Source organism: Papio anubis, chromosome 9, assembly GCF_008728515.1.
Source record: "Papio anubis isolate 15944 chromosome 9, Panubis1.0, whole genome shotgun sequence".
NCBI lineage: Eukaryota > Metazoa > Chordata > Mammalia > Primates > Cercopithecidae > Papio > Papio anubis.
This window is the reverse complement of record NC_044984.1, coordinates 61,498,255-62,031,469: the sequence shown is the minus strand read 5'-3', so window position 1 is coordinate 62,031,469 and position 533,215 is coordinate 61,498,255. Positions and strand designations below refer to the sequence as shown.

Here is a 533,215-nt window from a genome sequence, read left to right as displayed (position 1 = left end):
CAGACACTCAATGCCAGCCCATGAAGGCAGCCAGGAGGGAGGTTGTACCCTGCAAAGCCACAGGGGCAGAACTTCCCAAGACCATGGGAACCCACCTATTGCCTCAGCATGACCTGGATGTGAGACAGAGTCAAAGGAGATCATTTTGGAGCTTTAAGATTTGACTTCCCTGCTGGATTTCAAACTTGCATGGGGCCTGTAGTCCCTTTGTTTTGGCCAATTTCTTCCATTTGGAATGGCTGTATTTACCCAATGCCTGTACTCCCATTGTATCTAGGAAGTAACTAACTTGCTTTCGGTTTTACAGGCTCATAGGCAGAAGTGACTTGACTTGTCTCAGATGAGACTTTGGACTGTTGACTTTCGAGTTAATGCTGAAATGAGTTAAGGCTTTGGGGGACTGTTGGGAAGGCATGATTGTTTTGAAACGTGAAGACATGAAATTTGGGAGGGGTCAGGGATGAGATTATATGGTTTGGCTGTGTCTCCACCCAAATCTCATCTTGAATTCCCATGAGTTGTGGGAGGGACCTGGTGGGAGGTAGTTGAATTATGGGAGCAAGTCTTTCTCATGCTGTTCTCGTGATAGTGAGTAAACCTCATGAGATCTGATGGTTTTAAAAAGAGGAGTTCCCCCGCACAAGCTCCCTCTCTCCGCCTGCCGCCATCCACATAAGATGTGACTTGCTCCTCCTTGCCTTCCTCCATGATTGTGAAGCCTCCCCAGCCATGTGCATCTGTAAGTCCATTAAACCTCTTTTCTTCCCAGTCTTGGGTATGTCTTTATCAGGAGTGTGAAAATGGACTAATACAGACAGCATCCTTACAACCTCATTTAACCTTAATTACTTCCCTAAAGGCCCCATCTCTAAATACAGACACATTGGGGGTTAGGCTTCAACATACGAATTCTGGGAAAACACAACGCAGTCAAAACATCATGCAACCTAACCCGTTCACATGTTCTAAGGATAAGGACATGGACATCTTTGGCCAAGCCATTGTTCTGTCTGCTGTGATGCTGTACTTTGAATTGCAAACCCCTGATGGTGATATGCTCGGGGTCAAATGAGGTGAGTCTGAGCTCAGACTGGGTGAGCAGGAGGAGGAGAAAGACACTGTGTAGGACAGCTGCTCTTTCGCCTTTTTTCCCAAAGTGGTTATAATAGAAGCTTGGGCCACTTCCAAACAGAGAACCAACCTTCCTCTCTGGCACTGGTTCAGGGAATGGCAACATGAGCGCTTACTCAGAGTAAAAGGTGGAAGTGGCCATGGTGTCAGGGCCTCTAAACCATGGGGTTATCAAAATAGCAGCACTGTGGTGGCTCGCAGGTGCCCAGAAGTTAATCTAACACTATTAAATAGTGTGTGCTGAACAGATCCTGGACAGGGGCCTGGGGGTCAAGTACTCCATCCTTGGTTTTAAAATTCTCATTTCAAAATAGCTGGATGCATGGATCAGACAAGAAATAAGCACAATGTACTATTTGTTATAAGAGAGCATGTCTTGAAAAAAGTCCAGAGAGAAGCTGATTCCCAGAGTGGGAAAAACCTCTCATCTTTATGTTCCCTTTTTATTATTCATGAAGGTCACTGGGTTAATCAGCCCATTACTCATCATTTGTGCGTCAGGACACACAAGAATGTAGCCATCTTGATAAAAGGCCTCATTGCTCTCGAAAGGAAATAATCAGCCTAGAGGGTAAGAGACTTGCAGATTCCAAACCTAAAAAGAGATAGGGAGTATCTGAAATAGGAAAACAATTCAATTGCAGCTCCCTTCCACCTTGTCATCTCAGGGAGGTCACCTCTTACTGCAGGCCAGAGGCTTGTTAATGAATGTTTACGCAGAAGTAGCTACCATTCTGATATCACCCAAAAGATCAAGCACTGAAAGTATAAAAGAAAGGAGACTAAGATGATTAATAAATACTTTCTGTCCTTTTCCCATGCCATTGAAGGCATACACACATATGGACAAATATTACATTAAAGAACAAATGAGTAAATTATACTACCACCAGGTGCGGTAGCTCATGCCTATAATCCCAGTACTTTGGGAGGCTGAGGCAGGTGGATCACTTGAGGTCAAGAGTTTGAGACCAATCTGGCCAACATGGTGAAACTCCGTCTCTACTAAAAATACAAAAATTAGCCAGATATGGTGCCACATGCCTATAGTCCAAGCTACCTGGGAGGCTGAGCCAGGAGAATAGCTTAAACTCGGGAGGTGGAGGTTGCAGTGAGCCAAGGTCTTGCCACTGCACTCTAGAATGTATGACAGAGCGAGACTCCATCTCAATAATAATAATAATAATAATAATATGATATAAAAGCATGTGTGCTCTTCATATTATATAGGTTTGTAAAGGAAAAACCCAACCACCTATACATTAACTGAGATCTAGTCTCAGCCATATCCTGAACACAACGTCCACGTGTCAAGACAAGAATTGAAGCAATGTACACTGAAGTAGAAGTCTATTATTCAACCACTAAACTGCCCCTTCCTATGCCTATGGAATTTGCTAATTAGCAGTAAGACATTGTTAATCAATTATAGCACTGTTTTCTGCTGAACCTTGAGGAAACTGCACAATCCTAAGGCAGGATTCTAGGCAGCCACTACCAAGCATTCAAGGTTGGCACTAGAAATGACACCGATTTGCCTTCCTGGCATATAACATTTCTAATTTTTCCCTCTCTACTGGCTTCTTCTTTACTTCCTCCAACACACATAAGAATTTATATTCAGTAATAAATAGTTGTGGAACGCCTGCTGCACACCAGTGCTGTTTAAGGCAATAGGAAACACAGAGGTAACAAGAACTAGCATAATGTAACTTACACTTAATGAGGGAGACAGACAATAACAATCATTAAACAGATAAACAAGTTTTTTGCAGGCACTGATCAGTGTCTTTTTTAAGACACTTTAAAAAAATTAAATCACATAACGTGACAGAGAAGGACTAGGGGTTGGGGAAATAGGCACTGGTAGAGAGGCCAAGGAAGTGCTATCTAAGCAAATAGTGTCAGATCAAAGTGATAAACAGTAAGACATCAACCACACAAGGAGAGAGGGCAGAGGGGTTTCAGCAGAGGGAGCAGGAAGTACTAATGTCCTGAGGCAGGAATGAGACAGACATTCAGGAAACACACAGAAAACAGATGTGGCTGGAATGCACTGAGCTGGGGAAGAATGGAACCAAATGACGCTGGAAAGAAGCAGAAGCCCAATCACAAAGGGCTTTGAAGGACATGTCAAGGAAATTACACGTTATCCTTAGTGTGATGAGAGGTCAGTGGGGAATTTAAGCAGAAGAAAGTACTAGACTGATTACTTTTGCCTACCCAGAAAAAATACTCACTTGCTTCCCTTTGCTCGTTGTCTTTCTCTCCATCTCCCCACATTCACAGCCGACATTCATGAGTGGGCCTGTACCCACCACACCATTTCCTCACCACCAGCCTCCAGGCACTGGATAATACGTTCCATTTCCTGCACTGTCTCCAAAACTCCTTCTCAAAGGGTTCTGGCTTCCTTTGTGCACATCTCTCTTGAAACCCCCCTCCCCAAGCACTTCACTCACTCACAAACTTTTACTGAGGTCCTGTTTTGTCCCAAACTTTACATCAGTCCCTGGGGATCGTCCTTCTATGTTAGCAAGAAAGATAGTCCCTGGTCCTCAAGGAACCCAACGTGTGACAATTAAACCAGCCTGACCACTGAATTCTAAGGTCTATGAAAGTAGGCACTGAGATGAACATGGGAGACTGCAGGAGCCTCTCAGTTCATCTGATGAAGGCTGAGTGAGGGGGCAGGCAGGGCAGAGGGAGGAAGCACTGCTACTTGAGACATGGGGACAGCAGGAGTGAGCCAGGCTAAGGAGAGCACCACATTCCAGATGGTGGAAACCAGAAGTGAGAAAGTGCCTGGCAAATGCAGGAACTGAAATGGTTCACATGGTTCAATAGGCTAGAAAGCAAATTTCCTCCCCATTATTAAGGTGCTCTTCCATAGCAGTTTTCTTCTGTTGATTTTATTCATTCCCTTACAAATGCTTTTCTTTATAATAATGTATTGATAATTTTAAAATATGGTCATTGTGAAAACTGATGAAAAACAGATAAGAAAAGTAAAATTAATATCAGCTACCTGTTTATACATTGCTGTATTTCTTTCTAATTCTTTTCCCAATGCCATCTCTGCCTCTCCCTTTGCCTGTTTTGGTAGGGAGGACATTCACTTGTGTGCCTCCCTTTTTTTGTTAATATTATACTGTAAACATGTTGTTCATAATTCATATACTTATAATTTATTAAGAAATCCTCTGTTAATAGATACAATGTTTTTTTCTAAGTTTGTCCTAGTAGATATGATTATTCTTGTACATAACTCTTTGTTTACATGATGGATTCTGATACCAATTTCTGGAAGTAGAATCAACAAGTAAAAATGAATGAGTATTTCTAAAGCTCTTGGTACAGATTACCAAGTGCCCTCCAGAAAGGCTCTGCTAATTATGCCCCAGCAGCATCAAATGAGTGCTTTACACCACTCCACACCCTTGCTAGCAATAAACATGGTTGTTTAATTAATTGTTGATATTTTGTGGGTTAGAAATAAACTCATAGCTTTAATTTTTATTACTTTGATTTACAATTTAAAATGTTTTGGTCCATTTATGTTGCTCATGTAAATTTTTTGAAGGTGTTATTGTCTCTTTTTTCCACTGGCATATTAGCATTTTTGTTACTGATTTTAAATGTCCTTTATACATTAATTACATTGCATCTGCAATTTTTATATAGTCATACTGTAAAAACACTTTTTTTAGCCTATGTTATTTCAATTACAAAAATAGCAACACAAATGGTATCCTCAGAACCCTTCGTAGCCTTATCCCCACCTCACCTCACTTCCTAAACAGAACTTCTGGTGAACGACCATTCTTCTATCAAATGATGTCTCTCAACTCCTTCCAGATGGTTAGAAGTCCTCTGTCTCATGGAGTGGCATCATTTCCACATGGCTTCCCTCCAGTTTTTCTCCATAGGAAACCAGAATGATTTTTGTGTGTGTGTGTGTTTTTGTTGTTGTTGTTGTTTTGTTTTTTGTTTTTAATTTATTGTAAATGCATCAATGGATTCCTGGTGTAATCAGAATAAATTCCCAGCTCCTCCAAATGGTCTGCGTGGCCTTCTCCAAGGTCCGGCATTGCATTTCTCTCCCTCCTTATCTTGCACGTGCTTTCTCCTGGCTCACAGAACTCCAGACTTGCAAGCCTCCATCCCATGCTCTGGCTTGCTCTTGAGCTCCTTCCTCCTTCAGAACACCACATCCACACCACTATGCCAGAGCAGCCTTTGCTGACCTCCCAGTCTGTTATTCTTTCTCACAAATCTAGCTGCTTCTCATGCTGGGCACTGCTTACAAACTGTAAACATTTTATGATTGTCTGGTTAACAAGTACCTCTCTTACTAAAATGGCATCTTCAGACACCACTTGTTTTTTTTCTTTTTCTTTTTTTTTTTTTTTGCCAGTGTGTGCCCAGTGGGAAGGATGGAGGGAAACAAGGGAGAAGATTCCACTGCCTTCTCAATTCACTTCTACTCACCTTGCAGTTAGCAGAGAGATCGCCAGTGTTAGCTTTTGGTAAGGGTGATCTTGCCCAACCTCAGGCTAAAGAGGACTTTGTAAGGGCAGTAACATCTGGTCCGGGCTGAGTCTCACAGGATGAGGCAGAGATTGGCAAATGCACTCTAGACAGAGACAGCACATGTGTCGTGGCTACAACAACATGGCACATTTGAGAAAACCACAGGACAAGGCCTACCTTCTGAAGAAATTATTCTCCCTTCTTCACCCTGCCATCATCCTGCCACAAACCTAGTCTCTTTGCCCATCCTTTGCATTATGTCAAAAATTATACACGTAGATGCTCAGTAAATACTGGATGACATACGAATGAATGATTCATGACATCCCTCAGTTACAGCAATTTGCTTCTCCTAGAATATCCTTTTTCTCTCTCTCAGTCTGCATTCCATCAAGACCTGGCTGGAGACCCACCTTCTTAAAGCTCTTATTATCCGAGAGCAACGCAACGCAAATGAGCTGCACTTATTCTGAATTTCATCTTTCAATGTTCTAGACTTGTTTAATATTTTCCGTCTAATCTTGTCTTCCTAATTAAACATAATGTCCTCAAAGGCAGGGATTGATCTCCTTCTCCTCCTCTTTCACGTCTTTTATAATTTTTTTTTTTTTTTTTTTTGGTAAACTCAAATATGCCAAATCCATATATACCATCTTATAGAGTAAAAGTTTAACTTCTATGAAAGAAAGGGAAGAAGAAAGGGAGGGAGTGGGAGAGGGAGTTTGCCTTGCTTGCTCTTGAGCTCCTTCCTCCTTCAGAACACCACATTCAGCCACTAGGCCAGAGCGGCCTTTGCTGACCTCCTAGTCTGTTATTCTTTCTCACAAATCTAGTTGCCTCCCTCTCCCCCTCCCTCCCTTCTTTCCTTCATTCATTTTAGTCTTAATATAAAAACTTAATATGTAAAATCCCCCCACCCCATTTTTACAATCTTTTTAAAATTTAAAATTTCCTGAAACGAATTTGAATTAATAAACAAGATTTTACTCAAAGGCTTCAAATCTTCAGCAAAAGATAGTATACCAGTGCTTCATACTTTGTAACCAAAGGCATTACTTTGCAACCTTTTCTTTTCTTAAACAAATAAGATACTGTGATTCCTTTTGATGCAAAGTAGCAAACCAGACACAAATAGCAACAACTACTTTTCAGACACAAAGAGACATCACTGTTAATTCTACCTTAATGCAGATGGGCCTGGACTTACAAAAGGGCTACTTCCTGATAAACCCATCTGAACCAGATAAACCCATCACAAACTCAAAAAATTTTAAGTCAATCTATTGCAAATCAGAGAGCATCTGTTTTTCTGTATCCTAATGAGCCCTCAAATCCATTTTCTTTAAATGTCCATCCCCACCCTGTGGGCCAGTCTGCCATCTCTTGCAAACACTTTCAGTTGGACTTCCTTCATCTACTCTTACCCTTCTCAGTACTTTCCTATAAAGTCAGCCAGGAAGAGCCAATCTGCTCATGGCATTTCTTCCTTAAAAATCTCTTGGTGGCTGCCTTGCTTACAGGTAAGGACCAAAATCCTTAATAGCACCTACCTTGGCATGTTCCAGTTCCCAACCACCTCACCAGCTTCGTTTCACACCAAGTACTCTCATTCTCTGGGCTCTGGCCACATAGCCCTGACTTCAATTGGTCACCTTATTTCCTCTAGCTACTGGGTCTCTATTCACGCTCTTTGTTCCTCAGCTCAAAAGCTATTTGTTTCCTAGGGAAGCCATCTTTGATCCATACAACATAACATTGCACACACACTCAGCACAACATGCTTTATCTTCACAGCACTTATTACTTTGCAATTATGTATTTGTTCATATAATTATCCATATAATGTTTGCCTTTCCAACCAGTCTAAAAACTCCCTTAAAAAGGCACTGTGTGTTTTGTTCAGCATTATATATCCCTAGTACCTACAAGATTCTGGGCTATAGGACGCTTATTTAATATGTATTTGACAAACAAATGCCATCTGCATTTTATATATATATATATTTAAAGCTATCCTAGCCAAAATTCTGATAAACTGAATTTTACGGACAAGGGAAATTAAGTAGGGTATTCCTCTTCAGATAAAAAGATGACAAATTAGCCCAAATTTACTCATACATTTATTTGCTGCAGGTCTACATAAATTGCTTATAATTAGTTACATTTCTCCCAAAACAACTGAAAACAATTCAATGAGCTTCACTTAAATGATTTGGGGCTTTTCATGGGCTTTTGCTTTGCAAATAGCATACTTCATTTTTACAAATGAAGAAAGAGCCTTAATATTCAAAACTCCTCAAACTTAGGAGGGGAGATAAATTGGGATAAAAAGCAAGGAAAGACACAATATTTTAGTTTGTAAAATTGGTTTATTTACAAATTGGTATTTTAAAATTGTATTTGAAATTTTTATTTTTATATATTTCCCTGGCAGGCATTCTATATTTTCTTAAATATGGAGGCAAAGGATAGGAAACCTGAGTAAATTTAAGAGATTTACCTGCTGCTACAGTCAGTAAAATTTAACTTTTAATCCCTGAGAAACAGTAAAGTGTCAAAAATAGTATTTTCATACTTTCAAATATAAAAAAAAAATTTAGCAACACAGAAAATAAGGAAGCTACTATAACTAGCCTCTCCACAAATAACAATGAGAAGTCACTCTCTTACAAATTAACTGAGGGTGTGTGCACATGCATTAAGTTATGAGGTGCACTTAAGAGACTACGATGCTCTAGTCCTCAACTTTTCAGTTTGTCCCATTTGAAAAATATTCCTGGAAACTGGTATGTAACTTAAATAATAGAAATGCCCATTGCTAGCTCAACTTCCTCCGCTTTCTAAACTTTTGTGTGTTATGTATGGTTATGGATTTTCCCTTACTGTACAAGATCAAAATTATCTGATTACAACCTAAGCCTCAAACTGCAATGTTTCTGTAAAGTCACTTTGCAGCAAGTCACTTCAGTTTCCGCAAATATCAAATGAGGATAATTATAGTTCATAGGGATGTATAAGGATAAACTGATGTTCATGCAACACCATGAAATCTCCAAGGAGCTTTCTATGTAAGGGGTAATGCTCTCTGGAACATGTGATACAATCATAATATATTCCTGCTGCTCCTTATTATAGATGACTTAACACTCCTAAAATGTCAGCTTTCTTCAGAAGAATAAATATTAACTCATTAGTTTCCTCATTAAGCTTCCTTGAGACACATGGGAATGGCAATTATGCCCCCACCCCATATATATATGAAATGTACCACAGATATTAAGGATGTGACCATAGCAAAATAGTAAGTCAAAGTCAAACGAAGTAAGGAAACAAACCAAAGACTTTGCAGTAAGATGCAATCTTCTCATGTATGTGCAACACACTGGCAGTCATTTTTCATTTTGGACAGTGTTAAGTATTACTAATGACAAGTGTTTATCTGCCTAATAACCCAAAGGAAATGAAGTGTACTTCAAACTTAAGAAAAAAAGGAAAGTCACAAATACCTTCCTCAAATCCCTCTTAATGCTCTTTTCAAAACAGAAAGTAGTCAAATCAATTTCCCCTTCTAACAGACCAATACCAATGTCAGCTAGGGACATTTTCTAGAGCTAGTTTGAAGGCAACTTTGAAGTTCCAAGAATATTTCTTTGTGTAGCTGTTGATTCCAAAAGGGATAGGATTGTAGAGACTCAAACAGAATAGTATATTGATCAATTTTAAAAAGAGCTTTTGAAAGATCTGCTAAAAGGAAAGGGAATGAGTAGGAATTATAATCTCCTGAGTCAGTCAGTCAGTCAGTCAGTCAGATCTGGACAAGAAATTTTAAATTTACATTGCCACTTTAGCACCATTTTTCAATTTTGTACATAATGCACATCTCTTAACACTTATATTTCTAAATATATTGGATTTTGGGATTAGTTTCCTGGTTAGATTTTTTGCACTGGGTGTGAACTTTAAGAAGCAAGATTAGCAGTAACGAAAATCTATGGCCCAGGTTGTGACGAGACAATTGGGAACTCTTACAGCATCCCCTTGTTTAAGTATATCCCAGTATTGATGCAGGAAGCCACACTAAGTTAATTCCTTGGCTGTTGGTAACAGAAGGAAAATAAATAAAAATGTGAGGTAGTTCTTTCCACAAGAGGGAAATATTTGACTACACAATATCCCTGCAATGTCTGACAAATTACTAGAGCATCTGCTTGCTGTCATCTGTAAGTAAACTCTTAGCTTGGTATTAACTGAACCTGACAAATCATGAGCTAGTTGCAGTTCCTAGGCCTTATTTTCCGAGCCAACCAAGGCAGGAGACACTACAACACAAAAAAATATGAACCACAGAGACCACCAAGTACAAAAACTGCAAACTCATAAGCATTAAAAAACATTGGGTGGAGCTGGTTAGAACACACTAGAATAATTTACCAGAACTTGTGCACAGAAAAGAATGAAGACTGGTGGGGAATAATTGACAGGCTCTGCTCCCCCAGCTTAACTATCATCATGAAGTTTAAAAGACATGAAGCTCTAGCATAATAACACAGCAGAGGCTATATATAAAAAAGTTAACATAAAAATCTTAAAGGTAAAGGAATAGAATATCCTAGGAAAAGCAAGAGCTACTTACTAAAACCTTTGTCTTTCCACTTGGAAACTGCATACTTACATTGAACTAATAAAGTACTCCTATCAACAAACTAGTAGAATGAATTATTTTAACTTCTCAAGACACTGATATAGAGCTATCCATTTTGCATTCTAAACCCTCTCCAGGCTAAATGACAAAGGATAATACCAGAAATAGATCAGGAGTTAAATTATAGTTAGAAAGGGGAGAAAAGTAAGGTAGGACATTAAAATTTTATTCTGAAATTATCTCTGGCCACAACAATAAAATTTAACAAATATTCACTAAACAGTCTTACTCCTGTCATCAGCTGTACAATACATACAGTATCATAGAACTGGCCACTAGGATTAAAATCCACTAGAACATATTTAATGTTAAGTGGCGACAGCAGCATCTCACAGAAATTTTTACATACATATATACACAGTCCACATTCAACCATTTTCACATATTTTCAGTACACACAGTTGCAGCATATTACAGTCACATGTCTAAGTTGTTGCTCGATAAAAACCCAAGCCACTGCCTAGACATAACTGTAGCAGTTGAGCTGAGTATAATTACAATTAATTTTATATATGTCCATAGCAGAGAGATGTACAAGCTCCTAAGAAACAGAGTTCACAAATACTTTTTTTTAATGCTATTACAGCATTATGTTGGGCAATATTAAAACCTTTACCGAGACCAGATCAGTTTTTTTAAAAAGTCTTCTGCTTACCAGAAATATTTTTGATGAAAAAAATTACAAAAATGAATGCGCTCCTTAAAATAATTCACACTTTAGGATTCCAATATGGCCCAATGCTACTGATGCCTAAAGTGTTTTCTAACATTCTGATGGAGTCGTTTAACACGACCCCAAACCACCCATTAAGTTTAAAAGTGGCTTAAGTGCCTTGCACCCAAATTGTAAAAATCCCTGGCCATCCTTACTAGAGCCAGGCACATATAAAAGGAATGCACTTTGGTTCATACCAAATGCCCTGGGATTAATCACACTATAAAATTAAATGGTTTGAGGTAAATTTTTACAAATACAGTTGATTTTTGTCTAGTGTTAGCATAACAAAAAAAAAAAAAAATGTAAAAATCAGTCAGATGTTAAGATACAACAAAGACCATCTTTAACCCCTTAAACATAGGAAGTCCCTGTGTAACACTACCTGATGGTTATCTTTTTTCAGTGCCTGAAGATGAGTCATGCCTTATGGTTTCTATTAAGGCCTGTAACTAGATATTTAAGACAGATGTAGTTTTGCAGAGATGGGTTCCATCCTTACTGACTAGTATTCAAAGAGTTAAAGAGGCCAAAAAATGCATGCCCTACAATATGGCATTCAGAACAAAAGGCACATTGTTAACACTAAGGGCACAATTTCTCCTCTACTGTCAATCTACAATGTCTTGCACCACTGTTGTTCCACTGCTGGAGCAATATATTTAAGTGGTAATGAACACAGTGGCCGTGCAAGAAACAGAGCCAAATGAGACTGCCAAAGACAAGACAACACTGTGCTATTCCTAAAACTGAAAACAGCGCCGACATCCCTAGACAATGGTAACCTGTGAGACCAAAAACTGTTTCCAAGCCAACTCTTAATAGCCTATCAGAGCCCTTCATTAATTTGTTTTAAAATCACAAAGATGCAACATTTTTTTTTTGACATGACAATCAAACTAGAATTTTATTAAAGCAGCTCTATCACTAAATGCTGAAATGTGGCAGCTCTTGTGAATAAAAAAATTTCACTGTATTTGGGAAAAAAAAGAAAGCCCCACAGTGCTGCACATTATAGTTAGGTATAAAAGTTTCCGGTTTCCATTGAGAAATAAAGATAGTCCCAAATTCAATGTTGGCATCTTAAGAACCAGTTTTGTGCGGTGGGGGAAAGACAAGCAGTATTAGTCCATTTATAAATTTTCACATGTATCATCATTTTATACGGAAATTAATAACGGCAGACTCAGGTTTGTATACTTAAACGTAAATGTGAAGATAACTGGAAATGGAAGAGGAGCATTAGAAGAGGAAAAGAGCATTATGTTTTTATTGATTTAATGTCCTAAAGAAGCTAACCATCATTAAGAGGCTGGTGGTCTTACAAAGCCACCAAACCAAGTCTTATACTTCTTATACCTTTAAGCCAAAATCTAGTACACAGATCCTTAAATTCTATACGCCATTGATTGGGAGTATTGTCACGTGAGCATTATTTAAAATGTAACTAATGTATTATTGCACTTCCACAGATTACACAGAAATGTGTATAATATGCTGAGAATTTGACTAAGGGAAAAGAAGCTATAATTTCTAAACATAGAAGTACAAATTAATTTATCAGTGACACCTTAAATAGTAAAGCAAATATCTATCACTATTTTAATAAGCTAACCTTATTACTGGTTTTTTGGCAAATATCTGAAATATTTCCTGAGCATTTTTGTCCACCATCAACCAACGAAGCCTAAAGTATGTTTTTCAAAACTTTTTTTTTTTTTTTTTTAAGATAAACTGTAGGATTATTATTAAAGAACTTAACCGGAAACTTTCTTGGCCTCACTGGGGACCATGCTTTTAAGTACTTGTAAGTCAATTTACAGGTAATACAATAATCTCTGTGCATATATAAGCTTACTTATCCTAATTTGTACAACCCAAAACCTATCGTCCAAACAGGCAGAAATCTTTCTAAATTGCACATACTAAAAAATTTGTTTCACGTGCCTTGAAATTCATATACATCATTGCTCATACATTAGTGATAAAATACTGAAATTTTCACTGTGAAAATAATTATTATTCAGAGAAGAAAATATTCTTTTACCAAACTCTCAGTTACTTTGCCAGATAAAGTGTCATTCCCACAAAAATAATCAGTGCAATCCAAAAGAAAGTAAAATAAAATAGAGGAATGCTATCTCTGGGGTTCTTCTAATGATATGAAGAATAAGTCAAACCATTTAACTTGAGGTTGAACTTTTCCTCCTCTACACACGTTGTTAACATTGGCCTCACTGAACAGCCAAAGAGACTTCTGTTCACCAAGAGGATTTTCAACCCTTTTTCTTTTTAAAGAAAAAGTTGATAGTTTCCCAGGCTAAGAGAACTTTACAGTGGCACCTGAAAAGTGTGAACTCACTCTAATCTGCTAAATCTTCTTTGGAACTATGGAAATCCCCACCTTAAGTAGCTAGGCTGCTGTTCTTTTTTTAATTGGAATATGAAACAATGGTCTTAATCACAGCTGAAATGTCTCTTTTCTGTATTAACAGTCTGGGATACGCAGTTGAAGGAAGAAGACAAACTAAATGCAAGCAACAGATGTGTGGTATTAAAAGAGGAACAGAGAGGAAAAATGCAGAGAAAAGGGAGGAACAGTTCATGGAATACAATTCTAAATTTAGGTGCAAAAGCAACTCTGTAATATGAGGCTTCTTTACAAAACAGCTTGCCGATCATACTAGAAAATTTGGAGGAACACACACGTTTCCATTTCCATTTATCCACTAAAAGCTGCTTTGCCAGTTTTTAGAATGTCAGAATGCTAACTGGGCAGTTTAAACCTTGGGGATCTTATTTTGTATTTGTTTCAGCACTAGAGAAAAATCTCTAAGGTACAGTTTTTCTTAGGATATCACTTTCATTCTGACCGTTCTCCTCCCACTACCCCACCACCCAAATTTATGAAAAACGGAAGCAGGACATGCTACACCTGTGCATGGACCTGGAGCATGGAGGGAAAAGGAGGGCCTTACGGGGCTGTCACCCTGGGGAGGATATAACATGAACCATAAAAACATAGTGAATGTCTTTGACACCAATCTGTAAATGCGTGGCAGTCATGAAGTAATCAATGGCCTGCCACTGATGTTATTATTCTGCCACACTAAATACAGTAAGGCTCATTGTACTTTTAGAACACAAAAAGTTTCCGAAAGTATAAAAACTTAAAGCATTGTCCTCATGTATTTTATAAAAACAAAATGAACAACTTTCTTACATTAAAATTAAGTGCTGAAAAGATACAAATGAGTAGAGTTATTGAGCAAATAAAAACAGGTCTGAGCTACTCCTTTTCAACCCAATAAGGCTCAGCAAAGTTGTATCTTTCAGATTACCAGCATCAGGGGACATGAGCTCAGCTAACGAGTTTTGGCAACACTGTCCTCTGCTGAATATTCCCGTTGGCATCTGTCATCTGTGCCAAATTAGTCCTCAGTTTGGAAGCTGAGCTGGAAGGTGGAGGTAACTTGGATATAGATGTGATAGCACCGGTGCTCTCAGTTATCCTTTTCACTGACGTTTTCTCCCCGGTGGGAGGCTTTGGCAATCGCCTCCTCAGCCAGGGGTGCCGCAAAGCCTGGCCTGGGGTCATGCGCACTGCAGGATCCCACTCTAAACACTGTTTTAAGAAGTCAAGGAAAAGGGGATCGTCACACCCCTTCAGCGCGTTCCCCCACTCTCTGCTCTCCGGTGGGCCCCTCAGTTTCCCCCTCCGGGAACGGCCTCCGTTGAGGACCACAGAGCCATCTGAGAGTGTCGTGACAGTGCAGTAACGGGGGTAACCCTTGGAGCTCACAAAATTCTTGGCTCGTTTGGACGCATCCAGCAGTTTCTGCGAGGGCATGCCCAACAGTTCAATCATACAGGCCAGCTGGTCCCCTTCATCCTCCCCAGGCAAGAGGGGGTAACCCGTCAGGAGCTCTGCTAAAATGCAGCCCAGGCTCCACATGTCAATGGGCATGCCATACCTGGCCCCAAGGATCACTTCTGGAGCCCGGTAAAAACGCGACTGGATGTACGTGTAGACACGCTGATGCTCGTAACAACTGGAGCCAAAATCAATCACTTTAATACCGCTTCTACCCTGCTGCTTTAACAAAATGTTCTCGGGCTTAAGGTCACAGTGAATTATTCTGTTTTTGTGCAAAGCATCCAAGCACTGCAGAATCGAGTGGGCAAACTTGCGAACCAAAGGCAGGCTGAAGCCCTGGAATTTATTCTTCTTGATGAGCTCATAGAGGTTCATGCTCAGCAGCTCAAACGTCATGCAGATGTGGTTGCGGAAGGTGAAATTCTCCAGCATATGGATGACATTCATTGTGTTATCCTTGTCCTGCTTCCGCAGGTGTTCCAGGATTCGGATCTCCTCTGCTGCTTGCCTGTGGAAGCGCTTCTCATTCCGCACCATCTTTAGGGCCACGTGCTGGTGGACTTTGTGATCGTAGGCCTTGACCACCTGCCCAAAGCTCCCCTTCCCAATGACCTTGAGGACCTCGTACCTGTAAGCCACGTGATCATGGGGCACCTGCACATATGATCCCTGGTCATCATCATAGCCACCATTGTTGGGCCCACCTGTCATGCCCTGGCGCTTCTTAGCATTTAGACCCAAGAAATATATTTCAGGGTAGCTGAAAATCTCATGGTGTTCAAAGGCTGTGAGTTTTTGCATGTATTGCTTCATTGCTTGTTCAGGTGTCATGGGGGTGGCTTTCACCTTCCCCATGCCTTCCATGGACTTCAGAGAGGTGGAGCTCCCCTGCCGTCTATGAATGCTGTCCAGCTGCCGCTCTGGCACCACTGGCAAGCCCGTTTTGCCCACTGTTGTAAGCCCATTTGGTTGTGTCGTGAGCACTGTCCGCTTGTTACTGTTATCCTCAAACAGCTGTTGAACCTGGATCTGTCCATGAGGGTGGCTGCCGACATGCAGGTGATCATTCATTGTGTGCTTACTGCCGCCAATCTGGAATTCAGACAGGAAATATAAATAGAAAAGAAGTGGTGTCTGTTCAAACGGGGTATAATTGACCCCCATCAGCAACCACCCCCTCCACCCCACCTTTACAAAATCCCACTTGGATTGAGTAAAGGCCACAAAACATGTGATCCTGAAAAAAGGACCTCATAAATGCCATGCCTAACAGACAAGATGGTTTGCTGTACATATTCAGGGTTCCCCACGGAGGCAGAGACCATAACTTTATCATTCTATATCTAACACTTAGTATAGGGCCTGGCACATCATAGATGTTCCACTCAATCCACACTTGATAAAAAAATGAAACAGGATACAGAAAAAACATGCACACATAAGACTCTATGTTGGCTCCTCCACCCCCAGATTACAGCACCTTTCATATTTCATCTAGTAGTTTATTAACATGAGGACAGGGACAATGTCTGTCTTGTTCACTACTCTTTCCCTAATACCTAGAGCTCTATCCTGAAAACACTTTATCACCAGGACTTCCCCTTTCCTTGAAAATCTGATGAAACCTAAGTGCACACATGATCCAGTGACAAAAACAAAAACCCTGTGTTTTAGGCTTGAAAGATTCCCATGTAGATATGCGCCACAGTGTCTTATAAACCCCGAACCTATTTTTAAAAGTTCCCAGGCTTTACTAACTGTAATAACCATTTAAGGCATTCAGCCCAACAAACCAAGCAACGACCACACTGTTTGGCCTTCCTCCAGAGGGGTCAGGGGCTCAGCTCTCTGAAGATGTCCATTTCTACGAGCTGCTGGGATACTTGAGGTTTCCAAACAGGAATCCAAAGCAGCAACCTCTTGTTTCAGGTACGCATGCCATCCCTGAGCATTCCTGTCTAAACTCTACCAATGGTGTGAGCCAAGGGGCCCCAGCCCTCTACTGACAATCTTCTTGGGATTTCCTTTAAGCATTATGACTGCTGAGAGGTAATGGGTAGGGGAGGACTGGCAGCTAGGATCCTCTCCCAGTTAGGAATTCCTGCCTTGGACAACCCCAAGTCTTAAAGCAGCCTGGGAGGTGATTTTTGTATGAAATCTTACATCAACTTGTCATCACAATCCACCTCATTCATTCAACTGGTGTTAACAGAAGGCTAACTGCCAAAGTGACAGAGTCCCTGCCCTCCAGGAGCTTACAACTAACTGGATGAAGTCTGTTGCCATCAGTATTTTTTCTATTATCTCTTTTACATCCTACTTTTAGGGCTTTACCTACTACTGAAAGAGCAGAAGGGCTGTGTATATGTAACATAGTAATTCAAAAAATGATTTGGGAACACCTGGATTATAAAATGAAATTCTAACTCCTTCTTACTAATAGACTAAGATGTTCACATTTTCTTTATTGGATACATAATATGCACAATGACTGTGTGGAGAGTGAGCTTCCTCTCTGCCCACTTCTAACTAAAACAAAACAGAAGACAATACTTGGGGCCTGTCTGACTGTGACTTCATATAGGCTCAGGGATATCATTTCTCAGACTTATAACTGAGCTTTTTTATTAAACTCATAGATGATACTCCGTGCTAGCTGATCTTATATTCAATAAGAGTAGCTAGAAAGGTTATTTTACCCTTGTTCTATGTCAAAAGCAGGGCAGTCCATAAAAATGAATCAGGCAAGTCTTGGGCATATATACAAGAGGTACAGGCTTGTCCAATGCTTTTCTTCCCCAGCCTCGCTCTCTGCACCCTCTCCTGTCCACTGTGGTCTTTCAAACACTAGGGAATAAAGGGGCCTGAATCAAAATATCTCTCTCCTAAAGAACCATTATCTTCAGAGTGGAGTGGTGATATTTCAGAAGAAAAATCCACATTACCTGTATACATGCTATTAAAAAGCACAAAGCTGCTTCATTAGGACAAAATTAACCTTGGGGCTTTAGAGATTTCTAAAAACACAGCAAAGTAAAACCAAGCCTCCAAAATTTACTTTAAGCAATTTTTGTGTTTCGCATAATTTAATACATGCTCACAAATGTTTTAGTAACTAAAACTAATGAGACTGCCAAGAAACGACCATCTTCTATATCTCCAAATGCCTTCTCTTGGTCTCCTTTGCAGCATCAACTACTGGTTCACCTAACCTTAGGTGGGTTCAAGAGTTCCCCAGGGTTCAAGCCTCAATTCTCGTGGCTTCTTACTCCCATAAGCCCCTGCAACTGATCCTGAACACAGTCAGGGCTTCAGCAACTGCCCATGGCCTGAGGTTTGCACATTTGTTCCTTGAACTCAGACCTGCCAAGGTGCTATCTCCTGAGTGCAAGACACACATATCCAACTATCAATCAGCTCCCTCTGCCATAAGCAACTCAAACTTAACTCATTATTTTTCTACCAAACTGGTTTCCCACTCCCATAATCCTCCATTTTTGATCAACAGAAGGCTTCCCCTCCATGTAGTCAGTCACTCAGGCTATCCACCTGCAAATGAATCCTCAGCATTGTGCGCCTGGAAAACCTCTCAACACCTCCCTCACCTAAGATGCATCATTACTATCCCACGCCCTTTCCATCAACACTGCCTCATCTTACTCTCCTGATGTCTTTCCCTGGGACAACTGAGGCAGCATCGTAAGTCTAGAATTCTAAGTCTAGAATTCCTCAAATCTCTTCTCCATAGTGCTTCTAGAGTTAACCATTTAAAAATCTCAACCTGAGACCACTCTTGCTTTTTGCCCAAGGCCCATGGCTGTAACCTATTTCCATAGCTAATGCAAGAACTTACCAGTAAGAACACAAGGCTCTAAAATGTAGAGGCTAAATGATCTGAGTCCTTCCATTCGCATCAACTACTGTCACTCTTCTCTCCAAGAGGAACAAAGCTAGATAGCCCAGGACCCAAAAAACACCACGCACTTTTACACTCCTCTGCTTTTAGTGAGGTCACGTTTCATAATGGTAGATTTTCAGTTAGACACACATTAAATGATCCAGCTCCACCATTTACTAAATGTGTGACCCAGGGCAATTTATTTCATCTCTGTTAACCTCAGTGACCTTGTCTGCAAAAAGAAGGGAACAAACTTACCTCATTAGGGCTATTAGGGGGATTAAATAAGGTAGTATGTTTAAAGTGCTTAGTAGTCAGTCAATGAGAGCATTATTATTGCCCTTTCCAGATGTTTCTTGGAATCTCCTTTCTCATACCTAGGTGATTCACCCTTCAATGCATGGTTCAACTCTCACCGCCTGTGTAAACCTTCCCTGACCTACTCAACAGCTACTTCTCTACTCGAAGTGTATTAATCTAACACTTATTTCTCTTTACTGCAATTGTTTTAACATCAGATGTACTCATTTGGCTGTGAGCAATTCCAGGGCTGGGTCCCCTCTTATGTTTTTAAGTCCTCATTAACATAAACCCAGGCATATAGTAAGAGCTCAATAAGTATCTTTGGGATGCAGGAACACATGTCAATAGATCCTCCTTATTATAACACTCTTGCCTCTCTTAGAGTTGTTCCTGAGAACTACATTGTGTACCTTCATAAGGAAACATGAAGTCAATGCCCAGGGAATTGAGAAATGTCCCTGGTAACCTAAGTCACAAGACGTTAGGCTTGCAGTGCATCAGCACAGACTTGGAGGCAAAGGACCTCCAAGCATAAAGTACCTGTAGCAGACACATCAATCAAACCATGTATAAACACTTGTAGCAAACACATCAACCAAACACCTAAAAGCAACACATGCAATCTTAAAAGCTTTCCAGATGTTAGAGATTCATTTTAGAAGCTCTAGCAAAAGAAGACTTTGAATCTCAAATATTGCAGAACTCTAAAATCACAATCAAGCTCGAAAGAACAATTAACTGACTTATAAAAAGTGGGGCAGAGAGCGGGGCTGGGGTGCTGAGGGACTACAAATGCCAGAACATTTCCAGAATACATGTCAAGACTACATCATAAACTTAAGGATATTAAAAACCTCTCTCTCCAGCTCAGCCTCTTGAAGTCTGAGATATGGCTTATTCTGATGTCAATGTATAGCACAGTGTGTGTCATATTTAAAAATACATACTGAGGCCGGGTGCAGTGGCTCACACCCGTATCCCAGCACTTTGGGAGACTGAGGCGGGTGGATCATTTGAGGTCAGGAGTTCATAACCAACCTGGCCAACATCGTGAAACCTCATCTCTATTAAAAACACAAAAATTAGCCAGGCATGGTGGCGGGCGCCTGTAATCCCAGCTACTTGGGTGGCTAAGGCAAGAGAATCGCTGGAACCCTGGAGGCGGAGGTTGCAGGGAGCCGAGATGGAGCCACTGCACTCCAGCTTGGGCAATAGAGTGAGACTCCGTCTCAAAAAAACAAAACAAAACAAAGCAAAACAAAAAACAAAAAAAAATAATGAATGCAATTGTTAAAACAGCTACAGTTTATGGGTTCAAATCGAGAGACCTGCAAAGGCTTCTTTGATCATGAAGTACTTTGGTATTAAATATTATATAAAAACAATAGTCTAACCAGTTTCATAGTTTTCATTTCTTCCAATAAGAAAATGGCAAAGAGCAGATATTTCACTGTGATAATAGTTTTGGGTGTTTAAAAACTTTTCTGAAGTCATCTTAGAAATGCTGTATAGTATTATGGTAATAGAACTGAGTCCAAAAAGACTGGAATTTCAGCTCCTCCTCAAACATTCTGACAGTCTGTGTGGCCCTAAGTAAAGCGTCTACTTTTTCTTCAAAGTACTGCCATTTTTTAAATGTGTATTTTAATTCGAATTATTTTGTAAAACTGATTAACTGGAGAGTGTTTTACATAGTAAAACAGTTATAAAAGTTACACATATTTTAATATTTTTGAATTTAAAATACTTCTATTAACAACTGCCAATTAACATTAATAGAAAAATAATAGGAAGTAACAGGCACACTTCTCTCACACAAACAGAAATAAATTACTAAAGTGTAAAACAACTTATACATGGAGATATAAAACAAGAGGGCAACGGACTAGTTAAATTCCAAAGCTTATAATCTTTATAATCATATATTTGACCTGCCTAGTGTATCACCTGTAAGAGAAAATGTGGGCAAGCTCCTATGACAAGATCATTTTTATCTCCTTAATGCCCTCCCCACCTCCCATTCATTCTAGAAGTTCTTCCTAGGTGTAATTACTCTGGAAATAATAACTAAAAATTTATAAAAATCTGACAGACATATGAGAATATGGATCTACAAAGGTTCTTGCATTTATAATGAGGCTAGTACAATTTCCTAGAATTAGCAGTCTCCATCAGCATATTAAAACTAGATGAAGGAGGGTGTAGGCTTTCACTCCCGCCTTGATATGAACTGGCTGGGGAATCCTGATGAAACCAGTTACCTTGTCTGAGTCTGTTTCCTCATCTATAAATTGAAAGACTAGAAACAGATAAACTCTGTGGTCCTTTTAACCTTTCCTGTACTATGAAATCTGCGATGTTATAGAAATAAAATCAAAACTAAACCACCATCGAAACCCAAATTCATACCTTCAAAGTCAAGCATCTAATAATTAACAGCATAGCGAAGTTTACACACACGTTAAAAACAAGTAAATCTGGCACACGCCACAGCAAAATACAGGCCTCCATTATGAGGAGTACTGAGAAGCACATTCACATCCTTCCTTTTCTGGTGCACCACAGGCTCTCCCTCCAGTGGAGACTTGTCGTTTTATCTACTTTCATTACATATATTTCAATGGCAAAGAGGCTTTGATCAAGCAAAGCCCATCCTTACAAAATTGGAATCCACATGCAAACCAAATAGCTCTTTTTCCAGGTCACACCATGTCATGTGATTACATCAACACATAGAAAAAAAAAAACTGGATATTACATTTTCCAAATTCTCAGATGATCCCAAACAAAAAATCTAAACCCCTAAAATCAATGGCAGTTCGTTACCTAAATTTTCACTGCAACAAGAACACTGAACAGTAATATACAGAATCATCCGTCCTACTACCATCCACAGTCCAACACAGATGAGTTAACTTCTGTGCAATGAATTCCCAGCCCCTGGGACCAGATGTGTCAGGCCAGAGAGACAGACAGAGGGAGGGGGAAGACAGTAACAGCAACAAAACATTTTCCTACGAAACTTGCACACGTCTCTCCAGGTCTAACAGGTGCAACTACGGTCTAGACATCCCCTCACAGTTCTCTGACAAACAAGTTTCCCCATATGTCCCCAGAGCTACTCCCCTGTAGGCCGGGGGATGGCCTTTTTTTCAAGAACTCAACTTTCGCTTGGCAAATAAAACCAATTCCTGGCAAGCATCCCTCACACAGAACCATCTTAGGCTGTTCCTGTGGAAAATCCAATCGGGAAAAAAAGACCTCCAAACCATCACCTCCTCCAAGTGCAGATCTCCTCCAGGCTGGCCATCACCATCCAAGGGTGATCCCTGGGAGCTGAGAAAAGGTACATGCTGAAGTCGAATCCAGCTTGCCAGTCTCCACAGCCACCAGCAACCAGTACCACGCTGGCCTCTCCCCTCCCTCTGGGCCCTGAGAGACCACAGCACCTGTTAGGTGCTTTTTCCTTCCCACTTCCAAAGCAACGCTTGCCCTTTCCTTTTGAATAACGTCCAACTGCAGAATCCTACAGGGGTGGCTTGTTTTGACTGCTGCGGCGGCTCTTATTTTTGTTAATGTTAATTACAATTTCTGCTGTGCTCAAACCTGTAGCACTCATAAAACATGCTTACACACGCGGGGGACAATTGGCGATGCTCCCTGCTGGCTGGAGCCAGGCCTGGGAGGCTCTTTGGGGGATCGATTTTCCAGGCATGCCGGTCTGGCTGTCCCCTAACACATATCTGTTTCTATAAATACCCACTACCCACGGGGAGGTGGGGGAAGGACAGAGATGTTTACCGGGTCAGGGAAAGGGAGCTCTGGGATGCAAGGACGAAAAATGAGGAAAGAAGGGAAGCAGCAAGGAGGAAGTTCCTAGGAAGAGGAGCTCATGGCTGGGCGGGCTCCGGAGGGGAAGTAAGGGGCCCACGCCACGAATCTTCCTTTGTGGCTGCAGCTTTGGGCTTGCCCAAGTTAACGAGGGCGGCGTCGAGGAGAGGCCACGGGCCCGGGGCGTGGGGCTTCTTGTATCTCGACCCCTCTTCTCCCGGCGTCAGAACCCTTCAAGTCCGGGTGCTTCTGCCTGGGGCCCCTCCCGCCCCCACCGCCCGGGCCGCCCGCGGGCTGGGTCTCACCGTGTGGGCTGCGGCGGCAGCGTTGCTGGCCCGGAGAGGCGGCAGGGCGATGGGGGAGGGCGGGCCGGTCCCCACTCCGCTCCGGGTGGCCCCCGCACCGAGCCCCGGGGAAGCCTGAAGCTGGCGAACGGCGCTGTCCCCACCTCGGCCTGGAAGCCACGTGCGGGAGGAGACAAAAGAGGGTCAGGGGGGAGAAAGTCACCCAGACTACCCCCCACCCCACTGGGCAGCGACACCCCTCTCCCAGGGAAAGACAGAGGAAGAGACCGGGGCAGTACAAACGGGCGTTCGGGTCACGGCTCCCCAGCGCACACCCACGGGCGGGGCGCTGGCAGCTGCAAAGTTAAGTCGGGCCCTGGCGCGCGAGTTCGCGACCCGGCGGGGAAGCCGGACCACGCCGGGGCTTGGAGGCCCACGTTGCAGACTGCCAGCGGCCGGGAGGTGGGTTTGGACAGCTGAGCAGGGCGCCACGGCCACGCCAAGCCCCGGGCAGAGAAGGGCGGGGCGGCAGGCCTGGACGGTCCCCGCCCGGGCCCCTGGCAGGCAGAAGCCTCTTCGGGCGGAGGACTCCCCTCGGAGGGGCCTTAGGCGCCGCGCGCAAACCTGCGCGGAGCCCGGGGCGCGCCGTCCGTCCGGGGACTCCCCCGCGCCGCGCCGCCGACTTTGTTCGAGGTCCCGCAGGCAGCGGCCACCCGCGCCACGGGGGCTGCCCTGGGTCGGCGGGGTTCCGGGGGGGGGGGGCGGCGCGGGGGCACGGCCTCCTTACCGGTCGGGAAGGCGGCGGGAGCGGCGGCCGAAGGTTTCCTGGTTAACATGGCCGCTGGAGAGGAAAATGCATTTCAGGGCTGCCGTCGCCGCCGCCGGTCCTGCTGCTACTTCTGGCGGCCGCCGCCGCCGCCGCCGCCGCCGCCTCCCGGCCGCCCCTCGCGCGGGTCCCCGGCGCCTCGTCGCCGCCTCGCGTCTGCTACAGCCAGACACACACAGTCCACTGCATCCCCTCGGCCCGGGCCCGCCGCCGCGAGCCCCCCGCTCTCCTCCTCGCCGCCGTCCTCCTCTTCCTCGGGCGGCTGCAGCACCCTCCGGCCCGTGCACATGCCTCGCCCTCCCCTGCGCGCCGCGGGCCTCCCCGTCTCCCTCACATAGGGGCGCGGGGAGCTAGAAGCGCCGCGAGGACCGAGAACCGCCTAGCTCGGGAGGCTCTCCCGGGCCCGCGCGCGCGCGGCCCCGCGCACTCACACACAGGCGCTGGCGCGCGGCCCCGCCCCCGCCGCCCTCCACCGCCCTCCGCCGCCGCCGCAGGCCCCGCCCCCGGTTCCCCCGGCTCCCCCGGCTCCCCCCGGCCCTGGCCACGCACACCCCGCCCCCACCCAGCCTCCCGCCTGGCCTCTCTCCTCTCCCCGGGTTGCGCGCAGCAGCCCCTCCGTTCCCCGGAAAACTCGGCGGGCTCCGCTCGCCCTCCTCCGCCCCCTCCGGCCATCTGCACTGCTCCCCTCGGCTCCACTCCGGCGACCTTTTCCCCTCCCCGGCCTCTCCGGCCCCCGCGGAGCCCCTCCGCTGCCCTAACAGCTCAACCTACCGCTGCTGCCCTCCGGCCGAAAGTGCCGCAGAGACCCCTCCCCTGCCATGCCCACCCCTAAACATAAATGCATTTTCAGCTCTTCGAACTGAATGGCTGCTCACAGACAGTACTGCGTCCCCGGTCCCCCATTCTCAGTCGCGGCGACTTAGCCACTCCCCTCTCCCCGATTCCTCATGTAGATAACTTAGTTGTGCGAGGGTCACCTCGGAGAGTCAAGTCCTGGGAGGGGCCGCCGCTGAGCTCGTTGACCCTGAGCAGGGGCGAGAGAGGGGGCTGCCCTCCCACCTCCACTAAACACACCCTCCCCGGTTTACTGACACCAAGTGACCGCTCGCCAGTCGCTAGGACAAGGGGAGGCAGAGAGGCGCGTGTGGACGGCAGCTGGGGAAGCAGTTGGCTGTGGGTTGCTAGGCAAAAATAAACATCAGAGACACCTCCTATTTCCTTACAACTCCGAGCCTTTTCCTGGCGCGGCCACTGGGAGAGACACACCTTCCTTTGAGCTCTGCGGTGAGGGAGCGACACCTCGAATTCCTCTCACCCCAACCCGACGCATCTCTTATAAACCCCTTCCTTTACAAGAAACTTAGAGAATTTCCCTGCCTTTTTTATTCGCCATCTACAACCTCTCTTTTCCTTGAAGACCAAAAAAAAAATTTGCTTTCCCGTCTCACACCCACGCCTCGTCGTGGGTGGCACACGGTGCGCCTCTGTCCAAAGGTCACAGGTGTTGCCACTTCAGCCATGAGAGCAGGTGGGGTGGAAAAGCCCGACAAATTCCGGATGACGGGGCTTATGCCATGCACTTCCTTCTCGAGAGGTGCCTAGTTTCTGAAGTTCTCTTGGGGTCAGAGGTCCATTATGCTCTGCCCCGCCCGATTATCTCTGGCCCCTGGCTGGACCTACTGTGCAGGCCCGAACTAGTGCAGACTCCAGTCGGAAGGGAGTCACCTCCTGCGGAGTTTCATCGCCTCTACTGTTTGCAAATTGTCATAGCAACCTCCCACAGAGCGCACCCGCAGCTTTATACAAACGCCAAAAACTGTGTTTCAAGGTACAGTGTGACCTCTCAGAGTCTCTGGGACTCCTAAAGAGGCCTCCAAGTTAGGGACACTGGGAGAGGGAAACTGTGACAAAAAGAATTTTGCCTAGTATCACGTCCCTCCAAAAAAACAAAACAAAACAAAACCCTTTGGGGCCTTCTCCTAATAAAGTAGACCACAGTAAAATAATCCAATGATATGCCTTTAGACGAATCATGACCTGAACTGACCCTAGCAGGAAATATCCCCCATGCTTGTCACTAGCGACTATCACATTTAAATCTACATGCGGAAGCATATGTAATGTTTAGAATCGACTAAAAGGCAAGGGCTACTCAGTAGCAGAGATGACACTAGAACTGGTTTTCTGACTCCCAGTCTGATTTCACTGATTTCCATCACACTACTTTCCTTACACTTTCAAGAAAGCTCACACCTCTTTTCTTCTCCTTTCAAAACACTTATTTTATACCATTTTCCTTTTTAAAATGAGTATACAACTGATGTTCAAATAAAAAAAAGAAGCAAAAATATCAATTTTAATATAATCCGACAGCCCTTTTTGCTTAAGTTATTCGTACAATACTTCAGTAGAAGCTAAATATGCCACTGTTTTCTCATGAATAAAATAAATGCTAGTTACTGGAAGCCATAGTTTACAATTTCCAAATTAGTAATATTAATTTTCTCATTTAACATGAGGAAAAGGAGTGCTGATTCTTTTTTTTTTTTTTTTTTTTTTTTTTTGACAAAAGAACACAATCATTAACTTTAGGAAAATAAAAGACATTAGGGAACTTTTTGTAGTTTGTTATTTTATATCATGACAAATATAATTTCAATTTTATATATTTTTTTGTGGCTTAACATAAGGAAATACTGCAGTTAACCTACCCCATGGCTATTTTGGTTATAAATGGTACATGTTTGAAAATTATATTAAATTTTACTGACCTCTAAATGACTATTAACCATTGCTTAGATTTTCCTTATTCTATTAAATATGGACATCTCCCTGAGTGAATGTTAAATGGAAAAGTTGTACAAACACACTCCTGGGGCTTTGGGGAGAGTAAAGTGGGTAAATTTGGGGAGTTGTTTCCCTCAAATTTTATTATTATAATGCATCATTATCAGTTATCTCATATAATTACACATATTTTTTATCTCTTTATAAAACACTTTCACAAATATTACCATGGTTAATCTTCATAACTCCACCAGAGCGGATTTCATTTTAAATAGGAACCTCCTTAAAAGCTTCATTCAATTAGCAAGAGACTGCTCTTTGGTTTTTACTCATTGCAAAAACTCTTATCTGTTCCACATGTATATAAAATCCAGATTCAGATAACAAGGAGGTAGGCAGGATCTAGCAGGAGTAGAGAGAAAGAAATAGGAGAACTCAGAATACAGCCTTAAGGAAGAAAGTTGATTTTTCACTGGGCAAAGTACTGATCACAAGGAAAATTGGAAATGAACGTAAACATTGCTGGTTTCAAAACACATTTACTCATTTAATCCCCTTATCCCAGAAACATTTACAAAGAATTTAGTATGTGCTAGGCCTAGGAGACATGATGAATCATCAAATGCAGTAGACTACACTTCAGTCTGGCAATCTATTAGGAACTCATTCTTTTTTTGTTTTGTTTTTGTTTTTTTGAGACAGAGTTTCACTGTGTCGCCCAGGCTGGAGTGCAGTGGCGCAGTCTCGGCTCACTGCAATCTCTGACTCACAGTTCAGGTGGTTCTCCTGCCTTAGCCTCCCGAGTAGCTAGGACTACAGGCGTCCACCACCGCGCCCAGCTAATTTTTGTATTTTTTGTAGAGACGGGGTTTCACCATGTTGGCCAGGCTGGTCTCGAACTCCTGACCTCAAGTGATCCGCCTGCCTCGGCCTTCCAAAGTGCTAGGATTACAGGCATGAGCCACCACACCTGGCCGGGAACTAATTGTTTTATTCAATTAAGCAATAAGCAATAAGAACTTGACATATTTTTGGCACTGTTGGTGGAATGTTATGGTCTGAATGTTTGCGTATGCCCCAAATTTATACTTTGAAATCCTAACCCACAATGTGATGGTATTAGGAGGTGGTTAGATCATGAGGGCTCTGCCCTCATGATTGGGATTGGTGCCGTTATAAAAGTGACTGCGGAGAGTTAGTAGCCTTTTCTACCATGCGAGGACACAGAAAGCAGGCACCATTTATGAACCAGGAAACAGGTCCTCACCAGACACTAAATCTGCCAGCACCATGCTCTTGAACTTTCCAGCCTCCAGAACTGTGAAAAATAAATTTCTGTTCGTTGTAATTACTGGGTTATAGTATTTTCGTGTAGTAGCCCTAACAAACTAAGACATGGGGCTACACAGTTCAGTAATCCCTGATCATTGCTACTCGGAAGTTCACAGTCCAGTACGGGAGACCAGACATTTAATGAAGTGAAAAGAGTGGTAAAGAAGGCATATAGGAGGCACAGAGGTAGCACACAGGAGGGAGGGATGAGCTCTACTTAAGTGGTGTCTGGCAGGGGCTGTGCTTCAGTGGAGGTTTTAAAGACACGTGGGAATTTGCAAGTCAGAAAAGACAGGTTAGGACATTCCAGGCGGAAGAAATACGGTGTTCAGAGGCATCAAGGTGTAAGAAAGCATGATGTGTCCTGGGGGAAGGGTAAGCAAATCAGAATAGAGGAAGCTTGGGGTGCCAGGGAGAGGGGTGGTACTGCTATCCTCCTAGGGTTAGGTTTATGGATAGATGGAGTCAGGTTAAGAATTATCCTAAACTTGGCCAGGCATGATGGCTCACACCTATAATCCCAGTGCTTTGAGAGGCTGAGGAGGGAGGACCAGGAGCCTGAGACCGGCCTGGACAACATAGCAAGACCCTGTCTCCACAAAAAAAATAAAAATAAAGAAATATTCTAAACTTTATCTGCTATGGATATGTGAAAACAAGGTGCAGGGGCTTTTGGAGCAGCTAGATAAATTATTAAGGAACTGATTCATTTTGGTGAAGGTGGATCTAACACCCTTTAAGAGAACACCAGGCCAGGTGCAGTGGCTCATGCTTGTAATCTCAGCACTTTGGAAGGCCAAGGCGGGTGGATCACTTGAGGTCAGGAGTTCAAGACCAGCCTGGCCAACATAGTGAAACCCCGTTGCTACTAAAAATTCAAAAAAATTAGCCAGACGTGGTGGCAGGCACCTGTAATCCCTGCTACTGGGAGGCTGAGGCAGGAGTATTGCTTGGACCCGGGAGGCGGAGGCTGCAGTGAGCCGAGATTGTGCCACTGCACTCCAGCCTGGGTGACAGAGCAAGAGTCCATCTGAAAAAAAAAACAAACAAAAAAGAGAACACCACTAACTGGTGGTACCTTCTCTGTCTCCCATCACCAAGGTCCAGAACTACGTAGAAAAGAACATGAAGACCTTATGGCCTAAAGTCTACTAATGTAAACTTTTCAGAAGTAGGAGGCATGGCTGTCATAATCATATGGCCACAAGGTATCCGCGTTTGCCTCTGGAGGGTGAGTCTGTGGCCACTGCTGGTGTGGAAATCAAGAAGAGATTTCTGTAGCACTGGAAAGTTGGTGATATGAAGTGTCTGGGCAGGTTGGTTATATGTTAGGGCACTTGCAGGGCCAGTTTCCTCCATTCTAGGTTGGGGGGCACATTTGCTTCCTAAGGCAATCTAGGTATTTGGAAAGGCTGCAGAGTTAATTCAGCAATTTCTTGGGAACAATACATCTGATTTTTCTGCATCCTAAGGACAGAGTTGATGTTTAAAACCAGTAAGCAGGGAAAAGAGAAAGCTATATCCTGAAGATTGGAGTGCCTTAATAAAAAGCTCATAGACAAAGCTAAGTAGACCTCTGCTCAAGCTCCTCCTTTGATCCATCAGGACAAATGCCAGAGGACTGGTGTCCAGTGTATCCAGGAGCTTCAAGGGGACAGGAGTGCCATGACTAGGTAGGATTCCAGCAGCTGGCTTCCAGACCAGTCTTCTCAGGCAAGTGGCTGCGCAGTTGACACAGCTTATAAAGTAGGTGCCAGGGGAGTCAGCCTCCAGGAGATAAGCCTATGGGGCTGCACGCGGAGCAACCAGCAAAGAACAGGCTGATTCCTGCATCCTGGGGATCATGCTGGACCTTGCACCTCATGAGGAATGAACATGTAAAAGGGGTAACAGAAACTCCAAATTTCTCTACTAGGAAATCTGTTATGAGAGAAGCCATGGTACAGTTTCGCAAACCAGAGAAGATTAAAAGGAAAAAGTTCTGTGGTGTTCCAGGTCATGGGGTCTCTGGTGCCACTCTAACCAAAAGTGATGCCATCCCCTAGCTAAGAAGTGGTGAGTGAGAGGAGAATTATGTGCCATGAGCACTGTGAGAGCCACACTGGACACTGCTCCTGATCTGCCTTAGCACAGGTTCAATAAAACCTTACTGAACGGAACTGAACTTATTTTAGCTAAGGATGTGCTAAGAGCAATCACCTACAACATTCAGACTGTTAACTCTGCTCATACACAGTGAAAATGGACCCAACTTGACTGATGGCTTAATGCATTTGTTCTACATGTATTGATTATCAAGCTCCTATTATGTTATGTGTCAGGCACTAATCTAGGTATTTAGAACAAAGCTGATCAAGTCCTTGCTCCGAGGATCTTCGATTCTAGCGCAAGGAGAATAACAATGAACAAACAGTGACCATATCACACATCAGGTGGGGATAAGTACTAGGTGAAGATGAACGGATGTAGGAAGATAGAGAGATGCCGGAGAGGGCAGTATTTTACTTAGACTTATTTACTGTGAAGACCTTTCTGATGAGGTGACATCTCAGCAGATTTGAAAGAAGTGAGAAGCTTATGGGAATCTCTGGGCAGAGGGCCCAGGAGATGCAAAGAACCAGCAGATGCAAAGGCCCTGAGGTGGTCACATGTTTGGGGCATGGCAAAGAGGGCAAGTGGTTGGAGCAGTGAAGTCAGCAAGAGGGAAAGTCATAGAGATGAGGCCAGAGACATAGCCAGGTACCAGGTCACATGAACAAATTTGGATTTTATTTTGAGTGATTTGGGAAATTGAGGTTTAAATATTTGAAGAGACAGGTGTCTTCCACCTGTAATCCCAGCACTTTGGGAGGCTGGGGCGGGAGAATCGCTTGAGCCCAGGAGTTCGAGATCAGCCTGGAAAACATAGGGAGACTCTGTCTCTACAAAACAAACAACAAACAAAAATTAGGCAAGTGTGGTGACATGTGCCTGTAGTCCTAGCTACTTGGAAGGCTGAGGTAGGAGGATCACTTGAGCCCCGGGGTTCAAGGCAAACAATAATGGAACCATTATTGTTCCATTGAACTCCAGCCTGGGAGACAGAGCGAGACACTGTCTCAAAAAAAAAAAAAAGCAGAAAGAAAGAGAGATAGCAAACGCACATGCCTGTAATCCCAGCACTTTGGGAGGCTGAGGCAAGCAGATCACCTGAGGTTAGGAGTTCAAGACCTGCCTGGTCAACATGGTGAAATCCCATCTCTACTAAAAATGCAAAAATTAGCTGGGCGTGATGGCGGGTGCCTGTAATCCCAGCTACTCAGGAGGCTGAGGCGGAGAATCGCTTGAACCCGGGAGGCGGAAGTTGCAGTGAGCCAAGATCACGCCATTGCACTCCAGCCTGGGTGACAAGAGCGAGACTGTCTCAAAAACAAAAAGAGAGAGAGAGAGAGAGATAGCAAACCCAAGGTGAGAGATTACAACTGACTCTTAAAAAAGATCTTCGATGTCTATGTATTTTTACACCCTTTTGAAGTCACATTGAACTAAGCACAGTGGAAGATAAAAACCAAATGCAGGCCATGGTCTGTATTCTCAAGGAGCTTTCAGTCTAGCTCAGGAGGAAAGCCATACCTCAGGAAACATTTCAACAGCGCAGTAAATAGCATGTACTGCATATTTTCCTTTTGCTCATCAGATTCACTCTCTACTCTTTTCCACCCTGCTCTGTGCCACAGGAGGCTTTTTAAACAGTGTCACTGAGCTCCCTTGCCCACTGACTTCCAGTAGGATTTGACTGGTGGGAGACAAAAGCCAGTGAGGATAGGCTATTTATCTCCCTGGTTCCCTCTATGATGGTTTGCCAAAGATTGGCTATGCCCCTTGACAGAAAACCTGAGTTCCTATCAGGAGGCCCTCTCCTCCAGCTGTAGCCATTCCCTTGGCCTTTTGAAAACCATCCAGTCCGTTGCCCCTTCAAGCCTAGAGGTAGTAAGGATTTCCTGCTGCTGCTAGCTCCAGGGTACTTCATTTTCTCTTGTCAATTTCCCTTTACCCTATCCATACTTTAGTACTCGGTCTTTAAATTAAATTCTGATTGTGTCCTGTTTGTTCTGCCAGATCTTGGCTGGTACTGAGGACAACATGTATCTAAGTACCATGTAATGTAGATAATGGGATCTCCTGAAGGCTAGGAGAATCTGGGTTTGTTGGAAGAGTCGGAGAAGAATTCCTGGAGAAAGTGGAATTGATCTGGGCCTCAGAAAATGAGCAGGCTTCTCTTAAGCATAAGAAAGTCACTCCACACTAAGAGAACAACAGCAATGAAGGCAGAGTCGTGGGAATAAGCACTGCAGAAGGTTGGGTGGTCCTTACATAGAGAATAGGAACTGAGGACTGGAAAATAAGATGTCGAGGAGCACAGTGAGGTGAACCCAGGATGAGAATCGCTTGACCACAAGGACTACAAGGAAAAGCCAGAGAGAGGTTCACACGTGAGGTGGATGGACACAAGAGGCCACTGGAGATTTCTGAGCAGTGAGTTGGCCTGAGGAAAGTGCTAAGTAGAGAAGATGCGTCATTTTGGCTGCACAGTGTTAGAGAAGTCGGAGTGAAGAGACTAGTTTGGAGATCATTTTTAGGAGCACCTGAGGGTGGTCCCAGAGCAAGGCAGAGGCAGATACTATTTATTTAGATGCTTCCCCTAGAGCCCAAGAGAGGAGACTTCGTTTTGAAGTAGAGAAAGGCCAAAAGGGCCAGATGGTTTTCTTGCTACCTTTGGGTTTGAGAAGCATACACAATTCTTAAACCTGCTTATCAAGGCATTTTGTAATAAAGCTTATTAAAATGATCAGCTAAAGTGAGATATAATTAAGAGATAATGGGTCAGGGAAATCTGGAATCCAGAAAGATTCCCTCCTCACGTCCTTTCCCAGTGGTGTGTAGACAGAATTTATCAATCACTCAGAAAGAAAATGAGGTATTATAAATGAGGAGTAAATAGTGTGTTCTGGAGCCCACTTTAATAACTGATGTCTCATCTATGGAGAGAATTGATGCATTGGCTGCTTGCTGATGTTGGATGCCAATGTTTAAATTTAAGCTAAAGCATGCATGTCATTAAAAGAAAATGCAAAAATCTAAAGACCTCTCTTTCCTTTGTTATCTTCCTTTTAAAGAGATATTGTAAAAAGATGAAGGAGAGAGACACTCAAGTACACCGACAGGATCCAGAATGACCCATTGCCCTGGTTTACTGGCAGTCCTGGGCACTGGGGTCCCATACACCTTGGGGAGATGAGGCAACCCTGCTTATTTGGCTCCTGTAACTCCAAGACTCCATGGGCCAAGTCCAGGGATGCAAACTTTCATTCTTCCTTCAGATGTGGGTCTGTTATAGGGAAAATTTAGAAGTGTCTGGTTCAGGATAGCCCTGCTCACCAGGGAAACTCTATGACCCTAAACTATCTCTGGGGCTTCCTAGACCTGGGTTGGATGGAAAGAATGCAGAAGAGTCTCAGGCTAAGGGACCCTTCCGGTAAGTAATAGTATCCTTCCATCTTGGCTGCCTGAGCACCCTCAAAATAATAGCCAATACTTATAGAATGCATTTATTACGTCAGTTAGTGTTCTAAGAGCTTTATCCATGTGGACAAATAAAGTTCTCACAATCATCTTGTGTGGTAGGTCTTTTAGTCCTATTTTAGAGATTAGGAAACTGAAGCACAGAGAGGTTAACTAACTTGCCCAAGGTCACACAGCAAATCAAGTGCCAAGGCAAGTAGTTTGGCGCCACAGTCTATGCAGTTGTTGCTTTCAGCATTAGGTAAAGATTTGACTAGATCACCACCATGACCACATCAATCTTGTTATTACCATCAGTAACATTTCATGTCACTAAATGAGCTGTTCATGGAAGCCCCTCATGTTGATATGGTCAGGCCACTCTCTGGCTCTCCCCACTAGCCTGTTACCCAGGACAAGCTTACTTCATAGATGGAAACAGTGAAATAAAAATATCTTAAGAGACATGCCCAGAGACATTAGCAGGGGTAGAAAAGGCATTAGGTTTAAAATCCAAATTTATTGACTACTAACAAATTTCTCCTTTTTTTCCCCCAAACACAATTATTACCAAATTTCTTCCATTTTAGAGATGAGGGGTAGGTACTCCCAAAAGCACGTGCCATATAATGGGCAAGTTTTGATGCATTACGACTGCGGGGGAAAATCTTACTGTCGCCGCAAGAGTGATTTGAGTCTGGTATTTCAGAATAAACTTTATCAGAGTCACAAAAAGTCTAAACGTAAGTTAATTATTTTTTCTTTATCTTATTGTAACAAATCCACCCCTCTGCTTCAAGTGAATGAAAAAGAGAAGCCCATGGCAGTAGAAATAGATCCTGTCTACCCATATTGCCATTCCACAGAGGAATCTAGGCCACCCAAGGGCCTTGGAAAATTGCTTTTAATTAAATCATACGTTTATGCACATTTGCACTCTTACTTAAGTTAAAATCTGGGGTGGCAATGTGCTGGCTCATTTCAATAGTATAAACAGTCAGTGGGCAATCTAAGGCCCAAACCCACGTTCGTCTTTAATTTGCTAAGCGAAGGCAAGAGAAATCATTTTTGGTGATTGAATAATTAAGAAATTGTTCTTAAATAGTCCTGGAAAGTGTTTAACATTTTTACATTCTAAAATTTCTTTGATTGAAGAAGAGCTGCTTTAAGTATCATTTTAGACAATACATTGTGCTTGTTATTTATCTCTCATAAGTGATATTGGACATATCCATTGTTCACACAGCACTGTTCTCTAATGAAAGTTTTGAAATACAGAAACTCTAAAGACCTGTAAGCAAATACTTGTATTTAGCATGTTTGCAGGTGACTGGCCATTGATCAGCATTTCCAAACTGGCACGAATAATACAAACTAGCCAAGAAATAATAAACTATTGGTAGGCAGATAATAACAGATATGAAAAAAGAGATTACAAGGGATTTTGTTAATTGGGCAGGAAAAAGAGGTTTGCTTATTGAAAAAAGAAGAAAAACAGCTTTCTTGTGACCTGGAAGGGACAAAATAAGTCCCTTCCAGGGACAAAGAAATAGAGAGATCAATGCTTTTAAAGAGCAGCAAAAGATAAATAAATCATAGTGGAAGTACTAGAAAGGATGGAAAGCAAGAAAATAGGTGTGGGATTTGACTCAGCAACCCCATTACTAGGTATATACCCAAAGGAATAGAAATCATACTATCATAAAGACACATGCATATGTATGTTCGTTGCAGCACTATTCACAATAGCGAAGATGTGGAATCAACCAAATCCCCAGCAATGGCAGGCTGGATAAAGAAAACATGATACATGTACACTGTTGAAGACTATGCAACTATAAAAAAGAATGAGATCATGTCCTTTGCAGGAACATGAATGGAGTTGGAGGCCATTATCCTTAGCAAATTAATGCAAGAACAGCAAACCAAATACTGCACGTTCTCCCTTATAATTGGGAGTTAAATGATGAAAACACATGGATACATGGAGGGTAATGACAGACACTGGGGCCTACCAAAGGGTGAGGGGTAGGAGGAGGGAGAGGAGCAGGAAAAATAACTAATGGGCACTAGGCTTAATACCCGGGTGACTAAAAAAATCTGTAAACAAACCCCTGTGACACGAGTTTACCTACATAACAAGACTGCACATGTACCCCTGAACTTAAAAGTAAATATAAGTACAAGAAAATGAATGTGGAGAGACAGCAAGAATGAGAAAGGAGGAGATAGGAGAAACTCCATAGACATTTTTACAAGGAAGAGGAGGGACCGGATGAAATGTATGAGATGAGGCCAAGCATGAGATTGAAAGCTTTAGGCAAAACAGAAAAAAATATGACTAGAATATTAGAATCAAATTATTTTCTTGTAGTACACATTGTTAACTCTTTTCATTTGGAGCTACAGTCTTGTTCTGTGTATCAACAATTTGGTCAACAACGGACAACATATATGATGATACTCTCATAAATTCTAATAGAACTGAAAAATTCCTGTTGCCTAAGTGATGTAGCCATTGGAAAGTCGTTACACAACATATTATTCATGTGTTTAAGATGCTGTTGCTGTAAACAAACCTACTGTGCTGCCAGTCCTATAAAAGTATAGCAGTACAATTATGTAGAGTATATAATATTTGATAATGATAATAAACAACTATGTTGCTGGTTTATGTAGCTACCGTGCTAAACTTTTATTCTTTGAGTGTACTCTTACTATTTATTTTAAAAATCAACTTTAAAACAGTACAGGCAGTTCCTTCAGGAGGTATTTCAGAAGAATGCATTGCTATCCTAGGAGATGACAGCTTCACGTATGTGTGTTATTGCCCCTGAAGACCTTCCAGTGGGACAAGACATGGAGGTGGAAGACAGTGATATGGATGATCCTGACTTTGTAAGCCTAGGCTAATCTGTCCTTGTGTCTTAATTTTTTATTAAAAAAAATTTTAAATAAGAAAATTTAAGGCCGGGAGTGGTAGCTCATGCCTGTAATCCCAGCCCATTGGGAGGCCAAGGTGGGTGGATCACCTGAGGTCAGGAGTTCAAGGACCAGCCTGGCCAATACGGTGAAACCCCATCTCTACTGAAAATATAAACATTAGCCAGGCATGGTGGCACTTGCCTATCCCAGCTACTAGGGAGGCTGAGGCACGAGAATTGCTTGAACCCAGGAGGCGGAGGTTGCAGTGAACCGAGATCACGCCACTGCACTCAAGCCTGGGTGACAGAGCAAGGCTCTGTCTCCAAAAAAAAGAAAAGAAAAGAAAAGAAAAAAGCTTATAGAATAAGAACATACAAGAAGAAAATAATTTTGTACTGCTGTACAGTGTGTTTCCAGGTTTTTTGTTGTTGTTTCTAGAGATGGGGGTCTCACTATGTTGCCCAGGTTGGTGTCAAACTCCTAAGCTCAATGGGTCCTCCTTTCTTAGCATCCAGAGTAGCAAGGCCTATAGGCACCCACCACAGCTATGTGTTATTACAAGAGTCAAAACATTTCTAAAACTTAAAAGTTTATAAAGTAAAAATGTTACAGTAGGCTGAGGTTAATTTATTGTTGAAGAAAGAAAACTTTTTAAATAAATTGAGCATAGCGTCAGTGTACAATGTTTATAAAGTCTGCAGTAGTGTACAGTAATGTCCTAGGCCTTCACATTCACTCACCACTCACTCACTGACTCACCCCAGAGCAACTTCCAGTTCTGCAAGCTCCATTCATGGTAAGTGCCCTAAACAGGTGTACCTTTTTACAATTTTTTTCTACTTTATTTTTACTGTAGCTTTTGTATGTTTAGACGTGTTTAAACACACAAATATTTACCATTGTATTACACCTGCCTACAGTATTCATTACAGTACCATAGTATACAGGTTTGTAGTCTAAGTGCAATAGGCTATACCATATAGCCTAGGTTGTAGTAGGCTGTACCACCTAGGTTTGTGTAAGTGCACTCTGTGATGCTTATACAATGATGAAATTGAATAAAGAAGCATTTCTCAGAGTGTATCTCTATCATTAAGTGACACATGACTATATTTAAGTTCTCTTTCTCACTGGGGTTGTTCCATTTCGGGCACCTGTTTTCCTTCTTTCTCCTCTCATACCAATGCTCTATTATCCTTTCCTCGTTGCCTAATTTACAATGAGTGAAGAACCTGACAAACGTTTCATATGCTTTACAGGAAGAAAAAAAATCCTTGATTGCTTTATTCCTGAGCCATGTGTCAGGCTGTGTGTGAAGTGTTTTGCCTGAACCATCTCCTTGACTCCTCACTACAACCCAACAAGGCAGGTATATTATCCTGATTTCAGAGACAAGGAAATAGAGGCTTCGAATGGTTAAGTGACTGGTTAGTAACTGGCAGTGAATGGATTTGGAGTCAGGGAATCTGATGCCAGAGCTCACTTACCCACTCATATGAACTTTGCACATATGCTGTCGGGGGGCATGGAGGATGGGGAGGCCCCTGTCTTCCACTACCTGCCCACACATTTTCATCTGACCTACCAGTGGCACCTTCAGCTTCCCTGTTAGTACTTCTGCACCCCCTCTCCCACTCCCAAAGGCTGGGGAATCCCATTCAATAGAACTCCTGACATCAGCACACCCAATCCAAGCAGATTCGAGATCTCTTCCTTTTTTACTGTAGGCTTGTTTCCATGCTGCTGTTTCCTGGTTTGGTCCTTATTTTGTCTTCCCTTATGTGCTGTTTCTTAAACAGAATTGCTTCCTCTCACTACAGAGCTATTAAGACAGCATTTGGGAAAAAAGAAAGTTAAGACCAAGAGAATTTATGCAAAGAAATGCTCTGTCAAATATGAGAACTTGACTGGAATTATACATTCCTGATGTAATTCAGTCAAGCACAGTCATATTGGTATGTGGGAATGTTGACAAATAATCTAACTTGGTAGAGAGAGATGATCCAAGACTGAGAAATTACTGTACATTTCAGATCTTTGAAACAAACAAAAAAGTGTCTACACTGTGGTGTCAATGAGTTTTTCCTCTTTGAGAAATGAAAAGTCAACAAAATAATATAAATACGGTCAACAAAAAAGTAATAAGATGACCCTCCAAAGAGAAATAATGTTCTCTAACCTGGTAAAGCAACAGAAAAGAGAAAGACATTCCCTCCTTTTTTTTTTTTTTTTTTTAAGTGTTTCACATGCAGCTAACTGGCAGCAAAGGGTGTCTAAAGAGACCATTTATGAAGAGTAAGTCAGGGGCTAACACTAATATTCTGAAATCCTGCAAGGTCTTGCAAAGTGCCAAAGAAATCACTGAGCAAACACATGGCTAGCTGGCAGCTGCCCCAGAGCACGTGGCAGTGTAAGAACTTCCTTCTTTTTTGGAGAAAGACCACATTTTCAACAGCAGCTTCTGACCCCAGGCTTACCACTTCTAATCTTTATGTCAGCAAATCTCCTCAAAGTTCACAAAGTAAGTCCTGCTGAAGTTCGGGTAAATGACCAACCTTCATTCAGCAGCTTCCTCTTGAGCCAAGCTTTTCCAACCTCACTTTTTCCTCCATAGCCCTCCCCATGCATCTTTTCCCCTAGTTGTTAAAAGTTTCCTGAAATGATTTGGGATTTATATAAAATTGTGGCGAGAGTGAAGTTTACTAAAATTGTCCTTAATCTCTCTAAATTCTAAGTCATATTCTATTTTCATTTCAAGCAATGAGGGCTTTTTAAATTCCCTGAAGAACCTGAGGAAATTTTGATTTATCACTGATGAGACCAAACAAGAACCCTACTCACTTTTTAAAACTGATCTTGAGAAAAGACTAAGCCAGAAAATATAAATGCCTTCCCTACATTTAAAATACCGTAATTCTGACTTTTTCAGAGGTCATCCAAATGTTAGCATCAATGATCTAGAACACAGCTGAAGAACAGAAGGGACTGTTTAAAGACTTGTAGACAAATGCAATTGGTGTCACGAAATCCACGCATTGCGATCCACAAATTTTATTAATGAAAGAATCATCCATTCTTTTACTCAAAAACAATCCATAACATGGTACAGTGGCCAGATGGCCCGAATACAAATTGTGTCTCCCCTACTTACTAATTATATGACCTTGGCAAGTTTCTGAAGCTCTCTGTGTCTCAGTTCTCTCATCTGTAAAAATAGTACTTTCATCGTAGGGTTCATATGAGGATTAAATCAGATTACCTATTTAAAATTCACAGAACAGAACCTAGCACACAGAAAATGCACAAGTATGAGCTATTATTCTTTGATACACCTTCCTATTAAACTTAGAAATCGGGTTTCTCAGGCCATTGCATATTAGAATTAGCAAATTAAGAAAGGTGGGAGGGTGATAGAAAAATATCCACTGACTATTCTCAGTGAGGAAAGAGACAGAAAAATTGTCAAACGCAAGCAAAGGATATAAAAAGCATAGCTGCTTGAAGCCATAGAGCATTGAAGTAAGATGCTGTAGACCAACAACAATCCTAAAGTGTGAACACAACAGATGTGATGAATGATCTTTTGCAGTGATTAAGAAATAGTTCAATTTTGCTCTTTATACTTAACTCTAATTTGTAAAGCAAGAAAGAGTGCAGTAATTTTATAAGTATCTTCATTAAAATGCTTAAAACTATTTGATTGCTTCTAAGGAGCATATTTTAGTTATATTGAAAGTCTCCTTCTCGGCATTTAACCTGCAGACTTAATGTACCTGAATTAGGTAAGAAACCATATAGAGATCTGTTTAATAACTTCAACAATACATGCATGTGTGAGCCTTTTAATATGACAGAATATAAATGATTTTGAAATGTCAAATGATAATATATACAATAGTCTGACACTAGAGTCACAAATCCATCTGAAGATGTTGCACTCATTTAAACTTGTATTTATTGTATCTAAGATGTATGCCTAACCCTGCACCGGGCATTGCAAAGAAGCACAAAAGATGTTTAAAATGAACTCCCTCTCCTCAACGAGCCCATCAGCCCATCCAGGCAATGAACACTGAACTCCATAGTGCTTTGTTTCCCTGGCTGCCTCCTGTGTTTATCCAAAGTGATTTGAAGGCTGTCTGAACTCTTGCTCTAGACAGAATTGAGTGGCAGCCTGACACTTCCAGTTCATACTGTTTCCAGACTTCTGGAGCTTCTGCCATTACTTTATCATCTTGCCCTGTTGGCTCCCTGCTCCTGCTGGGGGAGCAAAAAGTCATTTTCCGGTCTTAACCGTTAGCTGGTAAGGGTTTTAAGATATTACCCCCCACCCCAGGAATGTCTATTCTCTCAATTAATTTAGAGGTGAAAAATAAAGACCCTCTCTCCTCCAAATCTATAGGTGTAGGTGGAAATAAAGCCACCACAGGGCAAAAGATTCTTAGGAAATTTCCCTGGAAGATAGAATATTTCTCAGATTCCTCTCAAATCAGTGCCTGAAGCATGGTCCAGAGGTCTGCTCAGGCTATGAGAATAAATCGAGTTTAAGCATTCCTTCAAATCTATCCAATTGTCTGGTATTCTTGCTTTTCAATGAAGATTTCCAGATAGAATGATGGAGAAAATGAATTACTGGGAAAGACTATGAAATAGCCTTAGTCATAATGAAAATCTCTCCTTCCACTTGTTCATTTCAGTCAGAACCAGTCGTTTTCCATCAGCTTATATGATTTCTGAAACCCAACATCCTTCAGAGAAATATTCCAGGAGAATCTTACAAAATGTCAACCTATTTTAGAAGCAACAGAGAGTCACTCTACCTTATTCCACATCGTATTTAGTTTAATGCTGACTTAACTTTGAGAAGATTTATGCAAACATAGTAATAAAAGTTGGTAACTTTCATTTTTAAAAATTCTGAAAAGGAAAGGAATTATTTTTATTCTATTATTTTGTTTTTACTCTTCTAGTATTTGAATAACATGATTTCATATTGCAACAGAAGCTTCAGGTCATTAAAAAAAATGGTTTCTTCTGTTTCTTCTGTGTAAGGGAAATCATTGTCATAACTATGTAGGGATTTAATGGCTCAGTTTAGTCAATAATTAAAACTGTTTGTATGTAAATGGCAAAGTTAGAAGTTGCAAAGTTAGAAATTACAGATCAAAAGCAGCCTGCAGATATGTTTTGTTTGGCTTCCACAGTGTTTTTTGAAAATGTGAACTAAATGCCAACATTTAAAAATCAGGAGATTTCATGTAAATATCCAGACTTCTAGCTTTTCTGGAAATAAGGCAAAATCTGTCTGCACTGTGCTTCCTCCTAGTCCTGCTTGGCAACGGAGAACATCCCCCACCTTTTGTAGCTTCAGCCCTCCCCACTCCCCACCCGTGCCCTGCAGGTCACCGCAGTCCCCACCACTTCCTGTTATTGTGTGTGTGCTAGGCTGGCTTTACCCATTGGCATTACCTACCTTTCTCCAGCAGGCATTTAGATTTTTCATTTTACTATGAGTTTTGTATTTCCTGAAATTTTCTCATGACCATTTCTCTGTTGCTACAAATGTATCCTGACATTTCTTTCTTCTCATTTCTTAGGCTGCATTTCTTGGTGCTACTGCCGAGACTAACAGAGGTCAATTGTAATTTGGGCATTCATGCTGAGGCCTTTCAAACTAGTTTTGTGCATAAATACATACCTAGCACACGAAACATTGTTTTCTCTTGCGCCTGAAAATCAAACCAATTTACACTTAGCACCAAAGAGTGCGAACACCCTAAAACCACTGCCTGCATAATAGCTCACTGCAGTAAAATCTTTGGTTTTACCCTTTGGTAACCTCTTGCAGCTTTTGTAGACAGAGTTAGCTCTATTTTGGGACTCTTTTTCTACATCAGAAGCACACAACTGATATCTTACTGTTACTGAAAGCAGTGTTGAGGTTCTGAACTTCTTGCAGAAGTTCATAAACATGGTTTGTAGCAAGAAACAATTCAAATGTCTCACTACTACAGAAACACTCAGTTATAAGTAATATATTCAGAACAAAGATGACGCTTAAAGCAAACTCCTTCTTTGATATGCTTTAAATATTTGTACCCTCTAAATGTTATGTTATAATTTGGTCCCCAGTGTTGGACGTGGGGCCTGGAGGCAGGTATTTGGGACATTCAGGATCCTTCATGAACATCTGTCTTTCCTTAATGAGTTAGTTCTCCCTCTGTTGGTTGCTGGGAGATCTGATTGTTAAAAAAGAGCCTTGCACCTGCCCCTCTCTCTCTCTCTTGCTTCCCTCCTCTTGCCATGTGATGCCAGCTCCCCTTCCCCTTCTGCCACGACTGGAAGCTTCCTGAGGTCCTCACCAGAAGCAGATGCTGGTGCCATGCTTCTTGTACAGTCTGCAGAACTGTCAGCCAAATAAACCTCTTTTCTTTATAAGTTATTCAGCCTCAGGTAGTTATTTATATGAACACAAAGTGAACTAAGACATTATTCAACATTGCTGTTTAGATACCTGATCAATAAGGATATCGAACTTAAGGTAGCCAGTATTGAACGTGTGATTACTTCCTCTCCACCTCTGTTTTTCCCAGTACGTGTTTCTTATGTCAGCAAACGGCAAGTCTAGACTTTCCATTACTTAAGCCAAACACATGGGTGTCATTCTTGATTCTTCTCTTGCTCTTACACATCATATCACATCCATCTGCAAATCCTGTTGATGTTACACTAAAAAATATCCAGGATCCACCTACTTCTCACTACTGCCACAAATATCACCATGCTCAAAGGCACCATTAGCTCTCCTCTGGATTACAGAAGTAGCCTCTTAACAGTAGGCATACCGATCTCTTTACAATGTAAGATAATGGCACTTCTCTTCTCAAAACTCCCTGACAGTTTCCCATTAGACAGAGCAAAAGCCAAAGTCTCTGGAGTAGCTGGAAGCTTCTGCATAATTTATGTACTCCTTTTTTTTTTTTTTTTTCAGATGGAGTCTCACTCTGTCGCCCAGGCTGGAGTGCAGTGGCGCGATCTCGGCTCAATGCAAGCTCCGCCTCCCAGGTTCACACCATCCTCCTACCTCAGCCTCCCGAGTAGCTGGGACTACAGGCGCCTGCCACCATGCCTGGCTAATTTGTTTGTTTTTTGTTTTTTTTTGTTTGTTTGTTTTTTTTGTGTGTGTGTTTTTAGTAGAGACGGGGTTTCATCGTGTTAGCCAAGATGGTCTCGATTTCCTGACCTCCTGATCCTCCCGCCTCGGCCTCCCAAAGTGCTGGGATTACAGGCGTGAGCCACCGCGCCCAGCCTATGTGCTCCTTTTTTGTCTCTCTGATGGTTTGCCTTGTTTACCCTGTCTTGCTCACTTTGCTTCAGCCACACCGGCCTTGTTGCTATTGCTCAGACACACTGCACATGCCCCACCACACATGCTTTACCTGTTGCTCCTGTTGGTTCCTTTGCCTAGAATAATCTTCCCCAAGAATGTCCTCCTTGCCTTCAAGTCTTTGCTAAATGTTGCCTTCTTTGTTTTATTTATTTATTTATTTATTTATTTGATATGATCTTGCTCTGTGTCCCAGGCTGCAGTGCAGTGGCGTGATCATAGCTGATGAAGCCTCTAACCACCTCAAGGTGACCTCCCACCTCAGCCTTCCAAAGTGCTGGGATTATAGCCATCCCAGCCTAAACATTGCCATATTGGCCAGGTCTGTTTAAAGGTGCACTCTATTTAAAGCTGCATTCTGTTTAAAATTGCAATGCTGCCTCTCAGACCCTAGCTTTATTTTCTTCTTCATACTTACCACCATATGACATGTTACTTGTACTTGCTTGTTTTCTCTTGGCTCCCTACATTAGAATGTATGCTTTCTGAGGGTGGGGACCTTTGTCACTTTTTTTTTTTTTTAACTGCTGCTTTTCAGTACCCAGAACAGTGCCTAGTACATAAGAGTTCCTTGATAAATATTTGATGAATAAATTAAGTAGAAATGCCATAAATGTAAACTTTTCTATTTTCAGAATTGAAATCTATAAAGAAGAATGTGTGCTTCCAATCATGAGCATATTTATATGATCTTCAGAAGGATAGAGTCAACACAGAAAGATTTATTTCCTACATTCTCTGAACATGACCCATGATCCCTGGTTTATCGAAGTTAAGCCCTGTTGTTGAATTCCAAACATGTGAAACCTCCACATATGAACGAAGGAAAATTCACTATTTCAAATTCTGCCCCGCTAAGGGGTAGAGGATTCACTTTAATATGATGGTGACTGTGCTTACTCTTGCCAATTGATCTAGGATTCCAATGCATCTTAAATAAGGCCCTTTGGAGAGGTACATTTAGGCCCTTGTGGCTGTTGGGCATGTTTCTGGGTCCGAGCTCTATTAGGTTGGTGCAAAAGCAACCTTTTTTTTTTTTAAAGGGCAACCAATGGTTTTTGTCCTTTAAGTGATGGTGAAAACCACAATTACTTTTGCACCAACTACTTGATTAATTCAGTGGCATCACTGATGGCTACATTTGTTTTCACATCTTACCATGGGTTTAGATGTTACAACTCTTAGGCCTATATTACTTAAATGCAGCATGTTCCTTCTGAACCTTTAAAAAAAAGACCAAAGAAAAAAAAAACCCCACAATATAAGTCTGCTACTTTAGTAGAAACAATTATAAAACAAAGCAAAATGGATAATATACTGGCCACATTAATGTTTCAATTAGCTGTTGATTTCTTAGCACTAATTTAGATGTGGGTATAGTCACTGTTCATTGTATGTGCCATCAAAGTTATGTTAAAATGCGATGCGATCGATTGTCTAGTATTAATTCTGGAGTTGGCATTTCCCCATTTCAGGGAATTTTTTCCATTCTGACTTTCCTTCAAAGCGCTTTACAAAGTACACAGTTTACAAAATGCAATGTTGGATAGTATCATACAGGCAGTATTCTAAGGGCTTTACGTATCATAGCTCACTACAATGCTATGAAAGTGGAGAATTGTTTTCTCCATTAATAGAAGAAAAAAACTAAGGCAAAAAGAGGTTTAAAAATTCACCTAAGATTACAGACTTAGTTTCAGTGCCTGGTTTGGACCCAGCTAGAGTTCATGTTCTTAATAATTGCAATAAAAAAAAGAGAGAATAATACAAAAACAGAACTCAAATAATTGTGGTATTTGTACAGTTTTATTCATAGGTAGTAAGAACATTCTACAGGAGATACAAGATAAAGAAAATCTATCTCTTGCAGAGTCAAAGCATATTATGAATTTGACCTTTGAACAGAGTGAACCAATCAAGAATGTAAAAATCTGAACCCAAGTAGTATAATAAACTCTTACGAAAATGCCTTTCCTGTTCCCACAGTTCTCAACTCTGATAGGAAATCCCAAAAGTGACTAGATATTGAGCAACATCAGAAAAAGGGTGTAAAGGCAGAGCAGGCTAGTCTGTCCCGACGATTGTTTTGCTGAAGCCAGTACAAAGACTCTAATGACATCAGGGGGCACATGGAACAGTGGAGCATGGGGCTGCTCCTCACACCTGCACCACAGTGATGACAACATATGACCCCCACAAGAGGGTGGCTGTCCTTCCCAGGCAGGAAAGGCCTAGAGCTCATAAAGAACATAGCTTTGCCTCTTCATAAATTCTAGTCACATGCGTCAAACATGCTTTCAGAATACATATGAACTTGCTTCTGCTGCACATTTATGAAGCAACCACCAAGTCTCCCAACCTTATAAGTTGCAAATGTATTCCTTTTCATTCTCAGTAAGCTTTTAAAATATTTTTTTCCCTTGGTGTCCAATATAAACATATTGCAATTAACTTTGGGGAAAAAACAAGATTCTTTAAATATATTGTATTCATATGCTTAAAATGTAGTTACCAATATAGTTTTAATTTTTTATAGGTATGTCTATGAAAAATTTTTATGTTCTAATTTTCCCCAAAGCACAAAGGAGGGATGCTTTGCTTGTAATAAGGGCTCATTTCGTGCTTGTTAAATTGAACACACACCTTGAGAATCAGGGCACATAGTGCTCTTTCTAGGTTGTAAATCTAGTATGCCACACCTCTATTTAAATAGTTATATGGTCCCTACTGCTCTAAAAATAAAGGCTAAATTCCTTAACACAGATTTTAGGGTAAGCAGGAGCCACATCCTACCACATGGTACCTCCTTCACCTGGAATGCCTTCTCCCTCTCCCCAACATACCCTTTCCCCAAGACATCATCTCGCCTCTCAGTCTTTCCTGACCACCCCCTAGTAAGTCTGGTTGGATGCTGCATTAGTCAGAGTTTTCCAAAGAAACAGAATCAATAGGATATTTAAATAGATATAGGGAGATTTATTATAAGAAATTCGCTCATGGAATTATGGAAGATGAGAAGTCTTATGATCTGCCATCTGCAAGCTGGAGGCCCAGAAAGTCAGTGGTGTAGTTGCAGTTCAAACTTAGAGGCCCAAAAACTGGGGGCTGATGGTATAATTCCTGATCCAAGTCTGAAGGCCTGAGAACCAGCAGTGCTGATGGTGCTGATGTCTGAGAGAAAATGAATGTCCCAGCTCAAGTAGAAAGAACAAATTTGCCCTTCCTCCTCCTTTTTGTTCTCTTTGAGCCCTCAACTGATTAGATGATTCCACACTGGGAGGGCAATCTCCTTTACTCAGTATACAGATTCAAATGCTAATCCCTTCCAGAAACACCCTCACAAACACACCCCAAAATAATGTTTTACCCACTGCATGCATCCCTTAGCTCGTCAAGTTGACACATAAATTAACCATCACAAGTCCATCCGTTGTCAACCTGTTACTTATAAACATCTCTTTAAACCATACTTGATCTCCAAATAAAGACAACAAGGTCATAATTTCATTTAATCTGGTACAACTATCCAACATGCAACAAAAATGTACAAATTCCTTTCTTAAAATAGGAGGTAAAGTCTTTAACTGATATATTTACGCTTCCCTGATATCCTGTGACTTAAATACTATGGTGTAAAATTAATAATACTAAAATACTCATGTAAAATTAATACATCTTATACTACATGATAAGTGGATAAGAGAGGAATAAAAGAGGAAGGAAAACAAATATGTTTGTAACAAAATAAGGATAAAATACTTATGACAATTAAAGTCTTCATTTTCGTAACTGGTCACATGGTCATAGCTGGTATTGATAACTGCCTTGTTCTACTACCCATTCTGTGTTCCCTTTGCCTTTAACAAGCACCTCAGCTGATTATGGTTCTTTATTCGTAGGGGTGACTCAGATCTTTATTCCTGAAGAGTCTGGGCCATTCATAGTCCTGCCTTCATTGGATTGTTAGTTTCCCACTGACCTTAATCAAAGGGCATGGCAATAATAAAAGGTGCCTTAAGGCATAGCCTGTATTCCAGACGTACTCTTCCTTATGTCCATTGTGGAACAGTAGTCCGCTTTCCTCTTGGTATTTAGTATCAGTTACCTTAGCTAGCACTGTAACTCCCTCCTTGGTCTGTTGATTCAGAGGAATGAGGAGACCAAAGAGACTGGGTGGGTCTTAACTTCCACTTCAACAAAATCATTGTTATGTCTCCTAGTAGAAGCATTCCTCTCTCTAGAACTATGACCTCTAGGTCAGCAGAGCATAAAGTCGTGGGAACAGGAAGCAAAAATTTTATTAGTCCCTATGGGTAACAGTAAGTGGTGCCAATTCCATTTTCACCCCTTGATTCCTAGACCTGTGAATCCTGACTATTAGAAAAACAGCAGCATATATTGGATGCTGATTCAAATCATATTCTGAAGATCCTTGCCCCAGCCCTCCTAGTATTGCCACCTAGTTGATGCTAGCTGAGTCTTTGAAAGACCATTCTACCATTCTATCAAGATAGCTGCTGCAGGATGGGTAAGACCAGGGAATTTCATGAGCATGGGCCCATTGCTGCACTTCTTTTGCTGTGAGGGTAATTTCTTGATCAGAAGCAATGCTGTTTTAAATAACATAATAGTGGATAAGGCATTCTGTAAGTCCACAGGTGGTATCTTTGTCAGAAGCTTTACACGCGGCAAAGGCAAATCCATATCCAAAGTGTTTATACCAGTAAGGACAAAATGCTACGCCTTCCATGATGGAAGTGGTCCAGTGTAATCAACCTACCACCAGGTGGCTGGCTGACTCTGGGGAATGAAGCTATGTCAGGGGCTCAGTGTCGGTCTCTGCTGTTAGCAGATTCGGCACTCAGTGGTGCCTTGCCAGGTTGGCCTTGGTAAGTGGACATCTGTGTTGCTGAGCCCACATATAACCTCCATTCCTGCCACCACGGTTATTTTGTTCATGAGGTCACTGGGTGATGACAGGGGTGGCTGGAGAAATAGACTAACAGGTGCCAATAGAACCCTATCGACTTGGTTCTTAAAGTCCTCCTCTGCTGAGGTCACCTTTTTGTGGCCATTTCCATGGGACACGAATATCTCCCTCTGCCTTCAGAGAGGTCTATTCATATACCTCTTCCCTAGATTTCTTTGTCACAATTTTCCTGTCATGTTCCTTTCAAGTCCCTGACCATCCAGCCAAATCATTGGCTACAGTCCATGAATTGGTACATAATTGCATACTTGGCCACTTCTTCCAAGAAAAGGGCACAACCTGGTGCATTTCTCCAAGTGGCGCCCACTGGGAGGATTTCCCTTTACCACTGTCCTTTAGAGATGTTCCAGCTATCCATTTTTGAATGGTACCTGCATATCATGCAGAACCATCTGCCAGCTAAGCCTGTGTCTTCCCCTCCTCTGTCAATTTATTGTGGAGAACTCCTCATTAGGCTGTAGGTACAGGCTGGGAGAGATAAGGCATTTGGGCTAATTGTTTATGCAATTTACTTATGCCTTCAGGGCCCATTTGGTCCTGATCACATATAAACCACTTCCATTTGATGATGGATTGTTGCTATACATGCCCAACTTTGTGGCTGGATGTCAGATAAAACCCAGTTTATGATTGGCAGTCCAGATCACATGATAACTTGGTGGTCCATCAGTCTCTACTAAGGCTCAGTAGCAGCCCAAAGCTCTTTCTTAAAAGGAGAGTAGTTATCTGATGTCAAGGCCTTGCTCCAAAATCCTAAAGGCCAGCTCTACAATTTACCTATAGGTGCTTGCCAAAGGCTCCAAACAGCATCCCTATCTCCGTTGACACTTTAAACACCATTGGATCTGCTGGACCATATGGCCCAAGTGGCAAAGCAGCTTGCACAGCAGCCTGAACCTGTTGCTGAGCCTTCTCTCGTTCTGAGCTCCACTCAAAACTAGCAGCTTTTTAGGTCACTCGGTAAAAAGAGCAGAATAGCACACCCAAATGACAAATATGTTGTCTCCAAAATTCAAAGGCGCCTATAATACACTGTGTCTCTTTCTGAGTTGTAGGAGAGGGCAGATGCAGCAACTTATCCACTAGACCTCTAGAAATTTCATTACAGAAGAAAGCACTTGAATTTTAGTTGGATTTATTTCCCAATCGCTGAGACACAAGTGCCTTACCAATAAGTGGAGAATAGTGACTACTTCTTACTGATTCAGTCCAGTCAGCATAATGTCATCAATGTAATGGGCTAGTGTGATATCTTGTGGAAGGGAAAGGCAATCAAGTTTCCTGTGAACTAAATTATGACATAGGGCTGGAGAGTTGCTATACCCCTGAGGTAGGACATTGAAGTTATATTGCTGGCCTTGCCTGCCAAAAGCAAACTGTTTCTGGTGGGCCTATGGACAGGTATGGATAAAAAGGCATTTTCTAGATCAACAGCTGCATACCAAGTATCAGAGGATATATTAATTTGCTCAAGCAATAAAACCACATCTGGCACAGCAGCTGCAATTGGAGTCACCACCTGGTAAGTTTATGATAATCCAATGTCATTTTTCAAGATCCATGTCTTCTGCATGAGGCCAAAGAGGAGAGTTGAATAGGGTCTTTGTGGGAATCACCACTGCTGCATCTTTCAAGTTTTTGATGGTGGCACTAATCTATGCAACCCTTCCAGAAAAGTAGAATTACTTTTGATTTACTATTTTCCTAGGAAGGGGCAGCTCTAATGGCTTCTACTAAACACCTCTACAATAATAGCCCCCACTCCACAGGTCAAGGAACCAATGTAGGAATTCTGACAAGGGTTAAGTTTGTCTATTTCCAATTATGCATTTCAAAGCCAGGGAAATCACCACAGGATGGGTTTGAGAACCTCTGTGAGATGCACCTGAGCTAAAATTCCATTGATCACCTGACCTTCATAAATTTCTACTCTGACTAGAGGGCCACAGTGATGTTTTGGGTCTCTTGGAATTGACTGAGAGGATGTAACTCTCTGTTTTTGTGATTCAAGTTAATCTTTTATTCACTTGACCTAAAACTTTTCTGCTTATACAGATCAAATAAAATTTTAATAGGCTTCCTATCTATTACACTTCTAGGTACACCACGATTAACTAGCCAATGCCATAGGTCTGTTCAAGTCAGACTATTCTGAATGCTGCTTTGACTCTGCTGCCTGTTACAGTAACCACATTCACTTTGTCTTTGGCAGTTGAGTGCCCTGGGATCCAATTACTCCCATTGCATTTAAGTTTTCCATTTCAGTGACTATAGTTCCTACCGTGAGGTTTGACTATAGAGAAGAGTGATCACAGAGCTCTTTAATATTGAGGGTCTCCGCACATATTTATTTCTTTCAGTAAATGTGAAAGGCCTGCCTCCTGGACCCTCCCAGTGTAGGTGAGCAGGTCTTAAATGACAGTCCACTCTAACATTCCAATCTCCCCAAGCCTTTGAATCCCTTCTTTTACATTTAACGAAGCCTTGTCCAGCATTTCCAATTCACTCACAATGGGCCATCTTTGGGTCAGTGTTTCAGCTAACCAAGCAAACAAACTGTTAAAGCCTTTTCTAACTCCCTCAGCTGCAACAATAAATGCAGAATTTCTGTTTAGTGTAGGCCCTTATCAGTAAATTCAGTTTTATCCTACTTTATATTCCTTCTGCCATTATTCCACACCTTTAGTATGCACTTCCACATGTTATCTTGATTTCTGCTTGTATAAATTAGAAAACTCAAGTAGTTCTTTTGCAGTGTAGTATCTCCTTATGGGTCACACTTTCTACCTTATCTTTAGGGGTCTGCTGGGACTTGAGTCTAGCTACAGGTCTAGAAGCAAAGAGGAGTGGTGGTACTGGGTCCTGGGGACATTATTTTGCATGACAACAGCCTCAAGAGAGGTCATTACCATTTTCTCAGGTAATGTGAGGTTAATTTAAAAAGCTAATATAACTGTGGGTAGAGAGGCTGATACCACTGGGATTGGGAAGATTTCTTCTACTGGTAAGAAGACTCATCAGAATTTAGGGTCTCAATGTTCCCAGTTTCATCAGGACTTTCACACATGTCTCCATCCCAACTTATAGTATTCCATTATTTCCCAATCAATGTCTTGATTTTTAACAGTAGAAATCCTGTGAGGCTGGGAGTTAACTTGTGTTGTAATTCAGCCAATTGTAGTATGAGGTTCTGCATTTGATTTTCAGCAATTTCAACCCTCTGGCTACAGGAGATAAGGAATCCTTCAGGGCACACATAGCAGTTATTATGTCATATATATGACACTTGAGTTGGGAATTTGAATCCCTTAGCTCAACCTTTTCTTTCCCCACTTTGTCCAGCAACATAAGAAGCAACCAACAACGCTATTATACTCATTAATTTAAAAAAAAAAATTTGAAAGTCTCATATACAGAGTCATCTAGCTTCTTATTTCTTACAAATAGTGGATTAGGAGTATTCAATGCAGATATTTTATATCTCTATAAATAGTTTATGCAATGGAGTATCAGTGCTCTCTTTAGAACTGGAAATAGTCATTATCATCATCAACGTAATGGTATTAGAAAGGTAATCCCAGAAGCCTCAGAACCAATTCAGAAACTCATCCTTAAAATTCTGTTCCTCTAGAGCCACTCTTCATCTTCAGGGTTTATTAGTTTGTATTATTCTCCAGAGAAACAGAACCAATCAGATATCTATCTATCTATCTATCTATCTATCTATCTATCTATCTATCTATCTATAGAGAGAGGAGAGATTTATAAAGGAATGTATTATATATATAAAACATACACACACATATAAACACAACACACACACACACATATATGTGCGTGTATATATAGAGAGAGAGAGAAAAAGAGAGAGAGAGAGATGTATTATGAGGGATTGGTTCATGTGACAGGAAAGCTGGTGGTGTAGTTTAAGTCCAAACACAAAGGTCTGAGACCCAGGGGGGCCAATGATGTAAGCTCTGGTTCAAATCTGACGGCTCAAGAACAAGGACTGTTGATGTCCAGGTGTGGGAGAAAATGAAAGCCCTAGCTCAAGCAGAAAGAACAAATTTGCCCTTCCTCCTCCTTTTTTATTCTATTTGGGCCCTGAACAGATTTGATGACGCCTGCCCACATTACAGAGGGTGGATATTCTTTACTCCTTTCCTTTTTATCTCTACTGATTCAAGTGCTAATCTCTTTCAGGAACACCCTTATAGACACAAGCAGAAATAAGCTTTACCAGCCTTCTGGGCATCCCTTAGCCCAGTCAAATTGATGCAAATTAACTATTACAGACCCCCTCTTTTTTTCTCTTTTTCTTTTTTTTTTTAGACAGAGTCACGTTCTTGTTGCCCAGGCTAGAGTGCAATGGCATGATCTCTGCTCACTGCAACCTCTGCCTCCTGGGTTCAAGTGATTCTCCTGCCTCAGCCTCCCAAGTAGCTGGGATTACAGGCACCCACCACCATGCCTGGCTAATTTTTGTATTTTCAGTAAAGACAGGGTTTCACCATGTTGGTCAGGCTGGTCTCGAGCTCCTGGCCTCAGGTGATCTGCCTGCCTCGGCCTCCCAAAGTGTTGGGATTACAGGTGTAAGCCAAGGCACCCAGCCCCTTAAAGACGTTTTTAACTCATTTCACAAATACTTCTTGAATATCCACTATTCGCCAGGCACTGTTTTAGGCTGTTGAGACACATGTTGGTAAACAACAATTGAAACATTCCTGCCCTACTATAACTTGTATTCTAAAAAAGTGACTGATAATAAACATCATAAATAAGTCTTTCCATATGATTGGTGATCATTGTTATAGGGAGAAAAGCACAGCAAGGTAAGGGGGCTGAGAACTGACAGTCTGATATTGTGATAAAATAAGAAATAAATATTTAGTCTCTGCCCCTGGTTTCTCGCACAGAGCTTCCAAAACTTTTATAATTTCCTGAGCAATCGGGATGCTAGAAGAATCTTTTGTTCTAATATTTGGTCGTTGGTCACATTCCTGACAGAATCTGAATGTCTTGGAATTTCCTAGGTGATAGGAATGTCTTTGGTTCTAATGAGGTAACTTTTGATGGGCTCTTGGATGGGGACTCTTCACCAGAAAGACCAAGCCTTGATCAGAAGCTTGGAACTTTCAGTACTTCCTTTATCCTTTGGGAAGGGGAGAGAGCCTGGAGATTGAGGTAATAATCAATTATGCCTTCATAAAAATCCCTGAACTCTGAGTTTCAGGGAGCTTCTGTGTTGTTGAATGTGTGGAGGTGCGAGGAGGGTGGCATAACGGGAGAGGATCTGAAAGTTTCATGCCCCTTCCCACATATTTCACCTCATGTGCCTCTTCCTCTGGTTATTCATCTGTACCCTTAGTAATATCCTTTATAATAAATGGGTAAACATAAGCAAAGTGTTTCCCTTATTTTTGGGCTCACATACAAAAAATGTGCTGTTCTAGCAAATTATTGAACCCCACAGGGGATTGTGGGAACCTCCGATATGTAGCTAGTTGGTCAGAAGTATAGAACAGAACCTGAGACTTGGGATTGACATCTGAAGTGGAGGGCAATCTCATGGGATAAGCTCTTAACCTGTGGGGTCTACAGTAACTCCAGTTAGTGTCATAATTGAATTAAATTATAGGACACCCAGCTGATGTCTGCTGGTGAATTGCTTGGCATGGGGGAAAATTCCACACATCTTGGTGATCAGAAGTGATCTAGGTTGAGAGGATAACAGGAGAAAATAGTCATTTGTTTCTTCCTTACTGTTCTTGTAAAAGATGGTATAGGTTGCAATTGTAAATAAAAGTGTCAGATAGGCCTTACTGAGAGGGTGACATTTCAGTAAGTATTTGAAGGGAGTAAGCAGGTTTGCCCCGTGAATGTCTTGGGGAAGAACACCCAGGCAGAGAGAACAGCTAATGTAAAGGCCAGATAGTTTACTTATTCCAGGAATGCCACAGAGGCCAGGGTGGCTGGAGCAGAGAGAATGAAGGGGATAGAGAAGGTGAAGGCAGGGAGGAAATGGCAGAGATGAGCATGCTGGGGAAAGGCTGTGTAGGGCCTAATTTCTATTTCAAGTAAAACAGTGAGCCGGTACAGCATCCTGGGCAGAGAAGTAGCATGATTTGGCTTACATTTTGAATAGATAAGCCTATTTGGGGAACCAGCTCTATTTTAGTAAATAAGAAGATGATCTTTTTAAATTGGTAGTTTCCTCGTTCATATCCCTTGAATACTTTCTTGTGCAGCCAATTCTGTGCCAAACGAAAAGTCTCATCCTATATGTATGTCTGAATCTTATCCAGGATTTCTCAGCCAACTTATCTTGGCACACAGGAACGTTATGACCTGTGGCTAGGAATTTCTCAAAATTCACAGCCAAGCTGATATTAGGATACTGTCCTAAGATGGAATAAAGAAAAAAATATAACTTAAATTCTGATTTTAAATATTACTTTAAATGAGTTCTTATAACAAGGAACACAAGATTCAGGATGTGATATAAGAATGTGTAATTATAGCTACATAATGGTCCTACAAAATGTTACCGCCTCTTTGAATCAAATGTTCTATGTGGACCTTTGGAATAATATCAACATTCAAGAGATCATCACTTCTGGATTCTTGTCAATTTTTACCAAATCAAAAGGCAATGAGTAAATTTATTGGAATTGGTCCTAGAAATGTTTTGACACCAGCCAGAAGGAAAAGTCACATAGAGGCTATTTCAAAAGCAAACTGCAGAAAACGTTTTATATAATAAGACCATAAATGGCTAATTAATCTGATAAAAATGTTTTAGCTGCCCTGGTAACCAAAGAAACTTAAAGCAGTAATGAGATACTTAAAGTGAATTTAAAAGAGGAGAAAAAAAGGAAAAGGAAAAATAGAATATTTAGGTGAAAATATAGGCATTTAGTGAGACACAGTCTCAAACTGCTTGGGAGTGGGAATAGGGAAATTCTCACATTGCTGATATTTTCAGTGGATCAGAAAATCAATGTGACAGTATGGATTATAAACATAAAAAAGGATCGCATATTCCTGTACTTTTTACTCCTGGAAAAGTTTCTTTAGAAAATATTGCAACAAAAAAAAAAAAAAAAAAGTTGAATTGCAGCATTGTTTTAAATACAGAAAAATTATGTACCTTGCAAAAGCAGGAAGGTTAAACAAAATATTTTAAAATCCATCTTGAGAAATGTTATATAACATTAAACATTCTATGAAAAAATTAATGATGTGGGGAAAATACGACATAATGAGACATTTGATGCGAACAAGGTTCAGACACATGGTCTCGGCCATGTACAAATAATATGTGATAGAAATGAAAACTAAGTGGAAATATACTAAACTGGGAACAGTCTTTTTGAATGGTGAGGTCCTAGAGGGTTTTTTTTTTATTACACTTTTATACATAGCATTTATAATAAATAACTCTAATATTTCTAATGCCTTTCTATTTTAATACAAATTATATATTTTAATATATAAATCTATGTAATATTTTCTGTATGTAAACTTTCAACATTATTTTTAAATAATAAAGAAATATATTCAGAGTACAGCTAAGCAGTTAATAAATAGCGAAATCTTTTGACCTAGCCAATGGTATAAAATAAATATAGGGATACAGTATAGACCAAATACCTTAATTAAAGACAATGACCAATTTTTTAGATGCCAAATCAATGCCATCAGTTTGCTGTTATTCTGAGTAAAATAAGTTAGTAAGTCCATTTGCTGTTAAGTACAGAATATTTAAACATTTACCAAATTATTAATGAGACTGGCTTTATAGCGACCCTTAAGATGGACTAAATCTTAAAAGCACTGTCGTTAAATAATAGATTCACAGGACAAATATTTCAAGTAAAAGTCAACAAGAAAAAGAAAATGTATGTATAAGCATCTAAATGTTATATACCTCCAAGTGTCCTTACAAGGAAGTGTGGAAGAGAACAGATGCTAATTTATGACTCCAGATCAATTTGCTCAAACCTGTACACAGGCATTACAGGCAGAAGCACACCATTTTTTCCTTCCCTTTTGTTATATACCATTCCTCTGGTTATGTTGTTTAATGATATCCTGCCTCCATGTCAGGCTTAATAAAAATAAATAAACAAACAATAATCTCTATTTTTTTAACAAAGGAAACTTTTTAACCATTTAAAGATAAGCAGTCTAATGTTATTACCAGAAAAAAATGAGCATTGGTTATTTTAAGAACACGTGCATTTTTTTCTAATTAAGTCTTTGCTTTTGAAACCTTGGAAAACCATTGTTTTCAGAGCTCCATTTCATTATGAGACAGTTGCGTTCAATGAGTTCACACATCCCCAGTAGGTCTTCCTTCTCTTGGGAGTTCTCATTCTACAGCTGGCTTAGTTTTCTACACCTTGGTGGCCCATATACAAAATTAAAGCCCCAAATTGTCCAAATCTCCCTCAAAAGCAAGCTGAGTATGTGGGAATTCAAATCACTGTTCAGATAGAGGGTGTTTCAAAGTCTTCTGATGACAGTGGTGGGAATTCTGAATAATCTCTAGAAATAAAGCCACACTAACGCTTCCAGGACCTATGCTGAGTTCTCCAGAAAGGTAGTTTCCTAAAAGTGCTCACTTAGTTCCCTCGGGTGAGCAGTTCTTTCCCCCAAGGATTGTTTCTTATTCTCCATACCCTTTTATACTTTTAAGTAATTTGTCCAGTGCCCTCTTCTCCCAGGAATTGGAACCCTTGATACAAATTTTCTAGTTTATTTCACGGTCTGCACTTTTATGGGGTCAGACATTAGAGTTTCCTTCCAATTGTCCCACAGGCATGCAGCCTCCTTCATTCAAGCAATGAAGGCCATAGTGTGAACTCCACACCCATTCCAGCAAGACACTTCACCCTTCAGAGCACTCCCAAGTCAAAGGGTACAATACTATCACAAGTGTCATACTGGATGGTGGAGGAGCAGGTAGGAGCACCACTTTTCTGTTAAATTAAACTCCTTACTTTGCCTGGAAATCACTTACCTTCCTTGATATCTTTTAGGTGATTGGTCCATTATGAACCTGGAATATGAGCCAGCTGTCACATAAGCAGATTTTTCAGCCTCAGATGACCACAGCCCCCACTGACACCAGGATTACAGCTGAGTAGTTACATGCTTACATTCTAAACTGCCTTTTAGAATTGCCAGGTCTGGGTTCAAGGGAAAACTTCATATCACTGCAGCCACCTCCACGTCTTCCAGAGAGCAGCTGGCTATGGTAAACCATTACAGAGATATTCAAGAAAAACTTAATCTCCCCATTTAGCCACAGGGAAGACATGGAGGAGAGGATTTTAGCTTTAAGCCTTATATGTTCAGGACTGAAGGAGATAGCCTCAAAATTACTTATAAATTTCATCAAACATTGAGTGTCTGCTGTGTGCCAGGAAAATGTCTACTGTTTGGCTGATCTCCTTGCCATGTCCCTTTTGATGACTTCCTGTTTTTGTCCCTTTTTCTTCTTTTGGTGAGGAATCAAGATTCTCAGTGTAATCAAGTTACTTAGCCTACCGAAATCATTTCGATTTCTATTCACAGGTGTTTTGCCTGTGTTTACCTGATGTTCCCTCCAGCTAATCCAGAGATTCTGTATTTTTAATTGTTGATATAAAGTGGCAGACACACTTTTGAGATCTTAATAGCGAGAATGTAATCATTTCTTTTCTTTTTTTACTCTTAGGATTTATGGCAATTTCATAGAAATCTGACAGAGTTGGATAAGAAACTGTAATAGTGTATACGAGATAGAGAAGATATTTGAGGTGGCGGGTGGTGGGGGCTGTCCTTGAGCAAAACTGAAATAGGCCAAGAGTTTCTTCTAGGCTCAGTTTTCACAACCCACAATCTGCTCCCCAATTCTCCGGCCTCTTCCCCGGGGTACCTGTCATGAATCATTATCCCAAACGAACTGCATGAGCTAATTTATCTGAAGGTAGATATGTTAGGAATATCCCTTTTTTATAGATGAGGAAACTGAGGCTTAAATTAAGCCTGGCTTAGGGTTGCACAACTTGTTACTGGCAAGCACAGGGCTTGAAAACAGGTTTTCTGCTTTAAATTCAGTACTTTTCCATATGCCAGTGACGCCCAAACTAGCATCGGTTTTATTTTTGTCTATAAAATGATATGTACATAGGAAAAATTGGCTTTTGCATCTTTTTAAAATCGGAGATGTCGATGGCTACTACTAATAATATCTGCCTAGAGGGTCTAATAACCTCTCTTTTGGGGCCATTGTGATGATGGAATTCGATGAGATCTATGAAGCCTCCAGCATGGTGTCTGAGCAGTATGTGCCCACCGCGTGTGCAGCCCCTTCCTTTCTGAGCTTTCCTGCTTGAGCTGGGTGCCCAGTGTTCATCCCCTGGGATTCTAGGAAAATATTTCATTACACTGTTATTTCAATGTAAAGCTAGACCATCACAAGGCTTTTGTTAAAAGTGTGAAGCCCTTTGCCAGTGGACATATAATTTCGGTTTTAATATCGAAACTAGCTTAGTACTCACTTTCTTCTCATTTACAAATTTCCTAGCTGCCTTATCCCTGTACCTTAGCAATCCACACCCCAGGCTGTGAACCCATCCAGTATATCATTCGTTTTTTAGTATCTTAGAGCACCCAGCCCCTTCTGAGAAGGGAAAGAGTATGTGATTATAAAGACCGTGGTCTTCATTAATAGGTCACCCCTTTCGTGGGTATATTTTCCTTTTAAAAAGAGAAACCAAGAAAAAGCAATATTTAACTCAAACAATTGAATATACAATGGCAGAATGTCCAATACTGTGTATGTGTATAGCAGTTTCATAGATTGAGGGAAACATGAATATTTTAGACAAGAAGAGGGTATCCCTTAAATCAGTGCTCCCCAAACTTTTTGGCACCGAGGACCAGTTTCATTGAAGACAGTCTTTCCATGGATGGAGGGGGATGGTTTCAAGATAAAACTGTTCCACCTCAGATCATCAGGCATTAGATTCTCATAAGGAGCATGCAACCAGATGCCCCACATGTGCAGTTCACAATAGGGTTCCTGCTCCATGAGAATATAATGCCACCACTGATTTGACAGAAGGTGGAGCTCAGGTGGTAATGCTTGCTCGCTGCCATTCACCTTCTGCTGTGCGACCCACTTCCTAACAGGCCACTGACCAGTACCGGTCCTCGGCCAGGGGGCTGAGGACCCCGGCCTTAAATTATGCCAAGAGGGGCTCACTTCTTTGCTTTGTTCAGAGCGTCTCTATTTAGGGAATGGAACAAGAACCTCACCTATTCTCCTCTGCTTATGTTGTGGACACGGAGTGTGAAGGTCAAACTAAAAAACAATGAAAGCATCATGTTGTGAAGTTGGGGCTCTAGGATCAGACAGATCCAGATTCAAATCTTTAGCCACATACTAGCTGCGTGCCCTTAGGCATATTCCAAACTGGGTGCCAGTTTTTTCCTCTGAAAATAGAGGCAGCTCCTTGGCAGAGTGGTTGCAGGGTCATGTGAATCAGGACAGGTAAAGCATCAACCTCCACACTTGCGTTCTCTAAATGACTGCTATTATGCTATTATGTTTCAAGTGCGCTCAGCACAGATACCTTTCTTTCTCCTCTCCAGATTGGTTTCTTGGATTTATTTCTTAAAACCTGGGAATTTCTAGGAATTGGCAGCAGTTAGAAACACAGGGAATAAAGATTTAAAAGCTCCCCTGAGAAGTTGAGGAAAGCAATTTTGGAGCAGAGATTTTCTTCTTCCTCTTCTCAAAACTTTATTTACCATTTAAAAGACTCCACAAGTTAAAAGAGAGAGAGAGAGAGATAAAAAAATTAATTAGATTCAAATCCCTACTCTCCTTTTCCAAGATCTAAATTAAAAGTCATCACAAAATACCTGTGTGCTTCACGAGCTGCCAAAATTTGAAATTCACAACCCCCTTGACTTTATGTTTCAGGAAATTTGATTTCGAGATCTAATTTTAGAATAACAAATAGCCCTGCACAAAGAGTCCCAAATGTTCCTGGTTCCCAAGGAGTTGTAATTTCAACACTTCTCTATGAAAACCTAAATATACAATTTTTTATTCCTACATTTTGATAAGTCACAACATACAAATTCTGTGAGAATTAACATTAAAATCTCATGCAGATCCATCATTTAATTCTCTAATAAGGCAAAGTTTACCATAAGTACTAAGGTCTCGACAATTTTTTACAAATTTCAAAACGCATCTATCAAACATGTATGCACAGAAACATGTTATTTTAAACTAGTCAGAAACAAAACTGTTCTCCTTATTTAAACTCTCTACAGAGCCCACACTATATTCTTAAGACCAGTAACCACCTAAATGATCATTTCATTGACAACTCAATGCTTGGTACTGTTCTCTGCCCAAAAGACAGCATCCAGCCCAACTCTGGGCACAACGTAGCTCTTACAGCATGCTTTTAGATTGCTTCATCTTTTCCTTGCTTTCAGTTCAAGAATGAACTCTTACTACATGGTTTTGGCATCATATCTTATGTTTTGGAGCTAAAAAAAAAAATCCAGGCTGAACAGAATGTGACAATCTATGCCTCAAAGTCAGTCAAAAATCCATATATTTTTGCTGACAGAACTCCTGACATTCTGATACTGAGAAACTTTCAGGTTTATTGATAGAATTTTTATTCCATTTTACTCAGGCTTCTGCTAGAACTTAACATTTGCTGTGCCATGGACTTAAGTTCTCTACTTAACATTTTCTGTGCCATGGACTTCAGTTTTCTGGTGTTGTTCACTTACTTCACAAGTCGTCCTCTTGCCTCTGCAACAAGATTTAAACTTTTGGGGGAGGAATTCAACATGTCTTAAAGCAGGGGCGTCCAATCTTGTGGCTTCCCTGGACCACAGTGGGACGAGAAGAATTGTCTTGGGCTACACGTGAAATACACTTACACGAATGATAGCTGATGAGCTAAAAAAACATAATCACACAAAAACTCAGGATGTTTTAAGAAAGTTTATGAATTTGTGTTGGGCTGCATTCAAAGTCATCCTGGGCTATATGTGGCCTGCTGCGGGTTGCACAAGCTTGTCTTAAAGTGTTCTAGAACCTCCCCCACACACTCGGTTGAACACTGAGTTTGATGATTAACAGGCTGCCAGTAAATACTAGATGAATTAAACACCTGTTATTTGGAGATGTCAGATATCTTCTCTGGCGGATTAAGTCAGAGACTCAGTGGAAGCAAATACATTTTTTAAAACTTCATTATCATGGAAGATTTAGAGAGGAGAAGTATAATGAATCCCCATGTCCCTATCATCAGCTTCAACAATTATCAACTCATGAACAAACCTGCTTTGTATAAATAGCTTTTGAAAAATTAATAGTTTTTTTGAGCAGTTTTAGGTTCACAGAAAAAGTAAGTGGTAAGTCCAGAGTCCTCAAATACTCCCTTCCTCTCCCCCCAGCTTCCACTGTTATTAACATTCTGCAATAGTGTGGCACGTTTGTCACAAATGATGATTCGATATTGTTACATTATTATTAACTAAATCCACAGTTCACACTAGGGTTCCCTCTTTGTGTTGCACATTCTATGGCTTTTAACAAATATATAATGACATGTATCCAGCATTACCATATCCTACAGAATCGTTTTATCAAATAGTGTTCACTAACAAAATAGCAATAACTAACTCCTGATTACCTCAGGGTGAGTTATATTCACCCCCTAAAATATATTTCTCTTCAAATTCAATTCACATTTTGTGCTTTTTATGATGATTTCATGTACGTTGTGCCATTCAACTCACATAGTCATCTCCTTCAGTAAGCGTTTTTACTCCCATTTTCTAAGATATTAAAGCTCAGAAAGGTTAAATAACTTTTCCAAAGGTCAAATAGCTAGTCAGGGACAGAGCAAGGATACCAACCTAGATTAAATGGGATTAATTCATGCTGCAGAATTTGTGACTTGCTAAATGACAGAAATGCTAAAATTAGTCCTTTCTACCATTTATGGAGCAATTAAGCATGTGGTTGAAAGTAGAGCCAGATGGCATAAGCCTTCCCAGAAGCAGGATTTCTTATACTATGGGAGAGAAGCGATAATCCTGAAATGGCGCTGGTGGGGGGTAGGGGGGATACTTGGTACCCAACCCACCTCCTCAGGGGTACATGCTGTGTGTATGTGCATGAGAATGAACAACTGCAAGAGAAGTGCTGGGTGTATTGTAGGGAGAGCCAAGGTTCAATCAGGCCATGGAGCTGGAGGAAGGGAATGCATTTGCCATGGTGTAGAGTTTCCATATGCTTCAGGGAAAAATTGATGAGGGAACAAGGAGCAGCAGCGGGAGGTTGTATAGGAGAGAGGAAGCACAGAGCAGCTTGGGGGATGAGCACAGACGTTAGAGAGGCTTATATCTAGCCAGTCATTAGGATAAAAATAAAGTGAGGCATGATGGGTTTAACTGACTATGAGGTTTTCCAAAGGATCCCCACTTAAGCTCTTAGTAAATGTTGGAGTCAGCAGTTCCCACTCTGTGTCCTTAAAGTCTGGAATCAACAGCTTGCCCTCTAGTTTCTCAGAACCATGCTGCCTTGGAGGGAGTCTGAAGCCCTGCAGTGTGGTCTACGGCTGGAAGGGTGGCCCTACCGGGCCCTGGTTTCTGGTGCTGATAATGGTATGGCTTGACACACAGGGAGGCAATTCCCTAAAGTTTGGGCTGTGGGTTGGTTTTGATGGGGTGATTACTGGAGAATCTAAGGCTCATAACAGTGAAAATATATTTTGACAAATATTCTGCCCGTTCTGAGTGGGGATGGGACCAGTTCTATGAAAAGTGTGGCAGGGAAGTGTGCTCTTGAGTGCCCACATTACCCCCACTCTTCTCTTTTGGTGGTTTCTTCCCTACTCTGCATTGTGGCCACTCATGCTGCCATGGCTCGCCACTCTAATCTCTCCCCAGAGCACACACATTTTCAAACAAACTTTTTGTTTCCTCATACTCTATAAGAATGCACCTGTTTTATGTCTAACTCTATGTGAATGCACCTTCCTGACCTTCTAATCATAGAATGGCTGTGGTGTAAATCTACTCCAATTACTCATCTGAATCATATCAAAGTCATCCCACCAAAACCAACCCACAGCTCAAACTTTAGGAAACTGTCTCCCTGTGTGTCAACTCGTGCCATTCTTGGCACCCAGAAACCACACCTGGCAGGACTACTCTTTGAGCCATGGTCTAGCTGGCTGGACAGAAAACTCATTGCCTTAAAATGTTGCCCATCATTGGATAATACTGAGCGATGGACAGCTTTATTGAGTTAAATTCCCTGCATGGCCCTCAGACTCCTATAGGACACTCATAATTCCTTTTCTTCAGGCCATTCCTCCAAATATCAGCCCCTAGGTTTGTCTTACTAAGGCTGCCAAGTCCTATGTCCCTCAGACACTGAATACCAATGTAGAAGGGTGAGATCACAGTTCCCAAATAAAAAATCTGCCTTTTCTTGTTTTAAAAAGAAAACATATTAAGCACTTACTCCATGCCAGACTGTGCTAATTGGAAGATTAATTTAATTTGATTAATCTTCCCAACACCACCAAGAGGGAAGGATTGTTTTCTTTTTTCCAATGACTAAACAAGGGCTAAGTGGAAAACATGATTTGCTGCATTTCTAGGGGTAGAGACAGAACTGAAGCCCAGGTCCACCAATTTCAAGGCCTGTTCTCTTGCTACCATACAACTGAGAGCGACCCTTTCCAGACAACAGCCCATCCACTGGAGCAATCAGATGCTGCAAGTCCCGACAGAATTATAAGTCTGAAGGCTGAGGAACAATTTGAAGCCTAATTTTTTTTTTTTTTTTTTTGCATTTCCAAAAAGCGTAATATATAAGTGTATTATTATTTTTATTACTCTCAAAGCCAAGGTTAGTGTGACGAGATGGTATCTTAGTGTTGGTAAGAAACACTAGCTGCCATGACAGAAAACCCTAGAATCTCAGCAGCTTAACACAAAGTGTCTTTTGCAAAGTGTAATGCATGTGCCTTTCTTTGGCAAGTGGCCTTCTATATGGCCTGTTACTGGTTGAAAAATTTCATATGTTGAAGTCCTAAGCTCCAGTTCCTCAGGCCATGACCTTATTTGGAAATAGGGCTGTTATAGATGTAATTAGTTAAGATGAGGCCATACAGGAGTAGATTGAGCCCTAGTCCAATAGAATTGGTTTTTCTATGAAACTGGACACAGGCACACCTACAGGGAATACATCATGTGAACATGAAGACAGCCATCTACAAGTCAGGAGAGAGGCTTAGAACAGATCCTTCCCTCTCAGCCCTCAGAAGGAACCCACTTTACCAACATCTTGACCTCAGATTTCTAGTTTCTAGAACTGAGGCAATAGATTTTCGTTGTTGAAGACACCCAGTTTGTGGTGCTCTGTTATGGCAGCCGTAGCAAACAACACACAGTCCTGCAGGGCATCTTTCCATCTGTAGCTCTGCCATCTTCTAGAGCCTCAGAGTTCTTTCCTGGAGCCTCTGTGTTTGGCTAGGAGATGAAGGAGGAGAGCACATATAGGGTTTATGGGGCAGGCATGAAGGGACATGCATGTTTTCTGCCTGCAGTTCATTGGCAAGAAGTCAGTCACATGTCCTCCTTAACTGCAGGAAGGACTGGGAAATGTAGGCTAGCTGTGTGTCCATGAACAGGAGAAAACAGATGTCAGTAAACACAGGACATTCCTTGCCACGGAAATTTATAATAGAAAGATACTGGAGGAAACAGGCCACTGCTAGGAGGCTATGACAGGAGTCATTCATCCAACATCCATTCACTCCCTCATCCATTCTGTAAGTATTCATTGAGTGCCTACTCTTTGCCAGCACTGAAATTGGTATGGTGACATAGGGGTACAGCAGGAAACAAAAAGGGACAGATCCCTGCCTTTAAAGAACTTGCACTGTGGAAACCTATGATAGAAAATTGCAAGTTGCCTTTGGAGGCTCTTTAAATGCAGTCCTAGTGTAGGTGGTCAGAGAACGTTCTCAGATGAGAAGACACTGAAAGAGAAATAAGAGGGAGCTAATGGTCTGCACTCCCTCCTCTGCGATTCCAAAATCCAATAAGCTCTGAAAACCAAGTTTTTGGGGAAAGTTTTTGGTAATAAAACCTGACCTAGTCTTGACACATATGGTTGAAAAGCCTGATCCCAGTGGACACAAGGGTACTTATACACTTTATCTATTGTACTAGGTATCAGTACTTGAATACTTATACTAATTGCTAAAAAGATGTTCATATGTTTGTTTCCAAAATAGGTCAAGACATAGTATTGCTAACACGCCAGACAGAGTCAGCAGATAATTAAAATGAAGGGTGAATTTTGGTGAGAACAAAGGATACCACAAATCTTTTTCAGTATACATCCTAGTCACCCAAATTGATGGATATCTTCAATATTCACTCTTTCAGTGGTTCTGTAATTGAATAATTTCCAAATCTCTGAAATCAAAGAGGAATTACCAATGGTTTGGTCAATATCTAGAGCTGTAGAAATAGGCGTTGGGCAATGCTGGGAGCAGCAGTGAGGGTAGTGCCTTTAGTACTGACCACTGAGCTGGATCTGTGAGCCAGGTTGACACAGAAGGAGTGGACTTAGGATCTAGGGTTTCTTCTAGCAGAGGATTTGGAGACAACGGTAACTACTCACGTCATTGTGACGTAAGACTCAATAGCTATGGCAAAAGGGACATAATGGTAGTGTTGGTGCTTCCAGAGATGCTCTACCCGCTCTACCTGCTTACCTTTCCATAGATAACACCTGGACTCTACCATGAAAACAAGCATTAGTTCTAGTCACTCAATTACAACACTCATAAACACAGAGGAGCAATGAGGTATGAGCCACCTTGAACCTTTTTCTTCAAATTAAGACATCTGGAAGTGACTGGTGTGAAACAGCCATTGTCCATCCGAGCTCTCTGTGATCATGGAAATGTGCTGTGATCTGTGTCCCCAGTACAGTAGCCAGGAACCCTGTGTGCTATGGAGTGCCATCCACTGAAATGAGGATGGTGTGATGGAGGAACTGAATATCTAATTTGATTTAATGTTAAGTAATTTAAATTTAAATTTAGATGGCCATATGTGGCTAGTGGCTGCCATATTGGAAAGCTCGAGTATAAAGAGTTACTTTTTGTCATGCAAAAATTACACTATGACTGAAAGACAGGGCTAGGAATCCTATTTTCTAGCTTTTATTTCCTTGTAAATCAAATATATATGCCAACTGTGGCTAGTACCAGTTGTGGCATGTTTTTGAAGGTACGTTAACATTTTCCTTTCTGTAAGCTTCATCGCTTCTGGAAGAGTGCTCTAACCTGGAGCCTACTAGTGAGTTGGAGAAAGTCATTAAAGTTTTTGCTTTCAATTACTTACCTCTACAAGGTTAGTCTTCTTTCTCCTCTTAGCCAGGCAGGAAGAGAGAAACAAAATTATAAAGCAATACCAGTACAGTTGCAGGTAGTAACCCTTGTGTTTGACATTTCTTTGGCTCAAATGTAGTCATTCCACTTCTCTTGGTGGGATGAGTTTACTTCAGACTATAGCTTTTCTCCTGGTGACCAACAAGGATGTTCTCCTTAAGGGCAAGAATACATTAAAGTTCTCCTTGTGTGGCAGAGTGCCTGGTATTTAGCAGGCATTTGATACATGTATGATGGATCAAATAGCTTATCACTATCAAACAGTGTTTAAGTTTACTTAGTAAATGCTAAGTACTATAGCTCTTCAAATACTTTGCAAACTTTTCCCAATGCAACCTAATTTAAGCCAGAGAGTAAGTCCAAATTTATGGCAACACAGATTAAACATTTCCACTAAATTACATAAAGTGAAGCTTCAAGACAGAGATGTAATGTGCATGTTACACAGGTATAAAAGGATGATATGGGATCTCTCAGTCTATAGATGCTTAAGGAATGACAGCATCAGTGACAATCTGACCCAAATGTTTTACACTTTAACTTAGAAAAAACGAATAAAAAAGGAATTTCAGAGTCTTTTCTAGTCATGAGTTCATAGGTGTGAACTCAAATAGCTTTAACCTGATAAATCCCTTAAATCCTTTCCCACAAAAAAAGACCACATTTGAAAGACTTTCTCAAAAAACTCTTCAATAATTAGATCAATGTGGAATTTTCAATTGGAGATTTGCTGCCCTGAAAATTTGTAGTACTTTTTCCATGAGCCATAAGCAGTTCTGATTTTTCAATCAAAATCCACATGTGTGGAATACGTACCTAAATAAAAAACTAGAAACAGCCTTACAGAAATGTTTGTGCCAGTAGGGTGACTACAGTTAACAGTAATGTACTGGATATTTCAAAATAGCTAGAAGAAAGAATTTTGAATGTTCTTACTACAAAGAAACAATAAATGTATGAGATTATGGATGTGCTAATTACCCTGATTTGATAATCATACAACGTGTATATGTACTGAAATATTGTTTCTTATAATATGTACATTTATTATGTGTCAATTAAAAATAAAATAACATAAAAAAAGAAATATTTGTGCCAAATGGTAGATATAATAGTCATGGCAGAAAAGCGGAGAATTCTAGTTTCATCTTCTTTATTATGTGAATCCTTGAGTGTAGATTTTTTTCCTCAGTTAACATAGATTTAATGGTAATAATTTGCAGAGATGCATTTAGAAGAACTATTGGATGTTTCTGCTAACATACTTTGGAAGTTGATTTCCCCAACTAGGATCAAAACTCTAGCTTTGTAAATCCTCCTTTTGTTATTCACTATTAAATTCACATTGTTTAGAAAGGAGAAGGAAGCCGTGAGAGTTTTCTGGTATCCCTGGAAATTCTCTCATTCGATGCTCAAATTTGCAGTTTTCTATCCCTGGTTTGTTGTAGAGTAATTTGATGGGACACAGAGTATCAACACTTTTTTTGTAAGCCCTCTGGATAAGTCTTATATCATCTGTTCATACTTCCAGAAAACATTCATAAAAATGTCCCTATAATAGACCAGGTATGATATCCTATAATAGACAAGGATGGTCTATACAACTTTGATCTTGTGCAAAGTAAGAGAATTTCAAAAATAGGTAAATGGCATCATGTAATGGATAATTTTTTTTTCTTTTTTGAGATAGAGTCTCGCTCTGTCACCCATGCTGGAGTGCAGCCTGGGTGCACTCACCATCTCTGCTCACTGCAACCTCTGCCTCCTGGGTTCAAGCAATTCTTCCGCTTCAGCCCCCCGAGTAGCTGGGACTATAGGCAAGTGCCACCATGCCTGGCCAATTTTTGTATTTTTAGTAGAGATGGCATTTCACCGTATTGGGCTGGCTGGTCTCGAACTCCTGACCTTGTGATCCTCCCACCTCGGCCTCCCAAAGTGCCGGGATTACAGGCGTGAGCCACCGTGCCTGGTCAGATAATTTTTTGAATAGTTAATTATTATTAACTAAAGAGTCATAAATGCTGGAGATAATGTCAAGGTTTATATCTCAATAAAAGAAGAAAGTTAGGTTTTGTGAAATTCCCTAAGCCACCTTGGCCATTTACAATTAACCACTGTTAGTAGCCTCAGATAATGAAAAGACGGTGGGAATTTTATGTCTCTGCTTTTCCACAACTTTCCTATTAGCACATTTCAGACCAGATTTTGACATACAAAACCTTGGCCATTTACAATTAACCACTGTTAGTAGCCTCAGATAATGAAAAGACGGTGGGAATTTTATGTCTCTGCTTTTCCACAACTTTCCTATTAGCACATTTCAGATCAGATTTTGACATACAAAACATAGTCCTAAAACCAGTTCTTGTAAACTTGGTGAAATCATGGCTCTCTCTTTCTGGGTGTTCTGACAAGCACTTTGCATGAAAGTAGCTCTCCTGGGCAAATACAACATGTATTCTATTGTCAGGATCAGCTAGGCGGATTAGCCAACAAAATCCTCCATAAAGTGGGGGGCATGACCAATTAGAGTCTTAGACCTAGGTAATCTATAAAAGGTGTTCGGCTACAGGGCTACTCGGATCCCCATTTCTTATTCATACAAGGAAGCAAGTTTTCTATACAAATCTGTCCATATAACCATGTATCATAAACACAGCTTATTTCACCATAGTAAAGCACTTTCTAGTATCCTTATGTTGCATCATCACCCTCGGAGGGCATATTTGGATAGTGGTATTTAAAATATTTACTACTAGAGTGTAGAAAATACTACACTTCCTTATTGAGATCCTTCCAATTTTAACTAATCATCTTCAAAGTATGGATTTCTGATTGGAGCACTTCAGATCTTATTCTACTGCGTCTAGGGAGTATAACTGTGTACTAAATGTGGATATAGAGGTATTTCAAGTAAATTACAGGCCATATAAGAGAATGGGTGGGGGTATGAAGACTGGGGCCGAGCAATCAACCACTTTCAAAGATCTGGCTTCAAGATTTAAGAAAATGAACTCTATTATCTACCTCAGTGTCCTTTTAGGACCATCCTCTCCTCTGTTCTCTCACCCCAGTTAATTCATGTAAAGCACTAGTCATGAAAGTAAAAGCAAAGTCTCTAAAATCAGGCTGCCTTGGTTTGAAGCCTGAGGCTGCCACTTACCTGTCAAAGTCTATGTTCTCTATGCCTTCACTTCCTCACCTAAAAACATGAGGGCAATAATATGCCTAAGCTATTAGGTTGTTCTGAGGATATGAGGTAACTCAAATAGAAACCTTGGCAGCTTGCCTCACACCTAGCAAGTATCCAATGAATGTTTACAGAAAACCGAATGCATGCAAACAACAAGGGGATTGTGTTAGACAGAAGTATATAAGATAAAGCCACAATTCCCAGTCTCAAGTTGCTTATAGCCCAGTGGGAGAGACAGGCAAAGATGCAACAAAAACATAGTTGATTAGTTCCGGCCAGGTGTGGTGGCTCACTCCTGTAATCCCAGCACTTTGGGAGGCTGAGCCAGGCAGATCACCCGAGGTCAGGAGTTCGAGACCAGCCTGACCAACATGGCAAAACCCTGTCTCTACTGAAAAAGTACAAAAAATTAGCCAGGCATGGTGGTGAACACCTGTAGTCCTGCTACTTGGGAGGCTGAGGCAGGAGAATTGCTTGAATCCAGGAGGCAGAGGTTGCAGTGAGCCAAGATCACACCACTGTACTCCAGTAGGATGGACAGAGTTAGAATCCATCTCAAAAAACAAAACAAAACATAATCAATCAGTTCTATGTAAAATGTATGTAAATTGCAATACCTGCCAACCATTATTAAACATATATATATATAAAGATACAATGAAAGCCACTAGAAATTTCCAACATGTAAGAGGAGGATTAAGATACGCTATCATCAACAGTGATACATGTTGCCAATGCCAGCATAGAAAATACTTTAAAACAATTGATATATTGGAAAATGATGTTTTATTTTAAATGCTCTACATTAACAATTTGTCTTTTTGGATTCTGAAAACATTTTCCAGGGGCCTTTTCCAGTTAGAAATGAGACTGCTATAAACAGTCCAACAATTAATGACATACAGTTGGCTTTTCTGAGCTAAACATTTACTTAGCCCAAATTTATAAATGCAAAACACTTCACCAGCCATAAAACAAGGCTGAATCATATTAAGAAAACATGGATTTCAAAAAGAGCAGAAACTGTCTTTCACTCTCTCTCTCTCTTTTTTTTTTTTAATCTCTTTGCTTATTCCTTATTTTAACAGGTCATCTACCTTTTAACAGCACAGCCCAGTGTTGCTGCTTTCCTTGTCAACTACAGATATAATCTGAGATTTCAATGTGTGAATATGAACTAATTCACAAGAAAAGACAAACTGGCCAATTTAATAAATCTTAGACAAGAGCTAGAGTTTGTGTTTGAATAGAGGTGGCAGATTGAGAACTATTAACCTGTTAATCTGCAGATGCATTAAATGTCTGTGGATAGTCAAGGCCACAATAGTTTTGACAACTTAAAAAAATACTCTGTCATGGCAAGATAAGTTACCCATAACCTTCACATTTGCATAACAGAATAAATTACTTCAACTCTTCAGGGTGCAAGTATATTTCCTATACATCAAAAAGTCAACCAAGAACTCACCATTTTATTTTCCTATTATTCAAATATGATTCAGGTTTTTTTGTTTTGTTTTGTTTTACATAATACATGATGGGTTTAAAACCTAGGGAAAGAAGATTGATTTTGGAGGTTTAAGAAATGTGTACTTTTTGGTCTTGCAAGATTCTTCATATTATAATTATTACAATTTATATACTCTCTTTTAATCAGATCTTTAAGAATATTACCAGAATACTAATGCTAATGAGTTCACTAGAAAAGCTTTTTTTTCCCCCCAAGAGACAGGATCTCATTCTGTTGTCCAGGTTGGAGTGCAGTGGTGCAATCATAGCTCATAGCTCACTGCAGCCTCAACCTCCTGGGCTCAAGCAATCCTGCCTCAGTCTATCAAGTACCTGGTACCACAGGCACATGCCACCATGCCCAGCTACTTGTTTTTTTAACATTTATTTGTTTGTAGAGATAAGGTCTCACTTTGTTGCCCAGGCTAGTCTGGAACACCTAGCCTCAAGTATGGAAAGCTTTTTTAAATAAATTTTTGGGAGATGGGGTGGGATTTTGGTGTGGAGTGGAAGGAAAGTGAAGAGATGCCAAGATAAAAAGAATGTATTAGTCCGTTTTCACAGTGCTATAAAGAACTGCCCAAGACTAGGTAATTTATAAAGAAAAGACTTATAAATTTATAAAGAAAAACTCTGCATAACTAGGGGGAGGCCCCGGGAAACTTACAAACACGGCAGAAGGGGAAGCAGACCCCTTCTTCACAAAGCGACAGGAGAGAGAAGAGAAAGCCAAGTGGGAAGAGCCCCTTACAGATCCATTAGATCTCTTGAGAACTCACTCACTATCACTAGAACAGCATAGGGGAAACCACCCCCATTGATCCAATCACCTCCTCACCTCAACACGTGGGGATTACAGGTCCCTCTCTAGACACGTGGGGATTACAACTCGAGATGAGAGTTGAGTGGGGACACAGAGCCAAACCATATGAGAGCTTAAGAGCACTTGTGGCTGAAACCAGTCTCTTTTTCATTTGAAATTATTGTAGAATCTGGAAGTGTTTCTGTGTTCATAAAGGTAAGAAAAAATTTAATTCTAGCTCAAAACATTTAATAGTAGCTGTGGTCTAAATGTGTCCCCTCAAAATCCATGTATTAAAACTGAATCATCAATGTAATAGTATTAAGAGTTGGGGCCCTTAGGGGATAATTAAGTCATGGCGGTGGAGCTCTAATGAATAGGATTAGTGACTTTATAAAAGAGGTGGAAGGGAGCTATTTGCCCCCTTCTGCCATATGAGGATGCAGCAAGAAGGTGCCGTCTTTGAAGTAGAGCAGCCCTCGCCAGACACCAAATCTGTTGGTACCTTGATCTTGGCCTTCCAAGTTCCAGAACTGTGAGAAACAAACTGCTGTTGTTTTTAATACTCCACCTAAGGTATTTTGTTATAGAAGCATGAAAGGAATAAGACAACACCAGAAAGCATAATTGATTTTCACCTTAAAACACTTAATTGGGTGCATTAATATGGTTCATTAGAATCCAGATTTTATACCTGATCTGTTCATCAGGATATTACTCTGACTATATTTGTTCTCACCAGATATTCCATTTTCATAGAGATTAACAAATGGTGAATAAAATTATAACTCTATTCTTTTGCAGAGTTAGATCTTACTTGTTTTTCCTATTTATCCATGAAGGTAGCTTGAGAGAGGAATGAAGTGAATATTGCTAAAAAGATCAAATATAGAAATGAGTTTCTCATTTTCAGTCTCACTTAGTTTTAATATTCAATAGCATCTTAACCATTTGGGAAATAAATTCTCCTTTTTTTTCTTTTTTGAGACAGGGTCTTGCTCTGTCACTCAGGCTGGAGTGCAGTGGTGCGATCACAGCTCATAGCTCATAGCTCACTGCAGTCTCTCAACTTCGGCCAGGAAAGATATTCATTCATTCATTTGAAAAGAAACACACGGACCACGATCCCTTTCTGATCATGGTCCTTTAAATCTTTCAAGGGCACTTACTGACAAGTAATATGCACACCCTGCTACAGTTATTATGCCTGTAGTTAATCAAATTTTTCAACTGCAGAGATATACACATTTCTTTTCTATTCTAAATTAAATTCAAAAATCAACTTGAATACCCACATGCCAGATTATCAAGTTCAGTCTCTTACTCTTGAGACTACCCTTTGTCTTTCAATATCAAAGAACCCTAAAGGCAAACACAGATTAAGCCACTCAATCTGTGGTGTTTTCTTAATAGAGGACTTTGCCTGACTTCCACACCTAAGCAGAGATCAGACATTTGTTGCCATAGCTTCTCACCAACATGTGGTATTACTGAAGAAAACTTGTTCCATAAGATCTAAAGGGCACTGAGGAATATTTCTGGCCCAGGTCCTTGGGGGTGGATGGAAATGAGGAACCATGTCTTTCAGGAAGCTGGTTCTGCCATTTGGGATTTTTTGAACAAGGCTTTTTTTTTTTTTTTTTTTTTTGCTCAAATCCAAGCTTAGGCAAGGAGCTCCAGGTTCACTGGAATTTACTTTCAAACTATCCTCCAATGCACCAGTTGTCTCAAGAGTGCCATGTCACAAGTGGCCTAGTAGCCTACCATTTGAGGACTCCCAGCCAGCATCCCTCTTTTCTTCCTGGGGATGTAAATACCAAGAGTGAGGCTAGGAAGCTACTGACTTTGAGGTCCTAATTCGCAGCAGGTTTTGATTGGATTTTTGGGTCCCAGACACTCACAGAAGTAAAGGCCTCCTGACCTTTCCCTGTCTTTCCTTAATATTAGGCCTTGATTACTCCCAGAGGGTCTACATGTTCACCCTTTTTTGGGGGACGAAGCCATGTTCCTTTCAGTAGTGATTTACCCTCCCAAGACTGACCCAGGAGCAAAAACAAAACAAAACAAAACAAAAACAAATACTTACACACAAATAAAAGCATAGTCAAAATTTTAGGCAGGACATCCCCTACATTTAGGTTCAATGATGAGTTATCATTCCTTCCTAGCCATAGCGTGTATGTCCATCTTCCCTTTCGTAAACAGATTAATCTGCTCAAGCCACTGTAACAAAACACCATAGACTGTGTGGCTTAAACAACAGAAATTTATTTTCTCATGGTTCTGGAGCCTAGAAGTCCAAGATCAAGGTGCCAGCATGGTTTGTTTCTGGTGAGGGCTCTCTTCATGGCTTATAGATGGCTGCCTTCTTGCTGTGTCCTTACGTGGTGGAGAGAGAGAGCAAACTCATTAGTGTTTCTTCTTCTAGGGGCACTAATATCATGGGATTAGGGCTGTACTCTCAGGACCTCATCTAAACCGAATTATCTTCCAAAGGCTCCATCTGCAAACACCATCACACTGGGGGTTAGGGCTTCAACAGATTAATTTTGGGAGGATACAAAAAGTCTCTAACGGTAGATAAGCCTCATCGTTTTTGTTTTTTGTTTTTTCTCCCCTGGCTAACGTTTAGAAGATGCTCCTTATTTAAGATTTCTTTTATTTCTAAGATGCATTACTTCAACCAGAGTAAAACTGACCAATAGCAAAATTTGTTTTGTTTTAGGTCATTAATATTTTGAAATCTTAAATAGAAAACAATCTATTTTTTATCTAATTTAACTCAAATATAGCTTTTATCTTTTCCATCTTACTGCTAATTGTCATATATGGCTTTTTAGAGAAAGATCAGAAAATATCCCAACATGGAAAAAAATATAAATATACATACATAACTGTAATGTTTATCTTACTGCAGTTAGAAACAGAATATACAAAAAAAGAGTTTAAAATGCTGAGATTTTCCAGTCATTTCTGTAGTCAAATAAATCAGAACACTTTTATATTCAAGAATTCTGAGGGGCTGAGTGTGGTGGCTTATGCCTGTAATCATAGCACTTTGTAAAACAAATATAATGGCTTACTCCTGGTATAGGAGAGATAGTGATGATAGGTGGAAGTTTACCACATAACATCTTAGCCGTGTTAAAAACCATGATTTTAAATCTTTTGAAACCTTGTGTTCCCTGTTCCGCGTGCTGTCCACAGAAGCAACAAGGCAGAGGAAGCTGAGGAGGCAAATCTATGAGGCCACAACTTTAAGAGTACAACAAATCTACAAGATGTACATTTTACAGATAAAAAAATTGAGACTTAACACCCGACATCACACACTAACACAACTGGAATTTGAACTTCAATCTGCTTGATTGCAAAACCCTAGCTCTTTTCTTCACCCCATACATACCAGTATACCATATCGCTCCACTGCATCTTGGAGATTTTTTTTTTTTTTTGCCAGCATAAAGCCTTTTCATTTATACTGCAGATCATGATTATATCATTCTGTAGCAAATGGGTTTTCATGCTTTAAAAGACAGTATACCAACATGAATTTAATCTTGAAAATCTGAGCCATTATCATAAATCAAATGCTGCTTGATATTCTAAAAGAAATAGAACTGGCCAGAGAAATTGTAGACTCATTATAATTCCCCATAGATATTCATACTTTTGTGACTGTCGTTGAATACAGAAATGATAGGTTTGAGTTTGGTTGTAATTTCTTTAATTTTAGGAAATATTTCTATTCTACTTGATATCAAGTTATGCATGTCACGACCGTAATTTAGATATTATCACTGGCCTTAGAGTAAAATTTCAAATGCAGCCTTAACACGTTGCTATGTTTTACAGGAAAGGATAAATGCTGAGTCATGTTTCTCATCCCGGAACCCTGCATGCTTCTGCTTGAGGCTGTTGACTTCTGAGCCTGTCATCTTGCCTTAAGATCCACAGCTCTCTCATCTCCCTACCACTGCGATTCTCCACTCAGCATTCTCTGATGAACTAGTATTACCTTCAGTTCTTCCCTCCACCAGAAAACCATATTACAGGTCATTTGAATGTAATCCTTGGCAATGACATTTTACCTTGCCTTTGGGTAGAAGTCACAGCAAATGTCTGAGCATCTGTACTTCCTGATGGTTGGTGGTTGGGGACACAGCTCTGAATTTCCATTGAATTATTCTTCACTGCAAGATTGTCACTCTACAACAGAGCATCATAACAAGAAAAAACAAAGGCAAATAATGAGAGAAAAAGGAATTCTATTCTCCCTATAACTAGAGAGACAACATGGTACAGCAGAAAGAACACTGGACTCCAGCTATCAATCGTTCCCTGTCTCACTCCACAGAGAACTGGAAGCAACACCCGAGTTTTGTTATTAACCAGCTCTGTGTCATTGAGTTAGTGACTTAATCTTTGTGGCTCAATTTTTTCCTCAACATGAAGCAAAAGTAATACCTCCTCTGCCTTCTTTAATTTGTTATAAGATTAAAATGAGATAATGTGTGTGAAAGTGCATTGTAAAATACACAGCTCTGTACAAGACTCCCAGCTACCAATTCCAAACTTCATTAGTGTTGACTGTCTCCCTTACTCATTTGGCACCTCATCAGATACTGGACAATTAGGGCGACTTCTCATCCCAGTTTGCCAGGAACTTTCCTGATTTTAGCAATAAAAGTCTTGTGTCCCAGAAGCCCCTCTGTCTTGGACAAACAACGGTATGTGACTGCCCTAGAAATAATGAAGTTACTTGATAAGAAAAAGCTGACTGGTGCTAACAACTCCTTTCACCATCCACTCCGCAGGAAAGAAACAAGCAACGTGTTTCCATGAACCTGAGCTAAGCCCACACAATCCCTCTTGAAGCAAAGAGAGTTTTGCCGAGCAGGGTTCGGTTTGGCGGCCATTGACAGGAAAGGAGCAGAGAAGTCATGATAGCTGGTATCTAGTGATATATCAATAAGGAAACTGAGCACTGGTGGGTATTCAGGATACATCCTTAAGGCCAGACCTGACTCACTTTCCTGCACTCATTAGTAGATCCTGATGTTCTATTTTGGTGAGAAAGTGGGCATCTACCTCTGCTCCACCAACCCCTCCTTTCCCTTTCCACTCACATTCAGGGATCTGTCTAGTATTTCATGCACTTTAATAATCATGTGAAATTTTCAGTCCTGCTGAGATGATGTAAGATGGTCACTTTTTTTTTTTTTTTTTTTAAACCAGAGCCAACAAAGCAATAATCTGTCCCTGAACTGCAGGCTCCCAACCAGCCTTGGGCTAGTCAACCCAATGCCTTAATTCCAACTCACACACTCTTTTCCACCCACCGCTGGAGAATGAAAAGAGGTGGTGCAGCCAGGCTCCCCCAGCTGCTGCAGTGCCCTCCTGTACTAGAGTAGGTACAGCCTAATCAAAGGCCTGTTGTTTTCCTTTGGCTTTGAAACTCACTGGCTGTGGGTGTATCTGTTGCATGATCACGAACACTTAAAAAAAAAAAAAAAAAGAAAAGAGAAAGATCCAGTCCCATTACTTTGGCTCTGGCACAGAAATTTCTGGAAAGAGAAAACATAAATGATACCAAAGTGGTAACAGTAAAATAAATACCTCTCTCTGAATTTCGCGGAAGTAATGAAGCTTCAGGGCACCAGAGGAGACTTCAGTAGCTTCAAAGGTATTGATGACTGTCCAATAACCCAAGAACTGGCCAAACAAGCTGGACTGCTTTCCTGTGAGTCATCGGAATCACTGCAGGCCTGTGATGGGTCCCTCTCACCTGTGGGAAACAGGCTCTTAAAATGGAGAGTTGCCACTAGTCATGTCATCAGCTTCTTGGTCTTCACCAGGGCTGGGCAACAAGAGTCATAGGACCTGTCTTCGCTTATTTGCTTATGCTTTTTAATTTCTTTATCTCTTTGCAAATGTAATGATGTGACTGACAATACATGTTTGGATGTGCTGATAATCTTGACAATGAAATAGGTTTTAGGACTTGAGGGGATTGGGAGGAGGCATAGAAACAGTTTGGTGTCTCTGGAAGGAATTACATTGTGGATGTTTTCAATGATTCCTAGTTCCTTCACTCAAGGAGGGATCAATAGTGTGCTGACAAATGTTTAACAACAGGCACTCTGGGGGAAAACAAAACAAAACCAAAACTGATTTGTGTGTTGGCCAATTTCCATGGTATAAATACTCCTACCATGACCAATTTAGCTGGCTCCAGTGCACCACTCAGAAGGATCCTAGTTTTTCTTTGCCAAAGATCATCTTACCTGATGGATTTTATGAAATATATTTATTGAGAATTAAATTCATTAGAATGATTTAAGTTAGAATACTGTATCTGAAATTTCATTTACCTTTCTTAACTATCCTTTAGTAATTTGTTATCTTGCTCATACTCTCAGTATCCTGTCATACCCACTTTTCATTTGAAATCTGTTTCTGTTGTTGTTGCCTTCCTTCCTTTTTCTTTCCTCTTTTCCCCTTCCTTCATTCCTTCCTTCTCTTCCTTTTCTCTTTTCCCCTTCCTTTCTTTCTTTTTCCTTCCTTCCTTCCTCTCTTTTCTCTTCCTTTTTTCCTTTCTTTTTTTCTCTCCTTCCTTCCTTTTCTTCCTTCTCTTCCTTCTTTCTTTCTTTCTTTTCTTTCTTTCTTCCTTCCTTCCTTTCTCTTTCTTTTTTCTTTTTCCTTCCTTCCTTCCTTCCTTCCTTCCTTCCTTCCTTCCTTCCTTCCTTCCTTCCTTCCTTCTGTCCTTCCTTCCTTCCTTCCTTCCTTCCTTCCTTCCTTCCTTCCTTCTTCCTTCCTTCTTTCTTTCATTTTTTTAAGAGATGGGTTTTCATTATTCTGTTACCCAGGATGGAGTGCAGTGGTGCAATCACGGCTCACTATAATCTCAAATTCCTGGGCTCAAGTGATTCTCCCATCTCAGCCTCTTAAGTAGCTAGTACTAGCGGCTTGAGCGACCATGCTCAGTTATTTTTTTTAATTTTTATTTTTGTAGAGACAGAGTGTCACCATGTTGCCCAGGCTGGTCTTGAACTACAGTGATCCTCCCACCTCAGCCTCTCAAAATGCTGGGATTACAGGCATAAGCCACTGCACCTGCAGCCTGTTTATTTTTCTTATCTAGCTCTTATTTCCTTTCTTTATGCTGAGAGTGAATTTGTAGCCAGATGTTTCTCTGTTTTCATCTTTAATTTTTGCTTTTTTCTTAAATTATTTAAAAATTATCACATCACTCCCATTTCCCTTCTCCCCACAGTACTTAAAACCTCAATGACTCCCTATGGCTTTTGGGATAAAGTTTGTGATATGGCCTTGACCCCAGTCTCTGTCTCTAGCTTAAGGACCTTAGAGACGGGCTCTTGCTCTGTTGCCTAGGCTGGATTCCCTCATGAAACTTGTGCTCTGACCACCCCCAAATTCTTGCACGTCCATAAATACATTGTGCTACTTCATGTCTTCAAGCCTTCTCACATGTGGCTTGCTCTAAATTTTCTCGTCATTAACACTTTAGGTTTACACTGGGCTTCTAATCTCAGTGGCTATAGCATCTTTTGTTATTCATATCTCAGCAGTGACAGTAACTATTGATTTGCTGAGCTGTCTCCCTCCACCTAGGCTATGACCCTTTTGACTCAGAGACGATTATCCTACTTATATCCCTGGCACCTAAGAAAATGTCTGGTATATACTAGGTGTGCAATAAACACTTGTTAAGTAGAGATAATAAATTCATAAATGGTAATTGAGGTGATTTCATAGCTTCATTTTAATTCTAATGTGCTAAAGTACTTTAATCATTCATTGATAACAGTATCGACCAATACATTTGCAAAGCAGATTGGTTCAATAAAATATGATGTAGTCATAGAGCAGAATTAAAATATTGATGTGGAGTTCCAAAAAGTGAAAAATAAAGATATAAGACCAAAAAAGTGAGCAGCATTATCTCTTTTACATAAATAATAAAAAAGAACACACATTTATATATGTGTGTATAAAGAAGTTTTTGAAAGTAGGAAGCTCCTTTAGCAAATTTAAGCTTAAGAACTAAAGAAAGCAGGAAGCATATGTTAAGTAGACTTTTACTTTCTGTTTTATATATTTCTGTCTGATTTTTGCTTTATCATGTATATTTATTATTTTTACATAAGAAAACATTTACATGAGAAAAAGTATTAGCAGAGCTTACACAGTGATAGTATTATACACCATGATTTCTTCTTTAAACATCTTTATAATTATCAAACATGAGTGATTAAAAAAAAACTGAAGCTAAAGGTAGCAATATTCTCTACACTGGCAGATTTTTCAGCATTGCATATGAACCCACCTCCGATAAGTGGGTTATCTTTCTAATTTATGACTTCAGTGAAATCTGTTTCCTGGCAATGGTTGCCAGGGCACGCCTTCTCTCTTGTTCTCCGTCATGCTTACTTTTAAGCCTGAGGGCAAGAAAGAAATAGACAGAAAGCAAGAAGTAGCATGAGCATCTTTTTTTTCTTTTTTTTTGGCATGTTGGAAGAAGGAGCTCTAAACACACTCCACTAAGCATAGCATATGCATTGGATTCAAGCAGTGGACCTCATAGAGAAGTGTCTCCTTTTAAGCTTTGCAGGGCAAGTTTGGGGCACTACCAGTGAAAAATTGTCACTGATTCTTGCCTTGGTGCTGGTCTGAACAACAAGGAGTTCCTCTAACTGCCTTAAAAGGAATCTACTCCTCCCTCCCACTATGGGTATCACATACTATTCTCAACATATTACCACAAACTGAAAAAAAGAAACAGGTTGTGAAGTAATGCAGAAAGTTATTTTAAATTAAAATTATCAATGTATCCATATTAAAAATTCAAATAGAAGAGACAAACAATAAGTTGCCGCTGATAGACTCTGAAGGAGGTCTGCCTCTCCCAAAGGCAGGTGGCAAACAATACTGTAACCTGCAGACACAAACACTGGGACTTCGTACTAATTGTGCTGTGACACAAAGTGGGTGTGGTTTGGGGTTGAGGGGCTTACTGGCCAGTTTTCTCATGTTTCTCAGATAAAACTCTCATGTCATCAAGAGACACTGTGGAGGGAGACATGAAGAGTTTAGAGACAGGAACCACTGCAGAAATGTAAGGATTAGGAGATAGAAGAATACCCTACTCTGGGGCTGAGGCTTCAGGGAGGGCACAGCACATCACCCCTCCTTTTCCTTCCCCTACCCAGCCATGGCTGCACCTTTCCCAGGCTAGATATGGTGGAGGTGTGGGCAAACACAGTAGAAGAAAAGGAGAGGAACGTAGAAAACAACAGGGGATTGAGCTACTCTAACACTGGAGATGCGGGGTGGCTTCAGATCTGCAAGACATGTTTTGAGTTTTCTGGGACCTTTATGATCGGAAGGCAGATACTAATGAGAAAATCTTTGAGCCCAGAAGATTTTAAGGTCTAAATTCTCTCCAATTTGGGTTTCTGGTTTCTTTTTTCTGGGTACCTTGATTCTCATACTCCAGAAGCACCCAGGTAGGGGCTTGAAGAGAGAAAGCAAGAAGCTGGCTTCCTAAGTCTGGTCCTTGGCTTTAAAGGAAGGTGGTTAAATGGAACTTCTTGTTGTCTAGAACATCCCAGGACCAGGTTTCTTGGTATGTAGGCTTGGCAGACATAATGTTGAGAGGATAAGGAGTTTCTAGATTGAAACTTCAAGACTCCAAAAGTTGCCTTGAAGTTATCCGAGATTCCTTGTTGACTATTATTACTCAGCTTATTACTATTCTAAATTCAGCCAGAACTTCGTTATAAATCTGCTACCCAACTTATGTCGAAAGCCATCTCTAAAATGTCCTTTACAACTAATCTTAGTTTTATAAAGTTGGCATTTAAACAGGCTGGGTGCAGTGGCTCACACCTGTAATCCCAGCACTTTGGGAAGCTGAAGTGGGTGGATTGCCTGAGCTCAGGAGTTCGAGACCAGCCAGGGCAACATGACCAAAATCCATCTCTACAAAAAATACAAAAATTAGTTGGGTGTGGTGGTGCACCCCTGCAGTCCCAGCTACTCAGGAAGCTGGGGCATAAGAATCACTTGAGCCCGGGAGGCAGAGGTTGTAGTGAGCTGAGATTGCACTGCTGGACTCCAACCTGGGTGACAGAGTGAAACCCTATCTCACACACAAAAAAGGTATTTAATCATGGTTGTGTGACCTTGGTATACATTATGTGACTTCTCTGGGTCCCTATTTCTTCATCTGTGAAAGGAAGACAAACATGGAAGAGGAATAATTCTTTGTGTCAGTTAGGATGTTTTTGGCAGCAAGGAACAGAAAACCAAACTCTATCTGGCTCAAATAATTAGGACAAGTGTTAGATTACATAAAAGAAAGTCCAGAGGTAAGACAGGATTCAGAATTGGCTGACCCAGTTGTCCAGTGATTTCATCAATAACCTGGGAACTTCTTCCTCTCTATCCTCCCATCAATACCATCTCAGGCAGGTCCCTCAGGATCTAGGACAGCTACCAGGAGGGCTTGAGGTTACCAGCATCTTCACTCCCATCAGCTGGGAGAGGGAAACTGTATATCTGTCTCTTATGTGTGTAAAAGTTTTTCCAGAAACTTCCAGCAAATCTTTTCTTCCATCCTATTGACCAGAATGGGTCACATGGAACTTCTGGCTAATTCTTGGAAAGAAGAGATAATGCTAGCTTTAGACCAATTACATCCACTCCTGGAACTCAACTTCTCCTGAGGTTCATGGGGTGGAGTAGGTACCTAAATGAATTTGTGATTCTGCTGGGAAGAAACAAAGTGGCAATGGAGGAGGCTGGCTTACCATCACAATACCGATACACTTTCTTCCAGAGCAAATAATCCCATTTGTCTCTCAGTTACTGTATCTGGGTGACATTCCTATGAACTGTGTGTTGAAAATGTTTTTGCGTCTAGATGCATTTAAGCTTTTGTTGTCCTCACAAGTGTAAAAGAGCAGTATTCTTTTTTGTTGACTGTTTGTTTTGTTTTTGTATCCACTGTACAGTGCCAAATACAAATATTATTTGGGGATATCAATCCTTAGAGACTCATTCAAAAGACTTTAAAAAAGAAAAAACCTCTGAATTTAGGAAACCAAAGCAGCTATCAAGATGGTAATATTTGGCTTTTGAGACTCAACAACTGTTTGCATGGAGTTGCCAAAAAATACTGACTGAGGGGTGCTGATGATGACATCATTTATACTTCTTCAGGTCTTTATTTCTTTCTCTGTCTACATGTGAGGATAATAATATTTGTCCTACTATGAGATAATGTATGTGAAAGAGTGTTTTAAAGCATACAACAATTGAAGAAGTGTAAGATGATAGTACAACCTGTGCCTTGCTGTCCAAACAAAGGGTTTATGAGAACAAAGGTGCTCCCTCTAAAGGCTTCACCGTATTGATTTAATGAAGAAGGAAGCCTCTGTAAAACAGATGAAATGTGGCAGGGCAGTTTATTAATGTGTTAATTTGGGCTTGTTCTCTTTGTATTCCCCTTCCTCAACTTTAAGTAGGCTTTTTTGGCTTCTGTGCCTCGGGTATTTTTGCTAGGAAGAAAGCAGATGCCATCTCAATTTAGTGCTCTTCCTGTTGTTTGTTTAAACATAAGCCCACTGAAAGATAATGGGATATGTCTTGGTGAGGGCTGAGAGAAAGTGCATGTTTTTGCGGATCAGGAGATGGGGAGACAGAGGAAAGAAAGGAGAGATCTGTGGATCCCGTGAGCACCCCAAATTGGAACCACTCCTTACTGTGTCTCAAGGAAGCAACGGACCTCCAAACTGCACGGTGTACTTCAAAAGAGCAAGATCCAAGCAAAAAGGTAGAGTCAGCAAAACCCTGGCAGGCTTGGGGAAGGGCTAGAGTGACCAACTGTCTCATGTTATCTGGGGCAATTCATGGAATACAGGACTTTCAGTGTTAAAACTAGGAAAGTTCTAGGCAAATCGGGATGACTTTGTTACCGTAGGGAGAACTAAGGGGCAACCATGATGGAGTGGAGATTAGAAGACCTTGTCCTGATCTGTGGGCACCTGGTATGTCTTCTTTGGTTACGTAGACGGGAGAGAGTGTTCCAGCCATGACTTAGTGCTTTGGGGATCTCAGATTCAACTTTAAGTTGTTTTAAAAGAAACATCCAAAGTAATGTTTTTGCATAGCATAGCTTGGGCTATGATTCATGCCTAACACACAGGTTAAAGAAGTCCACAATTCCTCAACAAAACTTTGGGGCCAACACATTTCGGGATTCAGAACTTTTTGGGTTTTAAAGGTATAACAGTAAGTATTCTTTACATTATTACATGTGAATTCCAGTGCAGTACTCTGTAATCAGGCACACTGATATTTCTACAGAAACATGTATTAATGTTTACATTGAACAAATTAAAGATTGTAAATATCCTTATGTCAACAAGGCTAGGTTGTGTTAGGTTGTGCTGCCAGAAACTTAGCTTAAATTTTGCCACCAGGTCAATTATTACAGTTTTCAGAAATTTTGAGACCTTGGAATTGTGGATAATGGATTGTTGCTGTATTTTTAAATATTTATAAGTATTAGGACAACTCCTCAACTTATTATCATACTAGGTCAAGGGTAAAACCTGTTCCATGTTTTCCAATAATTTCTGAAGATTCTAGAGAATCAATGAACATATAATGCCACTTAACACACTCATAGAATTGATTAGCCCCTAATATTAGAATTGATAATACATTTAAATTCCAATATAAGGTGATATAAGCAACATTCAAATGTTCTACTTGCACATTACAGATTTTTTTCCAGACAACCAAAGTGCAGTTATCACAATTTAAAATAGTTTTCTGTAAAGGTCACTTGAAATGCTAAATTTGCTTGACCTGATAATGAAGAGGTAAAACATTTTTTCTTGAGCAATATTGCCAAACTACAGGTTTTTCTCCAGGGTGACAACCATAGGGCTTTTGGTCAGAAAGTTTTAATGTCTATGTGGCAGCAAAGTTAAGGATGCTGGTTTGCAAACTGCCATGCAGGGCTCTGAGAGACATGCAAATAATAGTAATTAATATGATGCTGATGATGCTTTTGTTTGTCGGCCTAGAAGGTAAGGTTATTCTAAGCACTCTTAATTATGTGCAAGCACAGGCATTCTTTGTCCTGACTCAAAATCATCAAAATATCAGGTCTCCAGGGCCTGAAAAGCTGTACCCAATGAGTTTACAATTTCTAAAATTTTGGTGGTTTCATTATTATTCTTTCCTAGAGAGATAGCTCAAATCTAACCTATTCAGAGCTTTGAAGATAAAATTTGACCTCTTGAATCAAATTCAGTTGTATTTCCGTGAAAAGCCAAAGAAGCAAAGGCTTCTTTGTCACAATTCTTAGACTTCCACAGGGAAAGCCATGGGGAGAAGAGAAGGTATCTTAGATAGTTCCTCTCTAATGAAACCCTGTGTCACCTGGACCTAGATTGGACTCTGTGTCCACGTTTGTACCTATGTTATTTTGCTGCATTTATGTCTCTAACCACATATGATGGCTTGTAAAATGTGATGCTTTGTATGGGTTTTTTCTTCTTCATTTCATCTGGTTTTCAAAAGGCCTGGAAATCCATCTTCTTGTCAAAACCACTTATACTGTCTTTCGAAATCTTCTTGGTGTCAGGATTCAGTGCAGCCATTCACTCCCGTTCCTTCAGTCTTGATATTCACGACAAACTCATTACATGGCTGAAATCTAAAATATTTATGTATAGATGACACTGCGCCTCTAATTACTGCAAATGAGGCTCCTTGTCTCTTTCATGGTGTCTCCTCAAAGAGGGAGTCCGTGAGGAGTTGTGATTTTTTTTTTTTTTTTGCAAGTTCCTTTAAAACCTTGATGAAAGCTCTCTTCAGGCTGCCTACCCAATGGCAAATGCATTTAATGCTTACTGTTGCCTCTGCCCCGCTGCATTTGCCAGATGAAGGCTGCTCGGCCTAGTCTCTTGGCTCACAGCGTGCTCGTGTGAGCTGGGGGCCACGGTTAAGGCTCTGGGCGCCTGCAATTGGAGGACTGTCAGCCACGAAATGATAAACAGCAAAGGCTGCTCTTATTAAGACCTCTCCACACTGACAAATTTGGCTTTCTTTCTTGCTGCTAAACTCAATGAACTAAGAAGACTCAGGAAAGTTTTAATTCAGTAGTATTCTCCTTGCCAAATTTCCCCCAGGATTCTAGTTAACACTAACCCTGAACAAAACACCATAAGGGAAGCACATCTCTCATTGTTAGGCTCACCATGAAATGTAATGACTGATATATTTAATCCGTGGGCATGTAAGTCTGTGTTTCATTCATTATCAATCTATAATTAATCACCTTATATAAAATAAGAAGTCAGAGCGAAATAAAAAGTCATAGAAATGAGCTCATAATTAATAGTACATTATACAGACTTTATTATTTCATGGTATAAGCCCCAAACCATCCAGACTAAAGTGAAATTTTTCTGTTTTAAAAAGTCTGTTTGCTGTTCATAAGAATCTTCCTATAAACAAAAGATACTTAGATTTAAGTAGCTTTTTGTGTGTATGGGGGGGGGCAGGGGGTCAAAGAATGACCCTATGTGATGTAAGAGTCCATGCCAAAAGCTCCCTATAAATAATGACTGTTTATTCTTTGAATTTGATCAGTCCACTCAGCATGTAGAATAAAGCCAGAAAAAATAACGTGTACAGACCATGGTAAGCTTGGAGGCAGTGAAGACTTAGAACGATGACTGGTAACATCTCTACCCTTGTTAGCATCCCATGCAATTGCTTTCTATCCAATTGATTTCTATGCATGAATCTCAAAAGAGATGCAGCTCCCTTTATAAGATAGCTTCTAATGTCTTCCTTTCTTTCCCAGTGGGAGCCAACAACTTCCTCTACAACTTTGGAAACAATAAGACTAGCCAGCCTAGAGTCTAAACTAATAGGAAAATAACACTAAAGTCTTTTCAATAGCCACCAAGTTTCAAAGAACAAGAACAAAACTCACCTGTAAAAAATGGCTAGCACCATGGACCACACCTAATTTTGGATTATTAGATTTCAGTTCAAAAGTCCTCTTTGCATCTCCCACTTGTGATAAATTAACAAATGGTATTGCTTGAATTAGCTATGCTTTGAGTTTTTCCTGCAAACACAGAACATTTGGTGTTCTTTTTCTTACTTCCATGTAGAAAATTTGGAAGCCTCCACCTGTTACCTTGAAAATAAAATCGGGTCATCCTTTTTTTTTCCACAAAAATTTAAAAGGAACCACAGTTGTTATTTTAAGGCAAAATATTTATGTTGCAATAGTTACATCAATATCAAATATATTTAACATCAACTCTTAGAGAAATAAAGCACCTGCAAGGAACTTCCCCCAAACATGCTTCAGAAGAGCAATCTTGATTCAGAAATATAATCTTTAGTAATCATATGAACTGCCACTAAGGGACTCCTCAGGCAGAGCCTTCCCTAATGAGCATCGCCAGGGAGCTCTGAGTGCTGCTGTCTCCTTACCCCCAAGCCACTGGGAAATACATCCGCCCCTTGCTCCCACTGCATAAAGTGGGAAATAATGCATTTCAAGAAGCTATGTCTTCTTATTCAGATTTACATGACATGGAGGTGAAAAGAAGAAACCTTGTTTGTGATAGTTACAGATGTATCCCAAGCACCTGAACAGTGCCTGCAGCATATACGATGTTCAATGAGTAAATGATGGCACAGAGATTAGGTAGACTGCTGCCTGCCAAATGGAGAACTTTCAGGGTCATAGTAGACCAGCAAGTCAAGGAGGATTTTCCTGAACCCTGATCTACCATTTCGAACTTCCTGAATTGTTTTTGACCTTTCCTTCTCTCCACTGAAGAAAAAATGATAATTTTCTTGGGTGTAGGTCTATTGCTTATTCATAGGACATGTGTTTAATTGCCATACTATACTTAGTTGATTACTTATTTCCTCCAGAGCCAACCTATCCATTAGGCATAGTGGTAAACATACACACAACACACACACGAAATAGTTTTGAGACTGCAGAAAATGTTTTCATATAAAGTATTAAAATAATCAACTTTATACTAACACAGTTGTAAAATAACAGTTTTAATATTTTTTAATGGAGTAAGGGGCTCATGAAGGCAAAAGTGCCTAGGACTCGTGAAAATCATACTGCAGACTGTCTTCATTAGTCAGTGAACAGACAATATTGAAAACGAATCTGGTTTAAAGGCAGAAAGAGGAAGCAAAGAGAAAAGAGCTGATAAAAAGAAGTCATGTTTTTAGATGTGGGCTGGCAGTGGGAGAGAAGAATGCCTTGGAGAAGGCTGGAGAAGCAGGAGGCTGAAACCAGGGAGGTGGGTAGGGGTATCTAGGGGAGCTTCTGGAACAGGTAGGGTGTTGAGTCCATATTTGGCAGGGGAAGATGTATTTTCTGGCAGGCTGATGAATAATGGAATTTGAGAGCTAGAAGTGCTCTTAAGAGCTGTTGTATTCCAACTCCTTATTTTATAGGTGAGAAGACTGAGTCTTATTAAATTATTGGGAAGATAGATTCTGATTCTAATGCCGTTTCCACTGCTCTGCCAACTCTTCCATTTGTCTGAATTGTATTTACAAGACGGGGTGAAATGAACAACAAACTTCATTTACGTGTTTATTACATGTGTGTAATGCACATATCTGTGAGCAATTCCACACATACCATAATGTTAGACAATCATTTTCATGAATCTTAATAGATCTTAATAGAATACTTTCCAGTCACAGAATGGGACATTTTTATTTCTTATCCCTCTCAACTGTACTGCAACTCTGACTTGGAATCATTAGCATGTGCCTGGCCCCTCCCAAGTAAGAAGCCTGGACCTAGTAGCACAGCTAAATTGGTCAGATGACTAAAATGACAGGTAGCCAAGTCTGGCTAAAGTGAAACCAGAACCCACCAGAATTAGTGGGACTGATTCTACTCTGATTCCAGAAAAGTCCTAGTTCTAGAGGGTCTGTATGAGACTTTCTCTCATTCCCAGATGAGAGCCGGCAAACTGCATCTAAACTTCTGACCCATTCTTGAGTCATTCAACAAATATACCAGAGAGCTATTCTGCACAAAACGCAGGTAATGATAAATGGATGCAAGGGTGAATTATGATTGGAACCTGTCCTCAAGGAGTTTATAGTCTAACTGAAGGTCTAATGAAGGGAAGAGTGAAGAGCCCACAGGATGGTGGAAGCCACATAATCAGCGTTCAGGATCACATGGATCCATTCTGCCTCTAGGACATCCCTTTACGAGTAAATGCTTGGGAGGTTGTAGAATGAAATACATTCTCCACACGCGAGCCAGAGTTCAGGAAATTAAAGAGGAAAGGAATCAAGGAAGGGAAAGGTCAGGGGAGTAGTGGGAGAGGATATTGCTATCTGAGTTTTCAAAAGACATTTCAATTCAGATGAACTCATGGAAGGAACTACGCTTTATTCCTTAAAGCTTCATTGCGCAATTTCCTAAATGAAGGAGCAGTCTGATTGGTATATTTAGCATCCTCAGAATAAATCTGCATGGGGGTTACACAACCTATCATAGGAATGAGGGGCTTCCATTTTCCATGTATATATTGCTATCACCATGTCTCTATGAGGTAGGGATTTGACCCTTATTGTCTCTAGTTTGAAAACATGAAGTCACTGTTTAATAAACTAGCTCCTACTCCAGATTATTGAAAGGCAGTACTGTTTCTGTTAATTATTAAGGATACAAAGCTGTACAAATCCTCTTCCTCATCAAATTCACTCTTGTAATATAAACAGATTAATTTTCTAAATTATCAATTTCAGTATGTTGTTTCCACAGTCTCATGACCAACAGAAAAAGACTAACCTCTTTCCCTGATATTAGACAGTCAGCCCACCCTCACAATCACGTTCCACTGCTCCATACACAGGTATACTATGCAATCTACACAGACCCTCACAGCCTGCCATGCAAAGACTCATGTCTACACCTGCTCATACTACTCAGGAACACCCACTGTTTCTCTACGCCTACACATTCATTTATTTATTGGACAAATATTTATGGTGTCCCTACTCAGTTTCAAAAACTTTAATAGGTTCTGGGGGTTCAAAGGTGAACAAGACAAACATAGTCCCTCCTTCAGGAGCTTTAAACTCTAGTTTTGATAAGTGCTACACAGAACTACAAGGCATTCTGATGACATGCAAAGGTAGCATGTTACCTAATCCGGTGGGTCATGGAAGCCTTCTCTGAGGGAATTACTTTTAATCTGAGATATAAAAAATTAAGAGGATTTAGCCAAGCATTAGAGCATTCTATGAAGAAAGAACCACTGGTGTAAAGCCCTAAGGCACGTCCAGATCCTACCCACCCTGCAAGACTCAGCTAAATTTTCTTATTATTTATTTATTTATTTATTTATTTATTTATTTATTTATTTATTTATTTTTTCGAGACGGAGTCTCACTCTGTCACCCAGGCTGGAGTGCAGTGACGCCATCAGGGCTCACTGCAAGCTCTGCCTCCTGGGTTCACACCATTCTCCTGCCTCAGCCTCCCAAGTAGCTGGGACTACAGGTGCCCACCACCACGCCTGGTTAATTTTTTGTATTTTTAGTAGAGATGGGATTTCACCATGTTAGCCAGGATGGTCTCGATCTCCTGACCTTGTGATCTGCCCACCTCAGCCTCCCAAAGTGCTGGGATTACAGGCTTGAGCCACCATGCCTGGCCAGCTCAGCTCAATTTTCAACTTCTCATCAAGTTTTCCTGACCTCTGGAGTCTGTGTTGAAGAACTGCTTACTCTTCTGAACTCACTGACACTCTGACTCTGTACCATTTTCCTAAGCTCTTAGTCACCATTGTTCTTATCACCATACCATGTTTTATCTTTATCTTGCCTGGATTGTACCAGGACAGAACCATGCTCTGTGTCTTGCAATCTTCATGAACATCTAGCTCCTAGTAAAAGTGTCTTACAATCTTCATGAACGTCTAGCTCCTAGTAAAAGCTCAATAAATATAAATTAAATGCATGTTTGCATGACTGAATGTATGAGTGAACAAATGGTCTTGGTCAATTCAAGTTCCATGCATGGCCATTCAGTAAGTCTCAATAGAGGCATCATAGCAGTATAGAAGATATTGTATTCTTGACATTTTAAAAAGATTATTGGCCATTCATCTCATTAAATAGATCATAACCCCCAAATCACCCCCGTTCCGCCCCCCCTAAAAAAACATGAGGATGGATGAATGGTCAGAAGAAGCTGTTTCTATTCATGGTGCTGTGAGAAGATGCTTTTCTACCTAATAGGTGTTAGGTTATATAAATTGGTCTCAAGAAAATCTCTAAATGGAATGTGCTGGATTCTGTTGGATATGATATGTTCTTAGTGAAAGAGAAACCACCTTACCTAGTCTCCAGGCAGAAGAATCCTTCAATAGAAGCCTGCTGAAGGATGTGTGGATAGGCCTGTGGACTCTCATGATAGCTAACCTCTTCCATGAACCAAAACAGAAAACTGACACCACCTGCCAGTTTGCAGTAAATTCTCATCCTACTCCTGGGCCTGCCAACATTTTCACTCCTGTGGTTTCCTGCCTCCTCCACCTTTGTTCCTCAACCTCCTTGGAACCAACCTGCCAACTTCAGGCCAGGTGGTATCATCCTTCACTTAAGAAAAATTTAAAATGGAACACACTCAATTTCTGTTGCCTACATCAAAAACCACCTCAGTGAGTTTTTACTTGATATTTATACTTGAAAGCTGGTTGTGGTTGGGAGAAAATGTAACCACAGAGAGGCAGCTGACTCAGAGAGGGCACAGGAGAAGCTAAACTATTAACACCTTAGTTCCTGTTCTCTGAATTTTCCCACCCTCTGGATTTTAGATGAAGTGCCAGAATGGGAAGCATTTTGCCTAACATAAGTAGTGATAGGATCTTTGCTGTGAGTGTCAAACCAGAAGATATCCAAGCAGGACTGGAATGAAGAGAGGCCCAAGAATAACAGGAGCTCAGTTCAGTTCAATGTGTACTTATGGGCACCTGCTAAGTAGCATACTCTGCACTGGGCACTAGAAATACAAAAATAAATAAAGTATTGTCCCTGATTTAAAGGAGCTTGTGATTCAGTGGGGGATTTGGACATGTGGACATGTCAACATGTGATTACTGTGCTATGTGGTAAGTGCAGTGAGAAACAGGAAATAAGAGAAAGGAAAACATCAACCATCTCAGGAAGGATAGAAAAGTCTGGAGGGTTGAAAATGATTCTGAAATGATCGTACTAATGTTACGACGATAGGTCACATCGCCACATAGCAACATAAAAATTTTACATAAAAAGAGGTCACTGTGTTTTGGGGAAATAATTACTTAATTTCTCACCCAGTGGATCAAATGAGGAATTCCATGGCCCAGATTAAGCCAGAGCAATATGAAATTTAATTATTTTAATCGCTCAAAATTGGTAATGCACACAGCTCTCTGCTTAGACCCTGAAATTTGACTAAAGCCTTTATGACTTGTTTACGGAAAGGTTTATCAGCCTCAGCACTGATGACATTGTTGGACTAGATAATTTTTATTGTATCAATGTCCTGTGTATTGTGGATGTTTAGCCTTTACCCATTAATGCCAGTGGCATCCACCATCTCCCTAATTGGGATAAACTAAAATGTCTCAAATTGCTAACTGTCTCTTGAGGGGTAAAATCAACACTAGTTAAGAACAACAAGTTAGGAAGTTTGTAGAAATGAACACAATCATGTCTATTTAGTTCAAGATAATCAGTTCCTATCTAAGGCTCTGTGTAATAACCCAAACCCAGGAACTTGTCATCATCATTGTAGTTAAGCCTTTTCTTAGACAATTTCTACTTGAGACCCAATGATAGCTGTTTCAGAAATGTCTAATTTCCTCCATTATACATTCTACTTCTCTCAGTCAACCCGGAAAAAGAACTCTCAATTTTCAGCTGACCGTCCGGAATAGATATTTCCTGGTCTTGCCAATGAGCTATAAGCGGAATTGGTGTGTGCAGTTTCTAGGAATGTCCTTAAATGGATGGAATGTGTTCTTCTTCTTCAATTTCTTCCTTTTTACACTTGATGTAGATGTAATTGCTGGAGCTCCAGCAGCCATACTTGATTATGAGGTGACATTGGGAACTGAGGCCACGAATTTCAGCTCAACAGATAGAAAAGGCTGACACTGGGCAGGGCCTTGCCAGCCTTGAATTCCTGAATTGCTACCTCCAGACTATCAAATGAGATATTGTTTTTTGTATTGTTATTGTCTCTGTTACTTTCAGCTGCACCTGATATTAATCAATACAATTGCCTAAAGTGGACATTTACTGTATTTCCAAAAGTCTCTGGACCACAATCTTCATCACATTAGGAAGCTTGGTCAGCTTTTCTACTAGAACCTTTACAGAAAACTCCATCCTCTTCTATTCTCTTTTCTTCTCTTACAGTACACAGTACAGGATATTAGTTATTTCAACAATAACCCTCCTACTACCTCTCACTCTCCTACTCTAGCTAGTTAGTTACACTAGATAGACTGCTGCCACCACTTACTAAAAGTTTACGTCTCCTTGAACCCATCAGACATAAAAATGAAATGAGAATACCTATTATTGCCAGAGTTGCAAGAAAAAGTATACTCTCCACTATTTCTGGTAGAAATGTGACATGTTGCTGTTTTTTTAAGAGCAATTTAATAATAGCAAGAGAATTGAAAAATATACCATTCCACCCAACTATCAGCTTCTAAGAAGTAAAATCAATACTAATGAAAGATACATGTCTAGGGTTATTTACCGCATTTTTCCACAGAAAAGGAATAATATTTCTCATAAGATAAATAGAGGAGTATATTTGAGATCTATCAACATATAGTTGGTATTTAAAACTATGGGGTTGGATGAAATCATCTAGGAAATGAGTTGTGAAAGAAAAAAGATTTGCGGACTGAGCCTGAAGTATTCCAACATTTAAGAGTTAGGAAGATAAAAAAGATTCAGCCAAAGAAAATGAGAAATAGCGACCAGTGAGATAGGTGGAAAACCAGGAGAGAGGTTTCCTTGCAGCCAAAAGAATAGAGAGTTTCAAGAAGGATAAAGTGATCAACTATGCCAACTGCTACCAAGAGGTTGAGTAAGATGAGGATGAAGAAAGAATCATTTGACATGGCAACATGGAAATCACTGAAGACACTAGCAAAAGCAGTATCAGTGGATTGGTGGGGACAACAGCTTGACAGAGTGGGTTCAAGAAAGAATGGAAAGTGAGGAAGTGAAGAAGGTGGGTATAGATAACTCTGCATTTTTACTAAAAGGAAATGGATCCGTGGGTTACCAGAAAGTATTTTGTTTAGATGCAAAGCAATGTAGCATGTTTTTAGAGCAATGGTATAGCAGAAGGATAAATAGGTGATTCAAGAGAAGGAATAATCGCAGAGTGAAGTCAATGAGTAGATAACCTCATAGAAGGGTGAGCCTCAGATAAGAGCCAGGACAGCACACCTGCTATGACACAAGGGAAGGCACAATATATGGGCACCAATGGAGGTATGATGGCACATTTGATGGTGGATGGGGAAAAGATTCTCCTCTGATCACTCTGGCCAACATCTAGCTGATCCACAGATATGCAAGCAAGCCCAGATGAAACCAGAAGAACTGCACAGCCTAAATCATCAACCTACAGATGAGATGATTAAGTTAAATACATGTTTATTGTGTTAAGCCACTAAATTTTTGGTGACGTATTACATGACATTATGATAGAAATAGATAACTGAGGCAAGGAATGTTCCATGTCTATGGGTACATATGGAGCTGCCTCATTTTTTAATAAATGACTACATATAGCATTGAGCTGTATGTGCCATATTTTATTTTACCATTTCCTTATTACTGTTTATTTTAGTTGCTACTATAAACAATGCTGCAAGAAATATCTTCCTACATATGTCTTTGCACATGTACATGGATCTGAACAATGAATTCCTAGAAGTGAAATTTTGGGGTTGAAATTTATATGCAATGGTAATTCTAATAGATATTCGCAAATGGACATCTATAAAGCATGTAAAAATGTATGTTTGCCAATAACTTATGAATGCATTTCCACACATCTTCATGTTATCAATTTTTTGGCCAATATGGTAGATGTAAAAAATGTAATTACTATAGATAGCACTTTCATTCCTCTTATTATGTGGTCCTAGAATAAATCCCACCATCCTTACTGTTTCCGTTGACTCTGAAGAGCACCTATTTCACTCTTATCAGCCCTGTTCAAGAGGCATAGGGACCTCCTCCTTGCTTCACACCGTTTCCCCAGTGGTTTTATATTATCAATACTCTTCTTTTGTCAGTAGGTTTTCCACTAAGTTTCAGTAAGTTATGACTCACTTAATGTAAGGAAAATAGGAAAAACATTCCACATCTTTGCAGAGGAATGAGTTGTGTTTAAGATTGTTTATTATAAATGGAAATGTTGAAGGAAGGTTGAAAGAAGCTAAAAAGGAAGAAGAAATTTAAAAGAGAGAGATAAAGATGGGACTAACAGAGTTTTCTGAAGTCCCTTTGTATTAATTAGGGTTCTCTAGAGGGACAGAACTAGTGGAATATATATATACACACACACACACACACACACACACACATATATATATATGGATTTATTATGGGTATATATGACTTGACTCTGCAATTATTCCTTCTCTTGAATCACCTATTCACCCTTCTGCTATATCATTGCTTTAAAAACATGCTACATTTCTTTGCATCTAAACAAAATACTTTCTGGTAACCCACTGATCCATTTCCCTTTTAGCAAAAATGCGGAGTTATCTATACCCACCTTCTTAGTAAACCCATATATATGAGTTTATTACAATCTTCTTGTAACTGATACGATTTCCTGTATTGCTCAAGAAAACATAATGTCTCTATGCTGAGTTGAAACCCTTAAATAAAGCACTAAATTGAAAAGATACATTTCAATGCAGCTGTTCATTGTCTTTTCAATTCTATCACTTTCCCACTTAGTGTATTTATTTCTTTCACACATAATAAGACTTAGTAAGAGGAAAGGAGACTGGCAGGAGAGACAACTGAGTCATTCAGGGTTTCTAGTTGTCTCATCAGATAATCACAGAATGTCGATGCCATTCAGGGAACAATCTGTTGGGGAAAGAACAGTCTGTTGGGGAAAACCCATATATGTATATGGGTTTATTGAGTATTAACTCACATGCTCAAAAGGTCCCACAATAGGCCATCTGTAGGCTGAGGAGCAAGGAGGGCCAGTCCTAGTCCCCAAACTGAACTTGGAGTCCAATGTTCAAGGGCAGGAAGCATCCAGGATAGGAAAAAGATGTAGGCTGGGAGGCTAGGCCAGTCTCTGTTTTCACATTTTTCTGCCTGCTTATATTCTAGCCATGCTGGCAGCTGATTAGATTGTGCCCACCCAGATTAAGGGTAGGTCTGCCTTTCCCAGCCCACTGGCTCAAATGTTAATCTCTTTTGGCAACACCCTCACAGACACACCCAGGATCAATATTTTGTATCCTTCAATCAAGTTGACACTCAGTATTAACCATTACACCCTTTGACTTCTACCATATTTCCTAACTTTGCTCTCACAAGAGATTTGTATGTTAACTAGAATCTGCTTTAAGCTACTTCAGCATGGACAGTGTGATAAACTTGTGAACACTAGTTTTCACTTTAAGGCTGGTCAGCTGCCCCCAGGGGGTCTGCATTCTCAACAGGTCTAAAGAGCAGTCATCCAAATGGAAAGTCATACCAGTAAAATAAACAGGTAAATAAATAAAATAGAACTTTAAGATAATGAGGGAAGTACTAAACAAATATAAAAGCGGCTGTGGGTGCACATGATAAAAGGATACAATTTTTAGAGGTAGAGTTTGGGGCCTTGCATAGCTTCCCTATCCCCATAATGCTATTAATGTATCCAACATACACTAAGGATATTTATATAATTATTCAATGTGCTATACAATTTTTAATCATAAAACAAGGTCAGGAAAGTTCATTTATGAATAAGTATAAGTAATTTGACCTTAACCCAACGTGAAAATTGTCAGGTTGGATGCATTTTTAATTTTGCCAAGGATTCTTAGCTGTATTACTTTGCACTCAAAGGGCAATTAGCTTAGCTAGTGGTTTCTGATAGTCAAGCATTTTTCTTTTGAGCATCTAACCAAATTGCATTTGCAATAATAAACCTCCCTGAAGTCAATAGGTCTTTGGAAAAAAAGAGTGTGGATGACTGAAGAGAATTGAGATGGAGTCCCATGAAGGACAAAGTAGAGACCCTAATGCAGCCTTTTATCTTCTCCATTAAATGGGCAGGCAAATCAGAGGCTCAAGTGAGCCAGCCTTCTTGTAACTGATATGATTTCCTGGATGGCTCAAGAAAACATAATGTCTCTATGCTGAGCTGAAACCCTTAAATAAAGCACTAAATTGAAAAGATGTATTTCAATGCAGCTGTTCATTGTCTTTTCAATTCTATCACTTTCCCACTTAATGTATTTCTTTCTTTCACACATAATAAGCCTTCGTAAGACGAAAGGAGACTGGCAGGAGAGACAACTGAGCCATTTAGGGTTTCCAGTGGTCTCATCAGATAATCACAGAACGTCGGTGTGTTGAGGGAACAGTATGTTGGGGAAAGAGCAATAATGACGTGGCTGCAGGCTCAGTGGCTGGGCCTGTGTTGAGAGTCTGCTGAGATCTTTCTGACCAATTCTCTCAAACAATTGTTTTCTTCTTCCCCAGATCAACCAATTACTTGGCAGAATCAAGAAACAAGTGGTTGTTTTGACTTTACTCTCTCGCCCAATGCTAAATTGAAGTTTGCATTTTACCCATAGCTGCGATCAATTCACAATTAAATTGAGACTCAGTTTGAGATACAAAGCAGCTGCAAATTATGTTCGAAAGTCAGTAAATCATTGTCAACTCATTTTGTGGCCTTGGAAATATACCAGAGATGTGTAAAAATAGCACCAACTACATACTTTTCTTTGAAAATCCAAGCAGCCAGTGATCTGTGGATGTTTTCTCCTTTTCTTATTTATTTTCTTTTACCATATTTTTATTGTGATATTTTATCCTAAAAGTAGTTGGTTCTGATCCATTTGTTTTCATTCACAGTGGCCAGATATGTTTCCAAGAGTGCTTATATGCCCATAGCATTTGGAGGGCTCCATACCTGGGTGGCTCGTCACCTTACCTTTTCTATTCTTGCCACTACATCTTTCAAAGGACTAACGCGTTGAATGACTGGCCCATGGTAAAATAGGGGCAAAAATTCACCTGGGGAACCTAAGCTTGTCTCACCTTCTCATGTTGCATGTCCCCCCAAAACTGTACATTGCCTATCACAAAAGTGTAACAAGTGTGTAACGTTACCCAGATATCCAGGAGAAAGTTGGCAAAGAGATGTCATTTATTATGTCAATTCAGACGGGTTGATTGATGACAGTGGCTTGGCTAGCTATGTCCATGCTTAGTGGAAAGAGACAGTAGTTAACACGTAATGTCTGACAGGTGCACTCCTCAGGCACTTGTCCTCCCTCCCAGTTCCAAAGTATGCTCAGGCTCTATGCACTGATTGAACAAGTGTTCCAGGAGGTGCAACAAGCAGAACATCTTTTTAATAGGTTCATTGGCACTCAGTACTCATGCAAGCCTTTTCTTTTCTGTACCCTTAGGGGTTAGAGAAAACTTCTTCACATGATAACTATATCCTCTGCATGGGCAGGCCTATAAAAGAGCTCCTGACCAAAGCCCTGCAACAAGAGACCTCTAAATGGAGTGACCAAGTCAGAGTGGCAGAGAGATCCAGTACAGATTTTGAGTCCTGCACCTACTTTCTCTTCCCATTAATGGTTCTTGTGCTGCCCTGAATGCTGGGAAACCATGGGGCTAGGGAGTTTCCCTTACAAGAAAAGCTGAAACATGACCCAGCCTCTTAGAGGTGGCCATCCACTGGCTCCGTTATTGGTACTTGCCTCCAGCAATCTATTGATCCTGGAAAATCCAACTACCTACCACCCTGAGCCTATCTCCAGTGAGCTTTATGGATATCATTCCTTTTAGATAGTATGCTCCTTCCAGATAAGGAGCTCTGTGAGTTTAGACTGTATGTTTTTTCAGGCGTTTCTTTATAATGATAGTGTTTTGCTTATGCTACATAGGGCTTGAGACTTGAGTGGTCTCATTTCTGTGAGTTCTCTCCCTTTTATTTTGTTCCCTTAGGAAATGTTTACTCCAGGTGCAGTGACTTGTACTTGTAAACCCAGCAACTCAGGAGGCTGAGGTGGGAGGAACACTTGAGGCCAGGAGTTTGAGACACCTGGGCAACATAGTGAGAACTCATCTTTAAAATGATTTTTTTTTTTAATTCATAAATTTTAAAGATCTTAGCCAGGCATGGTTGTGCGTATCTGTAGTCCCAGCAACTTGGGAGATTGAGGTTGGGGGCATCACTTGAGCTCAGGAGCTGGAAGTTGCAGTGAGCTATGATCACGCCACTGCACTCCAGCCTGGGCAACAGAGCAAGACCCCATCTTGAAAAACAAAATCAAAAAAAAGTTTTGACATTTTGGTTTTTAGTTTTAGTGTACAGTTTTCAGGCTCCATCTTCCTCTTTCTTTCCTCAAGATCCACCCTCTTATTCTCACTTTTACTCTCATTCTCTCTCCCTCTCCTTCTTTCTCTTTCTCCCTGTGCCACGTCTCTTATATAAAACAGTGTCTTTTACTGTGACGCTCCCTGTTTGTAGCATAACCACAAACTTTCACATATCCATACACACACACTCTCGCAGCAGGCTGCACATTCTCTTGCGCTGTGGATCTGAAAAGTTGGGTGGTTTTCCTACTCACCAGTGGAGCAAGATGTGGTGGCAAGAGTGCTCCTGGGAGGCCAGGATTCTCCCACATACTAGTTGTATGATTAGGGGCAAGTCAACCTCTCTCTGTTTCTTCATCTTTTAGAAAAAGGGTAGCTCTCCCTGCCCTATCTACTTTGCAGAGTTTTTACAAAGATAAAATAAAGAAATCATTATGAAATCTCTTTTTAAAGTATAAATTGCTATGTAAATGTTATTTTATTACTGCTGTCTTTTTACAAATCAGGTCACTCCACTGTAAGGTGGTAATTATACTGCAGGAGGATCCAATTGTCCCCTGCAGGCACTCAACCGAAGAATGACAGCTTTTAGGCAATGCCTATCCCATGTCATTAATTCTCACTTATCTGAGATCCTCTTCATCATTCCATAGAATGCTGCCTGATTTCCTGACATTAACAATGAACACAGCCAGAATCAAGAGGAGGAAGCTACTGGGACTACGGCAGTCAAGGAAACACCATCAACACCCAGTCTTCCTCCCACATTACTCAGAGACTTTTATCTTTGCCATCCCTAAACACATTCTTGCAGGTCTCCAGGTCCCTTCCAGCCCATCTTAGATAAAACCTTATAGGAAAAATGTGCTTCTAATATAGAGGTTTCCATTTGGACACCTGGTATTTGAATCACAACTCAAACTTTTTTAATGCCACCCTCTGTTTCCCTACTGGATCTTAAAGACAATTGGCACTGAAGCATAATAAAATAATCAATTATGTCTTATCTATGCTATGCTATTTGAGAGCATTTGTCTCAAAATCTCTTCTATACTTTGATTTAAAAGTAAGATTTATACCACAAAGCCAATGAATGAATATTAATGTGATATTTTAGATGATATCTAATGAAAAATCTCAAATATCATACAATGTAATTAATTTATATGTTCAATATACCAGTTTCTCACCAACTATGAGAATTTGATTCCTAAAAATCCCCTTGGTGGAAGAATTCAGATTTTGAAATAAAATATCTTACAGAAAAAGAAAATTAGTAGAGTTAATACTCACAGTAAACCTTAAAAGGTCCTTAAAAATGTATTTCTATTATATGATCCAGCAACCTCACTTCTGAGTATGTATCCAAAAGAATTGAAATCAGCATCTTGAAGGGATATTAACACTACTGTGTTCACTGCAACACTATTCACAATTGCTAAGTTGTGAAAACAAATGTCCATCAACAGATAAATGGATAAAGAAAATGTGGTATATACATACAGGGGAAAACTGCTTGGCCTTAAAAAAGAAGGAAATTCTGTAATAGGCAACACCATGGATTGACCTTGGGGACATTATGTTGGGTGAAATAAAGCCAGACACAGAAAGGAAAGTACTGCATGATCCAACTTAGATGATATATCTAAAATAGTCAAACTTAGAAAACAAAGACTGGATTGGTGGTTACCAGGAGCTGGAAGTAGGAGGAGATGGGAGTTATTAATCAACAGGCGTAGAGTTTCAGTTCAGTAAGATGAATAAGCTTCCGAGGTTTATTGTACATTGTACGTATAGTCAACAATAATGCACCATATACTTAAAATTTGTTAAGAGGATAGATCTCATATTAAGGGATATTGCAATTAAATAAGAATTTAAAAATATACATTGCTATCGATTTGAAGACAACAATAAAGGCAGCATATTCCTTAAAGATAGAATCAATGAGATTAAGTTTTTACCATTTGAAAGTCATCTTCTGGTTGTCTTTTACCTCGAATCAAGCTTCATGAGACGAAAAAGGCTGCAATGAACTGAATTGTCCCCAACCTCCCATTCATGTGTTGAAGACCTAACCCCCAATGAGATGGTATTTGGAGACGTGGTCTTTTGCAGAAAATTTGGTTTAGATGAATTCATGAAGATGAGGGTCCTCTTGGTGGGATTTGTGCCTTTATAAGAAGATACACCAGAGAGCTTGCTTGTTTGCTGTCTCTTTCTGTGCATGCTCATGCAAAGAAGAAATCATGTGAGCACACAGGGAGATGGCGGCCATCTGTAAGCCAGGAAGAGAACCCTTACCAGAACTGTACATAGTTGGCAATCTGATCATGGACTTCTAGCTTGCAGAAGTGTGAGAAAATAAATCTGTTTTTTAAACCACCAAGTCTATGGTATTTTGTTATGGCAGCTCAAGCAGACTCAGATAAAGGCAAATACCAAAACGGGGCCCTAAAGTCCCAAGGGAAAACAGGAACGTGTGTCCCAAATAGATTGGTCAATGGCATGGGGAACAAAGGTGTGGGGAACAAGGGCAAATTATCAAACCTGAGTCTGAGAGCCTAAGAAGGAACTGGGGAAATAGAGAAGTAACAGCAACAGGTTGGATCAGAATAGTCAGAGATAAGACATTAATTCCTGTAGCAGATTTTTGCACATTCCAGGTACACTAGTGTGTGGACAGCCAAGTCCATTTAAAGACACCAGACAGAGTGAGGAGCAATGCATTATTATTATCTTAATTATTTCTAATAAGCAGGACTCACAATTTGGGTACATGGGAAATACTATTTTTACAGTTGCCAAAAAAAAAAAAATCTATATTGGACTTTTGCATATGGACTTGAGACTGGGAATAATTTCTATGACATTTTGCAAAGATCTATTTTCATGGGTGGAATTTTCATCATGCTTCATTTTAGATGTCCTCCAATCTGATAAACAACAAAAGGGTTCCAAGGATCCATTTATTCAGAAGAAACTGAAATTTAGAATTAATTTTAAACCTTCCATAAAGCTGTTCTACATCTGAAGAAAAAGGTATTTTCTTCACTAGTCTTTGTGGTTTTCATTTCAATCATTATATGAATAACCAAAATCTCTTCTGATGCAAATATCAGTATTTGGAGAGATCCATCTTTTTATATTGTATTCCTGAATATCTTTAACCAGAATTCTAGAAGGTAGATAGCCATGTTCTTGAATTGTCTGATCTCTCTAAATACTACTTTGCTTTTGAGGTGTAAGACAAAATACATACACTAGCTCTCTGTATCAGCAGATTCTGCACTCGTTTACTCAACCAAGCATCAAAAATATTTGAAAAATAAAAAATAATGATACAACAATAAAAGACAATACAAATTTTAAAAATACAGTATAGCAAGTATTTACATAACATTTATGTTGTATTATAGGTATTATAAGTAATCTAGAGGTGATTTAAAGTATACGAGAGGATGTGCATGGGTTATGTGCAAATACTACACCATTTTATATAAGAAATTGGAGCATCGCAGATTTTGGTATCCATGGGAAAGGGGGTTGTCCTGGAATCAATTCCCCATGGATACCAAGGGATTACTGTACAGCAAGTATATGTTTCCTATGGCTGCTGTCACAAATTACCACAAATGTAGTGGCTTAAAACAATCAACTTTTATTATCTTATAGCCCTAGGGATCAGAAGTCCAACATGGGTGTCACCGAGCAATTTCAAAGCGTCAGCAGGGGTGTGTTCCTTTCTGGAGGTCTAGGTGAAAATCTGTTTCCTTGACTTTTCAAGCTTCTAGAGGTTGCCTGCATTCCTTGGCCCATGGCTCCCTTCATCTTCAAAGCCAGCCACGACATATTACATCCTTCTCACACATTTTGACACAAACTCGTTTGCCTCCATCTTTCACATGCAAGGATCCTTGTGAGTACACTGGACTCATCCAGATAATCCAGGATGATCTCCCTATTTTAACAACAGCTGATTAGCAACCTTAACTTTATCTACAATCTTAATTCCCCTTTGTCATGTAACATAAAATATTCCCAGATTCCAGAGATTAGGATGTGAGCACCTTCGTGTGTGTGTATGTGTGTGGCAGGGTGCATTATCCTGCCCATTACAGCGTATTTGTTACAGGTTAGAGAGAGGAGGTTGTCATTAAGATCTGGGTCCACATGCATAATTCAATAAAGTTACTCATAGAAATGATGTATTGAAGCACCTCCAATAAATATGCTAATAGAGGAACTGTAAATATTTTTGTTTATATTATCAAAATTACATTGATTTTATAATGTGAAAAGAGACTAGAATTGATTAAAATGAGCAAAGTGGAGTCAGTACTTCCACCATCCAAATGTAATAGTGATACGTATGTTGCCCTTGGATGTTCTGCAAAGGTATGAAACCAGCTGAAAAGAGGTACAACTTAAGCTGTTCCTGTGCGTTGAACCAAAGAAATTTAAAGTCCAGTAGCGCATGCCTCTTAAGGAGGGAGGGATAGGCTATAAGGCAGTGAGTTTCTGACGATGAACCAAACTATCCTTCCAACAATCTATTCCTCTTGCTATATTCTTTAATAAAAACTACTGCTTTATAGGCAAAATCAAGTCTTTTATGTATTCTGCACTCCCGACTACCCTATAACAAAACTAATACTTCCCTACAGTCACTTGTAATTCTTTTTCAGAAATCTCTTTCCATTCTCATTTTTTCTGCTATTATTTTATACAGCATTTCTTTAATAAATGGCCTCAATACTTCCAATGCTTTAGCAAGTTTTTTTGTTGTTGTTGTTTTGCTTTCTTGTTTGTGTGTGTGTATGTGTGTGTCTGTGTGTGTGTGTTTTTTTTTGAGACAGAGTTTTGCTCTTATTGCCCAGGCTGGAGTGCAATGGTGTGATCCTAGCTCACTGTAATTTCTGCCACCCGGGTTCAAGCAATTCTCCTGCCTCAGCCTCCTAAGTAGCTGGGATTACAGTCATGCGCCACCATGTCTGGCTAATTTTTGTATTATTAGTAGAGATAGGGTTTCAGCATGTTAGCCAGACTGATCTCGAACTCCTGACCTCAGGTGATCCACCTGCCTCGGCTTCCCAAAGTGCTGGGACTACAGGCATGATCCATTGCACTTGGCCACTTTAGCAAGTTTTGATGCAACTATGTTTGTATACGCCACTTACAACCAAGGTTCCTGGTACCCCAATCTGTTCTAGTCTCAATTTACTACTGAAGTTCATTACATCATGCTAATTATTAACATATTTATTTTGTTTTTCAACATATCTGAAGTTGGAGAAATTGTTGCCAAAAGAATCTTTGCAGATCTATCAGAACAACTGCCTGCCAATTCAGAATAAAGGTAGTCACTGAATGGATTCTGTCTAAGATTTTCATGACTAAAGTCTTAATTATTTCAGACTAAGCTTGAATGAGCAAAATGTTTAGTTTTAGAGATGTACCTTCTTCAGGCAAAGCACTGGACTCCAACCATATTAGTCAGATTGGGCTTCCAGAACAAAATACCATAGACTGGGTGGCTTAAACAACAGGAGTTTACATTTTCATGGTTCTGGAGACTGGCAGTCCAATTCTGGCAAGGGTTCTCTCTTAGGCTTGCAATAAGCTGCCTTCATACTGTGTCTTCACATGGCAGAGAGAGAGAGAGCAAGCAGGCATTCTGGTGTGTTTTCTTATAAGGGCACTAATCCCATCATAAGGGCCCCATCCTCATGACCTCATCTAACCTTAATTATCTCCCAAAGGTCCCATCTCCAAATATCATCACATTGGAGCTTACAGCTTCAACAGATAAATTTTGGGAGCACACAAGTCAGTGCTTAGCACCATCTAAAGGGCAGGTTGGGCAAATTCCCAAAATTACAACAGAGATTCCTACAGGCTTTCCATACCAAACCAAAAACAGTATATGGCACATAATAGTTGTTCAATAAATACTTGAATAAGTTGAAAAAAATGAACAAATGTCTATAACTAGACCTGTTTGTCCAGCCCTATGGTGCCACATATTAAAGATTCAGTAGGCATTTATTAAACAAATGAATCATTATTGAACTGATACCCACAAACTCTGTCATTAGAGAACAACCCCTGAACTTCCTTTTATTAGCTGGATGGATGATCTCACTACTGGATGCCAAGCTTCCTTGTTGATCCTGCTCTGCCTGTCATAGATATTGATTTCCACTGTAGAGCCTTTGATAGTTACCTTTCCTGCAAGAAAAGGCTGAGGGAAAAGGAAATTTGAACGAGGCAGGCCTGGTATCTAATCCCAAAATGGACATCCATATTTGGGTGAAACAGCAAATCTCCTTGATAATATTAACATCCCTGGCAATTCAAATATCTTCAAAGGGAAATGATGTGGAACAAAATTAAATGATTTTAAACAAAATTATATTTTACCAAATTATAGTTGCACCTCAGTAAATGACCATTCTTTTCCAATAGTGGGCTATTTCCATTTTCTAGAAATCCTGTCTCTTCTGTGGGAATTAACTCTAACACTGTGCTCAGTTTGGATGCCGTGGTAGTCCAGGTCCTCTGCCTTCTTGATGAGGTCCCTGAGGTTTGTTTTGCCAGATCCTTCTTCTCATGGCCTCAGTACATGCAGGGAGCAGGCATGTGTCCCAAGATCAGCCAATCAGGCATCCACTTAGGACTCTGTCTGCTGAAAACAGTGCTGGGAAGATAGAAGGAACTGCTGAAGTTCATTTTTTTCAGCAGTAATACCTTAACAAACAGGTAATTTTTGTCCTGGTTTCTGTCTTATTTCCCAGTCTGATTCTCTGGTTTTTCATTCAACTATGTGAAATCCACAATACCCTTCTGATACATTCCCTTTCTGATTCAGTTAGCCAGAGTTAGATTCTCAGGCATACAACTGCAAAACACTAATGAAACATGTTCTTCATCCTGTTTCTTCAGGCAACACCACCTACAATCAGAGAGTCCTATCCTCCTTGCTACTGACTGCTAATATGCATGGTTCAGCACCAGGAGAGTCATTTGCCTCTTCTAGTCATTTGGATTGGTATATTCCATTATAGTCACCACATCTTAAAATATATTTACCAATTATCTAGATATTTAGATGTTTATCAATATGTAATATCTGGATATTTACCAATATATCTAGGAGAGCAATTAGCAATTGTGAAATCATATCACATGAGGGGGATTGAAGGAGGTAGGAACCACTGGCCCACAGGAGAGAAAACTGAAAATATAGATGTATAAACTCTTTAATTTTCAATTGACTCTGTATAACTCCACATGACAGACTTAGGTGCAATACATAGAAGATAAAATAAGGCAGTATTCAGGTAAAATTTTAGAGAAACAAAATATTACTAATTAGAATTACTTCCCCTTCCCCAGTAAAATGGTCTGACTGTAAATGAAATATAAATGATCATAATAGAGAATATTCAAGCAGAAATCGGATGTCTACCTTACAGATATAGGAAGTGGAAAACTGGGCACCATGGTTATTTAAAACTTACATTCTCAAGATAGCTTCTATCATTACTCTCTGCCTCTCTCAAATAAGACAAAAAGCATGGCATTTAGCAAAAACAAACAAACAAAAAAACACCGCCAGAAATAATCAAAGAAAGAAGGGAGACGATATTGTAGGAATCAGCAAAGGTCCTAAACTTCGCTTCCTACCCCTGCCACTAATTTGAAGAAAACTCAAGAGAAGGCCTCGTATAATTATCCTGAAGGAAACCACGTGGAAGGAGTAGCACACCTCTGTGCCCCACCACGTACACACAACACCTCCTCGGAGCAGGAAAACTTCCAGGAGCTTAACACTGTAATTTTTTTTTTCTTTTCTTTTGGCAAGAAAGAAACTCAAAAGCAAAGTAGGAACATGGTAAGTGCATGTAGTTATAAACAGAATAGAAGAATAGAATAGAAGCAGAATAGAAGACCACAGGTAAGTGAGGGGAAAACTTCCAAGGAATAAGAGACCCAGGAGAAAGAGTTTCACTTACCAACTGACAGTCATCCTGTCTGAAGCCACTTAACTTGAAAATATGTGTGTTTGCCAAACTCATGGTTCCGCATTTCTTTTTTTCTTTACTTGCTAAGTATGGCAATGGCAGCTGGAGGGAGGACAGCGATGCCAGATAATGAACACCTAAGACAAATCATTTCTGTCAGAAGTAGAGCTTCCAAGGCCCCATCTTGAATTGGGGAAATGATCCGAAGTCTAAAGACGGTACCCACTAACATAGGATAAAGCCCCACAGTGGTAGAAAGGGCTCTAGCCGGTGAATCTAAACAAAATTACTGCTGAATTATCCATTCTCTGGGCCATAGGATACAGAAAACAAAATGTACTCTACCAGCAAGCTAAACTTACGAGACAGAAACACAAGGTCTTAATAAAGCTGACTACAAGAAAAATGGAAAGGAGAAAGGGAGAGCATGGCAACGTGCAAAAGATGTTATCATTTTTAAAAAGCCAAAAAAAGGATATATATGGTAGATAAACCATCCGTTCTGGGAGAAAACATAACTGAACAGATCAGAAGAAAATTTCCCATTATGAGTGCTCTAATCTTAAGAGGAATAGGAAAACAATGAAAAAGACAGCCAAAAACAGATGATAAAACAATATAAGATGAAAAATATAATTGGAGACTACATAAACAAATTAAAGCTCAAAAACACTATTATAAAAAAAAGATGAGTATGTAATAGTAGTTATAAGACTGAATAATTATAAAGAGCCCACTGAGCCAGACACTGTTAAAATATTTTGAGTACATTACACATACAATCCTCACAAGAACACTGTAAGGTAAGGGTTATTGTTTTCTCATTTTACAGATGAGAAATTTGAAGTACAAATGGTTAAGTAGCTTTGCAAAGAACACAGAGCTCTGAAGGGGTAAAGCCAGGATTTGAACCTGGCAGATTGATTTCAGAGCCCATACTCTTCAGCCATTATAATATACCGCCTCTCAGCAGGACTTGAATGAAGAGCCAAAATAACAAACTTAGAGAGAGGGTTGCCTCTTTCAAAGAATTGGAAATCACCAGAAACCATTTTGTCAGCAATTCAAGAGGCCAAGTGGACTTTGTACAACTGCCTATTATGAAATACAAACCTTGAAAGGTTCTCTTACTCAGAGATGTAGATAATTATGTAAGAGAAGAAGACTTAAAAATAGAAACTTCCTCACAGAGAAGCTATATAATTTGCTTCAAGTCACACAACTGGAAAGCTTTGGAGCTAAAATTCAAATCTGGTTGTCTGCTTCCAATTACTCCATGCTTAACACGGCACTGGAAACATAAGGGCATTGAAAAAAAATATATATATATATATATATGGCTAAGAACATTGGTAACATAGATCAAAGAAAAAACTTACTTAAAATAAGCAAACTAAATGCAAAGGAAAAGGAAATCTATAAAGTAAATAAAAAGACAACAGAATGGAAAGACAATGACATTTCAACACAAGTATAATTGGAGTCTTTGAAGGTGACAACTCAATTCATGAAACAGAGAAAAAACTAACCTGAAAATAAAATAGAATAAACATTTTCTAAAATGAAAGGGAAAATGTGCAAACTAAAAGTACATAGGTTTAGGGAAATGTTGATACAGAACATTGACACAAAGTATATCCTGGTAAAGTTGCTGAATATCAAATATAAACTCAAGAATAAAGTTTTCATCAATTAAGGCAGAAATAGTAAGTCACTGATAAGGAAAAAAGTATCTGAGACTGACCTCAAATCTTACTGCAGCAATTATCAATGTCAAAATAATGCAGCAAAGTCTGAAAGTTTTGAATGAAGGCGTGACCCAAAATGTCACACTTAAAAAAAACTCTTTAATATATAATTCATGTACACATTTTTAAAAATTCAAAGGTACAGAAAGACATATACTAAAAATAAGGACTTTCTTCTCATAGCTCTGTCTCCATCAAAGAGGTAAACAATGGTTATTGGTTACATACTTTATTTTTTAGAACTATTTTATACATATGCAAGCATATATATTTTCTTAGCTTGGGTTCTCCTGAAATTAGAGCTGATACAAAGCTTTTTTGTAGGTAGTCTGACAACATGATCCCAAGGAGAAGGAGTAGCAATCAGTGGGAGTTAAAAGAGTTAAGAGAAAAAGGCAATAAGGAAATGGAGCACTGAATTGGCCACTACCGTGAGTAACAAGAGCTGGATTCTGATGGGGCTTCTGGAAAGCTTCATAAGCTGTGACTCTCAACTGTCCACCTGAGTGTGAAATGAGAAGCACTTATCTAGTGGTTCCTGTCTTTTATTGGTGGAGGGTATCCAACCAGTTAATTCCTCGCACTTCTACACTGCAAGTGCATGAATGTTGAATGGGTTTGTGTGAGAGTCTCTCTCTCTCTCTGCAGCTTCAGAGAAGCCTTGGGACAGTGTCATAGACTGAAGGTTTGTGTCCCTCCATAATTCCTATGTTGAAGTCCTAACCTCTCAACGTGATATTATTTGGAAGTGGAGCCTTTGTTGGTAATTAGGTTTTAATGAGGTCGTGAGGCTGGAGGCCCCATGATGGAGTTAGTGTCCTTATAAGAAAAGGAAGAGACTGAAGTTCAGTGTCTCTGCCATGTGAGGACACAGACAGAAGACAGCCTTTTGAAAACCGAGAAGAAAGCCCTTACCAGGAGCTGAATGGACTGGCACTATGATCTTGGATTTTCTAAGCCACCTAGTCTATAGCACTTGTTATGGTAGCCTGGGCTGACTAAGACAGGTAGGAGCAAATAGTACACAGTGCAGGCCTGAGAAGAGACACTGTCACAGTGCACCAGTGTGAAGCTTGCTGAACCCTGCAAAGAACTGGTCATTACAGCAGTGGCTGCAGTTAGGGGTAAGTGCTGATTGCATTGAAATAGAAAATAAAACATATCCAATGCATTTATGCATATAAATTTACTACCTCACATTTTCCCTATAAACCATGGCATCCTATTCACAATATTCTGTACATTGTTCTAACTGATTAGTAATTTATCTTGCAGACTATAGCCACATCAGCATAAATCTTACTCATTTAATGACCACATAGCATTTCATTATATAAATGCACCATAATATATTGAACCACTTCCCAGTTGATGAATATTGAAATTGCTGTCAGGCTACAAACAATGCTTTGGGATATATACTCTCATAATCACATAGTCATCGTATCTTTGTGCCTACGTGTAACTTTTTTCTGTAGAAATATTTTCTACAAGTTGGATTGCTAGGTCAAAGACTATGGGCTTAAAACATTTTTATTAATATTGGCAAGTTACTTTCCAAAGAAGGTTTTTCTTTTTTCTTTTTCCTTTCTTTCTTTTTTTTTTTTTTTTTGAGATGGAGTCTCACTGTGTCACCCAGGCTGGAGTGCAGTGGCGCAATCTCAGCTCACTGCAACCTCTACCTCCCAGGTTCAAACAATTCTTCTGCCTCAGCCTCCCGAGTAGCTAGGACTACAGGCACACCCCACCATACCTGGTTAATTTTTGTAGTTTTAGTACAGATGGGGTTTCACTGTGTTGGCCAGGCTTGTCTCAAACTCCTGACCTTGTGATTCGCCCTCCTCGGCCTCCTAAAGTGCTGGGATTACAGGCGTGAGCCACCGCGCCCAGCCTCAAAGAAGGTTTTTCAATTTACACTCTGCCAGAAATGCAGAGATGCCTGTGTTCTCACATCTTCAGCATAGTACATTTTCGCATTTAAAACTTTGTTGCCAATCTAGTAGGTAAGAAAGGACTTTGTTTTAATTTGCATTTCTAAAATTACAGATGAGGTTGAGTATTTTCATTTGCTTAAAAAGCTTTCAATTATCTCTTCTGTAAATTGCTTGTTCATATTTGTTGCCCATTTTTTTTATACTGCATTTTAGGTTTTTTTGCATTAAGAAAATTAGCCTTTGTCACATTTGTTAGAAAACATTTTCCCTGTGTGCCAGTTTTCTTTTATAGGATTTTGTTTTCCCTTTGATTAAAAGTGGAAAGTTCAAAGAACTAAAAAAAAAAGTCTCAAATATGACCCACCAGCCTCACATGTGCCAGAGTTTAAAATAATTCAAGTAAATCCACAGCCCCTAGAGCAGTTAATGTAACAAAATAACATAGCCAGAACTAGTTCTTAGTAGAACCTGATACGTGCCACTGGGGTCTATCACATCCCAGAGACTCAGACTGTCAGCAACACTGTGGCAGCTACTGCTGTCTCTTGCAATGTGACTGCTGAAGCCCATGACACCTGGCTCCAAGGGACAGTTTTCTTCTTGTCTTCATATGTGTCTCTGCTAAGGGATCTCTCAGCCAATTTCCGAGCAGGAGTGCCTATGAGGCTTTCTGAAGCCTGTGCCCTGAGGGCTTTCATAAGGGCTAATAACTGTCCTGATCTCCTGAAGGCCCTTTCTTTCCTCGGCTTCTGAATATTCTGGGCTTGCAGTGATGATCATTCTGCCGCAGCTTTTCCTGCAGTGGACTGTGTTCTTCCCTGCTGGGGTTCTCTCCTTTCAGGATGGCCTAGCTAAGGTTTTCAACTGCTTAACCTCCTTCTTAAGGGGCTTCCTTTCTCAATCTTGTATAATGCTAGCACTCTTGGGCCTTCTTTGCCCTTACTGTCTGAACATTGCTTCTTCTAATTCTTGTCTAGATTTCTCTATTCTCTAGCAACCCCTCTCTATTCAGATAAATACCAAAATATCTTTCCTTTTGCAAGCCTATATTTAAAAGCAGTTGGATATGAGTATATATTTTTTCCATATATGTAGCTAGTCTATCCTGTAAGGTCTCGCTTTCTCTCAGAGGGAAACTCTCTCTCTTCTTGCAGTCTTTATCAGTCTGTCTTCCTTAATTTTTCTTTCATTTGCTCATAATCCCTGTTTTAATGGTAGTGGGCATGCATATTTTTAAATACCAACGGTAGTGGAAAGCATATTTTTAAATACCAATCTAGTTCCTCCTTGATTTCCCCAGGAAACATGATTCTCTGAGTATTCCAGGCACAAGTCTTCTAAAATCGCCTGCTTTAGCCTGCAAATTTGAAATAAGTTCACTAAATTGTTTCTCCATTTCACACCAAGAAGATGACATATTTGCTATACAACAAAAGTTCAGTTTACTTTTAATTTTTTTTTATTGTTAATGAAATCTACCACTTCTGCATAGTAAAGAGATAGTCTGGGTCACTGACATTTGGAGCCAGATCAGAATTTACGTGATTAGCACATGCAGCGCCAACTGGAGGCCACATGGCGGAGCTTAATCTGAAACCAAAGCCTATGACAAGCTGCATGAGTCCAAAATGGCCTCTTTCACCTTGAATGCTGTTCAAAACAAGGTAACAAGAAATCAAACTGGGGTCTGCTAATCTAATGTCTGCTAAGCAAAGTCTAACACCTCACTAATGTGCATCTCTCAGATCAGCAGCAGCAGCAGCATCTGAAACTTGCTAGAAATGCAAAATCTTGGGTTCTCCCCCAGAATTACAGAATCCAAATCTGCATTTTAACAAGACCCCCTGAGAGATTTGTTTGCACATTTAAGTTTGAGAGCTCTTATATAACTTAGCTCTCGGCAGTCCTTGCTGAGAATAAAAAGTTACAGAGAGAAATTCATTGCACCCACAATACTTAGAAAATCTGCACACTGAATCTTAATCTGCTTTAACTGAAACTAAAAGATTCTTTTCTGATCATTTAATCCTTGTCCTAGCTGTTTGCTTTGATGAAAGCAAAGGTGCAGCATTTGGTGTCAATGAGCTATAGAGCTGCCCTCTCTTTCTCTCCACACTAAGGCCCATGCCAGGTGAAGACCAGGTACAGGACAATAATGGTTATAAACTACTTCTCAAATACCTAGGTGTCTTGACATAGTCCCAAACTACCCAAGCTGGCCTTTAAGAAGTCTCCATTTCTATGTTTTATTTTATCCCCTAAATTCTAGTCCGTAGTCATCTATTAAAGTCAATATTAAGGGTTTGAAGGTCCTAACAAATAAAACCACTCTTTCCTCCTTCCAAGTGAGAAAATATGGAGAAGTAACAGAGAGGCATTAAATCAATAAAGATCAAAAGTCAGACCTGTTGTTGTTAAGCTGATTAGAATACAAGGCTTAGAATCGCAACCCAACACTCCAGAGATAAAAAACCATCCAACCCACTGTCAGGTCCCGCAGGGCCAGGCCACTCTCCTGGAACCAAAGTGAGCATTGAATTCTGAGGAGCAGCTCCTTTGGAAGAGATAAAGCCAAGCCACTCATGTTCAGTTAAGCTCCCAGTTTCACAGCCAGAGAAGTCACTCCCCCTCGCTTGGGGAGAGGCAGCAAGGGTGACAAAGCAGTCAGAAATATCATACTCATACATTCTCTTCCATCAATAGAAATCTGAGGAATGGGAAATAGGAAGGCTCCTAACAAAGTCTTTGCAACATTGAAAGCAAATAAATCTGAAAACAAATAATTTTTTCGGAAAAAAAATCATCAAAGCTGAACCCTGAAGAGACAGAAAACACAGACTAATAACTATGGAATACATTGAGAAACTTACCAAAATCCTAAATTGTCTAAAAGTACCATGTTTCATAAGGGAAATCCTCAAAACTTTTGAGGAAAAATTAATTTCAATACTATTTAAACTTTCCAAGAGTGCATGGGGAAAAAAGGGCTGTGAAAAGAAAGGCTTGTTCTGCAAAGTCAGCATAACACTTATACAAAAATCTGACCTAAATAGAGTCTAAAAAGAAAAGACCAAGCTCACTTATGAATGTTGACATTAAAATCTTAAGTGTGATTTTAGCAACTATAATTGGATAGTGTATTAAAGAGTATTACACCATAACCAAGTCAAGAGATTCTAGAATGCAAAAATGGTTCAAAGTTAACAAATATGTTTATATAATTTACCATATTTATGAGTCAAGTAAGAAAATAATAAAAAGTTCAAGGCCCTACATGCTATAAAATCAGTATATATATAAAATATATATTATTAAATAAATATAAATGATAAATTATGTAAATATGTATCTCTTATTTTTTGACAAGATAAAAAATCTACCCCTGGCTGAGTGTGGTGGCTCACACCTACAATCCCAGCACTTTGCAGGGGCCAAGGCATGAGGATCACTTGAGGTCAGGAGTTTGAGACCAGCCTGAGCAACATAGTGAGACCCTGTCTTCACAAAAAATGGAAAAAATTAGCCAGGCCTGATGACCCATGCCTGTAGTTCTAGCTACTCAGGAAGCTGAGGTGGGAGAATCCCTTGAGCCTGGGAGCTCCAGATTGTAATGAGCTGTGATTACACCACTGCACTCCAGCCTGGATGACAGAGCAAGGCCTTGTCTCTTAAAAATAAATAAATTAATTGTATACAAAAAATACATATATATTTGACTTTTTTGTTTTTTGAGATGGAGTCTCACTCTGTCACCCAGGCTGGAGTACAGTGGCGCAATCTCAGCTCACTGCAACCTCTACCTCCCGGGTTCAGGCAATTCTCTGCCTCAGCCTCCTGAGTAGAAACTATTCACTGGGATTACAGGCACCCACCACCATGCCTGGCTAATTTTTGTATTTTTAGTAGAGACAGGGTTTCACCATCATGGCCACGCTGGTCTTGAACTCCTGACCTCATGATCCACCCGCCGCAGCCTCCCAAAGTGCTAGGATTACAGGCGTGAGCCACCACACCCGGCCATACCTGACTTTTACGATACAAAATCTTAGTAAAGTAGACATAAAGAACCTAATGATGAGATGGTAGAAAAATTCTTAGTAAAGTAGACATAAAGAGCCTAATGATGAGATGGTAGAAAAATTCTCATTACCATTGGGAATGTGATAAGGATATCCAGTAATTCCAGTATTATTCAGCTTTTCAGACAATACTATCCAGTATAGAAATGGGAAAGAAGTAGAAAAATTATTTTTCCCATACCTAGAGAACTCAAAAGAATAAATGATTGGCTCACACCTGCAATTCCAGCACTTTGGGAGGCCAAGGTGGGAGGATCGTTTAAGGCCAGGAATTTGAGACCAGCCTGAGTAACACAGGGGGTCCCAATCTCTAAAAACAAACAAATTAAAAAAAATAAAAATAAATGAAAAGAAGTATATTATTGGCAAAAAGAGAACTTAGTAAGTTTATGAAAAGTTTTTCTATATTTGCTGGCAACATGGCTGAATAGGAACAGCTCGGGTCTCCAGCTCCCAGCGAGATTGATACAGAAGGCAGGTGATTTCTGCATTTCCAACTGAGGTACCTGGTTCATCTCACTGGGACTGTTTGGACAGTGGGTGCAGCCCATGGAGAGCGAGCCAAAGCAGGATGGGGCGTCGCCTCACCTGGGAAGCACAAGGGGTCAGGGGATTCCCCCCACCCCCAGCCAAGGGAAGCCCCGAGGGACTATGCCATGAGGAACAGTGCACTCTGGCCCAGATACTGCACTTTTCCCGTGGTCTTCGCAACCCGCAGAACAGGATATTCCCTCTGGTGCCTATGCCACCAGGGCCCTGGGTTTCAAGCACAAAACTGGGCAGCCATATGAGCAGACACTGAGCTAGCTGCAGGAGGTTTTTTTCATACCCCAGTGCCACCTGGAATGCCAGCAAGACAGAACTGTTCACTCCCCTGGAAAGGGGGCTGAAGCTGTGGAGTCAAGTGGTCTGGCTCACTGGGTCCCACCCCCATGGAGACCAGAAGCTAAGATCCACTGGCTTGAAATTCTGGCTGCCAGCACAGCAGTCTGAGGTCAACCTAGGATGCTAGAGCTTGCTGAGGGGAGGGGAGTCTGCCATTGCTGAGGCTTGAGTAGGTGGTTTTACCCTCACAGTGTAAACAAAGCCACCTGGAAGTTCAAACTGGGTGGAGCCCACCACAGCTCAGCAAGGCCACTGTGGCCAGACTACCTCTCTAGATTCCTCCTCTGTGGGCAGGGCATCTCTGAAAAAAAGGCAGCAGCCCCAGTCAGGGACTTATAGATAAAACCCCCATCTCCCTGGGACAGAGTACCTGGGGGAAGGGGTGGCTGTTGGTGCAGCTTCAGCAGACTTAAACTTCCCTGCCTGATGGCTAAGAAGAGAGCAGATCTCCCAGCACAGCATTCAAGCTCTGCTAAGGGTGAGACTGCCTCCTCAAGTGGGTCCCTGGCCCCTGTGTATCATAACTGGGGGACACCTCGCAGTAGGGGCCAACAGACACCTCATACAGGAGAGCTCTCGCTAGCATCTGGTAGGCACCCCTCTGGGACCAAGCTTCCAGAGAAAGGAACTGGCAGCAATCTTTGCTGTTCTGCAGTCTCTGCTGGTGATACCCAGGCAAACAGGGTCTGGAGGGGACCTCCAGCAAACTCCAGCAGACCTGCAGCAGAGGGGCCTGACTGTTAGAAGGAAAACTAACAAACAGGAAGGAATAGCATCAACATCAACAAAAGGGACATCCATTCAGAGACCCCATCGAAAGGTCACCAGCATCAAAGACCAAAGGTAAATAAATCCATGAAGATGGGGAGAAACCAGCGCAAAATGGCTGAAAATTCCAAAAACCAGAATGCCTCTTCTCCTCCAAAGGATCACAACTCCTTGCGAGCAAGGGAACAAAACTGGATAGAAAATGAGTTTGATGAACTGACAGAAGTAGGCTTCAGAAGGTGGGTAATAACAAACTCCTCTGAGCCAAAGGAGCATGTTCTAACCCAATGCAAGGAAGCTAAGAACCTTGAAAAAAGGTTAGAGGAATTGCTGACTAGAATGACCAGTTCAGAGAAGAACATAAATGACCTGATGGAGCTGAAAAACACAGCACAAGAACTTCGTGAAGCATCCACAAGTATCAATAGCCGAATTGATTAAGCAGAAGAAAGGATAACAGAGATTGAAGATCAACTTAATGAAATAAAGTGAGAAGACAAGATTAGAGAAAAAAAAATTAAAAGAAACAAACAAAGCCTCCAAGAAATATAGGACTATGTGAAAAGATCAAATCTACATTTGATTGGTGTACCTGAAAGTGATGGGAAGAATGGAACCGAGTTGGAAAACACTCTTCAGGATATTATCCAGGAGAACTTCCCCAACCTAGCAAGGCAGGCCAACATTCAAATTCAGGAAATACAGAGAACACCACAAAGATATTCCTCGAGAAGAACAACCCCAAGACACATAATCATCAGATTCACCTAGGTTGTAATGAAGGAAAAAAGGTTAAGGGCAACCAGAAAGAAAGGACAGGTTACCCACAAAAGGAAGCCCATCAGACCAACAGCAGATCTCTCGGCAGAAACCCTACAAGCCAGAAGAGAGTGGGGGCCAATATTCAACATTCATAAAGAAAAGAATTTTCAACCCAGAATTTCATATTCAGCTAAACTAAGCTACATAAGCAAAGGAAAAATAAAATCCTTTAGAGACAAGCAAATGCTGAGAGATTTTGTCACCACCTGCCCTGCCTTACAAGAGCTCTTGAAGGAAGCACTAAACATGGAAGGGAACAACTGGTACCAGCCGCTGCAAAAACATACCAAATTGTAAAGACCGTCGACACTATGAAGAAACTACATCAACTAATGGGCAAAACAACCAGCTAGCATCATAATGACAGGATCAAATTCACACATAACAATATTAACCTTAAATGTAAACAGGCTAAATGCCCCAGTTAAAAGACACAGACTGGCAAATTGGATAAAGAATCAAGACCCATCAGTGTACTGTATTCAGGAGACCCATCTCACTCGCAAAGACACACATAGGCTCAAAATAAAGGGATGGAGGAATATTTACCAAGCAAATGGGAAACAAAACAAAACAAAAAAAGCAGGGATTGCAATCCTAGCCTCTGATAAAACAGACTTTATACCAACAAAGATCAAAAGAGACAAAGAAGGGCATTACTTAATGGTAAAGGGATCAATGCAACAAGAAGAGCTAACTATCCTGAATACATATGCACCCAATACAGGAGCACCCAGATTCATAAAACAAGTTCTTAGAGACCTACAAAGAAACTTAGATTCCCACACAATAGTAGTGGGATACTTTAACACTCCAGTGTCAATATTAGACAGATCAATGAGACAGAACATTAACAAGGATATCCAGGACTTGAACTCAGCTCTGGATCAAGTGGACCTAACAGACATCTACAGAGCTCCCCACCCCAAATCAATAGAATATACATTCTTCTCAGCACCACATCGCACTTACTCTAAAATTGACCACATAATTGGAAGTAAAACACTCCTGAGCAAATGCAAAAGAACACAAATCATAACAAGCAGCCTCTCAGATCATAGTGCAATCAAGTTAGACCTCAGGATTAAGAAACTCACACAAAATCACACAACTACATGGAAACTGAACAATCTGCTCCTGAATGACTTACTGGGTAAATAACAAAATGAAGACAGAAATAAAGATGTTCTTTGAAACCAATGAGAACAAAGACACAATGTACCAGAATCTCTGAGACACATTTAAAGCAGTGTTTAGAGAGAAATTTATAACACTAAATGCCCACAAGAGAAATCAGGAAAGATCTAAAATCGACACCCTAACATCACAATGAAAAGAACTAGAGAAGCAAAAGCAAACAAATTCAAAAGCTAGCAGAAGACAAGAAATAATTAAGATCAGAGCAGAACTGAAGGAGACAGAGATATGAAAATCCCTTCAAAAAATCAGTGAATCCAGGAGCTTGTTTTTTGAAAAGATCAACAAAATAGATAGACCACTAGCCAGACTAATAAAGAACAAAAGAGAGAAGAATCAAATAGAGTAAAAAATGATAAAGGGGACATCAGTATTGATCCCACAGAAATACAAACTACCATCAGAGAAACACCTCTATGCAAATAAACTAGAAAATCTAGAAGAAATGGATAAATTAATGGACATATACACCCTCCCAAGTCTAAACCAGGGAGAAGTCAAATCTCTGAATGGACCAATAACAAGTTCTGAAATTGAGGCAGTAATTAATAGCTTACCAACAGAAAAAAGTCCAGGACCAGACAGATTCATAGCCAAATTCTACCAGAGGTACAAAGAGGAACTGGTACCATTCCTTCTGAAACTATTTCAAACAATAGAAAAAAGGGGAATCCTTCCTAACTTATTTTATGAAGCCAGCATCATCCTGATACCAAAACCTGGCAGAGACACGACAACAACAAAAAAGAAAATTTCAGGCCAGTATCCCTGATGGACATCGATGTGAAAATCCTCAATAAAATACTGGCAAACTGAATCCAGCAGCACATCAAAAAGCTTATCCACCATGATCAAGTCAGCTTCATCCCTGGGATGCAAGGCTGGTTCAACATATGCGAATCAATAAATGTAATCCATCACATAAACAGAACCACTGACAAAAACCACATGATTATCTCAATAGATGCAGAAAAGGCCTTTGACAAAACTCAACAGCCCTTCATGCTAAAAACTCTCAATAAACTAGGTATTGATGAAATGTATCTCAAAATAATAAGAGCTATTTATGACAAAACCACAGGTAATATCATTCTGAATGGGCAAAAACTGGAAGCATTTCCTTTGAAAACCAGCACAAGACAAGGATACCCTCTCTCACCACTCCTATTCAACATAGTATTGGAAGTTGTGGCCAGGGCAATCAGGCAAGAGAAAGAAATAAAGGTACTCAAATAGGAAAAGAGGAAGTCAAATTTTCTTCGTTTGTAGATGACATGATTGTATACTTAGAAAACCCTATTGTCTCAGCCCCAAATCTCCTCAAGCTGATTAGCAACTTCAGCAAAGTCTCAGGATACAAAATCAATGTGAAAAATCACAAGCATTCCTATACACTAATAACAGACAAACAGAGAGCCAAATCATGAGAGAACTCCCATTCACAATTGCCACAAAAAGAATAAAATACCTAGGAATACAACTTACAAGGGATGTGAAGGACCTCTTCAAGGAGAACTACAAAACCACTGCTCAAGGAAATAAGAGAGGACACAAATAAATGGAAAAACATTCCATGTTCATGGATAGGAATAATCGATATCATGAAAATGGCCATACTGCCCAAAGTAATTTACAGATTCAATGCTCTCCCCATCAAGCTACCATTGACTTTCTTCACTGAATTGGAAAAAACTACTTTAAATTTCATATGGAACCAAAAAAGAGCCCACATAGCCAAGACAATCCTAAACAAAAAGAACAAAGCTGGAGGCATCATGCTACCTGACTTCAAACTATACTACAAGGCTACAGTAACCAAAACAGCACGGTACTGTTACCAAAACAAATATATAGACCAATGGGACAGAACAGAGGCCTCGGAAATAACACCACACATCTACAACCATCTGATCTTTGACAAACCTGACAAAAACAAGCAACGGGGAAAGGATTCTCTATTGAATGAACAGTGCTGGGAAAACTGACTAGCCATATGCAGAAAACTGAAACTGGACCCCTTCCTTACACCTTATACAAAAATTAACTCAAGATGGATTAAAGACTTAAATGTAAGAACTATAACTATAAAAATCCTAGAAGAAAACCTAGGCAATACCATTCAGGACATAGGCATGGTCAAAGACTTCACGACTAAAACACCAAAAGCAATGGCAACAAAAGCCAAAATTGGCAAATGGGATCTAATTAAACTAAAGAGCTTCTGCACAGCAAAAGAAACTATCATCAGAGTGAACAGGCAACCTACAGAATGGCAGAAAATTTTTGCAATCTATCCATCTGACAAAAGGCTAATATCCAGAATCTACAAAGAACTTAAATTTACAAAAAAAAAAAAAAAACAACCTCATCAAAAAGTGGGCAAAGGATATGAACAGACACTTTTCAAAAGAAGATATTTATGCAGCCAACAACCATATGAAAAAAAGCTCATCATCACTGGTCATTAGAGAAATGCAAATCAAAACCGCAATGAGATACCATCTCACGCCAGTTAGAATGGCTATCATTAAAAAGTCAGGAAACAACAGATGCTGGAGAGGATGTGGAGAAATAGGAATGCTATTACACTGTTGGTGGGAGTGTAAATTAGTTCAACCATTGTGGAAGACAGTGTGGTGATTCCTCAAGTATCTAGAACCAGAAATACCATTTGACCCAGCAATCCCATTACTGAGTATATACCCAAAGGATTATAAATCATTCTACTATAAAGACACATGCACACGTATGTTTATTGTAGCACTGTTCACCATAGCAAAGACTTGGAACCAACCCAAATGTCCATCAATGATAGACTGGATAAAGAAAATGTGGCACATATACACCATGGAATACTATGCAGCCATAAAAACGATGAGCTCATGTCCTTTGCAGGGACATGGATGAAGTTGGAAACCATCATTCTCAGCAAACTAAAACAAGAACAGAAAACCAAACACTGTATGTTCTCACTCATAGGTGGAAGGTGAACAATGAGAACACATGGACAGAGGGAGGGGAACACCACACACCGGGGCCTACTAGGGGGTGGGGGGCTAGGCGAGAGATAGCATTAGGAGAAATACCTAATGTAGATGACAGGTTGATGGGTGCAGCAAACCACCATGGCACATGTATACCTGTGTAACAAACCTGTACGTTTTGCACATGTACCCCAGAACTCAAAGTATAATAATAGAAAAGAAAAACATTTAAAAAATTTTTAAAAAGTTTTTCTGTGTCAAATAATAGTGAGTTATAAAAATGTAATGGAAGACAATAGCTCATTTATAATAATATCTGAAAACATTATAAAATATCTAAGAACAAACTTAACATATATATTTTTAGAACTTTAAAATTTGACCAAAGGGCATAAAAGTAGCCAAATACAAAGTAGCAGTTATCTTGTAGAAAGATTCAATATTGTAATGATAAGAAAATTTTTAATAAACTGTGTATGATAGTGAATAAACTATCAAAAGGCTAGTTTACAACTGAAATTAACATCTGAGAAAAATCACGAAATTTCTGAAAAACCCTAAAAGAAAAAGATGAACTCTACTAGCTATTTAAGAGTATTAATGATAGTATAAATTATCAATACTGCAGTACTGGGACAGTGATTTAGTTCATTATGGATACATGGAGAGCTATTTCAAAAAAATCATATATGAAAATAAATTCTAGACATATCTAAAATTTAAATGTAAAAAAATAGCCAGAACAATTTTAGAAGAGAATATTGTATTAATGTACTTACGACCTTTGAGTAGGGAAAGCCTTTTTTCTATGGTACAAAACCTAAAAGTCATAAAGGAAAAGACAGATCAATTTGACTAAATACATTTTAAAAGGTTTATATAAAGCAAAAATACCAAACACATGACCCCCCAACTGAATTCATTTTCAGTTTTCTTCTATCCTTTAATAACTTCACTTTCAATCTGTCATATAATCATGTTAAGCATTTTTCCTGAAATCACAGTAAAGGTTCTGTTTTAGCAGTTCGTTATCCAATATCAGTCCAGATTCAGGAATCAGGTGACAGTCAACTTAAACTGAAATGTGTGCATTATTGAATTCTGTGAAATAACAAAGATAATGGGTTTTTGTTTTTGTTTTTGTTTTTTGAGAGGGGGGTCTCCCTCTGTCACCCAGGCTGGAATGCAGCGGCATGATCTCAGCTCACTGCAACCTCCGTCTCCCAGGCTCAGGTAATTCTCCCACCTCAGTCCCCCAAGTACCTGGAACCACAGGCAAGCACCACCACACCTGGATAATTTTTGTATTTTTTGTAGAGACGAGGTTTTACCATGCTGCCCCGCTACAGAACTCCAGAGTTCAAGCAATCCACCTTCCTCAGACTACCAAAGTGCTGGGATTACAGGCATTAGTCACAATGTATTTTTGTTCTGTTTTTGTTTGTTCTTTGAGACAGGGTCTCACTCTGATGCCCAGGATGGAGTGCAGTGGTGCAAATACAGCTCACCGCATCCTCTATCTGCCAAGCTCAAGTGATCCTCCCACCTCAGCCACCTGAGTAGCTGACACTACAGGCACAGACCACCATGCCTGGCTAATTTATTTTATTTTATTTTACTTTTTTCTGTTTTATTTTTTTTGCGTTTTTTTGTTTTGTTTTGTTTGAGACAGAGTCTGGCTCTGTCGCCCAGGCTGGAGTGCAGTGGCACCATCTCGGCTCACTGCAAGCTCCACCTCCCAGGTACATGCCATCCTCCTGCCTCAGCCTCCCGAGTAGTTGGCACTACAGGCACCTGCCACCACACTCGGCTAATTTTTTGTATTATTAGTAGAGATGGGGTTTCACCATATTGGGCTGGCTGGTCTCAAACTCCTGACCTTGTAATCCTCCCACCTCGGCCTCCTAAAGTGCTGGGATTACAGACGTGCGCCACTGCGCCCTGCCCATGCCTGGCTAATTTTTAAAATTTTTTGTAGAGATGGGGTCTCACCATGTTGCCCAGGCTGGTCTCAAACTCCTGAAGTCAAGCAATCCTCCCACCTTGGCCTCCCAAAGTGCTGGGATTACAGGCGTGAGCCACCAAGCCCAGCAGATGTTTTAAAATACAAATTATATGTCACAGTAAATACTTTATGTTTATCATCTCATGGAATCCCAACAAATCTGTGAAATAACTACTAGTGTACTTATTTTACAGTTTAAGAAATTGAGGGTTGGAAAGGTTAAGTTACAGACGTAGTTGTTAAATGGCAGAGTAAAGACTTGAACTTGGGTTTGTTTGTGAATAAAATATGTTTTCTCAATGACCTCATTGCACTGCCATTAATAAAATGGAAGGCTTAATAAGCATAAGACAAGATACCTCTTTTTCCCCCCCCTTTCTAAATGAAAACCAAACTTCACTACCTACAGAAACGCACATTTATCCATTCAAAAACTTTTACCAAATACCTACTACTTGCCAGGTAGATGATCTGGAAGCCGGTTATTCATCAGTCAATAAATCTAAGTGTCAAAGTGTCTGCCTTCAATGGAGGAAACAAGCAGCACAAAACCAATGAATAAGCATATGACATATCAGATGGCAATACATGCTATGAAAAATATAAAAAGGCTTTTATAGAGAATAGAGAGTGTTGGAGAGGTTATGTTCCTAAACAGCAGGGGTTGGAAAAGCCTTTTGCCTGTAAAGGGCCAGGGTTCTCTGTTAGAAACTGCAATCAAGGAAGGCTTCTGTGTTAAGGGGACATTTAAGTAGATACCTGAGGCAGGTTAGGGAGCCAAGTTGATATTTCGGAAGAAAGTAGCAAGCAGGGGGCCAGAGTCAGAGAGGTGGAAAATGGGGTCAGAGAAACAGGAGAGCCCAGTACATGTGGGGAAATCATCCATCTACCACGCGTGAACAAAATACATTTTGGTGCCATTGTCTACGAGACAGCACTGAGCTGACCTTTGAACAGAAGGGCATTATATGCTCTTGTGTTCTCAGTACAGAGCTGCACAATAGGACTGCAGACTGGAATCACACAGGCCTGCTGTACTCAAAGACAAAGATACACTTGGTCCTTGGGAAATGGGAAGCCGGAAGAAGTTTATGATTAACTTACACATCTGCTTGATAAGCTCTCCTATTATTGCTTTTATCAAGCAGAGAAGACTAAACATTTGAAATGATCAGTTAGCTTAATTATAACTTGGAGCTTTGTTCCCTATCGTGAAATGCATTCTCACTGCCCTGGCTAGATGATGTGCATGAGATTCACATGTGGTGTTGCTGCCATGATTTTGGTTTAGAACTGCTCTGATTCCCCTCCTTGTGAATTTCTGCTAAAATTCAACATGCTTAATTCTCAATACCTTGCATGCATTGGAGGAAGCAGCATTGTGGAGTCTATGCATAAAATTTACTTTTAATTCTGTTTAGCTGTTGTTAGATGTCTGTGAAAGTTTGGGATTAGAACCCAAGTCTGGTCAAAATCAATGTCGAAACATGCTTTTTGCCAAGAAAGAGTGAGGGATTAGGAAGGTAACCTTTAAAAGGGAAATTTGTTTTGAACTGGAGTTGAGTTATTATGCTAAAAATTATATTCTTAAACAGCAGTGTCTGGAGAGCTTTTTTTTTTCTTGAAACAGTTACATAGTGAATATATTTAAGCTTCATAGGCCATACAAGTCTCTCTCCTAACTGCACAACTCGGCATACAAGTAGTTATCGACAATATGCAAATGAACAAGCATGGCTTATGAATAAGCATGGCTTATGAATAAGCGTGGCTTGTAAATAAGACTTTATTTACAAATGAAGTCTTATTTGTAAATAAAACTTTATTTACAGAACAGGTAGCAAACCAGATTTGACCCAAACGATGTAGCTTGCCGAACTCCTCCTATAGGAGTAATTTGGTTATTTATTTCTACAAGTGCTTAAGAAAACAGGTAGGGAGGCAGAAAAGCAGCAGAGTTTGTTTCTTTGAACTCCTATTCATAAATATCCAAATTAAATGTAATTGTCAAAAACCCCCCAGCTGACTAAAATAAATACCAAATAGAAATAATAAGAGTGGCTTAGTACAGATTACCTGTATGGTCTTAATATGATGTGAAATATATTGATGCCTGAACATGGCAGGGACCAGCTGCTTTTCGAATAGGACATTTACAGCTGTCTTATTAAGAGGTGTTTCTTACATAAGATTCCATTTGAAAATGGAAAGGAATTGTATAAATCAATTAACATATTAGCTAAGTTGTCTAACACATGGTATAAAGGAATTACAACAGTAAATTATTATACATGTCCAAAAAAAAAAAAAAACAAGGTGTTTCTGATCAGTCATATTCCCCTTCCCTCCTTCTTTGTTGTGTGTGCAATCTGATTAACATTTTCAGGAGTTGCTGTGACACTTCTAAATAGTGCAGAGTTTCCTGCCTGGGGCAGGAGAAACTTGCCAGCTCTCACTGGGCTCCGGCTGACTGTCTCTCCATCCCTGGTGTGCCAGCCTCCCTCGGGCATTGCAAAACCTCTCCACACAGCATCCGCAGCACAAACAGGGTTCTGTGGCTGGCCCAGATTTCCAGGAGCATCCTCCTCGAAAGAGAGACAGGAGATGGAGACAGGGCTGCTTCATATATCTGCCCAAATCAATTATGAATTCCCAGAAAATCAAGGTCATGTGGTCATGTCTTTCCTCTATCTTTTAAGAGACTAACACGAACCTGTCGACAGAGGTTGCTTTATGAATGCTGATTGAAGAGAGATGCTGAGACACTGCTGGCGTTTGCCTGTTGGTCACTCAGGGGCCATGTGAGGTCCCAGTATCAGCACCCTTCTCTGTCCCCTTTCCCACCTCCTCACGCAACCCCTCACATGCCAGCCGGGGACTAAGCCCAAAGATCAGAGACTTTAATATATCTTGGAGAATCTCAGAATTTTGCTTTTTGGACATATGCAGATGAATTTTATAATTCATTAGCATTAATTCAGAACCAGTGGGTCCCTATTAACTATCATTGATGGTAGAAGAGCCAAAAATTGAAATGGGAGAAATGTGGTTGGTGGAGTCTTTAAATGTCACATGCCCACTGTTCCTCTTCACCAGTGGTCTTAAAAAATATATATATGTGTGTGTGTGTGTGTGTGTATATATATATATATATACAGTAATAAACTGCTCTTGGAAAAAGGCATTGGTTCCCCTGTGTGTTGGTTGATCCGTTATCAACTCAGCACTGCTGCCACTCTAAGTCTGGCAACCAGGTTTTGTGAATTTTCTTCCTAGCATGGATCCAGGTTAGAATTTGCCACTGAAAGAAATTCACTGGAGATTTGGAATGCAGAAATGGCGCAGAAACCGTTATTATTTTCCAGAGGTGGTTGCAGACAGATGTGGAAGCAGAAGGGAGATTCCCAGTGGTTCCCAAAGAACTCTAAGAACCACCTGCTTCGCCTCAGCAGATTGAGGTAGTTTATGAAGTGTCTCTAAGATTCTTGAGAATTGCAGCCATTTCCACGAGCATTTGAGAGCATCCTGCTCCGGTGTCCTGGCTGAGATCACCACCATCATCAACCCTGGTCTCCAGCAAGCAGTTGCCCTTACCTCTGCATCCCCAGCTCTTCCATGAAAACTCTCAATTCTGTGCTAAATGCTTTATGTCTGGAATACATAGAGTGACTTCTGTGTTTAGGACAACATCCTGTATCGCATGGGTAAAGGATAGATTCGCACACACTAAATAAACATCACCTCAGCATTGACTTTCCTTTTGGAAATCAATAGGTATTAAGGAGACCATCCATTCATGAAATTAAGTACTGTTTTCCACCGAACCCGAGGTGCTATTGATTAAGACACAAAAGTAACTAATAAGAAAGAAAAAATATGCTCCAAATGGGTAGTCTAATAGGAAGCCCTATATAAAGCTGGGATAAGAAGCAGCTATTCTTCAGTGCAAGTTTAAATGAGAAATGAACACAACTTACAAAAAAAGAGACAGCAAGAAAACTTGTTTGTTGCTGATGGGGGAAGGAGCAAATCTGCCTGGAGAATTTGAACTACAAGCTGTTCATGCGGCTTTGTTGTTGGAATTGACACTGCCAGTGTAACTCCAAAACCCCTAACCAGAGAACTTAAGATAGTGTCCTTGATGACTGGCCAAAGCAAAGGCAAACCCTCCCTGGAAGACCTCACCTTCAGTCCAGGTGGGCAGGAATTGTACCAGCATCAGCTGGAAGATGTGCCCCCATCTCAGAGACTTAGAAATAGGGGAAAAAAACAATGGTGTAACTCAAAATGGATGGCATGTGTTGGCAAACAACAGCATACTAGTAATATTCTGGGGAATTCCCACTAAGAAAGAAGTTGAGAGCACCCCCTTCAGATGCGTGAAACAGAGCCAGGCAGTTTCCAGCATAGAGTTCCAACCCTTTTGCTTACTCTGCAATATGCACCCCCATTCTCCAGACCTGCTGACACTGTGGCCGTCACCCTCTATTTTCCAACATCTTTCAGCTGCTTCCAGTTCTCAGGACTCACTGAGCTACACCACATTTCTGAGTTTTAACAGTGTCATTCTGACCAGGCTACTGTCCTTGCTCCTCAGGACTGGTTAACCTACCCGGTAACTTTCCACACCCAGGTAAGCTTTGGCTCACCTTGTGGCACTTTCCATACCCAGGCAAGCTTTGGCTCCTGGGGGAAGCTTTCCCTGACAGTCTAGTTCATGTAACCCTTCTCAGTGCTTCCACAGCACCTTGCAACAGCCCAGAAGGTGACGGTATTTACTGTTTGCCAAGTGCTGATTTAAGCATATGACCTGTTTTGTCTCAATCCTTACAACAACCCTGAGAAGGTACAGAGGAGAAACCAGAGGCCAGAATTGTTAAACAGCTCAAGTCAGACAGTCAGCAAGTCGGGAGGATTCAGGATTCAGGATTCTGGGCAAATGCACTCTGCAGCCACGTTCTCATCTCTGGTTTATCCTGAACAGTTCTGATACTTTTCATCAAATGATTGGCTCATCTAAGATAAATAATGATAACAGCTGCTACAATAGACTGAGAACATATTGTGTGTCAGGCATTATTTTATGCTCTTGAATTAACTCATTTAATCCCCACAAAATTCCTATGGGGTAGAGAGTATCATTGTCCCCATGTTACCAATGAGGATCTAAGCCCATCCCTTTACTCTACCCCTCTGACTCACTGGCTGACTCCTGTAGGTCCCTAGAGACACTCTTCTGGCACTAATTATTGATGGCATTTCTTGTGGCCCAGAAGCTGAGGTTGGTGGTTCTCCTATCAGATCCTTCACAGTGCCATACCTGACATTCTGATATAATTAATGATTGTTTTCACTTATCTCCCTTCCTAGGCTGAGCCATGTCTTATTTATTTTTGTGCTTTAGAACTTAGCACAGTATGTAATGCATAATTAACACTCAGTACTTATCTACGTGAACTGAAGAACGCATGAAGGAATGGATGCCTGCTGTCTGATGCTTTCTCACAACCAGACTTGGAGGCTGTGTCATGATGTGAAGAGAATAGGCTTTGGAGTCACCAGGTTTGAATTTAATGTTGCCATTTCGTGGTTGTGTGACCTCTAGCACACTCCTCAACCTCTGAGGGAGGGAGTCTAGCTTCTTCATCAGTAAAATAGTGGTTATCATCTTCCCTTGCAGCTGACTCTAGCTCTAAGGACTGAGTTTAATAAAACATAAAGTGGACTACTATAGTGATTGGCACACAGTAGGTGCTTTGTAAATGTAATTTCTCTTCTCCCTTTCTTGAGGGTCTTGAGCATTCTATTCAACTAAGCAAAATGCATTGTCTGTGGATGCCAGGCACAGTGTTGAGGCTGCAAGGATGAATAAGACACAGTCCTTGCCCACAAGAAGATGACAATTTAGTGAGAGAGAATTTTTAAAAATAAGCTATTTAATTCACATGAGACAGTGTTATTAGGACACATGGGATGGCCTAAGTCAAACTGCTTGCGTGACTCCCCAAAGGTTACCAAGGGTAGACTCCCAGAGGGTATCTTAGAGGCCCACTTGTCATTAGCCCCCTCCCGATGACCTGGAAAGCTGAGAAGCAGCTGTGCTCTTTTTGCTTTGGCAGCTGAGTTACACCTGGAGCTGCACACACAGGGGACCCCTTGACCATGTGCTGAAGGAATTAAGGTGCTCTGCTGTGATTGGCAGGTGGCCAAGTCTCTAGCAGGGGAGGAGGAAGCAGAAAGAGGAGGTGATCAGTTACACTTATCTGAAATACTCATAAGCATCCAGGGGAAAGGGGAGCATTAATACAATATGGAGGGTATAAATGGGAGTGAGTGAAGGGTTCAGTGGTTAGAGGGAGGTTTAGGTTGAATATTAGCGACGGGTAAATTACGTAGGTGCTTGAATTTTGCCCTGTCTTCTTCCTCTTTCTTAGCATCTAGGAGAAAATGGTTGGTACAGAGTAGGAGCGAAACAAAGAATGTCTTTCTGGTAAAACAAACAAGAGATTGTGCTTCCTATGCTGAACTGAAACTGAAACTCCTTCCCTTCACAAGGTAAATGTGAGGTTATTGGACCACATCCAACACCCTTCTGCTTATTTTGTCCCTGACATGGTCAGGGGTTTCAGGCAGATCCTAAACATACTGGGGGATATGTCCACACAAAAACTCGTACACCACGTTAATAGCAGCATTACCATACACCAATGTATGGAGTCCATCCATACATTGGAATATTCAGCTGTAAGAAATGGTTGAAGTAATAATACCTGCTCTGACATGAAAGAACATGAAAACATGCAGGTGAAAGAAACAGTCACAAAGGACCACATGTCGCATAATTCCCTTTCTATAAAATGTCCAGAACAGGAAACTCCATAAGGCAGAGAGTAGACTAATGGGTGCCTATGGCTGAGGGCAGGGTAGGGGCTAGGGAGTGATAGCTAAAGGCCATTGGGTTTCTTCTGAAGATGATGGAAGTGTTTTAAAATTGACTGTGGGAATGTTTGCACAGTCTATGAATATACAAAAAATGTAATTCACTTTGAGTGAATTACGTGGTATGTGAACTATATGTTAATAGCGCTGTTTTTAAAATGCTGAGGAATGCTAGTCAAAGTACAACTGACCCTTGGCTCAACCTCTACCCTATTTACCCCAACCAGAGAATGGTCCTGGGAATGGTGTTCAGAGCTAACACATTCATAACATAACATACACTAAATGATGGGTGTAGGGCCACTTGGAATACTAAAACAAAACTCTCCGAACATTAAAACCAAACAGAACAGAACACACTCTGAAAAACGAGATGAAAGGTAAACAGAGGTGTGCAGCCACTATCCCTCCAGTTGCCCAGTCTAGACACCCAGGATTTCTTAAAGTAATCTCTCTCCCTCTAGATAGATTAGATAGATAGATAGATAGATAGATAGATAGATAGATAGATAGATAGATAGATAGATAGATAATGTTTAAACACCATCTATATGCTATGCTGTGGTTCTGAGATATATACCCTATGGCTGGCTTTTTCTCTCAAACTGCATATGAATGATATATATTTTTTCATATATGTGACTGCCTTCTCAACCCTTCTACTCAGATTTCTATTAAGTGGGCATCTCAAACTCAAACTGAACACCTACAAAACTCAACTCTTTAAGCTCCCTTGTCCCCACTATCCTGCTCCACCTTCCTATCTCAGGAAATGGCAATCCCATCCTTTCAGTTGCATAGGCCAAAATTGTTTGAGTCATCCTTGGCACCTGTTTTCATCACAACTCATGTCCAATCTGTGAACAATGCTGTTGGATTTCAGATCTTACCACTGCTCATCATTGCCACTGCTGCTGCCACCCTGCTCTCCTGTCTCTTTCCTGTATTATCATAGCAGCCTCCCCGCTGGTCTCCTACCTTCTGCAGGAAGTGTCTTTGTAAGTCTTGGAGTTTTTTCTCCTACTATATCTCCTTTACTTTTCAAAAACTGCCATGCAAAATTTCTGTTTCACTGCTATCCCTTTATTTTCTTTCCTGTTTGCAATGCTCCTGTCCCTTTTCAAAAAATAGTTATTAAGAATAGTAAGCACATGTTCATATGTTCTTATTAAGAATAACTATTTTTTGAAAAGGGCAGAAGTACTTCTAATTCCATTAAAGTTCAATGAAAAAAGGCTCAAAGATACCTAAAATGTATATAGAGTTTCACTTATATTAGGATAGAACTCTTGATGCTGTGCTTGTCACCAAGCATTGCGTTGATTCAGGTGACAAATTTCATCTATTGCCTGAAGAATCAAACAGAAGGTTTTGGCAACACCCTCCTAGACTGTGGGAAATAGGGACTGCTCCCCTGACAAAGGGTGTGCTCAGGCAATGTCTGGAGTGGAGGCAGAGAGCAGGATGCAGACATCCCCCGTGACTGCTGTCTGGCATCAGAGATGAGGTTACTCAGAGCCATTCTCTGAGGAGAACCATCCACACCACGCCCTAGGACATTAGGGTCTGCAGAGGCACTGAATGAAAACAGAGAGGATAAATGCAAAAGAAGCATGGGCTTTGCTCACACGTCTCAGTGGCAGAGTTGGGACTCCCTTAGAAACATTCTGATCATTCTGATCCCAGCCACGGTGGGACTTTGAGACTCACCACCTCGTCTGCCCAATACTATCAAAAGTACCCACAGTGAGAAGGCACAAGGTGATGGGCAGCTGATCCAGCAGAAGATCGGAGATAGCTGGCCATGGTAGCCAAGGCACCAATCACGGGAAGAGGAAGGACAGGGACCATTAATACCTGTTGAAACTCCAAGCATCAAAAATGATACAGAGCTCTCTCCTCTACACAGATTAATGCTTAACTGTAAAACAAGTCTAAAAATGTCCAAGAAGTTCTGATCTTTTTCCCCTATAATATCAAATAATTTGAAAAGAAAAAAATACAGCACCTCCGACTTGATAGTACCTAAACATCCACACATTTGGTCTGCCTTTAGAATGACATAGTACCTCGAGGCAGAGAAGTCTTTCCTCATATAGCAACTCGCCTGGACATTTATTCAGATCCAGCTGTCCCTTATTGACTGCCAGTTATATGCCCAATGCCACATTCAGCAATTTTGCAGGCCTCGTTTTGTAATCCTAACAACAATACAGTTTTATGATGATTGAGAAAACAAATTTTTCTTTTTGAGATGGAGTCTCGCTCCATTGCCCAGGCTGGAGTGCAGTGGCACGATCTCGGCTCACTGCAACCTCTGCTTCCTGGGTTCAAGTGATTCTCCTGCCTCAGCCTCCTGAGTAGTTGGGACAATGGGTACGTGCCACCACACCTGGTTAATGTTTTGTATTTTTAGTAGAGATGGAGTTTCACCGCGTTAGCCAGGATGGTCTTGATCTCCTGACCTCATGATCCACCTGCCTTGGCCTCCCAAAGTGCTGGGATTACAGGCGTGAGCCACTGAAATGATTTTTTTCTATTCACCCAGCTTTTCTTGGTGGTAAAACTATGATTTAAATCCAGGTTATTTGGACACATATTCCATATTTTTCTCATTGTGCTAAACAGTTGCCTTATTTGGGATGGTGTGAGATTGTGGAGTTTTAGCTTATTGGAGTTTATCTATTAGATGTTTAGTTTTTCTGAAAGGCTTCCTGGTCAGTTTGCTTACAAGTTTGGGAGTTTTGACAACCCCCAAGTTCTCCAGTACAGAATTTTATCCAGGTTTCTGGGTATGAGCTTGAGCCAAAAGAAAACATGACACCTTGGAAAAGTGACCAGGGCCCTTTGTGTCTCAGGCATCTGTAAAATAGAGCTTGCATTCTTCTTGGAGATACAGTACCATGCCCTATAAAACATCTTTTTTAGAGGCTGATACCATAAGACAATAAACAGAAGCATCAGTTTCTGGCTCCAGCAAAGATGTACTTTTCTGCCTCATTCTCCCCGTGCCCCCTCTCTCCCTGCCAGGGAGGAGGTTGTGTAGCACAATAATCCATCAAAGTTGTGCTGTCAATAAAAATAGCAAAAGAAAATTTGTTAAACAGATGCTATCCTCTAAGGAATGCATCCGTTCCAGGAATATTTATTGAGCACCTTCTATGTCCCAGGAACTGGAAATGCAGTGGTGAACATGGGGATGGACAGGGTCCTGTTCTCACAAAATTTTCCATCTAGTAGGAGGAGAATGACAACAAACCACAAACAAATAATACTGAATAAGCAGTAACTGCTATAAACAATACAAAATAGTACAAGGAGCTCAAGAGTGATGGGGGTAGGGGCTGGTGCTCAAATTATATGGTCAGAGAAGGATTCTAAGTGTGGAAACGTGAGAATAGAGCCAGCCATCTGAGGATTCAGGGAGGAGCCTCCTGGGCAGAGGGGACCCAGGAGAGAAAGGCCATGCCCAAGAGGCAGGAACAGGCATGTTGCATTTGATGAAAGGGGGAGAAGGTCCGCAGGGCTGCAGCCTGAAGAGTGCACAGAGGGTGCCACGAGTCAGAGACTTAGGAGGGGCCTGCTCACACAGGACCTTGTAAACCAAGATAAAGGTCAGATTTTATTCTAGGTGCACCTGAAAGTCACTGGAGAGTTTTAAGCAGGAGTTTTAAGCTAGGAGTTGATTTACTGCTATAAAGAGGTTGCATTCTGGGAAGCAGGAACAGGAATAGAAAAGCTGTTTGGAAGGGACCACAATGGCTCAAGGGGGATGATGGTGGCAATGGAGAAGGTGGTGAGATGTGAGTAGATGAGATTAGATTTTGGAAGTCCTTGGCCTGCTCCTGCAGAAGCCTGTAGCAATCCAACCTCACCTATGCAGGATAGGGGCTGAGATAATGATCTCTTGATTCTGACCACATAGGATGTCACGTGGGAAGCCTGCAAAATGCAGCCTGAACCCAGGGTGAAGCAGAGGATCTTCACCAAAATGAGAGGATGAAGCCAAATGCACCAAATGAATCAAAATGAGAGAAGGTCCCACCTGGATTCTGCATGGTTAAAAGGAAATCTGATCCAAAAAGCAAAAACCTATTCAACTCAACCTCTTTATCTTCCTGATGAGTAAGAACTCCTCTATCAGTAAAAGCATTGACTGTTTGCTATTTAAATTGGAAATATTTTTATCCCTTTTGTTGTTTTATCCCTTTGTTGTTGGCTTTTAGTTCTGTTTATGTCTTTTTTTTTTTTTTTTTTTTGACTTACTAAAGGATTTTATTTTTCTATAATGAGCTCTAACTAGTCTTGGCCTTTATAGTGTCCACCTTTGGTTTTATACATAAAGAAGCATTTGACACCCAATATTATAAGTTACTGATCTATATTTCTTATTTTTTAGCTTGAATTCATTCTATTTTTAAGCATGACATGCAATAACAACCTCATTTTATTTCATTTTTCCAAACTACCAATTTCCCCAGGACCACTTGTGTTATCCTTTCTTTCAATAATTTGAAATGTATCTTTATCACATGCTAAATATTTTGTAACCTTGGGGGTAGTAGATTGGATTACTATGATCTTGCCAAATATCCCAGAGGCCTTCTCTGTGGTAGTTCTCCTGCAAGAGGATAAAACATACCCTGTTGAACTCAGGTGTGGCCATATAGCTTATGTTAGTCAATGGAATTCAAGCAGGAAGGACATATGTCACTTATGACCAGAAGCGTTAAGAGCCAGTGAGTGGTTTTCCATGCTTTTTTTCCCTCTGTAACAACACCACGGATGTTTCCAATAGATGCTGCTCCATTAGCCTAGGTCCCAGCAGGAAGGCAACGTGGAAGTGAGTTCAACTGACCCATGACGAATCTATAGCTTGGACAAAATATAGACCTTTGTTCTAGCAAACTGCTGAGATTTGAGAGACTTTGTTACCACAGCATAGCCTAGTCTATCCTGACTAGGATGTTGTTTCTCGCCTCTCTCTTATGTCTACTCTTGTTCTAGAAACACAGAGATGATTCTTAAATGCTACACCTTACGCACCTAAGACTAAAATATGCATAACTCCTAATCTGAAAGTCTTTGGAAAACAAATAAAAAAATAAATATACTCAAATCATTCCTTGAAAGGGTTTCCATGTTTGATATTTTCTTCTTACATTCAGCCTTCCAGAATGCAGGGTGGCAACCTGCAGGGATTGAAAAGGAAGGATGTACTTGGGAGGAAGTGCCATTAAAACTGTCTTGAAAACATTCCATTCAAGGATTTTAGTGTGATCATTTTTCCACTAAGACAAGAGTCTTGGTAACAGAATGGCTTCTCAGGCTGTTACCTGCATCACCATTGCACCTATGCTATTCTGTCTGTCACTTCCTTGGTTTGGGCCTGACTCGGAGCTCCATGTCAAATGACAATATTTGGTCACTGGAAGTGGTGTGGGAAAGTGAAGAATGGAATTTACCTAGGGAAATGCTGAAAGGTAGTGAAGCAGGAAGCCAGTAAAAAATGTCCCATAATCCCATTTTTTTCGCTTGTCAATGCTGTTTATTCCTCATGCATGCGAACATGTCTGGGCAGCCTGCGGCACCACAGTCCTTCTGTAAGGGAAAGCTCTCAAAGGTGGCATTGGGATTTAAATGCTACTGGGTCAGAAATGATTAAATGCAAAAGCCAGGAGGGATTTTCAGAGGAAGCATCTTCTAAATGCTGTGCCTCCATCTGGAGGTGACTTGTCCACCCCCAAAAGGGCAGAGTGTGAATCCCTGCACCAGCAACTCTGAGAGATGCCATTGAAGCCCTGGAGAAGGTTCAGGGTTGCATCTTCCCAACTTTGAAACCATCTTCATGGCCTTCCACTTAGCCAGTAATAAGAATGGATGGATTCTCGTTAGAATCACATTTGTATAGGACAAGACCTAATTCCGCTCCTCTGCCCAAATTTTGACCTTGAGCAGCAGCCAACATTTGACTCGCTCTTGAGCTGGAAGCCATAGCAAACTGTACTGTTTCCAACAGCATTTCTACTCCAACTCCCCTCCACAACCACCGCCATGGCTCAGCAGAGATTCGCAGACATATAAATCAGAGTTGGCTTATTTTGCAGGGGGATGGAGAACTGGACGTCTCCCAGAGAAGTTACACCCAGAACAATTAGTCATCAGCAACACACATTCCATACAGCATATCACAGAAGCAAGGACCTCCAAAGTCCAATGCAGTTAAGAACAGAAGCAGCTGGAAAAATAGACAAAGTTGGTAAAGAGTCTACCACAAGGCCACACTTTGAAGAGTGAAATGAAGAAACTGAAAATTCTCTGTAGCTGCAATTGGAATTCCTACTGTGAGAAAAGGTCACTCAAAAATGGCATTGGATACAAGAAGAGAGCACCAGTGAACTAGATGAAGGAAAGCAGAAAAAGATACAAACTGGACCAAATCAAAGATATTTGCATCACCTCCTTAATGGGAAGAAATCCACTGCACATGGTAGTGGTTACAGATTACTGTCACACTGAAGATACTGGTTAGTAAACTCGATATGCTTCTAGCTCCATAGCTTAGGTTCAATCATTGTGAACTGACACAAATATTTTATCTTCATAAATTCTCAAAGTGAGGCATCCTTTCAGGCTTTTTGCAGACAAGTATCTCAATTAGGTGGACCCCACTGCCAAGTGAAGGCAGAATTCACGTGCCCAGACTGGACAGCCCAGATAAGCAGCAGTCCTTATAGAATTGCATCATAACAAGGCTTAGGCCTGTCTGAGCATGCTACAAGTTACACTTCACACCTATTACCTCCTTTCATCTTCACAATGCCTTTGTAAGGCAAGTAGGGTAGATATTTTACAGATAAGGAAACTGAGGCACAGTAAAGCCAGAGTTACAAAGCTGGCACATGACAATGCTTTATCACGGAAACGGACTCTTGGGCCTTTTCTTCCAGCCCCTGCTGCCCTAATGGAAGACTTTTCCAGAAAGATGCTGTGAATACTTATTGCTCAAGCCCACAAACAAAGACCTGTCTTAAACACTTTGGAGGATAGTTTCCCCAATTCTCTGGCATCTATCCTGAGTCCAGAGGTGGTCCCTCAGCAGTCAAATCTAAATCGTGAGATCTTACCGGACCCTTGCCATGGCTGATGGATCACCTGACCATCGGGTGGTCATCTGTCCCAATTTAACCCATTCAGAACATATCACAAATAAAAGAAAATACTGAGAAATAGAGCGTCATTGGAGCCAGGGGCAACTCTCTCAAGCAATTCTTCTTGAATGCGAATGAGATACTCCAGTATCCAATTAATATTTTTAAATTAAAATTATTTTACTTATTTTTGCTTAAGTAACAAATCACTTTCTGCTACTTGCAACCAAATAACTGTAACTGACACAATCCAATTTTCTCAGTCAATCCCACTCTGGGTCTTGAACTTGCCTTTTCATATAATACTTCTTGCCTTGCTTTTATCCAAATGCAGTTCTCTTTTCATTGATCATTTTCTCTGCTGCTTTATTCCCTCAATTAACAATGGCAAAGTTGGAGCACTTTAATCCTGACCACATTTTCCTTGGACTCACCAGCTACTGACCTTCTCAGATGACCATGCAACAATTAGATGCTGGAGAGAAAAACCACACTTAGGTACTTAAGAGGGATGAATGGACTGGCCTAAAGCCAAAGGGATGGTGAAATTGCTATTAAATTAATAAACTTCTCAAATTGCCTCAGTTCCTCTGAGCACTAAGAAGGTACTAAAAGTCTGTCTCAGGCCCACCAGCACCAACTAATTGACTCATATTGCAGGTCAGGTCAGTTCAGTCTCCTTAAATCACCTCCCTTTTGACTAGAGCTTGCAATTCATATAATAACAGATCAGCAGGCCGGCAGGTAAAATAATACCCAGAAGAAGAGTATTATGAGATCTAAGCTTCAAGTAGAGTTATAACATAAAATAAAAATTCTCACTGTGAACCTTAGTGCTGCCTTTGCTTGAACTGAGAGAGAAAAGGAAAACCCTTTTGGCTGTTCTTCCACTTGATAAGACTGAAAGCAGTGGCTATAAATTAGAAAATAACAAACAGTACTGGGAGGCAGCATTTGCATTGCCCTGGATCCTCCTGGTAGCTTTATTGGCTGCTCAGCAGGATTATGGGAAAAGCAGATCTGTTATGGACACTGGTGAAGGCAAATGATTTGCACAAGTGCCTAAAGCTCATGTGCAGCCTTCTCATCTCCAGGTAATACCAAGCGTGGATAACCAACAGTGTATTTTAAGAGCCTCTAGTGTCTACATCAGAATGGCTAAAGGTGCCCTTAATTGCTTTTCTATCAAGATGCATTAAATTAACTTTACCAAAAAAAATATTGCTTACTTAGTTCAATGAGGGAAAATTAAATTTAGATTTAGAGTCGAGGTACAGATGCAAAATAAGCACTAAAACCTTCACATTTTTACCATAACATATGGGCAAAGCAAAATGCAAATGTCTTTGTAATTCCAGATTTGAATATAAGTACTATTGTGTCTGACACCGACACACTTTTTTACTTTTTCAGTATGATATTTGGGGGAGAAAGATGCAAGAATCAAGGACATAGAGTGATAGAGTGAATTTGGACTCTCAATCTTGAGTTGCCTCAGACAGGTCAACCATACCATTTAGAATGAGCCAATATCAAAACCAATCAGATAAGGCTGGATCTTATCCTTACCCCTCATATATTATTAGTCAGATATATTAGATGCCCAGAAAGAGCACTAAGCTGGGAGTCCTAAGACTCAGGTCCCTCAGGTTTAGTCAAACACTATTTCCTTTGTGAGCCTAGAAGATAAAGGATTATGGGTCTAGCCGATCTCTAGATTTCTATCCAAGTCTATATAATGGTTATGAAATATGATTTTCTGATTTTCTTTTTATTCTTATTATCTTAAAATTTAGATTTTAATTCCACAAGTTCCATGCAAAATCTGAACATGATATACTCTTATTTATCGAGAATCTAAACACCCCAAAAGTTCAAATAATCAGACTAGTTTTTGTTAAACTATATAACTTTCATAATATGGGCACCATGTTGTTATAGAAATCCTAAATTACCTTCAGAATCATAAAGAAAAGATTAATTTCTGTTCAGTTTGGTTTTATGAAGTATATACTGTATTTTAATTCTATTCCAGAGACATCTCAGGAAATGAGAAACAAGTCTGAGTCGTTCAGGAAAGACTAAACATCCTCCGTTGTTCCACCAGAGTCTCTAAACCTCAGTAATGAGGCTGTGGTTTGCATTGATTCCTTTTTCCTTGTAAGTAAATCTTCTTTCATTTACACTTGCCTCATTTCCATCAGTTATTCTTGGCATCCAGAAAAGGCAAACTGATTTTTTTTTTTACTAAAATCAGAATCCTGCCAGACCAGCTAACATAAAGAAAAGAGTCACAGACAGCTTTGGATCTTGAAAGGACTGACCCAACTTGAGTGAAAATTCCAAAATCATAGTAGAGGAAACATCTTCTGTTTTCTAATAGAGAGCCGAGTGTGACCAAGAGATGTTTGTCTCTTCCTAGAAAGAAAAGAGTTGTTCTAAAGTTGCTTGGTGTGCCTGTGCTGGAGGGTAAGACACTGTCCCACCTTCAAGGCCATGCAGTCCCCCAGGGGATAGGCAAGTCCACATCTGGCAAGGCCCTGGCTCAGCTCAACAGAGAGAAGAGACCTCACAGCCTGGGCAGGGCTGAGGGGGGGCAGTGCCCAGAGGAGCCTTCTGAGCACCATTTGCTTCAGGGGAAAATTTCAGATAGTGTTTACTTTTTCTTTTCATTCTTTTTCTTTTTAAAAGCATTTTATAATAGTGACTAAGACCATCAGACTCCAGAGCCAGACAGGCTGAGCTTAAATCCCGGCTTAGCCACATACTAGTTGAGTGACCCCGGGCAAGTTATTTAACCTCTCCCTGCCTCACTTCCCCCATTGTAAATGGAGATAATAATAGTATCTGTGTAATAGTGTGTTCTCATGTTGCTAATAAAGACATTCCTGAGACTGGGAAATTTATAAAGGAAAGAGGTTTAATGGACCAGAGTTCCACATGGCTGGGGAGGCCTCACAATCACGGCAGAAGGCAAAGGAAGAGCAAAGTTACGTCTTACATGGTGGCAGGCAAGAAAGCTTTTGCAGGAGAACTCTCCTTTATCAAACCATCAGATCTTGTGAGACTATTCAGTGTCATGAGAACAGCATGGAAAAAACTCACCCCCATGATTCAATTACTCCCCACCAGGTCCCTCCCATGACATATGGGGATTATGGGAGCTACAATTTGAGATTTGGGTGGGGCACAGCCAAACTATATCAACCTGTTTTCTGGGGTTGTTAAAGTGCTTAGTCCAGTGTCTGGCACATAGTAAAGGCTGGTTACAGATTCTTATTCATCTTCAGTATTTTAGGTTTTAATGTCTTGCCCATTTAAAGGTCAGAGTTTTGATGACTTCAGTGCTCTTGGACGTGGCAAAGAATGTGACACGAATAGGAAGGGTCTCTGAAGAATCAGCTTGCTTCCAAGCAACCTGGCTCCAACTTACCTTACCTACCTCTCTGCTCCCAGCTCTCCCAAGTATACCCGCCCCCAGCCTGCCCCTCTCCTCCTGCCCTTCTTTCCACCTCCAGCCCCGCATTCTTTCAGGATTGTGGCTAACTTCTACCTGCCCAATATAGACTTCCCTGATCTCACCAGGCTGCACTGCCTGCTCTTTGGGGTGCTTCTGAGAGGCAGTTTACCCCTCAAGACACTTTTCACATATCACTTAGTATTATAGTCAGTACTTTAGTACTTTTTAAAAGATAGCCTTCCTGGATTATAAATTCCTTGAAGGCAAGGCTGTGTTTCAGTCCTTTTGGTAATTCCCACTGTTCTGAGTACAATGACCTTCACATGGTCAGTCCTGAACTTGTTTCCTAAATGAATGTATACATTAAAAGCAAAAAGAAAAAAAATGCAAAAACAGTGAATTGGAGAGTGGGTTTTGGGATTGGACTGACTTTAATTCTGGCTCTGTCAATTTTTGCTGTAGAACCTTGGGAAGTAATTCAGTTTCTCATCTCCTCATCGGTAAAGTGGAGATAACCATATGTATTAGTCAATTTTCACATAGATATAAAGGACTGCCTGAGACTGGGTAATTTACAAAGAAAGAAGATCAAATGGACTCATAGTTCCACATGGCTGGGGAGGCGTCAGGAAGCTTACAATCATGGAGGAAGGTGAAGGGGAAGCAAGGACCTTCTTCACATGGCAGCAGGAGAGAGGGAGTGGGGAACTGCCAAACACTTTTAAACCATCAGATCTCAGGAGAACTCACTACCACAGAAACAGCATGGGGGAAACTGCCCACATGATCCAATCACCCCTCGCCAGGCCCCTCCCTTGACATGTGGGGATTACAATTCTACATGAGATTTGACTGGAGACACACAGCCAAACCATATCATAGGAGTACCTCAGTTTTAGAGTTGCTGTAGGAATAAATGAGATGATGTGTATAAAGGACCTGAAAAAGCATCTGGCATTTAGTAAGAGTTCAATAACTGTAAACCTTAGTTGATGCTGTTGTCTCATTACCTTCCACATTATTATGATTAGTCTGGGGCAGTTTTGTTTATAAGGAAACATCCCTCCACCTGCCAATGACCCCTAAGGAGAAAGATGTATTTAATGCTGAACAGACTTTAAGGGTAAAAATTATAATCCTGAGTTAGCAAAAATTATAAATATACTTAGCATATTCTGCTTAAGAATTCAAGGAGGTAAGTTTGGTATTTTAGAAACCAAACTTGCCCATCAAACAAACATTTTAAAATGTCGGACTTCAGAAAAGTTCCCAACTACGAGTCATTTTGTCCCTAGCCAGATGATAATATGACCTACAGTTCACCTGTCTGAAGGTGTGGTAAAGGTCACCTGATGGTAAACACTATTTTCCCCCAGTAGAGTGAGGAGAAAACGAGGCACAGAGAAACATTTGCCTCCAAGAGAATAGAATTAGTAGCAAAGACTATCCAAAAAAATCAATTCATTCTCAAAGTTGCATCCAAATACCAAATGCAGAAACAAATCTCATTCAGCTGCTTAAGTATAACTTTTAGTAAAAGGACATATCATTAAACTGAACTTTAAAAAATTCAAACCTAAAACCAAGTATGATGATGTGATTCAAATATATAGCATTTTGGTCCACTTGCTTGTTGAAAGAAAGAACTTCACTTATTCGATTAATCAGAACTCAGTCAGAAGCCAGAAACCACCAGTTATTTATTATTATTATTATTATTATTATTATTATTATTATTATTATTATTTTGAGACAGAGTCTTGCTTTGTCACCCAGGCTGGAGTGCAGTGGCGCAACCTAAGCTCACTGCATGCTCCGCCTCCCAGGTTCACACCATTCTCCTGCCTCAGCCTCCCAAGTAGCTGGGACTACAGGTGCCCGCCACCACGTCTGGCTAATTTTTTGTATTTTTAGTAGAGATGGGGTTTTGCCATGTTAGCCAGGATGGTCTCAATCTCCTGACCTCGTGATCTGCCCACCTTGGCCTCCCAAAGTGCTGAGATTACTGGCGTGAGCCACCACGCCCAGCCAAAGCCAGTTATTTTAACAGAGAGAAGATAATAAAAATTGTTAACTAAGGTATTGAAAAAACAAAAGACAGAAAGAGAAGGTAGCAGGAAGCTAGCAGCTGCAGGAAGCAGCTACCAATCCCAGGAGGAACAGAGAGAAGAAATCAGACTTATGAAAACTTAGAACCTCGGCTGGCCCTGGTTCCTCTGAGATTGGAGGATGAGCTCCATGGGCTCAAGAGGTCCCCCAAGACCCTGAAAAAAAGATATCAACTGACTGCTGCTGACATCTCTAAAGGATGTGAGGAGGCTGATTCCATGAGTGCTAGAAAACTGCAACCTGGCTTCAATCGCCACTACTGAATGGAACTGTTTTGAATGTGGGAGGAAGAAGCTTTGTGAGGGCTGTATGACAAGAATGCGAAACAAAAGGAAAGAAGGAAGACCCTTCGCCCTCGCCCGCTCTACAATCTGCAGGCATGCAGTGGCAGAGGTAGACTAAGGAAGCAGGTGGCAAAGCATGACAGTGCTTTGCAGAGTCAAGCTTGTTGACATCAAAAAGTAGTGAAGAAAAAGGTGGGTCAGAGGCTCAGAGACAGTAACTTAACTGGCACAAGTGTCTAGAGGAGGAGAACTTTAAAATATCTTGTTTTGCTTTATTTTTATTTATACCTAATTTAGTGATCTGTCTCTTATACTTTACTTGGCTCCTATTTGCATATTTTCTATCATAATTGAGGTAAGAAAATTGTCTTACCAATCCAAATATATGTTTTTACTAGACTTTTAGGTTAAAATTGCAGGTTTTTAAAAAGTGTAACACCAGATTTTCTTTTTCACCCTGAAATCCTACAAAAGTATGATTTGTTAACTCTACTTCTTTTCAGAAATGCTATTTATCTTTAAGAAAAGACTATATGAATCTGTAATTTTAAAAGATGATTGAAAGATAATACTAAGAGCATAACATACCCTATAGTATATCAGTAAATAATTATATTTAGTAACTTTAGTGATGGGAATTGCTCATGGAATCCACATATCACTGGGAAACTCTCCGTGTTTTTGTTATTATCTTTGAATTGTTACAAAGAATAAATTGTCCAACACTGGAAATCCCAAATACAACCTGTCAAAGCTTGTCCATTTTACTCAAAAGTAACACTGAGATTCAAGGGAGACCAAATCTGAGATATTTGCCCAAAGTATAGAACTTCTGTTCATTTAGCTCAATTCCCAAAGTATTCTTAGGATGCTATTGCATGTCTGTTACCAAACATAACTTTGAAGGTTAGGGCTAGAACAAGGTCTCTGATTCAAGGAGCAGACAGTCTAAGGGAAAAGATGTCCCTAACACATATAAAAAGGATTTGAGGCCGGGCGCGGTGGCTCACGCCTGTAATCCCAGCAATTTGGGAGGCCGAGGTGAGCGGATCACGAGGTCAGGAGATCGAGACCATCCTGGCTAACACAGTGAAACCCAGTCTTTACTAAAAATTACAAAAAAAATTAGCCAGGCGTGGTGGCGGGCACCTGCAGTCCCACCTACTTAGGAGGCTGAGGCAGGGGAATGGCGGGGGAGGCAGAGGTTGCAGTGAGCCGAGATGGCGCCACTGCACTCCAGCCTGGGCGACAGAGCGAGTCTCCGTCTCAAAAAAAAAAAAAAAGATTTGAGTCTGAGTTAAGTGGCCGATCATCAGAATCCCCTCTCCTCTTCCTCACTGCAGCGGGGAATCGGAAGCCCCATGGCACCACATTCTCAGCCTCCCTCGAAGCAGCCTGTGGCCCTGTAGTAAGCTTCTCCTGGTGGATTGTGACAGGGTCAATGTACCTGGGACATACAACATCCCACATATGCACCTCCATGTTCCTGCCCATCCCTCAGGATAAAATGGCAGACAATGAATAGAATGACATTGGAAGCCACTGGTCGAGGACAGAAGAGCAGACATCACCTTGAATTTATAAAGGACTGTGCCTTGCCACCTTCCCCTGACCACAACCTAGAACTTATTCCCTGGACTGTAATTTGAGAAACAAACTTCTACTCCACTTCACCTTTGGGTCTATTAGTTACAGGAATTTTGTTAAAATTGAAAACCAGTATATTGTTTAGGAGGATATAAAGTAGTTGGGTTAGAGTTCACAGAAAAGATAAAACCTAATCTGGGTCTTAATTAATAACAACCACAACTAGTTTAGTCTGAATGTGCCAGGAACTACACCAGGAAGTGACACAAATTTTCTCACTGCATTGTCATGACAGCTCTTTGCATTAAGTGCCATTAAACCCTACTTTGCAGATGAAGATCAACCTTTAGAGCGGTTGAGTAATTTCCCCCTAAGTTACACAGTTAATAAGTGGTGGGCTCATAATCTGAACACAGGAATTTCTGCCTCCAAAGCTTGTGCACAGAGAACACTGCAGGCTGCTGGGGGATTGTGTGAGGAAAGGAGTGGAAGTATCACGGCAGGTGGGGGTTGGGAGTGGCAGCAGCTGTGGGACCTTTCCAGCGACCGTGTTATAAAAAGAGTTCCCTTCACTGTCCCCTTATTCAACCCAGTCTTGAATTCTGAAATCTGAACTGCACTGCTCTTTTCTCCAGCCATGTGACAGCAATGAGAAAGACTAGAATGAATTATCAATGCATTTAGAGATTACAGGGAAAACAAAAAGCCCAGGCTTTACCCACCATCACCCCCACCCTGGAGCAGAAGCCCAGCTTAACTGAGAAAGGACTGGACTAAATAGAGGTCAAAGGGCAATTCAATGGGTGACCCTGCTGTGTAAGAGGAGCCTAGAGGAGAATTGGAAAGGTGAGGGGCAGGGTTCCTGGCCAAGGAACTGATAGAGAAGCCCAAATAAAGGCAAATACATAGTATTCAAGATTCCCAACCATTTGCATAGGTAATCAAGAGCGAACTCTAAGCCATTTGTTTTTGTTTGGATGGCCCTAGAGGAATTCAAGGCAAACAAACAAATGTAAGTCTGGGGATCTCTAAAAATAAAACCACCTGCAAGAGCTCCCAGGCCTTGGGAAATGATGTAGAGTTTTGAATAGAGGAGGTAGACATCGCTGGGGGTGGCGGGGAGAGGCATGTACATCATTTCCAATGTTATCTTGGAGCTGACATGTTTAAAGTGTTAGAACTAGTCCTTTTTTCAATGGAGAACATTTTTAAGTCATTTATATCACAGACGGTTCAGCGGCTCTGATTGGCATGCGACAGCTAAATAGAACCTTCTGTTCAGCCTGCTGTACTCCAAGACACCCCCACACTCTGTCCTCCTGAAGCCCATCCCAGAGGCCTGCAGTTCTCCATCACCAACAGCAACAGCCAGCACCCCGAAAGGTTAAAGCTACTCAAACCAAGAATGCCAGATGCTTTTACTGCAGAGGCATAACAACAACAGAAACTGTGGATATTATGAGTGCTGTTTGCCAAAGATGCTTGCTGTCTGCCTCCCAGGCACAAGGTGGATTGCACCTCCTGGCCACCAGGTGATTGAGTGTGGCCGTGTAACTAATTCTGGCCAATGAATTAGGAGCAGAGTTGCAGTGCCACTTCCAGCCAGGAGCACTTAATTGCTAGGGCAAGACCATCCAGAGTTATCTTTACTTCTGCCGCAGCAACTGGCAGTGTTTGAAACAATGGCTACTCTTTGAAGGACATGTAGCTTGAGCAAGAAATAAACCATTATTATTTCAAGTCACTGGGATTTTGCAGTTGTTTGTAATGACCTTGCCTTTTGTGACAGATAACAATTAACTTTCATCCAGTGCTCTTTTCCAAGCAGTTTATATACATCAATTTAATTCTATCAATAACCCTTTGAGATAGCTACTAGATGAAGACATTGAGGCAGAAAGGAGTTACGTAAATTGCCTAAGATGGCACAGCTAATACAGAAGGTAAAACTAGATTCAGGTGCAGGAAGCCTGACTCCAGGGCGAGATTTAACACTCAGCTGTGCTGCCTCTTGAACAGTATCGTGCATTTTAATATGATCACTGTGACAGGCTTTAATAAAATTGCTCATCATCAGAAACATACACGTCGGAAACTGCAGTAAAAACATATCATCATATCAAAGTCACCATATGCTACCATCAAGTTTAACTCTTGTTTACAGTTAATTGCAACTTTTTTACAAGGAAGAAAAAAAAATGGCATTTGAAATAATTGCACCCCAGATGTCATCACTTGAGTCACTGAGTTGCATGACAATTTTTAAAAGGTAATAGCTCACACATGAAATAAATAATGTTTAATCTTATAAGCTGTATTTTCTGCAAGACTGGGTCTACACTCTTGAAACTGCTCTCCCTGGTTTAGAATTATACCTAAACAAATAAGCAAACAAAAACAGGAACTGGAAACATTATCTATTTAGCATGTTTCATTGTAGATTAAACAGATTTTATTCCCTGTTTCCTGGTAATTATATATAATTAAAAAGCACAGAGGAATGTGCATAAAAGCACAATGAAGTAATAATCATGTAAACAGTGTCTTATTTTAACTCACCGCTGAGGGGAAGTTGCTTTTATTCAGATTAATTTGTGAAAGGCTGATGAGAACAAGACAGAGTGAGACAGAAGGGAACGTGTTCTTTCAAATTGCTCTGCTCAGAAAACACAGTTAATGAAATACACCTAATTGCACAAATGCTTCAGAAGGCATTATTACTGAGTACGCTTTAAAGGTTATGCTCTCATGTAACAGCTTTTTCTTTAGGGGAAAAACTCCTATTTTTCAGAACCTGTGCTGGAATCAGATGGACTCAGCTCAGTATTCTATAGCAAGGCCTAGCTTAGCAGTGATAATGCTCTGGGGCTGAGTTCAGACTCTTCGTGTGGGCATCAGCGTTAGTACCATGCTGCGTCTCACATGTATGGATTCCCCAGAACAAAGACAAGTATGGCAATGTTGACTCTGCCAATTAGATCATTTATTCGTAGGGGACATCTACTGCACACACGGTGTTGAGCTAGGTGCTAGGGGCTTGCACGTTGTGAGCACATTAACACTCACTGAAAGCTTACTCCACATGAGGCACAGTGCTAAGCACCTGGACTAGATCAGCGAATCCTGACAACAACTCTAAGAGGTCGGTGCCATTATCATCAGTATTTTTGGATCAGGCAAGAAACTAAGGCTTATGCTAACACATCTAGAATGTATATAGTGATTTAAGTGTTCAGAAAGAAAATAAAGCATGGGAGGAGAGTAGGAAGTGCTGGCATGATTATGGCCACTTCAAACAGGGTAGCTAGGGAAGGCCTCACTGAAAAGCAATGTGAATAAAGACCTAAAAGAATCGAGGAGAAAGCCTCAGAGATCTCTGAAGGAAGGGCATTGCAGGCAGAGACAAGAATGCATACATTCAAAGGCCTTGAGGTGGGAAAATGTGAAAGGTACAGTAAGGAGGCCCTGAAGCTGGAGCGGAGAAGTCAAGTCATAGGGAATCCATGAAAGCAGAAGGAGTGGGGCCGTGTAGATTGTTGAAGGACTATCGCTTTTACTCTAAGTGATAGGGGAGGTCCTCAGAGTATTTTCAGCAGAGGAGGATCATGATCTGAGGACAGCAGAATCACCCTGGCTGCTGTGTTGAGAATACAGTCATCCCTCAGTATCTGTAGGGGACTGGTTCTAGGATCCCCCTCAGATAACAAAATCCACGGATGCTCAACTCTTTATATAAAATACATAGCATTTGCAAGTAACCTATACACATCCTCCTTTATACTTTACATAATCTCTAGATTACTTATAACACCTAATACAATGTAAATGTTGTGTAAATAATAGTTACATTGTATTGTTTAGAGTATGAGGACCATGAAATCAAATCTGCACATGTTCAGTACTGGTGAAACTATCCATTTTCCCCCCAGTATTTTCTATCTGGCGGTTGGTTGAATCTGCCCTTGCAGGGAGGATGGGACGATTATAGACTGAAGAGCAGCAAAGGAAAAGCAAGGAGACTAGTTAGGAAGCCATTGCCATCAACCAGGCAAAAGCGATACAGGTCTGTCCCAGGCTGGCCACAGTGGCCATATAAAGAAAAGGCCAGGTCCTGGGTATATCTAATTTTAAAGGTGGAAACAACAGAATTTGTCACAGATCATATGTGGAGGGTCAGAGCAAGACTGGGGTCAACGACGGCCCCAGGCCTTTGGTCTGGCAACTAGAGGCATGGAGTAGTCTTACTGACATGGAGAGGACAAAGCAGAGCAACCTTGGAAGCCCACGTTGAGGCATTTAAGTTTTAAATACCCATTAGACAACCAAAGGGAAATGTCAGAGATGAATAGTCCTGAGATAAAGAGACAGAGCAGAGCTAGAAATAACATTTGAGTGTCGTTTGCATAGAGATGGCATTTAAATCCAAGGTAATGAAAGAGACCACCAGGGAGCTGAGTGTAGAGAAGAGAAGATGCCCAAAGGCTGAGTCCTAGGTCACGTCAACATTTCAAGATTGGAAGATGAAGAGGAACCAGCAAAGAGGATGAGGGAGCAGCTACGGAGACAGAAAGAAAGCCGCGAGGGTCCAGACCACTGACCTAGGAGCCAACTAGCCTGGAGAAAAATAACATTATTCCAACTCTGCTACTTCAGTGGTGCTTTGAAATAAAATGAGAAGACAAATGTGAAATCCTTTGATAAAGTTAAAAATCCTTTCCAAGATTCTCAAGAACTTCCTAAGTGCGTATGCATACTAAGTATATTGATTTTTTAAAAATAAATGTATACACATTTATTATATTGATGTAAAATGTATGAGTTTAAACAAATCAATCAACCAAAACATATGAAGTAGAGGTCTACAAATCATAATACATTTCAAAATACTGAAGTTATAAAGCCCACCAAGTTTCTTAAACACTGTTGAGTTTCCCTGCATTCTCTAGCCATTTGATTAATCTTTTGGTGCCTGTGGCAACTTAAAAAGAAAAATATTTGCCTTTCATGGTCAGTATCATCCCAGGATTTAACCTACTCTCTGTCTACAAGCTCTGGAGAATTAGAAACCAAGAATGAGACTGCATACTCATTACCCCTTACGACCGTGCTGTCCTGAATCTGGTGGCTCTTAACCTTGCATGATATCTTTCGTATATTTAAGACTTCTATTTTTAGAATCATAATATTTACGTCTATTGAACTTAGAACTTATATTATTCTAAGAGTTCTTAGGTAATGATGATGACAGACGTTCATTCACTTATTCCACAAAAATACTAGAGAGGAAGCCTAAGGCAGTTGTTCAGAGAATGGACTCTAGGGTCACTTAACAGTTTCTGCATCTATAAAATAGAGACAAACATAGGACTTACCTCCTAGGCTTGTTGCAAGGATTAAATGAGTTAATATTCATAAAGCTTTCAGGATGGTGTCTGGCAACATGGTTACGGCTCTAGGAGGGCTCACAACATAAGAGGAGATATTTAGTGGATGCCCACTGTGTACTTGATACTGTCCTAAGCACTGAAGATACAGTGGAGATCAAGACCCATACATGTGAAGGTAGGGACAGAAAATAGACAAGGAAATAAATGATATAATCCTAGAGTGTGTTAAGTATTAAACAAAGACATTAACAGAGAGTGATTAGGAGTAGAGAGAGGTGGGGAAAAGCCTTTCTCTGAGAAGGGGCAATTTGAACTGGGACCAGAGCACCCGAAAGGCACCAGGCATGTGAGGACTCAGAGTTAGAGGATTCCCAGCAGAGAAAACCACAAAAGCAAAGAGATACAGCCATGAAGCCAAAAGAGCCCACTTGATCTCAGAAAATAAACCATCCAGTTTAATGTGGGGAAGGCATATGAGTCAGACAGGCAGAGCCAAATTAAGCCATTCAGGAATCAGGCAAGGAACATATATCCAGGCTGGACCTCTTCACATTTGATGGTACATTGCAACGATACATTTAAATTCCAATGGAATTAATCTGCAAATTGTAATGGTAGGATTCAGGAGTAGGCCCCTTCTTTCACCGACTTACCCCTCTCCTCATTAACATCTCATATAATCTTCTTTATACTGTCTTGGAAGCAAGCAAGACAATGGACAGGGAATACTTCCCCCTATATGAAATGTTTTTGCTATACTATTTTGTCATACCTGCTGTCAACCCCCTGGTCTACTGCCAGATCTACTGAAAAAAGGGTCCATCCTCATCAGGTGATTTTCATAAGCAAATAAATATATCATAAATGACAAATGCTAGGTTTTCTCTAAAGGAAAAAAAAGTCATTTATCTCTAGCCCTGATCCCAGTCGGTATTGTGCCCACTTAGACCTGCTGCTTCAAGTCCTTTCTGCCATTGCTGAAGAAATGACATGAATTCAGACAAAGGGATTACCTGGTCCAATCTTGTCTATCTGAGACAGTCCTCAGATGCTAAGTTAACAGCCACCTAGGATCACACAGCTAAAGAAGGCTTCCCGCCGCTGCCTCCCCTGTCTTTCCTGCTGAGGCTGATGGATGAGCTTGTGTCTTTTTGGCATTCCAAGCCCTTTGCTTTGTTTCACTTTTGACAGCTATGGACCTTGTGGAGAAGCCAGCCAGGTTTGGAAACCAGTTTGGTCCTGACAGACCTGCACAGCAGGAACTCACCTATGTACACAGTGATCTGGGGCAGTGCCTGCCTGGGCACTAGAAAGTCAGCCCAGGTTCCCAGAGAGCCCTAAGGGCAACCAGTCTAAACAGATACATCAATCTGCTCGCTAAAGAATAAAGCTGGCTCTCCTAATATAATTACAGGCTGGCTGATTTATTATTCCAATCTTTAGTGCATGGTAAGGTTAGTGTTATTTGTGCCAGTTTATGGTATTGGGCCAAAACATGAAGTATCAAGTTAATATGATTGGTTCCAAGAATGGATTTGCACAAAGATAGCTCCTGCTTATGCCAATGTGTGTGCAGGGATTACACCACGTGGCAAAGCTCTTTTGAGAAGGAAATTACAATTCTTCATGTATTCAGAATGATTTAATAGCTGGCAAGCTACTGCCAATCACCTGGGCTACTGCCAAATCTACTGAAATATCTTCAAGGGTCCATCCTCATTAGGTTATTTTCATAAGCAAATAAATACACCATACATGACAAATGCTAGGCTTTCTCTAAAGGAAAAAAACCAATAATTTATCTCTAACCCTGGTCTCAGTCAGTATAAACATGCTAAACCCCACATGGGAGAAGAACACTTTGTAAGAAGTTGTGGAAGACCTTGTGAGATCATGGTCCAAGGACGCTTGCTTTGGAATGGCAGAGACCAGGATTAGAATCACGGCTCCTTCACCTGACAGCTCCATGTTCTTCATCAAGTTTCATAACCTCCACAAACCTTGGTTACCTCATCTGAGAAATGGGAATGATATGTTGTTACAAGGAGTAAGGGGCTGCAGCTCAGTTACCTGGTACAAGTGAGGCATTCAATAAATCAATGCTTCTCAAAATGGCAGGGGTGTGATGATAAATCTTCTAGATTTGGAAGTTCTCTATGGAACATTTTTACATTTATGTTTACCTTTCAATCAATTTAAAAATTAATATAGCCATATTCTGGATCAGCTGAAAGATCCATTTGGATTTAGTTTGGGAACTCAATTCGTAATCTGTGTTTATGATTACATTGGTACCAGAGAGTACTACTTGAAGTATCATGAGCTAGAGAAAAATAGAAGGAAATCTGAGTTGATATAAAGGAAGTGTTTATGCCAAGTAAAAGCCCAGGATGCCTTCAGGTTGTGCACATAAATGTTCTAAGAGTTTAGAACAGAGAAAAGTGGTATAGGAACTGAGTGAGCTCACAGCACTGGTCCTATTGGCACCAAGAAGGCAACATGCCTGCACCATAGCAATGAGCAACAGTTAAATTCACTGAACAATGTTTGTCATATTTCATCAATATATAATTGTGAATTTTATTGGTTTTGTTGTCTTTTTTTTGAGACAGAGTCTCACTGTTGCCAGGCTGGAGTGCAGTGGCACGATCTTGGCTCACTACAACCTCCGCCACCTGGGTTCAAGCGATTCTCCTGCCTCAGCTTCCCAAGTAACTGGGACTATAGGCGCACACCACCACACCCAGCTAATTTTTGTATTTTTAGTAGAGACGGGGTTTCACCATGTTTGCCAGGATCATCTTGATCTCTTGACCTTGTGATCTGCCCGCCTCAGCCTCCCTGTTGTCTTATTTTTAACATATAAAATTGTTTCGATGTTGTGGTTTGCAAGTAATAAAGCATTTGTTTTTAGGCCTTATGAAAAAGGAGAGACAGATATAGACATAAAACATATAGATGTACATCTTTATGCTATAAAGTACTTGTTTTAGGTCCTGTATATTTAAGTAAAGATAAAAACAATTTTTAACAGATGTTCATGCAAATTTTTTTCTATAGAATTAGTTCATAGATTATTCCATTTTCAGAAACCCAGCAATAACTGGTCACTGCTAGTGTAATTATTATGAAGGAAAGGATATTCCTTAAGGAATAAATGGTCATATTATTTTGAGTGAAAAAGCAGGCTATAATATTTGCATATACGTTATAATTAACATTGTGTTGAAAAATTATGTCCGGGAAAAATTACAACAATATAAAGGAATATACTGAATAATAGTTGTTACACTTGGGCGATAAAACTGAGTGGTTTTTTTTTTCTATTTTAACTTGACTTTAACAGACACAAATTTTATAATTCTAAAACATATGTCTAGGGTGTAAGCAGAGTGAGACTGTAACTTGCAACTGAACCAAGCTGATTCCAGACCGGCAACTGCTGGGCTGGGGAAGCCCTGACATCCTAGCACTCACATCTCTGCGGCCTCAGTCCCTGGTTTCAAGAGGCTCCTGCCCTGAACACTTCAGATCCCAAAATACTCCCCCGGTACCTCCAACAGATGTGATTTATAAGGCAAGTTTCTCTCTTAAAACACCTTTCCGGGAACCCTGATTCTTGTTTGCACTGGGGAGTTCCAGGAACGTTCTGTGCGGCAGTGAAAGGTGGTCACCCCTGTGGTCTTCCCCCTTGGCAGTTCTCCACGGCCACCCTTGGCAAACAGTGCAATGGGGTTCTGTTGGTTTTCTTGTCTCTCTAGCACAACACCTTTTTTGGCTGCCTCTGCCTTCTTTCTGGCATTCTTCCCCAAGCCTTAGTCATGGCACCACGCCTGTGCCAGACCTTCTGTGGCTGGGCTTCCGATGTTGTCTGCCACCCCTCAATACTTTCCTTGGATGACGTGATGGGAAACACCTACCTGTGCCAGCTGTACTCTTTAAGTGACTAAAGCTAATCTGGTTGCCCAAGACATATTACACACACACACAAACACACACACACACACTGTATACACACAGGCACACACATTTTAGTACTCAGCCTACCCTAAACCATATAAATCTGTATCTTTGGAGGTGAGCCCTGGCACTGGCATTTTTAAAAGTTCCCCAGGTGATTCTAATGTACAGCCAAGGCTGCCAACTCTCAGGTCAATCACAGCATCCTCGAGGCCTGAGAACGCACACTCTGAAACCAATGACCTGAATTAAATCCTGGCTCTACCACAAACTTGCTAGCTGCATAACCTTGAGCAATTTAATTCACCCTGTTCCGTTTCCTTATTTGTAAAGTAGAGCGAATGCTGATAACAATATCTACCTCATAGTGTTGATGTAAGGATTAGATAAGACAATATATACTTAGAAGAGCCTAGCATGGCAGGGCGTGGTGGCTCACACCGTAATCCCGGCACTTTGGGAGGTTGAGGCATGAAGATAGCTTGAGGTCAGGAGTTCGAGACTAGCCTGGCCAATGGGTGACAACCCATCTCTACTAAAAATACAAAAATTGGCCAGGTATGGAGGCATGTGCCTGTAATCCCAGTTACTCAGGAGGCTGAGGCAGGGGAATTGCTTGAACCCTGGAGACGGAGGCTGCAGTGAGCCAAGATTGCACCACTGCACTCCAGTCTGGGCGACAGAGTGAGACTCTGTCTCAAAAAAAAAGAAAAAAAAAAAAAAAAGGAAAAGAAAGAAAGAAAAAGAAAAGAAAAAGAATAGCCTAGCACACAGCTCCATACAGACTGGTTCCTCTCTCCTATTGGTCATTATTTTTAGTCAGCATTGTATAGTCACCTAGTTCAGGAGGAACACCAGTGTGGCAGCTTAAGAAATACAGAACAGGAGATTTCCTCTCAGGGCAGACTTTGTAAAGGTCTTGTTTCCCCTGAAACAAGATCCTGTGAAAGATGTCCTGTCCTAAACATGACCGTTGCTGCTCCCTAGTCCCTACCAGGTGCTGCAGCTGAGGACACCAGGGGAGTGTCTGCTGCATCATCATCAGTGTGTGCATTTCAGCAACACTTGCCTGGATCTCGTCTAAGAGATCCCAGGAGCTTTAACATGTGACTCTGACAGAAGCTTTGAATGTAATTACCAAAATCCATTTCTGCAGCTTGCTCACAGGTGGGCCTGGTTGTTGCAGGCCCGTGGCAGCTGTTTCAAGCCTTTGGCACCCTCTCCCTGTCCCCAAGGGGGCTGTAGGACCCAGGGGGTTTGCTCATACCTGGACCAGCTTTTTCCTTCCCTCCAGTTTACTAACCCTTGCTGTAGAATAAACGTCCTCCCTTGCTCAATGTGCTGTGCACCTGTTAGTGTTTGTTTTTCACTGACAGTGTTGATTTAGCATTGGACACAGCAGAGGATGTGGTTACAGGCTATGATAAGGGCTCAGAGCTGCTCTGTGGACAAGAGGAAAATGCCAAGTTGGGTAATGAAAACTGATCCGCCCTGTGCTCTGACTTAAAAATACCTTTACCAAAATTATGAAAGCACCACAAAAACAAAACAGAAAATAAACTCCCTCTGTCTCTCTTACCCACACTCAATCATCCCAGAAAGTAGTGTGGCATGTTGGAATTGGTACTAAACTCAGGGGCAAGAGTCCTATTAATACTTTCAGCTCTTTCAATGCCTGAGTTTCCTCCTTTGTTCTGTGAATACTTCCAGCTCTCTCTGCACCATGAAGGGAAGGGTTTGAATGCGCTGAACTTTCTGGTCCCTTCTGGTACTCCACCCCCTTGCCCATCACACAGCCCAACGTGCCATCTCCCTGATGCACAACACATTCAATTACTGAGCACAAACCATGCAGCAGGCATCGTGGGAATTTCTGGAAGAGAAGGGAGATCAAGCAGACACAGTCCCTGGAAGCAAGTGTGTGAACAAATAAGCACAACCAAGGGTTGCATAAACACATGCTGGCAGAATGTATGTATAGGGATGGCTGGTTTTCACAAATTATGATCAGGAATTTTTTATAAAGAAGGTGACTCTTAAGTTGAGTGTTGAGTAATGAATAAGTACTTGCCAAGACAGGGTGGGGTGGAAAGGGCGGTGTTAAAGGCAAAAGAAAGGTTCAACAAAGGCTGAGTTGCAACACAGCTTGGTGGGCTGGAGAATTGCAGGACTCTCTGAAGAGTCAGGAGCCTACATTGTGAGATGTATATGTGTGTGTGTGTGTGTGTGTGTGTGTGTGTGTGAAAGAGAGAGGGAGGGAGAGAAGAGGAGAGGAGGAGGAAGAAATAAAGAAAAAGAGAGAAATGCTGCTGGATACCAGAAGAGATGAGATATAGCAGGAGCCTGATAAAAAAACTTATGATAAAAAATGAGTTTAGAGTTCAGTCTACAAACATAGTGAATCCAAAGACAGTTTTAAGCAGTTTTAAGAACGACACTATCATATTTAGGGCCCATGGAAACTTCATGCAAAATAGTTACATATGGGAAAGATTAAGAGATTAGACTAGGTTCTTGTCTCATTTGTCACTTTTTTTTTTACACTGTTAGATAACAGATGTGCAAGCAGTGGTATAATCCTATTTCCTTGCTTATTTCTTAAGTGACAGTACTTGAAGCTTCAGGACATAAGTTTACAAGTTGTTGGCTTTAATCTTCAGGCTTCTTTTTTTGCCTTTTCCATTTTGACAATGGAAATTAAGAAATTTCCAAAAAGCTTTCCAAGATTAAATCCATTGTATTCTTACTGCTCCATTATCCTCCTTTCTCCAACTATTAGGGATTTTTCTTCTGCCTTTTTTTTTCTTGCCTTGATTTTTATCTCACACATAGATATAAAATCATCATGGATATTTTATAACTCTATAATTTCAGTATAGTAAAGGCCACTAATATCTAAATGACTTAAAATAATATTCCCACACACTTAGCACATGCCTGGCACAGAGCAGATGCACAATTAGAAGAACGCACATAGGCTGTAGGGTCGGAACATACAGGGGTTTCACTCTGGCTAGGTCATTTCATCATTAATGGTTCCCAGCAAGTCATCTTACTCTAAGCCTCAATATCTTCATCTGTAAAATGGAGCTAACAATATTGTTAATGTGTGTGTGTGTGTGTGTGTATATATATATATATATATGTAAATGCAAAATCCTGATCCTCCTACAGATATAAAATGAGCACATGCTAAAGATATTGTTTAACAGGCAAATGTTAAATCTGGTTCAAAGAAGAAGTAAAAAGAAACGCAAATTTATATAAAAGAATGTTGAAATGAATTTACAAATAGGCAGAAACTGGCTTTTTCTATTGGGAGGGGTAAGGGGTGGAGAATTAAATTTAATTCAATTCGGATACTATATATTTATGTATCTTACAGACAAGAATCATTTTCATGTAGGTATAACCATCAAAGGTAATGGAAGGCACCAAGTCCCCCATAGAATCAGAATGAGATAAACGGGAAAGGTGAGTGCTAAACAATGCATAGTTTTTCATGGAAGCCAAGCTGTTCTCTATCATGCCTAGCTGGCATCCTAGGTTGCTGGGAGGATTCAAGCTCACTTATGTGCAGCACCTTCATAGTCTTTAGAATGTACCAGTTGCCCGGCAAGTAATAACTGGCTTTGTTACTATTAATGGAAGCTATGGATGAAAATTACTTCTGTGTAAGGTTTTACTCATCCAACCAGAATGTGTATTCTTTTATTGCTATCATTTAATAGTGTGCAGTAGACTGTCCAGCACTGCTTGATACTCAGCAGGCTTTTAAATGACAAATTTATATTAAGGAAAATATTCTGATGAAATGTGAGATGAGATAGCTTTTTAAAACAATGAATGATTAACCTTCTGAGTTAGAAGAGATGGCGAGGGCAACTAAACAGCTGCTGCCATCACACTCTTTTTCGGAAAGTCAGTGGGCCTTGGTCTTATTACTGAAAAGTGATGGTGGTTGAACACAACTCTGCTACTTCCCCTTCCCATGAGAGCCCAGACTGAGTTCAGCTTCAAACGAGCATTTGCTTTACTCTGCTTCTAAGTCCTTATTCAAACTCAGCTCTCACTGTTACCAGTCAGATTTGCCCGCTCTGCCTTCTACGACATCCCAGCAGCATTTTCTTCCAGGAACCAAGATCAATTTATGATGTCACCATTGTTGCCAGCAGTTTGATTCTGGATGCAAAGAAACTTAAGTTTTTTGAACTCACCTCACTTCAAGTGATAAGGAAGCAAATACAGAAGGAGAACTTAGGAGAATGAGTGTCTCTCTCTCGTGTGTGTGCGTGTGTGTGTGTGTGTGTGTGTGGCGTGCCCATGATTAAATAGCAATATGCAAAACAGCTACCCACAATTTAAAATGGTGTTCCTTGCATTAAGCTGAAATAATTTTTCTGGTGGGAAAAAGGCACATTGGGATGGGACAGGAACAAAAAGTTGGGTATACATTGGAACTGCTTCCCGTTTTAGTGGTTTGGACACAAAAGTGGTTCTACTTGTCTGTTCTTTCCTTTTTTCTTTTTGAAAGCCTTTAATTTTAGAATTGTAACAAAAAAACCATCCAATTTTACTTAATAGTAGACTTGGCTTCTAATAACTTCAAAAACTAGGGAAAGATAGAAAAAGTGCTTTTGATTTTCTAAGCTGGACCGAGTTTCTGGAGCCCCAAACTTCCCGTACCCCTTTAGGCATCCTAGTTGGTATTCGGGAAAGTACTGACCTAGAGACAGACTTACACCCTAACTCCCATAGTTGCTGTTAACTTTTTTGTGCATTGAAAAAGCTCTTTTGACTGGAGAGAAAAATGCTGTGAGAACAAGTATTGGTTGAGGTGGTGGCAAAGGAGTATCTTTGATCAGAAAGCAAACCTCAACTGCGGGTAAAGGCGAGACTAGCCTTTTCATTTATGGGATTTCTACAGTTATGTTATAAGTTCCTGAGAAAGACCGATTCTGCCAAAAATAACTCTGCTTTGTCAGAGGATGCCAGAAATTCAACAATTTTTAGTTCAGTGACTCCAGCACCTGTTAATTTGCAAGGGTGCAGGTATTCAATCCTTCCTCAAAGGCAGATATGATCCTCTAACCAGTGATTCTTAACCCTTCTGGATTATGGATGCCTTTGAGAACTTGAAGAATTCCATATCCCAGAAAAATGCACACACGCACATTATGAGTTGGACTTTTCTCCCATTGCAAACAACAGAAGCTAACTCTGACTAATTTAAGCAAACGGGGGATTTAATGGAAGAAAATTGAGTGGGAGAGGAAATGGAGCTGCTTTGGGCACTAGATAGCAGAAACTAGTTCCTAGTGGGCAGAATTTCTTTGTGTGCTGTCAGTGAAATGAATCTGACCAAGCTATGTTTTCCTGTGGCTGTTAGACCATCGAGATTTCCCCAGAGGAACTCTGGCTCAGCTTAGACCCCCAGCCCCTCCATGGCTAAGGGGGTAAGACTTTTGGCTGACATACCACCAAGATAGAATAAGATATGGAGAGGAACCAGCCCCTAAAGGAGAAATCAGGGTCCTGGCATTACCAGGAGAGAAGGAAATGATGCTGGGCAGGCAAAAACTACAAATGCCCAATAAACACACTTGCTCACTCAGAATTCTGCATATTAGGTAAGCAGAGGAATCAGTAACCCCAGTTCTAAAAACTGGGGTCAAAAAGCCACTGATTAGCTACACCCTGTTACCAATATTTAAATGCTCTATACAACATCCCCTATTTCCTGAGACTATGCTTGTTATTAGAAAATCTGGAGTTAAAGAGAAATTGGGGAACCTGGTAGAAAAAAATGAGGATGAAGATACCAAAAAGTGACAGGAAGCTAATAAAGAAGCTAGGGACAGTAAAACCATGGTTTTCCCATGCCTGACCCTAGATGAATGAATGACTCTCTATGGACAGATGTATCTACTCTTATCCATGTCAGAGGCTCTGATACCAGTTATCTGCTGGACATGCATGGGGTCCACTGGCATTCCAGTCCTAAAGAAGATGAGTAAGAGAGACCTTACTCATCTTAAGAGATCTCTTACTCTTACTCATAGTAAGAGAATCCTAAAGAAGATGAGTATGCAAAATAATCCCCCAGAGTGAGTGATGTCACAAAACCATGCTCCTGGACTTGACTTCTGATTTCCCTTGTGTGAATGCAGCACCCAGAGAACCCCATGATGGTGGGGGAGAGTCTCTTCCCCATCTCAGTAAGATGTCACATGGATCTAGATCTGAAGTGGCCTGGGAGGTATGCTCCAAGGACCAATGAACACACTGTGTTCAATAACTGTGCTATCAGTGAAATGAATCTGACCAAGCCATGTTTTCCTCTGGCTGTTAGACCACCAAGATTTCCCCAGAGGAACTCTGTTTGGCTCAACTTAGACCCCCAGCCCCTCCTTGGCTAAGGAGGTAAGGCTTGTTGGCTGACATGCTACCAAGATAGACTTCTGATTTCGCTGGTGTGAATGCAGTGTCCAGAGACATCTATGATGGTGGGTTTCCTCTACTACTAATTGGAGCACATGGCTAGGGAGAGAAATGAGCTTTTATTGGATGACTTACCCATTTCAGACCTTTACAAGTCAGTTCCTCAACGGGTGATGCAGATACCTTGAGAGGCCCACTGTGATTTTCCCCTTGCCTGCTTCTCCAGATGTATCTCAAGTGCCTCTCACTCTCACACATTCATATTCAGCCACATTGCCCCCTTTAAAACTTCTTGTCCTACTAGAAACCTCAGGGTTTTATCACATATTGTTTTCTTTGTCTGATGTGCCCTTCCCCAACTCTAGCTAACACCAACTTATTTTTCTTATTTCTGGAAGGATGGAGGCTCCATCTGTCTCATTTACTTTTGTAACCTGAGTCCCAGGCCCATATTAGGTAATCATTATATGTACGTTGAATGAATGTTGTTCAGCATTGTATAGGAGAGGCGCTCTCAAGGATAAATAGTAGAAAAGAAGTGAGTTAAGTTAGTAAATTTAGAGACTGATGAGCATGCTGATGTGTGTAGAGGTGGGAACAGATATAAAACATAAGACACTGACAGAATTGTAGAATAGTCTACTTTCAACCCAGGAATGAAGGCAAAAGAGCCAAGAAAGTACATGGAATATGGCCAAAGATAGTTAAGGTTTTAGATAAAGCTGAAACCTCATGTATTACTTTTGGTTGCCTTGGCAACAGAACCTCATGATAATGATATTATAATATGATGAAGCAAATACAAATAAATTAACACCTTATAAAAAATGGAGCCACAAATGGTCTAGTTAACTTCACCTTTGAGGATAATGTAAGGTGAAATCTTAGAAAGGGCTCTATGCTGCAAAGAATGCACCCTAAGACTTGAGTTACGTATAAAAGGGTTAAACCAGGCCGTGGAATTTGACAAACCAAATCTAAAATGCATATGTGGAAACACATAAGACCATGATCAACTAAGATGGTTTTGAAAAGCAGAATAAGTTATGGGACTTGCCCTATATTTCAGTCATCTTTTAACATCATTATACTGTGGAACAAACCACCACAAAGCCCCAGTAGCATAGCACAATAAGCATTTATTTTGGCTTATTTTTTTCTTTTTCTTTTTTTTTAGATAGAGTCTCGCTCTGTTGCCAGGCTGGAGTACAGTGACGCAATCTTGGCTCATTGCAACCTCCACCTGCCGGGTTCAAGCGACTCTCCTGCCTCAGCCTCCCAAGTAGCTGGGACTACAGGCACACACCACTATGCCCAGTTAATTTTTCTATTGTTAGTAGAGATGGGGTTTCACCACATTTGCCAGGATCGTCTCAATCTCTTGACCTCGTGATCTGCCCACGTCAGCCTCCCAAAGTGCTAGGATTACGAGCATGAGCCACTGTGCCCAGCTATGAGTATAAGGTTGGCATTGCAGTTATGGTGTTCTCAATCAAGTGTGGCTATTTTGACTCTGGTCACTCACATGAGCAGCTGGTAGGTTGGGTGGGCACTGGCCGGTCTAGGATGGTCTTAGCATGGATTGGCTCCCCTGCTTCATGTGTTCTTTCAGCACATTTCAGCATACTAACCTGGGCTTATTCTCATAGTGGAAGCAGAGTTCCAAAAGAGGTGGGAACATGCAGGGCCTTGAGGTCTATGTCTGGAACAGGGATACTGTCATTTCCATCACATCCTTTGCAGCAAATTCAGTCCCGATTCAAAGGATGGAGAAAGAGACTCAACTTCTTCATAGTGTGAGCTGTAAAGTTATACTGCTAAGGGCATAGATCCAAGGAGGCCATTAATTTTATCTGTCAATGCAATTAACCAACCATACCAGAAATCAACTTATTATAAAGCTATAGTAACTAATTCAGTATGAAACTGGTGTAGAAATAGATAAGCAGAATAAGGGTATGGTATTATGACCCAAAAGAGACTCATATGATAATAAAATATCATAATGACAAAGATAGTGTTGCAAAGTCTCTGTGGGGAAAATGGTAGACTATTTAACAAATGGTTCTATAACAAGAGGCTCTCCATATTGGAGGGGTCATGGGGGAAATGGTTCCTTCCCTCATATCATGCACAAACATTAATCTCAAGTTTATAAGATATACATGTAAAAGGCAAAACTTTAAAACTTTTAGAAAACAATATACTAGAGTATCTCTACAGCCTGAGTGTGCGGAAAGATTTCTTAAACAAGATACAAAAGGTATAAACTATAATTAAAACACAGATAAATTGAATTAAATTATAATTTAAACCTTTTTTTTTTTTTAAGACAGAGTCTTGCTCAGTCGCCCAGGCTGGAGTACAGTGGCGCGATCTCAGCTCACTGCAAGCTCCGCCTCCCAGGTTCACGCCATTCTCCTGCCTCAGCCTCCTGAGTAGCTGGGACTACAGGTGACCGCCACCACGCCCAGCTAATTTTTTGTATTTTTAGTAGAGATGGGGTTTCACCATGTTAGCCAGGATGGTCTCGATCTCCTGACCTCGTGATCCGCCCTCCTCAGCCTCCCAAAGTCCTGGGATTACAGGCTTAAGCCACCGTGCCCGGCCAGTTTAAACATTTTATGCAAAAAAACTCCAAAAAGTGAAAAGAAAGCTCCAGTCTTCAGGAAGATATTTATAAAGCAAGTAATTGAGAAAAGGTAATATTGAGAACTAACAAAGAACTTTCAAAAGTTAATGAGAAAAAGATAAGTTAACAGAAAAAATAAAAATAAATGTGCAAAGGAAGAGGAAATACACAGAAGAGGAAATCTAAATGGCCAATAAGCATATAATATAATGATCAATCTCATTAGTTATTGGGCAAATGAAAATTAAAATCATAATAGGCCCAGCATGATGGCTCAGGCCTGTAATCCCAGCATGTTAGGAGGCCGAGGCAGATGGATCACCTGAGGTCAGGAGTTCCAGACAAGCCTAGCCAACATGATGAAACCCCCATCACTACTAAAAATAAAAAATTATCCAGGCATGGTGGTGGGCACCTGTAATCCCAGCTACTCTGGAGGCTGAGGCAGGAGAATCACTTGAACCCAGGAGGCAGAGGCTGCAGTCAGGCAAGATTGTACCACTGCACTCCAGCCTGGGCAACACAGTGAGACCCTACCTCAAATAATAATAATAATAATAAAGTATAATTTCACATCTTTTAATTTGCCAAGGATTATGCAGGTTGGCAATATCAAGAGTTAAGGTAGAGCCACTGGACCTCTCATACACAGTGGGTAGGAATTGAAATTAGCACAACTACTTTGGAGAACAATTTGGTAATATCTAGGAAAGTTGAATATGCACATATCCTATAACCCAGCAATTCCAAGTCTATATCTTAGAGAAAGTGTCACATATTTTTCTGAATTCATACATGAGAATATATATTGCAGTATTATTTGTAATAGAAAAATGGTAAACATCCTAAATGTCTATACATAAGTATAGATAAATAATATTGGCATAGTCATACAGGGGACTATTACACTACAGTAAAAATGAACTAACTAGAGCTAATATAGCCACACATGAAAAATGCTCACAAGTATAATGTTGGATAAAAAGCAAGTTACAGAAGGTATATGCAATATTGTAACAGTTTAAGACCCTATTAAACCACACTATATTGCTTAAGAATATACACATGTATAAAAAAAGCATACGGATAGACATAGAATGATAAAGTAAAAATTCAGGATAATACTGCAAATCACCTCTAGGGAGGAGGTCGGGTTATAAAGAAGAGAAGGTAATAGGGAAAGGTCCGCAGGAGGCCTCAACTGTATCCATAATGTTATATTTCTTAAGCTGGGTGATGTAATGTAAGTGCTTTTCTGATATTAGTCTCCATATGCTATTTGTATGTCTGATGGTTAATTTTTTAAAATAAGTGAATATTTAAGAGTCTTGCTTTGAAAAAGAAACAATGGGGCTGAAAGAAGAACCTAAATAATGTTAGAATGTTAACACCTATCTATAGGCATCTCTGGGTCTTCTTAACCTCTCTAATCCACAAAACTTGTTTGGAAACATTAAAGATAAATAGGAGTAAAAGAATGGTTAAGTAAGTTTGAGGAATGCTGGGTAAAACAAAGCTAAATATTCGCTCTTTTCCGCAATACTTGTCAGAATCTTTGAAATGCGAATGTCACTGTGAATCTCTGAGTGGGAGAGAGAGTCAGCAGTGTTTTCCCCCTTTAAGTCCGGAACCATTTTTTTCATGTGGCATCTCAAGGCAAGGGTTTTCCATGAAATACATTTTGGAAATTTTGTCCCCGGAAGTTTCATTTTCCTGTCACCAGCTTCTATCCCCGCGTCTCATGCTGCCCACACATTTCACTTCCTTATCAAGCGGCATGTCTTTGTCATTTTGTTTCCATCTTTCCACAAGCATACCTTTCCCAGGCTTTTGTGTTTCACGAAGGCAACATGGCATGGTGAAAAGAGCACTTAGCTAGAAATCTACGAGCAATTCTGGCCTCAGTGCTTCTTAACTGGGGCACCCAGGGCGGGTTATTTAATTTCTCTGTGCCTTAGTTTCTGTCTACAAAAGGGAGAGAAGAATCAAATCATTTACCCCATAGGAGAGTCGTGAGTATTGAGTTCCTACCTATATAGTGCTTGATACTTTTTATGAACTTATGAAGTGTTGACTAGATTTATATAATAGGGAGAAAGTAATAGTTTACCTACCCCAAGAGTCTGCTTTTGGAGACTCCATTAATTTCCCAGGGCTGCCACAACAAACTGAGTGGCTTAAGCAACAGGAATGTATTTTTCTCACAGTTCTGGAGGCTGAAAGTCCAAGATCAGGGTTGGTCCCCTCTGAGGGCCGTGAGGGAGAATCTGTTCCCGGCCTGTTCCCCGGCTCCGGGAGGCTTGTTGGCAGGCTTTGGTGTTCCTTGACTTCTGCTGGACCACCAGATCTCTGCCTTCATCTCCACACAGCGTTCTCCCTGCATGTCTGTCTCCAAATTTCCCTTTTCAAATAAGAACACCAGCTCTATTGGATTTGGGGCCCACCCTACTCCAGTGTGACCTCATCTTCACTAAATACGTCTGCAACAACTCTATTTCTAAATAAGGCCACACACATTCTGAGGTGCTAGGGGTTAGGACTTCAACATTTGAACTTTCAGGGGACACAATTCAGCCCATAACAAAGACCAGTTGAAATCATATCTATGAAAGTGCTGTTAGATTCTTGTAAAGAGTTACAGAATGTAAGATTCTGCTTTTGTCACAAATGACCACATCTTAAAGCATCTAGTAACACTTCATTGTAGCATACAGCCAGAGCTTGCCTTTGTGCACCTGAGACAGCTTTTTGGAACAATATTGAGCAGAGTTTGTCCTGGGACTCTTTAAAGTGTGTGCTCTCTGTTTGGTTCTAAATCCATTGCCAGTAATTGATTGCTTTACCTCAACTAAGAGAGAAAAGTCCATCTTGTTAAGAATTACTTGATACATGGGGTTTGCATATAAAAGGAGCTACTGCAGTATGCAGAGAGATTAAATAATTTCTTGGAGGCAAGAGCTCCATGAAATTTCTCAAATTAGCTGGGCCATTCCACAGTGAAACTAAATGATGAATCTAGCTTTCCTCAGGTGCAGGCTTGTGTTATGCCTGCTGGCCCCACGCTTTCTTCAGGGGGCAGTTTTACAACATCGTTTCCCTAGAGAAGAATTCAGAATGACATTAGGCCACCTTGAACCTAGCAAGATTGTTCATACCAAAATGACTTTTTGATACAGTTAAGCTGAAGCAGTATATAACACAGAGGTAAAAAGCATGAATTCTGACGTCCAGCTTCCTGGGTTTACATCCTAATTCTACCCATGGAATCTTAGGTAAGAGACCTCAGCAACCGTCACCCAATAACCATACTCACCTGATGTGGCTGCTGTGAAGACTGAATGAGATAATCCATGAAACAGAACAGTGTCTGACGCACAGGCTGCATTCAACAAACGGTGGTTATTACTACTCTCAGTGTAATCACAGGCCCTCAGAAAAATCACTTTGAGATAACCTCTTCCTTTTAAATTGTGAAAAATAAAAACAGTTATCCCAACCAACACAATCACTTCCAATTTTAAATATTCTAGTTCCCGTGGATACCTGGAGTATGAATATAATGTTGTACTGTGCCATTTGAATGCTGGCAGTTTTTATGTTCCCAAGCAGTTGTTCTTAACAGCTGTATCAAATTCAATTGAGTGAATATACTATATTAGGTCATTCTTGCATTGCTATAAAGAAATACCTGAGACTGAGTAACTTATAAGAAAAGAGATTTAGTTGGCTCATGGTTCTTCAGGCTGTACAGAAAGCATGTTGGCATCTGCTTCTGGGGAGGCCTGAGGAAGCTTCCAATCGGGGCAGAAGGCAGAGGGGGAACAGACACATCACATGGCAAGAACAGAGCAAGAGACAGAGAGAGCGGCAGGGAGGTGCTACACACTATTAAACGACCAAATCTTGAGAGAACTCAAAGTGAGAGCTTACTTATCACCAAGGGGATGGCCCAAGCCATTCGTGAGGGATCCATCCCATGATCCAAACACTTCCCACCAGGCCCAACCTCCAACACTGGGGATTACAATTCAACATGAGATTTGGGCAAGGACATACATTCAAACCATATCATACATCACCTTTTACCTAACAGTCCTCCTATGGTTTGATATCTGGACTTTCGGGGTTTGCTACTCATTAATATCACTTTGGGAAAGCCAGTGAGCTTTTTCCCCATTAAGACTGATAAACCAGGGCAATCTCTCTCAAACTTCTGCCTAAGTGTCTTTGCTTCAGTTTAGCCCTCCTCCACTGTTGTTTTGACCTAAATTACCTTCCTTATAATCTACTTCCCCATATCTCTTTTCCCCAAAGTCTAGATACAAAACCACATCTCCATTGCTTCTTATTCTCCCTTTGCAGATTCCAGGCTCCCCATTCTGTTCCTTGCTGTGTGTGTTACTGCGGATCTATTTGTTACTCCCCACAACCCACCCTGCCATAGAGCTCACAAGCCCTTTCTAGGGACATCAAACTGGGTATACCACAAGAATAGCACCATTTGGTATCCCATATGCTCCCCTTCCTACACTGGGTATGTTTGTAGAGTCTAAAAGAGAAACAAAGCATCTCTTTCCTTTTTTTTGCCCACCAAACTCCTGCTCATCCTTTATCACTAGGCTCAAATGTACCAACCTCTATGAAACACTTTCATTTCCCCAGTCAGGGCTCACCGCTCAGTCATACTAGTCCCAGGGCACTTGCTACATATTTTAGTATCCTCAACAATGGACAAAGATTACACATTGAACATGCTCAAAAATGTGTTTGCAGATAAGTTAGTTATGGAGAGAGCTGTATATAAGAAGTTGGAAACTGCTTCAGTTGCCTGTTTTGACAGGATTTAATGAGATTATAGCAAAGGCTTGGGAGTCAGACACTTTGATTTAAATGTTAACTCTACAATGTGCTAGTTAGGAAACCTTGGGAAACATAAGCCAACCTTGCTGAGTCTCAGCCTTCTCATCTGCAAAATGGGGTCATCTCTGTCACTGACTTCCTCAGAAGGCTGATGTGGACCAGATGGGATGATAAATGCAAAGCACACAAGTGCATGGTTTAAAGTGGTAGTGATTAAGGCTAGGAAAGAATTTGAGACCAGCCTGGGCAACATAGTAAGAATTTGTCTCTACAAAAAATGTAAAAAAAAAAAAAAAAAAAATTAATCAAGTCTGGTGGCGCATGCCTATAGTCCTAGCTACTCGGGAGGCTGAGGCAGGAGGATTGGTTGAGCCTGGGAGATTGAGGCTCCAGTGAGCTACGATCACACCACTGTACTTCAGCCTGGGTGACAGAGAGAGGCACCATGTCTCGAAAAAAGAAAAAAGGATCAGCAATAAAGATCCTGAAAAGTAAAAATTGGCCAAAAGTATTATCTCCTGCTGAATTTTGTCAACAAATCCCAGGTTCCTACCTCTTAAAATATAAATGGGGGCAGTATCATTAGCTTACCAGGAGCTAGAAGCCCATGATTTCAAGGAGTTTCCTGTGTAAGTATTGATGGGTATATTCTGCTTCTGCTTCAGTCTCTCGATATTTTTTGCCTGCTCTTTTCAAGGGTGTTCTGTTTGCCAAAAAGCACTGCTAAATGTGTGCCTCACCCTGTCCTCCTCCAACTCTCAGTCGTCTCCAGGCCTTTCCCACAGTGGCTCTGTGACCTGAGACTCATTCTGCGGTTGCCTTTTCTTTGAGCTGAGAATTGTTTCTAGCCATCCCACTAAGAAGTGTGAATTAAATGTGTGATCTAGAAGGGTTGATGCATCAAGTCATGAATAACTATAGCTCATTGATTATAACTAATAACTAATCTAATAAAAGATGATTGACCCCAAAGGGTTGCCAAGTGGCATCGTTATGAACAGAAGAGGAGGAAACAGAGAGAGGGGAGAAAACATAGATCCAGATGGGATTCCCAGAATGAAACCCCAAGCAGCCAGAGGGTGGTATACTGTGTGCATCTCTTGGGAAAGCAAGGGAGTATACAAAATGGGGGAAAATGGAAGACAGGGGAAGAGTGGTAGCCCACATCAAGCTTTGCCAGAGGCCAACCTTTCTGTCTGCAGTGACACTCATTTGCAAAGTTGGTGAATGGGCTACAGTCTCTGAATATATAAATGAAGGAAGGCAAAGCCACCAGGGTCCAGCCGAGCTCACAGGCCTGGTTGGTACTGGGGGACCAGTGCTGGCTAGTACCAGGTATGCTTACTAGAGGCTGTCGAACCATCCACGGGCAAGTAAATATGTACTCACTGGCCTTAGAAAGACTCTTTAAAAACTTGAAGCTCTGCCTTTGATTTAGGTCAATAAGATATAAGAGATAATTAAAATGTAAAAGGTTGCTAAGGAATAAAACTAAAGCAATGCCAAAGAGCCTAATCTAAATGCAGACAAAAAATAAATTCACAGCTCTGTTTGCTTGGCCCAGATGCCTGGAGCGTCTTGAAAGAAGGCACATTTCTGCACCTGAATAACGTTAATCTTGGGTTTAGAAAGATGTAGAATGAATATGGAGACTGCTCAAAATCACTTCTGATTATACTTAGATATTCTAGGAAATCACTCAAATATTTATTTAAAAATTGCATTGTGGAAGACATGGTACTAGAAAATAATGATGATAACCACAACTAACTTTATTATGATACCCTACAGCCAACTCAAAGTTTTTCACATGGTGGAGGATATTCACTGATCTCCAAATAAAGTGCAAGTGTACAATGCTGCATGAGCCATGATTATCTCCCTTAAGGAGTTTACAATCCAATAAGAGAAGAAAGGGACATACACAATGTAATATAATACAAGTTGGATGATGATAAGGACTGTAATAAAGGTAGTAATTTATGGTTGTCTAAAAGTAGGTTACATAAAGGGAGTATCGTTTAAAATGGACTTTGAACTTTTGGTAGGTGGAGGTGTCAGATAGATATTTTAAGCAAAGAAAAACATCACGTACAAGGGCAGGAAATAGAAAATTGCAGCATGTGTTCAAAGAACAAGTAATGCAGGAAGGATAGGTTGTGGTGGACATCTGTTACTTTTGCTTACTCAGTATTCATTCTCTATTCTCTTCATCATAGTAACTCTTTTCCCTTGGGGAAGCCCATCTATTCTTAGTATCTGAAAAGCAGAGTTGACCCCACTGCTGGATTCAGAGTGGGGCCTGTGATCATGGCTTGACCAATCACCACCTTCATCTTCCTGGATGGAGTGATTCATTTAGAGCTGAGCACAGAATTCAAGTCAACCAATGTGCCAAGACTAAATCCCAAGAATTTTGTCGGAATTTTAGGAAAGAGTCAATCTCTTTCCATAAGATCACTAGCTGTGAGGATAACGTAAGCCTGGAATTTCTGAGTCTCTCTGAGGAGAGTGCTTACCACCAAGAGAGACCAGCACATTTATACACTTAGATGTTGCCATGATGGAGGAGACTACATATCCTCCCAATGTTTAGCCAGTCCAAATTGCTTTCTGTCACTTGTAACCATAAAAATCATCAATCCATAGTTGAGGACAAATTGGAGAGAGTCTTGAGTGCCCCACCAAGGAACTTCATTCTCTTGTCAACAAAAAGTAGAGTCACAGGAGGTTTTGGGAAAGTGATAGATTTTGATTCTCCACACCAAAAACAGTTTGAAGGTGGTATCATAGGCAGGAAAATGGGTATAAGATTTTTTACAAAGGCAAGGTCAATGGTAGGAATTGTGGCTATTTGTGAGTTTCCTTTGTGAGTTCATGGACTCATCATTGTCATCATTTTGGAAGCTTACTGTGCCATAGGCGTTGTTCTAAGCACTTCACACACATTAACTCATGTAATACTCATGCCAACCCCAAGAGACAGGTTCAGTTACTCTCACTTAATGCTCACACCAACTCTATGAGGAAGGTCCAGTTATTATCCCCATTTTACAGAAAATTTTGTTCATTTTTTCCTCTAGAATAAAGTTTCATGCAAATGGCAGTTCACTATCTTATCTCCACCATCAAGAATAGTTCGTGGGACATTACAGGTTCTCAATAAATATTTGTTTAGTGAAATGAATAAATGAGTGGTTCAGGAATCATCATAACTCTTCCTTCAAATTCTCTCCTGAAATGCTCCCAGTAACATGATCACCTGGGTAACCCAGAGGAGCATTACTTCTGTGTATAATTAATCATTTATGTCAATGTGATGAGAATGCAATGAGACCCCCTATTATCGGGAGCTGATAGCCTGAGGTGAGCAGGAAGTAGGTGGTATCTGCAGGGGCAGCAGGGAGGCAAGGGCACAAAATTGAGGTGCAAGCAGGTTAACATATCCCCAATGTCTCACAACTAATCAAATGGCAGTACCAGGATTTCAACCCTGGGAGTCAGGTCCCAGAGCCCATTCACAAAGAAGACAAGTGCCAATACCATGAAGTCTTGCAAGCTCCAAATTTCCTTCTCCAGTGACCCATCCTTTCTCCCCACTAACCTGGATGTCCATATTTAGAATCACTTCTTTGACTTAGGAAAGGTGGTTGGGAGTGTTGTTTCTAGAATGTCCCTGTTATATTGTTACTTGAGTAGGAGAATAGGGGCTGGCCTTTTCCCACTGAAATATCAATCCTATTGAAACATCAGCAGAGCCTTAAAGGGCACAGGTAAGTTTTGTGGGGTTTTTTTGTTTTGTTTTTTATTTTTTTGAGATGGAGTCTCACTCTGTCGCCAGGCTGGAGTGCAGTGGCACAATCTCAGCTCACTGCAACCTCCGCCTCCCGGGTTCAAGAAAATTCTCCTGCCTCAGTCTCCCAAGTAGCTGGGACTACAGGCGCCCACCACCATACCCAGCTAATTTTTGTATTTTTAGTAGAGACGGGGTTTCACCATGTTGGCCAGGATGGTTGCGATCTCTTGACCACGTGATCTACCTGCCTGGGCACAGGTAAGTTTTAAAGAGAAAAATGTGGAGGAATTAGGATATTGGGGCACTACTCATGGAAATACTGAATCTTCCTGGTGTTGGCAAAAGGTCACCTGGTGTGGGGTTAAAGAAAAAAGGGGCACAGAAAGAGAATTTGTTTCCTAACATGAATATCATGTCTCCTTCAAAATGTAGATTTCTGGCAAAATTCCCAAAAGCACATTCTTGCAATGCTGTGCATACTTCCATAAATGGCCCTTGCCTGTGTTGTTTCAGTCAGTCCTTGGATACAGCAAGAAGAAGTCGAGCCTCCCAAGTACTGTCACTGTCAAGTTCCTTCTCTCTGCCAGACCTTCCCACAGCCCCAGATGGTGTAGCTTCTCCCTCCCTCTCATTTCCTGAGCAGGTGGGAGAAAGGAAAGAGTTAGAAAAGAGGCAAGAAGCATAGAATTTCCCAGTACTAACCCTGGCTCTCACCCACCCATCCAGCATGACTGGTGCCAAACTGGCAGTAGATGTGTAAGTGGTTGAAGTAGCTCCAGGCCCATGCCTCCCTGGTGCCCCTGCAGGTACCACCTACTTCCTACCTACCTCAGGCTACCAGCTCCAATGGGGGTATCATTCCATTGACATAAATGATTAATTATACACAGAAGTAATGCTCCTCTGGGTGACCCCGGTGATCACATTAATGGGAGCATTTCAGGAGAGAATTTGAAGGAAGAAGCATCATGCTTTCTGAATCACTCATTTATTCATTTCATTAAACAAATATTTATTGAGAATCTATGACGTACCAGGAACTACTTTTTTTTTTTTTTTTAAGATGGAGTCTCGCTCTGTCACCCAGGCTGGTGGAGTGCAGTGGCATGATCTCAGATCACTGCAACCTCCACCTCGCTTGTTCAAGCAATTCTCCTGCCTCAGTCTCCCAAGTAGCTGGGATTACAGGCTCATGCCACTACACTCAACTAATTTTTTTTTTATTATTATTTTTAGTAGAGACAGGGTTTCACCATGTTGGCTAGGCTGGTTTTGAACTCCTGACCTCAAGTGATCCGCCCACCTCAGCCTCCCAAAGTGCTAGGATTACAGGCACAAGCCACTGTGCCCAGCCACCAGGGACTATTCTTGGTGATGAAGATAAAATAGTGAACTGCTATTTTCATGGAATTTTATTCTAGTGGAAAAAATGAATAAACAAAGTAATAAATATACAAGCTCATGACCTATGATAAAAAGTGCTATAAAGAAAAATAAATCTGGATAAGGGTAGTTAGAGAGGAAGGGATTGCTAATTTAGGAAGAGTTGTCAGGGAAGTCTTCACTGAGGAAGTAGAGGCAGCAGCGAGCCAAGTGAAATTGGAGGGAACATTATACCCCAGCTCAAGGGGAAAAACAGGAGACAATCATTCTTGGCATGTTTGAGGATAAGGAAGACTGTGTGGCTGGAACAGAATGAACAAGCAAAAGAGTTACAGGCAATGAAGCTGGTGAAGGAAACTTGGGCTAGATAAGAATTTTGTATTATTTGTAGTTTTAGGACGATGGGAAGCTATTGGCGGATTTTTGTGCAGAAGAGTGGTATGAAGTGATTTGTATTTTTAAGAGGTGATTAAGGCAGAAAGAATGTAAGAAGGCAGGTGAGGGAGCAAGGAGACCAGTTGATCCAGGTGAGAGATGAAGGTGGCCTGAACCAGAGTGATAGTGGTGGAGGTGGGAGAAGTGGGAAGGCTGTAGATAGATTTTGAAATTTAGAGCCTTCGTCTCATTTTGTGGCTGTGTCAAGGAAACCTCTGATGACTGTGTTACTTGCCATTGGCTCACCTGTGATGTCAGTCATGCAACTGAGATCGATAGTTCCCAGGAGCTCACCTTCACCTGGCTCTCTCTGCAACACCAAAGTAGCCTCTGCAGGCAGGTACACCCAGGAGTACAGGCTGGAGGCATTTTTATGCCAAGAGCAACCCTCGCCCAACAGGGGACTGGAGCTAGAGGGCTAAATGTTCCAACCTCCTGTCTTTCAGGTGGAAGATTCTAGAAGGCATTCCACGTACTTCTCAAAGATCCGCCTACACTGGTGACCTTGGACACACCCCCTCATGTTGACTTGTACTCCTTCCCTGTTTCACTCTCCTGACTCTCTCCCGCTATCCCCTCAATTCCTTGCCTGAGTCTCTGCTTTGAAGGAACTCAACAAAGATAGGGCATTTCCCACTCTACCTATTCCTTACTTCCCATAGTTCTCTCTTTATGCCCAAGGTTGTTGAGGAAAACTTCCAGGAGACACATTCAGGGAAAACATCCAGTCTATCATTTTCTTTCAAGGATCTATGGGGTTTACAACCAGAAACAGACCTTCCAACCCTCAAATTCTCCAAAATAGCCATCATCCATCCCCACTTCAAAGATCGACATCTACAGCCTAGTTTGTGAAAATTCAATTGAAAACCAATTGTGCATTAAAGGGGAAAATAATCAGAGACCTCTTCCCGGCAGGAGAATACAGGATACTATAAACAAGGTATAGTCTCCAAATACATAGATGGCTTTGTAATGGACCTGGATGGACACATTGCAGAGTTTATAAACAATAAAAAGACAGCGATGCATCTGAGTGATAATTCAGCTGAGAGATAATATCCTTCAATGCAACTTGGCAAGAATCACTTAAAGTGCATTGGCTGGTAGGATCTGAATGTTCTTTATTAGAAATGACTATAGATTAAAGAGATATGAGACAAGTGAGTAACACAAAGCAGAAGAAATCCTTAAATCAAAATGGACATTTTAATAACTACACTTTAAATAAATCCCCCTCTGAAGTTTTCTAATGTTTAACAGCTGCAAATAAATATGACACTGGGAGAAGCTAATCAAAAGTTTAATAATGCAGGAAACAAAAGAGCAAAAAAGAAACTGAAACATCACATCTTCAGCCCCTTTAGGCTTCTAGCCTCTCTCCCTCTCTGGTGCTACCATATCCCCAGCACCGCAACACCCCAAGCTAAAACCCTGTGGAGCCAAATGGCCTGGGTTTGAATCTCAGCTCCATCATGGTTCATCTCTGTGTGCCTGGGCAAGTGTCTTAGCCTTCCAAGCCTTAGTGCTCATGGCTATAAAATGGGACTAAGCCACCTGATAGGGTTGTTGCAAGAGTTAAGTGGGCTAATACATATGAAGGCAGAGTAAATACTCAATAAAATATCAGCTATTGCTTTACTATTACTATCTTGCTAAAGGAGCAGAAGAGAGCTAGAGGCAAAAAAGAAAACAGATCGAAACAATAGACAATAGAGGGAAAGGGAGCCTTAGAGGCAACTGAAAGTTTGCTAAGTCACAACGATGTTCAGGCAGTGCACCCAGGAAGGCTGACTAACTGGCCTGGGTTTAGATGGGTCGATGCCCCACTTAGTTAATAAATTATGACTATCGCTCCTACCTTGGCTTTTGAATTACTCAACCACAGAGAATCCACAGGATGTAAATCTTTACAATCCTTTAAGAAATCAATATGGTAACACATATCAAAGGCTATACTGTATAGCTGTAAACACTGTATCCCACTCCTGGGAATTTATTCAAATACAATTGAATATGGGGTTGATAACCTCCGCACAGTCGAAGATCCACATGTAACTTTTTTTTTCCTTGGTAGTGTAACTGTCACCAAACCATGTATAACTTTTTCTTAACTTTTATTTTAGGTTCAGGGGTACACGTACAAGTTTGTTATATAGGTAAACTCAAATCATAGGGGTTTGTTGTCAGATTATTTCATCACCCAGGTGTAAGCCTAGGTATTACACCTGGTTGTTTTATTAGTTATAATAATAACTAATAGTTCTTATTAGTTAGTTATTTTTCCTGCTTCTCTTCCATGTCCTACTCTTCACCCCCCGGTAGGCCCCAGTGTCTGTTGTTCCTCTCTTTGTGTCCATGTATTATCATTTAGCTCCACTTGTAAGTAGGACTATGCAGTATTTGGTTCTCTGTTCCTGCATTAGTTTGCTAAGGATGATGGCCTCCAGGTCCATTCATGTTCCTGCAAAGAACATGATCTTGTTCTTTTTTATGGATGCATAGTATTCCATAGTGTATATATACTACATTTTCTTTATTCAGTCTACCACTGATGGGCATTTAAGTTGATTCCATGTCTTCACTATTGTGAATAGTGCTGCAATAGACATACACTTGTATTTGTCTTTATGATAGAACGATCTCTATTCCTTTGGGTATATACCCAGTAATGGGATTGCTGGGTCAAACAGTAGTTCTGTTTTTAGCTCCTCAAGGAATCACTACACTGCTTTTCACAATGGTTGAACTAATTTGCACTCCCACCAGCAGTGTATAAGTGTTTCCTTTTCTCTGCAACCTCGCCAGCATCTGTTATTTTTTAACTTTTTAATAATAGCCATTCTGACTGGTATGGGATAGTATCTCATTGTAGTTTTGATTTGTATTTCTCTAAAGATCAGGGATTAAGCTTTGCTTCATATACTTGTTAGATGCATGTATGTCTTCTTTTGAAAAGCATCTGTTCATGTCCTTTGGCCACTTTTTAATGGGGTTTTTCGGTTTTCTCTTGTAAATTTGTTTAAGTTCCTTATAGATGCTAGATATTAGACCTTTGTCACATGCATAGTTTGCAAATATTTTCTCCCATTCTGTAGGTGGTCTGTTTACTCTGCTGATAGTCTTTCACTGTGCAGAAGCTCTTAAGTTTGAGTATATCCCATTTGTCAATTTTTGCTTTTGTTACAGTTGCTTTTGGTGTCTTCCTCATTAAATCTTTGCCAGTTCTGATGTCTAGAATGGAATTGCCTAGGTTGTCTTCCAGGGTTTTTATAGTTTTACATTTAAGTCTTTAATCCATTTTGAGTTGATTTTTGTAGATGGTGTAAAGAAGGGGTCCAGCTTTAATCTTCTGCATGGTTAGCTAGTGATACCAGCACCATTTATTGAGTAGGGAGTCCTTTCCCCGTTGCTTGTTTTTGTCAGCTTTGTCAAAGATCAGATGGTTGTAGGTGTGTGGCCTTGTTTCCGGGCTCTCTATTCTGTACCATTGGTCTATGTGTCTGTTTTTGTACCAGTACCATACCATTTTGGCTCCCATAGTCCTGTAATACAGTTTGAAGTCAGGTAATATAATGCCTCCATCTTTGTTGTTTGCTTAGGACTACCTTGGCTATTTGGGAGTTTTGTGGTTCCATATGAATTTTAAAATAGTTTTTTTCTAGTTTTGTGAAAAATGTCACTGGTAGTTTGATAGGAAAATCATTGACTCCATAAAATGCTTTGGACAGTATGGCCATTTTTATGATATTGATTCTTTCTATGAGCATGAAATGTTTTTCCATTTAAGTCATCTCTGATTTCTTTGAGAAGTGTTTTGTGATTCTCATTGTTGAGTTCTTTCATCTCCCTGGTTAGCTGTATTCCTAGGTATTTTGTTCTTTTTATGGCAATTGTGAATGGCATTGCCTTTCTGATTTGGCTTTTGGTTTGGCTGTTATCAGTGTATAGGAATGCTAGTAATTTTTGTATGTTGATTTTGTATCCTGAAACTTTGCTGAAGTTGTTTATCAGCTGAAGGAACTTTTGAGATGAAAACTATGGGGTTTAGATATAGAATCATGTCATATGCAAACAGGGGTAGTTAGACTTCCCATCTTCCTATTTGGCCCTTTCTTTCTTTCCTTAGCCTGATTGCTCTGGCCAGAACTTTCAATACTCTGTCGAATAGGAATGATGAGAGAGGACATCCTTGCCTTGTGCTGGTTTTCAAGGGGAATGCTTCCAGCTTTTGACCATTATTTATGATGTTGGCTGTGAGTTTGTCATAGATAGCTCTAGTTATTTTAAGGTATGTTCCTTTAGTTCCTGGTTTATTAAGAGTTTTTAACATTAAGAAATGTTAAAATTCATTGAAAGCTTTTTCTGTATCTATTGAGATAATTATGTGATTTTTGTGTTTGGTTCTGTTTATGTGATGAACCACATTTATTGATTTTTATAGGTTGAAACAACCTTGCATCCCAGGGATGAAGCCTACTTGGTCATGGTGGATTAGCTTTTTGATGCACTGCTGGATTTGGTTTGCAAGTATTTTTTGAGGATTTTTGCATCATGTTCATCAAGGATACTGGCCTGAAGTTTTTTCATTTTTTTGTTGTGTCTCTGCCAGGTTTTGGTATCAGGGTGATGCTGGTCTCACAGAATGAGCTGGGGAGGAGTCCATCCTCCTCAACTTTTTAAAAGTAGTTTTAGTAGGAATGGTACCAGCTCTTCTTTGTACATCTGGTAGAATTAGGCTGTGAATCCATTTGGTTCTGGGAATTTTTTTATTGTTAAGCTATTTATTACTGATTCAATTTTGAAGTTCATTATTGATCTGTTCAGGGAACCAATTTCTTTCTGGTTCCATCTTGGGAGGGTGTATGTGTCCAGGAATTTATCATTTCCAAATTTTCTAGTTTATGTGCATAGGGGTCTTCATAGTAGTCTTTGATTATTTATATTTTGTGTGGTCAGTGGTAACATCCTCTTTGTCATTTCTAATTGTGTTTATTTTGATCTTTTCTATTTTCTTCTTTATTAATCTAGCTAGTGACCTACCAATCATCAATTTTTTCAAAAAAAATCAATTTCTAGATTTGTCAATCTTTTGAAAGGTTTTCATATCTCATTATCCTTCAATTCAACTCTGATTTTGGTTACTTCTTGTCTTCTGTTAGATTGGGGTTGGTTTGCTCTTGCTCCTCTAGTTCTTTTAGTTGTGACATTAGGTTGTTAAATTCAGATCTTTCTAACCTCTTGATGTGGGCATTTACTGCTATAAATTTCTCTTTTACCATTGCCTTAGCTGTGCCCCAGAGATTCTGGTATGCTGCATCTTTGTTCTTATTAGTTTCAAAGAACTTCTTGATTTCTGCCTTAATTTCATTATTTACCCAAAAGTCATTAAGGAGCAGACTGTTTAATTTCCTTGTAATTACATGATTTTGAGAAACTTTTTTAGTCTTGATTTTATTTTTATTGCATTGTGGTCCAAGGGTGTGTTTGGTATGATATCAGTTCTTTTGCATTTGCTAAGGATTGTTTTATGTTCAATTGTGTGGTTGATTTTGTAGTATGTGACATATAGCAATGAGAAGAATGTATATTGTTGTTTTGGGGTGAGAGTTCTGTAGAGGTCTATTAGATCCATTTGGTCCAATGTTGAGTTCAGGTACTGAACATCTTTGTTAATTTTCTGCCTTGATGATCTGTCTAATACTGTCAGTGGAGTGTTAAAGTCTCCCACTATTACTGTGTGGGAGTCTCAGTCTCTTTGTAGGTCTCTAAGAACTTGCTTTATGAATCTGGTGCTCCTGTGTTGAGTGCATGTATATTTAGAATAGTCAGGTCTTCTTGTTAAATTGAACCTTTTACCATTATGGAATACCTTTCTTTGTCTTTTTTAAATCATTGTTGGCTTAAAGTCTGCTTGTCTGAAATTAGGATTACAACCCCTGCTTTTTTCTGATTTCCATTCGCTTGGCAGATTTTCCTCTACCCTTTTATTTTGAGCCTATGGGTGTCACTGCATATGAGATGGGTCTCTTGAAGACAGCATACTATTGGGTATTTTCTTTTTTATCCAGCTTGCCACTCTGTCCCTTTCAAATGGGGCATTTAGCACGTTTACATTCAATGTTAGTATTAGTATGTGTTGATTTGATCCTGTAATTACATTTTTAGCTGGGTATTATACTGGCTTGTTTGTGTGGTTGCTTCATATTGTCACTGGTCTGTGTACTTCAGTGTGTTTTTGTATTGGCTAGTAACAGTCTTTTCTTTCCATACTTAGTGCTCCTTTCAAGATCTCTTATAAGGCAAGTCTGGTGGTAATGAACTCCCTCAGCATTTTCTTATCAGAAAGAATCTTATTTCTCCTTCACTTAGGAAGCTTAGTTTAGCTAGACATAAAATTCTTGGTTGAAGATCTTTTTTCTTTAAGAATGTTGAATATTGGCCCCCAATCTCTTCTGGCTTGGAGAATTTCTGCTGAGACATCTGCTGTTAGTCTAGTCTAGTGGGATTCCCTTTGTAGATAACCTGCCCTTTCTCTCTAGCTGCCTTTAACATTCTTTCTTCTATTTCCACTTTGGGAAAATTGGATGATTATGTGTATTGGTGATGATCTTCTTGTGTAGAATCTTGCAGAGATTCTCAATATTTCCTGAATTTGACTGTTGGCATTTCTAGCAAGGTTGTGAAACTTTTCATGGACAATATCCCAAAATATGTTTTCTAACTTGTTTGCTTTCTCCCCTTTCCTTTCAAGTGATGCCAGTGATTTGTAAATTTGGCCTCTTTACAATCCCATATTTCTCAAAGGTTTTGTTTCTTTTCATTCTTTTTAATTTTTGTCTGTCTTATTTGAGAACCAGTCTTGAAGATCTGAGATTCTTTCCTTAGCTTGTTCTATTCTGCTGTTAATATTTGCATTTGCATTGTGAAATCTTACGTGTTTTTTCAGCTCTATTAGATCAGTTAGGGTTTTTTATACTGGCTACTTCATCTGTCAACATCTGTATCATTTTGTTGTGATTCTTTATTTCCTTGGAATGAGTTTTGCCATTCTCCTGAATCTCAGTGATCTTCATTCCTATCCATATTCCAAATTCTATTTCTGTCATTTTAACCAACTCAGCCTGGTTAAGAACCCTTGTTGAAGGACTAGAGTGGCTCTTTCAAGGACATAAGACACTCCAGCCATTTGAGTTGCCATTCTTGTGTTGGTTCTTCCTCATCTCTGCCTGTGAGTGTATCTTTAACTGCTGGGCTGCTTCTGATTGAAGTGGTAAGATGGGCAGGATGGTTGTGCTGGAGCTCCAGGTCAGGTGATCCTGCCCAGTGAGGAGAATTGAGGACTGGGACCTGCATGGAGAAAAGTCTGGCCACTTTTCTGTGAGGTGGGTGCTCTGTGCTAGGGGTCTGGACCAGCCCTTGGTCCCATGGATTCTCTGGAGCCTGGAGACTGCAAAGACAGCAACCTTCCCCTCCCACTGGGAGCTCTGTCCCAGGGAGTCACAGAGCTACTATAGGCTCAACTGTTGCAGCAGGGGGGTTGCTGGAGACCCAGGCCAGGAGGACCTGGCCAGCAAGGAGATATGGGATCAGGGACCCACATAACAAACAGTCTGGCCACTGTTCCATAGGACTACTGCAGTATTCTGAGGGTTCACTCCAGTTCCTAGTCACCTCTAATTTTCCCATACCTGAAGGTATCAGTGGTGAAGGCTACAAAACAGCAAGATGGAGGCCTGCTCCTCCATCCCAGGAAGGTACAGCCCCATTGCCAGGCCAAACACACTGGTGGGGGTGACTGGGGACCCTGGTTAGAAGGTCCCACCCAGTGAGGAGAAGCAGGATTGGGGGCCTGCATTAAAAAGCAGTCTGGACACTTTTCTGTAGAGCAGCTGTGCTATGATGGGGGTCTACTCCAACTCCCAGTTACCTCAGACTCTCCAAACCCAAAGTCAATACTGGCTAAGCCTTCAAAACAGCAAAGATGGAGGTCCACCCCTCCCTCTGGGAGCTCCATCTCAGGGAGGTTTGGAACTGCTATTAGCTGGTGATATGGTTTGGCTGTGTCCCTACTCAAGTCTCATCTTGTATTATAGTTCCCATAATCCCCACACACCGTGGAAGGGACCTAATGGGAGGTAACTGAATCATGGGGGCAATTACTTCCATGCTATTCTCATGATAGTGAGGGAGTTCTTTTGAGATCTGATAGTTTTATAAGAGGCTTTTTACCTTTTGCTTGACACTTCTCCTTCCTGCCACCATGTGAAGAAGGACGTGTTTGCTTTACCTTCTGTCATGATTGTAAGTTTCCTGAGGTTTCCCCATACCTGCAGAACTATGAGTCAATTAAACCTCTTTTCTTTATAAACTATGCAATCTTGGGCAGTTCTGTATAGCAGTGTGACAACAGACTAAAATAGTAGATTGGTACCACAGGGAGTGGGGTGCTGCTATAAAGATACTCGAAAATGTGGAAGCAACTTTGGAACTGGGTAACAGACAGAGGTTGGAACAGTTTGGAGGGCTCAGAAGAAGATGGAAAAATGTGGGAAAGTTTGGAACTTCCTACAGACTTGGAGGGCTCAGAAGACAGAAAGATGTGGAAAAGTTTACAACTTCCTGGAGACTTGTTGAATGGTTTTGACCAAAATGCTGATAGCAATATGGACAATAAAGTCCAGGCTGAAGTGGCCTCAGATGTAGATGAGGAACTCATTGGGAACTGGAGCAAAGGTGACTCTTGTTATGATTTAGCAAAGAGACTGGTGACATTTTGTTCCTGCCCTAGAGACATGTGGAACTTTGAACTTGAGGTAAATTGTTTAGGGTAACTGGCACAAGAAATTTCTTAGCAGCAAAACATTTAAGATGAAGCAGGGTGGCTGTGAGCAGTGGCTCATGCCTATAATCCCAGCACTTTGGGAAGCCAAGGTGGGCAGATCACTTGAGGTCAGGAGTTCGAGACCAGCCTGGTCAACATGGCAAAACTCCATCTCTACTAAAAATACAAAAATTAGCTAGGCGTGGTGGCACGTGCCTGTAATCCCAGCTACTCGGGAGACTGAGGCACGAGAGTTGATTGAACCTGAGAGGTGGAGGTTGCAATGAGATCTCACCACTGCACTCAAGCCTGGGTGGTGACAGGATGAGACTCTGCCAAAAAAAAAAAAAAAGAAAAGATAAAGCAGAACATAAAAGTTTGGAAAATGTGTAGCCTGATGATGCAATAGAAAAGAAAAATCCATTTTCTGGGGAGAGATTCAAGCCCCAAACTGATGCAGCTTCCACATGTTGTTGAGCCTGAAGGTACACAGAAGTAAAGAATTGAGGTTTGGGAATGTCCACCTAGATTTCAGAGAATGTATAGAAATGCCTGGATGTCCATGCAGAAGGTTGCTGCAGGATTGGAGCCCACATGGAGAACCTCTGCTAGGGCAGTGTGGAAGGGAAATGTGGGGTCGGAGTCACCACACAGAGTCTCCACTGGGGCACTGCCTAGTGGAGTTGTAAGAAGAGGACCACTGTCCTCCAGACCCCAGAATGATAGATCCACCAACAGTTTGCATCATGCACCTGGAAAAGCTGCAGATATTCAATGCCAGTCCATGAAAGCAGCTGGGAGTGGTGCTGAATCCTGCAAACCTATAGGGGCAGAGCTGCCCAAGGCTATGGGAGCCCACCTCTTGCATCAGTATGACCTGGATGTGAGACATGGAGTCAAAGGAGACAATTTCGAAGCTTTAAGATTTGACTGCCCCGCCGGATTTGAGACTTGCATGGGGCCTGTAGTACCTTCATTTTGGCCAATTTCTCCCATTTGGAATGGGTGTGTTTACCCAATGCTGTACCCCCATTTTATCTAGGAAGTAACTAACTTGCTTTTGATTTTACAGGCTCATAGACAGAAGGAACTTGCTTTGTCTCAGATGAGACTTTGGACTTGGACTTTTTGGTTAATGCTGGAATGAGCTAAGAATGTGAGGGACTGTTGGAAAGGCATGATTGTGTTTTGAAATGTGAGGACATGAGATTTGGGAGGGGCCAGTGGGGGGATGATATGGTTTGTCTGTGTCCTCACCCAAATCTCATCTTGAATTATAGTTCCCATAATCTCCATGTGTCATGAGAGGGACCTGGTAGGACATAATTGAATCATGGGGGTGAGTACCTCCATGCTGTTCTTATGACAGTGAGGGAGTTCTCATGGGATCTGATGGTTTTATAAAGGGCTTTTCTCCTTTTGCTCAGCACTACTCCTTCCTGCCACCATGTGAAGAAGGATGTGTTTGTTTCCCCTTCTGCCATGATTGTAACTTTCCTGAGGTTTCCCCATCCCTGCAGAACTGTGAGTCAGTTAAACCTCTTTCCTTTATAAACTACTCAGTCTCAGGGAATTCTTTATAGTGCATGAGAATGGACTAATACAGCTGGAAAACACTGGCAGGGTGGTTGTAAACCTTGGTTGGGAGATTTTGCCTAGTGAAAAGCAACAAGATCTGGTACCTGTGTGAAAGAGCAGTCTGGCAGCCTCTTGATAGAGCTGCTACACTGTGCTGGGGGACTGCTCCAGTCCCTAATCACCTCAGATTCCCCAGAGCCCAAAGGTATCAATGGTTAAAATTGTGAAACAGAAAAGATGGCGGCCTACCCCTCCCTCTGGATATTCCATCTTGGGGAGATGTAACATTGCTACTTGTGGCTGGCTGGAGTTCCAAGCCAGTCCAGTGGGTCTCATCATGTGAGGTGCTGTGGAAGCAGGATCTGTGGAAGCAGGGCCTGCACACCATCACTGCTCAGCACCCTGGATTCAGCCTCTTTCCTAGGGATATATGTAGGGGTCTAACCTCCCACTTTGCCAGAGTTGCAGCTGCTTATGCTGGGAAGCCTGAGTATATAAAACTCCTGGAGCTTTGAGTGTGCCTGAGTAGTTTCTCTGACAAGACTCTACATAGCTCTCTGTATCAGACTGAAGGCCCTGGTGGAGTGACCTGAGGATTGAAAAGATCCATGGGAGAAGCAGGGGTCCCTGGGGTCACTCACTGCTTCCCTGGGCAGGGGAGATTTCCCTGGCCCCACATCACTCCTGGGTGGGCAATTGTCCTGCCTCACTCTTCTCCATTCACCATGGGTTAAGTTGTTTTCTTATGAATGCATATACAGGAGCATTAATTTGAATCCCAATGCATATACAGGAGCATTAATTTGCCCTTTCTATTTCTCTCCATGAGAGCAGGGCACACTAGCTGCTTCTAGTCCACCATCTTGGCCATCTCCCCAATGTATAACTCTTGACCCCTCAAAAACTTAACTACTGATAGCACACTGTTGATTGGAAGCCTTACCAATAATATAAACAGTTAATTAGTATGTATTTTATATGCTATGAGTATTATATATTGCATCATTACAATACAGTAAGCTAGTAAGGAAATGCTGTTAAGAAAGTAATAAGAAAGAAAATGTATTTACTATTCATTAAGGAGAAGTGGATCATCATAAAGGTTTTCATCCCTGTCTTCTTCAGATTGAGTAGGCTAAGGAGGAAGAGGAACAGGAGGGGTTGGTTTTGCTGTCTGGGGTGCTGGAAACTGAAGAAAATTCACAAATAAGTGGACCTGTGCAGTTCAAATCCGTGTTGTTCAAGGGCCAACTGTACAAGAGAAGCAGCAGCTGTGGACACAGAGATGCTCGCGGAGGTGCTATCTATGAAGGCAAAATACCACAAGCAACATCAAAAGTGCAGGAACACAGGAATAATTAAACGAGTTGTCGTGCATTTCCTCAGAGGAAGCACGATCACAATTCTTATGAAAAACAGAAACCACTAGAAATGTGAAGAGTTTATGGCATAAGTTTCAGCAAAAAGGGTAGCATAGAAAATTGAGAGCATATTCTGATATGATTTATAAATTATATATGAATAGGAATTATAGAATACACAAGAATAGGTAGAATTACTGAATTCTTTCAAAACTGTTTGGAATATTTCTTATCTATATATACTAGTACATATATAGAAGTGTTAATATAAGTACATATATGTACATATATATACCTCTGCCTCCTGGGTTCAAGCTATTCTCCTGCCTCAGCCTTCCGAGTTGCTGGAATGACAGGCACCTGCCACCACACCTGGCTAATTTTTTGTATTTTTAGTAGAGACCTGGCCATGTTGGCCAGGCTGGTCTCAAACTCCTGGCCTCAGGTGATCCTCCTGCCTCAGTCTCCCAAAGTGCTGGGATTACAGGCATGAGCCACCATGCCCGGCCTGGAATGCTTACAATATTTTAATAGTTAAAAGTGGCAAAGGGTTGGGGAGAGAATGGCCCTCCCAAAACTCCATGCTGAGAAAAAAAGGGATAATGTATCTAAATAACCTGCCAGAGTTCTGTTTTTGCCACAGACATCATTAACCCACTGGGGGCTTTTGTGCAAATTAGGAAAAGTAGCCCCTCTCAAAGTATGCTCTTCCTAGAATGCAGACATTTCCTTTGTCTGGAGCTCTCTTCAGAGCCTTGATGTCTTCCACAGGAGGCTCGTGAATATAGGATTCTTCGAGGAATATGTTGGCAGAATTGCCAAGAAGGCAGCTATTGTAGACCCGAAGATTAACTACTTTAGGCAGTATGCAGATGAGAACTAGGACAATGAGTTGAATAAACAAATATGAGTCATATAAAAGCTGAATTATATGACATGATACAGTGGCCCCTGATCTTTTTTGGCACCAGGGACTGGTTTCATGGGAGACAGTTTTTCCACAGATCAGGGAGGTTTTGGGGTGAAACTGTTCCACCTCAGATCATCAGGCCTTATTAGATTCTCATAAGGAGCATGCAACCTAGATTCCTCATATGCACAGTTCACAATAGGGTTTGCATGCCTGTGAGAATCTAATGCCACTGCTGATCTGACAGGAGGTGGAGCTCAGGCAGTAATGCTCGTTCACCTACTGCTCACTTCCTGCTGTATGGCCAGGTTCCTAACAGACCACGGACCAGTACAGGTCTATGGCCCAGGGTTGGGGAACTCTGATATAATAGAAATTAGATCTCTCTCCCCCTGACATCAGCAAGTTATATACTTTCTAAGCATTACTCTCCTGCCTACTGAAAACTATATTTAGACTAAACCAAGAAAGACACTGCACTAAAGGTCTCACAAAAAGATACAAGTCTCAGAGGTAGAAGAAAGTAAATTTGCCCCACTAGGCTGTCTATTCCTCCACCAGACACAGTACCATTGCAGGCCTGTGATGAAGGGGTGAAGACAAGTGTCCATGGTGCTGCAGTAGGCCCCAGAGTCCGGAGTCCTGGGTCCCTTGCAGGGCAGACCCTTGTTAGCTTCCTTCATGTCTGCATGCATCAAAGGAACCTAGCATGGACCTCAGGCAGCTCACAAGATGGGCTGTGTCTTTCCATGGGGACTACGGATATGTGAAAGCGTTCAGGAGCACATAAAACATGTTCTCTAAGAGGGAGCCTTTGTATTCAGCTCCCTGTGGTCAGGGACGGCATTTTTGGAGCCAAGCTCCAAAAATATTTGAAGAGTCAAACCACCCCAGCATACTAAAGAGAAATGAGAAAAGGTAGTTTCTGCTCTGGGTGAAGAATCAGTGAGAAAGTTCCTCCTCCCTACCTTGGTTCCTATACATCCTAGTCCCATCAGACTTTGCTGATAAGTCTTCTTTGACACATGTGGGAAACATTTTCACTAGAGGTTAAAGGAAGCTGGTTTGGGACTGAAGCAAACAGCTATGCAAGGTCATATCGAGTTCAGTGCAGAATGTCACATCTCAAATGTTCTTTCCACATCCTTCTGCTGGGGCAGTGGCCTCTACTGAACCTGAAGGTGTGATTTCTCTCGGGTGACATGGAGTGCATGCCTGGCAACGCCTCAAGAGCTGCAGGGCAGAGTGACACAGCCCCAGGGAGTGGCTACCTTCACTAGGAAGCAAGTTTCTAAAACCAGCATTTCAGGATCCTCCAGGCATCCCTTTGGCCGGCTCACCTCCAGCTTCTGTGTCCTATAGCACAGTATTTACTGACAGGGAGAGCCCCTCTGCCAGCCAAACCTGCACAGTGCCCCAAGCATAGGACAAGTGGGTGACCAAGGGCTATGTTACAGGCCCCTTTCCAGCAGCCAAAGGACACACGTCCCGAATTTGATGGGGTTTTTGCCCTTGGTACACATAGACTTTCAATTTTCTGGAGTAACTCCCCCTTTTGTTATGGTTTGGTAAACAAAAGGCAGTCATCAGGAAGCTACTAATACAAATGTCACCATGCACATCACCCTGCCGAAAGCCAACAGCGGCCTGTTCAAATGCCACAGGATATTGAGAAAATGATGAGGCACTGGAGACAAAAAAGCCTAGCTTCTCCTCTTCCTGGTCATGCTGCAGACAGCTTACTGTCTTGGCAGCCCTCCAACTCTGCTTCCTTTTCTAGAAGCTCTAGGTACCCAGGCTGCAAAGCTATGCCTGCCTGTCTGCTCATTCCAAGCACGTTTGCACTCTGCTTTGAAGGGGGCAGCCACAAATAAAGCACAGGCTGGGGATTCCTGGACAGGCTTAGCATAATCACAGCCCTTCCTTTGAAAGAAGGAACCGTATTCTGAGATGTGCCTGTGACTGGTGGTTTAACTTTAAATCTGTCACCGGTAGCTGGCCAAAAGGTTTTATTCTCTGTAACCCCCAGTTTGGTAGACAAGCCTTTTTCAAAATGGAAATGTCTCCCTGATCCGCTGACAGGCAGTTTGGAGATGGTATGCTGACACCAGTCAAAGCACGCTGTGGTGTTCTATTCTTCTTGCCGTGGTGCAGGCTACATCCTCTGCCCCAAGGAACATCCACTCAAGGCCAAGTCCAACTCTCTAAGATTCAGATCAGATCCCTTCATTTAACGAAAATAGATTAAGCACTCCCTTTGTGAGCCTGAGAGACGTGCTCTGTGCCATCATTGAACTATCAGTCTGCCAGGGAAGATGACAATTAACAGTGATATGTGTACAGCCTACGGATGTATCTGCTATGGCAGTAACTTCATCTGAGTAGGAGTTAGAAGGTGACAGAAGGATTTCACTTCTCCCCAAATCCTTCCTGGCTTTCCCGGGGCACTATGATTGCTCCCTTCTTGTGTTTTGTCAAAGGCACATATCCCATCTGCTCACTGTGTGATATTTCTACATGTTGCCTGCCTCCCATCCCCCTCACCCTTGCCATTTTATTAAGAGGCCTTCAAGGTCACGGACTGTCCTATGAAATAATTATCTGTCAAATGTTCAACAATTGAAATAAGTAAATCTCGGAAAATTTTTTTGCTCTGAAAAGCAACTGTTGTCTGCCTAATACTAAGTGATCAATAGGTTTTTAAAATCTCTGAGTAATCTCAGCAGTGACAGTGTATTTGACTATACGGAACGAGCACGCAGATCCATGTGGGCGAGCAGGTGAACAAAAGCAACATTAGTAGTTAACGCAAGGATGAGTTAATGGAGGCAATGGGGTGAGGGAAAGAGGGTAGGATGTCTTCACAGCCACTGAATCGGAGGTTAAAACAGCCAGCAGCAAGGGCTAGGACAGAGGCAAATATCAGGGCAGATTTCACCCTAGTGTTTCTGAATTATTTGCATTCAAATAATGAGGCAATTTACTGAAATTGTGTGGAAGTTATTTCAATGCCGCAAAGATATTTAAAATTGTATTAACTCATTTGTACAGAATGCTGAATACTACATCTTGATAGCAATTAGCAATACAGATAGCATAACTCAATACAGTTATGATATGATCAGTTGCAAATACCCTAAAACATTCTCAAATGTTAACGTATAAATGAATTACCTGGGTATCTTGATAAAATTCAAATTCTGACTTAGTAGTGGGTTGTGATTCTGTATTTCACACAAGTTCCAAGGTTCCATTGGTCCACACATCTCACTTTGAGTAGCCCCCACTAAAAGGTCAGGAGAACAAGTCGTGATTTTGACAGAAGGCACTATTTCTCTTCTTTTAAAATTGTATTTATCTATTACATATTTTCAAACTGTGAAATTAATGGTCATTATGGTGAATTTGGGAACTGTAAAACATACTGTGAAAAAATATTAAATCATCTTCAATCTCAACATGCAGAGATAATCAGTATAAATATTTTGACGTGTTTCCTTCTAATCCCTTTTTCTTTTGCATCTTACTTGCCACAATTTTTCTACCTTGATACTGTTTCTTTTCAAACTGTAGATGTTCCACATGTTGTTATTTGAAAAATATGGTTTGTATCATCCCATACATTCAAGTCCCCCAGAGCACAGAAGTTAAAGAAAGAGTACCTGCCCTTGTTTTCTAGTGAAAGAAAATAGTGAATACACAATCAGGTAATACATAAGATTGAACAGATAAAATTCTGATTTTGAAGCACTTTATAATATTCTATTTTACAGCTGATTATAATAAAGTTAACCAATCTTTCCTTCAGACATTCAAATGATTTCCTTTCTTTTGTTCTTACATATATATGTATGTTTTAAATATATAGATTATGTGGAAAATCCTTGCAGCCCAATTTTTGCATAGTCCTCTGATGATTTCCTTCAAATAAATGACTGTAAGTAAAATTTCTGGGTCATAGGGTGTGTAAGCTTTTAATACATATTGTCAAACGGGACCCCAGAAATGTTGTACCCATTCCTGCTCTTACCAGCAATCAGGAAGGAATCTGGAAAGCTTCACCACATCTTCACCAGCATTGGGCATTATGTGTTTTTACATTTGTCAGGTTATTTTTGTTTACATTCCCTTTTTGCTTATGAGGTTAAGTATTTTCATGTGTATATAAGCCATTTGATATTTTCCTTTGTGACGTATCTGTTTATTTTCCTTTGTGATGTATCTGTTTATTTTCCTTTGTGACATATCTGTTTATTTTCCTTTGTGACGTATCTGTTCCTTTTGCCCATGCTGCCTTGGGAGTGTTTTCCTCTTATTAATTTATAACTGCTCTTTATGGATTAAATATATTAACCATTTGCTATACATTTTGTAAGTAGCTTTCTACTTTGTTGTTTGTCTTTTAATTTTCTCTTTTTTAAAATTCTACAGAGTTTTGAACTTTTAAGTAGGTCATAGCTATTGATCTTGTCCACTGTGAATTTGTCTTCTGTTTCTGTATTAGACATTGACTTCCCTGCAACCAGATGAGAATAATATGGATTTATGTTTCTTCCTAGGTTTGTTACATTATGCGTATATGGAAAAGGTATAAGGCAGGGTTGTAAGAAAATTCTCCTTTCCAGTGGTGGTTTTCTAAAACTGGGTTGTGCTGCAGGTTTGCCCCCAGAAAACCAGGAACAGGAAAACACTGAAGGTTGACATATCTTTCGGGATAATAATATGAGTTTGAGAAGGCAGCATTTTTTGTTTTTGATCCGTTACATGCATACTTCTCCATAGGAAAGAGACGCTAGTGTCTTTCACCTATGCTTGGTATGTATGATAGACAGAATAATGACCCCTCCAAAATGTCACAGGCTAATCCCTGAAACCTGTGAATACATTACCTTCCCTGGCAAAAGGAACTTTGCAGACGTGATTGAGTTATAGATCTTGAGAAGACAGATTATTGTGGATTATCCAGGTGGGTTCAAAGTAATCATAATGGCTCTTATAATAGGGAGGGAAGAGGGTCAGAATCAGAGAGAGAGGTCATGGAAAATGAAAGCAGAGGTCAGATAAATTTTAAGATGGCCTACTACTCACTTTCAAGGTGGAGAAAGGGCTATGGGCCAAGGAATATAGGTGGCCTCTGGAAGCTGGAAGGAAACAGACTCTTCTCTAAAACTCAGCCCTGCTGACACCTCAGTTTTAGGACATCTGACCTCCAGAATGGTAAGCCTCTAAGTCTGTGGTACCATAATTTGTTACAAACGCAATAGGAAACTAATACAGGATCATCAGAGTACAAGTCCAATCTCTACAGAAGTTCCTGAATATGATTGCTTCCCAGCCTGTGTCCAATTCAACTGACTACCACCCGGATAACAGGATTAATTTCATCATCAATGCAAGGTCCCAGAGTACTGATAAACCTTACCCAGAATGAGACAGTTGGAGTTGTTGCCTAAAAGTAAAAGGGCATGGGGTAGGAACTTGAGGCTTTGGGTTCTTCTCCTTTAATTAGCCCAGATACTCTTACGAATCCTCAGAATATTTCATTCTAATTAGTTTTTAATAAGGACAAAAGCAGCACTACCTTTTAGGGTTATTGTGAGGATTAAATGAGTTAATACATACATGTATATCCCTCAAAACATTGCCTGGCACATAGAAAGCATTCAGTAAGTGTTAGCTATTGTTGCTATTTGTATTAGAGTTCTCCAGAGAAAAACAGAACTAATAGGGTGTGTGTGTATGTGTGTGTGTGTGTATGTGTGTGTATACAGAGACTGTATTTTAAGAAATTGGCTCACATAATTCTGGAGCTGGAAAATTCAACATATGCAGGACAGGCCAGCAGGCTAGAGACCCAGGGAGGAGCTGATGTTGCAGTCTCAAGTCCAAAGGTAGTCTGGAGGCAGAATTTCTTCCTGCTCAAGGGAACTAGGTCTTTTCTCCTAAGGCCTGATTGGCTGAAGCCCACCCACATTATGAAGCATAATCTGTTTTCCTCAAAGTCTACTAATTTAAATTCACATCTGAAAAATATTTTCACAGCAACATCTACGCTGGTGTTTGACCGAACATCTCAGCACCATAGCCCAGCCAAGCTGACACCTAAAATTAATTATCACGCCATCTTTTGTTTGTTTCCTATCTTATTTCAATGGCTACAACTTCCAGGAAAATATTTAAAAGTGAAGCTAATACTATTAAATAATACTAAATAGTGAAGGTCACATATTCTTAACATATTTCCAGTTCTAATGTGAACACTCTACTACAGTATGTCTCCAGTGACTATTTGTATAAGTACTGTTAAGGAAGTACTCTCTTTTCCTACTTTACAATATTTTTTAATCACAAATGTGTATCATCTGCTAAGATGATTATGTAATTTTTTTCTTTTGTCATTTTGAAATGACATAATTTCTTTATAGATTTCCCATTAATAAACCATTCCTTACATTTCTATGGTAAACCTTACTTGCTCTGATTATAGTTTTTAAGATTTCAATTTAATTATTTAATTTAATGTAAGGTATTAAGAATTTAATTTCAAAGTAATTCTGCTCATTTTAAATTTGTCTTCCTAAGTCAGTGTCAGTTGCATCCGAAGAGTTTTGAGTTTTTAATAGTTCTGGCAGAGAGTTTGTTTGATGGTTTTTGTCAAAATGTTATACGATGGTTTTAGTTTTGCTCACTTCATAAGTGAATTGGTAAGTATTCCATCTTTCTCTGTGCCATGTAGCTATTTATGAAGCATGGGATTAAACATTTTCTCAGTAGCAAGATATACAGACTCTCCGATCACAAAAGCAGTTTGGTGTCTCCTTCGCTTGCAGATTTCCCTTCATCAATTCAATATTGATATTATATAAATTCATTATTGCACCAAATGTTAATTCAATATTATGCTTAAAAAGTACCTACACTTACCTTAAAGAACACACATTTCTTTTTACTTTGTCTTTTGGATCTCATATCTACCTTCTCTCACTTTCTATAAACTTTCCCTTAAAAAACAAAAACACTTTCCCTAGCCTGAATAACCAGCTGTTATTCAAGAGGGGTGGCCAATAGAACCTGGGTCTCCTGATGAGTCACTCTGCGTTAGGAATCAATCCCGAATTCTTTGACAAGTGGTCACTTTCTTCTTCAAAAACATCCCTGTCCCCAGCTTCTCCTACACCAAGGCCAGCTTAGGCCTCCTGGGTCTGTGCTTCATGTGGTTGCCTACAAAACAAACTCAAACAAACAAAAATAAAAAAAACATGTGTGGCCACTTCTGGCTGAAGGAAAAGTTCAGTTTTGGCCTTGGGTGGTCTTAGTGAGGACAGTCCAGAGTTCAGAGCTTGTCTTCAGGGGACTGAGCTGCCACTGAGAAAAAGCCCTCAGTGGCTTCTGTTTCAAAGTGAGGCTGGCAGATGGAACAGCCAATTCTGACTCAGAAGTTAAAAGCCTGCCCCACTGCACCACACGCTGCCCCTTCACAGCAGATGGCTGAGATGACGATCTCCTGTGTTCCCAGACTCCAGAGAGGCTGCAAGCCAACTGCAACATTGCTCCCATACCCACGAAGGCCAGGCTTTTACACGTACTGCTTCTTTATATTCAATTCTCATTTTGCTTTCTGGTGAGGGATTTTTCTACAGTCAAACAACTGAAAATTATTTTCATGAGCCAGCACTGTCCAAACAGGAGTCTGGGAGGACAGTGCTGTCCCACAGATGTCAAGAGGCGTTCCAAGAAAAAAAAAAAAAAAAGGTTCTGTCTTCAAATCAATGTGAGAAGAGCTGTGTTAAATAAAACTCAACTAGTTTCTTCACTACATATTGATGTTCTCTGTGACCTCTGAAACCTTTATTTCACAGTACACCTATTAATATTTCCAAATACACTATTGTTGGGTAGAATATATTTGGGAGAAAATTATCTTAGGTAATCATCATTATTATCATCACCTATAATTACTCAGTGCCTACTAGGTATTAAGTACTGTGTTAGGCATTTTACATGCTATGTCTCATTTAATCCTTGCAAGATCCCTAGGAAGTGGGAATTACTGTCTTCATTGCACAGTGGCATAGAGAGGTTAAGTAATAAGCTCACAATGAGAGCACTAATAAATCATCAATCTTAATTTGCACCCAGGCCTGTCTGATTCTAAAGTCTATGTGCTTAATCAGTAAGCTACAATTTTTATAGCTTTACTGTAATTTGAAGTACATTCTTCCCTTGGTATCCACAGGGAACTGGTTCCAGGACACTGTGCTGATACCAAAATCTGCAGAAGTTCAAGGCCCTCCATATCTGCAGGTTCAAGACCAAGTGTATTTACCTTATTAAATGATACATTGTATTCTATTATCAATACATATTTGGAACAATCATATCTTCTCATTCTCTGAGAGCCAGCCCAGCAGATCCTTCTGTCAGCAAGCATAGCCATGCTGTGTAGCAGCCACTACTGACCAATGAGAGCTGAACTGAGCACATGTGGTCATGCATGTTTTTTTTTCCTTGCAGCTTCTTTCTGACATAAAAGTGTGTCAAGAAGTGTCTAAGTGATGGTGCCAGACCTTCTGCAAGGGCACAACAAAGGACAGCAAGCTGAATGTTAAACTGCAAGTTTGATAGCATCCGTTGAGTGGAGGAAATGAAGGATAAAGATTAGCAGGTAATTAGAAGTTGGTAGCAGTCCTTTGGCAAATGAAGGGCATCACTGTGACCTGAGAGAAGTGACCAGTCATTGTGTGAAACTCTGGCCAGAGGTTTGTCATGACCTCAGAGGATTTAAAGAGCTAGTGCCAAATAATTTGCTGGAAATTCATCTCCACAGGGACCATTCCACAAACGGCTGTGATGGTTCCTACTTTGGGATCGCATCTCCTGCGCTCATGAGACAGCCTTGTGCTACCTCTTAACAGCTTCCACAGGCCTCTGTCCAGTAACCAGCCTTCTTCCAGCACTGTTGCAACACAACCTTCTGCACATAGAGAGGAGAAGCTTACCATTATACAATTTTGCATGTCAAGGGAGGATGGCCTATTAGCAGAACCAACTCAGAGTTACCATCTTACTCAGCCAAGGTATGACAGCGTGTTTTGTGAGAAGCGTGCTCAGTTGAGAAATTTTCTATCTTGAGAAATCCAAGAAATAAAAAATTCCACACCTGAAAGATAGTTTGAAGTAACCCTACTCCTACAAGCTCCTCCGTGAAGGTGTTCTCGCATCCTTTCCATTCAAAAAAGTTAGGAATTTTCCACATGTATGTTAGCTTTTATTACATAACAATCCACCCCAATGCTAGTGACTTAAGTCAACTACTATTTATTATTTATGACGAGTCTACAGATCAGCTAGGCAGTTCTGCTGACTTGGACTAGACTGAACTGGTCTTGGCTGGGCATGCTCATGCATTTGTGGTTAGCTGGGCAACTGTCTGGAGGCCACCTCATCTAGAATGGCCCCATTTGGGACAGCTCATCTCTGCCCCATGTGGTCCCCTCTCCTCTAGCAAGCTAGTCTAGGTTTGTTCTTAATGAACAATCACTTTTAAAGCTTCTGGTTGTGTCACATTTGCTGACACTCCATTGGCCTAAGCAAGTCTCATAGATGAGTTCAAGGTCAAACTTGGCAGGAACAAAAAAGTTTCAGGGGAAAGGCAAGCATACAGGAGGCCATTAAAGGGGACTATTTATGCTATTAATCAATGTCCCAGATCTGAAGTTCACCACAAGAATTAGCAGATGGTAGGCATTATAATACATCAAAATATATACTATCTATACTATAAAAGGTACTACAATAGGTCAAAAATATCTCGACTTTAATTTGACTCCTATGGTGATTAGAATTATAAAAGGAGGCTAGGTCAGAGGTAAGAAGAATCATACTAATCTAGGCCCTTCAGTGATTCACAATTTCAGAATTAGCCCAAAACCCAGTTCATGACACTGAAATCCCTTTGTACAATTTTGCTCAACTAAAAGAACGCAGCACTGAAAGGGATCAGGATATGCCATCTTCAAAATATGTGACTTTGGCATAAGGATTTTTATCCTTATTTCAAATGCACTTGAAATTCAACAGATGCAGAAAGAAGCCTTCTCGGAACTTCCCTTATCTGACTAAAAGAAGAAATTTGTATCTGGGAAATGAGGCTGCCATAAATTCCCTCATTGGGGTGGATCTGATGCCAGGAGAGAGACCTTGAGTAAACTTATCATAAATCCTTTCCACAGGGAGGTTTTATCACCCTGAAGGAGATGGAAAGATGGCTCAGACTGTAGATACAATATTAGCAAAACCTTTCTCTCTGATTTGTCCTCCCAAAAACCCATTTTTCTTTCTTTTAAAATACCTATTTGTCCTTCCCATAGAAGACTTTTCTCCCACTTTCCTTTCTCCTACTAAGTTAGGTTTATAAGCCCCAAATTCTAATCATCCCTTTGACTAACTCATCACTGAGCATTCCTGCATGTATGAGCATTACATGCATAAATAAACTTCTTCTCCTGTTAATTTTCCTTTTTTCAGTTCAATTTGCACACCCCAGTAACAAAACTTAAGAGTTCTGAGGAAAAATTTTTTCTCACCTACAATGCCATCCCTGTGAACTACCTAGTCCAGGAACAACACTGTAAGAATGACCTTACTATTTAAGCCATTTGAGTTGAAGATTTCTGTTGCTTACAGCCAAGCTCATTCTAACTAATTGAGTATTGTGTCTGAGTTGCCTATTGAACAGCTAAAGAGAGTGGTCAAGGAAGCAAATAGACATAAATCTGGATTTGGAGGAAGAGGCAGGGTATAGAGATTTGGAGGTCATTGGCATAGATTCTATTTAAAGTCACATGACTGGATGAAATCACTTGGTAAATGTATGTAGGAGGTAAATAGAGCAGAGAAGAGTGCAGAGGACTAAGTCTTGAGGAACTCTAATATTTAGAGATTGAGCAAGGTAAAATGAGACATCAAAGGAGACCGAGAAGTAATCTATGAAGTAGGAGGAAAGCAAAGAGACTGTGGTGTTATGGAAGCCTAAAAGGGAAAGAAGGTACTTCAAGAGAGAAGGTGAGTTGAACTGTGTTGGATACCTCTAAGAAGTCAGGCTTTACAGCATTTTTTTACCTGTAGAGCTTCCTGTCTTGCCAGAGCCAGCACCTTTGCCCTCTAAGCTCCAAGTTATGGAACTTTCTTTTCCTCTGTCTCACATCTCCTGGCCATGCTCTCCTTTGCCTCTGTGGTTTCACCTACATTGTAATCTAAAAAATTCCTCTGTATATCTCCCTTCTCCAACTCCTCCTGCTCCTCCAGGTCTCAGCTTAGATGTCACTTCTCCAGATCTGTTTGAGGGGCTCCATCCATACGCTTCCAAAGAATCCTGCTCTTCCCTTGTCAAAGCACCTACTGGATGATAAGTCCTCTATTCCCCATTTGACTGTAAGTTCTGTGAGGCCAAGCCAAGGCAATGTGCAAATTTTATCCTCTGTTATCTTTAGTGTGTGGCATAGTGCTGATAGATGCTAAAACACATATACACAAACACATTTTTATAGTAAATGAATGAGAACACAATGCCAAATCCACCTCCACTATGCTGCCTGGCTAACCCAACTAGTTAGCCAAGACTCAACCCTCATTGGGAATTCTCCTCTGAGTATTATACCATTTTCATGGTCAATAAAATTTCATCCATTTGAAATAAATGGAGGGAAGCCTACTGTGAATTACTGAGAAACTGTACCATTTTAAAAGAAGTTTCGGTGCTTTCAGGTAAGCCCTAAAAATATATTTCCTGTCTGAACAAACACTTTGTAATTTGTTCACTCATTATTTGCCTTCAAATGATGTTACAATATCTTTAAAGGTGATGAAACCCCTTTCTTAAGTAAATGGAGCAACAATCCTAAATATGAGTTTATATTACTTCTTTGTTTAGCAAATTCTACTTGCTACATATAGATAAAGCAAAGGTAAATTTTAATCTAGCCTCAGGAAAAAAAAAAAGTTGAATTGTTTGAATCCCTTTCAGGATTCTGAAGGTCCCTGTACTTTAGGAAAGATAAAGATAGGTGAGAAGCGGAAGGTGCGGAGGGTCCCAGAATTGCATTATTTTGAAACTCTATGTCTTTTGATATATAATACCAAAGTAGTGAGTCTGATTTATAGATATTAAAGTACTATCTTTAGAAGTAGGAAGTCAGCAATGGCATATATATTCCTTCCCTTCCTCCCTGAAGATTGCACACACATCTTTTTAAAGATGCAAAAATCATTTAGAAATATAGACAGAAGCTGGCTTTTTTTAGGCATTGCATTTCTAGGTTTTCCTAAACTTTAAAATGTGTTAGGGGAAAAAATTTTTTAACAAGTTTCCAACTATTCATTGATGTTAACCCTTCAAAGGTGGCTTTCTTTTTTTTGAAAAATAGTGTATTTAGGTAAAAGATGACTTGTGATACAAACCCAGAGTTCTAGTTCAGGGGACAGGATACAGAAAAGGTGCTCAGCACCCATAGGGCTCCAGTTTTCTCTGTGTAGCTGGATTAATGGCTATTATCCCCATGCCTGCCTGAGTGAGGCTTGGAGACATGTGACAAACAAGCTGATTGCAGCCCTTGCTGACACAGGCTGTATGAACAATAACACTCCAACAGACCCATCCAGCCTACTCCTCTCTCTAACTCTGAGTGTGTCAAGTGGAAAAATGATTCCAAGAGACAGCACAGACAATACCTCTGGCTTCAAGAATCAATGCCAGGAGACAATTCCTAAAAATAATTGAGTAGAGTAATTGGGTAGGGACAGATGCTAGGAAAGAAATAGTAAACTTTGATTATTATTTTATTTTAAGCACAACCCCAAAGCTACATTATTGTGGACCCATTTTAGCCCTTGACATAAATGCAGATTTGTGAATATTTTCTATTGTGTGATTGAGTTGTGATATTAAATAATGAAACAAATATGACCCAAAGATTCGAAGAGATTATCTAGAGTCAGTAATTCCCAAAAAGAAAGAGTACAATGGGCTCCTTAATGCTATGGGCTTTTCAGATGTGGCTTCTTTCTTCAGATTTATGATAATGGTCCCCAGAGAAAATATCCTGGCAAAAGCCCCCTTTTAACAAATATTTCTCAATTTGGACACCAGTCAGTTCTCTAAAGTAGCTGTAGCCTGCAGGCCCTATAATCCAAAAAGAGGCTTCAATTTTGTTACAATGCAGAGTTTGAAGGTAGGCACAATGCCACGCTTGAGTTGAGAAAGTGTGAAGGCTGTGGGGGCTACAATCTGAAGGGTTTGCTGGGAATGTGTGTAGGTGAAGACTGTATCTTAAATGCCTGGCAGTTCTTGGCAAGAGTCAAGCCAGCCCCATAAGAGGAGGATCCCTCTGGGACTCTCTCCAGCACAGTCTGAGGCAACAAGGCACACACTGTGGTCCTGGCTATTACACACTGGTAGAGTTTCCTTTACTTATCCCAGGGGGATGCAAAAGACCTCAGCAATCCTCAGGCACCTGCAGGCTACCAGTGTGCACATACACACACGTGTGCACATATACCAGCCCTTAGAGTGCACTGACTCAGGTTGGTAAAAGAAGTAATCCTTGCTCTCCTCTGTGCTGGGGACCTCTCCTCCCTTCTCACTGGGCCCACAGGTTGAAGAAATTATTATGCTTATTTTGATTTGGCTCATTTCTGGTGAGTCAGTCTTCTCTGGAAAGAAGTGCAGTTAATTTTCCCTTTAGAAATAGAACACTGGTCTTTAGTTACAGTGCTTTCACGCATGTCTCCAGAATGGACTTGCTTTCATAGTTGCAATACTTGGGGCCTCAGTTTCTTCATCTGTGGAATGGGATTGTAGTGACCTACTTACAGAATTGTTATGAAGACCAAATGAGAAGAAACAGTATATGTGATAGTGCTTTGGAAGATGAAATGGACTTAACATCAAATAACAGTCATTAATAAGATCTATTCATCAATAGCCAAGTTTACTCATTGATATCAGAAGAGGATTCTGAGAATGTGCTCTGTTAGCCATTTTCTAGCTGTGTGAACTTTTAAGCAAGTTAATTAACTTCTTAGAGGCTTAATTTTCTTATTTATGGAATTAGAAAAATAATACCTATTTTTACAAAGCTATTGCAGGAATTTTATTTTATTTTATTATCATCATCATCATCATCATTATTATTATTTCGAGACAGACTCTCACTCTGTCACCCAGGCTGGAGTGCAGTGGTACAATTTTGGCTCACTGCAACCTCTACCCTCCTAGGTTCAAATGATGCTTCTGCCTTAGCCTCCCGACTAGCTGGGAGTAGAAGCGTGCACCACCACGCCCAGTTAATTTTTGTATTTTTAGTAGAGATAGGGTTTTGCCATGTTGGCCAAGCTGGTCTTGAACTCCTGACCTCAGATGATCCACCCGCCTCAGCCTCCCAAAGTGCTGGGATTACAAGCATGAGCCACTGTGCTCAGCCTGTTGCAGGAATTTTAAATAACCCATATTACACTTAGCATAGTGCTGACACATAGTAGATGTTTTAAAATGGTAGTTATAGCTGTTGTGTTAACAAATGTTGCATACATTTGTAGAAATAGAATGTTTCTTTCTTTCCTAACTTGCTAAAGTGTTCTTTCTTGCTCAAGAACTAAATGCCTACCTCAGTTACTGTTAAGAGTGTGCATAGGTGTGGTTCACTAGACGGATGACCAGGGCATGACAATACATAAGCCATGGACTGAACTTTGAATGCATTGCTTGAATTCATATGAGGATTATTATTTCAATGCTCATTATTTCAATGCCCTTTTTTAGCTTCCGTTTATTCCTTTGCATTACTCAAAATGCCTTATTAAAAATGTAAAGGCATAAAAGAAAGCTAAAAAACAAAGCAAATCAAAGCAACTAAGTTTAACTGTTACGCAGTTCGATACATTTTCTATCAGTTTAGTTAAGGGTTGGCATATTTATTAACTAATGAGAATGGGAAAAAGAACATATTGAGGCCTAACAAGTAATAAATCATAACTTTCACATTTTAATTTAATATAATAAAAAATGAGATAGTGTTCAGAGCCACATTCTGGTCTGTTTAGAGAGGGAGAAAGGAGGAAAAGCAAGATGACGGAGTAAGAGTTTCCATCATTGCCCCTCCCAACCCATCCCCGCAAGTGCACTGAGTTAATAACTATCTACACGGAAAAAACACCTTCATGAGAACTAAAAATCAGGTGAGCACTCATAGTATCTGGTTTTGACTTCATATCACTGAAAGAGGCACTGAAGAGATAAAAAAAAAAAACAGTCCTGAATTGCTGACACCACCCTTACCCCACCCCTGGCTACGGCAGGGTGGTGTAGAGTGTCTCTGGGAGCTGGGGAAGGGAGAACACACAAATTGAGGCACTCAACTCAGGGCTGTTCTGTTAGAGCAAAAAGGAAAACCGGACCAAACTCAGCCTATGCCTGCCAATGGAGGGAGCATTCAAATCAGGCCTAGCAAGAGGGGAATCACTGATCCTAGCAGTCTGAACTGAGTGACTGCAAACCTCACCACAGAAGGCTACAGCAATCTCCAAGTAAACGTGAAAGGCAGTCTAGGCCATAAGGTCTGCAACTCTTAGGAGAGGCCTAATGCTGAACTAGGTCCGGAGACAGTGGACTCAGAGTGCATACTGAGACATCAGCTGGGGCAGCCAAGGGAGTGTGGGATCACCCCTCCCCTAATCCCATACTGCTCAGCTCGGGGCTCCAAAAGACACTCCTTCCTCTGCCTGAAGAGAAGAGAGGAAAGAGTAGGAGAGACAGTCTTGCATCTTAGACACCAGCACAGCTACAGCAGGATAGGGCACCAGACAGAGCTGTGAGGCCCCTGTTCCAGACTCTCGCTCCAGGAGAACATTTCTAGACACACCCTGGGTCAGAAGGGAACCTGCTGTCTTGAAGAAAAGACCCAGTCCTGGCAGCATCAATCACCTGCTAACTGAAGAGCCCTTGGACCCTGAACAACCAGTAGTGATACCCGAGTATTACATCGAGGGCATTGGATGAGTCTCTGAGACATGCTGGCTTAGCTCTGAGACAGCATGGTAACAGAGGGGTAGAGCACCAAGCAGGCCCTCAGGGTCCCTGATTCTAGGACTTGACCCTTTGCTGGCATTTTTGGACCTGTCCTGGGCCAGAGGGGAGCCCACTGCCCTGAAGGGTGAGTCACAGGCCAGGCAGCATTCACCACAAGCTGATTTAAGAGACTTTGGGCCTTAAGGGAACATGGGCAATAGTCTGGCAGTACTCTCCGTGGTTTGGGGTGGGGGTGACTATGGGATGAGGTCCTTCTGTCTGTGGAAAGGGAAGGGAAGAGTGGGAAGGACTACATCTTGTGGCTTGAGTGCCAGCTCAGCTGCAATATAATAGATTACCAGGTAGACTTCTAAAGTTTTTGACTCCAGTCCCTGACCCCTGGACAGTACCTCTGGACCCATCCAGGGCTTGGGGGACCTCACCACTCTACAGGGAAGGACACAGGCCTGGCTGGCTTTGCCGCTTGCTGATTATAGATCTCCAGGACCTTGAGCAAACAGAGGCAGTAGCCAGGTGTGGTTACAGCAGGGCTTGGGCAAGACCCAGTGCTATGCTGCCTTCAGGTCTCACCCAGTGCAGTCATAGTGGTTGTGGCCACAGGGGTCCTTGTATCACTCCACCCGCAGCTTTAGGTGGCTCAGAACAGAGAGAGATTCTGTTTGTTTGGGAGAAAGTAAGGGAAGAGGACAAGAGTCTGCCTGGTAATCCAGAAGATTCTCCCATATCTTGTCCAAGACCATCAAGGTGGTACTTCTACAAGTCTGCAAGAACCACAGTGTTACTGGGCTTGGGGTGTCACCTAAAGTACATACAGCTTAGATCACAACACCCAACTCCTCTCAAATACCTGGAAAGTCTTCCCAAGAAGGATTGTTTGCAAATAAGCCCAGACAGTGAAGGCTACTGTAAATACCTAACTCCTCAATGCCTAGATACCATAGAACATCTACTAGCATAAACACCGTCCAGGAAAACATGACCTCACCAAATGAACTAAATAAGGTGTTAGGGACCAATCCTGGAAAAACAGAGAGGAGAAACAGAGATAGTGATATTTCAGACAGAGAATTCAAAATAGTTGTGCTGGCCAGGTGTGGGGTCTCATGCCTATAATCTTAGCACTTTGGGAGGCTGAAGTGTTAGCATCACTTGAGCCCAGGAGTTTGAGGCCAGCCTGGTAAACATAGTGAAACCTCCATTTCTATATAATTAAAATTTTTTAAATAAAAAAGATTGCTATATTGAGGAAACTCAAAGAAATTCAACACAGAGAAGGAATTCAGGATTCTATCAGATAAATTTAACAAAGAGATTTAAATAATTAAAAAGAATCATGCAGAAATTCTGGAGCTGAAAAATGCAATGGGCATACTGAAGAATGCATCAGAGTTCTTTAATAGCAAAATGGATCAAGCAGAAGAAATAATTAGTGAGCTTAAAGACAGGCTATTTGAAAACAAAAAGAGGAGACAAAAGAAGAAAAGGATGAAAAGCAATGAAATGCACTGACATGATCTAAAAAATTGCCTCAGAAGAGCAAATTTAAGAGTTGTTGGCCTTAAACAGGAGGTAGAGAAAGAGACAGGGGTAGAAAGTTTATTCAAAGAGATAATGATAGAGAACTTTCCAAACCCAGGAAAAGATATAAACATCCAGTACAAGAGGGTTATAGAACACCAAGCAGATTTCACCCAAAGAAGACTACCTCAAGGCATTTAATAATCAAACTCCCAAAGGTTAAGGATAAAGAAAGGATCCTAAAAGCAGCAAGAGAATAGAAACAAAAAAATTACAATGGAGCTCTGATACATCTGGCAGCAGACTTTTCAGTGGAAATCTTACAGGCCAGGAGAGAGTAGCGTGACATATTTAAAGTGATGAAGGAAAAAACAACAACAACAAACTTTTACCCTGTAACAGTATATTTGGCAAAAATATCCTTCAAACATCAAAGAGAAATAGACTTTCCCAGACAACAGTTGAGGGATTTCATCAATACCAGATCTGTTCTACAAGAAATGCTAAAGGGAGTAAATCAGTCAGAAAGAAAAGGACATTGATGAGCAATAAATAATCACCTGAAGATACAAAACTCACTAGTAAGTACACAGAAAAATGAAGAATATTATAACACTAACTGTGGTATGTAAACTACTCTTATCCTAAGTAGAAAGACTACATGATGAGCCAATCAAAAATAATAACTACAACAACTTGTCAAGACAGAGTCAGTACAATTAGATACAAATAGAAACAACAAAAAGTTAAGTGGGGGGATGAAATTAAGGCGTGGAATTTTTATTAGTTTTCTTTTCACTTGTTTGTTTATGCAAATAGTGTTAAATTCTTATCAGGTTAAAATAATGAGTTATAAGACAGTACTTGCAAGCCTTATAGTAACCCCAAGTCAGAAAACACACCATGAACACACAAAAATTAAAAAGCAAGAAATTAAATCATATCACCAGAAAAAGCACTTTCACTAAAGGAAGACAGGAAGCAAAGAGAAAAGGAAGAGAAGACCACAATACAACAAGAAAACAAATAACAAAATGGCAGGAGTAAGTCCTTACTTATCATAGTAACATTGAGTGTAAATGGACTAAACTCTCCAATCAGAAGACAGACTGAAAAAATCAAGACTGATCTGTTGCCTACAAGAAACACACTTCACCTATAACTATGTACATAGACTGAAACTAAATGAATGGAAAATGTATTCCACACCAGTGGAAACCAAAAAAGAGCAGGAGCTGCTATACTCATACCAGGCAAAATAGATTTCAAGACAAAAACTAGAAAAAGAGACAAAGAAGGTCACTATATAATGATAAAGGGGTCAATTCAGCAAGAGGATAAAACAATTTTAAAAATATATGCACCCAACAATGGAGCACCCTGATATATTTAAAAAAAATAATATTAGAGCTAAAGAGAAATAGGCTAGAATACAATAATAGCTGGAGACTTCAATACCCCACTTTCAGCATTGGACACAGCTTCCAGACAAAAAAATCAACAAAGAAACATGTTACTTAATCTGCACTATAGAACAAATGGATCTAATAGATATTTACAGGAGTCGTCATCCAAGAGCTGTACAATACACATTCTTTTCCTCAGCACATGGATCATTCTCAGGAGTAGACCATATGTTACATCACAAGAAGTCTTAAAATATTCAAAAAAATGGAAATAATATCAAGCATCTTCTCTGACCACAATGGAATAAAATTGGAAATTAATAACAAGAGGAATTTTGGAAACTCTAAAAATACATAGAAATTAAACAATATGCTCCTGAATGACCAGGGATCAATGAAGAAATTAAGAAGAAAATTTAAAAATTTCTTGAAACAAATGATAATGGAAGCACAACATGCCTAGCCAGAGCAATCACACAATAGGAAGATATTAAAAGGCATCCAAATTGAGAAGAAAGAAATCAGTTTATCCTGGTTTGCAGATGATATGATCTTCTATTTGGAAAAACCTAAAGTCTCCACAAGAAAACTATTAGAACTGATAAACATTCAACGAAGTTGGAGGACACAAAATCAACATACAGAAATCAGTAGCATTTTATATACCAACAGTGAACAAGGTGAAAAATACTGTTTTAGTTCTTCCTGGTTTAGTCTTGGGAGGGTGTATATGTCCAGGAATGTATCCATTTCTTCTAGATTTTCTAGTTTATTTGCCTGGAGGTGTTTATAGTATTCTCTGATGGTAGTTTGTATTTCTGTGGGATTGGTGGTGATATCCCCTTCATCATTTTTCATTGTGTCTATTTGATTCTTCTCTCTTTTCTTCTTTATTAGTCTTGCTAGTGGTCTATCAATTTTGTTGATCTTTTCAAAAAACCAGTTCCTGGATTCATTGATTTTTTGAAGGGTTTTTTGTGTCTCTATCTCCTTCAGTTCTGCTCTGATCTTAGTTATTTCTTGCCTTCTGCTAGCTTTTGAATGTGTTTGCTCTTGCTTTTCTAGTTCTTTTAATTGTGATGTTAGGATGTCGATTTCAGATCTTTCCTGCTTTCTCTTGTGGGCATTTAGTGCTATAAATTTCCCTCTACACACCGCTTTCAATGTGTCCCAGAGATTCTGGTATGTTGTGTCTTTGTTCTCATTGGTTTCAAAGAACATCTTTATTTCTGCCTTCATTTTGTTATGTACCCAGTAGTTATTCAGGAGCAGCTTGTTCAGTTTCCATGTAGTTGAGTGGTTTTGAGGGCGTTTCTTAATCCTGAGTTCTAGTTTGATTGCACTGTTGTCTGAGAGACAGTTTGTTATAATTTTTGTTCTTTTACATTTGCTGAGGAGTGCTTTACTTCCAATTACGTGGTCAATTTTGGAATAAGTGCGATGTGGTGCTGAGGAGAATTTATATTCTGTTGATTTGGGATGGAGAGTTCTGTAGATGCCTATTAGGTCTGCTTGATGCAGAGCTGAGTTCAAGTCCTGGATATTCTTGTTAAATTTCTGTCTCGTTGATCTGTCTAATGTTGACAGTGGGGTGTTAAAGTCTCCCATTATTATTGTGTGGGAGTCTAAGTCTCTTTGTAGGTCTCTAAGGACTTGCTTTATGAATCTGGGTGCTCCTGCATTGGGTGCATATATATTTAGGATAGTTAGCTCTTCTTGTTGAATTGATCCCTTTACCATTATGTAATGGCCTTCTTTGTCTCTTGATCTTTGTTGGTTTAAAGTCTGTTTTATCAGAGACTAGGATTGCAACCCCTGCCTTTTTTGTTTTCCTATTTGCTTGGTAGATCTTCCTCCATCCCTTTATTTTGAGCCTATGTGTGTCTCTGCACATGAGATGGGTCTCTGAATACAGCACACTGATGGGTCTTGACTCTTTATCCAATTTGCCAGTCTGCATCTTTTAATTGGAGCATTTAGCCCATTTACATTTAAGGTTAATATTGTTATGTGTGAATTTGATCCTGTCATCATGATGCTAGCTGGTTATTTTGCTCGTTAATTGAAACAGTTTCTTCATAGCGTTGGTGGTCTTTACAATTTATCATGTGAACAGGCAACCTACAGAATGGGAGAAAATTTTTGCAATCTACTCATCTGACAAAGGGCTAATATCCAAAATCTATGAAGAACTCAAACAAACTTACAAGAAAAAAACAAACAACTCCATCAAAAAGTGGGCAAACGATATGAACAGACACTTCTCAAAAGACGACATTTATGCAGCCAACAGACACATGAAAAAATGCTCATCATCACTGGCCATCAGTGAAATGCAAATCAAAACCACAATGAGATACCATCTCACACCAGTTAGAATTGTGCTCATTAAAAAGTCAGGAAACAACAGGTGCTGGAGAGGATGTGGAGAAATAGGAACAATTTTACACTGTTGGTGGGACTGTAAACTAGTTCAACCATTGTGGAAGACAGTGTGGTGATTCCTCAAGGATCTAGAACTAGAAATACCATTTGACCCAGCCATCCCATTACTGGGTATATACTCAAAGGATTATAAATCATGCTGCTATAAAGACACATGCACATGTATGTTTATTGCGGCACTATTCACAATAGTAAAGACTTGGAACCAACCCAAATGTCCATCAGTGACAGACTGGATTAAGAAAATGTGGCACATACACACCATGGAATACTATGTGGCCATAAAAAAGGATGAGTTCACATCCTTTGTAGGGACATGGATATAGCTGGAAACCATCATTCTCAGCAAACTATCGCAAGGACAAAAAACCAAACACCACATGTTCTCACTCATAGGTGGGAATTGAACAATGAGAACACTTGGACACAGGAAGGGGAACATCACACACCGGGGCCTGTCATAGGATGGGGGGATGGGGGAGGGATAGCATTAGGAGATATACCTAATGTAAATGACGAGTTAATGGGTGCAGCACACCAACATGGCACATGTATACATATGTAACAAACCTGCATGCTGTGCAGAACTTAAAGTATAATAAAAAATATTTTTTAAAAGTAATCCCGTTTACAATAGCCACACATCAAATTAAATACCTAGGAATTAATCAAAGAAGTGAAAGAGCTCTATAATGACAAAGGTGCCAAGAACATACACTGGGGAAAAGATAGCCTCTTCAATAAATGGTGCTAGGAAAACTGGATATCCATAGCAGAAGAATGAAACTAGACCCCTATCTCTTACCATATACAAAAATCAAATTGAAATGGATTAAAGACTTGAATCTAGACCTCAAACTATGAAAATACTACAATAAAACATTGGGGAAAATCTCCAGGACGTTGGTCTGGGCAAAAATGTCTTGAGCAATATCCCACAAGCACAGGCAATAAAAGCAAAAATGGATGGATGAGATCACATCAAGTTAAAAAGCTTCTGCACAGCAACGGATAGTCAACAAAGTGAAGAGACAACCCACAGAATGGGAGAAAATATTTTCAAACTACCCATCTAACAAGGAATTAATAACTGGAATATATAAAGAGGTCAAACCACTCTATAGGAAAGAAACTAATAATTCAATTCAAAAATGGGCAAAATATTTGAATAGACATTTCTCAAAAGAAGACATACAAATGGCAAACAGGTATATGAAAAGATGCTCAGCATGATTGAAATCAGAGAAATGCAAATTGAAATTACAGTGAAATATCCTCTCATCCAGGTTAAAATGGCTTTCAGACAAAAGAAGCAATAAATGCTGGTGAGGATGTGGAGAAAAGGGAACTCTTGTATACCGTTGGTGAAAGTGTAGATTAGTACAATCCTTATGGAGAATGATTTGGAGATTCATTTAAAAACTAAAAATTGAACTACCATGTGATTCAGCAATCCCACTGCTGGGTATATACCAAAAGAAAGGAAATCAGTATATCCAAGAGATATTCACACTCCTATGTTTGTTGCAACACTGTTCACAATAGCTAAGATTTGAAAGCAACCTAAGTGGCCATCAACAGATGAGTGGATAAAGAAATGTGGTACTTATACACAATGGAGTACTATTCAGCCATAAAAGATCCAGTCATTTGCAATAACATGATGGAACTGGAGATCATTATGTTAAGTGAAATGGGACAGGCACAGAAAGACAAACATTGCATGTTCTCACTTATTTGTGGGATAAAAATAAAAAAAAATTGAACTCCTGAAGACGGAGGGTAGAAGGATGGTTACCAGAGGCTGGGAAGGGTAGTAGGGGGTTGTGGGGAAGGTGGAAACGATTAATGGGTACCAAAAAAAATGGAAAGAATGAATATGCCTCCTATTTGATAGCACAAAAGGGTGACTATAGTCAACAATAATTACATATTTTAAAATAAAGAGTGTAATTGGATTGTTTGTAACGCAAAGGATAAACACTTGAGGGGACGGATACCCCATTCTCCATGATGTGCTTATTTCACATGTCATTGCCTGTATCAAAACATTTTATGTACCCCATAAATATATACACCTACTATGTACCCACAAAAAGTAAAATGAAAAATTTTAACTTTTTAAAAAGTGGTGGGGAGAAGAGAGAGGTCAGGAAAAAAAATGGAAGATGTTAAGGGAAGTAAGGTAAAAGCAAAATCCCCATTATAAGAACTTGTAAAATATAGCCATATTACAGATTTTAACCACAAAAGCAAGAATAACTTCTCTTGGCACGCTCTCCACAGGAATAACTTGAGGCAGACATTTCCCAACTATACAGCTACACAAGTACCTAGATGAAAGGAGTTATGTACATAACTGCTGTCACCGAGTACCCAAAATAAGCTCAAGGATCCTGGAACCAGAGTCAGCCGTATCTGGGCTCATACTGCATTCAATTCTGTTCCTCAAAGAAAAGGGCTCTGGTGTTAACATTAATAGCAGAAGGAAAGGGGAGCAAGAATTAGAGTTGCAGTTGGGTTAACAAAAATTCTGCATGTCTCATCATTCTCTATAGTAAGGGTCTCTCTCTCTCTCTCTCTGTCACACACACATACACACACACAAAGGTAACACTCTTGATAAGATTGCAGGATTGTCCTACTTATGTGCCATTTTTGTAAGCCCAGGTAACATAGCAACATAGGGACAGAACTTGTTGGACAGTTGGTCATCAGCTATAATTTTATCAAAGGGTGAGGTGCTATCAAGCTTTGTCCTAGAACCTAGCAACCCAATGCTCAGCTCAAGTGTTTCTATTTTAATAACACTGAATAGAGCTTTCTTACTTGACACATTGCAAACAAACACATTGAAAAGACAAAACAAACAAACAAACAAAAATCACTGGAGAGACTACAAATAGATTTCACCTCCCAGGCCAACCCTGATCACTCTGAATCTTGTGTTGAGAATGGTTCTGAGACCATTTCCAAGTTTAGAAGTGGTGTGATCTACAAGAAATGCCTATAGAGGGCCCTGAAAGCAGGAGCAGCAGGACACAGACCATGTATCTGTCATCTTTAAGCTACAGATGTATTAAATAGACACACATAAAACACACACAAAATCACAAAAGCGTAACATCAGTGTTACTGTCACCTAAGAATGGATGCCATCTCTAGTATGTTGTTCTTTGGTTGTCAGTTGCTCCTTGAACCACACACCTGCCCTGCATCCAGAAAGGTATTGCCTATAGGATTCTCTCACAGTAGGCCTGCATTAATTTGTTTCTGTACTATCTGGTTTGGCTAATGTTGCTATACGTTTTTTTAAATATCTGGGGTCTTTGTATTTGTATAATCTTGCCTGAATTATAACTGCTGGGTTGGAGAAACATCTCTGGCTAACTAGAACAACCAATAACTTGTTTAAAATGTTCACATGCTTTGCATTTATCTTTCATTTACCATCACTTGGCTCAGTTTATTCTATGCAATCTTAACCCACTAAGCTATGCCAACTTGTGCCCATTCCTGTGCTTGCTGTGTATGCATCCATTTCTCAAGGTAGCAGTTTGGCACCTGCCTCCTTAAAATAAGTACAAGGTCTCAGAGTCCTTTAAGATCACAAACTTGCGCAGACAACTGCCAAGTCATTGACCTTTCTAACTTTGGAACATTGGCCACCTGGCTGTGATAATCACAGCAGCCATACAGGCCACTGATTCCTCTCTGTGTCTTACTGTTCCAGCTCTGCCTCTGAGGAGGGGCCACCCCATAATGTGGGGCAGGGAAAGTGAACTTCTAGACAAATGGCCAATAGATGTCCTTAATAAACTGACCCATTTCAAAGCTTTCCCCTCTTAATTAAAATTATAGCGACTTCTGCAGAAAACCCCCCTTTGGACCTTCAAGTTCTTTTTAGGTTCTTGCTTTCCTTTGGGTGGATAATGGACTACAGCTTCAACTTCCCTTTAGGGCTCTCACAAGTGAAAGGAGACAAAAAGGAGACAGGAAAGGAATTTGACAGGTGGTGAAAATGCCTCCCCTTGTGCCAAAATCATGCCTGCCTTCATCTACTGTGCCTCTGGTCTCAGGCACCAACCATATCCTGCCCTGCACACATAGGAGGCCCGGAGCGGGCAGAAAGCCTTCATAACAGCAGGCAGAAAGCAGATGGAGCTGCCCCTTTATATAGGTATAGTTACTTAGGTACTCTCTTTCAGCCTGTTTCTGGGTGTTCTATTAGAAAAAGAAAATGACAGCAACCATGTGATGAGCCATCACTGCTATCACAAGGCAAATAATTCAGAGAACTTTATGAACACAAAATCGATTATCAAGTAAAACTTAAGAATACAACTAATACATCCCTAGCCATTTAGTGGGTATCCTAGAAGGCAGCTCCTGGACTCTCACATAAGAGATTGACAAGCCATAGTTGGAGTTGAGAGATTAACCATCTCTCAACTAATCTCATACATAATCAGCTAATCTCATACATTAAAAAAAAGTATGTTTCTTATGTTAAATAACTTGTTTTATTGCCTGTCGTGGGGGAAAAATAATATTTTGTGTTTCTTTCATTTTTTAGCCACTTTTGATAAGTACACAGTCTTAAATTCCCATGATTGGGTTAAACCATTATAAATAGGCCTCAGAAAATCCACTCTGACTTTTAGATCCCAGCACTTACATTCAGAAATTTCCTTTCTCCTTTCTGAAATGCTTTTTAAAAATTGCTTTTTCAGTTTGAGTTAGAGTTTCTCTTTTACATAATTTCTAGGACAAGTGATGGAATGTTTGTAAGAAAAAGAAGAATGCAAGATTGTTTTGTCAAACTGAACAGAAGCCCTAGAATAAATACCTACTGGTGACCTTAGAGCCAGTCAATAATCCCAGGCACTAGGGAGGAGCAAATACAAATGTGATAATCTTAGAAAATGTTATTCTAAAAACTGGTCTATTTAAATTTGTTTGCAGTATGCTTATTCGTGCTTAGGTCATGCATCTTATTCAAGTCACAAGCAAATAAATACATAACGCTCATCAGATCTCCAAGAGATGGGTCTGTGTAGCACTTGCCCTCTCAGAGGAGGTAGCTGTAGGCTTGTTGGAAGAATAATTTGCCTTAAATTATGCAAATAGTTGATTGAACACATTGTTCCTATGAGAAGAAATAAAATAAAAATATCCCTTATTGTAACCTGGTTCTAACGAGCCTTAACCTTTAAGGGAAGAGTGTTATCTGCAAAAGACACAACTATCAAACCAGAATTCATATCCTGAAACTTGAATTTTAATAAAAAGGGAGTATGCCACTTCTCTAAATTGGGAATGAACATGAGTTTTCTTTTTCCTTTTTTTTTTTTTTTTTTTTTTTTTTGAGACAGGGTCTCACTCTGTCATCCATGCTGGAGGGCAGTGGTGTGATCTTGGCTTACTGCAACCCCCACCTCCCGGGTTCAAGTGATTCTCAAGCCTCAGCCTCCCAAGTAGCTGGGATGACAGGTGTGTGCCACCATACCTGGCTAATTTTTGTATTTTTTGTAGAGACAGGGTTTCGCCATGTTGACCAGGCTTGTCTCAAACTCCTGACCACCTCAAGTGATCCGCCTGCCTTGGCCTCCCAAAGTGCTGGAATTACAGGCATAAGCCACTGCGCCCAGCCCATGATATTTCTTTATAGGGAGTACACTTTTACTGCTTCTGTTTGATAATCGTCTAGGAAACTCTGCAGTTGACATTCTCATGCATGGACTGTGTGCAGAGGTAAAATTCCATCCTTTATTCCTGAACCCAAGGTCGCAGTGACAGCATTTAATCCTTCTGAGTGTTTGGCACTAGGTTGTTGATTTATTTGGCTTAAGCTGTGTTTGTGTGTGTGACAGCTGAATGCATAGATTGTAAGCTCCCTACAGGCGAAATATAATTCACATTGTACAATTCAGAGGTGTTTATTATTTTTGATAATGATAATTATACATCTTCAATATTCTACCAAGTACTTCCATCAAAAGCTTTGGAAGAGTTGTCATAATATGGTATTAAATCTTCAAAAGACTTGGCTTTCTTTTCATTTCAACAAATATTACTAGAAAAATCCTCAAGGCTGGACAATGGGACAAGCCCCCAATTTAGTAATAATAACAGGAAAATATTTATTGGGGATGATATAAAATAACTTCCATAGGCCCATTATAGTAAAGAGCCCAAGGCTGGTATGAAGAAAGCACGAATAGAGTTTTGCAATGAAACTAAACTACAGATAAAACTCCAGGTTGTAATATAAACATTCTTTCTTGTATCTGAAATGAGGGTAAGATTAAAGAAAGGCTGGGCATTGAGTTTCTGTTCTTCTTTAGCATACTCCAGTATAAGGCAAGAAACATTTACATACATATGCAAAAAAGGGAAGGGGATTCTAACTGCAGACTCCCTGGCATCTAAGTCTCAGATATTGTTGGATCAATAGGAACCCATCGATACCATCAGACCTATGAGCATAGATGTTATTGCTTCCAAGACCTACCGATGTCACAGCTTGTGAGGTGTGTGACTGTGCACTTTCTAAGTACAGGCTGCCCTCTTACTGCCATCTTACCCAACCAGGCTCATTGGTAAGATGGCAAACACAGGAGGCCAATAAATCTCTGCAAAATAAGATCTAGATTTTTATCTCATCTGTCCTTTGACTCTGCGTGACTTGAAGAAACTGGGTAGTATATTCTGTTGGGAAGTTTTCCAGATAGGAAGAACAAGCCAAGCAAAATAAATATTGACCTTCCTTTCAAGAACCTTTTTTTTTTTTTTTAAGTATTCACTTGAAAAAACACCAAGGCATCCTTCCTCTACTCTCTCCATTCCTACTCCAACCACAGCAATTGCCTCTCTACAGAAATAACCCTTAAGAAGTGGTTGGGAAATGAATGTGACGCCTGCCATCCTGGGCTGGTGCTCACTCACTCCCCATAGTCTGGAAAGTCTTGGTCCTCATAAATTTCATGTGCTGTGTCCTTGCCGCCATGCCAATGTTCTATTTTAAAATCTACCACTCTGTCCCTACGTAATAAAGAGTCATTAATTATCCCATGTTCACACTAGTTATCATTACTGGGGTCTGACTTTCAAGTCTGACTTAGCATTTCATCTAGTAACAGCATTTTAGGTATTAAACTTTCTTAGATTTACATTCAAATGGCAATATTACCATGTACTCAAAATGCAATGCAAGTGAAGTCCAACTTTTAACAAATAATACTCACTGTTACTTAGAAAATCAAGAAATAAACATTTTAACAGCTGAAATTTTGTCTGTTACAGCTTTTTTAGTAGAAAAAAAACTGTCTATTAAAAAATAAATATTTTAATTTTTATTTTGAAAAAATAATGCTGTTAATGCTAGAAAGGATGTAAAAGTTGCAGAACGCTTTTATAATTATACAACCCTTTGATTTCTTAGATGTGAAAACTTTCATAGTAATAATACATTATTTAATAAAAATAGAAAACCCAAATCCCTATACACTGTTATCAATGAGCCTGTGATTCTTGTGTGAATGAGTGAAAACCACTCTGTATTTGGAGATCTTTCTGCCAGGGATGCTTATTTCTCTTCTCATCTGAGGTCTGGTCATTGACGGAATAGATGGAGACTGCCCCACTATGGCCACAGGGTAGGATTCCTCTGCAGAATAAAGAGAACTTGTGGACCTGAAGAAAAGGGTTCCTCCTAGATCAAGCCTCACTGGAAAATTCCACTTTAATCCATGATCAGAGGGAAAAACTGGAGCCAGCCCTGTCTGAAAGTCTAGCAGTTCCTAACCAGTGCTGAGCCTGTGCAACTCACAGTCTAGTAGGAGGTTGCTGCGGCATCAGCTGACAAGTCGAGTCTTGCTTAAAACAAATTCTGTCTAAGCCATGGTGATTTCTTGGTTCTTCCAGGACTTGGGGAGGACTTCAGAGAAAAGGCAAAAATACCAAGCATGAAATTATTCTGAAGACATGGAATGCATGGAGAAAGAGTCCCTACTGCCCACTCCCGAAGCAGGAACTCTTGGCTTTTCAATTTCGTATTCTCCATCCAAAGAAATTCCCAAGGAGGCACCACACTCCCAGTTTTCCCTTTTTCCTTGCATTCCCAACAGCTACACAGAACTAAGAAAAGGCTCTCATTGTGAAGGTGGAAGAGAAGATCTTGAAATACTCACTATCGTGTTTTCTTTCTTTTCAGCACTTCCTGCCCTTTCCCCTAGTGGGCAGAAGGATCCACTTGGTCTGAAGAAGAATTAGAGTTGTTATGACTGGAAGGCCGAGGGAAAGGAAAAGTTATTGTTCTGAAGTTTTGTTTCCACCCAGGCTCAGGACGAAAGGCAGATCAGACAGTTTCTGCTCAAAGATTTGTGGGCGGCCACTACCAGGAGGCCTGCTGTGAGTCTGGCTGGCTCCTGTCACGAGCACACGACTCTGCCCCCTCACTCATTTTTTTCCTTAGGGCTGGGCAGGAACCTCCCATGACCCATTCCCACATTGCCGCAGATGGTCCTCCATGACTCCAGAATGTGCTGAGCCCATCTGATTGTCCCTTGTGGATGGCCTTTGTGTCAATAATCTGTGACCCTTACAAAACCTACCTCCCACCCCTGGAAAGAGAAGACCGAATCCTTGACCCCAGACAGTGGTCTTAGTGAGGGAAGAGATCCAGCAACACTTGGTGAGTGGGGCTGGCAGACTGGGGGTGGGAGAACTTACCTCCTAACCCAGCAAACAGTGGTGTTTCTGAGAAAGACATTTTGAAACAACAAAAAATGTTTGTGACACCTGCCTTTCTAAATACCTAAGGATTCTGTGAAGATGCTTGCTATGTTGATTGTGATCCAGGGGTAAGAGCTGTGTTTATTGCTGGCCTCCATTAACTGGCCTGTGCCAGGCCAGCACTGCATACTTCTAAAAACAGTTCATTTAATCTTCACAACAGCCCAGTGGGGGGTAGATAGTATTTTATGGATGAGGAAACAGACTCCAGTGCTTCTGATCTTAACCACTAGGCTACATTACCTCCCAACAAGACTGGATGATAGAGTAAGGATGATACATTTCTTCAAATATTCGATTTCCTAAAATAGATCTATTTTATGATAGATTCTGTTTTAAATAAACATAAAATGCTACATTTTCAGTTGGCAGTGGCAAGAGAATGGCAAGGGAGATAGATTCTTCATTAGTATTCAAGTTCTCACCTTTCCAGGAGAATTTGCTGAGGAATTCCCTTTACATACCATAAAATGGGTAGTTCTCTGTGGGACCACTTCAACACATTTGGTACCACAGAACGAATGGGGAAATAAACTGACTAGGTCTTAAGGCTGATTTTAGGAGATTTGAGGTATTTTCAAATTAGGTCCTTCAATTCCTTTTTTTCTCTCTCTCTCTTCTGTATGTAAAGCAACATATTTCTGCACCATTTAAGAGAAAAGAAAATGAGTCAGTGTGAGCTGCCAACAGCTGGCTGACAACCTTGAGCACTGGGTGGGTTGGAAACCGTCCAGACTTTGCATAAGGAGTTCATTTTGGGTTAGTTTTAAAAAAGGTGGGGGGAAGGAGTTGGCCCAGATCCTGTTCTACAAATTCAGGAACAAGGAGTTGAGATTCCCTTCAGAAACTGCTGGAGGGTGGCTCTGCAGGTCCGTTTGCCAAACACTATTTGACATCTGCTTGTTTCCCTGCCTGATACAAGAAGAACCGTTAACTGTCCAGGTTTTTCCTCTGACAAGCCAAGGATTCAATGCAGCAGTTGAACCATGTGAAGGTTAATTCCCTCTTTTCTCTATATCCCTTTTAGAAAGATGTATTATTTCTACAGACTTCAGATTTTTTTAAGCTTCTTTGTCTTCTTCCTCTTGAATCTTATTCACCCTCACTTTGGGTTTAGCTTATTAGGCTGAGGCTAATTTCAGTAGCATAATAAAAAACTTCACATTCGTTAAAGAATTAAATCCCCTTAGTTCTCTAATGTGTCTCACCTTTTCAAAGTAGTAAAAATGTCATGTTTCAAACAGTAATAGCCATTTTTAGTTTCAAAGTAATAAGTGGTCAATGTAAAAAAGATTAGACAATGCAGAAAGGCATAAAGAAAAGAGTAAAAATCAACTGAAATCCAACCACTGGAGAAAACTAATCACCATTAACATTTAAATATATATGCTTGCCATCTTATTTTCTTTTATTTTTCTTACAAAGGTAGTTATAAGTTATTTGGTAATCTGATTATTTTTACATATACATTGGACATATTTCCATGGGAATACAACAGATCACTATCACTGTTTTTAAGAGGTACACAGTACTTCCATGTATAAATGTTCGTTGACTCATATTAATAGACATTTTTGCTAATACAAATCATGCTGCAATGAACTCCCCTGTACATACATCCTTGCCCACTTGTCCAATTACAGCAGGTACTCACTTAATGTCCCCTATAGGTTCTTGGAAATTGTGACTTTAACGGAAACAACTTTAAGCAAAACAACACATAAGGAAACCAATTTTACCAAAGGCTAATTGATATGAACAAGAGTTAAGTTCCTACAGCATATTTCTGGTCACTAAAATATCAAACTTCTAAATAAAGACCCCGAACACTTGTAATATTAAACATTAAAATAAATGTGAGCTATACATACATTTTTAAAAGATTAATAAAAACAAGTCAGGTCATTTTTTACCCAATTATTCCAGTTTAGGGTCTTGGGTGACCAGAGCCTGTCCCAGCAGCTCAGGGCACAAGGTGGGAACTAACTCTGGACAGGACGTCATCCTATCGCAGGGTCACTCACACGCTCACACACACCCACTCAGACTGGGCCATTGAGACAGGCCAGTTCATCTACCATGCACAGCCTCGGGATATGTGAGGCAACGGGAGAACATGGACAGAACCCACACAGACATGGGGAGAACATGCATACTTCACGCAGACAGTGGCCCCGGCAGGGAATCAATATTTTTTCTTGTCAATGTTGCAAGAAAATGATGTTGAATGACAGACACAACATTATTCTAGGACCTACTGTATTTCTTTATAAGTGCCTCTGAACAAACTTTGCTAGATCAAGTTATACACATATTTTTTAAGACCTCTGATACATAGTGCCAAATTGCCCTCCCATAGAAAAGCTGTACTTGTTAGTCAATGTCACTGATTTTGTAAGAGTGTGGTTTTTCCCTCCTACTCTTACAAATACTGGGTATAAGCCCTTTTACCTAATTGAAAGATAAAAATTGGTACCTCCATATTTCACTTTCCTTCTTTAATAACAAGGTTGAATTGTTTCTGTATGCTTACAGCTATTTATATTTTTTCTTTTTTGAACTGTCTGTTTTTTCTTGCGTCCATTTTTCTATTGGGATTTTTCATATTTTCCTTCCTGATTTGTAGGAACACATTACATACAAAGGTGAGATCTTCTGGGCTGTATTTCAGAAGCTTGATTGTCCCATGAGATGTTAATAGGTGAACTGAGGGAAAAAAAGACTTCCATGGTCAGATTTAACACATCATTTACTAAACTTCATTGACCATGAGGACTTTTTTCTTTTCCTCACAGAACACGCATTGGCATGGTTCAGGACACTGGTGTTCTGAGAACTAACATTTGAGAAATTGTTCTGTAAAGGATACTAATGCTTTATCTGTTACATATGTGGCGTGATTCCCCCTCCTCTGCCAATCATTTGTCCTTTCCTCTACATGTTTTTTCCAAATAGCTTTTAATTCGTGTATTCAAATCTCTCAATATTTTCTTTAGTGGTAATACAGAAGTAGGAACCCTGAAGTCATACTCGTTTGCTTTGAATCCTGGCACTACCACTTGTTGGGACCTTTGGAAAATTACCCTCTCTGTGCCTCAATTTTACCATCTAGAAAATGAGAAAAACTAATGTTACCAAATAAAGTGGTTGTGAGGATTAAATTACTTGACACAAGTAAAGCATAAAGTATTAGATGTTGTTGATGATGATGGTGGTGGTTTACTTTTTGGATCATTTAGAAAGTCTCTCTCCTTCTCTGTTGTAAAAGAAAAAAAAATGCCCATATTTTATTGTCATATTTTATGGAAGTTAATTTTGATATGAGCTATGGACTAAATAATTTTCTCTTTTCCCCAGTGCTTAGATTCTTCCATTGCAGTTAATTGATTAATGCTCTCCTCATCATATACTATACTTTCTTTTTCTGAGTCTTTCTCTTCTGCTCAGTCTTTTCTGATACCAAGGCCCCTTCTTTCCTATTCCTTTTCAGAACATTCACAGCTACATTTGCCTAAATCAAGGGCACATGTTGGATTCTCTCCGGGAGTTGCCCCAAGAGACCCTTGGTAGTGGAGAGGGGCCTGCAGGGTGGGATCCAGGTGTCTCTGATACAGGTGAGAAATGTGGATCCTACAGACTGTGAATTTTAACTGACAGTGTGCCCTGTTCATCCTCACGTGCTGCTGAGGCCTGATGTTGAGGGACAGCCTGGGGACTCTCTAAGGAACATTTAAACTCCAGTGTTGTTCATCAAATCACAGAAAAGGTGAGATCCTCATACTCTACCTGGTCCCTCCCCTTTCTGCTGCACCAGTCAAAATGACCTCTAAATGACCAGAAAAGACTTGATTAGGGGCAGAGGAGATTCTAACCTGACACATCCTAAGCTATGGAAAGAGAGCCAACTGGTCTCAGTTGATAGGAAGATTTGATACTAGGAGGCTCCATGAAGGTGATACTGGAGCACCATTGAGGATGTTTCACTCTGAGCTGAGAGTCCTTGGGTTGCCTGCCAGGCCCAGCACAGCCTTCTTTTCTGCACCACATCATCTCTTGCTCACTTGGTTCCAACCACACTGACCTCTTTGTTGTTCCTCAAACATGCTCCCACTTTAGGGCATTTGCACGTGGTTTTTCCTCTAGAATGTTCCTCCCCTCCCTCTGACACCCACATAGCTTGTTCCCATGGAACTTTAAGGCTTTTGTTCCAATGTCACCTTGTCAGTGACGCCATCCCTGACCACTCTATTGAAAGCTGTGCCTGGAGATCCTCAACCTTTCTTGCCCTGTTTTTCTCCACAGTGCCAGTCACTGTCTGACCATCTATTTCCTCATTGTATTGTTGATTGTCTCTCTCCCGTAGAATGTGAGCTTCGAAGAGTCTACCTTCTGTTTGGTTTCCTGCTGTACTCTCAACAGCTAGAACAGAGACTGGCATATATAGGACTCCACTATTGTTTGTAGATGGAAGAGAAAATGAGTGTATCAGTCAGGCAAAGTCACTTGCATAATACTTCATGATGTGTCCAGGCCCAGTGACAATAGCATGTTTTCTGAGAATGTAGGATGACTTAAAGGACTCTGGATTTTTTTTTTTTTTGAGACGGAGTCTTGCTCTGTCACCCAGGCTGGAGTGCAGTGGCGCGATCTTGGCTCACTGCAAGCTCCGCCTCCCGGGTTCACACCATCCTCCTACCTCAGCCTCCCGAGTAGCTGGGACTACAGGTGCCCGCCACCAGGCCGAGCTAATTCTTTGTATTTTTAGTAGAGACGGGGTTTCACTGTGTTAGCCAGGATGGTCTTGATCTCCTGACCTCGTGATCCGCCCACCTCGGCCTCCCAAAGTGCTGGGATTACAGGCATGAGCCACCGCGCCCGGCCTGGACTCTGGATTTTCAAGCTAGCCTCTACAAATAAGATATCTCTAAAGTGGGGAGAAAGGCTGCTGATATGGTTTGGCTGTGTTCCCATCCAAATCTCATCTTGAATTGTAGCTCCCATAATTCCCACGTGTCATGGGAGGGACCCAATGGGAGGTAACGGAATCATGGGGGTGGGGTTTTCCTGTGATGTTCTCATGATAGTGAGTAAGTCTCACGAGATCTGATGGTTTTATAAAGGGCAGTTCCCCTGTACACACTCTCTTGCCTGCTGCTGTTTAAGATGTCCCTTTGCTCTTCCTTCCTCCATCTTCTGCCATGATTGTGAGGCCTCCCCAACCATGTGGAACTGTAAGTCCATTAAACCTCTCTCCTTTATAAATTACCCAGTCTCAATTATGTCTTTATTAGCAGCATGAGAATAGACTAATAGAGCCGCATCTCTCAAAAGCGAGAACAGACATATGTCTGCGGTAACATCTTTTATTTGATGCCCTAGCTTCATTCTTGGGCTGCCACAGAGCCACTCAAAATGAAATTCAAATTCAAACAACAGTGAGATACCACCACACACCCACCAGTATGGCTACAATAAAAATGCAGAAAATACCAAGTGTGGGAGAGGATGGGGAGGAACTGAAACTCTCATACACTTTGAAAAACTATTTGGCAGTATCTTCCAAAGCTGCATGTGCACATATCATGACCCAGCATTTTCACTTCTGCATATCACCCAACAGAAACACCTACCTATGTCCAGCCAGAAGACAGGCAGGCACAACGTTCACAACAGCACTGTTTGTAAGGGCCAAAATCTGGAGCAAAAAATGGAGAAAAATAGTAAAAATGGATGTGGTATATCCACACATATACTACACAATATATGAAATGCATGATCTATGACCACGTGCAATGATATAGATGAACTGAACAAACATAATGTTGCACCAAAGTCAGACACAAAATTGTATAAACTATGAATACGCTTCCATCAGTATAAGATCTATAAACAGGCAAAGCTATCCATGCTGCTGGAAATCCAGAGTGACTAGAAAGGAGGATTAAGGAAGCTTTGGGATGCTGGTAATATTCTGCTTCTTTACCTGGGTTCTGGTTACACAGGAATATTTAGTTTTTGACGACCCATCAAGTTGTACACGTATATGTGAAAATCTCTGTCTATAAAAATGTTTTGAAAACTAGGTCCATATATCAGAACCACCAACTGGAGTTGCAGGCCACACATTTGCTAAAGCTGCTTGTTACAAAAAGCTGAAACTATTCCAGGATGCACTGCTCCAGCACTTGGGGTGGAGGTGGGGGGAGAGGAGGAGGTAGGGGGTGGGGAGGGAACTTTCTGACTCTGGCTGGGTCACACCTCTGAGATGCTGCAAGAACAAAGAACGATAGGGGCCAGGTGTAGATGGGAGAAGGTGACTGGTAGACAGCCTCGGGCTTTCTGAGGTATCTGAGGTCTTTGATGGCCTCAAGGCAAACACTGCCTCCTGTCAGGCTCAGAACAGTAAAGACTCTCCAGCCAGCCTTCCTGAGTGCCAACAACCACAGGACTATGCAGGTCTAATTTCTAACCAGACATGAAGGGAAGGAGAATGATCTCTGCTGATAAACCGAGTCTGGAAACTTTGTTACAGAATGCAGTAGAAAAAAAGACAGGAGAGAGGGAAAAACATGTGAAGTGGTTCTTAAGTAATTTCTAAGAAGGAAGCTGCAGCAGGAACTCTGGCTACATACCAGAGATCGCCCTTTTATTTCTTTCACTTAATAACATTAAACAGGAAAAGAAGGAATGGAAATTCAGGAACTTTAAGGTCCCACTAGGACCAGTGTAGAGGAGGATTCATCCTGCACCAGACCTATAGGCATGGACTATACCATGCCCATGGTGCCAAATAAGCTTTAAGGATCACACTTGCTAGCATTGGAGAGGTTAGGGGGTCAGGGAGAGGTGGTACCTAAAGAAGGAAAAAGACGACTATCTGTGTTAGACCACTCTTGCATTGTTATAAAGAAATACCTGAGACTGGTGATTTATTTTTTTTTAAAAAAAAAGAGGTTTAATTGGCTCACGGTTCTGCAGGCTTTACAGGAAGCATGGTTCTGGCATCTGCTCAGCTTCTAAGAGATTTCAGGAAACTTAAATCATGACGGATGGTGAAGGGGGAGCAGGCACATCACGTGGCAAAAGCAGGAGCAAGAGAGACAGAGGGTGTGGGGAGGGGAAGTACCACATATTTCTAAACAATCAGATCTCATGAGAAGTCACTCACTATGGTAAAGACAGCAACATGCCATGAAGAATCCACTCACATGACCCAAACACGTCCCACCAGGCCCCACCTGCAGCACTAGGGATACAATTCAACATGAGATTTGGGCAGGGACAAGCATTCAAACTATATCACCATCCCGTAACATCCTATGGTTGTGGAAGGGAAGGGAATGGGCAAAATCGGTGGTTGAATTTTGTTGACAACCAAAACTTGGTGGACAACCCCTTTTTGGTATCCCAGTGGTAGAAGCCATTTGGAGAAGGTTGGGAAGTTGAATCAGCCCAGGATTTGTGTGCTCTCCAGCCTTCCAGGAACAAGATCATGCTGGACAAAAACTTCAGACCTCCACCCACAGGATCTAGAAAGCCCAGGATGGAAGAAGCCACAAGGAAAGGAGATACTTAGAGCTCAGTGGTGCTGGTTAGGGAGTCTTTAAGGACACTCGAGAGCCAGCATCTGTGCCCTCATCCTGGCTTCAGATTCTGTGGCCTAAGTGCTAAAACCTCCCGCCCACTCCTACAGATGTGAATCAGAGTCAGGGAAAAACTGGAGGTGGGTGGTGGGAGTCAGAGAAGAGAAGAGCACACCAAACCCAGGGTATTTGTGAGAGGGAGTTGGATCCATAGGGCCTGCTCTGCATCTGCAAGTCCAGATGCAATTGCAACATACTTGGGCAGTTAGCATCGCTACCTGTGTGCAGAAGGCTGCACAAACAGGAAGAGGAAATATTCAAGCACTGGCTCATTCATTTTAACTCTAGAGAGTGTCTAAAACAGATCCCCAAGAGCACGGAAAGTTTCAGATTTGTAGCCAAGCAGATAAAGATGTGGCTAAGGAGGGTATTCTAAGCCAGATGCCAAGTGTATGCCCTCTGTGAGTGCAATGTGCATTGCCCATGGGCCTAGAGCGTTCTAGAATAGATATGCAAAATACATGACCACTTAGGGAAAGTTGAGATGAGTCACTCTTTGAAGTGTAACCATTTAAAACATCACACTTAGTATCTTTGAGCCCCATAGCACATGCACTGTGAAGAATAAAAATTCAGATAAAATTTAGACTTGCATGAACAATTGTTTTTTTTTAAATAGACACCAAAGGAAACTCAAACCCAAATTCTAGATTCAGAATGCCCAACACTGCTTACCAGAGACAATGGTTTTCGGTGCAGGTTTTAAAGAGTAGTAAGTATTAGATTCAGATGCTAAGCGGCACAAGGAGAAGACAGTTTTGCTGCTCACTCAGTGGGTTTTCTCAGTTTTAGACAAAGGCCACAAGGGATCTTGGGGGGCTCCAGACACTATCTAGTAATTGACAAAAATGATGATCATGATATGAAATACCTGGAGTGCTAATTTCTTTAGAAACCAAATTATATAAGACCTTTGAGGCATGTGAATTTTCATCCTCAAAGTTCAGAACTGCCTGGAAGAATCAAAGTTGATATTGTTCATTTTTAAATACTGTACAAGTTCTGCTAGATGGCTAGCATCATAATGGGGTAAGAGCAGATCCTGAATAGATCTTTCCTAGCACGCTTAGCCATTTCCCATGAACCTTAGAGAATCAAAGACCTATAGGCTTAGTGGATACTAAGGGAGATTTGAAGATAACCATGCCATGAAGGCGAAGCCCTTCTCTGACCTGACCCAAGCATGTCAGGCCAGAGACAGTAAGAAAAGGCACCAGAAAAGGCATTCCATGGATAAAAGAGAAGCTAGGGCCCTCCACCCTTTTGAACTCTTTGAAAACTGGAAGGGAAGGCCTGTAAGCAGATGCTCGGACCCTCATGATCTCTTTCAGCCAGGTTCTTGCACTATATCAGCTGATGAAGTCCTTTCCTTCAGTTTAAACACGTGGACTCCTGTACTGAGGGCTCAGGAGCTGTGCTTTCTGACATAGCAGGAAGATATCGGGAAGGTAGCTAAATTCTACTGGCAGAAGCTTAAACTATGTGAGATCTAATATCAATATCCTGTTTACAGATCAGAGCCATTGGCACATAGTTAGGCGGTGAGACACCAATTCTAGGAGGTGTGTACACAAAGTGGAGGGGTGATCCACAGAAGCCTCCCCTCTGTGTTCTCTAGGGCCAAGCAAGACATGACAGGGAAGTAGAGGGTGGTCGTTTTGGTTATACAGATGCTGCATCTCTTGAAGGAGTCAGAGGCATGTGAGATTCCCAAGGTCCTAAGGGATCTGAGTTCCTTTATGCCAGAAAGCTCGAGCTTTCCAAGATAAGACCAATGGTAGCTCTCACTTTTGTGGCTCTGGTAAACCTAACTGCTCCAGCCAGGAAGGACGAGATGGAAGCTCAGCATAGGAGGTGGTCAAGGAAAGAAACCTAGGACCTCTGAGGTTGAACTAGTGTATTTTTTTTTCAAGTAAATCTGAATTTTGCATTGAGATGGGCACAGATTAGAACAGCTTAAGGGTGTATTATTAAAACGAGTGCTGAAATATTCTCTATGAAGACACTTTCCCCCAAGAATACTGTGGTATGGTTTTGAAGACCTCATAAGGCTTGGGATGGAACATAGTATGTGACTGTTGCAATGCTTTACACCTCCTGGAAATCTGTAACTGGAGGGCAGAACTCTGGTGGAGGGTTCCACTTATAAGTCTCACCCTAACAGTGTTGGTGGTACTTAAAATAATAAATTGAAAAAAATTATATTAAGTTCTCTAAACTGAAATTATGAAACATATGTCACCATCCATACCTGTGAGCATTATCCCTGTACCTTTTCCTTGTCTGCCCTGGGGATCTTGGAGAGGCCTCCCTTGTTTTTCAAGTGAATCATATAGCAGTTTATTCCTTGATCTCTAGTTCCACAGTTCCTCTCCCCACTTCCCTCAGTATCTTTATTTCCCTTCAAATTTCACTTTACAGGTCCCTTCATCTGATCAGTGAGTTTCTTGCCAAACATATTTTAAGACCTTCTGGAAGTACCTTGCCAATAACCCATTGCCACATCATTTTTTAAAATGTTGCCAACTCTTCATTATTCTCCATATTCTCTTTTTGATTTCAAGGATAACAAGATCAATCAGTGTGGATGTAACCTGTGTTTCTCAAAGCCTCTCTGGACTAGGGTTTTAAAAGAATCACACTAAACCCTTAATTACTCCCCTTTTCTTGTTCTCCCTTCTCTGCTCTTGTCCTGGAAGAGAGATCATGACAAGGGATCGCTCATAGTGAAGGAGCCACTCCTTGGCTGGCAAGAGGCTCTCCTAATCCACTACAAACAATTAGTCTCAATCCTGGCTTTCAAATAGAAGCACCTGGGGAGCTTTTAAAAAGATGCTGATGCCTGGGTCCTATCCCACACCAGTTAAATCAGGAACTCTTGGGATGAAGCCCTAGGGTTGATATTTTTTAAAAACTCTGCAGTGTGATTCTAATGTGCACTCAGTTTCAAAGCACTGTTACGAGCCGTGGTTAGCCATGATCCTTTGTTGAGCATCTATTTGCAGCCAGATGTCAGCCCACACAATCAGGGCATAAAGGAGCAGCACAAGGATTCTCTAATCAAGGTATTCAATTCTCCCACTCACTGCTTCTTGCCTGCTTTGCCTCCCCCACTCTGAGCCAGGGCTTCTATCACTAAAGCAACTCCTAAGAACACAGGGACGCTCTCTACCCCTTGCATGAACTCCTCTGCAAATCTCTTAGGCGTTAGCACTTCAATCACTATCATTCATTCAGAAAATGTAAGTCACCTTTTTTGCTTTGAGTTAATCATTTCCCATTTTCCCAGGTGATTCAGAAATCCAGTGCTCACTGACAATGAGTGGGTAGACACGTGGGCCTGCAGACCTGCCTCGCTGTTCCATTAACAGCAGAACACACTTTGAGAGGCAACTGACGATGGAGCCATCAACAAAAGCAGTATTTTTCCAATCATAAAAAAAGAAGTCTGTTTCTGAAAACACAGTCTGATGTGTTTATATTTCATGCAGTGTTAAAATGCTCAGTCGGTTCTAACCTTGTTTGCATTAATCCTCTTTTTGGAATTTGCACATTTGTTTTCAAAGCATTGGGTTGGAGCATTTTGCTGCTGCATGGAAATCGTATCAGCAATCGTACTCAGAACATGAAATGAACCTGCACATAGAGCCCACGCAATTTTAATGTCTGCTAACCAACTGATAAGCACATAGGAAGGGCATAAAAGAATTAGAATAGAGAGCCATTGAGCCAACAAAGGTTCACTTTTTAAGAATCATCACCTTGAGGTTACTGGTTAGTACCCTCAGCACCCATTGCAGCAGAAGCTAATTCATTCATTCACACATTCAAGAAATTTTTCCTTGGACTTCTACTGTATGCCAGGTATGATTCTATGAGTTAGGGCTAGACTAAGGAATAAAACACAGTCTCAGCCCCCAAAGTCTACGGTCTTCAGCTGATCATATAAACAAATAATAAGCTTTGCAAAAGCTTCTCCTCATTGGTATGCTCTTCTCCCATCTCTTTGTCTGGCTAAATTCTATTCAACCTGCTAGATCTTGAGTAAAGTATTTCTTTATCTAAAACAAGGGTTCCCAACCCCCAGGCCATGGACCAGTACCAGTCTGTGTCCTATTAGAAACCAGGCTGCACAGTGGGTGCGGTGGCACACGCCTATTATCCCAGGACTTTGGGAGGCAGAGATGGGTGGATCACCTGAGATCAGGAGTTCAAGACCAGCCTGGCAAACATGATGAAACCCCATCTCTACCAAAAATAGAAAAATTGGCTGAGTGTGATGGCAGGTGCCTGTAATCCTAGCTACTTGGGAGGCTGAGGCAGGACAATCACTTGAACCTGAGAGGCGGTGGTTGCAGTGAACTGAGATTGTGCCACTGCACTCCACCCTGGGTGACAAGAGTGAAACTCCATCTCAAAAAAAAAAAAAAAAAAGAAAGAAAAGAAACCAGGCTGCACAGCAGGAGGTGAGCAGCAGGCCAGTGAGCATTACCACTGAGCTCCACCTCCTGTCAGATTAGCAGTGGCATTAGATTCTCACAGGAACGTGAACCCTATTGTGAACTGTGCATGTGAGGGGTCTAGGTTGCATGTTCCTTATGAGAATCTAATGCCTGATGATCTGAGGTAGAACAGTTTCATCCTGAAACCATCCCTCCCCTTGATCATCAGTGGAAAAATTGTCTTCCACAAAACTGGCCCCTGGTGCCAAAAAAAGTTGGGGGCTGCTAATCTGGAAAATGCTCCTTGACATCTCAAGTTAAAGTTAGGCGTCCTTTCTGGGTATTTCCATAGCATCAGTGCTTACTCCTATCTGAGGACTTTGCACTTGTATTGTAATTACTTGTTGAATTATTTATATCCTCTCACTAGGCAATGAGCTACTTAAGGACAAGAGCTATGTCATGTCCATCTTTATATCCCCAATGACTAGCACTATGCCTAGCACCTATTAGGAACTCAAATAGATAATTGTTGAATGAATAAGTGAATGAGTGATTGAAGTATTCATAGGGTATTATAAGAACACAGAGAAGAGACACCTAAAGAGACTTCCTGGGAGAGGTAGCTGCTAGGGGAAGTTATAAATGGTTAAGTCTGAATTATCCAGGATTAGGCTGGTTGGACAGTAGAGAGAGACATTCCAAGCAGAAGGATAGCATGATAAAAAGAAACCCACAAAAAAAAAACAAAAACAAAAGAGGCATGCCAGAAAATGCCCAGCAACACGTGGAGAGGGCACATGCTAAGGCAGCCACAAGGTCATGAGGGATGGAAGGTTCCAACCAAACCAGACTCAAACTCCATTCTTCCCTTTGTTCCCATCCAAATAAAAGAATGAAGACACAGATTGGAGAAGTCCTAGAAGCTGATCTCCAGGATTTACATACTTGTCGCCAACATATTACATAGTCCCCAAGTCACAAACCATGCCAAAAACTCTCCTTTGACACAAGAACTATGTCTTACCCTGCCCTGTGAGGTTCAGTGCATGGAACCCTCCAGGGGAAAGGTGCCAGGTCATCTTCTTAATACACTTCTTGCAGAAGGTTTCTGTCTCTTATTACAAATGGTGGTAAAACACCTTGTTCGCTTTGGTAGGCCCAGTTTTCCTCTGCCCAGCTTCTTCCTAAAACCTAGCTCCTTTCGTTCAACCTGAGAAACCCTTAGGAGAGCATATTGCCTTATTTATCCTTACTCTGCTGTTTTTTGTTTTTTTGTTTTTTGAGATGGTGTCTCACTCTGTTGCCCAGGCTGGAGTGCAATGGCATGATTTCGGCTCACTGCAACACCTGCCTCCTGGATTCAAGCAATTCTCCTGCCTCAGCCTCCCAAGTAGCTGGGACTACAGGTGTGTGCCACCATGCCCGGCTAATTTGTGTATTTTTTAGTAGAGACAGGGTTTCACAATGTTGCCTGGTCTCGAACTCCTGACCTCCAGATCCACCCCACTCCACCTCCCAAAGTGCTGGTATCACAGGTGTGAGCCAACGCACCAGGCCCATTGTCTTTTTAAATATTAATTTCAGTGATTTCCTCATTTACATTCAATGCAACCAATGTCCTATTTAAGGTGATTCCAGAGCTTCAGTAAAACATCTCTGATTACCCACTTCAAGTAAGAAATTCTAAGAAGATCAGCTGATAGAGTTCAGTCATTGATTAATTCAACAACTATTTAACACATCTGTGTCAAGCACTATGCTGGAGTCTGGAAATTTAAAGATGAATGAGAAATGGTCTCTACCCTTAAACCGTCTGCAGTGTGGAGGAAGCTCTAGGATGGGGAAATTGCTTATGTGGGAAAGTGCTGAGGCCACTGCTGACCTGCCTAAGCCAGCACTTCAGGCTTATGCAGGTCCCTGGATCAGCAGCACAAGCATCACCTCGGAACTTGTTAGAAATGCACATACTTGGGCTTTTCGTACAAACCTAATGAATCAGAATAAGAGAGTGAGGCCCAGCCACCTAGTTTTTAACAGGCCCTCCCAGGAATGCTGAGGCTCACTTTGGTTTGGGAATCTCTGTTCTAAGCTCTGTTCTGAATCACACCAGGCCAATATGGAGGGTGATTAGCCATTCCCAGCCTTCTTCTCTACGATCCCCCCTTCTCCTTTCAGGATATTAATGGGAAACATCAATCCAGAGTGACCACCTAAAATGAAGTAAAAATACTATTTCCTCACATAATGGCAACACATGACACCATTCCCAAATCACAGAGATGGTTTTATGAAGATCAGTATGGTATGGACTAAACCGACCAGAGTCACATCAGCATCAACACGAGGGAATCAGAAAGGATAATATCATCATTGTCGCATGCATTAGTCTGTTCTCACACTGCTATGAAGACACATCCGAGACTGAGTAACTTATGAAGAAAAAAGGTTTAATTGACCCATAGTTCCACATGGGTGGGAGGCCTCTGGAAACTTACAATTGTGGCAGAATGCAAACGGGAAGCAAGGTACGTCTTTCATGGCAGCAGGAGAAAGAGCCACAGGGGAAACCACCATTTATAAACCATCAGTTCTCGCGAGCCCTCCCTCACTATCACGAGAACAGCATGGGGGAACCGTCCTCATGATCCTCCCAATAGCCCCCAATCACCTCCCACCAGGACCCTCCCTCCACCACGTGGGGATTACAATTCAAGATGAGATTTGGGTGGAGACACAGAGTCAACCCATATCGTCTTCATTCTCCCCCCTGGCACTTGAAGGGAAAAAAAGAATCACATGAGCTTGACTATTCAAAAAAGAAGCAGGAGCTCCAGTTATTTCAGTTCATGGGAATGGAAAAGGGATAAACCGAAACAATAAACTTGAATGCTTAGGAACATAAAGGCAAGGAGAAACGAGATCACAATCTTGGCCTCTGAGTTCTACAACCCTATGGTTGTTTTAAACAAATTAAAGCAGATTGCTTTCTTTCTGGAGTTCTAGTGAAACAGATCTTGCCACCAGCAGACCCTTCCAAGCTCCTGGCCGCAGTTTATTGGCTCATTGCCACGTGTCATTAGTGACCTATTTTCGCTGCTGTGAAATCGGCCATGTCTGAAGTCCCCTGAATCAGCAGTTTCTCCCTCCACTCACCGGCTCCAGGCTGGCAAAGCTGACACCAGTGTCACAGAAAATGCAACCCGCTGCCCTCTCCCCAAAATGTGGGGAGAGCACGGTTTTGCTATGAAGATGTCGGCTTTGACCTGAGGCTGACTTGAGAGCCCAGCTGTCATGTCTCTTCCAAATAAGCTGCTGAACATGGAATTATCTTGGCTGAATAATTAATCAGGACTAAAAATAACCCCAAACTGCCTGGGCTTTGCTTAAATCCTACACAGGTGAGAGAAGTAGTTTTTTGTTTTGTTTAACGTAATTGCAAAACCCATATTTTGAAAGGCTGTGCACCAAAATATGAAAATAATTACCCAACATGCCAATTTGGGAGGTAATTCACAGTTAATCTGGCTCTCTTAAAAAAAAATGCCACCTTTTGAATTGCACATTGACTTCAGATTGTCAGTTCTTCGTGGTTATGAAAAGCAACCAAGAGTTGTACTCAGAATTTTCTAAGAATACCTTCAAACACAAATCCATGGGGAAAAAATATATCCGTTGGTATAAAGAGCTACGAAAGAGAGCCTGTTACTAGGCAGATTAGACAGTGAGTAAAGTTCCACAAGAGGGCGCTCTCCCTATGCTTCCTTCTCGAAGCTGAGGGCGCTGCGTTTCGCCCCGGCCTTGGCTGCCCTTTCCTTTGCCCTTGTGCAAAGGATGTGCTCCCAAGAGCGAATGCTCAGTGTCCTGTGGAATGCTACTCCTGTGACCACTTTCTGATTGAGATCATCAGGCAAATGTTATCTCTGTAACATCAGAGGAGCAACTTCAAATGAAGAGAAATCAAGCAAAACATTAAAAATACAGAGGAAAGAAACAAATAAATACATCTTAACTGCCTGCTCTCCATGGTGATCTAGCTTTGTGTGTTCATTTTCTTGATACTGCTGTGATAAAAATAGGATGTGATTAAATGAATTACATCCATCACAGCAATCTTGTGTACAGACCGAATCTCAGACCCAGATGTGGCTCCAACTAACCAGTGACCATGAGCAGGGCCCAGGTGTATTCTGGGAGGCTGCTCACCCTCCGTGCCATTTCTTTCCTTCCCATAGGCGCAGCCTCACCTTACGTTGAAGACAGATTCTACGAATCTGCCTCTCATCCTAGATGACCACTAGGCAACTCCACTAGGACCATTTCTTCCTGCTCTATGCTCCCGTGACCTTCATTCATACTCCCTCTTCCTCTGCTGGAAACCTACTTCTTTTACCTCCTCAAAGGTAGAAGGACCAGCTGGTGAACAAAAGAATAAATTTGCTCTATCTAAAGAGAAACATTAGAACAATGGAGGAAAAATTGATGCAAGGCAGATGACTTGGGCTCATCATAAAGCACTGAGCAGTCAGCAGAACATTAAGAACAGACTTCTATTCCCTACCACAGACATACCCATCTGCATACCTGAATGCTGAGACCAAGCCTCACCAGACGCCAGCGGCATAAATGAGAGGAGTCACTTACCCTCTGAGGCTCAGGCTTCTCAACTGGAAAAAAAAGATAATAAAAATATCAGCTCAGTTGGGCGTAGTGGCTCATGTCTGTAATCCCAGCACTTTGGGAGGCCAAGGCGGGTGGATCACCTGAGGTCAGGATTTCGAGACCAACCTGGCCAACATGGTGAAACCCCATTTCTACTAAAAATACAAAAATTAGCTGGGCGTGGTGATGCATACCTGTAGTCCTAGCTACTCAAGAGGCTGAGGCAGGAGAATCGCTTGAGCCCAGGAGGCGGAGGTTGCAGTGAGCTGAGATCACTCCACTGCACTCCAGCCTGGGTAACAAAGCAAGACTCCCTCTCAAAAAAAAAAAAAAAAAAAAAAAAAAGCCTAATGAATTGTCAGTCTCAAGTCAGTGGGTAGCCAGTGGGTGACCTGGTAATGTAATCATTCTGTGAAAGAGACCTCGTCCCCGAAAGTATCCAATAGAATTTATTGATGTATATTTCCTACCCAGTGTAGTCAGTTAATGTGTAATAAAAATGCTGAAGTCCACAGCTTAAATTATTAAAATTCTAGCAGGTATACCAGGTCCTGCTTGGAAATGCATGCAAATCTCTTCATTTGAATAGTTGATTTAATATCATTAGTTCCACCCTATATCCTCTGGTTAGATCTCAGCTCTAATGAAGCCTCAGGAGCTGATGGTATTCCCTTACAGTCTTGTTAGTTTTAGAGAGAAAACTCTCCCCACAACCACAAAAGTCTTCTCCTAAGTCCTTAACCTAGATATGTCACAAGGAGCATGAAGCATCATCACTCCTGGGACAATGACCCTAAATCCTTGTCCCACTGAGATAGTAGCCCTATGTTCCTGTCAATAGGAAACCCTTGGTCATTTGTTGTGGACCAAGAGGAGGCTGTGGCCAAAGGAGGTTAGGAGGAAAGCCTGGTTTGGCAAAAATGATGCAGAACAAGGACTTGCCAGACAGTAAGGGTAAAAAGAAAATGACTTCTAACTGGTTATGTGGCTGAAAGTCAAGGTGCCGTTGCACCTTGTGGCCTTTGGCTCTCCAGAGGCAGGAAAGAGGATAAAAAGGTAGTGGAAATACCTAGAAGATGAGACCTGAGACCAGCAGAGGCAGAGAGGTCTTTCTGGCTCTCTTTGGGAGAGTAGCATTCCTCATTTCTCAACTCTGTGCTCCCTATGACTTCTGTTTAACTTCTGTCAAAGTACTTGTCACCCCACATTACTCTTTCCTATTTGTCTATGTTCCTCAGTAAACTTCAAGCTCCACGTGAGCCATAACCAGGTTTGGTTTGTCCATAATGGTGAATAAACTTGTATCCCCCAAACTGATTACAGCCTAGGTTCATAGTAGATGCTTAATAAAAATGTCTTAAATGAGTAAATGAATGCTGTATGCAAAGGTTAGCCCTGAAGGAGAAATGAGCAACATATTCTAATGGAGATGTATGTGGCACAGAACTTGGAGATCAAAGTCAACCTCTTGGGTGGACTTCAGGGATGGGTTTTAAACAAAGAGGCAGGAAGATCCATAGCATTACTTGGGGGATGAATAAGACTCTAGAAATGAGTTGGCCCAGAAATTTGGGGTACAAGCAATACTCACGTTGTTTGATATGAGTTACAGAGTATTTTCTTCTATTTACTACTTTCTTAAATTTAATTATGTGATAAAAAGTGATCACTGCGTGTATTAGTCTGTTTTCATACTGCTATAAAGAACTACCTGAGACTGGGTAATTTATAAAGAAAAAGGTTTAATTGATTCACCGTTCCACATGGCTGGGGAGACCTCAGGAAACTTACAATTATGGCAGAAAGTGAAGGGAAAGCAAGGCATATCTTATATGGCAGAAGTTAAGAGAGAGAGTAGGGGGAAAATACCACTTTTAAACCATCAGATATGAGAAGTCCTTCACTATCATGAGTACAGCAAAGGGGAGATGGCCCCCATGATCCAATCACCTTCTGCCAGGTTCCTCCCCCAACACGTGGGGATTACAATTTGAGATGTGATTTGGGTGGGGACAGAATGGAACCATAGCACTGTGTATTTCAAATACTTCAGAGATGATGGGCACATAAGGGAAAAAGAATAGAGAGGGGACAATTTCCCTCAGGTGTCTGGAAGAACTTTCACAAAAACTAACTCATAGGTTGTTCTACAAGAGGACGGATAGCTCTTAACACCTAGTAAATAACTTCTCTATCTGAAGTCTGCTTCTCTTTCTCTGATGTCGTTGATTTGTAAAGGGGTTTTGCTCCATCCCCCATTCTCCTTGATTAAGCTCATCTGTGAACACCAGGAGGCTGGTCTGCTCACCCCTACAGAGGTGTCCTTTCTACTTTTTTGGGGGGGAGGACAAAGTCTCGGCTCACTGCAACCTCACTTTCTGAGTTCGAGTGATTCTCCCACTTCCGCCTCCCCAGTAGCTGGAATTACAGGTGCACGCCACCATGTCTGGCTAATTTTTTTGTATTTTTAGTAGAAACGGGGTTTCGCCATTTTGGCCAGGTTGGTCTTGAACTCCTGACCTCAGGTCACCCACCTGCCTCGGCCTCCCAAAGTGCTGGGATTACAGGTGTGAGCCACCACGCCCAGCCCAGGTATCCTTTCTTAGATGGACTTTACATCAGTCCCACTATCAGGCCCCAAACTAAGGTCAGTGTCTTAAGATTTGAAAGTCAATATGTCTATTAGTACTACTTGAGGGGAATAATTGTGTGCTACTTTTGGCTTCAGTAAGTACTGTAGGCATATCACAGCAAAGGCTTTAGAGGCTTAGAGAGAAATCGAGATAATTGCGCAAAGGTGGTGACTTAAAACCAGCTTTACAATCTGTGTTATTCTCTTCACTGGAGAGAATCCTGTAAAAGGGGGCAGTTAGGAGAGAAGCAGATAGCCTATGTTCTTGAACCTGTGAGCACTCACTGGTGACATGGTTTAGAGAGTAGAAAACTGGACTACCCATCTGGACACCCAGCCACTGTCAACTTCAGCAAAGCAAAGTTTAGCTTCCCAGCAAGCTAGAGAGGCCTTTTCACCCTTGCACTTGATGTTCCCTTAACACAGAATGCTCTGTCCCAGACCTGTCTATGGCTGGCTCCTCCTTCTTCCCGGGTCTCAGCTGAAATGCAGCTTCCCCAGAGAGGCCTTCCCAGATAGTCCCCTCGCTGGTCATTCTCTATCATGTCGTTGTATTTCACTCATGGCACTCATCACCATCCAAAGCTGTCTTTCCATGTACTTGTTTATTTGATTATTCACTATGTCCTTTTGCTCCACAGATAGATAAGATCCATAAAAGCAGGGACCCTGTCTCTCTTGTTCACTGTTTTATTACAAGCACTTCAAATAGTGTCTGGCACATAGTAGGACCTCTATCGCTGTGTACTGGATGTATGAATAAATGAACGAATGAATGAGTAGCCCGAATATGGAGCTCAAGATGGCAGTGAGAAAAGTGCTGTCCCATCATGAATAGTGTAGGTTTTTATCTCTTGAAGAGGATATGAGCATTTTCTAAAGGAAAGGAGATAGGGAACAAGGAAGATATCTGTATCATTGGAAAAGATCTTTTATTTCCATATTGAAGCACTAACACGTCCTCCCCCACATGCATTTCTGCATGTGGGTAACATGCCAGAAGGCAGGCAGGGAGGGGCAGGCATTAAAGAACTAACAAACTCACCAAGTTATCACTGTGGTTTTAAAGTCAGGTGATTAAAAAGAACAAATGTTGGTGAGGAGGTGGAGAAAAGGAAACCCTAGTGTGCTGTTGGTAGGAATGTAAATTGGTATAGCCCTTATGGAAAATAGTATGGAGGTTTCTCAAAAACCTAAAAATAGAACTACCATATGACCAGGAAATGAAATTGGTAACTCAAAGAGATATTTGGACTCCCATGTTCATTGCGGCACTATCTACAATAGCCAAGATATGGAATCAACCTAAGTGTCCAAAACAGATGAATGGATAAAGAAAATGTAGTATTTATACACAGTGGAATTTGATTTAGCTTTTAAAAAGAAGGAAACCCTGTCATTTGTGACAACATGGATGGACCTGGAAGACATTATTTAAATGAAACAAGCCAGACACAAAAAGAAAAATACTGTATAATTTCACTTATATGTGGAATCTAAAATAGTCACACTCACAGAAGCAGAGACATAGTGGTTACCATGGGCTGGGGGGAGGGAGACATGGGGAGGTGTTGGTCAAAGGGTATAAAATTTCACTTATGAAAGATGAATAAGTTCTGGAGATCTACTGTGCAATGTAGTGCCTACAGCTAACAATATGATATTGTATACTTGAAATTTTCTAAGACAGTAGATCTTATATTGAGTGTTCTTACCACAATATAATAATAATAACAAACGCATGGGAGGGAACTTTGAAAGGTGATTGTTTATATCTACAGGCTTGATGGTTTTATGAGTAGACACTTATCCCCAGACTCACTGAGTTGTTTACATTAAATATGTACATGTTTTACATGTTAATCATACCACAATAAAATGATAATAGAGTAGATAGATAGATACACAGATAGATAGATAAAGTGGGGTGTTTACACACAGCTCACAAAAGGCAGAGAATGGCTTTGTTTTACCATTTGAGTGCAGTGAGAGAATATAATTAAAGTGACCAAAAATCCCTGGGAATTTATTCAATTCTTTTGAACAATGACCATCCATGGGAAGGGAAGTCCCATCCATATCAGGCAAGGGGACACCAGCAAGCTTAATCATCTTGCATTTAAACACTTTCCATCTATCCTTAGCGCTCAACACACAATACAAAGACAGCCTTCCACACTGGGACCCTCTCCACCCACAGCACGTGCCCTCTGACCTGCTTTCCAAGCAGTGGCGGTGGCCTGCCTCTGTCCTGATGCACCCCTGCCATGGCCCAGTTCTCTCTCAGTACGTTTGTCTGGCAGAAGGATTAAGGGTGTCCATCATGGCTGCTAAACAGTACAAAGCTAATGCCCTATTATAAAATTACTTTCACATATATAGGATGCAATGGTTCTAATGAGGGGAAAGGCATGCTAAGAACAATTACCCCACCTTAGATTAGCTTAGTACTTTATACAGTTGACAAAGCTTTTTTACCAAAATCATCTCATTTTAATTTCAATCCTCATCACTGAAATTCATGTTTTAAAAAAAAGAGCAGGTATTTTTCCATCATCATTTTGTAGAGGAGGAATCTAAGGTCAAAAGAGGCGAATGACTTGTTCCTGGTCACAGAGCTGGGAGGACCCAGGTCTCCTTGTCTCCAAATGCACTATTAAAAGCCAAGTTTATGTGGAAAGATCCATGGCTGACACCCTCCTTGTTACAACTTCATTGTCCGTATGTAAAGCTTTCTGCAGATACAGAATAACTTATTTTATAATTTTATTGTGTTGGATCAGGGTCAAAGGCCGGACAAGCTTGTCACTGGAGGCAATTATTGAACAATGACAAGAAGGAAGGAGGCAAAGAAGAAAGGAAGAAAAGTCTTCCTTTTTAAGGGATCAGGCTGGCTAAACAGCACATCCATATCCTCTATATGAGAATGAGAGCAGAATAGGGACCACTACAGTTGACTGTCCCCCAGTAAGTACTATGAGCATAGCAGTTTGGAACTGACATGGGCCTTGGAGATCATAATAAGCTGTGTGGCTTTGCTTGCTAAGTTACTCATGCTAACTGCCACATCAGCTGATCTGAACTCACATTCCCATACACAAACATTGAAAACAAATACTTTCTGGACTAAAAATAAAGTACACATAACAGTCTGTTTAAGTGAATCATCCCTCCTTGGGAAGCTAAAAACGGGTGGGAGGGGAGCAGTCCATAGGCTGCAGATGGGACGGGTGGCAGTGTGGACAGAGTCTCTCTTTGATCCTCTGAGAATTCCCCAGTTGAAAATGCTGTGGGGAGATGAATCCTCCTCTCAGAATACAGGCTGCATCTGACCTTCCTCCTTTGAGTGTTAGCTTCAGCTCTCACACTCTGTCTCTCTGTCTCTCTCTCATTCTCTATCTCTCTGTCTCTCTCTCTCTCTGTCTCTCTCTCTCTCTCTCTCTGCCTGTAAATAACTTATTCTAGAATAGAATTGTGGCTGAGGTAGGGGAGGCTGGAAAGTCCCAGCCTGGGGTTATGCAAGGAACTTTATTATTTCCAGTAATGTTAGGAGTTGGCTAAATGGTCTGCCAAAGAGCCTTGTTCCTTTTCCTCCTGGCTTCCATCACATGTTCATTCATTTATTCCAGGATTGATGTATTGTGTAAACACTCACTGATAGGTTCCGTAGGTACACATATGAATAAGAAAGAGTCCCTACTGTCCATCCAGAAGCTCTACTCCAGTGAAGAGGAGCAGCCTTTGGGAGAGATGCAGGAAATGAGGCTGGAGGGCGGTGCGGACAGGGCCGAATGGCCTCATATGCCACTCTGAGGAGTTCGCACTTGATCCTACTGGTCAGGTGAGGATTTCCCGGACTTTGGCATGGGAAACTGTATTTTTAAAAGAATTTAATTAAACATTCTTGGCATTGACAACTCACTTTTACTATATTATTTAAACATATACAAATATAAAACATGTTAAAAAAAACTTCACATGAATTAAATTTAACAGCGTTTAACTGAGCAATAAGCAATTTGTGAATCAGGCAGCCCTTGGAAGCAGAAGAGGTTCAGAGAACTCAGTCCACAAGGTTGGACAGGCAGCCTTATGGACAGGAAACAGAAGTGAGATACAGAAACAGCTTGATTGGTTACAGCTCAGTGGTTGCCTTATTTGCACATGGCCTGATCAGTTGGTAGCCTGTGATTGGCTGAGACTTTACTCCTAGTTAGGCTTTCAGTTTGTGTATGTACTAAGTTAGGTTGTAGTTTGTTACCTAGGCACTCAAGTTGGGGAGGCATTCTCAGACAAAATTTAGTTTAACAATGGGTATAACTTCCCAATGTGTATATCTTAGGCAATTATAAATCCAAAATAATTATAATGTAAAACCAATTAAATGCAAATTAACAAAATTCATTTAATGCAACGAATATTACTGAAACAAAATGTCCGCTGCCCAGGAATGTGGTACTGACTATAAGCATGTGGGATATTTTCAGTGCAGGTTGTCTCCGTGATGTGCTGAGCAATGACTCAGTAATCTCACTCCTCCCTAGTCAAACTAGCATGGAGCCAACCATTCAAAGAGGCTGTGGTGATGTCACATGGCCAGCACTTCCCTTGTCTATATGTTGAGTTTGATTCCGGGGTAATTTTTTTTTGTTTTTTCTGTTACCCAGGCTGGAGTGCAATGAAGCGATCTCAGCTCACTGCAACCTCCACCTCCTGGGTTCAAGTGATTCTTGTGTCTCAGTCTCCCGAGTAGCTGGGACTATAGGCACATGCCACCATGCTCGGAAAATTTTTATATTTTTAGTAGAGATGGGTTTCACCATGTTGGCCAGGCTAGTCTCAAAATCCTGACCTCAGGTGATCCACCCGCCTTGGCCTCCCAAAGTGCTGGGATTACAGGCATAAGCCACTGTGCCCAGCCTGTCTCCAGGGTAATTTTAAATGCAAAGGCAGTTGTAAAGACAAATCAACTGGCAGCATTTGGTTATACAGTCATCCAATGATCTAGAAAATGCTTCTATTTAAATTTTAAGCTGTCCTTGAAATTAAAGTATTTTTTTTTAAATTTCTGATGATACCATCAGTCCCAAGAGTACATCACTGAAGCCCTTAGCATGCAGTTGGAGGAAATATTATGTAAGTGCTAGGGGCCTGCAATGGACAGATTTTGGGCAAGGAAGTGACATGATCAGATTTTCATATTAAAGCAATTACACAAGGGGCAGTATGATGGATGGAGTAGAGGAGAGAAAAACTCAGAGTAAGGAGGCCACTTGGGAGACAAGTACAATAATTTAGGCAAAAGATGATGAATGATCTAAACAAAGTCAGTGTGAGTGATGAGGCATGAGAGAATAGACTAGAAACGTTTGTAAGAGGCAGAATCTATAGACCTCAGGGACTGATTCAATGTGGCAGGTGAAGGAGAAGGGGTATTTGAACCTTAGGCAACACTGTTAACCCTAGATGGGAATATAAGGAAAGCAAGTTTAATTTCAGATATGGTGACTTGGGGGTGGGGAGGCTGTGAACTATTGGGGTGAGGCCAGTCATATATAGTCGGCTAGAACTGCAGAGAAAAAGCTTCTACATGAGGCTAGCATGCTAGCATGGCTAAGTAGACACCAGCCTACGGAGTGTAATTTCTAGGGCCAAGAAACTCTCATCACCCATCCCTCCCTCGCCAAATAGTATGTTTCTCCTACATACTGGTCGCTATGCAAAGGTGTACCCCAAATGATCATAGCTCCTATCGTCTAACTTAATGCTCTGATACTTTTTTTTTCTTTTGGAGACAGGGTCTCTGTTGCCCAGGTTGGAGTGCAGGGGTGCACAATCATAGCTCATTGCAACCTCAAACTCCTGGACTCAAGTGATTCTCCTACTTCAGCCTCCCGAGTGACTGGGACTACAGGTGTACACCACTCTGACTGGCTAATTTTCTTGTAAATTTTTGTTTTGTAGAGACATGGTCTCTCTATGTTGACCAGGCTAGTCTTGAACTCCTGGCCTCAAGCAATCCTTCCACTTTAGCCTCCTGAAGTGCTGAGGTTTCAGGTGAGAGCCATATCTAAAGAGAGTGACGCTTACCCTGGGATTGATGGTCTGGATCCCGAAATGCTCAGGTGGAAACAATGTGGAATTTGCACTCATTCAGATCATAATTTAGATTTCTGCCCTGACACTTACTAGGTGTGAAATCCTAGTGAATCATTTATCCTCTCTGTCTTGCTATTTGTAAAATGAGGTTTTAAAACCTTTATCGAAAGCTAGTTAAGTAATATATTAAGTATATTAAGAATGTTAAGTAATATAACACATTACAGTATCTAGCACAGTGCTTGCAACATCTTGGCCAACTAATCATGCTCAAATATAATGGTTAAGTACATAGAAGAAACCAGACTTGCTGGGTTCAAATCATGTCTCTACAACCTTCTATATGACCTTAAATAAGTAACACTAACCTCTCTGTGTCATAAGGAGATAATGATATTCTCTAATGCGTAGAGTTATTGGAGCAACTTGTGAGTCAATGTACATGAAACTCTTAGAATCATGTGTCTTAGCCATGGTATGTGCTATCTAAGTGTTAGTTGCTATCGTTGCCATAATTACTCCTTCCTCCCTTCCAATGACTACGCTTCAGATTCTTTCCTGGTCATCATTTTAACGGAAGGAGAAAAAGATCATGGCATGCTGGGCATCTAAGCCACTGAGTGTGAAACTCCATGCGAGAGGGAAAAAGGGGAGTTTGACAGCCCTAAAGGCATTCTTTGACTGCTTCTCAATTTTGTCTAAGACAATTCAGGGTCTGCACTGCCTCAGGGCGGGAAACAGAGTGACTGAAGTCCAAAGCCTTACGATAAAATGGAAAGACTGTCGTCGGATGTCTGGCCAAGAAGGCAGCTGTCCAGATGCAGGGACTGTGAGTTCTTATGAACTATGACAACACTCACTTTCAATGAACTTTATTTTTCACTTATCAGTAGTTAAATGCCAAAATTACATTGGATTTTGCACCAAACTGGGAAGAGAGGGGGAAAAAAAAACCCAGCTCAAACTGATTTGCTTTTCCAGAGGGCTGACTCCTGAGAAGTTACAGCTGGGGAAGCCGGATCAGGAGCATGGGCCAGCGAGCAAACACAGATTTCTCTGATATATTAAGCATTATTATGTCAAGTACCTGACCCTAATCAACCAAGGTCATGAACAAACCAGTCCTTTTAAAATTTTATGAAAGAAACTGCTGTGTGCTTTTCTCTCCGGACTCTCTCACTTGGAATACAGACGTGACCCAGCTCTTCCAAGGCCTCCCTCACGGAGACATTAGGCCGAAGCCCTGAGCTGAGTTTTTGGGGATTTGCTGCCTCCACCAGGATCAGTGAAGAATATTTTAAAATAAATTTCAATTTGTTTCATCGTGAGAGGATGCAATGACTTTTAGCTCAAAGTGGGACAGAGAGGCCTATTAGAGACGGACACGTGATTTTGAGGGGGTACAAATTTTAGCTCATTAAACTTTTCCCAAATTAAAAAGCACAGAGAGGAGTGAAGTGGAAAGAGCTTCACCTTTGTGGTAAGATAGATTTTAGATCCAATTCCAGGTCTGTCCCCTGCACTGTTTGATTCAGGGCAAGTCGCTTTACCCTCTGAGCTCACTGGCATTAGCTATAAAATAATGACAGCACTACCTACCTCCTAGGCTGTCATAAAACCCATTATGATCTGACCCTGATGATTTCCCTCAACTCTAGCCTCTCCCTCCTGAACAGGCCTCCCTTTAAATGCCACTTCCTCCAGGAAGTCTTCTTGGATATCTCTTCTCCCAGTTAAAGTCTAGGTTGTGTACCCACCGATGAGCCCAGAGCACCTGTGTGGAACCCATCAATAAACTTAGAAGACCATCATGTTGATGTTCCAGATCACCCCTGGACTATAAACTGTTCAAAAAAAGATCAGGCTCTTCTAATCGCAGCTGCCTCTAGAGCTTAATGCAAGGCCAGACACACATGAAGCCTTCTATATGCTTTCGTAAAATGAACGAAGACTGGTAAACGTTGCTATTCTGTTGTTATTTATATGGTTCTCAGACAAAAGTTACTGCATCCGAAGTCTGACATACTAAAGCATTCTCCAGGATGCTTTTCTGAGTCGCCATGCCTGACTCTAGCCGTTGTCCTCACCACCAGACTATGCCCCTTTATTCTAGACTCCACTTGCCCTTGAAGCTGAGACTACTGGCTTTCCTCACCACCTACCTAAGACACCTCAGCCAGGATTCCAAACAAAGCTCGATGCCTGCACTCTCCTTGCCCTTGCAGATCTAGCAGGGACCCCTCAATTCTGTCTCTGCCAAATCCTACTCAATAGGATACACAAAATTCACTCTGACTTGCTGTCTTTGAAAGCATGAAGGACATGATGGTCTTATTGGGCTTTACTGAAGAAAGATCTAACCCAAGCATCCTCTTCTCCTACTGCTCAGATATGGGTCAGATTCTTTAAGAATATATTGGGAAGAGGGTGATTACTTCTCTGAATTGGAACTTGCTCTGAGCACCATGTTGTTCTCCTTTCTACCTCCGTAGGCCTCTCCTCCATTGACCACCATCCGGAACTCCCAGACAATCCCCTTTAGATGGATACTTCTCCCTTTTCATGGATTCAGACAAGAGGTTGACATGGTACTGGCTATACTTCCATCAAATGCCCAGACCCTTCATTCTCCATAGCATCACCACAGAGGAGCAGAAGTGCATGGGCCTCGTGCAAACAACCAGGGTAACTCAAAAAGCCAACACCACATTTTCCTCTTATGGAACTTAAATCTGTACACATCGCCTAAGGGAAAATTATCCAAAAAGGTAGACTTTCCCCATAGGGTTTCCATCACGGACACAAGCTTGTTCCTATACAGGATCTCACATCTCCAAAACAATGTGTTCTTCCCACTCTGCAGGGTGGTGAAAACAAGGTTTGATACCCAACTCACTACTCAGACTTGATCTTGACCTTGGAGCCATTCCTTCCCCAGGGGTACATTTCCTTAATGATGCATCATTCAGACTAAGGAAATTCAGAGGAGCTTCATCTGGAAGTCAGCAATGGGGGAACATCTCTGTTCTTCAGTGCAGTCCAGCCTCATGGTAGAGGAGTGCAGTGGCCCAAAGAAGGAACTCTGAAACCAAGCAACCAGGACTGGAAGATGTTTTCTCCCAGCTTTGTGACCTCTTCATGTTTCTTCCTGCACCTCAATCTCCTCTTCTGTGACATGGTGATAATTATAGTAAGGCCTTAAAGAGTTAACACATATATAGAGCACACCTTAGCAAAGACATGCTGCATGAATTTTAAGTAGAGCTATATATAGTTTTCTACCAGTGTAGACATGGCTATTATTTTTCTGTTTATCTAGCAAATAATTGTTGAAGCAGATATATACACATTCACAGACACCTTCTGAGAGCAAACACTAATTTCCAGAGATAGTACAATCTGGAAATATTTTTCTAAATGACTCATGAGGAAGTCTCAAAGTGCAGCCAGCACAGCAAGCTCACTCCTGATGAACTTTCAACCTACACATTTTCATTAGGTGCAAATGGGATTTTCTTGCTCTCTCTACATTTTGGCTGAAGCCCCTGAAGTGAAAACAATAAGTAGTAAGCACCTGTATCCCCAATCCTACAGACACCTGCTGGATCCCCGGGCTCACTAGAAGGTGCCCAAACTGATCTTTCACCTCCCGAGTATGTAAAGGAAGACTTGAAAGTCCCCAGGAGAGCTCGTTGAAGGGAATGCCTGAGAATAGAGAACCCTTGGCTTTTCTCTCCCATGGGAACCTGACATGTGTCCTTGAAGACTTGAGGACATAGCTGAACAGAGACCACAGCCTGCCTCATGCTGAGACTATTTCTGAGGTCAGGAACCTGCCAAAAACTGCCAAGAGGGCAGGCGAGGACAGAGGCAGCAGGGGAAGCAGCCTTCTTTTCCTTGGTGGGGTAGAGCAGGAATGCAGGAGTTCCCATGAGCCTGGTGGACACTATGGAATCTTTCCTGAAACTTCTTGAAAGGAGCCCACATTATAGGGTGGCCTGCCAGAGCAAGGAGATATCGGCAGTGAGAGGCTGGAGTACAACCACCAAGATAGGAGTTGGGGTGGAAGGAGGAAAGTGGGACGCATGGGGTCGGCTGAAGAGCATGCACCAATATCAGTAACGAGTACATCAGAAAAGTCCCAATGCAGAGGATCCACAAACACACATCATGGAAAAGTGTAATGAAGGGCCCAGCATCTGGGCAAAGCCAGTCAAGAGAGAGCCCCAAAGAGCACCAGATAGTTTAAAAAGGCTGCCCATCTTCTGTTTCCCTTTCTGCCCCACTCCCCCACCATGGAGAAACCAAAAGCAGCAAGGCAATTCGGGGAGGAGAAGTGAGTCAGGAACAAGTGAAAAAACGGACCATGAGACCAGACTCTCCTTTCCTATTTTGGGAACCCCAGCAAGGGTCAGGCCTGGGCTGTGAAAATCAGAGAAGATGTGAAGAGATTGAGGCTTTGATTTAGACTCTATTGGGTCTTTTCATACTTATAGATGAGTCATAATCCTCAATAAAAGACTCATTTTTGTTGCTTGAACATGATCAGACTACAGACGCAGACAGGGAGGGAAGACTGAGTAGAGTACATTTTCAAGGTTGTCATGGCAGAGAAAATGAAGTAGTTTCCTGTTCATAGCTATTGGACTCAATATATGCACAATACATTTGTTAAACAACACACATGCTAAAGCAAAATCTCATCAGCCCCATCCCTCACTGACAGAGGAGTCTGAGCTGCTGATTCTGTGAGTATGGCACAAACGAACCTAATCCTCAGCAGACAGGTCTTTGCCCTTAAGATTGTTATAAGGAACTCTGAATGTTTCTTTCTTATACCCCTTTTCTTCCAGCCTGCTGGGCAGAGGAGAAAGTGCCCGTCAATCAATCTCTGGGTCCACAAAGATCTACCCTAAGGATTTAGATCACTGCTCTTAATGACATGACTAGATTGGGAGGCAAAGTTCTTTGTCTGCCCCAGTTTCTTTCTACAGAGAGAGAAGGGACTCTTCCAGTCACAGGGACATTGGATATTTAGTGTTGAGTAGAGGAGGAGGGACCCAATTTAGTTGGGAAAGAAAGTAATTTAAGATCTTTCCCAAGAAATATAAAACTTTCTCTGAGAAGCAAATTTGGAGATTCAGATGACTCCAAAGAGGACTCAAGAATGGAAAGAAATGTTCTTCCCTTTCTCAAAACAATCATATTCATAATCATAATCATGACCATATCATTCCAGCAAATTTCAAGAACTCAGCAAGGTGGTTAGGCATGTCCCTTTTCCTCCCTCTTTCCTATTTTCTACTCTTAGCCCCAGGACAAAGTCAAGTCATTTCTCATCATTTTTTCCACCTTCCTATTTATTCCACTACTCTTTGAAAACAAACCCCTGGGTCAACCACGTCTTCCTTTCACAATGACTCAGGAAAACAATGACAAATTCCATGTGGAAACCAGAGAGCCGAGGGGAAAGTGCTGGCCATTTTCTTCCAGTTCACCACTCTCCTGAAAAAGCTTATGGCTTGGTAGAAATTCTGAATTCTCTTGAAATAACCAGAAAAAGCACAGCTGGAATAGCAATAGCTAAATAAAAATGCAGCTGACCTGCTAATATTAACTAGTCTAAAAGTACCATGAAGCATGTGGTTTTCATTATAGCAACAAAGCCACTATAGTATGACAAGCAGCCTGCCTTCCAAGGTTACCCTCATTTACATGATATTGTATTACACGTGGAGTTGGACTCTTGGGTTTAAAGAAAAACAAGAGTTTCACAGCAAGAGGTGAAATGAAGATTTAGGCACTCAGCCAAAGGTTTGAGACTACCCAGAAATGATCTGCGTTCACAGTCACGTGATTCCTCTCTGCTCAGCCCTCCAGCAGCCTGTCATTTAGTCCACTCGGGTGGAACTTTTCACACATGGCCCTTATTACAGGTAATGGTGTACAAGATCAGGGCATCTCTTGATCAAAACCATATCCCAAATAGCACCTACCACAGGTCTTCAGCATCAACTGAGCTCGTGGTCAGCGAGACAATGTAGTTGGAAAGGGCAGACTTTGGAGTCCCAGAGCTGAGTTGCAAGCCCAGCCTCTGTTCCTTTAATGTTGTTAAATCTTAGGCAAGTTTTTCACTTCTCCAAGCCTCAGTTTGCTAATCTGTAAAAAGATTTACAGGGAGGATTATTACTGCTCTCATATTCAGAGCTAACATTTATGGGCATGCTTATAACACTCCAGGGACTCCACTTCACGTTGTTACGTGCATTATTCTATTTAATCCCCAAAATAATTTGATGAGGAAACTACTAATATTTTCTCCATTTCCAGATAAGGATACTGAGGGTCAAAAAAGCTAAGCAGCTTGCCAAAGCTACCTGATGAGTAAGTGGCTGAGCTGGAGTTTGACCCTGGGTGTGACTCCTGTCAAGGCCTGTGTTCTCACTCTCTAGATTAAGTCAACACTACAACATGACTGTAACATGCAAATAGCAAAATGGTTAAAGGCAGGAGGGTCTACCACTTCCTTGTTGGCCCCTCTCTGGACTTTGGTTTCCTTATCTGTAAAATGAGAGTAGTAACAGCTCCTACCTCATAGGATGGCTATAAAAATTAAATAATATGTATATGACCTATGGAATAATACCCAGCACATAGTAGTTACTCTGCAAATGTTTATCACTGTATATGTATTACTACAAAACAGCTGACACACATAGATGATGAGAAATGAGGGAATTAAAATAAGAAACAGAAGAGTATGAGAGGCCACAAAATGACCAACTGCTCTGTGGGCGCTTATAAAACCCTTGTGGGAAACTTGCAGAGATGACCAGAGACACTTTCAGGGGTGCTGAGTTCCTTTGATGCAGAGGAAGGGGTCTCAGACATTAAGATGGGACCATATTTTACACACCTGTTCTACATCTGTAGGTGGTAAAACCAGGAAACAACTGGATAAGAAATGTAATGCTAAACAGATGGATACCTTAGGACCAAAGAGTCAGGCTAGGGCAGTCCCCTAGTGGCCTTGTCCAGGCCCAGGCATAACCTGGAAGCATCGCTTTTGTCTGATGATGTCACTACACAAAGTCACATGGTGACCCTGAGGCAGACAAGCGGGTTGGTGCACAGGAATGGAGCTGACATGCCTTGTTCTTCAACCCCCTAAAGCATGTTCAGATCATACCCATTTCAGAAGGCTGGAAGTGAACCCAGCGAGAGGCTTCTGTGATGATAAGTCTTTGTATCAAAATTGACCTGACTGGGAACTTCTTCGCAAACTTTTCAAACAAGAGAAGGACATTCTCTTAGAGACGTGATGTGAGTGAGGATTAAATGACCTGGTAGAAAATGCAAACCACTTTTAAATAATTTATGGAATTGCTGTCATCATTAAAACCACAGAGATTTATCAACTCTCATTTCCGAGTAAGAGTTGAAGGAATAGATTTGCAGTCTTGAGATGGGACAGGGCACCAATAATGAATATTTATGATTCCAGGCCAGAAACAACTTTGTCTCAGATGGTGTTCCTAGATTTTGCTTCCAAGTGTTAATTTCTGGCTGAGGCAAAGATGGTAGCAAGTAAGTGATCATTTCACCTCTTCCCAAACTCCCTACTTTTTTGCACATGTCAGAGGCAACCTCAGGTTTATAACTTTAATTTTAATATCCGTCTCAAGCTAACCCACAGTTTCCTGGAAATAAATGCCTACCAAAAAAAAAAAAAAAACTTTTAAAGAAAAATACAATGAGGCTGCTTGTGGGAAGGGATCTCTTCCTCAAGAAGCAATATGCAGAAATTACCAAAAAAGATGGAAAGAACATGAACTTAAAATCTGACCATATTGAGTCTTATGTTTCCTTACTTAGTGATTTTCAAAATATAGCCTTATTTTTGCAATACTATAAAAGTAATGCTGATTAGTTACTAAAATCTGGATATGATATAGACTTTAATGTACCAAGGATATAGACTTTAATGTACCAAGGAGATGACAAATTCTCATTTTAAAGGCTGTTGATGATTGCTTCTCAGCCTTTTGGCTAAGATCAAGTGTAAAAGTTGTTGATGAAATTTTTCTTAAGAGGAAAGTGTTTTTTCCTTAGCAAAATGCTTTGAAGAGCCATTTGGCTGTAAAGAAATAAAATAAAATAGGTTCTGAAATATTGTTCAGAAGGAAAACCAGGAAACCAGTAGTAACTTTGTTTCTCTGCATAATGATGCAAGAAGAAAAAAATAAGTTTCTAAGGGCAGACTGAGATGGTGGGGACATAAGCTGGTGGAGGAAATAGGGATGTAAAGAGAGAAGGCAGGAGGACCAGAGTTCAGGAAAATGGAATCTGGAGGCCCAGGAGAAGACAGCTCAAGAGAAATTCTCGCTGATGAAAAGGGCTGGGGCTACCTGCATTTAGAAATCAATGGTGATATCCCATATTTAGTTTTAAAGAATTTGCTATGCTCTCCAGCAATGCAATCTCTGTTTTCAAAAACCGTTTGTAAAATTTAACTACACACAAATGTTTTCTATAAAGGCACTTAGGGAAGATAAAGGAAAAGCAGTAGCTGTGTTTCAGTTTTGAGAAAAGAAAACCACCTGAGGCCGAGAAGTGAGATTAAGAATTCACCAAAATCAGAGAACCTAGGAGAAAGTTACCACATCCCACCCCACCCTGCCCCTGAGAACTTTCATAGAAAATGAATAGCTTCTGGGAGGCTGAGGCGGGTGGATCACAAGGTCAAGAGATGGAGATCATCCTGGCCAACATGGTGAAACCCCATCTCTGCTAAAAATACAAAAATTAGCTGAGCATGGTGGCCCACGCCTGTAGTCCCAGCTACTCTGAGGCTGAGGCAGGAGAATAGCTTGAACCTGGGAGGCGAAGATTGCAAGTGAGTTGAGATCGTGCCACTGCACTCCAGCCTGGGCGGCAGAGCTAGAGTCCGTCAGAAAGAAAGAAAGAAAGAGAGAGAGAGAGAAAGAGAGAGAGGGAAAGAGGGAAGGAGGGAAGGAAGGAAGGAAAAAAAGGAAAAGAAAAGATTAATAGCGAAGTATTCTGAGTTTCCCTTTACATATGCAAGCCATTTGTATTTGAATAGTAATAGTTGGAGTCATCAATGAGGCTGGCAGAATTGGAGAATACTGAGAAAGGAGACATCTGGATTACATTAAATAAGTGTAATCTCCCCTGATGCAAAAATCTTTCTTATCAAAGAAAGAAGAAAGGTTAGGTAGCATCACCACCTTTCTTGAAGCTGGTGCCATTATCAAAATAGTCCAGTAATCATTAAGAAAGCAGCTGGTGAAATTCAAATATAGTCTTTATGGCTAGAAAAATAGTTTTATCTCAAAAGTGATTACTCAGGATGCAGCTGCAAGAGCGTGATTTCCGTCTTTACATACAGAGAAAAATTTCCTATGAGCTTTTGCAGTGGCAATGGAAAGAGGAATGAATCCACAAGTTCTGAAAGTCTTCATGATTTTGACAAGATGTGATTTTAAGGGTGTGGGGGGCTTAGTTGCTCTTTATACCCACCTCTGTAGTCTGGAAGTCATGCCATTTGAAGTCGGTGGGTTTTAAAGATTCAGGAAACACTACCCAAGGTACCTGGCTACAGGACTCAGCTTGCTGAGAGTATTCCTTTCGTTAAGATTTCTACACACGTGACAGAGAAATTGTTACACAAAGTTCTGACCATACCTGTGTATCAGACTGTTCAGCCACAGTCTCTTATAGAAAATTGTAATGAATTGCTTTTCAATATGCACCTGCAGCAAGCTCTGAGACAATCCTCCAGGAAGTCTTCCTTAATCCTCCCCAATATGAAGTAGGGTCCCTCCTGTGCTTGAAATAATTCTACAGATGACTGGAAAAGAGGCTGGGTGAAATAAGCCTCTCATAAACACATCTCGCTGGTGCAAAAAGTACTTGCGGTTTTGGACCGTGAACTTTAAATCATTATAACTAGGCTCAAACACATCTTTAATCAAAAAAGGAAACATTACAATCAATGCATTTTTGCCAATGAGAAATAAGTTTACTCCTGTAGCATAAAAATCCATGCTTTGGGATTCGACAAACTTTTGGAAAGCATTTTCTGCATCCTGCTGGTTGTGGAAGCATTTTCCCTGCAAAAAGTTGTCGAGATGCTTCAAGAAGTGGTAGTCGGCTGGCAAGAGGTCAGGTGAATATGGGAGATGAGGCAAGACTTCGTAGCCCAATTTGTTCAACTTCTGAAGCTTTGGTTGTGATATGCAGTCGGACATTGCAGTGGAGAAAAATTGGGCCTTTCCTGTTGACCAATGCCGGCTGCAGGCACTGCAGTTTTCCGTGCATCTCATTGGTTTGCTGAGCATACTTCTCAGCTGTAATGGTTTCCCAGGGATTCGGAAAGCTGTAGTGGATCAGACTGGCAGCAGACCACCAAGCAGTGACCATGACCTTTTTTTGATGCAAGTTTGGCTTTGGGAAGTGCTTTGGAGCTTCTTCTTGGTCCAACCACTGAGCTGGTCATCACCAGTTGTTACATAAAATTCACTTTTCCTCGCACATCACAATCCAATCAAGAAGTGGTTCATTGTTGTTGCATAGAGTAAGAGAAGATGACACTTCAAAACGACAATTTTTTTTTTTACTTTCGGTCAGCTCATGAAGCACCCACTTATCGAGCTTTTTCACCTTTCCAATTTGCTTCAAATGCTGAGTGACCATAGAATGGTTCAGTGGGTGTGGCTTCTTAGTGTCCCCGGTATTTCCTGGAAGGCCTACTCAGGTTGGTGGTATTGGTGTTTAATCGTCCAGAGTGAGAGCTGTTAAAAAACAAACAGGCATATTAAAATATTAAGAGTTTATTTGAGAAGACAGCAATTCACACACAGGGCAGCTCCAAACCAGAAGTGGTCAGGGCCCTGCCAAAGAAGTGCAAGAGAAAAGCTATTATAGGCTGAATGCAAAAGTGAGGCAAAGAAAATATTTAATTGGTTCAGATCAGATATTGCCTTATTTGGATTATCTCAGCAGAAAGTCCCTGGTAATATAATGCTCAGTTGGCTTGTGATGGGCTGAGCTGAAGTTTCAATTTCTTTACATAGGAATGCAGGGCGATAGAATCATCTCAGCCTAATGACCTCTTATTAAGTTATTTTAACAAGTCCCACAAGGTTATGGTGAGTTTGTTAGAGGTGTTCGAACCAGAGCAACTCCATCTTGAATAGGGGCTGGGTAAAATGAGGCTGAGACCTGATGGGCAGCATTCCCAAGAGGTTAAGGCATTCTAAGTCACAGAATGAGACAGGAGGTTGGCACAAGATAAGGTATAAAAACCTTGTTGATAAAACAGATTGCAGTAAAGAAGCCAGTTAAAACCCACCAAAACCAAGAAGGTGAGGAGAGTGATCTCTGGTCAACCTCACTGCTACACTCCCACCAGCGCCATGACACCTTACAAATGCCATGGCAATGACAGAAAGTTACCCTATGTGGGTAAAAGGAGGAGGCATGAATACTCCAACCTTTATTTAGCATATGATCAAGAAATAACCTTAAAAATGGGCAACCAGCCTGGCTGCTCTGCCTGTGGAGTAGCCATTCTTTTATTCTTTTACTTTCCTAATAAACTTGCTTTCATTTTACTCTATGGACTCACCCTGACTTCTTTCTTGCGCAAGATCCAAGAACCCTCTCTTGGGGTCTGGATCAGGACCCCTTTCCAGTAACAAGTTCCAAGTGGAGCCCTACCCAGCCTCATCTAACGCCAAACATATCACCCTGAAAATCCAGCATAACTAATTTGTATCATTTAAAAAACAGCCTGTGACAAACCATGCCTCCTGTATGTAACATTCTGGTTCTTGCCATATCTCAGTTCCTTCCCCACAGGTCCATAACACATGCTAGTCCTGTTGCTGCTGAGTAATGGTGATCACTCTGTGGATATACTGTGTCACCTTTACCTCTATTGTCACAGGAACCAGGAGTAACTGAGCACAGCAGGCTGACCAGGGGCTATAGCAGTGTTCCCATGGAAACCTAATTATTTTAATGCATAAGATACATACTACCTTATTACAGCATTTAGTTATAACAGCTTGAGAGTTGCATTACTTTCAGAAATGCAAGTGCCTTGTGGATCAAGTTGTAAGTTCCTTGAGAGCAGAAGCCACGTGTCAGTCAACTTTGTATCTCAATGAATTTTGGCTGATAAGCAGAGGGTAAACTTTTGGTGAAGGGATGAATGAAACCTGAAAGGGATTGGTAAATATGCCACCCCAAAATATGCCACTTTGGCATGGGACTATTTTGAGATCTGACAGATGCAGAAAGAAGTCTTCCAAGAGCTTCTCTTTCTTAAAAAATCTGACTAAAATCAGAAATTCCCAGGAAATGAGGACTGCCATAAATTGCCTCTCCAAGGGAATTGTTAAGGCCATGAAGAAGACAGAAAGTTACCGCTGAGATGGACCTGAACACACACACCTTGCCAAGACAGCCCCTGGCTTCCATGAAGCTCCCCATATACTTACCTTCCCGTAGTGGACTGCTCTGGAAAGCCTCAAACCCTTTTTTTTTTTTTCCTGTCAAGTGTCCACAGTTTATCATTCTTTGTTTAAAATGGTATATAAGCTCTTCGGCCTATTAGCTTCTTTGTATTTTTTTCTCCCGATAATCTGTCTTTTGTCAGTCTAATTTGCAGTGCTCCAGTGAACCTAAAAGGGTAGAGGAAAAAGGGTTATTTTTTCCCCTATAAACTGAATTATAAATTCCATTACAACAGGGTCTATGTCATGTTATCTTCTTAGTAATTAACATAATAGCAGTGTTTAATCGGTCAGATGTGCCCAGTTTAGGGTCTCCAAAGAGAGAGTTGTATATATACATATATATTTCATGTGCAATATTTACAATATATTTATATTTACAATATATACAATATTGCAAAAATCCTAACAGAAACTATAACATTATTCTAAAGATTGCTGTTCATAGCAGGGATTATATCAGTTCTGTGTAGAAAGCTGTGTTTAGCAAATGTTAAGCAGTTCCTATATATGTGTTTATTTACTTCCTATGGCAGAAACAAATAATACATAAATATTATATTACATACAAATATAAATAAAGTCTTTATTATTTAGCAACTGTGATGTTTTTGTAAAGAAAATCTTTCACATAGAGAAAAATAAAAGTTGTTCTTGTTCTTGGTGGTAAATAGTATGGGAACCAGTGCAGTGCAATTCAATTTCAAAGAACTAAATATCACTAAAATTTGTTTGTTTGTTTATTTATGTATTTATTTATTTATTGAGACAGGGTCTCACTCTGTCACCCAGGCTGAAGCGCAATGGCACAATTACACCTTATTGCAGCCTCGACCTTCCATGCTCAAGCCACCCTCCCATCTCAGCCTCCCAAGTAGCTGAGTTTACAGGAATGCGCCACCACACCCAGCTAGTTTTTCTACTTTTTGCAGAGACAGGGTCTCACCATGTTGCCCAGGCTGGGTTTGAACTCCCAATCCCAATCAGATTACCTCAGATTACCCAATCTCAGCCTACCTCAGCCTCCCAAAGTACTAACTCTCATTAAAAGTTGTGATCGGAACAACTCCGTCCTTAGTTATATGGAAGTGACCTGCAGCAGGTGATGGAGAAGAATCAAAAGATTGACTAGGCAACTTTCAGTTACTTCATATGGATTTCACATTGGCGGAAAAGCAGGAACAAAAAGAATTCTTGATTCATGCACAGTTGATACCAGGAGACAATTTACTGGCCTTCATGAGATCCTCCCTGGAAGAGGATCAATATCAAGGGTGAATGAATCCTATTTCTTCACTTCCTGTTTGTTCAACCAGAAATTTCTACATATGTTGTTGTATTCGTCAGGACACTTCCAATTTCAAGTGACAAAAACTCAACTCAAACTAATTTAACACAAATGGGAATGTACTGGCTCTTACAACTGAAAAGTTGAAAAGTTGGTTTCTACTTCAGGTATGGCTGGATCCAGGACATCAGATGATGTCCTTAAGATGCACTTGCTCTACCTTCGTCTTCAGGCTCTGCTTCCCTCCTCCCTAAACAAAGTTTCTACACTGGGCAGCGCAAATTATCTCTGCAGCTTCATGTTTAAAGGGTTCTTTGATTCTGCAATCTTCAGAATGACTCTCTCAGTGCAGCCCCGTATCAATGACTCTGAAATGACACTGAGTGCCTCTGCTTGGATTAGATGCCCACTACAGGACACATCACTATATTGGGGAGGATGAGGCATGATTGTCCAATCTGGCTCAAATGCTCAGTTGTCTGGGAAAATGGCCATGTGTGTGACCACTCCACAGACACGAGAGGCTGGGATTTCCAACAGAAAGATGCTAGGCAGACAGAAGAGTTGCTTATGCCGTCAGATCAAGATCTGTGTGAAGTGTCCCCTCAACCACCCAAATCACAACCTGCCCATATATGGCCTAATCGTATGTTTGTTGTTGTTGTTCGTTTGTTTTGTTTTGTTTCGTTTCATTTGGACGGAGTCTTGCTCTGTTGCCCAGGCTGAGTGCAGTGGCATGATCTCAGCTCACTGCAATCTCCGCCTCCCAGGTTCAAGTGATTCTCCTGCCTCAGCCTCCTGAGTAAGTGGTATTACAGGCACACATCACCACGCCCAGCTAATTTTTGTGTTTTTAGTAGAGACGGGATTTCATCATGTTGGCCAGGCTGGTCTCAAGCTCTTGACCTTGTGATCCACCCCCTTTGGCGTCCCAAAGTGCTAGGATTACAGGTGTGAGCCACTGCGCCCGGCCCTAATCATATGTTTTTGAACAAAAGGCCTAAAAAGCTTCCTCCTAGGTTTCATTCAAAACTGAAACAAAACAAAGCAAAAAAAAAAAAAAAAAAAAAAAAAAAAAAAAAATTCATGATTGAGGAAGCCGTGAGATTCCAGGCACTGTATTAAGTTTAAAGACTTCCAAATGTTCAACTTCTAAGGAATGATTCACTTCACCTCAATGCCTCTGTTTTAGCAAAAAGTACCTGCTCTTTAAAACAGATTTACCTCTTCAGCTCAGATAGAAATTCTAAGATAGAATAATTTAAGAACTAGAAAGGGCCAAATAACAGTTTTCATCAGGGAAATAAAACAATGTCAATTCCCTGGATTGGATACAACCCAAGAAAAGCCATTACCCAGCAGTGACATATGAAATATCTGCTTTGATTTCATGTGGGAGATTATTTAGCAATGTCAAGACAAAACATGCCAATTCCTGGCAGTTGTCAAAATGCCATTCTGAGTGTAACCCTGGGAAAAAAAAAAAAATCCTCTCCCTCTGCAAATGTCACCAAGCTTCTGATGGAAAATGGATAAATTTGCTAGTTTGGGAGAATAAAGAAAAGACGGGAAGGAAGAAAAAGTTTCCCTTTAGGAGCAAACTAGAAGGAAAAGGAGGGAGGAAAGAAGAAAGAGAAGGAGGAAAAAAAGGGAGAGAAGCAGGGAAGGTAGAAGCGTGACCTTTTAGTCTACCCTTCAGATTTATGCTAAAAGTTTGCCAGGTCAGAAAACAGGCTTTGGAATTAAGGGAGATATGAGACCAAGGACCGGCCCTACCACTGAAGAATTACCTACACTTGGTAACTTCACCTTCATTTGTCTCAGTGTCTTCACTGGAAAAATGAAAAATAATAGTACAATTAATAATGGTTAAAAGAAGCAACCTGGCCGGGCGCGGTGGCTCACGCCTGTAATCCCAGCACTCTGGAAGGCTGAGTCGGGTGGATCACCTGAGGTCAGGAGTTCAAGACTAGCCTGGCCAACGTGGTGAAATCTTGTCTCTACTGAAAATACAAATATTAGTTGGGCGTGGTGGCATTCACCTGTAATGCCAGCTATTAGGGAGGTTGAGGCAAGAGAATCACTTGAACCCGGGAGGCAGAGATCGCAGTCAGCCAATATTGCGCCATTACACTCCAGCCTGGGCGACAAGAGCGAAACTTCATTTGAAAAAAAAAAAAAAGAGAAGCAACTCATGTGCAGTGCTGAGTCTGGTGCCAATCTGCAGAAAGCTCAGTAAATAAGATCTGGTATTATAGGCCTATGGAAACAGTATATCCTGGTGCTCCACGGAAAACATTGTCTTTATTTAAATTCATCGACTTAAAAACACCTAGACAGAAATTATGAATAGGCTATGCCTCTTTACTTCATAGAGAGAATGGCAAGTTTTGAATAAAAGCATACTCCTGTTTGACACATGGAAAATAGGAAAAGGCGTCTAAACAATCTTCGCATTATCAAGTCTGAACCTTTGCAGAACACTAGAGGTCCCTATTGGCACTCAATCCTCCAGCCCCAGTGATGCAGAATTCAGTGACAATTTTCTGCCTCAGCCCCACTAGATGTCTCTTCAATAAAGTTCTAATACAATTAGTGCCCTGGCATTGATTCGATGCCTGGGAATCATTACATAGAAGGAACACAGTTTTAAATAATCAAACCATTTTCCTAAATGTGCATACATTCTAGAAGCCACCCTCCACTGCCACATGCATAATTAATACCAAAGATGTCTTTTGTTTTCCAGAACCATTGCCTGGTGTTAAGACGGTATCAGGGAAAGGGAGCAAAGGTGACAAGGAAGTTATTTTGATTAATTGGGAACCTTAGCTGTTACTTGGAAGCCATGGGGGAGACGCCCTCCAAGAAATTAAAAATAAGGTTACTCTCTTGGAGTTAAATCACCAAATCAATGGGAGTGGTAGCAACGTGGCTTTAATGGTCCACGTTCCAGTAAGCAGAAAAGTCAGGCTTTTGTCTTCTGCATAGCCAACTTCCTCAAAACACGAGGGAAGAGAATGCCTTTCTGAAGGAAGGCAATTTCTTCTAGTTGCATCTAATCAAAACTTTATTGTGTTGCTATTGGCTGCTGTTTTCCTCAGAAACATGGAATGACTGGGATGACACCTGATTCCCACCAGCTACCAGAACCACCTCCTTAGTTTTAACGGAGTGTTTCTTGACACCAACCACTTCAACCGCATTGCAGCATCCTGTGTTTAACAAGCTTAAAAACTCACAAGCCCACCTGGCATTTCTAACTAGCATTTATCCATTTGTCTGAATGGATCAAAGATTGCCTCATGGGCATAATAACTGACCCGTAGGCATAATGGTTGTGATGCCTGGCACAGGGGGGTATTCTGTTAGGGGAGTGAGAGAGTTGTGGACAGGGAAATCACGTAGCTCGGGAAGCCTCAAACTGCAAAGATATAGGCCGGGCGCGGTGGCTCAAGCCTGTAATCCCAGCACTTTGGGAGGCCAAGGCGGGCGGATCACGAGGTCAGGAGATCGAGACCATCCTGGCTAAATTGGTGAAACCCCATCTCTACTAAAAAATATAAAAAACTAGCCGGGCGAGGTGGCGGGCGCCTGTAGTCCCAGCTACTCGGGAGGCTGAGGCAGGAGAATGGCGTAAACCTGGCAGGCGGAGCTTGCAGTGAACTGAGATCCGGCCACTGCACTCCAGCCTGGGAACAGAGCAAGACTCCGTCTCAACAACAACAACAACAAACTGCAAAGATATAGTAGCAGGTATGGGCCAGGCGCAGAGAAGCTGAAGGTGGGGTGCATGGGAGACCACAACATAGGCTGGTATTGTGTTTAAGAAATTTCAGAGTAAATGTCTTTAGGCAGGGGATTCACCCAAGTTAGCTACTGTTTCCACCATATTCCATTGCTTCCTATTGTCTTAGACCTGGGCTAATTTAATAACATGGAACATCTGGTCCCTTTGGCCTGAGTCAGAGCTTTTTTTTTCAGGGAGGGTTTGCTAGAAAGTAAATGATTGGGACAATTAGAGAGATTAGAATAAGATCTGTAGATTTAGATAACACTGTCATAACAAGGTTCATTTACCAATTTTGATCATTGTACTGTGATTATGTAAGAAAATAGTTCTTATTTTTGGGAAATGAACTCAAGTATATAGGAGTAAAGGCATAAAGATAAAAATAACTACAGATGACAATGTCTCATTCCAGATCTGCCAAATAAGGATTTCTAGAAGTAAGGCCCAGAAATCTGCATTTACCATGATCCCCAGGGAATTCCCGTGCACCTTCAAGTCCGAGAGGCACGGATCTGTAACACCTGCTGATGAATGACACCCATTTACCGGTAAAGAAAACGCTGGTCTTTGCTGCTCCCCTGGTTACCCTCAAAAGCCAGAGAGAAGGGAGGATGAAGAGAAGGTCAGCCTCTGCAGACATAGCTGTCATTTGTAACTGCTGCTGTTTCCCAGTCAGCGAAAATGGAAAATGGACGGCTGTTACACCAGCGTCACTCAAGTCCATCAAGGCAGTACTCCAGGTCCTCCTTTCCCATGTATTGCCTGAGTGTGGCACATTGCCCCCAGACAGACACAGGATGCTGCCCCCAGGCCAACACTTAGAGCTAGAACAGCGATTCTCAGCACAGAGCTAGAAGGGAGTGTCGTTGCTGATTGCAAAAAACTGACTCAGCCTTTCAGTAAAAGTGCCTTAGGGAATGGAACTAGATTGTCCTGTCATAAACCAGTGAACCCAATATGTGAAGCGGAACCAAGCTTCCAGTGCTGAACAAAGGACTGCTCTAGTCACCAGGCACCATCCTTTCCCAAAGAAGGTTTCATAGAACGCTAGCCTGGTAGATGATCTTGGCAAAAAGGAACCCATAACTAAGTAAGTTTTGAAAACACTGTATTTTGTTTCTCCCCCCTTGGAAACTGAAGACGCACATTCACATATTAAGTGCTCTGAAAAGTCATGCACTGAAAGAAAAACCAGTGTGACTCTTGTTTAGCTCAGTATTTCCTGAATATATTCTTTGATGAGACTCCTTTTTCATTGAGTGCCTATTAATATTTTCTAGAATAAGGTTTCAAAGAAAAAAACTGAGGAAACACTATAGAGAAGAATGTATATTCAAAGGGGAAGTTACTTAGTTCCATAAATGGAACGTTAATTGGAGAAAGAATGGCAGTTGTGAAGCACATCTACAAGTATTGGCAGAGCCTCTGAAGGACTTGGGAAATGGAATTCCATTCCCTGCCAGGAAACTTCCTTAGGAATAAAGGGACTCCTTTGGTCCTGAACAGAAAGGGAGCAATATTCCTTGTCTGCATTAGAGTGGAATATTGGGATGATTAGCTACCAGAAGAGTCCTCTTTGATCTTTCCCACTTCTTCAACCCTGTATCCACTCCACCAGAAATCTTACCCTACATCCTCAGTCTCAATCTCCAACTTCCCGTGCTGCGACCTCGGCCCATTGCAGCCTTGACTTCCTGGGCTCCAGCAATCCTCCCACCCCAGCCTCCCAACTATCTGGGACCACAGGGAGGCACCATCACGCCTGGCTAATTTTTGTATTTGTTATAGACACAGGGTTTCTCCATGTTGCCTAGGCTGGTCTCTAACTCCTGGGCTGAAGCAACCCACCCGCCTTCGCCTCCCAAAGTGCTGGGATTACAGGCATGAGCCACTGCACCCAGCCTCAATCTCCCACTTCTTACACATCCACAGCCCCTTTGGCTCAAGTTACCTGGACTACTGCAATAGTCTACTCGCTGGTTTCCCTACTTTCACTTTTATTCTCCTGCTATGGTCTGAATATTTGTGTCCCACAAAAATTCATATGTTGAAATTCTAACCCTTAAGGTGATAGTATTAGGAGGTGGGGTCTTTGGGAGGTGACGAGGTCATGAGAGTGGCACCCTCATGATTGGAATTAGTGCCCTTATAAAAGAGGCCCCAAAGAGAGCCCTGAGGTTGCAGGGAGAAGGCCACATCTATGAACCATAAAGCCAGCCCTCACCAGACACCGAATTTGTCAGTGCCTTGATCTTGGACTTCACAGCCTCCAGAACTGTAAGAAATAAATGTCTGTTGTCTATAAGCCACACAGTCTGTGGTATTTTGCTATAACTGCCTAAACAGACTGACACACCTTCTAGTGTATTGTCCATACTGCAGCAAAGTGATCTTAGCACCTCGAATCTGATAAAATCACACTGTTTAAAACCTTCCAAAACCTGTCCTTTTTCATGGAGAAAACACAAAGATAACATAGGCCTGGCCTGGCATTTCCCTTCAAACTCATCTTGACTAATCTTCCACTCACCTGCATGTTCCAGCCACACTCCTCTTCTCCTGGATTCTCTTTACCTGGAATTCACCTTCCCATCTCAATTTTGCCTATTTGCTCTTTCATATAGATCACGGTGATCTATGATGGTCATAGTGATCACAGATTCATCACAGAACACTAAGCAAAAATCATTTCCTCCAGGACGACCTTGATTCGACAGTCTAGGTTGGAGCTACTCGAAGTGCAGTCCATACTTCAGTGCCAATCTACAAATTGTTTCCAATGTGATAAATGTTAAAATTGAGAAATAAGCATTTAGAAAGTTCTACAGTGTTTTAATATTACCATGACATCCAAGCACATGTTCAGTAGACTTGCCTTGTTGAACAGGGCAAAGAGCAGTTCAGGTGTTGTCAAACTCACATGGTCAGTCACATGTAGCACAATTTGTATGCTAGTATCAGTCCAGGCAGATTGAAGGGAAAACTGGTCCTTCAGCACACAGAGTTAGAGATGCACTGGTCTAGGTCACATTGTCATGTTATACAGTCACAGCACCATGTACCTTCTTTTCAAAGCATCTATCACAGTTGGTAATTTTGTGTATTTTTTGTGAACTTTTTTCTTACTGTCTGTCTCCCACACAAGACTCCTAGTTTCCTGACAGCAAGGACCATCCAGGCTTGTTGCTGCTCAATGTCAAATCCTTCTAGTCCAGCACAGTACCTGGGACATAGTTGGTGCTTAAACAGTGTGACTCATAAATAAGTGGAAAGCGTATAAGTAGTGAGCCTTGTTATCAATTTGAATACTGTATCGCCCCAATGCCATTCTTAGCATTTACTGAGTTACCTGCGGCTTATATGTGAGGATAAGGGTGAGCAATGAGAGAGAGATGAGAGAATAATTATTCCATTTTATGAACTCAACCAGACCCTTTCAGATCACATTTCAACGGGATAATAGGTATAAAATGAGTAGTGAACAATGATGTTTTAAGGGTACAAAGGAACGCTTTGTCTTTGATAACCCATATCTATGACCTATTGTCACACATCACGGGTATTTGGTTTTATTTGATGTTTATATTTGACTCTAATTAAGAAACATCATAAAATTTCATGACCCTTCCAGCAACAGAGCTCATGCCAGCTTTCGGTGGTGGTGTGTTTCCTCGCCCAGTTCTACCCTCCATGCCTTTGTTCACAGCTGTTTTGCTGATAAAATGGAGAGAAAGAGAGCTGGTATTAAGCTGACAGCTTGCTTCTGGCAGCTGCTGGACCTCAGAGCATAATTTCCTCCCTGGTAGGTTATCAAAATCAAACACCCTCGACTAATCAGAATTTCAAAGGAAGCAGATATCCAGTTGAATTTAAGAGGATTATTCCAAAATGGCTCTGAGTAGGACATTGGACTTTTGCCCCCCTAACTATTTGCTCAAACAGGCATTAGAGGTAGCTGGAATATTGAACTTTTTCCAGGAAAGAGAAGAAATTTTAATATAGTGAAAAGAGCAATGGATGATGTTAGCAAGTCTTAGCCCTGCTCTGGGAAAGGTACCTAATCTCCCTGGTTTGATTTCCTCATACGTTGAAAAGGGGAATTGGGCCAGATGACCTCTTGATCTCTTCTAGCTCTGAAATTATGGAAATGAATGATTCAGTTCCTAGACAGAGGCTTCAAGAATGCTAAGGAGCTGAGTATCTGTTCCCAGATGACAAAGTTGGCAAAGTTTATAGAGGACTTAGATAAAGGTCTTTCTGTTCACTACTCCTTCAGTTTAATCCTTCTTCTGAAAGACAGTACAGTATTTACCTCCTGCCTAGTATTGTGAACGTGAATCTGTTTATACAATCTCATGACTCTGAGATCTAACTCTAATTCCATAAACAGAAGTGTAGATACTAATGGTATTCCCAAAAACATCATGCTTGGTGAAAATGTTCTAGGATCAAATACATTTCTTTCTTTCTTTCTTTTTTTTTTTTTTTGAGACAGAGTTTCACTGTTGTTGCCAAGGCTAGAGTGTAATGGCATTATGTCAGCTCACTGCAACCTCTGCCTCCCAGGTTCAAGTGATTCTCCTGCCTCAGCCCCCTGAGTAGCTGAGATTACAAGCATGTGCCACCACGCCCAGCTAATTTTGTATTTTTAGTAGAGACACGGTTTCTCCATGTTAGTCAGGCTGGTCTTGAACTCCCAACCTTAGGTAATCAGCCCGCCTCGGCCTCCCAAAGTGCTGGGATTACAGGCATGAGCCACCGTGCCTGGCTGGATCAAATATATTTCTGAAATGGTGTACTCAATATCCTCTCCTTAATGTTTCACATTGCAGAAGGGAGCATTAAAGCCTAGAAAGTCAAACGCTAAAGAAAGCCTACTTAACTTTGCTTGCCCTAGCATTTCTCAGCGTTGAAGTCTTTTTTCTCTGGAACATTTATTTTTATTTTTATTTATTTATAGGGATTGATTTTTGCTTGTAAGTCAGCTGGAAGGTTCTGCTGATTGGAGTCTGGCTCCGGGAGTAGGAGCTGGGCTTGCTCAAGTGTCTGTGCTCAGGGCCTTTCTCGGTGCCAGAACCTTGGTGAGTGCAAAAGTTGCTTGTCGATGAGTATGGCTCTATCCACCAAATTGGAAGAACACGATCTGCCAATGAAGAGAATGCCACTAGCATATAAAGAGGGACGAAGATAATTATTAAGGAGTCTTAACTATAACTTTGAGCTTGAATCCAAATATGCCTGAAGTCTTCCATCCTGGGCTTCCCAGTAACAGAAACTAAAAACCTCCCATTGTGTTTAATATAGTCTTAATTGGGCTGTGCCACTTACAACCCAAAGAGTTCTGACCAATACATCCATGTTAATTGTGGACCTTTAAAAAATAAATATCCATTGATGATTTAATCAAAGAGATATTCTTTTAAGGGGGAATTTAGGAAGATTAGTTTTCACAAACTGTTTGGGAGAGATAATAAACTGCTGAGATGAAGTCCAGCTGGCAAAGATTTCATAATTTAGTTCCTGAGGATAAAAGGAAGGAAAATCCCATTTTCCTGCACCACCGCTGATATTCAGTTGGTTCACACTGGTACAGCCATGCTGGTTATTTAATGCCAGCATCCATTCTAATAAGTGGTATCCACATCTTCTAATTGTTAGGTATTTTGATTATCACTGCTGTCCATATCTACGCTGCAACATATTTTCAACAAAGTGAAATTGGCTAGGAATATTTTAGAATTCTGCTTTCTGTCTACCTGTGATGTGTAACCTCAATTTCTTTCACCTTGGATATCAAGATGCAACAGAATAAATTTGTCTGCAGCCTGGATGAACTTCCTCCCCACGAGAGGGACTGACTTTCCTCATTCTTCTCTTTTAACCCGGTCATGCTGAAATCATCAGAGCAGAGCCAGGCAGAATGCAAATGGCAGTAACATCCAGACTCTCATAGACACTGACCGGAAGCTGACCTCTGGCCACAGATGCCAGAAGCAGGAAGGCAAGGAAGGGACTAAGGAGAGGCCATCAAGAAAATGAAGGTACGATAAACTGCAAAAATTGCATTGGCAATGCATGATGTACCACTGAGTCAACGTATATTTCCAACAAAATCCTGGAGGATAAGCCCGCAGAACACACAGACTAAAAAGATGGCAGCTCCCCACCCCAAAACACCTTCCCTGCCCACCAGCCTCTGCTCAAAATTCCACCACACAAACTCGATTATTTTATCTAAGGAAAGAATCAAGCAGATGAACTATGATTGAAGCTTATTTTATAATAGCAACCATTTAAAAACAACCTCCATGTTCAAACTTAGTCTGCTTTCCCTGACTGGCTAAATTATGATGTGCCCATACAATGGTGAGGCAGGAGAACAGGATCTGGAGGCAGGGAACCTAAGATCGATTTGGGACTAAGTCAAAAGGAAAACCTCAACTTTCCACAACTAAGAAACAAAAGTGCAGAAGGCTACTCCCTTTGTAAACCCTCCACCCACTTTTTCTGCCTGGCAGATGGAAAATTGAACATATCTCTGATTGGTTGCAGAAAGCACAGGACTATAACTTTTGTAACTTCACTTCAGCCTCTGATTGTGGGCCACACTTCATTTACATAGGGTGTACACCAAGTAACCAGTGGGAAACCTCTAGAGGGTATTTTAACCCCAGACAATTCTGTAACCAGGCTTTTGAGCCCCTATGCTCGACCAGCACCCACCCTGTGGAGTATACTTCCATTTTCAATAAATCTCTGCTTTTGTTGCTTCATTCTTTCCTTGCTTTGTTTGTGTGTTTTGTCCAATTCTTTGTTCAAGATGCCAAGAACCTGGACACCCTTCGCCAGCGACAATGGAATACTGTAATTCCATTGAGCCCAGACAGTGTCACGTGCCACTCCTACCTACATGGGATCCTGGGGACACTCATAGGTTTAGTTGAGACTATTACTATCTTGAACAAAGTCAGAGTTCTCCTCATCAGAAAGAAGTAGAAATGACAACTCGCTGCATCTGCCGCACAATTTTAATATCCTGCAATATGAGATTGTTTGAGAAACGAATGTACAACCACATGATGGAACTCTCTACGGATGTCTGATGCTAGAGAAAGAATAAAGGGGAAAATTATATGGTAAATGTTCTAGACATTTTAAATGAAAAAAGTATTTTCATTTAAAAATGAAAAAGTTGAAAAAATGTAAATAATATGATCACATGTGTGTATATGTTTGCGTATGGATGGGTGTGTATGTATCTCCTAGTACATGCATAGAATATCTGTGGAAGAGGCTGGGCGCGGTGGCTCACGCCTGTAATCCCAGCGCTTTGGGAGGCCGAGGTAGGCGGATCATGAGGTCAGGAGATCGAGACCATCCTGGCTAACACCATGAAACGCCATCTCTACTAAAAATACAAAAAAATTAGCCGGGCGTGGTAGCGGGCACCTGTAATCCCAGCTACTCGGGAGGCTGAGGCAGGAGAATTACTTGAACCCGGAGGTGGAGGTTGCAGTGAGCTGAGATCCTGCCACTGCACTCCAGCCTGGCCACAGAGCAAGACTCCATCTCAAAAAAAGAGAAAGAAAGAAAAAGAAAAGAAAATCTGTAGAAGAATACATAAGAAAGCATTATTGGTAGTTATTTCTGGAAGATAAGACTGAGAAGGAACATGACATTTACTTTTCACTTCAATCCACAGTATTTCTCTTGTCAATAGAATCAGAGAATTTATAGGTATAAAAATACCCAGGACTGTACTGTGGTAATTTGGAAATTTGTTTCCAGATAGGTCTAAATACAAAACACTCTGGAAAAAGCTGCCTCAATCCTGTCCCCGGGACCCTCAGCAAGGGGCCTGTTAGCCACGATTCCACTTTAGCAAAGAAGCACCATCAGAAGAAAAACACCACGCACCAGCCAGGACTCTACCTGAGAGAGAAGCCCACCAAAGGCTTTAGAGGGTAACACAGCAGTTGCTCTCCAGGTTACTTTTTTCTCCAAGGTAAGGAATACACTCCTAAATGTTCCTAAACTCATTTTGCTCATCTGATTTATTGTCATAACCCTCAATAAAAGTCCTCCTTTGTATTTAAGTTAAAACTCTCTATGTAACCTATAATTCTAGTTCTATCAGGCTCACAGAAGGTTGGTCACCATCCTCCCTACTGTAATTAAACACTCAAATGCCTCCTAAGGACTGGAGAAATTAAACCTATATATCTAGGACCCAGGAGCCAAAACCGTAACAGCTCAGACAAAAGCTTGAGTGTTTTTTTAAGTTTGTATTTTATATTAACAATTTGTGAGCATTTTACACTCTGCTCCATGATATAGCTACAACTGATTCCCACTAAAATAATTTCTTCCTCTCCGCCTCTCTTCTGGAATATTTGACTAAATTGATATTCCAGGAAGATGCGTCCTGTTTTCGCAAAGGCCACCCCCAACACTGTATTCCCTCATATGACCTCATCCCTCAGGCTTTTCTACTTTTAAGTCAACCATTTCTAATTATCTTAACCCATAGACATAAGTCCCAATTTTTCAATCCTTTAAATGTTCCATCATTTTCCTCCAAAGCCTATTTTGTGTACCACTAACTCTAATATGCTCTAAAATTCACTGCAGTACTCCAATGAGATGCTGTTGGAAAGGGTCTGAATTTATGCCCCCATTTTCTCTCCCCTCATATTCGTACACCCACCATTTATTTGTAACTCTGTACTTCCTGGAAGGAAGAACACATTCAATAATCAAGCCAACTGGTACTGCTGAGGCTTTCTACTAAAGACTTGTAGATCTTTGCACAGAGCACAGCAGGACCGATTAGTATGCCAGGGTGAAGACACTGAAAAAATACACTAGAAAAGTCCAAGGGAAGTTGTAAGAGACTGTGTGAGGTTGAGAATAGAAAATGGGTTCATCAATTAAGAAGAGACACAGGAAATTGTGCAAGTATATGCATAAAGTGAACAGCCAAATGGTGAGTTTCACCCCATGTAACACCCAGCATCTGTCCCTCTTTGAAGCCCTTACCCTTAAGCAGGCTGGCCTGCCCAGCGGTTCACACAGCCTCAGTGAGAGGGCATGCCAAGAAGTCTGCTTTGTTCCCTGGCCAATGCTGGACCTTCCTGCCGAGACATGCCTCACACTCATATTTCCCAGCCTGTTCTAATGACGCCAGCTCTCAGCTTCTCGGCTCCTGTCTCTGACTTTGCTCCTCTGTCGAATGCCTGATATTATTGTGTCTCTGGGACTAAGCCTTGGTTCCCTGAAATTGCATTCACCACAAACTACATGTGCTTTTAGCTGCTCTGGAGAACATCCCAGCATTACCTAGCACATCCTCTGGACAAAACCCCAGTTGGACCTAGCCAGTAAGACTGAAGTTACTGCTGGGATAATCCCAGTTGCTGAAGAGGAAAACTATGTTTATCTATGCATACTAATATGACTGAAAAAACATTTTCTTTATTAATCTATGGAGAACAATGTCCCTAACACAGTCTGGGACAAAAATCACTTTACAAGGTTCTTTACAACCTTCTTCTGAGGAAAAAAAAAATGACCATTCCTGAATAGAAATGCTGAAGCAATGTTATGATAAACTTCAATTAGATTAAGACCCCTTTTGAGAACTTACTCCCCATATCTTCAGCTGCGTGTCTGTCAGGAACCTGATGGTATTGAAACAGATGTAGCATTTATTATATTCAGTGAACACAGATGATCTAATCATACCTAACCACTCTCTTTTTCTATAAAATGTCCTTACCCAAAGTAAATCTTTGGGTTTTGTTGGTGTTTGTTTTGTTTTTGAGAGAGGGTCTCACTCTGTTACCCAGGCTGGAGTGCAGTGGTACAATCATGGCTTGGCTTACTGTAACCTCAACCTCCTGGGGCTCAGGTGATCCTCCCACCTCAGCCTCCCGAGTAGCTGGGACCACAGATGCACACCATCACACCTGGCTAATTTTTTTTTTAATTTTTTATAGAAACAAGGTTTTGCTATGTTACCCAGGATGGTCTTGAACTCATAGACTCAAGTGATCCACCCACCTCAGCTCAGCCTCCCAAAGTGCTGGGATTACAGGCATGAGCCACCATGCCCAGCCAATAGTAAATCTTTGGATTGTCCTGCAATCTCTGTTTGCTCGCAGCAAGTGTGAAATAAAATTTTGCTGCTATGACTCTTTACAAATTTAAACAAATTATTTAAAAATTTTTTTCAGGGATGGGGATCTCACCGTGTTGTCCAGGCTAGACTCAGACTCTGGGCTTAAGAGATCCTCCCGCCTTCAGCCTCCTGAATAGCTGGAACTACAAGCATGTGCCATCACACCCAGCTCCCCTGAAAATTGCTTTTTATCAATGTGTTGAGTCTTTATAAAAACAGGTTTTGGTCACTGCTGAAGTTTACATTAGGCAATTTGTCTTGACTGTGCTTTTGACTGCTTTACACAGCCATTTGTTGCTTTGTTCAAAAACATCCAATTTCGTTTTGATAATGCATTAGAACATCTGCTGTCCTTTTAGAGCCGTTTAAGATGTTGTTGCTAGATTATTTGGAATGATTCAGTGTTGTGCTTAAAAACGTTGCCTGTTTACAGCTCTCTCATATTAACTCTTGCTCACCTAGAGTGTAGTTTGGCATCTGATATAACTCACTTGCTTCTCCCAGAAAAATCCTTTTACATATTTTTTTTCTTTCTGGCATTATTTAGATCCTGATTGCTGGGCATATTCCAAAACAACATCTTTTTTTGAAGAAAGGAACAATATTTTCTTATATCAACTAATGTATACGCATGTTTATTCATTATTAGTTCAAATCTTTATTACTATCCACTATAGGCAAAGTATTATTTACATTTCCTTTCCTGCAGAAATATGCATTAGCAGTGGCATAGGTAAAAGAAAAAGAGACAGATTCAGTGATACCACAAATCCAGACCACCTCATGTCTCAGAATTACGATGCACTTCTACTCACACCAGATGACATTGAAGCAAATGTATAAATACTGAAAAGGAATTTATAAATGTACTGAAATCTCTCAAAGAAGCACTTAACAGACATTACATTGTACAGCCCACAGTAGTTGTCCTAAAGATTTTTCTTCATAGTCCCACTTTTCAGAACACTTGCTTCCATTAAGTCTCTTTTCCACCCATCCAAGTGCCAGTAAGGATTTTGAATTTTCTTTCTCTCACCCAACTCCCTTTCTTGGTCTAACATCCCAAAGTAAATGTATTATGTTAAGCATCGCTCTAGGCCCTTTCTAGCCATTCCAGGTTTTGTTGAGCTTCTGTGGCTCTATTATTCTGATCAGTATAAGTCCAGGCCTGGAAGCCATTCCCCAATCAAGCGTCCTCTGCTTTATTAGGGGGCCAAGGAAAGACAGCAAAGCCTTTCTTTTTTTTTGAGACAGTCTCGCTCTGTCACCTAAGCTGGAGTACAGTGGCATGACCTCAGCTCACTACAACCTCTGCCTCCAGGGCTTAAGTGATTCTTGTGCCTCAGTCTCCCGAGGAGCTGGGATTACAGGCATTCGCCACCATGCCCAGCTAATTTTTATATTTTTCATAGAGATAGGGTTTCACCTTGTCGGCCAGGCATGTCTCGAACTCCCAACCTCAAGTGATCAACCCTCCTCAGCCTCCCAAAGTGTTGGGATTACAGGCGTGAGCCACTGCACCCAGCCAGCAGTAAAACCGTTGCTGTTCATGTCATAACAACTTCACCTCCAGTAGAGCTGTCACACCAGGCAACATAAGGACCACATAAAGCTGCAAGATACCAAGGGCATCTAGAACAGTGAGCACCCATTTCTATTTGTGAGGATTAGCCAAGTTTCTTGGGCCAAGAGGTGGAAGTCAGCTCAAAGCTGATGCCTCCATCACCTAGAATAAGTCCAACCTGACTAATGGCTAGATGTTTAAGATGGTAACTTGCCATACTACACCTCCCTTTCTGATACTCTGATACTCTGATACAAAGCCATTCTAGCTGCATTCCTCTCCTTTCTGTTCCTCAAAAAGTCCAAGCTCTTTCCTGCCTCAGGGCCTTTGCACATTCTGCCCACGCTGTCTGAAATGCTCTTCCCTGTCTCTTCTCATGCCTCGTCCCTCAGGCCTCAACTTATATGTAACTTCCTTAGAAATCTTCCTTGACCACTGACAACTGAGTTATCATCTCTCACCTCACCTGAAGAATGTACTACCTACGATCTTCAACCTCTAATTGTCTTGCGTATTTACTTCAATACAATTAGGCTGCAGTTCCATGGGGTCTGGGACCTATCTGTCTTATTCACACTATATCCCTAATCTTATGACACAGGAAGAATTCAGTCTGTATCTGTAGATAGATTAAATGAATGAATCCCTGCATTCAGATCAAAATATCCAAGGAGAAGAGGGGTGGTGGGGATCCTTAGAAATGCATTTCAGCATCTTCCATCCTGTTGGAAATCCATTTTACACCCAACAGAATTCCTTTACAAGAAAAAAAGAAAAGAAAAGGCTCTCCTTGTGTGTACGAGTGTCCTTGCAGCACTAATTTTAGAAATTCTCATGATACATTGCAAACATTTTAATCCCTGAACAAGCAGGTGGATGTAATTTGCCTGAACTCATGTTTCAGTGTGCTACCCATGAATTGGAAAGATCTTGCTTGCTAGTGGTGAGAACTCAAATTTTGGTGAAGCAATACTCCATCAACATATCTCAGAAAGCTTACTCCCTTGTGACCTTCTCTTTGCATTGATTTATGGGAGCTATAAAACAAATGCCCGGTGCTGAGAAATAAAATTTAAGAAAAAAAAATTAGTCTAGATTTTGAAAATGAATTGCCCTATGAAAACATAAACACAAAATAATGTTGCCAAAATATGACACAAAAATTATTTCAGTAGTTCTTGAATCATCTCAAGGATATGGTCTTATATTCTGAAAACTGTCATTCTTGACATCTGTCAAATGGAAACGGTGAAGAAAGTCAAAGACAAGGGTGTCCTCTAAAAAGCACTGCCATTTAAGAAATTTTTTATGATCAGAGTTCAAAGCAAGGAAACTTCAGTGAAGTACTACAGCTCATCTGGTTATGCTAAGATAGTGCTCCAGTTTGCAAAGAGAAGGGTATATCATAGGGATAGAAGGAGGCCTGATTTTGCCTTACACTTGACCATCAGGGACAAGAAGAAATCTGCTAGAACTTTGTCTCTGGCATGAACGCCTTTGGACTTAACCTGAACCATTCTGATCTTTCAAGTTGCGTCTCCTACCACTTCCCAGCATATACCCTAAGTTCATACCATATTGAAATCCTCACACTTACTAATACATGTCCTGCTCCGTTACATCTCTAGGCCTCTGAATACAACATTTGTTCTATCTGTAATATACTTCCCTGGGAGGTGATTGGATCATGAGGGCAGTTTCTCGCGGTTTAACACCATCCCTCTTGGAGCTGTCAAGATGACAGTTAGTCATCCCAAGATCTGGTCATTTAAAAGTGTGTAGCACCTGACCATCTTTCTCTTCCTCCTGCTCCTGCCATGTGACATTCCTGTTCCCCTTCACCTTCCCCCATGATTGTAAGTTTCCTGAGGTTCCCCAGAAGCAGAAACCACTATGCTTCCCATACGGCCTGCAGTACCATGAGCCAATTAAACCTATTTTCTGTATAAATTACCCAGTCTCAGGTATTACTTTATAGCAATGCTAGAACAGACTAACACAGCCTCTGAATACAGCCTTTCTTCTATCAAGTAAGGTACTTCCCTTTCCTTTCCTTTTCTATTGAGAAAAAAGCTACTCATTCCCCCGGGAATGTGCCCAGATACAACTTCCTTGGTGAAGTCTTTCTTTCTTTCTTTCTTTTTTTTTTTTTTTTAGATGGAGTCTAACACTGTCACCTGGGCTGGAGTGCAATGGTGTAATCTCGGCTCACTGCAACCTTCGCCTCCTGGATTCAAGTGATTCTCCTGCCTTAGGCTACCACACCCAGCTATTTTTTTGTATTTTTAGTAGAGACGGGGTTTCACTATGTTGGCCAGGCCAGTCTCGAACTCCTGACCTTGTGATCCACCCGCCTCAGCCTCCCAAAGTACTGGGATTACAGGTATGAACCACCGCACCCAACCAGTGAAACCTTTTCAAATTTCCTAGGAAGTTAGTGGCTTCTTCCCCTATGTTCTTATTGCCCTTTGGGGAAAGCTTGGTTATAGCACTTAGGATTTACATTTTAATGATTTATTCTATGTCTTTCTTTTCAGCCAGACTGTGAGTTCTCTGAGGCAGCCAACTTCATTCATCTTTGTATCTTTACAGCATGATAGCTTAACAAATGCCGACTGGCTGGCTAAAGAATCAGAACTGAGACTTCAGCTGTTTGACTCCAGCTGCTCACCTCTGGACTGTTAAGATAAAGGAAACTGAGTGTAATATATTGTAACATGCTGGAGATTTTTCCATTTACAGCATTCTAAAAGGTTTGTTACAAAAATTTGTAAGGAATTTTATATACCAAAGGAAGCATCAATGATCCCCTGTCTTCCATTAAATACGGACAGGCTGTAAATAAAAATTTTCTTCCCTTCAAGGGTATTTGAGCTTATACTCTATAAACAGAATTCAGAATCCTCTTCATCCAGCCCACTTCATCCAGCCTCTGTGTCCTGGGAGGTCTTAACACTTGAGAATGGTAAGCCCCAAGCCTACCAGAAGAGAAGACCAGCTGTGTAAAAATTAACTAATGAAGTCCAGGATCATATAAATAGAATTGTGGTATGTGTGGTTACTTCTCTTCATGAAGATTTACTATCTAACCTGAACAGACATGCTGCTGTGTGACAGGAATTTATTTACCGTTCAAATCTGACCTTTTCCCATGTGGTGGGAGATTGCATTACACTGGGTGGCTTGGAGATTTATTGTACCTGTTTAGCTGCAGTGGCATTTCCTGACTGTTGGCTGCCGAGACCCTCCTAAACTCAAGTACAAAAAATCCTGACCTCGATGTCCCTCCTCCAAATGGGGGCAGATTTCTTGAGGGCAAAGTATTAATGGGTTTAAAGGACAAGCTTTATTGGAAGCAAGTGAAAGCACAGGGGACAGCGTAATGATAAAAACACCCAGGTTGCCTTCTCACCTCCCATACAAACTAAGACAGATAAGTTCAAGCAGGCTTGAGACCCTAAGAACCCTGCAGGCAGGTGGCAGATGCGAGATCTGAAACCACAGGGAAATGAAATAGGCTCCTCTCTCCCTTGCCTCCTCCTTGATTGTCCCTCTACTCCATATCTAGGTCACAGCACCAGTTTTCCCAATCAGAGAAGAGTCTCAAAGTGGCTTCTGCAAATGGCACCAATCTCAGGTAGTCTTTAAGCACACAATGAATTAAGTGCCACGCAGCTCTTTGTATCCTGGGTATATTTTAAATTTCCTTTTGCTAAATTTTTATTTCTCTTCTTTTCCTTCACTGTCATCATTTCTATAAATTTGGTGATTCCTTTTTAATATTTTTGTCTGCAAATATCTGTAAGGAAATTTAAAACTTAACAAATCGGGCTAAGAAAACACTATATGTTGGTAATTGAGTTCACCAAAACAAAATGTTCCCAATTAAAATGAAATTGATTTAAGATAGGACCATGTTAACTGAGAAAACTGTTTATATGCACCAAATTCAATACAAGTCACTTCAAGTGTAGCCTGCTTGGTTTCATTAGATTAACAGAGATTTATATCATAGACAGCAATTAGCCAAAAGAACATCGTTTAACTGTGACATTGCCCTCCCACTGTGTGCAGCATGCGTCATTCATCACAGGCACATATAAAACCCCAAGGCACAAATGGGCAGGAATTACCATGTTCTTCTAAAGGTATTTATTTTTTAAATTATACTCATTTTTAATTCATGTTGCCAGTTTATAATTCAAATTATAAAATTAAAACACTGGAGGGAAACCTAGACATTGTCTTGGATGGAGTTTTTGCAACCTCTTTTTAAAAGAAGAAACTTTCCCCGACTCGCCAAAACAGAGGCCCAATAAATAAAATAAATAGCAGAGTTTCCCACTCACTGAGAGGTCTTGAAGACCTATTTCTTCGGGGCCTTTTCCCATCCTTGCTCTTGCCCTGGCCCCCAGCACAAGAGCTTCCAGGACAACCCGTAGGATTCGGAACTGGGAAATCTTTACTCAAGATGGTTTGAAAGCTGCTAATCTGGAAAGAACCTCTCACTTTATTTGAGGTGAGAAAAATGAATCCAACAGAGGTTAAATTACTTTCTTAAATTGACACAATTTTCTAATTGCTAACTTGACACTAGAACCCAGAGGTCTATACGACCAAACTGCTTCCCATCAATGCCCAGGTCTTTTCTGGAGCAGAATGCCAGAAAGCAAGCCTGGATGAAAAAAATATATATATATATATACACACACACACACACACACACACACAAATATGTACACACACACATATATAGTCATATATATGTATCTATATATAAAATATATATATAGTCAGCTGCCTCCTTTATTGACCAATATAGAAGTCACTTTTATTACACAATTTGATATAGCAGTTAATGAACATATGTTTTCCATCAGACATCACAATCGTGGGGTTTCTCCTGTTAAAAATGGGGCTGTTATTCTATATAATCTAGAACAAAGTGCAACATTTTGGTTGTCAAATTTGTAACATGAACAACTAATGCTGATTGCAGAGCATTTTAAAAATATAAGATGCTGCCTAATTTTAGAAATAAGAATAGAAAATTGTTCTCTCTAAATAAGAACATGAGTCTTGCTGTGTAAACACTGCACGCTTCTCTCCGTATCAGTGGCCCATCTCAGGACACAACTGATGTAATGTCACAGATAAAATAAGGTAGCAACGACACAAGGAAGAAGTCAAAATCTCAAGTTGAAATAACCTATTTAGAGGTTAAAGAGCAGCTGCTGGCTGTAGGTGCTCCTTATTTGTTCTCTGCAGTAAGCTTATTTTTCTCTCTATTTACATCAGCCCTAAATGTAAGGGAACTATTTCCTGCTACTGTTAATTTTACCTTGTTTGTCCTCAGGGAAAGAGAAAAGACATAAGTTATTTCCAGCGTAGGATGAAGTGATCCAGCCTAATTAAATGCAGCAAGAGCTAACTGATGGATTAGCCTTTCATTCCATTAGCCCACATGCATAAACTGAAGTCATAAACATTTAGAAAGTTCTTTGTCATTTATTTTAATGCTTTTTAAATGTGCTAAGGAGAAAAAATGTATGATGTGTTTCTACAGCATTCTGGTTATGAAGGTTCTATCCATCAATAACTAATTGATTTCTATAATGGAATACCAGTTTACAAATAATGCTTCACATATGAGGCATTAATGCAGAAGTCTCTGATTATTGAAAAATATAGGCAAGAACATTTAGTGAAAAAATTGTATGTACTGAATTTCAAAACAAAAAAGAGAGAAAAAATGCTTTAGGTCTTTTAGAAAGAAGATTTAAAAATCACATGGATTCAAATTTTTACCATAAAGAAAAGAGTTCCAAAGCTCAGTTTACCACCCACTTATTAAACGCCTAAATTCCAGTCCAAAGAATCTAGCTCCACCTTCACCAAGATTACTGTAACAGAATTTAAAGGATTACTAAAATAACTAACTCTGTAGCACAGTTGCGTGGAAGGTTTACCTTAGTAAATCTATTAAGTCATAGTCACTTAAGTTTAACGTTTATGGTTCCAATAAATTTGAATTTTCAGTATCACCAGTACTTTGCCAAAATTGGTCAATTAGTCTGGATTTAGTTATTAAAAATACTTTAATAGAAACAAAAAATACAAATAATTTCTAATAATTCACTTGTTTTCCATGGTTACACTGCTTCCGCTTTGTCCCAGCTAAGCTTCACTGGATATTATGTTTTAAGACCCTGTTTGTATTTGTAAGGTAGCTGAAATTGATGAACATTTTTCTTCTCAGGCACAAATGGTAATCTTACAACTGATTACACAATTCCTTTGCCATAAGCACCTAACTGACTTCTATTTTAGTTTTCATGTGGCCAATGTATCCTGACAAAAGAGAAAAAAATATGTAGAATTGGCCGGGTGCAGTGGCTCAGGCCTGTAACCCCAGCACTTTGGGAGGACGAGATGGGCGGATCACTTGAGGTCAGGAGTTCAAGACCAGCCTGGCCAACATGGTGCGATCCGGTCTCTATTAAAAATACAAAAATTAGCCTGTCATGGCGGTGCACACCTGTCATCCCAGCTACTCGGGAGGCTGAGGCACGAGAATTGTTTGAACCCAGGAGGTGGAGGTTGCAGTGAGTTGAGATTGCAGCCACTGCTCTCCAGCCTAGGTGACAGATCAAGGCTCTGTCTAAATAAATAAATAAATAAATAATGTAGAAGTAAAAAATACTTGCTATATAGTGGGAAATATTAAAAGTATTAATTTAGTTCTCAACATTCCTTTATGTTGCAAGGACCATCCACCCCAGACAATGTAGAACATCCTAGGAATACTGACGAAGGATAGCACCTCTCATTCAATGTTTTCTAAAATGAATGCACTAAAAGCTGCTTACAGTAAAATTATTAATCATCTTAAACCACCAGCATAGTATTCAAAGACCTTCTTTGGTCTGCCCTACTTTAAAACAATTTAGTTCAAGTATGTCTTAATGGCTATTATTTATGCCAAAGACCATAGGAAGAACAGAAGATGGCATAAGATACAGTCTAAAACTAAAGAAACATAAAATTCTATTGAGGAGACAAGATATGCAAAAGTGGCCACGCACTTCCTTGGGCCTTGACATGTTAAATGGAATACAACAAGGTACGCAGCTCAAGGGAAAGCCTGTCACTGCTAGGTAATATTGGGAGATAAGAGGACTCTAAGAGGCCTCCTGAGAAAAGAGGACCTGGCTGGCCCCTAACGAATGGGCTAATGGGCCAAAGATGGAGAAAGCAGGGAGGCATAATCCCGCATAGGAAGCCATAATAGCAAATCTACAAAGGTGGTGGTGACCAGGTCTCACTCAGGAGATAGCAGGGGAATTTTCCTAAAGAGAGTGCATTAGTCAGGGAGCAGGGACGATGGGGGAGAGGAGGGCAATAATAATAATACTATTCTTCTTATTATATATATAATAATACCATTATATATTATTATTATTAATCGAACATAATAAAGGGTCTCCATTGCTACAATGGTGTGTTTGAATTTCATCCGGCAGAGCAGACATTTAAAAAAAATATTAAATTATGTCAAGTCTTATCGCATTTATAGTTGAAAAATAGCCACAGGAGCATATTTACCTACATTTAAAAAAATGCCCAGAAAACAATCTGCGATGATACAAAAAAGGCTACTATCAACGGTTGCCTCTCGAGTGGGCAGCAGGTCAAGCTGGAATGGATTAAAGAGGAACTTGCGCTTTGTATTGTATACACTCCTGGGTTTAATGATTTTTTTTTTCCCCCCCACAGGTTGTATTAATGTATCACCTATGTACTTAGAAAACAATTTCTTAGGAGAAAATTTTGTGATGGTTTATTCCATTTTTAAAACCAAAATGTAATTAAAACCCAAAACATGACTATTTTTTATACAAAAGAAAAAAGTAAAATCTAGTTTGAATTTGTCCAGCATAGTCTTTGCTGGTTGGAACATCATTCTATTACTCTTGATGTTCTATAAGGATGTGCTCACTCAGATGTTAAGTATATATTAAAACAAAAAGATGCAAGTTTGGAGGGCAGGATAGCAACCTGCTAGAAGTAAGGAGTCTGAATTTCAGACAGAATTCACCTTGTGCACTATCAACACAGACTCTTGCCTTAGTTTGGTGCAGGGTGAACTGACCAAGAACATGAGTTTTGGAATGCTGGCTATAGCTGACATTTATTGAGGATCTACACTTGAAGTAGGTAAGCATTATTGTCACCATTATTTTACAGTTGAGGAAGCAGATGCACAAAGTTCATATAACTTGTCCCGGATGACACAATTGTAAGCGGTAAATCCAAGTTGCTTGATCCCTGAGCTTTGATTCTTAGATCTTACAATACAGTCAGGCCCAACAGCAGATCACAGCCCCCACCAATTCCATGACCCTGGAAGCATCATTTAACCTCTCTAAGCTTCTGGTTCCTCATCCAACACATGAGAAATGAGATAATAAATTAAAGGGTTTAGGTCAACACCTGGCAAATACTAAATGCTCAACAAATTACAAAATAGTAATGTTAACCACCAGACATCCTTTTCTGATTAGAGCACAAATATCTGGTTCAAAAGATTGCTTTGAGCTTGCCTTCCACTTGCCATGGTTTTTTTGTTTGTTTGTTTGTTTTTGGTTTTTTTTTTCCCATACGTGCAAACATAAAGCATATGATTTTGGAAAAACTGAAGAACATTAGAGTTAAAGCAGAGATACACGAAGAGCAAGCACTGAAATGCAAGAGGCTTCTCTACCTGTCCCAATTCACAGGTGATTGAGTCCGCATCTTACAACCAAAAAGAAGAGCTACAAAACAAGACTGTTTATCTCCAGAATGTCTGTTGTCCTGCGCACTAGCAGTTTTCACCTGGGCCACTTCAGATCTCAAAAAGGAGACAGATGTCAAAGGCTGGTCTAACACTGACATCCCCTTGTTATTGATCATCATTTTTGGAAGTTTTTTTAGGTCAACTTAAGCTTCAACCATTAATGTATTTTCTGCAATGAAAACTAAAATTAATCATTAATATGGTCTGTTTTGTAGAGTTTTTAAAAGCAGCTTTAAAAAAAGTTAAAATGCTGTTGACTGAACTACCCAGAGAGAATGTGTGGGAGGCGAGTTGAATAGTTTTGGTTAGCGGCTTTTGCATTCTGTCCTTTTCAACCTCACTTTTATTTTAGTCATAATTTCCTATGTCAATTGGCAAGCTTTAAAAGGATTTTTAAAAAAATCTATGGTGACAAGCTGCAATCTAACCTAAAAATGTCATGTTTTTCTTTTCTTTCTAGGTGTTACTCATGGCTTTCTGAGAAAATGTCTTGAATATTTTATCAAATGTGAGGGGAAAATCCATAAATATGATCATATTTTTATTATAAACAACTTGTTACACAACTACTACTGAATTCTTCTAATGGAACAAGGTCCTCTGTGACTTTGGTTTTCACTATTACTCAGATCCTTTGTGGCTTTGGTTTTCACAAGCTCTCTATTCCCAAATTTCTCTTCCGGAAGAGCTTTTAGTTTCCCAAAATTCCCATGGCTGACTTCACAAGATTTGAAGGTACGGAAGCATCTCTCACTTACCAGCAACTGCTAGTTTCCAAAATAGCCCTTTGATGAGGCCCTGATTCCCACTGTCGTACATTAACACTTCAGAGGTAGTACTTCCTATTCCTGCAACTTACTCTGAGCCTTGGGCAAATTACTTAACTTCCCTGGGCCTTTTTTCTCATTTGTAATAAAGGAATGATAATATCTACTTTGTGGGTCATTGTGGAGATATATGTTATTAAGTTCTGCTTGTACAATCTAGCACAGAGCAAGCCCATATATAATGCCTATTATAATTACTTTCCTTAAAATTATCTGATGACCGTAGTTAACTAAAGTCAGGAGGTGCTATTACAGTGAATGGTTACAGACCTGAATAACCCTGCTCCTTAGACCTCCAGGGAGTGCCGGGGGTCCAGATGCTGTCAAACGTAGTATAGTTTGGTGACCCCGTGCTCACAGTGTGGATCGAGACAGATTTGAATGTCAGCTCTGATACTTATTAGCCATGTGACTGTAGCAATGACAAATTACTCAGCCTCAGTTTCCTCATCTGTAGACTGGAGATGGTTTGTAACAGTGTCCACTTCCTAGGATTATTTCAAGGATAGAACAGGACAGTGCAGTAAAGCACATAATGGAATTCAGTAATTTCTCAGTGCATAGCTTGTAAGCCCCAGTCAATGTGGCATCATATGAATCAAAAGGCATGTGGGTGTGCCCCCCTTTCATCCCTGGCAATTGACCTATCTCTTAGGGGATAAGACAACCCCATATTGCTTTTTCCGGTTTTGAAAATTAAAATGCTGATATATTGAGCCTACTTAAATTAGAATTCTCCCTGCCTAATTATCCAGTAAGACAACCATTCTTACTGGTGTTTACTCACAAGTCTTTATAAGCATCACATGTATGCATGTATACTATTAATAATAATAGTGGAGACTGACCAAGAGCTTACTATGTCAATCTATTGTCTTGCATTATGTCATTTAATTTTCACATCATCCCTTTGAAGTACTATTCTCCTTTCACAGATAAGCAAACTGAAGCTCAGAGGTCAACTTTCTCAGGTTTACAAGGCTAATAACTGATGGAGCTTGCATTGGTACCAAGATGGTTTTAAACCAAAACTCGCAGCATAATATACTTCTTGCAGAATGTTCTGTGCTTTAAATTGAAAGTACAGAAGCATTAAATTTAAAGTATTTAAATCAGATGTTAAGTACTTTACAGATGTAACTTCAACCCATGTGATGACAAGCCTTTGGCTAGTGCTGTTGCCTGTCATGCTTTGCAGTCACTGACACAGACCGCTGGGGACACAGCTGAGGCAGGACCAAGCCCTCCATTTTGCCACCTGATTGTTCTGAATTTCTGAACTGGGCTAAGTCGACGCTGTTTTTCATGAAAATCTCTCCCGTAGGTGGAATACAATGCAGCCATAAAAAAGAATGAGTTCATATTCTTCGCAGGGACATGGATGAAGCTGGAAGCCATCATTCTCAGCAAACTAACAAAGGAACAGAAAATCAACACGACATGTTCTCACTCATAAGTGGGAGTTGAACAATGAGAACACATGGACACAGGGAGAGGAACATCACACACTGGGGCCTGATGGCAGGTGGGGGGCAAGGGGAGGAAGAGCATTGGGACAAATACCTAATGCATGCAGGGCTTAAAACCTAGATGATGGGTTGATGGGTGCAGCAAACCACCATGGCACATGTATACCTATGTAACAAACCTGCACGTTCTGTACATGTATCCCATAATTTAAAGTTAAAGTAAATATATATATATATATATATATCTCCATGGGATCCTGCAAAGAAAACAAAGAGGGAATTCTAAAAACCTAATAGCAACCTAGAGTTTACACAGTATTTAGTGAATGGAACATTCTGTCAATCAAGTACTCCAGTTAAATCAGAAGTGTCCGTGTATATATGGAACATAAAATGTCAGTTTTCAAAGAATCTGTATATAATTCCTAACACTTAAACTGGACACATTTTCATCTTTGTTTGAGAATTCAGAAGTCTGGGGTGTATCCTGAGGTTACTATCAGACATATCGATCACCACATTGTAAACTTCCAGTGAGGCAGAGAAGTACAATTTAAATGGGATTTACTGTATGACAGAGTATATTGTTTTTGTCCATGGACTGAAAGAATGTCTTAAATTTTTATTTCCATATTTTATCCTATATAAACCAGAATCCATGAAAGTGGTCAACTGAGTAAATAACATATAAATATTTTTTGTCCAGAATAGCTATGGTCAAGTTCACTTGAAAAATGGGCTACTTTCTATTGCATTAGCCCTTTTAACTTCCCTAAAGTTTGATATATTGAATAACTGTGAATTTATACTGTGGACTTAATGACAAGAACTATGAACACAGAGATGGGCAAATGGAAAAATTACTGGAATTTGTCCAAAACGTTGGTTCTGGACTTCAAGGAAACATCAGAGAAACGTCCGACTTCTCAAGGTCCCCCTTTCCTTTACTCTCTGATAAACCTAGAGAAACTCTCCTATTCCCAGTCCTTGGAGTTTTTCTCCCCAGTCCTATTTCTTTACCTTCCTTGAGACTGAACTTCAACTTTCCAGGAGATCTCAGGTCTGGGTCATCACTTTCTCAATGTCGTTGCCCCAGGTGAGGCCCTTGGGAAAGCCGTCTTCATTTTTGACTCTATCCCCAGTGGACTATGTCAGCTGAAGTTAGTACTTCGAGAGTTAAGGCAATACTGATGCTCTGCTGAGACCTCTGGGGTACTGGCATGTAGCGTAACATTGCTAAAGAGGGGAAGATTCTCTTTGAGTTCACCCATAACTCAGGTATTTAATGATGATGCAAACACAAAAGTGATTCTTCTTGTCAGTAAATATGTAACTGTTGGTTACTTATTAAGATAGGTTTCTATGTGCTGGCCAAGTAGTGTATTAATAATGTAATGGTTTTCTTCTCATTAATTAAAAATATTAGAGGCAGCAATTGTATGGAATTCTGAATCAAACCTTGCATTCCACCCACCTCTAGCCAAAGAGTCCCTAATGGATAACCTCTGCTGTATTCATTTCAGAGGAAAATAGAATTCTAAAGATGTCACTCTAAGATTATTCGATCAAACAGGAATCTAGGTACTGCTATGAATTTCGCAGATATCATAAGGATCTAGATCTTAAAATAGGGAGATTATCCTGGATTATCTGAATGTGCCAAATCTAATCATTTGAGCTCATAAGTCAGAGATATTTCTCTAACTGTAGTCAGAGAGATGCAGCAGCAGAAGGGGAGAAAGATGAGGCTGGGAGTGAAGGGGGTCAGAGAGAGATGGCGTGAGATAAACATTTAGCCAGCCTTTGTTGGCTTTGAAGATAGAGGAATGGAGCCATGATACAGGGAATGTGGGCAGGGTCTAGAAGCTGAGAACAATGTTCTGTGGACAGCCAGCAAGAAAATAGGGGCCTACTTTCTACAACTGCAAGGAACAGAATACAGTCAACCTGGTGAATGAACCTGGAAGGGATTCTCCCCAAAGACACTCCAGTAAGAAACGCAGCCCTGGCCACACCTCAGCATTGTAAGATGCTGAACTGAGCCTACCAGACTTATAACATACAAAACTGAGAGAAAATACATGGATAATTGTTAAGCTGTTATGAAAGGAGTAATTTCTTACAACAGCAATAAGAAACTAACAAAATGTCCCAAATAAAAATGTATTCATCTCCAATGAGAACTTCGTTTTTTCCAAATTCCATGCCATATGTAATTTTCTAAGGAAAAAATACCTTTGTTTCAATTTCTAACCTTTTCATTTCCTTTCACTAGGATGTAGAGAGGGATCCAAAAAGTCCATATTTGCTCTAAAGTAGAAATCCATATTTATTAAAGGGTAAGTGTTCTATTGAGCTTCTAATGGCATGAAGTTTTTTGGTTATTCACACACTATTAGGGTACAGGAAAGTCATTGTATAACAGAAAGGTTTGCTCATTTGATACAAAGCCAGTCAGTTTTGTGAGGCAAAAGAAAAGTTTTTAAATCCTGTCAAATGCATTTAACTCCCAAATTAGACCTGTCTTTTACAGCAAAGAAACCCAATTTTAGAAGTGATCTTAAGGATCCTCAGTTGAATGTTGGAAAGCTTTAAATGTCTTGTAAGAGTCCCAGGAATGAATGCAACATCATTTTTATAAAATCTTGTAGTGAAAACTGAGGGAATTTAGTCAGAAATGCCAACCAACAATTCTAGTAGACCTTAAGGAAGTCATGATTTATTTTCCTCAGGCATGAGGAATCAGTTTTAACAAGTATGACGACTATATGTATGTCTCTCTATCAGAGTTTCTTAGTGCAATTTGAAAGTGCTGACGTGGCAGTAGCACAATTTAACCCAATTTCATTTATTGTAATGCATGCTAACGTCAGCTGTCTTTGCAAGCAGTAACATGTGTGGAACCCTAGAGCAGCCACGAGAGGCAGTCTGACCTGACTGACAATGGAAGAATTAGGAAAATCAGTGAGTGTGTCCCACAACTGTACATGGTCTGCATTCCCACTGAGATTTCTCTTAGTGATAAAATCAGTAACCATCCATAAGGAGGCTTCTTGGCTCTGAACTGCCCTCTTTGTAACAATATGGTGTTGATATTAGGCAAAGAAGGGTCAGAAGAAAGCATGGCCCTAGATTTGGACCGTCTGCATTTCTGTTCACCAGAGTGTACCACAGAGTAATCAAATGCACAGTTTTCATTTTGTTTTTAGTTTGAAACAATAATTTCTATTGGCATATGTTTTACTTGAAATCCTATTTTCTGAAAAAAAAGTGAAAAAGCAAATTAATTCCAAAGAAGCAAAGTCAGTCAATTTTGTAAAGGACTGAGACTCGAAAATCTGGATTCCATGTCTGGTTCTGCCAGTGAACCCGGAAGGTGAAAATGAACACCTCACGGGTTTGGAGGGCCTCGCCTTATACTCTCCTTCTACCATAATAAGGCAAACAAATAATGTGGTGCTTGAGGGCACGGATTTCCAAGTCACAGAACTGGCTTCCAGTCCCACCTCTGCCATTTAGTGGCTATGTGTCTTTGCATTACTTCACCTCTTCAAATCTCCATTTCTTTACCTGTAAAATGAGTATAATCATAGCTGTCTCATAGAGATGGTGTAATAATTGAATAACATAAGTTTAGTACAGTGCCTTGCACACAGTGAGCACTCACGAACATCAACTGTTATTATTATTACAACTATTAAATGGTACTAGCAGATACCTTTGTGCAACATAAGCAATATATCTTTATCAGGCAGTCCTAATTTCACATTTATCTACAGATTTACATAATCAGAACCAAATGATTACCAAATACATTGGTTTATGTAATCTAGTTCCCCAAAAGTAAATCTCACTGGCCACACACGTTCTACTCCACAACTTTGTATTCCTGATGTGCCCTAATCTATAAAACTAACTCACACTGCATGAATTCAAATAACATTGTGTTAAAAAGAAAAGAAGAGAGAGAGAGAGATGGTGACAATGTGAGAAGGAAGCTGTTAGTACAGGGCAAAACCAACATGCAGAGGGCAAACCAACCACATTTGTCTTTGTCATCACCACCTGGCCCCATTTCCAAAGTTTAGAGACCATTTTTGTAAATTCAGCTTATTAATTGGGTTTCTGTTACCTACAAAGTCCACCATTGTCAATCTGGAGCCAGGGTTGAGCCCTGCAGTCTCAAGAAGCTTCCTAAAAATCAAAAGTAGCCACAGTTAGGAAGTCTTTAAGGTGTCACTTCAAGGTGACAGTCCCTGCCAGTGCCCAGTGAAGGTGTCCTGTTCTCAGAGGACCGAGGCATTCTGTTTAAAACAGTCAGGAAGTTTTTCAGATAACTAAACTTGTCAAACAAATGGAAACCTCAAAAACCTGGGGTTACCATATCTGGGTTTGTCACTGATGGGTATAATCTCAATCTCACACATATGTTGACAAAGAGTAATGCACTAAATAAGAAGGAAGATTTGTTTCTTTGCCCCCATTCTATGACTCCAAGAGCTAGATGTGAGCATGGGCTGTAGTTACATAAACCTTTGAGTCAGAATATACAGGTTTTGACCCTGGCTCTTTGTAACTCTGATCTAATTAAACTGCCTTAAATCTCAGTTTCCTTATCTATAAAATAATTTTATACACACACACACACACACATAACTGGACAATGATAAGGAATTAAATGGGCCTTCACATAGGAAATCCCCTGGATTTAGTATGTTTGTAATAAAGCTTTGTGTCCTGCTTCATGTCCCTACCCTGACCTCTATCAACGCCTGATTATTCGTCAGCTGATTTTACTGATCAAGGATTACACAGATCTTTACTTTTTTTCTCTCTCTCTTTTCTGCATTTCCATAGTTGCCAGGCTCTTCATTTAAGGTTATCCTGACCAAAACAGGAAACCAAAGCGGACTTATCAAGCGTTCCTACAGAATGTTATGAAAGAAAATTACTAGTACTGGTCTTAAATAAAATTTGTGAATTTCGTTTCTCTAGATTTTCTTGAATACTATTAAAAGCCTACACACGTTTGTATTAGTAATATAGATATAACGACCAATGTTATTCCTTCATGACTCACTTGGCTTAAAAATAGAGGAAAATTGAAATAACATTTTAGTAACAAGATTGTTTTGTGTTAACTAACGCCATTTCTGAAGATCATTACCTTTAAGAAATATTTTCATGAAACCTAAATTTCTTCTTTTACCTTTCCTAAAATATTGTAATAATAAAATTTTCTTTCTACTTCTTTGGAGTTGATAGTTGTTCAAGTAACATTATAGCTCATAAGAGAGGATGAAATGGCTTCTGTCCAAGTGAGATATTATTCTAATTAATTATTAGCATTAAAATTCCAATTTAATGTAGAGCACACTAATAGACAGATGCTGCCACTGCTATGGGTCAATGATTTTATAAAAGACAATCTCATACTAGTCGGGTATGAAATTATATTGAGAAGTTGAATGAGCTAATGGCACTGTGTGTGCTGTGGGTGCATGCTCGTAACTCTTCTCATAGAATGCACCCCACAGAGGATGCCTGGGTTAGTCTAGAACTTTAAAAAAATAAAGATGATTTACATTCTTCAAATTGTGTTTATTAATAGCACTTATTGAACAAAATATAGTAAAGGGTCCTCTGGGGAATTTATCTCCCAGGAGGGCAGTCTGGGTATAGAAATATTAATCAAGTAGAGAACAGAATTACAGAGCAGCATGCCAAAATGCCCATGTTCAACCTATTCCTCCACATGCATAAGAATTTAGAGGTAAGAAAAAGGAAGCAGAGATCAGAGTGCTCAAATTACGAGGGAGTATTTCAGAAGCAGTAGTGGCAATGTGTATAAATGTGAGTCAGGAACCAGTAACTTGTGAAGAAGAGGAAGAAAGCTAAGTAACTAGCTGCTGTGGAATGCCTATATGAGAGTAAAAACAAAAGGTGGAAATATTCAAGGAAATTTATTTTTATTTTTATATTTATTTATTTACGTATGTATGTATTTATTTATTTTGAAATGGAGTCTCGCTCTGTTGCCCAGGCTGGAGTGCAGTGGCGTGATCTCAGCTCACTGCAACTTTCGCTTCCTGGGTTCAAGCGATTCTCCTGCCTCAGCCTCTCAAGTAGCTGTGATTACAGGTGCGTGCCACCACACCTGGCTGATTTTTGTATTTTTAGTAGAGATGGGGTTTTACCATGTTGGCCAGGCTAGTCTCGAATTCCTGACCTCAGGTGATCCACCCACCTCAGCCTCCCACAGTGCTGGGATTAAAGACCTAAGCCACTGCAGCCAGCTAAGGAAATGTTTTTTATCTTAACTGTGAAGACGGTTACCTAGGTGTATACATTTGTCAAAAACTCATTTAAATATAAATGTAAAAACCTGCAATTTTTAAAATGTAAGTTATACCTCAATAAAGTGGCTTTTTACAAGATCAAAAAATATTTTTAAAAATTAAAGAAGCTAAATCAGCAGGAGATTAATTTCTTCAAGGTTTATCTTTTTCTTTTTTTCTTTTTTATCATTCAACTTGAAATCTTTTTCAAATAAGTTGCTAGAGAATATACTTCCCAAAACTATGTTTTCAAACGAATTCAGTCATAAAAATAACGTGATGGAATTGGGGTATAATTCTATTTAACTCCGTATACCATTTTATGACCCATAGCACAGAATTTAGAATAAAGTAGTTTTTATTCTTAGAAGCTGATTAAATAAGGATGGTGTGTCTTCATCACATTTCTCAGTAACATATTTAAATCCTAAATCTTCAGTTATAGATTAACACAAAATTTATACATTCCAAACAAGTATATTGCCTTTTCTGAAACAAAAGGTAGTGGGAATAAAGCTGTGGGTCTCCAGTCACTAGCATTAGTACCATTCAAAGTAAGGTGGGATATAGCAGGTTATAGAGGGCCAATATTCCCACTGCAATAACCAAAATTGCAAAAATTTTATTTTAAGGTATCAGAGTTCTCTGGAGGCAATGAAGTTTAGATTAATTCCAACATGAAGGGTGGGTAAATACTCCCTAGGCGAGTTGACCACAGTCACCTTTCTTTTTCCCTCGAGGCACTTGGGAAGACATAAGTGCCACTGGTAAGAGGCCCATGGCTCTTGGACTAAGGAGAGTGAAATGAGCAGAGTCTTTGGAGTCCACACAGATCTGGAAGACTGGAAACTAGAGGAGACCCAAATACAATACTGATTTTTAGCATTGATCATTTGCTATGTTCTGCAACAGCGTGGGAGGCTGGAGACCCGGGGATGCTAAGCTAGAAAAGCCAAGTGAAATCTCCCACAGACAACTCTTGTTGCCTTGAAGACAAAATCCCACCGGACAGAAGGGGTCTGCAATAATACAACTAGTCGCTCCCTGAAGACAATTTGCATATTTTAAATTTGCCTGGAGCAAGTAGTTAAATAGTTAACACCTCAAAATCTTCAAAGGGCAAAATTTCAGGCCAAAGAAAGACACCTTCCAAAATTTGAATCAAACGCCTGCATAGACCAGGACTGAAGAATAATAAAAAACAAAAGTAGGCCGGGCGCGGTGGCTCAAGCCTGTAATCCCAGCACTTTGGGAGGCCGACGCGGGCGGATCACGAGGTCAGGAGATCGAGACCATCCTGGCTAACATGGTGAAACCCCGTCTCTACTAAAAATACAAAAAACTAGCCGGGCGTGGTGGCGGGCGCCTGTAGTCCCAGCTACTCGGGAGGCTGAGGCAGGAGAATGGCCTGAACCTGGGAGGCGGAGCTTGCAGTGAGCCGAGATCGCGCCACTGCACTCCAGCCTGGGTGACACAGGTCCTTGTGATAGTTTGCTAAGTTTGTTTTTTTTAAAAAAAAAAAAAACAAAAGTAGACTGACTTTTTAACTAAACCCTGGCTCAGTTCAGTCCCTGGGTGCAAGGCCAAATCATGATCCCACAGAAAACAAGGGCAAAACTTGATTTTTAATATGAACACAGGCCACGGTAGCACAGCTTCACAATTCTTTTGATCGTTTGGGTTTTAAACAAGAGTTCCCAGAAAAATTACCAGAGGATAACACACTTTATCTACCTAGTAGAGGGAAAGGGGGAACTATCTGGTAAAAAAAAAAAAAAAAAGGCATCATGCAGAGATGTTACTATTCTCTTAGATACAATGACCAGAATACAACCAAATATGAACAGACATATGAATAGGCAGGAAAATGTGATCAAAATCAAATGAAAAAAATAGATAATGTACCCACAGATGATCCAGATGTTGGACTAAGTAGACTAAAACTTCAAAATAGCTAAGTTAAAATGTTAAAGAAAATGAAGAAAAAAATGGGCAAAATAGATAATAACATGAAAAAACTCAACAAATACATGAATTATATACAAGAATAAAATAAACATTCTAGAATAAAACTATACTGTATCTAAAATTAAATAATTGGATATCCTTAACAGTGACCTGGGCACAATAAAAATAAAATTAGTGAGCTAAAAGATAGTATAAAATATCCATATAGAAGCACGGAGAGCATAGGAAGAATAACAAGAATAGAACAGAGAATAACAAAAAATACATGGAAGACAGTCAAAAGGCTTAATATGTATGTATTTAGAGTTCCAGAGGAGAGGAGAGAGAAATTGGGGCAGGAGTAATATTTGAAGAGAAAATAGTTTTGTATTTTCTAAAATTGATGAAAGACATCAACTTGTAGATTCAAGAAGTTCAGTAAACACCAAGCAGGATAAAAACAAAGAGTCATGCTGGAACATCCTGGTTAAAGTGTAGAAAACCAAACTTTAAAAAAGGAAAAAAAATATTAAAAGCTGCCAGAGGTAAAAAATACATTACCTACAAAGGAGCAACAACTATATTGAAGGCTGAATTTTCAAAGGAAATTGAAAGCCAGAAAACAAAAAAATAACATTTTTAATATGCTGGGGTGTGAGGGTGGGGGCAGGGGGGGTGTAAAAAAATGCCAATCTAAAATACTATACCCAGTGAATGTATCCTTCAAAAAATAAAGTGAAATAAAAATGTTTTCAAACAAAAGCTGAAAAAACTTGTACTGTGAGTGTACTAAGGGAAGTTCTTCAAGTTAGAGAAGGCAACAGAATGATAGCTAACAGAAATTACAGTAAGAAATGAAACGCAATAGAAAAGGTACATATAGAGTTATATTCAGGCCAGGTGCAGTGGCTCATGCCTGTATTCCCAGTACTTTGGAAGTCCAAGGAAGGCAGATCACCTGAGGTCAGGAGTTCGAGACCAGTCTGGCCGATGTCATGAAACCTCCTCTCTACTAAGAATAGAAAAACTAGCCAGGCGTGGTGGCACACGTCTGTAATTCCAGCTGCTCGGAAGGCTAAGGCATGAGATTCGCTTGAACCCAGGAAGCAGAGGTTGCAGTGAGCAAGATAGTGCCACTGCACTCCAGCCTGGGCAACAGAGTGAGACTCCGTCTCAAAAAAAAAAAAAAGTTATATTCACTGCTTTAAACACAGTAATAATGTGTTTTGTGAGCATTAGAACATGTAAAAATTAAAATATATGGATATACGACTACAATAGCACAAAGGGTAAGAGGCAGTAACTAAAGTTAAACCATCATAAGCTTTTTCATTGTTTGAGTAAAACTTGTGGAAAGTGTTTCATAGTTAGTTAGGAATGCATTTTAAAATTTCTAGAGTAATCACTAAAAATAAACACAAGAGTGCATATTTTAAAAGTTAACTGAGCAGAAAAACTTAACCAATATCCCTGATGACTAAACCTTTCTCAGATCTACAATTCAGTCTATAATCATTGGCCCTAGAACATGAAATTTTATTACGTTCCCCCTGGTGCTTCCTATGCTCGCTCATTTCATGCCCACTGCAGTAGAACTTAGAAAAACATCCAGCAAATTTTTTAACAAATTGCTCATAGCTGTAATTATTAAGTGCCACACATTGTAAAAATATAAATCTATTCAGAGGCCACTAAAGAAAAATAAACAAGCATAAACATAAATAATATCTAGCAATGAATACAGAGGAAGAAGATAAAGTTTTAGCATCCAGCGCAGTGTTCCCAAGGCACCTTCTATCATAAAATAAAGTAGAGGCCAATGAATACAGAAGAGTTTTCTCATTATCTCAGGGTTTCCCTGAATGAAACCATTAATTCTTCCAAATCACAGACTCCTGTAGGAAATGAACCACTGCTGTATCAAAAACAGGAATGAGATCACCAGATTTTCTTTCTCAGCTTTGCATTCTGACAACAATCCCAGGCTCAGAGGTTAGGAGGGATGGTTTACTGACATTTTGACAAGAGTCATGGTAACTACCACTACCACTGCTGATGCCGCTGCCAACCCTGTGCCTGCTGTTGATACTAACACTTGTTTAGCACGTTAGTTTGTAAAATGTGTCAATATGCATTATTTCTTTACAGAAGTCCTAGGAGAAACATATCATAATATCTTATTATTATCACACATAAGCTTATATGTGATAAGAAAACTGCAGCTCTGAAGAGCCTGTACATTTGGGGACATGTTTGCTACATGGCGAGCATTACCTAATACAGCAACCAAAATTAATATTCTGTCAGTGCTACTGTAAAACTGTTCAGGTAAGCAGTTGGCTTTCTATCTCTAACAGCCATCCAGCTTGTTCAATATCACAGGCCTAAATCCAAATCGTATCCTTCATAAGAAATAAAAATCAAATATAATGAAAGATGAAAGTAAATAGTAGTGAAAGCAATCAAAGGGTTACAGTTACATGCAATGAAGACCTCAGTTGTTCATTTAATAAAGCTAGAACTATCCAAAATACACAGAGCTTTATGTGAAAATGACGAGAATTGAATACAACGAGAACTGACACTCTTCATTTTACACATATGTTAGCAAAAGCAAGTCAACCCTGAAAGGTGGGACATACAGAAGCAATTAGAAGACAACATGCAATAATGCCCTTTATGGCTATTTATTTTAATGTCTGTTCCCAACCTCCCACTTTAAACTTAATCCTCACTTTTATCTCTAGCATATAGCACAGAATCTGGTATGTATCAGGTTCTCAAAAGAATATTTCTGAATAAATAAGACTTGCCTAACCTTGCAATTCTATCTTAGCACTATCTCACTGCTGTTTCCCGTAGATGTGTCTTATCAGCTTCTTGGAGCACAAGCGGCCATGCTAGCTCTCACCTGATTCCCCAACAGCAAATATGTCTATATGTGCATGTGCATGCACACGTGTGTGTATGTATGTGTGTTTAAAGATGGTGAATGTTTCAGTAACCTTCCAAACAATAGAGTAGACAGAAGAAAAGAGTTGAAAATAAGGAGAAAGAAGGGATAATAGAATGAAAACTTTTTTTGAACCTTGATTTGAACACAGTCACAATAAAAGAATTTTTTTAGACAAATTAGGAAATTTGAATATGAAGTGGCTATTAGTGATATCAAGGAATAATTTTGTTAGGTATGATAATGTCATTGTGGCTACACAAGAATATGTCTATTTTCTTTTTTTTTTTTTTTCTTGAGACGGAGTCTCGCTCTGTCACCCAAGCTGGAGTGCAATGGTGCGATCTCGTCTCACTGCAACCTCTGCCTTCCGGGTTCAGAGAATTCTCCTGCCTCAGCCTCCCTAGTAGCTGGGATTACAGGTGTGTGCCACCATGCCCAGCTAATTTTGTATTTTTAGTAGAGATGGGGTTTCACCATGTTGCCCAGGTTGATCTTGAACTCCTGACCTCAGGTGATCCACCCACCTCAGTCTCCCAAAGTGCTGGGATTACGGGCACGAGCCACAGTGCCTAGCTGAATATGTCTATTTTTTAAAGACCTACAAACTAAAATATGTAAGATGAAAAGCCATGGTGCCTGGCCAAATCTAGTAATTGTTGATTCTGGATAATAGATACATGAGCTAATTATTCTACTCTCTATATTTTCATATATGTATGCACAGTTAATAATAAAGAATTTTAAAAATACTATTAGTCATTCACATTTTACGATGAATAGATTCCAACAAAGTAAGGGTAGGAAGGACAATGTAAAATCACAAGGACACGGTTCAAGATCAAGATCTAGCACCTTAGAAAAATGAGTCTCAATAAGGGTCTCAGCTTCCTCATCTGCACAGCAGAGATAAATGATCTCTGATGCATTTTAAGTGACTAGGCTACTGTTATTTTCAAATGAGAAAACGTGTATAAGGGCATTTAGAACAAAATCTTTAAAGTGACTCTGTGGCGCAAAGGATAGTGCATTGGACTTCTAGTGAAGAATAAAATCTTTAAAGGACTATGTCACTGCAGTAATAATTTAGGCAGAGCCTAAATGGTATCTGTAGAACAGAAAGGGAGACTGCCTCCAGGCAGATGATGACATAAAGCTCTCCTTTGGGCTGACACAGCCATACCCTGGGCTGGTTGGGGGCAGTGGAGCCACTAGGCAAAAAAAAAAAAGAACGAGACAGGGTAGGTGAGGCACAGCTGGATTTCTGCTCACTCTCCCCAGGCTAGATGCTTTGGGCAACTCTACAAACTCCCCATCCTTTCTCCGTGTTTCCAGATGTAATCCAATACTGTCCTTGTAACTAGGTGGAAGCAGCCTCTCTTCATGAGTTTGAGCGGAGTGGAAGAAAGAGGTGGAGAAATAGGAGGAGATGGATTTGGCAGTAGGTGCCTTTCTGCCTGGCGTGCTCCAAAGAGCAATGATTGGCAAACTCCCACCAGGTCCACTGGAAAGCAGGTGAGACAGAGCACCAGGAGGTGGAGCATAGTTCAGAGAGGGAAAGGAGAAGAACTCAGCAATGTGACCACTACCTCCTTCCTTCAGTCATGCCTTGGGCTGGCCCAAAGTCTTACCATCCTCCATGCAGAGCTGCCTTGCGCTTGAAAGATGAGTAAGCCATGTGGGCTGACAGACCTGAACCAAAAGCAAGAGAAACTGTCTTGGGTCAGGTTTCTGTTTCCCATTCTAAATTAACTTGCTGCAAATTATTAAACCAAAGGCCATTATCTCAACATCACAAACCTTATTTCTAATTAAGATGATCAATGCCTCTTTCAGAATTATACATTCCAATTAGCAGGGAATAAGGTTATTTCTACTGTGCACTGGAATGCTAAAATTATCCTTAAAAAGTTTTTTAAAAATGCTTCAATTATCTGAATGTATTAGTCTTCTGTCAGGCTTGTTCTGAAACATGGGTTCTTCATATTCCACTTAATGGAATTATAGCTTCATTGAATATATTTGCTTGTAAAAATACATTCTTCAATATTTTAACAAAATGTCTCTCAATGTTTTGTTTTGTTTTGAGCTGGAGTCTCACTCTGTCGCCCAGGCTGGAGTACAGTGGTGCGATCTCGGATCACTGCAACCTCTGCCTCCCTAGTTCAAGCAACTCTCCTGCTTCAGCCTTCTGAGCAGCTGGGATTATAGGCACCTATCACCACACCTGGCTAATTTTTGTAATTTTAGGAAAGACAAGGTTTCACCATGTTGGCCAGGCTGGTCTCAAACTCCAGACCTCAGGTGATCTGCCCACCTCAGCCTCCCAAAGCGCTGGGATTATAGGCGTGAGCCATCACACCCGGCCATCTCTCAATGTTTTTAACTAACAGCACATGTGTACCTCAGCTGTGAGTTCTGCAATGTCTCATATCCCATGTGCATGTTATTTGCATCTAAAAAATTCACCTGACCTTATTATAGAAGATAATTTTACCCAATGGAGACACACAAGACCTGGCATTAGATTGTCTGTGATATTTCCCCATCATGTAATTACTCAGTGCTTTTTAAAAAGTGCTATGTGCTCTGCAGAATGATGATCCCACCACAATATATTAGCTCTCTTCTAGACACGTATGTAATTACCCAAGGTTCATCTTGCCCACTGCTCACAAAAGCCAATGCACCAAGAACAGTGGGTTTTTGCAATAGAGAAAGAGTTTAATAAATGCAGAGCCAGCTAAGCAAAAGGACAGGAGGTTATTATTACTCAAATCCGCTCCCTGAAAATTTGGAGGCTAGGGATTTTTAATGATAGCTTGGCAGGCAGAGGCCTAGGAAATGGGGAATGCTGATTGGTTGGGTCAGGGATGAAATCATGTGAGGGGGTTGAAGCTGTCTTCTTGCCCTGAGTCAATTTCTGGGTGGGGCCCACAAGACCACATGAAGCAGTTTATCAGTCTAAGTGGCACCAGCTGGTCCGTCAGAATGCAGGATCTGAAAAATACCTCGAACACCAATCTTAGATTTTACAATAGTGATGTTATCCAACTGGGAGGTAAGAAATCTTGTGGCCTCCGGCTGCATGACTCCTGAGTCATAATTTCTAATCTTGCGGCTAATCGGTTAGTTTTACAAAGGCAGTCTGATCCACAAACAAGGAGGGGGTGTGTAGCCTTTGTTTTTAAGTTAAACTATAAACTAAATTCTTCCCATAGTTAGCCTACTCCCAGGAAAGAACAAGGGCAGCTTAGGGTTAAAAGCAAGAGGAAATCAGTTAGGTCAGATTTCTTTCATTGTCGTAATTTTCCTATGTCAGATTTTTCTCACTGTCATAATTCTTGCAAAGGCAGTTCCACACAGACCCAATTAAAAACTCAGAAACATGGTTTCTAAAAATACAAGGCTAGAACTAGACTTGAATTCTAGGTCTGTCACTCCCTACCTAGTAACTTGACTTCTCTTGCTTTAGGTTTCATCACCTGCAAAATGGGTTGATGAGGAGATTAAGTAAAATAATGTATGCAAAACTTATATCATGTAATAAATAGGTGCTCAGTAAATGCCAACACCACCTTACTCAATATCCCATGTATGATAATGGCTAAATAAATAGTCATTCATTTAATTGGAAATACAGTCTCAAAGATGCTTTTACTAGTTCTGCAAATGAGGAATGTTATTTCTAGTAGTAGTTATGGTTCAATCAACTACTGGTGAAACTGTAGTTGTGGTGAAACTGGATATGTTCTGGGCAAAATTTCCAGTAAAGCCAAATTGGCCCTGGTGCCTTCCTTGCTATTGCATGCTGCCTGTACTCACCTTGGCACTTTTCTCTCTGGCCCCCTCAAAGAGGCTCCAGAAATGCTGCCCTTTGTTGTCTCGCATTATAACCTCCAAGAAGCCTTGGAGTCCCCAGAAAGCAATCTGACCAAAAATCAATTCTTATCTGGCAATGACTGTCTAACCTACCCAGAAATATGTGCCTTTTTAAAAAAAAGCCCAGGATGATAATTCAAACAAAGAACAAATTGGCAGAATTTCACGCGGCACATCGAACAGAAGACCTTTTTTTGCATGGGAGAGGCATCTGGGGACAAGGACAGGTTAGGACCGGGACCTCTTAAATTATAGCATTTAGTCTGCTCATGGGGCTTCAATTACCCAATGAGCAAAGTGTGCACTCATGAGTGTGGCTTCCTCTGTGGAAGGAAGGGGTTAACACTCTAGGGGCCTTTTCTTCTGGAGACCCTTTGGCTGTATGTTTTTCTCCCCCAGCACCATAACTCTAAGAAATATCAGCTGAAAGTATGAAAATCAAAGTTTCATCCCACAGAAAAATTTAAATACTGTAACTTCAGTAGCATTTTTGTCCTAAAGTGGGAATTTGTGATAAAAGAACATTTTTCTTCAGATAAGAAATTATTGAATTCCAAAAGTAATTTCACTTCCAGAAAAAATAAAAATAATAACTTCCAGAAACTAGGAATTCCTTACATTATAATTGTAAATGCTTATAGATTAAGAAGAATAGGATAGGCCCAGAATGGTGAAATCCACAAATAATCCCTGGATTTTACTGTCTGTCATCTTTTTCAACCTATCTTACCTCAAATATTTTTATAAAAAATGTGAATAAGCAAGAAAGCCAACCAGTTTTACAAATGCTAGCAAACAATACCCCCCAAATAAATTATGATGGTAGCAACAGTAGTGGAGAAGTTAATGAGGACAGGAAAAGTGTAAGTAGGGCCAGGGGTACTTTTATTAACTAAATGATTTCTGAATCATTTACAATTTTGCCTAAAATAAAATCCCTGACCTTGGCTTTGATAGTGCAGGAAATAGTATTTTCACACCAAAGCTGTAGGAGTATGTATTACCATTTACAAAGCTATCATTTCTTTTTGTTTATCTTGTCTCAAATGATTTTTTCCTTCCATTTCTTATAGCTCAAAGCAGAGAATGATGGAAACGAGGGGAACATTTCCCCTAAAAGTACCAGCAGACCTTGGCTGAGACCTGTCCCTTTAGATGAAGTTAGGTGAGGATATTAGGGAAAACTAGAACCTGTTCTTATCTTCTCGAAATGTCACTCACAGAAAATAAGCATTAACTCCTCTGAAGCACAGCGAGAATTTTTCCTCAAAGCCTCTTCACACCCTACCTCAATTATGGCCCCATTCACTGATGCTCTCTGGGAAAAAGTGTTTTGGAGGAATCAGAAGTGCCAACACCAATAGTGCCACCAGGAATGCTGATGCCAGACGCCCCAGGTGGTTTGCCTGTCAAGAATGGCCTCCCAGACAGCTTCTTCTCCTAGAAATGTAAATACACACAGCTGGTTCTCTTTCACACTTGAGATAAGCCAAGAGGTCTGAGTCCAAATTCTTACCTCCCTGTGGGTGGAGACCACCTCACCCGGCCAGAACAGTCCCAGGCCTCTCCAAGACCGCTCCCCCTTGGCTGCTGTTCTCAAAGTGTTGCCCCTGGCTGCTTTTACCACTCCCGACTTAATGTAAGGTCAAATCTTGCATTCATTCTTACTCATTTTATCAGCGAGTCTTTTTTCCTCAGATACCTCCATTCTCCTTTCCTTGTTACATAACCAGTACTTTAGAGAAACACGGAGTAGCTGGGTTGAACATCTTGCCTGCAGGGAGCTACTGAAGCTCTAGGAGCGATGAAGCCTTCTTGTTTTTGTTACTTTCAAAGTTGCCTCACCTTTCCCCCTTTTCAGTTTTCCAACGCCTCTTCCACTAGTTTCCATTATAAATGCCCTCTACAGCCTGGCATGGGTTCTGTTTTCCAGACTGGATGCTGACCATTGCAAATAAGCCTCAGCAATGGTTGAGTTCTCCAGGTTTTTTGCTGATGTTGAAGAATAGATGATGATGGGGTTCAGGACACACCACACCAAAATGTGACTGCGGGAGACCAGAATATGCCACCCTAAAATGTACCTTTTTGGCATATTGATTATTTTGAGCCGGTTATTTTGAGAAACTGCAGACACAGAATGTCTGAAAAGTTACCCTTTTATAAGAGAAATTTACATCAAGAAAGGAAACTTCCACTTGTAATGGTGGTTCCCTCTCTGCACCAGAAAGAAAAAGACAACTAAATCTCTAGAGACTCAATCAATGGTGAAGGCATAACAAATCTTACCTTTGTTTAACGTGCTTTTCATGGCCATCTCCTCTTAATTTGGCCTTTCCTCCCAACCTCCTATAATTTGCCTCCACTCTTGTCCCCCAGCCCCAAATCCCTATTCTTTTCTGTAGTTCCAGGTGACACATAAACCTTAATCAGCTGACCGCTTCTTTAGGTATCATACTTTTGTGGGACTCTCATGCACATATACATAATTAAAATTGTTTTATTCTGTTAATCCTACGTCAATTTAATTTCTACACCAAGAACCTAGAAAGGTAGAAGGAGGCAATTTTTCCTCCCCTACAACGGTCTTGCCTGGCCCTCTACAATGTGTTCATGTCCCTTGTGTGTCTTCTTGCTACTGTGATCTGTTTCTATCCACAGAACACCAAACATCAGTGAGGGGAGGAAGGTCTCACACTAACCAATTCTCTAACTCTCAGGACACCAACTGGGTGTCCTACAATTCAATTCTGACACTATGTACCTGGAGCTAGCATCAAATTCCATAGGTTGAGGGCCCAGCCCCACAACAAGGCTACCCTCATTTCAGATGCCAATCCGAAATTCAGACCTCCCATGCTTCTGACCAACTGGCTATAAATCAGGGGTTTCCATTCGGACAAATGGTCATTTTTAGGTGCTCAAAGTTAAAACAGAACCAGGCAGCATGGCTGGGTGAGGGAGCAGTCAGGTACTCTGTGTTCTCAGAAAGATATTGTAAAAGTACCATAGGACCTCCCTTTCTACAGTCAAGCCAAACCAGCTCCTGTTTTTGGTACCAAGATAAACTGTGGCCCAATACACCCCTACTGGCTGTTTGAAAGAAACATCTGACAGAGACTTCAAGTGTGGGGCTTGGAAGCCAATCAATCAAATATCAGCTGTGTCAACCAATCAGGACTCAACTGTATTGACCAATCGGAACTTAGCTGGGCCAACCAATCAGAACTAAGTGCGTTTCAATCCTTCATTTGTATAAACAGACCTGGTTGGGAAGCTGGGCCGGAATTTTGCTATAAAACTCAAACTCCCTCTTTGCTCTCTGGAAGGTAGCTTCCTTTTACTCCAAAGGCTGCTTCTACCAGTTTGCAAACTATTTACGGGAAAAAAAGTCTCTTTCCTCCAAATTCCTTTTCCAGAGAACTTTTTTTACAGCTCCTAGCAAACTCAAGGAACTCAGGAAAACTCTGCTTACATTCACAGGCTTATTCTAAAGGATACAACTCAAGAACAGCCACATGGAAGAACTGTATTGGACAAGGTATGTGGGAAGGAGTGTGGAACTTCCATGCTGTCTCTGGGTGCACCACCCTTCCAGCACCTCACTGTGTTCACCAACCTAAAAGTTCTCCAGACACTGTCATTTAGGGCTTTTATGAAAATTTCATTATGTGGGCATGGTTGATTAAATCATTGACCATTGGTGCTTGACTTAATCTCCAGCCCCTCTCCCGTCTTCAAAAGTTAGGGGGTGGGGCTGAAAGTTCCAGCCTCTCATTATGCCTTGGTCTTTTTTTTTTTTTTTTTTTTTTATTATACTTTAAGTTCTAGGGTACATGTGCACAACGTGCAGGTTTGTTACATATGTATACTTGTGCCATGTTGGTGTGCTGTACCCATCAACTCATCAGCACCCATCAACTCGTCATTTACATCAGGTATAACTCCCAAAGCCATCCCTCCCTCTTCCCCCCTCCCTATAATAGGCCCTGGTGTGTGATCAGGAAACAACAGGTGCTGGAGAGGATGTGGAGAAATAGGAACACTTTTACACTGTTGGTGGGATTGCAAACTGGTTCAACCATTGTGAAAAACAGTATGGCGATTCCTCAAGGATCTAGAACTAGAAATATCATATGACCCAGCCATCCCATTACTGGGTATATACCCAAAGGATTATAAATCATGCTGCTATAAAGACACATGCACACGTATGTTTATTGCGGCACTATTCACAATAGCAAAGACTTGGAATCAACCCAAATGTCCATCAGTGACAGACTGGATTAAGAAAATGTGGCACATATACACCATGGAATACTATGCAGCTATAAAAAAGGATGAGTTCGTGTCCTTTGTAGGGACATGGATGCAGCTGGAAACCATCATTCTCAGCAAACTATCGCAAGAACAGAAAACCAAACACCGCATGTTCTCACTCATAGGCGGGAATTGAACAATGAGATCACTTGGACTCTGGAAGGGGAACATCATATGCCTTGGTCTTTATGGTGAGCAGCCCCCAGCTTTCTAGGGGCCCCAGCCACGAAACATCTCGTTACCATAAAAAAGACAGTCATCACTGTGGGGGTTGCAAGGGTCTTAGAAGCTCTGTGTCGGGGACCTGCGACTAAGACCAAATATTATAACAAAAGATGTTTCTATTATTACCCCTATAATTTCAAGGAATTACCAGGATTTTAGGAGCTCTGTGCCAGGAACTGGGAGTGAAAACCAAATATATATTCTATATCACAATATCTCACTGGCCTTCAGGGACACTGAGCTGACATCCACTATTATAGTCTGTGATTCCAGTCATTTGCTTCCATTTAACAGGTCCTCAAATTCTTCATTTATTTCTTCTGATCCCCAACCCCTGATAGTACTCCAACCTCTAAGTGTCTCCAAACCTTCTCACTGGAACACACAGGGGCTCTGTGATATCCTGCAGATTGTGGTTGCCCAGAGCCTCAGGCTCATCTCTCATTCCTGTTTTCTCTGTTTCTCTCTCTCTCTCTCTCTCTCTCTCTTGCTCTCTCTCTCTGAACCCCACTCTATCCCATTGCCCTTTCACCTTTTGGGATATGGTGCCATTTTAAACACAGAAGCTTGCATTCTTCCCCAGGCTCTTGTAGAGGAAAGAAGAAGAAAACCTTTTTTCTCTACCCACCTTAGGTTTTCTGGCTGGGGCCCCATAAATTAATCTTGCAAAAGATTAAAAAGAGAAAAATAAACATAAGTTTAACACATGCATGTACACATGGGAGCACCCAGTGATAAATAATCCCAAGGGATGGTTAGAACTTGGGCTTGTATAACATCTTAGGTTAAACAAAGGAAAGAAAGTTTGAGCTTCTGGATGGTCAAGTTATGGGAAGGTAACCAGGAAAAGTATAGTAACGAAGGGTTTTTTAGTAAGGTTTGTTATAAAGATTTCAGTATGTGCCTTCTCCATTGATAAGAGTTGTTAAGAATCCTACTCTTTCTGCTGTGACAGAGGGAGACACCTTTTACAAATGGAAATTTCCTTTATAAATGTAACTTTTCCTTTACAAAAAGAAAACTTGTGCCTTGTTTTTAGAGTTCTCCCTACATCTGCTGGTTCTCAATGGCTTTAGTTAAAAATAACCCATATGCCAAAGAGGCATATATTGGGGTTGTGCATTTGGGTACCCTCTAATATGTTTATGGAAGTGGGCCACTACTATCAATTTCATTACATTCCCTCATGCTTATACACATGTTTCTAGACCTCACCTCTTACCATGGTTCAACCCTAAGAGACTAGGAGAAAGCAAGGACACTGACACCTCTTTCTTACGCTCCCTCCCTTCTGTCTGTCCTTTTCTCCTTCATATTAGAAGAATCTTCTTTTATTTCTTTCTCTTGTTTGTCAGGGCCTTGCCTCCGATTGTTTCCTTCTCCTCAAATCGTTATTTATACTCAGCACTTTTCTGGGACTCACACTGACAGAAAGGCTGCAAGAAAACATTTCAAGTTGGAGGAAAAGGAAATGAAAAATACATTCATTTAATATTTTAATATACTCCCCTCACTCCATGATCCCTCTACTACATCTCTTTCAAATGCCCCTCAAAGGACATTTATTCTATGTAGGTCTCTTCTCTTTCTAAGAAAGTGAGAGCTAGATCTCTGATCTTCATTTATCCTCTAGGCCTGTGCTATTGGACACAATATGGTAGCCACCAGTCACATGTGAACATTGAGCCCTGGAAACGTGGTTTGTCCATTAAGATAGGCTGTAAATGCATTAGAATACATACCAGATTTTGAAGACTTAGCATTAAAAAGAATGTGGTATATTGCATTAATAATTTTTATATTCATTGCACGTTGAAATGATAGATATTTTAGGATAAATAAAATATATTGTTAAATTAATTTCAGTGGTCTCTTCTTACATTTTAACATAGTATTAAAAAACTTTAAATTGGCCAGGAGCAGTGGCTTATGCCTGTAATCTCAACACTTCAGAGGCCAGTACTGGAGGATCGCTTGAGGCCAGGAGATCAAGACAAGCCTGGGCAACATAGTAAAATCCCATTGCTATAAAAATTTTTTTTTGAAAAATAGCAAGGCATGGTGGTACACACCTGTAGTCTCAGCTCCTCAGGAGGCTGAGGTGGGAGGACTGTTTGAGCCCAGGAATTTGAGGTTTCAGTAAGCCATGATCATGCCATTGCACTCCTGGGTAACAAAATGAGACCCCATACTCTGGGAAAAAAAACCTTTAAATTACACATGTGTATGCATCATATTTCTATTAGCCAGCTATCAGCTTCATGAGACCTAGGACAGCTGCTGGTTATTAAGTATTGTACACATGGCTGGTAGCTAGTGCATTGGCCCCGGGTTGGCCATACGAATTGTTTACTGATGTTATTGGTTTTGGCCCTGACCATCATGAGTGGTTAAATATTTTTTATCACCTGATTCTATTGCCATTAGCTACCACGGTGCCCACATAATAGCAATGGATGGCTGCATGGATGAAAACACAAATGATACTTTTTCAGTATCTAAAATTTCCATGCAACTCTGACATGACAGATGATTGCACAAATCTGTCACACTATCCAAATTTTCATTCTCTGCCCTATGAACCAAAAGCCTAAACTAGAGTGATCGTCACATTAATGTCAAAGCACAAGAAATAAAAAAAGCCTCCTGCCCCATCTCTTGTGTGGGAGACTGAATTTCCACTGTCAAATGTGGAATTAGATGAGTAACAGGATATACAAGCACAATCCATGTGAGTTTTTCTGTCTCCATTCCCAGCTTAAGCCACCGTGACAAGGCCAGCTTCACACAGGGCTGAGCAACAGCTGTTTATACTGAATGATTGTAGAGCCCCAAGAGACACTTCTACCACTAAAATGTCTTTCTTTCTTTTCTTCCCTGGAGAGCTATTCCCTGTTGACTGCAGGGGGTTAAACTGCATAACCACAAAAATTCATGTGTTAAAGTCCTAATCTCCAATACTTCAGAATGCGAACTTGTTTGGTAATAGGATTGTTGCAGATCTGATTTGATGAGGTCTTGATGAGGTCTTCCTGCAGTAGGGTGACTCTGATCCATGGGACTGGAGTCCCCTTTATAAAGGGCTGAAATGAGCCGGGGCACCCAAGGAGAAGACAATGTGAAGATGAAAGCAGAGGTTGGGGTGATGTAGCAAAAGTTAAAAGACACAGAGACTGCCTCCAGGCGCTGGAGGAGGCATAGAACAGATTCTTTCTTTTTTTTTTTTGGGGGCGGAGTCTGCGCTCTGTCGCCCAGGCTGGTACGTGGCGGATCACCAGCTCACTGCAAGCTCCGCTGGGGTTCCACGCCATTCTCCGGCCTCAGCCTCCCGAGTAGCTGGGACTGCAGAAGCCGCCACCTGTGACTAGTTTTTGTATTTCTTAAATAGAGTGGGGTTTCACCCTGTTAGGCCAGGATGGAATGCCGATCTCCTGACCTCATTAGTCCGCCCGTCTTCGGCCTCCCAAAGTGCTGAGATTACAGGCTTGAGCGGCCCGGCCAGAACAGATTCTTTCTCACAGACTTCAGGAAGGTGCCCTGCCAGCATCTTGGTCCTCAGATGTCCTGGTCCTTCCAGAGCTGTGGGGCAGTAAATTCCTGATGTTAGGTGCCCAGCTTGTGGCACTTTGTTACAGCAGCCCTAGAAAATTAATTAACACACTTTCTTGATCTCTGGTTGCCCTCCTGCCTCGTGGTACTTACCAATTTGTAAATATTTTTCCCCTGTGTATGACCGCAATATGTCTATGTCCCCACATTTTCCGCCAGAAACAATGCGACACCCAATGTCTGTTTTGTCCACCACTGTCCACCCAACATTTAGAAATGAAGAGTTCCTTCATAAGCGCGCGGTGACGCTGGACTTAATCCGGTCATTTGGAACCAAACTGTGCAGGACAGGCAGCCTCCTCAGAAAAAAGAAAAGCCAAGATGCCGGAGGCGCCAGGCTGACAGGCCGCCTCAGCAGCCCTCTTTCAACAGGTAAAGAGTGAGAAGGTGGCGGGCCTTGGTGGCTCATCCCAGCACTTTTTGGAGGCGGGGGTGGATGCGAGGTCAGGAGATGAACCACCCTGGCTAACATGGGTAGAAACGTCTCTACTGAAATACAAAAATTAGCTGGAGTGGTGGCGGAAGCCTGTAGTCCCAGCTTCTCGGGAGGCGGGGCAGGAGGAATGGCCTGAACCAGGAGGCAGAGCTGCAGTGAGCCAAGATGGTGCCACCAGCCTGGGGCGACAAACTGAGAGTCTGTCTCAAAAAAAAAAAAAAGAAGGTACAGTTAGCACGGGACCCTCTTTAGCACAGGGCTGTTATTGGACATCACAAGCTGGATCACATAGAGATCAGGAGCCTGAAGTAAGTTCTAGAAATAGAACCCCATTCCCTGAGATGGCAATTTCACAAGGAAGCATCATAGCATGCATGTATTGTTGAAGAGGCAGGAGGAGTGTTCCTCTAGAATGGCAGCAACAAGCAAGCACAGGGAACCAAACCCTCAGCAGTGGAAGGAAACCAGTTGAAGGGAGACAAGCAGAAATGATCACAGTAGCTACCACTTATTGAGTCTCAAGTGAGTGCCATGCTGAATTCTTTACTTATAAATCCCTATAACAGACTCACCAATAAGTACTGTTATTCCCATTTTACATGAGAAAACTGAAGTTGAGAGAGGTTAAGCGATTTGCCCATGGGCACACTGTTAATGAATCATAAGCTAGAATTTAAAGCCAGAGATCTGCTGTTTTGATACTTTCCCAGCTTTGCAGCCTTGCATAGAGCTGGCCTTGATGACTTTCTTTCATGCTGTGATTACGAAAATCTGAAAAACCTACATGTTTTAGGAAGCATCACTTACCGATGATTGCTTTCCTGTCTATCTCCACCTATTAGAAAGCAAACATCTTGAGACAGCAAATGCATACCCAAATTTAGTAGGATTTTGAGCCAGTTAATAGTAGGAGCTCAAAAATATTTATATTAGGAATGAATTAACTAAGCACTTATTGACCACCTAGATGTACTTTCAAAGAAATTAATGTGAAAAAAACTTCATATTAGAAAAAGAACCCTTACAAAACTACTGCACTAGAAAGAAGCATTTATCTTTTCCACTTTTCAATTGCGAAGTACTGCAATATAGTTAAAGTTTCCATGAATAAAAAATTATTCCATGCCACCCTATAGAAAGTTCCCACCCTTAGTTTTACAAACTTCCCTTCTCTATGTATTCAATTTTCTTCTTCTAGCTGCTTATGCTGAACTCTCCATTGGATTATCTTTTGCACACCTATCCCAGTTTTGCTTGCTAAACCAGGAACTTTTTGTTTTAAGAAAATATTCAGGGGCCCAGGGGAGGGATAGCATTAAGAGAAATACCTAATGTAAATGATAAGTTGATGGGTGCAAAACACCAACTTGGCACATGTAAACCTATGTAACAAACTTGCATGTTGTGCACACGTACCCCAGAACTTAAAGTATAATTAAAAAAAAAAAAAAGAAAATAGTAAAGGTAATCAAACAGCAGATATTTTCAAATTAGATCACTCTAAAAGAGAGCTAATCTTACTAGGATTAGGCAGCTGTTGATGATAAACCTCAGAATAATTTTCTCTCTCCCCTAATAAGGAAATCAGAAATCAACTGACAGGTACACAAGCAGGATACCAAATTCCCGTTTCCCAGCCAAGCTCCTGTGAAATTGTTCCTTGGCAAATGTCCTTTTTTTTTTTTTTTTTTAACTTTGCCTTATCGTAAGAGGAGGAAAAGCTGCCAAATGCCAACTTGAAGAATAGTGTACAAAATGCTAAACAGAAAGAGTTGAGGAGTATCAGGGGCTATTTTAAAAATTAGTCTCTAATAGAGCCTGTTGTATCCTCATACGTCTAGAAAACAGCATGGCAGCCATGTTGGTTTACAGCAAAAGCAATAATTCTAGGTTCAAAAGCCCAACCTACAACAGCACTAGTAAATCTCAGCATCTGTCAACTGGAAGCCAACCTATTTAACGTTTCCTGCACTCAACAGCACAAACTCAGAAAATGAGAAGCTAAGTGGAAAAACAAGTGATCAATGGAGTTGAAAGTACTTCTGCTCTCTCTTCAGATATGACTTGGAAGTCACATGTTACAATGAAAGAGCTCACCCAAGGCTCAAATCCTGAATAGTAACTCACGCTGGTCATAAGCTCCACAATGGAAGATTTGGAGGGGCAAAACGCATGCGTTTTATGCTTTGATATTTATGATGTTCTATCGCCACCTCCTGGAAGAAAAGACCAAGAACGCAAAAAAAAAAAAAAAAAAAAAAAAAAAAAAAGGGTGCTTAGTATTAAGGCTTCCGGTGAAGATAAATTTCTTCAATTCTCAAGAAAGGTAAAGACATTCTGCAGCTACTGACAATTCCATTTCAGATGAATTAGCATAATGTTGGGCAAACAGCAAAGCTAAAAGGCAAATGTTCAGGACTCTAGCGTCAGTTATTTGCCAGCAAAAGATAACATCAAACATATGAGTAATGAGCCTTTAGAGTTGCCAATCCCCAGGGAAGATTTGAGTTCTCATTAGTAAAGAGATATGAGATCCCATTTTGCAAGAGTCAATAGCACTGCAGGAACACAGAGAGATACTAGATGAATAATTTCCACACTTGGCTCTGAAAATAATCATCCTTATCTTTGCATTTTAAGCCCCAGAATTTGGCAAAAGAGTTCTAAGGATTTTAAAACATTAATAACAAGACTAAGAATGTTCCCAGATGAACTCTTATTTCTCAGACTATCTTGTTGGAGTTATTTACACGTATGGCACAAACAAAGCCAAATGAATTGGAATATTTGACTTTCTCTCCACAAGATCTTATCAGTCTTTGTTTCTCAAGGTTTGGTTTGCATAAGGACAAAGGAATACAGTCGAACACTTAAAAGTATTATTTTAAAACACACTTTTATCTTGATAATTATGTCTTTTCCATCAATATCTTTATTCACCATGTGAAAAAAAAATAGTCATATAACTTCAGAGTAGAAAGCATTTCAGTCCAACCACTTCACAGTCTCAAATCACAAGCTGTTCACCCAGGAGGAAAAGCTGCTGAAGTCAATTCCCACTAAACATCACCAGGGGCAGTTTAAACCTTCTGTTCTGTCTAGACGTTTTGCCCTCTTCTGCCCAAACATCCTGACTTTTAAGGAGTTTTACAGCTTAGTCAACTCACCAACATCCTGAAGTAGGCTGAGATTGCAGATTTCTTTTATGAACACCAATTATGCTTATTTATAAAACACAGAACATGGAACAGAGAATTTAAGATTTCAGAGCTGCAAGTCGCCTTCCTTTTATAATCCACAAAAGTGATTTGCTGCTGATACCTGATGGCCTGTTTTGGAAAACAGAAGGTTTGAACACAGCATTGAAATGTGTCAGACTTTCTTTTTTGAATTGTTTCAGCTTCTTTTGAGGGCATATTCTGTAAAACACTATGAGAAACATCTGAAAGACACAGTTCTTATCCCCCAAAAGCCAGCTCTGTTGTCTGACTTCGGTTTCCTAAGCTACCCACAAACTGAAAGGCAAGGTATGGTGGTCAAAGAGTCAAGTCAATGTCTACACAGAAGCTTCCCTCTTTCCCTCAGCTCTGCCTCTTTCCAGTGCTGCTCATATGATATGATACTTAGTCAAGTTTACTTTTTAAGTCAGCCACTTTGTGGGAACACTTTTCTGAGTGATGGCCAGGAGAAGAGCTAACCTTTGTTACTGCCAAACCTCTTCTTGAGGCAGGAACTCTGCCTACACAAAGCAAAAACAATATTTCAGCGTCCCACCCTCCCTTTGAACCCACATTTGGAGACATAATTTCAGTTTTCATAACTATCCGGAAAACTGAAATACTTCACTGTCCCACAACGAAACTCTTGGGCTCTTTTCAAGTCTGCCATCTCCTCCCCTTCATTCCACTTCCTCCCTCACTGTGGAACCTTACTTGCTTGGACATTCCTGTAGTTTTAGACACCTTCCTGTTGATCTTTGAGCTATTTACCAGCTGAACATTTGTACTGTTGGTGTTAAATGATAAATTCATATAACTAAGACATTTGACCAAGATAGACTGATACTATCAATTGAGCAACTGTTTCCTACAATCTGTCATCACAATGAGATAGCCATGTTCTAACCTATCAGTAAGGCTATACAAAAGTAAACAGAGTTTTCGGTATAAAATTCATTGTCAGTCAGGCGCGGTGGCTCACGCTTATAATCCCAGCACTTTGGGAGGCCAAGACAGGCGGATCACGAGGTCAGGAGTTCGAGACCAGCCTGGCCAAAACAGTGAAACCCCGTCTCTTCTAAAAATACAAAAATGAGCTGGGCATGGTGGCAGGTGCCTGTAATTCCAACTACTTGGGAAACTGAGGCAGAAGAATCACTTGAACCTGGGAGGTGGAGGTTACAATGAACCCAGATCACACCACTGCACTCCACAGAGCTAGACTCCATCTTAAAAAAAAAAAAAAAAAAAAAAAAAAGATTGTCACTGAGAGGTCATCTTTTATGAAATTCAAAAGTTTCAGAAATATATCTAAACTGCCACCAATCATTTCCCTGTAGCGTTCACCAGCCTCTGATGAGTTGATTTTAGGCAAATTTCTCACCTTCCACATTCCCAACACAAACTCAACTTCCAGCATACAGAGCTACTTGAAGGTTTCCCTAAATACGCTAGGCACCCTCAGTCACTATGCTACATATATGCTCTCGCTTTTTTGCCCAATGCCTGACTTTTGATAGTCTGAGGAATGCCTACTTGTCTTCAAACTTCAGCTCAGGAGCTGCCTTCGCTTGTCTCATCCAAGCAGTCTGCAGCCCCTCGCTTTTATGTTCCTACAAGACCCTGTTTATACCTCCATCACAGTGCCCATCATATGCTGGTAAAATGGTTTGTTTTCCCCTCTCACCTGCCATAGGTTCATTCTGAAAAAAGATTAAGAGTTTGACTCTGCAACCCCAGCACCTCAGGCTGTATCTAACACATGGTATAGGCACACTGCAAATGTTTGCCAGATGGATGACCATTCCTGATAGCCAAGACATTAAGAAAGGGGCTGTTTTCCAGTGGCTCATAGCACTATGGACAGCTAAGATGACCGCCTCAGCAGTTCAGAAGGGGAATAAGACATACTCTCACTTACTTTCCTCCCTCCCCTTGTAACATGTATCTGGCATTCTAGACAGCCCCATTTCCCCATCAGCCAAAGCTTTGAACCTATTAAGAATAAATCTTTAATTGAAGTATATTAGTCTATTCTCACACTGCTGTACCTGAGACTGGGTAATTTATGAAGAAAAGAGGTTTAATTGACTCACAGTTCCACAGGCTATACAAGAAGCATAAGGCTGGAAGGCCTCAGGAAACTTACAATCATGGCAGATGACTAAGGGAAAGCAAGCACCTCTTACCATGATGAATCAGGAGAGAAAAAGAAGAAGGAAGTGCCACATGCTTTTAAACAATCAGCTCTCATGAGAACTCACTCACTGTCATGAGAACAGCAAGGGGAAACCTGCCCTCAAGTCAACCTAAGTGGTGACAACTCTTGTAAACAAGTTTTCTAAATTTTGGTCACATTTTATTAACAAGTATTGAATTTTTAAATCAAGGCATTCAACAAGTGGAAGAACAAAAACTTCAGCTTGCAAAGCTTTTTACAGAATTAAGGTTGTTGAAAACAAAACTTGCAGAAGAGCAAATGAAATTTGTCTATACAAAAACAAGGATGTGAACAAATGTTAACAATACAAATTTAAACAGGATACAGGATTTAATTTTGAAATTCTGTAATTGCACTTTGGAATATTTCAACCTGAAGAGTCTTTTGATGGAGCTCCTATATTTATTCAGATAAATTGACATTCTGTTCCAGAAGAGAATGGAATAGAGTTGAGAAGTCTATACTTTCACAAAACCTAAATTTGGTGAAATGTTCCAAACAATCATAAAGACAACCTTTTTCTTCCTTTTTTTGTCTTTTTTAATTAAACACATATTTATTAACAGCATGCCTGATTCTGTGGAAAGCCAACTGGAACTCTGGTCATTCTGACTCTCGGAGCATCATGTTCCAAGGTTGGCTGCTGCAACTCTCTCTTGAGTTCTACCTGTGTGTACATCTTGGTGATATCATTGTACCTGCCTTTAGGGGGCTGGTAGTTAGAGACCCATAATGTGTAATCTGGACCTTCCCTCTCAATGGGGAACATGCTGCAGTCCCACTTGATGGCCTCAGTGGGGAACTCAGGGGACTTGAGTGGTAGCTCCTGCAGAGCTTCCTGCTGGGCTCCCAGCACAGCCCTGATGGTGTCCCTGTCCATAGTGTGCTCTCACTGCTTGTACAGGGACCACTCATCAGAAGCAGAGCTCTCCACTCACTCTCCTCCAAGCAGAGCTCCATCTGAGGCCACTGGCTTGCTTTCTCCAAGAACTTCACAAGGCCAATAAAATCTGCAATAAGAATGAGCTCTTGGCTAGCCTTTTCCAGTTTTCATATCTTATTTTTTCAAGCAGCCCTTTCCTGCTTGATCTTTTTTAGGATTCACCTTCTGCTCTCACAGGAATGAGTTCCTAGGAGGACAACACTGAAGCTCACTGGTGGGTGCCTCAAACCTGCTCTAGAAGCCACTGAGTAGGCACAGAGTGCATGCCAGCGCACAGCCTAGCACTAGCTAGGACTAGTTGGCAGCCTGGCTCTGAGAAACCTTGATCTACAAGATTTGTCTTATAGAAGTGCATGTCAAAGAAAGTTATTCTGGATTGAAACAAAAATATCTAGGCTAAAATGTTTAACCATTTTAATATATTTTAAAAGAGAATTGGGAATATCTTCTACTTAGCTGCATTTGTTGTGAGCTTACTGATTACCTCACCACTCACAGAGATAATATATTCTCGTTAAAAACAGAATTTTCATCCAGAAGTTAATATATCAAAAATTTTCCATTTATATATCATAAAATTATGTTTTGAAGATTAGAGGCAATTTTATTAAAATTTTAGAACCATACTGGGGACAAAAGCATTATTTACTCAAAGAATAAAGAAAGAAAACAAGGGGAGGAGGAAGAGAAACAATGACATAGGCTTAAAGACAGACCCAACTAAGAAACTAAGTAAAATACAGTAATATGTTTGAAGAGTAATTATTACACTTGTCTTTTTTGAAATATTCAATCAATATATCAGCTTTAGTATTTTTTTATTTTTTGTTTTTATTTTTGCTCTTTGTTTTTTATATCTGCGTTAATATTTTTAGAGAGACCTTTTAAAACATAGTTTTAATGAAACCATTTTATATGCCTAACAATAACATAAAACCAGTTTGTTGAACAATAAGTAAATATTTCAAAACTCATATAATTTTAATTTTTTAACCACTCATTTTCAAAAATGTACCAGTTTCATTAATAAGTTAGATCCTCATCTAAGCTCAAACTAAGTGCAGCCAGTATGGCAACTTAAGGGTTGAATGGAAGTTGTTCAGGCCACACTGAGGGGTTCTGATTATATCCTGATGGTTGGAGGATGGAACAAGGTGCACGAGGAGAGAGGTAGATGAAGCTGGAAATGCAGATGCCAAGTCCTCACCTGCACTTCATCCAGAGCAACTCAGCTGATATGTGGTTTACGTATTGAATTTCTGTGTAAGCTCTAATTTGAGGAAATGGTTCCATGACTAAAAATAAGCTTGAGACCACCACTGTGGGCAATGAAGAGTCAGGGAAGAATTTTAAGCAGGGGGTAACATGATCATGTTTGCATTTTTAAAAGTCACTCTGGCAACAGGAGGGAAAATGAACACTTACAAAAAATAAACACCTAGAATATATGGGTTTAGCACATTCATACAGTACTTCATTGCAGTAAGATTTAATGTCATGCCTGAAAGGCCTTCTTTAAGACTTTTTGAAAGTCCAAAATATTGTTTCAAAGCCCCTTTGTACAAGGATCTGCACATTGAATTATGATTAGAATTTCATAAAAAGTTCATTTCTTTAGATGACCTAATTTGATTTCAATTACAAATCAACAAGAACTATATTACATAACAGTGTTTTCGTTTTTGACATAGCTGCCTAGATGCTCAGAACTAAAACATTTAACTGCAGCAACTGATTTATTCTAGGAAATCACAATATAAATTTTTCCTGTATTTTTTTCTTTGTTTTGTTTTGCCTTTTTAAAATAGCCATTTCAAATATCTTTTAGAAGTACTGACTCTAAATAGTAAATAATAACTGTCATGATTATTATTATATAGGGCTTATGTGTACCAGACAATGTTCTAAACTCTTTGTATATATTAACTCATTTAATCCTCACCAAACTAAATATGGAACTATCTCTGGCTTTGGAATTTGTGAATTTATTTATACAACATAGGTGACATCAGATAACACCTGTTTCCCTTTATCAGCAGTATAAACTTACCTAGTAATTTCTGTGCCTAAAACCCATCAAGCATATTTCTTTTTTTTCTTTTTTTTCCTGAGCAGCAGCAAGATTTATTGCAAAGAGCGAAGGAACAAAGCTTCCACAGTGTGGAAGGGGACCTGAGCGGGTTGCCCCATCAAGCATATTTCAAGACAATTAAAAAAAAAAAAATTTGGCTCAAAACAACTAAAAATCAAATCACTAGAAGAAATCACCTCTCTGATCTTCCAGTCCTGCCTATGTAAAATAAATATAAAAATAATTATATATAAAAAGGTTGTAGGGAATTCTAATGAGAAAATAAATGTATAAACCATGTCAAAAATTGTAAGGTGGTAAACAAATATGAGTTACTGTTATTCTGAAAAAGAGACAATAAGGAAGATTTATTATCTCACCTGTCTCATGCAGTCCATGGGCAAGTCAATCTTCACAATACATCCAGAATCTGACAACTTCTCTGCATCTCCACCCCAACCACTCTTGTCCAGGGCACCATCTTCTTCCACCGGAACCACTGCTACAGTCTTCTACTGGGTCTGCTTCTTCAAACTCTTCCCTTCCACCCAGCAGGTACAGAGATTTTTCTAAAATACAATGCAGATTATATCACTCCTCTGCTCAAAACCCTCTGAGGTGGGCAGAGTAATGATTCCTCAAAGATGTCTTGATCCCCTAATCCCTAACCCACAATCCCCAGAACCTGTGAATATGTTGCTTTATGTGGTAAAAGAGTCTTTGCAGATGTGACTAAGTTAAGGATCTTGAGGTGGGAGATTATCTTTAACTCTCCAGGTATAATAACAAAGGTTCTTATTCGAGGGAGGCAAGAGAGTGAGAGTTAGACAAGATGAGCAAAAGGAAGGAGAGGTGGGAGTGGTGTCATTGCTGGGAGGGGCCATGAGCCCAGGAATGTGGGTTCTAGAGGTGGCAAGATCAAAGAACAGATTCTCCCCTAGAGTATCCGGAAGGAATGCAGTCTTGACATCACCTTGATTTTAACCCCCATGTTATGAATCGAATTGTGTCCCCTCCAAAAAAAAAGTATGTGGGAGTCCTAACCCCCAGTACCTCAGAATGTTATCTTATCTGGAGTTAGGGTCTTTAATAGAGATAACCAAGTTAAAATGAGGTCATTAGGGCAGGACCTAATTCAATATGACCGGTGTCCTGATAAAGAAGTGAAAATTGGACACAGACATGAACACAGGAAGAGCATCACGTGAAGGTGAAAGCAGAGATTGTGGTGATGCTTCTGCAAACTAAGGTATGCCAAAGATTGCCAGCAAACCATGAGAAACTAGTGGAAAGGCATGAGACAGATTATTCTTCACACCAATCCTGCTGACACCTTTATCTCAGATTTTAGCCTCCAGAACTGCGAGACAATAAATTTCTGATGTTTAAGCCACCCAGTTTGTACTTGCTTCATGGCAGCCCTAGAAAAATAATACACTCTGCAAGACTCATTTTGGATATCTGACCTCCAGAACTAGAAGATAATTAATTTGTATTTTCCTAAGCCAGTAACTTTGTGGTAATTGGTTACCATAGCAATAGGAAACTAAAACACTCTATGAAAGCTCCCCTTTTAACATCCTAAAATATGAAGTTGAAATGGTTTGGATTTGTGTCACCACCCAAACCTTGAGTCAAATTGTAATCCCCAGTGTTTGACGGGGGGCCTGGTGGGAGGCAATTGGATCATGGGGGTGGATTTCCCCCTTGCTGTTCTCATGAGAGTGAGTTCTTATGAGATCTGGTTGTATAAAGGCATGTAGCACCTCCCTCTTTGCTCTCTTCCTCCTTCAGTCATGTAAGATGTGCCTGCTTCCCCTTCACCTTCTGCCATGATTGTAAGTTTCCTGAGTCTTCCGCAACCATGCTTCCAGTTCAGCCAGCTGAACTGTGAGTCAATTAAACCTCTTTTCTTTATAAATTACCCAGTATCAGGTAGTTCTTTATAGCAATGTGAGAATGGACTAATACAGAAGTCTTTACCAGAGTGTAACATCTTCCAACCTGACACTTCCTCTCTGACTTAATCTCCTAATACTCTTTTCCTCATTCTCTCTATTCCAGCCCCACTGGCCTCCTTGTTGTGCGTTGAACACTGATATGGTTTGGTGCTGTGTTCCCACCCAAATCTCATCTTGAATTGCACTCCCGTAATACCTGCAGGTGTGGGAGGGACCAATGGGAGATAATTCGAATCACGGAGGTGGTTTTCCCTATACTCTTCTCTTGGTAGTGAACAAATCTCATGAGATCTGATGGTTTTATCAGGGGATTCTGCTTTCTCATATTCCTCATTTTCTCTTGCCATCGCCATGTAAGAAGTGCCTTTTGCCTCCCACCATAATTCTAAGACCCAAGCATGCTTTAGCTATGCCTGCTAAAGCATAGCAAGAGTGGCCTTTACTCCATTTCCCAATAAGTTCCTCATCTCCATTTGAGACCACCTCAGCCTGGACTTCACTGTGTATGTCACTATCAGCATTTTGGTCACAACCATTCAACAAGTATCTAGGAAGTTCCAAACTTTCCCTTATCTTTCTGTCTTCTGAGTCCTCCAAACTGTTTCAACCTCTGCTCATTACCCAGTTCCAAAGTTGCTTCCAGATTTTCAGGTATCTTTATAGCAATACCCCACTACTCGGGACCTATTTTCTGTATTAGTCCACTCTCATCTTGCTATAAAGAACTACCTGAGACTGGGTAACTTACAAAGAAAATAGGTTTAATTGGCTCAAGTTCCCACAGGCTGTACAGGACTCATGACTGGGGAGGTCTCAGGAAACTTACAATCATGGCAGAAGGTAAAAGGGAAGCAAGCACATCTTGACATGGCCAGAAGGAGAGAGAAAGAGTGAAGAGGGAGGTGCTACACACTTTCAAACAACAAAATCTCATGAGAACTCACTCACTATCACAAGAACAACAAGGGGGAAATCCACCCCCATGATCCAATCACTTCCTCCAACGGGGGGATTACAATTCAGCCTGAGGTTTGGGTGGGGACACAGATAAAAACCGTATCAAATAGGCTGTTATTTGGTCCACTCCTGTGTCCCCACTGCCTGTAAGAAACAGTGCTAGACACATTGGAACAACTTAATATATCTTTGTTGATGGAATAAATTATTCAAAGTTGCTGCTATATTCTACTTCTAAAGTTCTTTCCACTTAAACTATTTTTAATATTTTTGTCTTTGAGCATATAAACAATGAAACTAATAGGCTCTGGGGCCATAAATCCAATAGGCTTACCCCATGTGAACCTCATCAAAATAAATTGGAAGGAGATAAACTCACCAGGGAGGTAGCAGCTCAGATTTTCAACTGAATTTCAAAACCTTTCAAACCACAGTCAAGAGCACATGAAGCACTACTTCAGAGGCAGACCACTCCTGACTGGAGAAACCAGTCAGAATATAATGACAGCTCTGGACTTATAATTAATCTCAAAAGGCTGGCTGGGCAATTACTCCTGAGTTTGCAGCTAGATATTAACAGATTTTTAATGCACTCTCACTTAGAAGCAATAAAGTGGAGGCCACAAGTTGGTTGTTTATAAGGAATTCAACATTAGTCATAGTTTTCAAAAGCTTTCTCATTCTGCACCTTATAATTTAACTAATAGAATGTGACTGTTGGTGACTACATTGGCAGCCTCATAACAGACGTCATGATATAGATAAACAGGCTGGAGAGGGCAACCAGAAACAAAACTCTTTCTCAATCCCATACTCTTTTGTGATTTTTTTTTTCTTCAACTTGGAAGTAAGATCATGCCGCACATCTTAATACAGGTGAGGATATAGGGGATTTTGTTTTAGGTTTTGTTTTAAGCATATAATCATCATCCTATCTGTATATCACCATGCCTGCAGACTTAAAACTTAAAAAATCGAACATATGCAAAGGAAAGAATGGATTGTCCATTATTTAAACAACATGTCTTCAGCTTCTTGCGAAAGTCAGATATATATCAGTCTGATAAATAAGAATAGATTCATCTTAGGAGGTCCTTTTAGACTCCTTAAGTCACCAAATCTATAATTGCCATTGTAAGAGGAAGAATGCTCATGCTCTTCTAGATACCACCAAGGGAGGAGAAAGAGCCAATCTGATTGGTTAGAATCCAAGATAATCCATCAGACATTGTTATTAAGAGCACATTACATAGCCATTTCCCTTGTAGGATCTTTAGCTCCCGTTCCTTCTCTGCAGCAGGACTATTCACTGAGTCAAGGCTGCCTCAGGGCCCAGAAGTCTTACTCTTTCTGAACACATGCCCAAACCTGCTGGTCACTAATGAAAGCTCCTCTACCAGGAAGCCAAGCAGAGGTGGTAAAAGATCCCAACTTTGGATATAGGCTTGAGGGGAACTAGGATGTCCAAATTAGGCCTCAAACCTAAGCCAAGAGCTCCCTTCAATTATATAATTGGGGTACTGGCCTGGTCTATCCAATAATAAAGTGGCCCTTTGTTTTCCATCTACTTTTGGTCCTTATGCCTAGCTCCCTCAGACATTCCTGGGTCCCTCTTGCCAAATACTATTAAAAATCTGCCCATTTACTTCACAGTGCCATATAATTTCAACCCACAATGTAAAGGAAAACATCCAAACTCTGAAATGATCCCTTGGGTTTCTTAATGAGCATCAGAGCACACACAACCATTAGCTGAGATCCTCCTTGTCATCTGCTGGGATCCCTCACCAGTTATTCCACTCTCCCAAATTTGAGCGACATGAACTTACATTACAGCAAAATCACATAAGCTTGCAGAGCTGCATGTGACTAGTCAGAACCATACACATAAAAAGCAAGAATGTTAAAGGTCAACTGTTTCATTTTCAATAACGCTGACATTTGCTGGGCACAGTAGCTCATGCCTGTAATCCCAGCACTTTGGGAGGCTGGGGTGGAAGAATTGCTTGAGTCCAGGAGTTTGAAAACAGCCTGGACAACATAGTAAGATCCCATCTCTACAAAAAATAAAAAAACATCCAGGCATGGTGGCATTTGCATGTAGTCCCAACGACTTGGGAGGTTGAGGTGGAAGGATCACTTGAGCCCAGGAGTTCTAGGCTACAGTGAGCTGTGATCATGCCACTGCATTCCAGCCTGGGCAACAGAGTGAGACCCTGGCTCAATAATAATAATAATAATAAACATTCTGTAGATTCCTGTAGGCAGTTTTCCATAACTGTTAAATGCACAAACTGAGGAGTTTGGCAATCTGGTATAGAATTCTGGATCCACCATTCCTAGGGTATGTGGCCTTTGGAAGTTTCCTTAAGATTTTGTTTCCTGAACTGTAAAAGGGGAATAATAATAATAACAATACTTGGTAGGATTAAATAAAAAACACTTTGCACAATGCTTGCCACATAGCATGCATTTAGTAAATATTAGGAGTCATTGATATTGTTGTTGCTATTATTAATATTATTTCATTACCAAATGAATTTGTCTCACCAAAACTGGTAATGATAAAGATTTAATTAATAATATTCTTTAAACTATGATCATAATTTAGAAATGCATGTAAAAGTAAAGCAATCTTATTGTTTTACAGGAGTAAATAGAATATATGCTAAATAAAACAACCACCCAATCATAAACACACACACCATCCCTCAACCCCAAGGCCATATCCAAGTCTCAGAGAGAAGAACATACATATATCAATAGACTTCAGTATAATAGAATATGAAGCATGACAGGCCTGTGCATTCATTTTCTGTTGCTGAATAATGAATGACCAAAATGTAGTGGCTTAAAACAATACAAAATTATTATCTTACAGTTTGCATGTGTTAGATGTCCAGGTACAGGTTAGCTGGCAACTCTCCTCAGTGTCTTACTAAGCTGAAATATTAGTCACAGGTACATTTTCATCTGAAGCTTGGGTCCTCCTCCAAACTTATTGGTTCTTGGTATAATTAGTTCTGTGTGGTTGTATGACAGAAGACCCTATTTTTCTTGCTGATTATCAGTTGGGAATTATTCCCAGTTACTAGAGGTCACCCTTAGGTTCCTGCTATATTGCCTCCTCCACAGGTAGTTCACATGGTTGTTTGTTCCTTCAAAGTCATCAAGACAGCATTTCTGTTGCTTGAAATCTCTCTGACTTCTCGATCCTCTTTCAAGGGTTCATCTGATTAGGCAAAGACTACTCAGAATAATCTCCTTTTTTTATTAACTCCAAGTGAACTTACAGGGACCTCAATTATCTTTCACCTTTGCTATATAACCTAACCTAACCATGGGCATGGCATCCATCATGTTGCCTAGACTCAAAGGGAGGGGATTACACAGGTTCTGTACACCAAGGGATAGGAATCTTGTGGGCCATCTTAGTGTTCTGCCTACCGCAATCTGAAATCAAATACTAAAGCAATAAAACATAACAGACTTACTTATTCTGTAATGGTGTCAAAATTATATTTTTAAATAAAGAGAGAAACTAAAAAATAATAATGATGGACTTGGATAAACATGATGGGTTGAATACATGTATATATGTCTTTTATCTTTCCCAAATGCATTCAAATGACAGTAAAATAATAAAACATTTCAACATTTTTTAGACAAGGAGAATAGGAGAGTATGGACAAGAGATGTTGATAAGCATTTGGAGGATACGAAATGAATAGAGACATGAATGACCTTGTAGAAGAAAAGAAAACTGAACCCAAACACTGGTAGAGGTCCAACCAACATCAGAACCCAGAGAGGCCCAGGGATTAGAGTGTCCTGTGATCTCAAAAAACACATGGGGAAGGGAGGGTGGTTAAGAATAAAGAAGTAATGCAAGTCTGTATGAATAATAGAATTCCTGGGTCACCTAGACGTTGGTTTTTTAAAGAGACAAATAAATTAGCAAACCTTTAGTTAGATTAAGAAAATAAGAGAGAAGGCTCAAATAACTAAAATTATAAATAAAAAAGGAGACATTACAACTGACTGATACCACAGAAATAAAAAGGATAATAAAATAATACTGTGAACAATTATACACCAACAAATTGGACAAATAGAAGAAATGGATAAATTCCTAAAAACATACAACCTACCAAGAGTGAATCATGAAGAAATAGAAAATATGAACAGACCAATAATGAGTAGAGAGATAAATTAGTAATCAAAATCCTCCCAACAAAGAAAAACCCAGGACCTAACGGCTTCACCAGTCAACTGTACACTTATTTAAAGAGACCTTCTCAAACTCTTCCAAAACAATTAAGAGAAGGTAACACTTCCAAACTCATTTTACAAGGCCAGCATTACCATGACACCAAAGCCTGCCAAAAACACTACAAGAGATGAAAATTATAGGCTAATATACCTGATGAACATAGATGAAAAAATTCTCAACAAAATACTAGTAAACTGAACTCAACAGCAAAGGAAACAATCAACATTATGAAACCTACATGTTGACAGAAAATATTTTCCAACTATATGGCTGAGAAGGAGTTAATATCCAAAATATATAAAGAATTCAAATAATAACAAAAAAACTCGACAATCTTTAAAGTGGGCAAATGACCTGAATAAACATTTGTCAAGAGAAGACATACAAAGTGGCAACAGGTGTATAATAAAATGGTCAACATCACTCACTAATCATCAGAGAAATACAAATTAAAATTACCATGAGATATTACCTTACATCTGTTAAAATGGCTATTGCCGAAAAGACAAAAGATAAGTATTGGATAAGGTGTGGAGAAAAAGGAACCCTTGTGCAGTCTTGGTGAGAATGTATATTGGTACAGTCACTGAAAAAATAATATAAAGCCTTCTAAAAAAGTTGAAAATAGAACTACCATATGATCCAGTGATTTCACAACTAGGTACATATCCAAAGGACATGAAATCAGTATGTCAAAGAGATATCTACACTCCCATGTTCATTGTAGCGTTATTCACAATATCCAAGATATGGAGACAACCCAAGAGTCCAGTGAAAAATGAATGCATTAAAAAGTAATGTATATCTACACAGTGGAATATATTCAGATTTTAAAAAAGGAAATCTTGTCATTTTCAAAAACATGAATGACCCTGGAGGACATTATTCTAAGTGAAATAAGCCAGATACAAAAAGACAAATACTTCATGATATCACTTGTATGTGGAAACTAAAAAACACTGAACTCATAGAATCAGAGAGAATGATGGGTAAAAAAAACTGGGGGAGGTTAGAATGGGGGGAATCGGGAGATGCTGATCAAAAAGTAAAATATCTCAGGTAGACAGGATGAATAAGTTCTGCAGATCTACTGTATGGCATGGTGACTATAGTTAATAATAATGTACCGTATACTTGAAAATTGCTGAGATAAGACCTTAATGTTCTCATGACAAAAAATGGTAAGTATATGTGGCACGAATATGTTAACTAGATTGCTTTATTAATTTCATAATGTATATATATATATCAAAACATCACACACAGTGTAAACACATACAATTTTTAATCATCAATTATACCTTAATAAATGGTAGGGAGGAGAGGAATTCATTCTACCTAATAATTATTCACTGTCCCTCAAAAGAATTGTCTACATTCCCCAACTCTCCTTTCTCCCTTTCCTTATAAAGAAAGTTGATTTTTCAGTAAATCTTCTGAAGGCAAGGGGGAGTTTTCCCCTTGGTCTCTACAATTTTGGCACTGCAGCCAGGATAGCAAAGTCTCTCTACACTTTTGGGAGTCACAGTCAAGGGAAGCTGGGACCTAAAAAGCCAGGATAAGGGTTTGCCTACTCTGAGAACTAAAACCCCGATTCACTAGACAAATTGGCACTCACTGGGTCCACCACTGTGACTGCTGGCACCTGAACAAGCCACCTGGAGGCCTAAGGATCAGCCTACCTGGACTCACAACAACTGATGCTCACATATGCCACATGGGGACTAAGGACTGATCTGCCTGGTGTCCCTATGCCCAGCAAAACCTCACCATAGTCTTCACTGTCAACCACAGCCTAAGCCACTGAAGAACTCACAGACACCACTGATGCTGATTATAGACAAAGAAGTCCTATGGAGACTACACTACTGCATCCACCCAACTTTCAAAGCCAAAGTGCCCTACCCAACCAATACTATAGATACATTTATAGGGAAAATCTCTTCCTGCAAAAACCAACCCACAAAACTGGAAGAAGCAACTGTAACAATAGATGTATAGACATCAATGTAATGACAAAAGAAACATGAAGAAACAAAGAAACATGAAGAAAAAAAAGAAACATGACACCTCCAAGGAAACACAATTCTCCAGCAACAGATTCTGATGAAAAAGAAACATCTGAAATGCCTAAAACAATTTTCAAAATACTGATATTAAAGAAATACAGTAAGATACAAGAGAACACAGATAAACAATATTTAAAAATCAGGAAAACAACTTATGATCTGAATAAGAAACTCAAAAAAGAGATAGATATCATAAGAAGACTCAAGCAGAAATCCTGGCACTGAAGAATTCGGTGAATAAAATTTTAAAAATACAATTGAGGGCTTCAACAATAGACTATATCAAGCAGAAGAAAAAATTTCTCAACTAGAAGACAGATCTTTTAAAATAACCCAGTTGGACAAAAAAAAAAAAAAAAAAGAATGAAAAAGAATGAAGGAAGCCTATATGACATAGGAAACTATAAAGCAATCAACTATTCTAATTTTGAAAGCTTTAGAAGAAGAAATAATGGGCAAAGGCATAGAAAACCTATTTAACTAAATAGTAGCTGAAAACGTCCCAAGTCCTGCAAGAAACAGACATCCAGATACAGAAAGCACAAAGATCCCCAAACAGATTCAACCCAAATAGGTCTTCTCTAAAGCACATTATAGTAAAACTGTCAAAAGTCAAAGATAATGAGAAAATTCTATGAACAGCAAGAGCAAAGCGTCAAGTCATATATAATAGAACCCCTATCAGACTAACAGCAGATTTCTCAGCAGAAATCTTATAGGCCAGAAGAGAATGAGTTAGTATATTCAAAGTGCTAAAAGAAGGGAAAAAACCCTGCTAGGCAAGAATACTATGCCCAGAAAGTCTATCCTTCAAAAATAAAGGAGAAATAAAGTCTTTCCCAGACAAGCAAAAACTGAGGGAATTCATCACCACTAGACCAGCACTACAAGAAGTGCTTAAATGAGTCCTAGATCTAGAAGTGAAAGGACAATATGTACCATTATGAAAACATATGAAAGTTTAAAACTCTACTAGTAGAGTAGATACATAAATGAGAAAGAGAAGGGACTAAAATATTACCTCTACAGAAAATCACTAAGCTACACTGTTATTAATAAGAGAAGAAGAACGAAACAAAAGATATACAAAGGAACCAGATTAACAACTAACAAAATAACAGGAATAAGTCCTAATGTATCAAAAATAGCCTTGAATGTAAGTGGATTAAATTCCCCCTTAAAAGATATACATTTAAAATCCATACACTGGCTGAATACATTTAAAAACAAAACATAACCCCACTATATGTTGCCTACAAGAAACTCACTTCACCTGTAAAGACACATTTAGAGTGAAAGTGAAGGGATGAAAAAAGGTATTTTATGCAGATGGAAACCAAAAGCAAGCAGGAGTAGCTATACTTACATCAGATAAAAGAGACTTTAAGTCAAAAACTGCAAAAAGAGACAAAGTCATTATATAATGATTATATGGTTTGGCTGTGTTCTCACTCAAATCTCATCTTGAATTCCCACGTGTTGCGGGAGGGACCCAGTCAGGGGTAATTGAATCATGGGGGCAGGTCTTTCCCATGCTGTTTTCATGATAGTGAGTAAATCTCACAAGATCTGATGGCTTTATAACGTGGAGTTTCCCCACACAAACTCTCTCTCTTTGTTGCCATCCACGTAAGAAGTGACTTGCTCTTCCTTTCCTTCCACCACGATTATGAGGCTCCCCAGGCACATGGAACTGTAAGTCCAATTAAATCTCTTTCTTTTATAAATTGCCCAGTCTCAGGTACAAAGAAACATTGGATTTAAACTGCACTTTAAATCAAATGGACCTAACAGATATTTACAGAACACTTCATCCAACAGTTGCACAATACATATTCTTTTAATGGGCATATGAAACATTCTCCAGGATAGACAATATAGGCCACAAAACAAATCTCAGCAAAGTTTTAGAAATTGAAATTTTATCAAGAATCTTCCTAAATCACAATGAAATAAACTAGAAATCTATAACAGGGGAAACCTTAGAAGCTATACAGATATGTAGAAATTTAAAGAACATACTCCTGAATGATCACTTAGTCAATGAAGAAATTAAGAAGGAAATAAAATATTTATTGAAACAAATGAAAATGGGAATACAGCATATCAAAACCTATGGGCTATAGCAAAAGCAGTGCTAAGAGGGAAGGTTATAGTAATAAACATCTACATTAAAAAAATACTCCAGCCTGGGCGACAGAGCGAGACTCTGTCTCAAAAAATAAATAAATAAATAAAAAGATTTCAAATCAACAACCTAGTGATACCCCCTCAAGGAGATAGAAAAGCAAGAACAAACACCAAAATTAGTAGAAAAAATAAATAATAAAAATCAGAGAACTGAAGTATAGAGTAAAAAATACAAAAGACCAATGGAACAAAAAGTTGGTTTTTTTAAAAAGATAAACAAAATCAATGAAACATTAGCCACACTAACCAAGGAAAAAAGAGAAAATACTCTAAAAAATAAAATCAGAAACAAAAAAAAGAGACATTACAACTGATGTTACAGGAACATAAAAGATCACCAGAGACTATTACGAACAACTATGTGCTAACAAATTGAAAAACCTAAAGAAAATGGATAATTTCTTGGACTTGTACAAACTACCCAGATTGAACCAGAAAGAAATAAAACACCCAAACAGACTTATAATGAATAATGAGATTGAATCAGTAATAAAAAGTCTCCCAACAAAGAAAAGCCCAGGACCAGATATGGCTTTGCTGCTAAATTCTACCTAACTTGTAAGTAAAAACTAACACCAATTCTTCTCAAACTATTTCAAAAACACAGAAGAGGAGGAAATTCTTTCTAACTAATCTACAAGGCCAGTAGATACCAAAACTAAACAAGGACACAACATAAAAAGAAAACCACAGGCCAATATCCCTGATGAAGATAGATGCAAAAATCCTCAACAAAATACTAGCATACCACATCCAACAACACATCAAAAATAAAATACACCATGATCAAGTGAAACTTTCCCAGTGGTGCAAGGTTGATTCCACATTCATAAATCAATAAAGGTAATACATCACATCAACAGAATAAAAAACAAAAGTTACATGATCATCTCAATAGATGCAGTAAAAGCATTTGAAAGAATCCAATATCCCTTCATGATAAAAAAAAAAAACTCTCAGCAAATTAGACATAGAAGGAACATACATAAACATAATAAAGACCATATATGGGTCAGGCATGGTGGCTCACATCTGTAATCCCAGCACTTTGAGAGACTGAGGTGGGCGGCTCATGAGGTCAGGAGTTCGAGACCAGCTTGGCCAATGTGATGAAACCCTGTCTCTACTAAAAATACAAAAATTAGCTGGGTGTGGTGGTGCATACCTGTAGTACCAGCTATTCAAGAGGCTAAGGCAGGAGAATTGCTTGAACCAGGGAGGCAGAGGTTGCAGTGAGCCAAGATCGTGCCACTGCACTCCAGCCTGGGTGACGGAGTGAGACACCATCTCAAAAAATAAAATAAATAAATAAATATCATATATGACAAACCCATAGCCAACATACTGAATGGAGGAAAGCTGAAAGCCTTTCCTCTAAAAATTAAAACACAAGGATGCCTACATTTAGCACTTTTATTCGACACAGTACTGAAAGTCTTAGCCAGGGCAATCAGGTAAGAGAAAGAAATAAAAGGCATCCAGGCCAGGCATAGTGACTCACACCTGTAATCCCAGCACTTTGAGAAGCCAAGGCGGGCAAATCACTTGGGGCCAGGAGTTCAAGACAAGCCTGGCCAACATGGTCAAACTCTATCTTTAATAAAAATACAAAAAATTAGCTGAATGTGGTGGCATGTGCCTATAGTTCCAGCTGCTTGGGAGGTTGAGACAGGAGAATTGCTTGAACCTGGAGGCCGAGGTTGCGGTGAGCCAAGATCGCACCACTGCTCTCCAGTCTGGGCAACAGAGCAAGACCCTGTCTCAATAAATAAATAAATAAATAAATAAATAAATACCACCCAAATTGGAAAAAGGGGAAGTCAAATCATTTCTCTTTGTAGACAACATGGTCTTATACATTAAAAAATCTAAAGACTCCACCAGAAAACTATTGGAACTGTTCAACAAACCAACATACGAAAGTCAGTAGCATTTCTATACGTCAGTGATGAACCAGCTGAGAAAGAAGTCAAGAAGGCAATCCCATTTACAATAGCTCCAATAAATTAAAAACATAAAATACCTAGGAATAAATTTAACCAAGGAGGTGAAAGACTTCTACAAGGAAAACCATGAAACATAGATGAAAGACATTGAAGATATGAACAAATGAAAAGACATCCCATGGTCATGAATTGAAAGAATTAATATTGTTAAAATGACCATAACACCCAAACAGTCTTCAGATTCAATATAATTCCTATCAAAACACCAATAACATTCTTCACAAAACAAAACCTCCTAAAATTCACATGGAACCACAAAAGACCCCAAAGAGCCAAAGCAGTCCTGAGCAAAACAACAAAACTGAAGCCCCCACATTACCTGACTTCAAAACGTTCTATACAGCTATATAATCAAAACAGCATGGTATTGGTATAAAAACAGACACATAGACCAACGGAACAGAATAGAGAAACCACAAATAAAACCATGCATTTACAGCCAATTTTTTGAGAAAGGCATCAAGAATATACATTGGAATTGAACTCATGCAGATAGAGAGTAGAAGGACAGTTACCAGAAGCCAGGAAGGGTAGTGGGGTGGTGGTGGGAGGAAGGGGATGGTTAATGGGGACAAAAAATAGGTAGAAAGAATAAGACCTAGTATTGATAACACAGCAGAGTGATTGCAGTCAATAATAATTTAATTGTACATTTTTAAATAACTAAAAGAGTATAATTGGGTTGTTTGTAATACAAAGGATAAATGCTTGAGGGGATGAATACCCCATTTTCCATGATGTGATTATTACTTATTGCATGCCTATACCAAATTATCTCATGTATCCCATAAATACATACACCTACTATGTACCCCCAAAAAATTTAATAAAAAATTAAAAATTTAAAAACACATAAAACATAAAAAAGAATATATACATTGGGAAAGGTCATGTAAAAAATTAAAAAAGAATATATCCCCAAATACAGTTTTAATAAAAATTTAAAAATGTTAAAAACATGTAAAAATAAAAAAAATACATTGGGAAAGGACACCCTCTTCAATAAATGGTGCTGGGAAAACTGGATATCCATATGCAGAAGAATGAAACTAGACCCCTATCTCACTATATACAAAAACAACTGCAAATGGATTAAAGACTTAAACATACACCTGAAACTATAAAACTACTAGAATAAAACAAGAGAAATGCTTCAGGACTTTGGGCCAGGCAAATTTTATGGCTAAGACTTCAAAAGCACAGCCAACAAAAATAAAACGGACAAATGGGACTATACACTAAAAAAATTCACACAGCAATAGAAACAATGAACAGAGTGAAGAGAAAACCTGTTGAATCAGAGAAAATATTTGCAAACTATTCATCCAGCAAGAGACTATTATCCAAAATACGTAAGAAACTCAACAGCAAAAACAAAAACAAAAACAAAAAACCCACAAATAATCCCATTAAAAAGTGGGCAAGGGATCTGAATAGACATTTCTCAAGAGATACAAATGACCAACGGTAAATAAAAAAGTGCTCAACATCATTAATCATCAGGGAAATGCAAATCAAAACCACAATGAGATATATTCTCACCCCAGTTATAATATCTATTACCAAAAAGACAAAAATTAACAAATGCTAGTGAGGATGTTGACAAAAGAGAACTCTTATACACTGTCAGTGTGTACAGCCACTATGGAAAATAGTATGGACATTTATCCAAAAAAACTGAAAATAAAACACCATATTATCCAGTAATCCCATTACTGGATATTTACCCAAAAGAAAGGACATCAGTATATCAAAGGGATGCCTGTATCCCTTATGTTTATTGCAGCACTATTCACAATAGTTAAGATATAGAATCCACCTATGCATCTATTAATGGATGGGTGGATAAAGAAAATGTGTGGTATATATACAAAATAAAATACTATTCAGCCATAAAAAGGAATAAAATCCTGTCATTTACAACAACATGAATGGAACTGAAGGTTTTTATGTTAAGTGAAATATATTAAGCCAGGCACAGAAAAACAAATATCAGATGTTCTCACTCATATGTGGGAGCTTAAAAAGGGGATGTCATGGAGGTAGACAGTAGAATGATAGTTACCAGAGTCTGGGAAGGGTGGGTGTCTGGGGGTGAAGAGGATGAAGAGAAGTTGGTTAATGAGTACAAATATACAGTTAGATAAGGGAATAAGTTCTAGTGTTTGATAGCACAATAGGATGACGATAGTTAATTACAATGCATTGGATATTTCAAAATAGAAGAGCATATTTGAAATATTCCCAGCACAAATAATAAATGATCATGGTGATGAATATCTGAAATGTCCTAATTTGATCATTACATTGTATGTATCAAAAATCACATGTACCCCATACATTTGTACAATTAGGTATCAATAAAAAAAAATACAATAGCAGGGGGCAAAGGGGCAGGGCAGGAGAAGACTATAAACATTGAAAAATGTCCCTCAGTTTTCTAGCTTTTAAAACATTATACCAATATTAGGCTGGGCATGGTAGCTCAGGCCTGTAATCCCAGCACTTTGAGAGGCTGAGGCTGGCAGATCACTTGAGGGCGAGGAATTTGAGACTAGCCCGGTCAACACAGTGAAACCCCATCTCTACTAAAAATAGAAAAAAAAAATAGCTGGGCATGGTGGTGCACACCTGTAATCCCACCTACTTGGGAGGCTGAGGTATGAGAATCGCTTTAACTTGGGAGGCAGAGGTTGCAATGAGTGGAGATCGTGCCACTGCACTCCAGCCTGGGCAACAGAGCGAGACTCTGTCTCAAAAAAAGAAAACAAATTATACCAATATCATATAATTATCATGTTATAGAATTTCTATGTCTAAAAATTACTCTCCTATATTGATTTTTAAATATCAGCTATATGAATTTAAAGAACATTTTTTTCCATTGTCATTACAAGGAAAAGCAAATTCCAAAAATTCAATATCACATTGGATGGTAGAAATTTATCTGAGATGTTTATTTCTGGAGAAAACTCCTTTCTATCCCCATTAATCACTTCAGTTCTTCCAAAATTAATTAGAATTGTTTAGTTATTTGTTTTTATAGTCCCACACCTAAGGCTATTATTACAGTCACCAAAATAAAATGCTGACAAGTTAATTTTTGTAATTTATTTATGTCTACCAAGAGGTTCAGAAATTTTATAGCTAATATAGCTCAGTGACAATCAAATAGTCGTAATTATTTGCTCTCAAGGGCATCAAATCCACCAGGGCAAAGGTATCAAAAGAAAAAACAGAGTGAAAAATGGAAGAAAAAAATGACCAGGTTCAGTGTGGTTCACACCAGTAATCCAAGCACTTTGGGAGGCTCAGGCGGGCAGATCGCTTGAGCCCAGGAGTTCAAGACCAGCCTGGGCAACATGGTGAAACCCCATCTCTACCGAAAATACAAAAAAAAAAAAAAAAAATCAGCCAAGTGTGGTAGTATGCACCTGTAGTCTCAGCTAGTAGGGAGGCTGAGGTGAGAGAATCACTTGAACCTAGGGGGTAGAGGTTGCAGTGAGCCAAGATTGTGCCACTGAACGCCAGCCTGGGCAATAAAGCAAGACCCTTCTCAAAAAAAAAAAAGAGTAAAAAAAAATTTATTTTCACCACAACTCTTAATCACTAAAGATATGTAGTAATACCCAAGGAAGTAGAAAAATTAAGAAATTTAATCTAAAAAAATACAACTTACTATACTTTTATCCTGTTTTGACTGTTGGGGATAGAAGAATTAGGTAAAGGGCCAGAGAAAGAAGACACTGAGAGCTTGTGGTGGAGGGCAAAGGTAAGGTGGGGTGGGTAGGATTATGGTGTGGCCAGGAAGGAAAGAAAAGTGAAAGAGAAAGGAAAACAAAGACAGAGGTAGTCTCAGGGCAAAAGAGTCAAAATGACACCATATATTAGGTCAGTTTGATACAGCAATTTTAACACTCCTGAATCGAAGTAGCCCTATAAAAATATATATGTCTCTGGGTTTTTATTTTTTATTACCAAATAATTATGTGTACAACTTACTGATCTCTACTGCATCCATTAACGCAACCCAGACTACATGAGACTTACATTTTCTTTAAGTTCTATATTATTTGGATTTTTTCACGCTATATATTACCATTATTTTAAGTATGTACATATAAATTTTTTTAAGTCTGTCAAATTTGTCTAAGCCTCTAATGATGTCCAAATCTTATCTCCCAAAACATCTTGGAAGAGTTTTTGAATCTTAAGTGTAAAATATATTCATAGGTTAAAGAAACAAAGTATCTGTTAGAAATTTAATTGAGGATTACATATGCCATCCAGGCTTGAGATTAAGGGATCACATTGTGGCCCAGATACCTACTACCACAACCAGCTCCATCTTCTCATCCTCAAGATATAGGAAGGTAAACAATAGCATCATCATAACTCCTAAGAGCTATAGTCCATCTTCATGATCTTCAGATTGAAAATAGAATGTTTCGGCCGGGCGCAGTGGCTCAAGCCTGTAATCCTAGCACTTTGGGAGGCCGAGGCAGACAGATCATTTGAGCTCAGGAGTTCGAGACCAGCCTGGGCAACAGAGCAAGACCCTGTGTCAAAAAGAAAAAAAAAGTTTCATTATTAAGCAGGGACTTATTAGCAAAAAGTACATTACTAATAACTTTAAAAGAGAAATAAATTAATATTTTTTAAAAACCAAAACCTCAAACCATTCAAGATACAAAAGACAGTGCTGTGGCTCACCCCTGTAATCCCAGCACTTTGGGATGCCAAGGTGGGCAGATCACTCGAGGCCAGGAGTTCGAGACCAGCCTGTCCAACACAGTGAAACCCCGTCTCTACAAAAAAATACAAAAAGTTAGCTGGGTATGTGGCACGCGCTTGTAATCACAGCTACTTGGGAGGCTGAGGCATGAGAATAGCTTGAACTCGGGAGGTGGAGGTTGCAGTGAGCTGAGATTGTGCCACGGCATTCCAGCCTGGGTGACCAAGGGAGACTCCATCTCCAAAAAAAAGAAAAAAGAGAGAGAGAGAGAAAGAGAAGGAAGGAAGGAAGGAAAAAGGAAAGAGAGAGAGAGAGAAAGAAAAGGGAAGAAAAGGGAGAGGAAGAGAGAAAGAAAGGAAAGAAGGAAGGAGAGAGAGAGAGAGAGAGAGAAAGAAAGCAAGCACAGACACTTTGCCTAGAACGACGGATGGCAGTGCAGTAAACTCCTCATTGCATGGCTTGTCTGCAAGATGATTCTTAACTCCCTCCCATCCCTGATGGGGCAGAACAGGGTTTGAGCACTGGGAAGCAGAGTGGAGCACAGTATAACATGTGTTTAGTGATAGAAAATATGTTTAGAGACCATTTAACTCATATTGATCCTGTCACACTCCAGGGTTAGTAGTTTATGATGTGGTAAGGTCCAATATTTTGTACTTATAATGACATTTTAATATGGCCAAAATCAACCAAAAAGGAAAGAAAAGAGCATCTCATATACAAATTAGTTAATAATTAAAAAAAAATTTTAACCTAGAAGTTAAAATATGTTTTCTTGGCAGTTTGGAGATTTCTCAAAGAACCAAAAAGAATTACCATGAATTACTATGTGACCTAGTGATCACACTAGTAGGTATATTCCCAAAGGCGAATAAATCATTTTACCAAAAAGACACCTGCACTTGAATGTTTATGACAGCACTATTCACAGTAGCAAAGACACAGGATAAACTCAGGTGTCCATTAATAGTGAGTTGGATTAAGACACTGTGGTACATATACACCATGAAATACTACACAGCCATAAAAAAGAGCAAAATAATGTCTTTTGCAGCAACACAGATGCCGCTGGAGGCCATCATCCTAAGGAAATTAACAAATTAAGCAAACCAAATATTCTCACTTATAAGTGGAAGCCAAACATTGGCTATACATGGACATAAAGATGGGAACAATAGACACCAGTGACTCCAAAAGGAGAGAGGAGGGAGGGGGACAAAAGGAGAAAAATTACCTATTGGATACTATGTTCACTGCCTGGGTGATAGATTCAATTGAAGCTCAGAGCATCATGCAATATATCCATGTAACACACCTGCACATGCACCCCCGAATCTAAAATAAAAATAAGTAAATAAATAAAAATGTTTTCTTTTCATTCTTTTCGGTTTGTTTTGATCACATCAAAATGTCTTCGTGCCAATAGTACAAGAATGTTCATTGTAGCATGTTTGAAATAGTAATATGTTGGAAACAACTTCAATATAGGAATTGCTACATAGATTATGAGAAATTTGTACAATAGAGTATTATGGAGCACTTTAAAAGAATGAAACATTTTTATTTCTACTAACATGGAAGGTTCTCCAAGTTATATTGTTAAATGAAGAAAAAAGGGCCAGGGGCAGTATGCTACTATCTGGGTAAAAAAAGAATGTCTATAAATATGTTCATATATGCTTAAACAGTTTGTGGAATACTATACAAGAAACTTAAGAGCAATGCCTCAAAGAAGAGACTCTAGGAGTTTTTTTTTCTTTTTAAACAGAGTTTTGCTCTGTCACCTAGGCTGGAGTGCAGTGGCGTGATCTCGGTTCACTGCAACCTCTGCCTCCTGGGCTCAAGTGATTCTACTGCCTCAGCCTCCCAAGCAACTGGGACTACAGGCGTGTGCCACCATGCCTGGCTAATTTTTGTATTTTTAGTAGAGATGGGATTTCACCATGTTGCCCAGGCTGGTCTCGAATTCCTGACCTCAAGTGATCCGGCTGCCTCAGCCTCCCAAAGTGCTGGGACTACAGCCGTGAGCCACTGTGCCCAGCTGGTATTTGCTTTTTAATATATACCTTTAAAAATATATTGAATTTTCTACCATGCTTATAATACTGATTCAAAAGAGTAATTAATACTTAAAAATTTCTCCATGTAAAAACAGCAGCCTCAAGTGGAGCTATCACAATGTTCCTGACACTAAAATCATTATTTCCAAACATTATATGCTTGGCACCACCACCTGGAATATCTTGAAATATGGAAGTTATTTATTCCATCATTTATGTATATACCATGTGCTTATTATACATTAGTGAGATAATAAATCAATAGACAAAATCCCTGCCTACATGGAGCTTATGTTCTATGCAGAGAGACAGTTAAGGAATATACGATCCATAGGTTATATTGTACATTTCAAGGTGATAAATGCTATTGTATGGGGAAAAAAAGGGTAATAGAGATTGAGAAAGGCAGGATTGGTGACACTTAGGTAAACACTTGCAAAAGCGGAAGGAGTGAGCCATGTGGATATCTGGCATTAACACAGCACTCTGGGGACAGTGTTCCGGGCAGAAGGAAGAGCCAATGTAAATGTCATGCACCTGGCATGATCAGTCAACAGCAAGGAGGCTAGGGTAGCTTTAGCGGAGTGAACAAGGGATAAAGTAGCTAGAGATGCAGTGAGAGAAGCAACGAGGGTTATAATATCATGGAGGGCCTTGTAGGCTGTGTGTAATAAGGTGTTTGACTTTTTTTTGAATTAAATGGAAGGCCAGTGGAGGCTTTTGAGCTATGGAATGGTGTCGTGAGATTTACTTTTGTACAGGACCACTATGATTGCTCTTTTGAGACTAGATTGGAGGAGGGCAAGTGAGGAAGCATCAAGGATAGTTGGGAGACAATTACAACAACCCAGACAAGCCAGAGATTATGATAAACTACACTAGGCTGGTACTATAAAAATGCTGAGTGGTGATCAGAGCCACAGGCACATTTTGAAAGCAGAACAAACAGGATTTCCTAATAGGTTGTATATAGTGTGTGAAAGAAAAGGAGGAATCAAGAATGACTTGCAGCCTTCTGGCTTGAGTAGCTGGAAGGATGAGATATTACTACAATTAAGGGCACTACAGGCAGAGAATTTGTGAGGTGGAGAGTTGGGAGTTCAGTTCTGGATCTGTCAAGTTTGGGAAGCTACTTAGACATCCAAGTAGAGATGTCAAGAAGCTATAGTTATATATACAGGGCTTGAGTTCAGGGGAGACGTTCTGATTGGAGATATTAATTTGAGAGGTGTCAGTAGGGATGGTATATAACTCCATAGGAGATGATGAGTCCCCTAGGGAGTGAATGTAGATAAGGAGAAGAGACCCAACATCTTAGTCTTGGGGTACCCCCAATGTTAGCAAGTCAAGAAGAGGAGCAACAATAAAGATGACCAAGAAGGATGCTGATGATGTTCTTTTTCTTGACCAGGGTGACAGTTACATAGTTACATGGGTATATTAACGTTTTGATAACTCATTGAGCCATACGTTTATGAATTGTGTTCTTTGCTCTGTATATGTTACACTTCAATAATTTTTTACCCCTCCCCGCTTCCTAGTCCCTTACTTTCTTGCTATTTCTTTATGGAATCATAAAGAAATTAACCCCTTCAGCAAATTTTCTCAAGGCTGCAGGTTTCTTCTCTTCAATGCTAAATCTTCTACCAAACACATGGCATCTGCTCAGGGAACTGAAGCATTTTGAAATTTGTTTTAAACCAAATTAAATCTATCTTAGAATCTCACTATTCAAAGTGGCATACAATTCTTTGAATAGAAGTGAGACAGGCAATAGCTCCAGGGACCAAGGAATGGGATGAGGGCCTTCTGTTCTTCACCACTGAGATGCTTGGTTTCCAAGCCCATGTGTCCCATTCTCCTGAGGAACTCTTTTTCCAAGGGCCTGTAAGCTATGGAATCCATAAAGCAGACAGCAGTCCCATTCAAAATCTTCAGCACTGTGTGGGCACACAGATCTTTCCCTGACAGTTGTACATATGTGCCCCACTCCCATTTTTCCCAGTCACAGAGAATCTCATTCTTTCCTCAACTCCCTACCACCTTGGGTTTCCCTTGACATACTCCTATATCCCACCTCTCTTCATCTCTTTTGCCAAACATTCTCCTTCCAAACAAAAACTCGATTTCATTTGTTTGTCTTTAAGGCCCACGGTAGTGCCTATTTTCAGCCATGAAACAAATCTTATGAGTACTTGAGGTAAGAAAACTCAGATGCAGAACACAGACATTTGGCTAACTTTGGAAGATGAAGAAGGCAAGAACTCTTACCACTTTTCAGTTTTCAAGTTATTTTGGTCTGTAGGTTGTGTTCCCCTAGAAAGATCGGCTGTTCTCTTCAGATACGGGTGTTGAGTGAGAAGTCAATGTCAGACCCTTGTTTATATCCCAGCTAGTGAGTTTAGGGAAACCAGAAAGTATGAGTTCTAGAGTGAAGAGCCCCAGGCACTACCTCCATTTGCTGCCATCTATTAAAGAGACTCTTCTGGAAAGGGATTCTTCCTCTTTTTTTAGCTTTTATTTTAGCTTCGGGGAAACATAGTTTAAGTAAACTTGTGTCACAGGGGTTTGTTGTGCAGGTTATTTTATTGGCCTGTTTGTGTGGTTGCTTTATAGTGACACTGGTCTGTGTGTTTATACTAGCTGGTAGCAGTCTTTCTTTTCTATATTTAGTGCTCCTTTCAAGATCACTTGTAAGGTAGGTCTGGTGGTAATGAATTCCCTCAACATTTACCTATCTGAAAAGAATCTTATTTCTCCTTCAATTAGGAAGCTTAGTTTGGCTGGATATGAAATTCTTGGTTGCAGACTTTTTTTTCTTTAAGAATGTTGAATATAGATACCCAATCTCTTCTGGCTTGTAGGGTTTTAGCTGAGAGGTCCACTGTTATCCTTATGAGGTTCCCTTTGTAAGTGACCTGCCCCTTCTCTCTGCCTTTAACATTCTTTCTTTCATTTAGACCTTGGAAAGTCTGACAATTATGTGTCTTGGGGATGATGTTTTTGTGTAAAATCTTGCAGGAGTTCTCTGTATTTCCTGAATTTCACTGTTGGCCTCTCTGGCAAGGTTGGGGAAGTTTTCATGGACGATTTCCTGAGATGTTTTCCAAGTTGTTTGCTTTCTCCCAGGTCCTTTCAAGGATGCCAATGACTTATAGATTTGGCCTCTTTTCATAATCCCAACTTCTCAGAGGTTTGTTTATTTCTTTTTATTCTTTTATCTATTTTTGTCTATCTTATTTCAGAGAACCAATCTTCAATTCTGAGATTCTTTCCTCAGCTTGGTTTATTCTGCTGTTAATACTTGTGATTGCATTGGGAAATTCCCCTATTGTGTTATTCAGCTCTGTCAAACTCACGTAGGTCCTTTTTCATACTGGCTGTTTCATTTTTCAGCTCCCATGTTGCTTTATTGTAATTTTTATTTTTCTTGGATTGGGTTTTGCCATCCTCCTGAATCTCAATGATATTCATTCCTATCCATACGCTGAATTCTATTTCTGTCATTTCCGACAGTTCAGCCTGGTTAAGAACTCTTGTTGGAGAATTGTTAGTCATTTGGAGGATATACAACACTCTGGCCATTTGAGTTATGGGACTGCTTGTGTCCATTCTTTCTCATCTCTGCATGTGGGTGTTCCTTTAGCTGTGGTGTGGATTGAGTACAGTCAATTGACTTCTTTTCTGGATGTTTTCACCAGGCTGAGGCTTTGGGCAGGGTCTTTATTTGAAGCTGGCTTCTTGTCTCTGGTTTCAGAGTGGGGTAGGTTAGTGAGGTATTTATGGTGTCGAAGCTTTGGAGTGTGATCCAGCAGGTGATATTCAGGATTATTGGTCAGTTGGTAGACTCTTGGTCAGTTGTATGACTCCCCTATGTTTCCTCATAGTTGCAGTCACGTTCCCTCTCAATGCCATGAAAATGTGGGTTCCTCTCCCCCTTGAGTGTTGGCTGTAGATTGTGGCTTGGCACTCCTGGGATGCCCATGCAGCTCTGAGGCAATCTCTGTGTTTATATTCCTTCCCCAACTTGGAGGCAGATGAAGAAGGGACCTTAGTAGTGATTGTGGCCAAGGGTCTTTTGCTTGTTTCCTTGAGGCTCCACCCTAGAGAGATGCAGGTCAGCAGTATCTCAGTGGAATCAACGCAGGATACAGCATCTGTGCTGTGGGCACAATCCAAGGGTTCCCTGTTTGGTGATGAGCAGTTGCAGTGGGTGTGGCGGGGGTGGAGCGCGGTGTGGGACCCGTGTAAGACAGACTGGCCTCCTCTCCTTGGGTTGACTGCAGATTGTTGGAGGGGTGGATAAAGCACTTAGGGTCTTTGCTCCTTCATTAATCTGAGGGTAGCAAGGGCAGTTCCACTGCAGAGGCAGTGGCAGAGAGGCTTTCAGTTGCCCCTGGAGGCTCTGTTCAGGGAGTTCCTGAGTTGCTACTGGCTCAAGAGCCCTGGCAGGGGTTGGCAAGAGGCCCAGGTCTGGAGGACCTGCCTCACAGAGATATGGAAATGGGCACCCATGTAACAATGTGACCACTTTTCTGTCAGGCTGTTGCAGTGTGCTGGGGACCCACTCTAGTCCTTAGTTGCTGCAGATTTTCTAGTACCTGATCCAGAGAAGGCAGTGAAACATCAAAGATGGTGGCCTGCCCTTCCCTCTGGGAGCTTTGTTCCAGGGAGGCATGGACCTGTTGCTGGCCCAAACACAAGTGTAGAAGGTGGCTGGAGACCCTGGTTGGGAGGTCCTACCCAGTGAGGAGGAATAGGATCAGGGACCTACTTGAAGAAGCATGGCCACATTTTGGTGGATCAGCTGTGCTGTGCTGGGGTACCCTTTCCACTCCCGGTTGACTCAGTCTCTCCAAAACCCAAAGGCTGGAACAGTTAATTCGCCCAAACAGCAATGATGGCAGCCTGTCCCTCCCTCTGGGAGCTCCATCCCAGGGAGAATTCAAGTCTCTCTGTCAGCTGGAGAACACTGGCAGGGGTGGCTGGAGGCCGCGGATGGGAGGTCCCAATCAGTGAGAAGGAATGAGATTGCGGTACCTGCTTAAAGAAGCAGTCTGGCCACATTTTTGTAGAGCAGCTGTGCTATACTGGGAAATCCCTCCCACCCCCAGTTGGCTTGGACTCTCCAAAGCCTGAAGGCTGGAGTGGCTAAATTGCCCCAACGGCAGCAGAGGTGGCGGCTCACCCCTCCCCCAGGGAGCTCCGTTTCAGGGAGGCGCAAGGCTGCTACCAGTGGCTGGTTGGATTTCCAAGCCTGTGGGTCTTCTCCTGAGATGCTGTGGAAATGGGGCCTGCAGACTGTCACTGCGCAGCCTCGAGGATTCAGCCTCTTTCCTACAGGTATATACAGGGATCTAATCTCCCGCTTTGCAGGAGTTGCGGTTACTTTGCTGGGAAGCTTGATTTTCTGAAGCTCCTGGGTCTCCACCCATACCTGAGCGGCTGCTCTGCTAAGACTCTATGTAGCTCTGTCAGACTGAACGCCCTGGTGGAGTGGGTTCATGAGATCTCCTGACCCCGCCTTGCAGTGATCCGTGGGAGAAGCGAGGGTTTCCAGGGTCACCCATTCACTCACCACTTCCCTGGGTGGGGAAGGTTCCCCTGGCTCCTGTCACTTCCAAGTGGGCTGTTGCCCTGCTTTGCTTTTCTTTGTTCTCTATGGGTCAAGCTGTTTCCTTGATTAGATACATTGCAAGTACCTGGATGTTTCAGTTGAAGATGCTGTATTTAGTCACCCTTCTCATTCCTCTCCATGAGAGCCATGCACGCTACCTGTTTCTCTTCCGCCATCTTCAATTTATACCAGGGTTCTTCCTTTGAAAGAATCCACTTCAGCACATTTTATCAATTTTAAGCTTTTTTCTTGCTAGATTCTCTTGGTTTCCTAGGTATGTGGTTATGTCATACATGAAAACGATAGCTTTATTTATTTTCTAACCCACATTATTCATTATATTTTCTTGCTTTATTTCATTTTTTGGAAACCTCCAAGACCATGTTATACAATAATGCTATATAATAATACTAGTAGTTTATCTTCTGACTTTAAATAAAGTTGTTTTAATGTTTCACTGTTTAGGATACTATTTATTATTGGTTTCTGATAACTAGTCCTTATAGTTTTACTACTTCACTAATAGTTTTACACTGATATATTTTCTAATATTGAGCCATCATAGGATTCTCAAAATATAGAGTAAAATACTCCCCTCAAAATACATTTCATAACATCCCTTTCCCTCCCTCAGAAAATGGGAGTAACATATGAAGAATCCATGAGTGGACATTAAGCTTCTATAGTCAGTCATTTATGAATAAATATATTTTTAAAAATATATTTTTTGAGTAATTACTATGTGTTACTGAACCAAACTTAGGTCCATCCACCTGGCACAGCAAAGTCAACACCAACACTAAGATCTACAGTGAGAGAAAGTAGGCATTCATTGCAGGGCACCAAGCAAGAAGAATTGGGCAGCTAATAAGCGTTAGACTCAAATTCCCCAGTGCCCTACATGCAAAGGCTTTTAAAGGTGGTGAGGCAAAGTTTATAGGCAGTCATAAATCAATACGTGGAGGTTATACATTGGTTTGGCCCTAAAAGGTGAGATATTTTGAAGCAGAGGTTTACAGATGATAGGATACAGAGATTCTTTAATTCAGCATTGGTTAAGGAAGCGAGGCTTTGTATAAAAACTTGGGGTCAGCAGAAAGAAGTGTTAAGGGTTGGCCTGAGGGTATGACTGCAGGCCCCTCAGATAGAAATTTAGAACAAAGAAGTTCAGCCCTCAGTTCCTCCTTATCTGAGGTTTACATGACAGGTCAGCATTTTCCATCAGGTGGGGGTTCAGGTTTCTGAAAAACAGCTCAAGGACAAGTGTCAAGATGTTATTTTTAGTTTCTATGGGAACCAAACATCTTGTGACTCGAACTTACTTGGCTATTTAAGCTATTATTACCTTCTTGCTTATCAAGTTGCTCATTTACTACTCAAGGCTAGCTAGGTGCTTGGAATTTTCCTTGAAGAGACTCAGGAGTTTTCCTTAATTTCAATGCTTGGGAAGATCCAGCAGGCCCCTAAGAGGAGTCCCTGCCCTATCTCATGTGTGTTGTACTATATGGTGTGTGTTAACCTTCTTAGTATGTTGGGGGAAACTCTTCTTTCAGACTAGTACATATAACTCAATTTGACTAATGAGGAAATAGAGCTAGTGAGGCAGAAGAATAGGGTCTGCAGACAGGGAACTTAAGGGCAATTTGTGCTAACTTTTTAAAAGAGAAAACACCAGGGTCTGGGGGCAGGAAATCTAAGGCCAAATCACGCTGACTTCTCAAAGCTGGATCTAAAGGAAAATACCTGGGTCTGGGTGCAGGAATCCTAAGGCCAATTAACACAAACTTCCTAAAGCTAAATCAAAAGGGAAAAACCCCATCTCCCCCAGCCAAGTAATGAAAGATCAAGGGCTACTCTTCCTACAACCCTCCCACCCCAACATATCTCAGATGGAAAGGAAGAGTGCCCTGGATTGGCTGAGGGCCACACAGAACCATCCCTTCATGTGCATTGGGTGCCAATTCACCTCAGCCTTTAACCAGCCACAGACCAAATCCTTCATCCAGATAAGGGGTAGATGATAAGAACCTCAAATGGGATACTTAAAAGCCCAGAAAACTTTGTAACTGGGCCCTTGAGCCACTTGCTCAGGCCCACTCCCACCCAGCAGAGTGCGTTCTCGCTTTCATAAATTCCTGCTTTTGCTGCTTCATTCCTGCATTTCATTCCTCTGCCACTGTGTGCATTTTGTTCAGTTCTTTGTTCAAAATGCCCAGGACCTGGACAACTCGTAGTCAAGCCCCTCCACCGGTAACACTAGATACATTAATACTTTGCCCAAAGTCCCACTCCCAAGAAGTGGTAGAACCAGATTTAAACCCAGGTTTAGAGCCTGAGCTTTTACAACTGTATTATAATGTTTCTCAGTAAAGCACTACCAAAGACCAAGAAATAACAGAAGCTTCAAGATGGCAAAAAATCTGATGTGCTTATATTTATTGTGTCAAAATTCTACTGAAATGACAGTAAATATTTTTTAAAAGGAATGAATCCCAAACCATATATATAGAGCAAGAGGGAAGGCCCAAGAATTTCAGAAATTCTGACAAATTTCTAGAAGGCAGAAAGCCAGGGGCATCAGAGTAGAGAAAGTCACAAACCAGACAAGGCGGGGTTACTTTTAGTCCAGCCAAGTCCCAGAAAGGACTCCAAGCTGAGTCTTTAGATACAGAAAGTGGAACTAGGTTGGCAGTATTCAGTTTGACATAAAGGGCTGTTTGTGAACAGCTGGACTAGTTGGCCCTTCCCATACCTTAGCCCACTCAGTAACCGTCAGCAATGGTATGGAGTAGAGGAGGGGAATAGCATTACCTGCACCATTAACAGAGAGGTGCTTTTAAAAGGAATTTGACGTTACGTGCCTGAAAATGGAGTCAGGTTCCAAACATGGGAGTTTGTCCCTAGATTATCCCCTCTTCATTACTTGTCCAGGGAAGACTTCCTGGAGTCCTTGACCTAACCTACAAGATGAAAAGCAGCCAGCTAAGTAAAACAAAAAAGAAGGCAAGTCATTCCAGGCAAAAAGTTTAACTTGACCTACAGCAAACTTGAGAAGGCAAGGAATAGCATGGTGGCTGAGGGAAATATTTTATAGTCGTCAGAAGACAAGTTTAGTCCTAGGTGTGAGAGATGCTGAGGCTGGTGCGGCAGGCAGTAACCAGATCTAGTTTGTACTTATCCTATGGACAAAAGAGAGACAGTGAAGGATGTAGTGCAAAGATAAAATGGTCAGGACCCTTGTTTTGACAGCTGTGTAGAGGAAGGACTGGGAAACAATGCCTTCTTTAATGCAGTCGCTTCCAAGGTGTGTGGCCTTGGGAAGCAGCAATACAAATTATTGGTTTACTACAACCTACTGAACCACAGCCTCTGGGTGTAGGGCCCAGCGATTTGTTTTAACAAGTCCTACAGGTGATTGTGATGCACACTCATTTGAAAACCATTCTTCTAAGGAAGAGCTCATTCCTCAAGACATTTCATCTCCTTTATGAATTGTTTCTATCCCACTCATGTTGAATGGACCATACCCTCAATTGTCAACCCCCAGTAACCCCTGTGTATACCTCTCATACAGCAGAATTTTATGGTGCTTCCTTATGTCAGTCTTCCCATGATAATCAGGAAGCTTCTTGATATCAAGTACAGTCTCAATAGCTTTTGTAGCCCTGGCAGCACCCTACACGCGCAATAAATTGGCTTGCTAAATGAATGAACACAAAAATAACAATTAGCAGGCATTTGCCACAGTCCAGTCAATAGATAAGCAGGAAATGAGGTCTTAAGCCAAAAGAATAACAGAGATGGGCATGAGAGATATTTAGGAAATAAAAGGGACAGAATGCTAATAAGAGTTAACAATTATATATTACACGTAGTATGTGCCAGGTACTGTTTTAAGTGCTTTATACAAATGTTCCTATTTAATTCTCACAAAAACCCTATAAAGTTCTACAATTTTTAATTCTCATTTTATAGACAGGGAAAGTTGAGGTTAAATAATTTACCCAAGTCCAACAGCTAACAGTCAGCCACGATTCAAACTAATATATGATGTCTGTCTGTAGAGTCCTTGTTCTTTTTTTCTTGAGACAGGGTCTCGCTCTGTCACCTAGGCTGGAGTGCAGTGGTGCATGCAGTCTTGGGTCACTGCAACCTCCACCTCCCAGGTTCAAGCAATTCTCCTGTCTCAGCCTCCCGCATAACTGGGACTACAGGCATGTGCCACCACGTCCGGCTAATTTCTTTGTGTTTTTTTTTTTTTTCCAGCAGAGACGGGGTTTTGCCATGTTGGCCAGGTTGGTCTCGAACTCTTGACCTCAAGTGATCCACCCACCTTGGCCTCCCAGAGTCCTTGTTCTTTATCATATTCTGCCTCCAAACTCATGCTAAGTGAGCCTTTTAGATTTCCAGTTTGAATGGTTAGGTAAATGGGATGCCATCAGCAAAGAGACAGGAAAAACCAGGGAAAGATGATGACTTCAGCTTTAGACATGCTGTGTTTGAGATACCTTTATGAGATGTACAGCAGGTGGTTGGATGTAATAGTCTGAAACAGGGGCATGGACTGGGCTAGATGTATAAATTAAGAAGCTGGCTGGGTGACGTGGTTCACACCTGTAATCCCAGCACTGTGGGAGGCCAAGGCGGGTGAAACACCTAAGATCAGGAGTTTGAGACCAGCCTGGCCAACATGGCAAAACCTCATCTCTACTAAAAATACAAAAATTAGCTGGGCATGGTGGCACTAGCCTGTAATCCCAGCTACTTGGGAGGCTGAGGAAGGAGAATCGCTGGAACCCAGGAGGCAGAGGTTGCAGTGAGGCGGTATTGCACCACTGCACTCCAGCCTGGGAGACAAAGCAAGCCTCCATCTCAGAAAAAGAAAAAAAAAAAGAAATCAACAACACACAGCTGGGCAAGGAGGCACTTGCAATTATCTCAGCAATTTAGGAGGCCAACACAGGAGAATTGCTTGAGCCCAGGAGCTCAAGATCACCCTGGACAAGGTCATGAGACCCCATCTCTATAAAGAAATAAAAAAATTAGCTGGATGTGGTGGCACACACCTATACTCCCAGTTACTCGGGAGGCTGAGGTGGGAATCACTTGTGCCCAGGAAGCTGAGGCTGCAGTGAACCATGTTCGTGCTAATGTACTCCAGCCTAGGCAACAGTGAGACCTTGTTTCAAACACAAAAACAAACCTGTGAGGCTATTTGCACTTCAGTTTCCCTTAAATATTGTTCACTAGGTATTTCATCCCACGTCTTCTCACTAAATGTAATCCTCATTCTTTTAGGGCCATCTCATCCATTCTTTTGGTCGCATTTTGTTGATTTCTTTTTTTTTTTTTTTTGGTAGAGACAGGATCTCACTATGTTGCCTAGGGCTGGTCTCCAACTCCCGTCTTCAAGTGATCCCCACCTTGGCCTCCCAAAGTGCTGAGATTACAGGCGTGAGCTGCCATCCGGCCCTGAAGTACAATTCTTTACTATTTTTGTGAGAGTATTCTAGACTAAAATCACTCAATATCCATCTACCATTACTTACTGGCAATAGCAAATTAATCCAATACTTCCTAATCTGGAAACAATGTCATTTCATATAGCATAAGCTTTCTCTAAGAACTCAGCAAAATAATTAAACTTGCTAAAATCACCACTAATAAGGTATGAAGAGGACAGGGTATTAAGACTCCAAAAACAAAAGTAGGCATTTCTGTCTACTAAAAATCCTTCTGAAACGTGACGCACTGGCATTATAGGGTCCAACAAAGTAAAATTATATGCGTTACTCCCTTCAGTAGTTTTCTGATTCAGAGCTAACTTTCCAAGTTAAAAAGAGCAAAAAACATGTTGCTGAGAGATCTTGCCTGAAACTACAGCAAAGGTGTTTATAAAATATTTTCTAGTATTAATAGGAAAACAAGCAACTTACTGTATTGGAAAAGGAAAATGTATGATTTCATTTTGCATTTCCTTTTAGAAAACAGTCTTATCTGATGAGACTGTGGTAGCCTGTAGCCAAATACTTCCACTGTGTTCCATTTTTGCAACCAAAATTATCAAATGAATTTTATTTAAATGGAAAAGTCAGTTAAAACCAGAATATCCTTTGTCCAATCAGTAAATAAACTATTACCATACTGTCAATTTTCCATTCCATAAACAAGATTTCAAAAACAGGTATGAATCTGGGGTAGCAGTGGTTTGAAAATTAGGATTCAATTTAAAACAGAGCTAGAATCCAATTATTTACTTGCTGAAATGTTTAAAGTCTTTAATTTCAAAACACTTACTAAGCATAATCTAGAGACTGCCAACTAATTTTAACAATTTAGGTCTTTAGTAAAATTAATGTGGGCAGAAAATGTTACTTCATTACAAAGTATTACTATATACTTTGTCTTGTGACTAATTACAGCTTACAGGAGTATAAACAAGTTAACTGAATTTTTCAATGGCTGAGGATTTTGTATGTTTCCTCATTTTGAACTTCAATCATGACTATATAATCATATTCATACATTTGAGACTGAACTAGATATAAAGATATCGCAATACCCGCTGGAACTGGTTAATTAGATATGCCCCTATGTTATTTCTTCACTACCAAAGAAAAGTATGAAGAAAAAAAGACTAATTTGGTTTAATTATGGTTACATAAAAATTATTTAAATATTCAAACATTTGATGAAATCATCATACTCCAACCCTTAAATAATTCTAATTTCTAATGGTCAGATATCATTAATAAAATATATGACCATCATTAAAAAAATTATCATTCAGTGCTATTGATTTTATAAATAACCTTTTAGGTTAAACCCTGCCATACCAAATTTCCTTTCTGCCTTCTTTTAAAATAAATCAGGTAGACCTAAACTAAGTTTTCTCATGAAAATCAATAAACAGCTTGGTTTTGTATTAACTTTTAGATCTCCTCAGGAACCCACATGTGAAGAATTGCTAAGTACAACACCTTAATATTACTAGTAAGTAGCATGAGTGGTAGACTATGTCTGGACTCCACACCCTGCCACTTCCATTCCAGTATCTGGACCACATCACCACTAGGAGTATGGAGTTAATCATCAGTATGACTCAGCATTGAAATTCTAAGCACTGCTATTACTAATTTTGTTAATGTATGCATATAAACAGGTATATAAACACTAAAGTCATAAGAGAGTAGTATCTGTTTCTTTAGTATTAAAAGAATTTCAACTGTTAGAAAAATGAGCTGGCTTGCAAAACAAAAACAAAGGAAAACAAAACAAAACATGCATCTTGAAAGTTAAAAACAAACAAACTGAAGAAAAAGCCGGTTGAAGTATTTGGATTTAACTTTACCCAACTAAGACATTCATTCACACAACATATGCATGTCAGTCTCCTATTCAGTCCTAGAGCCTGCAGTATTGTAATTTATTGTGAAACCATGTAACCAAATACTTAAATATATCCACAACATCTATACCACAGAAATGCATACTACATAATATACTAACATCTCAAAATAAACTTCTATTACAGTTTTATGCAAATTATGGTATAAGATTATCACCTGCCACATTTTGAAATGGCACCAACTTCAACATCAATGCACTAGTCAAAATCCTTACTAGTAGTGATGTCTTCTGCATTATCATCTGAACATTCAAAATCAAGCTGTTAATCTAATAACCACAGTATGTTATCATTTAAAATCACTGTATATTTGGATGTTAAAGCAGGTAGTAATACAGCAGGAAGTGTTTCTAATTCACAGTTTCAAAAATAAAGGGTGCAGTTTTCAAATATCTGATTGCTTAAAATTGGTCACTCAATTTAACAACTGCCTCCTTCAATACATGTAAACTATGTTTGCACAGCATTAGGAGATGTCTTTTATTTCAGAATTAGTTCTTACTGTTACAGGAGCACCACAAATTTGAAGGAAGAGGCTACAGTGTGAAATGAGCTCACTGAAGGATATGTTAAATAAAATTTTAACTACAATATAAGGTACTGCAAAAGCTTTGTTCCCCAGCACAGATCCCTTAATCAGGAAAAGTAGTTAACACTTAGCAAATACAATATGTAAATTAGCTCTACAGGAGATGGGGAAAAACCTAACTCAACTAAAAGAAAATACTATTATTAGCTAACAAAGCTGTGATAGCTGGCTTCAGAATTTTCCTAAAAATAAAATTCAAAAGCATACACAGTATTTATATCCTTTGATAAGGAATGTAGACATCCAAAGGGAATGAAAGAAAAATCTGGTTTTAAGAATTTCTAAGTGGAAACACACGCACACAAATGGGTAACTGAGAAAAATTGAGCACTTAAAATACTCAAAATTTAAGTAAGAAGATTTATAATAGAAAAAAGTGGCAAATTGTTACTGTGACTCGATTTACTGAAAACATCTGCAAATTCACACTGGCATTAAGAAAACCAAAGTCTCGAAAATTCTCCTTTCTTTCTCTCCAGATAATGTGTTTTCTGTGCAAAAATAAATATCTGAAAATTGCACTAATAATACTTATTTTAACTTCTATATTATGAATAATCTGCACATGCTGCTTTACAGACAATACATATTTGTAAACTTGCTCATGCAAAATTAGTGTGCGCAACAGGGATATTGTTAATTTTCATACTTTAAAATGATACCTTATTATCTTTTAAAAATTGCCAAACCCTCTGAAATGGTAACAAATCTTATATGGATATTCTTGTCTGCCAGCTAAAAATCAATTTGTGTTGCGGAAAACAAAAAGTTGTACAAGAAAAAGAAACATGGTTTTTGTTTTGCAAGATTTTTGATTTTTAAACGAGAAAATTTATAAAAGAAAGAAATTCATGGTCACAAAATTTCAACATTTTAATCCTAAACATTACAGGGTAAATAGATACTGGACCTTATCTCCATACTCCATAAAATCCTAACTTTTAGTTTCCATTTCAAATGTTGCTGTAACCACTAAAACACTAGTGGTTTTACAACCTCTGGATTATGGAAATACACATTTCTGAAATAAATGCTACAAAAACAACAATGGAAGAAAGCCAAACAAACAGTCTCCACGAAGGAAAAAAAAGTGGAACATTTTGAAGCTTTTAGACACTTCTCTTTCCATGTCTTATGATTAACCTGTCAATTCAGTGCATTGTATGGTCATCTGTAATGGTCCCCATGGTGATCAAACATCTAACTAGTGTCCATTGATTCTAAGTTAGTAGATGATGAATCTTTCTGGATACTTTCAAAGATAGCCGCCAGCTCAGGGTTAGAACTGATCTGTGACTGGAATTCACTCATCAGTGGACTCTTCTCTGCTTCTGGAATGGTTAGCAGTGCTGCTACTGCTCTCATGGCAGATCGCTTTAATTCATCTTGTTTTTCAAACTCCTGCTTTACTGAGTTTGCCTTTACCTGTAACATGGAGTAAACTTAGATTACATGCTATAAAAGACAACTCTTACATGAACAAATTTAAGCATGTAAGATCTTCCTGATAAAAGTTACTCTCATAGGTCCATAAGGCATATTATATTCTAAGCACAACTGTTTTTAAACTTATTTTTAAAGAAGTTGTCTCCTTTTCTTTTAAGGGAATATTTTACACAAAGCACCATTATAACAACAGAAAATCTAGACCCACATGACTGTAACAAAGAGAGCAGGACACTCTTTTTTCAACTATCTGCTTAGCAAGTCCCACACTTTGGCCCCCATCAAGAAAGTACTACTCTAGCTACCCTATTCTTTGCTATATTCTATTAGACACTTTTTCAAACACAACATATGATGACATCTCCAGGTCTTTATTCAAAGCCTGTTTCATCTTCTTGGTCTAAAAAAAAAAATCTGGATTTTTCAAGGTTCACTGCAAATGTTGTCACCCTAATATGAAGCCTTCTATGACTCCCCTTCCAATCAGAATTAAAAACTTCCTCTTTTGTTGCCTGATCACATTTTATCCCATATCAGTACTTCAAATACATATATCAGTACTTCAAAATGTTATATTGATATAGCAATAAACAAAAACTTGTAAGAATAGCAGTTAACAGTGCTAAGTTTTATAAAACATCAGTATTCAATAGGTCAACTTTTTAAACCAACTGCTACATAGAGCACTGGAATACTTATATTTGGAAAGCTAGAGAAAAGAATTGGCTAGGAATCCCCAATACACCAAGTCTGACCTAGGTTGATACTTATCATTTCTTACCTTAGTTGTACATGTTGCACGTAATGGCTCAACAAGTCGGTCCAACCTCTGCAGCACTGCACTTGGACAAAGGGTAGACAGTCTCACCAACATTAAAAATGTCAGCATCTATTAGGAATAAAAAAGAATTTAGATTTGACATCATTTTCTAAAAACAAAATTCTAAATTCTGACAGATCCTTTAAAGGAAAATACCATGCAAAGTAAAGCTTCCTTTTTATGTAATCTGCCAATCAGAATCAGACAGATTTGTCTCAGACCTTATCTAAGTGCTAAAGAGACCTCACCAGATTGTATTTTAGGTGAGGTCTCTTGAGCAGCATATTATAGGTGAGGACTCTTTAGCACTTAACTCAGATAAGGTTTGAGACATCTGTCTCAAACAGATACGAGAACCAGAAAAGTGGTTTTCAATCTTGGTTGCACATTAGAATCATCCAGAGAGCTTCAGAAACATACCCATTCTTCAAGTCCCATCCCCAGAGTTTTACTGAACCTGTCAGAATACGGCCACAGACTCTGTTTGTTTGTTTGTTTTTTGAAAAGCTCATGTGCACCAGAATTGAGAATCACTGAACTGGAATATTACTGAGCTGGAACACAAGTTTCGAAATAAGTTTCCACTATCATAACAGTTGACCAGTTATTCAGATTAATCCATGCAAAACCTGATAACCCATAAACCTTTTTCTCTTAGACTATAAACTCATAGAATTAAACAAGCACGTCCTTTTAATTCTTGGTTGGGGGGCTCTCTTTATTAAACTTTGAGAGGCTCAGGTCACTATCACACATGGAAACCTAAGAGTAGGAGTTTGGGTAGTATGGCTGAATTACCACTGAGTTACCACTTTTGCCATGCTTGGCCAAAAGCCCCAAATGGAACAGTAGATGAAAAAGACACAATGCATGCATTTTTTATTTTTCAAATCACTCTTTTACTGTTCACATTTTAAATGGAGATGTTCATTTCATCACAGGAAAACAAAGAACACTTATACGCAAAATTCATTATCCAAACATAAGATGCAGTATGATTTCTCTCAAGTTGCTTCTACAGATTGCTTTGTATATCTGAAAAGTTCCATGTCCTCTAACAAAATTCTTGGTATTAAACACAGTATATTATATTGGAGAACAAAAATTCCTCCTTCAGGTAAATAATACAGTTACAATTCAGACTAGCCCCAAAGGTAGCTCAGGAGAATTAATCAAGACAATGCTAAGAAAACCCTCCATGGGTAGCAACTATGGTCCAGTGTTAAGTCAGGCCAAAAACTTACAGATTTATACTTTAAACAGCAAAATCTGTCGGGATTCACTAAGCAAGTGGGCACAGAGCATTTTGCATCCACTGCCACTTCCTCCTCCAATAAAAAGGGTTCTGATCTTTCTTACATGTCAACTGGTGTTACACTGCCTATTACTTTTGCACTTTATAGTTTACAACATGCTTATCAAAATCTTGACAGACAACCTGATTTTCTCAGACACATGAGTAAATTACAAGGGTGAAAGTTGCTCTAGCAAAGTCTTCTTCTAAAACATTGTATAAATAGGCACAAACATCTTACCTTAATATCATAATGGTCCTTCAAACCATCTTCAACATGATTTAGAAATTCAAAGATATCAAGTCTATCAAGACAACTGTCTAGAAGTGTGTACATACACTCAAAAGCTGCCTTCCTAATATCCAGACCATCATCAACTGTATGTTTAAAGGGACCCATTTCTACCTGTTAAAGCAAAAAAGAATGTGTGGATATATAATACTGAAGTTAAAGACAAGCTCAGATAAACAGTATGATCTAACTTACCTCTCTTATAAGCTCCTTTCTAACTTTCGTTTCATTGTAAAGATGTGGAAGAACAGTATCCAATAGGTCCCTTATTAATGATGGCTTGTTATGTGCTGCTGAATTAAATGTGACCAAGGCCACTCTTCTCACATTCAAATCCGGGTCTTCCAAAGTTTTTAAGAAATCACCTGAAATATTACAAGAAAAGCAACAGACAGACATGGTAAACTTGAAATATAATATACATTATATTTTCTCTAAGTTGATATAATTTATTTTTGCTGGTGTCATTGTTATTTCTTCAGCGAAGGTCAGGGAAGAACCTGATGAAATACTAAGTGAACCATAAAGTTTCTTTCAGCAGCAAGGCAACTATCATTTCTGAAGGTGAATATATTTTCAACTGATAATCCACTCTCAGCACCTATAATGCAGAGGGTATGGAAGAAGAGTCCATAAAGTTCCTCAATATCACTTTCATAGATACAAGATATGACAGAGATAACAGCTAAAAAGACTAATAACATGCATGATTCTCCTTGGAGTTCAGTAAAAGCAGCAAAAAAATATTTTTAAACTAAGTTCAAAATAAGAATAAAAAAATGAGGTGAAGACAGACCCACTGCTTAATAAAGATGGAGTACTATTAGCGGATATACAATTCATCAAAGGAAAGAGAAACGTGCCTCCAAAAGCCCTACTTTATTTCTGTCTTCAATAAGAAATACATGAATTCACAGGAAAATAATATAAAGGGAGAAAATTGAAAGCTAACATAGGACAAAAGCCAGAGAAGGCATCTAGGTACTTTAAAAGTCTGCTTATTCTTGCAAATGTGGGAAAGAAAGTATAATGCTTTGGAGTCACATGGATGATGGTTCAAACCATTTTACTTGTTAAATGTATGATTTTGTGCAAGTTACTTTAGGCAAGAACCTGTTTCTCACCTCAGTTTCTCACTCAATAAAATGAGGATTATAAATCTTTTAGAGCTATACAGAGCAGAATAAACGGCACATATATTGTTGAAGACAATGTCTAGTACACACTAAGTATTCACATGTAGCTATTATTCATCATTATATGATCTCAACTCTATCATCAGCAATCTTTTAGAATACACAGGGAAATGCAGGAGAGGTAACAAAAGACTTGAATGCCAACTTGAAAAACCAGCAATTTGAAAATACGGGAGGAAAGAGAGACTTCAGATACTGCAGATTGGCAAACTCAATGTTGATATCCAAGAAAGTTCCAGCACTGACTTAAAAAAAAAACGTCTGAGAGACAGCGTGGTTTCAAAAACAATATAAATGTACCAAACTAACTTCCCCTTCCCTTTATTTGCATACTAAACTGGTAGATTAGAAGAATAATTACAATAGAGTATATATCTGCTTTCAGGAAAGCATCTAAAATATTGCTATTATGGACAAAATGGTGCCATGAACTAGCAATTTCAATTTTTAAAAAGTTTCCTAGGTGGTTCTGATGTTTAAACAGTCATGAATATCGAACTAGATCATAATTCAATTAGAATGCTAACTACCTGGTTGAGTAACTGTATCAACAATGCATACTGGTTGACTGCTGTCAACATGGGAAGATATTGCTAGAGATACGGCATGGGCCTCTTCCTCTGTCCTGTTTTGCATAATACCAAAGTGCTCAATAAATATATCAAAGCAGAAAATGGGTGGGGGAAATGCCAGTAAGAAGTTTCTCATATAGACTTTAAATAATTTCTAGGCCCCAGCAATAGAACCTATTTGTGCCTCTGCCTTCCTTATTCTGAACTGGCAATCCCTTTCTATACAGCTCAAATTTTATATTGTGTTTTTTTTTTCTTTCTGGCACACTGCAGAATGGCACAAAGCTACAAAGCTTCTTTGCCAAATCCCTCAGTCCTCCCGGATGGTTATCTCCATTATCCCGTCCTCAAGAAAGCAACAAACTAAATTCTGAGGGGTTTTTGGCTACTATCAAACTCTAGGAAAACCAATGATAAAACCAAAATGCACGGAGGTTATAAAAATCAGAAATAATCCCAAAAGCTAATTCTTGTCTTCACAGAAATAGAGAAAGCCCTAGTTTTTCTTGGGTTATCTCCTCTTAGTTCTTCTGCGAATTAGCTCTCCCCCACTTTATTTTTTATTCTTAGGTTATTTTGACCTTAAATATGGAAATCTCCATAGATCTCCTTCGGTGTTAGACGTAATAATTGAAATCTGAGGCCTTAATAGTTCAAATGAGACTCATTTACATCTAGGGAGAAACTTCAGACTGGCCACATAAATCTAGTACCTTTCTGCTCTATCCACTAAAGCTATCTTATCTTAAGTCACCCCAAAAACATGGTTATCAAATATGTAGTTGACTCTAAAGACATGCTGGTATATTATAACTTCATTTATGTGTGCAAAATCATCTAGGAATAATTACAAACAATATAGGCAAATGCAATTTGTTAAAGGTATAAGATCATATCAATTTTATTTTAAACAATTATTTTAATTCCTTGATATTTCTAGTTACTAAATTCAAGAGTTTGAGAATTCTAAAATCCAAAAATCAGTATGTTTATCTTTGTTTCCACTTACCTATGCAGTTCTTTAACAGTGGATCAATAGGTTGTGGATGGTCAGAAATTGTAAATTTCACAGCTGTAACCACTGAGCTTCGGGCATATGATGAGCCTAGTTAAAAATAAATTGCAAGTCTATTGGTATGTAGTCCACTAAAACTCACGGACATCATTTTTAAACCACTTCAAATAACACCAGTGTCTTCAATTCCTTAGAATTTTCCTTGGCCAAGAAGGGTATTTTTTATTGCACGCATGAATCCAAAGGAGCCAAGTTTACTCACTTATGAGCATAAAACAAAATCCTGTTAGATTTCAAAAGAAACAATTCCTTCTGGGAAGGAGGGACCTGAAGCAGCAGTGGAGAATCTCACCCTCACAAAAGAGAACTAGCTAAATCCAAAACCGCTCAAAAATCTTCAAATTTTTTACTAAAAAAGAAAGCAATGCCTAAGAATGAATGGCTATTACTGCTATTAATGTTATTACCTTCTACTTGTTCTAATCAGGATGACACTGGTAAATCTGAAAACTCTTCCAGGATCTTTCATTCGAAAAAAGTACTTTCACCAATTTTATTTATTGTAACTAGTATCAGCAAGCTCTTTAGATTATGTTAATTCATGAGATATGTCTTTTCCACATTTTAACATAACATAGCAACATTAAAATGTAGTCATTATGAGGAATGAGAACACATTTAACCATTATCTAATTACCACTCTATCTTTTAAAACAACAAAATGTCATTTGAATATCACTCTATACTACAAAAGACAGGTTTTTTTTTCATCACATACTTAGCTTTTAGGTTTAAGAAAATATAGACATGGCTTAACTTCTTTATTAGGCATCTTTTAAGGCAACCAACTATCAACAAAAAATTTTTTAAGGAAGAAAATCTAGATACCTACCTGATATCAAGTACCCCTTAAGCCGTGGAAGGAGAGTTTCTGGATCAATTAGAGTGAGTTTTCCTAGACATTCAGCAACAACATTTCTGGTTCCTTCCTCTGCACACTCACAGTGCTTTAGTAATAAGGCCCAGATGTTTTCAACATATGGTTTAAGGCCCACCACTGATGCAGAGCTAATAATTTCCTTCAAGGAATGAAGTAAAAGATACTGCCTTTTGGGCTGACTGGTTATTTCTTGTAGGACAAATGGCAGATATTCAGGAAGGTTGCCCACACTAATGCTGCCTAATGCATAGGATGCAGCTGATTTGACTTCTTCACTAGGAGATGAGAAAGCTTCTAGTATTACAGATTTTAGTTCCAACTGTCCACTTAAGTCAATATGATGCCCAACTTCTCCAAGAGAAAGTAGAGCTAAGAGACGAATGGAATCTGTTGACCTTGAGTTCTTGACATCTTGAATAAACTGACCTACTACAGCTGGTCCCTCTTTAGGGCATGCTCGAGTAAGGGCAGCTACACATTTGGCAATGGAATAATAAGACTGCTTATGAGTAAGAGCTGTGCTCTGAGAGTAAACTGGACCAGTCAGCATGCGCAGCAAATCCATGTATCCTAAATTATTTGTTCCAGTGACAACCAGAGCTTGGAAAAAGTCTAGCATGGCACTAAGAGCTCCCCCCTGCAATAAGGGTGATCTCACAAGTCCAATAAGTTCATTGAGAATGGATCCACTTATCTTTGAAAGGGAGGAGGGATACACTTTTGCCAAAGTGGTAAGAAAACTGATAGCCATTTGTGAAACATGCATATCACTTTCGCTGATAAGAGGTGGGAGCTCATCTAGAACTGCATCAATCATGGCAGCTGTCAAGCTGTCACTATAGTTTTTTATTAGAATATCAAGGGCAGAAAGAGTACCCAGTTTCAAAGCTCTCTGGTTTTTTCTAAGAAATGAAGCAAGGATAGGAACCCCTTCTCCCAGAACAGGCCTCAAATCTATCTTCAAAGGTGACCCAGCAATCAGTGTCAATGCCTTTACTGTAGTTAACCTGGTAATTTCATTCTTTAGTCTCTCCAAGAAAATCTGAAGTGTATTAGGCAAGTCAGAACCCAAATTGTCTCCAAGGTTGCAAATAATTTGTCCCATACAGGAAATAGCCCTTTCCTTGACTTCCTGATCAATGTCAGCTGCTTTTAATCTCTTAATGGTACAGGTAAATAGATCTTTGATATAAGGAGTTGCATCAAACGAGGAAGGCTGATCTAAAGGACGAATTACTTTGACAAGCTGTTGAGTAACAAGAAGTGCTTCAGATGTAATTTTGTAAAATGGGTCTCCAACACAAGCCACCACTGGAGGAACCAAAGCCTGAACGTGAGGATGGAAGACTTGAGGAGAATGGTTACAGAGGATTACGTATAGACATGACAAAGCATCAATCTTCAAATTCGATGAGCTTGATTTATCATTCAGTGAGAAAATGATTCCTAAAAAGCCAACAAAAAATCCAATCATTGCTGTGCAGACTTTTAAGAAAGAAAAATGAAATATCAACCCCTAGAGTACTGCTAATGTTCCCACTTCATTATATTATTTCTATAAGCAGAAATTTTCACCATCTATAATAAATACTACAGCCAAATATTTTAGGGTAAGACTTAACTTTTTATTTACAAATTTCTAACTTCAGGTATTCAAGATGGTTAGATTAAAAAGTTAGCTCTACGTGCATATTAAGTTGTCACAAATATTCCTTTAAAAGGAAATCATTATTTAAGCTTATTTAAATCCTAACAAAAAGGCTACGCCCTATACTAAGTCCCAAAAGAGATTTATGTTTCTTTCATACCTGGTACAAGTACAGGAATGTGTTGTGTTAGGGCTCCAGGTAATACATTTACTAGCTCAGTTAACATGTTAAAACAACACTGTCGGGTCTTCACACTTTTTTCTTTCATCTGTTTGTGCAGAGCTTTAACAATGTTGGGAACCTGCAATTATCATATACTCATTAGATGGTTCAGCTGTTGGTATTTCCTCAGTACACTTAACATGAATTATGGAGAATGAGGATAAAGGGAAGAGTTTATCTTTTTTTGTTAAATTCCTAATTCGACTATCTACTGCTATTGCTAACACTAACAAGATCAAGTTTGTTATATGGATTATATATGTTCTCTTATAACTCCATTTGCTTGATACTGATAAATTACGAAAAGCTATCATTTAGCTTTCAAGGGAGCAACAAAACAGTCTTCCCTACTTAATTTTTAATTGTGAAACATACATGACTATAAAGAAATTAATAGGCTGGGCGCAGTGGCTCACGCCTGTAATCCTAGCACTTTGGGAGGCTGAGGCAGGCAGATGACAAGGTGAAGAGATCAAGACCATCTTGGCCAACATGGTGAAACTCCGTCTCTATTAAAAATACAAAAATTATCTGGGTGTGGTGGTGTGCACCTGTAGTCCCAGCTACTTGGGAGGCTGAGGCAGGGGAATCGCTTGAACCCAGGAGGCGGAGGTTGCAGTGAGCTGAGATAGCACCACTGCACTCCAGGCTGGCAACACAGCGAGACTCCATCTCAAAAAAAAAAAAAAAGAAAAGAAAAGAAATAAACAAATAATATTTTCAATAAAAAATTTAGGAGGTTAATTCATAAATGGTATTTTGAATGACAAAAGCACAGATAAAAGTCAAAGGAAACAAGATAAATTATGGAAAAGCAACCACTGAACAGGTCCTTTTCTTACTTTCCATTTGCTGTTACAAGGAATCAACCTCACTTCAAATGTAGCTACAAGCAGCAGGGCTATGATTAAAAGATATCTGCTCTAAACTTTCTAATGTTTGGTTAGTCAGTAAAACAAATAGGGTCTCTACTAACAAATCTTATGGATGCAAAGCTATAAACGGAGCTTCTAGAATACCTCAACAGCAAAGCAAGTAGAGATTAAAAATAAAAACAAAGCCAAGAAAAATCCCAACAACTAAACTACAAGGATACACACCGTAATTACACAATGATCTAAGAACTAGACAAAACAAAAAAATTGTCTAACTTTCCATAGCATTGTCGAAATTCCTGGCAACTCTACTGAGCAATACCTGACTTCTACATACTCACTCACTCACATATATCCTCCATACACTTTATCTTATTTCCTTCTACAATTAATCTTCAACATTCACCTTTATAAGTAAGTTCACCACAAAAATGTATTTATTTGTACTACTTGAAAACAAGATAGATACCATATGTGTGTCCCATCCTCTCCACTGGTTTAATCACTGTCAATATCTGTTTTGTAACCTATAAAAATTGATCTAGTATTTGTGCATCCCATAGGGCTGCTGTAGAGATTACATATAAGATAGGAGAATGCCTGGTATGTTATATTCAATAAATGGGAGCAATATAATAGCTCTAATGTTTAGGACCTTAGAAAAAAATGCCTTCAAGTGAAAAAAAAAAGTGTATTTTATTAGTAAGTATATATGTAGTAGGCACTACACTGAATGCTCTATACAGATCATCCAGTTCTCACAACCACAGGTAGGTATTTCTAAATACACTCTTATTACAAATAAGAAAAGTGAGGTTTAATAAAGTGACTAACTAACTTGCCCAAGATCACACACCTAAATTAGAAGTGAAGTCAGTTACGTGATCACAAGTAGTATGACTCCACAGCTATAAGACATCTCTATTAACATCAAAGATAAAGACTACTTTACTGAATCTTAAAATTATTTAAATATTGTTTATCAAGTAAAACCAAGAATACTTCAATCAGAATAGTTTACAAGTAACATAATATGAACATGCATTAACTATATAAACATATCCCAGAACTTTCTGCTTCTCTATAGATATTCTGGAACTCACATTTCCATACAAAGACAATTTTAAAAGCATTGCATTTACTATCATGATTTTGTAAACTGTACTTTAAAACCCACCTGACTCTGAAGCATTGTTAAAGGTGTTTCTCCCTGTTCCATCGCATCAGGGTCACATAGCCAACTTTGTACAGGACGAGTTTGCTTCAAAAGAGAAAGGTATGCGTGAAAAACATCTGCCTTTACATTCTCTTCACGCTCTTTAAATCTGGATATTAGTGCAGGAGAGACGGTCTTGTAGAATTCTGGAAGCATTTCATGCCTTGTGCTAACTACAGCATCCAAGCACTTCGCAGCTGCACGTCTCACTTTCCAACTCATGTCATCATCATCACTGTATTCATCATCACTCCCTAAAGGGTAAGTTTGAATGTAAACAGGCTATTAATGACAAGAGAAGTATATTATTTTAAACAGAAAATGAATTGATATTTTTAAACAAATCAGTTAATCTAACTTTCCGGTAACATATACAGCAACAGGTAGGTTTCAATAGAACTGGAACTTCAACAAAGAGCTTGTTACTTCTATAAGTCTGCACATAAATTAAACTTAAAAAACAAACATAATTGTATTTTTAAACATTTTCTCATTTATTTTGTAATGAACTGTGCTTAGTTATAACACTTTAAAATCATCAATTAACACATTCAACTTCTTTAGAATATAAATATTTATAGTCATAAATTTCCCAGCTTTTGAAACAAAATTCAAAGAACTTACTTAACAGCATAGAATCAAGCAAACTATCAGGGAATTTCTAAGAAAAACCATGAAATGGATTTGAGGTAGTAGAGTAGGTGATAAAATGAATGGTTACCAATCCCAAAACACTGTAGAACTAATTTTCTGGGAACAAAAAGAAGGTTGATATCAGCTTTGTGACTACAAGGCTTTTCACTCGACTTGTTGATAAGCTATGAGGAACAAACATGTATATTCTAAACCTTTCACAATTTTGTCTTAATGTACTGTAAAACAAAACTATTTTTGCTTAATTGTAACAAGAAAATGCTGCAAACTTAACAGAGAACCATTTTTCCCCTAATGCTAAACCTTAAACATTCAAAGCAGAAGCACTAAGAATTGTATCTCACTTATCTATACTTGATAGATAACATGTGTGTGAAATCTCCAGCAACTCTTTCTTTCTAACACCATCAGGTTTAATTAGTTGGGTAATATGAAGTCAGAAAGGTGGCAGAAATACTAGCAGTTATCATGATAGTCTAAAATTATCTCACAATAATTTCGTGATTCTTAGACAAAACTATACATAGCCTTGAAATAACTGAGAGGAGTGATATCTTTTTACTGGCTTTTATTCCAATTAGCTTAGTGACAGTCAAAGGTAGCCAGCTAGGCCTTAGAAGATTCTACAATATATAATAAAATAATAAAATTTTCCAACTCAAAAGCTTAAAATTCACCTTAGCACATTATAGGAAAATACAACCAAATACCACTAAATGCGAGACATTTGCTTATTTACCAATATCTATTTAAATAAAGTTAAAAGATACTGCCAAAATATACTATCAAGTTAAGAGCACATAAAAGTTTTTTCCATGTCCATACACTATGGTAATTGCATCCCAGAAATATAAGCTTTATTAAAAACAAGATTATAAAAAATTAACATGTCCCAATTCACTAAAATTATGTTGATTTTATAAATCACAAAAACACCATGGTAGAAAGTCATTTAATGGGTATAATTCATATTAACTGATAAAGCAGGTGAAGTACCTGTTTGTTATACAGCGCACAAAAGACCAACATTCAAAACCTGGAATACACATTGCTACTGATTTTTTCAAAAGATATTCATATTAAAATATAAGCTAAGTTTTCCCTTCATTAATACAACCCATTTATTGATTGCCTGTGTGTCAGGCACTGTCCTAGGCACTGGAATAAAGCAGTCAATCAAGAGATTAAAATGTCGAACCTTCATGAAACTTACATTCTAATAGGTAGGAGACCATCAATTACAGTATGTCAGAAAGTAAGTGTGATAAACAAAATAAAAACAACAAAATGAAAGAGTTCTGAGGTGGAAGACTACATGAGGGATGTGTGAAAAAGGAATCAGGTATGACTGCAAGATTTTTGGTCTGATCAACTAAGAAGAATGGAGGTACCATTCTGAGATGGAAAAGGCTAAAGAAGAACAGGTTAGGTGGGAGATGGGGAAGGGGTAGGGAAAAGATATTTTAGATATCCTAGCAGCAATATTAATTAAGCAGTTGCATATGAATCTGTATTCACAAGCGAGATCTGGATTAAAGATAGGATCTGGGTTGCCAGCATACTGATATTAAAGCCAGGAAACTAGATGAGATCAACAAATAAATCAAGAGTATAACAGGTAAGTTCAAGGACTGAGCCTTGGGATACTCTAAGTACAGTGGTCAGGGTGAAGAAGAAGAACCAGCATGGAAGATTGGAGTAATCAAAATGGTAAGACTACATCCAGGCTAGAATGGTATCCCAGAAGCTAAATAAAGAAATGTTGCTGAGACTGAGTAATACAATAGGCAGAGTCAAACATTTGCAATCTTGTGCATCACTGGAGGAGTGGATTCAAGAGAGAATGGAAAGAAAGAAACTGAACTGCACTGAGGAGTTCTGTTGCGGAGGAGAGAAACTAGGCAGCAGCTGCTTGAGGTGTATATGGTGTTAAGAAATTTTTTTGGTAGTTGTTTTTTAAAGATGGGTGAAATTACTCACTTAGGAAAGTTGTTACATAAATTCCTTCAAAGAATCAAACTAAACAGTATTCTCAAAAACAACAAAAAATCCACCAACCTGTTTACCTAGTAACTTACCAACTTAAATATTTGTTACTATGATTCTTCCAATATGAACAGAAACAACTGAACATGACCAACCCCTATGTCCTTGAAGTGCTGCTACTCCTTTCCAGAGTAAATATCATAAATCATCATGTGATGGCATCAATCTTAGGAGCCTCAGAAACGTTGTAAGCTATTAATGAACGTTAAATGGGGCCTCAAACGGTATTAAGAATTTTTCCTGAACTATGAACAAACAAACTAATATTCTTTCAAACCAAGCTGCCCTAAATATGTATATCTACAGATTCAATTCTTTCTAAAACCTCGATTTATCTCCTTACAAAAATGCTTTGTAGAAAATTTGAGTAGTACTTAAAACCAGAAATCATATATAGTTGCTAGCCAAGAGAAAACAAGTGGTAATGGTACTAGTTGTAAATATACAGATTTTTTTCTGTATACTTAAAGAAATAAAATTGGGACATGGTGAGCAATTTTTGCTACATACTTCTCACTCACCTTATTGAGAACATTAATGAATGATTTTTAGACATGATTTTTTAATGTGTTGCATAACAGTTCAATACATAGATGCCCTCTAACTTAATCTGCTATTGTCAAATATTGAGATCATTTCCCTTTTCACTATTATAACTAAATAAAACAAACAGTACAATTTGCACTAAGAATCATCTCCATTTATAACACTGTCTTTCACAAAAATTTAAAAGATTCTATTTAATTTGAAATACCTTGATCATCGTCATCACCACCATCAGCATCCATTGCATTTTCATCTTCATCTTCATCATCATAATTATAATTTGGATCATAGGTAAGGTATTTAAGACAAATATTTATAATGGTAGAAACATGAGGATATACTTCCTTAGGACATCTAAAGGCAAAAACAAAAGCTGCCTTGAAGAGCTGTACTTTTCTCCTTGATTCATTACCTGCCACAGTTTGCTTTATCACCAGCAATAACATAGGAGAGTAGTTCCCATACTATCTAGCACCAATGATTCTTGCTGTTTCTCTCCCATGGACTTACAATTTTAAAAGGTTTACCTTTCAAATTTTACTTATTTAATCAATTTTAAGATGAACTCCCTTAATCCCCATTTTAACTATGTTATGGTTAATGTGTGGCAGTATAGACAGAAATCGGTATATACTCAACATGTTATTAGAAAAACCAAACCCAGATGAATGTGCTCTTCAGTAACCAGGATTATTTGTGGAAACGCCAGTGCATATTCAATTAGGTTTGGTCTTCTAGTGATGTAATGAGAGGACAGAACATATAAATGCCCACAGGGCCAGCAAATAAAAGAATACTTTGTGTTTGTCAACTAAAAGAACAAAAATGAATCCAACAATTTCTGATTTTCATAATATGATATGATTAAAAGCCACTTCACAAAACCAGAAGTGTCAAGGGATAAATGCAGAAAACAACCAGTAAGGCCTCAAGACACCATGCTACTGCATTAGTCAAGAGCAAAAATTCTGTTACTTATCTTGTATTGCCTTCCAGTACACAAATATACAATTTTTACTAAGCTTTTAAAAAATATATTAGAATCAGTTTCCAAATTGAGAATCACTGACCTAGCTAAATGGATGTGACCTAAGAAATTGTTGAAAAGACAATTCACTATTTATTTCTGACAAATAATTTATCTTGCTGGGCTTTCAGTACAGACTACATTATTACACTGGCATTTCTTCCCTTCTAAAGTAAACCCAAAATAATTATAAATACCTTTCCCAAATTCTTTGAAGTCCTAACAATGACAAGAAAAATTTTCAAAATAAATGTGATGACCACATTTTATAATAGCAAGATGACATTAATTTCAAATACTGTATTGTCTGTTATAACTGAAATCCAATAGGCCGCTTCTCCTCACACACCTAATGTAGATCTTATGATTCTATTCTTAAGGAAAAGTTTTTTGTAAAAAATAGAGATCTTAAAAACTTACCTTCTTACAAATGATTCAAAGGCTTGAATACAGTACTCTCTCAATTCATCATCATCTACATTGCAAAATTTTACCACCAAAGGAATTATCTTCTCAAGGTATTCACCTAAGAAAAGCATAATAGTTCTTTAAAAACATGCATTAATGTTTTTAATTAAAGAAAAGTTTAAAACTTTTAAAGATTTCTTACCTATTCTATGACCAGCTTGCCTACTAATAGCAGCAATACATTGTATGTAGGTTCTTGTTGTTGACATAGAATCATTTTTGGACAACTCTGACAACAGATGTTCAATAAGATCTACAAAAACTATATTTCCACAGCTCATAACCAGATGGCCAAGAGCGATAATAGTTCTTTTCCTCACTGCAAGTCTAGGGCTGGTCAACTGGGGAAGCAGACAGGTCAGAATTGAAGGATGGAAATTAACAAGAAGTCCTCCTTGCCTTAAAATAAAATAAAAAAAGAAAGAAAACAACAAATGAATTCAAGATGCCTGGCCACTACTAAATGTTTGGCCTCTGACCTCAATGTAAATATTCAGAACACAAATTTAGTTGAGACTAATTCAAATTCAGAGTGAAAGGAAAATTAAATTCTTACTTTATCTAAAATGCAACTGAAACCTGAGCCAAGTGAATGCGGCATTGAAATTTACATTGCCAAACTGACTCCGGGAATCTAGACCTAAATCCCCAATTATAGGTTATCTAATCAATTGGCTTGGGAAAGTATTTTTTAAAAAAACAAAACAAGGCTAGGCATGATGGCTCACACCTGTAATCCCAGCACTTTGGGAGGCTGAGAAAGGCAGATTGCTTGAGCCCAGAAATTTGAGACCAGCCTGAGCAACATGGCAAAACCTCATCTCTACAAAAAACACAAAAATTAGCTGCGTATGGTGGTGCATCCCTGTAGTCCCAGCTGCTCAGGAGGCTGAAGTGGGAGGATCACCTGAGCCTGGTAAATTGAGGCTGCAATGAGTCATGATCATGCTAATGCACTCTAGCCTGGGCCAAAACCTGTCTCAAAACCAAACACAAACCACCACCACCAAAACCACACAATAATCTTGTCACTTTGTCCTTCCAAAATCTCTAAATGATTTTTTGTGCCAGGCACGGTGGCTCATGCCTATAATCCCAGCACTTTGGGAGGCCAAGGTGGGTGGATACCTTGAGGTTAGGCGTTCGAGACTACCCTGGCCAACAAGGTAAAACCCTGTCTCTACTAAAATTACAAAAATTAGCCAGGCGAGGTGGTGGGCATCTGTAATCCCAGCTACTCAGGAAGCTGAGGCAGGAGAATCACTTGAACCCAGGAGGCGGAGGTTGCAGTAAGCTGAGATCAAGGAACTGCACTCCAGCCTGGGTGAGTGAGACTCACTGGAGTGAGACTCCATCTCGAAAAAAAAAAAAAAAAAAGGTCTCTAAATGGTTTTCTGTATTCTTTCTGTATTGCTTTTTTAAGGGGGGGATTCATAACACTAAAAAATTGAGCTTCTCTTGAGTTCTCCCTCTCCCTTATTGGCTTTCCTCTATATATAGTTTCATTGTTCCTGTTGTTCCAACACCCTTCTTCCAAAGCATCGCAAATGTATAGTTCAATGAGTCACTACTACCCAAACCTATGCCAGGACAATCACTGTTCGTGATTAAATCACACGTAGGACAAAAAGTCTGAATTTTCAGTTTATCAAATTAAACATAAATTCCTCATCCACCACGACATGACCCCAATTTATCAGAATGATTTCCTACTGCTTTTCTATTCGTTCTATATTCTAGAAAACTAGAATACGCTTCCCCATTCATATACTACTTAAGTATTCTACACCTGGGCACATCTAACTATTGAAGCGCTACCCATTCTTCAAAACCCAATTCAAATGCCACTTTCCATAAAAACAATTTTCTTGAATCCTTCCATTTTAAAACCCCAAACACACTATGCTCCCAGTTAGTCTTTAGTCCCATTCTGTCCTGTAGCCATTTGTGTTCTTATATCCTATCGTAAAATACAAGCTCTTTCAGTGCCAGGATGATAGCTCCTCACTTTATACACACACATCCACACACCCACATGAAGGCACTTGATTGTTTTTAAGTTGAAATGAATTTGCCACAAAAAACATACACACAAATAATGGTGGCCTATAATGATTATGAGAATCAGAAATTGACAGGTCCTTTAAGGTATTTTCTCCTAGGAGTTGCTTAGGTCTATGTTCTAACATCTGACTTCCAAAGGAAAGTGAAAAAGCAACAAATATATAAAAGCCAAGGTCCTCCCTCCCCTAAAATATGGACTATTAATATGGTTACTGAAGATTACCAGCATTCTTTTAACTGGAAAATCCACAACTACCAGCACATCTCCTTATCTAAATACATCACTGAATGCAAGAATATATAAGTAAAACAAAACATGAACTGTGCTAAAAAATTTAAAATCACAAGTTTTATTAAAGAACTATAAAATGTTTACTATACAATATTATATACTTATACATTAGTGTAATTAGCTTATTTCCCCCTCACTCCCAATCACACAAATTGATAAAAGTCACCATTTAAATATGAATAATTTTTCACTAAGTTTTATTGTATTTACTAGAAAGGGTTTTTAGTAAATCAATGTAGTATCTGTATTACAAGTAACGGAAATAAACAGGCACACTTACCTGCTCAGCATATCAGCCATAATATCCAAGGCTTCTAGCTGAACAGAGACATCTTCCTGTTTTGCTATTGCACTGGTAAGACGTCCAGTAATCTTTTTACATACATTAGCAGCTAATGCAGAGCCTGCATGAATAAGAAGGCAATAATAATTTCAAAGCAAGCATGTTGAATTCCCTCTTATATTCATGGTAGTTACCAAATATTTAACAACTCCACACTTGATCATGAGACACAAGAGATCCAGGGCAGAAAAACACATCTCTCAAAACAGGCTGCTTTTCAATAAAATAACTTAATAGAAATAAACAAGAATTAGACCAAATCTTTAACAACTCCACACTTGATCATGAGACACAGGAGATCTGTGGCAGAAAAACACATCTTTCAGAACAGGCTGTTTTTCTATAATAACTTATTGGACATAAATGAGAATTAGGGATGACAACTTCATAAGGGGTAAAGGACACAGGGAAAATACAGATGTCAGCAGATTCTTTCTACTGGATACCAATAGATATTATAGATAACTAGTAATAGTAGATAGATAACTATTCTATCTACTGGATAATCTGTATGCATTGGTATGAATGCTAGCTATGGAGCCAGTAGTAGCTGCAGTGCTTGCACCCCTAAAGCTGCAAGGAGAGTTTTCTCTTTTTGAGTCTCTTCTAGTAGACTAGCCTTTTAAACTTCAGTGAAATAAAAAGCATATATTCTGAGCTCCAATGCTTAGCAGCTTCTTAAAAAAAAAAATCAGCCATAACTTTTAATAAGGTCCTTTCCAACTCAAATATTCCGTAACTTCATTATAAAGTAGAAACTTCGTTCCAGGACTCATAAATCAGAATTGTTACTACTTAACATGTCGTTACTGATGAGAGAAAAAAAAGAACAAGTCACTCTGAAAGAATCTGAATGGTTAAAAAAATTCTTACAAAAACCGGAAATTGGCTCAATGCAAACATATTTCAATGAGAGAAAAACAATTTAAAAATATATACATAGCTAATACAATTATAAATAACATACCTTTGAGTTGTTGAAATGTTTTACTGAAATAAGTAACTATTTAATAAGGGTAAAATAACACTGGTATGATACATTGAACAAAGCACCCTTTTTGGATTAAAAGATAATGGTTTTGAATCTTTACCCAATTACTCACCCAACTTTGGGTGAATTAACCTAATCTCTCTGAATTTCAGTTCCCCCATCTACAAACTAGAAGGAATAGTAAGACCTCGTATATGATTGATGTTTAGACTAGTTTACGTATGCAGCCTTTAGCATGAAAACTAGCACAATGAATGATTTAAGTAAATGAGTGAAAATAACATACCCAGAGTACATTATTTATTCTTTTGATTTTTTTATTTTTATTTTTTGAGATGGAGTTTCGCTCTTGTTCCCCAGGCTGGAGTGCAATGGCACCATCTTGGCTCACCGCGACCTCTGCCTCCTGAGTTAAAGTGATTCTCCTGGCTCAGCCTCCCAAGTAGCTGGGATTACAGGCATGCACCACCACGCCCGGCTAATTTTGTATTTTTAGGAGAGACGGGGTTTCTCCATGTTGGTCAGGCTGGTCTCTAACTCCCAACCTCAGGTGACCCACCTACCTTGGCCTCCCAAAGTGCTGGGATTACAGGCGTGAGCCACCTCTCCCGGCCCCCAGACTACATTATCACCAATCTAAATCTTCCCATGAAATAGGTGATAATCTCACCTTTTGCAGATGAGACAATAACTTTTAGCCTGCTAATTTTAGCAATAGTTTAGTAGTCAAGACCAATTCTAAAATTTATATTACCTACACATTTCTGTCAAAGGTCAAAAGCTAAATTAGTTGACAAATACATTAATCATAGTTTTAAATTTGTTTAATTACCAAGTAGCTGTAAAAGGCTCAGCTTTCATTAAAGCTACCAGTAAACTGAACTATTTCACAGCTACGTCTGAATGGTGTTAAATTTTACATAGCAAATATGACGCAAAGTGAAATTAATACTGGAAATAGATTTTGGTTATCTCTTCCCTCACTGCATAGGTTGGCATAATTCTAGTCTGCAGTCATGGTACACACAGTATAAAATCTTGCTCCAACATATAAAAATCCTTCACCAAAATACATACTACAAACAAGTTCAATCGAAATATTCCTTTACCAGTTAATTTACTTCTAAGAAAAATAAGGCTTCAAGCTTTAATTTTCTTAATTGTCCAAAGGGATTCCTACGAAGATCTGTAAGGACAGCCACCTCCCTCCCTCCTTGGCCAGAAGGGGAAAAAAAGGTGGGGAGAAATACCTCCACATAAAAACAAATAGGAAGAAAAATGTGCTCTTGCTTACCACTGGAAGCTGGAGGAAGTTCTCCAATTACTGTTTTAAGACCAATACTTGAAATGTCTCGAAGTTGTTCTTTATCAGAAAGCATGTTAGTGCAGAGGGTATCTACAATTGTCTCTACTTGGTATTCTTTCACTTTACTCACTAAAGGGCCAAGACTGTAATACAAAGAAGAAATTATTTAAAAAAATCTAGATAAGCACAAAAACAGGAAAATACATAAGTAGAAATGTTAACCTTTCTGCCTAGAACTTTCAAGATAAAGTATATACCATGTCTGTATCATAAATAGTATACAAATAACGACATAAGAAAACTGTGATTGGTTAAGATTTTTGCAGTTGGTTTCCACGTTTTTCTCATTGATTTCCATCCTCGTATCATGAAACCGAAGCTGCTTTCCATATCATACCCCATGTCATACTCCTAAAGCTAATTAGTTGACAAATACAGAGAAAACTTATTTCTTATTTTTTTAAGAGACAGGTTCTCACTGTTGTTCACACTGGCCTTGAACTCCTGGGTTCAAGCAATCCTCCCACTTCAGTCTCCTGAGTAACTAGGACTACAAGGGCACACCACCATGACTGGCACAAAACCTTTTAATAATAAAAAGGTGAGACCGGATGCAGTGGCTCACACCTCTAATCCCAGCACTTTTGGAGGCCAAGGTGGGTGGATCACTTGAGGCCAGGAGTTCGAGACCAGCCTGGCCAACATAGTGAAACCCCATGCCTACTAAAAATACAAAAAAAAAAAAAAAAAATTAGCTGGGCATGCTGGTATGTGCCTGTAGTCCCAGCTACTTGGGAAGCTGAGGCACAAGAATTGCTTAAACTCAGGAGGTGGAGGTTACAGTGAGCCGAGATTGCACCACTGCACTCTAGCCTGGGCCAGAGGAGACACTGTCTCAATCAGTCAATCAATCAATCAATCAATAGGTGAATTAGGAGTCTGCTCCTGACGAGAAGTTTTTCCTACAATGGAAGTTCCATCTAACATAAAGATTTAGCATCCCTCATCTAAAAATTCGAAACTCTTTGAGTGCCATGGTGGAAAATTCCACACCTGACCTCATGTGCTGGTCAGTCAAAGCTTTGTTTCATGCACAGAATTATTTTTTTCCATTCCTATCCTCAATGTACAGAATTACTAAAAATATCATATAAAATTACCTTCGGGCTATGTGTATAAGAGATATATATGAAACATAAATGAATTTCATGTTTAGACTTGGGTTCCATCCCCAAGTTATCTCATTTTGTATATGCAAATATTCCAAAATCTGGAAAAATACAAAATATGAAACACACTCTGGTCACAAGCATTTCAGATAAAGGACACTAAATCTGCATCACTTTGCCAACTTTGACCCTTTCTTCCTATCACCAAACACCACCTCATGAACCAAAAGAATTTCCACTGCCCTTGAATCTTAATTTATAAAACAATGTGCCTTTTATATTCTTGTCTAAATGTTAAAAGCAAAAAGTAACTGGTTGTAAAGATGAAAACAAGTGAATACTACACTACCCTGTGCTCCCAAAGCACCTTGCATATACTTTTCTCATTACTATTATGGATGTTGTTACAAGTTTGCATTATGTTCACCAATTGAACCACTTCTTGAGGATGGAGGAAAGTCCTTCTTTTGTGTTCTTCTCATAGATTTTAGTAGTAAGTTTGGTACATGAGTATCATTAAGACAGCAGCTCCCAACCATTTTGGCAGCAGGGACCGATTTTGTGGAAGACAATTTCCACGGATTTGCAGAGGAGGCGGTTTCAGGATGAACTGTTCGACCTCGGATCATCAGGCATTAGATTCTCATAAGGAGCCCGCAACCTAGATCCCTTGCATGCACAGTTTACAATAGGGTTCGTGCTCCTATAAGAATTGAATTCCACCGCTGATCCGACAGGAGGCAAAGCTCAGGCAGTAAGGCTGGCTCACCCTCTGCTCTCCTCCTGCTGTGCAGCCCAGTTCCCAACAGGCCAAGGATCTGTATGGGTCCATGGCCCAGGGTTTAAGGATCCCTATATTAAGAAGTCACTGTATTCAAAATTATTGAATAACAAAGACAGTATGGCCCCCTATCTTCAAAAACTTAACCATCTGGTTGATGAACTATGGAACTCACATAACTATTTATGAAATAAAGAAGGCATTCACTACCCTGTCATGATTAAAAACAAATTTAAGAAAAACCTTTTAAATGCAATGTCAGCATTTACAGGGTAAAAGACTGAATATTAACAGTCAGATTTTTAGGTATTAATTTTTTTTTTTTTTTTTTTTGAGGCCAGTCTCAGCTCTGTCGCCGGCCTGGAGTGCAGTGGCGATCTCGGCTCACTGCAAGCTCCGCCTCCCGAGGTTCCGCCATTCTCCTGCCTCCAGCCTCCCGAGTAGCTGGGACTACAGTGCCATGCACCTCACCCGGCTAGTTTTTGGTATTTTTTTTTAGTAGGGCGGTTTCACCGTGTTAGCCAGGATGGTCTCGATCTCCTGACCTCGTGATCCGCCCGTCTCGGCCTCCCAAAGTGCTGGGATTACAGGCTTGAGCCACCGCGCCCGGCCTTTTTTTTTGAGAGACAGTCTTGCTCTGTCGCCAGGCTGGAATGCAGTGGTGTGATGTTGGCACACTGTGACCTCAGCCTCCGAGGTTCAAGCGATTCTCATGCCTCAGCCTCCCAAGTAGCTGGGACTACAGGTGTATACCAACATGCCCCATTAATTTCTGTATTTTCAGTAGAGACGGGGTTTCACCATGTTGACTAGGCTGGTTTTGAACTCCTGACCTCAAGTGATCCACCTGCCGTGGCCTCCCAAAGTGCTGGGATTACAGGCATAAGCCACCATGCCAGGCTGGTACTGAGCTTTCATGAGGTAGTTAGAAAAGAAGAGCATTTCAAATGAGGAAACAAGCTCTTGTAAAGACCAGAAACTAAAACAAGTAGAATGTATATTGAAAGAAATTAGGAGTAAAAAGAACTGCTTGATACAAAAGGCAGATGGAAAACACCATAGGAAAAGTAATCGCCTATGATATTACAGAGAACTCTTAAAGTCTGGTCAATGACTTTAAATGTGATAAAATTGGAAGCCAACACATTTTTTGAAGCATAAGTGACATCATGAAAATTTAATTTGATAAATGCTCAGATCAGTGTCTCAAATAGATGCTCAATTGATGACTGCTGACTGCTTGACCAGAGAAGTAGAAGGCAGGGCAATTTGGTGATTTAAACGATAAAAATAAAAAAACTGGGCCGGGCGCGGTGGCTCAAGCCTGTAATCCCAGCACTTTGGGAGGCCGAGACGGGCGGATCACGAGGTCAGGAGATCAAGACCATCCTGGCTAACACGGTGAAACCCCGTCTCTATTAAGAAATACAAAAAACTAGCCGGGCGAGGTGGCGGGTGCCTGTAGTCCCAGCTACTCGGGAGGCTGAGGCCGGAGAATGGCGTGAACCCGGGAGGCGGAGCTTGCAGTGAGCTGAGATCCGCCCAAGGCAGTCCAGGGTGACAGAACAGACCCCCGTCTCAAAAAAAAAAAAAAAAAAAAAAACAACCTGAAAGGTTAAATACAGCCTAATCCAAAATGAAGGCAGTGCTAACGGAAACATGGCAGATACATGAAGAGACCAAATATAAAACAATAAAAATTGGGAGCGGAGTTAAAAGGAATTCAAAAAATGAATTTAAAGAGTTCTAGCTTTCAGCAGAATAGTGGCGAGTCACGACTGTAATCCCAGTACTTTGGGAGACTGAGGCAAGTGGGCTCCTTGAGCTTGCCCAGCCTGGGCAACAAGGCAAAACCCCGTCTCTACCAAAAATACTAAAATTAGCTGGTTGTGGTGGCATACACCTGTGGTCCCAGCTACTAGGGAGGCTGAGGTGAGGATCACTGGAACCTAGTAAGTCAAGGCTGCAGTGAGCTGTGATCACAGCACTGCACTCTCACCTGGGTGACAGGGTGAGACCCTGCCTTAAAAAAAGACAATGTTATTATCAGTTAGCTGGACATGGTAGTGCATGCCTGTAATCCCAGCTACTCGGGAGGCTGAGGCAGGAGAATCACTTGAAACCAGGAGGCAGAGGTTGTGGTGAGCTGAGATTGCGCCACTGCACTCCAGCGTAGGCAACAAGAGCAAAACTCCATCTCAAACAAATAAAATAAAATAAAAATCATAAAAAAATTGAAATGCTGTATTTAAAAACTAACAATAAAAAATAAAGGGCAGTAATTATAAAACTGAATAAAAGAAAAAACAAGACTTAACTACCCGCTATCTACAAAAAACAATTTTAAAAAAACAGATAAAACAAGAAATAAAAAAGATACATATGCACAAAAACCAATCTTGAAACAAATGGGAGTGGCTATATAACTAACATTAGTGAAAATATATTTCAAGGTAAGGTGTATTATCAGAGATAGAGAGAAATGTCTTATACTCATAAAAGGGTCATACATCAAGAAGACATCACTATTATAAATGTGTATGTACCTAGTCATTGACAAAGACTCTGACCAAACTTTACTAAGCCACATCTGAGCACTCTTCTCAACAAGCAGTTCTTGACCCTGGGCCCCTGTCCTTGCCAGGCCTACCCCAATTGTAGCGAGAATATCACCACCCTTGATGTTTGTTTTTATGTAATGTTCCATCTCTGACTATTTCCGCTTTTTGGCTATAAATTTCCACTTTCGTAGTATTTGAAGTTGAGACCAATCTCTCTCTCCTATTGCAATAGTCTTTACACCTATCACAATAGTCCTGATTAAAGTATTTCTTACTGTTTAAACAAATGTCAGAACAATTCTGTCTTTAATATTATACAGTTTTAAAATCATCCTTCTCAACAGTCAACAGATCAACTAAACAAAAAAATCAGAAAGGACAGCCGGGCGTGGTGGCTTATGCCTAAAATACCAGCTCTTTGGGAGGCCGAGGTGGGTAGAGTACTTGAGGTCAGGAGTTCGAGACCAGCCAGGCCAACATGGTGAAACCCTATCTCTACTAAAAATACAAAAATTAGCTGAGTGTGATGGTGTGCGTCTGTAACCCCAGTTACTTGGGAGGCTGAGGCAGTCTGAGAATCGCATGAACCTGGGCAGTGGAGGTTGCAGTGAGCAAAGATCATACCACTGCACTCCAGCCTGGGTGACAGACTGGAGTCTAAATAATAATAATAATAATAATAATAATCTGAACACTATCAAATTCCTTGACCTGACACTTATAAAACACTTTACCCAACAACTGCAGAATATACTTTCAAGCATATATAGAACATTTGCCACGACCTACCATTTGGTACACCACAAAACAAATCTCAATAAATGTTAAAAGAAAGTACCCTGACCACAGTAGAATTAAATTATAAACCTGTAAAAAAATAACCTCCAAATTATTTGGAAACTGCTTCTAAATAACCAATGGATTAAAAAAAATTACATCAAAAATTAAAAATATTTCAAACTGAATGATAATGAATATACCAAAATTTGTAGGATGTAGCTAAAGACAAACTAAGAGGAAAATATATACCTTTATACATTTAAATTAGAAAGAAAGCCATTAGGAAAGCAATAATCACAGAAGAAATCAATGAAACAGACAACAAACAGACAAAATTAATAAACCTACAAGTCAGGTCTTTAATTAAGATTAGTAAACCTGGTAAGTTCCTGATTTGATTCAATTAATTGATGATTTAAAAAAAAGGAACACAAATTATCAAAATCAGGATTGAAAGAAAGGGATATTCACTGATGACATGATTGTTTAGGTAGAAAATCCTGAGGACTCAGCAAAAACGACTTTAACAAGTATGAGATACTATGGTTTATGGTTTATGTATTATTGTTAATACATGAATTCTTCTCAAACACTCCTAAAGCTTCAACACAATTTTAATCAAAATTTAAGCAAGCTTACTTTTAAGAACACAAGTTGACAACTCTAAAATTTACATGGAAATACAAAGGACCTAAAAAAACGAAACTACTCTTGAAAAACGAAGAATGAAGCCAGAGAACTTAAACTACCTTTTACTTTACATTTACTATCTACACCCATGTTTCTCAACAGGACAATTTTTGCTCTCCAAGAGACATGTGGCAATGCCTGGAGACATCTGTGATTGTCACAACTGGGAGAGGTGGGAATGCTATCAGCAAATACTGAGTAAAGGCCAGGGATGCTGCTAAACACTCTACAGTACACAGCATACATAGCTTCCAACAACAAAAAAGAATTACCTGGCCCAAAGAGTCAGTAATGCCAAAGTTGATAAACCCTGAGCTACAATGAATGCAAGTGTTGTACTGGTATAAGTATAGACAAATAAACCAATGGAACAAAACAGCATCTATAAATAGACCCACACTTTTATAGTCAATTGATTTTTTGACAATGATGCCAAAGTAATTCAGTAGGGAAGGAAGGTCTTTTCAATAAATGGTGCTGCATCAACTGGATATCCATTTGGAGAAAAAAAGAAAACGTTAATTCCTACTTCATATCCTTTGCAAAAATAAATTCAAGATAGATCATAGAACTAAAAGTAAAGCTAAAATTAGAAATCTTATTTGGAGAAAACCTTTACAACCTAAGGTAAACAAAGATTTCTTAGGACACAGAAAACAATAACCATAAAAGAAAATTTTAAATTAACTTACAAATAAAATCAAACTGAAATAAATTCAAAACCAAAATTAAAAACTTAAGCTCATCAAATTCAGAGAAGAACTACAACTTGATAATAAAAAGTCCATGCACAAAAAAAACCAAATGGCCAAAAAACACATGAAACAGTGCTTGACATCATTAGGTACCACGGAAATAGAAATTAAAACCACACTTACACACCTACTGAGGTGGCTAAAATTAAAAACTGACACAACCAAATGGCTGGTGAGAATGTGGAGCAACTAGTACTTTCACATAAATGGTAGATAGACTTTGAGAAACAATTTGGCGTTTTCATAAAAAGCTAAGTGAACAAGAGCAGTTTCACTCTTGGGTATCAGTAAAAGATAAAGACACACGTCCTAAACGGGACTTGCACACAAACGTTCACTGTATATTTATTCACAGTAGTCAAATCCGTGAAAGAAATCAAATGAATAAACAATCAATGGACTACTAATCATTAATAAAAAGGCATGAACTACTAATATACACAACATGGATGAACTTCTGGTATCATGAGAGCAAAAAGAGCCAGACACAAGAGCACATACTATATAATTCCATTTATATGAAGTTTTGTAACAGGCAAAACTAATTTATGGTAAATAAAATCTGAATAATGGTGACCGTGATTGGATATGTTGTATGATAAAATTATACAATTTTGTCAAATGATTATCCAGTCATTTGAAAAAGGTCCATCTTTTTCCCAGTGACGCCACCTTCATAACATATTTACATCCTATTTTACATCACTGGTCTAGTAATGCCCCACTACCTCACTGCTTTGATTATAGAGACATAATATTTATAGGGCTGGCCGGGCGCGGTGGCTCACGCCTGTAATCCCAGCACTTTGGGAGGCCGAGGCGGGCGGATCACAAGGTCAGGAGATCGAGACCACAGTGAAACGCCGTCTCTACTAAACATATAAAAAATTAACCAGGCGCTGTGGCGGGCACCTGTAGCCCCAGCTAGTCCGGACGCTGAGGCAGGAGAATGGCGTGAACCCGGGAGACAGAGCTTGCAGTGAGCCAGATCGCGCCACTGCACTCCAGCCTGGGGGACAGAGCGAGACTCCGTTTCAAAAAAAAAAAAAAAAATTTTTTTTATAGGGCTAACCAACACCTCTCTACCTTCAGCAATTGTTCTTCCTGTTCAGAGTTTTCTTGACTATCTTCAGCACATGCTCACTCTCAACTCTAATATATTTCAGTCAGTTTGTCTAGTTTCTGGAAAAAAAATTAATGATTTTTATAATTAATTTAGCAAAAAGTAACCTGAAGAGAACCAAAAACTTTATGATGTGAAGTTATCCCATCCAAGGACATGAGATTTCTCTCTGCTTGTTCAAGTACATTTTTGTATCTTAAAGTATTTTAAAATGTTTCTCTCATAAATTTGGAACAACAGAAAACTGTAATCTTACCTTATACCACACAACACTGCAATCCAAGTCACCATTGTAACATTTCTTGTTACATTTATTCCTATTTATTTTGTCTTTCTGTTGCTATAATAAATGGGTATTCATTTCTATTATCTTCTAATTGCCCACATGAAAAGCTAGTTATCAAAAGCTTATATAAAAGCTACTAATTTTATAAATTTTACATCCTACCTCACTGAATTCTTTTTATAAATTCAATTTTTCTTAACTGACTTGTTTTTCCCACATACACTTTTCAATTCTTATGCCTCTAATTTTCTTCCCAACCCTCTGTCTTAAAAGTGGTTAATACCCTCAAAAGAAACGGCAGAGAGATACACATATTTGCCTTGTCCCTGACTTTAGGGTGAATCTATCTGGTATTTTATAGCTTTTGGGCTGAAATAACTGTGTGTATGTTGGTAGGGCACTGAATGTGTGTGGGCTGAAGAAAGTCTGTGTGTGTGTGTGTGTGTGTGTACATGCATGTGTACACTTTTAATGTTAAAGAAGGACCTATCAATTCCTATGTTGTTACATGTTCTACCTGGAACAGATGATGAATTCTGTCAAGTGGGATAATACATTTTCAACCTGTTCTTCACTCTAATGACAAATCAGGTATGATGCTAGTTTTTGAAAGTTCTTCACCTCTCTAATTATACGAAGTAAACTAAGTACTTTTTTTCTTTTTTTTTTGAGATGGAGTCTCGCTTTGTTGCCCAGGCTGGAGTGCGGTGGCGCGATCTCGGCTCACTGCAAGCTCTGCCTCCCGGGTTCACGCTGTTCTCCTGCCTCAGCCTCCCGAGCAGCTGGGACTACAGGCGCCCGCCACCACACCCGGCTAATTTTTGTATTTTTAGTAGAGACGGGGTTTCACCGTGTTAGCCAGGATGGTCTCGATCTCTTGACCTCGTGATCCGCCTGCCTCGGCCTCCCAAAGTGCTGGGATTACAGGCGTGAGCCCCCACGCCCGGCCTGTTTTGTTTTAATCAAGAGTCAGTGTTGACTCTTACCAGTGTCTTGACAACTAGCCAGTTTTTTCTCCCTTTGACCTATTAACATTATGAAATAACTATTAATAAAGCATATAATACTGAACTGCCCCTTAAAAACTTAGTCACAGTATGTTACTAATAATACACTGCTATATTTTATTTTGAACATTTAAATGAAGCTAGTCTATAATTTTCTTTCTTTTTTTTTTAAAGTATTATCATTAGTCAGGATCTGTTATCAGTATATAATTTAAATAAAAGTCTGGAAGGTTTTCATACTTACCCTATGTTCTGAAATAGTACTACAACTCTCTGTACTGGAATTATCTGTTTTTTTGAGGTTTTAAAGACGCTGTGAAATATTTCTGGATCTTTCTTTTGGGTGATGAATTCTTTGTTCAATTTTTCCAAAAATTGAAAGTTTTTGTTCAATTTTTCCAATTTTTTGATATGGCTGCTTAATAATCTATCTATTGGGATTTTCCATCCTCCAAGACCCAGCTCTTAGACTATTTACTAATTATCATTTTATCTTCTACTCTATTTATATCCTAATTCCTTTATTTTCTTGAATATACGTTATTTCTCCCCAGCTCCTCTAATTATAAATGTAAAATATCAACAAAAGATCAAGAAACTCAGGTTCCTAATGAGTAAAGATACATACTCAAGTGACTAAGAACTAAGATACATACTAAAGTGACATACCTCCCAACTCTCAATTTGGGACAAAGACTACTTTTTTAAAAACTTATTTTTTTAAAAGGTTGAGAAACATTCAGGATATATTTTGAACAAAGCTTAATTTTGTTTATTAGGCACATGGCAAAAAAATATTAAAAGATAAAGAATTAAAGTGAAATTACTGACTCATCTGTATTATTCTACAACACCTTTTTTTTTTTTTGAGACACAGTCTTGCTCTGTCGCCCATGCTGGCATGCAGTGGCACAATCTTGGCTCCCTGCAACCTCCACCTTCCAGGTTCAAGTGATTCTGCCTCAGCCTCCCAAGTAGCAGGGATTACAGGCGTGCGCCACCATGCCTGGCTAATTTTTGTATTTTAGTAGAGACAGGGTTTCTACATGTTGCCCAGGCTGGTCTCGAACTCCTGACCTCAGGTGATCCACTTGCCTCGGCCTCCCAAAGTGCTGGAATTACAGGTGTGTGCCACCACTCCCGTACAACACCATTTTTTGAAAGACCCATTTTATTTTAAGCTTGCAAATGTCCCAAGTTAAAGAAATTTGTATTGCATGTCTGGAAATTTTATGCTAATTAGTTCTCATATTTTTATTTACTCTTACAAGGGATATGTAAAAGTTTAGGCTAAAAGAAATTTAAAATCCTTTAAAAAGAAGTAACAGTGGAATAATGCTTTATTTAAATCGATACCAAAAATAATGATGTAAAAAAAGACATAATTCCATAATTTTTATGAGGCTAAAAGTTATACTAATAAATATGTAAATTAAGGATTTCTAAAAGTTGACATTCATAAACTAAATCAGTATGTTAATGGAATTTATTCAGAAATCAAATTATTTACCCTACCAAAAATAAGAAACCAAACTGCCAACGTCATGCATAGCAAGAAGCCCCCACTGCATTGTACACACAATCAGAATCTCTGTAATTCTTAGAAAAGACTCTCTGTAACTATTGTATCATATGTATATTGCATCAACTGATGATGATAAAATATACATATTGTATCATCAGTGTTGTTTTAACTATGGTTTAACTGCTGCTATTCTTCATTAAGAATTTTATTATTATTAGTTTTTTGGCTGGGCATGGTGGCTCATGCCTATAATCCCAGCACTTTGGGAGGCCAAGGTGGGAGGATCGCTTGAGTCCAGGAGTTCGAGACCAGCCTGGGCCACACTACAAGAAAATTTTAAAAAATGAGGCAGGAGGATTTTAGCTCAGGAGGTCAAGGCTGCAGTGAGCTGTCATCACACCACTGCACTCTTACCTGGGAGACAGGGTGAGACCCTGCCTTAAAAAAAAAAGAATGTTGTTATTATTAGTTTTTAATTTTCCTTAATCATTTCATTTTCATTTCATCCCCACTGGAATACAGAGATATATAGAAGCAAGCAGGGCTTTAACTCAGCTAAAAATGTAGGCTATAGTCAAACAAATGAGAGAATCATTGTTTATGGAGTACCCTACATGTACTTCGTAACAATTAAAAGAAAATACCATTTAGTAACTTATATGCTGTAAGGAAATATACTATATATACCATATACAAACACTAAACATTAGTCACCTAAGAATTCTAAACACAAACACTAGAAAGAGATAGTACAAGGCTAAGATAATTTACTACTTATCATGGAGTTTTTAAAAACAGGGTTGGGGGAGCAGGAAGAAAGACTCAACCAGTAAAAAACAACTTACCATTTGACAGCTAAATTCTGTACCTCTCCATTTTTATCTTCCAGTAACTTCAAAATCATTTTCACTACTTTCCTTTCACTATCATCATCCAACTTGATGGAATCTTTCTGCAGTTCCGTCATCAAATCATTTGTAGCCATAAACCTATCAAAAAAAAATTTGTTAATTTCAAAATTTTAGAGCATTAATTTAAAAAGATAATGATTTTTCAAATCCAGTGCTATACCATTCACTCAACAGGAACATCTTTTATTATAAAACTCATCCACTTTTTTAAAAAAGTCATCATAAATTTAATCTAAAAGCTACCAAGAAAAAGAGCAATAATGTACTTAAAATTTATTGCATCCAGAGAGAGGGTGAGAGAGTTTTTAAGTACTGATATGCTTTTATATGAGGTACCATTATCCAAAATTATTTTCCCCGGGTCAGTCTTAACCTCAAACTGACTAACAGGACTCTACAGTGAGCACTCTTTCATTCAAATTAACTGCATCACTGCTTTTAGGTAAGAAAAGTTCCTCTTTACTTTTTCTTTACATGGGATTTGAATTCTATCTAGGAAGTCCTTAACCACAAACATTAAGAACACCTTCCAAACATTAAAAACACTTTCAAAACAAGTATGTTGCATTGCGGGGGGTGGTCACATATTACCGGAAATTTTCCAAAATACCCATCACTAGGTATAGGCCTATTTTTTTTTTCATTTTTTTTTTGTAGAGGGAGTCTTGCTCTGTCACCCAGGCTGGGGTGCAATGGCAGCATCTCAGCTGACTGCAACCTCTGCCTCCCAGGTTCAAGCTATTTTCCTGCCTCAGCCTCTCAAGTAGCTGAGATTACAGGCGCCTGTCACCAAACCCGGCTAATTTTTGTATTTTTAGTAGAGACAGGGTTTCATCATGTTGCCCAGGCTGGTCTCGAACTTCTGACCACAGGTAATCCACCTGCCTCGGCCTCCCACAGTGCTGGGATTACAAGCATGAGCCACCGTGCCCAGCCACCAGGCTTATTTTCAAAATAGTGAAGAGGTGATTCTAGAAAGTAGCTCCCCCTGACATCTCCCACCTCCCCTCTCCTTAAGAACCACTGCCCAAGGAAGGAACAGCCTGGCAAAAACCCAGAGTGATTAATCATCTAATCTCGCTTTAAATGAAAGGAGTGAATAGTGGACAAGATAAATAGAGTCTCAGGTACAATAAGGTATAAACACAGTCTCAGATTTTCTTCTCCACATGCCTTACCAAACAATTCATTGTTTTAAAAGTGATTTCTCAGAATATGAGATAATCACATTTAAATAAAGCCCTAAGACCTCCTTAAAAGCCAAATGAACTTGTCCCATAATTCTTGGCTCCCCTCCACTTATGGAAGCAATCCAACTAAGATAACTAGTTAGCGTTCTTTTCTTTTATTTGAACCAGATTCAGTTTTAGTAAAAATATATTATTTTGTACACTACAGAGAAATGTCAAAATCCACGTTTAAATAAAAAAACAACTATTGGAGCCGAACTGATAAACAGCTATGGAGACAGTCCGCAACAGGGGTAATAAACTATGTGATAAAAGCTGGCAAAACAACTTAATAATTTAGAAATGCATTACATTAAGGTAATTTTAAGGATAACTCCAATAACTAGTATGTTCGTTTAATGCTGATCTGACAAAGTTTTACACTACATGCAAGTATGTATTATGACAAAAACCACAATTACTTTTGCACCAACCTAATAGTTTAATTCTTACCACGTTCTGTAAAACTGCTTATTTTTTAAAAAGCTTATATTTACACTGGCGCAATATAAGATCAATTAAGCATGTACTTTTAAAAAATGGACACAGCTCTCCTAACTGGAAGCCCCTCACCCATTTTATAATGTGACAAAACAAAATTAAAACGACATGATTTTCATTAATATTCCGGAAAGCGAAAAAACTGCATAACACATTAATGCAGGCACTCCTGCACACAAAGCACTGAAAACACCTTAACCATTTTACTTAAATAAAATCCATTAAATAATCATAATAGTTATTACCTCTAAGAACCACTGCAATGCCAGTTATCTGCTTCCAGAGAAAACAATGATCATCAATTTAAGCACAAAAACATAATTCCAAGTAAAAAGTTGTTTTTTGGTCCGGTATGGTTCTACCGGCACAAATTCATTCTTTACTTATTGTTTATTTATTCACTGTCTATTATGTAAGAAACCCTGGACTAAGAAATAAGGACAGATAAAAGGCGAATACACTTTGGCCCCCCTAACATCAAGAAGCTTATATTGTAATAAAGAAGCCTACTGATTTTCAAAAATCTATGATTAATGGTTAAATACTTTAAAAAGTTAAAATGAGCACTGTCAAAATTAGCAATAGATATTTTTAAAAAGCAGAAAAAGTAGATTATTATAATACCAAGAGTTTTTTTTTTTTTTTTGAGATGGAGTCTCACTCTGTCGCCAGGCTTGAGTGCAGTGGCGCGATCTCGGCTCACTGCAACCTCCGCCTCCCGAGCTCAAGTGATTCTCCTGCCTCAGCCTCCCAAGTAGCTGGGACTACAGGTGCCCGCCACCACGCCCAGCTAATTCTTTGTATTTTTAGTAGAGACGGGGTTTCACCATGTTAGCCAGGATATCTCTTGACCTCGTGATCCACCGCCTCGGCCTCCCAAAGTGCTGGGATTACAGGCGTGAGTCACCGCGCCCGGCCACAAAGAGTTACTTTTAAATGGTGACCCTGAAATCACAAAGTTCTGGGAATAATTTATTCCTTCTGTAAATGTGATATTAAAAATTTACATTATTAATCTTATTAAGGAAGTTGACCAGTTTAAAAGCTGTCCATGGCATGTCCATGTCTCTTCAGCATTTACTCTTTTAGGTGTGGTGCTAAGGGCACAAATCTCAATACATTTTATAAAACACTACTCAAGAGCATATGGAAATTATCACACCAAAGAGTTGACTGTTAGGTAGGATCTCAAAGGATGAATGAGGGTTTGCATGGGAAAAATTGGTTTGGGATTTAAATTACTTTTTTTTTTTTTTTTTTTTGGTGGTGGGGAAGGACAGCACCTCAGAGTAAAGGCCTAAGGAAACAGTTCAGTATGTGGAGCACAGAAACCTAATAGGAAGATGATGGGAATATAGGCTGAGGTCAAGATGGGAAGGGTGTTATATACTCATACACTATGTAATAAGAAGCTACTACATATCTGGTACTGTTCTAGTTGTTGCTGACAGAAGGGCTAACTAAAGCACACACAATTCTTGCTGTCTTGGAGCTTATATCACAGTCTAGTAAGAGGTATGTTAACTTTTTAAATTGCATATATGAGTAAGCACCTGTAGAACTAAGAACTAAGATAAATGCTATGAAGGAAAGTGTTATCAAGAAAATACTACGGGGCTGGGTGCCAGTGGCTCACGCCTGTAATGCCAGCACTTTGGGATGCCGAGGCAGGCAGATCTCCTGAGGTCAGGAGATCGAGACCAGCCTGGCCAACATAGTGAAACCCCGTCTCTACTAAAATTACAAAAATTAGCTGGGTGTGGTGGTGCATGCCTGTAATCCCAGCTACTTGGGAGGCTAATGCAGGAGAATCACTTGAACCTGAGAGACAGAGGTTGCAGTGAGCTGAGATTGCACCACTGCACTCCAGCCTGGGTGACAGAGTGAGACTCATCTCAAAACAAGAAAACACTATCGTATAAACAAAGTAACATGACCTAGACTGAATTGGGGGTTGTGTTAGGAAAGACTGATCTAAAGAGTGGGGGTTGGGCATAGTGGCTCACATCTGTAATCCCAGCACTTTGGGAGACCTAGGCAGGTGGATCACTTGAGGTCAGGATTTCGAGACCAGCCTGGTCAACATGGTAAAATCCCATCTCTACCAAAAATACAAAATGAGCCAGGCGTGGTGGTACATGCCTGTAATCCCAGCTATTTGGGAGGCTGAGGCAGGGGAAATGTTTGAACCTGGGAGGCAGTCGCTTGAACCCAGGAGGTGGAGGTTGCAGTGAGTCAAGATCACGCCACGGCACCCCAGCCTGAGCAACAGAGTGACACTCTATCTTAAAAATAAATAAAGAGTGGGCAGAATTATGGTGAAGCAAGGGAAAATTTGTGCCAGGTAAGCAAGGGCCAGAAATTTAAAGAATTTGTAGACCATATCAGGATTTTAGCCTTTATTCTAAGAGCAATGGGAAGCTACTGAAAAACAGCTGGGTTATAGATGGGGAATAAATGCAACGATCAGATTTACATTTCAGAAACAGTACTCCAGCTATACTGTGGACCATACTTTGGAGAGAACCAATCTTCATTTGGCCATACCAATGGAGACTAGTTAGGAAAATGACTAAGTGAGAAATTATGATAGCCTGAGTTAGGGTTATGGCAATCAATGAAGATGGAAAAAAAATGACATACAGTTGATTCTCATTATTCCCAGGTTCCATATTCGCAAATTCACCTACTTATTAACATTTATTTGTAAAGCCAAAATTAATGCTTCCTATTTCACAGTCATTTGCAGATGATGATGATGAGTGTCAAATGGTGAAAAATTTGAGTAATGCAACACATACATTCCCAGCTGTGGTGGGACAAAATAACACTCTGCCTTCTAGCTCTAGCTCTCATGCTGTAAACAAGCATCTTCTTCTTGGCCTATTTCAGCCCATGTTTTTCACATGTTTGTGCTTTTTGTTGGTGCTCTTGTTGTTTAATATGGCCTCCAAGCACAGTGCTAAAATGCTGTCAACCACTCCTAAGTGCAAGAAGGCTATAATGTGCCTTCTGAAAAAAACATATGTGTTAGATAAGCTTCTTTACTGGCTGTGAATTCAATGTTAAGGAATCAGCAATATATATTAACACATCTTTAAAAGGAACACTCATAAAACAAGGTTACAAACTCATCAACTGATTAAAATAATGTGACTCAGGACTCATAGAAACTAATTCCATAATTCCCTCAGAAGCAATGGTTCAGTACTTGCTAACTCAGTGTTTGTGATAATGTTACAAAACATATTACAAATACTGAGAATAGTTGGTTTGAATTTTACAAACTAAAATTAATAGTTCTTCAAAACGGATTAGACGCAGGGATGGTAAGGATGAGCTAGGAGGAAAGAAGTAAAACGAAAACCACAAGACTGGGTATTGCAGTCAGCTGATGTATCCTTGTCCAGACTCTTAATGTTACCCTGCAGCCACCATCACATCAGATGAATAAACTGCTCATCTTACAATAGAAAAAAGGATTACCTTTGGTTAAACTGCAAACTACATGGAAAGGATATTCCTCTGATCTTAAACAACAAAATCTCTGCCATAGTGAAGATGTGAAAATAAAAAATTAATGTCCTGCAGCCCAACTCTGTCTGCCCTTGGCCAAAAGTGGGCGCTGATAAAGAAAAAAACAGCAGCCTCCACATTCCAGAAACTTATCTGAGACTCATACCTAAACCTCAGTGTTACTACCAACTGATCTGATGCTTAACAGCTAAAGCATATTGTTTCCTTGGATATAAACAATCTCACAGAACATCCATTTTGGACAAGGTCACCGAGCAACACAAAATACCAAACATTCCCCTCTCCAGTTAAATGAGTGACTGGTACTTCTTTACCAATTACAGCTTTCCCCCTGCTTAGGTCAGCCCTCCCTATAAAATTTATTAAAAGGCCGAATCATAGAATTGACCTCTCTTTCTGACAACATTCAATCTAAAGCAAAGCTTCACTTCCTTAGACTCTTTCCCAGATTACCCAAATGAATAGGTTCCTTCTAAAATCCTTTGATACCCTGAAGTGTGTGTTCTCCCTGATTATTACAGACAAAAAACCCAACTTGTGTCAGGATGCCCATAAAACAGAATTACAAGAAGGAAAAAGTGGTTAAAAAATATATATATACCAAATAGATGAGCAAAGAAAATATCCACTAAATGAGTTACATTAGGAGACTAGGGAGACTGTTAGGGATTTTAGGAGAGCAGTCTCTACGAATTCAGATGGGCAACAGCTAAGAAATCTGGAGTTTATCTTGTAGTCAAAGGAAATCAGTGAGGGAGGCAATGATCAGCTGCAGTATATAGAAAGAAAATTCTAATGGCCAGAGGGAACACACTGGGTTAGGAAGAGGCCTGAGACAGCAAGATTAATTTGAGAAATATTCATCAGGAGACCAAAGAAGACAGACAGCAGAAGAGTGGTATCAAAGGTTTTCTGCTTGTGACTTTCAGTGGATGGTAATTTAACAGGCCAAAATAAGGATAAAGAAGGCGTTAAGATGGGAAAAGAAAAAGATAAATGGTTACATTTCAGACTTCAATGGAATTTCCAGGTTGATATGACCTGCAGGCAGTGCCATCTCATTCCTTTATTCAACAAGTATTTTGAGAGCACCAACATAAGGAACTCTACTCTGCAAACATAATGATGAGTAACACGTAAGTCTGGAACTTACACTAGATCTAGGTATGCACTAGATGGATAGATACCTTGCACTCACAATAACTCTCACCACAGCCTCTCCCATCATACATAAACGCAATTTTACTCTTGTTTCCAACCAGAAATCTAGTTGATATGGTCAATTTTATCACTCAGTACACCAATTACCTTTCAGAGATCCTGCACATACACCACAGCTATATCATTTTTCCTCAGTTATTCCTTAGAGTGCTATGAATTTAATTGGAATAGTTTTGTTTTGTTTTTTGAGACAGAGTCCCCCTGTCGCCCAGGCCGGAGTACAGTGCTGCAATCTTGGCTCACTGCAACCTCCGCCTCCCGGGTTCAAGCGATTCTGCCTCAGCCTCGTGAGTAACAGGTGTGCACCACCATGCTCGGCAAATTTTTGTATTTTTAGTAGAGACGGGGTTTCACCATGTTGTCCAGGCTGGTCATGAACTCCTGACCTCAGATGATCTGCCTGCCTTGGCCTCCCAGAGTGCTAGAATTATAGGCATGAGCCACCGCACAAGGCCTAAATTGGAATAGTCTTGATATTGTTCATGTAAAGAAATCTAATTTTTATTAATCTTTCTTCCCAGTTTTATCTGTGAGGTACCTTCTTCCTCTTTCTCACTGGTGAGCCCTAACCACTGCTGATAACCAGTTAGTACAGCATATATCAAGATAAAAACATCTAAGTAAAATCAAGAAAGTTACTGCCATCAATCTGCTAAGTATTTTAAAAGTGCCCAGAAATCACCTTCTTAATCTCTGCATATCTATTTCTTCTAATTAAGCCTGCTTTTCTTCAAGCACAAGTACTTAAGATAATTTCACTGTTTGCTGTTATGTTATTGTAAATGCCCACACCGTACTTTTAGCTATATGATAGGATCTGTAAGGTTCCTTCCAGCTCTGAAAACCTATGATTCCTTAAAAGGTTTGAGATTTTTTAAATAAGCATTTTAAACAGTTTCCAAAAGAAAATATCGTCCAATATCCAAAACACTTAAATAAATAAATCTGGTAATATAAACCTTTATCAAATAGGGAAAAACTTGCATTCTATAGTGTAGTGAATTATTTTAGGAAGATTCTATCAGGTGGTATTTAAACAAAGTTTAGTTGACTTTATAATGGTTTCCTGAAGGTTCCTAAAATCCCATATAATCGAACTAAAATCCAATTCTACTTAAACAAGCACCTACTGAGAACCCACATGGCCCAGAGCCAGACAAAGCGAAGGATTCCGTTTAGTGAGACAAGGTCCCTATTCTTAAGGAGTTCTGTGGACAATATCCATCCAGCTACAGTCAGTTATCTATTTCCTCTTCCCCAGTGAAATTTTATATCGTGTGCTTTACATTTTCTCTTTCTACCTAGAGTTTCATTTTCAACACCTGGCTTAGATCTCTCCATGGACAGGAATCTTCTTTCTTTAATGTTCTCTGCCACTTAATGCCTGACAATTACATACGGCCCCAGGTTATTCATCTTTTTATAATAGTGTCTTAACTATTCAACAAGCATGTAGATTTAGGGAAAGTAAGCACTAGATCTTAAACTTTTTGTAGTTCTTCTCAGGAATTATTAAAAGTATCTTCTAGCATGAAATATTTTATAACCCTAATTTTAGAGGGAAATGAAATTTAAGGCTTGAATCTTAATATCTCCTAGTCTAAACCCTGGAGAAGTGACATAGCTGGGTAGTTAAGAGTTCATGCTTTGGGGGTAAAGAGATCCTATAAATCCCAGACCTACTATCTAACTGACCTTAAACAAGTACTTCATCTCTCCAAATCTCAGTTTCTTCAACTGTAAATGAGATTGTTGTTATCCTCTTTTACTAAAGTTGTAAGGATAAATAAAAATCAAGCTCACAGTAAGCATTTATATTAACTATTATACATAGAAAGACAATGATATTTTCTTTAGTTCTGAGTCTTTGGAATATTTTAAATCAACTGGTGGTTGAAGCATATGAAAATAAAAGAACTGGCTGGGCACAGTGGCTCAAGCCTGTAATCCCAGCACTTTGGGAGGCCAAGGTGGGCAGACTGCCGGAACTGAGACCAGCCTGGGAAACATGGTGACGCCTGTCTCTATAAAAAAAAAATTAGCCGAGTGTGGTGGTGCACACCTGTAGTCCCAGCTACTCTGGGGGCTGAGGTGGGAAGATTGCTTGAGCCCAGGAGGTTGAGGCTGTAGTGAGCTGAGATGGTGCCACTCACTGCACTCCAGTGTGGGTGACAGAGCGAGACCCTATCTCTAAAAAAAAAAAGAAAAAGAAAACTTAATTACCTCAACCCACCGAATATTTAATATTAATATTCACAAATGGAGTGTCACATGGCTCATCCACATTAAAGCTTTCGCTCTGGTATCTACCGAATCCCCTATCTATTGGTTAAATTATAACGTTTACTCTTTATTCCTTTATAGAACATGCATCCCTAGAGGTCCTTAAAATAACTATATACACTGGTATAAAAGTCTCAGTACACTCCAGAAGTGTTTTTTTTTTTAGGGAGGAAGTGATGAGAAGCACTGTTCTAAGGTACTGTCCCAAGGAATGTTTCTTCATTTTTCTTCTGAAGGTTTTATTTGAATCAGCATTCATTAATAACTTTTCACTAAACCGAGGCTAGTATGTAACAGGCAATATCCTAGTAATTAAGACACACAAATGCCTCCTCCTTTTTTTATAAAACAGCTCCTAGTCTTCTTCTTTTTTTTTTTTAAGGGTTTAAAAAAAAAAAAAAACCTGCATGGGCGAGCACGGTGGCTCTTGCCTGTAATCCTAGCACTTTGGGAGGCCAAGGCAGGCGGATCACAAGGTCAGAAGATCGAGACCATCTTGGCCAACATGGTGAAACCCCATCTCGACTAAAATAAAAAAAATTAGCCAGGCGTGGTGGTGGGTGCCTGTAAATCCCAGTTACTTGGGAGGCTGAGGCAGGGGAGTCGCTTGAACCTGGGAGGCGGAGGTTGGAGTGAGCTGAGATGGCGCCACTGCACTCCAGGTCTGGCGACAAACACTCTGCCTCCGTCTCAAAAAAAAAAAAAAAAAAAAAACAACAACAACAACTCTGCATATGGCATCAGAGTTCCTAACATCGGCATTTCTCATCCTAATGCTTCCCCATTTCTCCTAAGTCTTAATATCCCATTTTTAAATAATGCACAATACTAAAACACAAAACAAATATTATACAATTTTTCAATAAATTGAGCCGATTAAGTCCTACAAAAAGATTCTTTTAAAATGCTGACATTTCCAAAGTTTTAAGCCTGCATTCATTCCTGTACCTTCTCTGTATTAATGGACTATATAATTATCTACATAGACCTGAAATTTTATACCTATAAGCAACCTTTTGTAATTAGTCATGTCCACGACTCTCAGAAGTGAAAATGTAATCTCAAATTAAGTAGCTTGCACAAGATCTTACAGTTCATAACAAAGAATCACACATGATTAGAACCCAGATCTTGTGATTAGGTCAAATTCTCTTTGGATCCTACCATGAGGAGAATAAAATTTGCTCTTCATGTTGGGGCACTGTTTTCTTCTCTTGTCCTTAGTACAGGCAGAGTGCTTTGCAAATGTTGGTCATTTCATAATGTTAATTAACCTTGCCCTCAAGATCCTTCTAGTGCTAGGTATTTTAAAATATGTAGCCACAATTCTTGGTATTTAAGCCAAAATAAATAAACTTCTAATGAGAACAAAGCATCATTTTTAAAAAAAAGAACAAATTAAAATAAATGCCTATACTAAAAATATGCAGGAAAAATTTCAAAATTCTTGACTCCAAACTCTAATTATTAAATGTCTGTTTAAACTGAACATATAAAGTGCTTTAGTTCCAAAGACCTATTAACCAGATGGCTACAGCGCATTATAAAAATGTTTTTTAGAAGACAGTTAATAAAAATATCTTAATGATGTCAAATTACTGGAAATCACATACTGGTCCTAAACATATCCTACCTAGCATTCACCAACTATTAGGGATATACCAATATTACACTAATCCTCCAGGCAATGTTTTGATTCAGTACAACCAAAATTCATAATCTTTATCAAATTCAGCAGTGACTGTCATTTAGTATCAGAGCATTATTCTTTCATTTAACTTTGTTTAAAAAAAAAAAACCTTGATATGTATATGTTATCTTTCTTTCACAGGAAATTTAAGAAAGCAAGCTTTAGGCTGGGCGTGGTGGCTCACGCCTGTAATCCTAGCACTTAGGGAGGCCGAGGCGGGTGGATCACAAGGTCAGGAGATCAAGACCATTCTGGCTAACACGGTGAAGTCCCATCTCTGCTAAAAATACAAAAAATTAGCCCGGTGTGGTGGACGCCTGTAGTCCCAGCTACTCGGGAGGCTGAGGCAGAAGAATGGCGTGAACCCGGGAGGCGGAGCTTGCAGTGAGCAGAGATCATGCCACTGCACTCCAGCGTGGGCAACAGAGCGAGACTCCGTCTCAAAAATAATCACATGTATGGTATCACCACATAATTTATTTAGCCTTTCTAAACTTATACCCATACAGAAGTCTGACTAGCTGAACAAAATTGTATTATTACAAAGTGCTATCTTCAGACTGAAATTGACCACAATCAGAATAAAATGTACTACCTTTACAGATGAGCCAAACTGACAGCAATGGGGAGGAAATCACACGACACACCTTATCCATTACTTGAATTGAAAGCAAGCAAAGCCCCCAAAATCAAAAGGCATTCCAATCCGTTAAACAACACAAAACTTTTATTTCCCCCAAGATTCTTAATTTTGGCGCTAGAACTACACAAATCTAAAATACACAAAACAAACTTATGTCACCTCAAAAAAGTTACAATACTAAAATTTTTACCATTAGCAAACTGATTTTTAAGCTTTAAATACAACACTTAAAAGCTGCCTAAGTAGAAATATTTTTTTAAGTAATATATGGTTTTGTGGTCATTGACTATTTTAATAAGCCAGTACATCAATTTAATCAGAAACACAATTACTACTTTTTCACGGCTCTCTCCTTTCACAAACCCTAAACGTTCTTCCCAGTCCACACGGTTTGGACACATTTTCAGGTGTTAACACATATTGTTCATATGAAACAAGCAAACAAGCTCTTTAGTCACAATTTTAGTTGACGACTATTTGTTCTTTCCTTTAAAATGCACCCAAATTACAACCACTAAAGCATTAGAGAACAAAACAGGTATAAGGAAATAAGCAACCTTTTTTTTTTTTTTTTTTAAGATTGAGAACTTATTTGTGAAGAGATGGGAGGCGGGAAAGAATGCAACAATCACCGTAGCGTGCAAGTAAAAAAAACAAAAAACAAAGATAACCTGTAAAAATATAACAAATCTTGACTACGCATATTACAACAATTTGGAACCAACAGTACAGATCTCCTGAACAGAACTGCTGTAATAAAGCTTCATATTCACAAGCTCCGTATTAAACATCTCTTCCTTTTGAAGAAGATCCGTCTGCTATGATCAAGATCCAGCAATCCATCCCTTTGGCAGTGATTTTCGATATGAGGACATGAGACTGAAACCCCGAGTTCCTAAGCGGGTTTTACCTGACAAGGGGAACTGACAGTGATGCTGGCGGGAAAACCCTACGAGCGAAGTTTCCTCCATCCTGGCTCCCCTCCCCCTTCTTCCCACCTTCACGAAAAGAAATAATCCAAAAAAAGAAGTATATATCAGCCAAGAGCGCAAAAGTTCACCATTCCACCCGAATGCAGCAAGGCCCACGCGCACCTGCGGGCAGAGAGAAGGCCGCCGGGTCCCCGAGTGGGCAGCAGCTTGGGCCCCAGCGAGCAGGGCGGCCTAGCGACGCAGGATGGCAAGAGAGTAGGCCAGGCGCCCGGTCTCCCGGCCTAGAGCAACTCCCTTCTCCACAATGGTGGGTGGTTTCGCCCCTTCGCGCTACCTGAGACGCGAGAATCGCCTCCCAGTGGGGCAGGGAAGGATGTGGGGGCACTTAGAGACGCAAACGGGGCCTAGAGACTGCGGCGGACAACTGCCTAGGAGAAAGAATGGGGGGATGGGGTTGCAAGAGGGGAGAGGAAAGGGGCTCGGGAGGGATCGGGAGGCCAGCGGACCGGTGCGCTGGAGACCTCGGGGTAGCGAAGCTACCGGCTACGGCCGAAGGGGTGGGGCAAGGCCTGCGTGACGGCCAGGGCCGCGGCAGCGAGAACCCCGAGGTGGGGTGAGGGTTGGATCTCGGCCTCACCTAAAGTCCTTGTCGCTGGATGTCATTTTTTCCAGCAAATTGGAAATGTGGTACGAGGCGCTCGCCATGTTGACGGCCTCGATCCCGCCCGCTGGCGCTGCTGGAGCTGCTGCCCGCTGCCGCCGCCGCCACTGGAGCTCCTCCTCTCGCTCGCGGCGGCTCCCGCTTCCAGGGTCGCAGCGCGACGCCGACGCTGACTAGGGAGGCGCCTCGACGGGCTGCCCCCTCCCCGGCGAGGCGTGGGCCTGTCCCGTGGTAAGCCGAGGCTACAGGGCCAGCCTAACGACGGCGCTGTTCGCTGGAGAACGAGCTCATGGGCGGCGGGACGGGAAGCCAGACACTTCCACTCAGGGCCGTCTCGCTCCCACTCGCTCCGCACTCGCTCCCTAGGGCAAAAGGCCAAAGCCCGCCTCCTTCGCTCCGGGGGCGGGGTCGGCAGACGCGGGACGCTACGGAAAACTAAGGTCAGAGTTCACGGAGGCCTCCCCGCGCACGCTATGAAGACGAGAGTTAAAAGACAATTCGGTTGGCTGAAGGCTATGTCAGTTTTCGCGTGACCCGCCTTTTAGAGGCATGACAACGACAAAAAAGGGGCTGTTCTCGCGAGACTTTAAAGCAACGGTTAAAGGACAGGAGACGAGTGGAGCAAGTGGGCCGTAATCTGAAAATAATTTGATTATTTAATGACATTAAGAGAAAAAGATTACGAGCTTTGAGAAAGAGAAAGCCTAGGAGTAACGACAATTAAGGAGTTAGCTTGCGGAACCAACATAAGAATTATAACAGGGAGCTTTCGTTTGGGATCAGACGCGTGGCCTGCATTGCCTTAACCACCATGGGGTAATGTTGCCACGTGAAAACCACAAATCCCAGAATTCAGTCGGGTGATACACTGGCTAATAATGTGATTGGCTGCGGGAACTTGTAGCTTACTCATTGGCCCCCCCGGAAGGACTGAATGCTGGGATATGTAGTCTGAAGGGGAGCAGTGCTAGATAAAAACCTTTGGATCGCCGCGCACGCCGTTTCTGCCGCGGATTCTTATTTTCTCCAATACAGGGTTTTTCTGTTATGCGGTATTTGTAGAGCAAGCTGCGTAGTTTGGCCAGGCGCATTGCGGGTCAGTTGGTGTTCTTGCCAGAGGCCTAGCAGCGACTTCCTAGCGCTACTCCTTGCACCTCTCAAGGCAGCTGAGCCTCCCCACTTCTCTGGCCAGACAACACTCCGTCATCGTAGAGCCACCTCTCTGACGCCAACAGGACCTTAGTAAGACTAATGGGTATGCGACAGATGACTGTAGTCAGGCCCTACTGTTTTCAAAATAGCTAAAAGACTATCTCTGTAGTTAGCTTTTGTAGCCTTGATAGACCTGCAGCTGTGTATTGTTCCGTCAGACAGACAAATCCGTGGAGTTATCGAAGTATTTACTATCCAAGTTTTTCATCTGCTTAATATTTGGGATTTTAAACACAAATTTTGCGAGGTAAGGGTCAACATCCCTGAAAGTGTTAGGGGTGGAGCCAGCTGACAGGCCTTTCTAAAAGAACAGAGAGCCTGGTGAAGAGATGAAAAATCAATCTCACTTGACACTCCTGTTAAAAACAACAACAAACCTTGAAATAGCTCTCTACTAGCACATACCTCAAATCTGATCAAATCTACCTGACCTTTACCATTGTTTTCTATATTCATCAACTATTACTGAGTACTTCAAAGTCAGGCAATAGCAGTTAATGAAACAGATGAAACTTGATTTAGCCTCATAATGTGTGTCTAAATTTCACACATACCTCTGATCTGCTCTCATGTGTCCTTTTACTTAAATGTATGTAATACAAAGGCCGGGTGTGGTGGCTCATGCCTGTAACCCCACCATTTTGGGAGGCTGAGGCGGGCAGATCAGGAGGTCAGGAGTTCGAGACCAACCTGGCCAATATGGTGAAACCCCATCTCTACTAAAAATACAAAAATTAGCTGGGCATGGTGGCGCATGCCTGTAGTCCCAGCTACTCAGGAAGCTGAGGCAGAAAAATTGCTCGAACCCAGGAAGCAGAGGTTGCAGTGAGCCGAGATTGTGCCACCGCACTCCAGCCTGGGCAACAGAGTGAGACAACGTCTTTAAAATGATAATAATAATAAATATATATGTAATATATTTTTTCTCCCCAGTAATGCCATATTCTTTATTTTACCCATCTGCCATGATTAATATATCTTTCATCAAGTGATGAAGCACTGTCCTTAGTGCTTCAGCCACAATTAATTGCCTTTTGCTCTGAATAGCCTTTCCACCATATTTAATGTAAAACACACACACACACACACACACAAAGAAGCAGGTCTTTTTTTTGTATGTGTGGACCTCAAGGCCTCAGTCATTTGGTATTATCAATAATACTTTCTTTTAGCCTGTGTCCACTCAGAAAGCAAATCATGGTTTGTCTTTTTCTGTGTGTAAATTCTTTCACTTTTGAATTTCCAGCTGAACTATAATATTTGAAGTCAGATTCCTTAAATATACGTCGGGTTTACAGCCACTTACTTGGTGTCATAGGCAATTCATGTTCATCTTTCTCAGCTTCAGTTTCTTCATGGGTAAATGATGATCAGGATATTACCTCAGGGTTGTTTTAAGAGTTAAATAACTCCTAACCTCAGGTGATCCACCCACCTCGGCTTCACAAAGTGCTGGGATTACAGGCATGAGCCACCACGCCCAGCCCAGCCAAATGTGGTGAAACTGTCTCTACTAAAAATACAAAAATTAGTTGGGCATGGTGGCAGGCACCTGTAATCCCAGCTACTTGGGAGGCTAAGGCAAGGAGCATCTCTTGAACCCGGGAGGCCGAGGTTGCAGTAAGCCAAGATTGTGCCATTGCACTCCAGCCTGGGCAGCAAGAGCGAAACTCTGTCTCAAAAAAAAAAAAAAAAAAAGAGTTAAATAAAATATCCTATATAAGGTGCCTAGCACATTTCCTAGAACATAATAATATTTATAACTAATATGTCTTACATACTTAACGAAGGTCCAGAAGAGCATAAACATTAGCTATCGTCACATTATTTTAATCTTTTATTTGTCCCTATTCCCAAGTCATTCTACACAACCACTTCAGAGCTGTCCAAAACATTGTTTTTACAGTGCTGCTTACTTACTGAAAACATTCAGTGACTGACTATTACAGAATAAACTACCAAATGTTTTGGTAGTTGGTGGCCTTCATTTGTCCCTAAGCTTTTCTTTTTTTTTTTTTTTTTTTGAGACGGAGTCTCGCTTTGTCGCCCAGGCTGGAGTGCAGTGGCGCGATCTCGGCTCACTGCAAGCTCCGCCTCCCGGGTTCACGCCATTCTCCCGCCTCAGCCTCCGAGTAGCTGGGACTACAGGCGCCCGCCACCACGCCCGGCTAGTTTTTTGTATTTTTAGTAGAGACGGGGTTTCACCATGTTAGCCAGGATGGTCTCGATCTCCTGACCTCGTGATCCACCTGCCTCGGCCTCCCAAAGTGCTGGGATTACAGGCTTGAGCCACCGCGCCCGGCCAAGCTTTTCTTTCTGACCTTTCTGTCACTGTTCTAATGTAGAAATTGCTTCTACTAAAGTTTTGAGTCCTTCAAAGACAGAAGGTCTTGTATATAATAATAATTGTTATAATTATGAGCATTTTAAAAATTTATTTAGTTTTTTGAGACAGAGTCTTGCTCTGTAGCCCAGGCTGGAGTGCAATGGCGCAATCTCGGCTCACTGCAATCTCTGCTTCCTGGGTTCAAGCGATTCTCCCTGCCACAGCCTCGAGAGTATCTGGGTTTTCAGGCATGCGCCAGCACGCCCGGCTAATTTTTGTATGTTTGGTAGAGACAGGGATTCGCTGTGTTGTCCAGGCTGGTCATGAACTCCTGACCTCAGTGATCCACCCACCTCAGCCTCCCAAAGTTCTGGGATTACAGGCGTGAGCCACTGCGCCGGCCTTTATGAGCATTTTTTTTTTTTCTTCCTTGAGAGGGAGTCTCACTCTGTTGCCCAGGCTGGAGTTCAGTGGCACAATCTCCGCTCACTGCAACCTCTGCCTCCCATCTTCAAGTAATTCTCATGCCTCAGCCTCCCAAGTAGCTGGGATTGCAGGTGCCTGCCACCACACCTGACTAATTTTTTTTATTTCTAATAGAGACGGCAGGATTTCACCATGTTGGCCAGGCTAGTCTTGAATTCCTGACCTCAGGTGATCTGCCCACCTCAGCCTTCCAAAGTGCTGGGATTACAGGAGTGAGCCACCATGCCCTGCCGAGCACTTATTTATGAGTCAGGCATTGTATTAACTCAATCCTCAGAACAGCCCTATGAGATTGGTGTTTTTCACATTTTAAGTATGAGAGGCACAAAGAGGGTAAGTAACTGGATAAAGGTCACTCCTACTAGAGACTAGGAATGTGAAATAAAAGCAAATGGAATTAAAACCCTCTAAATTTTCACTAAAGCAATTCTGATATGGCGTGAAATAAAGAAAACATCAAAATTCTTAGGGGAAAAAAACACCCTCCAGGGCTTTATATGGCTTTCCATTCTTCCACCCTATTATTACAAGGAAGCTCTGCTGTAGGATTTCCCAAGTTGTGAACCCTAGGAACACTAGTTCCATTGATAGTAGAAGCAAATACTCTTTGGGTCTTGGGTTATGTGTTGGCTGGGGAAGGGGGGTGTTGTTGCTGAGGAGGGTTGTGGTTAAGAGAAAAAGTGCAGGAAACAGTTTTCTTAATAGTACCATGTCTCCGAACTTTTTTCTTTCTTTTTTTTTTTTGAGACATAGTCTTACTCTGTCACCCAGGCTGGAGTGTGCAGTGGTGCAATCTCAGCTCACTGCAACCTTCACCTCCCAGGTTCAAGTGATTTCCCTGTCTCAGCCTCCTGTGTAGCTGGGATTACAGGTGCGCCCCCTCACCTGGCTAATTTTTGTATTTTTAGTAGAAAAGGGGTTTCACCATGTTGGCCAGGCCGATCTCAAACTTCTGACCTCAAGTGATCAACCCGCCTCGGCCTCCCAAAGTGCTGGGATTACAGCCACAGCGCCTGACCCACAGAACATTTAATATGGCAGCGTGTAAGAGGAATATGTAGTATGCAGCTGCTTGACACATTTGAGCATAGAATTTAAAGTTGTACCTGTATAATCTCAAGAAATGAGAATACCATGACCATGAAACATAATTTGAAAACCACTGTTCTGTAGGTAGTTTTTTCTGAACCTAATGCTGAGTGGATGGATGATGGGGAGGAGAGTCTTGGCAGAAAATAAGTTTGATGTTCATTTTTAAAACAGCCTTCTGCCAAGTACATGTGGCCTGTGCTCAATTTCTACATTTGTTGTAAATGAGTTAAAGGGAATAATAGAGCTATATTTATTCAACTAGTTGGTAATTTCTGAAATAAAATTCTGAGTTGAATGTCAAAGCCGATGCGTTTCCACGGCATGCCTTGCCGGGCTGGGGCGGACACGGCTAAGGGGCCACCTGGGTGGGGAGGGAGGCACAGTCTTGCTTATGGTCCCTCGCCACGCGCCGGCCTTTGGCGGTGCCCGGGTTCTGCCAGTCAAGAGTTGGAACACGGTATCTTCCCTTCCTTGAATCCTTCCTTCTGCAGAAGGGAGCTCAGTAGAACTTTGTTGTTTTGCCCTTTACTCTGGGCTGAAAGAAGCAGATGATAAAGAGAAAATAGTGAATGTCAAAGGAAATGTAATTCCTCCCATGCTGGTTGTCTCAACTGTGATTGTTGTGGTTTGGAAATCAACACCCAAGAAGGCTCTCTCTTGTGGATGTATCACTTAAAACACCCAGAAGTTGTTGACAGCGGCGGTCAGAAGGGCCGGTGGTTTCCAAGCTGCTCCAACAATGGGACCCACAATCCTCAAGCAGGGGAAGAAGAAGACATAGACGAAGAAAAAGAGAAAGAACAAAGAAAAGAAGATGACAAAAAAAGAGCTTCAGCTATGGGACTGGTTTAATCCATACAATCGCCCAGAGGTGCTGACCGTGACCAGTTGGAATACGCCGGTTATGTGGGAAGGCACTTAGAACAGAACCATCCCAGAAAATTCTTATGCCAAACAGAAAATTACTGTGGGTTTGACGGTTTTTGCTGTCGGAAGATATGTAGAGTATTACTTGAAGGAGTTCATAACATCTGCTGATGGGTACTTTATGGTCAGCCACAAAGTCATATTTTACATCATGGCCGATAATATCTCCAGGATGCCGTTGATAGAGCTGGGTCCTCTGTGTTTCTTCAGAGTGTTTGAGATCAAGCCTGAGAAGAGGTAGCAAGTCATCAACATGATGGGCATGAAGACCATCAGGGAGTACATGTTGGCCCACATCCAACAGGAAGTTGGACTTCCTTTTCTGCATGGATGTGGACCAGGTGTTCGAAGACAATTTTGGGGTGGAGACCCTGGGCCAGTCAGTGGCTCAGCTACAGGCCTGGTGGTAGGGGAAACATCCTGAGGAGAATACTTATGAGAGACGGAAGGAGTCGGTGGCATACATTCCATTCGGCCAGGGGGATTTTTATTGTCACGCAGCGATTTTTGGTGGAACACCCATTCAAGTTCTCAACATCACCCAGGAGTGCTTTAAGGGAATCCTCCAGGACAAATGACATTGAAGCAGAGTGGCATGATGAAAGCCACCTAAACAAGTATTTTTTCCTCAACGTACCCTCTAAGATCTTATCCCCAGAATGCTGCTGGGATTATCATATAGGCCATCATGCAGATATTAAAATTGTCAAGCTATCTTGGCAGCAAAAAGAGTATACGTTGGTTAGAAATGATGACTGACTTCAAATTGTGCCAACAGTTTTTTGAATTTGAGAGAATTATTATTCTGGCTACTTCCTCAGAAAACAACTTTAAGAAAATATTAATGAAACACCAACATCGCAATCACATACTATTTCTCCTTGTAACTTTGAGCCTTGTAATATGAGAGGATGAATATATGGTAATCAGATGTAAATTCCCAGTGATTTCTTATGTATTCTGAATTTGGGGGAAATACTATCAGCTAAACCAGAAAGAACTTGTCATAGGCAAAGACAAAGCCAGAAACAGGCCAGGCGTGGTGGCTCATGCCTGTAATCCTAGTACTTTGGGAGGCCAAGGCGGGTGGATCACCTGAGGTCAGGAGTTCGAGATCAGCTTGGCCAACATGGTGAAACCCCATCTCTACTTAAAAATATAAAAAATTAGCTGGGCATGGTGGCGCCCACCTGTAATCCCAGCTACTCAGGAGGCTGAGGCAGGAGAATCACTTAAACCTGGGAGGCAGAGGTTGTAGTGAGCCAGATTGCACCATTGCACTCCAGCCTGGGCAACAAAAGCGAAATTCCATCTAAAAACAAAAAACCCACAAACACTCTACATGTGTCAGATAACATCCTGGAGAAAATAGGGTGGTAAGGGAAGTGTTGGCAGCGAGATATGTTGTAGGGGGTTATTCCCTTGATTTCAATGTTTTCCTGTTTCTGATGGATCTAAAGAATATGGAGTTGATTTGCAGCCGGAGAACTTTCAGTAAGGACACCGTTTACCTTGGCAATCCTCAAAAGACTTCAAGAACAGATTGTTTCAGGCCGTTTGTAGTCCATTCTTTTCTCATCAGGATGTCATTTGGTTTCTGTGTGAAAGTTTGGTGGAGATTCTCAGTAGATATTATGATGGTGCATGGTCAGAGCCCCAGGGAACCTGAATGAACCAAGGTGCTCAGTGTGAAGTGAAAACAAAGCCTCAACATGAGTGCCATGAAATAGCAAAGAGAGAGTGCAAGAGAGGGGCTGATCACTGTGGGGTCAGTGCCACCTTGCAGGAACACATGCCATGAGGTTGGTGCTTAAATACATCATGGATCCAGGCACTGAATGGGAGGCAGTGTGGGTGATTTCCAGCCTGGTAGACCCCATGACTGACAAACAGCAGGGACTTGAATGGAAGATGCTTCTTGTTTTGCCCAAGTTGTATTCAGTCTACCAGACTCTGCAACTTGTGTCTTCAGATCCTTGGTGAGGAGATATAGATGCCGTCAGAGAAGGCAAATGCCTGCAGTGGATTGAAGAGGTTTTCAAGGACTTCCATTTCCAGAATGTGGGCTTCATCAGAGGACAATGGATCATCAGCTAGTCCCACCACTTAGCTAGTCTGGACCTCAGGGTTCCTGTGCCCCTCATACCCCAACTTGGAGGGCTGACATCAAAGAGTAACCTCTCATTTTCCATCTGCACTATGGAAGTGTAACAACTGGACGTGTAACTGGCAAAAGAGTTCGGCAATTTGTTTATAGAAAGGAGTCAAAATAATAATGAGAAGTGACAGAAAGAGAGCAAGACTTTACTACTCGTATTAGCAAGGGGAAGAATGAGTGAAATTTTTTAAAATTTCCACTCTTCCTTTTGTGGAGGGAATATAGAGGTTTTTAGGAAGAGAGGGGTTTGGAATGTAGGAGAGGAAGAGGGTGTGAGGAGGCACGGTTTGTTTTAATGGCTTTATTGTTAATTGTTGTTTGATTTGGTGAAGGCCCTGGTATCATTTTAGGCTTAATTGGGTTACATATTAATTGCAGTCAATTTTGTGGTCAATTTTTTTTTTCTTGGACATGGGGTCTCACTCTGTCTCCCAGGCTGGAGTGCAGTGGTGTGATCTTGGCTCAATGCAGCCTCGACCTCCCAGGCTTGGGTGATCCTCTCCTACCTCAGCCTCCCTAGTGGCTGGGACCACAGGCATGCACCACCCAGCACAGCTAACTTTTTGTATTTTTTTTGGTAGAGTCGGGGTTTCACCATGTTGCCCAGACTGGTCTCAAATTCCTGGCTCAGGCAGTCCTCCCACCACGGCCTCACAAAGTGCTGGGATTACAGGTGTGAGCCTTTGCATCTGGCCTGTAGTCAGTTTTTAGCTGGGAGTGAGTTTTGGCTTTGACTGGGGAGAGAATTTTGGAGGTGTCTGGTTTGTGTTATGATTTGGCCTTTGACATTTTGATGGAAATATATGACTAGATATGTGACTATGGCATGTACTTAACAAGGATGTAAGTAAATAAATATGCATAAGGCATGGGAGTATAGTATTGGAAAGAAGGGGAGTGGCGCTTTACAGTACATTTTGAGGCTGTATTTTAAGGCGAAAGGAAGCAGATATATAGTTTGTCTAAAGTTATATTTTGAGATTGGGAGAAGGGAGGAAAGAACATTTTGAGGTTGTAAAACACATTTGTGGTTTATTTTCAAGTTATATTTTGAGACTGGGGAGAAAGTTGGAAAGGAAAAAAGTTTTAAAATGCAATTTGAAGTTAAGCTGTTTGGTTGTAATTTTTATTGTCAAATTTTATTTTATTTGTATGGAAAATGGGTGCTATAATTGTTTTGGCTATTTTTTTGTTGTTGTTGAGAAGGGGCATAATTTGGGGGTATTAAAATGGAATTGATTTATTTGGATTTGGAAATATTTATGAGTATTTGGGCCTATAGACAATATTGATTGGACTGATATAGTTTGAGGTTTAGAAAGTTTTGGGGAAAGTCTGTCTTATAGTTTTACATAGAGGGTATAATAGTAGTAAGTTTTATAACACAGGGATATGTCTACCCCTATTGGCCAGGCCAATGTTATAAGTAGTTTTTGTCACTAAGATGGTCCTGACCTGTATTAGAATGTCCCCTATTGATTTAGTGACAATGTAGTGTTGCACGTAGATGTAATTTTTTGGTGTATATTTTGTAGGGCTATTTGAGGCATTTTTGAATTTTTAATTATGTACGGTTTTTATTGTTAATTGTAATTGGATGTGATGACAGGTTGGCTAATATACATATTTAATAGGCTATAAATAGGGATATGGATATTTATGAAGGTGGCTTTAAGTCTTGTTTAGTTTTTGAGGGTGGATTAGTTCAGTTAGTTGTTTTATTTAGAAGGTAGTATTGAACATGGGCTAGGCCTTTTTATGTGATGAAGGCAGAAAAAAGTTTAATAAGAGGCATTTTTATGGAAATAGAAAAGCAAAGATTAATGTTGGAAACTGTTTAGATGTTAAAGTACTTTTAGTTATAGAGGTGGAAGGCAGTAGCAATTTGACTTTTTCTTTGTCCATGTTTTAAGGAATAAGCTTAAGTTTGTAAGGCCTCAGGAAAGAGGTAGTAGTAATTTTATTGAGTTTAAGTTAGAAAAATGAAAGAAAAAAATTGAAAGTATTAGTTTGGAAATTTGTAGTCTAGAAAGAATTTAGGATTTAGCTAAAATTATAGAAAATAATAAAAACTCAGAAACAGTGGATAAGACTAGAATTTAATTACAGGTGTACTACAGTTGGGTTTTTTTGAAATTTTTTTTTTTTTTTTTTTGAGACGGAGTCTCACTTTGTCGCCCGGGCTGGAGTGCAGTAGCAGGATCTCGGCTCACTGCAAGCTCCGCCTCCCAGGTTCACACCATTCTCCTGCCTCAGCCTCCCGAGTAGCTGGGACTACAGGCGCCTGCCACCACGCCTGGCTAGTTTTTTGTATTTTTAGTAGAGATGGGGTTTCACTGTGTTAGCCAGGATGGTCTCGATCTCCTGACCTCGTGATCCGCCCACCTCGGCCTCCCAAAGTGCTGGGATTACAGGCGTGAGCCACTGCGCCCGGCCGAAACTTTTTTTAAATTTTTGTTTTTATTAAAGACAAATTATGATAGGACAAATTTATAGGCAAAATAAGTTTTAGTTTTATTATATTTGGCTTGATTATTTGTATAAAGTCAGTAAGAATAATTATTTGTCACATAGGCTTTTTAAAAAATTGACTTTGTTGGAACTTTGTTATAGGGAATTTTAGATTAGATCTTTTGAAGTTTTGATCCAGTCATGGGTTTATTTGTGTCTTTAAATATTTGTATTAATTGGGCAAATTTTTTATTTTGAGGTCTCAAGAAAACTTGGGGCTATAGTGCCTGTTAGAAAGCGACACTTTTTATTTGTTATAGGTTAAGAATTTTGTATAGGGACTGTATAGACAAAGTATGAGGTTAGTTTTGTAAGGGGCTTTTATTGGCTTTATAGGTTAATTTTGGTATTTTAAAGTAGTTTGTAAGTATGTTTTTTAAATTAAAATTTTGGTAAAATAGTGTTTTTAATTGTGTTATAAAAGAAAATAGATTTTTTTGAATTTATATAAATAATAATATTGTTATAAATTAAGTATATTTATAAATAGTTTGTAAATTTTGGAGAGATTAGAGAAAAATATATCTTAAATTTTCCTTGTAGGAGTGTATTTTATCTGACTATTGAAAGTTGTCAATAGTTAAAAAGAAAACGTTTTTTTGATTTTGTGAAACAAAAGAATTAACAGTGTTTTATTTTATTTTATTTTATTTTATTTTATTTTATTTTATTTTTTTTTTTGAGACAGAGTCTCACTCTGTCGCCCAGGCTAGAGTGCAATGGCCGGATCTCAGCTCACTGCAAAATAAAAAGTTATACAAAGTTTTTTGATTAGTATAGTTTATGTAATTAATTTCTGTTTTGTTTGATATGTTTGAACACAGTAGGTTTTATGGGAGTCGTGATATTTTTTTATTTTACTGGCATAATTTTTAAAGTTATTAGATATTTGTATTTAAGAATATTAGAGTTTTATAGTTGATTATAAAATTGTTTTGAAAATAATTAAAGTAAAAGAATTATGGATGACAAAAGTTTTAAAATAATCATGGTTAAAGTTTGGTTTTTTTTGTGGCATATAATAAGTTCATATAATTATTATTGATATATATTGAAACAATTATAGGAATTTTATATAGTTTTGGAATATATATTGACAATATATTTATATAACTATAGCTTAAAGAAGAAAGTCAAACACTATTTTATCCTTGACAATTTTTTGTGTATAATTTTAATACATTAAATGTCAAATTTATTTTCTTGGACTTTAAGGCACTTAATATTTAAAGAGTTAATTAGATTAGAAGAAGGCGTAAGGCCAGGCATGATGGCTTGCCCCTGTAATCTCAGCACTTTGGGAGGCTGAGGTGGGAAGATTGCTTGAGCCCAGGAATTTAAGACCAGCCTGGGCAACATGGGGAAACCTCGTCTCTATAAAAAAAAAAAAAAAAAATTAGCCAAGTGTAGTTGTGCACATCTGTAGTCCCAGCTACCTGGGAGGCTGAGGTGGGAGGATCGCTTAAGCCTGGTACATGGAGGTTGTAGTGAGCCATAATTGTGTCACTGGACTCCAGCCTGGGCGACAGAGTGAGACACTGTCTCAAAAAAAAAGAAAAAAGAAAAAAGGCTTAATTTAAAATTTGGCTTTGAAAAGTTTGTCAAGTATTCGAGGCTTAATACTTGATATTATAAAATAAATAAAATTTTAGGTTATTGTAAGTTATTTAGTTCAAGTGATAAATAAAAAAAATTTAAGGCAAAAATCTCTACTCATTGATAGAGGGAGACTGTTTTTTAAATAGGATCCAATAAAAACAGTATGAGGCCAGCACGTCTCTTTTTTTTCTTCTTTATTTGTTGCTTATTTAAAGGGCAAATAAAAATATTTTATTGTTTTTAATATTATATGAAAGTGTTGTTTAAAAGAGAAAGGTACATTTTACTTTTGTGTTAGTATTTTATTAATGTTAAACCCAATTTTTAATAAAACTATTTATTTAATTATAGTGACTATAAGGTAAATTTTAAATGAACTTTTTATAACTATAATTTTTTGTTAAAAAGTAGATTAATTTTTTGAGAAAACCCTGTTATTTAGACACATGGTCCTTGGATTAGTATATTTTTATTAGTATATTTTTATTTTAATGTTTAACCTATGGAGAAACTAAATAATTTCCTTTAAATTTTAGTCAACTTGTTTATGCTTATAGAACTTTCAAAATAAGATGAACTCTTTACAGATTTTTTATATTTGTTTAAATTTTTAATTTTGTTTTGTTAAGGTAATTTTTAAAACTCTTTGAATTAGACAAAATTATATTTTTTAACAAAAATCGTATTTTTTTTTTTTTTCTTTTTGAGACGGAGTTTTGCTCTTGCTGCCCAGGCTGGAATGCAATGGCATGATCTTGGCTCACTGCAATCTTCGGCTCCCAGGTTCGAGTGATTCTCCTGCCTCAGCCTCCTGAGTAGCTGGGATTACAGGCATCTACCACCACGCCCGGCTAATTTTGTATTTTTAGTAGAAACAGGGTTTCTCCATGTTGGTCAGGCTGGTCTTGAACTCCCAACCTCAGGTGATTCACCTGCCTCAGCCTCCCAAAGTGCTGGGATTACAGGCGTGAACCACCACGCCTGGCCCAAAAATCGTATTTTTATACCATTTATAACTTTTTACTAAAAGCAGATTTTATTTTTTTTAATATATTTTTTGTATATTTTGTATGTAACTGTTTTTTAGTAGTTTTAGCTTTTTTTTTGAGACAGAGTCTTACTCTGTCGCCCAGACTGGAGTGCAGTGGCACCATCTCTGTTCACTGCAAACTTCGCCTCCCAGGTTCAAGCGATTCTCCTGCCTCAGCCTCCTGAGTAGCTGGGATTACAGGCATGTGCCACCATGCCTGGCTAATTTTTGTATTTTTAGTAGAGACGGGGTTTCACCATGTTGATCAGGCTGGTCTCGAGCTCCAGACCTCGCGATCTGCCCACCTCGGCCTCCCAAAGTACTGGCATTATAGGTGTGAGCCAACGTGCCCAGCCAACTTTTAGCGTTTTATAACCATTCTACAATTTTGGAATATGTTTTTCATGTAATAATTTTTTAAATTGGAAATAGCACAGACATTTAATAAGCATCTATGATGATTTTAAGATTTTTAATTATATACAAAGTTTACTTATAAGCATTTATCTCATATATACTCAATTTTTTGTTTTAATTGTTTATTTAGATTACTTTTGAAAACATGTAGGGATGGTCATGATTTAAAGTTATTTTTTTCTTAACTGTTTTAAAGTTTATGAACATAAGGTGTTTAATTAAGAATTTAGAAGTTAAACACATGGACGTTTTGTTGATAATTTAGAAGATTTAGTTGTTGTTACTAAATAATATTAAGTGTTTTATTTATTAAAAATATAAGCAAAAATATTTTGGTTTTGGGTAGATTTATGCTTTTATAATTTTTATGCCAAATTTTGATGCCTAATAATATTTGGCAGAGATGAATATGAAACCATTTAATCAATAAACTCAAACAAAAATGTACATTAATAGATTTTTAAACATTTAAAATGTTATTAATAATTTTTAAGACCGGCTTATTTATCAAAGATGCATGTGAACTTGAAAAGCATTTGGGCTTAATTTTATTTTTTCGAGACAGGATCTCACTCTGTTACCCAGGCTGCAGTACAATGGTGTGATCATGACTCACTGCAGCCTCAGCCTCCCCAGGCTCAGGTGATCCTCTCACCTCAACCTCCAGAGCAGCTGGGGCGACAGGCATCATCACTATACTCAGCTAGTTTTTATATTTTTTTAAGAGACAGGGTTTCACCCCGTTGCCCAGACTGGTCTCAGACTCCTGGGTTCAAGCAATCTACCTGCCTCAGCCTCCCAAAGTGCTGAGATTACTGGCACGAGCCACTTCACCCAGCTGGGATTAATTTATGAGTATTCATTTACCTACATGTCAATTTGGTAGTATGTTAGACACAAGACAGAACGTAACTATTATATGTATAATTATGTATCCATAGCTAAACATGTGCACATACATACACAAAGATTCAATAGCTTTTACCTTGGAGCTCTGGTCATGAGACAGCACCACCAACTCAACTGACATATAAAAGATAGATGACTCTTGTTATTTTTTTGATAAAATTGGAACCTGTTCACATGGCTAAACTTGCTTTGCCCTGCTAGGTAATCTAAGCAGGTCTGTGAACCAAAACTTGGGGTAAAGTAGTTTTTATGGCAGTTTGGTTTAACAAAACCTTTTAAAAATATATACTTCAAATGAGTTTTAAAGTTTATATTGTAGTTAGGGCATAAATAATGAGTCTTCTCGCAGTACTAGTAGTTTAGTAACAGTAGATTTGAAGCAGGCAGGAAAAAGAAAGGAAGATAGAGAGTTTTAGAAGACTCTTTTAACTGTATAGGTTAACTATTTGAGCTTTGAATTTGTTTTTTGTTGTAATTTGTCTATCAGTTTAAAATGTGCAGAGAAATGGGCCATAATATGTAACCACTTGGAGTTTCAAAGAGAACGACAAAATTAGAGGCCAGGATGTTGGAAACTGTTTTTCCCTTTCAAGGCTTGACCCCTAGATTGAACAGAACAAGGGAAAGAGAAAAGAAAGGAATGGAGAGGAAAGAGGTCAAGTTTTACAGGAGGGCTTGTGAGCCTTTCAGCTACTGTAGGTGTGAGGTCATTACTCCCCAAACCTCATTTATCTCCCATCAGGGAGAGCGTTAGCACCCCAGACCTACTTGGTGTGGGACAAATTTCTCCCACCTCCACAAGTCACCAGTCAAGGTGTGCCATTTCCAGACAGAGGGAGTTAAGGGTGCTTTGGGCCCAGAGGAGTAAGGCTGTGGGTAGCTTCCAAGATAATCAGGAGGATGAAGTTGGAAGAAGGGGAAAGAGAGAGAGATCAGGGCCCATACACACACAAATATCACAAAATGGCCCCTCAGGTGCCAGAGTTGGATGTGAGCAAAGCCCTGAGGGTGCCACAAATACAAACAAACACAAATGTATACAAATGGCTTGCTTCCAAACAAATCCCTATAAGGGGCTGGGTAGAGTTCCAAATTTCATGTCTTAATTTTAACTGGTCCTTCTAGATGATTGAGTCGATGTGAGCAAACCCCTGAGTGTGTCACAAATACAAATGCATAAAAAATGCCCAAATGGTGTTGCCAGCAGCTAAGTCTACACAGAGCAGAGCCCCAGCAACACCCCAAAAGAGGCAGAAGAACATTGGGTGCGCACCAACTCACTCAGTTCCAAAGTTTGTCAATTTCTTCAAAATGTCACTTTCTTTTTATCAGCGAAGCATTGAAAGCAGCAGATGCCACGGCAGGAAAAGAAAGGGAGGTTCCCTGAAACAAAGATACCTAGGCAGCTGCTGGGAGCTCCCCTAATGTTCTGGCCACAGGGTCAGCTAGCCACGAGCAGCTGGCACTCATAAGAGGCTCCATGCCCTGTCTGACAGGGGATCGGTCTGGCAGGCCCAGGGCCTCCTGGGAACGCACAGTGCTCTCCGTCTTGGCCACCAAAAATTGTATCCGGCAAAAGGGGTCCACGGTTTGTTGTTTGTAAAAAGAAGTCAAAATATTGATGAGGTGTGATACAAAGACAGCAAGACTTTATTATCCATGGTAGCAAGGATAAGAGCAGGTGGGATTCTTTCCAAAAATGTCCACTTTCCCTTGGTGGAGGGAGCACAGGAATTTTTTTTTTTTTTTTTTTTTAAGAGAGAGGGATTTGGAATGTGGGAGAAGAAGGGGGCTAGGAGTTGCCAGGCGATACAATCTGCTCCAATGGCTTATTTTTAATTATTGTTTTATTTGTTGAAGGGGCCAATGCCATTTTGGGCCCAAATAGGTTATAAATTACTCAATCTTTTGGTCAATCTCTAGCTGGGAGTGAGTTTCCACTTTCACTGGAGAGAGATTTCCAAAGGTGTCTGGTCCATATCAGGATTTGGCCCCTGAAGCTTTTAAGGAAATACATGACCAGATATGTGAGTGTGTCATGCACTTAAGAAGCATTTAAGTAAATAAATATGCAGAAGGCATGGGAGTATAGTATAGGAAGAGAAAGGGAGTGGAGGTTTACAGTACATTTTGAGGCTGTATTTTAAGGTGAAAGGAAGCACATATGTATTTTGTCTCAAAGTTATATCTTGAGATTGGGGAGAAGGGAGGAAAGAAAATATTTTGAGGGTATAAAACATATGTGTAGTTTATTTTAGAACTGTATCTTGAGACTGGGGAGAAAAGAGGAAAGGAAAAAAGATTTTAAAACCCGGTTTGAAGCTAAGCTGTTTGGTTTGTAGAGACAGGGGTTTCACCATGTTGCCCAGGCTGGTCTCAAACTCCTAAACTCAAGTGATCGACCCGCCTGAGCTTTCCAAAGTGTTGGGATTACAGGTGTGAGCCACCGCATCTGGCCTATTTGTTTCCATTGCCAAGCAATTTATTTGAAGAGCCATTGCACTAGTTTGATGTATAGTACAGTGGGCTTCTTTGATAAAATGAAATTTACATTTTTCGCTACCATTTCACTGTGTCTCCTACTTCAATCCTTGCCAAAAAAAAAACCACATCCAGTAAAATAAAACAATAAAACGCACAAAAATCCTGAATTAGTGAGCTTTGAAAGAGAAGAAGTAGACTACACATCAGTTGAGAATCTTGCTTCTCTATTACTCAAGTTGTCTTGGATCCAGTCTGGAGTAGGGAGAATTTAATGGTTTAAGTCCTGAACCAAAGAAGTGATCTAGCCTAAAAATTTAGAGAAAAGCATTGCTTCTGAGTCAATTTTTTGATTTTTAAAAAATTCACTAAAATTTAAATCTCCAATGGACAAATTCAAGATCTCGTTAGTGGCTATTATGGTTATTCTTTTTGTTTGTTTGTTTGTTTGGTTTGGTTTGGTTTTTTGAGATGGAGTCTTGCTCTGTCACCCAGGCTGGAGGGCAGTGGCGCAATCACAGTTCACTGCAAACTCCGCCTCCTGAGTTCAAGTGATTCTCCCAAGTAGCTGGGATTACGGGCGCACGCACCCATGCCCAGCTGATTTTTTTGTATTTTTAGTAGAGACAGTTTCACCGTGTTGCCCGGGCTGTTCTAGAACTCCTGAGCTCAGGCAATCCACCCGCCTCATCCTCCCCAAGTGCTGGCAGGCCTGAGCTACTGTGTCCAGCGTTAATGGTTATTCTTAAATGGTTTTTAAAAGTAAAATCCCTGCTTTATAATTAAATAAATTATTTTCTCAGTTAAAAAAAAAAAGGCTGATATGTTAATAGAGAGAAAAGGGCAGTTCTGATTTATGTTTCAGTGTAGACAGCTTCACACTGGAACAGACACAAAATGCTTCCTGTTATATATCATTTATCAACACTGAACTCAATTTAGATACAAAAGGAAGTAAATGCTACATAAGACTAATTTCGAGGAGATTTATTTCCAATTGATGGGAAACAACCAACAGCTAGAGTTGTTCCTGTGATCTCCTCTCTTCTAAACAACTGCTAGAAGGTCTTGGTTAATTTTTAGTGGCACTCTAAATCAAATGTAATTGTGATTCTGTGAAAGGATTTTTTTTTTTTTTTTTAGAGTTAGAAATACATTTGCAGCATATTAGAGAAAATAAGAAAGATTATTTATGTCACAGAGGTACTTCCTTTGGAATATCTACTAGTTTTATTCTCATCTTTGACTTTTAAGATAGTATTATATTATCCATCATCTGGCATTTAAAGATAATAACATTTTCTGATACAAATTGATAAGTGCACTGTCCAGGATTTTCAGACAACTAAAAATACAACTTTATAATGTAAAGCTGGTTATCAGTTTTGACAGAAGGATGCAGAAAAAAGTGCTAGAATTCAGCAAATGCTGCAGTTTGCTTTAAATATAGATGTTGTACTGATGATGACTTACCTATTGCTTTAAAAGGTATTCTGCTTTCTGCCAAGTAAGAGTTTTGATTTAAAAAAAAAAAAAGATGTTAAAGAGAAGAGAGAAATTATGAACCCAAAGGATCAGGGACTGGAAAAAATTATGATAAAATGAAGCTGAATAAATAGGAATTTTAATGAAAATAAATGTAATGAAATAGTACTGAGATTTTTTAGCAATGGGTATTTTATGCAATGATATTAGTCCATCATTACTACTTATACGAGTAAATGAAGTAGTAAACATATTCCATTCCAGAAAAAATTGTTGATTAAATAAATTGTGTTTTGCTACACTAACATCTTTTTGGAAAATGTAAACTTTTCTATGTGACCTAAGAAGAGAAACTGAAGTAAAGTCTCTTTGTATTTAATAAAGAAAGCAATAAAAACTTTGCATCAATTCCTAACAAGTGTCAGGGCTTTTGCTATAATGGATGTGGTTATTAACATTTAAGATATGTCACAATCTAGAATTGGTTTAGAGGAAAATGTTTATTGATTGTGTAAATGACTACTTTTAACAGTTAAACCGTGTTTTAAAACAAGAGAAAATATTTGCAAAACATATATTTGACAAAAGACTTGTATTCAGAATATGTAATCAGTTCACACAACTCAATAAGAAGACAGAAATCCTGATTTCAAAACATGCAAAATATTTGACCAGGCATATCACCAAAGAAGCTATAGGATGACAAATAAACACATGAAAAGGTGCTCAAAATCATTATTATCAGAGAAAGGCAAAGCTACAATGAGATACCACTAAATGTTTCTTAGAATCATTAAAATTGAAGGCCAATCATAGTAAGTGTTGATAAAGATATGGGGCAACTGGAACTCCTATACATGGCTGCTAGAAACAGTTTGGTAATTTCTTAAAAAGTTAAACATACGTCTGCAGCCATTCCATTCCTAGGTATTTACCTAAGAGAAATGAAAGCATATGTCCATACAAAGATAGAGAACATGAATATTCATAACATCTATTTGCCATAATCCCAAACATTAACAAACTACATGTCTACCAACAGATGAATGGATAAATAAATTGTGATTACTTCCAAGGAATACAGAAGACTGAAGCATGTATGCATGGATGCATTTCTTTTTTTCTTTTCTTTTTTATTTTTTTGACAGGGTCTTGCTCTGTCAGCCAAGCTGGAGTGCAGTGGCACAATCTCGACTCACTGCAACCTCTGCCTCCTGTGTTCAAGCGAGTCGCCTGCCTTAGCCTCCCAAGTAGCTGAGACTCAAGGCATGCACCACCATGCCTGGCTAAGTTTTGTATTTTTTAGTGGAGATGGAGTTTCACCATGTTGCCCAGGCTGGTCTGGAACTCCTGGGCTCAAAGGATCTGCTCGCCTCAGCCTCCCAAAATGCTGGGATTACAGGCATGAGCCATCATGCCCACCCAAACATGGATGAATTTCAAAGTCATTCTGAGTGAAAGAAGTCAGGCAAAAAAAGAATAAACAGTAAAAGATATGAGGCTATTTATAGATAATTCTAGGAACTGCAAACTAATCTGTAGAGACACAAAGCACATCGGTGGTTACCTGGGGATGAGGATGGAGAAAGAGGCTCCCAAATAGATTAGAGTGATGGAAATATTTGCTCTTTAATTGTGGTGATGATTTCACTTGTGCGTATGTATGTCAAAACTCATCAATATGCGACCTTTAAATGTGTGCCGCTTATTGGATGTCAATTATACCTCAATAAAGCTTTCAAAATAATAAAAATAGAAACCATTTTTAAATGGTTTAAATACAAATGAACTTATTTAGAACACAAGAGTCAAAGTAACTTTAGTTTGTTTGTTTTTTTTTTTAGTTTCCTCCTAAAATGAGTATTTGGTCTAAGATATAAAAAGAGTAACTCAGTATTGTCATCACTGATGAGCAAGAGATAGTTATTATAAAGAAGGAACCAGGGATTGTATAAAATAGAGCATATCTGTCCCATACAATAATTTTTAGCAACTAGTGATAAGATATTTATGACACACAAAACTGTTTGTGCTAATGTTCCATTTAAAATTACTTAATAGATATATTTATCAACTATTAAGTACTTAAGCTTATAATTAATAATTAATCATTTTGCCTGTGCTCTAGACCTATTTCCAACTGCTCTGGCATATTTCTGCTTGGATATTACACAGTCACCTTAAACTCAACATGAGTGGCTGTGGAGCAATTCAGAATGCCAGCTCTCACTCACAGACCTGGGCTCAAATCCTAATTACACCACTTATGCTATAATCTCTTAGGCAACTTCTGGGAAATAATATGAATAGTCCCTATTTCATAGGGTTGTATGAGGCTTAAATCAGATCAATATAAAATACTTGGCAGAAGGTAAGTGCTGTATAATATTTCCTGTATTATTAAAAACCGAAATTATTTTTCTCTAGAAAATAAGCCCTCCTTTTTATTGACACATTTTTTCCATAGGTCTACAAATATTTCAATATCCTAGGCTAGAAAATCTTGAGAAAGTATTTGAACACTGTATTTTCTTCATTATCTATATTCACTTAAACACCAACTCTTCATTAAAATATCACTTATATATTTTTTCTTTCTAATAAATTCAAACTCCAATTGGTCTCTTCAGGCCATTTTCACTTCATTACTCATGTAGTAATTCAGTAAACTTAGCCAAACTGGATACTAGCTGGAAGTCTTAGGGAAGTTACTTAACCTCTCTAAGTCTCAGTTTTCTCCACCACAAATTGGGGATTATAATATCTATCTCACAGAGTTAGTGTAAAGATTAAACAATATGATGCACTAAAAATCCTTTTTACTGTGCATGATACAAGAGTAATTACCTTATAAGAGTAATTACTTTCATATCATATTATTCTTTTTTGAGACAGAGTCTCACTTTGTTGCCCAGGGTGGAGTGCAGTGGCAGTCACTGCAACCTCTGCCTCCTGGGCTCAAGCAATCCTCCTGCTTCAGCCTCCTAAGTAGCTGAGACTGTAGGCGCACACCACCATGCCCGATTAATTTTTGTACTTTTTGTAGAGATGGATTTTGCTATGTTGCCCAGACTTGTCTCAAATTCCTGAGCTCTAGTGATCCACCCGCCTCGGCCTCCCAAAGTGCTGGGATATTACAGGCATGAGCCACCACGCCCGACCTACTATTTCCTAATTTTCTATTTGGTATCTACAACTGAGGATAATTTTAGCTTTTTCAGTTGCCACATCTCACAGGATCATTGGTTCATTGATCTTACAATCCCACAGAATCCTTTAAACATTTCTATACATGCATTGGGCTATAGTTATTCCACTTACCACCCTTTCCTCTACTTCCATAGTCAGTGTATTATAGGTGATTCTCCACACTCACTGAACTTGAAATCGTTTGGAATGTGTTTTTAAAATACTGATGCTCAGGTTGCACACCAGGTCAATTAAATAAAAGTCTCCCCAGATAATTTTAATATGCAACTGGCATGAGAACCACAGTTGTGCTTTGTTTGGCTTTTGTTTTGTTGTTCTTGTTTTGCTTTGTTTTGTTTAAGATCTAATTGTATAGTTTTGTTTCAATTTCTGATGATCATTTTGGATCTTGATTTTACCATGAGGTGTTAGCTACTCCTTGCTACTACCGAGTTTCTGCAAATTTGGGCATCATGCCAACAATATCCTGAACCAAATCATTTGGTGAGAAGAAGAGAGAGAGCGAGAGAGAGAGTAACTTACATCTGGAGAATTTTCCATAACATGGCATTAATTCATTAATCAGCACTTTGGGGAATATCATTAATAAAGTACTCTTAATTACAAATCAACATAATTGCACTTGATGATACTTCTTAATCTGCAACATTATTCCTTCTATATCTTCTACAAAGGAAGAGAACCTGTCAAAGGACTTCCTAACATCAAGATATATACTATAATTATATCTAAAAATATGAGCTTTTTCTGGCTTGATTAAAAAAAATAAACCTCCTCAGTTTCCTCCTCATCACAAGTTTCCATTCTTAGTGCTTAAAGACTCAATAATTCACCCTGGAGTCTTACTGGGAGTCATATCAAGTTATCAATCCCATAGTTTGCAGCATTCTTTTTAAAAAAAAAAAATTGGAGGTTTGACTTTTCTAACTCTAAATTTTAAGCCCCTCTTCGGTTCTCTCCAAATTCTCAAAGATTATCAATAGCCACTTAGTAACAGTCAATGGCCTTTTGATAGACTGAGATGCCAATCTTTTTGTCATCTTGAGATATTGATCATTCAGGCCTTGAGATAAACTAGAGCAGATGGGTATTTCTTTACTATTTTATTCTCTTGGTCTCTCATTTCTTCGTACTATTATTTATTTTGCTCTTTCTACATAGTGATATCTCCACAGAAAAGATAGAACATACTTAAGTCAGCTGAGTTGAAGAGAGTTAAGTAATTCAACTTAATTTCTTCTTTTTGGTAGCATTATGCCATTTACCCTATTCCGTAGCTTTTATGCCATTCTTGTTTCCTTAACTCACCAATAAAACTTTTTTCTTGCTATAAATAATTTTCACAAGCCTGAGAATCTTCTAGCTTTTAGCTTCATTGAAATCATTTTTATGAATTCCTTGCTATTTCTCCAAATTATTTCTCATTAAAATTATTATTTATGAGCCTTTCTCTTACATTTCCTTTCAAACTTTCTCAAGACTCTTAAGATATTAACTCACTGGAGAATTCTCCATGCATTCATATTCATCACGTTATGTATCTCCCCTCTTCTCCCTCATGATTGTAGATCAGAGGTTGGCAAACTTTTTCTGTAAGTTGATACAGACAGTAAATATTTTAGGCTTTGTGGGCTATACAGTCTCTGTTGTAACTACTCAACTCTGCCATTGTCACAGAAAAGCAACCACGGAAAATACATAAACAAATGAGTGTATCTGTGCTTCAACAAAACTATATTTATGGACACTTATTTTTGAGTTTCATATACATTTCACATATTGTAAATGTTATTTTTTAATTTGAGAAAACCATTTAGAAATGTAAAAACTGTTCTTAGTTGATGGGCCTTATAAAAACAGATAGCTGGATGGAATTCCCATGTGGGCTATAGTTCACTAACCTTACTGTAGAGAGGTCAAAGTGTACAACACACACTACACTTAATAAGGAAAAATTGTTTTTTTCTCTTTCTTAGAAAACCTTGAATTGACTTTAAATGATGGATACAACTTTTTCAGCCTCCAAAGAGTAGCCTTAGCTTTAGAAGTCTCTCTACAGGAAATTTAGAACAAGTTCTCAATAGCTACCCTGGAGTGCATTCCGGAAACTCCCTCTGGTTCTATTCTTAAAAGGGTCATTTTCTACCCAAGCTGGCCTCTGAATTCCAAACTCATCTTCCACAATGTGACTTTCTCCTGTCTCAGGAGGAATTTCCTGTCTTCCGAGGCTGCTTCTAATATCTTACGATCTCTTCCACCAGCAATCTCCAAAATCTGGACAGATGGATCTTCATAATTTCTTTTGGGATGCTTCAGTCAAATAGGATTTCTGGAGGCCTATTTGACATCCTAGAATTCTTGAGAAGGGTATGTAAATACTACTGTGCACCAGTGAATTTCCTCTGTAGAATTATTCTATATTTTAATGTGTATCATTAACCATCTACTGTGAATATGGAAAAGTCAAAGGATAACAAAAATTTAAAATATAATATAGATTGCAAAATGAGCATTTTCTCTCAGGTAATGAATTTATTTTCAGCCCAGCATGGTGGCTCATGCCTGTAGCCCAGCACTTTGGGAAGCCAAGGTGGGACGATCGCATGAGGCCAGGAGTTAAGGACCAGACTGGCCAACATGGTAAAACCTCATCTCTACTAAAAAATACAAAAATTAACCTGGCATGGTGCTGCGCACCTGTCGTCTCAGCTACTTGAGAGGCTGAGGAAGGAGAATCTATGGAACCCGGGAGGCAGAGGTTGCAGTGAGCCGAGATCACGCCACTGTACTCCAGACTGGGCAACAGAGTGAAACTGTAAAAAAATTATTTTCTTTTCAGTGGAATTTTCCAACTTAAATAGTATTATATTATCTTGCTTTATAATATTTTACTTCAGAATAACACATTATTATAGTCCACTGGTTTGCTTCCCATATTCCTTTCCTTAAAAAAACACAAAAATATGTTTAAAGAACATATGAATTTTAAGGGACAATAAAATGACCTATTAAATTTATATTAATATACATAATTTGAATATGTATATTCAAAGTAACTGTTTTTGCTTGATGATATGTGGTGTAGAAAGAAACCCACAAAGTAACTGTTTTGCATTTACCATTTCAAATTAACTAATATTTGTGATTACCCATTTTGTACACAGTGCTATACTAGATGTTGTGACACTATTGATACTATCCCAACCTTTTGCAGATCCCTGTCTAGTTGTTATAACTTACAAAATGCAATATGGAAGAGGGATATTGACTTTGATGTCAGATAGAGTGGAGCTCTTCTTAGCTACCATTTACAAACTATGATCTTGGACAAAGTAGCTGTTATTATTACCAGACTGATGGCAGAAAGTGCCGCAATGTGCAGTATGTAAACTACGGGTAAATGACTAGGTCTGACTCTGGTGAGGATAGACTTAAAATACTTGATAAATAAATGGAATTAGAGAGGGACTTTTAAAGATGGGTAGGAGAGCAGAAGGAGAAGCCCTGGTAGGGCCAGAATAAAAGATATTTCTTGATTTTAAAATAAAACACCCCCAATTTTTTCTTTTTTGAGACAGAGCCTCACTCTGTTGCCCAAGCTGGAGCGCAGTGGCACAAACACTGCTCACTGTAGCCTGGACCTCCTGGGCTCAAGTGATCCTCCCACCTCAGCCTCCTGAGTAGCTGGGTCCATAGGCATGTGCCACCATGCCCAGCTAATGTTTATTTTGTAGAGTTGAGCAACATCTCTTGCCCATGTTGCCCAGGCTGGTACACCCCTAATTTAAAAGCATCTATGACTGATTATTTGAGTTAAACATTTAATTAATATAAATGTTATTTTTATTGGTACATGTAAATGTGCCTTTTTTGTTTACATTTTATAAAATACTCAAGTGAATATGTTGTGGCAATGTTACACAATCTAATATATACCAAAATACATATATTTTAAACTCAGTTGCTCTATGCAGCTAATCAAAAATGATTTTTAAAGTAAATAATCAAGGAATTTTACACATAAGACCCACTTTATCCAATAAAAGTTTAAACTTTATATGAAACGTATTAAATTCTTGCAAATCCTTAAGTCTGTTTTGTTGACTCTTCTCAAACTGGGTTTAATTCTGTTTTAAGCATAATACTTCACAATGCAACAAATAGTTTAGATACCTTGGGAAAATTCTTGTTCACCATTGGACACAATCTCTCTAGAAATGTTATTCCTGAATAAACATAGTAATTTTTTCAAATATTCCTTTAACTTGTTTCTAGAAGTTAAATGCATTAAGATTGTTGCCAGTCAGGGGACTCATGTTTTTAAAAGTAAGGCCAGGCCAACTTGTACCAGTCAAGTCTAGACCAGTGGTGCATTCCATGTGTGTGTGTGTATGTTTGCGTGTGTGCAAGTGCATGTGTGCATGTGTGTGTGTGGGTGAGAGAGAGAGAGACAGAGAGAAGGGGGACATGGAAGGTGTACTCCAGGGGTTGCTCAAGACTATCCACTGAGGTTTAGCAAGAAAATGTAAGAACTTTTGTTTATATTTATTTTAAAATTCTATTTTGTATGTGTACATACTTTGTTAGAATGATAATATATGTATACAATTTACAGATAAATTAAACATCATATCTTGGGGAATGCACTCAATTATTTTTAACTGTTAAGGGTATGCAAGCAATTAAAATATTTGAAAACATTGGTCTGAAAACAAAATCAAGAAATATCCTTTTTCGTCTGGCCCTGCCAGAGCTCCTTTTTCTGCAATTCTATCCATCTTTAAAGGTCCCTCCCTAATTCCATTTCTTTATCAAGTCTATTGAAGTCTATCCTCACCACAGTTAAATATTTTCAAAAGATATTGGAAAACATCAGTCCCACTTTTTCACACATCCCAGAGTGCCAGTATCAGTTCCAAGAGAACCTGAATTTTCTCATTCTGGGCCTTGAGTACCACCTAGTACCCTTGTCAAAAGGCTGCTACAACCCTACAATATTGCACAAGGAGATTCAGTACCCTTTGATTTTTGCACTCTGGGCACTATATCGGGGTTAGTTATAAAGCAGGAATAATCCAAATCCACAATGTCGTTTAGTGTATCTTCCATCACAGAATAGATGCAATTATAAGTCAGATTTGGATTTTATACTTGCTTCACAATTGAAGATTTTTTTTTTTAAAGAGCAAAAGTGTTCCATATCCCTTGGCTCCAGTACTATTTTGATTTATCAGCTTGAGATTGACCATAGCAAATAATTAATAGTGACTTCATAATGAAATTAAATGTCATCTATTGAATTATTTCGGATCTCACAGAAAACAGAGTGAATAATGGCATAGAGTGCCTGTTATGGCTCTAGAAGATAAAGAACTTATTCTCAAATGTAGAAACTATTAACTTTCTTCATGTGAAGCTCCAGAACCCCCTTGGCCCCTCCGAAAAAAGGGCTCAATGAGAGAACCTCTCAGTTAAAGGAATGAAGTAGGCTTTGGTTGATTATTTTTATGAGTAAATTTTGTTTAATTTAAAAAACGCTTTTTGTCAAACTTTTATATTAAAAATGACTTTGGATGCTATCGTGCACTTCATTACAGTAAAGATGATTAAATCCCATTTTTTTTCCAAATAAAGGATTTGTATGGACCCAGAGCTATCATTCTTCATACCAACTTTCAATTTCTAGAAGTGTGCAATAGAAGATTAAACAGTGTGTACTGACCTCAAGTAAACACTTGACATTTAGGAATTATCTTCACAAAATACTCAGGTTGGCATCATGTGCTTGCCATCTACCACTTTCTCTGAAAATAGGGCACTGTTAGGCCGTTTTGGTTAAATTGAAGACTCCGGTCAATTGGGGGTTGAGTCATCTATTAATTTTGGTTTTACTTTAAGCACTCCTTTGGGTGGCCAGTGCCTCAAAAATACATCTCAGGAGAATAAGTCATTTAGCCCAATAAAACAGGTAATACTCTTTCTGCTTCTGTTCTCTGACTTTTTCTTTGGAAATTTAGCGCTAAAGATTCTGAGGCAATTTTCTCATATTCTTTTTTTTTTTTTTTAAGTTATACTTTAAGTTCTAGGGTACATGTGCATGACGTACAGGTTTGTTACATATGTATACATGTGCCATGTTGGTGTGCTGCACCCATTAACTCGTCATTTACATTAGGTATATCTCCTAATGCTATCCCCCCCTGCTCTACAATAGGACCCGGTGTGTGATGATCCCCTTCCTGTGTCCACGTGATCTCATTGTTCAGTTCCCACCTATGAGTGAGAACATGCGGTATTTGGTTTTCTGTTCTTCCGACAGTTTGCTGAGAATGATGGTTTCCAGCTGCATCCATGTCCCTACAAAGGACACAAACTCATCATTTTTTATGGCTGCATAGTATTCCATGGTGTATATGTGCCACATTTTCTTAATCCAGTCTGTCACTGATGGACATTTGGGTTGATTCCAAGTCTTTGCTATTGTGAATAGTGCCACAATAAACATACGTGTGCGTGTGTCTTTATAGCAGCATGACTTATAATCCTTTGGGTATATCCCTAGTAATGAGATGGCTGGGTCAAATGGTATTTCTAGTTCTAGATCCTTGAGGAATCGCCACACTGTTTTTCACAATGGTTGAACTAGTTTACAATCCCACGAACAGTGTAAAAGTGTTCCTATTTCTCCACATCCTTTCCAGCACCTGTTGTTTCCTGATTCATATTCTTTTAACTAGAAAAGATAGGAATTCTCTGATATAAAAAATAGGGAACATGCCTACCGTCATAAGTGTTTGGAAATTCTAGGGATAAAGGCAACTAATTTTCTTCTTGATTTCAAATTTCTACCAACACATGCTGTCAACTTTGTTTTACATAATAAGCCCACTGCTTGAGTACACATAATCTCAAAGATGAAAGTGTTTATCATCTACTCTTCATCGAGTGAGACACACAGTAATGGTTTACAGTTGGTCCTTAGTAGTGGTGGCGCATGACACTTGCCTCCTGTCTTTTTAGAAAGAAGCATTTGTTCTTTAAAAGGTAAACTTTAAGGTTGTAATTTCAATATTGGTTATGGCACTGTTTGAGAGTTGGCTGTCACTAGTCTTTCCTAAAATTTTCTTGAAGAGTAAACCAAACCTCAGCCTGGATAAATCACCTAATAGTATTTTCTTAGAAGAGTGGCACTAGTATGACAACATGAGAATAGCAGTATAAGAATAGAGGTATTTAACAACAATTTTGAGCAATAATATAAAATATTACCCAGGCATAATGGCTCACGCCTGTAATCCCAGCTTGTTGGGAGATGGAGACAGAAAGATCACTTGAAGCCAGAAGTTCAACATCAGCCTGGGCAACATCAGTGAGACTCCATTTCTACCTAAAAACCCTTGTTTTAAATTAAAATATATACATTGCATGTATTTTGTACAGCCTATAAATAATAGCTCTCTGTATAAGATGGACTTCCAACAAAAACATAATTATATGTGACAATTTCATTATTTGGGGATGTAAATATCTTGCCTTTAAGTTAACTTGAAGTGTCTTGTTTTTTGGTAGCACAGAGCATCTTAGTAGTTAGAAGTAAAATGCTGTCAAACTGCAGTGTATGGCAGCGTTAAGGATTTTGAGTGGGATAGAAAGTCCTAAGTTAGAAAACAGGCTTTGGAGTTTCACGAGCCTTGTTTTATTTAAGGATAACAGTCTCTAGTACACAGGTTTGTTGTAAAGACAAAAGGGAAACATGTATGGAAAACTTTGCCCAGCACCTGGCACATCAGTAAGTCCTCTAATGGAAAGGGTAACTAGCGGTGAGGCTGTGCTAAACTGTCAGCAGTGTTAAAACAGGATTGTACTCTCTTCCCGAGAGTAAGAGAAAGATGGTGAGGAATTAGCAGTAGTGTTTGTATTTTGAAAAAAGTACTTAATCTGTCTTTCAAATGTTTACTGTCTTCTTAGTAGTTGTGTTCACCCCCATAGTTCAGAAAGGGAGCAAACCATTCTCAGCAGTTAAAATGTTTTATTATCACCAATGATCCCATGGAAACTCTGAGGAAAATAAGTCATACCGATCAAGTGTATTTGATTATTTTAGAATCAGTCACAAAATTCAGCTCTTACTACTTTCCAATCTATGTTTGCCGTGTCCAGGATTCAACCAGGCTATTGCATGCTCTTGCATGACTCACTGTGCAATTAGAAAGAGACCTAGACTATTTGTCTTCACAAAGAAAATGTCTTTACTTCTATCTCTACCAAGTCATTTCACAAATCTTCATTCAAAATGTGCATCAATGCTTTTGCACGTGTAGTAAAATAATCAATTAATCAAACTTTTATTTGCATATAATCTGTCAGGGTAGACTTACCTCTGAATACTCCAGAGCCTGTTTGTTCTAATGATAAAAGTTTTTTTCATGTACCCCAAATAATTCAGTATCTAAATAAGGCCATTATGCCAAAAAGAGAAATATTCTGAATTGAGGTAGCTTTATAATCTCTTTCATATATGAAATGAAACTAACTCCTGTCCTATTAGAAACAAAGGTAAACAGAAAACACTGAAACAGAAGGAGTTGCAGTAAACAAGGAGAAATACTCAAACATGAAGCATGTTTTGTCATGAGACAACTCAGTTGACAACCTCATGCTTTGTCATGAGGCAACTCAGTTGACATTTGTGACTGAAGGTCTATAACCTGATTGGTTCTAAGTCTTTGGTGGCAGCTAGGATGAGTTAGAGGATTAGTCTTCAGTGTGCATTGGCACTGATCAGGGACTCAGTCGTGCTTCACTTTGTTGCCTTTGGACCAGATTTAAAAAACAGTGCAGAATATTAACAGTTGTTTCTTGCTTTAGCTTAATGATGTAACAGAATTTGCTAGCACCTGCTGGTCAGCTGGCTGCCATTTGTTTCTGGGTCACTATCAAGATTCAGATTAATTAGGTCACATGTGATGATAAACCAGTTAACTACCCCAAAATTTCTCTTTGTTCAATCTTAATTATCACAAAAGTGAACACTTGTGTAGGCCTTTCACATAAATCTTATAGAATATAGAAGAAAACAGCACCAAATCAGGCATTTGCAGACTCATTTTTACCAGGTCCCACATTAAGAAAAACATTTTATAACAAAACTTGGTACATGCAAATTTATATATCTATATACACACACACATACATATGTATGCATGCACACATAAATATGTAATGTGAAACAAATATTTCATGAAACAGTATTTACTCTTACTGGGGCAATGCACTCCAGTGTTTTCTGATCTGTTTTATTTTTTTCTAAATGGTTGGGACCTACTAACAGATTATGACCTGTAGTTTGAAAAACAAAACCCCTTCTCATGAGAGTCCCTAGAGCTTGCACCCCTACCTGAGAATCTGCTGAGTTTGTCACGGTCAGTGCACAGGGTAAAACCTTTCTGTTCCGCTAGACTTTTGTATAATTTCTGTATGTTAGGAACCAGTAAGAAACACATTTTTATTACTGTCACAATGGTAAACATGTTCAGGGAACTAGGCCTAAAGACTGTTTAATTGTATTGAAATAATTACATCAATATTTCTTGACTATCTTCTGATGAACTAGCTAAACATACTGTAAGCAATGGGAAAAAAGGGGGGAACTTCAAATACTTGAAAAATACAATTTTAATATTATTTCTGTTGCTTCCAGAATAACACCTGTGAATACTGTAGTGAGGGTGAAAGGACAGTGCTCGCTGCCTGAAGGAAGGGATGCTAGTTCCCTATCTGATGTCAGCTTAACACAGCAGTAAAAGGTGCGCGATTCCCAGTTTGCCCTATCATGGGCAGGCTCTGTAGTCAAGGCTTTTTTGTTTTTTAGCCTTCAAGTTGCCTTTTAGTCTTGCAAGCTATTTGCAGTCCATGGTTGGAAATAGGTTTTCTATTTAGCTGTGTGTGCAGTTGACGATCAGAATCAGGGGAAGTTGCTGTTTGCCACAGCAGAAACGTAGAAAGGCAGGTGTGGCATGCCTGATGGAGCTTGGACTAAGAAAACCTAGGTTTGCAGGTTCCACTCCTTGTATAACATGTTGCCTTGTGAAGAAAACCATTTAACATCTCTGATCCCCTGTTTACTATCAAACATATATGGTTCCTATTGAATACCAGGCATGGTGCCAGGTTTTGGAAGATAACAATGACTAAAAAGTAGTTCATACCCCTAAAATGGAGATGATAATGCTGTAATAAATGATTATGAGAACTGCAGTATTTTTATCAACATTAAAAGAGAAAACAAACAGGAAATACCCAGCACAATGTGTCACCTTCGTTAGAATTACTTCGCTATGTTAGAATTGTTTAATTTTTGGATTTGAAGCTGTTATGAAATATTACATACCTTTTGAAAAGTGCAAAAACATATATGTTCAACTAAGTGAATTATTAAAAAGCATTCATGTAACTCTTACCCAGATATAGAAATGGAATACTGCCATCACCCCAGAAATCCCCAGATTCTCCACTGAATCACAACCTTTTCCTCCTTAAGGCATTCCCACATTCTTAACCTGCACAGTTTTCACTTTGTTGCTGTTCATATATACACACACACACACACACACACACACACACACACACACACACACACACACAACAAAAGTATGCATCTGAAGCATTCTTGTTTCATTTAGCCTGGTTTTGAACTTTATGTTAATCTATTCTAGCTTGTTTCTTCTACTCATTCTATTTTTTTCAACTATCTACGTTGTAAATATGAGTTGTAGTTAATTACTTTCCATTGCTGTGTAATATTCAGTTAAATAAATATGTCAGAGTTTCTCTTTTTTTTTGAGATGGAGTCTGGCTCTGTCGCCCGGGCTGGAGTGCAGTGGCCGGATCTCAGATCACTGCAAGCTCCGCCTCCCGGGTTCACGCCATTCTCCTGGCTCAGCCTCCCGAGTAGCTGGGACTACAGGCGCCCACCACCTCGCCCGGCTAGTTTTTTGTATTTTTTAGTAGAGACGGGGTTTCACCGTGTTAGCCAGGATGGTCTCTATCTCCTGACCTCGTGATCCACCCGTCTCGGCCTCCCAAAGTGCTGGGATTACAGGCTTGAGCCACCGCACCCGGCCGAGTTTCTCTTTTAAATCCACCCTATTATTGATAGACATTTGGCTACTACACAGAATGCTGCTTTGGAAATTCTTATGTATATCTTTTGATACAATTAAGTCTGCATTTCTATAGAGTAGATACTTAGGGAAACAAAATGACTGGGTATTCAACTGGGTCATACGATTTATGTATCTTCATTCCTTCTAGATCATGCGTATTTTCCAAAGTGGTTGTGTCAGTTTACACTCTAATTAGCAACGAATAACAGTTGCTTTTGCACCACTTTCAGCTATTGTCCGACTATTAATTTTAGCTACTCAAGTGGGTATTTAGTAACTCACGTTAGTGTAAATCACATATTCCCCAATTACTAATAAGGTTGAGCACTTTTATCAGCCATTTGCTTTTCCTCCTATGTGAAGGAAGATTTTCTTCTTATGTGTTTAAGATTTTGGACCTCTTATTATTTAGTTGTCTGTCTTTTTTATAATGCTCTGGATCTAATCTCTCTGTCAGTATATGTAATATAAATGTTATTCAAATAACTTCTACCCTCCGTATCTTGTCTTTTAGTCTCTTATTAATGTATTTTGATGTACATAAGTTCACAATTTTAATATTAGTACACTGTATTATTCATTTTCTTTACATTAGTGTTTTTCTTTACATTAGTGTTTTTCTTTGTTCCAACAACATTTACTGGAAAAAACATTTCCCTCATTAAACTCCAATGCTGTGTGTGTGATAAATCAAGTGTTCATATACATGTAGGTGTGTGAGTTCTCTTTATGGTTCCAGAGACCTATGTGTCTATCATTGCAACAAACCCACAAATCTTCTATATCCTTACTGATTTTTAGCTGCTAATTTAATAAGTTACTGGAAAATGTATGTTACCATATAATTATGGATTTGTCCATTTCACTTTGTAACTTTATCAATTTTTGCATCCATATATTTTGAAGCTAAGTTACTAGATACACACAATTTTTTTATTTGTTATACATTCTTTGGGAATTGAACTTATCAAAATGAAATGCCTATTTTTATTTCTAGTAATACTATGTCTGAGTATCTACTTTGTTTGATATTAGTGAGGTGAGGCCACCATTTATGAGATTCTTGTTCAGTTTATCATTTTATATACATTTGTTTTTATATCTTCTATGTCTTTATTTCTTAGATGTACTTTTTTGTAAGTAGCATCTAGTTGTGATTTCATGAAAATCTTCATCTTTTAAGGGCATCACTTTGTTTATACTTAATGCAATTACTGATTCATTAGTTTACACTAGTTATATCACCTCAGTTTTAGTGTATTTAGTGTTGCTATAGAGGAATACCTAAGGCTAGGTAGCTTATAAAGAAAAGAGATTTATTTTGCATATGATTCTGCTGGCTGGAAGGTTCAATATTGGGCATCTGGTGAGGGCCTCAGGCTATTTCTACTCGTGGTGGAAGGCAAAAGGGAGCCTGTATGTGCAGAGATCACACAGGGGAGAGAAAGCAAGAAGAGTATGGGAGGTGCCAGGCTCTTCTTAACAAGCAGCTCTTACAGCAACTAATGGAGTGTGAACCCATCCCCCACTCCCAGGGAAGTCACTAATCTATTTATAAGGGATCTGCTCCCATGGCCCAAACACCACCCATAGACCCTGTCTCTCAACACTACTACACTGGTGATCAAATTTTAACATGAGATTTGGGGGGACAAGTATCCAAAGCATAGCAGCCTCTCTGCCCTAAAGCCACCCTTCACTGCCATGCTTGTGACATTAGAACATTTTTTCTCTGACAACTGGCAGACAGAGTGCTATGCTTTATCAGTAAAGGCCACTGGAAAGACAAAGGAGGATGAAGAGGACAAAAACATGTAACATCTCTCCGTGAATAGCTTTATCTAGGACTTAAGGGGAGGCTTCCCAGTAAGACCTGTCACTGGGGCACCTTACCAAACTGGTCTGCCATCCTGTGGGCCATGCCCACAACCTTTCTAATGAGACTGGATTTAAGCACTAGGGAAAAGGGAGAGTGTCCAGATATTTTTGTATTTTGAATGACCAGCCTCTAGTCCTAGAGGTAAAAGATATTCCCTTCATCTACTCTTCCGACTTTCTTTACGGTTCCCTTTACCCTTCAGTAGGTATTCTCTATTCAATAGTTAAATATTCTTTATAGTAAACCTACCCGGTTCGAAATACGGTGTGGTTCCTTTCTCCTAATTGGATACAGGATTTAATCTTCTATTTTGTTTTCTATTTGCCTATCTTGTTACATCAAATTTTTTGATATGCCATTTCAGCAACTTTATTAGTTTGGTAGTTATACATATTTTTGTTCCTCTTAATGGTGACCCTAATTATTATAACATGCTTCCTTGACTTATAAAACTTGATACTTTTTTCCTTTTCCTGGAAAATATAAGGTCTTTAGAAAAATTTAATTCCATTTATTTTCCCCCAAACTTTCATGTTGATTATTATGTATTTTAATTCTATATAATTTTTAATCATCATAAGATTTCATTATTATGGCCAGGCACAGTGGCTCACTTCTATAATCCCAGCGCTTTGGGAAGCCGAGGTGGGTGGATCACCTGAGGTCAGGAGTTCAAGACCAGCCTGGCCAATATGGTGAAATCCCATCTCTACAAAAAATACAAAAATTAGCCAGGTGTGTTGGCACTTGCCTGTAATCCCAGCTACTTGGGAGGCTAAGGCAGGAGAATCACTTGAACTCAGGAGGAGAGGTTGCAGTGAGCCAAGATCATGCCACTGCACTCCAGCCTGGGAGACAGAGTGAGACTTCGTCTCAGAAAAGGTCATTATTACTATTTTATACTCTCAATGTTCATTTAGATATACCTAGACATTTTCCTTTACATTGTTCTTATTTCTTTCTACACTTTAGAGCATCTGTGGTTATTTTACTCTGGCCTGAAGAACATTCTTTGCATTTCTATGAGTGTGGATCTGTTGGTGACAGATGACTCATCCTTCATTTGTCTTAAGGTGATTTGATTTTACCTACATTGCTGAAAGGTATTTTCTTCTGGTAGAGAATTTTAGATTGTTAGTCTTTTCTTTTCTTTTTATTTTTTAATCTCTTTGATGATACTATTTCATAGTCCTTTGGTTTTCATTGTTTCTCTTGAGTACCCAGCTGTAAGGCTTTTGAGTTGACTGTATTTTTTTGCCCTATGACCATTTTAACATTTTTCTTCTTTGGTTCTATGGGGTTTCACCTCAATGTGGCAAAATATGAATTTATTTTAATTTATTTGACTTCAGAGTCATTAAACTTTGTAAATATTTGGCTTGATGTCTTTTGTAAGATTTGGAAACATTCACAGCTAATTTCTCTCCAGATATTGCTCTTGTTCTATTTTCTGTCTTTATTTCTTCTAGGACTCCAATTACATGTATATTAGATATTCTTACTATGTTCCCTGTTTTTCTTACCTTCTCTTTTGTAATTTCCATCCATGCACTTATTTGTGCTTCATTCTAAATATTTGCTCCTGACTGATCATCCAGTTTACTACTCTTTTCTTCAGATTCATCTTGTCTGAAGTTAAATCCATCTAATCTGTCCTTAATTTTAGTTATTATTTTTTTTTTTTTTACTTTCTGTTGTAATTTTTCACTTCTCTAACAAAATTCTCAGTCTTGTCTTTTATCTCCTTGAGTATGTTAAGGATAGTTATTCTGAAGCTTATGTTGGATAATGCTATTAACTTCTTCTCCTGTGGTTATGTTTCTATTTTATGTTGTTTGTCTTGTTTTTATTTCTATTTTCTTGTCTCTTTGTGTGTTTGGCTATTTTTGCTTGTGTGCAGAACATTGTATACAAAAAAACTGTAAAAAATAATGTGGCATCTAGAAAAATAATATCTTCCCCCAGAATGGAGAATGCTTCTGTAGGCAGCTAAAGACACTAGGAATATGGTATCACCTTAGTCCAATTTCAAAAATTTGGATAATTTTAACTTGAACCTTACTTCTATAAACTATCCCTGTGAGGTTGAACCTGAAGTTTCATAGGATAAAGAAACTGTGGTACTTATACACCATGGAATACTATGCAGCCATAAAAAAGAGCAAGATCATGTCTTTTGTGGGAACACAGTTGGAGCTGGAGGCCATTATCCTTAGCAACTACTCCAGGAACAGAAAACCAAATACTGTATATTCTCACGTGTAAGTCAGAGCTAAATGATGAGAACTTATGAACACAAAGAAGGAAACAGACACTGGGGTTTACTTAAGGGTAAAGGGTGAAAGGAGGGAGAGGAGCAGAAAAAATAACTGTTGGGTACTAGGCTTAGTACCTGGGTGACAAAATAATCTGCACAACAAACCCCCATGACATGAGTTTACCCATATAACAAATCTGCACATGTACCCCTGAACCTAAAATAAAAGTTAAGACCAAAAAAAAGAAAATGTCTTTAGTTTGCCAGTGAAAGCACTAGGGTAAGGCAAGCAAGTTGCCTAGTGTGTAAAATATAAAAAGGCACGCACTCACAGGCTTGTGCACTTGCAGGACTGGCTTCTGACAGTGATTTCCTTCTCAGCTTTGCATGCTGAGTGTCTTGCTTGCCTCACCCTAGTTCTGACCCTATACTTTGCTTTCATTCTTGAGTTGTTATTGCTGGGTATGGAATTCTTACTCAGAAGTTTTGTTCTTTCTATTCATTGAAAGAATATTATTTTATTGTCTTCTGGTTTTTCTTATAGTTGTGAAAAGTATTAGAAACAATCCATATAATTGTTTTCATTGAAGGCAGTATTTCTTCTCTGGCTGCTGTAAGATTTTTCTCTTTGTCTTTGCCACTATATGCACCTTCATTGTTGTATTTCTACATGTGGGTCTAAAAAAATTATGCTGCTCATGGTGCTTTAGACTTGCTAAATCTATAAATCTCTGTTTTTCACCACCAATTTTGAATATTCTGTGCCATTATCTCTTCAAAGTTGCTTCTATCCAATTATCTTTTTTTTTCTTTCTTTCTTTTCTTCTGGGAATTTAACTAAGTAGTCATATATGGCTTAACAACTAGAACACATTCTGAGAAATTCCCCATTAGGCTATTTCATTACTCTACAAATATTATAGAATGTACTTACACAAACCTAGTTTATGTAAACCTACTACCCAGCTAGGCTATATGGTATAGCTTATTGCTTCTAAGCTATAAAACTGCAAAGCATGTTACTTTACTGAATACTGTAGGCAATTTTAACACAATGATATTTGTGTATATAAGCATATCTAAACATAGAAAAGGTATAGTGAAGATACACATTATAACCTTATGAGACCACCATTGTATTGGTCCATCCTTGACCAACTGTTGTTATGCAGTTCATGATTATACGTTAGACAATCTCTCTCCTTTATGTGTGTTGTCATCACTTCCTCTATTTTCCATGATTTTGTTCCCCGTGCTTAATTTTGATATTTTTCTGTTCTATTTTCTAGTTCACTAATTTTATTTTTTGTTATATCTAATCTGCTTTCTAATTCTTTCAAGTTCTTAATTTTTATTATTGCATGCTTAAATTCTATAATTTTTATTTAATTCTTTCTTAAATCTTTGATATAACTTCTTATAGTTTCTAGTTTTCCGCTGAAATCTTCAAACATGGTCGTTTATATTTGAAATAAACACAAAACGAGCACTGTAGAGATCATGGTTTTTCAGTCTTTATCTGACAATTCTAGCATTTGGAGTCCTCTTGGTTTTCTTTCTGCTGTCTCTTTCACTTATATGACTTGTGACATTACGTGGCTTATTGTCTTTAATGATGTACTAGTCATTCTATTTGAAAATGTGTCTAAAATAAAATTTTGAAGACTTGCATGATTCTATCTTCCTTCAGACAGTTTTTATTCTTTCTGTCACGTGTCTGAAGTCACTCACTATCAATAATACCCTTTATCTTTTTTAAGCCTCAGGATTTGGGAGAACACCTAGATGACCTAAAACCAGGCATCCTTCCATGCGAGAGCCTGTTTATTTTGGTTATATTCTTACACAAAGAGGAATCCCAAAATAAGGAAGGAGTGGTAACAGTCTCCACATGTACTGAGCTCTGGACTCTGAAAAATTGGCATCAAATCCCAGGCTAATAGTTCTGAATTTCTTCCACTACCTAGATATCAGCTTACTAGTTCATCATTATCTGATTAAATCTTCATTCAGTGCTTCCAAGAAGAATTTTTCAAAAATGTCCTCTGGCTTACTTTAGTTATATTCAGTAATAACTTCATCTGTCATTATCAGAAGTAGAATTAGGGTAGTTGGATGGTTGATTTACTTACTTATTTATTTTTAAATGACCTACATAACATACTTTGTTTCAGGCACTCTTACCCTTTGCAAATACTAACTCACTGAATTCTGATAACAACCCTAAAAGACAAGTATTATTATCATTGAAGTTTACAAATGAAGAAACAAGGCTCAGAGAGTTTAAATGAGCTCCCCCAAGGTCCACAGCAAACAAGTTGTAACACTAAGATTCTAAGTGAGGCAATCTCTCTCTAGAGCCCACACTCCTAATCACTGTGTTTGGCTTCTTCTCCAGAAATTTATTATCGGTACCCCAAGAGTATCGATTTTATTCCCCAAGAGTTATTCCCCAAGAGTTACTTGAGTCTATGGTCAGCTTATTCCCCAAGAGTTACTTGAGTCTATAGTCAGCTTTTCAAAAGGATGTAGATGCAAAGTATCTTTAAGTACAGAACTCTGTCACTTCTTTTAGACACAACCTCAGCCCTAGAGTATCCCATCTCATTCTCCAACGCTGCTCAGTTTGCTGGTACAACAAGCAGAATTCTTCAGCATATGAGACTTTAATTACTAGAAAGAGGAGCTGTGAAGACAGACTTCACTTGATTTGCAATTTTGCTTGGGTGTATCCTATTTTAGGCTTGGAAAGATAGAAATTTTACAAATACCATGAATGTCTTAGCTGATAAACTCTCAGGAAGGTTCAATGCCTTCTCTATTTCCCAACACTACAGCTTTGTTTTTTTAGACTAAATTAGTATCAGTAGGAGACTTAAAATTTCAATGAAAGGTCATTTGAGTCCAGTGGCATATTTAGAAGTCAGGATACTTTGAAATGTGTATTTTTAGAGAATTATTTGTAAGAAACATTGAATTGAAAACAGTGGAAAAATAATTCCTTCGTTTATACTGAAGAGCTAAATATAACCACAGAGTTGGCAGGACATGCTTTTTGTACATTGTTAGTTCCTAGGACTAATTTCAATTTATGACACTTAATAGTATATGTACACAGTAATAGCTTTCATTTGGTATCAGAATTTTCCCTTCTGTGTTTTAAATGTTGAAAAATAAATATTAATCACTCCTTATGGTAGCTTACATTAATATTCTTTCTAATTAAAAATTCATTCTTAAATACATCACAATCACTAATTGCTTCCCATTGTCTCTTTTTCACATTTAATGTCCACAGACCACTGAACAGAGAGTAGAGGGAGCTAAGATTTATTGTTTACTCTAAATTTGGCACAATACAGGTTTTGCACTACTGTCCCTAGGCTCTGCCATATTTTAAACACTCCTTTCTCTATGCTATTTCTAGTGCTGAATTTTTCACATTGCATTATAATTTAGCTAGATATCTTACTGTCTCCACTACTAGGACAAGTTCCTTAAGAGTCGGATCCATGCATTTGGTATCTTGATTCCATAGTGTTGAGTACTAGTAAGTATCATGACCAAAATCTAAACATAGACGTGTCTCTTTCCTCTATTCCAAACTCATTACAGAATGGGTCACGCTAAGGGGGACTGTTATTTTGTTGTTCAGAGTAGAATCCTCTTTTGAACTTGATTTCAATAGCATGAAATAAGGAAGAGTCTTACATCACATGACTACGTGCCAACCACTTTGCATATATTCACTATGCTCATCTTCATAGGATGCACATTATTATGATCGTGTTACAGAGAAAGACATTGAAACCCAGAGAGGTTAAGTACAATTTCTCAGGTTATGCAGCTTCTGAGTGGCAGAGACAGAATTCAAACCCCATTGGTCAGGTTCTTGAGTCTATATACTTGACCATTGTCATATTGACTGTTTACATCGTTTAAAAAGGTAAGAAAATACTATAACAGATACCTATAAACCTATCACTCAAAATAAGAAACAAGACATGACTAAGTACAGATCACATTCTCCTCCATCCCCTTCCTCTCCCCAGAGGTCACCATTCTCCTGCATTTGGTAGTTATGCCTAGGCACAAGATTAGGAATATCCATATGTTTCTAAACAAAATACAAGACTGTTTTCCGTATTGTTGTACTTATATAAATGACATTCCTCAGCAAATATTTAAGTTTCTATTAATCTATAATACTATATGCCAACCACTCTTTTAAGTGCAGAGAAAACAGCAGTGACAAAACAAAACCTCTACTCTCATGAAATTTAGTTCTTTTTTTTTTTTTTTTTTTGAGACGGAGTCTCTCTCTGTCGCCTGCGCTGGAGTGCAGTGGCCGGATCTCAGCTCACTGCAAGCTCCGCCTCCCGGGTTCACGCCATTCTCCTGCCTCAGCCTCCTGAGTAGCTGGGACTACAGGCGCCCGCCACCTCGCCCGGCTAGTTTTTTGTATTTTTTAGTAGAGACGGTGTTTCACCGTATTAGCCAGGATGGTCTCGATCTCCTGACCTCGTGATCTGCCCGTCTCGGCCTCCTAAAGTGCTGGGATTACAGGCTGAAATTTAGTTCTTGAGTGAGGAGACAGACAACAAAGCATAAACAGAATATATAAGATGATAATAAGTAAAACAAAATAATGTATAGTGAGGATAAAGGGTGATGGGGTATGGAAGAAAATGAAGACCTCTTTTACCAGAGATCTTTAGGCAGGTATGTGAAAGGAGTGAGAGAACGATATCTTACTTAAACAAAACAAAACAAACAAACAAACAAAAACACTCTTGCCTCTATGAAGAAGAGACAGCACTGGGCCAAGAGCAGAAACAGGGAGATCTGTTGCAAAAGGTTTAGACAAAAGACAATGGTGGCTTGGAATTTAAGGAGGAGGTGACAAGTAGTCAGATTCTGCTTGTATTTTTTGAAGGTAGCATTTATATATAAAATAAATGATCTGTAATTTTCTTTCCTTGTACTGTCCTTATGTTTTTGGAATCAAGATTTCACTGGATGCATAAAATGATCTAGGCAGCTTTTGTTCCACCCTTGGGACCATTTGTATCACATAGGTGCTCATCTGATGTGTTAGTGGAATTCACTGTAGAGCTATTCAGGTCTGAGAGAGGTTGACAAGGGTTCACGGTTGGGGGCAAAATGGAGGTTTTTTACTACCATTTCAATTTTTTAAATTCTTAGTGTTTTCTTCAAATTCTCAAATTTTAATTTCAGCATCTTATTTCTCTTTGAAATTTTTCATCTCATCTAAGTTTTCAAATTAGTCAGTACATACTTGTTTATAATATTATGCCTGCATTACTATTCCTTTTCTCATTCTGCATTTTATTTATTTTCATTTTCTTTTTTGTTTACTAAGTCTTACATGACTATCTTTTATTAAAGTTTTTGAAGAACAAGTTCTGAGGTTTAAAAAATCTTCACTAATTTTATTGTCATTGTCATTTTTTGTTTATTTCATAGTTTTCTGCATGTGGCATGAGTAGTATTTTCTTAATTTTTATTTTTCTGGGTGTTCTCTAACACTTCTCCATTCCCCCATAGTTCTGTATTGGATACTTAGCTAATATATTCACATGGTTCAAAAGCCCAAAAGCATAAAACGTTTTACAGTGGAAACTTGTCCTCTCATATTATTTCCAATATGTTCAGTTCCTACCCATAGATGAGTACTGTTTATGCTTTCATATGCATCATTCCAGAACTTTTTATGTATATACTAATGGATTCAAATGTGGTTTAATTTTCCTACTTTTCTTGTGGAAGGTTGCATATCATAAATGCTCATCTGTACCTTTGTTGTTCACTATTTTATAGATTTTCCATAACAGAACCGAAAATGCTCTGTAACTTTTTTTTACAATTGCATATAATTATGTGTATTTTATTCAATCGTTGTCCTTTTGGTAGTTCTTTGGTTTCTTTTTATCTTTTGTCAATATAAATGATGCTTGTAACAGACGCCACTTAAATCTTTTCAGTCTCACCAGGGCCCTTTTTTATTGCCCTGCCCCCATTCTACCACCACCACCTGCAGCTGTGATGACCAGCCCAGCAGGGTAAGGGCTAAGGTTCACTTCAACCAGACAGTACTTGTTCTTGCCCAAGACATGTGACATTCATTTCCTGCCTTAGGGTGCCTCTGTTGCTACTGAGGCTTGAGAAGTCTCATGCTTGATGCCCACACATTCAACCAGAATTGCAGGAAAGTGCATCTTAGAGAAACAGAGAGCAAATCTTAGAATGATGGGAGCCGGCAGAAAAATGATTCACCCTTTCTTTCTCCCTCCATCCCACAGACTGTCCTGAAATGCAATCGTTCATAGGCTCTTAGAATCCTGCCAGAACAAGCCATGAATTGTACTTGGTAGCAGGTTGTAGCCGTTTCAGTAATATACCTTGTGTTGGCTCCCCCTATTTTCCCGCCTCTTTCCCCTCATTCCTTCACTCCTGCTTTCCTGGGCTTGAACTCTCAGCTAAAGTAGCAAGACATAAATGTGTTTGCCTTAGGCTCTGTACTCTGGAGAACTCAGGCCAAGACAGTTGGAATTAGAGAAAACCTTTGAAAGCAGATGCCTCAGGATAAGATTTTGGAGTTGCGTTTCTCTCCAGCCTGGTGCTAATAAGGACCCTGTTACTAGCGGTAAGTGGGGGTGGTGATAACTCCTGATTGAAATAGTATCAGAATCACTAAGGATTTCATCGGGGTTAATTGAGATGAGATGCAGGGGGAAACTGAGGCACTGGCATGTACTGTGGCTATAGCACATCTCATGCCTCAGAGGATATGGTGATAATTATAAGCATAGGATGATGGAGGAGACTGAACTGTTAATGGCATTGGAAAACTCAAATAAGGTCATATTGAGCCAATTGCCTCTACGATCATCTGAGAGGCACCATGCTGGTTATTCAGCTGTTGTTTCTCTATGCCAACCTCATTTTTCTACACTTTGCTATATGATGTTCTGCAAGCCTGTTTTGGCAGCTGGCTCCCTGTTATGCTTTCCCAAAAGGAAACACTAGAGGGAGACTGAAAGCCTGAAGGAGAAACAACCAGCTCCTTCCTGATGTATGTTCTGCAACTGCCAACATCACCCCTTCAGAGATACCAGCTTCCAGTGCTCCTCCATAGGAGCCTGAGTTCCTGCTACATGGAGGCTCTCCAAGAGTCTAGGTTTCAACGAATTCAACCTCTTCTCTTTGTTTCCCAGCCCTTGGAATGGTAACTTCTTTCTGTCCTATTCTTCTATGTTATCTTAATGTATTCCTTTTGCCTTTTTAGTCTTTTAATATCTGTTTAGCCAATTCTTTTAATACATTGTTTCTGTTATATGACTGGATTGAGTCTAATATAATGAAATGGACATCCATTCCAGAGATTACAGATGTAATGTGTTATCTTGCACATCTGCAAGTGGTTCCAAGTTTCCTTGGTTGGTTGACAGAACTTGGGTTCCATCATGGCCCACATTCATTGAGATGGCGATGGATCTTTCCCCGTGTAAGGCAGAGGAAGAAATTCAAAGGTTTAGAATGGCATGTTGGAATTGATTTATCATAAGTGACTTGTACACTAACCCCATGGCCCATTCTTACTACATCATCCTAGGTACCTCAGAAAACACTTCCTTCACTAGGGCATTAAGAAATACATTAATAAGAGGGCATCAGAATCCTTATTGTCCTCTATAGGCCAGGAAGGTTGCTGCAAGATGCTGGCACTGCAATCAGTCCCCTGATTTCAATGGAGAAGCTAAGATCCTGGCATACCAGAGCCAAGTGGTAACACTTACCTGCCAAAGACAATGAGGACACATTTATAGTAAAGAGTATGAGGGATAAAGGGGTAATCAGAATGTTTGGCCATCAGCTAGGAAAATGAACTAGATAAACATTATAGTAAAATGTTACTTGATCCTTATAACAGGATTTAAAAGAAATCTAGGTCTCATGGCCAGAAAGTGGACTTGAGTCACCACAAGGGAGAGTCAAAGCCTCTTGTCTAGCTTGAATATCTAAACCAGTTCACAAACTAAATCCCTTTGATTGAAGAGGAGGGTAGGCCCCTTGAGAAAAGACCTTGCAATTCAGCCACAAGAATATACTATAAATCTTCTTCCAAGTTTTTACTTAAAGAGACTTTGCTTTCACTTACTATAATGACTGTGCTAAATAGAAAGGAAATACTCAGACCTTGGCTGATACAGCTTGTTACTCTACTCCTGCAGCCACATGGCAGACTGTGCTGAAAACCAGGCCCTGGATCTGATTTTAAGGGTGGCAGTGCGTCAAAGGAAAATGACTGTGCAAACTTGACAGATTTCCTATGTAAAGATAGGACCTCTATATAAAACAAAATAGGGCCCTGAGATCTGGAACTAGGGCATTTTGATAGATGAGCCTGAGAATCTTTAATGCCTAAATTCTTCTAAATCCTCTGGCAAGCAAAAGCAGACCCTCCCACTTGCTGGGGAGAGAGGCCTTCCTGTACTTGGAGACTACGTAATGATCTCAGCTGTAGCAAGTGTCTCATAAAATGATGCCTTTTACTAACATACTGATTCTACCCTTCATTAACCCAGGCTCACCTGGAGTATGACCCCTATAACTAGGGTCAGATTTTAGCCAAAGTTGAATAAGGAAATACCCTGCTCCAAAAAGAAATAGCTTACATGTCAAGGGAATTCAATTATGTGGATCATATGCACAGTCATGAGCCAGAGGAACATGAGAGGGACCACATCTGGAGAACACTGAACTGGGAAGAATGTGAAATATAAGGCTAGATAGGAGAGAATTTACTGATGGGGACACTCATCTATGACTCAGGATTCAGTATTTTGGCAAAGACACCTGGAACCAGTCTTCATAGTCTGCTGGGATGGCCTTTTGAAATTTGGATACAGCAGTAGCTTATAGTAAATGAAGTGAAGATGCCAGAATTTTTTTGGCATAAGACGGAAAGAGTTCAGAAGGCTCAAGGATATGGAAATGTTAGAAAGGATTTACTGAATAATACCTGAGGACCCGCCACCCAACTGGTCCCAAAGGATACTCCCTTTCTAAAGGCAACAAACAATGTACCTGTGAAGGTGTCATCAACATCTTCAAGAAGTTTCATGTTGGCTGTCTTGTAGAGGCTGGAGCTGATGGTGTGTGATGCTGCCATGGAGTTGTGATTTTGGGAATTCATGAGTACGAAGGGATTAAGAAGTGGCAGAAGCCAGGTGGCAGCACTGAATCATCAGAGGCAAGCTGAATCTAATTACCGTAACGAGTAAGGTCAACATATGTCATAGTTTGCATGGGACTGTTTTTGCCTATTGTCCCAGCATATTATTACTAGTGCCAGCTTTCACTCTCAAAAGTGTCCTGGTTTTGACAATCAATCTTTGGTTATCCTACTTATAAACAGAAAAAATGGAATGGCAATTAAGGTGCTTTGATCCATAGGGATTTAGAGTGATGGCCATTAGATCATGGTGTTTCTAGGGTCAAAACAGAAGGACAATGGAGTAAGGTGTTACCTGATTTGTATAACAGTGAAAACAACAATACTTTTAAAAAATGAAAGCTAGTGAGGACTGGGCTAATGTCAACCATTATAATAGAAAATTGCAATATCTCATTCGCTTTTCAGATCTAAGCCAGTTTATAGTCTGAGAGCCAACTGATTGAAGCACAGGCTGTGTACCCCTGAGGAAGTACCCTGTAATGTCATCATAGGTATATATTTGTTCATTCATTTCCCAAAGGAATCTGTGATTTTTTTTCCAGTATAACTGCCAACAGGAGAAAGGAAAATATACAGGCTTTTGGAGGGCCAGAGAAAAAGTAAAATTTATGCAAGTAGTTGATAAATGGAGTCCTGGCCCAAGCCCATCTTACAGTGGATCCCGTGGGTCCACCAATTCATCTTGTGGTGATTTTCCTGATCCTCAATATATAGCTGAAATAAAAATTCTTGACACAAACAGAACTTTAACATTTGACCTTATAAAGTCAAGTCCAATATGTTAGGAGTACCAAGTGTAAGTCCCTGAAACTGTTACCCATTCTTGGCCAAGATAATAAGTCAGAAGCAATACCAAGTGAGAAGAATTGCAGAGATTAGTGCCAGTGTAAAATATTTAAAGTATGTAGGGATGGTGGTCTCCATCACATCAAGGTTTAATTCTTGCTCCTGCAAAAACCATATAGATAATGAGGGGTAATGTTGGAATACCATAAATATGAACAGGTAGTAGCCCCAATTGCAGCTGCCACGCCAAATGTATCTTTATTGGAACAGATCAACATAGCGAACTATTAATTGGGTAAATGTGTTTTGCTCAATCTCAATCAGTAGAAAGAATCAAAAGCAGTTTCCTTTTGTCTTGACCCAGAGCTGTGTTACATTTCTTGCTCTCTGTCATAATGTGTCTGCATACTATTGATTTTCTTGTTATTTCGTGGAACATCACTGGCTTACAATATTGATAACATCATGTTATTTGGATCTTGTGAGCAAGAAGTGGTAAGTACCCTAGATGATTCCCTATTACTAAATGATAGGAGATAAGCCCCATGAAGATTCAGAGGCCTGCCATATTATTTTTTGGAGTCACAGGAGTGGACAATATCGGGTTATCTTCCTCTAAGATGAAGAATATATTGTTGCACTTGACACCTCCTGCCACAAGAAAAGAAGCAGTATGCTTAGGAGACCTCTTTGGGCTTCAGAGGAAATATGTACTGCAATACAGAACACTGCTTTAACTCATCTATTTAGTCACTCAGAAGGCTTGCATTTTCAAAGAGACTCACAGCAACAGAGGACTGTGTAACAGGTCCAGGCTAAGATGCAAGCTTCTTTGCCACTGAGGCCATATGATTTAGTCATTTACAGTTTTCACTGTACAAGTCTTTTACATCCTTTGACAGACTTATCTGAAATATTTCAAATTTTTATGTTATTTTGAATGTTATTTTAATTTCAATTTCTAGTTGTACACAACAGATATATAGAAATACAATTTATTTTTACATATTATATGATACTCTGCAATCTTGCTAAATTCACTTTTTTAGTTGATCGGAGCGGAGGTCAGATATTAGAATTTTACCCCTTGTTAGGTGTATATTTTTGTATTGCTATGAATATTCTAGAGATTTATTCTGAGATCCAATTAACTTGCTTGAAAACAATTTGATTCTTTTATGATTTGTTTCACAGATCCAGAGTAGTGCTTAATTGTATTATTCTCAACTACTGAGGCAAGGCTTTCCCGAAGTTATTGCCCATTGCTCTGTGAATTATGTTTTATTCCAGTCTGCCTGGTGCAAACAAGCACTACTGCCAGCCCTCTGTGAGTGCGAGGCACTGTTCTCTAATGCTTTTACTTGGTTTTTACGCTAACCTTGGATAATTCTTCACTCTGATGCACTGATGAGTACTCTGCCAAATGCTTGAAGGGGATTTTGCAGGTGTCCTGTGTTCTGTCTTTGTGCAACTCTCTCATCTCTAGTACTCTGGTCTGCAAACCCTAGAGGTCTCCGTCTACTCAGACAGCTTCATCTCTTCAACTCATAGTATCTACCAACATGTGCCTTGGTTTCCCTCCTGGTGTTATAACATAGAAACTCTCTCAGGGCTGGAAGTTGGGGGCAATCCTAGAGCCACCTCATTTGTGTTCAGTCTTGGAAGTTTTCTGTATATGCTCTGAATAATTGTACTCATATATCTAGTTTGTCAAATTGTCAGAAACCTAAATCAAAACCTAGGAACAAAGCTTGCCAGAGAGAAAATGTTCAGGTAGGGGAAATTTGCTTGTGGTGATTAAGGTCTTGCCATTTGGTATCCTCCCTTTCCCACCATTTCATTTGCCCAGTGCCTTCACACATTTTATCTCCTCGTTATTAAAAATTGCTTTCAAGAAGAGATCCAAAACTCATTAACTAGGGTAATCTTCATGTTAACAAGGATGAGTGCTTTCATCTAAAGAAATAAAGTTCCAGTAGTGGTTTTAAACTTTTTTTTTAAATCTGGGTTTTTTTAGGGCCCTGCTAAAATTCTATCTGAATAGGAGCCAACCTGTGTTCAAGTGGGAAAGATGGATTCAACTAATTGAGCAGATTTGTTTTTAGATAGATAATATGCAAATATATGGCTCATCAACTTGCCTCCATCTTGGATTTAGAACCATGGAGTAATATCTAGAGGAGATCCTAATGTTTATCTGTAATTTTCCTTCAAGCTCTTCTCTAAAACTGTTCTCTCTCTGTCTCTCTCTTTCTTTCATCTGTTTGGGAAGCTGATAATGTTGCAGTGAATAGATTTGGCTGACCAGAACTCCATGTCCAATTGATTCACTTCCATGTAACCAGTCGAGGTAGAGACACATGGATTATCTAACATGTCTCTCACTCACAAGCTCTTCCATTCCTTCGTTTATCCAACTTCTCAATGTCACCTCTACATTTCATTTTAAACATAGTTCTCTGAGCATCTGAGCAAAAAATAATCTATGGAGTGTGGATGTTATTTTTATCAATTTTCTTCTTCTATAGTATTTGCAGCTCTAGCAGCAATTGCTTACTATATGGTAGAGATAAAGTACAGGGATGATAAAATAATCCCTTCCCCCTCCTTGGGGGATTCATATAAGACGATAATTTTGTGCAGTTGGCAGACTCTGTGAGAATTTCTTAGCCCTGAAGATATGTGTAATTCTTAGACCTAGTAAACAAAGTCATTCATAACTCACATGTACACAATTTAATAGGACTGCCAAGGAGTGTTTGCCTGGTTATGAATTTATGTGTACAAATGACAGATACATAATACAATTTCTTAAAGGAAGAAAATTCACAAAGAATTTTGTATTCTTGCTTGGTAAATGGAGAAAAGCACCTTAAAGGGGAATATCAAAAAAGTTGTAGTGTAGATTGCAATGTAAATAGTCATTCAAATATTGTTCACAATGTATATTATTCATTCATTCATTTGTAAAACATACATTCATCAAAGTTTTCAAGACCTTTGCACTTACTTTTCTTTCTCCCTAGCGTACTCCTCTTCAAGTTTTTTGTATAGCTAGTATTCCTTTATGGCAACGCAAGACAGACCAACAGACTGGTATTTTTAAAATACATTTTTAATTTTAAAATACTTCAATGTTTTGGTCTTCTTGTTTATGATTTCTTCCAATGATTTCAGGCTTAAAGGTCCTCTGCATTCAAAGGAGTCAATAAATATTTATTTATATCTTCTTTTCTTTTAAAACATTACATTATAAATACACACTTTATTCTGATATTCCTGGAATTTACTTTGGTATGTAGTGGAGTAATATTCAGCTAAACCTTGATTTTCTTCCAAATAGCCAGCTAATTGTTCATGATATTTTTGTTGAATAATCTTTGCCTCCCTGACTAATTTGTGTTGCTTGTTGTATAATATGTTTGCATGCATACTTGTAACTGCTTTTACAAATTAGTAACAGTATAATGACGGAATTAATGGAACTTTGTAATATATATAACTTTGCTGTGGTATAATTTACATGCAATACAATGCACTCATTTAAATGTACAGATTAAAAAAGTTGACAAATGTATACACCCATGAAACCAATATCACAATCAAAATATACAACATTTCTGTCATCCTAAAAGATTCCCTTGTGCTCCTTCCAGTCAATCCCCAGCCTGCACTTCTAATCCTAGGCAATTACTAATTTGCTTTCTATCACTATAAATTAGATTTGCTATTTCTAGAATTTCAAGTAAATGGAATAATACATTGTGTGTATGCTTGCATGCACCTCAATTCAAGAGATTCTTCTATTTTATTGTGAATGTCAGTAATGAATTCCTGGTAATTGTTGAGAAGTTCTATATTGTGTTGATATATAACACATTGTATGAATACATGGTGAATGTTTATCCATTCACCAATCAAAGAACATCTGGGTTTTTTCCAGCATGAAACTATGATCGATGCACAATCATGAGCACATTTTGTGAACATATATGTTTATTTTGGAAAAATATCTAAGAGTGGAATTGCTGAGTCATATGGTTAACTGTATCTTTAACTTTGGAAGAAACTGCAAAGTGTTTTTCCAATGGTTGTACCATTTTCTATTCCTACCACGAATATGTGAGAGTTCCAGCTTTTTTTCATCCTTGCAAACACTTGACATAGTCAATCTTTTTAATTATACTTACTGTATTGTCATTTTAATTTGTAGGAGTATCTCATTGCTGTTTTAATGTGCAGTCCTTTGAAGACTAATGATGTTGAATAACTTTTCATGTGGTTTAGTATCTTTGGTGAAGTGTCAAAATTGTTTACCTTGCTTTCACTAGGTCCTTTGTCTTCTCATTATTATAATGTGTGAGTTATTTATATGCTCTGTTTACGAGCTCTTTATCAGATTCATGTATTGTGAATATTTTTCCCAGTGTATAGTTACCTTTTTGTTTTCTTAATGATGTCTCTTCAACACCAGAAGGTTTTAATTTTGATGAAGTCCAATTTATCAGTTTACTTTTTCTAAGAAGTATTTTTCTGCAATAATATCAAACAAGTTTTCTCTTATTTTCTCCTGTGATTCATTTTGAGTTTCCTTTTTACTATGATGTGATGAAGCACGGGCTACACTTAATTTATTTTTTCTGTATAGATATCTAACTATTCTAACGCTATTGCTTGGGGAAAAAACCCTACCCTTTTTTCATTGAATTATCCGACATATTAGTTGAAAATCAATTGACGATACATGTAGGCCAATTTCTGGATTCTCAATTCATTTCCATAGATATATATGTTTGTTCTTATGCTTATAACACACTGTCCTGATTAATATGGTTTTACAGTAAGTCTTGAGAACATGTAAGCCCTTCTTAATTTTTTTTCAAAATTGTTTTGGTTCTTCCAGGTTCTTTGGATTTTCATATCAATTTTAACATGATCTCGTCGATTTCTATGTAAAAGTCTGCATGGATTTTGATTGAGTCTGCATTGATCAACAACATCGAATCTTCTGATTCAAGTAGATAGAGGAGTAACCCTACCTAAAATGCGTGTGACCAGCAGTGTTCTGGATTTCAGATATTTTCAGATGTTGGAATATTTGCGTACACATAATGAGATATTTAGGGAATGAGAACCAAGTTTAAACAAGAAATGTGTTTATATTTCATATATGCCTTATACACATAGCCTGATGGTAATTTTATTTAATATTTTAAATAATTGCGTGCATGAAACAACATTTGTTTACATTGGACGATAGAAGGCAAAAGTTTCACTATCTCAGCCACCCATGTAAAAAATCCATGGTTGTTTGACATCACCATCAGTCCTTACTCTGAATGTACATGCTACCGATAAGCAATCATTTTCTTACAATTATTTATACATAGGTACTTACAATAAAAATATGCCATAGCATCCTTACAGTGAAAAAATAATGTGTTCAGGATTACTAAGCAGCACAGAACATCCCCAGAATACCTGTGTTAGCTGGTAAGCAACAGCAGCAAACAACGGCAGCCTTTTCATTTCCACCTATAATGCTGTGTTTTGATTAAAAAGTTACTGTCCACTTTATTTTATTTTAGGGAGTGAGGAGAAATAGCAGAAGCTGTTGAGGGACCAGAAAGTGGGTCCTGTATGTATCAGGAGGCATTTTGCTAAATGACTTTTTAAGATGTTTCCTCCAGAGTTCCTCTGACTCATTAACAACAGGTTTTGACTTAGAAGTCTCTCTTTGATTTTATAAACTGACATGATTTATTGTTCTGTTATGAATACACACTGCTCTAGTCTTTCAATAAACCCATCACACATTTTCACCATGCCACCTATAGGTACTTTTTTTCTGCAGTGTTAAAGTGTCATCTTCATTCTCTGTAATGTCACAATCATCACAATCACCTTGACTCAGAACCATTTTGGCTGTTTCACCATCAATCAGTGGATGAACAACTGAAGCCTCATTACAGACGTTAAAGACTTCTTCCCTCTCTACTTCTCCCAGCTTACTGCTTGACCCTGCAGTGTTTTTTTGTTTTGTTTTGTTTTGTTTTGTTTGGCATAGTGAAGAAGGTCAGACATCATTTTTTCTCACTTGACATACAGAATCTTTCAAAGTCGTCATTTTTTTGGTCATCATTGCTTAATACAGTTGCAGGCCACGGGTTGTGCCTAGCATGCACAAACTGTGTCTTTAGTCATTGTGTTTCAGGTGTTGGCAACAGTATATACAGCATCTTTCATGCCAAACTCCTTTGCAAACCTTCCATACTTCTGCTTCTCTTCACTGCTGGTAGCATGCTGTCCAGGCAAGCTAAAATAAACTATGCATTGTGTGCCTGCGTTTGGACGATAATCATATTACATGAGGTCAGGTGTAGACTTTTCCACTTGTGGCATCATCTCAGTGCTCAAAAAGTTTTGGATTTCAGAGCATTTTAGATTTTGAATTTTTGGATTAAGTATGCTCAACCTGTAGTATATCTCTCCAGTTGTTTTGTTCTATTTAAGTTTTCCTTGCAATGTTTTGTAGTTTTTAGTGTACACGTTTCTCACACACATTGTTACATTTATTCCCAACTATTTTGCTTTTTTGAGGATACTATAACTGATATTTTTTTCATTTTAATTTGTGTTGCTAGTGTAAAAATACAGTTGATTCTTGCACACTGACCTTGAATCTATGATTATGCTATACTCACTTATTACTTCTAGTAGCTTTTCTGTCAATTCCATAGAATTTTCAACATTCACAGTCATTTCATCTGTGAATAAAGACAATTATGTTCTTTCCTTTTCAATCTGTATAGCTTTTTTTCTCTTTCTTTCTTTCTTCTTTCTTTCTTTCTCTTTCTTTTTTTTTTTTCTTTTTTTTTTTTTTTGCTTTGTGGCACTGGCTGAGACCTCCAGTACAATGTTGAATAGAAGAGGTGAAAGTGAACATTCTTGCTTTTTTCCCAAGGGTACTACTGCAGCAATGGCTCATAATAATAAAAACAAGAACAACAATGATTATATTTTCAAAATTGTATCGAGGCTTTACCCTGTGCCCAGTAGACATTCTTTTATGCACCTCTATATGTATCGGGTCATTAATCCTCACAACAACTCTTTATGTGTCATTATCATTCCCATTTCACAAATAAAGAAATCAGGCTGCAGAGAGGTTAACTAATTTGCTCAAGATTACACAGCCAGTAAGCAGAAGTATCATAATTTGGAAATTAAGGATTCTGAACTGACCCTACACCTGATGTCTACCACTGTATTTCATAGTCACAGGGTAACAGAGCAGAAGATAGAATGGACGTGGATGAATACTTGGCTTTGATTTCCATCTCTGCATTACTTTGGTTTAGGACCCTCTCCTTTTAAAAAGGTAATATGATTTCTATCACAGGGATATTAGGAAAACAAAGTGAATTTCACATAGGAAAGTATGCTGTACATCATAGATGCTAAGATATTTTTTACTCTATTTTGTCTATTTTAAACTTAATGTTGCTTTTCTCTGGTAGAATTTAAAAACGCACAAGTTTTCTGATGCACGGTTTTGCAAATCTCCCTGACCACCACTGCCTTATTCTGTCTTCTACTTTTGGCCTCTTCCCCTCCCCCAAATAATATTACTTAACACCAATTTGAACAGAAAGCACACACAGCAGAAAGGAACACTGTGAGAAGGGCACAGTCATCAGTTTTGTTATGTCCATGAGAGTTGCAAATAGTGTAAGTGTTTTGTGCAAATTTTGTGCAGGGCACTTTCAAGTCACTTTTATTATTTTGGTAAAGGATTACTTCGATGCGTTTCAAGAATATTTTTGGTAATATTAGATATACTGAATGGAAGAGAGACCAAATGTCAAGCAATTAAAGTGGTGGGCTGTGGAGGCAGAATGTCTGTGTTCAACTCCTTCTGATGTCACATTTGCTAACTATGGAAATTTGGACAAGCTGTTCTGTTCAGTCTGGCTCTATTTTGGTTTCCTTTTCAATAACTGGAGACATTGCTGGCTTTTAACTATTTATATTTTTATGAGGATTAATTGTCATATGTAAGTTCTCAGTAAGAGTTAGCTTTTGCAATTTAGGTCCATCTTTTAAAAGTTGTCCTATTACTTAATAGCATCATAATATTTCCAAGTAGACAAATAATATTACTCTGTTAATAGAGCGTTTCCTCCTTTTTTTTTTTCTAAGCATGCCTCAGTTTTGCTTGAGTTAATTCTACAGTTTTGTCTAAGACTTTATAATCTTCACGCTGTGAAACAGAAAATTTGCCTACATATTAGAAACAAAAGAAATATAAATCTTGTTATTGTTTACACATGTCTGCACTATAAAACAAGCTGACACCATTTGGGTTGCCAAAAACTTTAGTTCAGCAATGGAAAGAGAGAATCCTTGTTGACTTCACAAAGTTGCAAATCAAGACAATTTAATTGACTCTTTCTTTCCTTAAAACAAGTCCATTGACTAGTATAGTAGGATTAGTATAGTGCACACTTTGCATTCCCATCCCAAAAAGTGTTATTATCATCTTCATCTTCATTTAAAAACATTTATTTCTTCCTGCAACTTTTCTACGTCAACTCCCTTTTTGCATTTTTCTTTACAATGTAAACGTTTGTTGGTCCAGGTACTGCTAAGTGTTTCTCGGTGATTTGACTGTGTCATCTACAGGATAAAGAAACAAACATCTTTCAGTTCTGTGAGAGCATGTCAAATTATTTTTAGAAAGCAGATTGAAAATTGGCAAGAGAAAAGAAATGGAATGACAGCAGTATTTTTAAGGCTCAAAACCTCTAGGTAATAGGAAAGCAGAAGGCTGATTCCACTGTATTAGCACCCACCTGGATGTTCTTGATAAATAATTCACAACTAATTTGCCTGTTCAAAAGATTAAAAATGGATTTGAAGGGCCATTTTCACTCAGTCTTCCTGGTGTTGATCTAAGCAATAAAGACAATAATGAAAAATCTCTCAAGAGATTATGCTCCATAGGAGGAATCTGGGGAGCCGGCATGAGGCCAGTATTTGTCCGTTACTATAAAAGCGTTTCCAAAACTGAGCGATATAGAGTGTTGCAACTGTTCCCAATTTCCCCCTTGATGTGCTTGGTATAAAATTGCTCTCTGTACTTTCAGCCAAAAGTTGTGTGCATCTGGCTCTCAAAGATTAGACCGTGTCTGTTGACAAGAAATAGGCATTGGGGAAGCATACTGGATGTTAAAGGCATGTTTTCTTTTCATGAGGTGTTAAGGGAATGACATTAAATTAGCATTCTCCTGCTTTGTGTTAAGCCATAGAGTAAATTTTTGCTCTTCAACATCAATCTCAGGAGACAAGACGCCTTGATTAACAGAGGAGGGTGTAAGATCAAAAGAAAAACTGTTCTCCAGGCCCAGTTCCAACCTGGAGCCGTAATAGTCATAAAGCAATACTTGATCCAAAACCATATACTGACACCAAACAATCATGAACTTCCCACTGTAGGTATATTCCTCAACAGAGATTTCCATATTTCTTTCCATTCCCAGTTAGCATTCCTATTTAATCTCAATCAAAGAAGACAATTAATGCAGAAGTTTATTAATAAGACATTTCAGTCAATAATTCCTCTTATATTAGGTGTGCTTTTAAATTATTCCAATGATGTAAACTTTTTAATTTGCCCTGACTTCTGATTTTCTTCTACTTTCTAATTATATATCACCTTGGTTTTTTTCTGTATTCTAATTACAGGGGAAAAGAGGAATACTGGGTAAACTATTGTGAATATTTTATTCATATTCCTAAATATAAGAATTGAGAAATAATTATTACATATAAGCATTAATAAAGACAATTTAATATTTAACAAAATCCTTATCTAACGTCCTCCCACTGGGTAAAAGAATGAACAAAATAAATATCAGGTGGTGTTTACAAATTAAAATAAAGCTACTTTTGGGCAAATTCACTGAAATTTTTTAATTACCTGTACGTCAGAATCATGCAGGTGAGAAAAACATTCCTATAATGTATTTATAATATACATAACTCAGTGGGATAATAGAGTATCATGAATGTATATGCTGAAGATAATGTGATCAGGTTGAAGTGTTTCTCAGGTAATACATTTTCTGCTTAATTTTATTAAAATGTATAGGCATTGTGTTAAGGAGCAAGTTTATATATTAATTATTATCATTTAAAGTGTTATTATTCCTAAAATTCTACTTAAAAGCTTAATACCAGTGATCTAACAAATTAAATTGCATAATTAAATTTGAGATCACAGAGTGGATATGTGGAAGAATACATTTTGGAACATATTGTTCATCTTTTTGTGAATTTTTATTTTGACTAGTATCACATTTTTGACCCAATTAAATGTTCACCAAACTATTCTGTTTTAAAAAATTTATTGACAAATAATATTTATACATATTTATAGGGTACATGTGATATTCTGTAGCATGCACAGAATGTATAATGATTAAGTTAGGGTATTTAGAATATCTGTCACCTCAATATTTGTGATTTCTGCATGTTGGGAACATTTCAAGTCCTCTTTTTAAGGTATTTTGAAATATTCAATACATTTCTGTTAGCTATAGTGACCCTACTCTACTATCAAACATTAGAATTTATTCCTTCTAACCATATGTTTGTATCCATTAGGCAATCTCTCTTAATCCCACATCACACTCACACACGTTCTTCCCAGCCTCACGTAACTATTATTTTCCTCTCTGCCTGCATGATATCAACTTTTTAAGCTCCCACATATGAGCAAAAACATGTGATATTTGTCCTTCTATGTCTGTCTTATTTCACTTAACATAATGACTTCTAGTTCCATCTATGTTGCTGCAAATGACAAGATTTTATTCTTTTTATGGCTAAATAATATTCCATTCTGTATATATATCACATTTCTTTATGCATTCATCTGTTGATGGACACTGAGTCAATTACAATCTTTGGTACTGTGAATAGATCTGCAATAAGCACAGGGGTGCAGGTATCTTTTTGATATATTGGTTTCCTTTCCTTTGGATAAATACCCAGTAGTGAAATTGCTGGGTAGTATGGTAGCTCTATTTTTAGGTTTTTGAAATGCCTTCATACTATTTTGCATAATGGATGTACTAATTTACATTCTCACCAACAGTATATAACAGTTCCCTTTTCTCCACATCCTCACCAGCATCTGTTATTTTTTGTCTTTTTAATAACAAGTTATTCTATTTTTATGATTTGAATATTGCTATATAAGGCTTTTTATGTTTCCATTCATCAAAACATACATTATTCGTTTTCATTCATTTTATCCATTTCTGGGTAATTTTGGGAACAGCACATAGATGGATTTATTTTTATCAACGCTGAGCAACTCTTTTAGAAAATAACTTTGATGATTTTTATGATTACTGGCATATTTGCTCTTGTGTTTGCCAAATTATTTTGTGTTTTTTATCTGTCATACTTCTTCTTTGCTTATTTTTTGTTGTTCTCTTTTCTTGTTTTCTCTTCAACGGGTCAAGATTTTGTTCCCTCCTCTGCTCTACTTGTTCAATATAAATTGTGTATTGTATTTCTCTTTTTTACTCTTCTTTTTTGGGGAGACAGGGTCTTACTCTGTTGCCTAGGCTGCAGTGTAGTGCTACGATCACAGCTCTCTGCAGCCTGCTTAAGCTAGTCTCCCACCTCAGCCTCCTGAGTAGCTGGGACCACAGGCACAAGCCACCACTCTCAGCTGATTTTTGCATTTTTGGTAGAGACTGGGTTTTGCCATGTTGCCCAGGCTGGTCTTGAACTCCTGGGCTCAAGCAATCCTCCCGCATTGGCCTCCCAAAGTGCTGGGATTACAGGCATGAGCCACTGCACTGGGCATTACTTTTTCACTCTTGACGCTTTATATTTTAATATTTATGCATATATTTGCATTTTAAAAACAAAGTTCTGGGTTAATCAGTCTCTCTCTTTCTGAAGAAGACAATCGTCTTTGCACACTTTAATATCTTTCAAACTTTCCCCCAACTCCCATATAACTTTTGCCTACAATTATAGACACATCTTGTACTAAATATAAAAATATTATTTTGTTTTTGTTTACAAACAACATCCATTTGCATTTTCCCATATGGTTTCCTGATTCCTTGCTCATTTTGATTCTTGTACATCACTACTTCTTTCTAAGTCTATAAATCTATTTATTTATTTGACTGAAAAATAGATTTTTAAAATTCTTCCAATTTCTAATTCTGTTCTTTATTTTAGATGTATGTGTGTGCCTACAAATATCTTCATAAATTATAACTTGTCTACGGAGTTATAGTACAGTTATTTATTCTTTTAAAATGTAAAGATATTGATCCATTTCCTAAGGCATTATTTTTGCTGATAAAAATCTACAATTAATCTGATTTCTGTTTTTGTTTGTAGAATTTTCTCCTTATCCTAATGTTCTGCATTTTTACTACAATATGACTAGATAGGAATTTTTAAAGTATATTTATTCCATGTGACACATAATAGAATTTATCAATCTGAAAACTCCTTTCCTTAATATTGAGAAATTCCAGGTATTAATTATCATGCTTTTGCTTTGCACCCATTTTCCCTATTTCTCATTTTGGAGCTCCTATTTGATTATGCCAGGCCCATGGCTTCAGCTGCTTGCAGATATGTTTTTGTCAGGTTTTGCTTTGTTTTGCCATTTTTGGGATGATATCTTGGTTTTTGGACCATGTATTATTCCCCTTCTTGTTTTTGAATATGACCATGTGCTTTTCAACTTAGAGCATATATTTTACCTCTGATTTATGGGTGTATTTGAACAGAAGATGAGAGTTTAACATTGGCTCAATTTACTATCTTGACCTGGAAGTCATCAGAACTTACTGAAACAGGAAAGAGAAAAAGCAACAGCCTAAGTAGATACATGAAAATACAATATAGTAAACTCTTGTAAACATTTAACGCCAATCCACTTTCTTTCTCTTTTGCCTTAAAATGAGAAGCCAAATTTGAGTTAAGCTACTCTATTAGTTACCTTTGTGTTACGTGAAGGTGATTTCATAGGCTTCCATTTCCTAGCTCTAATTGGAGGAAAAGAGAACCTCCTTCTAATTCTCCCCAAGCATAATACTTTCCATGACTCAACCCCCATTTCCCCTGAGTTTAGAACCCTTCTTAGATCTGCCAAAGAAGAAAAATAAAATTTTCCCATACCATTGGCCAGTGGAACCAGTGGCTCTGAACAAGACAAATACAGAGTTAAAAAAAAGATCTTTTTGATGCAGCGGAAAGGGGAAATAGGAAGAGTACACAGACCAGGGAAAGAAAATATTTACCACTTCATAAGCCATAGCCAGGTGAAAGACTTTTGAATTATTTCCTTATTTTTGGACCCTTCCAGGTAGGCTGGTAATAGCAGTAGTTGTTGCCATGACAACCGACAGATTAATATTAGAGTTCTCCAAATCATGAGGCCCTTATATTGTCAATAACAAAGCTTGAAGGAAGTAACTTTTAGTCTTTTAATTATTTTTAAATTTGTTACATTTTTCTGATATTGTCCCATTGGCATCCTGCTCCCAAATGATTTTTATCTCTATCTGTCACAGTTTACTGAGTCAAGCTTAAATAATTAACTGTAAGATAGAAATAAAAATATTTAGATACAAAAAGATTGGGTGACTGGTCTGAGTACCAGAGGGAGTTAGTGGTAGATCCCAGAATGAGGGTGATAGCATTTAGACCTTCTCCATTCCCAACATCAGCAGTTCCGCATGTAACATGAATGTGTCATTCTAGTTAAATTCATTTTTTAAAATGACCCCTGCAATCAGCAAAATCAGACTTCTAAAATAGGGTCTTTCTTGGCAGAAGAAAAACATATGATTCGTCACCTGATCTTTTGTTCAGATTATTTGAGCAATAACTAAGTAATGTCCTAGAGTGCACTGCATTAGTAGCTATACATTGAAAATCCTAGCACCATATTCCACGAAAACAATTCTTGTTCAGATGAGGGAAGCCTTAGCATGGAATCTAAAATTTAAGATCTTATTCTAGTCTGATGTCTACCTAGACGAGAAATTGAAGATTAGACATTGTAAATGACTTATTCAAGGTCACACAATTTGTGAGCACTGCCAAGAACAGAAAATCTGTTCTCCTAACTCCCAGTGCAGTGCTTGTTCAGTTGTATCACACTCAATATGATCATTTCTCCCCCTAATACAACTGCCAGAGCTTGACAGATTATTAGATAGGTGAGAGTGAGTAATTTACGGTGGTAGTCATCCTCTTCTTGTTATTGTCATATGTGAAACAGAAAGTATAACTTCTGCTATGTTAAAAGTAGCTTGTAAAATTGAACTTTCAGTTAGCAACATTTTACATGGGCCTGGTTCCTTTGTGGCAAGTGATTTCACTATCTTAAAATTCAGATTGTTGAATAAATAGAGAATCAAATATTGGAGTGAATTTAAACATTGTGATAAGGTGAAGTGAAAATCCATGATCACAGCCAAATGATCACCTCTGTCTAAATGACCTTGAATAGCAACAGAATAATCAACCCTACTTGGTAATGGCTTGTTTGGCAGCAGAAGCCCAGGCTTGAAGTCTATGTAGTTGAAGTCTATGGTCTGACTCTGGACCTGGTGATCTTCTCTTACAGATAATATTTTGTTTCCTAAAGACCACCGAAAGGTGAAAGACAGCCCACCAGCTATTCATCATTTTAGCAGCTATTGTTTTTTCCATTGCTCACTTTCAGTAAACATTATAAAACAAAAACAATTTGTGTTTTTCATTCCACTGTGATCACCTGATGAGTCATGGCACATTGAGAAAGGAAAGATGTCACGAATGTTTAATCAGCAGTGATTTAAACAAGGGACATGTTTGAGGGAATTAACAAAATCATCATGCTCATTGCTCCAGGGTGATTTTTCTTGCTGGTAGGACTAAATGAAAATCAGAACTCAAAGCAGTAGAAGACTTTCAGGTCCAATTCATGCTGCCAGAGTTAAATGGCTGCCAGGATGGAAGGCTGAATCACTCCCTATTCCAGTTACAGCTGTGTTTTTCATACGTATAATGAATTTCTTGATTCCAATGTTTAAAACATTCACTCATCTTCTGGAGCTTTATTCTTATCTCCTATCCTCCATCTCTTTTCTTTCCCCCATCCCTACTTCATCCCTAGGAACTGATTGCAAAGCATTTAAAGGCATTTGGAATCACATCATTTCAGAATGTCCTAATTTAGCCTGATGAAAACGTCCTGAGGTAAAATATTCTGAAGGAGGGCTGAATCAATGAGTGGCAATTCTTCTTAGTGAAGCCATCGAAGACAAGCGGGCCAGAAAAAGTGCTTAAAACTGTTAAGACAAAATGTATTTGGGAAAAACTAGAAAGTTAAAGCATAGGTTTAAAAAAAGTCAATAGTGAAAGTGCAGGCACAGGAGAGCTGAATTAACTACCATTCATGGAAGACAAGGTGTAGGATTTTAATGACTGAAAATTTGGTGTCAATTAAAGGTGTAGTGTTGCAAACTTGGGCTGTGTGATTAGAATGCATGATGCCCAAGACGAGGGTGGAAAAGGTTTGATTCCTCCCTGCAGTAATTATATAATATCTAGATATCATATGTAGTCCTGAGGGTCAAATTCTCATGTAATTAATGTTTCTGACTGGTGTTCTTGGTCCCTTCTATGCTACACTTAATTTTCATAAGGTGTGCCTCAACCCATCTCCCAACAACTGGTAGTACTAAATGCTCATGGAAAAAGTGTTGAATAACATATAAAGGAGAATCTAGTGGCAGAAGAGTAGGCTATGAAGATCCAATTCAAAATTACAGCTGAACAATTGCCTTGCAATTACGTGCCTTCTTCAAACAACACTAAGATTTTGGTGAAGTGAAGTTAATCTTTAGTATTTTGCCTAGGCATTCAGACATGACTTCAGATCACATGGACACAAAATAAGCAATATTCATTTGATTATTATGATGGAAACCAAATGGGACTAACAAAGAGATATGTCACAGTCTATTGACTGGAAGGCTGATTTCTTTTGATATGTGTGGGCAATCTTGACTGTGTATGTACTGCGTTAAATAATTTATGCTCAAATATTTGTCAGAACCACTACGCTGTTCAAGTAAAAGACACTAAGCTCTATGACATTTCTAGACCTGAATGTTTTGGCTTGGGAGAGAGAGGATGGGGTGTCCCCTGGCAGCTGTTGAGAGCTCTTTGCTTCATGTGTGCATACTGCCTGCTTTGTAAAATCCAGGTCCTCTAGGAAGAAAACAGGATTAGTTGAGGTGACTTGACAGCATCCAGATTTAGGTTTGTACCATCTTTTGAGTAGATTTAGAAGGATGGACAAGCTTGTTCACTAGTAGTAGTGAAGCAGTAGTAAAAGAAATCCCTCAACTCCTCAGTTCAGCCTGCTGAAGATTTTCTTCCTAAAGCTAAGGCAATTGTTCTAAAGCAATTTAGTGTAAAGATTAAAGAGCTAGACTTTGGCACCTAATTTGCTTGCATTGAAGCCTGCCTCTGTTACTAGTTAACTCTATGGACAGTGACCCTTGATGTCTCAGTTTCCTTGTCTATGAAATAGTCGTGATAAATGACAACCCTATCTACTTCTTAGGGCTGTTTTGAAGACTAAAGAGTTAATGTGAGGTGAGCATGGTGCAGTGCACCCATAGTCCAAGCTATTAGGTAGGCTGAGGCAGAAAGATTGCTTCAGACTAGGCATTCGAGGCTGCATCGCACTATGATTGTGCCTGTGAATGGTTACTGCACTCCAGCTTGAGCAACCATAGTAAGACCCCATCCCTAAAAACTAAAACAAAACAAAAAACAAAACAAACAAACAAAAAGGAATAATGGTGAGGTACATGGTGCATAGTAAATACTACTGAGGTATTTGTCACATAAATATAAATAGGTGGTATCTACATCCAGAACCAGTGATCTTAAAAAATGCAGTTTGTAGCTTTCTATAGAGTTACATTCTAGCAGTGTTAATATGAATACATCAGAAGGAAACCTAATTTATAGGCTCTTTTCTATTAAAGCTGACCTTTTCCAAGGTGAACTGTTAAACTTTGGAAGGGAAGGAGAAGTTGCTTGCAACTGCATATTTCTTAAATGATACTCTGTGTAACTTAGTTAAGGGTGGGAAGAGAGAAATTTCTTAAGGCAGAGTAAAGGCGTGGGGTGGTCACAGAGGCCAAACAGGCAAGAGAAAACATGACATTTGGAGAACTTCAAATCATTCAGATTAGAGTAATGAGAAAGTAAGTGGAAAGCGATGAAGCTGGGTGGCAAAGGGGGCAGTCTATGAAGAGCTTGTTGGCCTTGCTAAGAAAAATGGATTTATACATTCTGAGGGCTGTGAAAGCCATTTGTATGTTTTAAACAGGTGGACGACTTAAATCAGGTTTGCCTTTCCCTACAATATGGAGAATGGGGGCAGCACTGAGCAAGCAAGCATCATAGTAAAGAGACCAGGAGAGAACAGGAAGCTGTTCCAGTAATTCAGCAAAAATTTGGCAGATGTTGACCAAGTAGTAGCAGCGGTGATAAAAAGAAGTGGAGAGAATCAAGAGATATTTAAGAGGTAGATCTCAGTTTGACTATTGGGTATGGGAGACACTGAATTAAGGATGACTCCCTAGTGTCTGTCTTGGGCAATGATGCAGGTGGAGATGCATTCAAGAGAGGAGAATATAAGAAGGGAAGGCCCATTTGGAGAGGGGTATAAAGATGTGTTGGGTTTTAGAAATGCTGATTTGAGGTATGGGATATGTAAGTGGAGATGTTTGGTAAAAATATACACCTGGAGGTCTGAGGCACTGGAACTCCAGATCTGGATAGTAATTGGATATATAGATGTTAGTTGGAGCCACTGGTGCAGATGAAGCAGTATACGGAGCATTTGTAGAATGAAAAGAGAAGAAACAATGGAGTAGATCCCCAAGGAACATCAACTTCTAAGAGGTTATCAGAAGAAAAATGGAATTTGGGAAGTACAGCTTGAGACAGGAAAGCTAGCTCTAGCTGAGTACAGAATCACAGAAACCAAGGACACTGTTGCAAGAAGTGGGAACCAGTGACAGACAGCCCCAAGAAGTCAAGCAAGATAAAGGCTAAAACGGGCACATTGTATATAGTGAACATTAAAAGGCAGCAATGGCCTGACCCTCAAGTTTCTTACAATTCACATAGAAATATCTGGGAGCCTGGCATAAAAAATACATGGGAAGACTTAACAGAAGCATATGAACATGTAAATTTTGCTGTAAGCATGTGTACACATTAGAATTAAAATAATCTGGCCAGGCACGGTGGCTCACGCCTGTAATCCCAGCACTTTGGGAGGCCGAGACAGATGGATCACCTGAGTCAGGAGTTCGAGACCAGCCTGGCCAACATGGTGAAACCCCATCTCTACACAAAATACAAAAATTAGCTGGGCACAGTGGCAGGCACCTGTAATTCCAGCTACTCGGGAGGCTGAGGCAGGAAAATCACTTGAACCCAGGAGGCGGAGGTTGCAGTGAGCTGAGATTGCACCATTGCACTCCAGCCTGGGTGACAGAGCAAGACTCTGTCTCAAAAATAAATAAATAAATAATAAAATTTAAAATAATCTGAGTCACATTCTGTATAATTAGTATAGAAAGGCTTAGAAATAAATTTTTTTGCAGGGTTTCTTGTTTGTTTGATTGTTTTGAGACAGAGTCTCACTATGTTGCCCAGGCTGGCCCTGAACTCCTGGGCTCAAGCAAGCCTTGGCCTCCCAGCACAGCTAGGATTACAGATGCCCTCTACCACATCCCACAAAGTTTTATCAGAGGAAAAATTTGCCTGAGTAGGAGAAACTCCCACAGGAGAAATGGAAAATCGATCCTTTTTCTATAAAGTTTTGTGGGGTTGCTCTGAATTCTCCTCTCATATTTCATGTATTCAAGGTAAGTTTCAAAACTGTGGCTATTTTATAGTAGCAATATATCATATCTGTGACATTTTGTATTCATTGACATATAGTATGCAAGAGTTTTCTCACTATGGTCACTGTTGGTTTCATTTTGTGTATTGCATTTAGGCTTAAGGTTTTTTGTTTTGTGTTTTTTCCACATGGGAAGAATTGGAAAGTAAGATTTACTGAGCTGGGGTCTTAGTCCCACCACATCTTTGTAGAGTAGGCTTTATTATTTCCATTTTACAAGTGAAGAGGGTGAGCTTTATAGAGATAAGTAACTTGCATAAGATCATAATGAAGCCCAACTCTTCCTAACACAGGTTACTATGATGCCTCTTCTCTGTCATTCTTCATATTTGGAAAATTGTCACTAAAATACTAGTGATATTCCTATCGTTTGTTGTTAATAGGTTTCTGATAATATATGTTCATTCAAATGACATCCTATATGTGTAGATTCCAAATCTTTGCATATAATACTTCTCTGAAAGAAAATGAACTTCAAAGTCCTTTACCTGATGACACTCTAAGCAATTAGAATAACTATTATTATTTTCATCACCATCACCACTATCATACTGGCAATTTTACTCAGATACTCATAAATCATAAAGAAAAGTCCGTTTTAAGTGGCTTAAAAATGAAAAAGGATGACCTTACAAGAAAAAGTACAGTCTTTGTGCTATAATCTCAGTAATCCAAGAAAGCATATTTATTCCTCAAATACTGCCCCCACCCTCATGTGTATTTACTGACATTTAAAATTCTATGAACAAGGAGTAAAGTCTTTCGTTTCACAAGAAAGGTGAGACTTAAAGGACACATACCATTTGAAAGAAGGAAATTTGACAAAATGAACTCCAAGATCAAAATCACTGGTCTAGTTAGATCTGGGTGGCAGAGAATAGATAGAGAACAGAAGTCCCTCTACGGCTTGAGTGTCAGGAGTTAAAGAACACCACAAAAGGGGAAACAATGAGAGGCCAAGGTGACCAAAATTTGCAGCTTCATACCTTTGCTTAATAGCATCCCCTAGACCCAGCACTTTGGGAGGCCAAGATGGGTGGATCCTGAGGTCAGGAGTTCAAGACCAGCTGGCCAACATGGTGAAACCCCGTCTCTACTAAAAATACAAAAACTAGCTGAGTGTGGTGGTGGGTGCCTGTAATCTCAGCTACTTGGCAGGCTGAGGCAGGAGAATTGCTTGAACCCGGGAAGCAGAGATTGCAGTGAGCCGAGATTGCACCAGCAATCTGATTGCACCAGCCTGGGCAACAGAGCAAGACTCTGTCAAAAAAAAAAAAAAAAATCCCCTAGAAAAGCTAGTATGTTTGTAATTCCTTCTTCCCGCGCTTTCTAAAAAGTAAAGATGGTGTTTCTCTTTAATTCTAAAACTCTAGATACTGTTTTCTTCTTTAGAAGCTTGTCTCTGGCTTCTGCTTCTAGATTTATTATACAGTTTCTTGCTTGTTGGCATGTGCTTCAGTATGTTTATCTTTATTGATGGTTTTAAATTATAAGTGCTTTGAGGCCAGGATCTAACTACCTTGCTTACCATAGCAGAATACTATTGGTACATATCTGCTAAAAAAAGAATAAATATCATGTGATGTGGAATGTAAAAATCAGGGGCATTTGTCTTTTAATTACCTCTTAATACGTTTCAAAGGTTGAGAATGTAATGCTACCACTTTAAGCTCCTTGGAGTAAGGATGTTATCTAAATAAACCTATGGAGAAAAGAAACACAAAAAAGTGCAGAGGCCAACGAAGAACTCAGATGGCTGGGACAAGTGTTGCTGCGACCCAAATTCCTTCTAAGTAGGAAACATAGAATTTTTTTTTTATTTTAATCTCTTGAACTGACAAGGTATGGGCTTTTTCTATTTAAAGATTTTTGTATTTCTAGAATCTTTGATGCTCACACTTCATGTATTCCCTTCTGAATATTGAACACTTTTATTTATCCTTTTGACATTGTCTTTCTAGTGATTAATTCAAAAAGTTTCATTTGAAATGTCCCTGAATAAAAGTCATCTGAATATTGTAAGGGGTGATTTTTGATCAGAACATATCAGAACGTATTTTTACTTTTTTTTTTTTTTTTTTGGAGACGGAGTCTCGCTCTTTCGCCCAGGCTGGAGTGCAGTGGCACAATCTTCTCGGCTTACTGCAAGTTCTGCCTCCCGGGTTCACGCCTTTCTCCTGCCTCGGCCTCCCGAGTAGCTGGGACTCCAGGACTACAGACGCCCGCCAACCCACCTGGCTAATTTTTTATTTTTATTTTTATTTTTTATTTTTTAGTAGAGACGGGGTTTCACTATGTTAGCCAGGATGGTCTCGATCTCCTGACCTTGTGATCCACCCGCGTCGGCCTCCCAAAGTGCTGGGGCTACAGGCGTGAGCCACCATGCCCGGCCAGATTTTACATTTTTAAAGCCCAGAGACACCTTGATAGGACATCCTTAGATTTCTGACAAAGTACTGGGGCTATCTTCTTTTATCTTGGTCAGATGAACTCAGCACTATGTTTGATCAGCCGAGAGAGAGAGAGAGAGAGAGAGAGAGAGAGAGAGATTTATTTAAGAGAGTGATGAAACAAGATGTTATCTTGTTTAGGGATTGTTTTAATGCTATAAATTTGTCCAAGTAATTTTCTTGGGATAATAATCTCAAATAGGCTGCCAAGGAAACATAGAATACAATGAAGAGCACATAGTGGCCATGTTCTAAGCTTAATGTCAATCTTCCTCTTCCCTCCCCTTCTCCACCCTTTCACTCCTTCTTCCATTTTTCCTGACAACACCTTCTCTCTAGTTGGTACAAAAGATCAATGTTGAAAGTGGTCAATAGTAGCACTTGATGGAAAATGATGTGAGGGAACAGTTTAAGATCATGTAAGTGGAATGTGAGAGAAAGTCTTCAAAAATTCAAAGATTTAAGATCAATCCAATGTTGTTTGGTACATCTTGGAGGAGAGATGTCTCTAACAACTTTTTTTTTTTTTTTTTTTTTTTTGAGACGGAGTTTCCCTCTTGTTGCCCAGGCTGGAGTGCAACGGCTCGATCTTGGCTCACAGCAACCTCTGCCTTCCGGGTTCAAGCAGTTCTCCTGCATCAGCCTCCCGAGTAGCCAGCATGCGCCACCATGCCTAGCTAATTTTGTATTTTTAATAGAGACGGGGTTTCTCCATGTTAGTCAGGCTGGTCTTGAACTCCCGACCTCAGGTGATCTGCCCACCTCGGCATTCCAAAATGCTGGGATGATAGGCATGAGCCAGTGACCCAGTCAACAACTTTTACATTTTTTTAAATTAAATTTTTATTATCAATGTGGCTTACTTTAAGTTAGTCAGGTATTGAACAAGGGTGGTAAAAGTTGTTCTTGTGCATTCAAATTAAATACTTGTTTCCTTCGTTCCCTGTTTTTAGCCATATATTTAATTAGAAATCATCTTGTTGCCTATTTCATGAACCCTGATTTGAACGTAACCTGTAAAACATCTAAGTTAAGAAAAGAATGTCAGATCATATACTTTAATAAAATTCCAATTAAATTTTCTGAGTTTAAAGGCTCCTGCAACAGTTATAATCTTTAGCACAGAAAAGAGAAATGAAATAGTGGATCTTAAACACAGGCATAGAAATAACTGATCTGACATAAGAAGTATAAATTTTCTAAGGCTAACAAATGTTTTTGATCAAAAATCAGAAAAAGGTCAGGCAAACAGTAGCTCATGCCTGTAATCCCAGCATTTTGGGAGGTCCAAGTGGGAGGATCGCTTGAGGTCAGGAGTTCACAACCAGCCTGGGCAACATACTGAGACCCCATCTCTACACAAATAGAATCAGGAAGAAATAAAAGATGAGAGAAAATAAAATACAGAAGGTCATTTGGGCCATGAAAAGAATAAAATTCCTTTTGAGAAAAACACTCTATTAAGACAGTGCAAAATAAATTCATGAACTGAACAGCTGTGCTTTACTTCTGAAAGATTCCATTGAGAATTTATTAGCATGCATCTCATCTAAAAGCCTGGAGTTTAATTACACAAAATTATTAAAAAGAGAAAACTTGTGTTTTTTCTCTTCTTTTTTAATGAGAGAGAAAAACAAGTGCTTAAGTGGATCTATTCCAAGTCTTCCACAAACTGAACTGGGAACATCATTTTTAAAAATAGTTTTGGGCTATATCTATAGTCTATGCTCAAGAGCCAATCCTTACCTTTGAGGAAAGAAAATATATGGCAGGAAAACATGTTAAAGTATGAGGGTAATCTATAACCCCGTACCTCTACGCCACTCATAGTTAACAAAATATTGCCTTCACAGTGCTGAAGTTTCAGTCAGGCCAGAATCCATATCACCCACAGTGGATATAAAAGGTAGATGAAAATTATTCTTTATTACCTTCCCAAAATAAAAGAGCATAAAATAACAAGACCATGACATTGAAACTTCACAGCCTAATCAGAAGCGAAGCCTATGAATGAGATGGGCCATGCTTCCAAAAGCTGTCAATAAGAAAAGTCTCACAGTGGATCTGGATTAGTAGAGCTGTCCAGGGTCCTGACCCCATTCACCACCTTCTCTTGCCCTGCCTGTTTCCCTATTTTTCTGTTTTAAACAGTAATCATCTTGACCTTTAACATTCTTTCATAAATGATGACAACTCTTACCTACTATTTCAGAATGCTTCAAGACCTTTCAATACAACCTTACCTTAGAAAATCTTTGTAGGTGCAGGTTGCTGTCTCTACAAACACCCAGAACAGGGAGCCTGGAACACTCTAGTTTAAGTGCATGCATTGTTAACCCTGGAAAGATTTAACATCATTCGTTTTTCCTAAGGACCAATTAATTTATTTACTTTTTTCTTTTGAGACAGAGTCTCACTCTGTCGCTCAGGCCGGAGTGTAGTGGTGCGATCTCGGCTTACTGCAACCTCTGCCTCCCGGGTTCAAGCAATTCTCCCGCCTCAGCCTCCCAAGAAGCTGGGATTGCAGGTCCACACCACAATGCCTGGCTAATTTTTTGTATTTTTCATAGAGATGGTGACCATGCTGGCCAGTCTGGTCTCGAACCCTGACCTCAAGTGATCCGCCACCCTTGGCCTCCCAAAGTACTGGAATTACAGGTGTGAGCCACTGCCCCCAGCCCAATTTATTTACATTTAAATTATAGTTCTCAAATTGGACTTCTTGGTTATAAAAATATCCATGATTTGATAGCCCTATGCCCCTGTGGCTACCAGCACAATTAGTTATTAAAAAATGAGGCAATACAACATACAGAAACAAGTCCAAGAGAAAAAGGACAATATAGCCATGACCTGGTCAATACTCATCACAAATGTGTTCACACTCTGGAGCACGTACTGCTAAAAGGTGAAACTAGTTGGATATTAGTGTTGCACAGTCTGGTTACCAGGAAGTATTACTACAGTGTTCTCTGCTTTAAACAAAGACCTAAAAATATGCCCTGCAACTCTTTATCAGGTAAGAATATCAGTTGTCTGGTGTGATTTAATATCTATCATTTACAGATTTATTATGTCTTTCTCTTGAAGTCACAAATGCTCAAACACCCTCCTATTCATGTAATTCATGTAAAATATGAGGGCTTCTGACTGGACACTTTGTTTTTACTCTGAGAAGTTAGATTATTATTGAAAATAATATAAACCCATATAGCTAATTTGCCAAAAGCTGTGTTTTAAATCCAGTAAATGTGTTTTTAAATAATGCAACTTCTGACCTGCTTAGTATTCAAAACCAAAAACTGAAATTCTGCCACCCTCTTTGCAGTCTATTGATTTGAGAACTACAGCTGCTGAAATTAAACTTTATTGTTAGCATAGAGCTTTCAGCTGAGGAAGCAATTTCAAATTGGTTTCTTTTCTAGCCCAGCTTAATATTAAGTAAATATGTGCCTATAAGTGTCTCTAGCTAGATTATTACCTAAAGTGGTGCATGCAACTTTGCAGGTGCAGCTCTGAGAAGCGAAAATATACTTTGGTGATGAATCTTCCTATCCAATGGGTAAACACATGTTTTGAAATTGAATGCGTGGTTATCCCCAGAGCACAAGAATGTTTTCAAAGTTAGACCTTTTTTGTTTAACATACTTTTTAATTTAGTGCTCCAAGCTACAGAGATACAGAAATGAAATGGCCACAGTCCCTGTTCTTGAGGAACACCCTATTTAAAAAGAAGATAGAACCAGATATTATAATATACCATGGAAATAAATAATAGAGATGTGCACAGTGTACAATGGTAAAGGCCTCTTGTTTACGAGTGTGGGGGGCAGTAATTTTAGGGACTAGGGAATGAAAATTACCCCAGAGGAAATCAAATAGGGACCGATGAGACAAATGCCTTTGCTTTATTTTTTTTAAATAGCAAGTTCAATTTCCTGGTTCAAGAAATAGCTTCTATTCTCTAAAAATAATAAAATAATGTTCCCCTGCTGGCATAAACACTAACGGAAGTAGCGGAAATAATAACCCATCATTTTATAGACATTCTGAAAGACAAGGGAAAATGATGAATAGAAGAATACTATGAAAAGCTATGAATTTTGAATAACGAGATCAGTAAAGATATTACCTATTTTGATTTCAAATCTATAGGCAATGAAATTTTGGAAACTAGAGGAAAGGAACACAATATCTTTTCATGAATGTCTTATCTTTTAAAGAATACTGTGCCTTTCAAAGTTATGCCTTGCAATACGATGAAAAAAACACTTAGAAATTTGTCTCAGAAATCAATAAAACTTGACTTAGTTTGATACTGTGCCAATTTAAGCTTACAACTGAATAGAGTCAGATTTCCCTTCCTAATAAAGAAAGCCATAGCTGCTACTCTACATACAGATACATCTCTACCACAAAATCCCAACCCTCCACATCATGCCAGTTTGCCTACTCTGATGCATTTTTGTGTCATAAAGAGATGAGGCTGAGAGTTTTGAGTGAAACTTTTTGTAGAAACCACTTTTATCAATTGACTATGAAGAATAAGGAAAACCAGTCCAAAGTATATACCCTGTACCTATATAACACAAACATGAGTGACAATTGGTCACTTTACCTTATGATTAAGCAAAGGAAAAAGAGTTATTTAGATAATTCAGTTCAAATGAATTTGGGAGGCTATGGTTTTGTTCCTGGAAACCAAATATAACACTCAAGAATACAGGATAAGAAAGGAAAACCACTATCCTGTCCACAAGCCAAGGAGACAAAACTGTAAATGGTGACCAAGCTCAGGAACACTTTCAACTCCTAAAAAAGAATCCATCAGCCAAGACTTATACATATTCTTATATACACAGTGCAACCATCACCACCACCACCACCACCACAGTTAACACTTACTGGGCATTTACTATGTGCCAGGTATTATTCTAAATGATACATCTTCATTATTTTAGTACATGTCTGCAACAACCCCATATGAGGAATGTGTTTCCATATTTCATCCAATCTAATATACCATTGATGATGAGACATGACTTTTTTTGTATATTGCTAAGAAAGTAAAATAATAAACTATGATTGAATTTCCATTTTAAGGCACATTTAGATTTTAGAGCTAAACTATGAAATTATGTGCACTTAGGATTCAATGAAATTCAATAATATTGCCCTTATTTTACAAAGGAGCACACTAATGCTCAGAGGGGTTACGTTAACTTTCCCAAGGTCACTCACATTGAGGCAAGATAAAGAAAGTGGAGGAGACAGGGTATGAATCTGGGTCCAACAGACCCAGGTCCCTCACCAGTGCCACCCTCTATTTTTATGATCTAGAACAACCAACAGTTGCTTTCTCATCTTTTGAAGCAGGAATTTTAGCTTTGAAGTACATTATTTCTAAGATTCCTTTCAGCTTTCAGTGGTTGAATTCTTAGGTTTTTTATCTTCACAAACAGGCAGTGGTTTGGAATTTAATCAGAAAAAGACATGATAATTCACAGCATAATTTTGTGACTGTGGAAATGAGAGCAGGCCCTGCAAAAGAAATCAGACTTGGGGCAGCATAGTGGAAGCAGCAGTGCTTTTTGAATCTGAAAGCCCTGATTTTTAGTACCAATACTAATGCACATTTTTTTTTAAGCTATGTGATACTGGGTGAGATGCTTACCATCTTTGAACTGGAGTTTCTTTATGAAAAAATAGAAATGTGCCTATTTTAAAGGGATGTTGTGAAGACGAGCTATTATAGTGAAAGTGAAACTCTTGTCATGGAACAGTTGTTCCATAAAGACTAGTTGCCCATGTGCCCAAAACATTACTCTAAATTAAAAGTGTGGTCCAGCTGAGGCAGGCAGATCACAAGATCAAGAGATACAGATCCAGACCATCCTGGCCAACATGGTGAAACCTTGTCTCCACTAAAATACAAAAATTAGCTGGGCGTGGTGGAGCGTGTCTGTAATCTCAGCTACTTGGGAGGCTGAGGCAGGAGAATTGCTTGAACTAGGGAGTTGGGGGTTGCAGTGTGCCGAGATCGCGCCACTGCACTCCATCCTGGCGACAGAGCAAGACTCTGTCTCAAAAATAAATAAAGAAAGAAAGTGTAGTCCACTCTTGGGCACTGTATATTTTTGGGCTCTGTGTATTTTCTTCTTACAAATGTCATAGGACAATGGTACTGGAAAGTTGAAAAGAATGGGGGAAATTGTGCAAGGCATTATTAAGAGACAGGCATTTTGTATGTAACAGTTGTAGATATTTGTTATTCCCCACCTCACCCAGTATCCATTCCCTCTTCTGGGGAAGTGCCACGGAAAGCACTGTCTTTTCCATTTTGTCCAAAATTCATGGACAAAATCCATTGTCCGTGGATTTTTGAGTTGAGTTAACTGGACACCTAACTCCATAGAGGGGCATGAGATTCGGGCTTGGAAAATCAAATATTTCATCAGATCTCATGAGATTCAATTTGGGAATTTTTGCTGCAACTGTTGAGAGGAAGCATGTGCTCTTTCCTGCTGGACTTGAACCTTGAAATTTGAAGCTGTGGATGGCCATCTTGCTATCCTGAGAGTATGAGAAATAACACAACATGGTTGAGAACAGAGTTGAGAGATGGGAAGAGACAGTGTCCTAATGACATCACCCCATAAGCTAGTAAGTTCCTTTTTTGTGTGTGTGAACTAAGTTCTCCCTTTCTTTCTCTTTCTTTCTCTTTCTTTCTTTCTTTCTTTCTTTCTTTCTTTCTTTCTTTCTTTCTCTCTCTCTCTCTTTCTTTCTTTCTTTCTTTCTTCTTTCTCTCGTTCTCTTTCTTCTTTCTTTTCTTTCTTCTTTCTTTTTCTCTTTCTCTCTTTCTCTTTCTTCTTTCTTTCTTTTCCTTCTTTCTTTCTTTTTCTTTTTCTCTTTCTTCTTTCTTTCTTTTCCTTCTTTCTTCTTTCTTTTTCTCTTTCTCTCTTTTCTCTTTCTTTCTTTCTTTCTTCTAATACTGTAAATTCCTCTCTTGTTTAAATCTATTTGGGTTAGGTTGTCTGTTACTTGCAACCCCAAAATATTCTAGATAACCCCAAATAAGATAATGCATTTGCTTTCTTGAGGGAATTTGACTTGGGAAGAGAAACTACTACTAATTAGTAGAAGTAGAGTACTACTACTACTTACCTAATTCTCTTCCTGAAACTGGGCAGAGTCAAGTCGACTTGCAAAAGTCGCCATTTTGCAAGCTGCCTCATTTGCAAGACTGAGTGACAGAAAGTCAGGTATGACATAAAAGGGCCACCACATCTCTCCTAGTCCCCAAAGTGCGAACAATCCATACCTACATTGCTCCTAAAGTCACTACTTGTTTGCCTTCCTAGACACAATCATTTAATAATCAAAGGCCATATTCATTCTAGAAATTGATTTTAGATTTTTTTTCTCTCTAAATCTTTTGGTAGAACCAGTAAAACCTAACTCATTAAATAGATTGGTATGAGTTCTATTTCCTCTCTTCTTTGTAATTGCACTGATGAAGGGGTCAATGCAAATGAAAAGCAGGCTGCAGGAGAAGGAAGGGAAGCCATGAGGCCTGAGCCAGCTAACTGCAGATCAGAGAAAGAATTCCAGGGTGGAGAAAATTGGGTATGCAGAACACAAATTACTTAGACTTGGAGTTACTCCTTTTAAGTCAGGACATTCATTAAGTGCTGCTCTAAATCCTATATGCAATTTGGATAAAGTTCAAATGTATATCCAATTCATATTCCTTAGATGGCATTTACGGCTTTCCATCATCTGAAGCAAAACCAGTTTTCTAGCCTCCCTCTTCCCTTTTTTCCCATACTAATCAATGATTTCAGCTAGACCCATCCACTCCAATCTCTTGAACATATTCAGTAGTTTCCATTGCTATGGCTTTGATCTTGCCATTTCCTCTCCTAAGGAAACCTTTCATCTCCTTTCATCTCCTTTCAACTTTCCTAAGTCCCACAGGAATCAAATCCATTTCCTCTTGTCTTACAAAGCTTTCCCTAACCTCTTTAGCCGAAAAGGATTTTTCCTTACTCTTAACACTGAGAGCATTTACTGTCTATCCCTCATTTGACCTGCATTTATATACTGCCTTGCACCATTAGCTGTCCTTTAATGTATATGCATTTCATTTCTCTAATTAGATTGAGGTTAAGCATTTATCCTTATGTTTCATAGTAAACCCATTAGTACCTGGTAAGTGATTTGTACAAAGTAAGTGTTCAAAAAATGACTTTTTTGTAGATTGAGGATTGAGTCTAGGCAAAATGTTGCCCTGTGCATGTTTTTGCTCACAATTTCTCTTGAGAACAGTGTTAGTAACTGGGTGACAAATCTGAAAGAGGCAAAAATGTGGTGGTTTGGGAAGAAATGACAAATGGATAAATGTTAAATGGGAAGAGATGAAGAGACCAGATCAGTAGAGCTGAAATGAAACACATATGATAGAAGACATGGAGACTGTACAGAAGCTTCATTCCCAAGACTTCTACAAATGGTACCTACACAAACTTCCATCAACTTCAGCAAGATCAACCCGAATACATACATGTGGGAAGTTGTTTAGTTCAAGTTCCCTGTCTTTTTAATGATACTGAAGCATCTCTTTGCAGCTAGGCAGTGATAATAAAATTCCAAGAGGAGAATAGTAATTCAGCATGCACAAAAGAAAGCATGAGATCAACACTACAGAAAGAAAGCCTAGAATTTCAGGCACAAGCAGTGTGCAGAGTGGTGAATAGAGCTGGATTTAAAACATAACTGTGTGACTTGGGATCATTTACTTAGCACTTTTGAGGATAGTTCCCTTTGGTGTAAAATGGCAGTAAGCTTACTCTGACAGAGACTGCTAGCAGCCTAGCCAATGTACATTCTTGCCACTGCCCCTCTCCTTTCCTGCTAGCAGAATCACTGTATTGTTGGGAACAACAATGCACTAAAAGGGCGTTTCCTGTCCTTACCTACAGATAATGGTGAGATCACAGTTCAGAAGTCACTGTAGTGAGCTTTTTGGAAATCTCTTTAAAAGACAGCTGACCCAGCTAGGAGGTGTGCCTTTCTGCATTTCACCTCCCTTTTTCCTCCTTCCGCCTGGAACATGGATATGATGGCGGGAGCTATAGTGGCCATCTTGCCACCACAAGGCAATCATGAGGCTAGAAGCCATTCACTAAGTCTAATAAACAGAGAGATGAAAGAAACCTGGGTAACTGATGGCTGTGGATCAGTTACCCAGTCAATCAGATGGCTGGGATTGACTAACTTTGGATTTTTTCTAATGTGAGAGAAAAATAAATTTCTTTCTTGTTTAGTCTACTATTCTTCTGTTTCTTTTACCAATAACCAAATGCAATTCCTACTTCCTAGACTTGCTATGTACATTATATGAAACGATATTTATGAAGGGTCCATATATGTGCTATTATCCTTTTTTCATACCATTTATAAAAGACTTAATCATAGAGTAAATAAGTAATGTTTGGAATAGCAATTCAGATTAAAACACTGTCATTTTAGCTCGTTTTTTTGCCTGCATATAAAGCGGATAAATATCTCAAGATATTATTATTCCATATGTACATATCATGAATTATTGAAAACTCTCTTCTTGTTCTACTTGTCAGCTACCCACTCTCTTTGGATCAGGTGTGTATGGACTTACTGTTCTTCTACTCTGCACCTTTTATCCTGTTACTTTTCACACACAAAAAGTCCTCACTCTATTCTCTGTCTACCCAAAGCCTGTGCATTCTTCAAAGTTCATCTGATTTCCTCAGTCCATAGTAACCACTCCCCATAAATGCCGCTTACAGCGGTTCTTCCCCACTTGAACTCCCTTATCAATTATTTGTACTAAATTATTTGGCACTGAATAATTTCCTTCTTGTCTTCCTTTTAGTTGTCTGGTATGCGTAAGTCTTATCCTCTGTACAAAACTGTTACCTCCTTGAGATAACTAACATATTATTTAAGGAACATTCAGTAATATCAACAGACATGAGACAGATAAAGATATCCTTTTTGTTGGTTTAAACTCAGCATAACTCAGGATCCGTCTCCTGTCCTCCAACCTCCGATAGAATCTAGCACAGAATGGGGCACAGAGAAGATGCCTAATTAGTACACGCTTCACGTAATTGAAAACTCTTGCCATGTTTAGGTCATGATGCCAGCATAAAAAATATTCAACTGATATTTAATCAAGAATTTTCATCTGAAAATTTAAAGTGCATGCCCAATGAACCTAATGTTCTGGGACAAACCAGTACAACAGAAAAGAACACACAGCTAGCCAGAGACAAAATGGAAAAATACCAGGCTGGTCAAGAACCATTTCCAAGTTCTCTGTTTCCTTCCCTGACCAAAGAATTTATTCAATCTAATCAAAGCAGCACTTCAGCTGAATGCCAGTGAGTTTCTTTCCACCTGAGAGAGGAAAAAATTGAGTTTACCACCTTAGAAGAAACCTATATTGACATGTTTTAAATTGCCCCTTAGAATATCTCGCACAGAACAATTATCATTTCCACCTGTCACTTCTTTGGAGGTGATATTTTCATGTTAAGTCGGAGGTTAAATATAACAATTAATTTAATTTGTAATTTCCCATTTCTTTTAGAGCCTTGAAACACAAATTGCTTTTATTAAAGTATGAGTTGAAAATCATAGCAAAATCAAGTGGCAGAGGTTGAAACTCAAGTGTACAAAAGATAAAAAGAAAGGGTCAAAAGGTTAGAAACTCATTTCTACATTTGAGAATTAAAGCAAGTTGCCAGAAAACTAAAATACAACTGGTAATAATTTCATAAGTATTTTAAGGGAGTACAGCAATTGCCCATTAATAAAGGTGGAACATCCAGAGAAGCATCTTTATTTTTTTAATTATACAATGAATGTGTGCTTACTGTAGAAAAACGAGAAAACATAGATGAGGAAAGAGAAAACAGGGAAGAAATATTTTTAAATCACCCAAGAGCCCAGCACCCTGGAAGAGGAAAGCAACTATTGACCTCTGGGAGAATAACCATTAAGAATGTGTATCTTGGCCGGGCGCGGTGGCTCAAGCCTGTAATCCCAGCACTTTGGGAGGCCGAGATGGGCGGATCACGAGGTCAGGAGATCGAGACCATCCTGACTAACACGGTGAAACCCCGTCTCTACTAAAAAATACAAAAAACTAGCCGGGCGAGGTGGCAGGCGCCTGTAGTCCCAGCTACTCAGGAGGCTGAGGCAGGAGAATGGCAGGAACCCGGGAGGCGGAGCTTGCAGTGAGCCGAGATCGCGCCACTGCACTCCAGCCTGGGGGACAGAGCGAGACTCTGTCTCTTAAAAAAAAAAAAAAAAAAAAAAAGAATGTGTATCTTGTTAACAGGATAATGAGTTCGATTCTTCTTTTTCTGCCACAGTTGAGGCAAAGGCCAGTTGAGGACAAAGTGGACTAATTACTTCACACTCTGACTTTCAGTCCCTGGGGCCAGACTTCTTCCTGCAGGCCTGCTGGGAAGTACCAGTACTGCAGTACTGCTGGGAAGTATCAGGCACTAATGCCACTTCCACCCCACCCATCAGTGTACATGGGATGAAGGGGAAAGGCAAAAGGATGTTGACTATTGTTGGGAATATACGGTTTTGGTTCTTCCTCCTCTTCTTCCTCTTCTTCTTTTTTCTTCTTGGAGTAGAGCAGGAGGTTTCTTTCTCTTCCCCAAAGCAGAGTGAGAGGACTTCAAAAGAATCCTCCCTAAATATTAGGGTGCCTGTAAGGCAGGGCACCAGCATCTTTTTCTCCAGTTGGATGCTGGCTTGGGGCAGATTCTTGTACATGCATCCTATATAGTAGCAGAGCATGGCGAGAGAGTTCTTGGGAAGAGTGTTGGGGCTCTGAGAATCTGGGACTATGGGAGTGTAATTTTAAGCACTTCTTTATGTCTATGAGGGTAAGAACGTTTGCTCTTTCTTATGTTCCCCAAGGCTTGGGCATGTATAGCAGCAGGGCATGGTGAGAGAGTTCTTAGGAAGGGATGTGGGGCTCTGAGAATCTAGGGACATGGTAGTGTGATTTTAAGCACTTCTTTGTGTCTGTGGAGAAAAGAATGTTTGCCTCTTCTATGTGACCCCTGAGATTGGGGGACGTACTTGGGGGAGTTATAAAAGTAGGAGACCCTCTTTGGAAGGCCCTGTCAGCAACGCTTGAGTATAAGGTACTTGGGAAGAATAGTGATCCAATTCCTACCCCATTCCTGTTTTCTAGATGCCTTGTAAGGCATAAAAGACCCTCACAATTTTCCTGACTCCACATAAATGAGCATGGGAATTAAAAGATGGGAATCTTGAAGCTGCCCAGATGTGTATATGTGTATTCTGATAACATGTAGGTTATTCACACCAACTGTTGAAAAAACACTAGGAATACTGGATAAAACATTTTTTTAAAAAACCTCAAGAGCACATATAAGCCAATAAGATATAAATAGTTACCAGGTTAAAATTTAAGTACATGAAGCAGCCGACTAAAAGCCAAAGACAAAATCTTTTGTCTTGAGGACATTTGCTTAAGCAGAAGAAAATGAACTGCAGCTTTCACTGCCTGAATGCCACAGGCACCTAGAACCTATCCATCTCTCTACAAAACTGGAATCCCAAAGTGCTACACACTTATCATAAAGATAAATTAGAAAAGGTTATCAAACAACTATGCATACTATAGTTAAAGGAATTAAAAACAAACTTGAAAATACCAGCAAGAAACAGATAATTAAAGTGAACCAGCAGATTTGAAAAAAAAAAAATAGGTTTATTTAATAGGAGACCAGACACAGTTGAGGAGAGAATTACTGAACTAGAAGATGGGTCTGAGAAGTTATTCAAAATGCAGAGCAGAGACAGCAAAAGATGGAGAATATAGAGGAGAGGTAAAGAGTCAGAGGAAATAAAGAGAGATGGCTAAATATGTATTTAATTGGAGTTCTGAAGGACAGAAAATGAGGCAAAGGCAATTTGGATGGATAGCCTCTGAAATTTTTCTGGAGATGAAAGATACCAATCAATCCACTCTAGAAGTCCAGTGATTCCTAAGTGGACTAAATAAAAAGAAAATTATATCTAAACACACCAGAGTAAAATTGCAGAAACCCAAGCAAGGTAAATCTTAAAACAGACAAATTTTAAAAAGCAAAATTACTGATGAACTTCTCAAGAATAAAAGTGAAAGCCAGAAGACAGGAGAATGACCTATCCAATGTGCTACAAGAAAGTAACTATCAACAGATTTTACACACAGCAAAATGATCTTTCAAGAATGAAGGTAAAATAAAGACATTTTCAGCCCAACGAAAACTGAGAGCGTGTGTGACTAGTAGACCCTGTCAAAAGAAAATTCTAAAGGATTATTTAAGGCAGAAAGAAAATAATCCCAGAGAAAGAGTCTGTCATCCAAGAAGAAATGAAGAGCAAAGAAAGTGTTAAATATGGGATTGATCTAAATGACCACTGAATGTTATAAATGACAGTAATAATGTTATGAAGTGTGAATAAAATGATATCATTAAAATACATGAAAACAATCAAATAAAATTATAGGAGGGCTAAATGTGATGAAAGTATTTTAAGATCATGACAAAAGTAAAGGTATTTATTAGCTTAACATTTGTATAATTAAAGTACACATGATACAGCAATCTAGAGTAACAAGTAAATGAATAGAAACAAAGTAAATAACATTACAAATTTGTAGAAGAAAAATCAAGTCCATATAAGGCAATACAGAAAGAAAAGTAGACTAGCTGGGACAAATTGTTTAAAACAATAAAGTAGATATAAAACTAAATACATCAGTAAATGCTTTAAATAAAGGACAAAGATAGCAAAAAAAAAAAATTTCAGTTATATGCTGTTTACTAGGCATAGAGCTAAAACACAAAAGAATAGAAAGGTTAAAAGAATTGAAAAAAAGATGTGGTTAAATACTATAACTCCCCCATCAAAAGCTGGTATAACAAGATAATATTACACAAAATGGATTTCAAGACAAAAAATACTAGAGATTGAGATAATTATATAAAAATATAACTATTCCAAATTTGTATAAAATATATAATATTGTATCAAAAATCATGAATAAAAAACTGATAAACCTATAAGAAAAATAGATAAATTTATGACTGTAGTGGAAATTTTCTAACACTCTTTAAAATTTTTTTTTCAACAAAGAGGCAAGAGTTCAGCATAGAAATAGAAAAGTTGAACAATACAATTTACACCCTTAACCTAATGGTCATATACAGGACAGAGCATCAATATCTGCTAAATACACATTCCTTTTAAAACACAGGAAACTTTATGAAATTGATTCCTGAGCCATCAAGTTTCAAAAGATTGAAATCATATAGTATATATTCTCTGTCTATCTTGCAATTCAGCTAGAAGTAAAAACCAAGAAGATAACTATAAAATCCCCGTATGTTTGGAAATTTTAAAAAATATGTGTCTAAAACAACTATGTTGGTTAAACAGGAAATCATAATGAAAATTAGAAAATATTTCGGACTAAGTGACAATAAAAATATTACATATCAAAAATTGTAGAATATAACCAAAGCAGTACTAAGAGGAAATTTATACTCTTACAAGCAAATATTAGAGAAAAAATTTGGCGAACGCTGAGCTAAATATCCAGCTGAAGATGTTTAGAAAAGATCAAAATAAAACCGAAAGGGAGCAGAAAGCAGAAATAGAATGAAGAGCGGAAATTTATGAGATTGTAAATAAACATACAGTAGAGAGGAACAATGAAGCCAAAGATGTTTTCTGAGAATAATAGATTATAAAACTGTGAAAATGATCAAGAAGTTAATAGTGAAGGTACTGTTAATCATATCAGCAACAATCTCAGGAATGAAAAGGTATCACTACAGACACCTTAGACATCTTTAAAAGATAATAAATTGAATTCAACAGGCAACTCTGTGACAAAATTGATAAGTTCCCATACAAAAATAGAACTAGCCAAAACAGACTCAAGAAGACATAGAAATCTCAAATAGTTCTGCAACTATTAAATGAATTGAATCTGTAGTTAAATTTCCTACACAGACCAACAAAAATTTGTCAGGGCCAGATAGTTTCATTGGTGAGTTCTTTCAAATACTAAAAGAATAAATAGCCCATTTTTCTATAAACACTAACAGAGAACAGAAAAAGAAGGAACACCTCCCAACTCATTTTGTCAGGCCAGTAGAACCTTGATACTAGAATCTAAAGAACAAGAAAAAATTACAGAACAATTTCACTTATGAACAATACGCAAAACTCCTAAGCAAAATACAGGTGTTAGCAAACCAAATCTGGCACTATGTAAAACAACATTATACCATCATACCAAGAAACAAGAAAATGATTTAATAATATTTAACATTATTTCATGATGAAAACTCTTAGCAATCTAAAAACACAAGGGGACTTTGTCAATCGAATGAAGGTTATCTACAAAAATGCCTACTGAATATATCATACTTAATAGCAACACATGAAAAGCTTTTCTTTGACATTAGAAATGAGACAGAGATGCACACTATCACTACTTCCATCCTACATTGTAATAAAGGTCTTCAATATCACAGTAAAAATGAAAATTATGTAATAGTGAAAAGACTAGGAGAGATAATAAAAATGGTAATTTTCACAGATGAAATTTCTGTGTACCTAGAAAATATCAAAGAATCTATAAGTAAACTCTTAGAATTCCTAATAGAATTTAACAAGGTTGCTGTATATACAATATGCGAAACTAAATTGTTGTAAGCAATAATAATAAAGATTGATATTAAGAACAAAAAGTAAAATTTTCCAAATTTTTGAGTACTCAGAAATAAACTCAACCAAAAGACATGTAACTCCTCTAAAGCCTTAACCACTTAAGAGATAGGAGAGTATCTTTATGTCTTTGGAAGAGGGGAGAACTTATTTAACTATATATAAATAGCAACAACTATAAAGGAAAATAATTTAAATACAACTATATTAAAAGATTTATATCATCAAGAAGCTATAAAAACAATGACAAGATGAGTGCAGCATAGGAAAATATGATTACAACATAGATCACTGACAAAGGTACAGTGTAAAAGTGTAGTGTTCATATAAACAATTGATTCAAAAGTTTAATTTCTTTTTTAATAGAGATAGAGGTATGGTTATGTTGCCTAGGCTGGTTTTGAAATCCTGGCTTCAAGTGATCCTCTTGTCTTGGCCTCACAAAGTGGTGGGATTACAGGTGGGACTCAAAATTTTTAATCAGGCATGTACTATGTGCCAAGCACTAGTGTAGGCAATGGGAAAATATTCCAGTAGGGACATGGACAATAAAGTAGATAAATGGCAGTAAAATATGTGTAGCATGTTAAACAAGCACCTAGGAGAAAAACAACAAAGACATATCCTGCTAGCCATCAATGAGCATGCATGCTGTTTATATCCCTCATAGCCACCCAATCCATCGACTGCTGTTTGTTATGGCATCCCAAACAGTCTAAGACATGCCACCATCCAGCAACAATTTCTTTCCCACCGCTCTTTTTCACGTCCTCCTTTCAGATCGTCTCAGAGTAAACTTGGACACCCTGCTTCAGCGTCAGGCTCAATCTCAGCCACAGCATGGACACCTCACATTTCCAGAAAGGATACACACATTTACTTGCTGAGTATCTACAACTTGTAAGAGAAGTGCATGAGAATTTGCCTTCCACAACCCCGCTAATTCAGCACCCTCCACTGCTGATGGCAACACCAAAAATCAGTTCTTATCTCTTTCCATATAATCTCAGGAATGAAGTCTAAGGTGAGGAATTGCATTATCTTTACATTTTATTTTCAGTCCACTGCAGAGGGGCTCTATGCAACCCATTCATGCATCATATCTAGGAGAACTCCAGACTTACCTTCTGCCATGAGCTCACAGATCCCACTGTGATGACTTGGACCAGAGTCATAGCCTCGATAATGATGTTGCCATAATCCAGAGCAGGTCCAGCTGGGTTTGGGACTGGTGAGTCTCTGACATGAGACTGGGAATAACACCTTTATTTTCAACCTTTGTTCAATATTTTGAATACAATACTGCTTTCATAAGTAAAACAGACTTTTGTGTATGTGGATCCCTCCACTTTCTTGGTAAACCGGAACAAACAATTTGATAATAAAAAATGGGGTCAGGGTGGCAGGGAAGACCAAAGAATGAGCACAAATACTGCAGAAGCCTGAAAGGAGGGGCCAGATATTATTGAGGCAAGAAAATGTTCAGTAGAGAAAGCCTGGGGGCTTGAAGTTAAACTTTGCTTAATACACATCTCCCCTGGGTCCCGGCAATGTTCTCCATTTTTCTAGCTAGAAGTCACTCTTTCCCCTCCACAATATTTTCCAAACAGCTTCAACTCAAACTTCAAAACGAAGGCAAATGAGAGAGGTGGGTAGCATGGAAAGTTGAAATAATTGGGAACATCTCGTGTTCCCTTTCATTGCTCCCAAATACAGATCTCATTCTACTTCATGGACAGGATCGAAGTCACTGCAGTAGATGCTGGCATCTTCCAGGCTGAATATTCTGGATTTCAATAATTTCTCATAACAATTCCAGTATTCCCTGAAGCAAGAAAAGTGAGAATAATTCTGATTCCTGTTTATTTACAAAAATCAAAAACCTTTGAAACTTTGGTACCCCTCCCTCTTCCATTAATGTAAATACACGCATCAAGGTCATTGAAAGCCTAACGCAGCATGTCTATATCTGTTCTTTGGTACCACTGAGCTGATTTTGATTTGTTTTCATCTGTCTGCAAGATCATTACTGTCCTGCTGTATAATTAAATTGCTGCAGATTAGCATCAGGCCTTCTCACAATGATTCACCAACAGGGAGTGGACATTCAGCAGTAACAATTATTGGCGTGCATTTCTCCTTAACTTCTGCGGAATGTTTTACTTATTTTGGAAAGTGTAGTCTCGTCTTGATAACTTTTATTAAATCCTCCTTTTAAATCTCTTTCTGCCCGTTTATCATAGGTACCAAAAATAAAAACCCAATTTTTGGAATGAATGAGCTAGCTTATGGCAATCTTTCTCTGTATGATTGTCCCAAATCTTTGATCTCTGCAGTCCTTTCATTTGGAGTTTTTATATAAAACTGTCATTGACCTTGGAAGTGCCAGCTGTCCTCTTGAAATATGAGGCTGGTAATGATGAAACACAGCATTGATAATAACAAATGGTAGTTCATATTTCAGCTGAGTTGGGTTTTTATGCTCTGCTATTAGACTCAAAGTATTCAGTATGGATAGAAAATATTAAAATGTGATTCAGCTGGCTGATCTCTTTTTTTGCTACCAAGCAGGATATCTGGAATTGAAACCTATATCTAGTCTGCTCATGAATTAGGTCAGTTCTGGCATTGGAAGTAGGCAATACTTTTAAACTGAAGATTTGGAAGTTCTTATTTGGGGAGATTAGATTTCTATCTAGGATGGAGATAATTTTATCATGACTCTCAGTTCTGTCATAGACTGTAGGGTAAATGCACAAAAACCTGGAGTTTTCATAGTTTGGGATGAAAATTAGGCCAAATCAGGGCCCTAGGAATAGCAAACCAGGTATTATACAGAATAATAGAAGAAACTAGGACTTAAATTAAGTCAAATCATTTCACCTCTAAAAGGGAACAATTCTTCATACAATTTTGAAATTCTGGTCTTTGGTCAATTTTTGCCTTTTTAAAGCACATCCTTATGTAAGCCTCTCCCCACCTCCCCGCCCCTAGTCATTAAGAGATCTTCATACTTCCTTGAAAAGAATTTTTATGGCATGGATATAAAGAGAAATTATAAATGTTTAATTTTTCTTTTTTAACTTTCTGAAAGAGAGTATTGAAAATCAAAGAAGTCCCTAAAAGCAGGACACAGCCTTTAAACCATAACCACTGTGGTGGACATGAGAGCACCCCCACAGCTCCCTCCAATGCAGACTTGTTGCCCCAGCAGACAGAGATGCTGTTGGCAGAGATTCATCGGCTGTCAGTTTCTTCAGAGACAGCCTAGCTGCAGAGAGCTAGCAGCCTCACCCAAGGTTGCGATATTTACAAGATGACCCACATCCAATGGCTGATAAAGGAGGGAGTGTAAAAACCTGGCCCCTTTGGCCCAACTCAGTACCACTACACAGGATCATTTTAGTTCCAGAGCTCCCTGTGTGGTCAGCCAAGCTGTGGTCAGGCTGCATCACAGTTAGACTTCTCTTTCTGCCCAAATCCTACCTCCTTCCCTTCTTGCCACGGGTATGGATCCCAAGGGAGCACCCCTAATAAACATTCTGCCCACTAACTCAGTTTTAAACCTCAACTGCAAAAGTAATAAAATTGAGAAGAGTAGATGATACTGGCCCTGGAAATTTCTGATGAGACTATCTTGGTCAGGAAAAGAGAGGAAAGCCTGGTGTGTGTGTGTGTGTGTGTGTGTGTGTGTGTGTGTGTGTGTGTGTAGGTGTGTGTGTTGGCAGGGGGGATGAAGGAATGCCGTGGTTAATTGTGTGTCAACTTGGCTGAGTCATGAGATATCTGAATATTTGGTAAAACATTCTGGGTGTTTCTGCCAGTGTTTTTGAATGAGAAAACGTTTAAATTGTTAGACCGACTTCAGCAGATTACCCTCTCTAACATGGGTGACCTCAAGCAATCAATTAGAGGCCTGAATAGAACAAAATGATTGATTCTCCTCCAAAAAAGAGAGAATTTATTCTGTTTGACTGCATTTATACTGACATTGGCTTTTTCTTGCCTTTGAACTCAAACTGAAACATCAGTTCTTCCTGGGCCTCCAACCTGCAGGTCTTTAGAGAACTACATCATTGGCTCTTTCAGTTCTCCAGCCTTCAGGCTTGGACTAGGACTAAATCACTGGCTCTCCTGGCTCTCCAGCTTGCTGACTCACCCTGCAGAGCTTGAGACCAAGTTCTCAAGCCTTCAGACTTGGACTAGAACTAAATCATTGGCTCTCCTGGGTCTCCAGCTTGCTGACTCACCCTACAGAGCTTGAGACTTGAGACTTGCCAGTCTCAAATGGGCCAATTCCTTCCAATAAGTTATAAATATATATATATATGCGTATATATATATATACACACACACACACACACACACAGACACACATCTTATTGGCTCTGTTCCTCTGGAGAACCCTAACTAATACAGGGAAAGATACTCTTAGATAACCTTGGAGGAGGTGCAATTACAAAGACCCAAAACTAGACAGCCAGATGGAAAAAGAAGTCAACATCCATAGATACTTGAGCACCTATGGGTCATCGGTGGGAAGTCCCATGATGCAGAGCCATGCCTATGAACCATTCCTTTTGCCTTTGAATGACCTCTCTTCTCTTTTGTGTACAGGAGCTTTGTGAATTATATTTCTCATTGCATTCAGGAGAGAGACCTTCATTGATACCTCCTTTGGAGCATCCTCTCTGTTCACCCACAGGTATCCCCTTTCCAATAGTCTAAGTCTTCAATACGTTCTCCCCATCAGAGAAGAGTTTTCAACAGTAGTAGTGTGGGAGTGACTTAAAAATGGGGAAACCCACCTCTTGTTAGGCTTCTGTCTCTGTCTCTTCCTTAAAAATAAATCGCCTCCTGCTTCAGTCTGCTTTGTGCTGCTATAGCAGAATGCCACAGATTGGGTAATTTATAAAGAAAAGAAATGAACTTCTCACAGTTCTGGAAGTTAGGAAGTCCAATATCAAGATGCTCATATTGATGAGGGCCTTTGTGTTGCACCATCCCATGGCAAAAGGAAGATAGGCAAGAGAGAGTTACAGTGAGAGAGCAAGAGGGAGCCAAATTTACTTTTATAACAAGACGCTGTTGCCTTAACTAGCCCACTTCTGCAATAATGACACTAATTCATTCATGAGGTCAGAACCCTCATGACCTAATCACCTCTTATTAGGCCCCACCTCCCAGCACTGCTGCTGGGGATTAAGTTTCCAACACATGAACCTCGGGGACACATTTAAACCATAGTGCCTCCTTACCACAGGATCAAATGACTCGCTTGCTCCAAAGACTAACACTAATGTGTTAGCATTAGACTAACACTAATGTTTAGTGCTTGCTCCAAATAAAACAGTAATGTTTTCCCCAGAGGTACTCTTATCCAGGGAAAAAAGCTACATAGCTTTGGTCTGAAATAGGCAATGAAATTATTATGCTGGTTTCTGATACCCAGAACAAGGAAAACAGAAAGAAAAATGTGTATTTCTCTTCCTTGTGTATTAGTATGCCTATTGACTTTGAGCCAGAATACCTAAACATTAATAAGACAGCTGTCTTAGAAATGGCTCAAGAAATAGGAACACTTTACAGAGTAACAAGGAGCAGGGAGGGAATGAACTTTTCTATCAGAAAGTCCTATTAAGTCCTGAAGTTTGCATTGAAGATATATTAGGTTACATTACACAAAGTTCCCCCAAGAAGAAAATTGCTTCTGAAAGAAAGAAGCAGTGGAAAAGGAAAAATTTAGAGACAAATCCTTTTAATTTCAGCAAACAAATGAAACAGATGGAGAAAGACTTTGTAAAGAGAATTTCTCCTTACAAAAATTTTATTTAGACTTTTTGTTCTTGTTGTGAATCCCAAATCCAAGCTCAACCATACTTGCTGTTGAAACAATGAATAATCAGCTAATGTATTGATGCTCTCATTATGTTTTTGGTGGTGATGATAACAATGATAGCAAACTTTTTTAAATGATAACTAACGTTTTTTATGTGTCAGGCATTATTCTAACTGAATAAGAAGCATGACACGCCTTCCTTACATTTGTTCATGAAGCAGAAGTAGAATGCAATTTTTTTTTCAGCACTTAAGGTACAATGGTAGACAAATGAACAAACTGATTTTATATTTCATTAAGGTCACCTTAAATTTTACCAATTCCTCTGTGCTACACCTGCTATACCTATCTTTTATGGCACTTACTATAGAATAAAATTTAGTAATTGCTCAGAGAATCCAGTCCGTTTATTAAATATGCCCATATTTTTCTTCTGGCAGCTTGCTAGTTGTTTAAATTCAATTCAACAGGCAATTATTTGTACCTGTGATAGACAGATGCTGTGAACAGAAAAAAGGCACAGGAAAGGCAATCCTTCATCAAGAGATTTGTAGTCTATTTTAGAGGGACAGGACATGATCCTTTGGGTAGTGAGTAATCCAAGAGAGGATATTGTTAAATGTCACAGTGCCCTAGGAGTTCTGCTAAGGGCAAAGACCAACAAGGGCTGAAGCCAAGAGAAGAGAATAGGGGATGAGACTTGATTAGCACCAAGAATGGGTACATGGAAGAAAGGTGACTGGATAGGCCATCAGGAGAAACCATTTGCAATGAGCCCTGTGTAGTTGGAGCACAGAATTTGCCCTTTCTGTGAGAATTAAGGAAACCTTTTTTGGGGAATTCTAACTTCAAAACTCAAGACTTCAGATCATTAAAAATAACAATTGACATAACAATTACTTATAATTCAAAACAACAAGAAAAAATACAGTGTGAATTATCCCCCATATTTAAGGGAAAACATATCAACTCAGATTAACCTTTTGTGTTGGAATAACCCACTAATAGTTTAATTAGTGAAGATGTAGAAATACATTTTTAAAAGTTATTTTTAGTTTCTGCTGTTGTTTAATCAAGGGTTGAAGAAACCTGGAATCATAGGCAGTTAGTTGCTTCCTCCCTTCAGTTTTCATAGCATTTTGTACTTACATCTTTTTCATACTCATTACATTTTGCAATAGAAGTTTGTTTTTAACTGGCCTCCATTTAACCACGTTGCCAAAATAGATGATGCTCTCCATTCCTTCTATAAAACATACTGACTGATGCTCACGGCACTTACTGCTTAAGGATTCTACTCTTCAACGTGCCCTCATACTACTCATACCAGTCAAGCTGTTTGCTGAGCAAGAGTCACTTGGGCTGGTCCCCAAACTCCTTGAATCCAACTGTACTTGTTATCATACTTATGTATTTGAAATATTATATTAACTAATAAAATAAAGATAAAAAGGAAACCATTTCTATGAAAAAAGATTGCATGATTTAGAAACTACTAATGAAACCAAGCCACTAAAAAACCGTGTTGAAATAGATATAAGTAACACAAATGTAAAAAACTGGGAAACAAAATCAAACAGGATTCTGCTCTCAGATTGATGGCACGTGCCTTACTCCTGTCTGCTTTAAAGACTTTGAAACTGAATGTGGTTTAAACACCAATTGATGGGTCTATACTTTTGTGACTCTCCATCAAAATATTGATGAATATACATTCATTTATATTAGGTGAGAAAACATAATTATGGCTTTAAGATTCCCTGTTTTAGTCTATTTTGTTTCTATTCACTGAGCAATGAGTTCCAATTACAAATAAGAAGGAATTTATGATATGGTTTGATTGTATCCTCACCCAAATCACATCTTGAATTGTAGTTCCCATAATCCCCACGTGTCGTGGGAAAGACCAGATGGAGATAATTGAATCATGGGGGCTGTTTCCCCATCCTTTTCTCATGACAATGAGTGAATTCTCACGAGATCTGATGGTTTTATAAGGAGTTCCCCTGACTTCGCTGGGCACTCATTCTTCTCTTTGCTGTCTCCATGTGAAGAAGAGTGTATTTGTTTCCCCTTCCACCATGATTGTAAGTTTCCTGAGGCCTCCCCAGCCCTGCAGAACTGTGAGTCAATTACACCTCTTTCCTTTATAAATTACTCAGTCTCAGATATGTCCTCATAGCTGTGGGAGAATGAGCTAATACAATTTATTATCTTGTTATTATTGGTTTACAAGCTTCTGTGTGGCCTACAAGCACCTGAGGCTGCAAGTTCTGAAATGTCAGTGGTTTCAGTGCCAGAACACTAGTGACAAAAAGCTAGAGATTTCCTTCACTAGGACTATGATAATCAGCAGTTTATAGTTTTGGAATGTCATGAAAAATTTTACAATAAAATTTTTGTCAAGTAAAAGCATTAAATAAGCCTACCGTATGTTATCATTGACATTTTATAGGAAAATGATAGCTCTCTAAAAAACTAGAATAGTTAGTTAATAGACATTCCTTTAAATGTAGTGTTATTTATTAGCATCAAAAACTCACTACATTGTCCTTATTTTGCCCATTTTGTCTTGAGTACATCAAGTCTTCATTAGCAGTCTGTGCTAATTCAAAGACTAGAACTTCTGAGTTCTTGAGAATGATAGCTGTTTCATGTAGTATTTCTACAGCTTGAGTAATGCATATTCTCATTTTAAAGTAAAGGCACTCTCACAGAGATTCCCGTCCCCCTGGCCTGTGTTGTCTTACACCATTTTATTATAACATAAAATAAATATGCACATATTTTATTTGAATGTAAAAGAAGTGTATGCTTCTCTTGAACTAAAAAGCAAATTTACAAATTAAATACTAACAATGTTGCAAAACCATTAAAATTCAAATTAACAGCATTAATTTAATGTGATACATGATGTTTACTGGAACTACATTACTGATGTCGGGTTTAATACATAAGGATGCAGCCTCAGGTCAAAGTCTATAAATAGGCCGGGCGCGGTGGCTCAAGCCTGTAATCCCAGCACTTTGGGAGGCCGAGACGGGCGGATCATGAGGTCAGGAGATCGAGACCATCTTGGCTAACACAGTGAAACCCCGTCTCTACTAAAAAATACAAAAAACTAGCCGGGCGAGGTGGCGGGCACCTGTAGTCCCAGCTACTCGGGAGGCTGAGGCAGGAGAATGGCGCAAACCCGGGAGGCGGAGCTTGCAGTGAGCTGAGATCCGGCCACTGCACTCCAGCCCGGGCGACAGCGCGAGACTCCGTCTCAAAAAAAAAAAAAAAAAAAGTCTATAAATAGTTTTCATAGTTTCATTTTGATAACAGTAATGTAAGAAAAAAAATGTGTTCCCTAAGTATGATTTTGTTTACTAGTTTAGAATAAATAGCTTTCCAATAGAATCAAAAGTCTTCCAGTGAATAATAATCCTAGAGATTTTCTTGAAGTGACAACTTTGTAAATTGTTTAAAAATAATTCACAAAATTGATACTGTGGCCTTTAAAATATGTGTATTGATATTTAATTTAATTATTAAAATAATGAATACTTCATAGAATGCTTATTGTTAATGAATTATTCCTACTTAGTAGCTGAACAGTAGGCTTACTTGCAAAATAAGGATGATACCAGATGCAACAGATAGATTGCCTTCTCCTTTTTTAAGTCTACACCATCATATTCCATGTGATGACCCAATTCTTCCACTACTTTTCTCTGTTCTTATAACTTTGAAACCTTTGGCCACTCAGCGCTCCACAATGTCATTTGATGCAAACACAATCATAAATACAAACACAAGCTCAGGCATTAGGATTACAATGCATAATCAATTATAAGGTAATAAATCTGATATACTGGAATATGTTTACATTAACTTTTAAGTTTATCAATGAAATAAAAACATAAAGTTAAAAAGCTTTTGCCAAATATCAAAATTCTGTAGAACACCCTTGTGCACTTCCAGACCCTCACACACTAGTTTTTGAAACTGTAGTCCAGGGCCTAGTGAAGGGAAGAAGAGTAATGAAATACAAAGGATTTGAGGTATTCATTTATTAAAAAAAAAATTTCACACATTTGTAGCAGGATTTGAGGTGTTCAGAAACTTCCTAGAATAAAACGTCAATTGTCAATCACTTTTAATTTCTTTTAAAAATAAGAACAAAGTTGTAAGAGGGGTGTGGTATAAGCATGGAAAATAAATATAGGGAGAAAGAGAGTTTTCTGTGGCAAAGACTTTAAATGAAGAGGAAGTCCAGAGTCAAAGATCAAACATATATCTCAAAAGAATGCACAAATAACGTATTTTAAAGACCCAACTGATGGGAGAAGTTAACAGGTATGCCCAGCAGGGTCTAGGTGCTTAGCAGTTCAGGTTGAAGGTTGTCAGACAGGAAAGAATTACCACGGCTCACGGCTCTCTGTGAATATCTCTAGGTCAGTGTTTCCACTCCCAGGTATTAAGGTTAGGCATTGATGCCACATCTATTTTCCTCTTTGGGCCATTTCATCAATGGCTGGAATATGGCCTCAAATGGCCTCATTGCCTCATTCTTCTCTGTGACTCTACTACCGTGCACAGTTTCAGGTACAAAGAGGGGACCAAGTAAAAGATACAGAATGAAGTAAGTATTTCTGAGGTGGAAAGATCTTAAGGACCTTCTAGGCCAGTGTTTTGCAACTTCCAAGCTATAGATAAGGAAGGTAAATTTTTACCTGTCTAACAAGAGCTTCTACTGTATTGCAGAGGGAAGAACATATTAATAACATTTATTGAGCATCTACTTTTAAGGTCTTTCTTAATCATAAAGACCCAGGTCTTTATGATTCTTGAGACTGAATTGTTAACCATTTTGATATAATATCTTCAAACAGGTCTTAAAGTCATTAGTCAAGTTACTAACTCTTAAAAGTCTAACTTTAAAAAAAAACCCTGCAAGATGGGCATTATGGCAGAGATTAATAGCTGTCCACCAAATTCTTACTCCCCTTTGCATAATATAGAGTTGTTGGAAAATAGCAAAGGGCCTGCCTGGCAACAAACTGCATTTCTCACCCCACCTTTCATTTAGGTGAGGCTATGTGAGAGAGGAATGTGCATGGAAGTCTGTGTGATACTTATGGACCAGGGCTTTAAAGAGCATTGAACCTTCTCCAGGCTCTCTTTCTCCTTTTCCCAACTAAATTCAAATGATGATAATTTGATCCTAGGGCAGATGTCTCCAAACTTCTTCTGTAAAAGGCCAAGTGGTAAATAGTTCAGGCTTTGCAGCTCATAATATCTCTATTGCAACTATTCAAATATACCATTGTAATGCAATAGCAGCATAGATCATACGTAAATTCATGGCCATTGCTATGTTCCCATAAGATTTTTTTTTTTTTTCTTCACAAAAATAGGCCACAGGCCAGATTTGGCCACAAGCTATAATTTGCCAACCTATGCAGTAAAGGATGATGGAGCCACCATATTGAAGGAAGCAAAATCTCTGTATTATTGCATGGAAGAGAGGCCCCTGACAAACAGGAAATCCACTTTGGATAGCTACTTCCATAAGAAATACATTCCTATTTAGTTTGAGTTAATATATGTTTCTTAAAAGAAAAGCTATTTGTTGCAGCACCTAGTGTCATCCTATCTAACAAAAATTGGCAGGTTGAAGTGTGATGCCGCCATTATGTTGAAACTAAAATATATGGTACTGGCTTAGAGGGAGGATTGTAGGCACTAAGGAAATATATCTAATGCTAGAATAACAGAGATATTCAATGACAAAACATTTAGCAAAACCATCACCTGCAATCTCTTGGAAGGAAGATGAAACGCTTACTGGGTCTGTAGCACTTGGTGTGGGGGATCTGGGGAGAAAGAGGGTTGAAAGAAGTCAGAATCTTAGTGTGTGTTGGCAATTGCTTGGCTGCTGCATTTAGTAAGATATTGCAAGAAAGTGATGCGCTCAGGAAAAGATTGTCGATTAGAGAGCAAGAAGTAAAAGGGAATGAAACGAGTCCAGAAATGTAAAGCTTTCCAGTGTTGAAAAATGCTTCTGGACTTTAAATAACAGGAAATAACCTGGGCATTGTGGCTCATACCTGTAATCCCAACACTAGGAGGCGGAGGCAGGAGGGTAGCTTGAGTCCAAGAGTTCAAGGCCAGCCTGGGCAACATAGTGAGACCCAATGTCTACAAAAAAATTAAAAAAATTAGTTAGGCATGGTGGTGAGTGCTTTTAGTCCCAGCTACTTGAGAGGGTGAGATGGGAGGATCGTTTGAGCCCAGGAGGATGAAGCTGCGGTGAGCCTTGATCGAGTCACTGCACTCCAACCTGGGTGGCAGAGTGAGACCTCATCAAAAAATATAATAAAAAAAAATTCAAGGAGACCTTTAATGACAAAAGTCCAGTCGTGAGACTGCTCAAATAAGGTGATTCAACTCTAAAGCAAAGGTACAATTGAGAGCGTTGCCCTTTCACCTTAACCTGTGGCTTCTGAGAGTCTCATTAAATTGGGAGATAAATGCCTATGGGAAAGAGAGCAAAGAAACAAAGTGGAATTGAGAGTTATCTATAGGGAAAAACTCAGGTGTGATTACACATGGAAATAACTGAAAGCAAATAAACTAAGGTCTAAGTTTTGGAGAGGCCTATATTGTCAAAGGTAGATTGTATTATTATCCCCTCCTTTTAAACCTCTATCCACTGCCTTAAGATTTGCAATGTTTCCTTGAGGGAGACTCTACTTCCCTGCTCCACTGATACCAGACTTTTGCCAATGGACTGCAAGAAGCAGCAATGAATGTCACCCTGTTCTTTCATACATCTTGGAAGCCATTACATGGCTCTGCTAAGTCCAACAGGAGCTGATCTTTCAGTCTTGACCCTAGAATGAAGAAGTCGCCTAGAACAAAATGCTGACAAGCTACAGCTATTTAGTGTGAGCAAGAAATTAAGCCTTTATTTTGTAAGCCACTGAGATTTCAGTGTTATTTATTAACACAGTAAAACTTAGAAAGAGCTAACTCGTATCTAAAGAGATGATACCCCTACCCGAAACTGATTGTTTGAGCTTAAAAAAAAGTCAAACTCCTAAATTGCATGGACAGGAAGAGGGCCATGAAAGCTGAACAACCGCCAAGGATGGCATATTCCCCAGCTGTTATTTCAAATGTGACCCCGGAAGGTAAGAGGCAGAGAAAGAGCCTGGAAGAGACCCAAAGGTGAACATGGGAGTTCCTCCTGGAGAGCAGAACTGGGGTCTAATTAAGGAACTTTCCTCATTTCCAAGGTACATATTCTTGACAATGCCTTCCCAGCAGGATTTCATCCCTGCTGTTGTGCTGCGTTTCTGCTATGTGTTTCCCATTCCTTCTTCATCTGAATGAGATCTATCCCTGCTCTGTCATTCCATATTTTCTTTTTCAGTTAATTTGTGGCCAGACCAAAAGAAGACCTTTTGGCCTGGGTGAAGACGACAATAATCATCAAGAGATCATAGAGGATGAGCTGGTTGCAGAAAGCACATGGTACTTATGCTTAATTCCCTTAAGGAGGAGTGAGTGTGTCTTTTGGGTGCAAAGAAGGGTGAACACATATGTAGTGCTAGAGGGGCAGGCTGTGCAGAGAGCTCGCTGATGACAGAGTCTGTGCTCCCTTTTCCAGAGTACGGATATATCCCCAGGAAGGCACACTATTTTCTCAGCCCTTCTTACATCAAGGTGTGTTGAGTGCCTAGTTATCACCAAAGAAATGTTTGTGAAAATCATGTGTGTCATTTCTGGGCCAGGGTTGTAAGAAATAGATGTGTCTTGTTTTCCTCTTCTTTTCCTTCTATTGCCTAGATGCAGAGAATAATTATAAGGACTTGGAGGATGATGGGACTGAAGGATAGATGAGCTGTCTGCTAATCAGGAACTCTGCCTTACACTGATACATGGGAGAGAAATAAACTTCTATTGTATTTAAGCCAATTTTCATTTTAAGTCTATTTTTATAGTACCTGATGTTACTGTAACTAATACAGAGATTATAGTAGTTCTAAGCTTCTATATTAGCTGAAGGATTAAATGAGCTAAAGCACTTAGTTCAGTCAAGGCATATATGAATTATTCAATAAATATACATTCATTTGATCTCTCAGTGCAGTAATTGAATACTGTTTTATTTTCTGCTACCTTACTTCTGCTTGCTTTTATTTCTAGTATATGTGTCAGAAAGTATGTGCTCCATTTTGGCCGCCTTACAGGGATCCTCCCTGCCCAAGTAAGAATGCACTAAAAGCATATAAAAATTAGCCTTGGCTATTTGCTTTTGTCTGTGGCATTCATCCAGAATATACCCTAGTGTATTCATTTCCACGCACAAATCTTTATTGTCATCTTCCTTCACAACCCCCGCTGGGTACTCACAGCTCCGCTCTTGATTTTTACTTCCAATTCTGATCTTTCATGCTGGATATGTATTACGGCCCTTGAACACAGTGATGATATTGGCTTTCTGGCACCATGCACCTCCACTCTGGCTCTGTCCAACACTATACCCTGCTTCCCATATCCATATTGAATCCCTTGGAAAAAGGAGATTTTTTTTTTTTTCAATTGATTTAAAACTAGCTCCCTCCTACCTTCAGGTAAAAACTGATAAATTCAGGGACATTATGTAGCTTCATGGATCATGCCCTTGTTCAGGCAACTTGGGTGCACACTTGCCCTAGTGCCACTACTGTACAAATGAATAACCACTCTCTGCTGGGCTTTATATTAGAAAGCCTGTCAAGATATCAAGAGACTAATGGAGTTCTTTATTCATTACCTTTATTCATTCTCCTCAGCTTTTTCCACTTAAAAATATTAGCCACTTGAGAGCAGAGACTTTGACTTGTTTTTACTTAGCTTCTAGAAAAGAGTCTGTCACATAAATATTTGTAAAATATGTCACTGAAGAGCCATGTATCCCATATTCTCTCTCCATGAAATTGTGCCACCAGCCCTGCTTAGACTTTCTTCAAGTCTCCACTTTACCCCTCTCCTATTCCCTAAAAGCTATGTAAATTTGCAACAAAGAGGCAGGGGACTGATTCTCTGTAGTGAAATGAAGTAGGCAGCTGAACTCACCTGATTTAGCACCTGGGTCTTAGCAGCAGACATAGTCACATTTATTGCTCAGAACCAAGGCCTTCTGCAAGTTCAAAGGGACTACCACATTGTGTTGGTAGTTCCTCCAGCCCTCTACAATCTCCCACAGCACCTTAGGGTTCTGTGTAAATTACTGTGGTCTAACATGCTTACCATTCAAGGTAACTAGATACTCTTACTAATCCCTATTATGGACCAGTTCTGTAAAATTTAGGCTTGATGAAGTAAGACTTTCAGAAAATCTACAACTTTGGGCAAAACAAAAAGGGTAATAAGTAACAATGGCTTCAGAGAAACATCTCAACCAGTTCAAGTATTTAATGATAATTTTCAGCTTGTCCAATATCCCTGCCATCATTTAATGAGTCATAAACGGATGCTCCATGACGTGATAACTTTCTAGATGGGAACGTTTCTTTTTCTTTTTTTTCCTTTATTTGTTTATTTTTTTTTTTTGAGACAGGGTCTCGCACCCAGACTGGAGTGCAGTGGTGCAGCCACGGCTCACTGCAGTCTTTTGCTTCCAGTCTCAAGCGATCCTTGCACCACAGCCACCTAAATAGCAGCTGGGACGACAGGTGCACGCCAGCGCATCTGGTTAACTTCTTGATTTTTGTAGAGACGGCAGGGGGTTGGCTGATGTTGCTCAGGCTGCTCTCAAACCCCTGGGCTTAGGCAATCCTCCTACCTTGGCCTCCCAAAATGCTAAGATTATAGGCACGAGCCACCGTGTGAGGCCGGAAAGGTTTCCTTATACATAATGACCTCCAATAAACGCTTGGTTCAAGGGCTGCTTATTGTAGTGCCACCTCCTGGCCAAATCTGAGAATGTGGAAGACAATCCAATGATGTCAAAGAAAGTGACTACAATTTTGTTTTGTTTTGTTTTTTAACAGCTTTATTGAGCTATAATCCCCAAACCAAACAGTTCGTCCACTGACAGTGTTAAATTGAATGTTTTTTACTATATTCACAGAGTTGCACTACCATCACCAATTTTAGAACATTATTTAACTGTTTTAATATTTTACATGTGCAAAAGTTTTTTTTCAGTTTTGTGCAATCAAATATCTCCATATTTATACTTTATGTAATATGCATATACCATCTTTCATCTCATCAATTTTATTTTTATTTTTTAATTTTTTTTGAGATGAAGTCTTGCTCTGTTACCCAGGCCAGAGTGCAGTGGCGCCATCTCAGCTCACTGCAACCTCCGCCTCCTGGGTTCAAGCGATTCTTGCGCCTCAGCCTCCCGAGTATCTGGGATTACTGACTACAATTTTAATAGGAAAGTGCCCTACAAAATCAAGAACTCCAAGTTATTCCAAAACTGTTCTAGTTACAGGTGGTTTCTGGGGTTTTCTGGTCATTTATCTTTCATTTCCCTAACCCAGTGATTCTCAAAGTGTATTCCACAGACCAGCATCATTATCTAGGAGCATGTTATAAAATCACATTTTGGGGCCCCACCACAAACCTACTGAATCAGAAATCCTGGTGGCAGGGGACAGTAATCTGAGCTTTTAAAGCCCTCCATGTGATTCTTATACATGATCAAGTTTCAGAACCAGTGTTATAACCAGACTATTCTTGAAATCTTTATGTGGGAAAAGGGTTTTCCTGGCACACAGACATCACAGTTTTTGAAAATCTCATTCATCTCAGCTCCAAACCCTACCTACTCAGACCCAACCTGGTTCTTCATTAACGTTGATGATACCTCAAACATCATTGTAGGAAAGCATATTCTTTCAGAAGGAGACCCAAGTTTGGGTAGCCTTTGTGTTTTTATGATTTTTCTAGAAGGCAATCGCAGCCTAGGCCAATTACTCTGTATGAGAACAAGTGGTGTTAGGCATCACAGCTACCTTTGAAACATGTGGTGATCTTCCTAAGTGACCCTGCATGGTGCTCCTAGGCAACCATGAATAGCCAAGGGAAACCTATACACTCAGTTCATGGCAGCTGAGATGGACCACTTAAGCTAATACATGTATTACATGCTGGACAAAGACCTGCATGACCTTTCTCTGAAAACCAGAATGTCTCGGGACAGAAGAAACCTGAAACCCCAGGAAATCCTCTGACACCAGCATAGCTTGGGAAGATGATATGCCGTGGCAGTAGTGCCCAGCAGAACTCCAGTTCTACAGAGGGATAGTCATTGAGTCATGGAGTGTTGATGAGCTCTACAGCCAGACCAAATAGGCCTAATGCATAAAAACCATTTCGGTGGCCACTCGTTTGATTTGAAATCCTCCAGCGCAGCCCTCTCTGCTATATCCGTCATGGATCAAGGAACCACTGAACTTGCTCACCAATGCAAATGTGTCTGCAACATCATCGCCCTTCATTTTTAGCCTTAGTTTTTTTTTCCCTAGCCACAACTGCCTGTCATAGGTGAGAACCCCTCTTTCAGCAATGACACATTTACTTTTCTGCCTTACCTCTGCCATTCCTGGTCCAACACAACACCAACCCTTGTTATTTTGTCCACATTCTATCTCTTGGTGCTTAATTACCTGAATCACATCTATGGACCTTTGTTCATAGTCTTAGTACTAATTTATTTTTCAAATATTGATTGGATACCTAGAATGTATCAGGCATTGAGAACACAGCAATACATAAAGGTAATCCTCCCTGCTTACTGCCCCATCCCAGTTTTGAGCCCACTTATTGAGCATTTACTACGTGCCAGGGAGAAAGCTGATAGTTTTCTGTATACATATATACATTTTCTCACTTAACATAAGAGATATGTAAAAGTAATATTCCACTTTACAGGTAAAGCTATAAAGACTCGAATGCGCATTTTTTTCTAAGGTCACACAGCTGGTAAATTGAGGATGTTGGATTTGAACCAAGGTCAGTGTTTATAAATGCCATGAAATATTTTGTTGGCTGTTCTAACAGAGCCATTCTACTCCTTAGTGATGAGAATGAAGTTGTGTTTTTTTCTCCGGAGTAGTTACTTCGTCCTATCATGAGGCCTTTAAATGGGCTTAAGTTAGCTGTGTAACCAGACAATAGATGAACAAAAGCCCATTGGCTTATATGGCTGAAATTTTTTAGGCTTAGTCTTATGTCGTTCATTCTGATCAGCAACTCGGTTAATTTTGTTCTCTAGCTTCTGCTTAAATATATATCCTCCGACAACCCCTTTGAATAACATAATTTGTCTAGACCAGCATTTACTCTGAGATCTTGACATTTGTCCTTAGGCATCATGTACCTGATGGTGGCTAAGTCACATTGTCAGACCCTCAGTATTGTGGGAATGACTAGCTTGACCAATTCTTTGAACAGCTTCCCCACCAAGGAAGGTGCCGATCAAATGAAAGGTTTATACAGTTTACCATTTCGAAAAAAAAAAGTAGCTGTGTTGAAAAACTCTGAAGCAGTTCAACTTTGCTTGGATTTCTTCTATGACAGTCACATCAGATAGTCCTCTGAGACAGGCTTTCACATGACCAGTACGGAGATGTCAGCCATTCCATCTCCCAACCGCTCTTCTTTATACAAATTCTACTAAATCATGTGTGTGTGTGTGTGTGTGTGTGTGTGTGTGTGTGTGTGTGTTTTAACTGTTTGTGGTCACATAGAACAAATCTCCTTCTCGCATATGACCATTACTAAAATATTTTTGTCATCTGGTTCTTGCTGTGCAAAAATACCCCCTTCACCTCCAAGTCTTCTCTGGCTAAACCTCTGGGGAGATTCATTCGACTTTTTCTTTTATCAGGGTTTCCAGGCTCATAAGTATTTAGGTCATTAACTTTTAAATACTCTCTAGTTTGTCTAAATATCTCCTCAAGTAAGTATGATGTCCAGAATAGCACACACTCTTATTGGACTTCAAAATGCTTCTTTCTTTTAAAAATGATTATGAAACACTCTGGACAAAATACATAAAGAATATTACAACAAACACCTATGTACCTATTAACAAGGTCAAACAGAATATTATCAAATAAATAAAGTCTTCTATATGCCCTCCCCTTTAGCCTCCTCTTCCGGTCCTCCAGAGGTAATCACTGTAGAATACTACTGTTATCATGAACAGAATGATAATCACTGTTTACCATTCCAATATATTTTTATGCCACCAAATACCAGTTTTAATTATCCTTTATGGTACCATGCTATCTGAAGCTGATAACTATTAATCTTGTTTTATAAACATTCCAGAAGAGAGTTAGCATAAGTAGTAGTTCTTAATCTTTGTTTTCCAGCTTTTCGCTATCATTCCTCTAAATGATTTCTTAATGTTTAACTTAAGTTCTAACTAGGATCAACTAATTCAATTAAATCTAAGGGTGACATTTGTGGAAATAGAGAACACTTGCTTTTCATATCTGATGTGGCCCCTTCAATATAATTTGAAGACTTGTTTAAAATCTGTGAGAATATCTCTTCACTAATGTGGATAGGTATACAATTACTTTATATTTTCTTTGCAAAAAGTCTGAGCCATAAGAACTGTAATCACTTCTTATATCAGAGGTGATATTTACTTGGTAGTCTGAGCCTCTCTCAGGAAGATTAAATTTATTTCCTCATATCTCTGTGGTTCTGAAAGTCTATTAATAGATTAATCTCCAAGTGGGATCTCACTGATATTTATGTCAGTTTTCCTGAGGAACCTTAAGTGATTGCACATGTAACATATTGTTTGTTACAAAGCTAGTTGGCATTGACTAAATTTTCTCCATATTAGAGACTGTCAATCCTACTGAAATGTGAAATTCTTCAAAGAACTTGATCATTAAAATAGAATACCTGGGGAGGTGGTAAGTATCTCAACATCTGTCTTTAACACTGCAGCTTCAAGGACATTCTGAACACATGTTTTAGAAGCAAATATTCTCCATTTCTGCTGCTTAAAATAAATCCTTCGATGAAATAATGTTTAGTTTCAGTACTCTTGTAATTGAAATAAAAGTAATTCTAAAAGTGTTTTTTCTTCCATTCATTAAAGAAAAACGGTTTTACTCTCTGCTGCCAGGTGAATTCTATCTTCATTAGCCAGAAGGCAACAGGTAACTCACTTTTGGCAAATTACACAAAGAACAAAGAGTTAAATATAGATTATACTGTCAAGAAAGATTATATCTGAACCTTTAATATTAAATATCCTGGAAAATGCTCAAATCTCTGTAGTCAGCAAAATGGGATGCTACTTAAATGAATTATATAGCTTCAGTATTAATAATAAAAAAAAAAAGTTGTGCTCTTTACTTGTCCAAAAGAGGAGACTATGAAACAGAATAAAATAGTTCTGGAAAAATTTGACTAAAATATCTGGAACCCAAAACTCAAATAATATAGTTGAATAACCATGATTTTTCCCTTTTTAAAGAAAATCATAAATATACAGAAAATTAACCATCTTCCATATACTCATCATCAAAACTCAACAAATGCTGTTGACATTTTAACATTTTTGCTTCCGTCTTTTAAATTTAATAAAAGAAATAATTTTTTTTTTTTTTGAGATGGAGTCTCCCTCTGTCGCCCAGGCTGGAGTGCAGTGGCACAATCTCGGCTCACTGCAAGCTCCGCCTCCCAGGTTCATGCCATTCTCCTGCCTCAGCCTCCCAAGTAGCTGGGACTACAGGCGCCTGCCACCGCGGCTGGCTAATTTTTTGTATTTTTAGTAGAGACGAGGTTTCACTGTGTTAGCCAGGATGGTCTCGATTTCCTGACCTCGTGATTCGCCCACCTTGGCCTCCCAAAGTGCTGGGATTACAGCCGTGAGCCACCACGCCCGGCCATGGAAATAAAATACTTCAAATGAAGTTAAAACTTCCTTTTCTCCCTTCCCAGTCCCAATCTTCTCTCTTTCTTCCCAGAGGCAACTCCTACATCAATGAGCGTAAATGTGATGTGTCATTTACGTGCTCTTTTTGTTTGTTTTTGATTGACATAAATACTCTCATATGGTATCTCTCATTTCTGAATCATTTTTATTCGCCATCATGTTATTAAGGACAACCATATTCTACGTCATTCACTTTAACTGCTATAAAATATTTCATTTCATAACACAATTTACATATTCACTGATGGGAAGTTAGGTCATTTCTAATAGCATGCTATTTTAAACACTGCTGCAGTTGGCATCTTTTACATATTTTCTTGTGCACATGTGTTGGAGTTTCTCTAGAAATACATACTGTAAGGTGGGAATGTTTTAAGTTGTACTAGATATTACCAAAATACTTTCCACATTAGCTGTATCAATTACTAAAAATAAAATCCTAAGTCCCCCCGCCGAGCCATCAGAATAGACCCCCTCTTTGCCAAGGGAACCCCAGAGAAACCTTAAAAACTGAGTTCCCAGTCATGATGGGACAGGAGGTCCAACATGCCTCAATATCCCCTCCATTTTGCAATTTAGACACAACAGCTGACCAGCATTAATATTAAAATAGAGATTATAAAACTGATAGAACAGACTCTATGGCAATAAGATACCAAATTATACAACCCCTAAAGCCACATCGGGCAACCCAACCCCACACTTAAAGAATACACTGTGTTCTAATTGCCACAACGTTTTTCTTTTTCTCTAGCAGCTAAACAAGCACTGGCCTTGAGATAAGCAATATTAAAACAATTGCATGGGTGGACATGATGACTCATGCCTGTAATCCCAGTACTTTGGAAGGCTTAGGTGGGAGAATTGCTTGAGGACAGGAGTTTGAGGCAGTAGTGAGCTATGATCAAGTCCCTGCACTCCAGCCTGGTGACAGAGTTAAGATATTGTCTCTAAAAACAAGAAGAAAAAAAAAACCCAAAAAACAAACAAACAAACAAAAAACCACTGCAGCTCATCCACTGCTGCCAGGCACTGACGAATGGACTCCCTGTTCCACAACCTATAGCTACAACTTTGATTGGATAAGAGACTGGTTTCAGTAACTTTCTCGTGATAGGAAGCCACTGACCATGGACTGGTTCTGGCTGGTTTACAGAGTCTGTTCACTTGAGTGCCATTGTGTCCCTGCTTCCCCTTTTGGCATATAGGACCTAATCATAATGCATTTTAATGTTAAGCCTCCACCCCAAAGTGAACATAGGACTCATGTAACATGCATATTGGTTCAGTACATGTGTGTCAGGCTCCCCTTTGTGAATGTTCATTGCTCCTCCTATAATCTGTTGAATATGTATGTTTAGCCAACCTGTTTGGCATAAAGCTCCAGCAAATCCCTCCTCCTTTGAAGTGCCTTCTAACAATCTCTGTCAGAGGCTACACTTCCCAGACTGTCAGAATGGCTACCCTGCAGGCTGTAGCCCTTTATTAAAAAAATTAAGTATTGGGCTGGGCTCAGCGGCTCTTGCCTGTAATCCCAGCACTTTTAAGGAACAAGGCAGGAGGTCAGGAGTCCAAGACTAGCCTGGGCAACATAGCAAGACCTGTGTCCCTAAAAAAATATTTTTAAGTATACAGGTGTGGTGGCCTATGCCTGTAGTCCCAGTGACTCAAGAGGCTGAGGTGGAAGGATCACTTGAGCCCAGGAGTTTGAGGCTGCAGTGAGCTAGGATGGTACCGCTGCACTCCAGCATGGGTGACAAAGTGAGATCTTGTCTTTTAAAACAAAAAAGAAAAAAAAAGGAAGAAAGTCTCCTTTCTAAATTTATAAATTGTGTAATTTTTCAGTAGACAATTACATAACACAATTTACTTACTCACCAGTGGGAAGTTAGGTCGCCTCTAATAGTATGCTATTTTAAACACTGCTGCAGTTGGCATCTTTTACATATCTTCTTATGCACATGTGCTGGAGTTTTTCTAGAAATACATACTGTGAGGCGGGTACATTTTAAGTTGTACTAGTTATTACCAAAATACTCTGTGCATCAGCTCTGCCACTTACAGCTCTACCACAGGGTTCTTTTCTTTCTGCCTCTTGTTCAGCATGTAGCATTGTCAGTGTAGTAAATATTTGTCATTTGTTTTGGCTACCCAGCACTCTGACCATGCTTTCCATATTTGGAGGATCTCTAATTATGAGCCCCCACCTTCCACTACAGACTTGAGATATTCTCTTTCCCACCCTCCCTAGGCCTCACCAATCAGATCCACCCAAATCAGATCATGAATGGAAAGCCAGTGACTTAACAGGAAGCAGGTGCTCCTTGGAAGCCACTCTTGGCAGTAGCTACATCCATTTTTCAGAGGCCTCAGAGATGAGAGATTCCAGAAGCAACATTCTGGTATTGGTGCTGGTACTGGTGACACAAATAGTGGTCGTTAGTCAGGATTTCTGACAGTTGCGGAGTTTCAGAGTTTCAGTGGTGTTGAATGATGTTAATTGGGGTGTGTTTCCTGGTCTTCCCATAGACTCTGTGAGTTTTCTAATAGAGAGTTGAGTGCAGCTCTAAAGAGGGAGAATTCTGGAAATGGGTTGCCTATGTTAAAGCCATTGTTTCTTGACAAATTAGCTCCATAACCTTGGGCAAATTAACCTCTCAGAAACTCTGCTTCCTCCTCTATTACAAGTGGAAAATAATTGCACCTGTCTTATATGCTTTTGTGAGGAGTAAATGAGCAAATACCTGTAAAGCACTTGAAACTGTGGCTGGCACATAGTCTAACTGTTAGCAGGTAGAATTTCATACATTCATTTTCTGTTTAAACTAACTGTGGTTGGTTTCTATAGTTTGCAATGTCCAGTCCATTCAGATATTTTTATTTTTCCTAATTTGGTGGATGAGAAGTGGTATCTTATGACTTTTATTGCATTTCTCTCAATACTAGTGAATCTAGTCACTTTTTCATAGGTCTATGGGTCATTTGAATTTCGTGTTCTGTGAATTGCTTGCTAACTGCCTTTGTGCATTTTCTTTTATTATACTTTAGGTTCTGGGATACATGTGCAGAAAGTGCCAGTTTGTTACATAGGCATACACGTGCCATGGTGGCTTGCTGCACCCATTGTCTACCTTAGCTATTTCTCCTAATGCTATATCTCTCCCCTAACTCCCCACCCCCGACAGGCCCTGGTGTGTGATGTTCCCCCTCAATACTATGCAGCCATAAAGAAAGGATGAGTTTATGTACTTTGCAGGGACATGGATAAAGCTAGAAATAATCATTCTCAGCAAACTAACACAGGAACAGAAAACCAAACACGGCATGTCCTCACTCATAAGTGGGAGTTGAACAATGAGAACGCCTTTGTGCATTTCCTATTGGGTTCTTTTTCTTTTTCTTATTGAGTTGTATGCTGTCTTTGCATATTCTGCATACTAAACCGTTGTATTATGTGTCACAAATATCTTCTCCCAACCTGTCACTTGCCTTTAACTTTGTTTATAGTGTCTTTTATCATGTTGAAGTTTTAAATTTTGATAGGATCTAATTTATTAGGCTTTTCCTTTATCAGTTAGACTTTTTGTGCCTCGTTGAAATTCCTTTCGATTCTGAAGTCATAAATATATTATCCTATTTTTTTTCCTAAGAGGTTTAAAGTATTCTCTTACATATTTCAGTGTTTATACTATATAGGCCATGATTAAAAATAAATTAAGAAAAATATTACGGCAAATAGTAGCTTTCCATTATTTCCTGGCTGCTAGCTTACCAACAATGAATGTACCAGAGTTGTCTATTTAGAAATTGCAGAGCCGGCCAGGCGTGGTGGCTCATGCCTGTAATCCTAGCACTTTGGGAAGCTGAGGCGGGCAGATCACCTGAGGTCAGGAATTCGAGACCAGCCTGGCCAATGTGGTGAAATCCTGTCTCTACTAAAAATAAAAAATTAGCCAGGCATGGTGGCACATGCCTATAAGCCCAGCTACTCAGGAGGCTGAGGCAGGAGAATCACTTGAACCTGGGAGGTGGAGGTTGCAGTGAGCTGAGATTGTGCCACTGCACTCCAGCCTGGGTGACAGAGCGAGACTCCATCTCAAACAAACAAAAAAAGAAATTGCAGAGCCACATCACCAAGACACCAGAAGCAAAGAGGCAGATTATCAAAAAAGACCAATAACACAAAGTAACTAGCCTAGATTTTTAGAGTCTGAAGAAAGTACCTACTAGACACATTATCTTGCCTTTATTAAAGCCTTTCCAATCACATGCAAACACTCCCCACACACATTTTGGACATATTTATTTAACTAGAGGTCAGCAGTGCAGGAGATAGCCCTTATGTTATGCTAAGATTAGTTTTAATTTCCCTTAAAAGAATTCTAGGCTCATGGCGTTAAACACAGAATGAAGGAGCAATGTAGAAAACTCTTTGGGAGCTCAAAGCTGACAAAAGCCTTGCTCCAGCCCTACTCGTGCTCAGTGTGATGATGCTCTCCAGCCACTCCATCAGTGCTCTCAGCTGAGACTCGAAACGGATGTATCATTTTAAATTAATCACTTCCAAATTTCTTTCTCTATCTGTTTTGGACTAGAATAGAAGTCGGTCTTGCAGATCTTTTCTACCTCTCAAATATTAAGGACTATTTTCACTTTCTTCCACATCTGTCCCCATATACAGTTGAATTTTATGCATATATTAGATAAATATTCATTTACTTAAAACTAGGTTAGTTTTGCTTGATGTTGAAATTGGTAGTGGCACTGTAGTGTAGTCGGAGTGGCACAGCTGAAACTCTTAGAGACCTCTGCAATTACATTGTGCCCATCTGACCTTGGCTTGAAGTCCATAGATATTTGAGATTTATATTTATGAGTTAAAGCTTTGGTTTTCAAACTCTAAGGTCCATAAGAACTAACTGGGGAGAGCTTGTAAAAGCTTAGATTTGGAGCCTCATTTCAAGAAATTCTGATTCAGTAGATCTGGCATGAAGCCCAGACATGAGCATTTTTACATGCACTCCTTAAGAAAATGGTCCATGAATCTTTCCTTGAGAAAATATAGGTTATGGTATTTCATCTCTAGGAATCTTCTGTTGCATTCTAAACAGCCAGAGCAACATATACGTATTAATGTATAATGTGTAACACATTATATTAATACATTAGGTGAATCAATTACTAGTTTCGCTTGCCACCTAAGATCCTTGGGGGAGAGAGATCTGGGGAAAAAAAGTATCTTGTGTTGAAATGCAAGGCAGAGGTTGGGATATATTTAAGTTTAAAGCAAGCATCATCCAGAAACAAAAAGCCCTGGTGGATCAGAAAGGTGAATGTACCAGGAAGTGCACAAGAAACATGGACTCTGCACATAGCAGCAGGAATGTGTTGCTAATTCAGCCTTCCAAGATATGCCTGTGACTGTGGCTTGTTCCTAGACCCTTTTCTCAACCTATATTCTCCCACTAGCTGATTTAACTTCAAATGGGTGAATTTTATGGTATGTGAATTGTATCTCAATAAAGTTGTTTGTTGTGTTTTATTTTAATATAGAGTATATAGCAAATGACAAAATTAGTGAACTCACCAAGACAGGTTAATAGAAAATATTCAAAATAGAGCACAAGGGGATTTTTAAAAAAATAACACGCTATCAGAAGAGAGTACAAGAATTACATGAGAGTAAGCCAGAAACCCTAACATAAATGTAATTGGAGTCCCATAAGGAGGGAAGAGAGGGACTGTGGCAATAGTAATATATAGAGAAATAACCATTGCACAATTTCTGGAACTGGTAAAAAGTATTAGTCCACAGATTTAAGAATCTCAGTAATGAATAAGACCTTGTATTTACTTGCACAACAGGGTGACAATGATAAAAAATAATTCAATTGCACATTTAAAAATAACTAAAAGAGTGTAACTGGATTGTTTGTAACACAAAGGATAAGTGCTTGAGGTGATCGATACATCACATATCCTGATGTGATTGTTACGCATTGCATGCCTGTATCAAATATCTCATGGAATTCACAAATACATATACCTTCTACATACCCATACAATTTTTTTTAATTAAGAAAAAGATGGAATCTCAGTGAATCCAAACCAATAAGAATACAAAGAAAACTACATCTTTGTATTCATCATTATGTATACATCATTATCCAACTGCTTGCCTGGATTTTGCACATTGGTTTGAGAAGCAATGGAAGGGAGAAGAAAAAGTGTTGAGAGAGGCTGGACCAAGTGTTGGCATTGCTCTCAAGACTAGTGACAGACGTGGTATCCACTAAATTTAAATAGGGATTAGAGAAGTTAGAGCTGAATTGCAGAGCACTTGCAAAGCCAGATTGGCACCTGTCTACATGTCCTGTAGCACTGCCCAGCCTCAAAAACCTTGTGGATAGGTGTTCACCCTGATTGCATTTTAACAATGTTAGAATCTGTACTCATTGATTTGAATCAATCACGGAGGCTTCCAGTAATAGGATGATAAGTCAAGGTGGGGAAGAACGACCGCTTCAGGAATGTTACCTGACACAAAATAATGAAATAAAAAGCTTCCTTAGCACTGGAAGGCAATGTGATTTAGAACCACACACAGCAGGGTTTGGCTTCTAGCTCGATCACTGACTGGTGGTCATGTGACCCTGGGGCTTTCAAGCTTTAGTTGGTAATAATATAATCTTACAAAATCCTTAAGAAGATTTCAGAGTACATACATATATAGTAAATGAAAATATACATACTCCTGGCATATTGGGTGGTTTACATTAGTTTGCCTTAAACTAGAAAGTGAGGAGATTCAAATTCCTAGGCCCTATTTTCTGCCACCATATCATGATGCCGGAGGTCTTAATATACCATCCCAAAGTTAATTAAAATCATCATTATTTTAAAAGAGAAATTTATAGTTGCTTATTTGGCATTCATCTAACTCTCCAGAGATAGAACCTTTTTTTCCAGTTAATTCAATATTGTTAGCGCTATCACTATAGTCTTGCTTAATAGTGTTATTTCAAAGGAAAATTTTAGCTTTGGGCACACCCAGCAAAATAGAACAAATGCATGTTGAAAAATTACTTCCAAGGACTTTTTTTCAAAGGAGCAAAAAGAAATGCTGAAAACAGGTAATGTAGAATGCATTGACTCCTTCAGTTTTCATAAACACAATAGAACTTGATCATCACTTATTACCCCTTCAGTTTGTGGCATGAATTTGTTTCAGTTTGTTCCCCATGACTTTTGCTTCTAAAATCAGATTTAAGGAATAATGATTTTCCATATTCAGCAGAAATTCAGATATGCTGCTCATGATAGTTGAACTTTTTTCATTATAAATAATTTTCAGGTGTTTCTTTCAGAGTTCTGAATATTTTGGCATGTATTTTGCACTTCCTTACAAGGGAATTCAAATCTGAATAAATTTATTTTTAGTCTTGTTATAAAGATGACTCAAAGACAGCTTCAGGTGGAATTATTCTTGTGACATTTCCTGTTAGATGCAGTCACTCTCCTATGGATATATTGCTGTAGTTGAGAATGTGTTTCCCACAACGTAAATTTCCTTCTATATATTTCTGTTAATAAGGTTATCAACAATTTAAAAGATTGTTAGAGGTAAATATATATGTGTATCTAAATATGTATGTATCTCTAAATATATATCTATCTCTCTAAGAGGAGCTTTTTTGGCAAATATATATAAATATATGCATATCTTTGTTAAATATATAGAGAGAGGAGCTTTCATTTTTTCTAGATTTAGGAAAGCATTGAGTCCTTAAGCTCAATCAAACAATTATTTTCTCAAATCTCCTTGGTATTATTTGATTCAAAAATTCTCACTTTATTGACTTCATTGTGTACTATTACAACCGGTCGTATTATTTAATCTATGACAGTATTCTCTCTCTCTCTTTTTTTTTTTTTCTTGATATGGGGACTTAACAGGAACTTAACATTGCTCTCTTGCCCAGGCTGAAGTACAGTGGTGCAATCACAGCTTACTGCAGCCTTGACCTCCTGGGCTCAAGCGATTCTTTTGCCCCAGCCTCCCAAGTAGCTGTGACACAGCCTTCCAAATAGTTGGGATGAGCTAATTTTTTTATTTTTTTGCAGAGTCAGAGTTTCACCCTGTTGCCCAGGCTGGTCTCGAACTCCTGAGCTCAAGTCATCTACCCACCTCAGCATCCCAAAGTGCTAGAATTACAGGTGTGAGCCACTGCGCCTGGCCTGCAGTATTTTCTACAGTGAACAAACATTTAAAAATGCAGTTCTTATCTAGTTGGGTGACTTTTAAGATTCTTAATATTGAAAGAATAAGGATCACCTTTTTTCTTTGTGATCAACATGGAAGATTCCATTATAATGTGTGATTCAGCAAACATATTAACCATAATGATGCTTAATAGTCTCAGTACCTTCCTTCGGGGAAGATTCCAACCACTTTAGAAAGTTAAAAGAAGTGATAAACAAACCTCAGAGATCCCAGCCTTCACTCCTCAAGTGCCACTGCCCCTAGGGTGAAATTGCCATTGCTTAATAGTGCAGAGTGATGTTTCATGCATTTAGAGGAAGTAAGCAAGAAGGAAGAGGCCAAGTCACATTTCCAGCAACTGAATAAAAATTCCTTATATTTCAGAAGTGTACCCAAAATCTCTGGACTACCTCTTGCTATGACTCAGGACTCTGTCCTTTATGTCCAATTAAAATGGCATGGATACTTGAGCTGGCAGAATTCTAAACCTTTATGTAAGCTAGACTTTATCTAGGACCAGAAAGCTGAAACCTGGACTTCGGGCCCATATCCACACTAGCAAAGCAAAATGGTGGGAATTTAATTCACAAGATGGAGGAAAAATAATTTGAATATTTCAGAATAAATTTCCTAAGTAAACAGCATTTTCCTCTTTGATTAGTTATGAAGAAAAAATGGGCTTTCAATATAAATTGAAATTACAATGCAATACCACAATATGCTCACTGTGGCAGACAGAATCCAAGATGACCCCAAATGAACCCTGCCTCCCATGCCTTTGTGTAATTGCCTCGCCTTGACTACAGGCAGGACTTGTGATGTGCCTCTAACTGATAGAATATGACAAAGATGATGGGATGTCACTCCTATTTAACATAATCTTATATAAGACTCTGTATTAGCATACTGAAGCTAGAGACTCTTGTGAGCTTGATGAAGTGAGCAGCCATTTAAAAGGAGCCCATGTGGGGAGGAGTTGAATGTGGCATCTAGAAACTGTGGACAGCTTCTGGGAACTGAACTCAGCTTCTTGCCAATGGCCCACACACCAAAAAAAAAAAAAAAAAAAAAAACCACTAGGGCCATCAGTCATACAGCAGGAAGGAAATAAATTCTCTTAGCAACCTGAATAAACTTGGAAGCAGATTCTGGCCCAGTCAAGCCTCCAGATGAGAACCCAGCCCAGCCAACATCTTTATGGTAGCCTTGGAAGACTGTGAGCAGAGGACCCAGTTAGATTATACTCTTAATGCACAGAAACTGTGGTATAATAAATGTGTATTGTTTTAAGCCTCTAAGTTTGTGGTAATTTATTATATAGCTATAGAAAAGTAATACACCCACTAAAATGGCAAAAAAGAAACAGACAATACCAAGTGTCAGGAAGGACGTAAAATAATTGGAATTTTCACACACTGTGAAAGAGGGTAGAAATTGGTTTAGCTACTTCAGAAAACTATTTGGCAACATCGTCAAAAAATAATACACATGCACACACACACACACACATAGTAAATGCTCACTTAACATTACTGATAGGTTCTTAGAAACTGACTTTAAGTGAAATGACACATAACAAAACCAATTTCACCACAGGCTACTTGATATAAGCAAGAGTTAAGTTCCTGCCACATATTTCTGGTCAGAAAAACATCATTAAATTTCTAAACAAAGACCCAAGACATTTTCAATATTAAACATTGAAGTAAATGGGAGCTATACATACATTTAAGAAAGATTAATAGAAACAAGTAAGAGAATTATTTACCTAACTTTTGGTGAATCAGTGACTGATGCCAGTATTAGTGGTGGTGGGTCAAATCAAGCACCCATCACCTCTTTGCAAAGTAAAAATAGTAATAGCACATCCATGTAGTTCAAAAACAAACAATAACAAACATGGCAGGCTCACTGAGCACTTTTATACCACATCCTTTATTGCCATGCATTTGTATGATTACCATATACTTGACAAATTTTTATTTGACAACAATTTGTATTCATTCAATTCACTCATTCATTTTCCAATCACTACTCCAGGTCAGGGTCATGGCTGGCTAGAGCCCATCCCTGCAACTCAGGGTGCAGGTGGGAGCCAACCCTGGACAGAACACCATTCCATAGCAGGGCACACACACACACACATGCTTACTTAGACTGGGATTGTGTAGAAACACTGGTTCACCAAATGTGCACATCTTTGGGATGTGGGAGGAAATCAGAGTACCTGGAGAACACCCAGACAGATATAAAGAGAACATGCAGACTTTAGACAGACAGTGGCCCCAACCAGGAATCTACTTTTTTCCTCATCAACATTATAACAAAATGCCTGTAATCCCAACACTGGGAGGCTGAAGTGGGCGGAGCACTTGAGGTCAGGAATTCAAGACCAGCCTGGACAACATGGTGAAACCCCATCTCTACTAAAAATACAAAAATTAGTCGGGCATGATGGCATGCTGGTATGCACCTGTAATCCCAGCTACTCAGGAGGTTGAGGCAGGAGAATCGCTTGAACCCGGGAGGTGGAGGTTGTAGTGAGCCAAGGTCATGCCACTGCACTCCAGCCTGGGTGACAGAGAGAGACTGCGTCAAAAAAAAAATTATAACAAAATGATGTAGAATGAAACAACATTATTCGAGAACCCACTCGTGTGTGTATGTGTTTGTGTGTGTGTCCATCCTATGACTCAGCAATTTTTGCCTAGGTATAGGACTAAAATAAATGCCCATGTTTACCAAAAGACATGTCCAAAAATGTCTTTAGTTACACTATTTGCAATAGTCCCAGACTGGAAACAACCCAATATCCACCATCAGTGAAATGAAGCACAAATTGTAGTTTATGTATAAACACAATGCTGTGCAGCAAAGAAATAAATGAGCCACAAGTCACACAACGTGGAACTTACAAACATAATGTGGAGAGAAAGAAGTTGGTAGTTTATATAAAGTTCATAAATAGGCAATACTAACCTATCCTGTTAGAAGTGAGGATGGTAGTTATTCTTGTCGGGGCAGTGATTGGATGAGTGCACAAGAGGGGTTTCAGGGAAACCAGTGATGTTACCTACTATTTCTTGATGTGGATGCTGTGACACATGGGTGGTTTACTTTTTGATAATTAGTCAAGTTATACACTTATTGTGTGTGTACTTTTACGTATGAATATTATACTTTAAAGGTTTACCTAGGCCGAGCACTGTGGCTCACGCATGTAATCCCAGCACCTTGGGAAGCCAAGGTGGGTAGATCACCTGAGGTCGGGAGTTCGAGACCAGCCTGACCAACATGCAGAAACCCCATCTCTACTAAAAATACAAAATTAGCTGGGTGTGGTGGCACATGCCTGTAATCCCAGCTACCTGGGAGGCTGAGGCAGGAGAATCATATATATATATATATATATGCACATACATGTGAACTGATAGAGAGTAGGTTGTATAAACCATGCCTTTTAACCCTCAATGCTTCAGTGTTTTTCCTCAGAAAATATATTCTTACATAATCACAGTACAATTAACAAATTCCAGAAACTTAACATGAATGTAATAATTTAATCTGCAGTTCATATTCTAATTTTGTCGATTTTCTCAATAATGGGCTTTATAGCATGTTTTCCTTCTTCCCCATTTATCTATGTATTATCAGTATGAACGAATGGTTTTTCAATGGCTGATAGTACGTTATTTTCTTTAATTATTTTATTATTATTTTGATGATCAACTTCCCCAAATTTGGCTAGTGGAAGTCCCTTCAAGATACCTCTGTGTGCTTTTGACAAGGCTCATAATTACTTACTTACCTTCTCACATAAGATGTACCAGGCTTACATTTTATTTTCTCTGCCCTCTTCCTGAAATCAGCCATCTCTCCAAAGTACCGTGGTTCCTTTTAGTGGAAAATGATATTAGAAACTAAAAATGAGTATAGTCTAGGTATACTCATTGTTACTGGGGTATCTTGAGTCTAGACTTTTCAGAGAACAGAGTCTAGACTTTTCAAAGAATATATTCAAAAATATATAATATATATTATATATAAATATATATATAATATATATTATATATTTTATACGTATATATATGCGCTATGGTTTGAATGTCCAAAATTCATGTTGAAGCTTAGTCCCCAGTGCAACAGTATTAAGAGGGAGGGCCTTTACGAGATGATTAGGCCATGAGGGCACTACCCTAATGGATGATATTCATGCTTTTATAAAAAGGCTTGAGGGAGCAAGCTTGTACCTGTTGCCCTCTTTGCCCTTCCGCCATGTGAAGATACCCCATTCCTCGCTTCCTTCCGGTGAGGATGCAGCAAGAAGGCGCCATCTTGGAAAAGAGAGCAAGCCCTCACCAGGTCTGCCGGAGACCTAATCTTGGACTTCCTAGCCTCCAGAACTGTGAGAAAGAAATTTCTATTATTCATAAATTGCCCAGTTTAAGATATTTCTGTTATAACAGCCCAAACAGACTAAGACATTTTATTTATATATATATATATATATATAATTCTGAAAGAGCTGAATTAAACAAACACACAGGGCTCCCTGTCAGTTATACTGAAAGTTGTCTGAATTCTTAACCTTACCCCGGTATACCCAGCCAGGTCTTTCTTTCATACCAAAATACATTTATATAGTAATTTGTAGTTTATGAAGCACTTTCATGGATATTAGCCCCTTTGATACTTACAACAACCTTCTGAGAGAGCCAGAGCGTTATCATTATCATCAATATACTTAGAAGTTAAATGACTATTTCAGGCTGCCATTGCTAATAAGGATCTAAAATTCCATGCCTGGTGTTGTTGATGTTGCTTCTCACTTTCTTCTCAAAAAAGTGCGGTGGTGTCCTTGAATGCAGCTGGACATTTCTCTCAATGCTGACAATATAGAGTGAAGTAAGGGGTTCCCTCCACATCCATATGATGACCAAATTCCCAGCTTACCCCACACCTATACATGTACTGTTTGAGAGAACTAAGCTATCTATTTCCAAGCTTCTATTGAATAATATAACCTCTCCTCCTTAATTTCTGTCCAAAATACTGTGGTAAGCAAGTAACACTTTGAAATGTATCATTTTGAAGACAGTCGTCCCACTCTAGAGCTAATGAAAGTATGGCAAAAATGTAAATGCAGTCTCCATCTTTACAAAATAATATAAAAAAGATTCCATATTTAATCATTTATGAACTTAAAAAAAACCCTGCCAAAAATGCAAGTTATGAGAATGTTACTTCTTGAAGATAGTTTGAGGTACTTGAAAACAGTAATTTTAGAGCATGGAGTTCTTACAGAGTACATGTATCTATCTTATCTAATAGCATCCTCTCTACACAAGTCATGTTGAATGAATTCAGTCCTATATCCATGTTTAGCTATAGTTTTATAACTCTGACATGCATATAAAAGACACAATTTTATGTGACGGTTGTGAAAAATCATGGCTTTTTCCATTTGCATCACATTTCTCCTAGGAGGAGATCTTCCATGAGAATTGAAAATTGATTTGATTTACCTAAATAAATGGGCAACGACAAAAACCCTCAAAGCTTCTCACACAGGATAGCTTTGCTATAGGAGGCTTACAGCTCTCCTCCTCTGAAGAAAAATCCCATACCCTTTATAATTGTAATGCCTTTCTCCATTAGGGTTTCCTGATTTATGATATTATAAGCTGCTGGACATTCTTCTTCTCTTCTAGACTAGAGTTAGTGTGTATCACCATTTCTTGATTCTGCGCTTGTGGCAGACATTGCTAATCATTTGTTTTTTTCTGACTTTCTTCTACCATCTGTCATCCTTTCCATCATTGTTAGTTGGCATGTAGTCTTTTAGTTTATAAAGGGAGTTTAGTTCAATAGAAAAAGCATGGTATTGGAAGTCCAGAAACCTGGATTATGTCTCAACTTCAGCTGAAAATATCTGTGTCAATTTGAACTACTGACTTCACTCCTCTGGGTTTCAGTTATTTACCTTCATCATTATCATCACTGTCATCATCATCATCTTCATGATTCTTGAAGTTCTTCAAGCTCTGAAATTCTGGCTTCTATTTCAGGTACAAAGGTATGTACTAGTTAAATAGTAACTAGTTTAGCAAAAGGAGTCCCTTTACTCTGCCTGCTTCTTATATGTATGCACATAATATGGAGCTCAAATAAAGCCAACTATTACAATGCCAACTTAAAAAGGACGGATAGTCTAAGTAGCAACTTCATTCATTCATTTATTTAACAAATATTTATTGAGCTCTTCCCATGAGCCAGCTACTCTTCTAGGCACTGCAGATCCGGCAGTAAACACTATCAAAGGACCTTGTTCTTCTGATGTTTTTATTTTAGAATGTGTAGAGGGACAAGCAATAAATACATACATGAATTAAAAGAAAAATACTATCTCAAATGGCGAAAAATTCTATGAAAAAAGTCAAACAATAATGGAATGGAGAGTTGTCTGGAAGGTGGACAGGTACTTTAGGATGAATCATCAAGGAAGACTTCTTTGGGGAGGTGACAGCTAAGCTGAAACCTCTAGCCTGTCATCCAAAGACTTGGTGGCAGAGCTTTCAGACAAAGGAACAGCATGTATAGAGAAAGGTTTACCAGGACGGCTTTGTTGGAGGAAGAGAGCAAATGCCAGTGTCTTTGGAGCACAGTGAATGGTGGAAGGCTTATTGCAGGTGAGATCAGAGAGACCAGACAGGCAGATGAGGATCCGTCTGGATAGGAGAATGCCTTTTCATCAGGAGGAGGGAATGGAGCTCACAGGGCAGGGATCAAATGATGCCAATAGTCTGACAGACTGGGCCAATCATTGATTTAGTTTTCTTTCCCCAGAAATCCTCAATCCGGTTGAAAATTCCTGTTTCAGTCCAAGACAGTGACTATATTTTTCCTCGGAAAAGATCAATTGCATTCAGCAGAGGAAACTTCATCCTTTCCCAGAAGATTGGATCCTGAAAGACAGTAATCAAGAGAGAGAGAGAATACCAACATGATAGATGATAAAGAATTAAATCATGCAGCTAACTTACTGGGAGGGTGGGAAAGGCACTTTACCTCTCTTGACATCTGTTTTGACAACTGTAAAATGAAGGCTTTGACGAGATAATCTTGGTAGTTTTTTACCCACTCTAAAGTGGAGTTGTTTATTTATAGCTCTAAAATATATTTTTAAAATCACTTTTCCTGCTATTTAAATAATCTATGCCATATTAGACCTAACGTACATTTTTCTAAGCATTCTACACTTTACCCTTCTATCCCCAGTCCTGTAAATAAGCAGTTTATATAATTTGGACAATTTATTTCCATTATTTCCATATGATTTTCATATGACTTATTTTCAATTGAGCACGTATGTTCTCATTAAATTTTATTGTGTTCGTTGCAAACTATATTATGAACAGGATAAACCGAGAGCCTATTCCTGTAGTACTCCACCAGACTCCAGTATTGGGGTCACTTATCTAATCAGATGAGACTCTACATATCTCGTTTAGCACTGATGTCTTAAATTATGCAAATTCTACTTTTTTTATTTTATAAAACTCAAGGTAATAGTTACCAGTTTCCAAATATTTAGGAACTCTCACATTTTGCAAGATTCCTTAAAGATCAGCTATCTAATCCATAGTACTAGTACTTTTGAGAATTAATTCCATGAGTACCACAGGGTTAAATTTACTTGAAAGTAAGGTCTCTCTGATAACTCTTAATCTAGGTAGGATTTCAGTTCTTTCCAATCAATGTCTAATCTATATATCCAGTCTGGTTGTCAATATCCATCACAGAGAATATAAAGTAAAATCAATCTATTCTTATTCTTCTCCTTTAGCTAGCTTCAATGCGTGCCCTGTATTATTTTTTATAAGCCTCCATTATTTCTGGCCATTTGCCTTTCTGGTAATGTAATTTGGTCTATGCTGTTCTTTTCTTTTTTTTCTTTTTTTCTTTTTTTTTGAGATGGAGTCTTGCTCTGTCCCCAGGCTGGAGTACAGTGGCGCAATGTCAACTCACTGCAAGCTCCGCCTCCCGGGTTCATGCCAGTCTCCTGCCTCAGCCTCCTGAATAGCTGGGACTACAGGCACCTGCTACCAAATACGGCTAACGTTTTTGTATTTTTAGTAGAGATGGGGTTTCACAGTGTTAGCCAGGATGGTCTCGATCTCTTGACCTCGTGATCTGCCTGCCTCAGCCTCCCAAAGTGCTGGGATTACAGGCGTGAGCTACTGTGCCCGGCTCTATGCTGTTCTTTAATGTGTCTTAAATAATGTGTTCTTCCTTTCGTATTTTGTTTGTTTGCATTACAATGCCATTTTATTTAGGAGGCAAAGAATATTGAATAAGCAACCCACAAAAGGAGAAATACAAATGTTGTTAAAACATAGGAACACATAGTTCACCTCATTGGTAGTCAATGTAGTAAAAAAATTGAAGCAATGAAAAGATACATTTTGCCTATCAAATTGGAAAAATTCAATAGCTAGTATAGGTAAGGGTGATATTATCCCAATCTGGTGGTGGGAAAGTAATCCTGTATAACCTTGCTATAGGGAAATACTTGATCTACACCTTTGATCCTGTTTTTCTTCTTTAAATAATTTATCTTAAGGAAACAATTAGTGATGTGCACACAGCTATGTCTAGAAGGATATTTATCATTCAGTTGTCAATAATTCATAGCAATTTAAGTGTTCAACATCAAGATTATAAGTTATGTTAAATGAATTATGATACATCTATTCAATAGAATGCTATAAACCTATTAAATTTAAACTGTTGTTGGAACATATTTAGTGATGGAGGAAATATTTAAAACATATTAAAAACACAGATTTCAAACCTGTGTTTATACTATGATCTAATTTTCACAGAAATTTTTATGTACATATAAGTAATTTAGTTATTTAGATCCTCATCACCCAGGACTGGACACTAAAGATAGATATAGACAACTATATAGAAGTCACGGCCTCAATAGCAGACAATGCTGTTTGCCTGCCTAATAGCCATTTTCCTCTTTTTCTTCTTGAGTTCCAATTTAGTTCAGTTGTCAATTCCTTCCCACTTGAATCTGGAGTAAATCCTAAATTTAAGCCAAATATAATGGTCCTGCAGTGCTGGCCACTGTGACTTAAGGGAAGGTCCACAGATATTTATGGGAGTTGCTTATGGGAAAAGATTTCTGCTCTTGAAGTAATGTGCCAGAAAAGATGGACATCTTTACTTTGGCTAGACTTTTATCTTGTCTAAATGTGATATAAAGAGCTGTTCCAGCAATTTTTGTCCATGAGGATAATTAACAATTTTGAGCACTCTTCATTCCATTGTGTAAATCCGTGTTTCTGCACAGAATTATTTACCTTCTGGCCTGAAGTACTTTCTTTAACATTTCTTGTAGATAGGGACTGATGCAGATTAAAGCTTTTAATCTTATCTTCATTATTGACAGGTATGTTTGCTGAATAGAGGAGTCTAGATTGAAAGGTTTTCTTTCTACTTTAAAGATTTTTATCCTCTGTCCTCTCACATATGCTGTCTCTAACAAGAAATCTGCTGTCATCCTTACCTGTTTTCCTCTGTACATAATATGTCTCTTTCAGGTTGTTTTTAAACTTTTTCTTTTTACCACTGGTTTTGAGAAAATTAATTATAATGTGCCACATTTTCCTATGTAACAAACCTGCACATCCTGCGCATGTACCCCCAAACTTAAAACAAAATAAAATAAAAATAAAAATCAGATTATTATTATCATTTTTTTTTGAGACGTAGTTTCGCTTTTGTTGCCCAGGCTAGAATGCAATGGCGCGCAATTTTGGCTCACCGCAACCTCTGCCTCCCAGGTTCAAGCGATTCTCCTGCCTCAGCCTCCCAAGTAGCTGGGATTACAGGCATGTGCCACCACACTCAGCTAATTTTGTACTTTTAGTAGAGATGGGGTTTCTCCATGTTGATCAGGCTGGTTTTGAACTCCTGACCTTAGGTGATCCACCCGCCTAGGCCTCCCAAAGTGCTGGGATTACAAGCATGAGCCACCATGCCCGGTCCAGATTATTATTTAAAAATAATAATTATTATAATGTGCCAGGGTATGGCTATCATTATGGCTCTTGTGTTTGTGGTTTACTTAGCTTTTGGATTTATAAGTTTACAGTTTTCATGAAATTTGGAAAGTTTCCTACCATTTTTTTCAAATATTTCTTCTTTCCTCCATCTGCTTAACTTTGGAGACTAGTGATACATATATTAAGTTGCTTAAAGTTGTCCCACAATACAAAGACGCTATGTTCACTTTTTAAACTTCTTTCTGTGTTTTTCACTTCGAATAGTTTCCATTGTTTTATATTTTTAAATTCATTAAACTTTTCCTTTGCAGTGTCTGATCTACCATTAATTAATCCCATCCAGGGCATTTTTTATTTCAGACATTGTATTTTTATCTCTCGAAACTTGATTTGGGTCTTTTTTATACCTTGCCTGTGTCTACTTAATGTCTTGAACACAAGGGATACTGTTGCATTAACTTTTAATGTCCTCGTCTGCTAATTCTAACATCTGTGTCAGTACTCGTTCAGTTTCAGTTATTAATTTTCCTCCTCACTATGGGTTATATTTTCCCGCTTTTTCATGCCTAGTAATTTTTTTATTATTTATTTATGTATTTATTCACTGATTTATTTTTGAGACAGAGCCTTGCTCTGTCGCCCAGGCTAGAGTGCACTGGTGTGATCTCAGCTCACCGCAAGCTCCACCTCCTGGGTTCAAGCAATTCTCCTGCCTCAGCCTCCTAAGTAGCTGGGACTATAGGCGCATGCCACCATGCCCACCTTATTTTTTGTATTTTTAGTAGAGACGAGGTTTCACCATGTTAGCCAGGATGGTCTCAATCTCCTGACCTTGTGATCCACTTACCTCGGCCTCCCAAAGTGCTGGGATTACAGGTGTGAGCCACCGCACCCGGCCCATGCCTCATAATTACTTATTGACTGCCAGACATTAAGAATTTTATCTTGTTTTGGAGCTGGATATTTTTGTATACTTATAACTATTTCTTGAGCCTGATTCTGGGATGCAGCTAAGTTACTTGTAAAGAGTTTGATCCCTTGGGTCTGGTTTTTAAGATTTGTTAGACAGCACCAATATCTTTTAATCCAGAGCTGATTATTTCTCATTACAGAAGCAAACCTTCCTGAGTATTCTACTAACACCCTGTGAATTGTAAAGTTTTCCATTGTGGCTGATGGGAATAGGCACTATTCCCAGCCCAGTGTTAGCACTGGGCAGTATTACCTCTAATCCTTTTGAATGGTTCTTTCCTCAGTCTCCAATAATGTCATCACAAATATGTGCTGATCAGTACTCTGCTGCGTGCTAGAGGGGGGCTCTCTGCAGACCTCTAGAGTTCAATCTCTGTGCAGATCTGTCTCATCTGGTATTGTGTCTTATGAACTCCAGGCATCTTCTGTCTCCCAGATCCTGCAATCTGTTTCCTCAGTTCAGAGTTGACCTGCTTTCCCCTTCCCTGCGCTGGAGACTGGAAACTTTCTCAAGGCAATAATCTGGAGCAATTATATGGCTTGGCTCATGTTTTACCTATCTCTCTTGAATTACTGTCATTAGCTGCCTGATGTCCAATTTCTCAAAAACAGCTTTTTCATTGATTTTGCCCATTCGTTGGGTTTTGTTAAAGGGATAGAGTAATTCCAGTCCCTGTACTCCATCCTTTCTCTCATATTTTAAAAATGTGCTTTTCACATTTTAGCTAATTAGAGGAATTTCTCCATAGTCACATTGGTCTTTTTTAGATGCCTCCCACTTGTCTTCCTCCTTTACAGTAAAACATTTGTGCAAATGCTCATTCTAACATTTACTCTAACTTCGTTGTAAATCTCAGTATTATACCCCTCAACCATCTTCCGTTTAGATTCACGGGCATTTTGGCAGTATTTACTGTCCTCTGAATTTTCATTTGCTTGACCACATATCGTTGTAGTCAGGCAGGGCCACATGACTAGCTCTAATGAATAGGCTATGAATGGAAGTGACATTGTTGCTTTTGGGTCAAAGAGTTTCAAAAAAAGAGTAAGTTCTCCATTCACTCCCTCTGCTGTTAAAGGGAAGGCTAAAATCACAAGTTCAGATAGCAGCATCAAGCGATTTTGGACATTCCCTCAATCTGAGTCCTAGAGTAGAGCTTCCTACCAACCTGCCATTCAACATGTAGTGTAACTATGAATAAACATTTGTTGTGTGAAAACCACTGAGATTTGGGGATTAATGTGTTAACCTGCTTCATCTGATGAACACATTCCAAAATAACATACATATTTTCTACAAACAAATACATTTTCTTAATATTTAAGTTGTAGTAACAATATTTCAGACAAATGTCAACCACTTGGAAATAGCAATAATTTCTTAAAACCTCTCCAAAATAACTTTGGAGCAAAGAAAACAATGTTATTACTAACTATTTAGAAAATAGAGTAGTCCCCCACCCCACCTTATCCATAGTTGTACATGGTTTCAGCTACCCACAGTCAACCTAAGTCTGAAAATATTAAATGAAAAATCTCAGAAATAAACAATGAATGTTACAAATTGTGCACCATTCTGAGCAGTGTGATGAAATCCTGGACCATCTCACTAAGTCCTGCCCAGGATGTGAATCATCCTTTGTCTGGAACATCCACACTGTAGGCGCTACCTGCCCATTAGTTACTTAGTAGCCCTCTCAGTTATCAGATTGACTGTTTCAGTATTGCAGTGTTGTGTTCAAGTAACCTTTATTTTACTTAATACTGGCTCCAAAGTACAAGAGTAGTGATGCTAACATATTGCTATAATGGTTCTGTTTTATTATTAGTTATTGTTGTTAATCTCTTATTGTGCCTAATTTATAAATTAAAGTTTATCCTAGGCATGTATACAAAAAAAAAACATAGTATATATATGTTCAGTGTATATAAGGTGTAGCTATATATGGTTTGGTACTGTCTGCAGTTTTAGGCATCGCTAGGGGTTTTGGGACATATCCCCCGCAGATAAGGGAATGCGGCTGTAATGACAATGAGCACACTTCATATAATAAATATGGGATGCTGCAAGATCTGTATGCAAAACATTAATGTGGCTGATTGAATTTAATACCAGAAAATGCACCAAGACCAAATAGAGCTTATTCCAAGTATGACTTAATGTTAGGACATCTACTAATATAAAACATTTACACCAAAAGCTTAAAGAAGAAAAATAATCTCCGCAGATGCTAAAAAGAAGGTTTGATCTGTTTTTCTTTCTTAAAAAAAAGACTCTTAGCAAGTAAGGACTAGGAAGGTGCTTCTTTAAAATTATAATGAAAGTGTATCTCAAACAAACTACCAATATCGTGCTTTAATGGCTAAACACAGAGCTTTGTCATTTGCAGTAATGAGAAGACAAACACTTCCTCTATCAGCACTCTTGTTTACAATTTTTCCTGTGAATTTTGCTTTGGCCAATATAAGACAATAAAAAGTAAGAAAGCAAAACTGTCATCATTTGGATCATCTGTTACCTAGAAAACTCAAAAGAGTCATCTGAAAATATTTTACAAGCAATAAAAAGTTCAAGAATGTGACTATAAATAAATACAAATTAGATTTTTATATGGCAGAGAAGTCTGACTTTGAGCAACAAAGGCAGATTGCCAGATCACATACAAACAGACTTCTGGGACAGCATTTATTGAGGAGACTCATAGAGACTGAAGCGGTAGCATGACGGCTGAGTTTTATGTTGCACTATCACATTCTGAAAAAGCACATAGAGATTTAGCTTGGCCAGGAGTCAACACTAGGAGAGGTATCGTGGCCCTAGGGAAAGACCCGTTGCTCACCAAGCATGATCAAGATTATGACAGAAAGGCTATTCTTCATCCCTTTGCTATCACCTCAGTATTCATGGGTTGAGGAGCATCAGTCCTTCCGTTGATATTTTTGGGGACTATGACAGAGTCTATTTCCAAGAAATTGTTAACAGGAACATTTCTGATTCCATATGTTCTTCTAGAAACTTAACATACCTCATCAAGTGTAGAGTCTTGAACTACACTGTACTTGTGACTTCTCCAACCAATAGAATATAGACGGAGTACTGCCATGTGATTTTCAAGGCTGGTTCATAAATAGAACACAGCTTCCATCTGGCTCTTCCTTTTTGGGAGGCTTGCATGGGGGAAACCAGCCATCAGGCTGTGAGGAAACCTAGACTAGCCCATGTGGAGAGAAGACATGTAAAGGCCAATGTGGAGAAGAACTCAGGCCCCTTAGCTAACTGCAAATGTGAACCGCCACGCATGAAAGTTAATGAGGTTTCAGATGATTTCAGTTTCCAGCCTTTGAATCTTCCAGCTTAGCACCAGGCATCAAGGAGCAGACAGAAGCTATGTCCTACTGAAATTCCTGGTTCATGGGCATAATAAATGGTTGTTTTATGCCACTAAGTGTTGGGGTTAATTTGTTATGCAATCATAGAAACTGGAACCGAGACACAAGTTTAAGTCTTGCATTTGTAGCTTATATTACCAGTGGCGTGATCCGCCACCTCAATATTATGCCAGGATTGATTTTAATGCTTGGCTTTATCCAAGTTCCATGGAGTTCTGCAGAAGACCAATCCTCTTACAGTCAGACTGCAGGAGAACAGTCAAATTAACCTTTGCTTCTGAACCAAATAGAAAATATAATGGAAAAGATTACATTCATAAAAAGAGCCAACAAAATATCTGGGATTAACAAGAAATGTATAGGACCTAGATAAAGAAAGTGAATTTATTTTTCTGAAAAAAAGTCAAAAAAATATGCAATAAGATCATAACATACAAAGCAATTTTCATCTAGCCCGGAATGCTGAGTATGGTCTGATTTGCAGATCGTATACTTAGATATGTGACGTACAAATCAGACGAGGTCTCATATTTATGTGAGTTTCTTTAGTGAATTGAATTCATTTTTAAGCTATTCACATGGCTTTAAAAATCAATTCAATTTACCTAAGAAACTCATTAAGAACTGCTCAAAAATAGGATTCAATATTTGTGCAAACTCAAGTCTTCCTAAACGTAACAGCAAATAAAAAAAATTAAAGATTGATCTATTACCAAAAAATTTTAAATCTTTATATGAAAAGACATCATAAATAGAATTTAAGGGCAAATTTTAGAAGAAAAATTTGCAAAATCATGATAAATTGTGACAACTATGAGTATATAAAGAATTCTTGGCTACGTGCGGTGGCTCACACCTGCAACCCCAGCACTTTGGGAGGCCAAGATAGGCAGATCACTGGAGCCCAGGAGTTCAAGACCACCCTGAGCAACATGGTAAAACTCTGTCTCTATAAAAAATACAAAAGTCAGTCAGGCATGGTGGTTCATGCCTGTGGTCCCAGCTCCTCAGGAGCATGAGGTGGGAGGATCACCTGAGCCCTTGGAGGTAAAGGCTGCAGTGAGCTGTGATTGCACCACTGCGCTCCAATCTGGGCAACAGAGTGAAACCCTGTCCCAAAAAATAAGAGAAATGAAAAAACAAAATATATTGGATAAAAGTATATCAGAGATTTCAAAAATAAATCTGTATAGGCAATAAATATTTTGTTAATATATCATTAATACAATGATGATTAACACAAATCTAAAAAACTTTTTCTATCAAATTGGCTAATGTATTTTTAATCAAATTGAATGTCTCAGAATTATGTATACCTTTTCAACTAGCAATTTCACTTCTATAACTTTATCTTAAGGCAGTGACAATGGATATTCACAAAAATGTATGGCCAAAATTGTTGAAGTATGTTGTGTTAAGGAGAATTATTAACTACTATTAATATTATATTGTGCTAAGTGTTATAACATTATATTTTGTTATATTGTGTTAAGTAGAATTATGTTGTCCTAATTCTAATGACAGAATTATTTGTAATAGCTTATAAATGGAAACACCTTAGAAGTTCAACAATAGGGAATTGGTGAAGTAAATTTTTGCAAATTCCTACAAAAACAGAAATACTATAATGTAATAGTTGAGAACACAGACTCTAGTTTTAAATTATCTGGATTCAAATCTGAATATTTTAATTCTAACCTTTAGAGCCTTGGCCAAGTTATTTCCCCTAAATCTCCATACAAATGGGGATCCTAATAGTACTTAGCATGGAGATTGTAATGAGTATTAAATGAGATAATCCAACCGTGCACCTATTATATAGTGTCTAGCACATAGTGCCAGTGAAAATTAGCTATCAGTATTTTTATTTAATAGAGTATCACCTAACACTAAAATAATGTCTCAGTAGACCATGTAATAAAATGTAAAAATGTTTATGATCTATGGTGAATGGGAGAAAGCAGAGTATAAAATTTTATGTAAAGTATAATATAAATTATATAATAAGAGAAACACAATACATGTATTTGAAAGCCAGGAAGATATACATCAAAATGTTAACATTGTTGTCTCTGGATTACTATTTTCTCCTTTGTAAGTTTCTCAGTTTTCTACTTTTCTAAACAAAGAAGAGCTATTTTGTAATAAAAAGCAATTAGCGCATAAAAAAGTAATCATGGCAGATTATGTCCAGTTTTCTCCTCCTTGGCTCTCACAAAATATTGGACATCATTTTATTCTTCCAAAATTGTAGTGCTTGTACCTTTTCAACACATTTTTTCTTATAGGCCGTGAGTAGATCCAAAGTAGCGTTTTCCCTTCTCTGCTTTCCTTGCCTTTGGCAGATAGAATTATCAGGAAGGCTTGTCAAGAATGTATTTTTCTGGTGATAGCTGATTTAATGCCAGTATCACATTTAAAGTAATGTTTTAATTTTTTTCTTGGGTCACTGATAGGATTAAGGGTGCAGACATATTGACCCTCTGTTGATTTGCCAATATCCAGAAGAAACTTTTCTCCTCTGTTAGAAATGAGAAGTTGACATAGCGTTTATTGGTGTGCTATTGGTTAGAGTATTAACTATTGTAAGTTGCTTACGCAATGAATACATAACAATAATAATTTGTTGTAGAGGAAATTTACAACCAAAAAACCAAAAAATATAACACTGATAATGATAAAATGGTAATGTTTTAATTGCCAAACACATAAAGATGATCAATAAATATTTGTCCAATAAAATGGAACTGAAAGAGGTACCAGGCACAATGTACAAAATTGTTGTATTGAACTTAAGTTGTTTTTAAATATCAGAAATATTTTTTATTTCTTTACTTCTGAAAGAAAGGTTTTAATAAGGTTTTTGCCTAGGGGATTTGGGAACCCATATTTTAACTGCCACTGGGCTAGTGTTATTCAGGCCATCTTTTACAATAGTTGTTAGTGACAGGTTTTTTTTTTTTTTTTGGAGACGGAATCTTGCTCTGTCGCCCAGGCTGGAGTGCAATGACACGATCTCAGCTCACTGCAACCTCTGCCTCCCAGGTTCAAGCGATTCTCCTGCCTCAGCCTCCTGAGTAGCTGGGACTACAGGCGTGTGCCACCACGCCCAGCTAATTTTTGTATTTTTAGTAGAGACGGGATTTCACCATGTTGGCCAGGCTGGTCTCAAACTCCTGACTTCAGGTGATCCACCTGCCTTGGCCTCTGAAAGTGCTGGGATAGCGAGAGCTATTGCACCTGGCCTTTTCCTTCTTTTTACAGTAAATACCCCTGCATCTGTTGCTCATCCTGCAAGAGACCCAGTCTCCACCATTCATTCTTATACAGCCTGATTCACACTCCCTTTCACTGGTAGAATCCCTGTTTCTTTCACTATCCACCTATATCAGTCAGGATTAGGTTTGCTTCAATATATCAAATGGCAAAAACCACAATGACTTTTGCACTGACCTAATACCAGAAAGCAATAACACTGGCCATTTCGGGGAAGTTTAGGTTAAGGACTCTGAAGGTAGACAGTCCATGACCCGTAAAGGAATCCCACACGGTCTTCAGAAAGATTAAGGTCCTTCTAACTCAAAACTCTGCCACCCCTAGAGGGTGTCCTTGACTTTGTGATCCAAGATGACTGTGATCCAAGCTCAACCAGCACAGCCATGTGCATAATGGCTCTGTTGTCTTCTTCCTCTCTGGAAACTTTCTGGAGGTGCCTCATAGCACTTCCTTTATATCTGTGTTAATTATCTATTGCTGTGTAACAAATTACACCAAAACTTAGCAGCTTAAAAAAACAAATGCTCATTATCTCACTGTTTCTGTGGGCCAGGAATTCAGGCACAAGTTAGTTGGGTGCTCTTGGCTCAGGGTATCCCACACGGTTGCAATCCAAGTGTTGACAGGTTCTACAGTCATCTAAAAGCTCACCCGGGAAGGATATGTTTCTGAGATCACACACAAAGCTGTTGGCAGGCCTCCGGTCCTCACTGGCTCTTGCGTGGAGACATCAATTTCTTGCCATGTAGGTTTCTCCATGGAGCAGATCACAACATGGCAGCTGGCTATCCTCGGAACAAGAATAAAAGAAAGTACCCAAGACGGAGCCAAAGTCTCTTTGTAACCTAATCTTGGAAATGACATCCCCTCACTTTATTCCTATTCTATTCATTAGAAATGAGTCACTAGGTCCAGTCCATATTTCAAAAAGAGGATTTGCCCACGCAGGTGAGTATCAGGAGAGAGAGGTCATTGGGGACCATTTCAGAAGCTGCCTGTAATGAAATCTCATTACACAAAACATAGCCGCATATACTGAAGGGAGCCTGAGAAATATAGTTTTCTGTTATGTAGTAATCTGCTTAGCTAAAACTCAGAATTCTTTTACTAAAAGAGAAAGAAGGAATAACTATTTGGTGGCAATTAGCATTTTAATGTCATCCTCACTGATGTTTTACTCTTCACCCCACCATCTCCCATTTTTCTCCTGCCCTTCTTTCTGTTCTTTGTACTAGAGTCTTCATCCTAAACCCTTTGTTCAACACACAGATCCATGTTTACCATTGTTATGTAAGAATATCGGATCAAAACCATCATTTTCATGACTCACAGTTAGCAGATGCTATGGAATTAGGAGTTTCACTCATTTTACTTACTAAGACTCTCTCCTTCTAAGTCTAACCTAATGTCAAAACAATAAGCTCTTTCTAAACTGGGCATGGTGTCTCACACCTGTAATCACAGCACTTTGAGAGGTTGAAGCAGGTGTACCAAAAATACAAAACATTTAGCTGGATGTGGTGGTGTGTGCCTGTGATCTCTACTACTCAGAAAGCTGAGGTGGGAGGATTGCTTGGGCCTGGCTGGTGGAGGTTGCAGTGAGCTGAGATCACACCACTGCACTCCAACCTGGGTGACAGAGCAAGACCCAATCTCAAAAAAAGTTGCAGAAAGGCATATAAAGAAGTATTCTTGGGTAGGAATTGGGGAACTTGAACTCTAGTCAGCTTTGGTCCTTACAAACTACCATGGAACCTCACAAAAACCACACAGTCCCCTGAGACTCAATTTCTCAACTGTGAATTTTAAGGCCAAGTCATGACATGATCACAATGAAGTTCCTCAGTGGTGGAAGAGATGGAAGGAGCATGCCTGGCAGCTCTCTTAAGTGACAAGCACTGACAATTCAGTAGCTTGAATTCAGGTGAGAGACACTCCTAGCACAGTAGCTGATAAAGTTAAGGAGCAGCAAACTCCCGAATCTTATTGCCTAGGTTGGCTGCATCTCACTGCCATATGATTCTTTTAAACCATAGGCCTCGCCAACTTAGTGGCCATTATTAAGTTGCCATTATTAGTGGCCTCGCCAACTTAGTGGCTTCCCATTATTCATTCATTCACTTATTTCACAAGTATGTGCTGAGCACTTGCCATGTACCAGAGTCTTTGCTGGGAGCCTAGGGAGAGGAAGGTGAACAAGACTGACATAGTTCCTGCCTCACAGAATTTGAATTTAATGGGGAAATCACACAATTGAAGAAGCAATAACAACAATAAACATGATATGTGTTTGATAAAGGATATCATGTGAGCACTTAATAGAATTGTCTAAGCTGCTCTGGGAGGATCAGAGGAAAATTACTAGAGGAAATAAAGTCCAAACTTCTTCTTTCCTTCCAAACCCTCCATGTTTTTAGCTCACCTACATTTTTTTTTTTTTACTGTATATTTTCTCCTCCTCCTTAAATACCTTGCCCTCTGACCGAAATGCATTCCATTCTGTGCTGAATACACTCTACATGGTTATAAAAATCACTATCTTCCTTCAGATTAGGAAGACGCATACCCTGGAACCCTTCTCTCTTTCCTATTGCAGAGCCATAGATAAATATTTCCAAATATTTCAACACTGAGAACTTTTCACATTCCCTATCAATGAAATTTTGGGGCCAACTGGCTTGTCTCCTTTAAACCCATTTCAAGTTCTCTTGTTCAACCACCACTGCACAGCAGTCTATAATCTACGAAGTAACTTATTGGACTTGTTCAAAGGTACAACCATTTGCTCCAAGGAAGTTCATCAGTGGCCCCCTCAAGAATTCTGGAGATGTTTAAAATCCATTGAGATAGAAAAGTATGCTGGAGAGTTTGAAACATATTCTAATAATAGTATCTAGGTCTCTTGTAGTGTCAGGCATGGATGCATAAAATAGATTGAGTCCAACTGTGCCCATTATGCACTTGTGCTACACACCATTAATGACGGGAAAGAACTCGAACCAAGCATTTTCAGCACTACCTCAACAAGCCATTCCACCAGGAAATAATCTCCTTCAGTCACTGTGAAGTCATTTCAAGTATTTCCATCACTCCTATTTCAGCCAAATGTTTTATATTCTTCCAACAGTACAATCCTTTCTGACAAGAGCTTCAGATATAAATTGACATTTGGAGGATTACACAGGACAGTGGTTGAACTCTGTTCCTAGATTGGATTCTGCAAGCTATTTGCTACATGACCTATCACAAGTCACCTGCCCATCCACACCTGCTTTCCCCATTATGAACTAGAAATTGATAACTCAAGGAATGTGTGTGGCCAAAAGAGTGTCTGTGAAATCCATGCAATGCCTTGAAGAGGTTGTTACGTAATTCAAGTTCATTACTAATGATATTAATCAGTCCCTTTTCCTGTTACATTTTTCATGCCAACTAAATAATATAATTAGTAGTACTTAACAATTTTGTCTTTCAAAATGAGCACAGCATCTCTTCTGTCTTTATTCCTTTTTTTTCTTACTTGTATTTAGACTTTTACTTAGTGATAATCAGTCGCATATACTTAATTCATGGGAAAAGCAACACATTAATCATCACCAGTGGCCAGGTGCAGTGGCTCATGCCTGTAATCCCAGCACTTTGGGAGACCAAGGTGGGCAGATCACTTGAGGTCAGGAGTTCGAGACCAGCCTGGCCAACATGGTGAAACCCCGTCTCTACTAAAAATACAAAAATTAGCCTAGAGTGGTGATGCACACCTGTAATCTCAGCTGCTCAGGAGGCTGAGGCATGAGAATTGCTTGAACCTGGAAGGCAGAGGTTGCAGTGAGCCAAGATTGCACCGCTGCACTCCAGCCTGGGCAACAGAGTTAGACTCCATCTCAAAAAAAAAAAAAAATCATCACCAGTTATTAAATGAATTATTTATTTTGGGAAAAAAAAAATCCTCCCCAAACAATCTGTACTCTCTGCCATGCCTTAATGTATTGGCTGTTGATAATTGTTGCTATTTTTGTTTATAAAAAGCTGAGCATTTGGAAGCCAACAACATTTGATCATCCTTTCCATGCCTTACGCTACAATTCATTCACCTTGAAATCATTAGGATTAGTCTCAGTGATGGACTGAAAATTCTCTAGTGCAAGACTGAGGCACAGACATAGCCTGAGGCAGTTTCAAAATCTGACATGAAATTTATATCAAACTGTGGCACTATCAGTTAGCTGGGAGTTAGAAAAATATTCAGCCAGCCTAAGGTAAAAATCATATCGAAGGTAAAACCTACTTTGAATGCCACCCTTCTTGCTGCTGCTGCTTTTTTTTTTTTCTTTTTTTTAAGAGAGACAGGGTCTTGCATTGTCACCCAGGCTGGAGTACAGTGGTGTAATCATAACTCACTGCAGCCTCAAACTCCTGGGATCGAGGGATCTTCCTGCCTCAGCTCCCAAGTAGCGGGACTACATGTGTGCACCACCACACCCAGCTAATTTTTAAAACATTGTTTTTGTAGAGATGGAGTTTCACCATCTTGCCCAGGCTGCTCTCAAACTACTGGGCTCACGTAATCCTCCCTGTCTCGGCCTCCCAAAGTGCTAGGATTACAGATGTGAGCCACCACACGCAGCCTTTTTTTTAAGAGGGCAATTTGTTTAAAATGTTATTCTATTATTTTTAGAGACAGAGTCTTTCTCTGTTACCTAGGCTGGAGTGCAATCCTAGCTCACTGGGAACTCAAACTCTTGGGCTCAAGCAATTTCAAGGCCTCGCCCTCCTCAGTAGCTGGGACTACAGGTCTGCACCACCACACCTGGTTTCTATCCTCTACTTTTATCATATCCCAGTATTCTCATGCTGTCCAAAGTTCCAAATTTCTCCCCAGCTCTATCCCTGACTTGCCCTTTTCTCTTTCCCTGTGGAAGATATTATATTTCAATATTACCTAGAATCCTAGAATCTCAGAGTTGAAAGGGAACTCATGGGAGTTTTTCTCCAGTACATCAATTCTGCCTGCAACATTTGTCAGAGTATTTTCTAGCTTGAAATATTATAACATGAGAAATTCATGACCTTTGGAAGTAGTTCATTTCATTGTAAAAGATTTAATCAATTAAAATAATGTTTTATATTGAATCAATATCTTTTAACTATCAATTTCCACTTGTGGCATTTTATTCATTTGTGTGTTTATTGAGGAGGGAACAATTTGGAGGAATCTTTCATGGTAACTCTAAGGCTTTCCAGAAGAGAGGGTGGGGTGACCAACCCCATGTGAACAGAGAAAACAGGAAGAGCAGTGCATGAAAACACACAGAAAGCCTAGTTGCAAGTAGTTCAGGGTAGATAGGTTTACCCCTCTGCTGTAGTTTAAAAGTTTATGTCCTCCCAAGTTCATAAGTCAAAATTCTAACCCCCAGGGTAATGGTGCTGGAAAGTGGCGGCCTTTGGGAGACGATTAAATTCTTAGGGCAGAACCCTCATGAGGGTATTAGTGCCCTTATAAAAGAGGCCCAAGGGAGCTCATTTTCACCTTCCGCCATGTGAGGACACACCAAGAAGGTGCCATCTATGAAGCAGAAAGTTAGCCTTCACCAGAAACAGAATCTGCCAGTACCTTGATCTTGGACTTCCCAGCCCCCAGAACCATAAGAAATGCATTTCTGTTGAGTATAAGCCACCCAGTCTACGTTATTTTGTTAAAACAGCCTGAATGGACTAAGACACCGCAATTGCCTGTCTGTGTTCTGTTCTGGGGAATC

The 533,215-nt window shown here is 39.5% G+C and overlaps 2 protein-coding genes, 2 long non-coding RNA genes and 1 pseudogene across 10 annotated transcripts; 2 read left to right on the top strand and 3 right to left on the bottom strand.

Moving 5' to 3' along the window:
- Positions 1 to 9,009: 9,009 nt before the first annotated feature.
- DYRK2 (dual specificity tyrosine phosphorylation regulated kinase 2) lies at positions 9,010 to 58,165 on the bottom strand. 3 transcript variants are annotated; one of them, XM_003906741.4, is made up of 3 exons: positions 24,062 to 24,530; positions 23,296 to 23,444; positions 9,010 to 16,050 (listed from the first exon to the last, which is right to left on the bottom strand). In XM_003906741.4, exons 1-3 carry the CDS (start codon positions 24,108 to 24,110, stop codon positions 14,443 to 14,445), a joined length of 1,806 nt encoding a protein of 601 aa, XP_003906790.1. In that variant the 5' UTR covers positions 24,111 to 24,530; the 3' UTR covers positions 9,010 to 14,442. The 3 variants fall into 3 exon arrangements, with proteins under 3 accessions (XP_003906790.1, XP_009179424.1, XP_009179422.1); XM_009181160.3 differs by lacking the exons at positions 23,296 to 23,444; positions 24,062 to 24,530 and adding an exon at positions 58,088 to 58,165; XM_009181158.2 differs by lacking the exon at positions 23,296 to 23,444 and having other exon boundaries at positions 10,512 to 16,050; positions 24,062 to 24,478.
- A 17,301-nt stretch (positions 58,166 to 75,466) lies between these two features.
- On the bottom strand, positions 75,467 to 334,990 carry LOC110740705. Of its 4 annotated transcripts, XR_002515681.2 has the most exons (15): positions 334,544 to 334,990; positions 317,138 to 317,326; positions 311,472 to 311,633; positions 256,620 to 256,802; positions 253,798 to 254,906; positions 246,989 to 250,251; positions 224,245 to 224,309; positions 191,540 to 191,651; positions 187,165 to 187,398; positions 168,532 to 168,597; positions 124,043 to 124,083; positions 81,432 to 81,543; positions 78,701 to 78,869; positions 78,424 to 78,579; positions 75,467 to 77,290 (listed from the first exon to the last, which is right to left on the bottom strand). It is a non-coding gene; the product is annotated as an uncharacterized LOC110740705 (long non-coding RNA). The 4 variants fall into 4 exon arrangements; XR_002515679.2 differs by having other exon boundaries at positions 78,424 to 78,869; positions 334,544 to 334,989; XR_002515682.2 differs by lacking the exon at positions 78,424 to 78,579 and having other exon boundaries at positions 334,544 to 334,989.
- Positions 192,656 to 197,283, top strand: LOC103875829. The gene is made up of 3 exons (XR_004176107.1): positions 192,656 to 192,736; positions 196,880 to 197,030; positions 197,193 to 197,283. It is a non-coding gene; the product is annotated as an uncharacterized LOC103875829 (long non-coding RNA).
- Positions 334,991 to 349,807: 14,817 nt separating the features above from the next.
- CAND1 (cullin associated and neddylation dissociated 1) lies at positions 349,808 to 396,628 on the bottom strand. Of its 2 annotated transcripts, XM_021922576.2 has the most exons (15): positions 396,158 to 396,628; positions 383,419 to 383,562; positions 371,885 to 372,039; positions 369,537 to 369,660; positions 367,043 to 367,299; positions 366,853 to 366,958; positions 365,614 to 365,759; positions 362,121 to 362,413; positions 360,006 to 360,147; positions 358,150 to 359,643; positions 357,252 to 357,347; positions 354,670 to 354,839; positions 354,424 to 354,588; positions 352,850 to 352,957; positions 349,808 to 352,047 (listed from the first exon to the last, which is right to left on the bottom strand). In XM_021922576.2, the coding sequence occupies exons 1-15, from the start codon at positions 396,223 to 396,225 to the stop codon at positions 351,823 to 351,825; spliced, it is 3,693 nt and encodes a 1,230-aa protein (XP_021778268.2). In that variant the 5' UTR covers positions 396,226 to 396,628; the 3' UTR covers positions 349,808 to 351,822. The 2 variants fall into 2 exon arrangements, with proteins under 2 accessions (XP_021778268.2, XP_031506463.1); XM_031650603.1 differs by lacking the exons at positions 383,419 to 383,562; positions 396,158 to 396,628 and adding an exon at positions 373,057 to 373,121.
- Positions 396,629 to 401,772: 5,144 nt separating this feature from the next.
- Positions 401,773 to 403,346, top strand: LOC101009562 (annotated as a pseudogene).
- Positions 403,347 to 533,215: the final 129,869 nt, after the last annotated feature.

Bases quoted from the DNA above. Each gene is read 5' to 3' on its own strand.
- CAND1 (XM_021922576.2), bottom strand. From the start codon at position 396,225: ATGGCGAGCGCCTCGTACCACATTTCCAATTTGCTGGAAAAAATGACA. The intron at 362,414-365,613 runs GTATTTCAAATT...CTTACCCTTTAG, and splicing joins TGGTGATGACGATGATCAAG to GGAGTGATGATGAATACAGT. The intron at 352,048-352,849 runs GTAAGAAATGAT...TCCATGTTACAG, and splicing joins GTGCAACATGTACAACTAAG to GTAAAGGCAAACTCAGTAAA.
- DYRK2 (XM_003906741.4), bottom strand. From the start codon at position 24,110: ATGTTAACCAGGAAACCTTCGGCCGCCGCTCCCGCCGCCTTCCCGACC. The intron at 23,445-24,061 runs GTAAGGAGGCCG...CGTGGCTTCCAG, and splicing joins TCCCGCCGCCTTCCCGACCG to GCCGAGGTGGGGACAGCGCC. The intron at 16,051-23,295 runs GTGAGACCCAGC...TCTGAATTCCAG, and splicing joins CTGCCGCCGCAGCCCACACG to ATTGGCGGCAGTAAGCACAC.